Here is a 576716-nt window from a genome sequence, read left to right on the forward strand (position 1 = left end):
TAAGCTGGGGTTGGAATCATATACGATCATACTCCGTTTTTAGTTGCCATTCCTTATTTCCTTTAGATATAATTTGAAGGTAAATAATACAGGGAGTTTGTGTAAGCAGACCCTCTGTCCATAGACGCGTTAAAAATATGGAGGACCTTAACATCACTGTACATGCTCCGGAGGAGTCCACATACCTCATGAAAGAGCCAGAAGACTCAGTTCTTCCCGACGTAATGCCCTTTGTGGCTTCTGAAGGCCAGGCCAACTTGCTCGCAGTAATTTCGCTCCCAAGCTCGGAGTCCACTTGTGGGATGGATGCATCATATCAAATGAATAAAATGAAAACCTATCCCAGTCATTGTGTGGAATCCTCTCATGAATGTTCTCAGCTGAGGCATCCATTTTAATTGATTCTCATGCTTGAGGATCAATGATTCTGTTAAAGCATTAACATTTTGTTCAAAGCACAGACATCTTACTCCCTTTGACTCTTGGACCTTGTGATCCCTGGGTATCTCCCTTCCGGTGCCATGCTGAATTCTTTATAAGGAGTTTGCTAACATTTCAAGTTTGTTACTATATTACTTGAACGTCAATGGCGTTGATTATGATGGTGAAAGTAAGGCAGTCTTGCAACAAAAGCTTTAGTTGTCCTGTTTGCAAGGCTGCATATATTGGCTCCCTCTTGCCAAGACAAAGCTGTCCACCAGTCTAGACACTTAACTGGTGCCACCCTCAGCTAAGGCATTGAGTGCATTAGCAAATTAATTTTCCTTAAAAAGTTATTTATGTCCTCTTCTCAATGGATAGCAAAATATATATTTTGCTTAAATTGTGGTGTTGCCGATCACTGCTCTCTGAAAATCATCTGCCTTGCTATAGTGCTAGAGACTTCATAACTCGCAGTCCTCTGGTGACAGATCCTACTGTTATCCCTGACGTACATTGACTGGTGCAGAAAACCGAACTCTTCATGATGGGCCGGTGCCTTAGAAAATCCAACAGTACTCATGTAACATAATCACATGTAATGCAGGCACCTGGGAACCACCTCCCAGGGCCCAGTCATCATTTCTCTTCTGGTTGTTGCAGGGGTGGTTGGCATGTCTGTACTCAGCCGGGCCCTCTCACGTGAAATGGTGAAAAAATCCTCTTGACAATAGCTGTCCTTACTTTTCTGTTAGTAGATATTAATGTCATTCTGAACTACTTTCAATTGTTCTAGCTATGCAAAAACCAGAGTAGAGCAGATGGAGGTTAGATGGGGGTTAGCAATCCCCCAAAAGAAAATGAGTGTCACCAGGCATGTAATCCTGCTGAAAAAGCTGCATTGGGACCCAGATCCATCATTAAGTCACTTCCATTAAATGGAAAATCACACAAGTACTATTCTAATTTATTTTCTATTTCTTTTTTATTTTGTACATATAATCATGTTAAGATCTCATACACAGTTCGATCCTTCAGCCAATCCCAAATCAGAGAGGAAACAAATTACAATTAACAACATAAAATGAATATCTCCCAACAGAAAATCTTCTGCAATTAATCAAATATCACTTCAGCAAAACTAACAATATAAAACATCAAATTAAAATCATTACCATTTCAATATTGAATCCACAATAGTTGCATAGACATAATTGTGCAATTATTACCGTATTTCCTGAGGTAGCTCCCCCTTAAATTTTCCAGACTTCTACAGTCTGTTATTAGATGGCGTGCAGATTCCAGTACGCTCTCACCACATAGCTGGCACACTTTCTCCCCTACGAATATCCATACGGCCACCCACAGCCTCCATAGATGGCATGATGTTAAATTGAATCCCTAAATATTCCCTTACAGTATTGCCGAATGGATATGCCTTGAGGTATTTCGCTGGACAGCTACTTCCTGCAATGTAGGCCAAAAAATCGGTGCTATTAGATTTAGTTGTAAGCGCTGCAAATTGATGGTCTCTATCCTGGGAGTACAATACTTCACGTAAAACAGTTTTAAAACCTCCTACTGACAATTAAAATTGACTGCATCTCCCACCCTACTGCAGCAGACTTAATGTGTCCCAGCTTGGTATTAAAGGCAGACCATAGATAATATAATAATGAGTCACCATCACCTGTAGCAAGCTTCCTAAATAACAAAATGTACTTCTGTCTACACACCACTTTACAGGTGGGCAAATATAATTCCAGTGTTAAATATTCCACTGGGAGGGGAGGGCTTGTGTTAACTAGTTTCCTCAGGGTTTTTTCTTCTAATTTCTAAATCCAAGAGTACAAATAATTATGAGCACACATTTGCATTGTGAATAGCTTTAGGGAAACTGTACCTGTATTGCCGGAGGTGGGTTGCAGACCCAACATGTGCCTCTAGGGAACCAGCTCCAGTTGACTGGTAGCAATCAGCCAAATAAACTCCTGAACTGGCCCTGTCGAGAAAAGGTGCCTTTGAGTGACTGCAGCAAACGGTATCAGAGAACAAGGCTTTGGGAAGAACAGGAAGTACCAGAGAACACAGTGAGACAGACTCCGGCATTGACCTTGCATGGAAATCAGGACCAGCTCTGCCGAAACGTGTCCATGTTGCTTGGTCACAAGCTTGTGAGCCTGTGCACCTGCAACTGGCCTCCTATGGAAAATAAGACCTTACTTAGTTTCTCAATATTTTCCATGCATGACCCATGGTCCATGCCGCTTTATTTGTGCCCTTGACACGCATATGCCTTAAGTACACAAATGTTTACAATTTTGTTTGAATAACATGGTATCAGATTTGTCTTTGCAGCCTTCAACACTCCAAGTTTCAAGTTTCTAAACACAGATACAATCATGGCGCACTTGACTTGATGCCATGAGCATCACTCAACATTGTTTCTTGATGCACATTTAAAGGCACTTCCATAAATTCGGCAGGCTGTAAAAATATCCCTGGACACATGAAAATAAAGAAGTAAAAACAGACTAAGAGATAGTGTGATACACATTCATTTGCAGGAATGTACAATATGTACAGACCTATAATACCGAAAAACCAAAATCAGGGGTGGGGATCCCAGTTCATAGTCCCAACATGTTACTTCCCTCAACTGGTCCTCTCTCAACTGTGACCTCTACTTCCTACATTGTAAAGCACACAATCATGGGAGTGCCCTGTTATTCCGTATTTTTCTGATTGCACAATGTTTCGGTAGAAACACTTTGTCCTATCTCTAATACGTAAAAAAATAAAATAAGCTTATACTTCAATCTCCTGTAAACAAATGCCCTCTAATTTGTTGACACATCATGTTATTGGATTCCTGTGTGTGGTCTGCAGCATTACAATCAACTTTCTGACCTCAGACGCCATCTCTGTGGATAAAGGGTGTAATTTGCTCTTGTGCACTGCCACGTGCATCAACTCCCATAATGACATGCTGCCAATCACCTCACCATTGGCAACATTACCCTACGGGTAACTTGGCTTTGATGATCTCTTAGTTTACATCCCCACAGCAGGAGGCATTTGAACTAGAACAGGACAATGCTTTTTTTCTATGTTTAAGTTCAGGTGCAATAGCACTAACAGCCATGTGATGTCCCATACGGCATCTGCAAATGAAAGATCAGGAGTCTTGTAGGAGGTGCATCGTTCTATATTTTGTAGCCACTTCTTCTTGTATAAATCCTTTCACTTCTTTTTTCATGTCTGTCGATTCACATTCAGCTTTTTCTCAACAAGTGTCCCTGCTGTGCCCCCTCCAGGTGATGATATAACCTTCCCCTGGACTTAAAGAATAAGATTAGTCCATCACTTCAATCCACATATCTAACTGATGAATGGTGTGCTGCTAACTTCTAAGTATGGTCTCTGTTCTGTGACAGGAATAGAACATGTGCAATACATGTATTGGGTAAAACATGAAGTTAAGAATGGTTAAAATTAACATACACTCAAGTCTCATGTTTGGTGCAATGTCATGCAAGGTTTTTTTTACCGTGTTGAAGGTTAACCAAGTGACAAATATGTGATAGGGATGCACTTGTTGGGACCAATAAACTCCTCAGATTTTGGAGCAATATCACTCTGTGTATGGTTTGTTTCAACATCATAAAATTCAGGCTCTTCAAACTTCCAAAAATGGCAAGAGTTTCTTGTTATTGATTTATTCCTTCACTCCACTGAGATCATGGAGCCCTTTATCTCTACCACATTTAGTGGTTGATGCTCGAAAGCAATATAGTCGTTGCAATATGTTGGTTGCTTTACAAGCACAGCTTCACCAAATCAGATGAGTATGAGTTTGCTATTTTTCTTCTTCTGTTTACATATTTATAATCTTGTGTCCTTGGACTTCATTTGTTCAGACCTGGTTTATTCTTCTAGGAACTCCATAGAAGGGAGAATTCAGGCTTGTATCGTGCAGCCAAACATCAGTTCTGAAGGGAATATTTGGCCTCTCAGCTATTAACAATTCTGGATAAATCTGCTCTTTTACATGAATGATTATAGACCTTTAAGTATTGTCAATTGTATAATCTTATTCTGAGTCATACTACACAAACAATGGGGTTAGTACCTACAAGAAGGGTATCAACATACTGTACAAAATACTAATTTGATTAATTTTACAAAGAAGTAATAATTTAATGAGTGATCAAAGTGTGTCTAAATTCCAATAATATAATGATTAATGACAGGATGCAAATATTATTTTTTTTTAACCGTCTGAATCCTTTGGTTACCACCCTATGTTTGTCAATGAACAAGAATTTCAGGTAAAATAGCCAACCCGTTTTTCACATATTTGTGCTACAGTTATAGGGAAGATCAGAGAAAGGAGATACTGAACAACTCCTTATAATGCAATCGAAATGTAATTAAACTATGATAATGCATTATTTAGATTCTTTTAAAAATGGATGCAAATCCAACCTGGAAAAAATACTAAAGGTCCGAAGGTCCTACTCATTGGCAAGCAGATAATATTGTGGCCTGTCCAGAATTAGAGATAAAGAAGGAAAGACTATTAGCAAGTTTTAGGATTTAGTATAGATTGTTGCTGTATTTAGATTAGCTGGTTACGTTACAATACTTGTACATGACAGCTTAACCACCAATACATGATACCAGGACAAGAAATATCTGCTCATTATTGCAATTAAAAAAGGATCTCAAGACAAGAAAATGTCCTTCATTTGGGAATAATAAACTTGGTGACCTTTAGCACATTTACAATCATGTGTATTATCACATGTAAAGAATCTAATAGAGCTTCTTAATGTTAAAATTAATATACATGGTAACATTAACAATAGTGTATAGCAATTATATAACATAGGAAAGTTGATCTTTAGTGTGTCTTCTATAGGCAGAAATCTTTCACTAACGATAACCAATATGATTACAGAGGCAAGGGAGCTTAAAGGGGTATACATATAGATACTTATTTCCAATCCTTCCATGTTCATAAATCTCTCATCATGCATATAATCCACTTGAATAATGGTGTCCTCCAGATAAAGAGAATGATTATGCAGTTTACACACCACTTTCATGAAACAAGCTTACCAACAATATGGTAAAAGAACCCTGTGTACTACGTTTACAATTCATTTTTAGTAATGGTTAAGAAATATTTTATACCATATTGCAAAATGATATGATATGATAGGTTATTTGTACCGTGCTTAATATCCAGAGGTTTCTAAGCGCGGCCCGGGGATCGAACCTGTGTGACTGTGTCATCTTGAAATGAAAAGTAACTTCAGATAATCAACTAATGATAACATGTACAACTATTGCACTCGTGTTCGTCCGCTCTGAAGGAAAAAACATAATTCAAATGAAAAGTTGAAGAAACTTGATTTCAAAGAACATATAACAGAATTGTACGTTTAGCATATTATAAGCATTGAGAACTACCAGAATGAGGTATTCTGTAAACAATGATGAAAGTATAATATTAGTATATATTCAAAAGTGAGCACTTAATATAAATGTAAGTGTATATTTTGAGAATTGGGTACAACTAACAAACTAAAACAACCCAGATTACACAGGATCCTATGGTTTTCACAAATGTATACACAGGTCAGTATGAACATGGGAATATAAATAAGAAGACATTTTTAGATATTATTTTGAGAATTAATTACTGGCTACACTGCAAGTTAATGCAAATATTACTACATTTCATTGGAAAGTAAGAAAAGGTAACTCAGTCGATAGGCTCATAATGAAGTGCCAAACAAATGTACTTTTTGTAGTAACTAAAATACTTGTTTTATCAAACATGAACTAAGCTCTTTAAGTGTACTAACTAATCAAATGTACTGGAATGTGTAGTTTGGATACTCTTTTTCTTCCTTTGACTTTTCTTTTTGTCACCTGAATACTTCCGTTTTGAATGATCTAATAGATCTTTGAAATTGTTGCATACATTTATGTGGAAGGCTCTGAAGAAGTTTGCATATTTTGCACTGTAACTGTAGTTTTGTGTATGGGCACATGCTGAATTTATGAACAGAAAGTAGAGCACTTCACTTTACTAAATCAGAATGTATTTTACCAAACTCTACAAACAAGAAATAGCCTCTGAAATGCTGAACAACATTTACTTTAGAGAATATATAGAACATCATTCCCTACAAATAATTTTGGAGCGACATTTGAGAAAGCTTGTTTCTGCATATTATGTCAGAAATGCTACTAACAATTCTAGGAAGAAAGCATTAAACACCACCTACCCATCTGTGCATTGAGGATTCTGCAAAGGTTAGTGTTGTGGTTCAAAAAAGACAATATTACATGTATCAAAACCTCACACAATGTATGGCTTCAGTGTTTCCTACCACACCACTTTTATTAAAACAAATAATTTTTTTACAGATCTGAAATGTTTGGCATATATCACAATGAAGTGCCTGGAGGTTAGTTATAATGTGCAAATGTCAAACAACATTGCAATGATCGATACCGAATTCAGTATGTACTATGTGAGAAAAAACCTTTCAACACATACATGAATTAGCTTACTGTGGCAGCACTGTATAGGTAGTTAAAAGCCAACTAAAGAATTTCCGACCGTCGACATGATGTGCCAAAAGTCCTGTTTTCTATTGACCGAGGCTGACATATTCTCAATAAGAACAGATGTCATTTAAAAAGGATTTTGTAACTGATGTTGACACTGTGTTTCGACCTTCTATCTACAGTAGACATTCTCCCATGTGTCCCTCAATGTTAGTTTCTGTGGCCTTCATTAGGACTCAAACAGTTGCTTGTTAAATGAGCTCCTCTTCTTTTTGCACGCTGTGTTTTTTCTGCGGTGTCACTTTGTCTAGAAAATGAATTAATGTGTATAAGTTGCTTTAAAACCACTTTACATCTGAGTGTGAGTGTTTTGTCTAATCTTCAGAATTAACCAACCTTAGTTCCTCTCACACAGTGTCTGCGTTTTGGGCATTCCAAACATGGTCTCTCTGCCATTGTCTTTGATTTTTCTGTGAATATACAAAAGTGTCGGTCATGCCTGTCATGAGTATAGTTAGACAACTACCTTTTACATATTCAATTTTATACTTTTTCATAATTAATGAACCATTTATTTAAAGACATTAACTTTGTCTATGTTGTTTGTTTCATTAATATTTATTAAGGAAAACTTAATAATATAGCATCAGTTTAGATTGTGTAAGCAGTATTTTCGTTTATTTCTTCTCACTGATAATTCCACGTCAGTGGGTAGTCCTTGTCACAGCGTGATGTTGCATACTAGTGTGTCTGCACATACAGCATGGCTTTAGATACAAAATGATGATAATGCTGTAACTACTATTTGATTAAAGGCCTAGTATGGGCCATCTGTTAAAATCCTGATCTTAAGGGGGTGCCAGCGCTCTGATAATGAAGAAAGTCGTGTTTCCGCGTGGTGTTAAAGTTGTGCAGTGCTGAACACATACTTAAGCAGCATGAGTGTTAAGGAACAAAGGTAAAATCATAAATTGGTAATATCAACTGAAGGCCTGGAATGAGCCATCTATTCTCACCACATTCTATCTGCGTTGTGTACAGAAGTTACCTAGTGTGCACCGCCATAATCAGCTTTCATATATGCTAAGCAAATCAGCAGACTACAATGTTCTTCACACTTCTGTGCCAGCATTCTAATCATGCGCCATCTATTTACCAACATAATATAAATGGGGGCTAGCATGTACAATCATAAACAGAAAGTTTAAAGACACGTTAATTTGTACTGTGGTGTCATTTATTCTGAGAGTACACAGTGTGCAAATCATTAGCAACAACAAAACTATTTCTTTCCAGGTTTGTCTTCTATGCTATTTCTTAGACATAACCTATGGTCACACATTCTTACCCTGATCTTGCTCGTTGTTTTGCCAATGTAAAGTAGTTTACTTGGACATTATATCCATAGTTAACATGATTGATCTTACAGTTTGAAAAATGTATATATTCCACACAATCTTTTTGAGGTTCCAAGTCATGGAGCACACTGTGCAGATTACACATTTAAAGTGGCCCATCAATTGTTTTATGCCCCACAAGTTGTTTAGAGGGGCTTCTTTTGTTTTGATCATTTGGTCATTTTTATATGTGTGTACCAATGATTGTTTAAGATTCTTAGTACGTTTAAATGCAAACTGTGTTTTTTGCAGCCTGTATCTGGGAATGTGGCAGTAGTAACACGTAATTTCAAAATTGTCTTCTCTCCTGCTTCATTAGACAGACATCTTTGTCCTCATACTGAGCTCTCTTTTTTGCACTTCTTATAGTTTTTGATGGATATCCCCTTCTTTAAGGTGCTCATGTAGATCTCTTGCATGAATTTCAAAATCTTTTATTGGAACAGTTCTTCTGATTCTCTTTTAAAGCCGTCTAGTATAAACTAGTGAAATGCAACAATTTGTCTTTTTTTTTGGTCAGTTTCTGATATAGTCAGGTGTCTAAGACCTCCTGTTCATTTTTAATTACCTGCATGTGCAGGAAAAGGAGTGAGCTGTTGTCATGCATCATAGTAAATCTTAAATTCTCACCTTTCTCATTTAGATATTCGTGGAACACCACCAACTCCTTGTTCGTCCTCTGCCAGATCATGAACACACCATCTATAAATCAATGCCATAATTAAATGAGATGTTTGAATTGGTTTTTATTTGTGAAAATGTAAGATACTTCAAAATCATCTACATCGAGGTTTGCTATGTCTGAGGCGAATGTTGCACCAATGATGTTCCCTTTAATCTGTTTGTACAGATGGTACAAAGCAAAGAAAAAAAACAGGCTTGTACCACAGAAAGGCCTATTTAAAACCACCCAAGCCAAGCAAATTACCCTTTCATTTCATAAGCCAACATGCCAAGTGATTTTCAAATGGGACTCCACTTCCTTTTAGACATGAGGAAAGAATTTCTAATTCAGAACTGTCCCAATTCTGCAATGTATTTCATTTAATGCATGTGAGACTATTGATTGTACATAGTGAATTCTTTCTTCCAACAGCAGTACCCTTTTAAAGTATATGTTAAAGATGTTATTGGATGTGGCTATAAATGGAGGGAAGCCTGTTTTAAATGTATCAAATGCCCATAGTTACACTTTAGACTGTTGGAAATCATGCAGGAAATATATCACTGTTAAATATGCAGGGCCAGATAGCAGTTCTAATTTCTTCTTTGCCAATGCTTGATTGTTGTAATAAATGCGATAACTTTCGCTTCTGCAATCCTTTTGAACAAGTGACATAAACATATGGCATGGATTGGACCCTTACCCAAGGACTCACCAGCGGAGTGGATTCCGTAATGCGTCTGTGTCTGAAATGTCGGAGAACCGATGCTATAGGAATCCCCCTGGAACTCCTCTTCCACCCCGTGACACAAGGTCCCAGGCGGAGAGAAGAACCCCAGGGAAACCCTCTGGTGGAATAAAACCCTGCGCGTCTGGATATCGTCTGCTTCAAATGTCTCTTCTAGGCAGAAGGCTGGTTCCAGGCGGTGACGTCTACCCAGGAAAAGACGAAATAGAGATGGTAAGTTGTTGTAAGGCAAAGAGTATAGTAAGTAAGTAAAAGGAGAGAGTGGACAGAATTCACCCTTTGAAGTGTTGGATTCTGTGGTTATGACGCAAGGACCGAAGATCCGGATTCTAGAGGCATTCCTCTATCAAAAAAACGAGAGTTAGATCTAGACAGGGAGAAATGATAGTGACTGGGTATCTCCCGGCTGTAATGTACCTGGAAGGGATAACGGGATGAAGTCTGAACTGAAGACAGAAATGTGGGGTATCGCTTCTTGCAAGGAGAGGGCTGAAAGATATGATATAACAGGGTAAGGCTAGATCTAGCAGATGAGTAGAATTTAAGAGGTCAACACGATCCTTTACCTCCGAAGATGCCGGGGAGGATTTGGAGTGAGAACGCGAAGGAGAAGTGTGTGTGTGTGTGTGAAAGCGTTTGTTCCCGGAAGTCTTGGATGGAGTTTTCAGGCCTGCAAGTGCGAGTCAATTTGCTCTAAGAAATAGGAAACAGAAACAGAAAGTGAGTTTGCTCAGAGTTTGTAAGAAGGACAGGAAGATAAGCCTAGGTTCGTACTTACGAAGCGTTGTTTTCGAAGAGTAGCAACGCATCGGCTTGCTTGAGAGGACGGCAGGTATGCTGTACGCAGAGTAGGGGGCGGAGTCCAACTGCATTTCGCGAGTCGAACATCTAGACCGCTGCAAGCGGAATGAACCGCCATCCTGGGAGAAAAAATGGACGCCGCACACCGTCGAGTCCACCGATGCCAGAGGGACCAGCACTTCCTAAGGGGCGTGACAGTATGCCCCCTCCGAAGGGTTGGGGCACCCGGCTTACCGGGATGGCAACGATAGAAGCGGCAAAGCAAACCAGGTGCATGGACAGCAGAAGCGGGTTCCCAGGAATGTTCCACCTGCGAATAACCACACCAATCAATCAGATACTGAAGATGACCCCTGTAGTAGCGGGAGTCGCAAATGCCAGCAACCTCAAACTCAGGGCCCGAAGGGGTAGACACTAGAGGGGGACGAGAACCCCTGAGCCTAGCAAAATGGTCCACCACATCCTTCTTCAGCTGGGAAACATGGAAAACAGGGTGAATCCGGGACCAAGAGGGAGGGAGACGTAGACGAAAGGCGGCAGTACCCACACATTGAACAATCGGGAAGGGACCGAAGTACTTAGGTGACAGCTTAGAAGGCACCAGGTGACGAGGCAAAAAGTGAGAAGCCAACCATACCAGGTCCCCTGGAACCATCACGGGGCTGGAGCACGGCGTCTATCGGCAAAACGTTTGACACGTTCTTGAGTGGCCAGAAGAGAGGTCCGAGTAGATCGCTGGCCGTCCCGAATATCCAACAATAAACTGTCCACTTCAGGGAACCTTGATGGGGAGGAGAAACCCACAGGAAAACAGGTAGGATGAAACCCATAAGAGCAAAAAAAAAGGCTGTAATTTAATGCAGAATGTCTGGAATTATTATAGGCAAATTCGGCCATAGGTAACAATTCGCACCAGTTGTCTTGGGAGGCCGAAATATAACAGCGTAAGTATCCCTCAAGAGTCTGATTTAGGCGCTCTGTCGGACCATTGGTTTGCGGGTGGAATCCAGAACTCAGAACCCTGTTGATGTTAAGACTCTTGCAGACCTGGCGCCAGTATCTGGAAGTATATTGCGGCCCTCTATCCGAAACAATGGTCTCAGGAAGACCATGCAATGAGAATATTCGTGCGATGAAGATCCTTGCCATCTGTGCAGCAGTTGGAACTTCAGGAAGTTGAATAAAATGAGCCATTTTTGTAAAGGAGTCCACGGCCACCATGATTGTACAACCTTCGGAAACAGGTAAATCCACCACAAAATCTGTGGAAATGATTTGCCATGGACGAACCGGAATGGGCATCGTGGAAAGAAGACCCAGTGGAGCCGAACATAGGGATTTGGTTTGTAAACAGATAGAGCATGCTGAAGCATAATCTTGTATGTCTCTGCCTAAATTTGGCCACCAAAAATGTTGTAGGACCAATTCTGTAGTGTTGGCAATACCCCTGTGTCCAGCCATCTATGAATCATGACATAATTGCATCACAGTTCTTCTGAGATCTTCAGAAGGAATGAATAAACATTTCTCATGGTAGGCACACCCTTGGAACAGGACCAGCTTCAGGTTATCCAGAACATCCGGATCAGTTTCCAACAGGTGTTTTGTAGACTCTGCGACGGATTGCAAAAAAGTGGTGACTACCTGGATAAATACAGCTCTGGGAAAGAGAGGTTCTGACCAAAAAGGATTAGAAAGTGTGTTGTCCTTTCTTGTCAAGGCATCAGCTCTGAGATTGATTCTAACAGGAATGAAAGTAAAAACAATCTCGTAAGGAGAAAAGAAATGTGCCCAGCGGGCTTGTCTACTGTTCCGAGTCTGGGCATATTGTAGGGCACAGAGATTATTGTCATCGGTTCGTACTTCTATTGCATGACTAGCTCCCAACAAAAGATGTCGCCATTCCTCGAAGGCCCGCTTGATAGCAAGCAGTTCTTTCTCGAGAACAGTCTAATTCCGTTTGGAAGGGGATAGTGTCTTAGACATGTAAGCCACGGGACATTCCACTGCCTGGGTATTTTCTTGTAAAAGAACGGCTCCTAATGCATGGTGTGATGCATCCGACGCCACAATGAACCTCTTAGTTTGATCAGGGGTTATAAGAATCGGTCCGGAAACAAAGCATTTTTTGAGTTCTTCAAATGATGATTGAGCAGCCTCTGACCAACCGAAACTCACCCCCTTCTTGAGAAGGGTGGTCATCGGTAAAATCTTTTCTGAGTAATTGGGGATGAAGCGCTGATAAAAATTAGCAAAACCGAGGAACCTCTGCAGTTCTTTAACACTACCAGGAGCAGGCCATTCGGTAATAGCAGAAATCTTTTGCGGGTCCATGGATACTCCGTTGGCTTATAAAATGTATCCCAGGTATGCCACCTTTTCCTTGTGAAACTCACATTTGTCCAATTTACAATATAGGTGGTTATCAGAGAGATGTTGGAGTACCTCTGTGACGTGTTGCCTGTGTACAGCTGTGCAAGATGAGAAGACCAGAATATCGTCCAGCTATATGATTGCAGAGTGGAGAAGGAGATAAGAGAAGATGTGATCCATGAAATGCTGGAAGATGGCAGGGGCATTAGAGAGACCAAAGGGCATGACTCGATACTCATAATGCCCAAAAGGTGTACAAAAGGCCGTTTTCCATTCGTCACCAGCTCGAATTCAGATAAGATGATAAGCCCCACGAAGATCCAGTTTCGTAAAGACTACAGCCCCTTTCACTGCTTCAAGAATGTCCGGGATGAGCATCATGGGATAACGATCGGGAACCGTGATCTTATTCAACCCACGATAGTCAATGCATGGTCTGAGTTCAGTTGTGTCTTTTTTAGGAACAAAAAATAAAGAAGCCCCGGCAGGCGATGTAGATTCTGCAATAAGACCATGACGTAGGTTCTTTTGAAGGTAGTCTCTCAGAACTTCTTTCTCTCTTGATGACAAAACGTACATCTGTCCGAATGGAATAGGGGCATCGGGAACCAATTCGAGAGCACAGTCATCTCTCCGGTGAGGTGGGAGTTCAGCATATTTGGAATTTGAAAATACTGAATGAAATTCTTGATAGCTGTCAGGAACCCCCTGTATGTGATTAAGTACAGTGGCATTCGGCTTGTTTTCTTGGGAGGATAACACAGGATGAAAGCCCAAGGCACCGCTTGAAAGACAGTTTCCTAAACAGTATTCTGAACCTAAAAAAAGAGTTCCAGCTGTCCAGTTTATATATGGGTTATGAACCCGAAGCCAGGGTAATCCGAGTATGATGGGATAATGGGCGGTTTCGAATGATATCCAATGTTATGGTCTCGCTATGGGAGGATATCTTCATCAAAAGAGGTTGTGTCTGTTCGGTAATGGGCCCGGAAATTAGTGGACTTCCGTCTACTGACTCTACCGGAATAGCTAGGGATTTTAGTGAACTAGGTACTCCCATCCGTCTTGCCCATAAGGAATCGATGAAATTACCAGCAGCTCTGCAGTCTACTAATGCTGACACTTCCACAGGCTCTGCAGAATTCCATAGAAGGGTAATGCGTAGAACTACCATGGGGAGTTCAGGGACTTCAGTAATTTGAGAATGCACTTGTATCGGCGAGGAACTCTTCACTAATTCCCTATCCGTGGTTCCCCTGACGGTAGGGTGCGCGCGTTTCCCTGCCCTCTAACAGGAGCAATGGGACAGTTTTGCACCGCATGATCCTTTGCCCCACAATACATGCATTGCTTGAGTTGATGATGTCTATTTCGTTCATCTGGAGTCAAGCGACCATGTGTCGACCCATTCTGCATGGGCTCATCTGTGTGGCCTTTGGTGGTAGTGGAAAAGGGAAGATCAGAAGAAAGTTGCGGATTCTTAGACTTAAGACGTTCCCTATGCCTTTCTTGTAAACGGTAAAATCTATTTGCATCACAAGGGAGATTAATTCTGCGAGATTAGGGGGGCGAGGCACTCTCGATACCTCATCTTTTAACTCCTCATTCAGTCCTATTCTAAATATCGTGATTAGAGCATCGTCAGCCCAGGAGGTGCCTGCAGCCAACTGTTTGAATCTAGTAATATACGATAACAGGTCTTGAGACCCTTGTTTGTAATCCAAGAGCTGCTCCTGAGCTGAAACTGTGATTTCTTGCCACCCGAACATAGCCCGAAGGCTATTCAGAAAGGCTGGGTAGGAATCTAACAAAGGATTATTGGTGGTTACCAATGGAGTTGCCCAGGCTAAGGCGTGTCAGTTAAGTTTGAAATCATATGCCCTACCTTGTCCCGATCACTATGAAAGAATGCGGATTTAAATGAAAACTGGACAGTACAAGCTTCTATGAAAGCTTTTAATTTATGGGGATCTCCATCGTATAAATCCCCTGGAATGGGACCGGGAGGCAATTCAGAACAACTAGGAGCCCTTCCCATATGCTGGCGAGGCATAGCATTTTCCTGTTTTAAAGCCTGAACTTCTGCAATCAATGTTTGAACAGCAGTCAGCAATTGTTGTTGCTGAGCTGGGTCCATCTTTGGGAATCAACAGTACGCCGGAGCCCCCTACCAAGGATCCAATCCTGCCCCACTCAATATTTCTCTGTTAGGGCGTTGCTAACTGTAATAAATGCGATAACTTTCGCCTCTGCAATCCATTTGAACAAGTGACATAAAGATATGGCAGGGATTGGACCCTTACCCAAGGACTCAGCAGCGGAGTGGATTCCGTAATGCATCTGTGTCTGAAGTGTCGGAGAACTGATGCTATAGGAATCCACCTGGGACTCCTCTCCCACCCTGTGACACAAGGCCCCAGGTGGAGAGAAGAACCCCAGGGAAACCCTGTGGGGGAATAAAGCCCTGCGCGTCTGGATATTGTCTGCTTCAGATGTCTCTTCTAGGCAGAAGGCTGGTTCCAGCCGGTGACGTCTCCCCAGAAAAAGACGAAATAAAAATGGTAAGTTGTTGTAAGGCAAAGAGTATAGTAAGTAAGTAAAAGTAGAGAGTGGACGGAATTCACCCTTTGAAGTGTTGGATTCAGTGTGTAATGACGCAAGGACCGAAGATCCGGATTCTAGAGGGATTCCACTATCAAAGAAACGAGAGTTAGATCTAGACAGCGAGAAATGATAGTGACTGGGTATCTCCCAGCTGTAATATACCTGGAAGGGATAACGGGATGAAGTCTGAACTGAAGACAGAAATGTGGGGTATCGCTTCTTGCAAGGAGAGGACTGAAAGATATGATATAACAGGGTAAGGCTAGATCTAGCAGATGAGTAGAATTTAAGAGGTCAACACGATCCTTTACCTCCGAAGATGCTGGGGAGGATTTGGAGTGAGAACGCGAAGGAGAAGTGTGTGTGTGTGAAAGCGTTTGTTCCCGGAAGTCTTGGATGGAGTTTTCAGGCCTGCAAGTGCGAGTCAATTTGCTCTACGAAATAGGAAACAGAAACAGAAAGTGAGTTTGCTCAGAGTTTGTAAGAAGGACAGGAAGATAAGCCTAGGTTCGTACTTACGAAGCGTTGTTTTCAAAGAGTAGCAACGCATCAGCTTGCTTGAGAGGAGGCCAGGTATGCTGTACGCAGAGTAGGGGGCAGAGTCCAACTGCATTTCGCGAGTCGAACATCTAGTCTGCTGCAAGTGGAATGAACCGCCATCCTGGGAGAAAAAATGGACGCCGCACACTGTTGAGTCCACCGATGCCAGAGGGACCAGCGCTTCCTAAGGGGCGTGACAATTGTACTGATTCACCAGTAAGTCTGATTCAAGATATATTTCTTTTCAGCCTACATGAAAACACATTACGGATGTGGAAGGCCCAAGGTACCAGGAATTAGATTAGCCAGCTGAAGAAAAGCAAACCTATTTCATGTTTCATCAATGGAACACATTGAGTTCAGTAAAACAAAATAATCCCATGGCTAAATTCTCTGATTTATTGGCTGCCCGCACACACATGGGCTATTTTAAGATCATTATTCTTAAATATACATTGGAATGCATAACAGTAAATTAAAATACATGGTCCTTTTGCAGAGAAAATTTGAGTTGCTCTTGTGAAGGACAGACCTGTTTTCCCAGTGCTTCTTAGGTAAATAATTGCACTTAAGAATTTCACCTCTGAACTCTGCTTCCCTATAAAATTCACCACATGGAGTTAATGGAAAATCAAAAAAAGAAACCTGTCAGTGATCCACATTAATCATCAGCTTCACAAAAGGACCATGAAAGCTGCTCACATGAGTTATTATGATGACATAGTTTTCATTTGCACAGTTCAAGTGAAATAAAGTGAACCATTCAAATCAGCATTATTCAGTGCATTTAAAGATGTTTGCTATATTATTTGCAGTACAGAGGTGTAGAATTAAAAGGACAACTCTTTAGTAACTATGATGGTCTCCCCCTACAAAATGAGACCAACAATGATTTTTTAATATCTATTAATAATTGATACGTTATATAAATATGAATGTCAGTCAACATGTATTGCACAAACTCATGTCGGATGTAGATGAGTTTAGCTTGATTGTGTGAATCTAAAAATCCACATTTCACTTATGGGAAAACATTTCTACCAGATGATATAGAAGAAAGTATGATTCTAAGTCCAAAGTCCAGCTCCTCCTAGTCACATGTTCAAACATATGATCAACCTATGAAATAAGGAGTGTATTATCTGGGAGATGTAACCATTTAAGCCAGCCAATGTGAAGATTTCATGAATCAGAAATTGTTGCGTCAATTTGACATAGTGTGGAAAAACGAGAAGTTATTTAAGTTGAAACCCACATGAAGTAGAAAGAAATCGTTGAGATTGTGAAGTCTGCAGAAGGTATAACCTCTTTCCAATTGGATGAGTGTTGAGTTGGGATGGTCTGGAGATTGAAGAGACCCTGGACCTTGGCATCAAGCAGATTTCTCCTGAGCCAGACCTACAGGTGGGGAAAGCAGAATGTGAAGGGACCTGGCCAACTGAGAGATTGTCTGGAAGCTCAGAGGGTCCATCCTGGCCCTATCCCTTAAAAGAATGATCTAAAAGTGACTATAACAATTCCCCAATGTATTTAGATATAAGTCCTCCAGAATGATTTCCCTGCAACGCCCATGGCATCGGAGGAAATGGGAGATATACCACTAGAGGGATTGATTGCTAATAGTATGCTAAAGTGGGAAATTCACCTTGTCTTCTAACTGAATTCAAAGCCAAGTGAGATTTAGTTTAAATGGGAACAAGTGTGGGTGCAGTGTAGACTAGATAGCATTTTCTTGTGTAGAGAACGCAGCACTTTGTAGATCAAAGCCAAGCAATTTAAACCCTGCTTTTTTTCACAAGGGTAGCCTGACACTGGAATTTTGGAGTGGCGTATAATATACCATGGTGTGACCTGTGAAAGGGATAGATATTTAAAAAGAGATATTGCTGTTAAAGGGTGCTTACCTGGGCCACTTCCCTTCCCACGGAAAATGATGCAAGTTTAAATGAACATTAAGACCTTGCTCAGGACCTATCACAGAAAGGGGAGGACCCTGCACTATTTAATCTCAATCTGTGCAGAGGGATACTTTTTATGCTTTCAGACAATTCTAAAACCACGTACCTGTGTTATGTAAAATAAATCAATATTCTGTGCATTCTAAATTGATGCAAATCTTATTTTGTAGTAATCCATCATTGCTTGTATTTCACTTACATACAGATGCTATGAACACCCAGTACCACATCTACACATTGGGAGGTAAATGTATTTCATATTAATGTCATTTTTCTTGCAATCTTTCTCTGTGACCAATACTTTTTATAGATATTGGAGAAAATAAAGTGCTCAAAGAATCTGTCATTCGTTAAAAGAAAGTCAGTTGTATGTACATGTTGTGTAAAGTATATAAACACATTGGCAATAATCGGTGCTGTAAGGATTGAATTAGAATGGGCTGCTTGGATGTTGCATTGCATTGTTGTGGTTTTAAAGTTTAGAAATATAAATAATAACTCTGGAATGTGCATATTGTATCCCAGTGAGATCTTTATAGACTTTTCTTTCTGTGAACCAGCTGCCTATTTTTGTAACTTTGCTGGTGCAGAATTAACGTGCCAGGAATTTACACATACCAGCACATTTCTGCACCGGCAAAGTACAAGTTTGCCTGGGGGGGGGGCTCTGAAAATACCTCCAGCCAAGAGCTTGCAGTAACTCTGTCCCAGACTGGCAAAAAAGCGGCAAATCCCCCCATAGAGTCCTAGGGCACACCATAAAATGAAGATTTACCACCCTTACCGGCACTCATAATCCAGCAGTAATTCTGCCAGACTGAATGCCAGTAACAATGTTATCTATTGCTGGTATCCTGGTGGTAATACTGCCATGATACTGGCAACCTTGTAAAGAGGACCTGTGTGGTGACTTCCTGAGCATAAGTGTAAGGGGCCACCTTTGAATTGATTTTTGATTTTAATAAAATGAAATATTGATTCCTAATAGAGCCTATCTTGTTCTACAATTGAGTAGTGGGATTGTATACCAGGTCGTGTTAAGGCGGTGGGTGTCACTTAGTCAATAGAAAAATTACAACACACATGCATATAATTCAACAATGGGGATTCTGCTGGCACTCTGAGCAGATGACATCAGAGATGTCATGCCACACATATGCATTGTGTAACACTGATTGTGCGCAAGATCACAGATGTGTGTGAAGTTGTAGACGTGTGTTGAATCTGAAGGTCCCTTTTGGGTTTTCTTGGAACATTACAGGGGTATTTGAATGATATAATTGTTCTAGAATTTGTGCGATTCTGTTTTGAGAAATAGTGAATTATGAAGTGAGAAATATATAGATATATTTTTTTTAATTATTTATAGTGTAATTGGTTAGTAAAAACCTTAAACACGTAGACAAATACATTGTTTACAAATACATCAGATTTTTAAAGCATATATACAATATGAATCAATCTAAAACAATTTCTTACAAATCTTATGCAAATTCATCCTATCCTATATATCCTATGAATCCATCACATACAAATACACCAACCCTAAAACAATAAAACATTAAAATGCATTAAGGCATTCAGGCACTAAATAAAACAAGACATCTAAGTCTCTTTCCTAGCTAAGTATTTAAAGATGTTGCAATTCAATTGTCAGTATAGTCTTAAATTGATTGAGCCTCCACGATTGGAAGAAATATAATTTAGGTAGATTTTTCTATTTCATTATAAATTAGTGCTTAGCATATGTATTGATCCATATTTTTGATCAAACATACAATCTAGCCATTCCGTTACAGGATTCCAGGGCCGATGTGCAGTTGATTTTTAAGAGTGCATTGACAAAATATTGACTGCATGGGCAATGGATATGATCTTGAGTTATGGAAAAAAATGAAAGACAAAAAGGATTTTGAGGAAAATGCAGGAATAGATATTTGAGTGGAAGAAGGCCGTCTAGATGAAGCATTATAAACATTGTACATTACCTCCATGATGAGGGAGGAAACCTAAATGATTGTGTGAATCTTTCTGCCCATCTCTTCTTTCACCTCAAGTTGGCAGAGGACAGATTGGCTGAAAATGTACATTATTTGCACCAACTTACAGCAACTGCTCAAAAGACGTGGGCAGAATGAATGCTCATGCAATACGCTAGTGATCAGTATGAACAAGAAACAAAACACTTGCATGAGTCTCTGGGTGACAAGAAAATGCTACTCTAGAAAAAATGCATTTTAATGGAAGCAATAGAAGACAAGTTGAAAGTTAGAAGATAAGCCAAACAATGCTTAGTTTGAGACAGGCATGGCATCAAGAGATGACACAAGCCAGAGATTTCAAATTTCACAGAATGTTTTATTACAATGTCAGGAAGGTGTAAGGCCTAACGTGTCCTAGAAGTAAGGTAGGGATTTCTACTGCCTAAAGAAAACTATGGAAAGTCTGTGTCTGCAAGTCCAAATCAAAGTCTGTGCCACTTGTCTGCAGTCCCAGGAGCACGCCATTCTCCCAGTGTCCTTTGACACTCGCCGGCGCTTCAGATTTTCACAGCGGCTGCTCCTGTTGATCTCGCTCACCGTCACGTTCATCAGGCACGTACCGGCTATACTTCTTGGCCTCCTACTTCACAGTAGACGTGGACCACATCTCCCCTGCTCCCGGCTTCCTTTTTTAGCTACATCTGTCTCCTGGTTTCGGCATGTGTAGCATCTCTCTCTCTTCGGGCTGCCCACCTTCCAGTTTGAAGGCTCCCTGTCTTGCACACACCATCTGCATGTCCTCTGGGATCGATGCTGGCGTCTAGACTCTTGAGTCTCTCACCACCACGGCAGTGATCCTCCTTGTTCTCGTGCTTGTCCTCCTTCTCCTGCTGCATGTTTGGGCCTTCCCCTTTTATACACCTGAACCCTATTAAGGGGCCTCATGTGTGAGTTGATGGCTTGACTTTCCTAACCATACTTAACCCAATGAATGGGACAAGCCTGACCTTCAGTTTTGGATACCTTTGTACCCCTCTTCCTCGTCCTAGTACTAGAGTGGTGTTTGTAATAGGAGGTGTGTATTACACTTAGCTCATTCCTCCTCTTTTCAGTACTTGGTGGGTACTTACATGGTATAATAGGGCATGAATGGAAATAGCCCATGAAGGCTGAGGGGAAAGGAGGGTAAGTCAGTGTTAGGAAAGAGGGCATACCATGTCTCTCACATGGGCATCCCGCTCCCATTCTCCACAGACCCTCCTCCGAGGTGATCCTCCATCACTTGTCCACCACCAGGGTCAGGATCCAAGAGTGAAGACCTTTCCCTGACCACCTGCGCAGTGGATCCATGGGGACTAGGAGGGAGAATACCCTCAGGTTTCTCACATTAGAAAGAGACATGTTAAACCCCAATGACGTTCATAGTCTGTTTCTACAGACCCATGATAAGTTAAAGGATAAAAAAAGTGATGAAACCTCTTATAAGAATAGCTATTTGGATGACATTGTGACTATAACAACGCAACTTAAAGGAAGTAAAGAAACAGCTGCAAGACTCCTCATTAAGGATGTTGATTCCCCTGAATTTGGCAAGTTGTACCAGAACATAAAAATCATTAAACAACAACAGGCATGGTTAGTTCAAGAAAAAGACACTGCTTTTCAGGAAATACATCAGCTCACCTTACAATTTACACAAGAAAAAGAGAGAAAGTGGAAAGAATAGAAGAGAAAGGGCCTCATCACAAGTTGAGCGGGGTGGTAAAATGCAGTGGTAATGCATTTACTCCCCCGCCAAATCTCAAGTTGGGCAGATAATGGGAGTTTTACCTCCAGCTTTTTGCTGGAGGTATAAATCACCATTATCCACCCGTTTTCTGCACTATTAACACAGCGCTAATCGCACCGGCGCTAGTAGTGCCAAGAAACCCAATTGGGTCCAATGGGGATTGACCTCCCCACCGCAACTTGGGATCTGGCTCAAATTGCGCTGGACCGAGTTTGGGTAACGCTAATAGCATTGGGCAGTATCCTGGTGCAATTAGCGCCGCAATACCGCCCAACCCCTGATGATGCCCAAAGTGACTTTGAGAGAGAAGTCAGAAAAACTAACAAAGGTGCCACAGATTGAACACTTGAATACAGAATTAGCCAGCTGACAGTCCATGAAACAAGAGTCTGTGTAAGAAATACATTCTTATCTGAAAGAGAAAGATTCCGTGCAGAAGGAGTTACAAAACACGCAAGTAAAAGACTTCACTGCCCAGATCTTCCAAGGGACATACCAGTGACTATGGCACACCTTGCCATAGTCAGGATATAGGGGATGCCAGATACATCATTTCCTCTTCCTGAACTCACCCAGATACACAGGAACACTTGACCCCCCTGTTAGATTTGGAGGAAAAATCGAGAATTTCGGGTGAAAAGTGAGGGGAGTGCTGCAATTAGTATACATGAAATCAGTGAAACAATGTATGAAAATGAGTAAAGAGAACAAGAATGACATCATATGATCCAAGAGAGAGACAATTTAGACAATTTGGCTGGCATTGAGCAGCAGAAAATGCAACCCAAAAAGGGCATTCTAAAGACCCCTATCTGTGCCAAGGATTATGGGGCTATCCCAGACAGCGTAGATCATGGAGAAACCCAGATTCTGAGTGACAATATGAAGAGGCCATAGTATATCCAGAAAGCAGAACCCCGAGGTATTAGTGCGTTCAGTTAATCAAAGTTCAACATCTAAGATATGTAAACACAATGAATTTTATTCATTCCCCTGAGTCCCTACAACCTCTAACATTGAGTACTAATATTTTGACCTAACAAACTCATGCCAACATTCACCCGTTGGTGCACGTGCCAATGTTTCACCCATTTGGGGCTTTGTCTAGACATCAACAACCCTGCAGACTCTATTTACATTCCAGTTACACATGTGTTACATTTGAAATCAATAACATTACACTGTTTGTTCAAAGTCCTCTTGTGTAAAGTTAATCTAAGGAGAGAGAGAGAAAATTACAAACAGTTGCAAAAAGAATAAATGATAACAATAAATAGAATTTGTATCTGTACTTTCTACAATTATTTAAGCATGAATTGCTATTATAATATATTGGTGACTTGGTTCCCCCCAAACAAACCCTTTAAATCCACCATGGCGGGTTTCACACCACCCTATGATAAACTGAGCATGTTTATTATTCTGTGCGCCAAGCTGCAGAACAGCATGGGGCCTAGCCAAAGGAAAGCAGAGATCCAGGCTGCAGCTGGCCCCAAAGCTTACTTTTAATGAGCACTTTGCCAGATGGAAACTGCAGATAAGACTGACTGCTGTGTGGGAGCGTGTTTCAGTCTTCCAATGTAAATAGTTGGAGGGAGCTGCTGTCAGGTGGTAGTAGATGAGTCCACCCTTCCCTTATCTGTCATTCCTTACTTCTGTTTCCCAGTATTTTCCCATTTCATTACTTGTAAGCTCACTTTTGCACCCTTATTGATTGTCTACCCCTTTTGTGTGCACTTTGACTTTCTCTCTTGTCCATCTCCCCTCATCTCTTCTCAGTTGCTCTCCTTCATCTATTCCTTTCTCACGCCTCTTGCTTCCTAAATCAATTGCCTTCTAATGTGCCTCCCTTCTCTGCCCACCTTTGCTGAGCTCCACATTCCCCTCAGACTGCAATGTCCTTAGATATGACAGGCTTCCTTGTGCACATGCAAAAGTCTATTGTGTGGATGCATTTGAAAGCATGTGGAGTGCATGTCTGTAAAAGGCTGAGTGTGTTCATGTGAAAGGCTATAGTGTGTGTGAAAATGTATGCTACATGTGAAAGGCTGAGTGTGTTCATGTGAAAGGCTATAGTGTGTGTGAAAATGTATGCTACATGTGAAAGGTTGAGTGTGTTCATGTGAAAGGCTATATTGTGTGTGAAAATGTATGCTACATGTGAAAGGCTGAGTGTGTTCATGTGAAAGGCTATAGTGTGTGTGAAAATGTATGCTACATGTGAAAGGCTGAGTGTGTTCATGTGAAAGGCTATAGTGTGTGTGAAAATGTATGCTACATGTGAAAGGCTGAGTGTGTTCATGTGAAAGGCTATATTGTGTGTGAAAATGTATGCTACATGTGAAAGGCTGAGTGTGTTCATGTGAAAGGCTATAGTGTGTGTGAACATGTATGCTACATGTGAAAGGCTGAGTGTGTTCATGTGAAAGGCTATAGTGTGTGTGAAAATGTATGCTACATGTGAAAGGCTGAGTGTGTTCATGTGAAAGGCTATAGTGTGTGTGAACATGTATGCTACATGTGAAAGGCTGAGTGTGTTCATGTGAAAGGCTATAGTGTGTGTGAAAATGTATGCTACATGTGAAAGGCTGAGTGTGTTCATGTGAAAGGCTATATTGTGTGTGAAAATGTATGCTACATGTGAAAGGCTGAGTGTGTTCATGTGAAAGGCTATAGTGTGTGTGAACATGTATGCTACATGTGAAAGGCTGAGTGTGTTCATGTGAAAGGCTGAGGTTTGTGTGCCTGTGGAAGTCTACATTGCTCGGGCAAAGCTGCAGTGACCTTGTATGTGTTTCTGCAGTTATTGTACATGTTACCATTTGGGCACCACTTTAATTCAATGACAGCACCAAAAGCTAAGATTATGGTTAACCCTGCAATTGCATTGTCTCTGTAGTCCAGACCAAGCGTGCAAGGAATAGGCCAGTCTTTTTTAAATGAATGTACATCCGTATGACAGGATCTTGATAAGAAAAGCTCCTGCTGACATCTAACTTTCATGCCAAACGTGAAATGTGCTTCCCTTAGAACGTTGTCAGCTTTATAATTTGCGTGGCAATGGGAAAAAAAAACGGAAGCCTACCTGAATTTGCATATGTATTGACATCACTGGAACTACAGAAACTGACCTCCTATGTAATCTTTGACACTCAATGGGATGACGGTAAGTTGCATTACAAAAGGTTTCTATAAATAAGCCAAGAGGCAAATAACTTTTGATGTGCAGACTGACAAGTGCATATATGAAGCAGTACCTTGAGTGAGATTTTTCTGGGTAGTGTGCACATGTGAACTGAATAGCTTGTGGGCACTTCTCATTTTTGCAGATAACACACAGTGAAATAAACATTATTTGCCAACGATCACACACTTTAGTTAATTGTGAAGCTGGGATTTGGGACCAGTCTGCAACATAAAACACAAAAATATATTCCCAGCTCTAGTTGGTAGAAATAGTTGTTTGGTTTAAGAAAAAAAATACTCTATTCTGTAGAGATGATTCGAAACTTACAGGAAATCATCACCCACACTGAACAATATATAAATACCTATAGACATATGTTAAGGACAAGTACTATGACCACAGTTTTATTTTCCCATTCTTGAATGGAAAAGTATAAGAACTAGAATGCAAAGTTTTGTGAAGCTAAAACACATCCTCTGAGTTTGGAAAATGTACATTCGCGACTTAGACACAGATCAAAAGGTATTGTGTGATATTGTCACCTTCTTGTTGTCATTGTTTGACAGACTCATGCTGGCTACTACATATCCTGTGAAGGAAAAGTGAAGACAAGGTTTCATCAGTGAACCATCGAGCCTCGCATTTAAATGTTCTGCCGAGAACAGTGTGTTATTTGTCAGGCTGTAGTTGAGGCCCTGTTGTGGTGTCCGATCACATGTCTAACAAAATGCATCCTCTCATCATAGTGCCAGTGGCAAAGCAAGCCTTCAAAGCCTCTGCTACCATACAGGGGGCACATATCATGCACTGGCCCTGATGGAGAGTAAAGCTATACAATTTTGCTAATCATATACATAGGATTGCTAATCAAAATATTCTTACTAAGCAGACTCGACTAATCCATTTTGGACAACTAATTTATGCCTTGAAAGGTATGTTGTATCGTGCTTGTATGCATATAATGTATCATAACACGCTGCATGCTTTCCTCAAACAGCAACTAAGAGAAGGGGACTATCATATGTGTAAAACAGTGGGATGATTAAAAGCATCTCAAATTAGGTGTGAGATGCTAAACCAATTATCTTCTTCTCATTGCATTCTGGTACTTACAAACATGGCTTTATGGTTTAAAACTACAATTGCTAGTCAAGAATACGGAATGAAGAGTGATGAAAGCAAGGACTTCAACATCTGAGCCTTTAAGGGTACAACTCAAGAGCTTTCTTTCTGCATATTATGGGCCTCATCACGAGTTGGGCGGTAATGCCGGCGGTATTAGCCCTACCGCCAAACCCCCCGGTGCTATTAGTGCCGGATCACGGGTTTGGCGGTAATGGAATTCCCCATTCCCCACTGAGCCCATTCGGGAATGCCCTTTTCCCCATTGGGCTCAATGGGGAATTTTCGCGCTCTTACCGCCGGCGGATTTCCCGCCGGCGGTAATAGCGCGGATTTTCTGCGGATTTCCCCCCAGCTCAGAGCTGGGGAGAAATCCACCAAAGCCCTCATTTGGCGGACCCTTAAATCCGGCAGTAATAGCGCGACCGCCGGATTTAAGGGTTACTGCCAAACTCGTGATGAGGCCTTATGTATTGTGCAAGGAAGCAGCAGCGGGTTTGTCCTCGGCCCCCATAACCATACATCCAGACTTTTGGGATATGTCGGGGACTAAAAGAAGCAGTACAAAAGATGTCTAGGTGACATGCATTTATGTCATCACACTATTTATTTGCATTTTTAAAGTGCTCACGCAGCCCTTGGGCATCGAGGTCGGCTCACCCCCTCTGAGAAACAACTACAAACCTTTAAGGAAAGTCTGGGAGTAGAAGGGCCAGGCTAACAAAAGTTGATATAGGCAGATAATAATTGCTTCATAGGCATGGTTATTGCAAGTACTACACCCACCCCTCCAGCAACCGAAAACAAGCATTGGCAAAGCCAATAGTTTTGACGTATATTGCTGTTCTTTGCATTTTCATTTATAGGTACCAGGGTGCAAGGATAAGAGTTCAAAGTTTCAAAGGGGGATGTGATAAGGGCCACGGTGTGCAAGAGAATAAGATGTAAGGAGAATACATCAAGGGAGGACATTATTGAGAGTGTGTGCCATCGATGATGAGCAAGAGGAAATGTGTGTGAGAAAGGTTGAGAGTGAGAGGGTATGAAACAAAGCAAAACAAAGCAACCATGTGAGGGCAAGGTTGAGAGGGGGTAGAGAGTGGTAATTCGTAAAAAGAGAGTTAGATGGGTGGGGTTAGGGTGGGTGGGTGTAGAGTGGAGGTATGTTGTAGAGAGAGTGAAGTTAGTGGAGGTAGAGTTGGGTGGGGTTAGAGGGAGTGGAGGTAGGGTGGATGGGTGGCGGTAGACGGCGTGGAGGGAGGATGTGTGGGGGCACAGGGGGGGGTTGTTAATGAGTTGGCCGGTAGAGGGGGTGGAGGTAGGGTGGGTGGGTGTAGGGAGAGTGGAGTTAGATTGGGTGGGTAAGGATAGAGAGAGTGGAGGTAGGGTGGGTGGGGGTAGGGTAGTTTGGGGGTAGAGAAAGAGGAGGTAGGGTGGGTGGGTGTTGGGTAAGAATTGATGCCATCACACTGTGTGACACTACACAACACTTATCTGTTTGGTATTAGGTAACCCACTTTTTGATATAGGTCTGTAGTACACAAGTTGGTAGTGTGACTGAGCAGCCAGGTCTATCTCAAGAGGGGTAAATGTGATCTGTAGAGCTGTACAAATGAAATCTGTAAGCACAATTAGCCAAGTAACACTTACACTCACGGTTTCAGTTATAAATATTTATTTATTGAAAATCAATTTTTAAATAAGCGTTCTTTAAAAAGGCAATTCATGTAGCACTGTAAATATCATTTAAAATCACATTTCAGAATCAGGAAAAGTTAGTGCATACTCTTTGGATATGCTTCTTACACAATTCCTACACCCTGAGGTGACTTTGTGCACAAGGACAGTAATGGCATTTATATATCACACTAGTTCTACTTTGCGGATTCTGAGGTTGCAGAAAGGAAAGGTTTAAGGAAGGAAAAGATTAAACAGGTTCTCAGTAATTGTGAGGACAACTAAATCTTCCAATGAAATCTAGACAAGCCTTTCCCAGCAGTAACAGTCTAAAACAAGGTACCACCTATGAGGGACAAATAATATCAAATTCAATGGGCTAAAAGAGTCTTCAGGGAGCCAGGACAGCCAACGTCAATTGGAACCAGTCTGTGGAGCTGAGGCACTTCTTCGAATCAACGTCTTGCACAAAGTAAGAGAGTTTGTAAAAAATCACTTATAGGTTCACAAACTGTTAAGCCTGTCATAAAAAGAAGAGTTGGACTCAACTCTCAAGGTAAGCCAATGCAATTCCCAGCTGAAAAAAGCACAGCTAAAACGGCAATGAGGTAAGTACCCCAAACCTAAACAGTATCTCTGGTTTGAAGAAGAGTAGTCCAGATGGATTCTGTCTTGCTACAGCGGTGCAGACCCTTGTTCCTGAGCCTCAGTTGTGGGGACAAGAGGGAGGATGTCTGAAGGGCTCCTGCAGCGGTACTTGGGAGGTCGTCGGCAGCTACGGGCTCTTTTCGCTTCAGCAGCACTTTGCGATTTCAGCGCTTAGAAAACAGCACCCTTGTGGATCTCGGATACCGGTTGGGCTTCCTTCACTCTTTGGGTCCTGCATTCTCGTGAGGGGACTCAAGATCTGGTCGTCCTGCTTCTGGAGGGTCCTTGGGAGACTCCTGAAGCTTCTAGCTGGATTTCAGACGTTGCACTCGACTATGGGTTACTCTGCCCCTACAGCTAGTCAGGCAAGATGGTCCAGTGGAGTTCGCCTTGGGGTTAGTTGGTCCCACTAACCTAAGGGAAGAGGCTTTCCCTTCCGGAGCTTCTCTGTCGAATTGAAAAGGGAGTTTCTGCACAGCTGCAGGGCTTCACTGGGCCATTCAAAGGTGCAAGGGGATGCAGCAAGCTTCATTCACGGTTTCTTCTGATGTTTCTCCCAGTGGTGTACTCTGCCTCTAATCCCAAAGCACTTGAACTTTTAAGCAGGTTTCTACCATTCATGCAGAGCCTAGGCTGTCAATCACACAGCAATCGGGACTGATTGCATTGCGGCATTCCTAGAGACAAAAAACAGGGGAGTTTCGGGAACCTCCCTCACATCCTGTCCTTCCAGACCCACTGGAGCCAGAGGCGGGCTTCAGGGCTGAAGCCCGACAAAGGCAAGACAACTAAAGGGCTCACATCTGTTTTGATGCACTGAGTAAAATCCAAGTAAGACCTCACAAACAGAAAATATTGAAAAAAGAAGTCGGGCCAATTTGACAAAATGGTCACCCATGGGTGCTGTACTGCAGCTGAGGGTTCAGCCTGCAGTAGAAAGGCACAATGGTAGAACAAATAAACCACTGCCACCAGCCATTTAAAGTAGTGAGGGTAACATAAAAATGGTACATGAGAATGTAGGCCAAGAGGCTGGTAGGTAACCCCTAGCACTCCTCATAAAATGGTGTGTGCTGGACCTACAAAGAGAAAAAGGTAAGTAAAGTCAATTTCACTTTACTATTCTTGGGAACTGAAGTTCACGCAAGAAAAGGTATTTAAACCTTGAGAGAAATCCAAAGGACTTCTCTGTGACACTGTACTGCAAGTGCTGTGTGTCACCATACAAAAAGTAGATGCCTATGGAGTTTGTCAGACTCCAAAAACAGTGAAAACACATAACCAAATCAGGTCAAAACACATCAGAGTGTGAGAAAAAGGTCTCACTCCAGGGTTAAAATTAAAAAGTCCTAAAGTCCAGCAAAATAGCTGGGAGTCTCTATGGTTGAAGGGAATTAGCACAGAAAGTAGAATTCTCCCTAACACTGGGTGGGATAGACTAGGTGTAGGTAGCATGGGTGGGCATAGAGGGAGTGAAGGTATGGTGGGTGGGTGGGGTAGAGAGAGTGTTAGTAGAGTGGGTGGTGGCAGATAGGGTGGGGGAAGAGTGGGTATGTGAGGGCAGAGAGAGTGGAGGTAGGGTGGTTGGGTGCGAGTAGAGAGAATGGAGGTAGGGCGGGTGGGATAGAGAGAGAGATTACAAAAAATCATCACCCAAGCTGAACAATATATAAATCCATATAGAAATATGTTAAGAACAAATACTGTGGTCACAGCTTTATTTCCCTATTCTTGAATGGAAAACTACAAAAACTAGAATGCAAAGTAATGTGAAGCTAAAAAAAATCCTCTGAATTTTGGAAATGTACATTCAAGACATAGGGCCTCATTACAACCCAGGCGATAACCATGGCGCTAATAGCGCCATGTTTGCCGCCGGTATTTTACCGATTCCGCCATGGTGAATGGCGGAATTACCGCCCCATTCCAAGTTTGGCGGGGCGGTATTTCCCTATTCACCATTGGCCCTTCCCCATTCCCATTTTTGCCCCCATAGGGCTCAATGGAAATGGGGAAGGCGGTAGTTACGGTACTGCAAATTGCGGTACCGTAATTACCTCCAAGGTCACTTTTCAGGACCAATCCTTAACGGCTGGTAAAACCAGCCGTTAAGGTAGGGACCCGTAAAGGGACCTCGTCATTAGGCGGTAAGGGGTTAACGGCGCCGTTAACCCCTTACTGCCTGGGTCGTAATGAGGCCCATAGACATACATCAAAAGGTATTGTATGATAAGGTCACCTTCTTTTAGTAATTGTTTGGCACTCATGCTGGCTATTACATATCTTGTGCAGGAAAGGTGAAGTGAAGAACTGTCGGATACAATGGTTCATCCAGTGAACCATCACAAATGAGGAGCTTCCCATTGAAATGCTCTGCCGATAACATAGTGTGTGAACTAGCTGAAGCCCTGTTGTATTTCAAAGAATAGTGGAATCAGATCACATGTCCAAAAAAATGCATCCTCTCATCATAGCACCAGTGGCGAAACAAGCCTGCAAAGCCTCTAGAGCCTCTGTTGCCATACAGGGGGCACATATCATGCACTGGCCCTGATAGACAGTAAGGCTATGAACATTTGCGAGACACAAATACATTGGATTGCTAATCAAAATATCTCTCATCAAGCAGACTCTACTATGATAGAATATGTTATGTTATTTATAATGTGCTTAATACCGGTGGTTTTTAAGTGCGGACCCGGGGATCAAACCTGCGCGGTTCTGTGTCATCTTGCTTCCAAGGCAAGCACGTTGCCGCTGAGCTATCCTCCCAAGACTAGTCAACTTTGCACAACTAATTTATGCCTTGAAAGGTATGCTGTATCTTGATTGTACGCACATAATGCAAAACAACAAGCTGCATGCTTTCCTCAAACAGCAACTAATAGAAGGTGACTATCACATATATAAAACAGTGAGATGCTAAACCAATTCTCATCTTCTCATTGCATTCTGATACTTATAAACCTGGCTTTATGGTTTAAACTACAATAGTTTGCCAAGAATATTGAATGAAGAGTGGTGAAAGCAAGAACATCTGAGCATTAAATGGTACAACTCAAGAGGTCCTGGGTGAGAGTAAAGGGAATGGAGGTAGGGTGGGTGGGGTAGAGAGAGTGGAGGTATTGTAGAGAGACTGGAGATAGGGTGGGTTGAGGTAGAGTGAGTGGAGGTTGGGTGGGTGGGGGTAGAGAGAGTGGAGGTTGGGTAGGTGGGGTAGAGAGCGTGGGGCAGGATGGGTTGGGGTACAGAGAGATGGGGTATGTGGGTGTGTGGGGTAGAGGTAGTGGAGGTAGGGTGGATCGGGGTAGAGGGAGTGGAGGTAGGGTGGATGGGTGGGGTATAGAGGAGAGGTATGGTGGGTGGGGTGGAGAGGGGGGTAGAGTGGGTGTGTGAGGTTAAAGAGAATGGAGGTAGGGTGCGTGGGTGAGGGTAGAGAGAGTGGAGTTCGGGTGGGTGGGGAATACAGAGAGTGGAGGAAGGGGGTTGCGAGTAGAGAGAGTAGAGGTAGGGTGGGTGGTTGTAGAGAGAGTGGGGGTAGAATGGGTGGGGGTAGACAGAGGGGGTAGGGTAGCTGGCCAGGGGCAAAGTGAGGGGGCTAGTGTAGATGTGAATTAAGTGAGAGTTTCTGGTTGAGGGTACAGGGGGTGGTGGTAGGGTGGGTGTGGGTAGAGAGAGTGGAGGTAGGTTGGGTAGGGGTAGAGTGGGCAGGAGGGGTAGAGAAATTGGAGGTAGGGTTGGTGGAGTAGAGAGAGTGGAGGTTCGGTAGTTGGGGGAGGGTGCGTGTGGCAGGGTGTGTTGGGGTACAGAGAGATGGGGTAAGGTGGGTGTGTGGGGCAGAGTGTGTGGAGGAAGAATGGGTGGGGTACAGGGAGTGGAGGCTGGGTAGGGGTAGAGGGAGTGGAGGTTGGGTGGATGGGGGGAGAGAGAGTAGAGGTAGGGTGGGTGGGGATGCAGAGAGAAGGGATAGGGTGGGTTGGGATAGAGTAACTGTAGAGAGAGTGTAGTTAGGGTGGGTGGGGATAGATACAGTGGAGGTAGGATGGGTGGGCTAAAGAGTAGAGGCAGGGTGAATGGGGGTACGGATAGTGGAATTATGTTGGGTGGGGTTAGAGAGAGAGGAGGTATTGTGGGTGGGGGTAGATAGAGAGAGGTAAGGGTATGTGGGCAGGGGTATAAAGACATGGGGTAGATGAGGTTGGAGAGAGTCGGGTAGGGTTGGTGGAGAAAGAGAGAGTGGAGGTAGAGTGGGTGGCTGCAGAGAGAGTGGGGCTATGGCAGGTGGTGGTAGAGAGAGTGGCAGCAGTGTGGGTGGGCATAGAGAGAGAGGGTGGTAAGGTGCCTGGAGATATAGAGTGGGAGTAGGGTGGGTAGGGATAGTGGGAGGAGGGTGGATGGGTGGGGTAGCGAGAGAGGTGGTAGGGTGCGTGGGGGTAGAGAGAGGTGGGGTGGGTGGATGGGCAGAGAGAGAGGTGGTAGGGTGGGTGGGAGTAGGGGCCGGAGGTGTAGGCAGAGTGGGGCTGGGTGTGGTATAGAGTATAGGTAGGGTTAGTGGGTGTTCGTAGAGAGAGTGGGTGGTTAGAGAGAGGGGAGGTTGGGCATGTGGGGCTAGAGAGAGAAGGCGTAGGGTGGGTGTTGGTAGAGAGAACAGGGGCATGGTGGGTGGAATGGGGTAGAGAGAATGAGGTAGGGTGGAATGGATAGGTGGGGGTGATGTTGGTGTGTGGTGGTAGACCGAGTGTGGGTACGGTGGATGCGTGGAGTAGAGAGAAGGTGTGGAGTGGGTGGTGGTAGAGAGAACAGGGTCAGGGTGTGTGGGTTGGGGTAGAGAGAATGAGGTAGGGTGGGGTGGATAGGTGGAGGTGATGTTGGTGTCTGGTGGTAGACAGGGTAGGGTGGGTAGACATTTAGGTTAGAGTAAATCAGGGTAGAGAAAGCTGGGGTAGTGTGGGTGGGGGTAGAGAATGTGGGTGGCTAGTGGGAGATGGAGTGGGATTAGGGTGGGTGGATGTAAGTAGTGAGTGGGATTGTGATGTGGGCAGGGTAGAGAGTGGAGCGTGAATGGGTTGGTGGTGTAGAGAGAGTGAAGGAAGGGTGGGTGAGGATAGATGGAGTGGAGGAAGGTGGGTGGATGGGGTAGAGAGAGTGGAGTTAGGGTGGGAGGGTGGAGTAGAGAGAGTGAACACGGTCAGTGGGTTTAGTCGGAGAGAGTGGAGGGTGGGTGGGGGTAGAGAGAGTTGGAGTGGGGTAGGTTGGGGTATAAAGAGAAGGGGTAAGGTGGGTGTGTGGACGTAGGGTGGGTGGGGAATAGAGTAGAGGCAGGGTGGGTGGTGTCAGAGAGAGTGGATTGGTTAGGTTAGAGAGAATGGAGCTAGGGTGTGTGGGTGTTGGGAGTAGAGAGAGTGGAGGTAGGATGGGTGAGGATAGAGAGAGGGGATAGGGTGAGTGGGTAGTGAGGGTAGCAGTAGGGCAGGTTGGTGGGGTAGAGAGAGTAGAGGAAAGTAGGTTGGTGGGGGCAGAGAGTAGAGAGAGTGGGGGTAGGGTGTAGAGAGGAGTATATGGTAGGTGGCCAGGGGTAGAGAGAGGGGACGTGGGTGGGTGGGGGTAGAAAGAGTGGGGGTAGGGTAGATGGGGTACAGCGAGTGGAGGTAGAGTTGGTGGGTGTTTGTAGAGAGAGTGGCTCGGTGGTGTAGAGAGAGAGTAGGGTGGGTGGGGTAGAGATGGTGAGTTAGGGTGTGTGGGTTGGGGTGGGGGATAAAGATGGTGGGGACAGGGTGTGTTTTGGTAGACAGGGTGTGTCGCTAGAAAGAGCAGAGATTGGGGTGGTGGGTGGGGTAGAGAGTGGTGGGTGGGTGGGTTGTGGTAGAGAGAGTGGAGGAAAGTAGGTTGGTGGGGAAAGAGAGAGTAGAGGTAGGGCTGGTGGGAAGAAGCAGTGGAGGTAGTGGCTGTGGGTAAAGAGATGGGGTAAGGTGTGTGTGGTATAGTGAGTGGAGGTAAGGTGGATGGGGTAGAGGGAGTGGAGGTAGTGTGTGGGCTAGAGAGTGGTAGGTTGGGTGGTGGCAGAGTGGGGGTATAGTGGATGTGTGAGGTTAGAGAATGGAGGAACGGGGTGGGGGTACATAGTTGAGATTGGGTGGATGGGGGTAGAAGGTGTTGAGGTAGGGTGGGTTGGGGTACAGAGAGATGGGGTAAGGTTGGGGTAGAGAGAATGGGGTAGCGTGGGTGGGAGTAGAGAGGGTGGAAGCAGTGTGGTTAGAGCGAGTGGAAGCGGTGTGGGTAGAGAGAGTGGAGGTAGTGTTTGGTGGGTGTTTGTAGAGAGAGTGGGTGGGGTAGAGGGAGAGGAGATTGGGCGGGTGGGAGTAGACAGAGTAAGGTGGATGGGGTACAGAAAGTGTGGGTAGGGTGAGAGCAGAGGGGGGTGGGGGTAAGGTGGGTCATGGTAGGCAGGGTGTGGCGCTAAAGAGTGGGGGTTAGATGAGTGGGGTGAGGTAGAGAGAGTAGAGGAAGGGTGGGTGGGCGAGGCTAAAGTGAGTGGAGCTAGGGTGGGTTGTTGGCTGGAGGTTGGGTGGGTGAGGTTAGAGAGCATCAGGGATGGTAGGGGTAGAGAGAGAGAGTGGGGTTGTCATGATCACCCCTTTTTGGAAGTCGTAGAACAGGTGGACACACCGCCATTAGCATGTTCCACCACGTCTTGGCGCTGTCTTCTGTGTGCAGTCTAGTTCTTTTCCAATATGGTTGCCTGCTGTTCCTTATCAGATCTCCGCTCCTGGCAACTGGCGCTTTGCAACCCTGTTATTCCTTTCGGGTAAAATGCTAGTGCTCGCTTTTGGCTCCTGCTTCCATTTCCTCTTGCTTTCCTGCACCTGCCCTGGCCTCATTCTCTGTGCTCCTGCTGATTGCTACTCCTCGTTCAGCTTTCTGTCCTCATCCATTGATCTTCGTTGGTTTACTCACCTCCATTCCTACAGTTTCTGTGTGATTCTCTTGCCTCTACACTTCTAATGGATACTTGCATCGTTGATCCATGCTGCTGTTCAACACTACCAGCTGTCGTCCATAGGGGTTTTTGTGCCTAAGGCTTTTCCACTTTTCTTGGGCTGCTAACGTAGCGGGGGCGGGGGTAGCCACTTTATCCTTCTGTTTTGACATCTTCAGGACATAGTGGCTACCTCCTAGAAAATACCTTATCTCTTCGAGAAGAAGGGCTCTTCCCAAAGCAAGATGTCAGACCCTGGTGCTGAGCAATCGGATTCAGATCACGCCACTTCTTCCTTAGGTGAGAGTGAAGAAGATAAGACGGTTGTTCTTGAGAGCTTGCAATGGCAAACTACGATGGCTCCCGCAAAGCAGGTTCAGGAGCTCCTAGCCCCAGTACAAGGACTATCCAGGGAAGTACAAGGATTAAAGTCCAAAAACACTGTCCTACGGCAGTTGGTAGCGGCCAGAGACACCCATCATACTGATCATCCATCTTTGGGACTGGCTTCCAGAAGTATGATGGCTCTCCAAAAAAGCTCAAGATATTTCTTAATGCATGTTTAGTTTCTTTCACATTCAGACACACAGCATATGCATCAGACCGATCAAGAGTGGGATTTTTTATTTCCAATTTAGTCAGTAATGCCCAGCCTGGGCTACCCCTTTGGTCAGCCTCTGCTACTACAGTGCTGCATGACTTCAATGCTTTTGTAGCTTTGCTAAGACAAACGTTTGAGAGACCAGGGGTGGTATTTACTGCAGTGTAATCCCTTCTAGACTTCAGACAAGGCTCCCAGATCTGATGTCCTACATTTCTGCCGTTAAATGAATTACAGCAGAAGCCCAATGGCCAGAATCTGTACCGTTCACTGTCTTTAGAAGAGGCTTACATGAAGATCTTAAGGACGAGTTGGATAGTACTAACTGTCCCAACACCTTGGAAGCACTGTTCACTCTGGTACTCCAGATTGATTTTATTTATCAGAAAGAGAAAAGGAGATCTTGAATACCTGTTTCCTCTTCCCCTTCACCCTTTCCCCTTCACCAACTCTGGTTCCATCTTCACAATAAAGTACTCACACCAATGAACCTAACCCCTTTTGAACGAAACAGGAGAAGGGACAAGGGACTGTGTCTCTATTGAACTTTGGAAGGACATGTATTGTGAGACTGCCCAGAGGTTCCTCCAAGGAGATTGGGAAACGATCGACCCAGATCCTAGGAGGGATCACTAGCCAGGGTTCAAATTCTGGTCCCATTAAGGCTACCCAGTCCAAAAAAATAAGCCTAGACTCCTGTCTCATGGTCGTACAAGTCACATTAAAATGGAGTAACAAACAAGAACGAGAAGTGTTGGCTTTATTTGATAGCACAACAATGGGAAATGTCATGGATGTGCAGTGGGCTGAGAGGGGTACCGCAGCTCACCAAATCTAACGACCAACCAGTGGAAGGAGTGGATGGTACCCCACTTTGTTCAGGTCCCATTACTAATACCTCAGAGTCTCTGCAAGTATCGATATTCCATAATGAAGAAAGGATTACTGTTGATATGATCAGGTCAGCACACTTTCCTGTCATTCTTGGAATCCCACGGAAGCGCTTACACAATCCTATTGACTGGTCTTTAACAACAGTACCCTTCAAATCTGAGTACTGCAGGCTTGAACTGTCAAGCCACTCTTGCTGGAATAGAAGCCCTTGCTACCTGTTCTTCACATGACATTATGGCTGCAAATTGCATTCCCCAGCATTATAAGGAATTTTCAGAGGTGTTTAAGAACGAAGTTCCAAGGGCATTACCTCCAAACAGACCTGAGGATTGTGCAATAGATCTCATCCCAGAAGCCATAGTACCTTTTGGTAGGATGTATTCTCTAACATTACCTGAAGAGAAGGCTCTAAAGGAGTAGCTAGACATACAAGAACTCCGGCCCTGTATAGATAACAGGGGCCTTAATAAGGTCACGATTGGGGATCGCTATCCCATGTCCTTCATAAGGGACATCTTGGAAACAGTACAGGGAGCTAAAATCTTCAGTACATTGGACTTCAGAGGAGCCTACCATCTGCTACGCATACGTGCGGGAGACGAATGGAAGATGGCCTTTCGCACCCCGCTCGGACATTACGAATATTGGGATATGCCTTTTGGTCTCATAATTGTCCCTTCTATTTTTCAACAGTTCATGGACTGGTTGTTTTCCCATGTTCTTTACTTATCATTAATCATCTACTTGGATGATGTTTTGGTCTTTTCCTTCAACTTGGAACGACATAAGTAAAATTTGGCCGAAGTGTTAAGAAGTCTCTGATTCCACAGTCCACTAGCTAAGCCTGAAAAATTTATTTTCGAAGCCACATCAGTCCCTTACCTTGGCTATATTCTATCCGATCAAGGGGTAGAGATGGATTTAAGGAAGGTGTCCTCTATCCTTAATTGGATGTCTCCATCTTCGGTGAAAGACATACAGAGGTTTCTGGGATTGGCAAACGTTTATCGTACATTTATAAGGAACTTCTCCGAGCTAGTTGTCCCCATCACTTCTCAGATCTAGTTGTCCCCATCAATGTGCCACAAATCTGGAATGACAAGGCGGAAAAGTCCTTCCAAAATCTAAAGATAATGTTCTGTTCTGCACCCATCCTTCAACAACCCAACCAAGAACTTTTTTTCATTGTGGAAACGGATGCCTCCTCAGCGGGGGCATAGGTGTGGTGCTAAAAGAATTGATAGAAGGAGAGGAACATCTTATTGCCTACTACTTTAAGACCTTAAATCCCAGTTAAGCCAACAACTCCGTCATAGAGAGGGAATTGTTGGCTATCAACTCGCCTGTGCTGAGTGGAGACATCTTACCAAGACTCGGTCCAGTCTTTTGAAATCGGAACAGACCACTGCAAGCTCCGGGTACTACAGCAGATGGACTGTGTCAATGCACGTCAAGCCAGATGGGCTTTTTTCTTTTCTCAATATGAGTTTTTTTATCACCTATGTCTGATCCTCATCTGTATGCCTTAGGAACCCCTCACATATTTATACGGAAAGACAGATTGTGTTTCCTAGGAGTAAGTTTAGGTATTCCTACACGATAACTTCAGCTCCAAGTCCTCTCTTGGGCGCATGATACCCACATTTCTGGACACAAGGGTGTTGCTGCTACTATGGATTTGGTCAGCCAGTAATTTTGGTGGTGCTCCATCAATCAAGATGTAGGTAGCTATGTGTCATACTGTCGGGTATGTACTATGAACAAGTCTTCCACAGCTAAACCTATTGGTCTGTTAGTTCAACCTACTCTGCATACAAAAATCTGGACGTAGAAATCCTGCCTTCTCAAGATTGCACTGCTATTATGGCTACTGTGGACAGCCTCACTAAAGTGCCCATTTTCCCCCTTTAAAAGGAGTACCAACAGCCCTGGAAATGGCACAGGTTTTCCTACTTGATGTGGTTTGTTACACGGATTCCCCAACACCATTCTTTCAGATCTGGGATCGCAATACACATCCTTATTCTGGAAGACATTGGACCTCATCATGACTCCGACGGTAGCCATGCCAGTAAAAGTCATTTTTTTTTCCAGCGGCCTGGAACTGTAATGCTCACCTGGTATCCACGGGGATTCCACTCAGCCTGTCTGGACCTCTCACAACCTCGAACCCTTCCCTGGAATCTGTTTGGCTGGAAACTGGGCCTGAAATACAGGATTTCCGGATTTAAACTCTGTTGTCTCTGGGAGATTGGGAGATTAACCCCCTCTTCCCTTGGGGACCAAACCTTCCCCTATGTCCTCTCCTCACCTTGTTTTCTGGTGTTGTGTGCTCTCTGTCCTGCTCCTTCGGTGCAGGGGTGCGTCGGTCGATGTGGGCGCTATGCCACATAGTTGCTTCACTGGTGCGGCTCAATTGGGTCTGACAAGGTAGGTTTGATGATTCGTATTGAATTATCCTCTTCTTGCCTCTTGCCCTTTTTATAACTTTTCCTTTCTCCTTAGGTGTTGGCGAATTCGGAGATGGTGTCGAGCGGCTTAAGGGAGCCGACCACTAAGCGGTGAGTGAAAGTGCGATGCGCTGTTCGCTTTTTCTTGTGCTGATCAATGTCTCTCTCTGTTTCCTACAGGCACTGCAATGTCCCAGCGTGGCTGCCTGCTGACAGAATAAGGTGCAGTGACTAAGTGCGATATGCGGCACCTTCTTGTCCTTAATGTGCTAACCTGTCTTGTCTTTTCCCTTTGCAGGTCGATGGTGTGCTCTGGAACTGAAGTTACTCTGAGCGGCTCGAGTCCAGGTGAGCGGTTGACTCTTTTTTGCTTTTTTCGGGTGAGCCGGATACGCGAATGCGTATTAATGTCTTTTCCTTTCATTCACTTCTTCTAGGATGCGGCGTGCCGAGATGGAGGTGACACCACCGTAAATGCTGCCCACAGGACTGGAGGTGCGATGGATGGAAGCAGGATACCCCCAAGGTAAGTATACTATTAACGCTGTTCTTGTTCTTGCAGGTGAGTGAATATGGCGGAAAAGGCAAGGCCTTCTGGAGAGCGAGTCGAACAGGGTGAGTGTCACGCTGAAGGTGCAGAGTAACCAAAGCGTGCTCCTCTGCCCGGGCGCGGTTTAAATAGTCTCCAGGTATCCCAGGTATCCCAGGGCTGAACCACACCCAAAAAGCTAGACCGCACAGCTCAGTTCATAGAACTGAGCTATGTGGGGGCTTCCATGTTGCCCACAGTACATTACAGAGTCCAATGCCAAGTTGTCCTCAGAGTTATGAAGGAGCCTGGCACCACAGGCGCCAGGTCTGACTCCAAGTGGGTCTCAGATAAGACGTAGAGGTCTTCAAGGTCCATGTGGGTGATCGATTCCTGGCTCCAGTATGTTGTCTCAAGGGGTTGGAGGCAGGGATCATGACAGGAATCTGGTAATTGCCCATTCCCGGGCGCCGGAAAAAAATGCTCCCCTTTTCCATTTGAGCCGCATAGGGCTCAAATGGGAATGGGGAGGCCCGATGCACTGGCACCATTCGTGAATGGTGCCAGTGCATCCGACATGTCTGCTCGCAGGTGCAGGTCCGCCCACCATGTCGGACCTGGCGGGAAAAGGCACCCGCAAGCAGATCTCATAGTTTGCCGGTCCGGTAACAACGTTACCGGCAAGCTTACCGGTACAGTTGTTACCGGATGGGCAACCATATAATGAGGCCCATTGTGTTGTTTTCTTGGAATAGATGGGGCTCTCACCTCTGGGCATCACCCTCAATCTAACAGTCAGATTGACTCAACCACACAATGGAACAATAACTCTGGTGTTTTGCTAATGCTGAACAGAACAACTGGGTGGATCTTTTGCCTACTGCTGAATTTTCTTGTAACAACGCTTGTCAGCCTGCAATAGGGATGAGTCCTTTTTTACGTCTCTACAGTAAACATCCCCGTCATTCCCTTACTTGGGTTTTCTATCCACCAGCCTTCCTTCAGTGGACGCTGAAAGTGAGCGTCCCCCCAAAAAGGCATTTAAAGCTCCACAATGAGAGTCAATAATGCACTCACCCCAGATGGGAATGAGACTAAGGCCAAGTGCGGGTGAGGTAAAAAGGTAAATGTTTATCGAAACCAATATAGGGCAAGCAGAGAACTCTGCAAACTCCGAGAGCGCTCTGCCGAATAATAGCAAGACATTCATATTTATTACAAAATAACGTCATTAGTGAGGTAAGCTATAGAGGGCACTTAGTTGTGTGGATTGGGTGACGAAGACTAGCTACTATGTGGTATACACGGGCGGTGCTCCATGATTGACGGAGATCCACGTGGTGCTAGTGCGGGGTGCTCGGGTCAGCTGGGCTCATCTGGGTGGAGCGCTGAGTCTAAGGAAGTTCGAGCTGTTACAATTTATGCTACATAAAAGTTGCCCTTGTGGCCACACATACTTTGACCATCATCTATCTAAGTTAACACATGAGAGACATACTTTTAAATGTTTGACAGGAACAATACAAGTGAGAACACATGGGTCCTGGTGGCAAAATTATCCATAAGATTATGGTGTCACATTCGTCAATCATTCTGTTAGATCTCCTAAGGCAATTATTTATTTTTGTTTGTGTGAGAAGAAGATATTGCCACACAGGGGGTCAGAGGTGAGCTGGGGTGGTACACTTCAGGAAGGGCATGTACTCTTACTTCAAAAAGCATTACTATTAAGATGAGGGGCTTACTGCCCATATTTCATTAACAAGAGTCTGGGGTTGCCTTGTGGATTCATGGTAGCATCATGAGTTACAGGGGCTGAGGGGAGGATGCATGCTTGGTGCCGGCTCTACGGAAGGGGTGAGAGGTTATAGTTGTAGTATCACATCATTCGCAGGGCTGAGGCTTCGAATCCTGGGCCGGCCAGAGGGGGAGGGTAGGTGAGGGCTGTTGTGCGCGCGATGGTACCTGAGAGGGGTGAGGGGAGAAATGGCCTCTTAGCATTTTGGGCCGCATATTCGCTACGTTGTGAGGGGCACACATATAAAGCTTGCATTCAATTGATGTAGAAATAGGTTAGTGTGTGCATTGGTGCAGGGAAAAGTCTGCAACGTTCTGCTTAAAATATGACGTGCATATCTCAATACTCAGAGGGTAAACAAATGTTACAGAGGACACTCTATTATACAGTCAGTACCCAGCACATTGAAACCATACATATTGCAACACTTAATTGAATACATGTAAAATTGTACATTTTTAGGAAATCATAGAGTATATATGGCTATCATACATTGCTTTGTGTATTGTGCAGCAGCGTCGGTCTGCAGGATGACTGCAGACGGACACATGTGGCTGCAATGCTCATCTGTTAGGCTGGTACCAGACTCCATTTTGTGATACACTCATACTCCATTTAAAACATAATAATTTAGGCCTCATTGGCACAAGCGAGCCCGGCGCTTACCTCCCCCTCCTCACCTTGGCGGCTCTGCTGCAGGCCTGTTCTCACGGGAGGCTGCGCGCGAGCAAGCTACATTACAAACACTGTATCCTTCACCTTCCCCAGTCCATCATTGACCTGCAGATGACCGGCCTGAAGGTGGGGCCTGAGAAAAACAAGCTGCCTCCATAAAACTTATCCTGTCCTCTCGCAGCCCCCCACATTCATGACATATGCTGTGGATAACCCTCAATCCTGTTCCCCGTTTGAAGTGCCAGACATGTATGCTAAGCCCGTGTGCCACCCTGTTTCACCCATGCAGCTTAGCCATTTGTAGGGATGATAAATCCGCTTTGACTCCATGAGATTGATTGTACATATTGAAATAAGAGAGTGGAGGTTGGGTGGGTGGGAGTAATGAGGGTGGGAGTAGAGTGGATGGGTGGGGTAGAGAGAGAGTAGGGTTGGTAGGGGTAGAGAGACAGGCAGAAGGGTGGGTGGGTGAGGGTAGAGTGGAGGTAAGATTGGATGGTGGGGTAGAAACAGTGGTGGTGTTTGGGTGTAGAGGCATTGGGGGTAGAGTCAGTGGGTGGTGGTAGAGAGAAGGGAGGTCGGGGTAGAGAGAGTGGGTTTAGAGAGCGTGTAGTTGTATATAGCCTGGAGTTAGGGTGGGTGGACTAGAGAGTGTGAAGTTAGGTTTGGTGGGTGAGATTAGAGAGAGCGGAGGTTGGGTGGGTGGGCGTAGATAGAGTAGGTGTAGGGTGGGGGAGTAGAGAGAGCGGGAGTAGGGTGGGTTGGTTTCGGTAGAGAGAGCGGGAGTAGGGTGGGTGGGTGGGGGTAGAGAGAGCGGGAGTAGGGTGGGTGGGTGGGGGTAGAGAGAGCGGGAGTAGGGTGGGTGGGTTTGGGTAGAGAGAGCGGGAGTAGGGTAGGTGGGTTTGAATAGAGAGAGCGGGAGTAGGGTGGGTGGGCAGGGGTATAGAGAGAGGGGGTAGGGCTGGTAAGGGTCGAGAGAGTGGGGTAAGGTGGGTAGGGGCAGAGAGAGTAGAGGTAGAGTGGGTGGGGTAGAGAGAGTGGAGGTTGGGTGGGTGTAGAGAGAGTGGGGGTAAGGTGGGTGGGTGGTGGTAGAGCGAGTTAGGGTTGTGTGGGTGGGGGAAGAGAGTGTGAGCAGGGTGGGTGTGGGTAGAGATAGTGGGAGTATGGTGGATGGGTGAGGGGTAGAGAGAAATGTGGTAGGTGGGTTGGTGGGGGGTAGAGAGGGCAGGGTTAGGGTGGGTCAGGGAAGTGAGACTGGGACAAGGGTGGGGTAGAGAGAGTGGGAGTAGAGTGTAGTTACGGTGGGCCTCATGGGGCTAGAGTGGTTTTAGAATGGGTGCGTGGGGTTAGAGAATGTGGAGTTAGGGTGAGTGGGGATAGAGAGTGTGGAGGTAGCTTGAGTAGGTGTGGGTACAGAGTAGGTGTGGGGTAGGTGGGTGAGGGTAGAGAGGGTAGAGAGGGGTATGGTGGGTGGGCTCGATAGAGAGATGAGGTAGAGTGGGAGCGGGTAGCGAGAGTGGAGGTAGGGTGGGTGGGTGCAGGTAGAGAGAGGGGGTAGGGTGGGTGGGTAGGGCTAGAGAGAAAGAGAGGGGGGTAGGGTGGGTGGCTAGGGGTAGAGAGAGAGAGGTGGTAAGGTGGGTGGGAGTAGAGGGAGTAGGTGTAGGAAGAGTGGGTTTGGTGGGTGCGGCAGAGAGAGTGGGGTTAGTGTGGGTGTGGAGAGAGTGTTGGTAGGGTTGGTGGGTGTTTGGAGAGAAAGTGGCTGGGTTAGAGCAAGAGGTGGTTGGGTAGATGGGGGTAGAGAGAGTAGGCAGAGAGTGGGTGGTGGTAGAGTGAATAGGGATAAGGTGAGTACGGTTGGGGTAGGTGTCTGGTCAAAGGTTCGAATCCAAAAGGATCGAATGCCATAGGGTCGAGTCAATAGGACCTAAAACAAAAGGGTCGAATTATTTAAAAACAATTTTTTTTTTTAGGTGTTCATAAAGGAATAAAAAGTGGTTTTTACCACAAAAAAGGAGGTTTGGGGGTTTGTCATTCGATCCTTTTCAGTCGAACCTTTATCCTATAACCGTTTGGGTAGAGAGAGAGGTAGGGTGGGGTAGATAGATGGGGTGGAGTGGGTGTGTGGTGGTAGACAGGGTGTGGGTAGGGTGGGTGGTGAGGGGTAGAGCGAGTGGGGTACAGATGGGTGTGGGTAGAGAGGGTGGTGAGTGTGGATTGGGTGGGTGAGTGGGATAGAGCAAGTCAGGGTAGAGAGAACAGGGATAGTGTGGGTGGGGGTAGAGAGTGTGACAGTAGGGTGTGCGGGTTAGCGAGGGCGGGGTAGGGTGTGTGGATAGTGAGAGACAGGGTGGGGTTAGTGTGGGTGGATGTAAGAGAGAGAGTGGGGATTAGGTGGGTGATGGTAGAGAGCGTGGGGATTGGGTGGGTGGTATAGATATATATAGAGAGAGGGGGTATGGTGGGTGGGGGAGTGTGGGAGGGGTTATGGGAGTGGGGTGGGTGGGTGATGGTAGTTGTTTGGAGGCAAAAAACATAAAGAACAAAGTATCCTTGCGTGGACTTTTCAAAAGTAGCCCGTAATAGGCTAAACAGTGAGGGGCATGGGGTGGGTGGGGTATAGAAAGGCACCTATAGGACAAAAACCAGATCTGCCATCATAAATAGACCAAATGATTGTGAAAATAGCCTAATATAGCCCAATGTAAAATCACTGCGCAGTTGGGAAATAGAAAGCCCAGCAACCCGACTTGCTCCTTACAATGTTGCTGATAGGAGCAGATATTGTTCGGTAACTTCTCATTGGGTACAACTGCGGAGGAGTTTAAAAAAGAGATTTGGGTGATTTGGTGGTGTTTCATGCCATGGCATTGCCATGCCAAATCGATATTCTCATTTCAGCATCCCCATTCCCTCTATCTTTCTTTTGTAACAATGGTCATACAAATGTAGTTTCTAAAAATTAACTGCTTCTGCTAGACATAGAATCCAAAATAAAATTCGAAACAATTCATTTGAATAGCAGACGTCACATGCCTATTTCCTTGGTTTAGAGTGCCTTTTAGCTAAAAACGACTCCTGTTGCAGCAAGAGTCCATGACTATTGATGGGGCGAGTCTTCACCTTCCGGTCATCCCGCCACTTCCTGACAAGGACAGAACGGAACTTTGTTAGTAAAGGCAAGATTGAAATAAGGTCAACATATGGTGGTGCACCTGGATTTTTAGAAATAATTAACCTGTGTGATTTTTTGGTGTGATAAGAGACTTGGGCAACCCACAGATGGTAAACCCGAACCGTCCTTTTTGTGTTTCATAAAAATGTGCCGCAAACTTCACCAACACCAAAAATGTGGTTTAGTGCAGCACAGAGTGAATCAATGCATCGGCAGTAGAAGTAATTGTTTATTTGTAAAGCGCTTATACACTAGTGAAGTGATTCAAAGCGCTTTCTGAAAAGGTGAACGTTTCTTACATGCAGAAGAGGGACAGAAATTGCATACTATACCTAAACATGCACTTTACCCTTCTGGTCATCCCTCATCCCTGTCTAATCCCACTGACCTTAATCACTTCAGCTACTTCGATTCAAATTTCAGTACTTGGGCACTTTTTTCCGTGCCGCTAACCCACCTGCCTCGTAAATGTTTATGCTTGATTTATGCTGGAGTAACTTTTCCTTCTATGGTGGACCTCAGTATTTGCTATGGCTAGACAAGCCCAAAGTTTGAAAGCTGATCACTATTTATCGGGAGCTAGTATGCGGACTGCAGTGCAGAGTTAACATGGGCACCATGTTCTAACTAGGAAGGAGCTGAAGACCCTCCTCTTCACGGAATGGCTCCTCCCTGACATTTTGGCTCCACAAACCCTCCACTTTCACCTAAGGTGGGACTCGCTGATCTGCTCCCCTGTTTCCTCCCCTGGCTATTTGTAGATCCCCAATTGCCAAGTTGCTCGCCCTCTCATTCTCCGATTGTTAGATCCTTGCCCCATTGTATTTATGATATGATATGATATGATATGGTATTTGTAACGCGCCTATACACAAGTGTTTCAAGGCGCGACGAGGCAGGGAGGGAGGGAAACAAGGGGAAGACAGACAAACGATCCTACTAGGCCAGGTGTCATTCAGATCGCGCAAGTGCAGAGGTAAGGGGAAAAGGAGGAAGTGCAGGGGGAGGAGGTGGGGGGAAAAGTGCAGTACAAGGTAAGTAGCGTAAAAAAATAATAAATAATAAATAATAAATAAAAAGGGCCAGCTGGTGGCAAGTGCGAGGTAAGTGCAGAGCAAGTGCTGGGAAGGGGGCTGTAGGGATACAGTGACAGTCCCACAGTGCAGGGGGAGCCAGGGAGGCAGTGCAAGTGGAGAGTGGCTGGGCCCTGGACCGAGGTTGCTGAGAGTGGCCCAGATGCAGGTTTAGTGCTGAATTCAGTGGGGAGTTAAGCAGGTTTAGCAGGGGAGAGGGAGAGAGAAGGCAGAAGCGAAGAGGAAGGTTTTGAGGTGCTTCCGGAACCGGAGATGGTTCTCCTCAAGTTTCAGGGAGGCAGGAAGGCTGTTCCAGAGGGAGGCCCCTGCTGCGGAGAGAGATCTACCCCCAGCTCGTTGCTTCGAGAAGCGGCTGACCATGAGGGAGTTGGAGACGGATGAGCGAAGGGCTCGTGAAGGAAGATATTTAGGAAGAGAGAGTTGAAGGTATTTAGGTCCCAGGCCCCAGAAGGCCTTGTGGACAATGCAGAGGGTTTTGAACTTAATCCTCGCAGCCACTGGGAGCCAGTTTTATCCCTTGTGCTCTGCTTCCCTTGCCGTGCACTTACCCATGTGACTTGTAAAATGTATAGTTGCTTGTGAAGCTAGATCAATGCTCAAATAACCTAATAATAATTAAAAAACAAACATATCTGGCTGCATGATTTTAGATGATTTCAAATTAAAGTGTGCCTCCTTATATAGCCTAAAGTCACACATTTGGATTCTGGCAGACCCAACTAGGCCCTTCATCCTTCAGAAGTTGATAAATTGAGTACCTTCAAGATCCACCTTCTCTTTCCTATCAAGCAAACTATGGAATTCAATGCACATGCAATTCTGCACAGATGACAATCACTTAGTCTTCAGAAAATCTATCGAAACCTGGATTTTCGCTAGATCGTAAAAGACAAACTAGCATGACACCCTGTACAAGTCAGACTGGGCCGAATTGCCCTCCTCTATCCATGCTGGGTTGTGGCCATAAGACTCGCCAGAACCACACAGACAAACCAGCATGGCCCTCAAACTCTCCAGGGATGAACCTCTCAGATTTTAACAACAGAAAAGCTATCACAAATATGGACAAAAATACTGATCAGAGCACATCCCTCGCATTCAGGATGAAATAGACATATTCGGATCAGCCTCCCTGACATTTACAATATGCTCGTGCACAACATGTAAATCAAGAACACTGTGGAGATCGAAACAAAGGTCAGTTTTTTCCACAACACTGGCACCTCCCCAAAGTCATCATACATTGTGTGCAAAAACACTAACAGCACATCATCCGGATGCATAACACAGCTTGAACTCTTCCGTTTCAGTATAACACTAAACCTCCAATTTGTACTCGACAGGAGCCTGAAATCACCCTTTTCCCTTCCTTTCAATCTATCGGAACTTTTAAACTACACACAAGGAATATAGCACACACAAAAGATTGACTGTTAACTCCATCCCAACCACAGGAACCTTAGAACTCATCACACAGCCTTCTACATCTTTAGCTTTATCACATACTGTGCTCTGCCAAGGGCTCTCCCAGTATCCCAGTGCAATCATCTAATAGATCTTGTGTTTTACCTTCTAGATAGAATATGTACCCAAGTGTCAATGCCACAAACCACATGGCATTATACCAGCACGCAGGACTCCAGTACTCTGTCACTTCCTTTGTTGTATTTTGTAATTTGTTGTTTAAAGCATCGACCTAGCTCGAGAGCAGCGGAGCGCCATACAAAATGTAGGTAGCCAGAATTTAGGCTGGCATCTTTTAACAATAGTGCCCAATTGTGATTTGGAGTCTGAATCAATTGGAATGAATCCTTTGTCATGCATTGTTAAAGAAGCCATGTTTTCAGAGATGTGCAAAATTGGAGAATTTTGGGAGCATTCCAAGCCGACACCGGGATCAAGTTCCAGAGGGTGGGTGCATGACAAGAGAAGGATTGTTTGCGGGCCCTATCTTTGCGGACGAGTTGTGATTCCAGTCAGTTGGTTGATTTGCTGTGCGAGGAGCGTGTGCCACCAGCTATGTGGAGCTTAGCCGCCCGGTAAGCTGGTGTGCTACTCATGACTGCTTTGTAGATTATACATACAGACATAAAGTCTTGAACAGTATCCTGGCATGAAGAGGAAGCTAATGTAGTTCCCGTAGGTTGGGGGTGATTCTGTCAAACTTCTGTGCACATGTAATAAGACATGCTGCACCATGGTGGGCTGCTTTTAGGGGATCCAAGTGAACAGCTGGGATCCCTGTCAAGAGAGCATTTCCCCCAGCGATATGCAAGTCCACAAGGGCCTGCACTATGGTATGGAAGTCCTGTGGCGGGACAAAGGGTTTGATTTTTTTCAAAGGGCAGCAATTCAGAGCCAGGCTACTTCCTTGTAATCACCCCCTCTTTTTCTGGGTAACATTTTTTGGGTTAAACCACATGTCACAAGGCCACCACAAATTTCAGTGATGCACTATATAAGACCACTTTATATTATATTTCCATTAATTAAGGTAATAACACTTATTACAGCACTTAGACGAGGAAGGTATCTGCCATGAACACTAGCTAAAAACGTGATAGAATTATTATTGTTAAACTATCTATAATGGAACAGAATTTAATCTAAAATTGCTGTGAACTGTTTGTTTAAAGCACCGAGTGGACACTTTAAGGGAGAGTCATGTTGGAGTTCTAATATACAAGGTTGTCTGGGGTGCCATTTCGTGGTGCTGTGGGTTAGACCTTAATGTACATCAATGAGGGGAATAGTGGGGTGTATTTGCAGAGTGCTAATTTCTTTTGTTATGCAACTGTTCATTAATTGTTTTAAAGTTAGAGGAACATATGGGGCCTTATTCATGGAATTATTTAAGCGGTAAATACGGACTTTGCGTGCCAAATTGCGTGCAAAATCCTGTTTGTCGATTCATGGAATCGACTGCGCTGCACTTTTTGCTACTTTATGGGGACTTCGCACAGGCTCGGCACATCTCTGCAAGCAGCCGAGTGCCTTGCGCAAGACACCGTGCAGAGTGTGGGCGTGGCTTGCGTAGAGGCCAGGGAAGGGGGCTGAACACAGCAAATTAGGTAGAACAAGGGAAAATGCGGGCATTATGAAGGACAGGCCGCAGGCAGTCCATCGCACGCCCACTATTGCTCGGAACGAAACCTATGCAACCTATCGGTGGGGAAATGGCCATGTAAAGCCCTCATACTATCCGCCACCCGATGGTAGGCATACAGACACTTGCGCATAGGATTCACCACGCAGAGGTAAGATCGGGTGTGCATTTACAGGTGTGTGTATGCAGCCGGGGGTCCGATCTAACTTAGGAGTGTATGTACGCAGTGTAGCAGGGTGCAGGAACGGTTTATGGGGTTCATACGCAGATTTTCAGAGCTTTACCTGAGTTATGATAAATCATTTGCATGTTGTCGGGGTGCCGGTAACCATTACGGGTGACCCCGCGCAGGGTCCCCAAGATGCATGTCTGCTTGCGCGGGACCCACATACTATATAAAGGGTACATGTATTCGTGCCTGGGGGAGCACGCAATGGTAGCTGTTTCTGGCTGTTTTTGCTTTGAGTCAGGGCGTGTCAGGGCTGTTCCGGCCGCAACTTGCCTATACGGTTACTTTGTGCAAACAATTCCATGAATATGCAGAGTGTGCCAAAAAACATCTGCGTGCAGGCTCACAGAGTCGTACTGGGCGTGCAGGCTTTGCAGGATCTCTGCGCACTATTCTATGAATCGGACCCCTGATGATGAATTGTATTTAATGAAAAAGACACAGTAAAACATTTGTAACACTATACATCTGTGGATTAGTTTTTGAGGGCATTATTGCAACTCTTGAAATATTTCTTTACTTGAGACTATTGGGATTATTGACTCTTTGATGCTGCACCTCTTCTTCTATTTGTGCCCTCTGGTTTTCCTCCCCCATATTTCATTTCTAGAGATGCCCCTGCTCCATAACATCTCATCATTGTCACCTGCATTCGGGTCGGGGAGCTCAGTGTTCCCAGAGAATTGAGGATTGATTCCAATCTTCTATGCAGTGTGCAGAGCTGCATGGATCTGCGCCTCCTTGGCTCACCTGAGGCAAGGTGTTGCAACAAGACCACTGAAGTGTGTCGTGTGTGAGACCCTTCCTGTCAGTTCCCTCTGAGGTAAAGATAAGAGTTTCCCTAAGCACCGCCAGTGCCAGAGATTTCCAAACTTTGTGTTTTCTTAAAGGTTCTGTTCTTCCATTCCCTGAGGTGGGGGGTTTTGTTCAAAGTCCTCCAGGCCTGTGGAGTTCTGAGGGCCAACATCCCACAATATGACCTCTGATGAGGTAGACTGGGTCTCTGTGGAAGTAGCAGGCCTGCGGCACCCCACCTCCTTCACCATCAGAGATGGACAGCTGGTATTGCCCAGACCGGCCCTATCCCTAGTGGACCACTACTGGAATGGGGAGTTTAGGGAACTCATCACACTGCCTGTATTTCCAAAGCTGCCTGACTGTATCTGCCCATGTCTCCCAAGAACTTCATGTGGCATGCCCATGTTCCATAAACACCCTACAATGTCTGTGTGCCCTAAATACCGAATACCCCCTGTACATAGGCCGTATTTTCCAAAAACATCGGTTTTTGAGGTCCAGGACCCTTGCATGCTCTGTATGTATGTGATTAAGGTTCCTCACGCACATGAATCAAGCTCTTGTGTTGTCAGTCCTTCTGCCCTTACACTATCTGACATAGTCTGTCCATGTGTCCCAAGCACCTGACACAATGTGTCCGTGTGGCCCAACGTCATCAAACTATATTATATTTTTTGTAGGTGTCGCACTGCGTACTGTTCTTGTATATACTAGGATGCAGTTCGGATGGCTGGAAAGGTGGCGCATAGGGCAATGAGTAAGTGCAGACACTCTACTTTGACACAGGGATGCCACCATAATCACAAAGTTTGGAGAGAGTGGGAGGACACCCCATTGCCAAATGCCAACCCCCATCCCACCCACGGAGATAAAGAATCACACCTTTGATATATTGCTTGATACATTGCTGAATATGCTCTTGTCATGAATGCATAAAGAAGCAGTGTGTGATTACTTATTTAATGAATGTTAAAATATGTACTAACATCCACTGGCTCTCAGCACTTTAACACTAATGATCATTATACATGCAATTCACCCGTGGGCGATTTCTGCAATCACTCTTTTGCCACTGGATCTTTCCCCTCCCCCTAAAGCACTCTCTTGGGCACCCCCCTCCTTAAGAAGACTTCTGCCTCATCTCCAGCAGACTACCGCCCGATCTCTATCACTTGTTTCCTGGGCAAGCTCTGGGAAAAGCTAGCCATCTCCCAGCTTACTCTCCATACCAAATCTGTTGCTTGTCTCCATGACCATCAGCCTGGCTTTAGAGCAGCCAGAACCAAGGAAACTGCTCTCCTGAACATCTATGAAGACCTGCTCTCAGATCTCGACTCTAGACTTCCTTCTGTCCTCATCTGCCTTGTTTCCTCTGCTTTCGACATGGTCAACCACGCCATCCTGATCAATTATCTCCATCACAACCTGGGGATCACGGATCAGGCCCTAGCATGGTTGAATTCCTTCCTCTCCGATTGACCCTCCAAGATCCAACTGGGGTCCTTTCTTTCCACCACCTCTCTCGCCACTTGTGGTGTTCCCCAGGGCCCAAACCGCTCACCCTGGCTCTTCAACCTTGACTTGGCACCTCTGGCCCATCTCTTCTCTACCTTCTCTCTTAACTTTCAGTGCTATGTGGATGACACTTGGCTCCCCTTCAGGCTCCCCTCTGCCTCCTCTCCTCACTCACTCATCCCTGATTGTCTATCAGCGATCCAGGAATTTTGTGCCTCTTACGATCTCTGCCTGAATGCCAGTAAGACTGAGATCCTTCTCATTGGGACCACTGTTCCTGCTTTCCCCTCTTTCACTCTGGCCCCCCTCCTTGGGTTTCCTGCGATGCAATAAACTCTGGTGTCATCTACGACTCCACCCTCTCCTTCTCTCCTCACATCAGACGTCTCTAAGAAGTCCCACTACCAGCTGCACCTCTTCAGAGTTTTTCTTCCTTTTCTCACTTACCCCCAGATGCTCACTGCCCCTTGAGCCCTGGTTCTCTCTAGGCTGGGCTACTGTAACAGCCTCTTTCTAAATCACCTGCCTCTACTCTGCGTGCTCTACAACTGATCCAGAACCGGAATGCAAGACTTTTCATTGGCCTCAAGCCCAGGGACCATAGCTCTCCAGCCCTGAAATCTCTCTACTGGCTCCTAGTGAATGCAAGGATCAAGTTCAAGACCCTTTGCATTGTCCGCAAGGCTTTCTGAGTGAGGGGACCACACTACATCCAACTCTCTCCTCCTAATCACTTTTTATCTCGCGCCCTGTGTTCATATACCTCCAACTCTTTGAAGGTCAGATGCTTCTCCAGACAGAGAGCAGGGGATAGATCTCTCTCCTTGGCTGGAACAACCTCCCTGCCTCTCTCAAACTTGAACAGGACCACCTGAGGCTCCGGAAACAACTCAAGACCTTCCTTTTCGCTTCTGCTTTCTCTCTCACCTGCTGATGTCCTTGTCTGCTGCACTGACTGGTTACCTGGCCTCCCTCTGAACCTTATGGGGACCAGGCACCTTCACGACCAGTAGCCCCATGCACTGCCTCTGGGCCTACCGTTCACTAGGGGCTGTATCTACAACCCTACAGTTCCCTGCCTCCTTGTACTTACATAGAACCGAAAAAATATGTTCACACCCCAGAACTCTGAGATGATAACCTGGTCACTCCTAGGAGGAAAAAATCCTCTTCAAATGGCAATTCAAACTTGTCAAAATAAATGTAAACATTCAATTCCTGACGTTTTTATCAATAAGAATTTTCGAAAGTAAACACTCGTAAGTTCTCTATTACAAATTCCTGTTCTGCTTAATTCCAATGCTTCTCAAAAATAAATTGGAGCACGAAAATCAACACTGGACAAACCTCTTATGAAAAAGTCATTTCAAACATGATATGTAAATTTATTTTCAAGGTTAGATTCATTGAACATTCAAACAAATATATGTGGTACATTTCAGTAACAATCCTGTGTTGATCAGACAGTATTCACTTCATACTGTTTTATAGTAATTTCATCAACACATCATACGACGCGTTTCAGGGTCTTTTGGTCCCCTTCTTCAGGTATGGATGTTAATTGTTCAATTTCCCTTGTCTGTTAACAAAAAATAAATGATTTCAATCATTAACATCTATAGGATGCATTCCTTTCCAAGACCAAGTACACCTGCAGCATCAAAAGAACTTCACTGACCTTGTAGTCATGGGGTAACTCTCACTCCTGCCGGTCAAGTTGGTTAAAGACCAGGAGTCAAATTCACCATAATCTGTGGAAAATGGGCCAGAAAAAATTGTATGAAAATATGATCCACTATATAAAGAATAAAACCAAATAATACACCAATATAACACTAAAAACAAACAAAAAGAATCAACTAAACTGCTACCTACTTGTAGAAGCCTCCAAGAACTTCCTATTCAATGGATACCAAGACTTTCAACATGAATTCTGCTGTATAATAACCCAGGTAGATCTGTAATACAAATCACCCATGTACCATGAGACCCATTAACAAACAATATACTCCCTAACAATTTATGTACAATTCAGTCTGTTTTTCACTCAATACCAAGGAAGATTTAGGCAATAAATCCATCAAAAATCTAAACAAAAATATTTTAAAATTCCCCCCAAACGAAGTATCCATACTCTTGTAAATCCATTGGGACTCACCTCTCCTTGCATAAATTCAAAAAACGAGGACCGGGAGAACGAAGAACAGCTGCATGAGCAGCCTCCCGTCCCGGGCCTCTTTTTTATCCATTTCCTATATTGTATCACGTGATCGTCTATCCGATCACGTGAAAAACGCTACGTTACTCTTGTAATCCAAAATTCAGTTCATAAAAGACAGTGGGGGTCAGTCCGAGTAGGGCGGTAAGGGTTAACGGTCACCGGTAACGAGACCGGTGCCGTTAAACCCTTACCGCCCTATTCCGAGTTCCCTTTGCGGGTTCGTACTTAACGCCTGCTTTTTGCAGGCGTTAAAAAAACAACCCGCAAAGGGACCTAGGAGCTAATTACGGCACTGTAATTTACGGTGCCGTAATTAGCGCCTTCCCTATTCCCATTGAGCCCTATGGGCCAAAAATGGGAATGGGGAAGGGCCCATGGGGAATGGGGAATTACCGCCCCGCCAACCTTGGAATGGGGCGGTAATTCCGCCATTCACCATGGCGGAGTTGGAAAAATACCAGAGTCAACCATGGCGCTAATAGCGCCATGGTTAACGCAAGGGTCGGAATGAGGCCCAGTAAATTCTGGTGTTTATAGTTATTAGTGAGGACGATCTCAATCACAGCATCTTGCTGTTACGGGTCTGTAATGACTCGTTTATTTCACATCAGAAAAGATTATTGTCACGTGATCGCCTGTCCGATCACGTGACTGGTGTAACGTTATTCCTGTGAGTACAAGACTCAACACCGCAAAGAGCAGAAGGTACCAATATTTTTTATTGTTTGTACGACTTTATTACAACATCTTGCCATTACAAGACTACAGTTTACTTCATTTAACTATGTTAACTTTCAGAGAAAATGAACACGTGATCGCTCCCCCAGTCGCATGACTGCTGGAATAGTGAATCGCGTGAAGCTAATACCTATCAGGAATTCTAAATTACTGACTTCGTAGTGTATATGGCATAAAGTAATCCTCATGTTTAAATGATAAAACATGTAAAATACTGTTAGCATTCATAGCGCAATGTTACTATGTGTCATTAATTCCTATGGAGTCCATCCTCAGAGTTTTCGATCTACATTACATCACATCACGTGATAACAATGTTAATCACGTGAGTAGGTAATAGAATCCTAAATAAATACTCTCATTCACTACTACTAAACATCAGTAAAGGGAAACTCCCAATTGTTGAAAAAAAATATTAATTATTGTAAATTATACAAAATTCAATCTAGATCAGTGAAAACCACATTAAAGGTGCTAATCCTAATCAAAAAATGTAATACTTCCTTGCTATGTTTATAACTCTATGTTATAATGATATTAAAGACCTACAAGGAAAAAACATCCTTCCATGCCGCAAAAAAAGTGCAAATAGTACTTGAAAATGGGAAGACAATGTAAACATAATTACTGTTGCAATTCCAAACAAGCCTGTATAAATACAGAATTGTGAACACATTTCAATTTTTATTTCCTAATTGATCACCCTCAAACAAAAAGAGAGTTTGACATAAAATCAAAACAGAAATACATTCCTTGTTCAACTCTTCATTGAAGGCAGAAAAAAGATATACACAAAACCATCACTAAATATAACATGTTAAATCAAACTCATTGTTCATCCCTCTAGGTTCTAATGAATCGAGCCTGTCAATCCATTCAATTTCCTTCTGTCTCAAAAGTAACTTCATTTCAACTCCTCTTTTTGGAGTTTTAATGTGTTCCAGAATGATAAATTTCATCTGAGCTATATTATGGTTATGAATGTTAAAGTGTTGTGAGACTGGTGAATGGATAGACTTGTTTCTTATGTTTGATTTATGTTCAGTCCACCTTATTTTGACTTTCCTGGATGTTAGACCTACGTAAAAGATGCCGCAAGGGCATCTGATGCCGTAGATCACATTCGATGTATCACAAGAACTTGTATGATTCAAGGAAATTGGTTTGCCTGTATACGGACGGTTAATAGTTGAGCCTCTGATTACATTGTCGCAATGTTGACTATTGTTGCATGGCAACGTTCCTTTGTATTGTTTTACTCCTTGCTGAATTTCGTATTCAGCTTTAACTAAAAAGTCTTTCATGCATTTGCTCTTCCTATAAGCAAAATTTGGAGGATCTTCACACAGTTGTGCCAAGACTGGATCCATTTTCAATATCTCCCAATTCCGCATAAGGATCTTTTTGATTTTGTAACTTTGCTCAGAATATGTAGTTACACATACAAGTGATTCATGATTTGATTTTTCTGCTGGTACTAGGCGTTGGTCCCTAGACGAAGATGAGGCCTTGATTCTTGAATTAACTAATAAGTCCTCTGGATAAACCCTTTCAGTAAATTTTTCATGAAGTTTGGCTGCTTGAATCTCATATTCTTCTGGTTCTGAAATAATCCTTTTGTAACATAGAAATTGACTCTATGCTATAGTGTCTATAGTAGTTTTGGGATGAAAACTAGATGCCAGTAATAGACTGTTTCTGTCCGTTGGTTTATTGTAAATAGTTGTATGCAGTTGTCTGTTCTTACTGTAGATATCCACATCTAATAACTGTATACGGCTATTACTGGTAGAATTTGTGAATTTGATTCTCAAGGCAAGTTGGTTCATGTAATCAAAAAATTCCAAAAGACTCTCTGGTGAGCCTCTCCAGATTCCAAAAATATCATCGATGAAGCGAAAATAACATCACAAATGATCTTGAATTGTGGTTTATTCAGTACTGCTGTTTGTTCAAGATATGCCATATATGTATGTGCATATCCCGGGGCCATCGCCGCACCCATGGACGTGCCTGATATATGTATGAGAAACCAATCCTCAAATCGGAAAAAATTGTTATTTAGTACTATTTTCAGTAAACTTAAGATGCATAAATTATTAGCACTGCAATTTTGGGATGACAGTAATAACCATTCCATGGCTTCCGAGCCAGCTTCATGGGTAATGTTCGTGTATAAACTGCAGACATCCATGGTAAACATGATGTCCGTAGAGTCATCAAAATCCAGATTTTTGATTTTCAGCAGAAAGTCAGTTGTATCTTTCAGGTAAGATGTTGTTGTTTGTACTAACGGTTGGATAGCCTGGTCTATATACTGCGCTAAAGGTTCTAAAAGACTCTCAGTTGCTACTATGATTGGCCTTCCCAGGGGTTCAATCAAACCCTTATGCACTTTGGGCAATATATAGAGTACTGGCATAATTGGATGTTGTTTAGTAAGGTCTCTGCGGATATGTGCGTCACTCCACGGCGGGTTGCCAGTCAATTAAACAGTGCCCTGGATTGCAGCAGAAACACTTCACCACCAGCCGGTGACGGCGAAACGGCCCAGGAACCCACGCGAGGTCACTGCTTCAGTTCTAGGCCATAAACGGCATCGATCGCTGAGCCTGTCCCCGCAAATTGCCCGAGTGCTCATCTAGAGGTTGGTGTTTGCGCGTGACGTTGGCGCTTCATCCACAGCGCGACACCAAAACCCTCACTGGCGCCTCTCGGAGACATCAGAGGGGACAGAAGCGAAAACCAAAATTTGTAGTGTGCATGCCAAAGCAAGCCGTAAGAGATCCCCGGCAAGCTCGCCACAAACTCACCCAGCAGATTCTTGACTGACACTTCCAAGCTCACTCCGTGTCGCCTTCTCGGCACTTCATCACCCTCTTCCATTGTGATCATGGGGAAAACTGATAGATCACAACGAAAACTGAACTTTGAGAGCTGCTCCTCAGTCAAAGTGTCCTCTTCCAACAGCAGACCGCAATCACCCAACTCAAGTCCGCCCAACGAAGATGAGGTGACACAAGACTTCGACATCAGAGAAATTCTGTTAGATCTCAAGGCGGGGATAGGGAGCCTGGGGAGCAAACTAGACTTGCTTTCCTCCAAAGTTGACCTGCTCCAACATCGGTTGGATAAACATGCTGACACACTCGACACTGTTGAACAGAGGGTTTCCGACCTTGATGATGGGATGTCAGCCTTATACTCCAGAGTATCCCAACTGGAGGCCCAAATGAAAGCCGTAAACGCCAAAAACGAGGACTTGGAAGGCCGCTCACGCCGTAATAACATAAGGATAGTCGGAATCAGAGAACACCAACCCACCCTGAAAATGGAGGAATACGTGGAGAAAATTTGCACGGACCTGTTTGGTTCAGAAATCCTGTCTAAATGTTTTGTTGTCGAAAGAGCCCATAGGGTTCCTAATGCAAAACCCATTCCCGGAACAAACCCCCGACCTATCATTGCAAAGCTTCTCAAATATAAGGACCAAGAAGCCATTCTCAGAGCAGCCAGAATCAAAGGAGAGCTCCAATACGATGGTGATAAGATTCAGTTTTTCCCGGATTTCTCCCAAGCCGTCCAGGCGCAAAGACGTACTTTCACAGCCGTGAAACAAAGACTGCAAGAAAACCAGATCCAATATTCCATGCTTTTCCCGGTGAAACTTCGACTTCAGCACGAAGGCAAAACGCAGTTCTTCAACACTCCAGACGAGATCAGCGAATACCTAGACTGAGCCGGGTGCCGGCCCGCCCCAAACATCCACATCCCCCAGAAGGGTAACAGACCGAGGAGAGATCCACTGTAAACATGAGCTCCAAAGTTGTCGCACCAGGTATGAAGCCTCAACAACACTCATACAGCGGCTCTTTCACCACAGACCGTAATTTGCAACGAGAGTTGGGAGCCAGCCGCCTCTTGGAGGGCCACCGGTGCCCCTAGCACTGCTATGTTGTCTGTTCTGTTTGTAAGGGATTGTTCTCTGTGGGCCAGTTGGGGGTTGCCCACTCAAGGGTGGAATTCCAGTTCAGCCGGGCTGCTACCTACCTCTCACCCTTATTCTACAACAACTACCAGGTTCCTCGCTACTCCAATACAAGCCGGGCCCTCGGCCACCTTCAGATCGCAAGAATCCAGTAAACACCTCCAGTCCTGATAAACCGGAGCTTAACTGACCACCCAGATGGCGGGACCAACACTTAAAATCGCCACCTGGAACATCCGTGGAAGTAACCATCCTGCGAAGACTAGGAGAATCCTACATTATCTCAGAGGCCACAAAATTAATATAGCTATATTACAAGAAACGCATCTCCTGCCTTCATCGGAACAACTCTGGGCTAAATCATGGGGCTGTCACAGGTATTTCTCATCATATTCTTCGTACGCCAGAGGTGTTGCAACCTTGATAGGCAGGAAATCGAACTTTAGTCTCATCATCTCATTGAATGACTCAGAAGGAAGAGCTCTATTGGTGAGAGGGTTGATCTCAGGGAAAGAGGTAGTGATAGTAAATTCATACGCACCAAATACCGATGGGCCCAATAACTTCAACTGGGTCATGACTCAGCTGGGGAAGTTCAACGCAGCAACCATCATCTGGGGAGCGGACCTTAACACGCCAATTGACCCCATACTCAACAAATCCCAAAATACAACGGGACACCCCTCTAAAGCCAGTGCCCAAGTCCGTGAGATTTGCCACACGTTTGAGTTAGCCGACACTTGGAGGCACCACAATCGAGACGCCAGAGAGTACACCTTTCATTCTGCTGTTCACAACACTAGTTCGCGGATCGATTACATTCTAGCATCTATCCACTGCCCTTTTGATTGGGGAGAAAGTCAAATCCTGCCGCGTTCCTTCTCTGACCATTCAATGGTCACACTAGAAGCCACTCTTCCAGGCACCACCAATCCTGGACTCCGGTGGAGATTCAAACCCAGAGCACTCACCGACACTGTCTTTGCGGATGAACTTCGCAAGGAAATAACATCCTTTATCGAAATAAATCAAAACTCGGTTGCCTCGGCCAGCACCATGTGGGAAACACTAAAATGCTTTTACGAGGAGTTTGCCTGGCCAAAGAAAATGGCATAATAAAACTGATCCGGAAGGACTTGGCCAGTAGCGAACGAAACTTTAAAGAACTAGAGATGAAAGCCTCCACTACTCAAGACCCACATGTTCAGGCAGAAATAAAGAAAGAACTGCTGAAGTTTAAAGAAACAGCTGAACGGGAAATAAAGGTCACAAACGCAAGCATCAGGTCCGCCAATATGGGGAAGTCCAGAAACCAGGCGCCTTCTTAGCCCGTCTCCTATCTATAGACAAAACCCCGACTCAAGTCGAATGTATCAAAGACGACCAGGGTAGACTGGTATATTCCGAAGAAAACATTGTCAAGGTATTTCGAGACTTCTAGCAAGATCTTTATAGCTCTAAAGGGTCCTGCGATCCAGAAACAATACAAATGTTCCTCGATGACACAGAGCTGTACTGGGTTGAATCGGAGCTGCGTGAACCCCTAAATGCTCCGATAACGGTTGAGGAGGTTCTGGAGGCAATAAAATCCCTCCCAAATGCCAAGGCGCCTGGGCCCGACGGGCTCATCGGAGAGTTTTACAAGGCCCATGCCTCCATCCTAGCCCCTCTTCTGCTCCGAGTTTTTGAAAAATCTTCCCAGCTTGGCTTCCTCCCCCCACATCACGTGAAGCCAACGTAATGGTGCTACACAAAGCCGGCAAACCTTGCTTCCTACAGGCCAATCTCCTTGATTAATCTGGACAATAAAATTCTAGCTAAAATCCTTGCTGCAAGGTTACTGCCTCTTGTGCCCGCGCTTGTAATTAGAGACCAAGCTGGGTTTATCCCGGTGTGAAGCACAACCTATGGGATCAGGAGACTATTTGGCGTTATAGAGGCCCTAAATCCATCACAACGGCTATAGCAGTCCTTCTCGACGCAGAGAAGGCATTTGACTCGGTTGAATGGCCATTCATGTTTGCAACGCTTACACAAATGGGCCTAGGCAAATTCTTCATCAAATTAGTGTCCCTGCTTTATAGTGCCCCCCGCTCATATATTACTCTTGGAAGCTCCAAGTCTCCACAGGCATAACACTAGAACGTGGAACAAGACAGGGCTGCCCGCTCTCCGCCCTCATCTTTGCCCTCATTATGGAACCCCGGGCAACCAGGCTTCGCGCCAACCATCTGGCACGAGGTCTCAAACTGGGTCCCCATAGATTAATTGTCTCCCTCTATGCTGATGATGTTATGTTATTTGTCAGCGACCCCCAAGCCAATCTCAACCCGGTAATGCGAGAAGTCATCAAATTTGGTAGAATGTCGGGTCTCAAAACTAATCATTCAAAATCCGTAATCTTCCCCCTGACCCCAACCACAACTGAATTCCCAGATGATTACGGTTTTAAATGGGAAACCTCAAAGGTTCGCTATCTTGGTATCTATATGTCTCGAAATCATCATGAAATTTATAGGGATAACTATGCCTGTACATTAAATTTGTTGCAGGAACGAATTCACAGGTGGAAAACTCTACCTTTAACGATATGGGGAAGAACCTCCTTAACGAAAATGGTCATCTTACCCAAACTCCTCTACTTGTTTACGAACATTCCGTTACTGGTTCCCAGGTCTTTCTTCCAAAAGGTCAGGAGCCTAATACTAGAATTGGTGTGGGCTGGGAAATCAGCGCGCGTGGTGTACAACACACTTACGCTGCCGGTGGCGAACGGGGGTCTTGCGCTTCCCGATATTGAAAAGTACTATTGGGCAGCCCAAGCCCAATTTCTCAGTCACTGGTATACGGTCCACTTTGTTCGACCCCACGTGCAAGTGGAACGTGCCCTAGCCTCCCCCAACCTCCTGAGGGCTGTTATTATCAGTGAAATTCCGGTCCCATATAACACGCTAAACACAGTCCTATCCACCTACGCAATTTGGAAAAAATAGCTAATAAATACAGGGTGACAATAAGATTCTCCCCATTATTGCCCATTAGGATTGTTCCCGGTATTCCCATTACTAATGAGAAAGTGTTCCTGATATGGACAGACAAGGTCAACATTCACTCCTTTAGTGACCTCTTCCCTGGGGGCACGTTCCTGACCGCACAAATGGCCAAAGATAGAGGTGGCAACTCCTCGTTAGACGTGTTCATCTACTTCAGACTACGCCACACCCTTCAAAAGCTGTTTCCATCCTTCCCCAAACAACCTCCCACATGGGATTTATTACACAATACGATTCAAGCACAGGGAGAGGCAAGATTAGTATCTTTGTTATATAAATCCCTCATAGTAGGCAATGCGCCTCCCAAATCCAAGACGCAGCAAAAATGGGAAACAGCCATTCAGGAAGCAGTATCAGATGAAGACTGGTCTTATATCCTCCGCTAGACACAAAAAGTGGCAATAAACACTCGGCATAAGTTGATTCACTTTAACTTCGTGCATTAGACATACTACACCCCAGTTAAGAGTAACAAGCATCACCCAGAACTGTCACCCCGATGTGACAGGTGTGCGACAGCCAATGCTGACTTCCTCCACCTAGCCTCGAATTGTCTGGGAATCCACAATTTCTGGACCTCCGTTCTACAAGTTACCGAAGACATCATTGGCGAACAAGTGACCCCATCACTCCTCGGAGCCCTGCTCTGCCTTATGAAATATTTGCAGCCGGCATCTCGAAAACTTGCGGCCCTGCTTCTGGTGCTGGCCCGCAGGAGAATCGCAATGTCACGGGGTCGAGGCCCGCTCCCCAAGATTGAAGACTGGAAAAAAGACATTGTTTATTGTCACTGAATGCAAATTTATAAGACTCCTACCGCTGCATGCTCGACCCCCGGATATCTGGGTTTCATACATAAATTATTTGCTAAGAAATGCTGATCCCTCAGACTCCGATATATCTGTGAAGTAGAAGATGTGCGGTGAAGTCCAGACCCGCAAGAGGGCACTTGGCAATCTCAAACTGAAATAAGGAAGGAACCCACAGGATCCTGTAAGGGTGAACCTGGGGGAGGCATGGGGGGTGGCTCGGCAGGGTTGTTTGAAGTTGGGGGTTTGTTTTTTCTTTCTAATTGTGCTGTGTTTGTCTCACTCTGATTAAGCATCCTAGAGGTGCCTTTGTATGGTGAGAAGATTGAAAAACCAAAAATAAAGTTACAAAAAACAAAATTCCTTTCCAAGGCCAAGTGCACCTGCAGCATCAAAAGAACTTCACTGACCTTGTAGTCATGGGGTAACTCTCACCCCTGCCGGTCAAGTTGGTTAAAGACCAGGAGTCAAATTCACCATAATCTGTGGACAATGGTCCAGAAAAAAATGTATGAAAATATGGTCCACTATATAAAGAATAAAACCAAATAATACACCAATATAACACTAAAAACAAACAAAAAGAATCAACTAAACTGCTACCTACTTGTAGAAGCCTCCAAGAGCTTCCTATTCAATGGACACCAAGACTTTCAAAATGAACGCTGCTGTATGATAACCCAGGTAGATCTGTAATAGAAATCACCCATGTACCATGAGACCCATTAACAAACAATATACTCCCTAACAATTTATGTACAATTCAGTCTGTTTTTCACTCAAGACCAAGGAAGATTTAGGCAATAAATCCATCAAAAATCTAAACAAAAATATTTTGAAATTCCCCCAAACGAACTATCCATACTCTTGGAAATCCATTGGGACTCACCTCTCCTTGCATAAATTCAAAAAACGAGAACCGGGAGAACGAAGAACAGCTGCATGAGCAGCCTCCCGTCCCGGGCCTCATTTTTATCCATTTCATGGATTTTATCACGTGATCATCTATCCGATCACGTGAAAAACGCTACGTTACTCTTGTAAATCCAAAATTCGGTTCATAAAAAACAGTAAGTTCTGGTGTTTATAGTCATTAGTGAGGACGATCTGAATCACAGCATCTTGCTGTTACGGGTCTGTAATGACTCGTTTATTTCACATCAGAAAAGATTATTGTCACGTGATCGCATGTCCGATCACGTGACTGGCGTAACGTTATTCCTGTGAGTACAAGACTCAACACCGCAAAGAGCAGAAGGTACCAATATTTTTTATTGTTTGTACGACTTCATTACAACATTTGCCGTTACAAGACTACAGTTTACTTCATTTAACTATGTTAACCTTCGGAGAAAATTAACACGTGATCGCTCCCCCAGTCGCATGACTGCTGGAATAGTGAATCGCATGAAGCTAATACCCATCAGAAATTCTAAGTTACTGACTTCGTAGTGTATATGGCATAAAGTAATCCTCATGTTTAATTGATAAAACATGTAAAATACTGTTAGCGTTCATAGCGCAATGTTACTATGTGTCATTAATTCCTACGGAGTCCATCCTCAGAGTTTCTATTTACATTACATCACGTGATAAATATGTTAATCACGTGAGTAAGTAATAGAATCCTAAATAAATACTCTCATTCTCTACTTCTAAACATCAGTAAAGGGAAACTCCCAATTGTTGAAAAAAATAATTGTAAATTATACAAAATTCACTCTAGATCAGTGAAAACCACATTAAAGGTGCTAATCCTAATCAAAAAATGTAATACTTCCATGCTATGTTTACAACTCTATGTTATAATGATATTAAAGACCTACAAGGAACCGCCCACCTCGCCAGCACTTACTTGAGCTTTACTTGCACTCTATTCCCCCGCCCACCGGCACTTCTCCTCTCCCTTCCCCTTGCACGATCTGATTAAAACAAGGCCTATTAAGATTGTTCGTTTTGTTCCCTTTTGTCTTCCTCTTGTCTTGTCGCGCCTTGAAACACTTGTGAACAGGCGCTTTATACATGACATATCATATCATACTTTCAGGCCGATTCATGTAATTCCTTCCAAAAGTGTCGCACGCGGCTGGCGCACAGCGTGCCCGTGCGAATGTCTGCGCCAGCCGCGTGCGATAAAACCAATTTCCGCGCACAGCGTATTCATGGATTCCCACCTCCAAAAGCAGACGTGGCGCAGAGTGGCGCAGCGACCCTGCAGCAGCGCCAGTTACGCCCCCGAGAACGCCCTCGCGCAAGGAAAAGCCATCAAGATCGCAAAACCATCGCAAAGGGCTGCGCCAACCCTGTACCAGTGCGAGAAGTAACACACGCGATTGGCCTGGGCGCGTGTATTTCAGGGGCTCGCGGGTGGTTTCACACGCGATCGGGCCTGGGGGAGTGTGTGCGTGTATTTCAGGGGTGCGCGAGAAGTTCCACACGCGATTGGCCTGGGCGCGTGTATTTCAGGGGTGCGCGAGAAGTTCCACACGCGATTGGCCTGGGCGTGTGTATTTCAGAGGTGCGCGAGAAGTTCCACACGCGATTGGCCTGGGCGCGTGTATTTTAGGGGCTCGCGGGTGGTTTCACATGCGATCGGGCCTGGGGGAGCGTGTGCGTGTATTTCAGGGGTGCGCGAGAAGTTCCACACGCGATTGGCCTGGGCGCGTGTATTTCAGAGGTGCGCGAGAAGTTCCACACGCGATTGGCCTGGACGCGTGTATTACAGGGGCCGCGGGTGGTTTCACACGCGATCGGGCCTGGGGGAGCGTGTGCGTGTATTACAGGGGTGCGCGAGAAGTTCCACACGCGATTGGCCTGGGCGCGTGTATTTCAGGGGCTCGCGGGTGTTTTCACACGCGATCGGGCCTGGGGGTGCGGGGGACGTGTATTCCAGGGGCTCGCGGGTGTTTTTACACGCGATCGGGCCTGGGGGTGCGGGGTACGTGTATTCCAGGGGCCGCGGGTGGTTTCACACGCGATCGGGCCTGGGGGAGCGTGTGCGTGTATTTCAGAGGTGCGCGAGAAGTTCCACACGCGATTGGCCTGGGCGCGTGTATTTCAGGGGTGCGCGAGAAGTTCCACACGCGATTGGCCTGGGCGCGTGTATTTCAGGGGCTGGCGGGTGGTTTCACACGCGATCGGGCCTGGGGGAGCGTGTGCGTGTATTTCAGAGGTGCGCGAGAAGTTCCACACGCGATTGGCCTGGGCGCGTGTATTTCAGAGGTGCGCGAGAAGTTCCACACGCGATTGGCCTGGGCGCGTGTATTACAGAGGTGCACGAGAAGTTCCACACGCGATTGGCCTGGGCGCGTGTATTTCAGAGGTGCGCGAGAAGTTCCACACGCGATTGGCCTGGGCGCGTGTATTTCAGGGGCTCGCGGGTGGTTTCACACGCGATTGGGCTGGGTGCGGGTATTCCAGGGCTGCGCGGGAAGTTTTACACGCTCGCCTACAACACATATTCATGGAAACGAACGTGGCCAATCCGGAAACACGTACGCCAGCAGGAAGTAGGCGTACGTCCACCCGCACAGCATAAAAGTGCACGCAAACAACAAACAAGCTTAGACGCCAGGATGAACATACCGTTCCTAGCAGCAGTGGCCGTGGGATACCGCAGGAGGAGTAGGAGGATAGTCCGGGCCAGAATTTTTACACCCAGAACCAGCCTTTTTGGGATGCCTGATGACCATGTGTATGGGAGGTACAGGTTTCCACCTCACATAATACTCGACCTGGTCAGTGAGTGGGAGGATGACCTCATATCAACCACCCTGTGCTCCCAAGCACTCAGCCCCCTGGAGAAGGTCCTCAATGTACTGCACTTCCTGGCCACTGGATCATTTCAGCGGACAAGTGCCATAGTGGGGGGGTGTCACAGGCCACGCAGTCACGCTGCCTACACCAGGTCTTGGCCATCATCACTGCACGGCCATCAGTCCGCAGGCACATATACCTGCCCAGAACACCTGCAGAAAGGCAGGCTGTTGCCCAGGACTTCTACAGGGTGGCACAATTCCCCAAAGTGCTAGGTGCCATTGATTGCACCCATGTGGCTCTACGTCCCCCCAGGGCAACTGAGCACATCTATAGAAACCGCAAGCACTGGCATTCCATCAACGCCCAGGTAGTATGTGATGCCAAGGGAATCATCACCTCAGTATACGCCAACTATCCAGGCTCCACCCACGACAGTTTCATCTACAGAATGTCTACCCTAAACCGGGACATAGAAGCTGGGCGGCATGGCAATACATGGCTGCTCGGTGAGTATAAATGCCACTGTGCATGCATGCATGTCAGATACTGAGTAATGTCACAACCCCACTGATGATACCCATCACCACCTCCCCAGGGGACAGTGCCTACCCTCTCAGCACCCACATGATGACGCCAATTCGGAACCCCACCACGCCGCCCCAGGTAAGATACAACACAGCCCACATTGCAACCCGGGGCATCGTGGAGCGCACATTCGGAGTGCTCAAGTCACGCTTCCGCTCCCTTGACCGTTCTGGCGGGCAGCTGTTATACGCTCCCCCAGTAGTGTGCAGGATCATAGTGGCAGCATGTGTCCTGCACAACGTTGCAACACGCCGGGGCCTGGCCGTGGACATGGTGGTGCACGGGGAGAGGCAGCCCGTACGCAGCTCTTGGCTAATTACTTCACATGAAATCACACCCCTGTAGAGTGCACACAGCCCTGGCACATCCCAGCTGACAATCAATGATGATTGTTACTGACAATTATGATGTGTCAATGGACAGTCAACTGTCACAACCACACCAGCCTGAGATTGTACATCTGGAAGTGTTCCATTGTGTGCTTCCCAAACTACACAAACAGCACCAATGCTGTGTTCAAAAGACACACTTCTATGCTGCTGAAATCATTACCCCCTTGCAAGACACAACATGACAACAGTGCCATGTCACCCAACCCCTCACCAGCACCGCCACCCAACACACCATGGCATGACATGCCATGTGAGAGCAAACAAAGTCATCCCCCAAACATGACACGTGTCACAAAGTACAGTGTCCCTAATGGAAACTGGCCACACACAATATGCCCACATGAATGTAGAAACAACAACACACATGACCAAATACTTACCACAACACAATCGACATAGCATAAACATGACAGTACTAAGGCAAAGGATACGTAGTCTTACTACATGAGAATGCCAGCACATCCACCACCTCCAACTGTACAGTGTTGTTGCCACGCACATCTGGAAGTCCACTGCTCACAACATGAGCCCCATCTCCAAAGTGGACGGCCTTGTGAAGACATGAGGAATGAACCTGCAAATCAGGAGGGAGACATGGATGCACAAGCACACATCAATACACCATGCAGTGCACAATACAACAACAATATGCACTAGGAATGTATACACAGTATTGACTACAGACTGCCCACACAGCTCATGGGAGTCCAACGTCACTGTGTAATTCACTGTCACTTGGGCACACCCTTTGCAAGCCCATGGAAACGGGAAGCAGGAGGGGTGTGTGTCTCACTGACCCAAGCATCTAACCCAAACTCAGGACAAGCCTGCATGTGCACAGCCGGAATACAGTGGATGCCCACGGGAGCCACACAAGGCAACACGCTGCAACAAAAATACAAAAATCAAAAATCTAAAATCAAAAATCAAATATCAAAAATCAAAAATGGCCATGTGTGGGCCAGGGGGTGTGGGGGAGGCCACCCAGGAGGTCTGAGGACAGGGTGCCCACCAACAGTCACCTGCGTGAATGTTGCGAAAAAAACCCACCTCCATGGGCTCATGGCCTGCACGGCTACTAAATAGTGGGAGATTCACTGCTGGATTCGCTCTCCTCAACCTCTGCTGCTGCTGCCACAGGAGGTGGTGGTGCCATGGGAGGCAGCCCACGCAATGCCCTAGTTTGGTCCTCCATGGCAGCAAGCATGCGGGCCTGGAAGGCCTCGTTCTGGAGGGATATGGTGCGGAGATCCCCATGCAACACCCAACGTGTTGCCCGGACCTCCGCCCGAGTTGCCTGCATCTCTGCTGAGAGCGTACGGGTGACGCGCTCCAGCAGCTGTTCCGTCCTGGTGACAGTGGAAGCCTCAAGGTCCACAAGAGTCTGCCTGAGGTGCCGGACCTCTCCCCTCAGGGCTACCCTCTGTCCCTGGGCATCTATAGAAATTGATTCCCTCAGATTGTCCAGGGCCGCCTGTCTGTCCCTGTTGGACGCCAACATGTCCTCCCTGACTGATTGGCAAATGGAGTCTGTTGCCTGCTGTAGTAGCTCCATCTGCCTTTCTGGGGGGACAATGGAAGTGGCCACCCTCTCCATGGCCTGAGCAATCATTTCGGATGATGCTGCCTGTTGGTTGGCCATACCGTAAATGGATTGCTCCCATGCGGTATTGCCTGGTGGCGGACGGCCACCGCGTTGGCGGGCACCACACCTGTCTGGGGCAAGGCGAACTGCGCCTTGCTGTGTCGGCACTGCCTGAGGCTGCAGGACTGCATTTCCCCTCTGAACTGCTGGCCCAGGAACAGGATCAGATGTTGCGGAGTGTGGCCCTGCATCCGTAACCACCACAGGCGCACCTACCAACACTGACATCCCCATAGTGGGCTCTACCCCTGGTGCAGGTGGGTCGGACAGAACAGTATCCCTTCCATGAACACATACCTGCGAATCCACATAGGCCTCATCCGAATCAACACCTGAAAAGAGTTCTGGGGAGGTGCAGCCAGGGACACCCCGGGACAGTATGGCCTGCAGCAAGAGAGGGTTTTCCCCCACCACCAAACCACGTCCCCCACTGGTGCCTGGTCGTGCTTCAGATCCCTCCTGGGCCTGCACCATCTCCTCTCCCTCAACAGCATCAGGTGCGTCATCCTCTGCAAAAACAAGAAAGACAAAAAATGGAAACAGGCATTAGCTCCATGGCACGCTATTAGGCCAGACAAGCTACAGTACCAGTACCTGATTTACACATGTCCCACATGACTATGACCCTCCCATGCATGCACTGTCCATGAGTTGGAAGGGGAGGAAAATGTCAGACACTGATGACACCAAGATGGGAGAGCAACACATCAGCTGCATGCTGGCTAGCAGTGCCATCACACATTGGCCTGTGAGTGGCATGTCCAATACACATACATGACACATGCCATCACACAGATGGCATGTACCATGGGCATGACATATATGTGACAATGGGGCAGAGTGATGCGCAGTAGAACCAGGTGAATTCCTACAATCAGCCTGAATGAACGCAGCTTAATACGGAACAATGTGGTAGCAAGATGCCACTTCAAGGGCAACTGGCGCAATGTAGTGCAAAACGCCTACTGTGGCCAGAAGGGGCACTGTAATACCCAAATCCCGGGGCGCAGAATGCATTGGATGAAGCACATGGGTGGGACAAAACACTCAGGCACACACACCCTGACCTGGCACTCAACCGAATCCCCTCCCACAAACTACATACACATGGATCACACACACATGCATGTGCACTCACCGGACAATGCCTCGTAATCTGGCAGTTCTCCCACACCTTGGATCTGCTCCTCTGTGACGTAGGTACAAGCAACATGCTCATGTAGAGTGAGTTCTATGTCCTCTTGTGGAGACCCACCTCCAGTCACCAGAGTTGCGGCATGACTTGAGGCCAGCTTTTTCTTTGCCCTACGCTTAAGGTCGTTCCAGCGCTTGTAGCACTCAACAGCTGTGCGCCTCATGAACCCAAGGGCACTTATGCTGTCCGCGATGGACTGCCAGTGTGCCTGACGTTGAGCAGGTGTAATCCTACACCCTGAAGTGACCAACATTTCGGCGTCATGTTCGGACACATACTGCACAAGTGCATCCAGTTCGGCATCATTGAAGCTAGGCTTCCTTGGCGTGCCGGACCGTGTATCCGTGTCGGGTCATCAGCCTGTACTGGACGAGCACTCTTCCTCTTTCTTTTTGTGGGTGGTGGGGATCCGGAGTGCCCTACGCCGCTCTGGACACTAGAGGCAGGAGCACCGGTGGACTGTGCAGTAGTAGTATGCGATGGCACACTGACCACATGACTATCTGCAGGCATTAGCTGAAGTGTGATTATGGCAGGGGGAACCTCAGTCTGATGTACCGGCACCAACACTGTCCTTGTTGGGGGAGTCAGAGCTGGGGTGGACGGAGCTGCAGCTGCCCCTACAGCCTCCCCACCCCGCCTACTCGGGGCAGCAGATGACATGGCTGCCCCTGTACCACGTGGCCTGGTGACACTGGCTTGCGCCGCCACCCGTGGCCTAGACTTGGCGACCTGGAAGTCAGCCTGGGAGTCACCCTGTGCAAGGTCAGGTGCCACAACGGGCCGGTCCAACAAGGGCTGAGCAGGGATGGTGTCAGCCACGTTTCCCTCAACCATGGGGGGGGGATGTGTGTCCCTGACTGGTCCTCCACACGTGGGGGGCTTGGGGGAGTCTGCAAATCCTGGCCACGTCCCCTACCGCGCCCACCACGCCCACCTCTTGAGGCTCGGCCACCTTTGCCACCCTTACCACTTGCTCGCCTCCCAGCCATGGCACTGATGGGAGTTGTGCGTATGGGAGTTGCAGTGGACAATTGTCCTGGGCAATTGGGGGTCAAAGGGGTAGGGTACTAGATGGAATTCGTACCCAAGTGCTCTAGCAAGGCTGTATGTAACCCCTGGGGAAAGATGACGGGTCACGCAACGCACAGGCACCCCTAAAACAGAAAATGACGTGCACGCGACCCCTCGTAGACCACGTGCGTGGGAAAAGGAACCTGCACTACGCTGTGGCACCCAGGAACACAAAAATGAACGTATGCGTGTCACACGCAGCCTACAATGACTTCTGAAGGGGTACGCTACACACGGGGCTAGCACAGTTGGTAAATACGTGCGCGACTCACCGTCTGCCTGGGAAAAGAGCGTGAAAAATACGCAACACCCCCGCCAAAAGAAGATTTGTACACTGTCTGAGGAGACAGGACAAAAGGAGAAGTGAACGCTGTTTGAGGAAACAGGTCCAAAAGAAAATCAGAAAAATACTGACAGAGGTAACAGGGAGTACGAACTGGAAACGCTGTGAAGTAAATCGCGTGTGAACCGACAAGAAGTACAGATTTCACCCACTCGCTCTCCACGGGAAGCACGTACAAGGAAATGACGTACTACACGCACCTTTTAAACCGCACCACACGTCCAACGTCACTTCCGCGTATACGCACTGAGGCACTATCCTCCAATCACGCAGGCTGACACTCGGACGTGCAGTTTTTGGTCTTGTGACATTCCCCCGGGTACAGGGACACGCCCGCGCGTGTCACGTCACAGACGCGCCTGCGCTGTCAAGGCCTTTGGTCCAATGGAATTGCGTACACAGGCCAATCGCGTGTGGAACTTCACGCGCACCCCTGAAATTCACGCACACGCTCCCCCAGGCCCGATCGCGTGTGAAAACACCCGCGAGCCCCTGAAATACACGCGCCCAGGCCAATCGCGTGTGAGAAGCTTCTCGGGCACCCCTGAAATACACGCGCCCAGGCCAATCGCGTGTGAGAAGCTTCTCGCGCACCCCTGAAATACACACGCCCAGGCCAATCGCGTGTGGAACTTCACGTGCACCCCTGAAAATCACGCACACGCTCCCCCAGGCCCGATCGCGTGTGTAAACACCCGCGAGCCCCTGAAATACATGTACCCCGCTCCCCCAGGCCCGATCGCGTGTAAAAACACCCGCGAGCCCCTGGAATACACGTACCCCGCACCCCCAGGCCCGATCCTGTGTGAAAACACCCGCGAGCCCCTGGAATACAGGTACCCCGCACCCCCAGGCCCGATCGCGTGTGAAAACACCCGCGAGCCCCTGAAATACACGTGCCCAGGCCAATCCCGTGTGAGAAGCTTCTCGCGCACCCCTGAAATACACGCGCCCAGGCCAATCGCGTGTGGAACTTCACGCGCACCCCTGAAATTCACGCACACGCTCCCCCAGGCCCGATCGCGTGTGAAAACACCCGCGAGCTCCTGAAATACACGCACCCAGGCCAATCGCGTGTGAGAAGCTTCTCACGCACCCCTGAAATACACGCGCCCAGGCCAATCGCGTGTGAGAAGCTTCTCGCGCACCCCTGAAATACACGCGCCCAGGCCAATCGCGTGTGGAACTTCACGCGCACCCCTGAAATTCACGCACACGCTCCCCCAGGCCCGATCGCGTGTGTAAACACCCGCGAGCCCCTGAAATACACGTACCCCGCTCCCCCAGGCCCGATCGCGTGTAAAAACACCCGCGAGCCCCTGGAATACACGTACCCCGCACCCCCAGGCCCGATCGCGTGTGAAAACACCCACGAGCCCCTGGAATACACGTACCCCGCACCCCCAGGCCCAATAGCGTGTGAAAACACCCGCGAGCCCCTGAAATACACGCGCCCAGGCCAATCGCGTGTGAGAAGCTTCTCGCGCACCCCTGTAATACACGCGCCCAGGCCAATCGCGTGTGGAACTTCACGCGCACCCCTGAAATACACACACACGCTCCCCCAGGCCCGATCGCGTGTGGGCCTTCTCGCGCATGTAGGACTTTGGCGCACATTTTTTTCCTGCGCAGGGACGCTACCGCCTGCTTTCGTGTGGCGGACATGTATGGGCCTGTGCGCGTCTTTGGCCGTGCGCTGTTTTTCCCTATTCGATTCCATGAATACGTGTTGTAGGCGAGCGTGTGGGCGTTCTGCGCACTTGCCTCCTGTACTTCCCCCATGACGCCCACATTTTCGCGAGTTGTTCCCCATTCTGCGTGTGACGCCCCGTGTTACGCCTACTTTTGTTATGTGCGCCGCGCTATTTGCGAATTCGCTGTGGCCTTATCGCACGGCGTTCGTTGACCTGTGCGCCAGCGTGCGCCGCGCACTTTCTCAGCGCACATCCCACATTTCGCGCGAGCACGGACTTCCATGAATTGATGTGCGATGTTTTCTGTGCGATAATCGCACTTGCACTGCGATTTTCGCTGTTTCTCTGCGAATCGCACGTTTTCGCACGCGTGCGCAGTTTTTTCGGCAAACGTTGATTCCATGAATCGGCCTGTAAGGTTTAATACCATGGCCGGATGGAGGCACTTCTTGTCATTTTACACTAGGTGGCACTAGAGGATAGCTTGTGATGACTAGACCAAAGCTACTACTTCCATATAGAACGACCCTCAAGAGCATGGGAAGGTTCTTATGATTTGATGTAATAACTGCAGAATATGGTGTGTTCTCTCTCAACCATTTGTGTTTCAAGGGCGGGTGAAATCACCCGATTTTGTTTTTGGCGGGTGAGTTGCCCATTGGAATGTATGGGCGAGCAGGAGGCTTGGCGGGTGCGGCAGCTCTTTACAAGGCGGGTGACACCCGCCAAAAGCGTGTGAGTTGAGAGCTATGCTATGAAGTGCAAAGCCTGTGTGGGTCAGCAGTGTTCTGTGTGACTATCAAAACAGCAATGGCTTTAGCATTCCAAACATGCGGATGTCCTCAGAATGTACAGTGAACTGACAAACCCTCAATACATAAATCTTGACTACAACGTCCGCCAAATTGGCTTACACACCATCTTCAGACTTCCAAGAAAAAGTGAAAAAAGATTCACAACAATATTAACATGCGAGCAAGGGCCGATGGCTCTCCGAGCATTGGCAAGCAATCCCCCAGAACATTCCCAACCTTTTCAACGGTGTCTAAAGATTACTTTGTTAAAATTACAAAACATGTGAGGACATCTAATGAACAGATTAGGTGGGTGGATGGGTAGAGGTGTGTGGGTTCAGGTGGGTGGGCAGGCAGGCATCGGGCAGCATTGGTAGGTATGCAAGTGTGGGTTAGGGTGAGAGGGTGGGTAGGCATGGATGGCGATCGGTTGGTGGTTAGGTAGGGAGCCTTGTGTTAAGGTGGGTAAGGCGGGTTGGGTAATGGGCAAGCAAGCATGTGTTATAGTTATTCAGTATATATGTGTTAGATTGGAAGTGAGGAAAGAAAGGCATCGGGTAAAGCGGTAGGTAGGCAGGGAGTCAGGGATATTGGGTTGGTGGCTAAGCCATGGTAGGGTATGTGGGTTGATTGAGTGGGGTGTGGCGTAAGGTCGTTGGGTAGGGAGGCTGACCAGGATGTGGGTGGGTATGTAGTGTGGCTTTGGCAGAATCATATGCAGTAGTACCCTTTGGGAACACTACACACAATTAAGACTACAAGTGTCAGTACAATTTCACCTTTGGTACAGGCCTGTACTACACAGTAATGTGTTAGCAGTGGCTGTGCAGCCAGACTTATCTCAAGAGTAAAGTGAGCAGTAGAACAAGTTACACAAAGGACCAACAAATACAGTGATTCAAACAAACACTTACTCAAGGTTTCTTGGTAAAAGAATATACATTTTTTTACACAGTCATTTGGAAAACATTCCACTAGTAAGAGCAGCTCAATATCACAATCTAATATACTACAATACACAACCAATCAGTTTTTGAACAAGTTTAGCTCCCCTGAAGTGGGAGCAAAATGGCACTTCAGTTACTTTAAAAAGGGGTAAAAAGACAAGGTTATAAGAATCAACAGCACAAATACTTTCATAGGCAGGGCAAAGGGTTTCAGTTCACCACAACCAGCAATTCAATTCAATAGGCCTGGGCCAAAATCAATGGTTCAGAGTCTTGTGTAGGATAGCACGGTTCTGGTAGTAAATGGTTAAGTCTTTGCCACAGAGTTTAAAAGAATTTGGCTAGGTGAAAAGTTTGACAAATATTTAGAGAAGGACAAGCCTTGAAAGTTGAGGAAAGTTTCACGCACTTTCTCGATGGCCGAAAATATTTCCGTATTTCCGGACAGCGTTTGCACAGTACCTTTAAAGTTAAGAAGAGTTGTAGCTGAGGCAGTTGTTCCTGGCAGTTCGAGCAGATCTCGCTGTTCCTGAGCTTCAGTCGTGGGGACAAGAAGGAGGACGTCGGGAGGTTCCTGCACTGCCCAGGGAAGAGGCCACAAACTTGGCAAAACGTCGGTTTAAGGTGTGAGTGCCTTAAAGCCACAAGCTGGTTTCCTTCCCACTCGCTATCCGGTTTTCAACAGCACTCTGAAGAAAATTAGACCAGGATGGGGACGGTGTCCAGGTGGCTTGCGAGTTGGTTGTTCCCACCAAACTCAAGGGAAGAAGTTAACCTTGAAGAGCTTCTCTGTCGATGGAGTTTCAGGCAATTCGGACCTGCAGCAGGGCTTCACTGGTGGTCCAGGAGTTGCAGCAGTCGTCTTCCTTCAGCTTGTCTTCGGTTCTTGCGTTCCAGTGGTCGACTCTGCTTTCCAAGTCCCAGAGCCCTGCTTTTAAACAGTTTTCCCCCATTCATTCCAGCCTGGCTGTCACTCACACAGCAGGATGGCTGTCCTTGCTGGACAGCCAGCCGGCCAATCACACCAGAGTGCATTCAGGTCTTCTAGGAGACTAAGCACAGGGAGTTTCAGGCACCTGCTGTCCACGCCAGACACACAAGCGCCAGGGGAGGGCTTCAGCACTGAAGCCCGCTAAAGGCCAACGAACAAAGGGACCAAACCTGGTTTGGCACGCAGAGTTAAACACAAGAAGGACCTTTCCAAAAAGAAATGGCGAAAAAAGTTGACTGGAGTCTGTTTTTACAGATAGGTCTTGGGAGCCATATTGAAAAACATGGCTGACCCGATTTTTAGCTACTGTAGTTCGCGGTCGGAAAAAATCATGGTAGTTTGATCTAAACCACTGCCACCAGTCATATCAAATAGGAAAGGGTAACATTTGACTGTTACATGAGTGTTTTGACTCAGGGGATGCTAGGCACCCCAGCCTCCAGCACTCTATAGGAAGATGGTGTGTGCTGGGTCTGTACATTTAAAGAGACTAGTAAAGTCAATTTAACTTTTCATGCTCTGGGAGATATTAGTCAGTCCCAGAGAAGGTATTTAAACCTTGGGGAGTCTGAAAGACACCCTGTGTCACTGCACTGCGGGTACTGTGTGACACACAGAAAAAGATGATGCCTATGGAGTTGTTTTAAAACTCCATATCTAAAGAATACAAAAGTAAAACACACATCAAAATGAAAAATTCAAAGTCCCAAAATATAGCAAAAGACCTGGAGGGCTCTAAGGTAGAGGGAATTTAGCACTTGTGTGAGAATTCTCCCTAACCCTGGCAAACCAGAAGGAGTCAGACTCAAGGTCAACATTTCAAGAATCTTTATCTAAACGCAAAAGTAAAAATGCCTCTCTATCCCTACTGCTAAAAGGGATTTCCCTGCCTCCAAAGTAAATCAAGGGTGCTCGTCATCTTTCAAAACCAAAAAATAGACCTCAGTCCAAATCCAATTCACTATCTGGCCCTTCCACTTTAGAAAAAGTAACCATGAAAATGACCCAGAGGCATAGCCTCCCAGCTCTTGCTTCATCCGCCCAATGTGAGTTAGATCACTCCCCAAAGTACTGGTCGTAGCACAAATTCTTCCTAGTTCTCAAACAAAACGTATTTCAAGTCTCTCTTTAAATTCCTCAGGAAAAATTACAGGTCTTTACACAAACCAAATGTCTCAAATTCTTGAAGGGGAGGGATTATATCCTTTGTCCGGTTCCACCAACTTAAACCTTGTCTTTCCCCCAATATTGTACCCTGTATAGATTGATTGAACCATGCAGGTCCGCTTCTTGCGACAATGGGCCTCATTATGAATCCAACGGTACCCCAGCCGGTGCTACCGGCGGGTTGCCGCCGTACTCGTAAAATCAGGCGCCGGTAAATTGTAAGTCCCCATTCGCATAGAGTCCCTTAGGACTCTATGGGAGTGGGGACACGGAAGCACTGGCACCAGTGCTACTGGTGGCATTGCTTCCGTGACCGGTCTCAATACCATGGCTGCTGCGCCCAACAGGGTCAGACCTGTCTGGCACAGCAGCCACGGCAGGCAGACTCAAAGCTGGAAGTCCACAGTTCAGAGACAAAACACATTGGTGTCATCTTTGACTCTTCTCTCTCCTTCTCCCCTTACATGACGGCTGTTGCAAAAAGGCCAACTTTTGGCTCCACCTCTTCAGAGGTATTCTCTCTTTCCTCACCTTCCCCCAGAAGCTCAATGTTTCTAGAGCTCTGATCCTCTATATGCTGGACTACTGCTACAGTCTCTTCCTCAATCTGCCCCTTTCCTCTCCCTGCCCCCTCCAACTAATCCGCAATAGGACTGTGAGACTTATCCTTGCACCAAGCCCAGAAACTGCATCTCTCCAGACCTAATATCTCTCCAATGGCTCCTGGTGGCTGCAAGGATCAAATTCAAGACCCTCTGCATCATCAATGAGGCTTTCTGGGGTTTGGGACCCCACTACATCCAACTGTCTCTCCCTAAATACCTTCCTGCTAGAGCCCTTCGGTCTTCTAGCTCCAACTCTCTGCAGATCAGATGCTTTTCCGAGTAGAGAGTGGGGAGTAGATATCTCTCCTCTGCAGGGGCCTCCCTCTGGAATGACCTCCCTGCCCCTCTCAGGCTTGAGCCGTATCTCATTAAGTTCCGGAAGCTTCTCAAGACCTTCAATTTCTCTTCCTCCTTCCCTCTCTGCCTCGCCTGCTAATTGTCCCCATCTGCCTCTTGACTGGCTGCCTAGATCCTTCAGATTCTTACAGGGCACCAGGCCCTACTCATCCAGTCTACCCCTACACTTAGCTCCCCCGACTCCCCACCTGCACTTGCCCTTGGGTAGATAGCTATGGGTTAGGATGGAAAGGTAGATTTGACTTGGTAGGCAGATGAGAGGAAGGTTAGTGAGTAGGTTAGCATGGGGTCGGGTCATTGTATGGGCAGATGTGTGGTAGCATGGGTAGGCAGGTGGGGTGTTAGGCAGGTAGGTGTTGGGTAGAGCATGTAGGCAGGCAGGCATCTGGTTAGTGTGAGTTCATAGGTAGTTGTTTGGTAGAGTGGGTAAGCTAGTGGTGCATGATATTTAGGCAGCCATGAGTATCAGCAAGTGTGGAATAGGGTGAGTGGGCAGGTAGGCAGGCTTGAGGTAGGGAGGTAAGAATGTTTAGGTAGGCTTAGGGTAGAGTGGGTGATTAAGAAAGCATGTGGTAGGATAGGTAGGCAGCCATGGTATTGGGTGGATGGGTAGGCATGGATGGGGTAAAATAAGTATTGGTGTCATGTGGCATGGGGTGGTGTGGTTGGGTAAGTAAGCAGAGGTAGACCATAGTCAGGTGTGGCATACTGTGCTAGGCAGGCATGAATATTTTCAGGTGTGGGACAGGGTGAGTCGGTAGGCAGTCTTGGGGTAAGGTGATGGGTGTTTACAGAGGTGTGAGGAAGGGTGGTTCAGATAGGGAAAGTGGTTAGGTAGCAGGCTTGCATAGGGTAGTTTAGGTAATTAGACCAGCATGGCATGGATTGGATGGGTAAGCAGGTGTGGAATAGGATGTGCCTGTAGGTATAGCAACATGGGGTAGGGTGGTTGGTAGGAGTTTTATGTGGGTACAGGCGTGTGGTAGGGTGGGTAGGTCATCGGGTGTGATTTAGGTTGTATGCGTGTTTCGGCAAGCATTCAATAGGGTGGTTAAGTGGGTGTGGAGGTGAGAGTGTTGGTGGTTTCTGGATATGTGTGTTGGAGGGTGCATGGGTACATAGGCATGGGGTAGGGCGACTGTGTGGTAATCAGTGGTGGTGTGCCATAGGAGTATAGGCAGGCGTGGAATGTGGGCAGGTGTTTATTAGGATGGGTAGGTAGGCAGGCGTGGGATATCTGCAATTTGGGTAGGGTGGAGTGGGTTAGTCAGTTGTGAGGTAGAGTGTGTGGATGTTTAGGAATGCTTGGTGTAGGGAGAGTGTATAGGAGCATGCTTATGGGGTAGTGCATGTGGGTGGATAGGCTGCGGTATGATAAATTGGATAGGCAAACAGGTTTGGGGTAGGGTGAGTGTTTAGGAAGGCAAACATGGTAGAATGAGAGTGCAGGAAGATGTGGATTATGGTTGGTGTCTACGCTAGCATGTTTTAGGATTGGTTATTTGCTAAGCTGGTGTGGGGTACAGTGGGTGGATGTGTGGTAATGTGGGTGAATGGCTAGGTATGCATTGGGAAGAGTGTGTGAGTGGGAAGACGTGCAAACATGGCGTAGAGTGTTTAAGTAGGTCTGCATGTTTGTGAAAAGGTGGGCGGATATGGAGGTGTGGGATATTGCGTATGGGTATGTATGTGTTCGGTAGTGTGAGTTGTATGCAGGCAGACAAGAAGAAGGGTAGTTGTGGGAAAACAGTCAGGCATGGGGTGGGGTGTGTGGTAGGTAGGCAGGTGTGGGAAAATGCGTTGGCCCTATGAAAAACAAACAAACAGTAAAACAGTAAACAATAAAACAACCAAATTACAAAAATTAATAATTACAATGTATAAAAATAGGAAGTCTATAATACTTTATAAAGTTCCTTTGGCTCAAGCGGGAATTCTATTAGTCTTGAAAGTACATGCTCGCCTCCCGCCATGAGCTTGCCGTAAAATGAGGCAACAGCCAGTCCCGCAGCCGGGGTTCCTGATGACAGTGAACAGACAAAGGTTAAAAGGCACTGACCACCAGCTGGAAACCAGCATCACGTCCAAAAGTGTTTCCCCTTAGTAGCAGACCATGCTTTTTCAGGGAGTGTCATAGGAAAGGAAGGGCCGGTGACTCCCCACGACCCACAAACACCCTCTACCATGCTGCGCTATGACTGAGGAGTTTAAAGGGAACTCCCACCTGACACAGTAGAAACAGGAGACCGACTCAGCACAGGAATCAGATGCAAAAACACTCTACCACATTTATGATTTGGCTGTTTACTTTGCAATCTGTGGGGAGTGGAATGTATATATCTTTTTCCTCACCTTGGGGTTTAACTCTGGTCTTTTCACCTCTGTGGCTTCGGTCTGCTGTCTCTCTTCTCTGCTTTTTGGGTTGGTCCTGCTTGTCTTATTTAACCTACTCTTTAATGGAATGTGAATATAGGCTTTATACCGTTATGTGTTTACTTTATTTGCCTATGTGGCATTTGATAGTTCAGGACTGTTCCAGCTGCTTTTGCATTTGCACTTTAGTATGGCCTTGCCATTATGAGGTTCGATAGACACATTGATGTCTTGCTGCTACCTTTGCACTTTATTTGGGAACCTTACCTGTACTTGTACTATGTATAACACTTATACATGCCCTGATTCCACTATGAACGCAGTGACCAACTAACGTATCAGCAGCCTAGGATGGATTTTACATTGGAATGAATGGTTGTAAACATTATTTTCTCTTATATGATAAGGTGTGCTGTAGTTTTACCATTACTATTGCGGTTCTTTTTCCTATCTTTTTTACAACCTGTTTGTAATTCAATGTCTAGATTTTAGCCATGTTATATATATGACATATTATACCCTGCAATCCGGGGTCACTATTATATTACCCCTTATGGTGATGACTTCATCTTCATTCCTGCATTAGCTCTTTAGCCAGGTGTCCTCTTTTATGTGTAGTTTGTATGCAACTACCACATATACCTGTTGCATTATCTGGTTCTTGTTATTAGTATCCGCAATTTTCTTTCTGTGTACACCTTATATGGCTCTCTTATTGCCTCTTATAACCTTTCGGGTTTTAATACTCTATTTTTGCCATCATTCCACCAAGTAATTTCCTACATGGGGTACAATTTTACCTTTATTGTATGCATGTATAATTGATATTTAGGGATGTTTTAGCCAGATTCTGTTTTATATCTGCTTTTACTGATGACTATGTATATATCTTTGGATTACGGTATCTGTTAAGTTTGTTGATTTCAACATTTTACGGATTTACTTATTTATTTTTTGCCGTACTGTCATACACATGCAGTATTTCGTGTGCACAATGCACTTAGTCTGTGGCCTTGGCCCTTAGTTCATATTTGCCTAGGATGTATTCCAGCTCCTTTGCTTATTCATGTACCTGACACCATTCCATCATGGAATGGTGTAATTTCCATCGATAGCCATGTTTTGCTGAGTTGACTGACAGAGTAATAGGACTGCTTTTACTGCTTGTATTTTTACCAGCCAACCCTTTCTCTCCTTACGTGATCAAGCGCTCAGTGTAGCGCGAAACGCGTTGTTTTGTAGGTTGTGCACCATGGCGTCCTGCCTCTGTCTGTCTTTGTGTTGCTGCCTAGTGTACCTAATATCTTTTTGTACAACTCTTTTTTTGAAACATAAAAAATATCCGTATTCACAACACAGTGTTTTCCAGTTTTTCAGTTTTTGTCTGTGATCTTGGAGCTTGCTATTAGTGCCTGGCCCGCGGGAGTGTGGTTCGCCTTTTCCTCCTTTCCTCGGACATGTATATATATATATATATATATATATATATATATATATATATATATATATATATATATATATATATATATATATATATATATATATCTCCACAATACCTCACCCCCAAGTAGTCCTTTAAAGATGGCAGTTTTGACCACCACCAGGCTAGCTACTCTCTCCTGAGAGTGTTCCCAAATGTTCAGTTTGTAGAGTTTTTTTAAAAACGTTCTTGGTCTCAGATTATAGCGTGTCCCCTCTGTTGGTCCGACAATATCTTTAGGGCACAATGTAGTTGGAGAAAACAATCCAAGTTACTTTTTCCCAGCAGACGTTTTTGCAGAAGAAAAAACAAGTGGTGCAGCAACACAAATGTCCTCAGGCTGTTCCTGTGACAGAAGGGGTAGAGGTGCTTTCTTCACATGACTGAAATGAACCCAGTTTCTGAGCCTGTCACACTTTACTGCTGTTTGTGTTGCCAGGAGCATCTAAACCAGCCCTTTCTACCTGTGTTGCAGACTAGAGGTACATTGAACGTTTTTGGTCAGTACTGTAAGGAACTCATAGTGGCAACTGTCAAGACAGACACAAGTGAGCACAGTTCAAGGGTCTTCATTAAACTGTATAGGTAGGTTTGAAAAACGCCTAATCTAAACCTAAATCTAAGATGGGAGCAAGTTACGACCATCAAATAATAATAAGGCAGTCCTAGTGGTGTGTTGTTAAATAAAACTGCATATACTAAAAAAACATATTGCCAATACTTAAAACTATACAACTAAGTACAAAAAGAGTGTGGGATAGGATTCACAAGAAAATAAGAAGTGTTCACAAATGATGAGTCAGTTGGAGTAGCCAGGGGACTTCCTTACCCACGTTCTGAGCATGGGCCAAGGCGGGACTCCTCAACACAGCACACACTTGAGCCTTCCCATTACGAGACAACAGTTCCATTCTCGGATCAACCAGAGTCTCTTGAATGAGCACTGACGTGGTGCTGGATCCCTCTGCAGCTGGTTTTCACTTAATGTTAACAGTTATTTGAACTTTCCCATAATTTGCCATTCTGTGACTTTGGTTCAACACAGTTCGGTTTCTTAACGGTTCTCCCCTCGACTCACCAGCTGTGATGAACCACTTGGCTTTTCTTGTATCTGGAGTCAAGGACGGTACCACTGTAGCAAGCCTCTCTCCCTGTCCTGCTTATCAGCATAGGCGTGCTCCGTTGACATCTGCTGCAACACACGCTGGCTATTCTTCACGGTCTTTCAATTCCTTCCACAGAGGCTTCGCGGGTCTCGGTGGGAAAGGGCAAGGTCGCTTCTTTCCTTGTTTCCCTTTTGATTCTCGCTGCCTTTCTCCTCCTCTTGAACTGCCGTGCTTGGATAGCTGTCTCGTCGTGCTCTCTGCCTTGCTCGTAGTGTGCTCTTGTGCTCCACCTTTTATCCCTGTGGGGAAGGGAAAGGGCTGTCAGGTGTGTGTGATTCTGGTCAATTGCCTGACTTTTCGTGACCCTTATGTTGGGCCATTTCATGTAAACGGCTCTAGTATTTGTCTGTTGTCTATTGTGGTGTGCGAAAGTGTTTGTGCCGGAAAAGGGGGGGGGTAGAGTTTCTGAGTATCTTACGTGGTAGGATGGGGAAAAGGTGTATAAGGAGGGGGATACCACGTCTCACCCGTCGGTGACCAACATCTACTCCCAGAGGACCACCCCATCCAGGTGATCCTCCCTCACTGGTCCACCCCTAGGAACTGGATCCAATAGCAATGGCTGTGTCCTGGCCATCTGGATGACAGATCCCCGGGGACTAGACAGAGAGAAACCTTCAGGTTTCTGACAATACCCAATCTTCAGGCAGGATAGAGTGTCCTCCAAGGGCTGGGCTAGGCAGTCTTTGACTTGTTTATGAATAATAGACAATGCTTTAGTAAACTCCTTACAATAGTCAATCAGCATAGGATAAGGTACATCTGAAAGTGTTCTTAGGTGTGGCAAGCCCCACACAGTGACTTGGCGGCCCATAACAACCTCATAGTAGATAAAACCCACTCCAGAATGTGCAACTGTTCTCATAGAGAATACAACTATAGGTAAGGCATCCACCCAGCTTAAGTTACCACTGTGTTTTAGTGTGGCAATACAATGTTTCACTAAACCTGCCCCCCTGTAGGTGATATATTGCATGAAACATTTGCCTTATACCCAATGCCTGACATACCAGGTCCATTGTTTAATTGACACAATGAACCCCATTATTGCTCCATATTGAGCGGGGCACACCATACCTCGGAAAATATTCCTTAACAAGGGTTCTGGCTGTACTCGGTGTAGTTGTATCCCTCAAGGGAAATGCGTCTTCCCATTTACTGAACATACAATTACCAGAACATATTTGTATTTCTGACAGGGAGGCAACTCTATGAAATCCCTTCGTAGGAAATCTGGGGGACCAAAATGACCCGTTGGCGCCCTTTCTTCTTTCCCAACATAATGTGTGGCACTTATAATGCACTGTTTACAAAATGCTATTGTTGCTTTGCGAAACGTTTGGGTTATTCCAAAGTGTATGTAATAGATTAACCATGCCATCCATCCCTATGTGAGACACTCCATGTGCGACTGATATCATCATAGGTATATATTTGTTTGGCAACATCCATCTCCCCTTGTTTACCGTGTCCACCCAACAACCATCCTGAAAAACTGCATCAGTCTCTGATTGTTTCAATTCCTGACAGGTAGCATCTGCTTGAATACTGACAATCATGTCAAGTGTATTTTCAAAAGTGGGATGGTATGTTGTGCATGGAGAGGAAAAATACATGAGAGAGTAAGGGGCTTGGGCAGTTGTCTTTGCAACTGCATCTACAAACGCATTGCCATTTACCACGTTTTCAGTGATTTTCTTATGTGCGCTGCATTTGATAATGGCAAGACAGCTTGGAAACCACTTGTTGGTATTAAGCACGTTATCAATGAACAATTCTAATTATAAACTGCAGTAGGCGAGCCATTGGGTAGCTTGAAACAAGACCCATCAACATATAAAATGCCATCAGACATTTTTAATGGAACATCAGTCAAATCAACCCGTCCCTTCGTCTCCTTGTCTGTTATTAGTATACAGTCATGCAAGACTTTGAGGTCATCAGAAGGGAGAGGCAGCATACAGGGATGTTGCTAGGTCTGGAAAAGATCTGAGGCTATGCTAATGCCATGACTGTCGGGACTTGGGGCTAGCTATCATTTTGGTTGTAGCCCCTGAGCTTCTATCCGGGGCTTCAAACAAAAGACTATAGCCCCCTCAAGCTCCCTCTAGCAACGCCTCTGTGCAGCAAGGCGGCAGGGTTCAAGGTATTAGATCTTCCCAAAGCAAAGTTGAGAGCGAACAGGGGCAACTCATACCTAGTGAGTTGTGCATTAATTAAATGTTGCGTTTGTGTTTTGTTCAGGAGAATATCTAATGCATGGGGAACAAAAACCAGTTAAAGAATGGCCTAATGCTATGCCTTCTACTTGTTTAACAGAAAGGACAACAGCCACTACCCCCTTTAGGTAATTTGGAAACCCTTTAGCCACTGGGTCTAGGTTGGTCAAAAAATAGGCGCATGGCCTATTTTTCTCCCCTTGTAGTTGAGTTAGGAGCGACAAAGCACACCCGTTTAGTTCATGCACAAACAAAGAAAAGGGTTTGGTAAAGACTGTTGTTCCCAATGCAGGAGAGTTACTTAGGGCAGACTGGAGTGCCTCAAAGCTTTCCTGATGAGATGGAGTACAGGGGAGAGGTACAGGAGTAGTGTTAGTAGTCAGTTCCAGTTAGGACTTAGCTAAAAAAGACAAGTTTGGAATCCATTGTCTACAGAATGAAGTCAGTCCCACAAATCCCCTAACCTCTTGCTGGTTGCGGGGTACTGTAATGTTAAGTATCATTTATATTTGTTGCAGATGCAATCTTTTCTCTCCCTTAGTAAGTAAATGACCTAGATACGCGACCTGCTGCTGAAAAAATTGTAGCTTCTTTGGAGAAACCGTATGTCCTAAGGGAGCTTAAAACTCTGGCAGGCGCGTGGTGCAGTCCACACACCCTTTCTTGGTATCTGCTGCTATAAGTAGGTCATCAACGTATTGATATGATATGAAATGACATGATAGTTTATTTATATAGCGCCTATACACAATGTGTTTCAAAGCGCTTCAAGGCAAGGGAGGGAACAAGGGAAAAAACAATGACATTCTTACAGACCATGAACAGTAAGGATGTGAAATTAACGATCATACTCGGCCTGACGACATTTCAGACAGTGCAAGAGCTAAAACATAGATAAGGAAGGGAGGGGGAGATTGGGAAGGAAATGGAAACAGACAGGCGACTAGCATACTAGGACTGACGACATTTCTGGTAGAGCCGGAAAAAAAACAAGAGGTGAGGTAGAGGGGTGCAGAAAGGTAGGGGAGGAACACAACAAGCGACTATCATATTAGGCCTGATGACATTTCAGATAGTGCTGGAGGGGGGGTGGGGAGGAAAAAACCAGTAAGCGGAGGGAGGAGGAGACAGACGAGGTTGCTATCATACTAGGTCCAGGGACAATTCTGATAGAGCAAGTGCATAGAAGAAAGTAAGGGGAGGAGATAGGGAAAGGAGGAGAGAACAGAGAGTTAGCAGTCAAAAGAGTGGAGAAGCAAGAGGGGAGAGTGAATACAATTGCTGAAGTCAGTAGTAACACATAATGTTGCAAGCCAGGATACAAGATGAAGATGGGAACAGCATGATTCAGGGCCACCATGAGTACAAGATGCAAAAGAAGTTCAGCATGAGAGTTGCGAAAGGGTGACGCACCATGAATGAATGAAGTCCATAAAAGTAAAATCCAGCATTGTCCACAAGACGGTGATGGTGAAACCAGAATGTATCAGGACAGACTCCTGCAGAAGTAGGCTTGAGTGGGGTTAGGGGGGAGCAGGGTAGAAGAATCAAGCAAAACAGGCAACACCTGTGTGCAACATGGGGGGGCACAAGGGAACATCACGGGGGACCCGAGAGAGTAACACATGTTGGTGCATGCCTACCTGCTGTCTGAGCAGGAGGTCGGGCTGTGGGTCCTCCTGGTCCGAACTGCAATAACACTGTGCCTGGTGATGGTGTAAAAGAGTCCAATTGTGTTTTTAATGCCTGGCTGTAAATTATCGGGCTCTCTGTGTATCCTTGGGGTGCTCTACAAAATGTGTAAGAGCGACCTTCTATGTTAAATGCAAGAAAATACTGGCTGTTCTCATGTATTGCAATGCTGAAAAATGCATTCTTTAAGTCCACAACCATAAAGTATTGTGCGGAGGAAGGAGCCATAGTAAAAAATGATGCCATATCTGGAACAACTGGGGACTGGAACACCACAATTGTATTGATGGCACGCATATCAGCCACCATTCCCCATTCAATAAGTGAGCCTTCTTTGCCATATCTCTTTGTCTGCACTGGCAACATTGGGCTATTGCATGGGCTCCCTGCTATCCCTTTAACCAGTAAATCTTTAATCACTCCCCATCCCCATTAATCCTTGCTGCAATAGTTTGTATTGGGATATCCTTGGGAGTATGGCATTGGTCTTAACATGAATTTGAATTGGATCTACTGGCATACATCATACAACATTTTTACCAGATGACCACACCCTTTTATCCACATTCTGAAGACAGGTGGTAAAGTGTTAGTGGTGGAAACATAGCATTTAGCGAAAAATTCAGCTGAGAAAGTGAGGTAGACGCCATGTGGCAAACAGTAAATGTTTGCATGCAAGAGTTTCAATAAGTTCATGCCAAAAAGATTTAAAGCACATTTATCTGTTACAACAAACTGAGCCATGCATGACGTGCTGATTTTCCCAGAGAGGGGGATTGAAGGCACTAGTTTGTGGGAAATAGAAGTAGTGTTTGCTCCTGTATCTATAAGGAACTTCTGCTTCTTTTCAGCAATGCAATGTTCCACATATGGACCTGTGGGGTCAACAGGTATTTGTACTCTGCCTTTCCCCTCTCCTGGGCAACACTATGTTGCATAATAGTCTGGATATGGCTGGTCTTTATAATAGTCCCTGGAAGAATATTTATGTCCCTGCTTTGGAGCAAAATAATTAGATGGTCCTTGGCCTAGGTTTTCTGCATTATTACCATCAAACTGACTCTCACTGCCTCGTGTTAGTCCTTGTCCCATAGACCTTCCTCTTCCCCTCGGATGCGTGGGACATTCCCGAATCCAATGATCTGGGATTTTGCAATAATGGCATCCATCATCCACAATTCTTCCTCTGTATGCTGGAGGAGCACTTACCCCTATACATTCCGTTTGACATTTCTCTTCCTTGTGGCATACCCCTCTGCCTCGTTCTGGAAATGTTTGCTGCATTAATACTTTTGTCCATGAATATTTTAATTTTCTTTCTTTTTCACCTTTTTCTTTTGTATGCCTATTTTTATAATATCTGGCCATAGTCAAAATATGAAACAAAAAGTATGGGGAGTGTCCCAAGGTCAGCAGTGTAGCACGACTGCAATATACCAATATCAATGAAGTCCAAACTGCTGGTAAGGTAATTTATAAAGATTTCTTTTAATTTAAATGTGTAGTCTATCATTAACGATATCACTTGAGAAGCAAATTTAATGGCTATGTCAGACTTTGAAAGCAATCAAGAAGGTATCAAAGAGAGGAAAAAAGGAACAACATTTATTTTAATCAGTATTGTGTTACAAAGGTCGAAGTTTAGACCAAGAAATCAGATAAATCATTTTTAAAAAAAAGATACATAATCAATGAAAACATTGTGACACTTATTAGACAATCTGAAATTAAACAATGATACAATGAAGCATTTAAGCAAAAAAAGACATTAAGGACAAAAAAAAATAAGTCATTTGATAGTGAGAAAATAGAAACAGTATCTGCATCCCCTAGGATGCAAAAGATGAACATAGATTTGAGAAAAGAAGGTGTGTTTCCACTCTAATTGTGGTAAATTTTCAATTTGTAACTTTGAACAGGTCTGCCGTATCTGCATCACCCTAGAATGCAAAAGATGAACATAGATTGGAGAAAAAAAGATGTGTTTCCACTCTAATTGTGGTACATTTTCAATTTGTAACTCTGAACAGGTCTGCCTTTTTTTTTTTGGGGAAAAAAGGAACAACATTTTTTGTTTTATTTGGTTTTATTAGGTTTTACATAGAAGAAAAAGAAACAGTTTTCTCGTATTCGAGAGTAAGCAAACAATGAGTGTTCATACATACATATTTGTACGTCAAAATATTGTCAGAGAAGCAAACAAAGAGGAAATGAACAACAAAAGAACATGAAAATATTGTACCTGTTTGTACCCTAGCATAGTATCGTACATTCACAGGTCGATCTGGCGACTAATTTTGACAGAGCACAACGAGTTACTTCTCTCGTTCTCGTTTCATCAATTCCCCCCCCCCCCCCACCCCTGTACTGGGTCTATAACTCCTAAATTAGTGTATGTCCGCGCATATATTCTAATTTTAATGTGTCTACCGGTTCTGTACTTTATAATTTACTCCATTTTATTTGGGATCTCCTTTGTTGGGGGCGCTCTTGCGTCTTCAGTTCAGTTTCTTTGGTCTTACTCTGTGACGTCCAATCGTGTATTGCTGGGATTGAAGAGGGTGTCATTACTCTACCGTGGGGGCGCATAATTCAAACTAAGATTGGGCGGTGTCTGCCCCATTCACTACCTCAGGTGTGTATTTATCCAGGAAATCTGCCCATAGGGTATCACATTGAGTCGATTTACCATGCAAGGATGCCGTTATTTTCTCCATAGTGCACATATTCATTGCCACATTGACCCATTCTTTTTCGGAAGGGGCTGTGGGGGATTTCCATTTTATTGTAAGGAGCGCTCGAGCGGCAAGCAACAGATGCGGGGCCAGGCCCTGTACTTTTCTCCATTCATCCTCATCTTTTTCCAACCCAAAGATAACTAGGTAAGGGTCTGCAAGTCTCTGGATACCATCTATGGCCCTGATCCATCCAAGGACTTCATCCCAGTAAACCTTAATTCGTGGACATTCCCACCACATGTGCCAATAATCGGCAATTATTCCACATTCACGCCAGCACAAAGGGCTAGTTGTTTGATACATTCTGGATAGCCTGCTTGGATCATATTGCCACCTGTGTAAGAGCTTAACAGCATGCATTTTATATTGAGGGGATATCGAGGTTTTGAATGTTGCGCGGCACATCTTATCCCATGTATCCCCATCTATGTCTGTCCTCAGGTCCCTCACCCATCTTACCCTGAGATGTTCTGTATTTCCTTTTCCCGCCTCTATTAATGTCTTGTACATGATGAAAATTAGGCCCTTCATGGTTGTTCTGGAATCGAGTAGTTTCTCAAAGGGGGTGAGTTCTCTACTCAATTTCTCCTTCCATTCCTGTTTGGTCAAAACTCCTTTTATCTGTAAATAGTGGAATGTGGAGAATACTCCTATTCCTAGCGCTTCTGTTAGCTCCGGCAGTGTTATGAAGGATTTGCTCCGCACCAGCTGACCCACCCTCTCCAACCCCGCCTTGTACCAAGTCTGGAATCTCTCAACGTTGGGGATATGATTATTTATGCCCGGGGACCATAAGTGACTTAGGGGTAATGGCCATGTAGTGATCTTTTTCGTCTCTGCGCCTTCTTCCCATATGTCCCAGATAGTTGCCAGGATGGGATGCGCCTTTGATTTAGTCTGTATTCTCTTTCTTGGGGCCCACAACCACTCTGAGACCGTTGCCGGATGGAAGTAATGATTATCCATTGCAATCCATTGTGGTTCGATCTGGTTTCGTAAATGGGGGATTAGCACTCGTAACTGGGCTGCCTTATAATATTGTTTGAGGTCCGGGAGGCCTACCCCACCCTTTTCCTTGGGTAGTGTCAAAGTGTTATATGCTATCTTTGCCTTCTTCCCTTGCCACAGGAATTGTAGGATTGTCCTCTTAACCTCCAGAAAGTAGCTCTCTGGAATGTGAATGGGTAGCATTTGAAAGGGGTATAGGAATCTGGGGAGACATACCATTTTTATTGCGTTAAGGTGCCCCAACCAGGATATTGTTACTTCGTTCCATCTAACGAGGTCCGCATGGAAGTTTTCAAGGAGTTTAGGGAAGTGGGCTTCGTATAGGGTTTCTATGCTCTTTGTAATTTGTATCCCTAGATATTTCAACTCATTGGGCCTCATTACGACTCAGGCGGTAAGGGGTTTACGGCGGCGTAAACAGCGCCGACCCTTACCGCCTGATTCCGAGGTCCCTTAGCGCCATGGAGGTTTTAACACCTGCTTTTAGCAGGTGTTAAAATCCATGGCGCTAAGGGACCTTGATGTTAATTACGCCACCGTAATTTACGGTGGCGTAATTAACGCCTTCCCCACTCCCATTATGCCCTATGGGGCAAAAATGGGAATGGGGAAGGGTAAATGGGGATTGGGGACTTACCGCCCCGCCAACCTCGGAATGGGGCGGTAAGTCCACCAACCACCATGGCGTAAACATAGTTTACGCCATGGTGGTAAAGGTACGACCCAGGCGGTAACTTACCGCCTGGGTCGTAATGAGGCCCATTGTGCTCGTTGCATAAGCCAAGAGGGGAATATTTGATTTCATTTTCCTCCACGGACCCTTTCAGAGGGAACAGAATTGATTTAGCTCGGTTGATCTTAAAACCGGAAATGCGCCCATATTCTTCGAGGAGGAACATGGCTCTGGGGACGGACGTCTCTGGGTTGGTCATATGTAGGAGTATGTCATCAGCATAAAGTGCCACTTTGTACTCTGCCTGGCCTAAGTGGATTCCCTCTATCTGTGTGTCGTTTCTCATCTTTTGTGCGAGTGGTTCAAGTGAGAGGGCAAACAGAATAGATGAGAGTGGGCATCCCTGCCTGGTACCTCGCTTTAGTTCGAACCACCTGGAATATTCTCCATTGACGGATACCGATGCTCTAGGTGTTGTATATACTGCCTGGATTCCCCTACTAAACCTGGGTCCTATGCCATTCTTGCACAGAAGGTACATTAGAAAGTCCCAGTTGACCCTGTCAAAAGCTTTTTCTGCAACGATGGAGAGCAAGGTTGGGTCTCCCACCATGTTTGCAGAGGCATGTATTAGGTGTAGTGTCTTGCGCATAGTGTCGGCTCCTTGCCGGCCTAGTATGAAGCATACTTGATCGGGGTGGACAAGATGGGGCATATGTGATTCAATTCTGGCAGCAAGGACTCTTGTGTAGATTTTTGCATCTACATTTAACAAAGATATGGGGCGATACGATCCACATTTTTTGGGGTCCTTTCCCTCCTTCGGGATCACTGTGATAAGGGCCCTAGCAAAGGAGTCAGGTGGTTTGCCTGTTTCCAGGATTTCGTTAAATAGCTCGACCAAGAAAGGGGTAAATTGGGCACTAAATGACTTGTAAAAACCAGCCGTATATCCATCCTCTCCTGGGGATTTACCTAGGGTCAATATTTTTATCGCGTTTTGTATTTCTTCCCCCGTTATGGGGGTTTCCAGGCATGCTGACTCTGCAGAGGTTATTTTGGGCATTGCTATGTTGTTTAAATATGACTCAATGTCGTGCGAGTTCGGGACTGTCTCCGGGGTGTATAGCGCTTCATAGAAGTCTGCGAATGCTTCAGGGATAGTAGTTTTGCTAACATCCGTGTCGGTTCCCCCATCCACTATCTCTCGGACTCTGCGTTCTGCTTGTTGTTCCCTCAATCTGGCCGCTAATAATGAGTCCGCTTTATCCCCTTTCTCATAGAACCTTTGTTTTAATAGCAGGGGTTTGCGGGTGATTTGATCGTGCTCTAGAAGGCAGAGCTCCTCTCTTTTCTTCCTTGCCTCATCTATCCTACTCTGGGGGGTCCCCCTCTTTCGCTTCATTATCAAGCCGGTGGATTTCCTCTATCATTCTGTTTTCAATCAATGCTCTCTCTCTTTTTTTCTGAGCGCCCTCTCTTATAAGGGTACCTCTCCAAGTTGCTTTCCCCGCATCCCAAACACCTTGCTTGGAGACCTCACCTGTGTTATTAATTCTAAAATATTTGGTAATTTCGGTTTCCAACTCCGTCTGAAAGACAGGGTCTTTCCACAGAGTTTCGTTACACCTCCATTTTCTATTTTTACGCGGTAGATGCCTCCATTGGACATCAATGGTGACCATATCATGGTCAGACCATGTAATTGCGGTAATCTCTGAGTGTGTTGAGTGATTGTGGACTTCTTTAGTGAGGTAAATGTAATCAATGCGAGTAAAGGTATTGTGTGGGGGTGAAAAGAATGTATAGGCTTTCTCATTGGGGTGAATTAGTCTCCATACATCAACCATACCATAAAGATTCATCATTTCGGCAAAACTAGTGTTTGCCTGTCTGGTAGTGTCTTGTGGTGTGGGGTTCGCAGTTTTGCGGACTAGTGTGGGGTCGGCCCAAATATTGAAATCCCCTCCCAAGATGACATGGTCAGAGGATTCTAACATGATTTTGGGGATTGTTTTGGCGAGAAATCTCATCTGGTTCACATTGGGGGCATAAATTGTGGCAATTGTGATAGGCACGTTTCCAATGGTTCCCGTCACTAGTAAAGCGCGACCCTCCATGTCTGACCAGGTCTTGGCAATGTTGAAATCGATTCCTTTCCGAATGAGAATTCCAACACCCCCCTTCCTCAATGGGCCTGAGCCCCAGAATTCGATTCCACTTCGTGTTCCAGGTACGGGCCTCTCATCACCTTTCATGTACTTGGTCTCCTGTAAGAGGAGGATGTCAATTTTGGTGCAACGAAATTCTCTATACACCAGTGATCTCTTGGTCGGTGAGTTAAGACTCTTGACATTGAGCGTTCCCACCCTTATGGAGTCCCTGCTTTGGGATTCAGCGGTGGCCATCTTTATATAGTCCGAGATTATGCACATCATTCATTTGTGTCCGCCGACTTGTTCTAATTTCAAGTAGCCACGTGACATTTTTGTGCATTCGGTATTCTTCAGTAGTCCATTCTTCAGTTTTCCCCTTAGCCTGTGTTCCCCTCCCTGTCGCCTCCCCCCCTCCCTCCATGTGGTGGCATTCGACCGGTTTCAGTTGACAAGACTGTCCCGGCACCGAACCACTAGTGGGGACCGTTACCTCACGGTCCCTGTACAAAAAATAATACAACACATTACTAATTGAGCCCCCATCTTTCCCTCTTTGGTATCATCTTGGAGTTCCAGTTCGAGCATCAGTCATTGAAATCTTACCTCAGGCAAAGTACATGCTCATCATTATCAAGCGACATATATGTGAAATATTCTATGATTATTGAAATTCAGTCACCGCCATCTGTTGATACGTTGCCTCTACGATATTTCCTTGAACCTTTCACCCTTTTATGCCTTGGGCCTTGGGTATGCCATGCCCTCCCCTCTCTTGCAGGTTCCTGTCGATCTCTCCATGGTCATGTGTTCCAAGCAAATCTGATATGCATGTTTCAATGTCTTTTTATGAGTTCATTCTGATCCTTGTGCCTTCGTGTTCAAAGGAGAGGGAGAATGGGTATCCCCATCTGTATCGGGTATCTCGTTCTTTCAGCCACTTTGTGAGGGGTCTGCACATTTTCCTGAGAGCTAAGGTCAGGGAGGAGAGATCCTGATATATTGTTATTTGTGCTCCCCCTAGGGTGATGGTGCCTCCACTCCTCGCTTTCTCAAGGACTCTGGTCTTATCTTGGTATCGGTGGAACAGCGCAAGTACTGACCTCGGGCCCCCAGGCGGGCCACCTGCTCTATGGATGCGTTCTGTTTTGGGCTCATCAATGTCGTCATCTGTTACGAGAAGTTTGATGATATTGTGAAGCGTTGTTTTAAGGTCTGCCTCCGTCTCCCCCTCCTGCTCTGGGATTCCGAAAATGCAAAGGTTGTTCCTTCTCTCCCGATTTTCCAAATCGTCCATCTTAAGCTTGATCTCCTCTTCTCTCTCCTCCAGACTCGTTATTCTGTGAGCCAGTTGCGTCTCTAAAGTGTCTATTGAGGCTTGGTTGTTTTCCACTCCTTCAACCCTGTCTTCTATTTTATCCAGCCGTTGCGTGAGCTTGTCAATTTTGCCGCCAATACTGGCACTCATATTTTTTATTTCAGTCAGTAGCGCCGCTATGTCCCCTTTAGTGGTGGTAGTTTTGGCACCTGGAGTCGGTGTGGATGCCATCTTGGGGTCGGTGGAGTGGGAAGCAGTCGGGTTGTAAGGGTAGGTGGCTAGCTTCTGTTTCGCATTCATACACCTGGTTCAAGACGCCCAATGCCGTTTCTTAAGTTTTGGGTTGAGGTGGCACGACCACCAGGAGAGTATGTGAGGAGGCAAACGCCCCAGGTTTGGGGGCCCAACCCTCAGTCCTGGTGCTGTTCCCCTCTTGTTGTCCACCCTGAGATATTTGTCTCTGGGTGAGGAGCGCTGATTACTGGGTCACAGGGAGCGTTCGCACTCTTGGTTTCTCCTAATTTGGTCTCTATCTTTCTTCTGATTTTCCCAAGATCTGAGGGGTGTCGCTCTCTTTGAGTGGATTCAGCGTGATTCCACGCATATATGAGTGTATTACGGTCTTTACTTTCGTTCAGTGTTCTCTGCGTTCCTCCCCTCTTTTACCTCCAATGAATACGCAGGATTCACAGAGTGCCTACGGCTTATCTTATGTCTCTTGCCGTATATACCATGTGTTTTTGCTTGCGAGGCCTCCGTTATAGTATGATATCCTTTATGTTGGTTGGCGATGCTTGGGTGGAATGCGGCCGGAGGGGGTGTCCTCTCGTGGACCTCAGGATACGCGTTGGCTCCTCACAGAAATCCCCCCTTCCGGGTCCGTTCACCCCGCGAGAGAGGGGTCTCTCTCGCTCCGTGTAAGCGGGCACAGGGCGCGGTCACTCGGCCCTCACGACCGCTCTGGTAGTATTGTTCTTGCCTGGGGTCGAATGCCGATTCTCGCAATGGGCCCGGTTGGAAGTGGCTGACTCTCCGCGCGGAGCACCGGGTGTGTTTGAGCGGTGCCGCTATGGGATGCGATCTTAGGCTGAGAGGGCTGGTGCCGTGTAGTGTTTCAGTCCGGGGGTGGATTCAACTCACCACGTAGAGGCGCCGTGCTGTGTTTGATGTTGGTTGCTTGTGATCGCCTTTCCAAATCGGTCCTGCTGCTTCCGATCGATGTTCCCTCTCTACGACGTTTCTCAGCTTCCCTCCAGGCCGTTCCTATCTCTGTACAAGTTTCCAGTCGCCTCCATAGTCTTCTGGAGTTCACGTGCGTTGCGCAGTTAAGCCGGCGATCAGGACCTTCAACGTTTCTCCATGAATCTTGCACGATTTTCGCCGGATTTTTTTCATGTAATGGTAGACATCCTCTCCCACACCATTCCGTCGAGCATACTTAAGGGGGGGGGTCTCAAGTGGGGGCTCAATCCACTTTTCTGGGACCTCGGGACGGAGCTCACACGAAGGAGTTGTTCATGCGTGCGCCCCCTGGTGGCCAACCAACAACATTTATTTTAATCAGTATTGTGTTACAAAGGTCGAAGTTTAGGCCAAGAAATCAGATAAAAAAATAAAAAATATATAATCAATGAAAACATTGTGACACTTATTAGACAATCTGAAATTAAACAATGATACAATGAAGCATTTAAGCAAAAAAAGACATTAAGCACAAAAAGAAATAGTATCTGCATCACCCTAGGATGCAAAAGATGAACATAGATTCGAGAAAAAAAGGCGTATTTCCACTCTAATTGTGGTAAATTTTCAATTTGTAACTTTGAACAGGTCTGCCATATCTGCATCACCCTAGAATGCAAAAGATGAACATAGATTCGAGAAAAAAAGGTGTTTCCACACTAATTGTGGTAAATTTTCAATTTGTAACTTTGAACAGGTCTGCCAACGTGTAGGTGTCTTTGCGTAAGTGTTCTTTAAAACTTTTTAATAAACAGAGTATTGATAGACATCGGGAACACGTTTTGGCAAATGAGCCACCTGTCTGGCATTAACTCCCAAAATTGCCTTCCTCAGGGCGAAAGAAACAACAACTGGACCATGTGTGGAAGCAGACAAAAATATTTTATGTTTGGTGAAAACATAGTTCTCTCTTTTCTTCCAAATTCATCTCACTCCGCCAAAAAATTAACTCCCCCTCTAGCTCCCTCTCTTCTCCTCCCCCCTCTCCTCCCTCTTCCACTATGTCTGTCTTTTCATCTGTTTCTGCTTCGGATGTCTCCTCCCTTCTTACCAAAGCCCACCCTACATCCGCTCCCTCTGACCCTCTCCCCTCCGTTCACATCCCCAAAATCTACCTTCTTCTTATCCCATATCTTACCACTTTCTTTAACTCCTGCCTCTCCTCTTCTACCTTTCCCTCAGCCTTCAAACATGCAACGATTATTCCTATCCTAAAGAAACCCTCTGCTGATCCACTCCTCACCTCTAACTACAGACCTATCTCCCTTCTACCTTTCCTTTCTAAACTCCTTGAGCGTCTCGCTTATTATCAACTCTCTTCTTTTGTCTCTTCCTCCTCTCTCCTTCCTCCCTTCCAATCTGGCTTCCGACCCAAACACTCCACTGAAACCGCTCTCACTTCTATCCTCAATTCTCTCCTCTCTGCTCGGCATGCCAAGCAATCTTCCATCCCTATTCTCCTTGATCTCTCTGCAGCTTTTGACACTGTCGATCACCCACTCCTCCTACACACTCTCTCCTCCTTCGGATTCAAAGGCCCTGTTCTGAAATGGCTATCTTCCTACCTCTCTTCTCGTTCCTTTACCGTCTCATGGGGGGGCCAGACCTCTTCTTCCTTCCCTCTCATATACGGTGTTCCGCAAGGCTCTGTACTTGGTCCTTTCCTCTTCTCTCTTTACACCTCACTCATCGCCCCTGTTATCTCCTCCTTTGATATCTCCCATCACTTCTACGCTGATGATACTCAACTCTTTCTCTCTTTCTCCTCCTTCACACCTGACCTCCATCTCAAACTCTCCTCCTGTCTCACAGCCATCAAGAACTGGATGTCCTCCCGCTTCCTCTCTCTTAATACTGATAAAACCGAAGTCCTTTTCTTCCCTTCTAACTCACTTCCTCCTCCCTCTCCTCCCCCTTTCATCCACTTTCCTCCCTCCAACCTCCCTATCTCCTCCCATGCTCGTAATCAAGGCGTTATATTTGACTCCTCTCTCACCTTTTCACAACACATTTCACTTACCTCTCGCTCCTGCCGTTACCACCTATACAACATTTGCAAAATCCGTCCCTCCCTCACATTCCATGCGACCAAACTCCTTATCTCCTCTCTCATCTTTTGACAACTATTCTACTGCTCCCCCTTATTCTTTGGACTTCCTGCATCCCAGCTTGCCCCCCTTAAATCCATTTACCACTCCACTGTTCGTACTCTTTGTCTCCTTACCTCCCATGATTCCATCTCCTCCTCGCTCTCTCACCTTCGCTGGCTACCTTTCCACTTACAGTTAAAATTCAGCTTTCTCTGCCTTGTTTTCAAATCCCTACATGGTCTTGCTCCTCCCTATCTCTCCTCCCTTCCCACCTTTTACTCCCCCTCTCGCTCACTTCTTTCTGCTGACCATTTCCTCCTCACTGTACCTCCTTCCCCCTGTGCTTCCTCCCGGTTCCGCTCCTTCCAACTCCTTGCTCCTCTTCACTGGAACTCACTCCCCCTCTCAATCCGCTCTTCCATGACCCTTCCCTCATTTCGCACTTCCCTTAAATCCCTTCTCCACTCTCCTCCTTGAAGGCCTCCCCTGTTCTCTCTTCCTCCCCCCTCTTTCCCTCTTCTAACTCCTCTCTCCCCACTCCCATTTCATTCTCCCTCCCTTCTATTCTTCACGTTCTATCCTTCTCTGTTCCCCCTCACCAATCCTACTCCCTCTCCACTTCCCCTCCCCCTCAGTTAATTGCGTTTTGCACTGTTTTGTTGTCGAATGATTCATCATGTAATTTTGCTCCCAATGTTTATTGTTGTTCACTGTATGAGTTGTTCCATTGTACAGCGCCTTGGTGTAAGGCGCTCTATAAATAAAAAAATCAATCAATCAATCGAATTAGGCGAGTTTTTCAAGTAAAAATACTGAAAATTTAGTAGCAAGGTTCTGGACTTCCTGTTGCAGACCTTAAAGAATGAATTGAGAAGAGTGCATGAGAAATCATGCATATATCACTGAGGGCTAGTAAGTCATGTTCAAGTAAATACAAGAATCAACTGGCAGACAAACAGTCCTATGAGGTAGTATGAGTCAGCCTACCTTCATTCGTATTTTGAGTACCCAAAATGTTTAAGAGAGCGTTCTCTTTAATTTATATTTAAACCCGGTAGTTTTGGAATATGAATGTAGTGAAGATTAAGAGACAGCGGTCTTCTGGACTCATGTCTCTTGAGTAATTAATCCATGAATGTCTGGAAAAGCTACAGAAAAACGGGGACAGAATGCACCTCGTATTAGAAAATAATGCATTTGGGAAACCTAATCAATTAAGTGGATTCGCAGTGATTTCCACCCTCTTACCTTGTTTCCAAAGTTGAAAAACCGTAGTTGTGGAATGAATCGGAGTCTCTCCTTTCAGCAGTGCTCTGACGAGTATCCGGCGCACTGATTGAGAGAACAAAAAAAGAAAAAGGCAAAGTGCGTCACCACCTCTGGTTGAGCTGCGTATGAATCGCATTCCAATTGGATGATGAAAGACGTGCCCTTCGACGTCTGATAGGTTAGTGCAGACCAACCTCTCTATGCTGACGTGACACTAGCTGCCGAGGTGTCGGTCTCGAGCAGCCCTACAACTCCTGCTGCCGTACATGTGAGCCTGATTTAAGTTTGTAAATTTGTGAGGCGAAAAGTAAAGGCTTGTGCTGGCCACGTTAAAATGTAACATGTACAAATATATAAATATAAGGCACTGAGTATGGCCTCTGATACAAAAGAAAAAGAAAAGTAGAGCACGTGCATTACTGAAAGGCGCTCACTAATGTCCTTTCCAGGTGTGTTTGAAAATATTTTTAACTCAATGGGAAACAGGGAACAGAAAAAGGGGGGGGGGGTCGCTGCAGGGCACCAGGGAAGAAATAGTTCAGATTGAATGTGCCAGTTTGCAAAAAAACCTTGTTACGAGTGTGGGGCACAAAATTGGCATGACTAACTATGTGAAATCTAATTGTAAAAATGTTCATGCGGTGAAAGGCATGAATCAGGAGCACAGTCAGGGTGACTGTAACTGAGTGTTACAGTAACTGAATGGTGACCAAGTAAAACATCAAAAAAGGGCTGCAGTCTGCATGGGCCATGTTGATTCATATGTTTGAATATCATTTTTCAAGTGTGGAACCAGTCCTTCCCAAAGTGTGAACAAAACGCGTTTTGCCTTTCAATGGTACCTAGATCCATACACCTGTAAGAGGAGAAAACCTCTTTCTTCCTTGCAAACTATTTTTCTACCGACTTGCCTTCGTCCTGTCTAAAGGTCAGTCGTTAATTTCTCCCAGTTCAATTGTTTCTGTGGCACTATTTGCTCAATTCTTTTGATGATGTCCCTGGGTAGGGCCAATATGTCCTCATGCAATTGCCCCGCTTCCCCTCTAAAATTCACTACTTCCCTTTTCTCCAAAGACTCCCACTTGATTGATGGTTCTTCACTGGAGGAAGGATAGTTCAGTGGCAACGCGTTTGTCTTGGAAGCAAGACAAAACGGCACAACACAGGTTTGAATTCCAATCCCACACTTAGTAACCACTAGCTGGTATTAATTGTGTAATAAATGAACAATAAAATAAATAAATACATTCTGTTTCCTACACTCTCGCCATATGTTGGGAGGTAATATGCATGAAATATGTTAGTCAAGATCCACTAATGTTAATGGGCCTATGCATATAATTTTTTTAGTCTGATTATACCACAGTTCAGAGTTCTGTCTGATGTCAGGAAAATCATTGGTAAAAGACAACAGCTCCATCATATTCCATGGTACATGGATATGTACATGGTGAGTTGGATGGTCTGGGCTAAACCACAGAACTTCCCTCATAGGGGCCTGATGAGTGGAGACGGGGGCTTTTGTGAGCCACTCAAGTAAGATTTGAATTCCATGTTCCCAATTCATTTACGTTAAGGTCCTTGCTCGTGCAGTCTATATCCTCATACGGGTCAGGCAAAGGTCACTCCTCAAGAGACCCCTTCCGACTGCCATTATGTTCTTTATATTTTTCTGACACTAGTTCAGATAACTCATGCACAATGATATTATTCGCCTTTTAGGGACCAGGGAGTTGGCAAAGGGCTGGTTCCTTCATTCCTGCCTTGATCTATTCTTCCAACCATGATTTAATGCATGGCTGAGTTTCTGGGAGGATGCAACACTGAGTAGAGGGTCCCTTGTCATCTTCGCCAATTGTGTCTTATCATCTATATTCTATGGAGGCGGAAGAGATCATTTAGTCAATAAATGTTCCAACAAGGGGTCTGCCTCTGAATACTCAGAAGGTACAGAAGCCTCTGTCTGAGGCCCATGAACAACATAAGCTTTTTTCTCTTGCATGAGTATTGCTCTCCTCACCCTGTTCCCAATCATCTTTTACCTTCTCTTGATCATATACCCTAGCCGTATCTTTTTCTGACTGTGGCTTCCTTTTTTTTTAGCCTCCCTCATTGCTTTCTGCCTAGCGTAATCTTCCCATTTATTGTATGTTTCCCACTGAAGTGATCCAATTTCCTTTGGTCCCTTTGCTGACAACTTTTCCCTAAGGTACCCTCGTTTTTCTAAGTCAAATGCTCTGGAATTTGTAAATTCGGACTGTCAGCAGTATATCGGTGCCATTCCTTCAAAAATAATACTACTCCATGTCCTCTTTTTACGATTAATTTCTATCCAGGGGACTCTTCTGGGGGAATCGTAACACGCTGTTCAAGTTTATTTAAGCAATCACAACATTTGGTGCTCACATTCCCCATATTTCAAGAGCATTAATTCCCCTGTGATCATAAGGTTGCAATATGCCTAGATTCACTTAAAATAGTGGTCCCCAAATATTGCAATACAAAATAAAAATATGCACGCATACAATGTTTTCAATCGGCACCAATATCACTGGTTATTCTGTCGTCCTTCGGCTGACTCAATCCAGTCTGTGCCGGTGTCTCTAAAGCAAAAATGCTATTTCCAGGCAAGGACCTTGGTGGGGTAAATCATTGTGTAAGGATATTTTGCAAGGACAGACTCAGACTGTGGCTGCAGGAAAACACACTCTGCTTCATTGTCATTTGTCATCGTCGCATTTCTCAACCGCGGAACACAGTCCGACTGGATTTACCCAACAAGGACCCATCTGGGGTGCTATCTGTAAAAAGGTTCACTCATGAATATGTTTTTGAACCCCTCCCATAAGTTCTCTCGCCTGGAAGATAAACAAAAATTGAGACACCATAGAATGATAGTCATGTAGATACATTTATTGCCATCAAAACCAAAACCTCGAGTGGATAGAGGCGACATGTGTTGCTAGGGCTCTCTCTGCTTTTACTTACAATAGTCTATGCCCAAATACTATTATTTCAGCTGTGCTAGCATAGCACCAAAATAACACAGGGTTCTTGAAAGGTAACTTCACTTGACAGGGTGCCCAGAATGTTTTGCTGAGTAGTTACAGAGAAATACAAATAGACATGCAGGGAGAGGCTTGATATGCGTCTTTTTCTACCTTGAGCATAAGCCCAGGGGGGAAAGATCAAAACCTGCTCACATTTGTGCGTGCTATTGTGACTTCAAGCTATTTCCTATCTTAAAAAACAGTGCATGTAACTTAACACACACACAGGTCATTTGGACTACTGTTCATGGACCACGGCAAAACTGCGGTGTGACATTTGTTGGTGGAGAAAGAACTGCTGTTCATTTAAAGTGTATTTCCACAGTACCTTGCACCAGGACTTCATACAGTGTCCACAATGTTTTCTTCCCCTTCTGGGTTTTGCATATCCCCTGGTGTACTCTCCTGCCAGGTATCTCTTTCCAAAATGATTGACTGCCTGATGGTTCCTTTTACCAGGACTTCTACAATGTTCACAATGCTTTCTTCCCAATCTTTTCCTCCCCTTCTGGGTCATGTGGATCCCCTGGTGCACTCTTCTGTCAGGTATCTCTTCCCAAAAGTACTGCCTGTCTGTTGGCTTCCTTTCATCAGGACTTTCTACAATGTTCACTTTCCTTCTTAGTATAACCCAGTTATTCTTCATCACTGCTTAGCTTGCGGCAATGCTTGTTCCAATCTTCTCCAAACTGACCTCTCATATAATGAGACTTCTACAAATGCTTCCCTTCAATTTCCTCTTTAATATTTTCATTAATACGCTTTAGCTTGTGGCAATGCTTGTTCCAATTTTCACCAAATTGACCTGTTGTATAAGAAGACTTGTATAAACATTTCCTTTCAACGTCCTCCTTAACTTTTATCTGCTACCGGTTTCATGCCTTCCAGCTTTCCCCATATGCCTCTCTCTCTCTCTCACATAAGGATTTGTAGAAGTTCTGTCTCTTCAATTTACTTTATCAGTATTCAACAGATTAATGTATTTGTCCATATGCCTGTCCATATGCCCGGGCCCTCAACACTCTTGGGCAGACTCACAGTTGTTGATTGGCGTCTTTGGACCATGGTACGCTGCTGCTGCGGCAAAGCGGCAACTCCTGAAGGGCTTCCCTGGCTTTGTTGACCCTAGTTCGGTTTCTGCATCTACTCCGCGTTTGTGTGTCGATGAAAGTGAAGGGTTTTCACTGGACCGCGCTTACACCAGCCTTGCCGTTGCTGTTGCACTCCCAGCTGTTCCTCTGAAGCATCTGCGGCACATCTCCCAGTCTTGCGCCTCCCCGGGTAGGTGGGTTTCCAAGCAGATGCTTGCAAGCATCTGCTTTGCCTGGCACAGTTTACCTCTTCACGTCTGCTTCTGCTGCCTGTGCCGCTTCCCGTTACCCTCGCCTTACTGCTAGCTTTTCCTATACTCACCTGCAGTGTCCTGTGCAGATGAGTTCTCTCATGACAACTAGTCTGCATGTTTGGATTGATGTTTCCTTCATTCCTCATTAAATCCTTCATCTTCCTCGTTTCAGTACTTGAGGCTTTAAGGGAGTCAAAGTCCATAGGATTTTTAGGATCTTGTTACGCTCACCTGGCTCACGGGAGGGGCGTCGATAGGACCCGGACAGCTGCGACCTCCTCGAACGTGAAGCGTAGTGCAGAGATGACACTCTGGACTGGACCGCCTAACCTCGTCTGCTTGACCCGTAGAAGTATTCTCCTGCAAGTGGAAAAAGGGATTTAGCCCCCCGTGGATTCTACTAATGGCACCCCACTGTTCTCCCCACTAATCACCACCGATTCACTTTCAGTTTGTAAATGATGAGCTCTCCATCCTGCTTGGAATGCAGGGGCGCGTAGATACCAGTTACTTCACTGGTTTGAAGGCGTTGGAAAAGTTCCGGATGAATATTGACTCCGAGGTTCCAGCCGAGAACCCGTAAGTATAAAGTTCAAAGAGTTCAATATGTCCGATGTTCACTCTTGTACATTCCTTTCTTGTGTTGCAGCTGGGTCCAAGGGAAGATTGTCTTGTGGCAGCTGATGGTGTTCAGGTAACAGTCTGTATTACCCAACACTGTCCAGCAAAAGATGCGTGTGTTTAAATTGCTGGTTTCTCTCTCCTTACAGGTGCGGCGTAAGAAGTTGCGGTTTGTTACAGAATAATGCCTCCGGTTGTTAATCAGGTAAGTCTATGGTGGAGAGGTTGTATTTGTTGGCTTTTTCGGCTCACCTTATGTTTCTTTTGTCCCCTAGATGGTGGAATTCGGCGGAGAAAATGATGGAGGCTGCGCCGGATCGAAAAATGCTGTGAGGACTGGTGAGTATGGCGCGGCGCTGCGACATGTGTAGAATAATGTCCTTTTCAAGTTCGAAGATGTGATGGATCCGGAATTCAGGTAAGGATTGAAATAATATGTTTTCTAACCTTTCCTTCTTCTTTCTTCTATTGCTAGGAGCTCTGGATTCGAGACGGGCGTGGCTGAAGACTGGATGCTGACTGCAGGCACGGTGAGCGTTACGCTGCTGGATGCAGAATAACGCAAAGCATGTGCTGCTGTTCGGGCGTGGTTTAAATAGCCTCCAAAGTAGTTCCAGGTAAGAAGTCCCTAGAACCACACCAAGTAAAAAATAGTCCCTGTAGTAAAATAGTCCCATCCAGGCCTCACGTTGGCTTGGATTCATTTGCAGCATGGTCTGCATGAGGTAAGTAAAGACTATGAGCCTGGCGCCTATGGCACCAGGACTGATTTCTATTATGAGCCTGGCGCCTAAGGCGCAGAGACTGAACCCAGACAGCCCCCAGCCGGGGCTGCTGGGGTTTTATTAAATATCTGGATGCCAGACTACACCTCAACACCTCTGACATCAGAATGCAGCGAAGACCTATGACCAATTTGGATATGCTGAACTCATAATGAGTCTCTAGCACTCACCCCATCTCTTGACTCCTGTCAGCACCCATCCACATGCTTGACACATGGGTTACTCTCTACCGAAGCCTGGCCAGCCCTGCTAAGCATTATTTGGCCAAATGCACACACGCATCCTAATCTTACTCCATGAACTCCAACACTCTGGACTTCGGTCTACCGAGGGCGTTCCCACTAAAAGCTTGTTGCAACTATAATAATGGCAAAAGGCACTATTTAAATGACAAGTACAATACAATTCAATTTTAACTTTAAAACAGCACTGCTCAGAGCTATAGCGGATACAGTGTCTTCTCCTTTATGTAGGTATATGGTGGTGATGCTAGACACTCTACACACAACACAGACCAAATGATTATTTTTTTTATTTACTTGTATATAATTATTAAGATTTTTACAAGAATGATTATATTGAAAAAATCCCACAGCAGTTCAGCACCAGAAAAAAAACAGAAGGGGAAGTTTCCTAGAATGGAACTAGAAGCTACTGTCCTTCAATCCAAACAAACAACATGTTTAGATCAATGTACCGGATTTGGAAAGTGGCTTATTTGTCCTTTATCCCCAAGGAATGTTGCCACTACACTCCCAGTCCAACTGATCCTTCCCGACTGCTATGCTGACATCTAATGCTAGTTGAAAGTGTTCAGTAAAAAAGGAGGTAGGTTCCTCTGAGGATTGGAGCAGTAAAACACTCACAGGCATATTTGCGTGCATACAATGTTTGCATGCAAACACCTATTTGAAGCCCTGTCATGATATTATGAGACAGTTTCAGAAGAGCCACAAAATGTCATGGATCTGCATAAACAATTGCTTTGTTTGCCAAACGAGATTGTTTACAACATCTCCTCCCCTTAATATCATTGGATAGGCTAGACAAGTTTCCTGTAAAACCACTGATTTACAGAGAGAAATCTGAGATGCAACCCTTTTCATTAATTTGTATACGCAATGAAATTCATAAATACATGAACGTACACAGATTGACTAAAATGCATTGTAGACCTCTGGGGTTGTATTGCCCTAATGCAAGAAATAAGGAGGAATAGGAATAGTTGTGCCCATAATCCTTCTTAGGCCAAGCTAATTATTTTGCAATAGTGCTTTACCCTTACAATGTAAGGTTAGCAGAGGGCCATTTGCATATCTAAAATCACTAGAGGGGTAATTAAATAGGTCTTTATGGCCAGCCTTGCATAATGGGGTTAATGGAAACGGGGAACGACCAGGCTACCAGGACAAGTTAATATGATTTTGCTTTCTTAACTGAGAAAGGATTTGGTAACTGCTGAGGCTTGTGCATGGTTTATAGACACTTTTTCGACAGTCATAGTGTCGAAATAAAACAGTTTGGACTCAAAAGCATTGGGAAAAGAAATGCGAATTTTTTTTTGAGGGGTCCCCCCCAAACCCTGTTTTTTTGGGAAAAAACAACAAATTTGAGTATACGATACAAAAAAAGAAATATTTACATTAAATAAAAAAATGCATTCGAAAAACACTTTTGTTTCGAAATTATTGTATTTCAAAACTATGTTTTCGAAACTTTGACGGGACACCTTGTGCATCAATGCTTGAAAAGGTGGTAATTGTGTACACTGACAATGCTCTTCTGTGCAGCACCTAAAGGGAAGTTGGGCACAAAGTTTATAGGTGATCTAGTTCAAGACTATGTTGGGCAATAGGTACAGGCTCTTTGCAACTCACATAGACTTCAAACCCCTCCTTATATATCGTGGGAGACTAAAGTTAAATGTTAAGCCATCTTAACCTTTAGACATCTTTTTTAAACACTTGTAGATCACTTATAGTCACAAGGAATGTTTTAGAAATATTTACTTTGTTTCATTCCTTATCTCCTCTGCTACACAGTATCTCCTCTATTACATGGTAAAGTTTTCGCAGAGTTGCATAGCAGTGCTTAGTTTTGAAGAGTGGATGTTATTTCTCTAAGTTTGCATGCATGTGCACTGTATCACATGCAATAATATTTTGTAAACACTGCACGTGGAATGTTCACCTGCGAGATGGGGTGGCTGTGGCTCCCCTGTCAGGTTATGTTGCTGACCTCTGTTACGCAGCAGCCTGGTATCAGAAACAAGATGCAGAGGGACAGAATACCAGTCCTTCCATGGCATTGTCTTCTCCTTGCTTCAATGCATCTTTGTCTATGATAAACCATATCCCCTGAAATTGAAGACTGCCTCCCTCCATGCACAAAACAGATGCCCTGGATCCCAATTTCTCACCTTCCTCTTCAGCACTGTGAATCAGTCTGTTTCCTCCAAGATGTCAGACCACTCCATATTGTAGCTGTGCATTCAGCTTATTTCTCCAACAAGTCTGTTGGCTCCCACAATGGCCTCAGCCAGTGGCATACTATGGCAGGTCACAAGGTGGCTCTTCCTCATTAATACAGTCTGATCTCTACGGGACATCATTCAATGTAATTTTCTGACCGGGCTCTGACTGGGTTTCACTTCTGCCCCTATGTCTGCATGCTCTCCTCCCTCAACCAATGCCATTGTCTGGCTGGACAATGAATGTTATGGCTATGCTGGGTTCTGTCTGCTCCCTCTCCCTTCAGGTCCTCAGTCAAAGAAATACTCTGGCTTGTCAATTCTGCACTAGTATCTAACAGGTTTCTTAAAGACTGTATTAAATGACATACTGTGATTGGGGGTTGTATGTTGCTTTTAACAATTGATGTTTAAAATGCATATTCATGTATGGTTGGTGTATGGGAGGACTGGTCCAGGAGACCCCCCCTCCCATGCCTTTTCTTCCCCGGTGAGGTTCATGGCTCATCAGTTGTCCTTCCTGTCACCAGGGCCCAGGTGGTGGGTGGGGCACTGGCTGAAGACATTGACCAAACCTGCTCAATTTAGCGAGGCCCTGGAAACCATTTTGTCTAATAAAAATGGCTTGAGCCCTGTGCACCGCAGCGCGGCCCCCACCCTTGGAGAGTGTCACTTATCCCTGTGGCCACAGCTCCCTGGCAGATCTGCTAAGAGCCCATTCCCACGAACCGACGGACATGAGCTAGTGTTAGGTACCAACACTGTAACATTTCACCTTCCGCAGTGTATCGCTGTTTCCAGCATGACCCGGCCAGCAGGGCCTGGGTGGAAAAGAACTGTACGATGGTCCCCTGACAAAAGCAAAGTCCCCAAATAATAATGAGCAAACCACCTGTGATGAAAGCGTTCTCTCCACAACCTCACTGACTAAAAAAACTGCAAAATATATGAAAATGGCAGAATGGGTGCTCATATGACATCAGGGATGAAGCACCCACATCTCTGTAGCTATGCGCAAATCGTAAAAGCGTCCCAGTGGTTTTTCATGTTATGTGTGTTATCAAGAAGACTGCACCCCACGGTACCGCGCCAAAACTGAACTAATGCTGCTAGAGTGCAAAGGAAAACAAATGTAACCATATTGAGGGCTCATGTAAGGGGTGCACGAAAATGCACCACATGTGTGTCCAAGCCCTCTATGTGCCGCTGCCGCCAGTCTCAGTGGCGGGTTGTTCCTGCGTGCTCCACCAACCTTACTACTACCTCACTTACCGTGTATGTATAAGCATATAACAAAATGTTGTAGTTGTTAAAAATGTAGTGTACAAGTAATGTGCCCAAATTGGCCATATGGATGGCACTAGCAATGTCAAAACCATGAGCTTTGGAAAGACTCAATGAGTGTTGTATATTATATGAATGTTTATGTCTCTTCCACCTAAAGTCTGCAACACACGAGGAAAATACCTTTGCGAGCACACGCAAGGCCATTCCCCCTTCCTCCCAGTGAAGCCGGCCAGACAAAAAAGCGGAGGCCTGTGCTGCCCTGCTCCACCTCCCCCAACTCGGCTGGAGCTGCTTCAAGCATTCACATTCCCCCGCAGCACCCAAGGCCACAGCCTGCCACCTGAATTATTTACAACCCAGCAGTAAACCCCGGCCTTAAAACACAGATCCAAAGGCGCCCTTTCTTAGGCTCCACGACCCACCGGCTCACCTTAGGTTAATGGCCCCTGTAAAATTAGGACACCCAATATTATGGCAACATTACAAGAACACATCCATAATGACTTCTAACAAGACATGATGACATGGACCGCCTGTCCCATGCCCCGAGACCCAACCCCACGACCTCTGATACCCGGTCAACAGGACGGTGGTAACCATGTATTGATGAATCGCCATCAGACCCCACTCTAGGTCCATTCCTCCTGTGTTGCATTAACCTGTAGAATAACTTATTAGAAGATTTACCAGGGAAGATAATATTGCAATGTTGAATGACTGCGGTGTGTGTGGCCCTAGGGCAAAAAGTCAGGAAAGACATTCATCTCTGACACTGATCACGGTTGGCACAACAACACCGTCCGGATGAGCTCAGCTGACCTGCCAGGCCCAGCCCAACCCACGAGGGTAACCAGTGACGTCCTCCAGCCGCGGCAAACCACATCGCAGCAGCACCTATAGCTAGTTGTCGCCACCCAATCCCCACAAACTTGTGCCCCCTATAGTATGTAGGTTCTTGTGACGTTTTTTGTAAATATATACGCCTGTCTTTGCTATTGTCAGACAGAGCGCTCTCGGAGTTTGCAGAGTTCTTTGCATGCCCTATTTTGATTGATAAACTCCCATTTAAACTCACCCGCACTTTGTCCTGGCCTTATTCCCATCCTGGGAGAGTCCATCATTGTCTCTCATTGCGGGGAGGATTGTGCTATCTGGGGACGCTTGCCTTCAGTGGTGACCCCGAAAGCGTGATTTTAATACCTCTCCTAATATATATATATATATATCCCTACCGTCCCCTTTGGCACGAAAATCTCCGGTCGAAAAGGGATACGCATGGAGAGAGAGGGTACGGGATCCCGGTTGAAAAATCCCCTTTGAGTACCGTTCGCCGGAGCCGGGGCTGACCGTTGAGCAAACGGCAACACTGCCTGGACGGACCCAGTTTCGGAGACTATCGGTTCAAGACGGGCATGTGAGTATTGAGTGCGAGAGACCTTAAAGGGAGTAGGGGAGGAAATATAGGATAGGGAACGAGGCTGGTTGAAAGGGGGGCACTTTGGGTCTGCTAAGGACCATCCTAAACTTGCTTTGCTTTTTCTTTGCATATGGCCATTAGGATTAAGAGGTGAACAGAGATAAAGAGACGGGAACCTAGCTCCGCAAGGGGGTGGAAGGCGGTGCCGCATAGTGTTATCTTGACTAGTACTGGGAATATATGAAGAAGTGGAATATGAGATAAAGGTGTCTGGCAAAGGAAGACACGGAAAACACATTAGTGACTGCTACTATTTCTATTTTTTCTCTCTGGGTTTACGGGAAAATAAAAGCGTGTTAGTACAAACAAAGATATAATGAAAGTAGAAAAATAATTGTACATCAAAACTAGAAGACAAATATATATATATATCAGATTAAGACGGTCAGGGACAGTTGGCAAGGGAGGAAAGGGAGGACAAACTGGGCTGTGAATAGAGTGCTGCTTGGGAGTGTGTATGCATCGTATATGTCAGAACATATTTGATATAATAAGTGTGTAAAGGTGGTCAGAAATACATAATTGTGGTATGGTTACGGTATGTATGACCAGGAGAAATATCAGAAAGAAGAGTGTAATGTGGTAAAGTGAGTGTTTATTTCCTTGCTCTGTTGGATTCAATTGTCACAGTTATTGATGGTTTGCTCTTGTACGTGCCCCCTAAAGAGTATAGAATAGAGGCTGTGTGCAGCCATACTCATACTGTACAGGTGACGGGAAGACACGCCTACGTTCAATAAGACATAAGTACGTGAGTTCATATGATGATACATAGTAAGAGACAGACATACATAGAGAGGTACACTAGTATCCAGTAAGTACGAAGTATGGGGGCAGAAACACCCTTATCACATATTTGTAAGAGCCTACCTGGGTACGCAGAACGGATTAAGAAATATCATGACCAGTGGATCACAGAGTTGAAGGGGGAAGGATTACCACAGATATGGCCCGAAGGGGGATCATTTGACAAGGGTGTCTTAGATATGGTAGCCACATGCATTTGTTTGAAATATAAGGGGATACTGACCTACCATCTACTACTGATAACCCATTACTGATACCAAAAGATGACAAGGTATTTCTAGAAGAGAAGCCACCAATAGAGGTAACTAAGCTGTACCCAATACTAAATAAGCCAGTGCCCGCAGAGTGATATTGTGACCCAATTTATGTACCCCCAACGACAACCACTACCACTCAAGGGTCAGCTGCACCCCCACCATATGAGAGTCATAGGGAACGAGAGCAGGTAAGTACACCAAGGGTGGATTTAGAGAAATTGACAGGGGATCTGGAATCCAGACTCTCTATAGCCAAAGATGAGCTCTCGAGAATTAAAAGTATATGTGAGCGGACTGCAATCAGCACCGCTAGATCAGAGCCTGCATCAGGAGCGCAGAGTGAGAATAGGACATTTTGGAGAAGGATGGAAAAAAGGAGAGATACTGTTTAGGATAGAAGAAGAACCAACACGGATAATTGAACTAGAGGGAAGAGAGGGGTGTACTGGTGATGAGGTAAGGACCACAGGAGGCAGAGAGGAGCTATTGTGTGATATAGGGGATGACTTAGAAGAAGGTGAAAGGCTAAGTGTGGCAATGGGAGGGGGAAGCGAGGAGTTGGATGGCGCATGCTCAATGAGAACGCTGGACGAGGAGTGGACAGGGCGAGTAAGGAACAGGTTGGGAAAAATGGCGCCATTAGGAAAATCAGGAGTAAAGGTGAGTGCAGATACAACGACAAAGGGGAAGTTACAACTACCATTAATACATAGAGGAGGAGGGAGGCCGAATTACATACCCTGGGCTCAGATGGATAAGGCCAATTTGTTAAAGTTATTGCCCCCGTTATCAGGAGGGGCAAGCAAGTGGATATATGCCTTTGAGAAACACACAGCTGGGGTACCTCTAGCAATGGGCGACGTGAAGAGTTTGCTAGTATCAGCAGTTGGGGATCAAGCTGACAGAGTATGGGTAACAGCTGGCTTCCCGGGAATAACGTTAGACTGCGATCGCCATGATGGTGCCTCTTTCAATACAGTACGTGCCAGGGTGTGGCATGCCTTGCGGGAAACGTTCCCAGATACCCCATATTTACAGTCAGTAATGCAATGTACAATGAATGACGGGGAAGATGCTATGGATTACATTTTTCGAGTCCAAGAGATGTGGAGAACCGAAACGGGCACGCCCTGGTGTCAATTAACATCACTATTCTATTTTATAATAAAGAGGGGGCTCCCAAAGGAGGTGCAAAAAGCACTTGACAAAATAGCAGGTATTGAAGCAAAAGGTTGGCCCGAAATTCAGAGCATAATAGTTCACCACTGCAAACGAATCAAAGAAATGGAAAAGGAGGTGGCGCAGAGAAGATTGGCAGACGAAGCGAAACTAGTACAAACAAAGCTGGTGAAGGTCGCCGCAGCAGTAGCCACGCTCCCACACGGTAGGGAGGGAAATGAGGAGGAGGAGGGGCTGGTAGCAATACAGGGGAGGATGGCAACGAATTGGGCAGGAGTAGGGTCACGGCAGTGGAACGAACAGGAGCACAGTGGAGGTCTGCAGTGGCAAGATTGGGCCCCTCGAGGGGGAGGAGGTGGGTACAGGGGCCGAAGGGGAGGCGGACAAGGATACGGGGGAATGGGAGGAAGTGGATGGCAGGGTGTCACGGTTTGGAGAATGACTTGCAGTCACCGTAGGGGTATTGTCCAAATGCTTCGCTTTCCCACCCGAGACACCACTCTCCTCACCTGAGTCTTCAGGGTCTGGGGCTCCGACGCCGTGTCTGTGGGCAAGGTAATCCTTTTTACTCTTCGTTGTGAGAGCTCTGACACGGAAGGAAGCCGTGGTGGAACTCTGTATAGGTTACCACCTTGGCTCCACTCCCGTATGCAGGCGGGTAAGGGGAAAAAGCCCAAAGGCGGAAAAAACCCCTGAGTTGTAGTCTTGGGTTGCGATGGGAGTTGTAATCGTCGCTGGATGGAAAGCGGAATTCTATAGCCTCGGAATCCCTGGGTAAACAACACGAAGGTTCTTCAGGAGAGGAAATGACCAGGGAGGAAGGTACGCTGGCAAGTAGCCGGTAAGCGTAAGAACGCAGAAGCAGAGGGGAAAATAGGTGGAGAGGAGGAACCGCCAGGGAGACGGGGGAAGGAGGAGAAATGAAGGGAGAGAACTCCCCAGCAGGGGAAACAGGAGCAAGCGAGGGAAAAGCACTGGAAGCGTCTCACCGTGAAAACGAAAGGAGACGGTTGCAACGCAAGGAATCATGGGAAGCAGGAAGTAAAATAGGCTGGATGAGGAACAGAGGAGAAAACACTAGACCGTAGACAGAGAAACGTGAAAGGAACGTGGTGGCCGTGTTAATGGCGGCGAAGCCGTAACAGCGGCATCCATCGCCAACCAAGAGGGTTCATGACAGTATGCCCCCTCTTACTGCCCACCCCGCCCGGCTTACCAGGATGGCACCGATGAAACCTAGCTACTAGGCAGGGCGCTTTGACAAAATGCACGGGTTCCCAAGAATCTTCAGACCTGGGATAACCTCTCCAGGAAATGAGATATTGTAAACGTCCCCGGTAGTAGCGGGAGTCACGGATCTTTGAAACTTCATACTCCTCCTGGGAGTCTCTGGGTGAAATGTCTTGCAAGGGTGTAGACCTGAAACGTGGTTCAGTATGTGACTCTTTGAGAAGGGAAGTATGAAACACCGGGTGCACCCGGCGAAGGTAGGAGGGTAGTTGAACCTTGTAAGCCACCGGGTTGATTCTTTCTAGGATGGGAAACGGACCCAGGAACCGAGGTGACAACTTGGAGGACCGGATCCACCTTGGTAGATATCTGGTCGAAAGCCAAACCTTCGTCCCTTTAGTCCAAGAGGGGTCCGTTTGGCGATGTCGATCAGCAAGGGTTTTGTAGGTCCTAAGGCTCCTCGCTAGACTGTCTCTGGCCGTCCGGTGAGCCTCAGAAATTTCCGACAAAGCCGCTTCGGCAGCAGGAGAGTTACTGGCGTGAGAAACAATGGGCCAGATGGACTTGGGATGAAGACCGTAGTTGCAGTAAAAAGGAGAGATACCTGTGGCAGAGTGTTTAGAGTTGTTATAGGTGAATTCTGCAGTGGGGAGGAGTTGTACCCAATTATCTTGGAGTTTGTTTATGTAGCATCTGAGATATTGTTCCAGAGTGGAATTGAGTCTTTCTGTCTGACCATTGGTCTGGGGATGATAGCCAGATGAAAGAGCACGGTCTATTCCTAACCGGAAACATAAGGCCTTCCAGAATTTGGATATATATTGGCTGCCCCGGTCCGAAGTAATCTTATCGGGCAAGCCGTGAAGGCGGAATATATCTCTGGCAAAAACCTCGGCCATGTGATTGGCCGTAGGTAAGCCCTCTAGTGGAGAGAAATGGGCCATCTTGGTGAATGAATCTATGGTTACCATGATGCAAGAACAGGACTCTGATAAGGGTAAATCCACAATGAAGTCCGTAGACAAGTTCCCCCATGGCCTTTGTGGTATGTCAGGCTGAGTAAGGAGACCTAACGGTTTGCCTGTTGGATTCTTTGCCATAGCGCAGACTGGGCATGCTTTGATGTATGACTGGACTTCTCGTCGAAGATTGGGCCAGAAAAACGAGCGTTGTACGAGGTCAATGGTGTTTGCCTGGCCTCGATGTCCTGCAACTCGGCTGTCATGGCACCAGTAGAGAATCCTCTTGCGGAGATGTCCTGAAGGTATGTAGAGTCGGTTCTTGTAAAACCAGAGACCATCCTTGGTATGGAACTGAGACGCCAAGTCTTTGTCTTTACAATAGGGTTCAGCGTCCGAAGCCTCTTTGAGCTCCTGTAGAAAGGTGTGAAGAGGTGCCACTATGCGAGTAGACGGAAACATGGGTTCGATTGAGTGGTGGGCCGAACCAGTAACCGACTCCTTGCGCGACAGGGCGTCGGCTAGGACGTTCTGCGAGCCTGGTAAATAGGTAATGGTGAAATCGTATTGGGAAAAATAATAAGCCCATCGTGCCTGGCGAGAATTTGCACACTCGAGGGACTGCAGGACCTTGAGATTCTTATGATCCGTGCGAATGATGAAGGGAATACTGGCCCCCAATAACAGATGTCGCCATTCTTCACAGGCCAATTTCATAGCTAGTAACTCCTTTTCTAGGACAGTATAGTGAAGTTGACTGATGGTCAGAGTGCGAGAGAGGTAGGCGACTGGATGTTCTATACCTTCGGACTCCTGGAGTAAGGCAGCACCCACGGCCGCGGAAGAGGCATCGGTTTCCACGATAAACTGTTTAGTTTGATCGGCCTGGAGCAATATGGGTGCTGAGCAAAACAAAGTTTTTAGATGTCTGAAACTAGACTCTGCCGTCGATGACCACACAAAGGTTCCAGATGATTTCTTGAGAAGTGCGGTTATGGGTAGCACCATTTCGGAGAACCGGGGAATGAATCTTCTGTAAAAGTTGGTTAAACCCAAGAATCTCTGAACCTCTTTGACTGAGGTGGGAGAAGACCATTCTATAATGGCAGACACCTTGCGAGGGTCCATGGAGATACCCCGGTCAGACAAAACAAACCCCAAATAGGGAATGCTCGAGACCCCGAACTGACATTTCTCCGGTTTGGCTAGCAAACGGTTCTCCTTAAGACGAGAAAGCACTGTCCGAACATGCTCTTCGTGTTCTTCCTTGTTGACGGAAAATACAAGAATATCATCCAGGTAGATGATCACTGAAACAAATAAGAGATCTGAAAACAAGCGGTCCATAAATCTTTGGAAAACTGCGGGGGCGTTAACTAGTCCAAAGGGCATGACTCTGTATTCAAACAATCCGAAGGGTGTTCGAAAAGCCGTCTTCCATTCATCCCCCTTGGCAATGCGCAATAAATGGTATGCATTGCGAAGATCCAGCTTAGTGAAAATGTGTGCACCTTGAACTGCCTCAAGAATGTCCGTGATAAGTGGCATAGGGTAGCGGTCTCTGACAGTGACCTTGTTGAGACCTCTGTAATCAATGCACGGTCGTAATTCTTTGGAATCCCTCTTGGAGATGAAGAAAAAAGGAGCACCGGCCGGAGATTTTGATGGTTGAATGAGGCCATTGTGCAGGTTCACATCCAGGTAAGTTCGCAAGACCTCCTTCTCGGATCTGGACAAGGAAAACATACGACCGAACGGAACCAGTGCATTGGGCTCAAGATCTATAGAGCAGTCCTCAGGACGATGGGGTGGTAAAGGTGCTGGCTTGACTTCTGTGAAAACCTCTCTGAAAGCCTCACCAAGATGTGCCATATTATGGATAGTTGGGGATTCCTGACTAGAGACAGGGGTGACCTGTAGTTGAAGATAAGATTGTTGGGGAATACAATGCTTCTTGCAAAACTCAGACTCGAAACGTAGCAAATTAGATACCCAATCGATTTGTGGGTTATGTCTCCGGAGCCAAGTGATTCCCAAAATAACTGGAAAATGGGCAGCTCTAATGATGTCAAATTGAAGTTTCTCCACATGCTGGAAAATTCGAACTTCTAGCTCCTCAGTCGTCTGTGTTATGGGTCCCGAAGACAAGGGGGTTCCATCGACACCTTCCACCTTCTGGTCTTCGAGCCTGGCTAGCCTTTTGAGGCCCACCTTGTCAACCCACAAGGTATCAACGAAGTTACCAGCTGCTCCACAGTCCAAGAGTGCCAAAGTCTCTACGAACTGGTCTTGGATCATCACACTGATATTGATAACCATAAGCCTGGAATCTTCCGGTGTCTTCTTAGTGGATACGGCCAAAGAAACGTAGGGACTGGAAGTTTTGGATAACCACCGGTTTTCTGTCCCTGTTAAAACCGGGGTGATTCGTTTCCCGAACGCCGTGAAGGTAGTTCGGAACAGTCTTTGAGTAGATGTTTGTCAGACCCACAGTAGGCGCAAAGCCCTCTTTCTCTTCGTCTTCTTCTTTCTTCCATGGTGAGTGGTGCTCGGGTGGTTCCAATCTGCATAGGTTCTTCACTCTGTTTAGAAGATGGAGGAAGAGGGTTGGATAATGTCCCTGTGGTAAAGGGATTTTCTCTGTAGCGTCTTCTTTCATTGCGTCTCTCCTGGAGACGATGTTCAATCTGTAGGACTGAGGATAAAAGGTCCGAGAAAGAGGCAGGCCGGGGAGACCTGGCCAGTTCGTCCTTTATCTCCTCTTTGAGACCTCTGCGAAAAATGGCAAATTGTGCCTGTTCAGGCCAACCGGCCTCTGCCGCCAGTGTCTTAAATCTAGTTATGTAAGTAAGGAGGTCTGAGGCTCCCTGTTTGACATCCAGGAGATCCTCACAAGCAGTGTAGGTGAGTTCATGTCTTTCGAAGGATTCCCTGAGAAGAATCTTAAAACTCCCGTAGTTCTGTAGAACCGGATTCTCTCCGGTCACAAGAGGTGTAGCCCACGCTAGGGCATTGCCCACCATGTTCGAAATGAGGAAGCCCACCTTAGCCTGATCCGAAGAAAACGTACGAGGGCGGAAAGTGAAGTATATGGTGGCAGCTTCCAGGAACTCTTTAAGTTTCTTGGGTGAACCGTCGAACTTCCCCGAAGATAGGGCCATAGGTGGCAATTCTGGGGGAGGGGAAGGTTCTTTGCCCAGAACCAACTGTTTTAATACCACATTTTCCGCCTTAACAGTCTGAAGCTCTTGAGAAAGGGACTGTACGGCTTTCCATAGTTCTTGGATTTGATCCTGCAACTGTTCTGGAGTAGCCATGAGTATTTTTAGGCGTTGCAAACTGTCACGGTTTGGAGAATGACTTGCAGTCACCGTAGGGGTATTGTCCAAATGCTTCGCTTTCCCACCCGAGACACCACTCTCCTCACCTGAGTCTTCAGGGTCTGGGGCTCCGACGCCGTGTCTGTGGGCAAGGTAATCCTTTTTACTCTTCGTTGTGAGAGCTCTGACACGGAAGGAAGCCGTGGTGGAACTCTGTATAGGTTACCACCTTGGCTCCACTCCCGTATGCAGGCGGGTAAGGGGAAAAAGCCCAAAGGCGGAAAAAACCCCTGAGTTGTAGTCTTGGGTTGCGATGGGAGTTGTAATCGTCGCTGGATGGAAAGCGGAATTCTATAGCCTCGGAATCCCTGGGTAAACAACACGAAGGTTCTTCAGGAGAGGAAATGACCAGGGAGGAAGGTACGCTGGCAAGTAGCCGGTAAGCGTAAGAACGCAGAAGCAGAGGGGAAAATAGGTGGAGAGGAGGAACCGCCAGGGAGACGGGGGAAGGAGGAGAAATGAAGGGAGAGAACTCCCCAGCAGGGGAAACAGGAGCAAGCGAGGGAAAAGCACTGGAAGCGTCTCACCGTGAAAACGAAAGGAGACGGTTGCAACGCAAGGAATCATGGGAAGCAGGAAGTAAAATAGGCTGGATGAGGAACAGAGGAGAAAACACTAGACCGTAGACAGAGAAACGTGAAAGGAACGTGGTGGCCGTGTTAATGGCGGCGAAGCCGTAACAGCGGCATCCATCGCCAACCAAGAGGGTTCATGACACAGGGTCCCAGAGGTGCGCAAGGAAGTTGTTGGAACTGCGGGAGGTGGGGACACTTTTCCAGAGAGTGCAGGAGTAGACCAAACAATGGGTTTCCAGAGGTAGAACATTATGGCCATCCTCATCGGGGAGCCCATATGGTCTCCCAATGGGACAACAACAAAGGGACCCAGGGCAGGGGTACCCTGAGCAACGGCAGGGACACCAATACAGAACGCAGAATCACCCGCAGAACAATGACACTATGCACTACACCCCAGGCAACCCTTTCGCGACTACAGCAAATGGAGCCCCAGCACCAGCCCCCTATAGCGGGGTATCAGTAGTTTCAGGGAGTGTGTTCAACCAGGGGGAGGCTATGAAACACCCCGAATAGGACTGCCCACAGAGAACACTTGCGTGTCCTGTCCTATCTATCACCTACGATGCAGCAGAGGAACCATTGGTAGGGGCGCAGATAGGAGACAAGCAGTTCATATTCATGGTGGATTCGGGAGCGGAGAAATCATGTATTAGGGAGGGCTGGTTTCCGTTATCTAACCGGAAGTTAGAGACGCAGGGGTTCTCTGGGGCTGTAATTGAAGTTCCTTACACAGAAGCTTTGGATGTGACAGTAGGGGGTAAAACTGTAAAAACACCCTTACTGTATTACAAACAATTGCCAATAAACTTGCTAGGGAGGGACCTTCTTAGCAAGCTTAACATGACAATATCATTCACAGAAAGGGGAATAGTGTGTTCAACACCAGGAATATGCCCATTACGTGTGATGTTGGTAGTACAGGCTCAAACAACTGCCCCCGAAATACGTGGCCTACCAGTGGACGAAAGAATGTTTATTGAAGGTTTGAAAACACTGTCCCAAGTAGTTCCTGAGCTAAAAAAGATGGATTGGAGAATACCCGTGGAATTTATCTTCCGCCCAATAGTGCGCCCAGACATAGCACTAGGGTCAGTGGTATCATTAGACTTGCATGCTGTACAGGTATCAGCAAAAAGGATTGCAGTAATTGGGATGGACATAGATGGATGTGAATGGCGCACTGTACTGTGCATCAACGCCAATATTGCCCTACGAGACTTGTCTGATGAGGATCTCTTCTCTGATTCAGACAATGATGGCAAAATAATAATGGAAATAGCAATGCCCTGTGATATTTTGATTCAGGCTAGACAAATTCCCGTCCAGTTGATGGCAGTGGTGGGAACACCACCGTCATTTTTTGATGATGATATGCGACTGGTGCCAAACAATTTGTGAACCACAGGCCCCCATGATGTGGGGTTGTTGCATGGAGTGACGCCAGTGGTCATAAAACTCAAACAAGGGGCAATCCTGCCCCGAGTAAAGCAATATCCATTGTCCCGTGAAGCGGAGGAACGGATAAAAGAGACAATAAATGCATTATTAGCTCAGGGAATAATAGTGCCTTCAAACTCACCAGGTACACCTGTATCTACCCGATTAAAAAAGCAAAGGGAGGGGCTTGGAGGATGATCCAGGATTTATGCCCCCTAAATGACGTCATACAGAAAGAGTTCCCTTTGGTCCCGAACCCTGCTTCGATATTATGCAGTGTCCCAAAAACAGCATCACATTTCACAGTGGTCGATTTGAAAAACGCATTCTTTTCTATCCCCTTGGCAGAAGAAAGCAGATACCTGACAGCATTTACATTAGGGGGAAAGAGATATGAACATTGCAGACTGCCACAGGGATACTGTGAGAGCCCAAGCATATTCAACCGCATTCTACACGAAGACCTGGGTAATTTATCAGTTGAAAGCACCATCATTCAGTATGTGGACGATCTGCTCGTCTGCGCACAGAATGAAGAAACATTCAGAAAAGACTCAGTAACACTCCTGTCACTGCTGGCAAACAAGGGGTACAAAGTGGACAAGGAAAAGCTACAATACTGTCAGGAAGAGGTCTTATACTTAGGGCAGCTGATATCGAAAGACGGAAAGAGAATAATCCCTGACAGGGTAGAAGCAATAAGAGCAGTAAGAGAACCCACAACAGTGAAGGAGATGCAGAAATTCTTGGGAATGTGCAATTATTGCAGAGCATGGATATTAGATTATGCAGCCTACACGAGACCATTACTGCAAGCACTCAAGGAGGCACAACACGAGAACAGGAAAATAGAATGGTCAGAAGAGATGAGTGACTCATTCAAGTCACTAAAAGAATTGATTTCGAGTGCTCCAGTACTCGCCAACCCTGATTATGAACGCAAGTTTTTCCTATTTTCACATTGTAAGGGAACACTCATGACAGCTGTACTGACACAAAAGACTTCTTTAGGACACAAACCGTTGGCTTACTATAGTGGCACCTTGGATGCGGTGATGCAAGGACACTTCGCGTGCGAGTAATCTCTCGCCGCCGCCGCGTTCGCCATTGAGAAAAGTGCCACAATAGTAATGGGATGCCCTGTCACATTGTTTGTGGAACACTCATTATTTGCAATACTTGAGAGATCAAAAAGTACACTGACCACACAGCGAGCAACTGTCTATGAGATAATATTGTCGAGCGCCAATATCAATGTGGTACGATGCAGGACAGTGAATCGGCAACATTCATTACAGAAGCATGCACACTGGAGGACATGCAGAAACACGATTGTGCAACTTACACAGGGGAAAGAGAAGAGGATACAGTAGTATGCGAGAATGCACTGAGCGAGGGGGAGGTGTATTTTGTGGATGGGTCAGCATCGATTGACATGGACACGGGAGAGAAACATGTAGGATTGGCAGTGGTGAGGTTAGAAGAAGGTGAGTATGAGACACTAGTGCAGTATCGCCTTCCATCCCATTTCTCAGCACAAGCAGCGGAACTCATTGCCTTAATAGAAGCACTACATGCAGCTAAAGGTTGTGCAGTAACAATATACACAGATTCAGCTTACATGACGACAACAGTACACAGAGGTCTGGCAAGATGGGGGCGAAGGGGGTTTCGAAGAGCAGATGGGACTCCAGTGCAACACGCAGAATTGCTAAAGGAGTTAATTGAAGCCCTACGAGATCCAACAGTGGTAGCAATAGTGAAGTGCCAAGCACATACGTCCAACACAGACAGTGGGCCTCATTACACGGACGGCGGTAAGGGTTAACGGTCACCGTTAATGGCAACGGTGACCGTTAACCCTTACCGCCGTACTACGAGGTCCCTTTGCGGGTTGGAGGAATTAACGCCTGCTTCTTGCAGGCGTTAAAGACCAACCCGCTAAGGGACCTCGGAGCTAATTACGGCACCGCAAAATTGCGGTGCCGTAATTAGCGCCTTCCCCATTCCCATAGAGCCCTATGGGGCAGAAATGGGAATGGGGAAGGGCAATGGCGGAAAGGGGATTTACCGCCCCTCCAACCTTGGAATGGGGCGGTAAATCCCCTTTCCGCCAAGGCGGTGCCGGTAATTTACCGGCATGGTCCAGGGTGCTAATAGCACCCTGGATTACCGCCTTCCGTGTAATGAGGCCCATTGTGTCTTTGGGGAACGCGGCAGCGGACGCTGCTGCCAAGGAAGCCTCATACTTTGAAAAACATGAAACAGGTGAGTACGTGCTGCAACACAAGACAAACAAAGAGCTCCCAGAAGGGTACAATGCGATGCTCATATCACAAATACTAGAGCTACAGGAAGGAGCAAGTGGCGATGAAAAGATGATGTGGGTAAAACGAGGGTGCAGTCAATCAGCAACAGACTTATTATGGCGACAAACTAATTCAGGGAAAGTGGTAATGCCAGTCAAGCTATTAGAAATAGCGTTTCAGCAATTACACTTTCCAGCACACAACACCAAACAACACATTGCAGCAGAAATACAAGAAGACTGGTTCGTGCCGTGTCTCCAGGAACACGTATCAAGATTGACAATGGAGTGCACAACGTGCCAGATATACAATTCTGGGATGACGTTACGTACACTCAGGGGAACAATTCCAAAACCAGTAGGACCCTTCAGGGAGTTGCATACTGACTACGCAGATATGGGAGAAAGGTGTAATGGGGCACGCTACATGATTGTGGTTGTGTGCCCATTCTCGAGGTCGGTGGAAGCAGGCCCATGTGCACGACCTGATGCTAAAAGCGCTGCAAAGTTCTTAGTAAGGGAAGTATTCCCGCGCTGGGGAATTTGCGACGTAATTCGCTCAGACAATGGCACTCACTTCGTGAACGAGCTCTTCAAAGAAGTGACGACATTATTGGGAATAAAACATAAATTGTGCTCGATTTATCATCCTCAAAGTAATGGCGTGGTAGAAAAGATGAACGGACTGCTAAAAGGGAGACTGTCCAAATTGTGTTTCTCATTAAAGAAAAACTGGATTTACTGTTTGCCCCTTGCGCTGTTTGAGCTGAGGAATCAGCCAAGCAAGGACCACCATTTGTCCCCGCACAAAATCGTGACAGGGAGACGAATGCACACAGCACACTCCGCACTGCGCCAACACTCAGACGCGCATAGAAGCACCGCGATATTGGGAGATGAGTTCACAGAATACCTGAAAAAGCTAACTAGGGCAGCGCGTACAATATCAAAGCAGCTCTCACCACCATTCACAAGGGAAGACGGGAACACAACGGAGTCCCTTACGGAACCTGAAACACCGGTACAACTGATGCCGGGAGAGTTCATTTATGTCCGGAGCTTTGTGCGCCGGTGGAATGCACCACGGTTCCACGGACCATATGAAGTGGTATTTTGCACCACTACGGCTGTAAAAGTCAAGGGCCTCAAGTACTGGATACATTTGACAGATGTACGAAAAGCATATACTAGTGTGCAGGAAGAGGTGGACGAGGAGGCACAGACAACAGCAAACAATGCTAATGAAAATGACGAGTGAATACAAAAATGTGTGTGGATGAAGTATACATGCCAGAGAAAATTGTTAACGAAAAAAACATTATATTACAGGTTATCTATAATATTGAAGGATTGCAAAAAAAAAAAAATAATAATAATAATAATGGGTTTATGTGTAAAATAATAATGTGAAGATTACGTATGTCGTTTGCTCCCTTCTCTGTACATCCCAACCCCCCTCCCCTGCCCAATCCTATTCCCCTTCCATGATATCTTGGCACTGGCGGTGCCAACAAAATGTTTACATGCATGCACTTAATGCACTTTTATATCTCAACCAGGAACTACCATGGCAACTAACGGGCAGCCTGCAACGGATAGATTTATTAGATATAGAGAATTCTTAGCTGAGAGATGTAGATATTCGTATGAGTGTGGATTGTCAATATGCATTACATTATTTTTTACAATCATGTTTGGCCTGGTTACGTATTGGTTCATAGCGTTCATCTCTATCGAGATGAACGAGGGGGGAGGGATTAACGGGACTAATGTGACAAATGAAACAGCAATTGTAAATACTAAAGAAGGTGATTTTTTGGTATGGGATGGAACTAAACTGGTATGGGGATATTACACGACACCATCCAATGTTGCTATCTCGCATAATGAAGGTCTGCAGGTAACAATGCAAAACAGCACAATTTCCCCGCCAAAGGTATCTAATTACAATGCCCGCAGTCTAAATGATCGTAACCCCTCTGCTATATCCTGGTTATATAACACCCCCACCAGCCGGCCCGCTCCCGTAACCAAAAACACACTGCTAGATAGCACGAAGAAAGAGAATGAAGAAATGACAGCGAGATATGAAATATTATATGATAATTGGGCAAAGGGGGGCGAGAGGGAGAAAGGGGGCCCACACTGTCCATCACCTATGAGGCTGGGAAATACCTTAGAAAAAGAAATAACAGACGGAAAAGGGAGGCCCGGAGGAGAAAGTATGATGAATATTATGGGTTAGGACTAGACAAAATGAAAGACCCACGACACCCCCACCAGACAAATAAATGGTATGCGGACATGAGTGCAACGGCTAACCAAACAACGAACGAGAGCTGTTATGTTTGCTCCCTCATTCCCCATGCTTCAGGTACACCCAAAGTATTGTTACCCAAAGAGTTGCCTATTGTCGATGCCCAGTGTCTCCTTTATCTCACGTTGTGCAGGATTAAGAACACCTTCCAGGCACATGAGGTAACTTTTAGGATGCTGCAGTACGAAAAGACCTGTTACCCAAAGGCAGTAGGAGTGGTATGTTTGGAGGAGCCATTTTTTATAATACAAGGGACACTTTTTTCGGACAACAAGTGGAAGGACGAAGAAATAATGTGCAAGGCTGAAGCACTGCGGGGTGTGGCACCAGAGAAACTGCAATGGATAGAAGAGACATGCAAACCCATATGGAAGGAACACATCTCAAAATTGACTTGGGTAACGGCCATCAAAAAACCCTTCAAGCTGCAGAAAGAAATAAACTATGAACTGTGTTTCAAGGGAGACGGGAGAACCACCATGGGGGCAAACAAGAACTGTAACAAGACCCTCACCATCCCAGATATGAGAAAAGGGACAGCGGCCCTAATGGACACCTATTGGGTATGTGGCAACCAAGCATACCTACACCTCCCACAATCCTGGGGTGGCAGTTGTTCATTGGCCACCCTGTACTCCGCACTAATGGTAATACCGGAAAGCCACATTGATGGGGGCAAGGAGACGCGAGGAAAACCTCAACAGAGTGGGGCCCAACCAACTGCAGAATCACAAGTATATGTCCTGTCCTCCGGAAACAAAGAAGGGGCGCTGTCCCGAAACAGACGATCATCGAACTACATATCAAAAGCATCATCAGAACTGCTGGCACAGATCCCGGATAAATATCGATTATTCAGCTCTGCAGAAACGTTCTTCGCCTCACTCGTCCCAAGCATCCAGGCACATGCAAATGCAAAGTGGCTCCAAATCACACGTTGGGAACTGATCCAACTGGCAAATGATACTGAAGAAGGGCTTAACGTAATAAAAGTGGAACTGCGAGCACTACGGCTAATGACCATGCAGAACAGGTATGTCTTGGACCTGGTGACAGCAATGGACGGAGGTGTTTGCCGAAAAATTGGAAGTGCCTGTTGCACTTTCGTACCTTCTGAAGACGCAGATAACGGCTCCCTGTCCCATGTGATCGAAGCAGTACATAACCTAGGAGAAAGAATGAGAATGGAAGGTGGAGCAGAAGAAAGTACATGTTTCGACAATATCTTCTCCTGGGTCCCATCATGGCTGGGAATGACTGTCAAGTTTTTGATGCTGGCTGTAGTGTTCCTCCTTTTCATTTTTTGCCTATGCCAGGTGGGTCTTCGATGTTGTGCCAACGCAGTGCCGAATGGTGCAATGATGATGGTGACAATGGGCAACGCCCGCGGTACAATACAAACTATGCAGGAAGCACAGGTACAAACGGGAACAGATTACACGTGAAGATTCCAGATGGTGCCCATATACCACGACAAGAATATAGTAGATAAGTTATGGCACACTACAATTAAAGAGCCCCGTATACTTGAGTGGTATGAGGAAGTGTGGGTGGACCTAGAAGGGGATAGCGGTTGTATATACCTGACCTGTACCCCAGATGAATATGCTAGAAGAGGTGAAAGCCTGCGAGGGTGTGCAGGGCATGGATGCCCATAAAAGGCAACTCTGCATGGGATGACGCTATAGCTGACGAGGAAGAGTGCAGGAGGTTGGAGGGTTTAAAGTATTTGTTACTTAAGTAACGAAAGGGGGGAAATGTATGGGAGGACTGGTCCAGGAGACCCCCCTCCCATGCCTTTTCTCCCCCGGTGAGGTTCATGGCTCATCAGTTGTCCTTCCTGCCACCAGGGCCCAGGTGGTGGGTGGGGCACTGGCTGAAGACATTGACCAAACCTGCTCAATTTAGCTAGGACCTGGAAACCATTTTGTCTAATAAAAATGGCTTGAGCCCTGTGCACCGCAGCGCGGCCCCCACCCTTGGACACTGTCACTTATCCCTGTGGCCACAGCTCCCTGGCAGATCCGCTAAGAGCCCGTTCCCACGAACAGACGGACATGAGCTAGTGTTAGATACCAACACTGTAACATTTCACCTTCCGCAGTGTATCGCTGTTTCCAGCATGACCCGGCCAGCAGGGCCTGGGTGGAAAAGAACTGTACGATGGTCCCCTGACAAAAGCAAAGTCCCCAAATACTAATGAGCAAACCACCTGTGATGAAAGCGTTCTCTCCACAACCTCACTGACTAAAAAACCTGCAAAATATATGAAAATGGCAGAATGGGTGCTCATAGGACATCAGGGATGAAGCACCCACATGTCTGTAGCTATGCGCAAATGGTAAAAGCGTCCGAGTGGTTTTTCATGTTATGTGTGTTATCAAGAAGACTGCACCCCACGGTACCGCGCCAAAACTGAACTAATGCTGCTAGAGTGCAAAGGAAAACAAATGTAACCATATTGAGGGCTCATGTAAGGGGTGCACGAAAATGCACCACATGTGTGTCCAAGCCCTCTATGTGCCACTGCCGCCAGTCTCAGTGGCGGGTTGTTCCTGCGTGCTCCACCAACCTTACTACTACCTCACTTACCGTGTATGTATAAGTATATAACAAAATGTTGTAGTTGTTAAAAATGTAGTGTACAAGTAATGTGCCCAAATTGGCCATATGGATGGCACTAGCAATGTCAAAAACGTGAGCTTTGGAAAGACTCAATGAGTGTTGTATATTATATGAATGTTTATGTCTCTTCCACCTAAAGACTACAACACACGAGGAAAATACCTTTGCGAGCACATGCAAGGCCATTCCCCCTTCCTCCCAGTGAAGCCGGCCAGACAAAAAAGCGGAGGCCTGTGCTGCCCTGCTCCACCTCCCCCAACTCGGCTGGAGCCACTTCAAGCATTCACATTCCCCCGCAGCACCCAAGGCCACAGCCTGCCACCTGAATTATTTACAACCCAGCAGTAAACCCCGTCCTTAAAACACAGATCCAAAGGCGCCCTTTCTTAGGCTCCATGACCCACCAGCCCACCTTAGGTTAATGGCCCCTGTAAAATTAGGACACCCAATATTATGGCAACATTACAAGAACACATCCATAATGACTTCTAACAAGACATGATGACATGGACCGCCTGTCCCATGCCCCGAGACCCAACCCCACGACCTCTGATACCTGGTCAACAGGACGGTGGTAACCATGTATTGATGAATCGCCAACAGACCCCACTCTAGGTGCATTCCTCCTGTGTTGCATTAACCTGTAGAATAACCTATTGGAAGATTTACCAGGGAAGATAATATTGCAATGTTGAATGACTGCGGTGTGCGTGGCCCTAGGGCAAAAAGTCAGGAAAGACATTCATCTCTGACACTGATCACGGTTGGCACAACAACACCGTCCGGATGAGCCCAGCTGACCTGCCAGGCCCAGCCCAACCCATGAGGGTAACCAGTGATGTCCTCCAGCCGCGGCAAACCACATCGCAGCAGCACCTATAGCTAGTCGTCGCCACCCAATCCCCACAAACTTGTGCCCCCTATAGTATGTAGGTTCTTATGACGTTTTTTGTAAATATATACGCCTGTCTTTGCTATTGTCAGACAGAGCGCTCTCGGAGTTTGCAGAGTTCTTTGCATGCCCTATTTTGATTGATAGACTCCCATTTAAGCTCACCCGCACTTTGTCCTGGCCTTATTCCCATCCTGGGAGAGTCCATCATTGTCTCTCATTGCGGGGAGGATCGTGCTATCTGGGGACGCTTGCCTTCATTGGCAACGTAAAAGGTTTGGGCTATCATATTCCAAGTCCAGCTTTAAATGCCCCAAAGTGTGAAGCATTACAGGAGACAACAGCCATTAAAGTACTTACACAAAACAGGCACAGCATACCTACAGAAAAAAACAAAGCAAAACAATCACAGTCGTGTATAGACTGCGACATCTGGGACTCTTTCAGTTACACTGACAGCAGAGGTAGCAATTGCAACCAAGGCACACGCAGACTGTTCACCTTTCAGCATATCACAATGCCAGAAACATACAAAAGGAGGGAAAGTGAACTTCAGAAAGGCAGATATGTATTTGTACTCTTTCCAACTAACATTTAGGGATATCTCTTGTGTAATGGATGACTGGCCACCAACCCACCACTCATTATGGAAAACACTCTGCTATCTTTCTACTGTATAGGATGTTTTGCTTCCACAGCCTTGCAATGTGCATAGGGTATTGTGAGAAACCTGAGGGTGTTCTCCCAAGTAGATCCCAGGAACCCCTTATTCAAGTGGCCACGGAAGAACGGGCGCTCGTTTCTCACAACTCAAAGGGTGAACAGGTGAGAGAGGATCACCTGGGTAAGGGAACCAGGGTTATGCTGAGGGGAATGCCACTCCAATAAAAAATATTCACCAGCTGCAACTGTTCCATGGCAATAGTTTTGGGCTGCACTAGGTGTTGCTAAAGTGCAACATGAGGAAACCTAAACAATTGCTTTTTAATGTGAAAAAAGTATGTTTTTCCACAAGTCATCCTTTCCCCTTTGAGTCCTTACTCTTTTTTTGTAATGTTGCCTCTTTTTTCTTTCCAATTATGATTTCGTTCACTGCATCTTTCCCTGTAAATCTATTAATCTTCATGTTCCAATCCCCAATAAACTCTTTGTAAATCAATGTGTAGGACTCCGAAGTAAGTAGAAAATGACACTTTTTTGGTTTGGAGAAACAGATTGTAGGTAGAAGTAACAGCCACCACAAACAACCCGCAGCTTTTCAGGACACAGATATTTTCCTCTGATTGAACAGACACACACGCGCGCACACATTCCCCGCCATAATTACACATCAGCTAAAAAGGACACATGTATTAAAATGGTATATTTTTAAAAGGTGTCACGTAAAATTGGTTTATTATGATTTAAGGTATTCCTGGTCACTGGGTGTCAAAGCTTTAGTGGAGCTTTTCTACTGGTCTTCTATGACTAGGATATGTATTTTGAATCTGATAACTAACAGGGTAAGGTCTACAAGACACAAACAGTCATGACACAGAGATTTTGGAGATTATGTCGTTAAAGACATGATTTATTCATCTTTAAGGCATGTGTCCAAACATTTTACCACATGTCCAGAATCAAAAAAAGCTGTTCTGAAAAAGAGACGCAAAGTTCTGTCAGTCTCGTGTCAAATAAACAGTTGCTCACTTCTGGGCATTTGCCTTCTAGAACCTACCGTGGCAATGGCGTAGCTATGATTTGCGAAAGGGTGAGCCTGCACCATATGTACTTAGTTATAGGGCAATGGTAAACGTGTTGTGTGCCATACCAGATTGGCAGATTGTGACCTGGTTGTGCTTTGCCCCTTAAGCCGCCCCCTGTCTATACCACTCCCTAGCACATGAAATGATAAAAGCCGCCATTAGATCTCCGTCCGGAAGCGCAGCGTGCTTCCCGCCATCTTCCTTTCATAATCTTCGTCGAACCTTTCATTCTGGGCCACAGTGAAAACATTCTTCCAGTCGCCGGCGATTCCTGTGAGAAGAAAGAGGAAGGTGGTCAAAACGGCAATAATTAATTCTCTTTCTACTAGACGTTTGGTTGTTTTGTTGCCTTGCTTTGAGCACTGCAGTAAAAGGATAACCACCTGCCTTTTTTCTGTGTAAGGGGCCTGGGCCATAAAATTGTCTACGGCACCAATACAAAAGTGTCCGACCGTTGCAAATGGCTGTTCACTCCTTTTGTGAAAAGTTTTGAATAGTACCCAAGGGTCAGTGTTTTGATAAAATGTGATACAAACTGTGCATTTTAAAGTATATTTATTTAGCAACAATGGTCAAAACTACTAGTCGCATAGTGAAGTAACTCATAAAAGTGGCCCACAATGCCCAAAAAAGTGGCCCACTTTTACCCTAAAAAACTGGTCCACAGGAGCATTTTGCATTTTTGATTCGACCGTGAGCCTATTGCCCTCTAGGCCAGTCCGAGCCTGGAAGGGGGTGTCCACTTACCCTTTCTTCTTGGCTTGGATGAACTTATTCACTAGCACTTCGACTACCCAGAATTTTGAGTCATTGGACCAGGTTGAACGTTAGACAAACGGGTGTTAATTGGGAGGAGCATAGAATCCTCAAGAGCAGCTTGTGTGCACCTTGCGCTTATCTGTTTCTTGAAGGGGAAAGTAGCAGAGCTTCAGAGAGGTGGGAGATACCAGTCAATCAATGAATGACACATTTGATTAATTGATAGGTTAGTTATAATGCCCCTGCACACGAGTGTTTCAAGGCACAACCAGGTAGGCAGGGGAAAAAGGAGAGGACAAGACAAACGATCTTACTAGGTCTAGTATCATTTAGATTGTGCAAGTGAGCAGAGAAGAAGTGCAGGGGAAGGGGGAGAAGTGCACCCAGTGGAACAGTGCGCTGGGATAAGTGCAGGAAGGCAAGGCCTCCAAGGGGAACATGCCCAGGAAGTGCAAGGAAGGCCAGGTGGCATTGCAGGAGTGCCTGAAGGCAAGTGCTAGGGACTGGGCAGGGGGGGCAGGTGTCCTATATGACTCAGAGGAGCACCAGGCAGCCAGTCAACTAACAGCAGGAGGAAGGGGGGATAGCAGAGGGAAGGCAGAGAGAAAAGGAGGTGGGGAAAGGTTAGCAGGGGAGAGGCAGAGAGAAGGAAGAGGAGAAAAGGAAGGTCTTGAGGAGCTTCTGGAACTTAAGGAGGTCTGGCTCAAGGCAGAGAGTGGTAGGGAGGCCATTACAGAGGGAGGCACCTGCAGAGGAAAGAGATCTACCACCCAGTATCTGCTTGGAGTAGCGAATCACCTGTAGCGATTTGGAGGTAGACAAGCAGAGGGCTCTGGAAGGAAGGTACCTAGGAAGAGAGCGTTGGAGAGTATACAGGCCCCAGCCCCAGAAGGCCTTGTGGACAATGCAGAGGGCCTTGAACTTGATCCTTACCGCCACCGGAGGCTAGTGGAGGAATTTCAGAGCCAGAGAGATGCGGTCCATGGGTTTAAGGCCAAGGATAAGTCTTGCAGTCCTGTTTTGGATGAGTTGCAGAGGGCGGAGGGTAGAGTTAGGTAGATTGAGAAAGAGGCGGTTGCAATAATCAGCTTACAGAGAACCAGGGCTCTGGAGACAGTGAGCTTGTGGGGGAAGGTGAGAAAAGGTAGAATACCTCTAAAGAGGTGCAGTTGAAAATGGTACTTTTTAGAGACATCTGTGATGTGTGGAGAGAAGGAGAGAGTGGAGTCAAAGATGACGCCAAGGTTATTTGCCTCACAAAAGGGTGAGGGCGCAGGGCCAAGGGAGGCGGGCCAGAGTGAAAGGGGAAAAGCTGGAGCAGGGGTCCCAATGAGAAGGATCACTGTGTTACTGGAATTTGAACAACATGTCTGGAGCACCCAAACAACGCAGAGGCTGCGGGAGACATGCTGCTTGTGGTACTGCACAACTGCATCAGCAATTGCTGTGTGCTCTTGGGATCCATGAATTGCACATTGTGAATTGCAGGTATCATCCAACTCACATTCCACACCTCCATCACAAGTTGCTCTGGACTATATGCACTGTTATTTCACAACCAAGATGAACATCCACCAATACTCCAAGAGGAGAAATTCCAGTACAATCCACTATTCTAGGGGCAGAATGGGAGAGGTGCAGATCTTATCTACTGAAGATGAGGAAAACAAAACACAGTGTTGTTAAACAGTGTGAGGTGTTTGAAAATCACAGATCTCTATCACTGCTACCCCCTCGACTGATAAATCAGACCACAATGAAGATATCATCTATTATGATCAACATAAAGATTAAGATCCTTCAGAGTCCAGACAAGAATATCTGTTGCTGTTGGAAATCATTAAAACTGACGAGGACAAGAATGACACCACAGAGGATAGGGGATACACTGATGTGTGTTCGGGTCTGCTGCTCTGCATTTCTCCATGTGTGGCTCGGTGTTGCGTACGGAAGGTGTTTCCTGTTAGAGGAGGCCCCGCCCCCCCTGCCGAGTGACGACTCCCGCTCTCCGTCAAGTAGCCACAGCCCGGCGCACCCGCGCTGCGCACCGCGAATCACCAGCTAAGCATTGTTTGCTGCCTACTGCCTCCCAGCACTTGGACTATTGGGAATTGCTGCTGCCGATGCCGCCTTGCAGCCCTTACTTGCCGGAGCAGCTTTGGTGCTCCTCCATCGATTTCTTTTGCGGAGGACGTCTTAGTCAATGACACCGACTTGCCTGACTCTGAGGAGGTGTTTCCTGTTAGAGGAGGCCCCGCCCCCCCTGCCGAGTGACGCCTCCCACTCTCCTTCAAGTAGCCACAGCCCGGTGCACCCGTGCCGCGCACCGCAAAGCACCAGCTAAGCACTGTTTGCTACCTACTGCCTACTGACTACTGCCACCCAGCTCTTGGACTATTGGGAATTGCTGAAGCCGAAGCCGCCTTGCAGCCCTTACTTGCCGGAGCAGCTTTGGTGCTCCTCTATCAATTTCTTTTGGGTAAGACGTCTTAGTCAGTGACACCAACTTGCCTGACTCTGAGGAGGTGATTGTGTGCCCCCTGTGTTGTTTCCACTAAAGCCCACTGAGGTTGTGCCACTGAGGTTGTGCCATTGGGGTTGTGTGGTGTGTGGTGACTGTACACCAGCTGGGCACTCCGTGTGACTAACACTCCTTCTCCATTTTATTTTTTCAAAGGTGTTTCCTGTTAGAGGAGGCCCCGCCCCGCCTGCCGAGTGACGCCTCCCGCTCTCCTTTAAGTAGCCACAGCCCGGCGCACCCGCGCTACGCACCGCGAAGCACCAGCTAAGCACTGTTTGCTGTTCGCGCGGGCGGGCCGTCGGGCTCCACGGTCTTAACCCACCTGGTCTGCAAGCATCAAGGGTGGAAAGCCATGGGTGATTCGGGCCCTCATGCTATGCCTGAGTTAGCATATTATCACACTTGACTATTAGCAGCAGTGGGCTTTGAATGCTAACAACCTATTGGTTCTCTAGTGCTCTATACTGGAGTGTGCATTGACGACCCTGGATGCGGGTCTTTGTCTGATTGGGGCTCGGTCACCAGGACAGAGTGGTAGGACAGGAAAACTGTTGGTAAAGCTGACTTAGGGTGTTGGGCAACATAGGAAATTGTATCTGGGGGTGACGGGAGACTTGGGCTGGGCGCCGGATGTGACGCACCAGCATCCCCTTATTGCCTCAGGAGACTGCGGGCGTCACGCCTTTGATCCTTGAGTGCTAGGGGCTCACTGGTGTTTCACGGTGTACTGGTTCCTATTCTCAAAAAAGACAGCGTTTTGTGAGGACACGTGTGTTGTACTTGGGATAGTTAAAACTGAGAAAACGTTCTTTCAACTGTAAAAAAACTCTCTGATGATGTCTTGTTCTGTTATGATGTCTGGTATGGGTAGCTGCTAACACTGTTTAGTTCAAACAACAATTCTGCTTACTGTGGAGTCCTTAGCTATTTTTCCCTCTCTCCTTTTCTTTGTATTTTTTCTCTTATGATCCTTGTTCTGTTTTGATTTTAATTTTCTTTTTGACTTTTATATATAGGACTTTAGTACTGCGCAGGCGAGAGGGGTTGATAGTCCCGTTTTGAGTAGTAGCACTAGGTCACAGTTGAAGTCGGCTTGCTGCCCCGGCATTAATCCCCGCAACGGTACCCTCTTTATAGTTTGTGTTGGTCGGTGCCCGCTCCAAGTGCAGATTATGAGCTGCGCCTTGAGAAGCGGTTCTAAGTCTGCTACTTCTTCAAAAGCTTCTGGGAAGTCAGGGGGATCCAAACCGTCCATCATTACCTCTCCTCCTTTACCTTCCCACAAAAAGTCGTTACTATCAATGCCTACCTCGTTTGATGTGGAAGCTTCCAGTTTGGCTCAAGAAGGTGCCCTCGTTAACACCAAAACGTAGGACCAAGCCGTGTGCTTGGAGCCTCTGTCAACAGCCTTCCCCTCGGGTGCAAAGCTCCCTACCTTTTCTGTCCAAGAAGCTAATGAAACGATGGGGACGTGGTTTGTGATGTTGCCCATGTTCTTGATATCAATTTCACCCCAGGCAAGTGCATGAGCGTTTCCCTCATTTATCGGATACATCAATGTTAGCGCCTACTATTATGAGTGAATTGGGCAAAAGGGTGCGGCTCTCTTTGGGCCGCTCATCACCCATGTCCAGGTCTTTTCCTTTTCATGAACAAGTTCATTTCCATCGACCTGACAAATTAGGTTGTATAAAATCCTGCAACTTTGGAAGAGACCTGCCATCCACCCCAGCGAGGGGAGCGGGAGGTGGGGTGGCCCCTGAACACAACTCTGCCCATGGTGCATACGTAGACCCCTCTGGGAATTCCCCCCCCTCGTGTATTGGAGGTCTTTACCCTGGGAAATGATGAAGCTGGCCTCCCTCCATCTAAAGAGGAGGCACAGTCATCTTCAACTCCAGAGGTTTCTCTTTCTGGCTCTTTCTCTAATGACCCCCTCAATTTTCCTGTCATCTCACGAATACTTAACCTCTTGGACAAGGGACATGAGCTCACCCACTGCTCCCTAAGGGAAATGCAAGGCTCCTTAGCCTTTATGAAAGAAAAGATAGCTAGACTGGAAGGATTTATTTTTTCAGAAGAGTAATCAAAAGCATTTTATTTTTCACAATTTGAAAAAATGCTGGCAAATGCTGTAGCTCTACCAACATCCGCTTCTGCGTTGCCTCTTTCACGGTCGCAAGGCTCACAGACGGAAAATGGGCACCCAAACGCCTACCTGCCACAAAGATCGTACTCGCAGGTGTTACAAGGGGAACATAATGCTGGGGTGGACCATGCCAACGCTAAGGACATAGATCTGCTGGAAGTTGCTAAACTCCACCATGATCGTCTCCTTCAGGTTGAAAACATACTGTTTAGGTTGGCTGCGAAGTCGCAACCCCCGCAAGACCCGACCACTCAGGTGGAGGAATGGAGCCCATCACAAGGGCCGTACACACACCTGACAGCCCCTCTGCTGCACTGACAGATATCATTGACAGCCAGACCTGCTTAGATTCTGTCGTTCCGCCACTGCCATGTGAGCCAGAGGTGTCTCCGGCAGAGCAAGATGGAAGGCACTTCACGTCTCGTAAGGCAAAGAAGTCCTTCCTGAGAGCTCAAAAACACCTAAACCTTGCAAAGGCTTTCCAGAAGCAAGTGGCGAAAAAAGTGACTAGGGTCCTGGGCCCACAGCATAATATAGAAGCCATTCCAGCACTGAGCTCCAGCATAGGGAATAGCCAGGATGACCTGGCCCTGAATCTTCGTGACTTGAACGAGGAAAGTAAAAAAACACCTTCAGATTAAAGCACTATAAGGTGGCAACGTGCAGGTGTCTGCTACCTGTTCCCCCAGGGTTGCATCCGCCAAGTCGCAACCCCAACTGCATCGCTTTTTTTCTAACATTGAAAGCAAGAATGTGGCTACGTGAGCCATTGTTGAAATAAAAACTCCAACTAATGCAAAATTGGCCAATGAGATAACGATTTTGCCACCAAGACCTGAGGGCCAGGCAATCGACCTAGCAGGACAGGAATCTGTCACTCAATGGAATGAAGTGAAGGATGATATTGTTCCCACTGCAGAGGATGTGCAGGCACTCGTGGTACCTCCTTGTATTGTTTCCTGTGACGAAGATTCAGCACGGAAGACCTTTCTGGGGGAACCAACCGTCGACAAGTTGTCTTTTTCAGAAACCCCCAAGGAGATGAAACTAATACTTGGATGGATCAGTAACCCAGACATAAATGGCCCTGCCAGGATCAACAGGTCCTTTTTGATGAATTCATTTTTTCAGATTCCATCGCTAAGAAACCTATCACCAAAGGACCTGGATTGGGTAAAGCTTGCCAACCATAACAATCAGAGAGTGCTGTGTAGAGTCCAATCACAGATGATAACCAAATTGATTTTGGACTTTACAGACAATTTCGAATTACTGGGCCTTACTCCTTGCCTCTTTGGGGATGTGGAGCGCGCCTGGGCTTTTCTAGACTTTGTCATGCCAGTTCCAACTGTACGAGTAGAAGGCTTGGCAGCGGCTCCTTTTGAGTCCCATGCTAATCAACTAACCCTGCAACTTGCCTCACTCACACAAGCACTAAGTGGCCTGTCATGGCTCGAGCCCCTGATTAAGGTGGCAACAGCCATGAAACCTCCAACGTTGGAATCATAACTCGACGGGATTGCTATTGCATCCTGGAATTGCTGTGGTGTGAGTAATCTTAAGGCATGGCGTTGGCGGGTCAACATACACCAGAGGCCTGACATTTTACTGTTGCAGGAAACAATGGCGTTGGAGGCTCTAGTGTTTGATGGGTACACATGCCACAGCACCCCCGCACAACGTTTTTGTTCGGGACGTCCTTCTGGTGGCAATGCAATACTCATCAATAATGCCCTGAAGGTAGCCTCACGCACTTTGGAAAAAACTGAGTTATGTATATTGGTGGAGTTGTCTTTCACCAATTGTAAAATTCAGTCTTTGCTTTTGCTCTCTATTTATTGGAATCCGAGTGTTGTTTCACTGGATATGGCCCTAGAGGATTTGAATCGAATATTGGGCCTTGCGGCTCTTCTTTGTCCAAACCATGAAATTATAATTGGGGGTGACCTGAATTCATACTTGGAATTGGAAGGCACCATCCGACCTTCCGATTGTTCCTCCTCATATGCCTCTCAAACCTTTCGAAGAGGTAATCGATGGGTGAGTTTTTTCGAAGGATGGGGCATCTATCCCATCCAATTTGCCACCCACACCACTATAATCTCTTGGAAGCGTGGGACCTTATCTTCTCTCATCGATTATGTGTTTGCATCAGTGTTATACTCTGGTCTGCTCGACCGCATCAAAGTGTTGAGTGTGGGGTTGAGTGACCATCAAATGCTGATCACTCACCTACATCTGAGGTTTGATGCATATGAAATTGTGGATTCTGCCGTCATGGTGGAAAGCGACAGGTCTATTTTGTCTGTTAGATGGCATCCTAGTACCTGTCACAAAATGGTGTTTCGTGTAAATCGGGATCTCTTGGTGATTCACGACGAGCACCTAGCATTGTGAAACATGGAACAAATCAAGGATTTAAATCTGAAGATGATTCGCACACATCTGGTGACCCTATCCAAGGAATGCCTCGAAAATAGCCTCCAAAAAACTGCACACCCATATGAGGCAGAGATTGCCAAACTAAAACTCCAAAAAAAATGCTAAGCTTCGGAAATTAAGAGGTATCCTCTTTTCGTCGGCAAACTTGAAAAAAGAAAAAAACTTCATAGTTGCCCGCTTCAGGTCAAAGCTAAAGCTGTTCCGCTATGCCGCTTATAATCGTGCCAACCAACAGATGATTGATCTGCTCTGTAAGAAAAACACGAGGGATCAATGGGCTATTCTACGAAACCCTTTGGGTAAGGTGGACAAGCGTATGGTGGCCACCATTTCGGTCCCTGAATGGAACATATTTTTCCTTCAGAAATACAAGCTGCCGGACTCACATAGAAGTTCCAAGTCAATTAATTTACAGCTGAGGTTTCCCCCTGTATGTCCATGGGAACTCAAGGACATTGCTTAGGCAATTCCTCAACTGAAATTTTCAAAAGCGGCTGGGCCTGATGGGCTGCCGCCCTGCGTATTTAAGGATGAGCCCCAGTTTTGGGCTAGGTATTTGCTTTCACGCTATCAGCTAATATACCAAACTGGGACAATTCCTCCCTCCTGGCTTACGGCAATTGTCATCCCAATTCACAAAAAGGGTGTTTTAAACAACCCGCTAAACTTTAGGCCAATAGCCTTAATTGACACTTCAGCAAAAATCTTTGCACGGCTGGTATTGTGTGAATTGGAGTTGTACGTGAATGCCCACGGTATTCTTTCAAAAGCCCAGGTTGGTTTACGCAGAGCTATGGGCACACAGCTTAATGCATCAATTCTTGCCCACTTATTGTCATCATCACGTGCTCAGCCAAATGGTACGATCTACATGGCATCTTTAGATCTATCAGCGGCATTTGACAGCGTATTACGCAACCGGCTCTTGCAGAAGATGTTGTCCTATGGTATCCCTTCAGAGTTGGTGGCGTTAATAGCAGCTCTCCATCAAAACACTTCGTATAGGGTGCGCATCAACTCAGAGGGCTTGTTATCTGACAGCATCCCGACGAAAATTGGCATGAAGCAAGGTTGCAATTTGGCCGCTGTACTTTTTAATTTATACCTGGATGATATCGACCAGATATGGAAGGGAACAAACACCTTCCCGGTATCTTTTGGCAAGCTGCGTCTCCATTGGTTAGCATTTGCCGACAACGTCATCCTATTCGACAAAGTACCCTTCGGGCTTCAAAACAAACTAAACATTTTCCATGAGTATTGCACCCATAACAACTTGACTGTCAATTCTGATAAATCTCACATAATAGCTTTCTCTCCCAAGAAGAAAAATTTGAGATTTAAGTATGTGGTAAACTCACACCCAATCATGATGAGGGAAGAGATTATGTACTTGGGTTACTATATTTCGAATGGTATGTCAGTCGGCAAGTGGCGACTAGTGTTGGAATTTAAGCTTAGCCAGCTGGCTGCCCAGATGAGGATCATCTTTTCCAGGTATTGTAGATACTCGCTATTGCCCTTGCTTCATTACTACACCATGAAAGTAGAACCTATCTTACTTTACACTTTGGATGCTTGTTTGGTAAATATGGGGCCTTTATTAAATCTCCTCCAAGGTAAGATTTGGAAAAGGATCTTAGGCCTTCCCGGTTATTTGCCCAACCCAATTCTAATACACGAACTGGGACTTTATCCCTTGGCAGACAAATATGACTGGTGCAGGTTAAACTCACTTAGCAAAATGATCTCGCCTCCAGTTAATTCTCTGTATGAAGACTTTAATCTAATGCTAATTGCGGACCATCCTGCCTCTATGGTTGAATTTAAATCACATATGTCGGTGATATTGAGATCCTTGAATATGACGCAACAGGACCTAATTGATTCTCCGCGGAAAGTTAAAGCCAGATTTTTTAGGAATGCATGGGTCTGTAATGCTGACTTAATTTCAGGCTATTCCTCATTTTGCACCTATGCTAACTTTAGGCAGGCCGTTTTGTCCCGCCTACCACACCTAGTGTGTTTTCCCGACCACCACGCTAGGAGGACATACATGAGAGTCCCCCTCAATCTTATTCACACGGGATATCATATTGGTAACTGGATAGGTTATAAGGAGATGGGGCAGTGGAACTGCTGTCGGTTTTGTTCTATGGTGGGGGAGTGTGAAACCTTGGAACACTTGCTTATGTATTGTACCCACTTTGACCAGCAAAGGTTCTGCTGTTTGGGAGCTTTTTTTGTCTCGAATTCTAGTATTGAGCGTCAGTTGGTCTGGTTGCGCTGTATGTGGGGCAAGTCTAACTCTATCATGCTAGCAATTGTGAGACTTGTGAACCTGATTGAGAAAGATCTGTGGCGATTAAACAAATTGATGGATACTAAAAAGGGCATAAATGCCTCACTGGTTCATAAATAGCATCTATACCAACAACTGTATTATACCTGGCATTAAGGAGGTCTATTATCTAAAAGGGGCGGCAACTGTTCTGTTTGGTTTATATTGACGCATATGAAGGTCCTTTGAAAGTTAGATGGGCATCCACCTAATATGACGAGCTAAACTACTCTATTGGTAGTGAGTATTTGTAAGTGGAGTAGAACTTCCCAATTAGTATGAGATGTGTGTTTTTGTATTATGTGTTTGATGAATTTTAATCTGTTGATTCATAAGTTTTGATATACAAATGAATGTATTTTTTGTGTTGTACGCAATATATTGTGATTTGATATGAATTATTTTACTGATACATTTTGTAAAGGTGTAAATTAATTTTTGCTACCAAAAACAAATAAAATAAAAAAAATCTTTTAAAAAAAGAATTACACCAGAGATATATAGGCTGTAATAGAAATAGAAGCTCAGCCCCCACCTGTGCACAGTCTATTCGAGAAATCAGAAAATAAATCACATCTGTATGTGGCATGTAGAACACCACCATCACCATTGCGTCCAACCTCTGTTTTAGCCCACAATGAAAATGTAAAGTATGGTAGTATTTCTCACTGAACAAACAGCAACCACATCTGGCCGCGTTGAGGCCATACTAATGGGATCAAAGCGCTATATAAAGGACAAACTACTGCTACTACTACGACTTGCACACACTGCTGGTAAACAGTGTGTAGAGGGAAGGCAGAGACTAACTTGTGTACCATATCAATATGTTCCCATATGCTATGGCCCCATGCACAGACATGAGAAGAAGTGAAAAGATATGAGATTCAGCCATCCCCCTACCTTCAGACAAGCAGCCTATCACCATCAGTCTGCACAATCACCACTGAAAATACTGCTGCAATGTGTCTGACCAGTCTTGCAGAATTGTTCGAGCGGGGAACACAATTTCCCAAGCCACATGACGGACAGTGACTGCTCGATGGTAACCTAGCATGGATGCTAGCAATAGACCTGTGGTTTCTGGTAATTTATTGGAAAAGCCGATCGCCGCTAGGAAGTTTCCACTGCCATTTGTTCTCCCACAAGGCGGTACCAGACACTGTAGTTATGACTGCAATGGTATGGGCACTATAGCAGTTCATAGGCCAAAATAAACAGTTCACTGTGGACAGTTAGACCAGTGGTCAGAGCCTTGGCTAATGCCATCATGGGACATTGCCTGGCTGTTCCTTCCTCTCGGGAGAATAGCTCAGGGGCAATGCACTTGCCTTGGAAGCAAGACGACATGGAGCAACACAGGTTTGATTCCCTGGGTACACCTTTGGGTATTAAGCCCATTATAAATAATCAACTAAAATAAATACCGGCCAAGAAGGGTCCTGTGTTAATGCAAGGGTGCAGCAGGTGTGCACATTTAGGCACTCACATTTTTGTGCATACATGGATTAAATGGCTGTTCCCGAAAGGAAGTTCATATTTCGTTGAAGGTGGAGGAGTTAGTGGCACAGTGGCGAAGGCCTCTTAATTTGCCTCTAAGGCTCTGTTGCGGCAGACAGTGGATCGGAAGTTATTGCTGCCTTACGAATTGGCCAGACAATTCATGTCCCCTACTTAGTGCATGTCCTTTGCTTGGTCATCCCACACGTTATCAGTAATTGACAGCCAGTAAAGATATGGTTGCTGTGGCTTAGATATACATCTATAGACCAGGCTGGTGCACCAGGAGTTGCCAGTGCACAACCTGAAGACCTCAGTGGGCGCTTATTGCAACTCCTAAGTTGTACATGTTGGAAAGGATATGCAAGCAGTGCAATGCCATTATCGATTACTGCAACACTTATAGCAGAGCTCTAGAGTGGACAATTTTGACGCTTCGTCAGTGGCAGTCGATGTCAAATGTTTATGCTGCACTTAAACCATTTGGAAAGGTCACAAAGTAGATTAACATCACTTTGTGCTCCTCGGTGAGGTTCTCCCTCCTACATGGCAACGGCCCATGCCATATCCGGTGATGTAGATGCGTCACAGCTGGCGAGGTACCATTTTTCAACCTTGCATGTTGATCCATGAGCAGTTGGATTTAAAGGTAACATTGGTTGCTGGCTTCTGTCATTGACCCATGTTTTAAGGTAAACGTTCTCACTTTTCATCCTCGTGCAAAGGTGGAGGTTGCAAAGTGTGCAAAAGTGCAAAGATGCTTTGCTGCAGCTCTTGTAGGAAGAACGCAGGCAGCAGGAATAATATCTACCAGCCCAAAATGTGTCAATTACACTGGGAATGTCAAGTTAAAGAGTGAGAACATCAATGGGCGGTACGTTACTCACACCTGTTGAAAGCTCTGTGAGCAGTGCAGTGGAAACCTCAGGGAGGAGTTGCTACGGGACATCTTCTTTGGTGCCTCTGGCATCTTGAACGGGTTAGGTCATCAACAAGAACAGACAGTGGATGAGTGGACCATCAGCAGCACAGATGATAGGCGCCTATGTTCTGGACAGTTCACCTGCAGTAACTGGTGAAGACCCAGCATCGCACTGGTACAGCAAGCAGTCCACCTGGCCAGCGGCTTTGTGCAAGTTTCTTTTGAATTGCTAAGCTGCCACCGGAAAGTGTGCAGCTCGAGAGAGTCTTTAGTGCAACGGGAGAAATTGCCCCTTACTGCAAGGGAAGTCTTTCAGTGTCAGACGTTGAGCAATTGACATTTGTAAAAATGAACAGCCATTTAATTGCAGCAGACTATAACAACATCTACCCATAGCCAGCACACCAGTTTGGATGAATACGATGACATGTTACCCATTACATGTCAGTGCTGAAAAGTGGATTGGCTGTGTTTCTTGTTGCATGAGGTTTATAACCAGATAGCTGTACTAGTGACTTAGATGTCCTGACCAGTTCCTGCTTTGCTGCGAACAACATGGCATTGCTTTTAGAGCCATTGTTTTTATTGAGGTTTGAGGCCCACTATTGTTGCATTCACAACAGCCACTTGTGAATAGTTTCCAGGTTGACCCTGAAAGAACTTACACTCTCTACAGTTCTTGGGCTTTCCGAGAGAGAGCTGACAATTGCTAATGTCATAATGCTTTCATGCTCTCCCACAGTGTGCAGCCACTCCCTAATGTTCACAGGCTCTCCCACTGAATGCAGCCACCCCCTAAAGTTCATAATCTCTCCCACAAAGCGCTGCACATCTCATGTTTAAGGAATACACATAAGAGGACAAGCACGCCCCATGTCTGCTTCATTCCGTCCCTCTGCACAACCACCTATATAAGGGAAGGAGGGTGCTGCAGCAAATGTCTCTCCACCGCAGCATCTTTAAGTGTGTAGTCCATCTCCCCCGGCTGAGAGGCATCAGATAACGCAAGCAGTAGGTGCCTGGATGCCCCATCACCTGTTCCTGTGGATTCGGCCTAAATACAGATGCTGCCGGTGGCATGGCGCCTCCAATCACTTGTTTTAGTAGTTCTGGCAACAAGGGCCTGCTGATGCACACAGGTGCTGGCTCCATTGTCACTGAGTGGGTAGGCTAGATGAATGTAGGGATTCCCTGGTGCTTGGCATGGCATACTCAATGACGATAATGTGCTACATCGTGGCCCTGGAAGGTATTTCAACTCAAATTCTCTGCACCCATGGAAGGGGCTGTGGTAGAATCCAAGTCACTGGTGGGGTCAATGGTGTGTGGGCTCATCTGCCTGGTAAATCTTCTAGTGCCTACTGTTGAATGTGGTTGTGCATTGGCGTCATGCTCAAGGTGGGGCACTTTGCCTCTGCCCCATGCCTTATTTTCTTAACACAGCTCTTCAGTGAGCTCCAAACCACACATTCCTCACTCTCCAAAATCTCCCCTTGGGCATGTCAAAATTGTGCCAACCCCAATACCAAGAGGCCTGAAGGAGGGAAGAGGACTGTGATCCCAGGGAGTGAGACTCCAGTGCCTACCTTACCTTCTCGGCAATGGCAGGCACAGGACAAGAGCTCTCCTCACCACCTCCTCCTCCAACTCTACCCACTCAGGTAGGACCACCGCCTGCTGTGGGACCACCAAAGGTTGGTTTTGACCTGAGACTCCTCCTTATGGATCTCCCCCACCTCTGCATCCATGCCTTTTTGGCCTTTCATAGTTGCCCGATTCAGGTCAAAGCTAAAGCTGTTGCGCTATGCCGCTTATAATCGTGCCAACCAACAGATGATTGATCTGCTCTGTAAGAAAAACACGAGGGATCAATGGGCTATTCTACGAAACCCTTTGGGTAAGGTGGACAAGCGTATGGTGGCCACCATTTCTGGCCCTGAATGGAACATATTTTTCCTTCAGAAATACAAGCTGCCGGACTCACATAGAAGTTCCGAGTCAATTAATTTACAGCTGAGGTTTCCCCCTGTATGTTCATGGGAACTCAAGGACATTGCTTAGGCAATTTCTCAACTGAAATTTTCAAAAGCGGCTGGGCCTGATGGGCTGCTGCCCTGCGTATTTAAGGATGACCCCCAGTTTTGGGCTAGGTATTTGCTTTCACGCTATCAGCTAATATACCAAACTGGGACAATTCCTCCCTCCTGGCTTACAGCAATTGTCATCCCAATTCACAAAAAGGGTGTTTTAAACAACCCGCTAAACTTTAGGCCAATAGCCTTAATTGACACTTCAGCAAAAATCTTTGCACGGCTGGTTTTGTGTGAATTTGAGTCGTACGTGAATGCCCACGGTATTCTTTCAAAAGCCCAGGTTTGTTTCCGCAGAGCTATGGGCACACAGCTTAATGCATCAATTCTTGGCCACTTATTGTCATCATCACGTGCTCAGCCAAATGGTACGATCTACATGGCATCTTTAGATCTATCAGCGGCATTTGACAGCGTATTACGCAACCGGCTCTGGCAGAAGATGTTGTCCTATGGTATCCCTTCAGAGTTGATGGCGTTAATAGCAGCTCTCCATCAAAATACTTGGTATAGGGTGCGCATCAACTCAGAGGGCTTGTTATCTGACAGCATCCCGACGAAAATTGGCGTGAAGCAAGGTTGCAATTTGGCCGCAGTACTTTTTAATTTATACCTGGCTGATATCGACCAAATATGGAAGGGAACAAACACCTTCCTGGTATCTTTGGGCAAGCTGCGTCTCCATTGGTTAGCATTTGCCGACAACGTCATCCTATTCGACAAAGTACCCTTCGGGCTTCAAAACAAACTAAACATTTTCCATGAGTATTGCACCCATAACAACTTGACTATCAATTCTGATAAATCTCACATAATAGCTTTCTCTCCCAAGAAGAAAAATTTGAGATGTAAGTATGTGGTAAACTCACACCCAATCATGATGAGGGATGATGTTGATCCATGAGGAGTTGGATTTAAAGGTAACATTGGTTGCTGGCTTCTGTCATTGACCCATGTTTTAAGGTAAATGTTCTCACTTTTCATCCTCGTGCAAAGGTGGAGGTTGCAAAGTGTGCAAAAGTGCAAAGATGCTTTGCTGCAGCTCTTGTAGGAAGAACGCAGGCAGCAGGAAGAATATCTACCAGCCCAAAATGTGTCAATTACACTGGGAATGTCAAGTTAAAGGCATGGTCTAGTAAACATTTTTATTGTCCCTACGGGTCGGCCATGTTTTTTTAAGCCCAAGTGGCTCGATTTTAGAAAACTTTCCTATGGACCTTACCCGAGTTTTCGTCCATTAAACGCACACGAAAACAGGCACCAGGGAGCCGCCATATTGTGATAATCCTATCACTTGCCGCATCGCCCTGGCTGACCTGCTTCTGCGGCACTAAATCAAATCCCCTGCCCCTGAGCCTGTCATCAGCAGACTCGTACCGCCCATTTCCCAATACCAAAGCACGTCTCGTGTCAACAATTGCTGCGCCTCAGCTAATGACGTGTTGCCATGGAAATGGCAGGACGCCTCTTTCCTCAATAAGTATAAACAAACCGTTTCCCAAAACACAGCAGCAGATTTTCGATTCCATTCCTCTCTCTGTGTTACTTTGAGTAGTCTGTGACTCGTTTCTGTGCTCTGGTCAGCTACCTTCGCCGCTTGTAGGCCGTGTGAACACCTGTACCATCTCTGTAAATTATTTTACTTTGTTTACCACACAATGGCTACAATAATGCCCTACATGTACGAGCCCGAGTATACAGAGGAGGAAAGGGAAGCACGCAAAAACAATGGGGATTCGGACGGCAGTTGGGAGGACGATTCAACAGATGAAGAGCCTGGGCCTAGTCGCATGGACGGCGTCTCCACCTGGTGCACATGCAATCGGTGCGAGCTAATGCCAACCGAGGATGAGAACTGCTGCTGCCGAGAAAACTCGGGATGCCTGGCCTACATTTCGGAAGGCGAGCCACGACCGCAATGCATCACCGAGCTGCCAGACTTCAGGGCAGCCTGCCTCACACGGGCCGTGTTGAGAATAATGATGGTGCTTATGCACGAACTTCGCGCAACTGTTCGTCCTCGTAATCCGAGTAACGAGTAAGTATACTCTGCTTGTCATGCCACTCCTATTTCATGTTCTTCTACTATATCCAAAATTATATATTCATATCATAGTAACGCATGAAAGTCGTTCAATAGTGTGCATTGTCTAGATAGCATTTGTCCGTGCAGAATGGCATTAGTTACAAGAATTGTCATTGACAGCAAACGTTTATTAAACATATCTTGGTCATTTAAAAACAGTTTGTTTCATTCCTTTTCACAGGTGGTACAGGCTGGTGGCCTATCGTTCCTTTACATGGTGGCTCCACGGGAGGCTTGGACACCGCGTTCGAAGAGTGATACCCGCCTGTGCCGTTCATGCCATAAGAGAAACGTTCCCGAGTGACAGCGGTCAGTACAGGGGATTTTCTCTTGCTGTGCTGCAACCTGACCTGTATAATCTTTAAAGTCTTGTATTTTTGTGTCATGAAAATAAGATACAAAATAAAACACCACATATATTTTAACAACGGTTGTTTCGATTTTCTAAATGAATCAAGTGTGTCTCCATTCAAGGATGGACGTCAGACATCTGTGCCCTGAATGGGTGAAGGTCTGGTCGCTGTGAAGCAGGGTGGTCACTATCTATCTAAGCTAACATAACATATTCTCAATAATGCATGCACTAAATAACACTTGTTCAAAGTCTTTCAGTAGGTTATGTCTCTATAAAAGTCACACATATATCTATACTAACAATTACCATTGGATTATACAGGCCTTAGGTTAAGGGTCTTGACCACTATAATACACCGGTTGAAGTTTGGGTCTGTGCTCACAAGAATCTCTGGTATGTGGCATTTGTTATTGATAAGCAACGATATACTATCAAAGGCAGTTCGCACCCGTGGATGAGCGCTGGCATGTGGGGCTGTCTGGGGCTCGAACGGCCAAGGTGCCAAACATGTACACTTCAAAAGGTATCCCACGCCAAGGGGCCATCGGTCACATGGCCTCCTCAGACCCTGTGTCTCCAGCCAGGCCTCCCCTTGAAGCAGGCCGCCCCCCTGCAATCCACATAAGTGTGTCTCCATTCAGCAGTCTTCCTGTGCCTTATCTGCACGCCCCAGGCCCATCCATCCCACCCCCTCTATCAAAGGTGGTTCGCACCCGGGGATGAGCGCTGGCATGGGGGGCTGTCTGGGGCGCGAAAGGCCAAGGTGCCAAACTACATGTACACTTCAAAAGGTATCCCACGCCAAGGGGTCATCGGTCACATGGCCTCCTCACACCCTGTGTCTCCAGCCAGGCCTCCCCTTGAAGCAGGCCGCCCCCCTAAGACCACGACATACATACGTCATTCATTCACAAACACACCCCTGTTTCTAATACTTTATAAACCACTTGATATGTCTCATGAGAACATCTTTGTGCTTTGCAAGTCAACTCCTGAACGTGCTACCTGGCAACCACTGAGATCTACGCTAATCTGCTCGTCGTCGTGCTATCCGTGAACTTCTGTGACCGCTTAGAGCAAAGCCATCAGTGTGCTACCTGTGGCCACCCAACTATTCTCCTGCAACATACTGCTCTGCTTGCTGAATCCAACTGTTTGTTGGTCAAGGTAAGGCCATGTATCCTAGTCATATTTCGCAGATTTTTAAATTTCTATCTACTTGCGAGTAGAGTACACAATAGTGCTATGTTCATTGGTCTTATTGCTATTGACTTGAGTTTCCATTGCTATGCTATCAATAGATCTATTTATTTTCCTCTTTGTCTATTGTCATCGAATTGCATCCTTCGGGGGTCCAGTCTATAATGTAAGCATGTTTCCTTCTCGTGCAAGACAGAACATCCAAGGGACGAGTCACATGTTCAGATTTTAGTCACATCATTTATACATTTCTGCAACTTATGCAAATACTAAGCCGCACATAATGAACTGGTATAGTTCCTGCGACCAAAACAAACCTTGCATTGATCATTGTATGATTCATTTACTTTTGTATCAAAACTTTATTCATGAAGCTTGTATAATAATGTCGATATTTACCTTCAGATTTATCAACAATGCCTGCCTGTTCGATTAGAGGTTGCCCTTCGAAGACCCATGCGAAATCTGAAGGCACTACAATGCATGTATTCCCGAAAACTGTTGATCGAATAAGAGAATGGGTCAGACATTGCAGATATCCACTGGATGAGCTGGAAAGTAGAGTCCAACAAGTCTTACAGGACAAGAGGGGTGATCGATACCGCCTCTGCAGCCGGCACTTTTCCTTGGACATGTACACAGCATCTTGGGTAACAAAGAAGAATAAATGGCGAACGACACGGAAATTGCTCGAAAACGCTATTCCCGCTCTATTCGTCCACATTCCGCCACCGGTGAGTCAAGTGTCCGGATTTAGCTTTAGGCCTTGCGGTAGTGTGTAGGTAGCCGAATGGATTAATTGATATTGTAGGTGTTCTATCCCTTGTAATAATTTCGATATTGATATGAGTGTATAGCTTTTTGAATAATGACATTTATCAATATATTCTTTTTCTATTTCATAACCCACAAACGCAATGTATATATATATATATATGGGGACAGGGAACTGTGCTGTATTGAGCATTTTTCAAGTATTCTGTCGGCTTACATGGCTATTTTTAATATTGGCATTTCATTATAAATCATTAATTGACCTTTACAACTTCTTGACTATCCCTTGAACCTGAAGCAAGAACATTCTACATCCTTGACGTGGTCGCAGTTATCAACCACTTCTAGTGCGTATCAGGTAATCTTACTAGGCTAATCCGCTACATACTTGTTTTATGCATGTCAAGCAATAGTTTTATTCTATCGTGTAATTATTTTACCGAATGTTTGGTTACTGCTTTCCAATTGATATACACCTTAGTTATCGTCCACTGGTGTTTCTTTTCAGTTATAATTAGTATTATCCATACTAATGCAAGTACTGTCTTTCAGGGAGATGCTGAAGCGTCCGCCACATCTACAACATTTCTAGATGTTCTTCACCAGCAGGAGGTATGGATACTGACAGCTCCATGGAGCGTCATCATCAGAGCTGGAATTCTTGTTGTTTGATTGTTCTACACAATGTTTCATTCGTGGTTAGCCGTTGATATGTACCTGTGCTGTCGACCCCAAGTGTGTGTTATGTTTTCACTATTGTAATTCTCACTAATGCAAGTACTATGTTTCAGGCAGTTGATGGAGCGTCAACCCCTGCACTTGATGCGGAGCCTGACATTCAAGTAATTCCAGGGGAAGTGGAAGCGGGACCATGCGTATACGAATCGGCGCAACAGCTTTTGGAAGTGTGCACTACATTTGCAACATCCATAGATATTCTTCAGCAGCACGAGGTATGGATACTGACAGCTCCATCATGCGTGATCATATAACGTGATTCCATTTGCTATACTTTCTTCCCTATTAACGCAAGTGCTGTGTTTCAGGGAGACGACGGAGCTTCCACTACAATCACAACATCCCATTTAGATGATGCAGATGTAAATAAATCGGAGAAATAACATGATGAAATGTGATCATATTTAGATTTTCCTTGATTCTTTTAGACAATGCATCATTTGTGGTTATCTCTTTATATGTACCTGTGCGTTCGACCCCAAGTGTGTGTTATGTTTCCAATATTGAAAACCATACTAATGCAAGTACTGTGTTTCAGGGAGACGACGGAGCTTCCACTACAATCACAATATCCCATTTTGATGATGCCGATGTAAAGGAATCAGAGAAATAAGTCGATGAAATCTGCATATTTATATTTTCCTTGATTGTTTTAGACAATGCATCATTTGTGGTTATCTCTTTATATGTACCTGTGCCGTCGACCCCAAGTGTGTGTTATGTTTCCAATATTGAAAACCATACTAATGCAAGTAATGTGTTTCAGGGAGATGCTGATGCCTCCTCTCCAATACAACCATTCATGGCAGTCCATGCAGAGCCAGAGGTATGGATACTGACAGTTCCATCAAAATAGATCATCACAGGTCTAATACTTGTCGTTTGATTGTTGCACACAATGTTTAAATCGTGTTTGGCTATTGAGATGTACCTGTGTGTTCGTCCTCACGTGTGTTTTATGCTAACAATATTTTGATACATAATAATGAAAGTACTATGTTTCAGGGAGACGATGGAGCCTCATTCCGTGCTGTCTATGCGGATACAGAAAATATAGTCGTTGCAGCGCAAGAGGAAGGGAGGACATGCCGAAATGAATCGGAGCTACAGCGTGCAGATGTTGAAGGTCGAGTCAAAAAAGTTGCAAAGAAAAAACCCCAAAAAAGCTTAGTTACAAACAGTTCATAACTTTAAAAAAATGTTTGTGCTGGGGACTATTTTATGTTTTTTTCCAGTCAATTGGACTACACTTTATCTTGTGTTTAAACTGAACATCCCTTTTCCAATCTCTCCTCTAGTTACCCGTGGGTGTCAGAACTATACATACACAGACAGTGAAGCGAATGAGAGATGTTGCTTGCCAGACCATGTACACTATGGAAGAACTATTAATTGAGGCGAGGCGTGTTCAGGCTCGAGATGCTCATGTCCAATGGCCAGAACATGAATTAACTGTGTTTCGAGAATACAGCAAAGTTGCATTGGACCATTGCTACAGTGCGACCGCACCACCACAAGAAGATGATATTGAATGTATTGAAGATAGCTCTGAAGTAGTTGCAGATCAATTCACACAATCTGCACCCGCCAAAAAATTGCCACCCAAAAACATGTCGACATTGTTGTGTTCTCCCATCAATGTTGAAGTAGCAGATGTCGAAATGACAGAGAATGAACCAGCCGCAGCATCCATAGACACATCAGAACTTGATAGCAGCAATATTACTTTCCAATGTGTTGAAATCTCCGCAACGTCACAGGCCGAAACAACGTTGACACAGGATGACAGTCTAATGAAAGAGAGCAAATACATTGTATTTGACAGTTGTTTGATGGATATTATAAGTATGCTGAAATGTGGGCATTCAGTTAGAGGGAAAGAATGTGGGAAGCCATTGATTAATGTGACTCGTCAAATAAAAGGCAGTAACGTCAAAATAAATGCTGCCTGTCGATTAAATCATAGGTTCTCATGGTCTGCACAAACGATGCTGGGGAAAATGCCAGCAGGCAATCTACTCTATGCAGCTGCATCACTTTTTAGTGGCTCCAGTTTTAGAAAGTTAGAGGCTTTCTTTCAGTTTGTGGGCCTCCATTTCATTTCTAAATCGCTGTACTACATATACCAACATGATTATCTGTTTCCGGCCATTAGTGATGCTTGGAAAATTGAACAATTGTCTCTAGAAAGTACATTTGAAGGGAAACGTTTCAGGCTAGCCGGCGATGGACAGTGCGACAGCCCTGGATTTTCTGCCAAGTACTGCACCTACCACTTTCAGGACATGGATAGTAAGAAAATTGTGAGTTTGGTGGTCGTGCAGGTAACACAATGTACATCCTCAGTGGCCATGGAGAAACTAGGATTTATAAAATCAGTGGAATATCTACAATCAAGGGGAATGCACATCGACCTCATAGCCACGGACAGACACGTTTCAATTGCGAAGACAATGAGAGAGCAGTTCCCGCTTATTAATCATCAATTTGACGCATGGCATCTTGCTAAATCAATCAGTAAGAAAATCTCGGCTGCAGGAAAAAAAAAAGGTTTTGAAAGTATTTTGCAGTGGTCCCAGTCTATCACCAACCATCTTTGGTGGAGCTCAAAAACTTGTGAAGGGTCAGTGGAAATACTACTTGAAAAATGGCGGTCACTGATGCACCACTGTACCAACGTTCCCCTGGTAGAAAACCTACATTTCCACCAATGTGAACATGACCCTTTGTCCCCAGAGGAGGCAAGGAAGAAGAAGTGGTTGATTCCATCTTCACCAACACACAAAGCCATTGAGAAGATTGTTTTCGACAAAACTCTATCAAGAGATTTGAGAGGACTGACAGAATTCTGTCACACAGGAGATTTGGAGGTGTTCCACAATATGTGCCTAAAGTACAGGCCAAAGCGCTTGCATTTTAGCTTTCGGGGCATGAAACATCGCACTCTACTAGCGGTCTTGGCCCATAACAGCAATGTCGGACGTGAACAATCTAGGACTAGGGGTAAAGTAAGGATGCCTTGCTACTACACTAAGGTGTTTTCAAAATGAAGTAAGCAATGGGTGATCAAACCAGTCTATAATGAAATGCAATTCGACTTTGTGAAAGGCCTTATTGTTGCTGTGTTAGAGAAGCACAGATATGGAATTTTGGACCTTTCTGTGCAGAGCAGTGATCCATTGCCACCGAACATTGCAACTGTGCCATGTCCACCCGAAGCACAGCTGGTTGTGAACTACAAATCCCGGTTTAAATAATTGCAATACGATTGTCTTTTTGTAAATAAATGTTATTGTACAGTGTACCTGTAACCCTAACCCCTACCTTCACCATCATGGGTGGCGAACAAGCTGGGTGTCATCTTTGAATTCTCTCTATTCACCTCATATATGTGTATGTATATATTTTTCTCATGTCTCATCTCATGTAAATGTAAATGCTGCGCACTGTTGCGCACTGTTAACAGTGGGGAGGCTTGCGTATTGCAAATAATAAAACAAACAAACAAACAATAAATCTCACTTTTAAATCAACTCCTGCGGTACTTTATACTTTCCCTGACCTTCCGCCAAAAATTAAATGTCTCCATAGTTATGATTCTTTGGGGCTGCAAAGCTCGCAGACAACGGGGAAAAAATTGGGGGCCTTAGAACGCACCAAGCGGGCCGTGGCATTTGGGAGAGAAGCCAGTTCGCATTTGCACATTGTGGCGCACTACATAGAGGGATTCTAAACTTCAAGTTCTCACAGATGCCTTTACTACGGGATGTTGCAAATAATGAATGCGAAGGACAGCGGCTTTGATTTTCAGCTCGCGCCCAGAAGAGGCCCACAAGTCGCACTGGAAGTATAAGGGTCTATTGTTTTTTTACCTTGAGACAGGGACCATGCCGAAAGAACTTCATTTGAAGGGGGTGCGCAATAACGTAAGAGACGATAAGGCAGAAAATTCAGAAACTAGACCGAGTTTCATTTTAGTTCAGAATACGAAAAATCGTTGTCAAGAGCACAGTCGGATTTACAGACTGCATTATGCAGAGACACAATTGAAATTTCAAATATAATGTGAGTAAATATTTAGACGCTTTTATACCGGAATGAAGAATTAATGAATGAATGCATGAATAAATGAATGAATGAAGAGCTTGCAAAAGCAAGGAAAACGTTTTCGTAGTGGGCACATGGGCATGCAGGTCCACAGGTCTCACCGATCACAGTCCTTGGCCCAGCCACTTTTCCCTGCACTGCCTACCTGCACTATGGGACTGTCTCTGTATCCTTCAGCCCCTTCTCCCGGCATTTACCTTGCACTTGCCACCAGCTGGCCCTATTATTTATCTTGTATTCTACTAACCATCTACAGCACTTTTACCCCCCCTCTCCCCTTCCCCTTGTGCGATCTGAAAGACACCTGGTCTAGTAGGATCGTTGTCTGTCTGCCCTTGTTCCCCCCCTGCCCCGTCACGCCTTGAAACACTTGTGTATAGGCGCGTTACAAATGCCATATCATATATCATATCATTCCACACGCATGTAGACAAACTGTCGTTTCTCATTGTGTGTAGGCCTCGATTTATTTTGTTACTTGTTTGCATTGATTTTAGAGCCGAACATACTCCATTGAACTATCTTTGCAAGCAAATAGTTTCTGATCGGCCGTATTAAATAAAATATTTTTTTTGTTTTCATAACAGGTATTTGATCCGGTTCTGCTACTGTCATCGGTTTGAGACACCGGCAGATGGTTTTTTCAACAGACACCTGCAGCTTTGTGTGAACAACTGGAGCACACTGACAATTTTATGGGACGATCGCCAAGGGCCCACATGCCCTTACTCTGTACTAGTGGCTAGAACCAATATATCAACCTTTACGATGGACTAGTGCCTAGTTGATGGAACAGGCTTGCGGTTCACCGTGCTTCCAAAGTGCTTCTTTTAACGAAAACCAACACCCTGTGTACCATAAAGGAACAGCGCGTGACTCAATATAAACTTATACGGATTTGCGGATACAGATAAAAGAAAATAAATGGCTTTCGGAGTTCATATGGCAATTGCTGAATATTCTCTAAACATTTAATGTCAAATAAATGTACTTTACCAAATGTACCGTGTTGCTGTTTGATTTTAAAATACAGTTTCATATTCCGAATTGTGGCGCGCTGTGTTGTGAGATGGTCTGTGTTGGTTTCCGGGTTCTGTGTGGAGTCGCGTAGAAGACGACTGGGCGCGTTTGCCTACGCAGCACAGTAACGTCACGGAGAGAGGCGGGGAATATGAATGTTTTGATAATGTCAGGCTCAGGGGCGGGGGATTTGATTTAGTGCCGCGGAAACAGGTCAGCCAGGGCGATGCGGCAAGTGATAAGATTATCACAAAATGGCGGCTCCCTGGTGCCTGTTTTAGCGTGCGTTTAATGGACGAAAACTCGGGTAAGGTCCATAGGAAAGTTTTCTAAAATCGAGCCACTTAGGCTTAAAAAAACATGGCCGACCTGTAGGGACAATAACATTTTTTACTAGACCATGCCTTTAAAGAGTGAGAACATCAATGGGCGGTACATTACTCACACCTGTTCAAAGCTCTGTGAGCAGTGCAGTGGAAACCTCAGGGAGGAGTTGCTACGGGACATCTTCCTTGGTGCCTCTGGCATCTTGAACGGGTTAGGTCATCAACAAGAACAGACAGTGGATGAGTGGACCATCAGCAGCACAGATGATAGGCGCCTATGTTCTGGACAGTTCACCTGCAGTAACTGGTGAAGACCCAGCATCGCACTGGTACAGCAAGCAGTCCACCTGGCCAGCGGCTTTGTGCAAGTTTCTTTTGAATTGCTAAGCTGCCACCGGAAAGTGTGCAGCTCGAGAGAGTCTTTAGTGCAACGGGAGAAATTGCCCCTTACTGCAAGGGAAGTCTTTCAGTGTCAGACGTTGAGCAATTGACATTTATAAAAATGAACAGCCATTTAATTGCAGCAGACTATAACAACATCTACCCATAGCCAGCACACCAGTTTGGATGAATACGATGACATGTTACCCATTACATGTCAGTGCTGAAAAGTGGATTGGCTGTGTTTCTTGTTGCATGAGGTTTATAACCAGATAGCTGTACTAGTGACTTAGATGTCCTGACCAGTTCCTGCTTTGCTGCGAACAACATGGCATTGCTTTTAGAGCCATTGTTTTTATTGAGGTTTGAGGCCTACTATTGTTGCATTCACAACAGCCACTTGTTAATAGTTCCCAGGTTGACCCTGAGAGAACGTACACTCTCTACAGTTCTTGGGCTTTCCGAGAGAGAGCTGACAATTGCTAATGTCATAATGCTTTCATGCTCTCCCACAGTGTGCAGCCACTCCCTAATGTTCACAGGCTCTCCCACTGAATGCAGCCACCCCCTAAAGTTCATAATCTCTCCCACAAAGCGCTGCACATCTCATGTTTAAGGAATACACATAAGAGGACAAGCACGCCCCATGTCTGCTTCATTCCGTCCCTCTGCACAACCACCTATATAAGGGAAGGAGGGTGCTGCAGCAAATGTCTCTCCACCGCAGCATCTTTAAGTGTGTAGTCCATCTCCCCCGGCTGACAGGCATCAGATAACGCAAGCAGTAGGTGCCTGGATGCCCCATCACCTGTTCCTGTGTATTCGGCCTAAATACAGATGCTGCCGGTGGCATGGCGCCTCCAATCACTTGTTTTAGTAGTTCTGGCAACAAGGGCCTGCTGATGCACACAGGTGCTGGCTCCATTGTCACTGAGTGGGTAGGCTAGATGAATGTAGGGATTCCCTGGTGCTTGGCATGGCATACTCAATGACGATAATGTGCTACATCGTGGCCCTGGAAGGTATTTCAACTCAAATTCTCTGCACCCATGGAAGGGGCTGTGGTAGAATCCAAGTCACTGGTGGGGTCAATGGTGTGTGGGCTCATCTGCCTGGTAAATCTTCTAGTGCCTACTGTTGAATGTGGTTGTGCATTGGCGTCATGCTCAAGGTGGGGCACTTTGCCTCTCTGCCCCATGCCTCATTTTCTTACCACAGCTCTTCAGCGAGCTCCAAACCACACACTCCTCACTCTCCAAAATCTCCCCTTGGGCATGTCAAAATTGTACCAACCCCAATACCAAGAGGGCTGAAGGAGGGAAGAGGACTTTGATCCCAGGGAGTGACACTCCAGTGCCTAGCTTACCTTCTCGGCAATGGCAGGAACAGGGCAAGAACTCGCCTCACCACCTCCTCCTCCAACTCTACCCACTCAGGTAGGACCACCGCCTGCTGTGGGACCACCAAAGGCTGGTTTTGACCTGAGACTCCTCCTTATGGATCTTCCCCACCTCTGCATCCATGCCTTTCTGGGTGAAAACCTGTTCTTCCCCTGCAATGGCAACCATTTAGGCATGAATCATCTCATTGTACTCAAGGATGTTTACAGCAACTGTTACAAGGGGCCTGTGCCCATGTTGTCGCCGAACTCCCTTATGCCCTCCTGCTCAATCATAGAAATTAAAATTAATTTTTGAGTGCTCATGCAATTTTTGGAAATGCTTGACGGGGCTGCGTCCAAATGCTTCACTAAATTGATTGAAGAAGACGGTCTAGCCTGTATGTTCCGCTCTAGCACATCGACCAGGGTAGTTTAAATTCAATGCCCCAGAGTGCATCTAAGAGAAACATCTGCAAAGAACATTAGGGTTTCGATTCTGGACTGCTCTTCCCCAGGGTATCAGCAAACGTATCTCATTAACTCATTTGCTCATGTATGCATTTACCTGATGGTGAACTCTGTTAATCTGTCTATTTTTATGGTTCTTTTCCTGTAAGTTTTGTATTGTGTTGTTTTCTGCATTGTGTTTGTAACTGTACTAGGTTATGTTTAATGTGTCTAAATGTTTTTGCAAAACTGTTTTTGGTATTTGCACTTAATAAAAACTTTTATTTTATTGTATTCATTTATTTGTGCTTATGGTGAATACAAACCTCAACACAATATTAAAATCACATAGTATGAAAAACATTACAAAGATTCACAGTATTCAATCACAGGCATCAATCAGAGAGGCATTCAATTAACTAATAATTCATGTTTAAAATAAAATAATTATATAAATATCATCATATACAGCCATCAATAAAATCCTCTTAGAATTCAATTATGAGGAAGTAAAATTGATGATCATCCAGGGAATATGATCCCACCAATTATAACAGTAGAAATCAAATAATACAAAGTTAATTGCTACATTGAAATCTATTGAATCTAAAGGATTTTACTACAACTTCTACTGCAATCAATACTACTACTACTACTGCTACCTGAGGCTGCATTTCAGGATTCAGCACAAAGCACATCTGGCTCTCATGATTCCTCACTTCCTGGTTTGTGCCGGGTTGCCCATGTGGTCAGTAAAGTGGGTGCAAACACTTACATAGCACCATGAATTTGTTAGACTAAGACTAAGTGACTGTTAATATCCTTAGGTCTGATTCAAAGAGGAAATGTATTGGGGCTACGTTGTGTGCTATAAAAAAAGAAAAAAGACTACACAAATTAATGCATAGGTCCCAAAGGATTCATCTCCACAGAAATACGTGGCTCTTGGGGAAAAGGGTCTGACCTGGGGTGCCAGAAGAGGTACATCTCTCACCACCAGAAGAGGTACATCTCATCTGTTTAGAATTTTGCTCTCATTAGTTCAGTGGAACTGAGAGGGATACTGACAACTCCAGAACCTATGGCGTCAGAGCAAAGAAATGTGGCGAGCCAGCCTTTAGAAGAGGATTCTGAAATTCTTCTGTGAGGCAATGCTAAACATTTCTGCAGCTGCAACCTCTCAAGGCTATATAAGTGTTGCCTTGTCAGGGGGCTAATTACAACACTGTTGGATGTAATAAGTGATGTCCACAGTGATGTTATCTATGATGTCAGCAAAATGAGCCAGCTCGTAAATATTATTTCGATCACTGCTGTGTACCAACATTTAGGTTGTTTTATTTTACTGTTATGGCCCAGACGTAGGCTTTCTCCCTCTATCCAGATATCTCTATCCATATATCTCAGATCTAGGTGTTTTGCATTTACTGTTGCGCCTCCAATTTAGAAGTTCACTCTCTGGCCAGGTGAAGTTTAGCCATTCGTCGCACTTAGAGTGAATTGTGAAGATTCACCATGCCGAATTAAGATTAGACCGAATTAAGGAGATTAGTCATTTGTTACAACAGATAGGACAAGTGCTCCAGATGAGATTTGGAAGTGGGAGTATTTTACTCCCTGTTTTTTTAAAGTTGGGAGAAAAATTATTTTTTAGGGAGTAAAAATGTAAGTCCAATTTCCCAGTCCGAGTATTTTATAAGCAACAAAAAAGATGTTTTAACTGGATAACTGAAATATGTTGGTAAAAATTATTTCTTTGCACCAAGTTATTCATACACATTAAAAGATACATGATCACTTCTTCCGATGAGGCAGTTATAACAGTAGTTTCTTCTTGTGTTACTATGTGCACTATTGGTCCAAACATATTCATAGAGCGGTGTGAGTGAAAACAGGGGCACGAGGTCCCTTGTGCCTGTTTCCCATTTTTTGTTGGGAGTAGTTTTACTCCCTATTTTTATTTCATGGGAGTATTTGCCTATTTTTAGGGCGTACAAGTAGCCAATACACCCTTTAGCTGTAGGGCTGGATAGGACATTGTATATTAGCCCCATAGAATAATTTAGCGAGTAGCCAAAGCACTAGCACCCTGCTTCTACTTCCTCAAACACACCACTCAAACACTATACACACCCACAGGGCTAGCCAATCTATACCCAAACACACCACCTAACACGAGCAAGACACATTTAAAACAAACAATCCCAGGCATTGGACTTTACCCGTACGGATACATCAAACCAGTGCACACAATCTCCACCTGCAAGCCAACACACACAGTCGCCAGTTTCTCCTGGTTCTGGATCTATCCTATCATTCTTCCCTCACTAACCAACCCCGTCCTCTTTCTTGCAGAACCGCATGAGCGCCTGGAGATTGCCCTTGGGTGGTATCGGTGCACGGTATAAATCAACATAATAGAACATCATTGTGGCCATACGCTGCGCAACAGGGAGCTCAAAGTTAAGGTAGACTTGATTCAAATGCAAGTGCTGAATATCAGGGGTTCTGTTGCGTTAAATCTGATAACCTTAACCCTCTCTTCAAAAAGGTTTTTTCACTGAATTTCAAAGCTTTAGTTCCTATGTTTTTTCATGTTAAATCTGATCACCTTAACTCTCTCTTAACTAAAGATCTTTCATGGAATTTCAAGGGTTTTGTTACACTATGATGTCTTTTGGGCCCAGTAGATATGGTCTTCGGCCTTGACCACTGTGCTTGTTGCACCAATATGTTTCTTTGTGTTCCACTAGACATGGCCTTCGCCATAGCCTCTGCACATGTTGCACCAATATTTTTCTTTGGTAGCCATTGGGCATGGCCAGTGGCCACGGCCTTCGTCCTTGCCCACTGTACTTGTTGCATAAATATATTTCTTTGAAGCTCACTAGCAATGGCCTTTGACTGTGGCCACAGTACATGTTTCACCAATACGCTTCTTTGAGGCCCAGTAGCCATGACCTTCGCCCATAACTAGTGGCCACGGCCGTGCACCAATAGGTTTCTTTGAGGCCCACTAGCCCTGGCCTTCTGCTGTGGCTACTATGCATGTTGCACCTATAGTTTTCTTTGTGGCCCACTGGCCATGGCCTTTGGCATTGGCCACTGCACATGTTGCACCAAAACGTTTATTTGGAGCCCACTAGTTGCCACGGCGAACTGTACATGTTGCACCAATTGGTTCCTTTGGGCCAAGTAGCCATAGCTTTCAGCCATGGTCAGTGGCCAAGGCCTTTGGCCATAGACACTGTACATGTTGTCGCAATAGTTTTCTTTGGGGCCCACTAGCTATGGCCTTTGGCTGTGGCCACTGTACATGTTGCAACAATAGGTTTCTTTAGGGCCCACTAGCTATGGCCTTTGACTACAGCCATAAATGTTGCACCAATAGTTTTCTTTGGGGCCCACTAGCTATGGCCTATGGCCAAGGCCAGTTGCAACAGCAAGCTGTACATGCTGCACCAATAGGTCCCTTTGGGCCCACTAGCCATAGCTTTTGCCCATTGCCAGTGGCCAAGGCCTTCGGCCATGGACACGTTACATGCTGCACCAATAGGTTTCTTTGGGGCACACTAGCCATGGCCTTTGGCAGTGGCCACTGTACATGGTACACCAAAGGGTTTCTTTAGGGCCCACTAACCATGAATGGCCAATGTGCATGTTGCACCAATTGCACCAATAGTTTTCTTTGGGGGCTCGCTAGCCATCTAGCCATGGCTTTCAGCCATGGCCACTGTACATGTTGCACCAATAGGTCCTTTTGGGCCCACTAGCCATAGCTTTCGCCCATTTTCAGTGGCCAAGGCCTTTGGGCATGGACATGTTGCACCAATAGGTTTCTTTAGGGTCCACTAGCCATGGACTTTGGCTATGGCCATAAATGTTGCACCAATCGTTTTCTTTGGGGCCCACTAGCTATGGCCTATGGCCATTGCTAGTGGCCACGGCCTTCGCCTGTGGCCACATACATATTGAACCAATATATTTCTTTGGAGCCCACTAGCCATGGCCTTTGGCCATGACCAGTTGCAACAGCGAGCTGCACATGATGCACCAATAGGTCCGTTTGGGCCCACTAGCCATAGCTTTCGCCCAGTGCCAGTGGCCAAGGCCTTCAGCCATGGACATGTTACATGTTGCACCATTAAGTTTCTTTGGGGCCCACTAGCCATGGCCTTTGGTCAAGGCCAGTAGCATGGAGAACCATTACCCCTGCCCAGTAGATGTGATCACTGTAGGTGTAACATTTCCTTTTTTCCACTCTATTCTAATTGCTGCGGGATTCCCCCGATAATCCAAAAATGTTTGAACATTTAAAAATATTCCCAGTCTTCTCAGGCACGCACCAAGTGCCCCCTCCTCTTTACATGGTCCTCTCATTCCCCACAGCTTTTTTTCCCAACTTGGCCCTCTCCCATTACCCCTTTCACTCTTTAATTTATGTGACGCATTTTCTTTTCCAAGCACATCTTACGTTATAGACTCAGGAATCTTGCGAGATTGCCCCGGTACTCTCCCGATAACCTGAAACCTTTTTAACTGTAACTGGCTCCGCAGACCACCCCAACTCTCCAATTTCTCATGTTAAACTCCTTCCTGCTCCCCAACTCTATCCTGATGCAATTGCATCCCTTTTCCTCCTCCAAATAGCCTTTTGAGCACTTTTCGTGTTCGCATTCCCCCGGTATTACCCTGGTAATCGCTTGAATCAAGTGAAAAGAAAATGGTGGATTTTCATTTCGTAACAGCCACTCTGCTGCAAAATACCATGGGAGATATACCTATTTATTGTGAAGCAGTGGACACACTCTTCCCCGTCAAATATTTTTAAAACTACTGCACTGATTTACCCCAAATCTGTCTTGGAAATGAAGTCAATGCTTTGTGCCCAAGTTGTTTTTTATTTGGTCCAAATCCATCCAGCAGTTTTTGCGTTTTGGCTTTACCGAATCTGAACTTTTTACCTGTGGGAAATTAATGGGTTTAGGCCATAAAAAGTGTTTTTTTGCTTTGTTGATAACCTTTTTTTCATTTTTTAACGAATCTTTCACAAAACATCCAGTCTGGGGGGTGCGTGAGGAAAAGTCATCCAAATCTGTCATGCAAGTCAAATGTTATAAGCAATAGAATTTTCAGATTTACTATGACTGAAGGATATTGCCCTATTATATTTATATATGCAGTTGACACCCAACTCTTTTTCAACCTTCCCGCGGAACCTATTCCCACTTCCTCTATCATTCCCGACTGCCTGTCTGCTATCCAGTCTTGTTGCGCCTCTAATGATCTCTGTCTCAATGCCAGCAAGAGTGAGATCCTTCCTATTGGGACTCCTGTTCCTTCTTTGATCCCTTCACTCTGGCCACACTCTCTGGGTTCTCCCCCCTTCTTCTGAAGCCAGAAACCTTGGAGTCATCTTTGACTCCTTTCTCTTTCCTGATATCCTGGACCTTCCCATGAAGGCCCATTTCCAACTCCACCTCTTCAGAGGTAACCTCCCTTTCCTCCCTTTCCACCTGAAACTCAATGTCTCTAGAGCTCTGGTACGTTCTAGGCTAAACTATTGCAACAGCCTCTTCCTTAATCTACCCTCTTCCTCTCCCCGCCCCCACCAGCTAACCCAAAATAGGGCTGCAAGACTTATCCTTGGCCTCAAGCCCTAAAATCTCTCCACTGGCTCCCGGTTGCTGCAAGGATCAAATTCAAATCCCACTTCATCATCCATAAGGCTGTCTGGGGCCAGGGACCACGCTATCCACAACTGGCTCTCCACAAATACTCTCCCTCCAGATCTCTCTGATCTTCTGGCTTCAGCTTCCTGCTTGTCAAGCACTTCTCTAAGCAGCAAGTGTGTGGCTGATCTCCTTCCTTGGATGGCTCCCTCCTCTGGAACAGCCTCCTCCTTCTTCTTCATCTTGAGCCAGATCTCCTCAAATTCCACAAGCTCCTCAAGACTTTCCTCTTCTCCTCCTCCTTCCCCCTATCCCTCCCGTGCTAAACCCCAGTCGCTGAGATTGGTGACCTGGGCCCTTATGTTTCCTTCAGGGCCCTGGACTTCTGTCTAATCGCCTGCAGCCTCCTACCTCCCCCTGTACTAGCCTTTGGGCACCCACTGGCCTGAGTTGTCTCACAAGCCTGCACTTATTGTACTTGCAGGTGACCACACTCCTACCAAGTGGTCACTGCCTGGCACTTACCAGTTGCCCTGCAACTGGCTTTCTGGCACTTCCCCTTCTGTTGAACCTCTAGCACTTGCCCACCTCCCTGTCCTTTCTCTCTCGCTGCACTTGCACGTTCCAAATGTTCTCAACGCCTTGTAGGACCACATTTGCCTTTTGCTCATCATTGTCATTTTATTCAACTGTCTTGTTTTGTTACCTTGTTCCCTCCCCTTTTCCCTTTGGGTGCTTTGAAACACAAGAATGTATGTAGGAATTATGCCACTGAAATGCCATCCAAATCTGTAATATCTCCTATCCAGCACCTTCCGAAGGCTTTTATGTAAACGTCCTTTTATTTGTTACCATATAGAACTTAAACCAGAGCCCAAGGGGCATTAGAGTGCTATATATATTAACACACACAAATTTAGCATAGACTTCTTTTTCGTTCTATGGGCTTTTATCTTAGTAGGGTGCACATCTCAGAGAAAGACCTGTAAGCGTTTGTGACCCTTTCTGTGAGATTGTGATGCTTTCTTGATGAAGGTGTCAAAAAGGAAGTGGAATCCTGTAAACCTCAGATTCTTTTTCTTCTTCACATCCCCACTGTTTTATATTAGTTAAGGACAATGGCACAAAGGAAGAAGGCGACGGGAAACAGTATTGAAGGATTCACACCCTTTATTTCTCTATCCATCTTTCTCCGTCCACATCCCTCGTAAAGTGCCTTCCCTCCTAGATCCCTCCTCTTCCTCTTTCCTCAGTCCCCTGCCCCTTTCTCTCTGTTCATTCCTCTAAAGTGACCTAGTCAGGACACAACACCCACTAGGAAAAAAGTGGAAATGCTGACCGCCCTGTCCCTGCTTGAAGACCGGCATTACATGAATCGCCATGATTCCGATTGCTTTGTACTGGTGGAAATGGAGGCAGGGATTCTTGGTCCCTCCACAGTTCTATGTGAAAATGTCTCCAGGGGAAAAGTCACCACGTAGGCGATTTTCTTTTCCCCTGTTCCCCTAAAAGCCTTGCCCCACATATTCTAGGACAGGTTTTAATTACTATACTAACTCGAGTCCTAGAATATTTAGGGAAAGGCTTGATTGACGTGGGAGTGCAAATTTGGGGAAATGTCACCCCCTGGCAACCTTTTCGCAGGTGACTTTATCATTTGATATCCCCTCCACCCACATCAGAATAAGAAGCACGCTGAGTTGCTGACGGGTTTCATTCACAGAGCAGTGCCCCTACTCTGTCCAAGAAAATACATTGAGTGTGTGCGTCCTGTTTTTCAGTATCCAAATTAAAATTATATGTAGCTATATAATTTTATGAGCCTATATGTGTCTACACTCTTTTAACCTTTGAAAGTATTTTGCTACCTCCTTAGGACCACTTCATAGAGGGACAATGAGCTGTTAACTAATTCTGGATTGGTCAATCAGGATTGCGTTGGCCCATAGTGACGCTATTTCTCAATAACCCTAAATTGGCATAGAAGTACATGCTAGCCAATTGCTGATCATGTTGACTTGGGGTTTTCTTTTTTACGATTGGACTCAGGGGTTATCAAGCCATCCTGCACTGTTTTAATTCCTTTCGAGATGTCACCCTTCTCTGGGCATTTCAATGTTTTCCAGTAGCCCTGCAGGGAAAGAACCTTTTTTATTGCATAAAACAATTCTGTGTAAGCTAATTATCATGATAATCATCAATTGTGGGACAATGCCATGCATCTATGCATGTTGATCTGAAGGACATTTGGGACTACTAACTCCACCAATGGCCTGGCGGTCCAACCAGCTTTAAAAGCGGAGTTGCAAGGGTCATATGTGAAGCCCCTTCACTGTTTGCACAGTGAATAAGGTGACCCCGCATTTACTAAAGTTAGTGAGGGTTAAGTCTCTGACGGAAGTCCCACTAATGCTTACTCTAATCACTTCTAACAGCAAGCCCCTTCTGTGCATCCACCCTTTCTTCCCTCTCCAATGCCCCCCACTCTTTGCAAGGATGCTCAGAGGTCGGGTGGAGAATGGCTTATCTTACCTTTCCTCATGAATGCAGAGACAGACTGGTCCATGTACTTGCTAGGCACTACCCCGTAGTTGACCATCGGGTTGTCCTTCATTTCTTGGAAGGATGTGTGATGCAGGATCTTCTCAAGTAAATCATCCGACACATCACGGTCTAGGAAGCGCAGCACCTTAAGGACCTCACGCCTCGGGTCCTGTGCGGGAGGAGAAAGAGAACTGTCACGGACGGATTTTAAAGCTCTCCTCTGAGATTCTTCACCAGAAAAACGTTTGGAGGAAAAACAAATGGAGAAACATGGTGGCTAGTAAATATGGGCATCCATTTTGAGGTTCACTCTCTTGTAAAAACAATATAATTTTGGGCGTGTGAAAAAATAGCATACAAAGGCCAACCTGAGGTTGGACCCATGACTCTCAGGTGCCTTCCATGTGTGCACCATGAACCCACTGAACAGTGTCCTAAATTTGAACGCATGTAGGAACCAATAAGCTGGAGTCAAGAGTTAAACAATAAAACAAGTAAAGCCCACCTGTACCAAACTGGCCCGGCTGTTCTTCGCTCCAACCGTGATTGACATATATGAACACGCCTTAGATTAATTATACAGTCACGTTATCCTAACTGAAGCAACTTTGCAAAGCGGGGCTCTCTTTAGCCAAAAATAGTGATGCAATGCTCTAGCCCATTTGTCTGTGCCCATTACTACTGTAGTGGTCTCCCAGGACTGAGGCTTGTCCAAGGGGATATTTTGCACTTTATTTTTAAATATCTTTTTTTATTTCAAGTTGCACAACAAAATACAGACACATCGAAAACATACGGTGAGAAAAAACCCATACCCTCGTCCCACTGCCCAACTCTCCCCAACCCCACAACTAGATGGTTGAGATGAAAAAGAAAAAACGTATATTATACAGTTGCAGAAAATAGATAACTGTAACTGCAACTGTGCTAGTAATTCCACTGTGAAACATGTGCCACAAATCATATCAACGAGAAAAACAGGATCACACTTATGGTCAGTGAAGATACAATCTCCTTGTACTGTATCGTTCTGGTCAGCCGTCCATGCCCTATCTTGACTCTGTAGGGGAATCAACCCTAAGGTGATATGACCGGAAGGGGGCCAAATAATCAAGTGGTTTTGCTCCAGGGGGGGAGTTAGGAAGCATAAGATGTTTCACGATGTTCACAGATCTTCAGCATTTTAACCCATTCCCTCACCACAGGAGGTTTCGTCCTCATCCATATTTTTGCTCTGGGAACCACAGAGGTCGTAGCCAGCAATTTCCTCTCAGCTCTAATGGGAACATCAAAAAAGGCCAACAGCCATGCCACAGGGGAATCACGAGGACAGCCCGGGACCATTTCATCCATAATCCCGACACCCCCTACCAGAAGGATTGTATACACCCACAGTTCCATACGATGTGTATAAAGTCGGCAGCATCAGAGTTGCATCAGGGGGCAGGTAGCGTCCCTATTGGGGTACTATTTGTGCAATTGTGCTGGGGAGAGGTAGGACTGATACAAGAATCTATACTGTGTAAGGCGGAATGTAGAGCTCAGCAAAATCTTCTTGGACAGTGTACAAATCCCCTGCCATTGATCGTCGGGTAGGGTGATACCCAAGACCCTGTCCCACCTGGATTTGAACAGCATGCGGGGAGCCAGGCAAAGAGATTTGATCCGTTTATATGGTGCAGAGACCACATCCTCTCTGGATGGGGGTTGGTCACGATCTGGGCCAATGAGGAAGGGGCTGGTGTGACCGGGAAGTCATCCCAATGCTCCAGAAGAGCTTTGCGCAGTCTGTTGTACAGTAGCAGGCACACAGCGCTCCAGGGACCTCGGCTCCTCAGGGTCTCCCACTGAATGAATTTGTCCTCATGTACCAAGTCACCCAGGGAGCTGCCCTGCATTTTTTCGAACTGAGATTTAAAAATCCCTTCAGATGTGAGAGGGATCCCATGCACAGAATACAGTGTGGAAACTGTTGCGTGCCGGTCAACGGTGCAACCTAGTCCCACGCCCACCTAGTCACCTCTAAGGGATGTATTTCACGCCTGGGGAAGCGTCTGGGTGTACAGCAAAGTAAACTTTGCAGGTAATATATGAGAGAGCTGTAGCCTTTTCAGGCTTGATGTGCGATAATTCCGCAGAGGTGTATCACCACCATATAGCATACTGAATCTGTGCTGCGAGAAAGTACACATATAGATCAGGGTAATTCAGGTCCCCGGAGGATTATGGAAGTGACAATGTGTCGAGCACAACCTTAGCCCATCTGCCGGCCCAAACAAGTCTGGAAAGCAGCGACCGGGCACGTCTCCGAAACAACGAGGGGGGAATCAGTGGGACGTTGTTGGAGATGTACAGCATCTTAGGGACCACCACCATCTTACCCAGTGCCACGTGCACCGCCTGGGACAGTGGAAGCTGGATCCAGACTCCCACCTTGCACTCCAATTGCTCTAGGGCAGCTAAGTAGTTGTCATCAAACAGCTTGGACGGCGAGGTGGATACCATTACCCCAAGGTACCTCATCCTCTAAGGGCACCAGCGGAATTCATCCCCAACATTGGTTGGAAGTACTGCAGGGGTTATTGGTAAGATTTCTGATTTGGACCAGTTAATATGCAGCCCAGCGAATCCACCGAAAACAGAAATGCCCTGTACTAGTGGTTGTAGATTCTGCTTGGGGTCTTTCACGTACAACAGCAGGTTGTCCGCGTAAAGAGATATGATAGAGACATGGGAGTAGTTGTCTTCAGCTGTGCAAAGGCGAAGAAGGGCATGTGCAGTTCAATTCCCCAAATTAACAAACAGCAAAGAAACACAATGGGTGTGATTTACTAAGCATTTTTAAATTGGATTTTCACAGTGAAAAAGCTTTCATAAATCTGACCCAACATGTGAAAATGTGATTGTTATAAGTTGCATGCTTGTTTCACTAGAAAACCACAGACAATTTTAGTTGCACTACTCTATGTGCTAAAAGCCTTTTAGAACGTGTGAGTGGTTGGGATAATTAACCTTCCCCAATTTATAACCATCAGCTTTGCCTTTGGAAATAACTTGGGCGTGGGCCAATATTCAGCAATAATGACCCCTTCTTCAACCTATAAAGCTTCAGTATAAATCCTCAAATCCAGTCAGTGTCTAGTGTTGTAATTATCACCTTTTGTTCTATAACTATAAGAATAGCTCATCATTGATTAATGTTTACTTCATAAAAATATGAAACAAATAGAACTGTACCCATGTCACCATGCCTCGGTTTTCCCAATAGGTGATGGACAAACACTAGGGGTACTTTGTAAATTGAGGCAAGCTCCTTCAAATGTTGTAGAATGTCCCGAAATGAATTTCTTTTCTGTGAATGGCCAGATAACCTATGTTTTCCTCCCATGGGGGTTATGCATACAGTGGCTAATGCTGGCAGAAAATGAAATGATTACTTACTGGTAATCCTCATTACTCCTAGTCCTACTCTTCCTCGTCTCAATACTTACTCAGTGAAGGAGCTCCCCCTTCCAACAGAGCTCTTTCCCCAAAAATATGTTTCCCTTTTATTCCCACCCTCTAATAGGCCAGTGTATAATGCACCTGGCTTTTCCCATTATCCTACTGTGCATACCACAGGAACCGGGACAATCTTACTACTAGGAAGTAGAGGAGGGTGTCAGTACTGTGATGAGGAAGAGTATAACTAAGAGTAATGAAGATTACTGGTAACTAATCAGAGAATTGCCTCCACATACCTTTTCCTTGTCACACTTACACTATGAATTATACCAAAGATCCAAAGATAGGACTGGCACATACTTGGCCTGAAAAGGAATGACCTCAACCTTGCAATCAGGGGGAGCGGCCATCTTATGGAGAGTAGCAAGCAACCACCCCAAGGAGAGAAAAGGGGTGTGTGGAGGAGATCCCTCACAGAAACCAACCAGAAGGGGCAAAAATCCTAGGTGCTATGCATAGACACATATACAGATCACTCAGCAGGACCACTAGAGGAAAGTTAGGGCTTCTTATCCTAGAAAATCCAACCCAGGGACTGCCAGAGTATCACTGAAGTCTCAGGCAAAACACCAGGGAAAAATGCAGCACAAGGCCAACTTCCAAGTCGAGGAGTCCCAAAGAACAAACTGAGCAAGATGGAGGCCAAGCCCTCTCTACAGTACATAAAAGGGCAACAAGCACAATCTATTCCCATAGTCAGATGATAAGGAATATCCTTCCAAAGGACCCCCGATCCGAGATTACACTCCAACTACTGGCCTAACGTAGTCTAAATGTTGGACTACCTAACCATTGACAAAGGGGAAAAAACACAGCTTCAAAAGGCTGCAAGGGTCTAGGGGTGTTGACTGATCACAAAGGGAACAAAGGTCATTGGTGAGCTAAACACCCACCGAATGAAGGGGCTGCGCCAAATATCCCCAACCCAGGGGCTGGCACCTCAAAAATAACCTACAAGTCATTGTGCCCTTCAGGCTGCAGTCCTTAGAACTGCACCTCAGATGGGCTGAAGAAGCAGACACCGAAACTGGGAAGAACCGGGTGCCAAAGGTGCACAGATTCAGAACCCCATCCACAACCTCAAACATGTCGCCAAACCAGATCCTACTGGCTACTACAGAACCTGAAAGACCCAAGGTGAAAGGCAAAGAAGGACATAGGTTGATTCAGAGAAAAGACGCCCCAAAACACCAGAACAATGCTGGACACAACTGTCCAGCATGCCCAGTGTGAGATCGGCCTCACCTCCCCCAGAAGTAACATAACAGTGTTTGGAGATTTACAGGGAGATCCCTCTCAACCATGGTTCAATGTAAATAGTACAGGCCCAACTCCAAGGAATTCAACTCGTTTTGGCTGTTTTGCCGTATTTTAAGGTGGCATTTTTAGGCTGGTTGCAGGGTGAAGGTAAATGTTTTTTTTAATTTTGGGAGTTGAGGCAGGGCTGGGTGGGTATATAGGGTGATATCGGCGACTAGACCGCCATAAAAATGCTGCAAAAAATGTGCGGAAATTACTGATGAGTTGGCCTCCTGCAAATTGTACAAGATCCATTCTAAACATGCAACAATACAACACTGCAAGAATGGGCCACTTGCCTACCGAAGGCAGAAGATAGGAATCAAAAGAGAGTCAGCAGTCCCCCCATTTCCCTTAGTGTTGGAGGTGGAAAGAGGCTTGGGAGATCTCAGGACGCCTTCCTCACCTGTTACATGCTAGAACCCGAAGGGCACAACTGGCTGCCCGCACCATATGCGCACATATTTAACATGCCTACAGAGCCGACCTGTGCCCGCTCCAAGGGCCTGGGCAAAACACCTAGGCCATCTCTGCATATATCACAGACATCTAGACCCCATCATAGACACCCTGGCTGCAACTCTACAACAAGCACCCCTAGAGAAGGTCATTCCTATGGCTCATGAGCAGAGCCTGTCTTGACCTACAGAGGTCTGATGTTGCCGTAGACCAGGAAAAAGTATCTAATTCCCAGGTATACCTGAACATCCAGAACTAGTGTAGGCAGTGCAAGGATGCCCCTGAACATAAGAAGACCAGGGCCAGATAGTTGTCCCGAGAGCAGTGACCCTGCCCATTACCACTAATAGGCAGGATTAGCCAACCAACTTGTTGGCCTGAGAATAGAAGGCCACCAAATTCACACCCCATCAGGGTACTTCATATGCAACCACAAGCTATAATCGTGTGCGTTGCCTATTGCCCATTCGCCCTGAATTACATTCTGTATAAGATTCTTGGCACTGGTTTACAACTTATATCCTGTTAACGTCTGTTACATTGCCTCGTAATGCATCAATTGACAATTGCCTTAGCATTCTGTTCCTGCCATGAACTGTATAACGTATGCTAGCACTATAACAGTGAATATAACCAGCCTCTTGTTAATGTTTGCACTATTGTATGTTTGAGAACAGCACGATAGCCCATAACGTGCAAATTGTCAGTGCCTGCTCCTTGCCTGTTCTTGTTTTGCAGCTCGTTTAAAAGCAGCACCATAGCCCATAACGTGCAAATTGTCAGTGCCTGTTCCTTGCCTAGTCTTGTTTTGCAGCTCGTTTAAAAGCAGCACCATAGCCCATAACGTGCAAATTGTCAGTGTCTGCTCCTTGCCTAGTCTTGTTTTGCAGCTCGTTTAAAAGCAGCACCATAGCCCATAACGCGCTTCCTATCAATGTTTTTGCCTCTTTGCCTGATCTGCCTTCTACTACCAGCCGTGCCCCAGCCTATAACCTGCTCCCAAAGGCTGCTTTACTGCATGTCTGATAGCAGTTCCACATCCTAAAACCTGGATTCTGACAGTGTTTGCTTCATGCCCTAAATCGATTTTCATCCTCTATGCCTGTCACGGTTGCTCGCAGCAGACAGTGTATTCCTAGTCATATTAATCATTGTCTCATGCCTGCCACAGTTTCTATTCTAATGACATCATTGTTCCAATCTTGACTTGTTAGCTGCAGCGACGCATTATTGCCATTTCCATGCCTGTGCCTTATCATTGCACCGACATCAGTTTGCTTAATGCTATGCCTTAACTAATGTTGTTGACCGCATTATGCTAGTCACTTTCTAGTTTCATTCACCAATCTGCGTCACTTAGCTATAACTGAATCCCTATCTCTGATACAACACCATCTTGATACTGGAATTGGAAGGATGCCAAACTTAGTAATACTGTTCTGTACTATGGCTGCTGCCATGTATGTGGACTCTAGTAGCCAAGAACACATTGTTCAGTCGCTAGTACCTACCCTAGACCCCAGCTTGCCATCCACTGCAAATGTCACGCAATCGAATCCATCCATACACTATAGGGCCCTAGAGACAGTATCCTACGCCTCTCTACCATGCGCCACGTCCAATAGAAATGACAGACTCTGTGCTAGATTAACTAAATTATATGAACCTTTGAGAAGGACCCTACTGGCCGCTAACCTTAAAACTAACCATAAACTTAGCCTGAGACCTAGCCACTTAAAGTTGTCTCCACCACTGCCCATCTCGAACATGAATACCCCTCAGCTCAATAACTATAAGCCTAAGAGCCTCATTACACGGAAGGCGGTGATCCAGGGTGCTATTAGCACCCTGGACCATGCCGGTAAATTACCGGCACCGCCTTGGCGGAAAGGGGATTTACCGCCCCATTCCAAGGTTGGTGGGGCGGTAAATCCCCCTTCCGCCATTGCCCTTCCCCATTCCCATTTCTGCCCCATAGGGCTCTATGGGAATGGGGAAGGCGCTAAATACGGCACCGCAATTTTGCGGTGCCGTAATTAGCTCTGAGGTCCCTTAGCGGGTTGGTTTTTAACGCCTGCAAAAAGCAGGCGTTAAAGCACCTACCCGCTAAGGGACCTCGTAGTAAGGCGGTAATGGTTAACGGTCACCGCTACCGTTAACGGTGGCCGTTAACCATTACCGCCTTCCATGTAATGAGGCCCTAAGTCTTGTAATAATAACTCTGACAAACCTATCCGAGTCAACAAAGCATCTGAGGCCCCCCCCCCTCAAAGGAGCGCTTCTCAATGCAAGGTCACTTGTCGCCCATGCTACCGATATTGCCGACCTAATCACTGAAGGGAACCTGGATTTCCTCGCAATTACAGAAACATGGCTCCATAATGCAGCAGGACCTGCTCTTATGCTAGCTATCCCTGATGGCTACACCATAGTTAAACAAGACCGAGACAACGCCCGAGGTGGCGGCATTGCCATTATTTCTAAAACTGTTCTTGCCCTTAGACTAGCCTCCACCCATCTGTCACAATCATGTGAAGTTCTCACTGCCAAACTTCAGATCAATAACTCACAATCCCTCACTATGCACCTAATATATAGAGCACCTGGCCCTCTTGGTACCTTTGAGGAATATCTGCATAACATAATTATGAATAACCTCAAACCCACTTCGCAACTACTCCTATTAGGAGACTTCAACTTAGGTTTTAATGACCAAATGGATAAAAATGCAACAGATATAGCCAACACAATCAAAGCACTAGGCCTCACCCAAAAAGTTAACAAACCTACCCACCTAAAAGGGAGAATACTGGATTGGATAGTGGACCTTAACTGTTCAGTTACCATCTCCTCCTTCTTGCCATTATCGTGGACAGACCACTTTCTGGTGTCCTTCCACCTATCTACCATAAGACCCACTCCACTGGTTCAACCATTAGCGCCACCATGCTCAACCAGAAGTAAAAAAAGTATCACTGTAGAGAAGGTTATCCCTGCCATTCTGCCCACCCTCAATGCACTACCAGAAAATCTTGATCCTAGCATCCTAGTTCAGGAATTGAACAACATTATGCTCACCACACTGGACACAATTGCCCCAGACAAACTCAGACCGAGCAAACCAATAGCCCATTTAAAGAAATGGTTCACACCTCAACTTAAAGACCTTCGCACCTTAAAGAACAAACGTGAAAAAATTGGAGACATTGCCCCTCCAGCGAGAACAAAGTCAAATTAACCTCACTCTCCTCACATTACAAGAAGGAAATTTGCCGGGCAAAACGTAATTCCTACGATGAGCGTATTGCTAACTCTAACTCGAGTATGAAAGAACTCTTTTCTATACTCAAAGAACTAGAGTCCCCAATTGCTATACCCGATGTTTGCACCAAGGACAAATCCTGGTGTACAGACATCCAACATGACCTAGCTAATAAATTGAACACACTCCAAAATAAAATTCAGCAAAAAAAAGAAGTACTGAACATACAGCACTCGCCCAACACCCTCCTGCCTAACGTTTCACCATCGGCACACAATACTACCTTCCATTTTTCTAAAATGTCTATCTTGGAGGTAGAAAAAATTATCCTGTCATTGAAGCCCTCGAACTGCAAAGGCGATATTTGCCCAGCACAACTAATAAAAGATGCTGCCAGAGAACTCTCCCCATTCATAACTAAACTGATAAATGCCTCATTTGCCACAGGCACCATACCTGCTAACCTCGAACAATCTTGGGTGCTCCCCCTCCTCAAGAAACAGACGCTAGATCCTCTTATTCCCACTAATTACCGGCCCATTACCACAGTCCCATTTCTACTAAAAATACTGGATAAAGCCGCCTATATCCAAATTCAAAAACACCTTGAACTGCATAAACTCTTAGGCAACAGACAATCTGGTTTCCATCCACTACAAGGAACAGAGACAGCCTTAATCGACCTAAAGTCCCAAATAGACGAGCAGAGAGACAAAGGTAGGACAGTACTCTTGCTCCTACTTGATCTTTCCGTCGCATTTGATCTGCTCAATCACAAGGTCCTATGCCAGCCCCTTGATTCTGCGGCCCACTTTTCCACGGGAGCCATCAAATGGATTGATTCTTTCCTTCCTGAGAGAACTATGAGAGTCTTCTCCCCTTCAGCAGCCGCAGACCCGACACCTATCCTATGCGGTGTTCCCCAAGGGTCTTGCCTCTCGCCAACCCTCTACAATATCTTTACTAAGCCACTGTTTGACGATTTGGACCATCTGGGTATCACCTACACTAATTAAGCAGATGATACGCAGATTCTTCTCCCGCTTTCTGGGGATTACAGTACGGACACGGGCTTAGTGAACAAAGTTACCTTATCATCCAAGCATGGATGGCCACTCATGGCTTGTGCTTGAACGATGATAAGACCAAACTAATAATTCTGGGCTCGCAGGCCAACATTAAAAAAATAGGCAAAGAATTCTCCTATTCTCCTATTTTAATATTGACGGGAACACCATCAAAGTTTCCAAGAAAGTAAAAACCCTTGGATTCTACTTGGACTCCACATTGTCCTTCGATAAACAAGTCAAATCCCTTACCTCCGCCACCGCTTACACCTGCAAGTTACTCAGAGCTGGTAAGCCGTTCCTCTCTGACAATAGCTGCCTGATCCTGGCTAGAGCCCTAATACTCTCCAGAATTGACTACTGTAATGCCCTCTACAGTGGTGCCAATAAATCTACCACCCAAAAGCTCCAAACACTACAGAATAATGCCCTAAGAGCAGCCCTAGGTATAAATAAAAAAACTCACATCTCCTCCCTGAGACGCCAACACAAATGGTTATCCACATCCACAAAATACAACTAAAAACACTTTCCTTGACCTACAAAGCCCTTAATAATGCAGCCCCCAGCTACCTTATAGATAAACTCCACAGAAGAACTTCTCTCACCTGCCAGAACTGGGAATGTTAACTGTCTGAACATACCTAAATATAAGCTCACCTCTATCGGGGGTAATAGTTTTACTGTAAAGGCAGCTGAATTCTGGAACTCACTGCCTCATGTTCTGAGAGCAGACCAACCCTACCTACATTTCAGAAAAAATGTAATAAAACACATCATCACTACTGACCCCTAGTCTCCCAGTACCCATTGAGGACCTGCCCACATCTGAAGGGACTTTTCACCTGCATTTATAGTGTACTACTGCATTAACCTTTGAAGACCTTGTGTAACCTAGTCTACTTGGGAGCCTAAGTGTTATACAAAGGGCCTCACTTTTGTCATATATATTTTTTTGTATAGTGCCTACTGCATTTCTGTAACTACATTGGCCATTCTTAGTCTTTGCTCCTATTCTGTACATTGTGTATATCCTGTAATCATGTAAAAACTGTATATCCCGCAATCATGTAAACACTGTATTGTGTGCGTATTTCGCAACCTTTGTAAGCTTTGCATCTCCATACTGTTACGCCCTTTTACTTACGAGTCTGGTGCGCCTAACAAATGAATAAACAAACAAACAAACAAACCATGGTCCTCATTAGGTGCTACTTGCGGGTTGCCGCCAGACTTGTAACATTTTACTGGCGCCTAACTTCCCGGTGCCACGGGGAGATTACAAGTCCAGCAGCCTGGGAAGTCAGGCGCCGGTAAAATCTTAGTCCCCATTCCCAGAGTCCCATAGGACCCTATGTGAGCGGGGACTCAGAAGCGCTGGCACCGTTGCTAACAGTGCCGGCGCTTCCGTGAAGAGTCTGCCTACCGGGGCCGCTGCGGCCGGCAGGGTCAGACCTGTTGGGTGCAGCGGCTCCGGCAGGCAAACTCATAGTTTGCCGGCCCGGAAACAAGGGTGCCAGTGAGATTACCGGCCCCCTTGTTTCTGGATCGGCAAATTTGTAATGAGGCCCCACATATCTGAACCAGGCAGAGGGCAACTTACATCCCTGAAACCTGTCACCACCAAATCAGAGCGGGAGGGGAGAAGAACCCCCCTCCACCTAAGACTGGGGTCAGCAACTTGAGAAGGGCATGAGGTGGAACCAAGAGAGGACTCATGCCTTCATCATTTACCTTGTTGCAATTTACAATAATGGGATCTATCCTGCTAGGACAGCCATGGACAACAAGAACGAGGCACAGTTGGTACCTAGCAACAATCCAGCAGGCACCAAACCTGGTGACAACAGATAAACCATAAAATCGGCAAATCCAGCATCTACAGCAGTCTGTGCACATCTCCCGCAGCATGCTCAAACCACACACCCCAGGTTTGGGTGGACAATGAGCTACGAGAAGTGCCATCAGGGCTTACTCGAAACAAAATATTCACCCAGATTCTTCATTAAGCAAATTCTAACAACAAACACTGCCACTGTGAGGATTTCGGGAGCTAGAGCCGCACTCCTGGCCATATGGCCCTGAACCAGACTGCAGGCCCTGTGACCTCACAGGAGCAGCATGCAGTAGCCAACAAGAGAGGACTGTCCTGCCAAACTCCCTGACACTGTGACACCAGTCAAAATGCTCAGAGACCAGTAATCTCTGAACTCTCGGCTTTCCCCTCCTTTCATAGGACATTCTTCCACTTATTCGCTGAAGTCCTAAAGTTCATCTCCTCTTCCAGCAGAACTGCAGCCTTGAAGCGATGGTGCCGCTGGATTCCTAACATGATAGGCAGGTACGAAACATAGTGCATCTAAAGTTACATCTGTGAGTTTTGTGCCAACCTGAGAGAAGGGAACCACATAACCCCATACACAGAATAGTGGCAATGTACATGAGAAAGATTATAACCCAATGGCTGCAGTGTATTCTCTCCTACTAACTGTGACCTCGTGGCTTCTTGGAATGGCATCTGACTCCACACATCCCTATACAGCACTCCTTCATTCAGTCATGGTTAAAGTCTGTGGCCTTTTTGAATTTACAGATGTATAATTCACAATTCTAAAATTCAACTATGTGTGGGAACTGTTGGGTCGTCGACAGATCCTTCTTGAGTGACTCTCTTTAAGGCAGGAGCCACGGATCGTAGATATCCCATGAAGAAAGGGTGAACAAAGGCATCGAGGAAGCAGCTTCGGTCTGGCGGTGCTCGTCGACGATAGGTCATGGACGTCCTGCGAAGATGAGGCATGCATTGTATTGTATTGTTTATTTATTTATAGAGCGCTCCTGGCTGTTAAGCAACTGGGCACTTGCAATAAAAATTCTTAAGTTACAGGTACATTCATATATTACATTTCATATGTTACAGGATCATATATCAAGCATTTCTTATGTTCCAATGTCTTTCAAGTATTTTACAATAAATGTACAGAGTATTTAGTACAGTTGAGGCTTCTAGCAGTCGTTGGTGTGATGCGGTGCACCTCGACAACGATAGTTTGTTGCCACAAAGAGTCTATGAAGGACTTTGGCCCAGCAAGGGCATCGGGTCGTTAGCGTCATTGTAGTCTTCAGGTGGCGGGAACCCCACTGGCGGATTCCCGTCAGCGGTCTCGACTTTCTCTGGCGGGACAAAGCGGTCGACGGTGCTGGCGAGGGAGTCCTTGAATTCAAAGTGTCTTAGTCAATGGAGCGTTGCGGCTCTGGTCGTCAGTAGCATGGCGTCAAGCGGTCCTTGCTTCTGTGCAACAAAGCTTCGATGTGCTTCCAGCGGTTACAGCAAATCCTCCGAACCCTGGTCGACGACGGTGGACGGCTGTCCGGGACCTTCTCTTCGGATTCCTTGGCGGTCCCCGTCTCCTGTCAACAGTCTTTCGAAGGCTGGCTTCCAGGGCGCTTCGGTGAAGGTTAGCGGTGCACGATGGTCCCTCGTAGCTCGGGGAGAGGTCTCATAGCCAGGTCCTCTCTCGGATCAGTCCTTGACGGCACGGCGGCTTTCAGATTGCGTCGAAGTGAACAGCAGTCAACCTTCTTCTTCGGGCTCGGCTTTGAGATCAAGCGTCAAGTTTCGACTTCAGCTTCTGAACGATTTCCATCAGTGAGAGGCCCCCAGATATAGTGTTAGGTCTCTCAGTCATTCTGCTATGTCACACTCAGGCAACCAATCACTCAGAAGGGCATTCAGCAGACAGGCAGCTAATCAGGCTCACAGTGCATTCAGGCCCTTTTTCTCCTTCCATTAGCTCACAACAAGGAATTTGGATTGGGACAAGCATTCTGCCATTCAGCACTCCACACTGCATTTATACCAGTTTCGGGCAGGGCTGTCTCAGTCATTGTGTCAAACTCCAGAAACCAGACACCCATAACATGTAGTGTATATTGGTCACACACTCCTTTCACCCAGGTCCCACCCCAAGGGCGTACCCACAACATACAGTCACTGGGAAGGCTCCAGCCAGTCTGGCCTGGACTTCCCCACAATACCATACATGGAACTTCCACCCAACAGCCAGTCAGGGGAAGGGACAGAGTCAGGGCTTCCCAGGACTTTGGGAAAACAAGGTAACAGGCAATAGAAAGTAAGAGGCCACAGGGGCCATCTTGTCTCCCATCAGGATTCAACTGATTCCAATGGCAGGGCCTGGGTATCCCAAAATGGTGGATACTCAGAGCACCTGTCAAATTCAGCATGGAGCTACAACCAGCCCATAGCCTGCTTTGTGGGCCACACACAGGTGCCCAAAAACATACACTAGGGGCACAGGGTTGTACCCCCATCCATATGTGCAATAAGGGTATCCCAAGAGTCTGTACACCAAACCAAAAAGAAGAAGAGCTGCACTGCCAGGAGTCCCACGTGGAATCCTGCGTAGAAAATAACACAGAACACACATGATCAAAGGAGAACATGACAAGGACATGGAGACCCTGTCCCTCCAATGCATTTCCAGCATCACACTGAACTCACATCTGTGGGGCTTGTAGTCCAATGCTTCAATCATAGTGCTATGTAGGTTCCACCTAAAACAGAATCCGAAAAATGACTTGCATGGAAATACCTCTCCAATTGTAATGTAATTGTGCAAACCTTTATTTAACTGAAAACCAGAACTGTATTGCACATTAAAGCTTGTATCACATTAACCATTAACCCTTTCCTTTGTAAAAATTAAAAGCCTGAAATAGACATAATCAGTGTGTGGTCAAACAGATTTCTTCAAAAAGGAAAAGTTAACACAAAAAACAGGCTTGGACACCCTGTTCCTGAATTTGTTTCAAACTACAGAGCTGCTTGGGAGATGACTAATTCACCAATTATTTCCAGCTGCCTGCTGTCAGGATTGCCACAGTAACCAGTGGGATCAAACATTCACATGGACGAACTGGCTCACTCTGCTGCTTTGAATCCCATTCCTCATGCAAGGTTCACTGAAGAGAACCTACACCAGAAGGGCTGCCTGTAAAGAACTACAAGTACCACAACAGGGGAATGAACGCGGGACAGAGGGAAGCCTTCAGGTCAGCATGCCTGTCAAACCTTTTTATTAAGGTAGCCCGGAAAGCCCCAACTGAATTTTTGGCAGGGGCAGGAGATAAGAGCTGTCACGGTAGCACTGGCCACCAACCCACTCATCTGTGGAAGGATCACAGCCAAAATACATCTCACCCCCTACGTCTGCCTACCATTGACACCACAGGGGACAGCCCAAGACCTGTACTCAAATGAAGAGACTGGGAAGCCCAGACGACCTGCAAGAGCCATGTCAGTTTCAAACCTGAGATTGGGGAACTGCAAAACCCCATACATAGAATAGTAGCAAAATACATGAGAGCTGGAGAATCACAGTGACAGTAGTCCTATTCTCCCCTACTCACTGTGACCGTAAGGCTGGTTAGGGGGCATCTGCAATCCACACATTCCCATGAAGCGCTCCGTCCTATAATTTGGAGAGGTGCAGACGACAAGGTTATCCTAGCTGTACTAGCAGCCTGTCCACTGTGCTGTGAGAGGATTCACAGCTCAAAATGTCGCTCACCCCATGTCATGGTCAGTGCTCACGCTGCCATTGCCGCACCAAGGGGCAGTGCCTAGACCTTGATCCCCACCAAGACACTGGGAAGCCTAGCAGACCTGCAAGAGGCCATGTCTTTTGCAAACCTGTGAGCGGGAACCACCATATACACAAAAGTGCACATGAGACATAACACGGTGAGTGCAGTCCTATTCTCTCCTACTCACTGTGACCTCAAGGCTCCTTGGAGGGCGTCTGCACTCCACACATGCCCATGCAGCGCTCCTTCCATAAGTCCAAGCCAAGCAGGGACTGAGAGGGAAATGACAAAAGAGCATTCCAACAGCAGTCAATTGAGATAGTCAGATCTGTTTTAAGTCGCTTAAAAAAATTATGAATATGAAATAGGTTTTATAAGGTTTTAGTACAATTTTAGGATAGTGTTCTTAAAGATGTGCCCCAGAGTTCGTTATTGTTAACATACATGAAAAGTAGTAATAATGGAAAGTGAACAGAATGTGTATTGTTTGGATGAATCTATTTGAATTTTTGTGCATTCAATATTTTATGTAGGGTATCATGTACACTATAAACTCAAATAAAAATAAATTAAAAAACAGCATTCTTAGACCCACAAAGCCTAGGAGATGAGTCAACACTTCTGGAAAACAAGAGAGCAGCCCAGCTGGCCCTCCAGAATGCCTGTCGGGAAGGACAGAGAGCAAGCAGTCCCTTTTCACCAGCTCATCAGGCTGGGCACGCCCTGTCACCCAGCCCAGCAGAAACCTCTGGGGAGCCCAATGCCCACTGGTCCTGGTACTGCCACCCACTCCTGAAATGCAAGCCCAGCTGGGACTGAGAGGGCAATCATGGAATATCATTCTTAGACCCACAAAGTCGAGCAGTGGGGTCAAAACCTGAGGAAAACCTGAGGCCTATTCAGGGTTCACTGTTCTGGAGGACAGAAAGCAAAAGAGGGAGGTTCAATGAGGCAGGTCAGGTGCTTTATACCCTGGGCTATGAAGGGGGTAGGGGATTTAAAAGAAAAAAAAAGAAGAATATTTGGGAAAGAATTCTGTTGGAAAGCGGGGCACCTTCATAGAATAAGCACTGCGATCAGATAGAGAGGCGTGGAGGTAATGTACAACTGATTTGCTTCCTTTTCCTGTTTTTATGCTTGCCCCTTATTGTTCCATTGTCTTTTGTAAGACAATGATTGTTGCCTTTCAATGAAAGAATACACATTAAAATAGTCAAATGGTGAAAATGATCAGAAACTGCGCACAGAGTTAAATTTGAATTTGAACAAAGATGTACAATCTCACAGTATATGTTTGGCAGCAGCAGACGACACTAGCCATCAGCTGAGGGTGACAGGGTCTATCCTAGCGGGTGCTTTGTACATTATTTTCTCTAGTATTTTTACCCCTTACTCTATCTCACTGCAAAGGTGCGGGTTCCTTTGGGTGTCATATACGAAGCAGCTCATTTTGCCTTCCACACATCAATAATAAGGCCCATATTCACTTGCCACCATGGTTATATTTTTACTTCTGCCAGGGTTTAGGACTACCAATGTTGTACAGGGCCTGTGCAAGGGATTATGCCAACCGGTTCAAAGGTACGTTTTAACACAGTCCCCCGCCTTTATCAGGGCACCACCATTGATATTTTTAGGTTAAAAATCGAGACCTTCTGCTGCGGCCACTCTAGGCAGCCACCTAGATATGATATCATATCACCAATCCTAGCTCTTTATAGGTCAACGTTTCTGGAAAGGGCTGTGCTGAATCAGATCAAAATAGCATTTAAGGGGGAGAAAATTCAGGATCATACAATTACTGCGCCTACAACAATTTAGAATACAAAAATGCTGAACCTTTTGCTCTGCATTTCACTTCAAGTATTTTTGGGCGGGGGGGTTACGGTAATAAATATGGTAAGGGGACAATGTTGCGGGTCTGCAGGGAGGGGGTTCTCCTCCGCATATGCTTGGGTGAAAGGAAAACATTTGTTTGATATCTTCGTATTCACCGTTTCTTTTTCCGTAGTGATCACATAGATCCGAAACTCTAGTCTCTTGTACACTGATTGGAACTAGTTGGGATACGGTCCCCCGCATAAAATGATCAGCCAGTGTTGTGGGCTGATGGATGCAGCCTAGCGGTAGGTGGGGAAGGCGCAGGGAGTGGGATGGAAGTGGGGTCACTGGCACAAGTGTAGTGGGTTGTCTGTTGCTTGGGAATGCAGGGGAAAGGATTAACATGGGACAGGGAGAGTCAAAGACCAACAACGCATTATGAAAAGACTTCAACGGGAATGGGTTGTGCTTTTTTAAGATAAGGATATTTAGAATCTGGTGTGCCATGGAGAGGGATTTCAAAATATAGGGTGTATACAGGAGGGTATCCTTAGAATGTGATGGCTAAGTAAGGAGGGAGGCAGGTTACACATTAAGGGGCTCGTCTGGTAGGGATGTTACAGAAGTATCTAGAACTATTCTGTCACAGATTCTTACAGAAAGGAATGAAAGTGTGTGGATGGCCATTTTTGTTTTCGCTAGAGAGAGTCGGATGTCACTGCTCTGGCCAGCTGGCTGCATTGTTTCCACTTCATAAGTAGAGTCAGAAGAACTTGCTGGGGATTTAGGAGATTCTCAAAAGGGCACTGATGGCTTTTGGCATGGCTCGACACAAGTCAGTGTCTTCCCAAGTCTCCCTCAAGTTTGCTAAAGGAAGAGCCAGCCAGAAAAGGTCCACATGCTCCCACCTGACAGGGCACCCAGTCACAAGTCTTACACAGCGCACCCATGCCAGTCTGCAAGTTGATGCAAGGGTTCCCATGCCAGCTCTCAACCAGGAGTAGCATGTCCCACTGTAGGGACACATTGCTTGCGAGGGATCAGAGCATCTGCCACAGCACTCACCTCCTTCATGTCTTCATAGAAGAGGTACAGGATGCGGTGTTCCTTGGCCTTCTCCCACCAGCCCTTCACATGGTCGTACCATGAGCCGAACGCCACTAGAGGTTGAAGGGGGGGAGGAAAAGGAGTCATGGAAACAGATCAACCAAGGCAGAATATTTGAAAAAATATTGGTTACAACCTGAATCTCATGAATGATGAACATAAGAGAATGTGCAATGGACAGATTTGATATAATGAGAATTGGCTGCACTTTCTGACTGCCCAGCTCCTCTGAAAAACACATAGGATACAGTGACTCACATGCAGGTGAACAACCACTGGTGACATGTTGCAGGGGATTCACAGGGCAAGATGGGTGTACAGTATGCGAGCTGGATGAGCTTTTTAGGGCCAGAGATGGGGAAAGAGAACCGCTTTTGCACCACCTCAAAGTGCATTTGCTCTAACAAGATGCCTGCAGCAAAGGCGTACTGCTTTGAAGTGTACCACAGTTGCCAAATGGACAATCTCAAACCATCATAGGGCGAAACTAATGCCGGAGCTCACAGCAATGCCCTGCTTGGACTGGCTTCATGGACCATAGAGTATTGTGTGTATGTTGAAAACAAGAATGGTTTGACTCCATAGGAATAGAGACTTACCCTTTCCGCTGTCTGTCATCTCGGGCAGCCGGGGGTTGTAATGACCCGGTGGCACCGGTGTGTCAGGTGGCGGAACAGTGTTATGAGTTCGGCAGCAACCCGCGGTAGTACTAACGGGTTAACAACAAATTCGTAATGAGTCCCATGACGCTGCATTTGCAAATTTACAATAACACCTTGTTTCTATATAACCACAGCTGATCTTGCTGCATCTTCTAAATGGAATACAGAACTTCCAAAACAAATTGCTACAGGATCAGAGCCAATGGAAATGCTGCTCCTCTTTGCGGATTCCTGGGTTTGATGCCCTTTTCTTGATTAATCTTTACATTGGTAAAGAAGGACCTGCAAGTGTTTGCAATGCCTGGAGAGTAAGCCCGCAGCAAGGCGGGTGAGAGAAGTGATAGGGAGCAGAAGCAACTGGTGGACCTTGGGAATCAGTAAGAGAAAAGGAGTGCAACTATCAAAAGCACGATTCTCTCTTATATGTACTCCATGGGCCCACAGTGCATCGCTTCAAGTTTAGCCCTGGTACACAATGGAAATAATTAATTGGGCATTATACAGCTAATTGACAATGGGCCTCATTACATGGTAGGTAGTAGCCATGGCCCTATTAGCGCCATGGCTACCCCCTTACCGCATTCCGGGTCCGTGTTCCCGGAATAGGGACTTACCGGGTAATTCCGACCTTGGAGGACCTGGTAAGTCCCCATTCCAGGAACCATTCCCCATTCCCATTTGAGCCCCCATAGGGCTCAATGGGAATGGGGATGGAGCTAATAACGGTGCCGCTATCTGCGGTACCGTTATTAGCTCTGAGGCCCCATAACGGGTCCCGTCCTTAACACCTGGTCAGACCAGGCGTTAAGGACTAGACCCGCTAAGGGTCCTCGTAGTAGGGCAGTAAGGGATTACCAGCACCGGTGCCCTTACCGGTGCCGGTAATCCCTTACCGCCTACCGTGTAATGACGCCCAATGACTTGGATATATATAATTGTTGGCTTGTTCTTTAGCATCAGGAGCCTGAGAGCAGAGAGTGTGGGCCTTTGGGGCCTCCTAACTGAGCTGGCCTCTTGGCATGTAGAAAGCAGAGTTTCAACTTCCTTGATTGATAGGTTCCCAGATTTCCTTTTCCTTAGGCCTTAGATGGAGAAATATATTTTTTTGTGAAGTCAGAGCTTTCTGAGAATTTGTTGAGCAAAGATAGATGTTCAATAAAGAAAGATATTAGATCAGCCAGTCAGATCCCAGAGCAAGATGGAGGCTCCATCAGAACCCATGCCTCTCGCCACTTGCTGTCCTGCCCATGGCCACTATAGCCTTCCCCAGGCTGCTTTACCTGGGCCGGTCAGAGTCCCTATTTTCCCTGGTTGCCTTTGGATTGGACTCTTATATCATTATGCATGAAGAGAGCTATGCTGCTTAGGGACATTTGGTGTTTCAGTGCTCTAGACCTCAATTGAACACCAACTTGCAAAAGGTGCAATTTCTTTCTTTCATGCTGGGAAAGCAGTCTGATATTTTCAACAGTGTAAGATGGCACTGGACATGTGAGACATCACATTGAATAACGACTTTCACATTCAATGGTAAATTATTGTGTTAGATAAGAGAAATCGCTATGGGCGCCAAGGTCCTTACTTAGTCAACATTTGCATGGACCAGTTTGAACAGATAGTAGCATTATGATCGGGAAGGTTTAAATAACATTTATAAAATTAACAAATGGTCATGATACATCAAGGGCATCCTTCTGGACCACTAAGGTACTGATCAAGAGTTCATAGACTATGCACTTATGCACTTAATGACTTAATGACAGCAATTTCCACAAAACATTTGCCCTGACAAAACTCGCTTTGAATTTTTAAATGTAGAAATGTTCATTGTTCAGAACACAATTGAAACTATGACCTTTAGAAAACATACAGAAGTGAACTCTATCTCGTCTTCCAAAAGTTATCACAAGAAGCATGTTTCTTGATAACATCGCTAAGGGAGAGTGTGTTATGTTTTGTTAGTCGGATTTATACCACACACAGCTGTCAAATGCATGGCCTTCAGGCGCACTTAGTACATAAGGGCCACACTCAGCTTCAGCCAGGACACAGGCTATTGCTCAGGGGCAATACGCTCTCCTTTGAAGCAAGACGATGCGGAGGAACACAAGTTCAAACCCCGGGCCCACGCTTAAAAATCTCTGGGTATTAAGCGTGTTATATATAACTAATTATAAAATGCTCAATGTCAAGAAGGGGTCGTCAATATATGTAACTATAGAGACACTTAATGCAGCAGTTAAGAGAGCAAAGAGAACAATGTTGAGAAAACTGACTGTTGCCAATACAAGCGAGTGCTCGCCTAAAATAGACAAAGTTGCTTTCAACACAAAAGACTCTGTGCAAAGCCACGCTGCATACAAATTACTCAGTAAACATTGGAACCTGCGCAAATTAATATGGATCTTTTTCATTACATCCAGGATAAACCATTTATTATTTACAGAAAAGCTCAAACCTTGTGCAGCAAATTGCCTACCAGTCACCTGGGTGCAGAACTCACACCGGGGTACCATACATGCAGAACATGCAACGTGTATCCCCTAGCATGGATTGTACTCACTCGGAACAACCACGTCTTTGACATCAAGCAATGTTGCAGAAGCACCTATGCTGTTGAAATAATTATTTGTGAAGGAGGTAAGCAATATGCTGGAAGCACAAACTGTCTATTGCGAATCAGGATTGGCACAAACTTAAGAAGCATCACAACCAGGGACCAGCGATATCCTTCAGCCCACACTTGTTCCAGTCACAGGTGGATGACAACTGAAAACGGCAGAGGGTCTTCGGCATTGAAAAAGATGCAGCGGCAAAGAATTATATCTATTTTTTTTATTGTTTATAGCTTATAAATCAACTTTACAATTATATTCATTTTAGTTACATAGTATCAAAAAGAGTTTTTACAGTATCAATAACATAAGGAAAGAAAAAAGTAGCAAAGGATTAAAACAATAAAAATGCAAAATACAGAATACAAAGTACAAAATACCAATTCATTTCTTTGCTTTTATCTCAGCGATTTGGTTGATTACTTACATCCTGTCTCAATTCTCTTATTGTCATTATTAGTTTTCAAGAACATCTTTAAGTAATTCTTGGTTGCAATGCGAACTGACATACGGTTTGTTGAAAAGAACAATTCCCATATTTCATCATCGTTAAGAGTGGATAAATGGCTGTAATATTTAGATAAATACCTTTCTCTTTTAGCAACCAGTTCAGTACACTCCAACATAAATGTGTCTTAAGGATTCCATCTGGGTTACATTTTTACAGAATCAACAGAAACCAAAGCACTATGGATTTGTTTTCGTTTACTCATTACTTCTCTAGTTGGCTTAAGATTATATCTAAATCGTAACATTGCTGCTCTTAAGGTAACTGATGGATAACGGAGCAAATAGGGCTCACATTGCCCACATTTTTTCCTTGCAAACGGGTTGTTCTTAAAGTCTTTGTTTTTAGAACATTGCTCACGTGTTTTAATCCAATCGTGTAAATATAGTTTTTCTTTGCTCTGTTTGGATCTTCCAACAATACTTGTAGGGTGACATCAGCTTCTGCCATGATGTTAAATACTGCTGTTTTACATTTTCTAGCAAACTCATAATCAGTTTTCAACATAAAATCGGCAAGAGCCGTAAGCAGGGTGTTTAGCATTGTTGACAGTATGCATTTTCTCAGTAGGGCACACTGGCGCCAATGGTATTTGATCGCTAGTGATAATAAACCAAGCTCATGGGGCACAAATACCACTGGAACGCATTGAGGTACGTTTAGTAGCGACTTCAAATATTTTCCCTCGAGTTTTTGTAGGATGTCATTCTCTAGATTGAGCCATGTTTCTAGTCCATATAGCAATATCAGAGTTCTTTTTTGGTTATAGTATGTAATTGCAGATGAAATAGAAAATTTACCATACTTATATAGAATGACTTTGGTTTGGGAAATAGCAGTTGTAACTCTTGATTGCAAAAGTTCTAAATGGGCTTCGTTAGAATGTTTGTTATCTATCTTCATTCCCAAATAGGTATACTGTCTTACAATTTCAAGCTCTGCATCCTGTAGTTTCCAGTGGTGTTTGTTTGATCTGTTCCTTGGTGCATTACAAATCATGATCTTGGATTTGGAGATATTAATCGTAAGCTGATTGGTTGTCATATATGCTGCCAATGCTTGCAATGAATTTTGTGGGCCACTTGGAGATTTAGAGGTTATGATCAGATCGTCCGTGTACATTAAAGCCATCACTTTCTCCTGGCCCAATCTCGGAGCATCAGTGATCGCTTTGGTGAATTCTCAGACATGTCATGTAAGAAAAATTTAAATAAGGCCGAGGCAAGGATACATCCTTGCCTCAGGTGTCTAGTGACTTTGAGTGGAGCTGAAAGCATGCCTTCTGTATTTAATATAATCTGCATCATAGTATCAGTGTGTAGTTCATGGATAATGTCCAAGATGGTCTCCGGAAAATCTGCTTTTTGGAGTTTTTTAATTGGCAATTCTCTTGAAACGGAGTCAAAGGCTGAATGAAGATCAATGTAGGCCATATAGAGTGGTTGATTTGTTCTGTGATGTTCATGTTTGATGGCATGTAGTGACATGAGATTGACAACCGTCCCCATACCAACCACAAAAACCGTCTGATGTGGATCTCGTTTTCTTTCTTTCTTGGTCCATATATTGAAATCTCGAAGAATGAAACGAGAGAAGATTTTCCCCATTTCATCTATAAGCGAGATTGGCCTATAATTGCGAGGAGCCGTGCGGTCCCCACTTTTGAAAATTGGTATGACCAACGATGATCACCATGATTCCGGTATCGTTTTGTTCTCGATAACATTATAAAATATATTATGTAGTATTATAGCCCAGCTGCTCGGGGTGGCTTTAAAAGTGGCATTACTTAGCCCATCCGTGCCCGGCGCTCGAGAACCGCTTAATTTCTTAATGAAGTCTTCAATATCTTAGACCGGCATTTTTATTTGCCAGATGGAACATGTCATTTGTGAATTGAGAATCTCATTCTTTTCTCCAATTTTATATAGTTCTTTGAAGTGCTGTAACCACTGGTCTTCAGAAACACTGTTTGTTTGTGCTGCGGTTTGTGTATTCCCAGCAGTGTTGTTCAGCATTCCCCAAATTATTGCTGTACTTTTGGAATTTAAGGCTCTTAACATATTTTCTCCATCCTGTTGGTATCTCATAGCTTTGAGATTTCGAGTCCAGTTCATATATTGGCACTTCATTGATTTTAGTGCTGCCTCCCTTTCTTCGCATGGTAACTTGAAAATTGCTTTTTTATTCCTTCGAAATTCGTTCCTTTTAATTTTTTGTTCAAAGTCAAAGGAGTGTTTTGGATGCACACCTGTTTTTAGAATTGGGTTATTATTTGTCTTGAATGACATGAGCGCTGTTAGATATCGACTGATTCCATACATTTTGAGATTTTTTGATATGATGGAATTTAATGTTGTTAGGCAACAGTCATTCCATTGAATACGTGATTTCCCATTGTGGACATGTACATTGGTTTCATAATACTGTCTAGCTTGTGCCTCATTAAGTTCCCAGTTCCAAGTCAAGGTTAGTATTTTATGGTCACTATAAGTTTGATCGAGGATTACAAATGCGGTTGCTTGATTATGTAAGGTTTTATCCATATATACAAAGTCAATTGTGCTTTTTGAGGAGCCTCTAGAACACGTGGCACTCAGTGGGATGTCTCCTGGTATCGAATGATTGGCCATTAGTAAGCATCTTTCCGCCATCAAGGAATTATATCTACAGCAAAAGGAAATGAAGCACATTTTTGACACTGAACCACAGTAGGGAGATGAAATGGGGGCAATGAACTGGAATCATTTTTGTGACAATTTGTGCAGCTTTCGGGAATACAAGATGATGTTTTTTGTACATCACAGAAGGTACGTGTTCTGACCTTAACATCAAATGTAAATTCAGCTATTATTGCAGAAACTTCAAATGATATCTCGGATTGTGCACACTCTTCTATTGTACTATTGTAAGATCCAATGAAATGTTGTTCATTTTTTTTGGTAGAGTTCAACATAAAACCATTATAAGTCAAGTCATTTGCATACATATGCAAGAGCATTCAAGCAAATGCATCCGTTGATGTTGTGAAATGTTAGTTCTTGTATCCGTACCAAAGGAAACAGGACTGCTTTTAGCAGTGCAGCATGATTACACACCAGCACATTTTTACAGCCATTTCTGTCATACTAGATGAATGGTTAATTGCTGCTGCTCCTTTTTTTTAAGCCAACAGAAGGAGGTGTGCAAAATTCACCAGGCTCACGCCTCTCCTATCAATTGAGACAAGCGTCACCTGCGGCCAACTCAGACATTAACATTCATCAGAGTACATTTTGATACAGTGCTGGGTTGTGTGTTTACCCCAGAAGACAGGAAGATGAAGTTTCAAGAGGGTCTTAGAAACATCATGACTCGGGAGTCCCCCTGCGTCAGACAATGGTTGACAGTGCAGGCGGACATGACAGCCACTATCCAGATATTTCCTTGGGCCCAGGCCCATTTCAAACCCTTGGTGCTCGGGAAGTGACAGTACAATTTTCTGATTCCTTGGCCACCTCCTCTCAGTCAGTGTCAGATGGATCCTAAATCATGTTCATGTTCTGGCAGGGTTTCCCCCCAGTCCCGTTAGCATCCGAAATCCTCACAACAGATGCAGCTAACATATAGGATGCAGCAGTCTTGGTAAAATGGGCTCCAAAGAAGCGTCTTCAATCCTCCAGATGGCGGGAGCTGACAGCCGTTTACGGGGCCCTCCTTCATTTTGCACCTTGTCTCCTGAGATGAGTGCTGCTGGTCCAAATCGAGAACCAGGCAGCCAAGTGTTCTATAAATTGCCTCTAAAGGAGGTTGAATGGCAACATAGTCAGTGAGCAGAAGGGAGGGTTATTTTCTTGATAGTAGCATATCTTTTGGGGGAAGGAGAATATACAAGCATATTTCCTTAGCAACACGTTCCCCTCTTCAGTGTCCTTTCAACTCAGCCGTCAGTGTTTTGACAAATTTGTCAGATGTTCCGGACTCCATCAGTCGATCTTTCTGCCTCAGAGCAGGATCATTTACTACGACGATTTGCCACGGCATCTCCATGGTGGGTCAATGCAGTGCAATTCCCATGGTTAAAGGGAGAAATCTATTCCTTCCTGACCTTTCCCTCGATCCCCTGGGTGCTGAGGAAGATTCAGGAGAGGGCCCTAGTGATGGTCATCATAACTTTGTGGCCCAGATGGCCGTGATTTCCTCTCCTTCTCAGCCTGACTCAGTCAGACCCTTTGATCCTGCCCCTGTGTCCTCCCCATTCCAGTTTGCTTAGTTGACCCTGGAATCATTCCATACCCTGTACACACTTGGTGGCCTGGCTATTGAAAGGGTAGGTGTTCAGTGGCTTGGTTACTCCATAAGAGTATCCCTCTGAATTTAAACCTGCCACCTTAAGCTCAGTCCAGTGGCACTCATGGCACATTCACAAATGGTGCCGTGAGAAGGAGGCCCTTCTTTGCTATCCATTTATCCCTTATAGATAATGGTTTTCCTTCAGGTCGGCTTTCCGATTAAGCTGTACCATTTACTTTGAGAAGCCAGTGGGCTGCCATCGAGGCTTTTCAATTACTCCTGGTTTGGGGTTGATGATATTGTGAAACTAGTGTGAAACCTTCTGCTGAATTTTGAGTGACGGAGGTCATCCACACATCTTATGAGTTTCACCTTGGGATCTCCTGGTAGTATTTCAAGGCCTCCAGGGTGACTAATTGAGCCACTTTCGGAGGTCCAGCCTGGCCCCTCACAGCCACAGTAACTTTTCTTCTCACCATTTCCTTGGGACCTAGAGTGGCGGAAATAGTGCATTTGGGCCGGACAAACCTGACCTCCAATTCCTCGGAGATAGGGTCATTCTGCATTTCCCACCATCCTTTTCACCAAAGCAGATTTCATTCTTTCTTGTGGAACAGCAGGTAGTCCTTCCATCTTTGCGAAAGAGGAATGGGGAGATACATACGCTAGATTTGTCTATCAATTGTTCCATTTACTTTCAGCACATAGAGGAGTTTCGACAGTGACACTACCCATTGATTACCTTTGGATACTCTAAGCCTGGAGTGAAGTCATTTGTTTCCACAATAAATTGGTGGATTAAGCTGGCCATTGATACCATGTATCAAGAAAGAAAATGTCAATCCAGAGACTCTTAGGCAAAATGGGGAAGGATGTCCAATCGAAATGTGTTGGGTTACGACCTGGGCAGTCCCCTCTTCGTTCATCAGACACTACACAAACTGCAATTGGGAGAGCTTGCCTCTATTCACTTTGGGTCAGCAGCATTGGCTGGCATGAATCACTGAAATATTGCTATTCAATCATGGGTTGAGCAGCATCAATTGGTGTGGCCCTCCTTTTGTTCTTGTGGACTTGATAAATCCTCATATGATTAAAACTGTGTTGAGGAAGATAGATGAGGAGGTGATGGCACGATTACCTACAGATAATCTTTATTACTGAGTCCTTGTCTTCCTCTTCATTCATCCCCTCCCACAGTAGGCACGGGTCAACTTCTCATCATAACAGGCCGAATGGTGGGTAGAGGCTCCATTAAAAAGAAAAATGGAACATTTATCAAACATGGATAAAAGATATAAACAAAACATGTCTGTCCTCCATGATTGGAAAGGGTTGTACTGAAACTCTGTCTCATGAAGCAGAGCCTCCTCAAATAATTAGGAATATGACGAGGAAGAGTAGGACTCAGACTAATGAACATTACCAGAAAGTAATTGGGTCATAGCTTAGCACACCATGAGTGATTATCGGATTGCTCATGTTACATCTGGACCACACAGACCTGAATTCAAGGTAAGCCATTAATCACTATCACTTCTCAACTCTTCCACTTGCTTGTTCAAAAGCAGGTTACACAGAGGTTTTCAAAATTTTGCATCTTCTGTTTTTTCATCATTTGTGCATCCCCACTTTAATTAAAATTAAAGCATTCGTTGGACCACTCCGCAACACGGTGCACCAATTTTTACACCAGATATACTACTTTTCATGTACTTGACACACACCACATTTAAACATCAGCATGCATGTATACCCTTTTCACTATGTTTTTTATTCTGCAAGACTGACTAGTTGTATGGGGCATTTTCCCTTTTAAAAATCTTAACAAAACCAATGGAACATTTTACCTAACCATATAAAACTGGATGATTGGAAGTCTTTAATTTTGGATTGTTCTAACAGAATATAGCTTTGGTTACGCTTCCTCAGGCCTTGAGAAAGCAGGGCACAGGTCTAATTCAGAACCTTGCGGGAAACACGTCCAGTCTATTTGGGTCTAGTTAAGTCAGGTGTTTTGGATAGGCCTGACAATCCCCTATTCTGATTACATGTCAATGTTTCAGGCACAATGAGTAAATGCCTTGTTTGTACTAGTCTGATAAATATTATGTTTACACATGTGTTGCATACAATTGCCACAGATTTTCATTTACCAAATTGACCAGGAATACATTAACGCTAAACAGAATTTATATAGCTCTTTAATACTATTCAATTTTAAGGAGAGCTATATATATATATTTATATATATATACGTATATATATAATGCATTTGCGCTAACGCAAGGCAAAGTTAAGGCTAAGACGAAGTCTCTATGGCATTGCAGAAAATGACTTCTCAATAACTTTTTCCAGAGTAATATTTCGAGGCAGCCACCTGTGCATGCCAAAGTTCAGATTTGTACATCAACAGCTTTATAGTTTAAAACATGTTTCATTTTTATTGCGTTTTGAACAGCATTTAACATGGGGTTTTATCTTTAGAAAAAAAATGGACTAAAATATCTCAAATTTGGCCATTCGATTTTCCACATTTTATGTAAGGCACCTAGATTTTATCTGGAATTGTTGCACTGTTAAAAAAAGTGAAAATTGATATTAACTTTGTAATGTTTCTATAGATGACCTATGTGCTGATTGAATGCAAATATTTCATAAGAACTGTGCACGGATCATATGAGTTTTTTAGTTCCTACATTACACAATTAATAGTTCGTACATTACACATCTCCAAAAACACACAGCAAAGGCAAGTGGACAGCTGCCTCTGATGTCTGTTTTAAAGTGATGGAGTAAATGTACAATTTTCATACGAAAATGTACAAATTCCATGTGAAAATGCACACTTTAGCAGGCATACAATGCATGAGCAGAATGAAAGTACATTTTATATTAAAACAGTACATGTACATTTGTATATGAACACTAATAACCTGCTCCTATGACACACGCACCTAATACACACGGGGTAACTACTCACGTAGAAGTAAAAGTGCTCTCACATGCACCTACGATTTTGTACTCCTACAACACTGATATATAATTTACTACAAGTAATATATATATTATTTGAAAACACTTGGTTTAACCTTAACTCTTTTGTATAAACAACACACAATGTAAAGTCTACAAACATCAGAAAAAATAATGTTAAGTTAACAACATAATAAACATTATTAATAATATTTTAAAAGTATTTAAATTAAAATCAAATATCATAGTAACCTTAACTCACCCAGTTTTTGTTTTGCAATATTTAGTTTTTGTACTAAAATGCTTTATAGTGAAATTAATGTAATGTGATGTGTGAATATCTGTTTTTAATAAAAATGTTACACTGCATGTATTTATGTTTTTAATGTGGATTACATTTCTGCTGCTTTTGTTAGTATTTACAGCTTGCATTGTTTACTAAATTTAATTTATTTAGCCCACAGTATATGTTTGCATTTTATATGACTATAAATGTTTTGTATACTTATTTGTAGAAGGAAATGCTACTGAGCTTTTACTGTATATAATATTGTAATACTTTTTTGTTTTGTGTATGTTTTCTTTTTACAATGTCATGTTCATTGTTTAGTAAATTATATGTATTTGCAATGATGATATGTAACTTGTTAATCGATATTGTTGTATATATAAAGTATGACACATTAGGTATATGTATATTTTGTTATTGTTCATTTGTTTTTTTAAATATTTTGTGTTTATTTCATTGTCATTTTTGGGAAGACTTATGCTTCTGTATATAATATTTGACATTTGTTGTTATGTAGTAATTTAGTATTACAAACATATGTTATACTTTCTTTTAACACATTATATATAGGTCTCCATTTAACATACTTTTTAATGATGTTCCATTGTATACAATTTCCTGCTTTTATATGTAAATTTGTTATAATTTTATGGTAACATTGTATCCTTTGGGGTTTGTGGGTGAGTTAAGTTTATCATAATGTTTGATATCAATATATGTATTAATAACCTTGTAACCTTAATGTTATAATTTCTGAAATTTGAAGACTTTAAATTTTTTGTTGGTTTAACCTTATCTCTTTTGTAAAATAAAATCCTTTCAAATAGTATTAACTTTGTTTTTTTACAGTTACATGATTATTAACTTTGAGTGTTTGCTGTAATATGAACATGTGGTGTAAGGGTTTGTGGTATAAGTGTGTGTGTGTGTGTGCATGTGTGTGCGTGTGTGTGTGTGTGTGGCATAAGAGCATTTTCTATAACAGTGTGTGGTGTAAGTGTAGTAAGTGCATATGTTGCAAGTTTCTGTGCTGTAAGAGCATGTGTCATGAGATTGTGTGTTATAGGTGCAATCGTTGTAGGAGAGTATGTTGAAGGAGGGTGTGTTGTAGGAGAGTGTGTTTCAGGAACATGTTTCATAATGGTGTGTGTTATAAGAGTGTGTGTCATCATATGGCATGTTATGGGAGCATGTGCTGTAGGAACACATTTTATATGTTGTACGTCCACATGTCATAGGCGCAGGTGTGATGTGTGCACATGTTATAGGTGCAGGTGTCATAGGTGCATGTGTTGTAGGTGCACATGTTACGGGTCATGTGTAAGGGTTGTGAGTGATAGCAGTGTTTGTCATAAGAGGAGAGTAATAGCAGTGCATGCCGTAGGTGCACCTGTCATAGGAGTGTGACATAGGACCATATGTTGTAGGAGCACATGTACTAGGAGGTTGTGTGGTAGGAGCACATGTCATAGGAGCATGTGTTGTAAGAGTGTGCATAGTAAGAGTTTGTGTTCTAAGGGTTAATATACACAATGTTATTATCACAAATGTAGGTACAGGGTGTTCATATAAATGTACCTCCATTCTGCTCATGCATTATAAAGTGAACGTTTTTGTATGAAATGTGTACAACTTCCTATGAAAAGTATGGAACTAGTTACTTACCTGTAACTGTTGTTCTCCAGCATGGGTCTGGCATGGATTCACATGCTCATGAATATTCCCCGTCGTCAGGCTGGGAATCCTCGGTAAAGAAAAAAATCAGTATCAGTTTCGTTTCTGATCTGTCTTTCTTAGTAGTAACCAATCACTGATCTCTGGGTCATACTGCCCCCAGCCAATGACTGCCCTCTCCCCAAGCCCCGCCTCTGGCAGCCAATCTTCAGATTTGGTAGCACGCCAAATACATAGCAGTACACACATGCACAACCACGGGAGGTGGCAACAGGCTCAACATTAAGCAATACAACAACTAAACATTAAGCAACTCTTACCTCCTCACCAGGCTCACCTTAGGCGACCAGGTTGCGCAGCACTGCTTGGCCGACCCTGGACTCCTCCCTGGAGTCCCGATCGACACAGTAGAATCTTGTGAAGGTGTGCGTCGACCTCCATGTCGCAGCCCTGCAGATGTCCAGCAGGGGCACACCAGACAAGAACGCCGTGGTAACAGCGATCGCTCTGGTCGAATGGGCTCTCGGACGGCCGGGCAGCTGTCGGTTTGCCAACCGGTGACAGTGCATGATGCAGCCGGAGAGCCATCTGGAAATGGAAGTCTTCGAGAGAGCCTTCCCTTGATTCACAGTCCCAAAGTTCTCAAACAGCTGTGACGTCTTCCGAAAACTCTTTGTGCGGTCCACGTAGAACTTCAGCGCTCTAGCCACATCCAGCGAGTGCAAAGTCCTCTCGGCCGGCGACGAAGGCGACGGGAAGAAAACTGGCAACACCAAGGGCTTGTTGAGGTGGAAGTCCGACGCCACCTTGGGCATAAAGGATGGGTGTGTCCTCAGCACCACCCTCGTGTCATGAAAAGTCAAGTATGGAGGCGTGCAAGATAGGGCCTGGATCTTTCCCACTCGTTGTGCAGAGGTGTTGGCCACGAGGAAAGCTGTCTTCCATGACAGGAACTTCAAAGGCGCCGAATGCATAGGCTCGAATGGGGCCCCCATGAGCTTGGTCAGCACCACATTAAGCTCCCACGCCGGGGCAGGAGCCTTCACCGGCGGGAATGATCGGAATAGTCCCTTCATGAATTCTTTCACCAGGCGATGAGACCACAAGGACGCCCGACCCGTCCTCCTGGTATATCGGGAGATTGCAGCCAGATGTATTTTGATGGAGGCGTGAGCCAGTCCAGCTTTGGCCAGCGACAGTAGGTACGGCAGTACTTGAGGGGCTGTAATCCGCAGAGGGTTAATCTTCTGTGCACGGCACCAGACAGAGAACCTCTTCCATTTATGTCCGTAGCACTTGAGAGTTGAGGACTCCCTGGCCTTTGCAAGAACCTCTCTGCAGTCGGCTGGGATGTCGTACCCTCCAAACTCTAGTGCTGCAGGAGCCAGGCCTGCAAGTTCAGCGACTTCGGGTTGTGGTTAAGAATGGCACCTCCTTCTCTGGAGAGAAGGTCTGTGTCCGTCGGTAGCTTAACTGGTGGGGACGTTGACAAGTCAAGAAGGTCCGGGAACCAGATCTGTCTCGGCCACGCCGGTGCAACAAGGATCATCCTGCACCGGGACCTCTTGAGCTGGTTGATGAACCGGAGCAGCAATGGCAGTGGGGGGAACGCATAAAGAAATAGGCCGTCCCAGGGGAACGAGAAAGCATCGCCCATGCTCCTCGGCTGGGGGAACCTGCTGGTGAACCTCCGGCACTTGGAATTCGTCGCCGTCGCGAAGAGATCGATTTGGGGTTCGCCCCATCGTCGGAAGAGTCGATCCACTTGATCCTGGCGTAGTTCCCACTCGTGGCACGAGCGCAGCTCCCTGCTGAGTGAGTCGGTGATAGTGTTTTTTATTCCTGCCAGATGAAGAGGCACCAGAAACATCTGATGTCCAGAGCTTTGGCTCGTGGTTGATGGCGCCGGGGAGGATGCGCCCTGCCTGGCAGCCAAGGAGCCCGACCGTTCGGCGCTCCCGGTGCCCGCGGACTCACAGTGCTTAGACTTTTGTTGGGCCCCCATCGCCGGGGCACCCTCACAGGACTTAGAAGACCGCTCGGACTTCTTTTTCTTCTTCTCGCCTGACGGGCTCTTCCCTTCCAGCCAGTTGGCGAGACGGAGGTGGCGATCCTTCATGGTCCGCTCCGACATGTTCCCACAAAACGCGCTGTCCTTCTCCTTGTGCGTCTTGTCCTCATGGAGACAGTAGAGGCATAACAAATGCTCGTCCTCCTTGAAAACGTTCTGAAGCTGGCATCCAGAGCAGGTCCTGAACAGCTTCCAGGGCGTCGAGCTTCCTTTTTCCTGGGCCATGTCCGGGGTAGGCCTCGGAACTTCTGGAATCCTCCAAAAGCGTAACTCGACGAAATCTTCACCCTTGAGGGGCGTAGAAAACTCTGAAACGGATCCCCGTTGATCGGATGTAGAAACGGTGGAGCTTGAGGCTCTATTTAACCGAAAAATGAGAAAAATCTCCTGAAAAAAGCGCGAAAACGCAGCAAAAGCTAGAGAGCTACAGCACGAGGACTCCCAACACTTGAACGTGCGGTAAAAATCTGAGGATGGCTACCAGAGGCGGGGCTTAGGGAGAGGGCAGTCATTGGCTGGGGACAGTATGACCCAGAGATCAGTGATTGGTTACTACTAAGAAAGACAGATCAGAAACAAAACTGATACTGATTTTTTTCTTTACCGAGGATTCCCAGCCTGACGACAGGGAATATTCATGAGCATGTGAATCCATGCCAGACCCCACGCTGGAGAAACATTTTTATATACAAATGTCAATTTTTCCTATCACTTTCAAACTGACATCAAAATCAGCTGTGACGTGAGTTTTTAGGACATGTTAATTGTGTAACATACACACAGCAAAACTCATATGCTCGGTGTACAGTTCGCATGACTTGTCTTTGATTTGAGTTTTCAGATTTCAGTTTTGTAATGCACTAACTTTAAAACTCATACGCTCTGCATACTTGATTGCAGTGCATGTTGTAGGTGCTTGTGTGGTAGGAGTATGTGTTGTAAGAATGTGTGTTGTAGGACCATGAAATGTAGCAGCGCATGTTGTAACAAGGCATGCTGTCGGAGTGTGCATTGTAAGAGTGTGTGTGTGAGAAAGGAGCATGTCTGGTAGGAAATGCAGCAGCAGTTTTATTATTAAATTCAGGCAGTGCTGTCATAACCTTCAATAATGCAATCAGATCATTCCTAACAAACACTTTGATACAATCATCCCTTTTTTTTATTTTTCTTGCCCCAACAGTGTCATGAGCCCTTTGCAGTAGACATTTATTATTGTAAAATTTGCAATAGGTTGTGGATTCTGTGCCAAGGAACCCTATTTGTTATAGTTGTGAGAGGCATCTCCAGTACACAAAGCACACTGCACAGTGCCTGTTTATGTTGCAAATATAATTGTCCATGTGCTAAATTGCTTCCGCAAACTTTAATATCAATGCAATTTCAATATCCTAATTTTAAATAAAACATATATAATTGCTTGATCATATTAGATATGTGGGCATTAAAACACCTTATGAGAAAGTATTATGGAACAAATATAGTTAATCTGGACATCATATATCAAGTAACATATAGCATGTGGTACATACCAAAACGTTAATAATGTATTGGAATCAGGCGTTCTTATGTCAGCATGTGTTTCGACCATAAATTCTTTATCAAGGCATATACAGTCAATCACATACTGCATTGAGCATCCTGTCGCGTGATTTTTGATGTTGATAGATGATTCTGTCCCAATAAGTTGTCTATGATAGCATGTATTTTGTAACATCAAATGTATTTCTATGTATAATTGCCCTTAGTACACAGACTTTATAGTAGGTGCACGCCAAACGAACTGCTCAATACAGGAAGCGTGCAAACCATCCACCCAGTCTTGATAAATACAAATTGAACAATTTGCATCATAATGGAACTTGGCCATAAAAATACAGACATTTACTTTACAAGTAGAATTAAAAACATGACAAATTAAAACTCAGCCGAATTGGATGACTGTATACTAAGTACAAGTATGCAAAGGAATTAATTTGATGTTACAAAATACATGCTGTATCGGGGAGAGAGTGGAAAGTGGGGATAAAGCGATTGTCAGGGTGAATTTACTGGAGCATATACTGGCAAGTGGGCGCAAAGCCATTATGAATGCAATCTTACAGTGGCAGAAAATTGCAAGTGGGGGCGCAGAAAATTGTAAGTGAGGGCAAAGACAATTATAAGTGTCAAATTACAGGGCATATGCCTGTATGTGATGGTAAAGCTGTTATGAGTGTGATTTTACGATGGATAGTGGCAAGTGGTTTAAAGCCATTTTGAGTGGGGTCTTACAGGGGAAGATACAGCCATGTGGGAGCAAAGCCACTAAGAGCATGAACTTAAAACGGCAGAATGTGTTATGTCGGAGGAAATCGATTATGAATGTGAATTTACAGATGCTATATTGGCAAGTGGGAAAACAGCCATTACCAGTGTGAAATCTCTGGGGCATATCGTGTTGAATGGAGGCAACGCCATTATGAGTGTGATCCTGCAGAGGCAGATGGTAAATAATGGCATGTGGAAGCGAAACCATTGTGAATTTACAGAGGGAGATGGTGCCAAGTGGGTGAAACATGCTTTGGGAGTGAATTTACTGGGGCAGAAACTGGCAATTGGGGGCAAAGAGCTTATCAGGGCAGAAAGTGTCATGCAGAGGCATTGAGGCATCAAGGGGGCATATCATATTGGCCCCAGCCTCCATGCTAGTGCAACACCACAGCATGCTAGAGGCACAGATCAACCACAAGGAAGGCCTTGTATCGGCCTGTGTATCCAGCTAGGAGCGCAGGCTCCATGCGCAAAGACTGCGGCCGCGACCTCGCATTCAAAGGTAGTTTAGCCCTGCTTCCGCCTCAGCCTGTGGCGGATTGGCTACTGGCATGTTTTATGTAGCCTACGGATGGAGCCGGCAGGCCAAGCCAGCCACCGTCCAAGGACACTGATGAAGGATGTCCTCCCCTGTCAGGTCATGTCCGGGGCGCGAGTGCGCCCTGCACACTCTCCTCAGTAGTTCTCATTGTTACAGACTTCTCATGGCACCCCCACTGCTCGGCTTGCAGAGAAGGTTTATGCAGTGCTCTTTGCCCTGGCGTAGACTGATTACCTTTCTCAAGGTAAGGCACATAATGATGCTAACAGTATAACGTTGATGCCTTGCTGTAGAGCCTGACCCAAGCCTGCTTGCAAAGGAAACACCCTGCCCCTATGGCAAGCAAGCTGGCTCTACCTTACCACCTTGATGGCCACAGTAATGGCCCTTAAATAAAGCAGAAGCTTGTCTGGGATGAAGGCTGTACACTACTTGCTAGCTTTCCTTCTATCCTCTTGTAGCCCACCAAATGACGCAAGGTCTACCACAGTTCTGCTCCAGTCTTCGTCACAGACCTTGTGATTCCTTCTGAATATGACAGCATCAGTTGTCATTACCATACATTGGGCCTCATTACACGGACGGCGATAAGGGTTTACCGGTACCGGTAAACCCTTACCGCCTTACTACAAGGTCCCTTTGCGGGTTGGTACTTTAACGCCTGCTGTTTAGCAGGCGTTAAAAACCAACCCGCAAAGTGACCATGGTGCTAATTACGGTACCGCAATTTGCGGCACCGTAATTAGCGCCTTCCCCATTCCCATAGAGCCCTATGGGGCAAAAATGGGAATGGGGAAGGGCATTGGGAGAAGGGGGAATTACCGCCCCGCCAACCTTGGAATAGGGCGGTAATTCCCCTTTCCTCCAAGGCGGTGATGGTATTTTACCGGCATGGACCAAGGTGCTAATAGCACCTTGGTCCTCCGCCTACCGTGTAATGAGGCCCATTGACCCTCATTACGACCCAGGCGGTAAGTTACCGCCTGGGTCGTACCCTTACCACCATGGCGTAAACTACGTTTACGCCATGGTGGTTGGCGGATTTACCGGCCCATTCCAAGGTGAGTGGGGCGGTAAATCCCCATTTCCCATTTTACCCTTCCCCATTCCCATTTTCGCCCCATAGGGCATAATGGGAATGGGGAAAGGCGATAATTACGGCACCGTAAATTACGGTGGCGTAATTATCGCCAAGGTCCCTTTGAGGCATGGATTTTAACGGCTGCAATAAAGCAGCCGTTAAAAGCCATCCCGCAAAGGGAACCTTGTAATCAGGCGTTAAGGGTCGGCGCCGTTTACGGCGCCGTAAACCCCTTAACGCCTGAGTCAGAATGAGGGCCATTGTCTCTAAAACCCTGCACAGATGTCTAGCCCCTAGCCCCACTGGGGTGACTTGCTGATGTGCACCTACAACTGACCACGTTACTGTTCCTCACACTTGATTGCTGAGCTCTAACTTACCCACCAAGTTCTGTTTTGGCCCCAGTAAGTGGGGTCTATCTTAAAGTCGTTCCCTGTAGCCTCATATTTAGTCATGTAATACTTTGTAATCGCCTTGTCAATTTTACACTGATGCAGCGCCCCACGCCATGTGGTGATGCTTTTCTGAATTGTGCATTTACACATGTGTTTTAACTGTCTCTTATTATGCCTGTTTGCACACCAATGTAGCCCCCTGCACCACAAGGTGGGGCTTTTCCAAATTGTGCATTGACACAAATGTTTTTTAAAATGTCTCTTATTATGCCTGTTTGCACACTCATGTAGCCCCCCCCCCCCGGCACCCTGGGTGAGACTTAACAGACCTGTGAACTCTCGATCTACCATTATGATATACCTATATGCTTGGTCCTGCTCACTGTGGACTGTTACTAACACACGTATACTGTAACTAGCGCCTAGATGTCCCGGGGCTTTGTGCGCTGCTATGAATGTAAAATAAAACATAAAATGAACGCCATTATGAGTTTGAGACTACACAGGCCGATACTTGCATGTGAGGGGAGAGTCATTATGAGTGTGATTTTACCTGGGCATATAGTGGCATGTGTGTGCAAAGCTATTATTATTGTGACTTTGAGTGGCAATGGGGGCAAATACATTATGGGTTTGAGGATACAGGGGCAGACCCCTGCATGTATGGGGAAAAGCCATTATGAGCCATATGTTACCCTGGCAAATCCTAGCAAGTGCCAGGGTAAATACTGGCATTTGGGTGCAAAGCCATTATGAGCGCGAACTTACAAAGGGAGATATTGACGTGTGAGATCAGAGCCATTGTGAGTGTAATCTTACAGGGGTTTACCGTGGCATTTCGGTGCAAAGCTACCAGAGGCATTTTTTTACAAGCACAAATACTGTCATGTATGGGGGCAAAACCATTATGAGTGTGGTAGTACTGGAGCAGGTCCTGGCAAGTGGAAGCAAAGACATTATGGTCATGATTCACAGAGTGTTTTCCAATGGGACTGCACCATTATAAAACGCTTTTGTGAATATCAGGCCTGGTGTTACTGGGCAGACAGTGGCAAGTGGCGGCAACGTTTTTAAGGTGTGATTTTACCAGGGTAGGCTTTGGAATGTGGGGAACAAACCCATTGTAAATTGTAATTTGTAATGGGATATTTATAACACAGTTAATACCCAGAGGTTCCTAAGCGAACCTGTGTTGCTCAGCGCCGTCTTGCTTCCAAGACGAGCGCGTTGCCCTGCAGCTATCCTCCCAAGACATTACAAGTGTGATGTTACAGGTCAGAGTTGAGTGCGGGCAACACCATTGTGAGTGTCAACCTACATTGGCATAAATAATAAACAATGTATATATAGCGCTACACACCCATAGGCCTCAGAGCGCTCAAATAACAGAAGACATTATTATCCCACTGAGTGGTACTCATTTTATCGACCTCGGAAGGATGAAAGGCTGAGTTGACCTTGCCAGGATTCGTAATTGCCACAGCAGGCTGCACACAGCTATCAGGTGTGAGCGCTTAGCTCGCTGTGCTATCTGACCGGATATACTGGGAAATGGGGCAAAGTTATTAGGGGTGTAATCTTACTGGGACAAATAATGGAATGTGCGGGCAAAGCTGTTATGAATGCAAAATTATAGGGGCAGATCGTGGCAAGTGGAGATAAAGCCTCGCCATGCACTGCCACAGAGGACCTCTATTGGCCAAATACATCAACAAACTACAATGATTGGTTCAAATGGCAGAAGGTCATTTAAAAGTAGCAAACTGTGCATTGGCCATTGCATCCAAGCATTGCTAATTGCCATGAAAACCAGGCAACCTGTTAAAAAAACGGATCTATTTCTCTTTTCTCACTAGCATTTGTTTCAGCTTCACACTACAAAAATGTGCGTAAACCAGAAATAAACTGTGTTTGGAAGCAAGGTGGCTCTACCTTCTGCGATAAGTTCCCTTTGATGAAAACTCGCCTTTTCCAAAAGGCTTTACCTGCTATCTAACGAGAAACGACTTGTGGGGTTGTGGTTCTTGGGGGGATACTGAATGTGCATGTCTGCCACTCCATCTATTCCTCACTGTGCCGCACCTTTGTCCTTTGGCTGCACTTGTTCCTCAGCATGTAGGCGTCTTCTCATGGGATTCTCGCACTTATCGCGTCGCTTGCTTTGCACTTGCCAGTTTAGCATTGCACTTGCTTGATGCCTACTTATTTGAACTTGCCCCCTACCTTTTCCATCCTCCCCCGTCTGAATGCTCAAAAAAGTAGTGAATGTCATTGCTGTGTTTTCTCTCCCCCTCGCGTTGTCCTAGTCTATAGCCACCACTTCCTCTTGGGGCGCCACGAAGCATTCTGCATATTGTGGACGGCGCCATATACATCGAGAATAAATAAATAGAACAAAGTGGGACACATTGGCCCACAAAGGACTGTTGGGCTAGCACTTAGCATTGCCAGTCTGAGGCTGCTGGCTGGCATGGCTATCCACCAAGGCATAAAGCATTTGAGTGCAAATCTCTCTGCCAACCACGCCCTTCCTTCTGGAACTCTCCTGCTATTGTGCAGAGCTTCGAGTTCAGCCAGAACACTTGTTTTTAGAGAAGTCACTGATAAGACGCCTGTTTCTAATCACATATGGGTCTTGATAGAAGCATGACCTTTGCACCTGCTGCGAGCAGTTTCCTCAGTAGCACCCAGCCCCCCTTACCCGGAAGGAGTGTTGCGTAGTGAAGTACGCGGTATTGCGCATGCGCGGGCCAGAGGGAGGCTCGGGCATGCGCACTGTTAATAAAGACGGTCCACCCGGCAGTTGCCGCCGGGGACCTGAGCATGCAACACGCGTCCCGTGTGCTCTGTGGTATGTGTGCGTGTGTCACTGCGTGAGTGCTGGCGCGGGCCCTGGGCAGCTCGCGCACTGTAACACTGGCAACGAGGACGACAACGGAGCTCTGAGCCACCGCTCCGAGAATGTCGGAGTGAGAGGCTCGTTTCCGTGTTGGCACGGACCCACGTACATGGCCGGTGGCCATCTTTAATACTACGGGGATCACAGTGGTTGCGGCCCTGAGAGGGTGCTCGCGCGCTGGCTACGATCCCCTGCCTAGAAAGTGAATTTTTGACTGACATGCTGACGGGCTGTGGACTCTAAAAAAAAAAAAAAAATATACAAAAAAATTAAATAAGAGAAAGATCATCTAAAGTGGAGAGGGAGAGGAGGTCTTGCCCTGGCTAAAAACAAGACATCCAGACCTGGAACCATTCATTCCTGCAAGGCCATCTGGTATCATCCTTAGTGCTGATCACCTGCATTCTCATCCAGTGGCTGGGCTGCTTACGCCACCATCGTAGAGCGCCAGACTGTGAGTACTGCGCCCAAGAATCAACATGGGTGAGGGAGGTGAAGAAGAGGGTGCCCCTGCGCCCGTTCCATGCAGAATGCATGCCCCCATGCCCGAATTTGACACCCATCTAAGCTGGGGCCGAAATGGCTTCTATGGGTCAAGAAACTAGAAATGTTCTTTAGGGCTTCTGGGGAAGAGGATGATCACACGAAGATTGCCACCATGGTGTACTCTGCGGGCTCAGAGGTCCATAGGATTTATGACTCTCTCATCATCCCAGTGCTCACGTATGATGCTGTAAAACAGGCTCTCCAGGACCATTTTATTCCGATGGCGAACTTTGACTTTGAAAGGTCTGTTATGTGTGAAGAAAGACAGCAGGATGGGGGGTCGCTGGATCAGTTCTGTGTACGGCTGAGGCACCTAGCTAGCACCTGCAGGTGGGTTAATGCAGAGGAGATAGTACGGAACCAGTTGCTGCAAGCGTGCAGTTCTGGGAAACTAAGGAGGCAAGTGTTGAAAGAGCCAGGCCTGACACTACAGCAGATCCTTTACACAAGGAAAGCTTACGAACTGGCGGAGTCCAGGGGGGCGAAGATGGGATGCGGCCATGCACCCTGGCAAGGGAGAAGAAGCTTTCGCTATAGGGCGCTGCGCCCCAGGGAGAGCACGATGGACACCAAGGAGGATGGATGGTCCTCCTGTGACTGGCACTGTGCAGTCGTGTCCGTATTGCGGATATGACCTGCTGCATGTGGGAGAATGCCCGGCGAAGACCCGAGTCTGTGGCCGGTGCGGCACGCCGGGTCATTATGCAAGGGTGTGCAGGGCGTCCACCCTGGTGACGGCATCGAGAGAGCCAGTGAAAGGGAACGCCCGGAGAGTGAGGGGTGTGTCATCGGTTGAGCAAGGATCTGGACATAGCAGAGGAGGAAGAGGAGGAAGAGATCTTCTTCATCTAGAGCATCACTACTGGTCCCAGAGGAAGCTGGCAACCGACGTGCATGGTGAACATTGGGGAGGTCCCCACTCCTGTTCTTATAGACACGGGCGCGTCAGTCTGCGTGCTGGCGACTGACCACTATGAAGCCCTTCCAGGCCCTCCCGAGCTGTCTGAGTCCAAGGCGCTGAGATACGCTTTTGGGGGAAATACTCCGCTACCGATCCAGGGAGTGTTTGTGGCGCCTGTGTCCAATGGGCAGAACAAGATCAAGGCAAGGTTCTTCATGACAAGTGTAAGCCCGCACTCCCTCCTGAGCTGTGCCACCTCCGAAGCCCTCAATATAGTGCATTTCACGCTGGCCGTTTACCACACCGATATAGATCGCCTACTATAGTGCTTCAACACCGTCTTCCAAGGAGTGGGGAAGCTAAAAGGGGATCCTATCAGGCTTCACATAGATGGGTCGGTGAGACCAACGGCTCTCAAACATCGCTGGATACCGTTCCACCTGAGGGCACAGGTGGAGAAGGTGCTGCAAGCGCTCTTTGACTTAGACATTATCGAGACGGTGGAAGGCCCGACCCCGTGGGTCTCGCCAATTGTTGTCACCCCAAAGCCCAAACAACCCAGAGCAGTCCGCATCTGCGTGAACATGAGGTTGCCGAACATGGCGATCAAAAGTGAGCAACACCTCACGCCCACCCTGGATGACATTGTCAGCGAACTACAAGGAGCGAGAGTCTTCTCCAAGCTGGATCTGAGGTCTGGCTACCATCAACTGGAACTGCACCCGGAGTATAGATATATCACCACCTTTATGACTCACGAGGGGCTGTACCAGTTCAAGAGGATCGGCTTCGGGGTCTCGTCGGCAGCAGAAGTCTTCCAGAACGCCATCCGGGGGTCACTGGGGGGGCTGAAAGGGGTGATCAACATGTCGGATGACATCCTCGTGTTTGCACAAACGGAGGCGGAACATCGGAAGCACCTGGAGTGGACACTGGAGAGACTCAGAGGCCTGGGACTGACCCTACACTGGAAAAAGTGTGACTTTCTGAAGGACCGGTTGGAGTTTCTTGGGTTTGTGCTCCATGCCGGGGGCATCTCACCTGTTCCGGAGAAGGTACGGGACATACGAGAGGCAGCCCCGCCGGAGTCTCCCGCAGAAATAAGGAGCTTCCTGGGCATGGTCAATTACTGCAGACGTTTTATTCGCGACCTGGCCTCACTGTCGGAACCTGATGTGGCGGGGGCCTGGACGGAGAAGGAACAGAGGGTGTTCGCCGACATCAAGAATGCCCTGTCGGGGCAGGAGACTATGGCATATTTCAATCCGCATAGGGAGTCGGAAATAGTGGTGGACGCCAGCCCGGTGGGTTTGGGAGAGGTCCTCATGCAGGCAGACCCGCAGGGGGTCATGCGGCCCATCGCCTATGCCAGCAAGGTGCTTACTGAGACTGAAAAGCGCTATTCGCAAATTGAGCGTGAGGCGCTAGCCATCCTGTGGGGCTGCAAGCATTTCTGGATCTACATCCTGGGCAAGCCGGTAGTCGTCAAAACGGACCACAAGCCCTTGATCCCGATCATGTCCGGGGCCTCGTCCAAGCCCCCACGGCGCATCGAGAGATGGATCCTCTCGCTCATGGAATATGGGGTCAAGCTGCAGTATCGTCCAGGCACGCACAATCCAGCAGACTATCTGTCCCGTCACCCGGGGGCTGGACGCACCCGAGACTCGGATGAAGTGGTGGACTGTGTGGAGGTGGTGCAGCTAGTGGTGGAGTCAGCGCTGCCAGTGGCCCTGGTGCGCCAGGATATAGCTGATGCGTCGAACGTGGACGAAGTGTTCCTGATAATAAAGGAGGCCGTGGCCAGTGGAGAGTGGCGCGAAGTGTTAATGAACAATGCCAGGAGAGACTATGGAGCACGGAAAGATCTACAGGTGCTTTGGTGGGCACGCCACTAGCTGTCAGTTGCTGACGACGGTCTCCTCTTGAGGGGGCGCCAGATCGTTATTCCACGGACACTGGTGGGAAAGGTGCTGCAGCTCGCCCACAAAGGCCACCAAGGGGCGGCGAAGACAAAGGCACGCCTGAGATTGAAAGTGTGGTTCCCAGACATGGAGAGCATGGTGGATGAATTTGTGCGGACATGTATACCATGCCAGGCGGCCAGCCAAGTGGAGAGAGGGCCGCCCATCCAGGCCATGGAGGATGGTGCATGCGGACTTCGGGTCCACGGGCCGAGGAATGTACTTTCTTGCAGTGGTGGACCAGTGGTCGCGATATCCGGAGGTGGAGCTGGTGGAATCCACGGCCAGCGACCACACCATCCTGGCCCTGGAGAAGATGTTTGCCACCCATGGGTTCCCCATCGAGATTTGCTCGGACAACGGGGCACCGTTCCAGGGCCAACAGTTTGCTCAGTACTGTGAGGAGAGGGGGATCAAGCACCGGAAGGTTACCCCTCTCTGGCCCAGAGCAAATGGGGAAGTGTAACGCTTCATGCGGACGCTGTATAAGATCTTTCGAATATCGCTGAATGGAGGGGAAGAGCTCCGCCGCAACCTCTTTGAATTTCTGCGCGAATACTGCACGACCCTGCATCAGTCCACCGGGGTTGCGCCCGCTGAGGCCCTTTTCAAACGAGGTCCCAGGGGTCTACTGCCGGAAGTCGAAGGACGCTGCCCGGGAGTGATCGACAACAACCGAGTGCGAGCGCAAAGGGCTGTCCAGAATGAGCGGGAAAGTGCCAGGCGGAACCTGACAGAGAAGGCAATTGCAGTGGGGGACACAGTGCTGGTCCAGAACCGCAGGCCGGAAGGGAAGCTGTCACTACTGTATGAAGCGCAGCCACTGGGAGTGACCCATGTCAAGGGATCCATGATCACAGCGACCAATGCCAGAGGCACGGTCATCAGGAATGTGTCATTCTTTAAGCGGATCGAGGCAGTGCCCACCCCCGCAACGCATGACGTGCCTGGACCAGGGCCCGGGACAGGATCTCCACCAGAGGCTCCAGGGATGCCAGAGACACCTCACGAGGAGCCCAGAAGGTACCCAAGCCGGGTGGGGCGCAAGCCGCCGCAGAGGTTCCAAGAATATCATGGACCCTGCCTCGCAATAGGTGGAGGGCTGTTCGTAAATAGTTGAACTGTTATTGTTGTGTGCACATGTTTTAATTGTTTCTTGTTTGGGGAAAAAGGAGAGATGTTGCGTAGTGAAGTACGCAGTATTGCGCATGCGCGGCCCAGAGGGAGGCTCGCGCATGCGCACTGTTAATAAAGACGGTCCACCCGGCAGTTGCCGCTGGGGACCTGAGCATGCAACACGCGTCCCGTGTGCTCTGTGGTATGTGTGCGTGTGTCACTGCGTGAGTGCTGGCACGGGCCCTAGGCAGCCCACGCACTGTAAAAAGGAGCATTACAACAGTAGAGCACTACAAGGACTCCTAATCTAATAAAATGACTCATAACCCACACCTGAGCATGTTCTGATAACAAAATATTGTCAAGTCGACCGTCTCCAAACTAATCCAAAGGGTCTTTATAAATCCTGATCTTTTTCTCTTTTACAAACTTACTTAAATCACTCAATGGCCGCTGGTTTAATTTTATTTTTCACAATTTTGTTCAAGAAGCTATTTCATTAAAAATGAAACTGATGTTAACTGCATATGCCTGGAAACGACCTACAACTAGGTGTGCATTCTCCTTCCGTGTGCCATTGTTGGACCTCAAGCCGCTGGCGCCTAGAAACACTTGCGTACAGGCGCCTTATAAATGCCATATCATATCATAAATCGACCTTCGTGGGCTTACTCACTCTCTCCTCAGTGCAGCATATTTGTTATTCTGCCACACTTGCATTTTGCCTGACTAGGCTCCCCCGGTTAGATTGCTTTGAAGCACGCCACAGTTTGTGTTGTGTCACACTTGCATTCCTGGCTGCTTGAACCTTGTATGTATTGTAATGTATTTTGAACCTGCTTTAATGCCAGTTGTTATTTTGTCGAAATAAAGCTTATTAATTCCAATAATCTCTCACTATCTCTTTCTATACCTTCCAAATGTGTTGTGTGCAAGTGGCTTTCCCCAACACCTATATTCATTCATGCATGCATAAACAAAGACTCACTCACTAGCACCCATTCATTCAAACTCTATTGCACACACACGGCATAACATTTGAAACAAGCACCAAAAGAAAAAAATGGTAAAACATCAATTTCCATGTGACAATGTTGCTTTCATTCTCCTCTCAGACCAGGGCTCCAGGGGCTTTAGCTGTGGCAGTGGCCTGACTCTGGTAAAGAACAAGGTAGCCCAGAAAGCCATGTGGGGAACAGAGATTGGTTTCCAGGCAACGTCAGTCCAGGAGTGAGTGGCACAATCTCTCTTCTGGTGACACGTATCTGACATCTCCTGGACTCCAACCTGGAATCAAAGGAGGGGAGAAAGAGGGGCAGCAGCCCTTCTACCCTATCTGGTTCCAACGCTAGATACTAGTGATGTAGCTTCACTTCTGATCTTCACATCAGTGACAATGTCAGGCACCTGCAAGTGTACATCATGTTTCAGACTTGTCTGAAACCAGGCAGCTTCCCTCTTCCCATATGCCATTCAAGAGAACAGTGTCAATTTGTCCCACTGTTTCTCTATATCAATCCCCCTGATCCCAAGCCTCCTGCCACAAAAACATAACACCCAAACACCAACTACGCCACAGCATAAATCATTCCACATTAATGTGGTAATAAGTTATCCTCTCCGTTGCCTCCTCACAGCTGAAGTTGAGTCACTCTACTTAAGTTTTCTGCTTCCATGTAAAGATCCCTACAGAGAGAGGGTGTATCAGTCACTCTTACTCCCTAAAAATAGGCAAAAACTCCCATAAAATAAAAACAGGGAGCAGAAATGCTTCCAACAAAAAATAGGTGACAGATACGTAGGACCGTGTGCCCCTGCTTGCATGCACACACAGCTATGTATATATTTGGAGCAGTAGCAGACATCAGCCTCATTATGAGTTGGACAGTGTGGTAAATATCAGTGATAATTTCATTTACCGCTGCATTGCTGCACCACCCAACTACATAGCTCCCAACCATTTGTGTTGCAAAGGCGGGTGAAATCACCCGATTTTGTTTTTGGCGGGTGAAACACCCATTGAAATGAATGGGAGTGCTGGAGGCTTGGCGGGTGAGTCAGCCTTTTACAAGGCGGGTGAAACCCCGCCAAAAGCGTGTGAGTTGAGAGCTATGCAACTACGAGTTGGGTGTAAGGAGGAAGTAATTCCACCATCTTACGGCCTAAAATCGGCCAATTCAGTGGTATTACCGCTGGTGGAATTAATGCCAGTGGTAGCACTGCCGAAATCCCCCATGGAATCGTATGGACTCCAATTAATGTGGACTAACACCACCTACCACCACTTGTAATCCAGCGGTGATACAGCCAGACCAAGTGGCGTAGCGGTAATGCAGTTAGGTGGTTTCTCTGCCGATTTACCGTTGAGATACCACCAAACTCGTAATGAGGCCCTATAGTACCACAGGAAGAAACTACTATTATTACCACCTGGTCTGAAGAGGTAAATATACATCTTTTAATGTGCATGAATAACCAGGTGCAAAGAAATAATTATTACAAAAACATTTCAGTTTTCCAGTGAAAACATATTTTTACTCACTTTTGAAAGTGGATTTATTTTTAACTCTCTAAAAAATCATTTTACTCCCAACTTTAAAAAATAGGCAGAAACATGCTCACACTTCAATATCTTATCTGGCGCACTGCATGTACTGTGTATTTGCATTCATTTTCATGGCTGAGCTTCTGGTTGTATGACACATTTGATTTAGTGCGTTAGCTTTCTACCATTTACCAGTTCAGGAGCCGCAAGTCCGTGAACATGGCAAAGTAGGAGAGCATTTGAAAAAAAAGAGGTTTGTAGTGTGGCTTTGAGCATAGCAACCTCTAGGGGAATGGAGAAAACTGTTCCTCTTTGGAAGACATTAACAGGAAACAGTCTAAGGGGAAAAGAGGGTCCAAAGGGAGGGCAACCCTCTTCCACAACTGTTGCTAAAATAGTCCAGCTTGCTAATTTTCAGGCATTTTTCTGCCTAAGTACGCCCCCAACGACGCAGGAGTGGTTACGACAAGAGATCTTTGGCTAAGCAGAAATATTATCTTGAAGAGAGAATACCTTCTGGGGATAGTGAGCGCAGTGCTAGCATCGAATTCCATATATCTGCAAGACAGTTGCAACTGGATGCTGGACAAATAGATATTTGCAAGTATCCACTAACTCAGGGGCCCATGGGACGTAGACGTCTTTGCCTATAGAATCAATTTCCAGCTTTCCAGACTCTTCAGTTGTCATCTGGATTTGGAAGCCCTAATGGTAAAAGCATTCCTACAGAATTGGTCCCAAATTCAGGGTTAATCCGTATGTACTTTCTCAAAGATAGCAAAGGTTCTACTTCTAGTGTCTACACAAGGAGATTATCTGGTTCTAATTCTCTGCTTTTGGCCTTCTCAGGTGTGGTTTCCGAATCTCCTGGAGGTGTTGGTGGACTGCATCCCATCCCCTTATATTGAGAAATCTGGCCTTCTGCATTGTCTGGTCCTTTAGGGGCACCTTACCCTCATTTCCTGGAAGGTTTCGGCAAGGCCTAGTCTGTTCCATGTCTTTCGGCAGATATTTCTCAGATCATCAAGGAATCCTGGGCCAAATCAGCTTGATCTTTGTACTCCTCTGTATGGTAAGGTGGATGGGCTCCTCCAGTAGAAATCATACATTTCTTGGTTTCCTTATTTAAGGAGGGGAAGGCATATAAGTGCAATCAATGGGTTCAGATAAGCAATTTCATTCAGCCACATTTTGGTGAAGGGGCAACCACTCGGAAGGCAATTCCTGGTTAAGAAGGCAGTGAAGTTGTTCTGTATTAGGATTCCCCGTAGGCTAATATTCTACTGTAGGGATGTAAATGTGATATTTTGTCCGCTTCGGTTCTTGTCCCTAAATGAATCTCTATCTCTGCAAAAGCTATGTGCTAAACTCACAATGTTACTATGTCAGATAGCTATAAAAAGATGTGTCTGATGTTAAAGTTCTAGATGTCGATAATAAGACTTACTGGGCCTCATTACAACTCAGGCGTTAAGGGTTAACGCCGTCGTTAACCCTTAACGCCTGATTCCGATTTTAACGGCTGCTTTCAGCAGCCGTTAAAATCCATGGCGCTAACCCGCCATGATGCTAATTATGCCACCATATTTTCGGTGGCGTAATTAGCGCCTTCCCCAAGCCCATTATGCCCTATGGGGCAAAAATGGGAATGGGGAAGGGAAAATGGGAAATGGGGATTTACCGCCCCACTCACCTTGGAATGGGGCGGTAAATCCGCCATCCACCATGGTGTAAACGTAGTTTACACCATGGTGGTAAAGTTGGTGTAATTACCGCCTGGGTCGTAATGACCCCCACTGTCCTGAAGGTGGAATATTTTTTTATTACAAAAAGAATTAAATGTATGAACGCTACAGTATCGTATCCTTTTTTTCAGGAGGATAATTAACTTTGTGTGGTAGTTGTTTGACATTTTATGAAAGTAAGGTGGCCCAACCGATGAGCCATGCGACTTCTCAAATTTTCATCTCATTTAGGAAACCTCATAAGGCAGTTTCTTCAGCCAGCCTGGCTCGCTGGGTTCGGTGGGTGATGAAAAAGGAAGGTGTTATTAATCTGTCCATCTCTGGAGCCCATTGCACCCGGAGGAGCATGACTTCAAATTGGTTCTCCTAAGTGGGAAGGAGATTGGAAGAAAATCTCAAAGCAGCTGATCGGTGCAAGGAATTCACATTCAAGGCATTCTACCACAAACGACTGTATGTTAATGATAGCAAGGGCTTTAAACCTGCATAATAGGAAGCCTCTGGTTTTGATGTAGAATGACCAATCACCTTCACTATCGTGAGTGGTTTATTTAGATTCTATTAAGACACCCAGAGTTGAGTATTGCACTTGTCGCCTACAGCTGTGCTTTTTTCAATTTTTGCAGTGATCATTTGAACAATGTGAGGATGCGCACTTGAGATCGTTTGCAATTTCACAGGAGATCGGGAGGATTTCGGAATATTCCTTACTGAGCTGGTTCGCTATTATGGTTTTGAGTGCATATTTGCTTTCTAGAATATTTTTGTTTTGTTATATAAAATGTTCTTATACCGTGCACTGTTACCACCTGCGTGGTCCCTTGGCACTCTGGCAGATCTGTAAGGCAATAGGGTAAGGGAAGGTAAAGGATTGAGCGGGAGAAAGAGCAAGGGAGCTGTGATGTGCTGTTGGCCACTTCAGTTTGGTTTACTCTGTTTGCTGAGCATAGGTATGTTTTTCGGTTGGTAGCCGTCATGTGCTGTTGTGCGTGGCTATGTGTGGTTTGTTTCTTTGTTGCAGTGTGGTGAACAGCGTGCGGTTTGTTGTGCTGCAGAGATGTATTTGTGTTTAGTTCAGAGTTTGTGAGGTGTATGCAGAATGGTGAGTTGTTTAGTGGTGGTACCCTATAATTTCAATTGTTCTTTTATAACGCGCTTAATAGCAGGGACCAGTTTCTAAGCATGAGCCCGGGATTTGAACCTCTGTTGCTATGCGTTGTCTTGATTCCAAGACAAATGTGTTGCCTCTGAGCTATCCTCTCGGCCTAACCTACCCTTTCTGTTTTGATTGACTGTGGCCCGTGTCCCTTCTCCTGGTGTATATTCTGGTATGCAACACTTACCACTCCTATGTTGTGTGCAGATCAGTGGATCCTCACTGGGCTATTCAGTGGCAGTATCTTTCCACTCCCTGCGTTCATACCAAATGATGCCATATCCCTTCCCTCGTAGCTCACTCTGGTGTGTATCAACCACCACCCCTACGGGTTCCTCCAGGGGCACGGGGTGCTCCCTGTGCCCTCCAGTCCATAAGTTCTTAGATCGGTATGCCTCTCTCTCCACATTTATTCCTCCAAGTCTCCCTGACAGTAGTCTAACCAGGTCAGACGCATCTGCCGCCCGTGCCTCCCATTTGACCGTCTATAGGTATGGGCACAACTAAGTCTCCCTCCTATTCAGATGGCTCTGAATGCAAATGTAGTGATATCTAGATCCAAGACACAGCAGCAAATGATAAAACGCCTACATTTGTTGTACCTCAATATATGGAGAAATGTCCAGATTGGGATTTAACAGTGAACTCAGTGACACCTAGGATTGAGATACAGCAGTGAGTGATAGGATGCCCAAATTTGAGGCACCCCTGTGCCCTTGTGCTCCCTGTGCCCTACGGCCCATTAGTTACGAGTTCGGGACACCTTTATCTTCCCTTTATTATCTAAGGCCCTCTATCTGAGGTTCAATTAAGTCAAGCCCAATTCTCTCACATGTTTATGGATTGGCCTTCTACGAGGATGGGTATATCTTGGCCTCCTTCCCGTTCAGACCCCTCTCTACTTCCCTGCACTTCACTCCGGTCCAGCCTACTCACCAGTCCTTTTCAGTTGTGTGTTCATTTCATGGAGTGTTGTCCTGTTGAAGAGCCAGGTTTTTAGAAGTTTTCTGAATTTTAGATGGTCCTTCATGGAGTTTCAAAGTTTCACGGCCAGGCAAGAGAATGCTGATCTGCCATGTTTTTTCCTTGTGTATGGTTTCGGTTGTAGATGAATGGATGGTGATTTTCTTTTGTATGAATTCCGCTCCTAGGCCCGTGGATTACTCTGTGTGTTATGCACATTGTTTTGAAGGTGATTGTTTTTTTGACTGGTAGCCAATGTAGCATCTTTAGCGCTTGAGTGATGTGGTCCCTTCGTGAGACTTTGAGGAGAAGTATGGCTGCCTCGTTCTGTATATGTTAGAGTTTCTTCAATAAATAATCTGGCATCCCGAGGAATAAGCTGTTGGCATAATCAATCCTGGACATGGACATGATGAGGGGATGATGGCCAGTGTTTTGTGCGCGAAGGAGAGTAATGGTAGAATCTTTTTGATCATGTGTAGATGGAAGAAGGATTTATTGATTAGAGCGTTTACTTGCGGTTCTAGGTTTAATTTGTTGCCCATTAGGATTCCCAGGTTTGTTTACAACTTTGGATGTTGTAGGCACTTTTCCCAGTTCATATTGCCACTAATTTCTTTCGTGATGGGATGAGGGTTTCTCCGGGGAGATGCTGTCAATTGTTTCGGCGATCCATTTCTGGATTAGGTCTGCTTTTTCATCTATGTCAGTTGCGTTCAAGGTTACGAGCGATGGTATTGAGGATTCTATTTGTTCTCATAAATTGCTTCTTTTGACGTTATTCCAGTTTCTTTTCAAGATCGGGGGGAGCTTTTGAACCTGTTTGGGTGCTTTAAATGGTAATTGGATCACAAATGGTATAATAAGGTGGTGTTATAATATGGATGTTGTATAGCGTAACATTTTTAAAATACTAAGGTCAAGTGCTCTATAAGGCTTGTCATGTCTACGTCTAATGTAGCTAAAAAAGAAATGTGAAATATCTCATATGAATTGTTGTGGAAGAATTGTTTATTTCTCAAAAGGAAATGTTTTAGAAAGATGTTTTTAATATGATTGTAAATATGTACTCAAAATGTCTTTCTTTTCTTTTGTATAAACTGTTGTTTTGTTTTATAAATTGTAAAGGTTTGTAATCTTACCAAATACAATAATAAAAAAAAATGGATGCTGTATTGTACGGCTCACTCACAGACCAGCCAGGCAGCCCCTGTAGTAGTTCTAGGGTAGCTTTATTTACATATGACATGCATTACTTACCGTAAAAGCATTTCTGATGATTGTATCTGCTTAGATTCACATGCTGTGCATATGGTCCGACATCCAGTGGTAACCGCGGAGTATTGCATCTTGTCTTTCGTGGGACCGAAAGGGGACGTCGGCATAGGCGTGTCTGAAACACTATCCCTATCGTGACGTGTGTAGTACCCAAAATCCCTCACGCGCCGAGGTCCTCCGATTGTATTTTTTCTGCCATGAGGGAGCCCAAGGCTATAGTGAGCGAGTACATGAAGAGAGAAAGTAGTAAGAAGTCTATGTTCCTTCGACCCCAAGCGGGGAGGCAGGGAGGGCTCATGTGAATCTAAGCAGATACAATCATCAGAAATGCTTTTACGGTAAGTAATGCATGTCTTCTGATGCTTGTTAATCTGCTTAGAATAACATGCTGTGCATAGACTAGCGAGCAGTACCCGGAGTTGGAGGTGGGTTGTGAGAAAGAACAGTAGAAAAAAGATGTCTTAGTACTGCTTGTCCCACCTGAGAATCAGACCTAGAATGAGTGTCTAGGCAATAGTGTTTTGTAAAGGTGTGTACAGAACTCCAAGTTGACGCTTTGCAAATGGACTCTAGGGGAACATTTGCAATGAATGCTATGGATGCCCCAGTGCCTCGAGTAGAATGTGCTCTAGGCTTGAAGGGCAGTTCTCTCTTTGCAAGAGTGTAACATTGCGTTTGCATTTGACAATCCACCTTGATATTGCTGATTTAGAGACAGGGTCCCCTTCTCTACCAGCTGCCACTGAAACAAAGAATTTTGTAGTTTTCCTCAGTGGTTTAGTTCTATCCATGTAGAACATGACTGCCCTGCGCACATCTAATGTCTGAAGGCTTCTTTCGGCCATTTTAGTAGGTCTCTAGAAGAACGTGGTTAGTTCGATTGACTGGTTCACATGGAACTTCGAAAGAAATTTCGGCGCAAATCTGGGATGTGTGCGTAGAACTACCTTATCTTTGTGGACTGTAACAAAGGGGTCCAAAACCGAGAGGGCCTGTAGTTTGCTAACTCTTCTGATAGAAGTGATAGCTACTAGAAAGGCTGTCTTGTAGGTCAGGTCTTTCAGACTAGCTTTATGCATAGGCTCAAAAGGGGGTCCCATGAGCCTAGTTAAAACCACGTTTAGATCCCACACAGGGGCTGGGTGAGTGATGAGGGGATACATTCTTTTAACCTCTTCCATAAAGGCTTTATTCACAGGTATTTTCCACCACGACACCTTCTGCTGTGACGTGGTGTAGGCTGACAACGCTGCTAGGTGAACCTTTAAGGAATTGAAGACTAACCCAGAGTCCAACAGATGGGTTAGATATAACACAATGTGTGAAGGCGAGCAATCGGTGGGATTGACGCCTTTGGAACTGCACCAGATGACAAAACGTTTCCATTTGCTGGCATAGCAATAACGTGTGTTAGGCTTTCTTGCCTCCCTCAGTATGTCCATGCATCTTTGAGTGAGTTGCAGATGTCCAAACTCTATGACCTCAGGAGCCAGGCTGCTAAATTCAGAGTTTGTGGGCATGGGTGCAGAGTCTCCCCCATGTCCTGAGACAACATGTTGTACGGGCAGGGCAGCTTGACTGGTGGGGAGAGGGACATTTCCATCAGGTGCGCGAACCAAGGTTGGCAGGCCCACATGGGAGCCACCAGAATCATGGTGACTGGTTCCTGGTGCATCTTGTGTACTATCTTGTTCAGAAGAGGAGTCAGGGGGAAAAGCGTAGACAAATTTCTCTGACCAAGTTATCCAGAGACCGTTCCCCTTGGAACGGTTCTGGGGGTACCTGGAGGCGTAATCTTGGCATTGGGTGTTCTCCTGAGTTGCGAACAGGTCGATCTCTGGAAACCCCCATTCTACGAAGACGTTGGATACAATGTCTTTGTGCAGTCGCCATTCGTACTCTTCTGGCAGAGGAAAATCTCTGCTGAGTATGTCTGCCAGAAGATTGAGTTCCCCTGGAACATGTTGGGATATCAGGAACATCTTGTGTTTGAGAGCCCATATCCAGATGTTCTGGGACAGCTTGGATAGCCCTGGAGAGTGAGTGCCCCCCTGTTTGTTCAGGTAATACATTGCTGTTGTGCTGTCGGTTAAGACCAGCACTGTCTTCCCCTGCAGTTGCTCCTGACAGGCTTTCAATGCTTTGAACACTGCTAGTAGCTCCAGTAGGTTTATATGGTTGGACGCTAACTGAGGGGACCACACTCCGTGCACTGTCTGTTTAAGCAGGTGAGCCCCCCACCCCGTAAGAGATGCATCTGTCGTGAGAGTGGCTTCCACTGTAGGGGTGGTGAAGGTTTTCCCCTTCAAGAGGTCCTCCCTCGACCACCACTGCAGAGAGAGAACGAGGGTTGGCAAGACAACTAACAGATCTTCCCATTGTCTGCTGGCCTGACACCACTGGCTGTTGAGCCGCTCTTGCATGGGACGCATGCGCAGTCGCGCGTGGGGAACCAAGTATATGCATGACGCCATCATTCCTAGCAAACGCATAGCTTTGCGTACCGTCACCTCTCGACTGGCTACATACTGAGGAACCTGAGAGTATGTTCTGAACCCTCTCGCTGGAAGGGAAGACTAGACCGTCTTCCGTACGAATTAGAGCCCCCAGGAACTGTTTTACTTGGCTGGGGACTAAGCTGGATTTCTTTTCGTTGATGGAAAATCCCAGGCTGAACAGTAGGTCTACTGTTCTTTGGGTGTTCGAAAAACAAACGTCGAACGAGTCTCCCGTGATGAGCCAATCGTCGAGGTAAGGGTAAACTGGAACTGAAAGTCTGCGCAGGTGTGCCGCTGCCACTGCCAGGACCTTGGTAAACACGTGTTACCATGCAAAACTTCTGGGGCTTTATGAACTTGTTCGCTGGGCGCAGGCCTAGAACAGGACGCATGGTGAGATCCTTTTTGGGTACAAGGAAGTACACTGAATAGATACCGTTCTTTACCTGAAGAATCGGGACGGCTTCTATGGCGTCCTTTCCCAGCAGCGCTTCCACCTCTTGGATCAGGATCTGCAGATGTTCCGGTGAAAGGCGTCGATGTTTCGGCGGTCTGAACTGTGGAGGTCGGGCGAATTCCACGCAGTAACCGTGGGCGACCGTCTTTAAAACCCACTGGTCTGAAGTTATCCCCTCCCATGCCTTGAGGAAGGATGTTAATCGCCCCCCCCGACCGGGGAGACATGGGAGGGGACCTGGACTTGGTGGTCATTTCTGACCAGCAGTTGACGCTCCTCTGGAATTGGAGCCTCTGCCTCTATTCTTTCTGCGCTTCTGACCCCTCTGGGGGTAGTAAGTGGGGCTTGCAGCAGGTTGACTTGAGTTGAAGTTGCCTGTGTCGAAGTTGTTCTGAGCGGTGCGGGCTTGTCCTCGAAAGGACCGCCGAGAATTACTGCCCTTCTGTGAAGAGGGTTTCTGGGAAATCTGGTGCAGTGATTTAATAGTCTCGTGCTCCTTCTTGGCTGTCTCCAACGCATCGTCTACCGCCTTCCCGAAGAGGTTGGCCTCTTCGATGGGTTTGTTGATAATGGATGCCTGGGTCTCAGGCCTGAAGCCCGACGTGCGCAGCCACGCGTACCTCTTTAGGAGAGTACCCTGTGCGAGAGACCTGCCTGCTGTCTCTGCGGTGTCCAGGGTATTCTTTACCACATTCTGATTGGCAAGTTTGCCCTCCGAGAACATGGCGAGAAGCTTGGCCCTGGTTGGTTCCGGAACCTCTTGGAGGCCTTCCTGGAGTAGGTTCCATTGCACGTCGATCTAGCTTGCTAGTAACGTCGTGTTATTGGCAATTCGGACGGTATAGGCCACCGCCGACATAACCCGTTTGCCTAAGGCATACAACCTTTTGGACTCCTTGTCCGGATGTGACTCTCCCGTGGCTAGGGGAACCCCTGCTCTCTTGCGAGTATTGGTCACCACCAACGAGTCTGGGATTGCGTGTCCTTTGATATAAAGCGGGTCGGTGGGGGAGGATCAGAAAAGTTTTTCGAACTTTGGGTTCACAGCCCTAGTCTGATCGGGTGTGAGTAAGGAAGGGGCCAGCCATCTCTTTACAGAGCTCAAGAGAGGGTTAGACTGGCTTGCCGGTGGCTTTTCATTAATAATGTCCTCCGCGAAATCTTGTTCGGGCAAGGCTTCAAGCGTGGCAATTTTAAAGAATTCCGCAGCTTTTTTCAACATGTTGTTGAAAGCCATTTGATCATCCACCGGGGAAGCTTGTCGAATCAGGGGGATGGGGAGAGTCGAGGCAAACGATATCAGAGTTGTGATCGTCCTGCTGGGTGTCCTCCCAGTTGTCTGTTGCTCCTTGATCTTCCCCATAGTTGTCCAGAAAAGAAGACTCCTCTTCTTCTGTATAGATGTCTCTATACGTGTCCATCTGGACATCTTCTTGATAGTCAACTTGGTGTTGGACATCTAGGTGTTGGACATCTTGTGTTTGAGGGTTAGGGTCTACCCGAGCCTTTTTCGGCGGAAGTTGATCAAAAGCCCTGAAAAACTGCTCCAGCCAATCCATACACCCCTCGAATTGCTCCGTGGTCCACTTGGATGACCCAAATGGACCTAGCTGAGTAGGAACCGTGTTCTCCGTCCTAAGGCGTTGAGAGGATCTCCTCAGGGTGCTTGAGAGGGGCACCTGGCTTTCTTCGTAAGAGTCTACGGGATCGTCTTCCCAATCCGTGGAAAACTTTTTCGGCGGATTGGCCCATAAGTGTGGGTGGAACCAGTACTAGGCCCACTGCCGTAGCAATCCTATTGATGCTCTTACGGATAGTCACGGAATCTTCGGGAGACAACGCCTCCGATGATGTGTCGGCAGTGAAAATGTCTTCCGCGGCTCCAGAAGGGCCAGCGGATGGCTTCTCGGGTAGAGGCCTACTCGTAGTTTTCAGGCCTGTATGGGTCTTGGAAACCTTGGGATCCGTCGAAGTTTCTTGTCCTGAAACTTCGACGTGTGTATTTTGGGGAGTAGCGCCCTTGTTATGTTTGTTATGCCCAGTCGTCATGCGCTGCTGTGGATGCGGGGAAGGCTTCGGATCAGACCGATCCGTGGGCGCCGCCGAAGTTTCCAGCGGACCCGTTGGCGCTTTCGCCTTCTTCGACAAAGTCGTCGAGGAAGGCGCTTGGGTTGTGTGCTTTGTGCGGTGCGATTGTACGCCCCTGTCACCGGGTGTGGTCCCTGTAGCAAGACCGGAGTCAAGCCTGGAAGGGTCGCGGACGGGCGTGGTGGCCCTAGAATAGTCTGCCTCAAGGTCTATAACGTCCGCGTTGGAATTTTGGTCATCTGATGTACCCCCGTAACTTTCGGCTGGTGTCACGGCAGGGGAGGGAGGCTCCACGTGTGACATTCCGTACGCGGCCCACCGCTTCAACCGGCACTCCTTAAGGGTTTTAGGTTTAAGGATTTTACACGCCGAACACCGCTTTTCATCATGCTCTAGGGGGAGACAAGCGTTACACGACGTGTGCTCGTCTTTCCACGGATATCTGACCCTACACACAGTGCAGAATCTAAATGGAGTCCTTTCCATAGCAGAAGGGAAGGGTGACCAGACCAAAAAGGAAAGCAGTGGAAAAGAGGAAAGACATAATAACAGTATGGCAAACCCCGAACCCACTCTCCCTACTGTGTAGGCCGGCCAAAGGGCCCGACCACATGGCAGTCCGAACACCGGATCTTAGGCGCCGGAACACACAGCCGTAGACGATTCCCCTGTAGTCTTCGTCGAAGATGTTCTTGATGGGCGAAGTGACTTAACGGGGAATAAACCGACAATTCGGTAAGATAAATAATGTCTCATGAAGAGCTCCACTATAGGGCGACCAGTTATCTGGGCGTAAAAAAACAATCTGAGTGACCTCGGCACGTGAGGGATTTTGGGTACTACACACGTCACGATAGGGATAGTGTTTCAGACACGCCTATGCCGACGTCCCCTTTCGGTCCCCCGAAAGACAAGATGCAATACTACGCGGTTACCACTGGATGTCGGACCATATGCACAGCATGTGATTCTAAGCAGATTAACAAGCATCAGAACTACAGTTATACAGTTCCAGTTACTTGTAGTATTGTACAGGACACAGATCATGCAGTACACCCACTAGCCATTTTCACATCACCAGCTCATGCCCCCAACTGACACCCGTGGAACCCTCGCACACAACTCATCCAACATTCTAATGAGCTGTCTATCATACATTCACCAACATTCCATCAGCATGCATGCAGGCCAGTGAGACAGAACAAGACCAGACATGTGGTACCTCCATAGTATTTGTATTGGTGGTGCAATTGAGATCAGATTTCTTTTGCCAAAGAGTGTGTCCAGCTGTGTGTTTGGCTCCTTTCACCATCTGGCGTTGTCTCATTGGGCCTCATTACGAGGCTGGCGGTAAGGGGTTTACGGTGCCGGTATAGATGCCAGTGCCGTTAACTCCTTACCGCCGCATTACGATGTCCCTTCGCGGGTCCCACTAAGGCCGGCTGGTAAAACCAGCCATCCTTAGTGGGAGCCGCTAAAGGACCAGGGAGCTAACAACAGGCCCGTTATTAACAGGCCCGTTATTAGCTCCCTCCCCATTCCCATTGAGCCCTATGGGGGCTCGAATGGGAATGGGGATGGGTATTTTGAATGGGGACTTATCGGGTCCTACACGGTTGGAATGACCCGGTAAGTCCCCATTCAAGGAACCCGGACCCAGACACTACTTTGGAGGCAGCCATGGCGCTAATAGCACCATGGCTACCTCCAAACTCGTAATGACCCCTATTGTCTCGAGCTGCTTAGTTAGTGATATCTGCAAGTTCACGTTGTCTTCTTGGAACCATATTTTGAAGTCCCCAAGAATGATCAGGTGATCATGTTTGATGGCCAGGTTCATAGCCTCTTTGATGAAGGTGTCTACGAAGGTAGTGCCGTATGTCAGTGCTCTATAGATGAGCATGAATGTGAGGTTAGTTTGAGGGTCTGATATCAGGTTAAGGACCTAGGGATTCACAGTTCGTGATGTTTAGCGGGTTAGCGGTTTTTATTTTCAGGTGTTCTTTGTAGGCTAATGCAAGTCCTCCTCCTCTTTTTCCTTTTCTATTCACCTGTGTGCATTTGAAGTTGTTGGGTAGGCCGCTCTGTCATGTGACTTTGTGGTTGTCATTTAACCAGGTTTCTGTGATGAATAGGATGTCAATTCCACCGTCATAGAGTAGATCATAGACAAAAGAGGATGAATTGCTAAAGTGGGGTTGAATTATGCTGTGGGGTGGTTGGTGATTGTGTGACCCAGGGCCATGACTGTAGTTCTCATCTAGAGTTGTGAATTTACTACATTTTATCTGTTTTCTTGTTAGCAGTTTCTTACAATTTCTTTTTTACTGTTGTTTGGAAGTAAAGAAGGTTATAATTCATAATACTCCCCTCCATGTCTCTTAATAGAATTTAAAACCCACCAACATTAGTGAGGGGGATTCGCTATAACATCCGTTATTCAGATGTATATAAAGTTGGTTTATGTAAAAATGTTCCCTTCATTAACAACCCATGCACTGTTGTTACAAGCCCCACAGATAATTGGGTTTCCTATGTCCTACAATTTCCAAACACCGAGGGTTCATCAACAGCTTTGGTAAACAATGTTTTCAAATAGAAAAGCGTGATCAAATAACAGTTTGATGCATTAAGCAATTATATCATTGGGAAACTCGTAACACACATTCATGTTGGGTATTTACAAGCTAAAACACTAAGTGGAGAAAAGGGATTATACTTAATTGCCGAATTCCACAATACCAAGCAGAAACTTTCAATGGGGAGGGGTCTCTGAAAATAACAACTTTCTTATGTTAACATACTGTGAGCAGAGATATTTGTGGGTTTCATTACAAGGCCGTTCAAAGATGTGTACCAAGTTACAAATGAATTTTAGTGGCCATCTTGGAATATGTCTAGTGCTGTTAAAGTATATACAAAACAGGGTCAAGGGTTGCTTGAAGCCTCAGGGAGGTGGTGGAAGATGTGTGTAGGTCCTCGTGTTGGTGGGTGAGTCTCCAGATCGTTACAGGAACTAGAAGGGAGGTGGAAAATCCTGGCACTGGGTGGGAGGAGGAAGAAGAGATTTGTGGTTGGAAGCAGGTTATTCCAAAGTCAACACTTAAGGTCAATTCGTATGCAGGGGCCTGCTGATTCCTTCTGGGCCCCATTGGCAAGATGTCCTGGACAGACACTGACATTCCCATCCCTAGAGCCAGCATTGAGTCCTACGGTAACCACCCTCTCATGTTTGTCTGGAAAGTTTCTATTTTTAGTGTTTGGTTGTGGCTAGCAATTTTCATATCTTCAGTCTATTTTTAGTCCTCCCTGGGGAACAATGAACATGATCATGAAGCTCTGAGCTGTTAAACACAAAAGCATTCAGCAATAGTGAAGAGAGAGGAAAAGAAAGTTGAAGGGAGACAGAAGAGTACGAGTGTGGAAACAGGTAGAGATTCAGGAGGGGTACAGGGAGATACGCAGACAACAAGCTCGAGAAACGTCGATGAGAGGAAGGGTACAATAGGAGAGATGAGAGAGAAGCATAGAAGGAGCAGAGAGAACGACATAGGGTGAAGTGGAGTGGAATACAAGGGGTGACATGGAGAGAAAAACATAGAAAGGAGTGAGAACACAGAAAACAGGGAAAAAGAAGTGCCAGGGAGGGGAAGTGAGTGCAAGAGAAAGAGGAGAGGGACAGAGAAGAGAGTGAATGGGTGAAAGAAGAAAAAAGAGAGAAGGATGGACATATCAAGAGGTGTAGAGACAAGAAAAAGAGATAGGGGAAAGTGAAAGAAAAGGAAGAAGGCGAGAAACATAACGTAAAGGTAAGGGAGAATATAAGGGCCAGACAGAAAAAAAAATGAATAACTATAACTAGTGCGCGTGTAATACGAAGTTAGAGGAGAGCATAGAAAAAGTGAATAACTATAACTAGTGGGAGTGTAAAACGGAGTGAGGGAAGAGCATAGAAAGTACACCGGTGGCCCTTGAATTGAATAACGCCTTCAATAATTTATGAACATCGTTGCTGCCAGGCGGCAGACCCATATTATTCAGACGGGCTTTATGTCATACTTTTGGTCTATGGAAAGGTGGCAACCCTATCCAGTGCCCCTTGCAGCCCTCTGGAGTTGGAGCCCTACAAATCTGCCTTTAATTGCCTTCCTCAGAAGTGGTACTGGGTCCACGGAAGAGCCACTTTCCAGTTTCCCTCACCCCCGCTTGCTTCTCACCATCTCCGGACATAAATGACTGCAGATACTCCTGCCACGTGCCAGGTTCTGGGTGCGCCTTTGCCATTTGGTAGAAGTGGAAGTAAGATACTGCCTCATCCTTGGCATTGCGTGCCACATAGATTATCTGGAGGATAGGGGGAAGAGTAGTAGAAAATAAGGTTACAAATAGATGCTGTGAATATTTTCATTGACTCAACAGTACAGAAAAATAACAAATTACAAAAGAGAGCATCTCAAACTCCTATGTTCTCCTGTATCATTGATGATAGCTACTGCAGAGTTGTTATCTTCCTTGCCTTATGCAGTTGTTTGTCTCATGCGGACCCAATACCTGTATCAATCTTTCATACTACCAATAATCTAGTCTGAACATAAATTCCTGTCTTTATCTCTCACCAGGACAAGATATACCACGTAATGCTGCTTGAACAAAGATGAAATCAGCGTAGTCATATTGATGGACTATCCACTCTTACAGTTATCATTGAAAAACCAAACACAAATGCTGTTTGGTGTTGCTGCCTGTTCCCAGTCGAACTGTTCTCAGAAAATGGTATCACGAAATAATTGGTATATTTGGTGCTCTTCCCAAGCAGAAATGACACATTTTGTCAACTTAGAGCCTTCACATGTTTCGCCTGATTTAGGCTCCTCAGGACTTGTATTCTTTTTATACAGTAAGGATTCATTATAATTCTCTATAATCTACCTTTAGTTTGCTTAATTTCTAATTTACATAGAGCTTTGCTATCGTTATATGTTAATCTATAAGAGCCTTTCATATGGTGCTGCCATTCTTTACATGTGTAGAAAACTCAAAACTCTACACAGTGATATTGTTAGTTCTGAAATTATTATTGTGATCTCATTAAATCAATGTGCCAAGTAATAATCATAATGTAAGGTTTTTTTCAATAGGCATGTACATAGGTGTTTTTCAGTAGGCATGTACATATTTTTTAAGTTTCACTGATATTGTTGCCTATATTTGTTTGTAAAATGCTTCAATTTTCTGTGTTTGTATCCTAATTTAGAGAACGGTGGTGTTCTCTGATCTGTCCAGAAAAATCCAAAAGGAGTCAATGGTAGATCAGGATAGACAGTGTATTGTTCCACTGGGGTAGGTGTTATTGTCTCTGACACACTTACCCATGAGCTGCATGTTTCTGTCTTTTCTGTGGTGAGAAGCCGGAGTCTGTTGGTTTTTGTTGACCACAAAATCTTTGATAGGTCACCCCTCACATTTTTCAAAAGAAAGGACTACTAAAAAGAGGGGGCTCCTCATAAAAAATCACAAACCAGGGAGTGTAGCCCTGCCCTTGTAATGCCTCAAAAAAAGGACACTTTAGGTCAGTGCGATGGCCCACAATCAGAACTCAATTCCATAAGCGCTTCTAAATTGCATAATACTTTTTGTCAGGGGGTTCCACAAATCTCTCAAACATTATATATACAACACATCATAATATAATACAAATATTGTATTTTAAAAATACCAATTTTAAAAATGTTCATTAAAAATGTAAATACAAAGACACTGCAAAGTGCACCTGGGCAAAGCCTGAAGAGGATCAAGATAGAATAATAGTGTAGGGGACCGTAAAGGAGACCATAGGTACAGTGGGTGCTCTGAGTTTTAAGCATGTGGAAATAATAAAACCTTGGTCGTGTTCGGCTCTTCCATCTCTGTTTGTCACCAGATAATGCTATGACGCAGTTCAAGAAAGTTACAAAAAACAATTTGCTGGAACATGCCTTAACAATCATTATTGTTAAATTATTAAATGCAAGATTACCCCTTGACTACTTCTCTACTAAAACCTCTGCGGCCTTGAAAACTAAATGGACTAGACGGACCCAAATTTACTCCCCCGTTAAATTTCTAATTCAGTTTGCAAATGTATTTGAACTTATTGTATGTGTGGGCTCCAACAGACTGAGACTGTAATACATTTTATGTTTTGGTGCCCTCACTATGGATCCTCGCAGGGATATGAATTCTGCTGGGTTTCTGATAACGAGTTGGTGTGTTTTGCTGTCAGTCAAGATCCTCAGAGAGCATGGCAATACAGACGAAAAGCACGGCACAATATCCAGCCAACTAACCGTCTGTACTAACTTTTACCTGTATGTAATATTTTTATAGTCTTGCATTTATAGCCATCGATCAACAGCATTTTTATACAGAATCCAAGAATTCTGAAATTGTATTTGTACTTATTGCATGATAAATGCATTGTTAAATGTGCATTTTTATTGTAAATAAACATTGTACTAATAGGGTTATAGAACGGGTTATTTTGGATTATAAAAACTGTGGTATGCTAAGAGTTATTATTATAGTTATGCAATGTAATGGGCATTTGTATAGCGCCTTTCACCATTGGTATGGTCTCAACGCGCTTTCATGTGTACTCTAAATACTGTTAATCCGATTGTAAGCATTGTTAGTTTGGGATTATACAATTACTGTGCCCTTTGTAGTGCAACCCCCTCAAAATGTCAACTCTTGTTTATTTCGACCCCCTTTCCACCCCTTGTGTGATGCTGGAAATGCATCGGAGGGACAGGGCCTCCGTATCCTTGTCCTTTACTGCTTTTTATTGTATGTTCTGTCGTGTTTTCCGCGCAGGAGTCCATGTGGGACTCCTGGCGGTGCAGCTCTCTCTCTTTTGGTTTGGTGAACGGACCTGTGGGGTACCCTTATGGCACCCATGGGTGGGGGTGCAACCCTGTGCCCCCAGTGTATGTTGTTGGGCACCTGTGGGTGGCCCGCAGAGCAGGGTATGGGCTGGTGGAAGCTCCATGCTGAATTTGACAGGTGCGCTGAGTATCCTCCATTTTGGGATACCCCGGCCCTGCCATTAGGACCAGTTGATTCCAGATGGAAAACAAAATGGCCCCTGCAGCCTCTTGCTTTCTATTACCCATTACCTTGTTTTCCCAAAGTCCTGGGAAGCCCTGACTCTGTCCCTTCCCCCTGGGACTGACTGGCTGTTGGATGGAAGTGCCATATACGGTGTTGTTGTGAAGGCCCGGCCAGACTAGCTGGAGCCCTCCCGGTGATGTATGTTGTAGGTACCTCCTGTGGGTGGGACCTGGGTGAGTAGAGTGTGTGATGAATATGCATTCTGTGTTGTGGATGTCTAGTATCTGGTGGTTGACACAATGACTGAGACAGCCCTGCCCGAAACCGATATGAATGCAGCTTGGAGTGTTGAATGGCTCGGTACTTGTCCCAATACACATAACTTGTTGTGAGTGTCTGGAGAGAAGTGAATGGCCTGAATACCTCGTGTGCCTGATTGGCTGCCTGCCTGCATGAATGCCCTTAGTCGTGATTGGATGCCTGAGTGTGACCCAGCGGAATGAATGGGAGATCAACAGTATATCTGGGGACCTCTCGCTGCTAGGAATCGTGTTCAGAAGCTGAAGTCCACTACGACGAGTAACTGGAGTAACTGAAGCTTGACCTTGAAGCCCTGCTGGACGAGAAGAATTGCTGTTGCTCTCCTTCAGAATCTGAAAGCTGATGTGTCTCCAAGGACTGACCCAGAGAGGACCTGGTAAGGCACCCTCTTTCCGAGCTACGAGGGACCATAGTGCACAAGTGATCTTTGCCAAAGCTCCCTGGTAGACAGACCTTCGACAGGCTGCCGACCCGAGACGGGGACTGCCACGGAATCTCAAAGGGAAGCACTCGGACTGTTGTCCGCCACTGTCGACGACTGCCGTCGCAGACCGGAGCCGCCGTGCTCCCGTTTGCCTAAGAACTTCATTTGATCATCGGACGCTCTGGTCTGCATCATCGCCCGCTTTACCCCGCTGGAGAAGGCCCGTCCGTCGACGCGCCAAGGAGCATCCGCCGGTGGGTTTCCCGCCATCTAAGGACCACAGAGACGCCGACGACTCGACGCCCTTGCTGGGCCACAGTTCTTCATCATCTCTTTGCAGTCCCGAACTATCGTCACCGAGGTGCCCCGCACGCCTCTTTCTTGCAGGACGCCAACGCTCTGTCGTGGACAAGCACCGCTAGGAACGAAGCTGCCACTTCCCTGCCGTAGTTCCACCTGTTCACTGTCGGATGTTCGACGACCCGTGACTCCTGCTTTAAAGGGAGGGCACTCAAGAAGGGCCGTTGATTCCCCGACACCGAACGCCGAGTTCCTCGACTCCTCTCGACGATCCGTGGCTCCTGCTTTAAAGGGAGTCACTCAAGAAGGATCGGTCGACGTATCTTCGGAGAACTCTACTCCACCAGGTACATTGGGGGGGTAAAACCTTAGTAAGAGGAAATAAGACTATTGAACATTACATGGACTGGGCTCGTGCTATATATCTTTATTTACAGGTTGCCCAGGTGGGGGGATCTCCACACAGAACTGTGCCTATTGGTAGGGGTCAGCATTCTGCCTATTGTTTCAACCATCTTACGTTCCTGCCTATCTCTATTGCCGGTTTCCTCGTTATTGGTCTGTGTGACATTTTAACCGTACAGTTGATGCACTTTAATGAGATTTGATAACATTGGTGGTACCACTTTAGAATTGTATATATTTATCATTATTGACTTCCGAGTACAAAGTGCGTTGTTGTGATCCTGTACATACCTTTGAATATTAATTATATAAAGACTGTGTTTTCAGTAATACAGTGTGTGGACATACCTTTGTGGGGGTTCGCGAACTACACTGTACTTAAGAACCAGCCTGCATCACCTCCTGAGAAGCTAGGCCTTGATTGCTCGACTACGTTACCAATAATAGAGAATCTTGGCTGGGGTCCTCTGTGCCTCTCCTCTACCATATAGAGAGCGGAAGTACAGACACCCCCTACCAGTCTTTACACCATGTATATGTGGGGGGATGGATACAGTATAGAATGAATATATGGGAGGCTGCGGGGGTCTCCCCCCACATATATATGGACTGAAAGGGGGTCGAAATAAACAAGAGTCGAACCTGTCATCTCTCCCACTTCCGCCCTGACCATTGCCACCATCTACAGGCCACCTGGCTCTACCACCCTGTTCCTCTCTGAATGGGCTTATTTTTTCTCTTCTCTCCTCTCATCCACCTCTAAACTCCTTTTCCTGAGTGACTTCAAAATCCACCTTGACTCCTCAATCACGGCATCAACACTCTTCCGTGACCTCTGCATCTCACTCTCCCTCTCCATTCTCCCCTCTGGTCCTACCCACTCAGCTGGGCAGACTCACCTACACTGATCTCTTGCATCTCTTGCTCTCCTCCCCACTCACCATCCCACCCATCTGGTCAGACCATTCTCTCCTCTCCTCTCCTCGGGCCCTCTCTGTCGTTTGACTGCACCTCTCCCAGCCCTGCCAACCTTGTTCACGAATATCCGTCCGATGAAACGAGTGTCAGCTGATGCCTTCACATCTACCTTCATCCCCCACCGCCCCACTGCAGACTCTACCTCTGTCTCCACAACCTCCATCTTGCCATCAAAAACACTCTTGACATTCTTGCCCTAGTCATGAGAATCCGCCTGAAACAAGCCTCCAAGGGTAACACCTGGTACGACTCTGAACTTGCAGCCTTGAAATGCAAGTGTAGAGCTGCAGAACGGAAATGGCAGATCTCAGGCTCACCCTCTGACAAACTGGCCTGTTGCCTGCTCCAAATGCAATACCGACTCTGCATTCATTCCAAAAAAAGGGCACACATCCAGGTTTGCATCTCTGGTGCATCCAACAATACCGCTGAGCTCTTTAAAATCTGAAAGGGACTAGCCACCTTTCCGCAGTCTCCACCTCACCTCTTCCCTCCCAGGCCTTCAGCAACGCATTGGCCACACACTTCACTGAAAAAACTCAGGACATCCTGATCACCCTCACTTCTCTGTCCCCCTCCCCTTACCCTACCACCCTGCCACCTGTGGCAACCCATCCCCCCTCCGCCTTTCTTTCCTCCTTCTCTCCTATCACATCTGACGAGGTCACTAGAGTCATCCGCTCTATGAAGGTCTCTTCCAAACAGTTCTCCCCCTGTTCTTCCAGAACTATTAAAGGCAATATTGGCTCTCTTGCCCCTGCACTTGTTGATTTCTGAAATCACTCTTGCTACTGGGTCCTTCCCCTCTTCCATCAAACACTCTCTTGTTCATCTCCTCATGAAAAAAACTTCTGCAGACCTGTCCTGTCCGGCTAACTACTGCCCCATCTCTATCACCCCCTTCCTTGGGAAACTCTTGGAGAATCTGGTCTTCCCCCATCTGACCCAGCACACTGAGCTTGTTGGTTGCCTACATGACCACCAATCTGGATTCTGAGCATCCGGATGCCCAGACACTTCTCTTCTGAACACCCGTGAAGACCTGCTTGCATCTCTTGATTCTAACTCTCCTGCCGTTCTCATTCTACTTGATCTCTGCTCTGCATTTGACATGGTCAATCACTCGATCATCATAAAATGGCTCCACAATAACCTAGGTATCTCATAGCGGGCACTGGACTGGCTGACCTCCTTCCTCAATGGCCGTCCCTCCCAGGTTATCCTGGGCTCTTTCTCCTCTACCACCTCTATCTCCACCTGTGGGATCCCCCAGGGCTCCAACCTTTCTCCCTGGCTCTTTAACATCTATCTTGCCTCACTTCCACACCTAACTTCCACCTACTCCCCTTACTTCCAGTAATATGCAGATGACACACAACTCGTCTTCAAAGTTCGCGCTGAACCTCTCCTTACCTCCTCCATCATTCCTGACTGCCATTCTGCCATTCAGTCCTTGTGTGCCACCAATGATCTCTGCCTCAATGCCAGCAAGACTGAGATCTTTCCAATTGGGACCCCTGCTCCCTCTTTCTTCCCCTCACTCTGGCCACCCTCTATGGGTTCTCCCCCTTCTCCTTCATCTGAAGCCAAAAACCATAGAGTCATCTTCGACTCCTCTCTTTCCTTCAACCCTCACATTCAGGGCCTTGCCAAGAAAACCCACCTTCAACTTCACCTCTTCAAAGGAATCCTTCCTTTTCTCCCATTGCTACGCTCACCTGGCTCCCACAGGGGCTTCGGTCGGACCCGGACAGCTGCGGTCTCCACCCACGTGATGCGTAGTGCAGCGATGACTGACTGGATCTGCCCTCCTAATCTTGTCTGCTTAACCCGTAGAAATATTCTCTTGCAAGTGGAGAGATGGATTTAGCCACTTGTGGATTCAAGTGATGGCACCCCCACAGTCCTCCCCAACTAATCACCTCCGAAATGCCCTCACAGCAATCTCACCTGATATTCTTGAAAGATGAGCTCTCCATCCTGCGTGGATTTGCAGGGGCGCGTCGATTCCAGTTACTTCACTGGTTTGAAGGCTTGGGAGAGTTCCGGAGAGTATTGACTCTGAGGTTCCTGGTGAGGACCAGCAAGTATTAAGTTCATAGAGTTCAATATGTCCGATGTTCACTCTTGTTCCCCCCTTCCTTTCTTGTCTTGCAGCTGGCTCGTGAAAAGATGCTCTTGTGGCAGCTGGTGGCGCTCAGGTAAGAGTCTGGATGACCCAGCGCTGTCCGATAAATGTTGCACGAGGAAAACGTGTTGTTTTGTCTCTCTTTACGGATGCGGCCCGTGAAAATATGGAGATTTTCAAAAGGATGCCTCCGGTGGTAACTCAGGTAAGTCTATAGTGGTAAGAATTATATTTGTTGGTTCCCTCGGCTCACCTTGTGGTTTTCTTTTGTCTCCTAGGTGCCGAAGTTCGGTGAAGAAATGATGGAGGCAGCGCCGACCCGAAGGATGCTGTGAAGACTGGTGAGTATGGCGCGGCACTGCAGCTGGAGGTGCGGCGCGTGCAGAATTGATGTTCTTTACAGGTCCGGAGACAAGATGGATCCAGAACCAGGCGTGGAATAGAAATAAATTCATTTTCTAACCTTGTCCCTTTCTTTCCTCTTTGTTTTAGGTGCTCCGGATTCGAGGCAGGCGTGGCAGAAGACTGGATGCAGGCTGCAGGCACGGTGAGTGTTACGCTGCTGGATGCAGAATAACGCGAAGCGTGTGTTGCTGTTCGGGCGTGGTTTAAATAGCCTCAAAAGTAGTCCCAGGTAAGAAGTCCCTAGAACCACACCCGAGTAAAAAATAGTCCCTGTAGAAAAATAGTCCCTTTCAGGCTTCATGTTGATTGGAGTCATTTGCAGCATGGTCTGCCTGAGGTAAGTAATGACTATGAGCCTGGCACCTTAGGAGGCAGGACTGATTCCTACTATGAGCCTGGTGCCTAAGGCACCAGGACTGAACCCAGATAGCCCCTAGCCGGGGCTGCTGAGGTTTTACTAAATGTCTAGATGCCTGCTCCGGGGGCTGATGGGCTTGGTCCGGATGCCTGGGGGTAGGCATCATGACAGCACTCCCCCCCAAGGCCCCGCCTAAAGTTGTTCTTCCCCTGGGCCCTGGTTTGTCTGGGAAGTTCCGATGGAATCTTTTCACCAACCGAGGTGCATGGACGTGGTCACTAGGTTCCCATGACCTTTCTTGTGGTCCGTAGCCCTTCCAATCGATTAAATAAAAAAGTTTTGATTTAACCATCTTGGAGTCCAGGATATTTTTTACCTCGAATTCGGGTGGTTTGGTTAATCTTGTTCCTGGTTGAACTGGTTTTAAAAGTGAAACATGAAAGACAGGATGAATGCGCATATTAGAGGGTAATACCAGGTTGATAATGGCCTTAATAGTGTAAGGTCCCAAATATCTAGGGTTAAAAGTCTGAGTTCCCTTCAGAGGTATGTGTTTTGTAGCCAGCCAAACTTGATCCCCCAATCTGGTATTGTGGAGTTTCACTTCTATGTTGATCAGCATTTTTCTTATATTTCTCTTTTGCTTGTTTCAAATGTTCTGTTGCCTCTTTAAAGGCTTGTGTAATAGTAGAATGCAAATGACTAACTGCAGGCATTTCTAAATGCTGAGACGAATCTAGTTCTGAGGTTCGAGGGTGATGTCCATGTATGGTATAAAAGGGGCTTTGTACGGTTCCTGAATGTACAGAGTTATTGTATGCATACTCGGAAATCCATAAAATATCTTTCCAATTACTTTCGGTCTGGTGTAGCATGCAACGTAGGTACTGTTCAAGGGTCTGGTTGGTCCTATCCGTCTGACCATCGGTCTGGGGATGGTGACTGGTTGATAACCTCACGTCGATTTGCGCCACTTGACAACATTTCTTCCAAAAATGTGAAATGAATTGACTACCTCGGTCAGAGACAAATACGGAAGGAAATTCGTGTATTCGAACAATGTTTTCAAGGAACTCCTTGGCCAGAATTGAAGCAGAAGGTAATCCCTTTAGAGGAATGAAGTGGGCCATCTTGGAAAAAATATCCACAATAACTAGAATGGTGTTAAATCCATTACATGGAGGTAGATCTGTAATAAAGTCTAACGATAAGGTGTGCCATTGTTAGGCAGAAACCGGTGCAGTTCCCTTAGGGACCACTGCAAAAGATTTAAGACTACAGCTGTTGGCAGTAAACCCACTTGGTAGCAGTCTGCACCACCCAGATTTACCTGGTAGCTGTGGCTGAGCAGTCAGACTTCCCTCAAGAATAGTTAGGCATTATGCAAAGTATACACAATAGGTACCCAGATACAATAATACAAGCAAACACTGACCAGAGCTTTGGTATCAAAGTATATAATTATTTATTTAAAAACACACAGTTGAAACACTCCAGCACTCTTAGTGTAAAATATTCTAAACACAGTTACTATTATGATATATACACCCCTTTTTCCCTATTAGATAAATAACAGTAAAACACCACTTATTTTCATTCAGAGGTGAGCGCTTAACTAGATTGTACTCTAATAGGTTTGTGAGAAAGGGGGGGAAAAAGACAAAATATGAAGAGGTACAATACTCTATGATACAGGAACACTGTTAGCAAGGCAGAGAGCAGAAAGTCACTGGTGAGCCAAAGTCCAAAGGCTGGGCCCACTCTTAGAGGGAGCAGAGCACAAATGCGCCCATGATCACACAGTTACACTAGGCTTAGAAAGTCTTGCAGAGGGTTCAAGAAGAGTTTAGAGAGGCTTAGAAAAGTTTAGCCAAGGTGTCCCAGGCTAACCCAGTTTCGAAAGCCGGGGGCTAAATCTACCCTGTACAGTCGGTAGCAAGGGAAGCCAGGCGGGACACGGTACCTTAAGTGGGAAGGATCCTCCAGCGGTGGAAGTTGTTCCTGGTAGTGGGTGCAAGTTGCGTCGTCGTCCAGGGGAAGAGAAGATCTCAACTTGGAGGAAAGATGAAGGTCGTTGCACTACCAGGGAAGAAACCAGCCGCGGAGTTTTCCGGGTAAAGGTGGTACTTTGGTTTCGCGGTCGTGGTAAAATGTGGTATCCCGGTTGCCGGGGTGCTTGGCACGGGCAAGGCGGCCACGAGGTACGTCGGGAAAGTGAAAAGACAGTGAAACTGGTTATCCCCACCAGTCAAAGGAAGAAGACTCTCCGGCGGGAGATCTCGTCTGTCGTTGGGAAAGTGGTGAGACGGTCCAGCAGGGCTCCACCGGTGGTGGTGTCGTGGCAGATCGGCTCAGCTTCTCCCTCGTCGGATTCTTAGGTCCTGTGGCGACTTCTGAAGTTCCAGTCCCCAAAGCCCTGCTTTTATGCAGCAAACCCCCATTCACTCAGCCTAGCTGTCACTCAAACATGCTAAGTGGTGAGCTGGCCGGCTCACCACTTGGGCCAATCAGGATGGAGTGCGACTTGAGTTGCCTAGGCAACTCAGTAAAGGGTGCCTAAATTCCCCTCCACCCCTCCTAAGTACCCCAGATAGAGTGGCACCACTTTGGAGGGCTTCTGTGGAGAAGCCCGCCAAAAAGTGGAACAAAGGGCTCGACTTGGGTTGGAGTCACAGAAGAGAACACAAACGCCATTTTAGAATCAAGTTTCGGCAAAAAATACCAACCGGAGAATTAATATTAATTAAATAAACCGGCGGTATGTTCGAGGCTACCGTAAATAATTAAATAGAGATAGTAGCCTAAAATAATGGGAAATCCCAAAGGAAAATTTTCGCGGTTGAATATAAAAAGTAGTATCCACTGCCACCAGCCAAAACTTGATCAGGGGGGACGGAGATATGCCCCCTCGACTAACATACCCCGGGGCAATTGAATTGCCCCAGCCAGTACATCCACAATATGATGGTTTGTACTGGTTCTGTTCAGAATTTAAGACTAGTAAAGTCAATGGTGACTTTACATGCCCTGGGAGGCAGTAGTCAGTCCCAGGGTATGGAGTCTATACTGGGGGGTCACTATGACACCCCTGTGTCACTGCACTGAGGGTGCTGCGTAACACATATCACAAAAATACATGAAGCCCTATGGAGTAAAAGACCCCATAGCCCTTTAGAAACATCTAGATTCAAAGAAACACACTCAGATCATGCCCAAGAGTGAGGGTAAAAGAGTCTCACTCTTAGCAGGAGAAAAAAATAAACCCCAAAAATCCAGCAAAGCTGCTGGGGGACTCACTAGGTCAGGAAATTCAGCCTAAACAGAGAATTCTCCCTAACAGCCATGGTGTAGGTGGAAAATCCAAAGGTTGTAAGAGGCCAGCTGGTTTTTTCTTCTGACTTTTGTTTTGGGCGCAAATGCCACAAGATATTACAAATGACTTTACGTCTTTTCGCCAGGTAGGCCACCAAAATTGTCTCTTAATTTTAACTTTAGTTTTTGCGATACCTGGGTGTCCTTCCATCAGGGTGTCATGATAATTGGAGATGACTAGTTCTTGTAGTTCTTTGTGTGGTAGAAATTGTCGCCCTTGATAATAAGGTAGGTCATGGATGACTGAGTAGTCCGGGCTTTTCTTCACCCAGTCCTGCAGGGCTGTTGGATCGAAGAGTTGTTGGATCTTTACTTGAATATCCTCTTGTGTCTGTAGAGTGGTTATGCCAAGAATTCTTTGTTCTGAAATTATAGGCACCGGTTCCCGGTTCGCATATGCTTCTCCCATCCCTATTCGGGATAAGGCATCTGCCTTGCCATTTTTACAACCTTGTCGATAAGTGATCACGAAATCGAACTCTGCAAAGAACAATGCCCATCGAAGTTGACGCGACGATTGGGCCTTGGCTGTTTTTAAATACTGCAAGTTCCGGTGATCGGTGATTACCGTAATGGTATGCCTGGCACCGAGAAGATAATGCCGCCAAACCCTGAAGGCAGATTTGATGGCTAATAATTCTTTATCGGTAACCGCATAGTTTAACTCGGGTGCAGAGAACTTTCTTGACCAACATGCTACTGGGTGAAGTTGACCGGTTTCGGGATCCTTCTGGGACAGGACAGCTCCCATGGCTAAACTGGATGCATCAGTTTCAACTATGTATGGAAGTTAGGGGCGTGGATGCTTTAAGACAGGTGCAGATGTGAATTTCGCTTTCAGCTCTTGGAAGGCCTTTTCAGCTTGTTCGGTCCACAAGAAGCGTTTGTTTTTTCGCAAAAGTGCTGTGATAGGGTGTACAACATGTGAGAAATCCGGAATGAATCTGCGGTAGAAATTAGCAAATCCGAGCATTCTTTGTACCCCTTTAACTGAACTGGGTGATGGTCACTTGAAGATTGCATCCACCTTTCGAGAGTCCATTCGGACTCCTTTTGGAGTCAGGATAAATCCAAGGAATTCAACTTCCGTAGCATGAAAAACGCATTTTTCCAATTTTGCATATAACTTGTGCTGGCGTAGTTTCTCAAGGACTGCACGAACGTGCATCACATGGTCTGATTCTGAAGAGGAGTACACTAGAATATCGTCTATGTATACAACAACACAGACGTCAATGAGTTCACGAAGGACATCCTTCATAAAATACTGGAAGGCTGCTGGTGCATTGCACAACCCGAAGGGCATCACCTGGTATTCGAATAACCCGTACTTAGTGCGAAAAGCAGTCTTCCATTCGTCGCCTTTCTCCACACGTACCAGATGATATGCCTGTCGGAGATCTAATTTAGTGTAGATGCAAGCGTCCTTTACTTTGTCTAGTAATTTGGGGATCAGAGGCAATGGGTATCGGTTCTTAACCGTGATCTGATTTAATGCGCAGTAGCCTATGCACGTTCTGAGGTCACCTTCCTTTTTAGGCACGAAAAACAAAGCTGAAGATGTAGGGGACTTGGATGGACGAATGAAGCCATTAGCAAGGTATTGGTCCAAGTATTGTCGTAGGTGAAGGTTTTCGGGTTCCGTAAGGGCGTAGATCCTACTACATGGAGGTTATGCACCGGGTATGAGATCGATTTGACAATCGTATCATCTGTGAGGTGGTAGGGTGTTTGCCTGTTCCTTTTGGAAAACATCCTGGAATTCTTGATATTCCTGAGGTAACTGCACGACTGGAGTAGCGACTGTGGCCAGGCCTTGGTTCAAGGTTTTTTTTGGATAACAAGTATGTGCACAATCCGGGAAGGTTATTCTCTTCTATCGCCAATCAATACAAGGATTATGTGTTTCCAACCAAGGTATCCCCAGTATTATTTGGAACTACGGGGCTTTGATTAAATCAAACACAATAGTCTGTTGATGCCCATCCTGACCCAATAGTGTCACCTCTGCGGTGGAATGAGTTACAGGCCCAGAGGCAATTTCAGTTCCATCGACTGTGGTGATGACATCCGAAGTGGTCTTTTTGCAGAGAGATAGATTCATCCTAGAAGCCAACTCGTGGTCCACATAGTTTCCTATGGCCCCGCTATCAATGTATGCTCTCACTGCGTGCATACGTGATGGCTGCCTTGGATCTATAAGGACCATTGGTATGATGAAGTGCGAGGTCTGAGTATCCTTCTTCAAGCTCGGTAAGCGGACCTCTATGCTTGTTGGGCGAGGTCGTTTCACGAATCAGGCTCTGTTTGATTTTTATCAGCAACTCTGACTACTTTTTTAGATGTTTTTATAGGGCAATCCCGTAGAAAATGTCCTGAGGCCCCACAGTACAGACACAATTGCATCTGCCGTCTTCTTTCTCTTTCCTTTTGAGTTAAGGGTCCCTTGACCCCCCCGATCTGCATTGGTTCTGATACATCTGTTCCTTTGAGGGTAACATTGGGTTTAACCAATACCCGATTCTCGAACTTAGCTCGATCAGCCTTTCTATTCTGAAGTCGGTGGTCTAACTGGACCACTAAGTCTATATATTCTGCACAATCCTGAGGTGAGTTCACAACTTGGGCCAAAACGTCTTTGGGTTCACCCCGAAGTCCACGATGAAATAATGTAATTCGTTTTACCTCTGGCCATCCGGTTTCCACCATTAACCTATTGAAAGTGGCAATATAGGTTAGTAGATCCTGGTTACCTTGTCATAATGATAAAAGTTCGTTATCCAGGGCCTGTCCCTGTGACTGTCTGGCAAATAGTCTTTCCATGCTCAATTGAAAGCCTTGAAAATCCCGCAGAAGAGGGTCATCCTGGTTAACTAATGGAATTGACCAATCCGCTGCGCTGCCACTAAGATATGATAGTACAAAGGCTACTTTGGTTTGGTCGTTTGGAAAAGCTCCAGGTCTGCATAAAAAGTGCAAGCGGCATTGGTTCATAAACACGGCAAAATTTTTTGGGTCCCCAGCAAAACGTTTGGGTGGAGCTATGGAATGTTCCCTGGTAGAACCACTTGCACAGGATTGCTCGATGAAACAAGAGTTGGATTCACCCCGAGTCCAGGTAATTGTGTTTGCCCAGCTTGGTTTTGCAGTAATTGTCTAGCAAGATCATCAGTGTGCTCCTTTGACACAATCAGTTCTCTCCTGAGGGTATTAGTCTCTTGGCGCATGGAGTGCACTTCTGCCCTAAGTTCCCCTAACAATAGGGCTAGTTGGTCGGTTTCTGAGGTTTCCATAACACCCGGGTGGAGATTTGTAGATAGGCTTCGCGTTCTGTTACGCTCACCTGGCTCCCACAGGGGCGTTGGTCGGACCCGGACAGCTGCGGTCTCCACCCACGTGATGCTTAGTGCAGCGATGACTGACTGGATCTGCCCTCCTAATCTTGTCTGCTTAACCTGTAGAAATATTCGCCTGCAAGTGGAGAGAAGGATTTAGCCACTTGTGGATTCAAGTGATGGCACCCCCACAGTCCTCCCCAACTAATCACCTCCGAAATGCCCTCACAGCAATCTCACCTTATATTCTTGAAAGATGAGCTCTCCATCCTGCGTGGATTTGCAGGGGCGCGTCGATTCCAGTTACTTCACTGGTTTGAAGGCTCAGGAGAGTTCCGGAGAGTATTGACTCTGAGGTTCCTGGTGAGGAGCAGTAAGTATTAAGTTCATAGAGTTCAATAAGTCCGATGTTCACTCTTGTTCCCCCCTTCCTTTCTTGTCTTGCAGCTGGCTTGTGAAAAGATACTCTTGTGGCAGCTGGTGGCGCTCAGGTAAGAGTCTGTATTACCCGCGCTGTCCGGTAAATGTTGCACGCGGAAAACGTGTTGTTTTGTCTCTCTTTACAGATGCGGCACATGAAAATATGGAGAGTCACAAAAGGATGCCTCCGGTGGTAAATCAGGTAAGTCTATGGTGGTAAGAATTATATTTGTTGGTTCCCTCGGCTCACCTTGTGGTTTTCTTTTGTCTCCTATGTGCCGAAGTTCGGCGAAGAAATGATGGAGGCAGCGCCGACCCCAATGATGCTCTGAAGACTGGTGAGTATGGCGCGGCGCTGCAGCTGGAGGTGCGGCGCGTGCAGAAATGATGTTCTTTACAGGTCCGGAGACAAGATGGATCCAGAATCAGGCGTGGAATAGAAATAAAATCGTTTTCTAACCTTGTCCCTTTCTTTCCTCTTTGTTTTAGGAGCTCCGGATTCGAGGCGAGCGTGGCAGAAGACTGGATGCAGGCTGCAGGCACGGTGAGTGTTACGCTGCTGGATGCAGAATAACGCGAAGCGTGTGTTGCTGGTCGGGCGTGGTTTAAATAGCCTCAAAAGTAGTCCCAGGTAAGAAGTCCCTAGAACCACACCCGAGTAAAAAATAGTCCCTGTAGAAAAATAGTCCCTTTCAGGCTTCATGTTGGATTGGAGTCATTTGCAGCATGGTCTGCCTGAGGTAAGTAATGACTATGAGCCTGGCGCCTTAGGCGCCAGGACTGATTCCTACTATGAGCCTGGCGCCTAAAGCGCCAGGACTAAACCCAGATAGCCCCTAGCCGGGGCTGCTGAGGTTTTACTAAATGTCTAGATGCCTGCTCCCGGGGCTGATGGGCTTGGTCCGGATGCCTGGGGGTAGGCATCATGACACCCATTTCCCCAGAAGCTCAATGTCTCTAGAGCTCTGGTACTCTCTATGTTTGACTACTGCAATAGCCTCTTTCTTAATCTACCCTCTTCCTTTCTATGACCCCTCCAGATAATCCAGAATAGGGCTGCAAGACTTATCCTTGGCCTCAAGCACAGGAACGGCATCTCTCTAGCCCTAAAAACTCTCGCTTGGCTTCCGGTTGCTACAAGGGTCAAATTCAAATCCCTCTGCATCATCCACAAGACTGTCTGGGGCCAGGGACCATGCCCTCTACAACTTGCTCTCACTAAATACGCTCCGTCCAGATCTTTACGTTCCTCCGGCACCAACTCTCTGCATGTCAAGAGATTTGCTAAACAGCAAGCTGATGGACGATCTCTTTCCTCGGATGGCTCCCTCCTATGGAACAGCCTCCCCCTTTCCCTTCATCTTGAGCCGGATGTCCTCAAATTCAGGAAGCTCCTCAAGACTTTCCTTTTCACCTCCTCCCCCCCTCCCTTCATTGCTAAACCCCACAGTCGTTGAGATTGGTGACCAGGGCCCTTATCTGTCCACCTGGGCCCTGGCGCATCGCCTTCAGCGTCCGCCCACTTCCCAGCACTTGCCTTAAGCGCCCACTGGCCTGTGCTATCACAGACCTGCACTTATTCATTGGCAGCGTACTTCTCTCACCAAGGGAAGTCTGCCAGTCACTTAACAGTTTGCAACATACTGCCTAACACTTCCTTCCTTGTTACTCCGAGCACATACCCCCCATCCCTTGCTCTCTCTGCACTTGCACGATCTGAATGCTCAGAAGGCCAAGTAGGACCACGTCTCTCTTTCATTGTTATATTTGCCTTCCATTCCCACGTTCGGAGGGAACCGAACCCTGTGGGCACTTTGAAACACAATTTACTTGATGTATAAGCCGCTTAGAAATGCACAATAAATAAAATAAATAAATGAATGGAACAGAGGGCTCGAATTATTCTGCCCTTTTTTCTGTTAATCCTTTCCTTGGTAAAGAGGATCACGCATTCCCGGCTTGGATTTCCTGCCGGTTGGCCCCGCCCCCCACATAAAGACATGGAACTCGTGTCTAGAAGGATTATGAGCAGGCTAAAATTCAAGTCAACAAGACACCTCGGTAAATGCACCTGCTTCAGAGATCTGTGTGTAACCTGCTGGAGACAGATTTGAATCCTGATAAGGCAGTTGAGTGAATTAACACACCTGTTGTGTAAACTCTAGTCCCAGGTGTGTATCTGAACGCAGTCGTAGCAATACCATAATCAAACATTCAAAGAAAGAACACATGACTATTGTAGGAAATATAACAAATGATTGATATGAATGATTTGTTAAACATATTTACAACTGTGTGCTAGCAGGAAGAGAAATATACGGCGGCACATTTTTAAGATATGTATAGATGTTACTAGCTATGAGTAGTTACATATATGCTTTTATGATTATAATGACCTATGAAATAATGCCTATTTGTATTTTGTATGTGTTTTAACAATGTGTGTTCATGGTTTACTTATAACCAGAAGACATATTAAATGCATTAGAAAATAATATGAATCAAACATTCACTCAGCAATATTGTCTCTTGGCAATTTAAATAATAGGTGTCAATGAACAGTCAACTCAATGGGGCTTCCCTGGGCCATGAAACATCTGTTATCTGCATTCAAAAGGTGACAATGCTTCCACGCCATTTTCCTTTAATGGCCCACCTTTGCATTGCTTGACCTATTGGGCATGGCCCCATGGGGTATGTGATGACCCCATGCCTAAGTTACAGGCTACAGAAGTAATGTGCAATAACTCTGGGCAGTCAGAGATTTCCTTTCAGCCCCCACACAGCGCTGCAGTGAGGCTCGATAATGTGGAGACGGGATAAGAGGCATGCTAAGAATGGAACATTCTAGAAAGGAAGGAGACAAACATTGAAATGATGAAATGGGGAGCAAGCTACTACAGAGGGGCAGGAGAATACGGTAGTAGTTAGCAGAATAAAAACTGGTGGAAAAAAAAGAGGGGGAGCAAAAAGATACAACAGGTAAACAAGCATTGCCAAAGCCGAGAGTTTTGGCTTTTGTATAGGTATTAGGGCTGCATTTGCCAGACATTGCAATAATATGCCTGGTTGATAGCAGTATTTGCCAGCTTTTACCATTTTATGGCCAGGTTGTTGTATTGTGGCAGTGCCTGGTAAATGTGGATTTCATGCTTACGCAAAAAACACACCTGCTGGGTTTGCCAATGCACGTTATTTGGGAGAGGTAGTTGTATTGGTTTTAACAGGCTTTAATCAAGGCCATGCATGCCCAGCTACCAGAATATCTGTTATAGGCTATAATGTATTATCTTCTCTTCTTCCTTTTTTTCTTTTTAACACATGAAAAAGACTATGGACTTCATTAAGAATACAGTGGTGCTCTAAAATAGTGGCAATCATTCTGTTACCACCATTTTTTTTGGCCATAACAGGATTACGACTACGTTCACCATACTGCTGAATTGTGAGTTTGCCTTGAAGTGGTGGATTTTAAGGTTAAAGATCTGTGGATTTACTGCTCGTGGTCAATCCATCAAAATCCCCATGGATTCATATGGACTGCAAAATGGGGAATAACACTGCATTGCCATCCCTAGAAATCCTGTTGTAAATATGCCGGGGGAACTGGCAGTAAAGGTAACTGAGTTTGGTGCTATCTCGGCACCAGCGAACGGATTTACCGTTACCACTTGATTCGGTGGAGTTACTGCTGGATTACAAGTGGCAGTAGGCGGTGTAAGTGCCCATTTATTGGAGTCCATAGGACTACTTGGGGATTTCAGCAGAATTCACATCAGTGGTAATTATCCCAACTACTCAATCCATAAACAGCGTGCATCTGCAGGTTTACTTTGGGAAGTAAGGCCCATTTTCATGTACTGAGTACTGCGTTACGTAAATCATTTATTGATTTGAGTGATTTGTGGAGCACTGTTTTAAAGGTATGGTAGGTCTGGTAGATCAAGGCATACATTAGTTTTCAAAAATTGATTAGCAGAATTTGCTAATTAAAATATTTTTGATTAGCAAAAAAATGTATTTGATTAGCAATTTTGTACTCTTATTTTACCACAAGACATACAATTAGCAAGAATATAGCATTTGTATGTACAGCTAAAGTAATACATTAGTGCAATGAGTGTCTGTAAACTGGAAAGGTTCACAGCATAAAGGGACCACAAAAAAAGCTCTGAAGACATTTTTCAGTTCAAGGCTCTGTGCAGTTGTCATGCAGCAGTCAGTGGATCATAGTGCACTGTCCATCAAATTGTCAAAAAGACATCAACAAAGATGCAATTGTGTGTGTGTCATTTTTATTTTATTATCAAGTTTCATTTAGCTAGTGTTTGACATAAAAAAAAGTCACAAGCAACTGCCCAAGATGAAGACAGCATGTACAAGGAGTTTGTGACAAATTGGGGACATTAGTTCTCTTATTCTGCAGAACCGAATGTCCAGATGTCAGTCTCTTGGTCTGCCCAGGTCAGTGAAGCCCTGATGCAGCACCTACCAGTTACCAGTGCCGTAAAGTCTCATCTGCGAGACAAATGGGCCCAGCAAGTTAACATGTCATCCATGTGTGATCTGAATTATTGCAAGTTAGCAAAAACTGAGATGATTTAAAAGATCAAAATAAATGATGCATTCCCAGACACCTAAAAGCGAACAGAAGAATCATCAGGGTGCCCAAGAGGTCAGAAATCTCTTCTCTAAACCTATGGCACACAGGCAGTCCACGGCATTGTGGGAAGTATTGAGTGGCAAGTTAGCAACAAATTGTGCAATGTAATGCCCATCAGGCCACCAACACTGCCCAAGGATAAATAATGCACATTTCTGTTCTTGCCAGCACACTGGTGCGGCTGGGTTGGGTCAAATGGTTTGCCCAGGATCACATGGTTTGGTTAAGGAGTGAAGGCAGAATTTAAGCAACTTACCACATACCTTCCAAGCTCTAATTAATACACATATTTGTTTTGTGTTTCAAGAACCATAAAATGGTTGTTCATTTGCAAAGGACACAAATCACTCAAAGCAACCACCTTTGGAGGAGTATTTGTAACACCCTGAATATAAGACTACAAGTGACAACCCCATAACACAACCTGCTTTGCAGAAGGCCTTTTAAATATTGTTCTATTCCCGTAAAGCGTTGCCATGGCACCAAACACAAAAGATGTTTTTTTAGTATAAAAAGATGGGCTACACTATTCTTACCTCTCGGGTAAGTCTTCCTATGTTGTCAAAATCAGTGTGAAGGCCTCTTGCCTGTTATCTTCCTCTACAGACACATTCTAATGTCTACAAAACAGACAAAGAGCAACTGATTACCCACAGCAATGTGCTTAAGTGGCTGGAAATATTTGTCCTACCGGAACGGGTAGGAGAAATATTACTGCCAGCCACTTGCTAACAACGAGCCCTGCAATCTGGGACAGCGTTGGGGCCTTTCAAACTTTTCAGTTTATAAGGGCCATGACCGTCAGGGATGTCCCCAGCAAATGCCCAATGTTGCCAGTTTGCAGTCTTATATAATAACATAGCAATATATTTATCTGTATATACTTTTGTTCTGGGGCTTAATGCCTTACAAGCTGCATTTGCGGGAGCCCTTCCAGCCGTCACTTCCATTGGGGTTATCACCTCACTGCCTTTTCACACAGGTTCCTCCACAGCAGGCACTTGCCGACATAAGATTTATATAGGATGTATACTTTTCAGTGGGTATTATTGTGTCAGCTTCCTGCTGCCTGGCCATTTAGGGATAATCAGCGGCTGTTAACCCCCAGATTATTTCTTTGTCATTTCATTGGGTAAAACTGATGTGGCATCTCCTGTGATTTCATCATATGCTACTTACTATTTTTGAAACTGGTCCCAGAATGTTGGCATGTCAGTCTTATATCAGATTATCTAGATGGATAGCAGTGTGCATTAAAACTGCAGTTATCTGCCATACAAAGACGTTCCAAAGGGGACCAGGTTTCACTGGAACCCTGGATTTCAGTCACGTGATTAAAGTGCTTGTGGCACCTTAATCACGAGACTGAAGGAATATTTAAAGCCCTTCTGCGGCACCATGCTGTTATTAGTGCGGGCCTGGGTGCTTCGAAAGTGGTAATTATGTCCACCCACTTTCTAAGCACCCACGCCCTGCTGTAAAAACAGCATGGTGCTGAAGAGTTCCTTTAAATATTCCTTCAGTCTCGTGATTAAGGTGCCACAAGCACTTTAATCGCAAGACTGAAAGCCAGGGTTCCAGTGCACCCGGATCCATTTTGGAACGTCTTTGCATAGCTAATCAGGCCACCATAGGGTGACCAAATTTAAAAAGTAAAAAAACTGTACGGGGCAGCTGATATAAATGTAGGACTAACTCTTGAAAGTGGCTGTCAAGGCAATACACTTTAGTAGCGTTTGGAGAAGAAAGAGGGTTTAAGTGTTACTGTTCAAAGAAACACATATAATTAATTTATTACAAGCGAACACTATCTTAACTTGTAAAATGAAGCACATCTTCTGTGCGAGATTGTGCATTCCTGCCTGCCAGCTATGAAGACCTACTACAAAATACCGGGACCACTGCAGTTTCCAATAGGAACATAATCTTGAGAAAGGGAGACAGAGCACCAAATACCAGGATAGTCCCGGCAAAACCGGGACGTCTGGTCACCCTGGGCCACCAACATAGCCTGCTTGCAGAGGGCATTTTAAATACTCTTTCAGTCTCGTGATTAAAGCGCTTGTGACACCTTTAATCACGACACTGAAAGAAAATGTAAAAGGCTATCTGTAGCAGGCTGTGTTATTAGTGCAGATCCTGGGTGCTTAGAAAGTGAAAGTAAATAATATTTCTCCTGCCCGCGTGGGAGAAATATTATTTCCAGCCACTTTCTAAGCACCCAGCCCTGCAGTAGTAACATAGCCTGCTTGCAGAGGGCATTTTAACTATTTGTTCCTTCTCGCGAATCACAAGAAGAAAAGAATATTTGAAAAACGATCTACCAGCATGCCATTTTAATATGGGGCTGGGTACTAGCAAGTGGCTGGAATTAATATTTCTCCCACCCAAACGGGCAGGAGAAATATTTCTTCCTAGCCGACGGCCACTTGCTACCACCCAGCCCTGCAGAAAAGGGGCTTGCAGAAGGCCTGCACCCTCCTCCCACACCCTTTCCTAAGCATCCCAGCATGACTCCTTACCTCGGATTGAAGCCGTGTCTGTGAGTGGAACTGGGGTGCTCCTGCTGTAGTCTCTTCTCCACGTGACTTCGACGCCGCACCTGGGCTGGGCTCATACATTGATACAAAGTATTTAGCCCAGCCCGGGAGCTTCTGACTGCTGCCTGCACACTACAAAGTTTAAGGCACAGTAATCTGTGCCTTTAAACTCTGCGCTCGGTGCCATAAATCATATTGCAGTTGCCGCAACATGATTTCTAAATGAAAAGGCAAAGCAGTGGTATTGTATCACAAATTGCGATGCAATACTGCTCATTTTATGCCTTGTAGATGGTGCCAAGGTAGAAAGTTCGGGACTCATATTGATAAGGTGCCTTTTGAGATGATACACCCTGACTGGTCTGTGTGGGGGCTTCTCAGGGAACCAGGCCCTTCCTGGTTTGGGGTCTATGTGCGAAAGGGAGAGGATCCCCTGGTTTCCCAGACAACACTGAGGGCCTGGACGAGGGTAGCACCACATTGATCCATTACCACTACTGACCTTTTCAGTATTCCAAACCAAGACGCAGTTTGAATGCTGTGGTCCTTGTTTTATGTGGATCCAGAGGGCACAAGATTAAGACAGAGTTCACTGATCTTAATCCTCACAAAACATTTTTCTCCCAAGGCACAGCCGTTCGATATGAAATGTACGAATATTGAAGGTCGTACACAAACAATACCGATTTCTTTTTTGGACAATTTTGGTGCGGCCCTCAATATTCTGAAATTTCAATATTTCAGGGGGTTTAGCCCCACCCCAAACTCCCTGTCAATCCATCCCCTGCATTCCCTCTTAACATTGGGAAGGGTTCACCCCCTCGGCTGCCCTTTGCTCCCCTGCCCCACCATTAACTTCACTACCCAACAATGTTCCCTCTAATTACTGTTCCCTAAGTGCAGATATGCTTATCTTTCGTGAGCACATTATTTTCCATGTGCACAACTGAATTACGAGGTAAGCCATTTTGTGAGCATGTGTAGTTAGTGAGCTACCATCTCCAAAGAGTTTGGAAGGGAATTTCCCCTTCCCAACCACTGCAATTCTTTACAAATCGGTGTAAAAGTTGCATCTTACACTTTTTACAAGCATAAAGGCTTAAAAAAACAAATATGTTATATGAGATTGTAAGGAGAGCTAATCAACCAGTCCAAGACTTCAAGATATGCCAAAGTACCAACCAAAAGTACTCCAGTGCAGAGAAAATACCACGTATGCACAAAAAAGCTTTGTATGCTCAGAATAAACAATGGGTTTTGTTGTGGCTATTCATTTGTCGACACTGCTTAGAGACAATGCACAAAGTGTTGAATGCCATTGGAAAAAAACACTAATGTTTATTACAAAAAAGAAAATATTGCTTACATTGATGTGGCTGTCCATATTTGCTAATGGAATAATGGCAACTAAAAGCAATGTGTTCGAAAACATGCCAAAAGGAATTCATGTGCCACTTTAATGAAGTAATTCAAGGGCCAGTGGAACATGCCTCATAATTTGTGTAAGGACGAAAATTGCATGAGAATACCTGCACCACAGAACATGATGATTATAATTCCTGGTCCTCTGCTTGCTATCCACATTACGGGATCCTGTGATTTGCGACATTTGCTCAAAACCAGCTTAACAGCTAAGTAGCGTATACACCATTCATTATTACTCCCTAAAAACAGGAAAATGGGCCCAATAAAAACAGGAAACCCCCAGCTTCTGCCCACAAAGTTCCACTCATATTTTTTCAATCAGTGACCAGCAGTGGCATTGGTTGGAACTTGAATAATACTAATGACCAATATCGAGAGGAATTTTAAGGGGAAAGAACATATTTCAATAAACATGAAATATCCCTGCTGGCAAAGCTAATTACTTTTGTACTCCTTGAAAAATAATTTGATTCCTAGTAGGGAGTAAAATCATATCAGAGACCTCCTTGTAACCCTGTCATAGGAAGTGATATGACAGGTTACATAATACAGCTTATAGTGTTGCCCCCCCATTCCTCACCACAGCCTAGACAACATTTTACAAGAGTCTTACTGAGGTTTCGTCTGGAGCACCTTTGAAGAAAATCACATCTCTTTGATATAATGCGTATAGGTACAACAGATCGAGTGCTTTCTTCTTTAACTAGCAACCACTCTTCTTTTTTTTTTTTTAAACACTTTTTATTGGTATTTTATTATAACAATTCAACAACTTCCCCCTTACCTTCCCTAACCCCCAAGTATCAGTCCCCCCAACACATTAGAAAAATGTAACCAACAATACAACCAATGCCCACTCCCCGGCTCCCCTCCGCCCCCCAAGTCCAATCTGATTCCTCCTTTCTCCCTTAGTCACAGCAGTCCAGCTTTAGTGTCCACAGTTCGGTGAGATTAAGGCTGATCCACCTTCCACCCACATCTCCGAGCTCCCCCCTCCCTCGTGACTCGTTCATGTCTTCTCCCCTGCACATGCTACTTCACGGTGGGCGCAAGTCATTATCCTTTGCTAGATCATTCAGCAGTTGGGACCAATGGACCGTTACGTCCCCCTTGGAACCACTCTTCTGAAATTGACTGTTATCAGTTGAACAAGATGCATGGGGATGCTAAAGGCAATAAACATGAACACATGCTTATATTGAAAAGCCCTCAGCAGCTGAACATGGAAAGAAACGGAAGGCACAGTTTCCTAGACTGTTACTAGAGTTTCCTATCCTTTAGAAAACCAACACATTTCCTTCACTGTACTGTACAGCAAAAACATTTAATTTGGTTTTTGAATGTTGCTGATTTGTTCTTCACCCCGAAGGAGTGTTCTCCTGTGCCCTTCCATCTGCACCCCACCTGGGCTGCTGTGCCAACCTCCAGTACTAGCTGACAGGGCTCTGTAAAAAGTGAGGGACTGTAGCAGTAAAACACTAACTGGGATATTTGAATACCCACCTTACTTTGCAAGCAAAATATCTTCATCATAATCTGTATGTGCACAATTACTATAAAGTGCATACAATATTGTTTGTAACATATACCCCACCTTTAAATCATAGGGTAGGATTATAAAAAATGATCAGTGAAACTGGTTTTGTATAGCAGCGAGTTAGCATATAATTTGCTAAGGTCTATTCACCATGGAACTCTGAAAACTTGGAAAGGCTGCAGATTGTGTGAAAAACACTCTAGTTTCTGAATATATGTTTCCCTAATACTATATACAAATAATGCCAGGCACAGTCCATACCCATACCCATTATCCCTTGCAGCCCAAGTAAACGATATTGCAATTGAATTGAATTGAATTGAATTTGATATTTTATTTCTATTGCGCTCATACACATGCATTTCAGAGCGCGACAAGGCAATGGAGGGGAACAAGGGAGAACAAAACAACGATCTTACTAGGCCCAGTGACATTGAGAACGCGTAAGTGCATGGGAGAGGGACAAAGTGCATCAAAGAGGGAGAAGTGGAAAGTGCGGAGTAAAGGAGAAACAGATAAATATTAATAAAGGCAACAAACAGTGGTAGAGCAGCCAGCAAGTGGCCAGTGCTGGGTTTAAGGCCGCAGACAGGGTAGGTTTGATAAGTGCAGGAACAAAAAGGGGGTGGCCGTATGGGTACAGATACAGACCCCAGTGCAGTGCAAGGGGTGGCTGGGAGGCAGTGCAGGAGGGTGGCAGGTTGAGCAGGTACCTGGGCCCGGAGGACAGAGGGTGGCCAGGTGCACGGTGCCAAGAGAGAACAGATCAGCAGGGGAGAGGGGGAGCGAAGGCAGAAGGTGCCTCCAGAACAGAGATGGTTCTCCTCATGTTTTAGAGTGGCAAGGAGGCTGTTCCAGAGGGAGGCCCCAGCCGAAGACAGAGATCTACCCCAGATCATTTCTTTGAAAAACGACTGACCCTGAGGGAGTTAGAGGTAGAGGAGCGGAGAGCTCGAGAGGGGAGGTATTTGCGGAGGGATAGCTGAAGGTATTTCGGACCCAGGCCCCAGAAAGCCTAGTGGACAATGCAGAGAGTTTTTAATTTAATCCTTGCATGCACTGGTAGCCAATGGAGAGATCTCAGAGCTGGAGAGATACGATCCCAGGGCTTGAGGCCAAGGAGAAGTCTCGCAGTCCTGTTCTGGATTAGTTGCAGAGGGCAGAGAGTAGAGGTAGGTAGATTTAGAAAGAGGCTGTTACAATAGTCCATCCTAGAGAGAACCAGAGCTTGGGAGACAGTGAGCTTCTGGGGGATGGAGAGGAAAGGCAGAGTACCTCTGAGGAGGTGCAGTAGGAAGTTTGATTTTTTAGAGACATCAGAGATGTGGGCGGAGAAGGAAAGTGTGGAGTCAAAGGTTCTTAGCCACGCAGGTGGGGTAGGAGGAGGGCCAAGGGAGGCCGGCCACAGAGTGAGGGGAAAGGATGGTGAAGGTGTGCCGATGAGGACGATCTCCGTCTTGCTGGCATTCAGACATAGATCATTGGCGGCACACCAATCTTGAATGGCAGTTAGGCAATCAGAGATGAGAGAGGGAGAGGAGGTGGCCGAGGGCAGCCTGAAATGAGTTGAGTGTTGTCAGCGTAGCAGTGGAAATTTGAGCAGAAAATGGCAATGCAGTGGCCGAGAGTTGCCAGGTATTGGTTGAAAAGTCAGGGCGAGAAGTTAGACCCCTGGGGAACACCAAAGTTAGAGAGGAAGATAGTGTAGTGATAAGCTGCTAGGCGCTTGCAGTAACCTGCATTTGCACTAACCCACTGAGCTATCTTGTGTGTATTAGAGCCTATTCGAAGCGTGGAGGAAAATGCTGACATCAACCAGGACTCTCAAACTGGGTGAGCCTGCATGCTTGCAAGGGGTTAATTGCAAAGGCCTTTTTTTGAAGACATAAAACATCGTGCTTTAGCAAGAGGCTCCATGCAGTTCGTGGGAGCCAGGCATTGCTTTGCCCGTCTTCGCTCTGCAAGTCAGGTGCACTGATAAGACAAGAATGCAAAGAAACAGTGCCCGAAGCCTGGGAGCCAAGACTGGCTGTTTCCAGTCTTGTAACTTTCCAAGCAAAAAACATGTTTGCTGCCAGGAGGGAAGAGCCTAGAAGCTTCTCGAAGAGCTGACACGTCATGATGATTGACGTGCAGCTCCTAATAAGAGAACTATACTTGGACCAGGGAGGGGGGACTCATCCTGGACTGTTGGAAAGACGTGCGTATCAAGGACAGTGCCTGGACGACCAGCTGTGCGCTATCAGGGCCGAGGCTCCTAACATCACATCCCTGCTCTGGTGTAGGACTGTGGGGGCTTGGCCAGTCCTCCCCTCCTCTGCTGAGGAGTGCCGGGCACCAGATAGCGGCGAGGGTCCTGGATGTGATCAGATCGTATCTTCATCTACATTTCATTAGGAGCGTAAGACCAAATAATTGCATATTCATCTGTGATTGATAATTGGCATTATATAGCTTGCACTCTCTATTTCCACATTATTATAAATTGCTGCTTAGTTTTCATTAGTCATTGTAGATAATAAATGCAAGCATCATATTCTGTGTGATTGGCTTTTTTCTAGACTGAGTTCATCGTGCTTCTTAAACCTTATTTGTGTGGGAAGGTAATTAGGAGTGATTTACTTTGCACAAAGGGCTGGATCCCAGGGAGGTGCGGGTACTGTTTATCACTACAGATAGATGATAGGAAGGACTCAAGTTGGACCAAGGAGGGCCGATCAGAGAGGAAAGAGGTCAGCCAGGCCAGAGCCTGATCAGTGTTACCCAGGTTATCACAGAGACGGTTGAGCAGGATGGTATGGTTGACCGTGTCGAAGGCAGAAGAGAGATTGAGTAGGATGAGGACAGAGGGAATGCTAGAGTCAAGGTTGGAGACCAGATCCTCATGGATGTTCAGGAGAGCAGTTTCCGTGCTTCTGGCAGTTCTGAAGCCAGACTGGTGGTCATGGAGATAGCCAACAGAATCGGAATGAAGGTTAAGCTGAGAGATGGCCAGCTTTTCCAGGAGTTTGCCCAGAAAAGGAGTAATGGAAATTGGGCGATAGTTAGCCGAACAAGAAGGATCAGCTGTGGGTTCCTTGAGAAGAGGATGCACAAGGGAGTGCTTCAGATGGTAAGGGAAGGATGCTGAGGCAAAAGAGTGGTTGCAAAAATCAGAAAGGGCCGGAGCGAGGGTGTCCATGTGGTCCTTGATGGTTTTAAAGGTACAGGGATGGACCTGTTTTGACTAGGCTTTCATAGATCGGACTTGTCTAGCAACATCATCGGAGGAGAAAAGAGGAAAGGTTGAGAAGGAGGGTGGGGGGGTGGCTGAAAGAAGGTCAGCCAGCACAGACGGAGAGGGGAGAGGAGGGGGAAGGGAGGAGAGGGTGGACAGGATGTCCAGGATGTGTGTGTCCCGGAAGCATCATTTATTTTTGAATTTGGAAGGTGAGAGGAGCATCATTTACTTATTGGAATCGGGGAGTATGGTGGATTACTGAAGTAACGCTGAGTGAGGGAGGCCTAGCGTTAGCTTCACACAGACTTGCATCATTCAAATGCTTCAGTGAGAGCAAGGTGCTGGAATATTGTCATTGTGCGATCCTGCCGTTGGATGCAACCACCACCACTATTTACATTTAAGTTTATTCTAACTTTGCAGATTTAAAGAGTTTGTATTACTTGCTACTTTTGGGGAACAGTGCTTCAGAGGAAGAGGTTTGCTTGTACTGGGGGTGACAGTATCCAGGTTGAGACATGGCAAACATACCGGCTCCAGTTTTCTTCCTTCCAACGCCAGGTGAACCTATAGTGCGTTGGTTAGACTGGAAGGAGGGCTTTTGCAAATATGTGCTGTCTGCATTTGGCCCCAACTTTTCCAATGATTGCAAAGAGGCGCTCCTCTTTCATTGCTTAGGTGCTGCTGGGCAAGAAGTGTTAAAAAAGCTTCTGGAACCTCCAGATATTCCTGAAGGGGGGTCATTTGAAAAAACGTTAGCAAAGTTGGACAAACATTATTGTGCTGAGGAGAATATAATACTAGAAAGGTACAAGCTTGCCACAAGAGAGCAGAAGAGTGGGGAGAATATTGAAGAATGTATAACTGTCCTTAGAGGTATGGCTATTAAGTGTAGATTTGGTCATTGTCATGACGAACACATAAGGGATCAATTGATGATCAAATGTTCAAATGACAATATCAGAAGGGAATTATGGAAGGAAAAGAATCCCTCTCTTGACAGGGCGATTGAGATAGCGAAAATGGTAGAACATGCAGATAAATGTATAAAGGTTCTTCAACAAGACAATCCATCGCACGATAGGACCAAGACAGATGACAATGCGGCTACGAGACAAAAGGTTTCAAAAGTGGTACAGAGAAGTGTTGCAGGGCCTCTCCGCCGTTCTTTGCAAATGGGCAGGAGGACAGAGAATCGTCAAAGTCTTGCCACCAGGGCACTGGGCCAACAGTGGTTGTCCATGAGGCCAGCCAAAGGATCACCCAGTGAGACTAATGCATTTAAGGGTGGTAGAGATTCTAGTTACTCGAGAGGTGCTTCAATTAGGAGGTGCTTCAGGTGTGGAAGTCTGTCACATTTAGCGGCTGACAAAGAGTGTTATGCGATCCACATAATATGTTATGACTGTGGAGTGAGAGGACACATGGCCAGGTGTTGTAGGAATTTCAATGCGAGCTCAGGTCAGGTACATGAGGTCAACGTAGAGCATGAGTATGACCCAAATGATGATGATGGTGGGGAGGTGGTGTTTTCAGTCAATGCCATTGATGGGAAAGTGAAGAAAAAGAAACAATCCGCCACAGTGATGGTTGGAGGTATACCTGTGTTGATGCTCATGGATAGTGGAGTGGCTTATACCTTGATAAGTGTGCATGTGTGGAGAGAAATGTTTGGATGCTGTACCTTATGGGAGAATATAGTAAGAGCGAATGCCTATGGAGATGTACCGATAGAAATTATAGGATGTTTTGAAGCGGAGTTGCAATTCAAGGATAGGAAGTCAACAGGAACAGTCCATATGGCCACTAGAGGTGGGGAACTCCTGTCCTGGAGTGATCAAGCTGAACTGAAAATACGTCTTGAAGCAAGTCACCCAGATCAAGTATTGGCTGTAGGGAGTGAAGCCACCACCACCAGTACCGTGGTAAATGATGGGAGAGCACAATCTAATACCACAATTGATAAATTAGGATGTTTGAAAGGGTTTGTGCATAAGATTCGATTGAAGAGAGATGCCACTCCACAAATTGCTAAATTACGTACCATCCCATTAGCCCTCAGAGAAGATGCAGAAAGGGAATTGAAAAGAATGGAGAGTGAAGGAGTAATAGAGAAAATTGATTCCTCAGAGTGGGTTAGCCCTATAGTGATCGTGAGAAAGGGTAATGGATCTTTACGAATATGCATAGATCTCAGACATGGTGGTAGCTGACAAATTTCCACTACCCAGGATAGATGATTTATTTGCAGGTGTATCTGGTTCTAAAATATGTTCCATTATTGACCTAAAATCGGCCTATCATCAGGTGGAGTTACATCCTGACTCCAGAGACCTTACAGCTTTCATTACTCCAATTGGTCTTTTCAGATGTGTGCGTATGCCGTTTGGACTGGCTTCAGCGGCGACTGTGTTCCAGAGCGTAATGCACAAGTTACTAGGAGGTGAAAGATGTGTCATGTGTCACCAGGAAGACGTGCTAGTGTGTGGAAAGGATGAAATGGATGAAAGGAGAGTGTTGAAAATATTTAAAGAAGTGGGTCTTACAGTGTCCCTAGAGAAATGTATATTTAAAGCTAACAAGGTAGAGTCTCTTGGTCATGAAATCACGGGGGAAGGAGTCAAACACAAGGAGAAGGCCATAGAAGCCATTTGTAAGATGGAAGTGCCAAGGTCAAAGGCAGATGTATAGTCTTTCCTTGGCCTGGTTGAGTTCTTCGAAAATTTGTCAGAGGGCTGTCTGACATGTCAAGAAATTTGAGAATGCTGACTCAAAAAGGTGTTACCTTTAAGTGGAATGATTTATGTAGGGAGGAGTTTGACAAGATTAAGGATGCCATTGCCAATGCTCCCATTTTGAGTATGTTTAAAGAAAGTAGACACTCACTACTGTTTGTAGATGCCAGTGAGGATGGTGTTGGAGCAGTCTTAATGCAGGACAATCAGGATGGTCTGCACACAATAGCGTTTGCATCTAGGTCGCTCAAAGGACCTGAGAATAGATACTCTGTAGTGGAAAAGGAGGCACTAGCTTGTGTCTGGGGAGTGGAAAAATTCAAAAGGTTCCTGTGGGGCAGGGAATTCACTTTGTTCACAGACCATGAGCCTTTGATTGGGATATTCACCAAGGGTGGTCTGGAGGGAGTTTCCAGGCGCATTATGAAATGGGTGACCTCTTTACAAGGATTACAACATAATATGCTACATGTCAAAGGTGAAACCAATGTAATTGCTGATGCCTTGTCCAGATCAGTGCTGAGAGTAACTTTGACTAAAGAGGAATTTTCAGGTCATGGGAGCGATGTTGAAATATTTCAGGTTCATGAGTCGATAAAGAAGGACAATTGGGACATTGCTTGTTCCGAGGATGATTTGTACCAGAGAGTGTTGGGTTTGGTGATGGTAGATAAGACCAAGAGTTGCCTGGGTGACCAAGGTGGTTTTGCCAAGGTTAGAGATGAACTCTGGGTTGATAAAGGGTATTTACATAGGGGTCATCAGATGGTGGTACCCCTCAAGATGAGGAAATTGGTAATTGATCAAGCTCATGTTGGGCACTTGGGACTAGCCAGGACCAAAGGTTTGGTTAGGTCAGAGTTCTGGTGGCCTGGTATGGACAGAGACACAGAAGAAGTAGTCAACGGTTGTAGTGATTGTATTGAAGGGAATAAGGGACTCAGAGTACAGAAAGTTCCCATGACCGTGAGGAGATCACCTACAGTTCCGTGGGATGAAGTTGCCTTGGACTTGTTAGGCCCTTTTAATATAAGAGGTGGGAGAGATACTTATATATTGGTTGTCATGGATTTATTGTCTAAATGGCCTGAAGTATTTATACTGAAGGATATTTCCAGTGGTGGAATCATAAAACATATGGAGCAATTATTTTGGAGAGAAGGATTTCCCAGGAAATGTTTGTCAGATAATGGTTCTCAATTGGTGTCCAGGGAGTTTAGAGAGTTTCTGAGCAGTCATGGTATAGAACAAGTAAACACCTCTTTGTATCATCCCCAAACCAATGGGTGCGTAGAACGCTTCAACTGCACCCTCATGGATGCCATTAGAATTGCTGTGGCCACTGGAGGTGATTGGATAAGAACTGTAATGGAGAGGACATTTCAGTACAGAATAGCTCCGCATAGTGTTACAGGTGGGTCTCCTTTTGAGGTGCTGAGGGGAAGAAAGCCTAATTCGCATATGTGTCCTGGTTGGATGGGAAAATCAAAAGTAGTGGAAGTGAATGTGGAAAGTGTGAGAAAGAGAATATTTGAGTCAGGGGTCAAATCCAAAGAGCGGTATGACAAACGGAATGCCCGTAGAGAGTTCAAACGTGAGGAAGGTAACTGGACTAAAATTAAACTGCCTACTAAAGTCCGCAAAGGTGCAGCTCTATTTTCCCAGCCTAAACAGGTTGTGAAAGATTTAGGATCTTCTGTCCTTGTCAAAGGAGGTGGTATTTGGAACAAGGAGAGGATAGCACGTTGCATGAAGATTAATGGGACCAATGTAATTTACTATCATTCTTCCAGTAACCTATCCACTTTCACAACTGTTAGTTCAGCAATGTTTTTTTTTCATTGCTTGTATACTTTTATACTTTGTTATTTATTGTTCTGTTCTTTGATTTGGTGTGAAAGGAAGGGAGGTGTTAGGAGGTGCTTAGTACCAACTTGAGATCTCATCTCCCTGTGCAATATTGTTGTCACTCATGGCATTGGGTATCTTAGTTACAAGGGAACCCTGGCTGTGTTGACTCAGTAAGGGTTCCAGATTCCAGGGAAGGTTGAGAGCTGAAGGAGAGAAGTGGTTCACTACTGGGGGCCGTTCTCATGGATGTATCTTTTCTGAATAAAACCTCTCAACTCATGTGAAGTCTCTGAAGTGTATTACAGAACCTTTTAACACAGGGATGAACCTGTTTTGACTAGGTTTTCATAGATTGGACTTCTCTAGCGACATCATTGCAGGAGAAAAGAGGAAAGGTTGAGAAGGAGGGTGGGGGGTGGCTGAAGGAGGGTCAGCCAGCACAGACGGAGAGGGGAGAGGAGGGGCAGGGGCGGAAAGGATGGACAGGATGTCCTGGGTTTTTGAGATAAAGTGAGGGGCAAGGGCAATGTTGCTCTCCACTTAAAGGGTAATGTTAGCAATGCTAAAGGAGGAGATGCTGAGCATGACATTTGCCAACTCAAAATCCTTAGAGGGCAAATTCATATTTGAGTTTTATCATGCATTAACTTGCAAGGGGGAGCGCTTCAAAGTGTTTGTGTGACATATGTGCAAAGAATAGGTATCATGGGATGAGGTTACACATTCAAGTAGCAGTATCCTGGTTACTCACACTCTCAGTATCTGATATTTGAGCTGACAGTTGGGCTACATAGTCTGTGTGATGCTTTTGCTAAGGCACCATACATAACAGAAATACTTGTGATTAAACATCATTTATATTATGAGAAACATAATCAAGTGGATGCAGGTACAAGTCTGGTAACTTTTTGCAGAACCTAGATAGGCAGAGTCAAGGTTGTGCGGTAATACCTGAATGGGCCCTGTGGCGGAAGTTCGAGTTGTGTGGTATAAGTGTGGTAGAAACAAATATAGGAACATTTTGGGGGAGGGGAGATAATTTGGTTAATGTATGCAGGCATCTTTTAGTTGTATCTTCTGTTCATGGAGTTACTTTTTCATATTTGTTTTTAACCTATTATGGGTGTATTCTACTTTAAGGCTTTTAGGGTTTTTAAGGTCACGCTTGCCTAGTAGGGCAATGTAAATAGGCTAGACCAGAATATCAAGACTAGTTAGTATAATTCAGCTTAATTTTGAGAGAAAGCAAATATAAGGTAACTGCTGTGGCTTGTGCATTATTATATCTTTTTGAAGAGGTGGGAATTATCTGTGTGTGCTGCTAAAATTCTTCTGAGCGGCACCCAGAAGGAAGCTGGGCAAGCGCACATGCGCACAGCTTAGAGGGAACATTGCTACCCAACCCCCCCACTCCTCACACACACACACAAGCACCAACAGAAATAGACACAAAAACACGCTCACTGTCCTGCTGCGTCTATGGCTTCCGTCTTCGGCCAGGCCTGGACGTGCCTGTCAGCCTCTGGGTGCACTCGTGTGTGGCAGGGGTGTAGAGGAGCAGAAGTACACATCTGAAGGAGATCCTACCCCCCTACCTCCCCTGTATTGAAAACATGAGACCGTGCCCTGTCTAACACCAGCTATTGTACCAATACCGCAGTGAGTATTTGTGAAGACGGTATCCATTAAGACAACCATATCAAATCTACCCTCAAGTTGATGACTGCCTGCCGGAGGAAATCCCAGGAGGAATATAAGAAAGAGGTAAGAAAATGGACTGATGACGTACACAAAGTCCTGAAATACTGAATGAAGACAGTGTATGAATCCTAGAGGAGAAATGGCGAAGTAAAGAATCAAGTGAAACTTAATAATGTAAAAGAAGATTACATGTTAGAAAGTGCTGCAGAAATCAGAAGTATAATGAGTGAATACACACTGAAACGCAAGAAAGATCAAGTCATTGTGTAGGTTAGCTGCAAGTAGTGAATAGAATACAGGTGGAGCCGCCATTGTACAGAAACTGGACATTGGTATCATGGAATAAGTAAGCCAAAGAATCATGAAGAGAAAATGAGAGACTGTGTCACAGTAGACTAGCAGGTTGTTGGAGCTACGCTGGGAGGCCGTCTGGCCTAAAGTCAAGAACTGAGAAGTCGGGGTCATCTATCTAGGCTGAAGAGGAACATGTGTGTGGAGGATGAATCCTCTCACGGTAATGTGCAAGATAGAACACAGAAGATGCCGAGTCTTAATTAATCCAAACATTTAAAAGCTTGCAGAATGCACAGAATCGTGGTCTCTTGTCACGTGAGTCGAGGCTGGAAATAGGGCTTGAACTTGGAATTCCAGGTGCGATAGCGAGTGCCCTCACTCCTGTTGCATTTCTAGGGCAAGAATACTCTGCAAGGCTAAGTACAAAGAGAATTTTATGGCAGAAGGCATGGGTGATGAGAGATGTTGGGATAATTGTGTGATAGGGCAGCTCCATGTCCTATCTACTTGCACCTGGGTCTTGGCTTAAGTGCTGCTAATTGAACCGAATGCTCCAGACATGGCACAAGCGTGCCAAACCAATTGTATTAGTCCATATAACGAAGGATCTTATATCTTGAGAAACCAATGAAACACTGTGTAACTGATTTTTCTTAAATGACACGTATGAAGAGGTAGTCATAAATTGTCCACCTGACATCTGACAGCCAATAACAAACCTAGCTCCTATATGATTGAACATCTAGGTGTGTCCCTTAACCAATCCCAACCCTTGGTAGGTTTTTCACTATTGCCACGTAGCATTGCGTCATTCTGACGCACAAAGAAAGTATATCATTGTATTTCATGTGGAAATCGCTGAGAATGAGCATACGTCCATTGATGTTCGTTGTAAACTCCCTGTTTTAGATCATTGCTAATAAAACAGCAACTTGCCATCTTCTTGAGTTTGTCCGGTTATTTGGATTTATTTTGGTGTAAGCCCATCAAGTAACAGATCCACGTTCCAAGGGCCATTAGCTCATGTGGTAGCGGTGCGGATGGTTTCGATCTAAACTAGTTTGACTTCAGAGTTTCGACGATTGGGCATCCTCCACCATTAGCTGGAAGATCGTGGAGTTTCCTGTGGAGAGCATCTCATAGAAATAAACTTGCAAGAAAAACTGCGACGGTTGGTGGGTCCCTCTTTGAAGAAATCCCTGCTCGGTTTCCACAGGTTCTCCGCAGATGGAAGGCGAAGTGGTCGGATTGGATGAGGAATCGATACCGAAAACCTCAAGTCGATTAAATGGATGTAAGTATATTAAGAGAAATGGCAATATAAAGGGGCAGGATTGTGATATTTTATTAAAATAAGTTGGGTAACGGGAATGTAGTGTGGATAAAGGAATGCGTAGGTAATCCTATTTCAAGGGAGATAGAAGAAAACCGCTCATATTTCAGTTGGAATATTAAGAGAGGATACCCACGGTCAGGACCGTGGAAGGTGACGTCCTAAACTCTGTACGGGGTAATATAATTGGAGAGTAGGAAGAATACCTCTTACTATAAATGTTATATGGAAAAGAGAAAGTGATCACTGGGGTTTTTGATTTGTACTGTTATTATTTTGATTATTGTTTGATGTATGACGTTTTGAAAAGTGATAAATTGTGAAATTTGGAATTGAAGTTGTTTTGAGTTAAGTGTAGTAAACGATTGGCGCCAGTCAGAAGACAGATAGTTTGTTGAGACAAAAGACGATTGAGCAAGAGGATTGAGCGGCGATTGATGGTGCTTGCTCATATTTATTGTTTTTGTGATTACAAGTGGTGAGCAATAAGCTATGAGATAAGTCGAGCTGTATTAAATATAACAAGGTAACAATCTTATTATTATAATCTGGTAAGTATTGACAGTTAATTGTGACTTGTCATTATGGAGAATACTCCTCTTATGCATCTTTGTAAAACATTACCAGGACATGCGCCCACGCTCAAACAGTACAGTGCAGACTTGGTAAAGGGTTTATGCCATGGCCATAAGGGGGATCGTTGTCAAAGGCAGTATTACAACACATGACCATATATGTGCACCCCGCGTACACAGGAAAGAAATAAGAGAAAAGACTGGCAGTTTTAGAACTTTGGAAAATGTATCAAGAGGAGAAAGAGGACCCGTCACCGGAGGAGTGAATGCATAATCGGCATAAAGGGGAGAGCATTGAGCCCTCGGCTCCTCTTACTCCGTCTGAAACTAAGAATGTAGATACAGAGGAGACAGGATTTTATCCTTTAAAAGAATTAAAGCAGCGCCAGGGTATATTAACCCGGTATACGCACCCCTCGCTGATAGTAGTGATGACAGTCCAGAACAGATTAAAAAGAAGGAAGATGCATGTAGGCTCATCTGAGATAAAGAGGAACGAGGCAAGAGATTGAATATATCAACAGATATAGACAAGGAAATTGAGATGGAAAGGATAGAAGGATAGGGCCAATGAGGTAATGCTTGTACAAAACGAATGGATGGGAGGACAGATATTACTCAAGATAGATGTGATAAGCATTGAGGAGTTTAGGCAAAAGGAAGACAAGGAGGAGCAAGATAAGAAGGATAGGGAATGAGAGAAGCCTTTCAGGGAGGATGAGCAAAGAAGGAAAAGCAGGGAACGATGGTAAAAGATCTATAGAGAAGAACAAGAAAAAGATGAAAAGCGGGCAGAGAAACAAAGTAAGTATGAAAGTCAGAGAAAGAAAAGGAAGAAAGGGAGAGGAAGAAGAGGCATAACGAGTGAAGGAAAAAAGATTACAGAGAAGAAGAGAAGGACAACGAGAATAAATAAGAATGGAAGCAAGAAGAGAGGGCAAGAAGAGATGCTAGAGAACAAAGGGAAGTGGAAGAAGGAATAAAACAGAATAAAAGGCAGCGAGATCTTGGCACCAGTCTCGTTCTTAAAGAACTAATAAGACCAAACAACGAAATACAGGGGCGATGGGAAACAATAAGGACATTTTCGCAATTAAAGAAGTGATTCAAGAAATACCTGACATAGCAAAAGAAGAGGAAAGAGATGATGCAGAAGGTATTGGAAAGAGGATCGATAAGTTATATCAGCAAATAAGACAGAACAGATAGTATTGTACTCGGCAGATGATCCTCAGTACCAAAAACACAGGATAAGGAGGAAAACATGTTCATTGATGAACGCAGAGAATTGTCCATAAGTGGATTAGATTGAGATAGGGAAGAGAAGGATGATAGTCACACCAGTTGGGGTGTAGCAATGTCATAGGAAAAATTGAGTCAGGTCATAAAATAGAAGGGGAGGGTGCATGCGCCCCCTCGGGAAGTCAAAATTTGGATAAGGAGGTAAGATGATCAGATCTGCAACACCATAAGGAAAGCACACCAGATCCTATACCATACCCTGAACTTTCCCAAAGACGATTGTGTAGTGTGAGAGGAGGATCCCCACCTTATATGAGTAGATTAAGGTTGTTACCAGTACGAAGACGAACAGGGGTGATTACCCCTGCATTGAATAACTGAATAATAGGGTCCAGTTATGGGATGGGGTTCACACAATTCCCCTAGTTAGAGAAGGGGTGCAAGACCACAATATATTCCATGACCTAAGATGGATAAGGATAACTTAAAATGGAAGTTAACTAGTTTGACTTCGGGGGCTAGCAAAGAGTTTTATTTGTTTTCACAAACCAACGGATCAGTAATGGCAGCAGTACTCCCACAAAGAACAACACTAGGGTATAAACCTTTGGCGTGTTACAGTGGGATTTTAGATCCAGTTATGAGAGGACATTTTCCACACAAACAAGTTTTCGCTGCAGCCGCATTTGCGATTAAGAAGTCGACAAGTATTACTATGGGCTGTGCAATGACGATATATGTGGAGCATGCCTTATTTACCATTTTAGAGAAACCCAAAAGTATATTGACAACACAAAGAGCATCTGCATATGAAGTAATGATTTCTAATCTGGTGATTAAAATTGTGAGATGTAAAATAGTGAGCCCAGCAGCGTTTGTAGCGGAACCTGTAGAAGAAGGTGATCATGTACACGACTGCACTAACTATGTTGAATTTTATGATGATGTACCCAGTGTGAAAGAAAATGCTTTAGCGGGAGGGAAGATTCTTTTTATTGATGGATCATCAAAAATTGATCGGACTAGTGGGGAGAGGCATTCAGGATCCGCAGTTCTAAGATACAGATTAAACTGTGAATTTGAGGTAGTGGCGAGTTTTCAGCACAGGCTGCAGAATTGGTAGTGCTTAGTGTTGTGCTCGAGAAACACAAAGATCAGGAAGTGACGGTGTACAGTGACTCTGCCTATGTGATGTCATACGTACACGCAGGGCTGTCACGTTGGAAAAGGAGTGGTTATCTCAGCGCAGACGGCACTGCAGTGCAACATGTGTCTTTATTGGACAGGCTCATTAAGGCACTACAACTCCCAGTGGCCATAGCGGTCGTAAAATGTGCAGCGCATACTAAACAAACAGACTTTATTTCTCGCGGAAACGAAGCTGCAGATTTAGAAGCTAAAAGGGTTGTATATTCCTCTGAAATTTCGAGTACCGAAACCGAAAATGTTAAAGAAGTATTAAATAAAATCATGCTGGTACGAAAGGGGTTTAATATGCTGTCAATTACGCAACTAATAGAGATACAGGGTAGAGCCCCACAGGAAGAGCAGGAGCTATGGAGACATAGGTGGTGCTCTTTATCCCCCACAGAAGCACTGTGGAGACAGGAAAGCACGAGAAAGCCAGCGATGTCAGCAGCGTTACTAAAAGTGGCACTTGAGGAGCTGCATTACCCCGCGCATATATCCCGAGAAAGTCTTGCTGCCAGTATTGCAGAGGACTGCTTTATTATCAACTTATTGGAATACGTTGCACAGTTCATTGTGATTTGTATCGTGTCTCAGAAGTTCACCGCTCGGCATACACTAAGAAGAATCAGAGGAGTAATACCCTGTCCAAATGGCCATTTCAACATTTGCATATTGATTACGTTGATATACTGCAGACATGTAATGGATATAGGTATCTATTGGTGGTGGTGTGTCCCTTTTCTCAATGGATGAAAGCCAGTCATTTTACACATTCTGATGCCACCTACGCAGTGAAGTTCTTAGTGCGCAATGTATTTCTGAGATGGGGTGTGTGCGAAGTATTAAGGTCCGAAAATGGGCCACACTGCCAATGAGCTATTTGAACAAATAGGGCTTTTATTGAACATAAAGCACACATTTGCTTCTGCTTATCACCCACAAGCAAAGATATGTGAGAGGCTTAACAGCCTCCTCAAGGAAAGAATAGCAAAGATCAGATTAACTTTGAAAAAGGGATGGCTATATTGCCTACCCATAGCCTTGTATGCTCTTCAAATCAGCCAGGTTAAGACCATCACCTCACACCCATGCATTAGTAACAGGGCACCACATCAGGATTCCCCTCACACCCCCATCTAGAGTTAGGAGTGATGCCCAGAGTGTAGCGCAGACTCTAGGTGCTGAGATGCACGATTATTTTACATGTATGACTATGACTGTTTTTTCATTTCAGATCAAGCATCAGTGGGAGGGGTTAAAGAACATGGAAGAGGACAGCCCAGTAATTGATGCAATTGAATTATTGCCACCACCACAGTTGTATGTTGGAGATCATGTGCTTAGCAAAAACTTTACACGTAGATTGCATGAGCCAAGGTTCAATGGACCATATCACCTAGAGGAAGGTTTCCCTACTGCAGTTAGGGTGTCTGGAATAAGAGCGTGGTTACATTTGGGTGACATAAAAATCTACAAAGGCGAGAACCTCCCTCTAGTACCCGCTGACTGGGAAGCAAGCAAGACAAGAAGAAGAACTGCTGTTTGCAGACTTGTTCGATGACCAAGAAGAAGGACGATAAAGCAAGTGTGTGATTAAAAAACATTTCTCCGAGGCCACCAGGGGGTGCAGGCAAGATGGCTGCCTAAACCTCAAGCTCCCCGTATGGCCCCAGGAAACAAGCCGAAAGACGTGCCTTGAAACCTCTCGAGCCGCGATTGCTGGCACAATCTGAGCAGGGGAACCGTTAAGTTACCACGGTCCCCGGAGGTGCCTCTGTTCTCCCGCAAGCCACCCGCGGAGCGCAGCCCTCCCCCTCCCCCAGGTGCCCTCGCGTAACATCCAGAAATCGAGCGCTGGCCACCCGCGCTGCAGGAAGAGGAGCCGTGCCCTCTGCTGGTGCCCGCCCACATAGCGAGCGCTCTTCGGCACAACATTGCGGGGCTGGTCGAGCCCGCATAAGCTCTCCACTGGTTGCCGGCAGCCCGCCCCAGGAGGTACGCGGTGTACGGCCGCCCACTGCAGAGGGACGGGAGATACAGCGCCAGCGGCATCCCGCCGTGTGGAACACCCGAGGGGCCGTGTCCCCCCCACCAACTCAACTGCCACAGATATACTTTCGCCCGAGCCGACGCGGGAGCGCGCCTGGGCCCCACCTCTGGGACTTCCTCATCCACAAACCACCGCCGCCATAGAGATAGCGGGGGCCCGCCTCTGTGACCCACATCCCCGCACAGCACCACAGCCTCAAACATTGCGGGGGCCCGCCCTGCACCACGCCCCCGGGGGCAGTGACAACGGGCAGAGGAGCCCGCGAAAATGCCAAAATAGGCTCAGGCCGTCGCGGGAGCGCGCCTGGGACCCCCCACATCACGGACTGCCCATCAGCCAGTACAGGCTCCATCTAAAGGGGTCTGGCCACCGGGCCCCCTGGCCTCACTTCCACACCACGCGGCAGACCCGAACCGGGCCCCCTGCTCACCAGCTACATCCTGCACCGCACTGTGGGCGTTATCCTGCTCGACTACCACGCAGGAGCGGCCCCAGGTGAGATACAGCGCTGCCCTCCGGGGGGCCCCTTTAGAGCCCACACCCCCCGCCAGCACCCCCCTGCAACCATTACGCCAGCGCAGGGGGCCCGCCGCTTCAAGGGGCCACAGGGCAGCAATTCAAGCCAGACCCGCCCTCGGGTAGGGGAACCCTCAAGATCACACCTCCGCCTGCCTACCAAGGCCTGCCCGGACCCCCCGGGAGGGACACGACAGTGGGCCAGGGAACCCCAGTGGCTTCGGGCCGCGCCGAGGGAGGCTACACCCCCGGCGAAACTAGAATGGTACACCACAGACTGGAGCACTGACACTGGCATATAGCTCCACCATTTGAAGATAACCACAAGGACTTGAGCCATTACGGCGGGGTTGGCAACTCAGGGCCCTGGGACCCTCCTTGAAGATACCCCGAGAGGTCCCGACACTCTAAGGTGACTGATATCTGGCGGGAAACTCTTGCAAAGTGCCAGTTCACCCCAGGATGCCACACAATTGAAAACCGGCCCCAACGCCGCACAGCCCCCAGACATGAACGCCATGCAGTGTAGCATTCAAACGATCGTTGAGGAAATCAGGGGCATGAGGACCGACATGGGGGCCAAACTGGCTGACCTTACGGCCAAGGTTTCTATGCTAGAGGACCGAATGGAGGGGGTCGAAAATAATCAGGCATCAACGGACCTCCTTGAAACGCAAATGGACGTCAGATTTAAGGAACTGCAGCGCCACAAGGAATATCTTTGGCTCAAGGTAGATGATATGGAAAACCGGGGGAGGAGGAAGGAGAGACCCCGGTGGGACTGGAAAACAAAATCCAAGACATCATCAGAATTGTCCTGGGGTCGGACTCGGGCGAAACTCTCCTGCTCGACAGGGTCCACCGGGCTGGCGGCGGTGGCAGGAGCCCACGCTCGGCCCTAGCAAGATTTCATTACTATAGAGACAAAGCTAAGGTGCTGGAGAGGGAGAGAACTTTACGGGACATTCAGCACGGGAATTCCAGGGTGACAATATACCAAGACCTCTCTGCCATCACACTCCAGATGAGAAAGAAATGCGGTTCTATCACCAGATGGCTACAAGAGAAGGGGATACGATACCGCTGGGGTCACCGATTCTACCTAGCATTCGAGTGGCAGGGCCGGAGATACCAGCTAGTCACAGAAGTAGACATTCAAAGGGCCACAGATGACCTTACGGGAGACCTCGCGGGATCCTCTGCAGATCAAAATGTAACCAACGGGGACCACGACCATGCCCCCTGGGGTCCGGATCTTTCACAGGGGAAGCTAAAAGTCAAAGGCACACGCACATTTCGGAAGACCAGACACCCCTCAACTGATCGGGGAGACCCTACATGATTACACAGGCGGCATTCGAGGTTTAATCACCATACCAAGGCTCAATTCATGTTCTTCTGCAATCCTCGTAAATCTGAGGACTTCGCTGGGCACAGTATGTTTTCCTCACGGTACGTGGGAAGTTCTTTGTTCAAATGACCTAGGTCAGAGTTAAAAGGTTGGCCATTTTGAGGCTGTTTTATGGTTTCACAGTGTGACACTTGGTGTTTCTCCTTCGAGAACTGTTGGTGGCCTGCGATCCCGCGCTGCAATATGCACTAAGAGGGTCGAGGGAGGCTGACCATTGGTCCAGGTGGGAGGGTAAAAGGGGGAGGGGGCACCACCGCCGTATCCTCATCACCGGCGCCAGAAGGCTGACACTCAGTGGAAAAAGGCATGACGTATGGTGTCATACTAAAAGTTATGTTTCCTGGGGCCGGGGTAGTGACCCTGGCGGTTCGTTGCTCGCTTCAACCCCTCCAGGGGAGCAGGCGGCGAACGCCCAACAAAACGGGTAAGGGAGTGGGAAGGGGGGAGGCGGGAGGGGGATGGAGTTTTTGTCAGGGTTAAGGGGAAGGGGGGAATCCAGCTCAAGTCATGGACACTGGTTTTGCAACGGGTTCTAAGCAGCGGACACTCAAAGGGGTTCAGAGAGCACAAGACGAAAGATAGCAATGATTGAGGGGAAAATAGGCACGCTAAACGTCAAGGGCATCAACTCTCAGAACAAAAGGTCCCTTACGAGTAACATGTTCCGCAAACAACACCTAACAGTCCTTTTCGTACAGGAAACCCACTACAGGCAAGGAAAGGAGTCGAAAATAAAGGGGAAAGCGATCGGTAGCAACTAATGGGCCTCACACAGGAGCTCTAAGAAGGAGGGGGTGGGCATTCTTCTGGGCAGGACGTTCAATCTCACGGGAATAGAAACCAAACGGGGCTTCGGGGGTCGATTCCTAGGAATTAAGTGAACCTATGAGGGGGAACGTATCACCCTAGCCACTTTATATGCACCCAATTCGGGACAAGTACCTTCCCTTACCCAGATCTTCAATCTCATGGACGAATGGGCAGAAGGGGCCATGATACTGGGTGGGGATTTCAACCTAATATTGGATCCCCGTCTAGACCGGTGGTCCGCGAAGGGAGGGATGCCCAAGGGGATTTCCAAAGACAATCTGGCCATGCAAACCCTGCTGAAGGAACACTATTGGGCGGATGTTTGGCGTACAACACATCCAGGCCAGGGCGGGTACACCTTTTTCTCACCCCCGCATTGCACCTACACCAGAATTGACCTCCTGTTCATTTCCGAAGAGGGAAATGGGGTGGTGGACCAACCAAAGGTAGAAGCCATAACATGGTCCGACCATGAACTGCTTACAGCCAACTGGTCTCTGCCCGTCTCTCCAAGATCTTCCCGATGGCGATGCAACGACACACTCCTCAGGGACCCTGTATTCCGGGACTTCATGAAGAAAGAAATGTTGGCCTACTTCGAGATAAACAATAACGGCGAGACCGATATGTCTATGGTGTGGGAGTCTGCAAAAGCAACCTTCAGGGGCCTCCTTATCGCAGAGGGCTCAAGGCGCAAACAAGAGAGGGGCTTAATTGAAAATAGGTCCGCGTGGAATTGGGTGGGCTGCATACTAGGCTGGGCCTCCCAGGGATAGACCGTGGGGCTCTCCTGGAGGAGATGCAAGCCAAAAGGCAAGAACTTCACACAGTCCTCATAGGGGAAGTCATTAAGAAAATGTGATACACCAAGCAAGGGTACTACGAACGAGGAGACAGGGTTGGGACCCTCCTGGCACAAAGAGCCAGAGGCTGTAGAGTCGAGAGGGGAGTTGCTCGTCTTAAGGACGGGGAGGGAGGGACCTTCGGGGGTAGGGAGGAAATAGCGGAATGTTTCGCCGACTACTATAGCAAACTCTACTCCAGACAGACAGGTGAATCACTAGACAACACCCGCACCTACCTGGCAGAACACCCTCTGCCCAGGCTGTTAGAAGCAGAGCTAGAGGCCCTGGAGGGGGAGATATCGGAGGAGGAGGGCGCCATCAAGAGACTGAAAGCAGGAAAGGCCCCAGGGGGAGATGGCTATACAGCCGACTTCTATAAGCAGACCCAATCTGTTCTACTAAAGCCACTGGCCAAATTATTCAATCAAATCAGGAGCTGAGACTCAATCCCGCCGACGTTCTTGCAGGCCCTCATCACTGTAATACCTAAACCCGGTAAAGACCAGATGGAGTGCGGGTCCTATAGACCTATCTCGCTCCTAAACCTAGATGTCAAGATCTTTGCAAGAATCCTGGCCTCCAGATTGGAATGCTGCCTTCCTCGCCTGATACACCCCGATCAAGCGGGATTTGTCCTAAAAAGACAGGGCTCTGATAACATGCGGAAGACTCTCCACGTGCTCACCTCTAGGGTGGTTTGCGATGAGGGAGCACTGCTATTGGCCCTTGACGCGGAGAAAGCCTTTGACAGGGTCAGCTGGGCTTTCATGGGGGAGGTCTTCACAACTCTGGGAATGGGCCAGAGGTGGCTCGGTTGGATGTCCGTGCTCTACTCCTCTCCCTCCGCCAGAGTGGTAGCTAACGGGACAGAGTCGAGAATATTTCCCCTCGAACGTGGCACACGACAAGGATGCCCACTGTCCCTGTTAATTTACACACTTGTGATGGAAGCATGGGCGATCTCGGTCCGCAAGGATGAGGCCATCGAGGGGGTACAGATGGGAGACACACAAAGTAAAATCTGCCTCTTCCCAGATGACGCACTGCTCTACATTACAAAACCATCCCAGACAGTCCCCAGGTTGCTACAGAGGCTCTCATGCTATGGGGAACTGTCGGGGTATAAGGTCAACCTTGAGAAATTGGTGGCATTCATGGGGGGAAACTTACCAGACCCAGAGGTAACTTATGTGAGCGGGCTCCCCTTTAGCCTACGGGAGGAGGGATTCCGGTATCTGGGGGTCCAGGTCACATGTGACCCCGAGGACCTATACCCGGCTAACCCCCCCCCTTTGTTCCGCAATCAGAAAAGACGTGGAGAGGTGGGCAGGGTCGGGTCTCTCTTGGATGGCACGCCTTAATCTTATAAAAATGGTTATCCTCCCCAAATTTCTGTTTCTCTTCCAAATGCTCCCGGTACTGATTCACAAAGCATTCTTCACGGAAACGAAGCAAGTCCTTCTCAATTTCCTCTGGTCGGGCAAAACACATAGGATCTCTTATGAGGTATTAATCAGGCCAAAGGAGGAGGGCGGGTTTGGGACCACAGGGCCTCCCAGCTGAAGGTCTTGATTGACCACTTCACCCCAGATACAGAAAAACAATGGGTGGCCATGGATAATAGGGTTCTTGCACCCGTCACAATAGAGGAATGGCTCTGGGTCCCTAGGAAGAACATCCCTAGAAGTGTTCGGAATCACCCAGTCCTAAAAGTACTGTGGTCCCTGTGGAGGGAGGGAGGTTACTTTCGTTGGCTCACGACCTGGCCCTCCCCATTAAGCTGCATTTGGGCCCCCCCCCTTCTTAGCCAAGATAGCCGAGCCAGCGGCATACCAAACGTGGTTCGAAGCCGGCCTTAGCAGGACCGGCCACCTCTGGGTGGGGGGCACGTTCCTACCCCTGAGAGATTTGGAGGAGGCCCTGGGAATAGGTACTCTGTCCCCCTTCCGCTATCTCCAACTCAAAGGAGTCCTCACTGAGCCATCTTGGGGGGATACCCTCAGGAGGGACCTCACAGATTTCGAGAGGCTCCTCCTCTCCGCCAGAGGCTCTAAGGGGATAATATCCCGCCTTTACAAACTTTTCCTGCTCTCCGTCCCAAGAGACCCACCACCGGCACGCACGCAATGGGAAAGGGACCTGGGTGAGGAAATTGATGATGAAAGATGGACAGCAATGTGCCGGTGGGCTAACCGATCCACGGCTTCGCTCCAATATCGCCACCAGGCCCTCAAGGTTTTGCACCGTTGGCATTACCCCCCACAGAGGATTGCTAGAATGAGGCCAGGATACGACCCACACTGCTGGAAGTGCAAAACATTGAAGGGGGATTATATTCATATGTGGTGGGGGTGCCCAGTGGTCCAAAAGTACTGGGGAGAGGTATTAACCTGGATCAAAGGGGTTGATAGGGTTGAACGATCCTCCTGCCCTTGGCTCCTCCTCTTTGGTATAGACTCCGGCGATGGCCAGGAGGATACCCAAGACCACATGTTACAGATCATGTTGGTGGCAGCTATGTGCTGTCTGGCACAGAAATGGAAGAACCCCGGAATGCCGGGGGAAAAAGCATGGGTCACTAAAGTGCGGGCCATTTACGACATGGAATTCCTTACACATCTACTTGACGAGGCTAGGTCAAATATTGAAGAAACATGGCTGCCCTTCTTTGATAAATACGATTCCCCGCCTAAAGCGGCACACCCAGGCCGGGGACTCTTCTCCCAGGGGTGACAGGTTGCCGCCCACTAACTCAACTTGATTCTGAACTTTCCAAAGCTTGGCTCATGACTTTGGCCTGCTAAGTGACATATCATGACAGTACCGCTATGCTCTTTTCGAACCCGCCAAGCAAGCAGCAAACAAGACTTTGACCTGGAGGTGGGAGGGGGGGATAGGAGGGAGGGTCGGGGGTGTGTGTTATGATTGGTTTTTTGTTAATCTTTTCCTTGGAATGCACTGCGATGTTATAACACATACGATATTCAATAAAATATGATTTAAAAAAAAACATTTCTCTAGGACTGGAATTCATTGGACACTACTTAAAATACTAACAGGAAGTGCATGAACTTACAAAGAATTCCAGAGCTTAAATGTACTTTTTAGAGATTCTTTGAAAAAATGTAATCATAACGATACTATGCCCAAGCGCCAATTCCTTATTAAAAACTGGAAGAGAGATAAATACATAGATTCATTTCGAGAAAATATATTGAAAAAAATAACACATGACACCAGCCGATAGTGACACACATAGGGTTGTGGTTGCAGTTTTTGTGTTTATACTTCATTCATACCCTACCCTTATTAGGAGAGATGTTAATATTCCCACCTTTCTCCAAGATCCAAACAACAGACCAGTTATACGGAGGCTTTTGATTGCAATAATCAAGCAGATTGTGCAACTACAAATGGGATTTGAGTACATGTATTAAAAATGATTCAGGGAGAAAAAAATGCAGTTGCAAAAACACAATCAAATCAACAAGAAATGGCATGGTACACAAAAAAAATGCTAGACTCTTATGCATAATATACACATGCCTGTGCTTTCTTTTCTTCCTTTTGTGTCTTACATTCCAACGTCTTTATCATTCTGATGGTTCAATTGAAAACACAACACATGTGATTTTTCCCAGTTTAAGTAGAAATGATGATGATTTCTTTGACCTATTTGGGCATGTCGAACGACATAAGAGGGATGCAGAAGAAAATATCCAAAGTAGATATTGGGATACTAACACAGAGACACAAAGATTTGGATAAAATATCCACACATGAAGTGATGAATTCACTTTCTCAGGTCGATATTACATTGCCCAGTGAGGATTTTTTCCTTACTGGAACCAAACTTATGGAAGCTATCTGCTCTAGGGCTGCACCAAAAAACCTGTGCAAAAAAGGACCTTGAAGCCCTAGTTTACAAAGAATTTGATTCCATTACGTAAACAAGTTAGTTTGACAGGGCATTATTGGCAAAGACATCACATGGAAGATAATAATATCAAAGCCAAAATAGCACTCAGATCTACAAAAAGGCTACGTTGGAGGCAAAACAAAAGTTTTTTCACAAAGAAATTAGTGAAACAGATAATCATTCAAGAGAACTTTTCTCGATCATCTCTAAATTGCATCACCCTACTAGTAATAATTTGTCCATTACACCATCACTGGCACAGGCGAATGCCTTTAACAGCTTTTTTGTAGATAAAATTGATATAATTAAGAACAATATTGCAGCCATGAACCCAATTCCTTTTTCCTCAGTGCAACTAAGCACTGGTTTAGATATTGAAGGAAATGACAGTGGATAACATATGCGTATTGATTAACATTTTGTTAACAAATCGCTTGATCAAGGATCAGTGCCTGACATACTCAAATACACTGCATGAACCCCTCTTCTAAAAAAAGCCAATTTGGATCCACTGGTTCTCCAGAATCGCCCTATTGCCGGTATTCCCTAGCCGGGGAAGATACTGGAGAAAGTGGTGACTCAACAACTGCAAGCATTTGTTGAAGAGGAACTACTCCTGGCCTCTTTACAGTCTGGGTTTCGCCCGAAATTCAGTACGGAGACGGCCCTGCTAGAAGTTTATGATGGACTTTTGAAGGTGGCTGGCCAGGGCAAGCTTTCACTCTTGGTGATGCTTGACTTGTCAGCTGCCTTTGACACTGTAAACCACACTATCCTTTTGGAAAGATTGAGGACGGTTGGGACGGTTTCGGAGCACTCCATTCAGTGGTTCAGATCTTTTTTTGAGAAGCGTCAGTGATGCATCCGACTGGGAGCCTTTATGTCAGACCCCAGTATTGTGGAATGTGGGGTTCCACAGGGGTCATCGCTGTCGCTGCTCCATTTTAATTTGTATCTCCGACTGGTCATGGAAATTCTGAGACGTCATGGAATCAGTTTCCAATCCTACTGAAGATACTCAGATTTGTATCACAATTGTCAAGGTCAAGGAAACCATTGCCAAGATCAGTGAATGCCCTCAGGAGATCAGCGAGTGGATGGCTTCTAACTAACTGCAACTGAATGCAGCCAAAACAGAGTTCATTCTGTTTGGCCCTGAGCACCTCTCGGCTACTATAAAGAATCAGTCCTTCACAAGTACTGGGAGTTGAACTTAAGTTTTCCACTAAAGTCAAAAACCTTGGCTGCATCTGGCAGGACAACTTTGGTAGTGAAAGCCAGGTTGGAGCCAAGGTGAAACCTATCTTTTACTCCCTGAGACTTCTCCGGCAAACTCTCCTATACATTCCCAAAGAGGATCATGCTCTGGTGGTGGGAGCACTTACAAATGCCCACCTAGACTATTGTAATAGCCAATTGGTGGGCATTCCAAAAAACAACTTAGTTGATTGCAAAGGGCACAAAATGCAGTGGTTAGGCTGGTTTGTGGATTAAATAAAACTTCTCATGTTTCACCCTCACTCCGTTTACTTCACTGGTTATCAGTTGAGGACCACATTAAATTCAAGGTAGCGTGCCTTGTATTTAAGTGTCTAAACAATCTAGCACCGGACTACCTGAAGGATAAACACAAGCAGTATCAACCACCCAGATGCCTACGTTCAAAGGACCAAGCTCTATTAGTCATCCTTTCATCTACTTTTGTGTCTAGAGGGAAAAGAAGATTCTGTGTTTGGTCCCAGACTCTGGAACAGTTGACCCAGGGAAAGTAGGACTCAGGATTCCCTGTGCAAGATGGAATGTTGGTATTACTACAATTCTGGATATTTGCACTCAGTAAGTCATCTGCGCCATTATACGGTTTGGTCCGTTTCTAGAGCGTTACAAATTTCCAAAATCAAAATCAAATCAAATCAAAATCAATCAATCAGATAACCAGAGGATAAATACCTATCTTGATAATTTGGCTTACATGGGGAATAATATGTGATACCAACATATGAAAAAGGTGGAGAAGAGCGCATCTCATGAGAGCTGTTATGTCTGCTCTTTCTTCCCCTATGCCATGAGTACAGTAAGACCATTCATTTCAAAAGAGATGCCGGCACATGATGCGAAGCATCTCAGCCATCTAGAAACATGACTACCAGAGGACAGTTCCAAGGGAGCTGGGCAACCCTGCGATGGCGATCAAGACAGACCTTTCCATACAAGGATGATTATATCAAGGCAAAGCAAACGGAAAAAGAGCCTGGATGGACAGACAAGATGCTTGTTGAGGACACTCTCTCCTCCACCCCCTCTCCTCTCCGTCGGTACTCTCTGACCCTCCTCCAGCCACCACCCCCACCCTCCTTCTCTTCCTTTCCTTTTTTCTCCCGTGATGAGGTCGCTAGACAAGTCCGATCTATGAAAGCCTTGTCAAAACAGGTTCATCCCTGGACCTCTAAAACTCTCAAGGACCACATTGATACCCTCGCTCCGGCCCTTGCCGACTTCTGCAACCACTCCTTTGCCTTAGGATCCTTACCCTCCCCTCTTAAGCACTCGCTTGTGCATCCTCTCCTCAAGAAACCCACAGCGATCCCTCTTGTCCGACCAAATATCGCCCAATTTCCATTACCCCCTTCTTAGGCAAACTCCTTGAAAAGCTGGCCATCTCTCAGCTAAACCTTAATTCTGATTCTGTTGGCAGCCTCCAAGACCATCAGTCTGGCTTCAGATCTGGCAGAAGCACGGAAACTGCTCTCCTGAACATCTGTGAAGATCTGCTTTCCAACCTAGTCTCTAGCATTCCCTCTGTTCTCATCCTACTTGATCTCTCCTCTGCCTTCGACACAGTCAACCATACCATCCTGCTCAACCGTCTCCGGGATAACTTGGGCATCACCGATCAGGCTCTGGCCTGGCTGACCTCTTTCCTCTCTGATCGACCCTCCCAGGTCCAACTTGGGTCCTTCCTATCATCTTTCTTCCTCTCCACCTGTGGTGTTCCCCAGGGGTCTAACCTCTTGCCCTGGCTTTTCAACCAATACATGGCAACTCTCGCCTGCTGTATTGCCATTTTCTGCTCAAACTTCCAGTGCTACGCAGACGACACTCAACTCATTTTCAGGCTGCCCTCGGCCACCTCCTCCACTTCTCTCATCACTGATTGCCTAACTGCCATCCAAGATTAGTGTGCCGCCAACGATCTTTGTCTTAATGCCAGCAAGACAGAGATCCTCCTCATTTGCACACCATCAACTTCCTTTCCCCTCACTCTCTGGCTGGCCTCCCTTGGCCCTCCTATCTCCACCTGCGAGGCCAAGAACCTTGGTGTCACCTTTGATTCCACACTCTGCTTCTCCGCCCACATTGCTGATGCATCAAAAATGTCAAACATCCTACTGCACCTCCTCAGAGGTATTATTTCTTTCCTCTCATTCCCCCAGAAGCTCACTGTCTCCCAAGCTCTGGTTCTCTCTAAGTTGGAGTACTGCAACAGCCTCTTTCAAAATCTACCTGCCTCTACTCTCCGCCCTTTACAACTTATCCAGAACAGGACTGCAAAACTTGTCCTTGGCCTCAAGCTCTGGGATCGTATCTCTCCAGCTCTAACATATCTCCATTGGCTCCCAGTGGATGCAAGGATTGAATTCAAAACCCTCTGCATTGTCCACAAGGCTTTCTGGGGCCTGGGTCCAACATACCTTCAGCTATCCCTCCGCAAATACCTCCCATCTCGAGCACTCCGCTCCTCTACCTCTAACTCCCTCAGGGTCAGTTGTTTCTCAAAGAAACAAGCTGGGGGTAGATCTGTCTTCGGCTGTGTCCTCCCTCTGGAATAGCCTCCCTGCCACTCTAAAACTTGAGGAGAACCATCTCCAGTTCCGGAAGCACCTCAAAACCTTCCTCTTTGCTTCTGCCTTCTCCTCCCCTCTCCCCTGTTGATTCTACTCTCCCTCGGCACCATGCACCTGGCCACCCTCTGTCCTCCGGGCCCAGGTACCTGCTCATCTTGCCACCCTCACGCACTGCCTTCGGGCCACCCCCTGCACTGGGGTCTGTATCTGTACCCATATAGCCCTCCCCTTTTCTTCCTGCACTTTCAGACCTACATTGCCTGCTGCCATAAACCCAGCACTTGCCACTTGCTGGCTGCACTCCCATTGTTTGTTGCCTTTTTATTTATTATTTTATTATTATTTTTGTTTTTTCCTTCTTGCTCCGCTTTCCTTTTGTTCCCCCTTCCATGCACTTCTCCCACTTCTCCTTCTACCCTGCACTTGCACATTCTCAATGTCACTGGGCCTAGTAAAACCGTTGTTTTTGTTCTCCCCTGTTCCCCTTCCCTTGCCTTGTCGCGCTCTGAAACACTTGTGTATGAGCGCGATAGAAATAAAATTTCAATATCAATATCAATATATCCTTCTGTGGGACAAGACAAAGTAATAATTGAAGAAATTAAGAGGATGAATTGCTCTGACAAAAATGAAAAGACTGGGATGCCTCGATGCGGGGAGCACTCACAGCTGTTAATCTTTGGATGAGTGATTATGGCCAAAGGATGGGAAGATGGGATGCTGTACTGTGCAGCTCATCTACTGAAGAAGGAAACAGTGCATGAGGTGCAGAAAGTGAATGATTAGTGCCTAAAGTCATGGGCAAAGAACTCTAAACTGCTGACATGGGTGGATGATGAATCAGGACCAGTGGCTGTAGTCCTATTGACTAATGCAACAAAGTGCTTTCGAAGCAAAGGTAAAATCAGAGTTGGAGAGAATTAAGGGTGCAAGAACATAATTGATATCCCAGGAATGAGGAGAGGGACCGCTGTCCTAATGGATCGGTATTGGGCCTGTCGATCCAGAGCATATATGAAGTTGCCCAGGAACTGGGGAGGAGTGTGTTCTATTGTAGTCATCCATGTTCCAGCCTTGGTGATTCCCCAGAGCGACCTGAATATCAAGGGATTCCCAAAGGTGGATGAGTACTTGAGAAAAAGAAGGTCACCTGCTCTCCAGCGGATAAAGAGATAGAATTATTTCTCAGCTAAGTCAATAGAAGCTTACAATGAGATTCCGGATGAGCACAAGTTGTTCAGCAAGACTGCTATGATAATGACATCTATATTTTTGCTTGGACTCCAAGCAGCAGTGAATGCCAAATGGTTGTAGATCGCCAGATGGGAGCTGTTACAGACAATCAATTCCACTATAAAAGCATTTAACACCATAAAGGAAGAGTTGAGGGCCATAAGGTTAATGACACTCAAGAACAGGTATGTCTTCAACATGATAACAGCAATGGAAGGAGGTGTTTGTGCCAAGGTCGGGCCTTCTTGCTGTACTTTCATACCATCCCATAACGGTGAGAACGGGACTGTGACGGATGCTATAACTATGTTGGCAGAACTGCACACGAAAATGGAGGAGGAGACAGAGGCTATTGGAGATGACGATTGGTTCTCATTTCTGTTTGCATGGATTCCCAACTGGATAGCAAATATGTTCAAGTGCCTTGGAGCAATATTGGTGATGATAATGTTTGGATTCTGTATTATAAGGCTAATAATTGAACAATGCCAGAAAACAGCAAATAAAGCAGCGGGAATGAAGATCATGATTGATGTGAAGGATGAAAAAGAAGACAACGAGCAGACTGAAAGTACCATTAAAAACCACATAAAGACAAGTATTGTGGCACCTGAAGGAACAAAATTCCTATACCCAATAGAACATAAGAATTATGTGGAACATTGGTTCCTCTGTACCACAAGGGGAGAATATAATTACATGACCTGGAGTGTGGATGAACCCATCAAAAATGTGGGCACCCTGAGGGGGGTGAAGAAGATGTGGATACAAAAGAAATCCTTCTTCAAGAGAAGATAAGATTCAAAGAAGCAGAAAAACTTAAAGAGGTGGCCGAGGACTCAACCAGACGGGGGAATGCAGAGCAGCAGATGTACACATACGCAGGAGATCCTACCCCCTACCTCCCCTGTATTGGAGACATGAGACCACGCCTTGTCTAACACCAGCAATTGTACCAATACTGCATCAAGTATTTGGAAGGCGGTATCCATTAAGATAACCATATCGATTGTACCCTTGAGATGATGACAGCCTGCAGGAGGAAATCCCTGAAGGAATATGAGAAAGAGCTATGAAAATGGACTGATGATGTCATAAGAAAGTGTGCACAAAGTCCTGAAATACTGAACGAAGACAATGTATGAATCCTAGAGGAGATAAACAGTTGGGTACTCCCCTATTTTTGTTAATGGGGGGTCGAATTTGTACTGTGGGGAGAGTTGTACGGTCAGAACAATGGGAAAAGACAGATCGACTACCCCTCTCTAGAGGTCCCTTTTGCACAACAGGCAGGAGGATCGGAATCTACTGTGTCATTTGGTAGATTGACCACCTATTACCGCTTTGACACTTCTCTATTTCACAAATTTTTTTCAAAACAATTCTCTTTATTTTCCTTTTTTTTTAAAAAACATTGTAAAAACATGTCATTATTTTCTTGATATTCAACATTCACCACTTTCATACAACAACTTACTTCACTTATGGGGTAACTTAATTTAGCTTTTCTTAGATAACACAACAGTCGTTTAGTTATGCAAAAGAGATGGGGAAAAACATCTTGGGTTCCCTAGTTTGTCAACATATGTTTTGGCCCTTTTTGCATCTACTACACCCTCTCAAAGGCTGTCACTCAATGTAATTATTGGGCCATCTTCAGGACAAAGCAATATAATCACGAAACTCAATTCCATTCCCCAGTTGTAGATCTTATGATCTGTTGTCCACACATTAATTTTCGGGACGTCTGAGAACACATTCTGACTTGTGTTGTTCTTGGCTTCAAGTCCTTTTAGTGACATATTGGCAGTTTTACAACTGCTTATTTGCGTGCTGGCTTCTCCCCGCTTTGGCAGTTTCACACCTGCTTATTGGCGTACTGACTTCTCCCCACCTGGATTTTGATGGTGTGGGAAATAGATGTGTCAAGGAAGAGCCCACTTTATTTCAGTGCCACTCGGTTTCTCAGTAATTCTCTGAGTCTTGATCCTTCGCTGTCTATCCCGTTGTGTGTCAAAGCGGTAATAGGTGGTCAATCTACCAAATGACACAGTAGATTCAGATCCTCCTGCCTGTTGTGCAAAAGGGACCTCTAGAGAGGGGTAGTCAATCTGTCTTTTCCCATTGTTCTTACTGAATCCTAGAGGAGAAATGACCAAGTAAACCTTAAAAGTGCAAAAGAAGATTACAAGTTAGAAAGTGCTACAGAAATCAGAAGTATAATGTATGTACATATGCAAAAACGCAAGATAGATCAAGTCATCGAATAGGCTAGCTACAAGTAGTGAATAGAATGCAGGCAGATCGCCATTGTACAGAAACTGGACATTGGTATCATGAAATAAGTAAGCCTAAAAATCATGAAGAGAAAAGGAAAGGCTGTGTCCCAGTAGAATAGCAGGTTGTTGGAGCTGTGCTGGGAGGCTGTCAGGCCTGAAGTCAAGAGCTGAGAAGTCGAGGTCAGCTATCTACGCTGAAGAGGAACATGTGTGCCGAGGATGAATCCTCTCATGTTACGGTGCAAGAAAGAACACAGAAGATGCCACGTCTTAATTCATTAGAACATTTAAAAGCTTGCAGAATTAACAGAATCGTGGTCTCTTGTTACATGAGTCTAGGCTGAAATGGGGCTTGAACTTGGAATTCCAGACATGTTAGTCAGTGCCCTCACTCCCGTTGCATTTCTAAGACAAGAATACTCTGCAAGGCTAAGTACAAAGAGAATCTTATGGCAGAAGGCATGGGTGATGAGAGATGTTGGGATAATTGGGTGGTAGGGCAGCTTCATGTCCTATCTACTTGCACCTGGGTCTTGGCTTACGTGCTGCTAATCGAACTGCATGTTCCGGACATGGCACAAGTGTGCCAAACCAATTGTATTAATCGATATAATGAAGAAACCTTTAGCTTGAGAAACCAATGAAACACTGTGTAACTCATTTTTCTTAAATGACACGTATGAAGAGGTAGTCATAAGGTGTCCACCTGATATCTGACAGCCAATAACAAACCTAACTCCTATATGATTGTACATCTAGATGTGTCCCTTAACCAAGCCCAACCCTTGATAGTTTTTTTTTATTACTGCCAGGTGGCATGATGTCATTCTGACGCACAAAGTATGTAATTGTATTTCATGTGGAAATCGCTGAGAATGAGCAGACATCCGTTGATGTTCGTTGTAAACTCTCCGTTTTAGATAATTGCTAATAAATCAGCAACTTAACATCTTCTTGAATTTGTCTGGTTATTTGGACTCAGAATGATTCTGGTGTAATCCCATCTAGTAACAGATGCATGTTCCAAGACCCATTAGCTCAGGGGCATGACAGTTTGCTTTAGAAAGACTGTTCTGAGCGGTCGCAGAGCAGTGTTTCTAAAGCAATGTATGTTATAATCGGTGGGATGCAGAAGACTTGCCTGTCTCGCCGGCTTCAAGTGGTGAACACTGCATATGGGTTCCTGTGGACATGCATGGGACTAAGGATTAAAATATGGCAGACTAGCCTTTTGAAGGCTCTATCCACACAGCAAGGCCTGAAACTAGGCATTTATTAATCACAACTGATTGCCTCAAATCCTTACTGCAAAACTAATGCTGCAGCAGAATAATCATATGCAGATGGAATTTGTAGCAAGGAGATGGGCCCAGTGAGGGGAACAAACCCAATAAAAGCCCATCTAGGGAAGTAGATGGTGTAGGCATTTGGAAGGAGCAAGCATTGGAACAGAGAAGAATGTGAAAAAGGAGGGGGTGGCGCAGAAGGAAATCAAGGCCAAGGAGGAGGTGGAGGTGCAGAAGCAGGCGTAGAAGGCATTGTGGTACAAGGGGACATTTAGGTGCAGAGGAGATAGAAGGAGGAGTCGAGAGAAAGTGCGGTTTAAAGAGGCAAAGAGCAAGACAGGTTGGAGAAGGTGAAGTAGTGGAAGGAGAGAGAGAGAAAGAAAGTGAGGTAAACCATCTGAAGAGAGAAAGTTAGAGATGTTTAAAGGAGGAAGAAAACAGGAGTTGGAGGAGGGGACATGAAGCAAGAATGAAGAGAGCACTATGGTTCTAGGTCCCTTAAGGGAGAAGAGAAAGTAACATCCAAAATTCTTGACAACATTAGCCTATCCATTCTCTCAGAGAAGTGGGAGGAGGAAAGGCATGTGGCAGAATGTCAAAAGGGTTAGACGACTGCAAGCTCAAGAGCATGTGACAAGGCTCGTGAAAGGCCGACAGTCATGAGTGAGCACTGGCTTGGTAAGGAGCAATGTAAAGCAAGCTTGGGCATCCTGTCTCAGGTCTAGGCCTGAGAAAGGAAGGTGAACCAAGACCCCACTGAGAACCTCACCTCAGAGAGACTTTGTTGAACCTATTAACAAAAGAAATGTAGTGCCAACAAGAGTGTCTGTCATACCTCGACAGAGCTACACAATCATAGTGCTGTGTCCGGGAAGGACACGGATAGGTGTGTGTGACAAAGAGCGCAAAGAGACTAATAGGGATGCGCGCACTCACATATGGGAAAAGGGTTTTTACCACGGTCTGGAGTTCACCAGCGCAAAGATTAAAGGAAGGAAGCAAGTGAACCTCTCTCTGTGTGTTATTTATGGTGCCTTTTCCCTCGAGACAAGCAGCACAGATTGGAGGGCGTTTCCAGGCCACAATGAATTGTGCATCCTCTGGGAACACAGAATTGGCGACAAAGGTGGGATTTGCTTAGTCCATTCAACCTCACCCTTTCACATTGTGGTCTCTCAGTCGATAGTTACAGCTATCCTTATACTGCTCTACCCTCAAAATGTCAGAAAGTTTAAGGACTAGATGAGGAAGCGCCCAGTGCAGCTATATTTCTCTGACCAGCTCGTTTTGACATGTGAGATCCGCAAACCCTCAGACAACGATGGGAGCGATGGTTCAGCCAATTTGAAAACTACATGTCAGCACACGATGAGTGTATAGCGTACAAATTTGCGTGGAGGCTTCTAATGACCGGTTGGGTGGTGAAGATGAGAACCTCATCCCAACATTCCCGCCTGATGAGATACAGACATATTGGGGATTCAAAAAGGGGCGCTAAGTGCTTATTTTGACCCCCAGATCAAAGTGGGCCATGAGCGAAACACCTTCAACATAGTGTGTCAGACGACTTGTGAGTCCATGGATGCTTTCGCTACTCGATTACAATAGTTGGTAGCTCACTGCGAATTCCACAACTTTTCAAATGAAGAAGCCATCCGACTACGAATTATCAAGGCTGCCTATCGTCTGTGTTAAAACAAAATTGCGTGAGCCTCTCTAACTTGCCGCCAACATGCAAATGGCCAGGACAGAGGCCAGAGCTGATTCACAGACATCTCAAATGGAAATTAACTAGGGACCTGCAAGAGAGCAGGTATATCACATCACTCAAAGGGGAAGAAAAAGAGACACTGCCGGTGTAACTTTGAGAAAGTATGTGTCGACGGGAAGATGTTACAGATGCAGCCTACCCTTTCCACATGAGGAAGGAGTGAGATGCCCTGCCTTTGGACATAGATGCACCACTTGTGGGAGAGAGGGTTTGCAATGCGCCACCACGCCGGACACAAGGAAATTGTGGCACCAATGCCAGAACAGAGTACCACGTGCGAACTCCGATCCATAGAAGAAACCCCTCTGCCAGAAGAGACCTTTGAACCACGTCAGGCAGATCACATCTCCTTGCCCTCCCCTGCTGACTTCCTGGCTGAAACAGAACCTGCACTGGTTACCTGGCCACCTTCTGATCTCGGGTCCAGGTCCGCTGCCCCACCAGCGCACACCTACACTGCCTTCCTGGCAACCCCTGCACTTGGGAACTGTTTCTGTATCTCTACAGTCCCACTACCAGCACTTGACACCTGTTGTCTGCACTTACCCTTGCACTTACCACCTGCTGGCCGTACTTTTACTTATTGTTATTTTTTCTATTACCCCATGTACTGCACTGTCACCCCCTTCCCCCTGCACTTTCCCAGTTCCCCCTTCCCATGCACTTGCGCAATCTGAATGACACCTGGCCTAGTAGGATCGTTGTCTGTCTTCCCTTTCTTCCCCCTCACTTGCCTCGTCACGCCTTGAAACACTTGTGTATAGGCGCGTTATAAATGCCTTATCATATCACATCATATCACCCATCTGTGAAACGAATCAACACGACTATGCCTGTATGATGAATGATGTAGTGACAGCCCCGGAAGGAGACATTGACATTCAAATAGGGGCACAACCCGCCAAATTCATCATTGACAGGGGTGCCACTCTGAACATTATGTGCGTCTCAGAATTAAAAAAAAATAGACCCCCAACTCAACTAACACCATCAGAACTAAAAGTATTCCAATGGGCAGCCAAGGGGCCTGTCAGAAATCATGGGAAATGTTCTGCCATTCTCAGGTACAAAGGCAGACGTGCCATGGCCGAATTACACGTCTTCCAAGGGGAAGTACCAGGAAGCTACGGCCTTTGAGATGAACATTGCCTCTGTGACATATACCATGAGACATGGGGCCTCATTAGGACCCTGGCGCTCCCGTAATGAACAGTGCCTGTACGGAATCGGCACCGTTCATTACGGGATGCCCTATTACGAGGCCTGCTAGCGGGTCCCGCTTTTCACGTCTGGTCTGGCCAGACGTGAAACGCTGGACCCGCTAGCAGGCCAGGATGCTAACAAGGGGCCCGTCATTAACGGGCCCGTTGTTAGCATCCTCCCCATTCCCATTGAGCCCTATAGGGCAGGAAGGGATGTAAGAAGAGATAAGGGAAGAAAGGTAGGCTGGGGAAGGACCATGATAGCACTTAAAAACAAGATGGAGAAAGTGAAACAAAATCCGGGGATCGAATGGAAGTAGAGAGATGGAAAGGAGTGTAGGATATATGGGAGAACGAGGGGGAAGCAGAAAAAGAAGCTGAATGGCGAAATTGAAAACAGAATGAAGGTGAGTGAGGTGCGAAGAAGGAAGTTCAACTAGAAGCGCGGATCAGGTGCCTTATAAATGCCATATCACATCATATCATATCCCTCTTCACCTAACACCAGGTAAACAGAGTGGGGTGGGAGGAAAAGGGGATGCACATTATTAGTGCACTGTACTAAAAAAACATTTTCAAAGCCAATAGTTTTGGCTTTTGCGTATGTTCACTACATTTTACCTTTATAGGCATTACCTTGTGTTGGCCCCATTAAGAAATGACCAAGCTCAGAGAACATATAACCTGAATGAAAGGTCATACCGCAACAGTTATTAAGTCAGCTGTTAGCATCTGCTAGCTGTTTAAATACATCTAACCTATTAAATTGGCAGCTGAGGCCCGAAGACTGCAGTTTACACAAACTACAGCTCACACAGCCTGTATGAAAACCCATTAGAACCCTGAGCGGGGGAGCCAGCCAATCAGGTGGCTAGGAAGGCAGGCTGACACTACCAGGGAAAGTCTGCGTTCTTTGCCACCTGATGGCCGGCTCCCTCACCCGCCATCCTCCCCTCTGCCTATCCCGCTTTTTAAAAAAATCCCTCCCCCCATCCCACTTACCTTTTCGCTGCAGCGGCGAGCCCCTCCGCCGCAGCTGCTGCTCCAGTCCTCGCTCTAGCCGCCATGGCAACGGACGAGGGTGCATGCTACAAGGGTGCTTGCTAAAGGCTATATGCCACTCAGTGGCTGGGCCCTTAACTTAGGCGGCGGGCCGTTACCCACAGGGTGGGCCCGCCACCTCGGGGTATATCGCCTCATTAAACACTGCTGCACTACGTAAGGCCTGAACGTTCTAACACACTCACTGTTGGAGTCTTAAAAAAAATATATGTTAGGTGGCAGTTCTTATTTATGTATTCATTTATTTTGTACATGCATAGCAGTGCACAAAACCCAGAGGCATCTAGGCACTAGTTACACTACAAGTGCAGTAGTACAGTCCATGGTGTGTGGGACCGAGCATGACAGTTAAAACATAGTGGTAGATTGTGAGTGTACAGTCTGGTAAAGCCTTGCCTCATGGTACAGGGGGCTACATCAGGTGTACAGGTCCTCATGGTACAGGGGTTACATCAGGTGTACAGGTAAGCATAAAGAAGCAACATTTGTGTAGGTGCACATTCTGGCAAAGCCTCACATGGTATGGGGCAACATCAGGTGTACAGATGTGAATAAAGAAGCAACATTTTGTAGGCGTGTACAGTCTGGCAAAGCCTCGCCTCATGGTACAGGGGGCTACATCAGGTGTACAGGTAAGCATAAGGAAGGTCACAGTAAAGTGCATGACAGTGAAAGTTGAGACAGCAGGGCTAGCATGGGGGTTATACGTCTTGGATAATTACTAGCATACATCATTGCAGTATAGTTATATTTAGGTACATGAGTAATAAGGATAATGGGCCTCATTACAAGTGTGGCGGTCCGGAAACAAGGGTGCCAGTAAACTTATCGGCACCCTTGTTTCCAGACCGCCACACTGCGAGTCTGCATGCCGGACATGTTTGAACCTGCCGTGCGCATCGGCCGCAGTAGGCAGAGTCGTCAAGGAAGCACTGGCACCGTAAGCAATGGCACTGTTGCTTCTGTTTCATCACTCCGATAGAGTCCTGCCACCAATGCTAAGACTGTCAAATACATTAGTGTTGACGGAAGTTGTAAGAACTAAAGGGCACATTTCGAAATTTTAAGGGAACAAGTCATCCTGATCCCCACTGGTGATTTTACCAATGAGCTTACCCCATATATAATGCTAATTTGCTGAAGAAACAGCTATTTTGTCCCATGTACAATACCCTTGTAATTCTGCCAGACATCCTGGATTTGCTGGCTTAGTCATGGGTCTTTGCTGTGTGACCCGGTCACTGAATGTTTATAAAATGCAAAACACGTTCAAATTTGAGTGAGAATGTTGGTGTATATGCATGCACTGCACATCCCATTGTGTAGGACTGTGTCATAAACAGCCACTCCCACCTGCTGTGTTATATATGTAAACATTAACCTTTTGAAGAGGTCCTTTTAACTTTCTCAGCTTCTTGACTATTCCTTACACAGTTCTGCTGCCAGCTATCACAGACCTTCTCATCAAGGAGGGCCTCTCATTTCTACTGGTACTCTCTCGCTTGATGTGATGTAAATGGACCACCTGCTAGAATTTAGCAGGTGCCTTAACACTGTCTACCTGGCTGTGTATAATGCTCTAATATATGTTCATCATGCATTTTGCTGTTGACTCTTACTGCTTAAAAACAAATTTTAGTCAATGGGTATTATTTCCACATCACTGCCAAAATGTAGTCCTACCACTTTTTGGTTTTGAAATAGTGTCATCCTGCCTTGTCATCCTTCCTTACACCCTTCTTAGTCTCCGGCTCAGCCTTTGCTTTTACTTTTTATCCACAAGTGATACCCTCTGATGCTACTGATGGAACCCAACACAACCAACCCTGGTAAGCGTTACCTTGCAATTCGTCTCCCAGAAGGACTTGGGCAGAAGCTGGACAGCCAGGTGAGTCTTGATCAGGCGAGGGGACTTCATGGCCTCCAGCTGCTGCACCCCTGAAATAAAAATGTATGCATGTGAGCAGGATACATCCAAGATGTCCCCAGCAATCTCTATGATCTTATTGTTCACCCTCAAATCAACCAATAACTTAACTTTTTAAACAGTGCAGCGTACCCACTTTTTCTCTATAGTTCCACTCCAACCCCTTTGTATATTTTCAATGTAAACTGAAACAATTAAGCTAATCATTTCAAATTCCCCCACCTACCTCCTCCAGCTTTATCCCCCCTTTCTTCATGCTGTCATCACTTGTTTAACATCCTTATTCTTTTTCTCATGGTGTCTCCTAGACCATTGTCCTTGCAGGATGTGTTTCCCAATTCTGCTAACTTGATGCCGATTTACGACTTTACAGGTCCTCACGTTTCCCCAGACTCCTCCGAACCTCCTGCCCCACCGTATAGCCCCAGAAATCTTCCAAGATATTTAGAGGGGGCTTTTGTGGATTTGTCAGCAATCTATAGCATTCCCTTTTCTTCTTTACAGATCACCAAGTCTGACATCGACCCTGTTTACAATGGTTGAATTCTTCTCATCCATCTAAGTGCAATCCATCTTTTTACTATGCACTAAAGCCAGGCAATACAATCTAATCTGTTGCCTGTAGAGCTTCAGGTGTATAGCCAGGGTCATGTGTCGGACCTCTAGATGTAGTCAAATCTCTAGTATTTTCTCTATATCACCTATCACCCCCTCCAGAACTCTTTATCAATTGGGCAATCCTATGCCAAGTGCAACATGGTGTTGTCAACTGTCCCACATGCCACATAACATATACATGTGTGTGATGGGTGTAGTATGACCTGAAGAGAATCCTGTAGTGTATCAACCTATATCTGGCATCTAACACCACTTGCTGTGTCCCCCACACAGTCCTCCTTCCATTGCTCCTCCTGCTATTCCCTCGCCTAACTCCTCCTCCCACTTGTCCTTTACTTTCTCAGCCAACTGTCATGGTGCCAAACTCTGATAACATCTGTGCCCCTCCCGCCTGTGGCACATGCAACCGGAGGACAATATTTTATGGTTTATTCTGGAACGCCTCGAACTGCATCTGAATACATTTTCCATCCGTCCATATTTCATTACCCCGCTAGTTGTCCTGACTCCATCGCCTTGATACTCATCCAGTATTATGTACTTTCCTTCTGTACATAGGTTGCTGGTACCTTTATCTATTTTTCTTTCCAGTTCGCAGGTTTTATTTTCACAGCCCTTACTGTTCCCGTCAGAGGCGTAGACAGGGTAGGCCTGAACAGGCAAGGCCTTCCCAAAACCTGTAAATTCCCACTCAGCAGCACTGTGGGGGCATTTACAGATGTTAATGTCACTGCAGTGAGCGCAACTGCACTAGCTTCAGGCCCCACTAGTTAGACAATCCTGGCTACGGCTCTGAATCCCGGCATCAACCCAATAAAGGCGTGTGGGGATTGCATGTTTTACTCTTCTGCTACTCTGCTGCTGTATCACACTACTCCATACCTGTCGCGCTGGCTTCTCTGGTCCTCTGGGCACATCCCTCCTTATAATACCTTTGGACAGATTGTTCTTCAGCTGAGGGGCCATGTCACCTCTCCTCTCCATGACCACCAGAGCCTCAGAATTCTGTGTACTTCAAATTGCAGCTGAGTAGCCAGGTGGCATACATACAGGTAGAGAACCCTGCACCCCTATCCTTATAGGCTCATTCTTCTTGGTGCTATCCTTGGCTCTTTTTGCATTTTAGGACTTTTCATATCTTAACAAGCTCAATCCTGCTACCCATGGCTATAGGCAGAGTTGTCCATTTCTTGACTGTGGGAGAAACTTGGTCACTCATCAGTTTCAGTTACTGACCATTCAGAGACAGCGTTATTACACGATTGCTACAACTTTACCTCTGCCCTCCATTTCTGCCACATTTACAGGATACTAGTCAGGTGATCAATTTGAAACCAAACTTTCAGAACTTTTGCAAACACACTCCATAACTTCTAGTGAAAAGGAACTTCCCACCCCGTAAACACGTATTAAAACCTTCTATACATCAGTGCAGCAGCGAACATCCGGGTGACATATTACTTTTGTATACTTCTGTGGAGGAGCAATTCTACCCCTCCCATCAAGACAACTCCCAATGTCTGTTCAACAGTTACTCTGTATGAGCCGGTTCCAACCAGTTCAGTCAGTTACATGGTAGACAAGGACTTTGGCTCAGAGAATTTTGTAAATTGTAATGGGTTATTTATAATGCGCTTAAGACCCAGAGGTTTCTAAGCACGGGCCCGGGGATCAAACCTGTGTTGCTCATCGTCATCTTGCTTTCAAGGCAAGTGTGTTGCCCCTGAGCTATCCTCCCGAGACAATGACAGTAGTTTGCAGGCAGTATTCTGCACATGCCTTGATATGAGTCTGAGAGAAAACAAGCATTGCCCTAAGCCTAAAGCTGATAGTCTACATAAAGTCCACTGAAACAAAGAATGTGTCAAATAAAGCATTTGAATGGTGGGTGCAAGCATCAAAGAGAGATATCTGTTAATCATATTATAGAAATAATACTGCTTCCTGCACCTGTTTTAATGCTACCTCTGTTTTGATCAAATGTTTCCTTCAAGGTTCTATACATCGATACTCCTCGATATGTAATTTTCATGTACGCCAGAAAGTTTATAACTCATCCTAGGACCCCTTCCGTCAACAAAAAAGCTTTGACTTTGTCCAGATAATTCACAAGCCAGCTCCCTCTCCAAATTGGTGAATTACATATAGGCTAATCTGTAAATCTGCGCTGGTTTCTTTTAGGAAAATCAAGATATCCTCACTGTATAGCATTATCACTGATTCCACATACTCGACTTAGATTACCTTCCGCCTCATCTCTTCACACCTTTTCACTGATATGGTTCCATTGCCAAGGCAAACAGCATGACAGTCAGCGAGCAACCCCGCCGGGTACCCATCTGTAGTTGAAATGGTCTGGAAATCCTGTCATTGGTTTTAAATCTGGTCCTACACGGTGTGCAAACGAGGGCTATCAGCTGCAGCATATAGTCCTCAAATCGCAAATGTCTCATCGCCCTGCAGCGATACACAGACAAGACCAAATCAAATGCCTTCACTCCGGTTCAATAGACTTGGTTAGCGCATTTGCCAGCCCTCTGTTGTTCATCACTGTGGATCATCCGGGGATGAATCCCACTTGGTCAGTGTGCACAAGTTTCCTCAGTATGGACTACGTTATATCTGCTATCAGTTTGGCAAAGATCTTAGCGTCCACCTTAATTAGTGGCAATGGCCTGTAGGACCCACGTAATAAAAGTTTCAAATGAACCACTAAGTAGGTGTCGTCCATACTGTCTGGTAGGCAGATCTCATCTAGACATTCACTGTACACTTTACCTTATATACAGGACAATTTGTCACCAAAGGATTTAAAGAATTCGACCTCCCGGGCATCTAGTCCACTGGCTTTGCCTGAACTGAGATCCATTATCCCCTGACCTATTTTCTCTGGCGTTATAACACTGTCAAGTGCCATTGTTTCTTCTTCACACATGCAAATGAACTTTAGCCTACTTAAACATGTATCACAGTGATCATCCTTCATCCTCCATGTCCAGTGCCTGAAAGGGTGACCTGACTTTGCCGTACTGTCTTTACTGTGCCACACTTGTAGTGCAGCAAAGAACTATACCACAGAGAGGCATCCTTGTTTCTGTTGGGAGGGTGGCGGAGTAGGTGGGTAGAGGGCATGTGGCGGTGGGGCAACAAGCTTAACAGAATTGGAAGAGGAAGAAGAACCAGTAGCGGGATACACAAGTGACTTATGATGGTGGTTGGTGGGGTGAGCAGGGTTGGAAGGGGGGTAAAAGCAGATCTCCTTCCGGAAGGCAGGCGCACTGGGACTGAACATCGAGGGAAGGAGCAGCTTCAATGTATTTACTGTGCGGGAAGGGCGTGAGCAGTGAATACACATGGAATGGAGACATGGAACCCCTGAAATACTGCATTAGTTTAATCGGGGCCTCTCAGTGTATTTCACTTCACATCCTTTACACCAGCACTGTACTCATTGTCCCCCCTCTCCCTACCAACCATGCCAGCAAACTACCCAACCTCTCCCCTTGGGGGTATTGCCTGGCAGCTGTTTTCTTCACCATGTGCTTTACTTTTCTTGCTGCTGCCTCATCATTTCTGCTCTTAAACTAGCGGATATCACTCAGTAAACACCTGTCCCCTCAACCCCATACATCATATCTCAGAGTAACTCCTCTAGCTCCTTCAATTACCTTCTAATTGTCTTCAGGATACCCCCTACAATGCCTTGCTGATCTTCTGGTTCCAGTTGGTTTCAAAATGGCATCCAGCTCCCACCTGTTTATTTCTAAACACATGGCCTCAGGACCTTCCAGCATGAATCACCAACCCATTAGATCCCTACTTCCACCCGCAAGTCAATAATCATCATCACTTAAGAGTGGCCGGACATTATCCAGTGTAAGATCTCACAACTCGTATCCTGCCTAATAGGGGGAGGTTAGCCAGAAGCAAGTCTATGCAGATTGAGGGGTCTTGCACTGATGACCAGTAGACATATTGCCGATGCATTGAGTGTTGTCCTCTCCATACATCTACAGGTTCAAAGAACTGCATACTATCACCTATCACTCCAGCCTCTTTAGACAGACTAATTTGCCTCACCGGGATTTATCCTCCTAATCATTCAATATTTTGTTGAAACCTCCAGCTATAATCAGTTTGCCCTATCCTCCTAGAATGGCAGGAAACTTTCTACATAACACTCAGAGGAGTCTGTGTTTGGGCTATAGAGATTTATAAATCAAATCATATGTCCTTCCACCATGCCATGCCAAATATGCCAGAATCTTTATTCGTTTCACCTCATTATGCAGTTTTAATCTCAATTGCTGCCATTATACTAATTGTTTTCTGCTTTGCTGTCATAGGGTGTCCCCTGTGTGCGCTTAAGGCATCTAGTTTCTTCCTCACAGTCAACACAATTTTTCGGATTACATACCTGTGCATGGTCCCCTTCCAACCCCTTTTCCAGCGCCATCATCCTCATCCAGCACCAGAATCCCTGGATGTCATTAACATTCTCCCAGCACCCACAGCCACGCCATTGCCTCTGTACCCTCTGTGTTCCACAGTTATTAACATGTTTACCATCAAGAACATGTGTTTATCTTCTCCTACTCCTTACCATCAATTGCCATGTTCATCCAGGCCTCCCGCTCCACCATTCTCATTTTCCATCATGTGCACTGTTATTCTCCCACTCAATCCTCATAATCTCCTCCCGGCTTCCACTGCGTATTCATCCCTTCTGTCCGGCTCAACTTGTCAGTGCCTCTACCTTTGTGTTCCAGCCGCTCCTCTCACCAACTACAACATCCCTTTCTACCACACTACCAGTCAACCCTCTAACATGATGCCTGCTCATCTTGCCATCTCATTGTCCCACCTTCCAAGGACATTGCTGTCTTCCACGCTAACCATCTACCTAAACTGTAAAACGTGTCAAATCTGATAGCTCCTTCTGTCCCATTCCCGTGACCAGCATTCCTCTGACCATAACCCTCTCCTCTACAAAACCCAAAAGCCCTTGCTTCGCTCTCCTAGTCTCTCTATCTATCCAATAGTCTCCTCTCCATAACATTTCATCACTCCCCTCGAGTCCCTTCCTGATCGCCTCCCAGCTACAGAACTGCTAACGTATCCAGACTAAAAGCTCCTGTTGCAGCAACCCCTTGGCACTGGCCCCTAGAAACATGGATCCTCCATCCTTTAGTGCCCCTTGCTGGTTCTAGCCTTGTACACCGCTCATGGTCAGCTCAATTTATAGGCTTTATGCCTGTTCTCAAAAATGAAAAAAGCAAGTACTGATTATGAATAATGCATCCAACCCACAGCAGGCTTCAGACACCTCTGTGTTGCAGTGCCACGTGTGAATAGGCCACCGGGGCCTACCTCCTTTTTTGTGTTCTGTCACTTACAGCTCTGCAATGATAAATGAGAAGCAAAACTATGAATACCAGAATGCAGAGACACACTCAGGCCAGGATGCACTACTCTCACTGACTTACATGGTGCAGCGGAATATTCATCTCTGCTTCACAAACACCATACAGAGTCAGGAGGCAGTGGTGGGAAAGAAGCAGACTACTAGTTTTTGCTTTTTAGCCAGTGTCAATCTACATTTGCTTTGCAGTACACACATTTGGGAAAAGCTGAATTACAAGTCCCAGAATGCAAATCACTGTTTAATGAACAGCTAGGACTTGATGGGAGCCATCACCACTCCTCAGTGCTTAAACCTTTATTGGAATGTGTACTTAGCCCCTTCTCTGTAGACTTATCAAGTTGACCAATTTCTAGTGAGAGTTACACCATTCATGGATTCCCGGCCCACATCGACATTCAAGCCTGTTAATTGTGGATCTGCTTTCCGATTGGGAAAATTAAACTTTGCTATTGTGTAAGGGAGTAAGATGCCTATAATAATGCTGTATGATATGCTTACCAAGTGTAACAACAAAGATAAAATAGGAAGATTTAATAAAAGGCAAGTTTCTGTAAAAGGCTAGGCGGAACGGGGAAAGTCATTCGCAAATCAGTGTACCCTGCTCAACCTCTTATCTCATCTCACAAAATGAATAAGATGCTGGTGGAAAATATTATCTGGCAGGATTTTATGACCGGCCTATGCCTCTAAAAGTTTGTTAGGGTTTGAGAATAGTCAGTTTAATGTTAGATGCACCTTAATCAGCTTTTAAACTTTCTTGCTCCTATAAAACAATATTGGCAATATACCTTAAATATGTCACAGACCATTCTGTTATTGGGGTGCGTTTCATAAAATGGTCGAAGAATCACTCTCACATTTTTTCACTATTAATTTCTTTTGGAATGTTGGCTAGGAGGGTTAACGTGCCAGCTGCTGTGATTCATGTGAAACCTGCAGCTGGATCTCTGATGTAGTTTCTTAACCCACTGAGCTATTCTAAGGATTTACTGCCTTTCAAAGCTTAAAATAAAGCTTCTATGAATGATTTTACAGCTGCTTTTAAAACTAGGAACATATTTTAGAAATCAAATGTTCAGTGCCATCTACTCATCTGGCAAGATAGACAAGTGGGTTAATGCACATATTCATAAAATCTGAACAGATCGATACAGACCTGCCAAACATCCCGGAATGGCGCAGATACTTCAGGTTTTTTTGAGACTTTCTCCAGGGGGAGAGAGACCTACATATTCCTTGGTGCCCATCCGTCTCATTGGGGCTGGGGAATAAAGCTATAACGCTTGGATCCCCTACCAGCAATTGAACCTTTTTTTACAATGCTCAGTGTCATCAGCTCAGTGGGAGTAGTGTTCCTATCTCGCATGTACAATATGAGGTCATGCCCCTAAGTAGGGGACTGGTCTCAAATCCTAGCTTAATTGTTTAACTGAAATGTGTGATCCTGGCCAAATCAAAGTATACTTCTGTGCCTTATCTGTGGCACATCTAATGTGAACTACATGAGCCCTGTTTTCCGATCAAAGAGAGGGGTGAAAAAACGTTGTTAAAGGGACGTTATGGTTACAAGTAAAATCGAAACCCCCAAATTTCGCCAGCTATAGTAAGCTAAGCAACCATAGCTCGCACCACCACTGTGTACTGTTAAGGCTAACCCCCTGGACATCAAAGATGCATCACAAATGTAATTGATGACATCACTGATGACATCACATTACTAGGTCACTTGTTTTTGTTCACTGACAGTCAAAAAATGAAAATTCAAAAGGTGCTGTATATCTAGACGTTAATCTTGTATGTTCTTAGAGTACTTTCTAGTGATGTTGTTTTTTTCTTCCTTACTTTAGTTTCTCTGTATGTGCCTCTGATTTTTATGCATTGTGGGTCTTCATATGTATTGTTTGTACTAACACAAGTGTGTAGTAAGTCTTGAATTGTTAGCTATTTATTCCATGTTTAGCATTAGTCAAAACTCTGATAGGGTGACATTTATTATTCTACTGGCCAATATTACCAGATTAAACATGCTGTGCTTCTACAGTGCATGCTGCAGCCATTATCTATGTGTATGTATGATTAGGCTCCTGTATTAACAACAACACTCCAATATAATGTTTTGTTTAAATAGTACATTTTTTAATACATTAAGTAGTTCATGAGGTCTCACGATCACCCCTGTTGTTACTAACATTGTAAACACAACCCCTTGTAGGGACATTTTATCCAAAGTAATCGCATATGTGATATCATCAATGACATGTGTGATGTCATCTTTGATGTCCTGGGTGTTAGTCTTAGCAGTGGTGGTGGCGCGAGTTATGGTTGCTTAGCTTACCATAACTGGTGGATTTCTGGGGGTTTTCGATTTTACTTGTAACCATAACGTCCCTTTAACAACTTTTTTTCACAGAATTTCATAGGTTTTTATTAGTGCAACTTAACCATCACATCCCTTTAACAAAGTTTTTCACTGAATTTCAGAGGTTTTTACCAGTACTTTAAAGAACTTCTATATTATGTTAAAAATCATATCATTACAAATGTTGATTATCCCGGTCCTATTTGTACCTCTCCACCTTCCCCCAACAATCAACCCAATCAAATTCACAAAACATTCTCTCCATCCCTCCGCCAATGATGACTTGATAGAAATTCCCAATTCTCCCATTTGTTTCCCATTCCGATACCCCATCCCTTTCATAAATAAAAATATTTGTTATACTAGAAATATCTTGTATATCATTCTTTCAAAATAAAAAAAAACTTAATTGGTAGTCCATGAACTATAGGAATGGTCGGAGTCCGGTCTCGCACCGATTAGGTCTGTGGACGTCGCGCCGTGTCCAGACATGTCTGATGTCATGTGATGCACCTTTAATAAGTCTGCGGACAACGGCCCCCGATTGTGGACACCCCTGCGCATGCGCCCTTTGTCTCCCCGCGCTGAGGTGCGTGGACTTCATGCCATCACAGACATCATCATGTGACCATGCCCGTTCGGTACGATGACGTGTCCGTGCACAGGTCCTATGCTTCGCTGACATTTTAAAACTGCATTTTCAGCTAATCGAGGAGGTTTCAAGTGAAAACTGTGCAATTGCCCACCTCCTCGCAGCATTCTTAATACTTCTATCAACTTTCTACAACGTTTTTCTGTTCGCCGAGGTTTGCGAACGCCTGACGACATTGCAGACTTTCCCGGACAGTGGCATGAGACCGTGCACATGCGGCGTGATGATGTGCCCACGAATGGGTCTGTGCTTCGCAGACATTTTTAAACTGTATTTTCGACCGATCTAGGAAGTTTCAAGTTGAAAGTTTACCCTTCCAAAGCTTGGAAGACTACCGGCACACCCACTTACTTAAAAAATGGCATCAGTCATGGCAATCCCTCCTCCCCAGGGGCCACCACCACCAACACCACTACCACCATCTGGAGGGCCTGGACTGGGCAACAGGCGCGATGATGCAGAGGTAGGATCAAGAGAACCAGGAAGATGAGATAGAGGAAATGACAAACTCCAGCACCCAAAAAGATTCATGGGTGTGGTAGTTCTTTAAAACTGTACGAGGGTTACCACAGCCTCGGGCTGTCCATGTTGAATGCATTGATTGTGAGTCCATATGCCACCACACCCATTCAAACCACCTGGGTGCTCTGAGAAAGGCAATTCCTTTCTCAGGGAGTAGTACGCTGTCTTTCTCTACCTCATCTTCCTCAACCGCTCCTGCCACCACACAGACTACTCCTGTTGGACAGAGGATCCCACCAGCTGCCTCGCAGGCCATAAAAGAGGCTGTTCGTCCATATCTTTCCAGGACAATAGTACTCTGTATATACTGCGACACACCACTCTGCATGGAGGAGCAGTTTCAAATGTGCTTTCAAGGCTGCGGTCAAGGAGAATGAGAAACACTTACCTCTACCTTAGATTTAAGGTACACCCAACATCTTCCTCTGTACACCTGCCCCAGCGTATCTATGGTTGTGACCCTTCCCTCACTCCCCCACCTTACTTCCTTTTGGAGCCACATTTCACAGTTAGAAGATAGAGTAAAAAAATGATCTTATAGAGTACATCACCTTTACATTTTTCAGTAAATTAGTTAGACTCAATATGATTCTCCAACATTTGCATTAGCATGTTTTACTATGCTAATGGACATGATGGACAATTGTATACAAAAAAAAAGAGAAGGACAAACAATTGTCGGTCCTAAATACTTTTCTCTAGCATACAATAAGCACTTTAATCTGCAGACCTTCATCACTGTCTGCGGTCTCTGCAGTCCTCTTTCCATGCCAGGCATCCTTAAAACAGCCAGATGATACGTGGACACCATCGCTCAGGGCAGTCCTTCTATCCTTTTTACTATTATGTTTGTATCACTCTCTCATTCGCTCCTTTCGAACAGTCACACATCCATCCACCAATCAAATCCAAAACCTATACATGCAACCCTGTCATCTCAGTTCAACAATTCACATGGACTCTTGAACTCTCAGACTACATGTCTCCTGTTAGTCACAGCCACCTGCATCAAAAACTACTGTGAAACTCTCAAAGATTTTGATTTGCAGATTCAACAATATCTACATTTAACAAAATATAGTATAGGTATGCATCCATTTTTTGTAAGTGATATTTTAAAACACCTCTATAGCTTCTCAACAAGCATATTCTATTTTGTAACCACTCTATCAAATGCTATGCATTACAGCATTGTGCACTTGGTCACATCAAGTGGCAGTTACTTACATGTACTGCCAACATATTAAACTTTCACACACTAACTGCCACTTCCTTACTCTTTCATATCCCTATCACTAACACACATTAGCACAGACACACTTCCTCGCCCTTTTTCAATTGCACTCTCACAACCCTCATACCTATTCACTAAATCACACCATTATAACAACCACTGTTTTACTCAAACCATCACTATGATCCTACTTTTCCTAGCACACCACCACTACCTTACTAACACCAGTAGTGCTCAACACATTCTACTATCAATAGTTTATTACCCTTTCCCCATCACATAAATATACTTATTTTATATATCACAGTCATTGTTACTGCAATACTTCTTGCAAAATCCAATATAGTTAGAATACGCCAACAGGTATCTAACTACTTTAAGCATACTCTTAATTACAACAGATTTCAAACAAACATCCTATCACACTTACACTCACATAATATATCCATGCTACCAAACACATGTATTCTGTAACATGTATATTCTTTAAAACTATGTAAATGCCCAAAACTGTATGTAAATACAGGTGTTTTTTTTAATCCACTATGGATTTTTTTCCCAATGACCCAATGACTATTTAATGTTAATACAACAACAGTGTACTACACACTAATGTTGTACCAAACATAGTACATAGAATGTACTATTTATGAGGGTCAAAAAGTTACATCTATATGTACAATCGTATGCAATTAAAGGTTTTAAACTATCGTGTTTAACACAGTACTACAAATACTGTATGCTGTACTGTATACTCCTCCTATAGTAACTATAATTACTATACACATATTACTATAGTATATTATATTACTATTACTATAGTGTGTGTGGCCAGTGGCCATATTCTTGGCCACAGCGACCATAATATAATTAATCCATAAGTACGTATAATACCCCTTCAAATAACAAGATTCACCCAGTACCCCCCAATCCCAATGACGTTCGCGGACAGTAAAATGGGCCACAGAATCGGCGGCACCTACACAGCTTTTCTTCACCAATAAAAACCTCAATGTCACCTTGTTTCCACTCCCCCACCCTTTCCAGCTCTTCCTTCGGCCACAAAATAACACCAAATGTATTTTGCAGATTTTTATTTCACTGCGCTGTCCACGGACTAAGGCGGGGGTCGGCGGATCCAATATGGCGATTGTTTAAAAAAATGATGACGCACCTTACGTTTTTGAACATCCAATCAGCGTTTACATTATTTCTATGAGGATTTCAAAGGTTTTGGGACCCCCCCTATAACTTTGCCACCCCTCGACAATACCGCACCATTCTCCACAAAATAATTACAAGGTGGTCATACTTTTTTTTCCAAATTTGGTGAGGATTTGTCAAACAGCGCCAAAGTTATAAGCTACCCAAATAGTGTTCTTTCTATGAGTTGAGCAACTTACCCATAACTAAAGGGGCGCTGCCACAGGCCCTGTAATATATATAGGATGTGATCAAGCATCGAAGCAGTCGCAAAAGGCGTTATGCTGATGAACCTTTGGGACTCAAATTACGGGAACGCCATATGCTGATGGCTTTTAATTATTTTTTGTTACATTAAAGGAAGTTTGTCTACTTTTTGGACTCTGACTATTCATGTAAAATGCATCAAAAAGTGCAACTCAATCTCTGGTTTGGATATCAGAAAAAATAACATATATATATATATATATATATATATATTCAGTAAAAAAACTTTGTTAAAGGGACGTTATGGTTAAGTTGCGCTACTAAAAACCTATGAAATTCAGTGAAAAAACATTGTTAAAGGGACGTTATGGTTCAAAGTAAAACCAAAAAAACCCCTGAAATTCTGCAGTTATGGTAAAATAAGCAACCATAACTCGCGCCGCCACCGTGCACTGCTAACACTAACACCCAGGACATCAAAGATGACATCACAAATGTCATTGATGACATCACTGATGACATCACGTGGCTGGCTCTCCCTTTTTTTCCTTTCCTGACATATCTAGGCCACATGATTTTCTTCAGTAACAGTCAGGAACTAAAAATTGTAAATTACTATATTCGTAGACTTATCCTTCAAGTATGTTCTTAGAATAATTCCCTTATGGTCCAGTCATATCATATGAAACATACATAGGAGAAGTCACAACCTTGAAAGACAGCAATCCGTTTTGTGCATTAAAATTATCAGTAGATTTATCAGCACTTTCTGATACTTTTGATGTTTTTTTATTACTGTACTTTCCCTGTATATGCTGATATTTTTATATGTTGTACTCACACTATTTTCCTTAGGGTCCAGACACATCATGTGATGTATAAAGATAGGGTAAGTAACAGCTTTGAAACAGAGCAATCATTTCTCTGCATAAAGGTAATCAGTTAGGTTATGAACACTTTCTGCTACTATTGCTGTTTCTTTTTCCTACTTCAATTCCCTTGTATATATTGTTACGATGGGTCTCTGACGCGGTTTGTTATGGAACCGCTGGCGGCTTCAACCAAAGTTGCGGCTTTGTTCATCCAACATGGCGCCTGTGCTCGGAGTCAATGGTCTAGTTGTCAGGACGGGAGACGGAAGCGAAGCTCCGCCTCCCATCCTGGAAATGCTAAAAGAATCCACGTCTCCTGGACAACAACGCGTTGCTACTGCTATCAGAGGCTTCGCTTCGTGAGTTGCCATTAGAAACCTTACGTTACTATTTCCTTAGAACCTTTGAATCTACTAACCCTTGATTTCTCTCCTTTCATTTTCGAGCAGGGAAGCCCCGTCTCCTCTGTCACCCACGCTTGCGTTACCGACTCCATTCGGCCACCGAGAGCAGTGTGTCTCAACCTCCACTCTTGTAAGCTCCTTTCCGTTTTGTACCCGGTAACTGGACTTATAGGTCAGGCCTCTCCCCCTCTAAATTTCTCTTTCCTTATTCCTCCCAAAGAAACCCAGCTTTTCAGCGTGCCATCCCGCTCCTTCTCGGAACCCCGTTTGGAATCCATCTCTAAAGGCACACACACATACAAACAGCGATTGGAAATCCTCTGCCGATACCCAGTTCCTACCACTCGCTCCCAGTGGCTCTCAACCAGGTATTACTACTCTCATCCAACACTCACAGGAAATCCGCTATCATCACCTTTGCTAACTTCTATACGTTTGTTCCCAGTTTTTCCTGAGCCTGATACTTCATAGAAGAACCACTTACCTACCGTTAGAAGACATCATCCCGCAAGATCTTTGAGAGTTTGAAACCAGCTCTACACCCAGCGCTCTCTACCGGCCACTGGGTTTTCTTCCCCACAAGGGTTTCCCGGGAGTCTCCTTTCGATACCTGAGTTGGAAGGTGTCGGAAGCTGGTTCCAGGTATATCTATCTATTCTACATTTCGGAACGAAGACAAGGTAGGCCTTGTTGTGTTGTTCTTGCCGGCGAGTTTGCATGTGGGGATTCTCCAGAGAGTAAAGAGTTGAATTGTAACAGTTAGCAACGCCTGGAAAAAAAGAATCTCTGGAGGACTCACAGGGGAAGCTCAACGGGCATTAACAATGGAATAACAACTACAACAAATGATGGCCGCCATGCAGACCCTTTCTGCAGAGGTCCAACAGTTCAGAAGTCCCTCCCGGGCCTTTACTAGGCGGTCGATTTGATGGCAATCCCCAGGCCGTGAAAGAATTCCTTGAATCTTGCACCGTGCAGTATGCCTTTAAGGCAGCCTTTTTTCCCACGGACAGAGACAAAGTGGGCCATATGATTGCACAAATGACAGGAGCAGCCTTAGCATGGGCCACTCCTTTAGTCACCAATAACAACCCCATTTTGGACTCCTATCCGGCATTTTGTAACAGTATCCACAGTATGTTCAGCAGACAAGAGGTGGTTGTCGCCTCTCAGGAAAGGCTCCTTGATTTAAAACAAGGGAACCTGGATATCCTAGCCTATATAACTACCTTCAAAAGGATGGCCGCCGACACCACTTGGGCGGACGATGCATTGATAACCCTCTTTAGAAGAGGGTTATCGGAAGAACTAAAAGACGAGGTGTCTCGAGTCCCGAGACCTTCCAATCTGACTGAATTTATTGCCCTAGTGATGCAGTTAGATTATAGGCTCCAGGAAAGGAACAGAGAAAAACGAAAAGGAAAGAACCCTAGATACCATATGGAATCCTTTTCTTCTCCTCATAAACCGAATACTAGTGAGGAGCCCATGCAATTAGGTAACGCAAGGGGTCCTCTCTCCCCTGCAGAATGTGCACAGAGAAAAACACAAGGATTGTGTATGTATTGTGGTTCAAGCAGCCATACTGTTAAAGAATGTACGGTTGCACCCCCGAGGAAACCGGGAAACGCCAATGCCCGACTGTAAAGGGGACAACGGCTTCGGGTTCTTCAACTACTATTAGTCCCCTTCCAAATTTCACTATCAGTCCTTCTACCCTAGCAGATGGAAACACCATGATTACTTTAGGTGTTTCATTGGCTTGGGATAACATGTGTCTTGTTAACGTTCCCGCCTTAATAGACAGCGGAGCCGCGGGCAACTTTATCGATGATGTTTGGGCAAGAAAACATGGTATCCAACGTACTACCAAGACCATAGCCATCCCTGTGGAAAGCGTGGACGGTAGCCCTCTTAAATCTGGGCCCATTAAGGATCACACAAGAGCCTTAAAAATGACGGTGGTCTCCCATCATGAGAACATTGAGCTAGACATCATTAAGACTGCTCATTATCCGGTAATTTTAGGAATCCCGTGGTTAAGGGTCCATAACACCTATATCAACTGGACGGCGGGTACTCTTTTCTTAGGTTCCGAACAGTGTGTTCACGGTCACCTTTCAGCTAAACCCCCTTCACCAAATCCTGAGCAGGAAGCAGGGATTGCCAATACCATAGTAAACAAAGTCTCTTCCCTACCGGCAGAATACCACTCATTCCGTTCTATCTTTTCTCAGTCTGAGTTTGCAGAACTTTCCCCTCACCGGAGGGACGATTGTGCGATAGACCTCATCCCAGATCGTCCACTTCCTTTCGGGAGAATGTACATCCTATCAGCCAAAGAAAAGGAAGTTCTAAAAGAATATCTACACACACATATCAAGAACGGTCTGATTTCTGAGTCCACTTCCCCCGCAGCCGCTTCATTATTTTTTATACCAAAAAAAGACACCACCGAGCTCCGTCCTTGCATCGACTTTAGGGGTTTAAACAAGATCACCATCCCGGACAAATACCCCATGCCTCTCATCCCCGATATATTAGAAGCAGTGCAAGGAGCCAAAGTTTACACCAAGCTTGACCTAAGAGGAGCCTACCACCTGATTGGAATAAAGGCTGTAGACGAATGGAAGACGGCTTTTCGCACACCGTTTGGTCATTACCAGTATCGAGTCATGCCGTTTGGACTTATGAATGCCCCAGCAGTATTTCAAAGATTTATGGATCACATTTTTGCAGACATCAGCTTACATTATGTTATCATTTATCTGGATGACATCTTGATTTTTTCTTCTACGTGGAAAGAACATGTTTTACATGTAAAGGAAGTGTTAACGCGGCTACAACAGAATCATCTGTTCTGTAAACTGGAGAAGTGTGAATTTCACAAAACCACCATTTCCTACTTAGGCTACGTTCTTTCTCAACAAGGTATTGCTATGGATCCTGGTAAGATATCGGCAATCACGGAATGGCCCTCTCCCCGATCTATTAAAGACATTCAACGATTCCTAGGTTTCGCTAACTTTTATAGAAGATTCATCCCACATTTCTCCTTGCTGACCAAACCCCTAACGTATCTGCTGAAAAAAGACATCCCATTTGTTTGGGCCGCGGAGACACAGAGATCATTTGAACAACTCAAGATTCTCTTTACTCAGGCTCCTATTTTAACGGTACCATATCAACGACGACGATTCATTGTGAAGTCCGACGCATCCCAGTATGCCTTAGGGGCCGTCTTGCTTCAACCAGACGAGCAGAACATAGAAAGACCAGTGGCTTATTTATCCAAGACTCTCTCACCGGCTGAACTTCACTACACAGTGTTGGAGAAAGAACTCCTAGCTATCAAACGGGCTTTTGAAGAATGGCGTCACCTTCTTCTAGGGGCCCAACACCCTATAGAGGTCAGAACTGACCATCATAACCTCCGAACTTTACAGTACACACAAACCTGCAATAGCCGGCAGGCCCGATGGGCCCATTTCTTTTCTCCATATCGAATCAAATTCACTTTTGTTCCAGGAAACACCAATTTGAAGGCAGATGCTTTATCCAGAAAGAATCCCCAAGAAAAGGTCCCTTTTAAACCTGAACCTATGTTTCCAAGGACAATGTCCGTACCTGTAGTCCATCTCTTTCTGCAAAAATTGGAAGACAAGTCCAAAGACCTCGAGATCCTAGACTCTACCCTACTATCGACTCATGGATTAACGAGAAGCCAAGGTCTTCCGTTCAAAGGGGAAAAAGTCTATGTTCCTGATCCCGAACTCCAAAAAGAAGTGTTACGATTGTGCCATGATTCTCAGGCGGCAGGACATCGAGGGTTTACTAATACCCTGGAACTCATTCAGAGACATTTTTGGTGGCCTTCGGTATGCACTGATGTGCGAGACTATATTGCTTCCTGCACTGTCTGTCTGCAGACCAAGACACCTCGGTGTTCCCCTTTAGGAGAATTGGTGACCCCTCTACTACCGGTCAAACCCTGGCAGATAATCTCTACTGATTTCATAGTGGACTTACCCCTTTCTAAGGGGTGTAACACCATCATGGTCACCGTGGACAGTTTAACTAAAATGGCTCATGTTATCCCTTTGCCTACTATTCCCTCAGCAGCCATTATGGCACGGGTTTTTTTGGAACGCATCTTCTCTCTTCACGGCCTCCCAGAAACTATAATTTCTGATAGAGGACCGCAGTATACTTCGAGGTATTGGAAACAAATCTGTCAGGCTTTGGGAATTTCGAGAGCATTAAGTTCCGGCTTTCACCCGCAAACCAACGGGCAGACGGAGCGGCTGAATCAGACCCTGGAAGGGTACCTTCGCTGTTATGTCTCTTCAGCCCAAGACAACTGGAAGGATCTGCTACCCTTAGCAGAATTCGCCTATAACAATACGGCGCATTCTTCCATCAAAGCCAGTCCCTTCTTTTGCACATATGGATTTCATCCTACAATCTTTCCTCATGTGACCTCCGCCCTTACCAAATTCCCGGATATAGACGCTTTGATCGATACCATTCAACAAGGCCATATCAAAGCAGGTCTGGCCCTACAAGAAGCCCAGACCAGGAGCAAGAAACAAGCCGACAGACATCAGACTCCTACCCCACAATTCGACATCGGGGATCATGTGTGGCTGGCCAGCAAGTTTCTCCCCAGACGACTCATTCCCTCTAAGGTGTCACCCAAATATTTCGGTCCTTTTCCCATCATTGCCAGATTCGGACCTGTGGCCTTCAAACTCAGGCTCCCTAGGTCTTGGAGTCGCATTCATCCCACCTTTCACGTCTCACAGCTAAAACCAGATGTTCGTAACCAATTCCACCGTTCTACATGCGGTTCTCCCCCTCCTGTGATGACGGACTCGGGTCCGGAGTATGAGATTTCAGGGATCTGTGACTCCCGTTACCATAGAGGGGTTCTTCAATACCTGGTGGACTGGAAGGGTTATTCCCCGTCCGACCGCTCTTGGGAACCTGCATCCGCGGTTCATGCTCCGCAGTTGGTTCGTGCTTTTTATCGCTTCCACCCGGGTAAGCCGGGGTTTTCCTCCCTTGGAAGGGGGCATACTGTTACGATGGGTCTCCGACGCGGTTTGTTATGGAACCGCTGGCGGCTTCAACCAAAGTTGCGGCTTTGTTCATCCAACATGGCGCCTGTGCTCGGAGTCAATGGTCTAGTTGTCAGGACGGGAGACGGAAGCGAAGCTCCGCCTCCCATCCCGGAAACGCTACAAGAATCCACGTCTCCTGGACAACAACGCGTTGATACTGCTATCAGAGGCTTCGCTCCGTGAGTTGCTGTTAGAAACCTTACGTTACTATTTCCTTAGAACCTTTGAATCTACTAACCCTTGATTTCTCTCCTTTCATTTTCGAGCAGGGAAGCCCCGCCTCCTCTGTCACCCACGCTTGCGTTACCGACTCCATTCGGCCACCGAGAGCGGTGTGTCTCAACCTCCACTCTTGTAAGCTCCTTTCCGTTTTGTACCCGGTAACCGGACTTATAGGTCAGGCCTCTCCCCCTCTAAATTTCTCTTTCCTTATTCCTCCCAAAGAAACCCAGCTTTTCAGCGTGCCATCCCGCTCCTTCTCGGAACCCCGTTTGGAATCCATCTCTGAAGGCACACACACATACAAACAGCGATTGGAAATCCTCTGCCGATACCCAGTTCCTACCACTCGCTCCCAGTGGCTCTCAACCAGGTATTACTACTCTCATCCAACACTCACAGGAAATCCGCTATCATCACCTTCGCTAACTTCTATACGTTTGTTCCCAGTTTTTCCTGAGCCTGATACTTCATAGAAGAACCACTTACCTACCGTTAGAAGACATCATCCCGCAAGATCTTTGAGAGTTTGAAACCAGCTCTACACCCAGCGCTCTCTACCGGCCACCGGGTTTTCTTCCCCACAAGGGTTTCCCGGGAGTCTCCTTTCGATACCTGAGTTGGAAGGTGTCGGAAGCTGGTACCAGGTAGATCTATCTATTCTACATTTCGGAACGAAGACAAGGTAGGCCTTGTTGTGTTGTTCTTGCCGGCGAGTTTGCATGTGGGGATTCTCCAGAGAGTAAAGAGTTGAATTGTAACATATATTCATATTTGTATGTGGTGTTGTCTCTTTGTGATTTGTGTATAATAATGCAATTATGTAGTAAGTGGGTTTTATTACCTACTTATCACAAGTTTCACTGTACGCAAAACTCTAATATGAAAACAGTTATCATTTCAATATTCAACATGGCAAGCTTAACAATATTGCACCTCATTCATGTATGCTGCACACAATGCCTATGTTTCTACATGAGTACCTTAGTATACTGGATTGAAGTTAATAATAGAATGCTATTTATATCAATGCATAGCTTAATGCACTGATTAGCACTTGATATTTATTCCAATAATCTTTGACTCTTTTTATTAACATTACACTAAGAATCCCTTGTACAGACTTTTCATGAAAGGTAAATGCACATGTGATGTCATCAGTGATGTCATCAATGACATTTGTGATGTCATCTTTGATGTCCTGGGTGTTAGTGTTAGCAATGCACGGTGGCGGCGCGAGTTATGGTTGCTTATCTTACCATAACTGACGAATTTCAGGGGTTTTTCGGTTTTACTTTGAACCATAACGTCCCTTTAACAACATTTTTTCACTGAATTTAATAGGTTTTTAGTAGCGCAACTTAACCATAATGTCCCTTTAACAAAGTTTTTTACTGAATTTCATAGGTTTTAAGTAGCGCAACTTAACCATAACGTCCCTTTAACAAAGTTATTTTACTGAATTTCATAGTTTTTTAGTAGCACAACTTAACAATAATAACTTTGACTTTATCTACATATAATATGGAACATACTAAACCCTTTCTACTGAATTTGACGGTCCGCAGACATGTTTGGACAACAGTACCACCACCTAAAAACTCTGGGGAGGTATGTGTAATAGTTATATCATAACATAGGAACATTTAACAAATTCACAAAGCAGCACACATACAAAGTATATGTAGTAATACTTAAAAAATGTTACCCATATATGTAACACACTAACCATTCATGTAAATACAATATGTTTTAAAATGGAATATGCCAAAAGAAGATAAAGTGGCTTCCACCATAATTACCTCACAGACGCTCCACAACCAACAGCAAGACCAGACGTATACACTACTGATTACATATCTCACCAGACATAGTAAGTGCACTTCTTTTTACTCATATATTTATAAACTTTCTATATTAGAAAAAAAAAACATATTACTTTTTTGTTTTCTCACAGAAATGTGTAGTACTCTCGACTGGCTAGAGGAGCATTTCCCACGAGAGGAAATGTTAGAAAATAGTCCACCTAATGGTACACACTTTACTATATAAACCAATTAATAAATATTATTTTGTATACATTTAACATATACATTTTTTTTTATTACAGACCATACAAAAATTCCAAGCATCTCACAACAACAATCAGAGGATATCACTCTACAGCAGATAAATCAAAAAATGGACGACCTTATGCAAAATTTTATGGATTTGAAAAACTTTGTGGAAAATTATGTGAAACCCCCAACAGCACACCATTGTCCAACCTGCACTTGTCCCCCCTCCCCCTATCCCACGCAGTTACCCCCAAACCCCGTCTATGGACCAAAGCGCTTCGATGAGCTTTCCTTCCCTTCTTCACCTAATCCCAGTTATCTAGAAATCCCTAATTCTCCTGTTTTTGTTTCCGTTTCTGCCCCACCTTCCCAGTCATAATTGTATATATATATGAAATAAAGTTACTTTTCTTATATTGTGTTGTAATTACTTTCAGTTGCTTGTGATAAAACCAATTTAGGTGTCCACAGACACCGCGGTTGTTCGGAAATGTTCATAAAGAAACAAAAATGTAACGGTCCTGAGGACACTACATCTGTCCGTAATGTTCTCATGCAAGTTGAAAATGTTCTAAGAACACTCGTAGTGTCCTGAAATGTTGGTAAATAAACAAAAATGGAGGTGTCCTTAAGAACACTATGCCTATTCGTAGTGTTCGATAGCAAGCAGAAATTGTTCTAAGAACACTTGTGGTGTCCTGAATTGTTCGTAAATAAACGAAAATGGAGGTGTGCTTGAAACGCTATGTCTGTCCGTATTGTTAGCAAATAAATTAAACTCTGCTAAGAACAAACGGCTGTCCGTAACTGTTCGTTTTACATGTGATGCACTTTTAATTAGTTTAGGACCCGAACACTGTCCGCAGAACACATACTAATCCTAACTTTCCACATAGTTTTTGGGACTTTTTGAACCTTTTTTGATGTTCGATCTGTCTTGCGGACGGCGCACATGTCCACGACCCGCGCACAAGCACCCCGATATAAGACCACGCCCTAGAGCGCATTCTCATTGTGTTTCTGACTATTCCACAGAGCACACTGCATTTTGCTGCATACTTTGCAGATTTTGAGATTTCCATCTCCAAGCCTATGACATCCATGGCTCGACTATTACCACATGGTGCTACATCTGCCTCAGCACCACCCCCACCCCCTCCACCACCACCATTTCCCCAAGGGCCTGAAGAGGGGAACAGGAGTGAGGTGCAGAGAGGAAGAAGAGGATGACGAGAATGAGGTAGAGGAAATCCCTACTACCCGCCGTCGGCGTGAATCTTGGGTGTGGCGGTTGTTTACCGTTCATGGAAACGGTCCTAAGTCTCATGCAAACCGTGTCACCTGTAATGAGTGCAAAATGGTACTCAGTCGCGGGAAGCATGGTTCGTATAGCTTTGGGACCACTACCATGAAGCGACACCTGCGCTCATTCCACACTGGGGCCATTCGCAAGGTTGTACCTTACGAGAAGCGTAGTAGGTTGATTGCCTCTACTTCATCCTCCGTTCCTGATCCTGTCACCACAAGGAACACCTCTGTGGAACAGCGTCTTCCTCAAGCTGCCTCACAGGCCATACAGAATTCTGATGACCCTTACCATTCGAGGGTCACAGTTGTATGTGTGTACTGTGACACAGTACTCTGCAGGGGGAGCGACTTCGGAGTGCTTTTGAGACGATCGTCTCAGAGCACCAGAAGACCTGCTCACTACCCAAATAAAACCCACTCTACATCTTCCTCTCTCAGCTCGCCCTTTCTTATCCCTTTGGTTGGTGTCCCCCTCCCTTTACTCTCCTTTCCCTCCTCACCTAGTGTGTCGTGTATAAAAAAGAACAAAAAAAATACAAAATAACAAAAAAAAAAAAAAAGGCTCTTTTCTGAGCCGCCTTTCACAGTTAAAAAATAGAAGTGAAGATACATAAAGCATAGCCATTTCCATTTCATGAAAGTCTGCGGACAGTCCGCGATCAGAAAAACAATTGCATTGCTACCCTATTGAAACCAATGCATTTTTCTCTAACAGGAAGTGGTGGCTCTGAAAAGAGCCTTTGGGAGGTGTTTGAATGTAAAACATTTTAACTACGTAAGACGTACTTCAAAACGAATGCTGTAATTCTAAAAAAGGTCGCAATGCATTTTGTACATTTCTCAGAAAAATCTGATTGCCAGCATAAATAAGATGGACTCCATCTTTGCGAAAAATGTATGTACTACGAAACAAAATATTTTCATTGTTAAAAGAGGACATGCCAAAATCTCTTAGGAAGGCACAAACAGCCTTATTAACATTACGCCTTGCTTTCTCCATTTGTGGACCACATGAGAAAGAACGAAGCCACACTTGTCTCTGCGCAATCCGTGAAAAAATTATTTTAGAGTTTGGAAACATGTCCATTATCTTCTGAAGTCCATCTTTCATTGCAAATTGCAAAGAAATTCCAGACACATGTCCTAAACTTTTCCCTCCACAATGAATTAGAATTATGCCTGGATGTTCCTCTATCTTCAAAGTTGCACAGAGAGGTAGCAAGTCCAACCACTTCATTCCACGCACTCCATGCCAGTGCACTTCCACATGTGGGAATCCACGATCTATGGAAACTCCAACGCTTTCTCCATGCACCTTCAACCAATGAATCCACGAGTCTTCCAAAATCCATACAATCTGTGTTTTGAAACACTCAGCCATAGCTATCTGTTCTTCTCTCTGCAAAAACAATACCTGAGAAAACCTCTCCTAGCACAACACACTCACTAAACTTTACTGACCAATCCCTTGCTTCATCCAATCTCATTTCCATACCTCCCCTCCCCAAATTCCCCGGATGTAATACGCGGTGTCCTAGAACTACCGCCATGTCCGCGAACGTATCGTAACATGTACAGCCCTTCTACCATTTCGATTTCACTCTCTGTGCCATTCCCTCATTGGATGTAGCTAAGCAATCACATGACCATCCACCAATCAAATCCAATAACTCTACATGTAACTGCATCATCATAGAGCAGCACTACAAATGTACGGTGTATCTCTCGGAGTACAAGTCTCATACCATTGACAACCACGATCTACGAGAAATACAATACAAATCTGCAGCTTGGTCCATATCCATATACATGAACAGAAAGTACAGGTATGCATATTTTCTACACAGTACATGAACACATTTTCTAACCGACTTTTCCCTTCTATAATCTGAAAAATGAATGGACGATCATTGTTTCATTGTCCTAAAATGACCTGTCACTTACAAACCTTTATATCGTTTAATTTCTTCATACACACACACACATGCAAATACTATTAAACTAACATTTTTGAAATAAAATATATACACGACATATAATCACACAAAATAACATACACACTCTATGATCAAATCTCAAACAATAATATTTGTACAAACACATAATTGGTTTTAATTTTTTTCGTTTATATAAGTACTTACATACATTTATATAGGACAAGCAGACTATGACATTCACTCACTGTTACGTGCAAAAGCAGGCTATGACACATAGCTCTCAACTCACATGCTTTTGGCGGGTGTCACCTTGTAAAGGACTGACTCACCCGCCAAGCCTCCTGCACGCCCATTCATTCCAATGGTCGTCTCACCCGCCAAAAAAAAATTAGGTGATTTCACCCGCCTTTGCGACACACATGGTTGTGAGCTATGATGACATGACTCACTATTACGTGGAAAAGCTTAGTTACAAGAATAGTGGTATACGTTGGTACATTATGAATTCCACAAACCATAGTAAAAATATGTTCTTTCCTACTCTTAGTCATAATATAGTTTTAATGGTTTTCAGGAAGGCGCTGAGCATTTCAATTTAAAAGCATCTATGTCTAAAATGAAAACAGTGCTATATAGCAACCAAATTACTAATTTCTTTCTTTTACAATTGCAGTGAAGCCCATTCTCCTGAATAGAAGCAGCCGATTTTGATTTACAAAGAACAACTAAGAAGCAAACTACTCATTTTTGGAAAAAAAACTAAGTAGATTGTTACCATAATATTTGATTTATAACTCACACGCACTGTACGGTGCATTCATGGTATTTCTGTGCCTAAAAATAGAGATTCTGCACCATTCTGGCCAAAAATCCCCCCGTCTTAAACAGTGATCTCCTGTCAGATGGCCCTCAAATTCCTATTTTTCTGCACACAAATTACTCAACTCAGCCGCTAGAATGTAGATGTTGTAGAACAAACAACTGTTTTAATTGTATAGCTTTACCTGTATTATTTATTCTTCTCCACACCACTGGCTTACTTTTTTCTGTCATCTGAACCCCAGTTTAGTAACACATTAATTGAAGAATACCCACCCCTAGTAGTTCAACTTCCCAATTCACAATCACTCACCATTACATACATCTTTATCATCTTACTCAAACAATCGTGCACACAACACACATGCATTGCAGAAAACCCCAACCCATACCTTCTGTATTTTTTCCAACAGACGCTAAAGAATGCCCACCAAAAAGCAACTCTGTAGAAAGGGACGCAGAAGTAGAGCAAATGAAAAGAAAAGTCTCCAACATAAACACCCATCTATAGCAGAATTTGTAAAAAATGTTGAAACACAACAGCTAATACAGTCATGTTGTGAAACAGAAGAAGTTTCTAGTGCAAAAACTTTGCCTCCTCTATCACAAAGTAAAACGACCCAAAAAACTTTTAACAGAAAATCAACTATCACTACAAATAAAACGTCTTCTATAAATCTTGATATAGTACAAAGTAAGCATACCAAGAAAAGTATATTAGCCAAAATGTTCCGTCACAAAGTCCTTCAAAATCTGATAAAAACAGGAGAGAAACCAGGTTCAACACTTCAAACCTATCGTAGGAAAGTAATCTTAGAAGCGTTGATAGACAGTGCAATTCTTCTCAAAAGAAACATATTTATTGTTGTGTTAAATAGAATTAAACCACTTACAAAACTAATAACCAAATTTCAAAAAAGACTTCTCAATAAACGAAATGTGAACAGAAATAACTTCTTAAATATCTGTGGAGGTGAATGGAGTCACACTACAAGCACAGAACCATACTTTAATGAAGAAGCGTACAAACAAAAGCAAACAAATACAATTGCCATACATAGAAGTAGTCGAGGTTATGAAAAAGTTAATAATACCATAATGGAACAAGAAGTACTCCTTACAAAAATATGCCCTGAAAACTTAGATTTACCCCTCCATTCGACTGAATCAGAACATCTAATTTACACATGGCCATGCACGTCAATGTGTAACATTCCCAAATAAATGTTCAAATCTTTACGCCTATTCCTCAATCAATATGTGAAAAGCAAAGACAAAATCAAAATTAAAATACTGCAAAGTATGGATGCTTGTCCAGTATGCAAGCACACAGGACTGCAAGGACATTCGTTGGCCTGCATATCAGGAGCTACTTGCAAAACAACCTTCCATGATATCAAAAGTATATCAACACATCATGCAAGTATAAGAAATCTAGTTTATAAACTGTATTATGCAAAAAGTCCTGCTTTAGCACCAGCCAATTTAAATAACATTCTTCTACATGGTACACCAAAAGACCTACTAGAAGAAATCGAGTATATACAAAAAAAATATTTTGGAAATGAAACCCACTTACAAGATGAATTAGCTGTCAACCAACTTCGTAACAAATCTGCACATGGCAACCTTTCACTACACACATACAAAAAAGGAATACTAAAATTTCAAAGCACTTCAGCTGAAGTACCAAACCACGTGTGTGTATGTTGCCGCAGAACGTGTTATAAAAGTAACACAAAAACTATAGACCTTTCATACAAAATAGAAGACAATGAAGATTCTAAATGGTTTGAATTAGCTCTCTACCTTATAGCAGAAAACAAATACGAAATAACTGACCCCATAATACTTTGCAGTTACTGCACTACCAAACTTGACAACAACCAAACTCCTTCACGTGCTATCTCAAATAACTTGGAATTACATCCACTACCAAACCTCCTTCAACAACTTAATTTATATGAGAGCATCATAATTCAAACAGTTCATCCATTTCAAGCAATAATACGCCTTCAACCAAAAACTGCAAAATTACCTCCCTCTGAATTAGTGAAAGGTATTTGTGGAAAAGTAGTGTATTTACCATTAGATCTAAAAGAAAATGTGCACACTCTAGGAGTGCAACGTCCAATGCAACAATCTTTAATTATCTTGGTAAATGGAGTACCTACAAAAGACAAAAAAATTTGGCAACAACTGGTAGATTTACATAAAGTTAGAGAAGCCCTGCAATATCTCAAAGAGAATAATGATTATTACAAAGTAATTAATATCAAAGAAAACTTGAAAGATACAACTGAAATAATTCGAGAGACACAAGAAACTGGTCAATATGAGCTCCTAGATCCTGCTACAATAGCAAACACTTTAGACCATTATACAATTCACCCATTGCACTCTAATGACACCATATAAGATGCACTGAAACGTACCAAATGCGTCAAACAAAAGGATCACCAATCAGCATATGGGAAAAAAGTATAGAAGCACATGCTTTTCCTCTACTCTTTCCTACTGGCAAAGGAGGAAGATACGATGATAGACCTGTTCAAATATCAGCATCAGAATATCGCTCATTACGAAAGTATTCTGAAGATCCCAGATTTCGACAAAATGTGGAATACATATTCCACCTACTCTTTGAAAGTGAACTAGCAACTTTATGTTACGGAGTTGCACACATATTAAAATCAGGATCACACTTTCAAAATATGACAGCCACACAATTATTACAAAAAGTTCAACAAAAAGATGAGCTTTTACAGGCAAATCTTACAAATCTATTAGCAAATATGCAAGGTACTAAAGAGTACTGGTTTCGACGCCATGGAGATGTACGTTGTATGATCAGAAACCTTGGCCCACCCACTTGGTTTGTTATATTAAGTTGCGCAGAATATGCATGGGAAGATTTACATGCTTTCCTACGCATATCAAACGAAAACAAAACAAACATAGATATACTAACACCTGGAGAACTTTGTTCTCAGGATCCTGTTAATGTTTCCAGATATTTTCACCATCGCTTCATTGCTATGCTACATTTTATTTGTAATACAACTGTTCCTCCCCTTGGAGAAGTGCAACACTTCTTTTGGAGAAAAGAATACCAAGCCAGAGGAGCGCCACATGTCCACATGCTTTTATGGGTTAAAGATGCTCCTAAATTTGGTCAAGACAGTGATGCCACTGTTTTACAGTTTATTGAAAAATATGTCACTTGTGAAATTCCAGAATCCACAAATAGTGATCTTCATGCAAAAATCTTACAATTCCAAAGACACAAATGTGGCAAATATTGTCATCGCAAATACAAAAACAAAGGGAAATACTACACCAAATGCCGATTTGGTTTCCCTAGACCAGTTACAAATACAAGTTACAAGTGAACAACCTCATGTCTTCAGTTAGACATAGTGTTAAAGGTAAGTCACCTAAAATACATATTGCATAAAAAGAAAAGAAGAAGAAAAATATATCAATGATTACAATGCAATCATTGCCCACTTGTGGAATGCAAACATAGATGTGCAGTACATTGCAGACAATTCTACTGCAGTTGCACGATATGTCACAGCATACTTAACCAAATCAGAAAAGTCAGAGCTCCAAGACCTCTGGAATGACCTGTCATCAGATAAAACAGTGTCTCAGAAATTATACAGCTTGGGCATAAAAATGCTGTCCCATAGAGAATGTGGATCCTATGAAGCAGCTGATCGATTAACTGGTACTGCATTGTATGGTAAATCTGCAACTATAGTATGGCTAAGTCTTGGTCCAGCTAAATCTAGAAAAAGAGTTCTAAAATTATACGAAGATATAGAAACAATAGCCAAACATGATCCCAACAGCCAAGACATTTTAAAAAACAATTTATTGGACACATACTACCCAAACATGAGTACCACTTTGGAAACCATGTGTCTATACCACATAGCCCAAAACTACACATACAAAAATAATATAAACCCTGATGAGCAAAACCGTAAATACAAAGTGAGAAACTGTGATGGCAGCTTAGTAAAACTCACCAAACCAAATTTAATTAATTAATCATATCAAAGTGTCATTAAAGACTCCTCAACATAAAGAAATATATTACATGTCCCTGCTACAACTCTTCAAACCATGGAGAAAAGAAGACGAAATACTAGATACGTATGACTCATATGATGTCGCTTTCAAAGCCAATGAAAGCAGCATAACTGATATACACTTTGCACAGTACAAAACAATGTTGCACAATGAACAGCAACACGAAGAGGAACTCCTGGCCCAACTAGATAAGGACACTCCTGACAGTAGTCAACCTTCTGTCACAGAAAGCCAAGAACCACTGGGAGAACCACTAATAACAAATGAGGCAGAATTAGCTATGATAGAAGTAGAAAACACCATATATCACTATGAAGATAAAGAAGACTTAACTACACTACAATCAAAACTTAACAAAGAGCAACATAGCATTTTTCAAGAAATAACGAAAGAAATTGCACATGGTGTGCAACATGAAAACAAAGAATGCACCTGCCAAAATTACAAACCTATACTATTGTATGTCAGTGGTGAAGATGGTTCTGGCAAAACATTCCTAATCAAAATCATCAGTAAGTTCCTTCAACAATTGACAAACAACAAACTGTCAGCTGTTGTCACTGCCCCCACAGGTTTAGCTGCCTACAACATAGGTGGTGTCAGTTTACACCGATTACTACTCCTGCCAGTAGAACACCAAAACAAGTTAATTATTACAAACTTTCTGCAGAAGCTGCAATGGAAGTATGCAGAGTATTGAAACAAATGAAAATGCTACTAATAGATGAAGTGAGCATGGTGTCCAACCTAATGTTGGCTTTGATTCACCTCAGATTACAAGAAGTACTCAAAACAAACTATGAAGAGCTCTTTGCAGGAAGATCTTCTTCAATTGACACCTGTAAAAGGTGAGCCTATTTTTAAAACATTAGGACACAAACTCTGCCGTAAAACTGTTGGCAGCATTGGAGATGTCAACCTTTGGCAACATTTCTAATACAGAGAATTAACAGAAAACATGCGCCAATCTGCAGATCCCACTTATGCCAACATCTTAAAAAGTATCAGAGTTGGTATACTTTCTAGAGAAGCAGATTGAAAACCCGGCACATTCATGCACTTTATGGTGATAATGCATGTGCTACAGATGTTATGGAACAATTATCCCACAAAAATGTCAATTGTATGGCCTTAATGCCAACTCTTGCAAGCTGTTTCAAATTCAATGAAATAATGTTAAGCAAAGAAATGCAACCAATTATGGAAATTAGCGCCACAGACAAACTAGATGTACATGGAATGACACTACCCATGTGTGACCAAGCCACAGCAAGACTAAATAGTTTAGAAAAATCAATCTCAAACACAGCAGTCTTGGAAAAGATATTAAAATTATCCTTAAATTGCAGAGTAATGCTTAAACGTAACCTTGACGTGGACCAAGGACTAGTTAATGGAGCACTGGGTACAGTTGTTGGCTTTCAAACATACCCACGTGACAACAAAATTCAGTTTGTCAATATTCTCTTTGACAAACTTTCAGAAGTAAAAAGAATAGGACGCTCAACAGCTCGATTCCTTCTCTTCAAAGACATGTATGTACGCAGAGAACAATTTTCTCTAACTCTTGCATACGCAGTCACCATTCATGAATCACAAGGTCTTACTCTAGACAAAGCAATGATAGACATTGGTAACACAGTCTTTAAAGAAGGCATGAGCTACGTAGCACTGTCACACCTACGTACAATTGACGGTCTATTTCTAATAAACTTTGATGCAAGTAAAGTAAACGCTGATATTCCTTGCATTTTAGAATACAATAGACTTCGTTACATGTGGAAACATACATGCACTCTCTGCAACAATGTGACACAAGAACAAATCCCCAATGAGCGCTTTGTCTATATGTCAATACCTAATTGTGAATCTGTTCCATTTCAGCAACTTGTAGAAAATGCAAACCACGGTAGATTATGTTCTACCTGCAATTCGGATAATCGCTCCACATTACTAATACAAACACATAGTAAATACGTAATACTAATGCTTCTACGTTACAATGCAGATGGTACGAAAAACAACTGCAAGCTGACTGGATTCACACATGGTCAAATATCACTTGATAGGAAAACCTTCACAACAATAGGTATAATCTACCACGCAGGAGCCACAACCAACTCAGGGCACTACACTGCATATATAAAAAAAAATGTGGATGGTTTGAATGTAATGATAGTACCGTTACTCTAAAGCAGACATTACCAGCTACCATTACCAGCTAATCTTACAAACGCGTATTTAATGTTCTTAAAACCAAAATTTGATAACTGAACTGTACTTAAACCATAAGTACACTTGTAACTGCCCAAAGATTCTACAACAACTAATCAGATAAATTAATACCACTCAAATAGAGCAAAAATAGACAGTTAGAATACGCAAATTGGTATCTAACTGTCCCAAAATTTACAAATATGCAAACAGATAAATCAATACCACGAAATTATATCAAAACATAAACAGTTAGAATACACCTACTGGTATCTAACTGGGCCAAAATTTTACAATATCCAAACAAATGCCTAATATCTTACTGCTCACAAAAACTGAAACAATCCAATGCATAAAGCATTAGGCAGAAAGAACAAGTAAACACGGAAAACAAACAAATAAATAAACTGTAGCATAACAGAAAAAGGTTTTTTTTTTTTAATCCAACATGGATTTTTTTTCTCTCACAGACCCAATGATTTTAGCAACAAACACAGAAACTTTGCAAATTCCACAGTACTCTGGTTTGTAATCTACTAAATTTGAGGGTCAATAAAAAGAAGAAAATGTTGATTGTACAATGTAATAAGTCATTATAAAATACTAATACTAACATGCTATTTTCTTTTATTACAGAAATGAACAAGAAAAACATGGACTCCCGTTACTAAACCAAATAGTACGTATAACAAGATAAATACAACCATCGCACCATATCACACCCATACAAGCTTATAACATTGTTCCTTATAAATTAGTTTTTGACCCAAAGTTAAAAGCCACTATGGGTGTGATATGCTGCGCTGGTTGTGGCCAGGGCATACACTCTTGGGTGCATGGCCAAATGGCCATGCACCCAACATTGTATACCCTGACCACAACCACTGCAGCATATCACACCCATAGATGCAAGCATTGCAACCATTTTTATGTCCGCAGACAGGGGGAAGGTCCTAGGACACATTCAACTTGCCAGAGGACAATACAAACAGCGTCCTCAGGACACCCCCATTTTCTTTATGTACGAACATTTCAGGGAACCGCGATTGTTCTTAAAACATTTTCACCTTGCCAACGAACAATACAGACAACGTCTCCAGGACACCCCCTGCAAACATTCCAAGACCCCACAAGTGTTCTTAGAACACTTTCAAGTTGACACCGAATCCATTCTGTTTATTTACGAACATTCCAGAACAGCCGTGTTGTCCGCAGACAAATCGAACACAACAAAAGCGTCTAGTACATAAATAAAATACAACTTTGAACCTATCTCATACTCCCCCATCCTCCCCAAAGACTTCTACACACCAACACACTCTACTAAATACACATTTTGAACAAACTTTCACCGCGCTGTCTGCGGACGTCCGCAAATGCAAGATGGCGGGCGCGACAGAAAATCTGATGCGCATCACGCACCACGCCGCCCAATCAGCGAACATGTTGCATGTCTGCGGACATGACGCAAGCCGCTGGGCCAATCGGGGTGCTGTCCGCGGAGCGAACAGGGAAGTCCGTCCGCGAAGCGAACACAGATATCACTAATTTTTTTGCCTTACATTTTGGTCATTTTTTAAGAAACTACTGAACGGATTTACACCAAATTTGCAAAAGCACACTTTCGGGACCAGGCCGCCACTCCTGCTGCAAATTTGGTGTAAATCCATCCAGCGGTTCGGGCTGTAGCCGTGCGCAAAGATTTTTCCCATTCAGTCTATGGGGAAAAAAAAGTTTTGGGACCCCCCCTATAACTTTTCCCCCCTTGGGGGAATCCTCACCAAACTTTGCAAAATAATTCAGAGTGGGCCATATACTTTGTTTGCAAAGTTTGGTGAGGATTCGTCCAGGGGGAGCGAAGTTATAAGCCACCCAAAAAGTGCTCTTCCTATGGAAACACCAACTTAACCATAACTACATGGCCATTACCGTGGCCATGTAATATATATGGATTTAAACTAACTAGTAATCCCATCAAACAATTGGAAAGAGAAGTCAGGGTCTTTTTGACCAAATGGTAGGATGCAAGCATACTGGATGAAGAGATGGTCAAATTCCTGTTTACAAAACATTCCGTTATTCCAACTATTTACTTTCTCCCCAAGGTGTACAAGCACCCCACTAAACTACCAGATAGACCGATTGTGACCCTTAGTGGATCACTTCTTGAAGACATGTCAAAATTCATAGATGAAGTACCCTGCGCCTTTGTATCTACCTTACCGTCGTATGTCAGACACTATAGATTTTTTATCCAAAATAGATGGCCTTCCATGGGAACCCACATACATGTTAGCAACCATTGATGTAGTGTCTTTATACACGTCAATTCAACACAAGGATGGAATACAGGCATGTCAAACCTTTCTCAATACCCGATTGCTCAATTACCTACAGCACTACAAGATAATTCTTGAGATTACTAAATTGGGTCTGGAAAACAATATCTTTACCTTTAACAATTAAGTGTTTCGCCAAATCCAGGGAACTGCCATGGGCACAACCTTCGCGCCATCGTATGCCAACTTGATGATGGGCCGTTGGGAGAAATCCACGGTTTGGGTAGAAGCTAATGAAAAATATACTGAAACATCATATGGTGGCTTTGCTACATAGATGATTTATTCATCATCTGGAATGGGACTATGCAACGGTGGGGTGAATTTGTGAAGCTGTTGAATATCAATGACTATAATCTTAAATTCACGGAACATCACAGCAGACAATCCATAGTATTTTTGGATGTTAAAGTTAAAATTGTGGCACAAAAAATAGGATGTGAACTGCATAGAAAAATCACGGGCGCTAATATTCCCGTAGATGCCAACAGTGCCCATCCCAAATCTCTTCTGTGGAGCATTCCATATGGTGAATTCATCCGGATCAGACACAATTGTAGCGATATTACTGACTTTGATTTAGCCAGTCAAATAACAGCCCACAACTTTCTTCAACAACAATATCCGAAGAAAGTGATCAAAAGGTCACATTTAAAGGTTCGAGACATGGAGCGACACACATTCTTGACAACTTCAAAAACGGACTCACGTGGAATGGATGAGAAAGCCCTACCAGACTGATCCTAACATTTGGAAGTAATTCCCAAATTATCAAACAAATTGTTAACAGATAGTGGAAAGTACTCAAAGCTGATAAGGATGTAAGCAGCCTGTTGAACAATCGTCTGGATATCAACTTTCGAAGAAGCACTTCGATTAAAGACTTGGTGGTGAATAGCTACATGCTTCGGGAAAAACTGTAACTAACTGGCTTTCTACAGTAGGAGATGGCTTTTTCAAGTGTGGTAGATGCAAACTGTGCAAATATGCACACAGTTGTAAGGACTATACCCATCCTATTTTGAAACAACTAATTCATATCAAGGGCAAAATCTCATGCAAGTCAGAATTAGTTGTGTATGTCTTGACCTGCCCTTGCCTCAAATGGTGCATTGGAAGCACAAAATGCAAACTGAAGTTGCGTATCTTACAACATGTTAGAGCCATCGTTAATAAGGATTGTGCGTAGCCGATGGCCAAACATTTTGCAGAATTCCACAATGGCGACCGCAAAAGTCTAAAATGTTTTGGTATACACAAAGTAGTCATCAGTCCCAGAGCTGGAGACAGTGAAAGACTACTACCGCGGGAGGAAACACGATTTATTATTGACTTTGAGAGTAAAAATCCTGTCGGCCATAATGTCGATGAAGAATTGAATACTTTTTTGGGGGTATGAAACATAGATATTGTGAACGTTTACAAAAAGAATTCAAGCATTTTCAGCTTTAATTAGGGTATTATTTTGTTATTGTCATTTTCCTTTGGGTCCCTAGTCAATTTGTAATCACTTTTTTATCAATCAATTCTTACTCAGAGACTGCTTGCACATTGCACTTACATCCTTGCAACCTCGTGTTCTATTGTGACCCATGTCCTTGTATATAATGTATTAATTGGTGATTAATGATCTGTCCATGGGGTACCATTGTTGTTGATTTTATACTGGAGATAAAATATTTTTGGAGCATGCACAACGTTAAGTTTTAAGATACAGTGTAGGATTGTTTACATTATGTGTAATATTGCACTTTGCACTTGCACTTTAGGAGCTGTTTTTAGTGAGAAAATTATAGGAATACACTATGCATAGATGAATATGTTAACTTCCTGCTTTCATATATAGTAATCATGGAAGTATGTACAAAAATAATGAGGTACTATTTGTAGTTTTTAAAGTCGCACTTTAGGAGTAATACTTTATCATTGGAAAAAGGCAGCTACCTGAATGTATAAATGAATATTGTTTTTCATACTCATCATAGACAGCTAAAAAAGCCTATAGTGATGCACTAAGCACTCTGGAAGTTGTTACATGCACCATACACCATACAGCAATGTGCCAAGTCTTGGATGAATCAGACCAGCACTAATCGATATGGGGAGGCATGTACATGCCTCTGTGCACAGGCTATGTCTTCGTGTTTGCTGATGATTTATCACTAAGAATCATTAAGAATTATTATCTAAATGGGAATTAATTATAACACCCCTTTTATGGGCATGTACTATGCTTTGAATTATATATAGCGTTATATTGCATGTATGTGTTGCATATTAAATATATGCGTGAGCATACTTGCAGCATAGCCTGCAATTGTATGGATTAGTCATAATGATGCACTATACACTTTTTTTCCCAAAAATGCAGAGCAAATGAAGTAATTCTCGTTATGTGCGTGTATCATACTTTGAACCAGATATAGTGTTATAGTACGTGCCTGTGTGGTAAATCAAACATAAGGTGTGGGTATACTTGAAGCCCAGCTCACAATAATATTGTATTGCAGCAATGATGCGCAACACACTTTATTCTTTAAAATAATAGGTACATATGTAAACTCTAAAATCGTAGATAATTAGCTATTATATGTCTGCTGGTTGTGTATAAATATGAGGACTAATGTATACATTGAGGCTGTCCCTACCTAAAATGGTTGCAAGCTGTGCAAAGTCTTTACTGAGTCACCTTTAATGTTTTTATCACTTAGGGGTGTTTTTTTAAAGTGACTGCTTACTGGGGAGGAGTCACTGTGATCAAGCCACAAGTGTGTGGTGAAACGCGTCAGGCTGGGGTTTTATTTTGCTGGGAAAACTTGGAAATTTTAAAACTGCAGAATGAATAAATAAAGGTTGTGGAATTTATTCAACCATTGCAGTTTTTGTTGATTTTGGTCCGTGAGGATATTTTATTTTTGAAGCCACGTTGGGAGTGCTGCTCGCCGGAATGGCATTTCATTGCATTTCATCTTTTGAATATATAGCAAACTCAAGGCAAAATCTAAATTCCATCCACCCATCATAACAGGGAGCTCGATAGAGACCTTTCAAAGCCTTGTCATAGAAGATCTGAAGAAAGTAAGGCCTAAAGAGCTAAAAAAATACAAATCGAATATGGCAAATGATGAATACACTAAAGCTCTCAGGGGAATTAAGTCTCCTGCCTAAATGCATTATTAAGGCATCTGACAAAGGCTGAAATATTGTACTTATGGACAGAGATCAGTATATTCATGAAGCCAACAGACATCTAAATGACAGGGCCTGTTATGAGAAACTGACTGAGAACCCAATTAAAAATCTAGAGCTCAAAGTGCAAAATCTTCTTAATGAATGGACAGAAAAGGGAATGTTGGAAGACCAGGACATCAAGTTCCTTTACAAACCACACTCAACAGTGCCGACGATATATTTCCTTCCCAAATTCCAGAAATGCATTTCCAGACCTCCAGGAAGACCTATTGTTACTCTTACAGGATCTCTTTTAGAGAATATGTCAAAATACATCGACAAATCACTTTTTCCCTTTGTACTTACATTGCCATCGTACCTAAGGGACACCAAGGATTTTTTGTCAAAAATCAATGAATTACCATGTGATCCTAATTACATTTTGGCTACGATGGACATAGTGTCATTGTATACCTCAATAAAACATGAGCAGGGTATGAAGCCATATGCATATTATGTCAACACTAGATATTGAATTATACTCGAAATTCTGAAATGATTTTGGCCATGATCCATCTCTGTTTGACAAACAATGTATACTTATTCAATCAAAAATACTTCAAACAAAAACAAGGTACTTCGATGTGCACAACCTTCGCCCCTCTTATGCCAACCTTAAGATGGGGTACTGGGAAAAGTATGAGGCCTGGGAAGAAGAAAATGAGAGGTTCATAAGCAAAGTCGTAACTTGGCATCGCAACATTGGCGACTTATTCATTATATGGAAAGGGACCTCCAGTGAATGGACAGACTTTGTGAAACATCTGAACATCAATAATTTAAATCTAAAATTCACAGAGACGCACAGTCCAAAAGAGGTGGTTTTATTGGATGTTACGGTCCTCTTAGAAGATGGCAAAATGAAAACTCAACTGTTTCGCAAACTACGGGAGTGAATGCCCCACTACATGCTAGGAGCGCACATTGTAACAACTTGATATGGAGCATTCCATATGGCAAATGTATTTGCTTACGTAGGAATTGCTTTGAGATCAAGATGAATGACAAAGAAAGTAAAATCACAGCTTGGGGTTTCAAGAAACAATGCTAACCCAAACAAATCATAGAACGGGCGTATCTGAAGGCACGCCAGTATGATAGATTGTGATTTCTACTCGACCAAATTAATATAAAAAAGAGTGGAGGAAATAAAGAAACAACACGCCTGGTATTAACTTAGGGACAATCAGCCAAGGCAGTTAAAAACATCATTCAGAGACATTATAATCTACTCGTGGTTGACAATTATCTAAAAAAAACTACTAGGCGCTTACCCCAACTTTTCATTTCAGAAATGCCAGTCCATCAAAGACAAGCTAGTGAGCTGTTTTATGGCACCCAAAGCAATCCCCAATCAACAGACTTGGCTAAATCAAAGAAGTAGGGGTTTCTTCAAATGCATTAAGTGCAAGATATGCGTATTTGCTGACGAATGCTCCCTATACCAACATCCTGTACTCAATAAGACCATTACCATTATGGAAAGAATTACTTGTGAATCAGAGTACATTGTTTATGCACTCAAATGTACATGCAATAAATGGTATATAGGGAGTACCAAATGCAAACTAAAAATACGGATCCAACAGCATGTCAGAGCAATCAAAAATGAAGACTTTGCATACCCCATAGCCAAGCGTTTTTGGGAGAAACATGAGGGTAAGCTATGTGACTTTTCTTTTTCCGGATTGCAACAAATCAATATTGGATCAAGGGGAGGTAACAGGAAAAAACATTTGAGGCAACAGGAGACCCGTTACATCATTGATTTTGAGAGTAAAACCATGTCGGGTCATAATATCGATGAGGAACTCTATACCTACTTGGGTGAATAATAAAACATGAGTACCATAGATAGTGATATCCGTAGATGTGGTCCTGAGTCCATTCATGGTGGCTCTGAATGCAAATTCATGTTTCTTTCTAGTGATCTTGGTGACATTTCTTAATTCAGTGTATATTTTGTATGCAAGTGGGTGACTAATATGGTAAGGCTTTTGTCTGCACCTATGAAGCAATTCTCTCTCTTCTTTTTGTTCTTCTTCTTGTGATATTTCAATAGCTCCCATCACTGCAGTCTAATTGATGGGAGCTTTTTAGATTTAGCAAATGGCACAATTTTGATCCTCTATATGCAAATTTGCATTAAGTACCCTGTTGCCTGAAATGTGACCTTTTTTAGTTGTAGTCCACTAAGCACACTAAGGTAGAATGCAATTGATGATATCATTTAACAATTGTGATGCCATCTTTGATGTCCTGGCTGTTAATCTTAGCAGTACATGGTGGTGGCGCAAGTTATGGTTGCTAAGCTTACCATAACTGGCGAATTTCAGGGGTTTTTCGGTATTAATTGTTACCATAACATCCCTTTAAGAACATTTTTTTTACTGAATTTCATGTTTTTAGTAGCTCAACGTAACCATAACGTTACTTTAACAATGTTTTTTCACTGAATTTCATAGGTTTTTAGTAGCGCAACTTAACAATAACGTCCCTTTAACAACGTTTTTTCACTGAATTTCATAGGTTTTTAGTAGCTCAACTTAACCATAACGTCCCTTTAAAAAAGTTTTTTCACTGAATTTCACAGGTTTTTAGGGGTGCAACTTTAACCATAATGTCCCTTTAACAAAGTTTTTTGACTGAATATAGATATAGATAGCATGAATTTGATAGGTGTCCAGTAGAATTCCTTTAGTTTATATACATGTAACATAGAACATACTGAACCCCCTGCCACACGCTAGTGGTTCTGATGTCCGCGGACCGTGCGCATGTCTGCGGACGGACCTGGTCAACATCAGCACTATCCAAAAACTGTATATGTAAGACACCAACAGTCCAATTACATAGCTTATGCAACATAATGGAACATACCAAAAGAAAATAACATATGCCTCCAGCAGAATTACCTCAAAGAAACTGCACAGCAAAAATCAACAGCACACCTACGAAGCAGTAACAGCAAAACTAAAAAACAAACTGATAAGTACACTACATTAATTTCATATATTTATAAACTTTCTGTAGTAGGGTACACTGAAAAATATATATATATATTTTACCCAGAAATGTCTACTACTTTGGAATGGCTAGAAGAACATTTTCCTCGGGACGAAATGAGTGAAAACAGTGATACTAATGGTAGACACTACACTTCTCTAAATAAACCAACTAATAACCATTATTTTATGTGTACTTAACATATATATTTTTTTAACAGAACATACAGACAATAAGAATAATACAGAAACTGACACCTTGGAAAATCATCTGCAGTGTTTGGAGCAAAAAATGGGTCTATTAGTGACCAATTTCATTCTTTTGAAAAACTTTGTAGAGGACCATATAAAGTAAAAAAATAAATATCACTGTCCCACATGTACCTGTACCCCTTCTCCATATCCCAGCCAACCATCCCCAAAAAATCCCTAGCAAGAAAAATGTTATGAGACTTCAATCCCTTCCTCCCCTACCATCCAACATGTACAAACTCCTACATCCCCTGTATTTGTATCAATTTCTGCTTCTCCCTCCCTTTCATAATTTTTATAATTGTATACAATAATAAAATATTATGTCTTCTGTTACTAAAGGCAGTTAGGGTGTCCACGGACAGCGAGGGTGTCCGAGATTTCTGCAATTAACCAAAATGGGGGTGTCCTAAGGACACTATGCTGTTCTATGCTGTCCGCAATCAAAATGGAGGTGTCCGCAGGACACTAAATCCGTCCGCATGTCCGCAACTATTCAAAATAAGGTGTCCTTTGAACATACCCTTTGTTCGCATTGTCGGCAACCAGAATGAATATGTCTGTAGAACACATAGCCTGTCCGCCTGTCTGCAAAGTTGTGACGCACATTTAATTTGTTCAGTGACCTGAACTCTGTCTATAGAACACCCGCCCACATGCATATTACACCCTTGGGTCCTACGAACATCGGGCCTGTCCGTAACTGTCCGCACTTTTAATTAATCCGGGGACACGAACACTGTCTGCAGAACACCTGCACGCATGTGTACACCCGACCCCACGCATTTGGTGTCCTATGGACACCCTGCCCATTCGCGACCGTGTCTGTGACGTCATCATGTGACCGCACCCACGCTAAGCATGGGTCCTTGTTTGCGAACACGGTCTGGGCCCCCGGACATCTAAAAAGTGCTTTTTTGAGCAATCCAAGGTATTTTCCTGTGAAAGTTCACCCTTGCACATGTGCCAGACAATGTCCCTAGCGATCTACATACTTTTCGGGACTTTTTGAGCCCTTTTTTGGTGTGTTCACGGACAGCGCGGATGTCCGCGAAGCATGCCCCAGCACCCCTAGAAAAGGCCACACCCCAGAGCTGATCCTCATTCTGCTTTTGGATTTCCAAGCAAGACAGAGCATTGCTGGACATTGATCCTTGGTGGACCTGCTTTTGCTACTGCATTAATTCCTTTTGGAAAATTCCTGACAGCTGTCCTGATGGCATCCATGGCTGCTGCTGGTGCTACTTCTGTCTCAGCACCACCCCCAACCCCTCCACCACCACCATCTCCCCAAGGGCCTGCAGAGGGGAACTGTTACATATCGGTGAAGAAAGTCCGTGTTTCCCTGTCCCACGGCTTCCCTGCGGAGAAATACACACTCGCAGGCTCCCTTGTGGAGCAGATACAGGTTGCCATGGCGCCTGTATACGCTCTGGAGGAACCCATGTCAGCTGACACATTTCGTGCGTGGAGTTCGCGTAATGAAGCCACGCCCCCTGCGGTTTAAAACTGCTGTTCTCTTGGCGGCTCATTGCTGCTAATTGTGGTGTTGCTTTCCTGCTCCGGTTACGTTACGTCCTCTTCGTGAACTCCTGTTGCGGAGTTCTGTTGAATTCCTGGTTACCAACCTACGCATGTCTTTCTGGACTGCTTTTGTCTACTCCCTTTTGCCTTGTCTAAATCCGTTACGTTGCTGACCCGGACCGCCCCCGGACTGCCTGCACTCTGCCTTGTTGACTTCCTGCACCCCTGGTCTCGACTCAGAACGCTACTGGATTGCCTCTGGCCGCGCCCACTGCCTACTTGCAGTTTCCTCACCTTAATTCTTCCTGGATGCCTCAGCTGCTCTACACCCTGCCCGCGGCTGTACCAACATTTCGTTTTACAAGGTAAACAAAGCTTTGCACATTTATTTGGGGATTCCTGTCAGCGTTACCTCTGCTGAACTGCTTCAGTCATACCTCACTTCTCTGCTGGGATTCCTAGAACATTTTCTTCTTTCTATCTGACTCTACTGGTACATTTCCTGGACTGCATTATTTTTCAGGAACAGCTCTCCAAGTGCATTATTATCATGCTTTCATGTGCATGCACCAACTCGTCACTAGTGCGACCCCCGTGCTGCCCGAGTATACCTTCCCATACTAACCTGCCTTTTTGTTATTTTATCCTGTCATTGTTACTCTCCAAACTGGACATCATTAACTCTTGAGATTCCCTCCTTTCAGGTCTGTTTTTGGTTTGCTTATTTATAGGAGAGCATATTAGGTTACACTTATACTTATGGTATTGGGTTAATTTTCCTTGTAGGTTCATCCCCATAGTGAACTCCACTCCATTCCTTGCCTAGGTATTTCTGTCAGTTAGTGTTGCCTTATTGCATTACTTCCTCAACATAGCACTTCTAATCCTCTTTGTATTCCTTTGCAGCATTGGTTTGGCGGTGCGCGTTTTCCCCGCTCTTTTGTGCGATTGACACCTCTGCCTGTTCAGATTGAAACAGCAGAGAGGTACATTGTAGAGAAGAGCCCCCCTTTCTGAGAAAGCCTGAATCTTGAATTCAGGGGAGCTGGAATACTGAAGGCTGAACAGTAAATTTCTGTATAATCTTCCGTCTCCAAGGTCACCTCATCCAGATTTTCTGACCTGAATACGGAGCGGTGAGTAACAGGAAGAGACATGAGGATGCACAGGAGGATGACAAGGATGAGGTAGTGGAGTCCCTACTACTAGCACTCACCATGAGTCTTGAGTGTGGAGGTTGTTTGCCACTCTTGATGGAGTACCGAAAGCTTGTGCAAACAAGGTGCGCTGCACTCAGTGCCAGTTGGTGCTGAGTCGTGGCAAACCAGGTTTGTACAGCTATGGTACTACCTCAATGAAACGACACTTAAAGGGATTCCACAGTGGGGCTATTCGTAAGGTTGTACCTTGCGATAAAAGTAGTAGGTTGAGTTCCTCTGCAGCATCCTCCGTTTCTGCTCCTGCCACCACAAGAGACTCTCCTGTGGGGCAGTGCATCCCTCCAGCTGCCTCGCAGGCCATATGTGATTCTGTAGACCCTTACCTTTCGAGGGTCACAGTATTATGTATGTACTGCGACACAGTACTCTGCAGGGGGGGAGAGCCTTCCAAGTGCTTTCGAAGCTATGGTCCGGGAGCATGAGAAGGACTGCCAGCTACCTGAGTATGGCCCACCCTACATCTTCCTCTCTCCACCTGCCCTTTCTTATCCACGTGGTTGGTGCCCCTTCCTTACCCTCCCTTTCCTTCCTTTCCTTATGTGTCATGTCTGAAAACCCCCCAAAAAATACAAAACAAAAACGAACAAAAAAAAAGGCTCTTTTCAGAGCCGCCTTTCACAGTTCAAAAATAGAAGTGCCAATGAAATGCTGCAGGGCCCTGTGCATTTCAAAAGGTCAGCAGACGGTCCTCTGGGATTTATATGTTTGGGGTTCTGGCCTATCAAAACCATTGTACTCTTCTCCGGGAGGACGCAGTGGCTCTGAAAAGAGCCTTTTGGTGGTGTTTTTTTGTGTTTTGAAAACTTCAAATGGTCAACACCTACTGGAAAAAGGATTGCTATAATTCCAAAAAGAGTTGCAATGCATTTTGTATATTTCGCAGAAAAATCTGATTGCCAGCATAAGTAAGATGTACTCCATCTCTGTGAAAAATGCGTGGACTACAAAACATAATATTTTCATTGTGAAAAGAGGATATGCCAACATCTCTCAAAAAGGCACAAACAGCCTTGTTGACATTGTGCCTCGCTTTCTCCATTTATGGACCAATTGAAGAAGAATGCAGTCTCTGCGCAATACGAGAAAAAATTACTCAGGACTTTGGAAACATGTCCATGACTTTCCTAAGTGCTTCTTTCATTGCAAATTGCAAAGAGATTCCAGAGACATGTCCTAAACTGTTCCCTCCACAATGAATAATAATAATGTCTGGATGACGCTGTGTCACCAAAGTAGCACAAACAGGTACCAAATCCAGCCACTTCATTCCACGCACTCAGGCCAGTGCACTTCCACATGAGGGAATCCAAGTCTCCCAAAATCCAATCTGCCCTTTGAAAGACAAAGCCATAGCTATCTGCTCTCCTCTCAGGAAAAAGACTTTCTGACAAAGTCTCTCCTTACACATCACACCCAGTAAACCTTATTGACCAATCCCTTGCCCTGCTAAGTATCATTTGCATGCCTCTAGTCCTCAAAATCCTTGTATGTAATACGGGTTGTCCGTGGACCATCTGAGAGTGGGGAATGAACATTTAAACAGTGTGCTCCATTTCCCCTTTGAGGCTGGCTCTGAAAAGAGCCTTTTTTTGGTTTTTTTTGAAGATGCTTCAGAAACACCTTTTATTTTGTACATGTTTTAGTTTTTTCCTTACTTTCCTCCAAATATCTTCACATTAGCTTCTCCAAAGCAATCCTTATATTCCAAAACAGCATGGCATTTCCCATAAAAGATAAAGACATGCCATCTGTTTTAAAGTAAACAACATGACCAGATTCAATGTTGTCATTATTGCAAAAGAACATGCCAGCTCTAATAATAAAAGCAAACATGCCTTGGTTAATTAAACACCCAGCAACATTTTGCTGAGAACAAAAAACAGAACTATTCTCCCATACTGCCCTAGGTAACAAAGCAGAGAAAATAACCTTGGCATTTGGAAGGACTTTCATAACTGCCTGAACCAAGTTTTGGAGATCTTGCAACAATATAGGGGCACTGACATAGCCCAAATGCACAGCACCACAGTGCAGGACAACTACATCTGGACAGTGTCCAGTCAAACGATTGAAAAAAAAGGATCGGATGACCTTTTGCTCGAATGCAAGAGTATCGAAAAAAAAGGGTCGATTTTTTAAAAAATTATTTATATATATTTTTTAGTTTGGGTTGGTAAAAAAATGTATTTAATAAAGAAAACAGGGGGTTGGGGGGAACCCCCCCATAAAAAAATAAAAAAATGTGATCCTTTTTTTCGATCCTTTGACTGTCGATCAAAAGTCATTTGATCCTTTTGTTTTCGACCCTATCACGGGCAACCCATCTGGACTATTAAACCTAGCCATATCCTGACAAACTTCCAGCATTGCCTGCAATTTAAAACCAGGCACAGTGCACCACACCACCTCCACTCTTTCTATGTAAAAAGTGTTAGCCACATTCCTATATTTAGCATACTTCTCCAAACCATTCACAAATATATCTCCAACCACCAACATCCTGACTTTCTCCATCTCTGCCATCTTCACTACACACAGCCTCTCTCAATACGAAGCAGAACCTCAACACCTGATTGGCTAATCCCCAAAATACACTCCCATTTCATGCTCAGAAGCTCTGGATGTGGCACACCCTGTCTGGGAACAGCCACAGAGTCTGTAACACTGGGGCAGCCCTTCTACCCTTTCCACTTCACTCTCTACACCATTCCCTCATTGGCTACTGTTAAGCAGTAACACAACCATCCACCAATCGCATCCAAGAACTCTACATCTAACTCCATCATCACAGTTCAGCACTTTAGATGTACAGTTGATCACTCTGAGTACAATTGGGCTGTGATTGCAAAGCACCTACAGCAACAACTACTGTAAAACTCTCCAAGATGTCTGCTTGCAGATTCATACACATCCACATGAATGAACACAAACTACAGGTATGAATATTTTCTGCACAGTACATGTACAGCTCTTGTATAAATGCATATGAGCACCTGGGGACCAATTCCGTTGGTGACGGTGCGCAGTACAAATACCTTTAACATAACATAACATAACAAATAAACAGGGTAACTGCCACTTACCCTGTATAACCTGTAAAAAAAGCTTACTGTCATTTCTCCCATCTGCTATGATCAAGTGTTGCTTGCAAAGCTGTCTGCTCTTCAAATTTTTCTTTACCCACATTACTAACTGTAATGTGCAAACTGTTATTCTCTTCATTCAGTCTGTCATTTGTGTAAGCACTGCCACCTATTTATCCACATTTCAACTATAATAGCATTTAATGCATTACAGTGCATAGGATGTACATATACTTTCCTTCTGTACATTGTGGATATTTTACATACAATCTATCATTTGAACTTCCTTTAGGAATGATTATAATAGTAATCAGACACAACACACACAGCTATCTAACAAAGTGTCATTTCATGTTAAAAGATGTGAGAAATAACAGTATAATTGTGGGAGAAGGCTTTGAAGTGTGTTATAAAATGACACACAGCCAGGATGAGTACATGCATCTTTATTCATGCACACAGATAGCCAATATCATTTGAAAGGCTCTCAGCTGACACAACACCACTGCCTCTACAACTGTTCTTCCAATCTAGACAGCTATCTCATTCCAGCTGGTTGCCCATTATGTTCTAGAATTTACCACAGCATTCAACTATACACAGGTGCAGTCATATCTATCACATCATGTACAACTATGTACAAACAGTGTAGTAAACCAACACATACAACATCTCCCCCCTTCCCTTCAGTCTGCAACGCCAGCACCACACCCTTCATTGCAACCCTTACTTTATTTCAGACTCTCCCATCTCCAAGCACCACAAGATCACCCAGTAGTTTGCTAATCACTTGCAGTCTGGTAAACTAGCTTTGACCCTTTGCCACTTTTCCAGGTTTTCTTATTTGAACCTTCTCCCCTACAACTATCCTGGAGAGTAATAAGCTGCTGAACCAATCAAATCCTTCTGCTTTATTTCCCACACCTTCACAAATGCATACATTGCATGCTTTTCCCCACAGTTCCTGCCATTTACCCTTTATAAATAGCAAGAAAAGCATACAGTTATTTCTCCTATCTCCTAACATCCATTAATATCCGGCACGCGCTGTCCACAGGGAATACTGCACATGGATTGTCTCTTTTCCAAGCCATATCACACAGTATTCCTGTGGATGTACGAGCGTGCCTGCCATTGTTCCTGGCAGGGGGGCGTGACAGCCCCTTAGCCAATGAGGAGGATCGAAACAGGGCAATCCCTGCTCCAAGCCTCCCCAAGGGCTGGAGGTTGCCTTTGTCCCCCGCCGGGGCCTCAGGTACGCTTTTTTTTCCTTCACCCCATCCTCTGCAAACTATCCCCTACCCGCCCTCCCAACCCCACTAACCTTCTTTTTTCTTTTTCTCAGGAGCGAACGCACTGGGAACACTTCTGTTCCCAGCACGTCTGCTCCCGATGGCTGCCATGGAAAGGGAAAATGGACTATGTTTTCCCTTGCCGGGTGGCCATTTTATTTGACTTTTTTCTGTTTAGAAACGCGGCAGCATTTCAGAACAGAAATAAATGCCATTTGTACCCCGGTCTAACGGCCTGGGATACTAATGGCTATAAAACCCTTGGCGGCGGCCAGTACCGGCCACGGCAACTAGGGGCCCCGGTACCTGGGGTGGTATTGGCCCGCCGCCTCGGATCTTATTGCCACCATAACACTGCCTTAAAAAGCCAAGTGTGCTCTGTATGCTCACTATTGTAATAATTTCTAAGGCACGTTCAACTGACAGATTCTAAGTAAAATATCCAGAATGCACATAGACAAAGGAAAGTGCAGCTACATGCTATGCACAGTTAACAGAAAGCACTACTTCTGCAAAAACAAATTAATTAATGTCTACGTTAACAACAGTGCTATTAGCACACACATTTACTAACTTCTTTCTTTCACAATTGCAGTGAAGACCACTCTCCTGGAAACCAGCAGCGTCTGAAGTACGACCAGAATTCAGAAGAAACCTACTCTTTCCATCCAAAAAAGTAAGTGCAATACTGCCATAATGTTCTAACTGTTACTCAAACACTCTAGAATTCTAGTATTGTAGAACAAACAATTGTATTAACCCTGCAGCATTAGATTTAGTATTACTGCTTGCCCCTCAGCAGCTGCATACTTTGTATTGTCATCTGAACACCACTATAATAACACACAAATACGAGAATAGCCTTCCCAACCTGAAGTAACAGCCCATTGCACAATCACACACCTCTACATACATGCTTACCATCATACTCAGACACTCATGCACAAAGCACACATACACTGCACAACATCCCAACCCACACTTTCTTTTTTTTCTCCAACAGAACACAAAGAATGCCTACCAAAAAGCAACTCTGTAGAAAGCAACGCAGAAGTAGACAAAATCAAAATAAAAGTGTCCAAAATAAGCATCTACCTCTAGCAGAATTTGTACAAAAAGTTCAAACAAAACTAATATAGTCACTAAGCAAAACAAAACCAGCTTCCAGTAAAGAAACATTGTCGGCTCTTTCAAAATGTAAAACAAAACAGAAAGTAATTAACAAGACTGTAGGCTACCAGTGATGCTAACACTGTACCTATTGATCTTGATGTAGCCACAAGTAAGCATACCAAAAAAATGATTTTACAAAAAAAATGTTCCATCAGAGTCCTTCAGAACCTTATAAAAACAGGAGAGAAATCACCCACAACCTTTAAAACCTACCTTAGAAAATTAATCCTAGAAGCTCTCATAGACAGTGCAATCCTTCTCAATAGGAAATTGTTTATTTTAGTTTTAAACAGAATGAAAACACTAACAAAACCAAGTACTAAACTACAAAAAAGACTTCTCAACAAACAGAATATCAACAAAGATAGCTTCGCAAACATCTGTGGAGGTGAATGGACACACACCACCAGCACAGAACCATAGTCCAATGAAGAAGCATACAAACAAAACCAACCGGGGACACGAACACTGTCTGCAGAACACCTGCACGCATGTGTACACCCGACCCCACGCATTTGGTGTCCTACGGACACCCTGCCCATTCGCGACCGTGTCTGTGATGTCATCATGTGACCGCACCCACGCTAAGCATGGGTCCTTGTTTGCGAACACGGTCTGGGCACCCGGACATCTAAAAAGTGCTTTTTTGAGCAATCCAATGTATTTTCCTGTGAAAGTTCACCCTTGCACATGTCCCAGACAATGTCCCTAGCGATCTACATACTTTTTGGGACTTTTTGAGCCCTTTTTTGGTGTTCCAAGTGTTCACGGACAGCGCGGATGTCCGCGAAGCATGCCCCAGCACCCCTATAAAAGGCCACACCCCAGAGCAGATCCTCATTCTGCTTTTGGATTTCCAAGCAAGACAGAGCATTGCTGGACATTGATCCTTGGTGGACCTGCTTTTGCTACTGCATTAATTCCTTTTGGAAAATTCCTGACAGCTGTCCTGATGGCATCCATGGCTGCTGCTGGTGCTACTTCTGTCTCAGCACCACCCCCAACCCCTCCACCACCACCATCTCCCCAAGGGCCTGCAGAGGGGAACTGTTACATATCATTGAAGAAAGTCCGTGTTTCCCTGTCCCACGGCTTCTCTGCGGAGAAATACACACTCGCAGGCTCCCTTGTGGAGCAGATACAGGTTGCCATGGCGCCTGTATACGCTCTGGAGGAACCCATGTCAGCTGACACATTTCGTGCGTGGAGTTCGCGTAATGAAGCCACGCCCCCTGCGGTTTAAAACTGCTGTTCTCTTGGCGGCTCATTGCTGCTAATTGTGGTGTTGCTTTCCTGCTCCGGTTACGTTACGTCCTCTTCGTGAACTCCTGTTGCGGAGTTCTGTTGAATTCCTAGTTACCAACCTACGCATGTCTTTCTGGACTGCTTTTGTCTACTCCCTTTTGCCTTGTCTAAGTCCATTACTTTGCTGACCCGGACCGCCCCCGGACTGCCTGCACTCTGCCTTGTTGACTTCCTGCACCCTTGGTCTCGACTCAGAACACTACTGGATTGCCTCTGGCCGTGCCCACTGCCTACTTGCAGTTTCCTCACCTTAATTCTTCCTGGATGCCTCAGCTGCTCTACACCCTGCCCGCGGCTGTACCAACATTTCATTTTACAAGGTAAACAAAGCTTTGCACATTTATTTGGGGATTCCTGTCAGCGCTACCTCCGCTGAACTGCTTCAGTCATACCTCACTTCTCTACTTGGATTCCTAGAACATTTTCTCTTTTCTGTCTGACTCTACTGGTACATTTCCTGGACTGCATTATTCTTCGGGAACAGCTCTCCAAGTGCATTATTGTGACGCTTTCCTGTGCATGCACCAACCCGTCACTAGTGCGACCCTCGTGCCTCCCGGGTATACCTTCCCGTACTAAACTGCCTTTTTGTTATTTTATCCTGTCGTTGTTACTCTCCAAACTGGACATCATTAACTCTTGAGATTCCCTCCTTTCAGGTCTGTTTTTGGTTTGCTTATTTATAGGAGAGCCTATTAGGTTACACTTATACTTATGGTATTGGGTTTATTTTCCTTGTAGGTTCATCCCCATAGTGAACTCCACTCCAATCCTTACCTAGATATTTCCATCAGTTATTGTTGTCTTATTGCATTACTTCCTCAACATAGCACTTCTAATCCTCATTGTATTTCTTTGCAGCATTGGTTTGGGGAGCGCGTTTTCCGTGCTCTTTTATGCGATTGACACCTCTGCCTGTTCAGATTGAAACAGCAGAGAGGTACAGAGCCCCTCTTTCTGAGGAAGCCTGAATCTTGAATTAAGGAGAGCTGGAATACTGAAGGCTGAACAGTGTCTCCTGTTGCCTCAAATGTTTTTCCCTGTTACCTCCCCTTGATCCAATATTGATTTGTTGCAATCTGAACTACCTATGAAGCAATTCTCTCTCTTCTTTTTGTTCTTCTTCTTGTGACATTTCAATAGCTCCCATCACTGCAGTCTAATTCCTGTATAATCTTCCGACTCCAAGGTCACCTCATCCAGATTTTCTGTTCTGCATATGGAGCGGTGAGTAACAGAATTAGCAGCCTTACAATGTCCACGGAGGCTAGCGATCCTTTGACACAGATCTTGCAAATGGTCACAGAACTATGAACTGACTTGACCAATGCAAAAGAGGCACTGCGACAACGTATGGACGCTATCCAGACCTTGGTGACTACTCCAGCCTCACAGGCAACAGGCGCTGGAGCTACGGCTTCAGGGTCTGGTTTCCCAGCTCCCACTCAGGAAACGACTCCTATTATGCTTACCACCCAGTTTCCTCTGGGTCCTCCAGAACGTTTCCTGGGTGAGCCCAAACAATATAGGACTTTCGTCAATGAGTGCAAACTGCACTTCTAGTGTCGTCCTGCTTCTTTTCCCACTTCCAATACTAAGGCTGCTTTTGTTTTGTCACATTTGGGTGGCACCGCGGCCGCCTGGGCAAATCCGTTGTTAGAATCTAACAGTCATGTTCTCTACAATTGTGATGCCCTTCTCACTTTGATGAGTAAAGTGTTTGATACACAATATACTACTCAAGCTACTGATTTGGAGTTACTGAAGCATAGACAAGGGAACAATTCCCTATTGGTTTATTTAGCCCACTTTAATCAGCTGGCAGCTGAGACAGATTGTCCCGAAGAGAAGAAGACAGCAGTCTTCTACCAGGGTCTCTCTGACGAACTAAAGGACATTCTCTCCACTGTCCCAGTTGTTCCCAAAGCATTCAGGGAGTTGCTTGATTTAGTCCTTCAAATTGATGCCTGCAAAGCTGAAAGGTGTGGTGAAAAGAAACCTGCCCTATTCACTTCAGCATCTGCGGAATCCTCGTCTACTACAATACCTGCTCCTGAACCTATGCAGATTGGTGTTGTTAGGGGTCCGCTCAAGCCTGCTCAATGAGAATATCGCAGGTCGCACAACCTGTGCATGTATTGTGGGGCCTCTGATCATTTGTTGCCCGAATGCCCCAAAAAACCCAAACCCAGCCTGAGTCACTACGTCAGGAGGACCACCCGTGGACTCTCATTTACAGAACCCTATTCAATTGTTCCGCCTTCCTGTCACTTTTTCTTTGACCCATGGAGAGTCATTTCAGACAATCGCGGTGATAGACTCGGGAGCAACGGGTAATTATGTTGATCAATGCTCTGCCTCTATGTCAGGGATACCACTAATTCGCAAACATATTCCTGAAACACTTAATGCAGTGGACGGTTCAATTCTTGTCTCTGGTATGGTAACTCATCAGACGGTTCCACTGGTTATGAGAAACAATGAAGGCCATACAGAAGAGATATCTTTTGACATCATCAAAGCCCCTGCATACAAGGTCATCCTTGGTATTCCGTGGTTGCAATTCCACAACCCTGCCATTGATTGGTCAACACATCAGATCCATTTCCCTTCCAACGTCTGCAATACCTGATGCATTTCATTGCTTGGGATCAGTCAGGGTAGCCCTGCCAGGGCACTGGTATCCTCTACTATACATATTGGAGCCATCTCAAACACTGCTATGCACGTGGTTCATCCTCAATATGCAGAATATGCGGACATGTTTGACAAAGGGATGGCAGAAACCCTACCTCCACATCGGATCTATGATTGCCCGATAGACCTAGTACCAGGGAAAAGGTTACCAGCTGGAAGAGTGTACTCTCTCACTCTCAAGGAAGACGCCGTACTCAAAGAGTACATAGACAAGGCTCTTGCTATGGGGTTTAGTCGCCCTTCAAAGTCTCCAGTTGCATCTCCACTCTTTTTTGTTCCCAAAAAAGAAGGGGATTTACGTCCCTGTATCGATTATCGTGAATTGAACGCAGCTACCATGCAAAAAACAGTATCCCCTTCCTCTGATTTCTGTTCTCCTCGATCAACTGGGATCCTCAAAGATCTTCACTAAGCTTGATCTTAGAGGAGCCTACAATTTGGTACGCATGAGAGAAGGGGACGAGTGCAAAACTGCATTTAAGACATGTTACGGTCTATTTGAATACCTGGTGATGCTCTTTGGGCTCTGTAACGCCCCGGCAACCTTCCAGGCATTTATGAATGACCTATTCCATGACATCCTAGATCAATACGTCGTAGTTTACCTGGATGACATCTTGATCTATTCACAGAAACAGACAGATCACATCCAACATGTCAAAACGGTACTCCACCGTCTAAGAGATCATAAGCTGTTTGTAAAAGCCGAAAATTGCATTTTTCACGTCTCAGAAGAGGAGTTCCTGGGATACGATCTTACTAACCAGGGGGTTCGTATGAGCCAATCCAAAATTAAAGCTATCTTGGAATGGCAGGTGCCCAAGTCTATCAAAACATTACAATCATTTATGGGATTCACCAACTTTTAAAGGCGTTTTATTAACGGTTTCTCAGAAATGTCTGCGCCTCTTACCTCCTTGACCAGTGCCAAGGTGCCGTACGTATGGTCACCAGAGGCCCAAAATGCATTTGACCAGTTGAAGTCTGCCTTCACTTCCACTCCTGTTCTTAAACATCACGATCCAGATCTCCCGTTCTTCGGGAAAGCTGACGCCTCGGAATATGAGGTTAGTGCTATCATGTCACAACAGTGCCCCCACTCGGGCGACATACATCCCATCGCCTACTTCTCCCGCAAATTGACGCCCTACGGGAGAAATTACTCTATCGCGTAACGCAAGCTCTTAGCCATCAGGGATGCCTTCCTGGAATGGAGACACCATCTCCTGGGGGCTAGATACTCTGTAACAGTATACTTGGATCACAGGAGTCTGTTAGCCTTCAAATCAATGAAGTGTCTCACTGGCAGGCAGGCGCGTTGGCACTTGTTTTTCTCACAATACCAATTTGTCATCAGATACCGTCCTGCTAAGGCTCAGGTATCTGCTGACACCCTCTCCCGCCTCCATGGGGCAAACCATTTCCTACAGACTGAAACTTTACCTCTCCTACCAAACAGAGTCGTTTGTGGATGTTCGGTTCAATCATCTTTACGTTCCATCATTGTTGACTGGGTCTCTACCCATCCAACAGAGATTGCTGAATTCAACCTAAAACTGGTTCAAGACTTGCCCTTCATCCAAGGGCATGTCTTAATTCCACCTGGTCAGGCCAAGACCTTGGCACTTCAGTGGTCCTATTACTCTCTGGTTGCAGTACATCGGGGAAGTCAGAAAACATTGGAGGCATTACGGCGTTGGGCTTGGTGGTCTACCATGTTGCGCGATCTAAAGGACTACATCACAACCTGTGCCATATGCACCCAATGTAAAACTTCCAAAGCCAAACCAGTGGGTTTGTTACAGCCTTTACCGGTCCCATACAAACTCTTGCAGATGGTGTCAATGGACTTCATCGTTGACTTACCCAAAATACAGGGACACAACACCATCTGGGTGGTTGTAGACTATTTCACGAAGTATGCCCTGATCATACCTTGTTCCGGATTGCAGTCAGCTCCCGGGTTGGCTAGGCTGTCCATGACGAATGTGTTTCGGTTCTTTGGATTACCGTCCGTCATTGTCTCCGACCGTGGTACGCAATTTACCTCACGGTTCTGGAAGGCTCTCACGGCTTCCCTTGGCATTGAGGATAGATATTCCTTGGCATACCATCCTCAGACAGATGGGCAGACTGAAAGAACCAACGCTACAATCGAACAGTATCTACGTTGTCTATGTCTTCAGTTCCAACAGTCCTGGTTTGCGTCTTTGCCGCAAGCTGAATTCGCATATAATAACTCTATGCACACGTTCTCGGGGGTCTCTACATTTTTTTCCCTGTGTGGTTGCCATTCTAGGGCGCTGCCACTTGATCCGGCCTTTCCAGACTCCAATCCGGCTGCACGAGACTGTGTACGTGACCTAGACCAGATACATCGGGATGTACGATGTTATTTGCCCCGAGCTCAAGAACCTGCAAAAAAATCTGCAGATGCACATTGTTCTCCATCACCAACCTACCATATTGGCATGAAGGTATGGTTGTCATCCCGTAATTTGCAGATTGCAGGAAAGCGCTCTCTATTGCCTCGATTCATGGGTCCTTTTGCCATTTCTGCTGTGATTAACCCTGTGCCAGTCAGGTTATCTCTGCCCCATTCCTGGCGCATTCACCCTGTCTTTCATGTCTCCCTGATCAAGCCTTTTATCCAATCCACTCGTGTACCGACACGCCCTTCTCCGATCTTGGTGGATAGTGAGGAGGAATATGAGGTATCCCGCATTCTGGACTGCAGAGTTTCTAGGGGAACGTATTGTATCTGGTTGATTGGAAGGGTTTTGGGCCTGAGGACCGCACTTGGGAAACTTTGGCCAACTTGCATTGTCCTGACCTTTTGAGGGATTTCCATTCCGCTAGGGAGTTGCCAGTGTCTTTGGAGGAGTATGCTGTTACATATCGGCGAAGAAAGTCTGTGTTTCCCTGTCCCACGGCTTCTCTGCGGAGAAAAACACACTCGCAGGCTCCCTTGTGGAGCAGATACAGGTTGCCATGGCGCCTGTGTACGCTCCGGAGGAACCCGTGTCAGCTGACACGTTTCGTGCGTGGAGGAAGCGTAATGCAGCCTCGCCCCCTGTGGTTTAAAATTGCTGTTCTCCTGGTGGCTCGTTGCTGCTAATTGTGATGTTGCTTTCCTGCTCCGATTACGTTACGTCCACTTCGTGAACTCCTGTTGCGAAGTTCTGTTGAATTCCTGGTTACCGACCTACGCGTGTCTTTCTGGACTGCTTTTGTCTACTCCCTTTTGCCTTGTCTAAATCCGTTACGTTGCTGACCCGGACCGCCCCCAGACTGCCTGCAGTCTGCCTTGTTGACATCCTGCACTCCTGGTCTCAACTCGGAATGCTACTGGATTGCCTCTGCCCACGCCCACTGCCTCCTTGCAGTTTCCTCACCTTAATTCTTCCTGGACACCTCAGCTGCTCTACACCCTGCCCGAAGCTGTACCAACATTTCGTTTTACAAGGTAAACAAAGCTTTGAACATTTATTTGGGGATTCCTGTCAGCGCTACCTCTGCTGAACTGCTTCAGTCATACCTCACTTCTCTGCTGGGATTCCTAGAACATTTTCTTCTTTCTATCTGACTCTACTGGTACATTTCCTGGACTGCATTATTCTTCAGGAACAGCTCTCCAAGTGCATTATTATCATGCTTTCATGTGCATGCACCAACTCGTCACTAGTGCGACCCCCGTGCTGCCCGAGTATACCTTCCCATACTAACCTGCCTTTTTGTTATTTTATCCTGTCGTTGTTACTCTCCAAACTGGACATCGTTAACTCTTGAGATTCCCTCCTTTCAGGTCTGTTTTTGGTTTGCTTATTTATAGGAGAGCATATTAGGTTACACTTATACTTATGGTATTGGGTTAATTTTCCTTGTAGGTTCATCCCCATAGTGAACTCCACTCCATTCCTTGCCTAGGTATTTCTGTCAGTTATTGTTGCCTTATTGCATTACTTCCTCAACATAGCACTTCTAATCCTCTTTGTATTCCTTTGCAGCATTGGTTTGGCGGTGCGCGTTTTCCCCGCTCTTTTGTGCGATTGACACCTCTGCCTGTTCAGATTGAAACAGCAGAGAGGTACATTGTAGAGAAGAGCCCCCCCTTTCTGAGAAAGCCTGAATCTTGAATTCAGGTGAGCTGGAATACTGAAGGCTGAACAGTAAATTTCTGTATAATCTTCCGTCTCCAAGGTCACCTCATCCAGATTTTCTGACCTGAATACGGAGCGGTGAGTAACAGGAAGAGACATGAGGATGCAGAGGAGGATGACAAGGATGAGGTAGTGGAAGTCCCTACTACTAGCACTCACCATGAGTCTTGAGTGTGGAGGTTGTTTGCCACTCTTGATGGAGTACCGAAAGCTTGTGCAAACAAGGTGCGCTGCACTCAGTGCCAGTTGGTGCTGAGTCGTGGCAAACCAGGTTTGTACAGCTATGGTACTACCTCAATGAAACAACACTTAAAGGGATTCCACAGTGGGGCTATTCGTAAGGTTGTACCTTGCGATAAAAGTAGTAGGTTGAGTTCCTCTGCAGCATCCTCCGTTTCTGCTCCTGCCACCACAAGAGACTCTCCTGTGGGGCAGTGCATCCCTCCAGCTGCCTCGCAGGCCATATGTGATTCTGTAGACCCTTACCTTTCGAGGGTCACAGTATTATGTATGTACTGCGACACAGTACTCTGCAGGGGGGGAGAGCCTTCCAAGTGCTTTCGAAGCTATGGTCCGGGAGCATGAGAAGGACTGCCAGCTACCTGAGTATGGCCCACCCTACATCTTCCTCTCTCCACCTGCCCTTTCTTATCCACGTGGTTGGTGCCCCTTCCTTACCCTCCCTTTCCTTCCTTTCCTTATGTGTCATGTCTGAAAACCCCCCAAAAAATACAAAACAAAAACGAACAAAAAAAAAGGCTCTTTTCAGAGCCGCCTTTCACAGTTCAAAAATAGAAGTGCCAATGAAATGCTGCAGGGCCCTGTGCATTTCAAAAGGTCAGCAGACGGTCCTCTGGGATTTATATGTTTGGGGTTCTGGCCTATCAAAACCATTGTACTCTTCTCCGGGAGGACGCAGTGGCTCTGAAAAGAGCCTTTTGGTGGTGTTTTTTTGTGTTTTGAAAACTTCAAATGGTCAACACCTACTGGAAAAAGGATTGCTATAATTCCAAAAAGAGTTGCAATGCATTTTGTATATTTCGCAGAAAAATCTGATTGCCAGCATAAGTAAGATGTACTCCATCTCTGTGAAAAATGCGTGGACTACAAAACATAATATTTTCATTGTGAAAAGAGGATATGCCAACATCTCTCAAAAAGGCACAAACAGCCTTGTTGACATTGTGCCTCGCTTTCTCCATTTATGGACCAATTGAAGAAGAATGCAGTCTCTGCGCAATACGAGAAAAAATTACTCAGGACTTTGGAAACATGTCCATGACTTTCCTAAGTGCTTCTTTCATTGCAAATTGCAAAGAGATTCCAGAGACATGTCCTAAACTGTTCCCTCCACAATGAATAATAATAATGTCTGGATGACGCTGTGTCACCAAAGTAGCACAAACAGGTACCAAATCCAGCCACTTCATTCCACGCACTCAGGCCAGTGCACTTCCACATGAGGGAATCCAAGTCTCCCAAAATCCAATCTGCCCTTTGAAAGACAAAGCCATAGCTATCTGCTCTCCTCTCAGGAAAAAGACTTTCTGACAAAGTCTCTCCTTACACATCACACCCAGTAAACCTTATTGACCAATCCCTTGCCCTGCTAAGTATCATTTGCATGCCTCTAGTCCTCAAAATCCTTGTATGTAATACGGGTTGTCCGTGGACCATCTGAGAGTGGGGAATGAACATTTAAACAGTGTGCTCCATTTCCCCTTTGAGGCTGGCTCTGAAAAGAGCCTTTTTTTGGTTTTTTTTGAAGATGCTTCAGAAACACCTTTTATTTTGTACATGTTTTAGTTTTTTCCTTACTTTCCTCCAAATATCTTCACATTAGCTTCTCCAAAGCAATCCTTATATTCCAAAACAGCATGGCATTTCCCATAAAAGATAAAGACATGCCATCTGTTTTAAAGTAAACAACATGACCAGATTCAATGTTGTCATTATTGCAAAAGAACATGCCAGCTCTAATAATAAAAGCAAACATGCCTTGGTTAATTAAACACCCAGCAACATTTTGCTGAGAACAAAAAACAGAACTATTCTCCCATACTGCCCTAGGTAACAAAGCAGAGAAAATAACCTTGGCATTTGGAAGGACTTTCATAACTGCCTGAACCAAGTTTTGGAGATCTTGCAACAATATAGGGGCACTGACATAGCCCAAATGCACAGCACCACAGTGCAGGACAACTACATCTGGACAGTGTCCAGTCAAACGATTGAAAAAAAAGGATCGGATGACCTTTTGCTCGAATGCAAGAGTATCGAAAAAAAAGGGTCGATTTTTTAAAAAATTATTTATATATATTTTTTAGTTTGGGTTGGTAAAAAAATGTATTTAATAAAGAAAACAGGGGGTTGGGGGGAACCCCCCCATAAAAAAATAAAAAAATGTGATCCTTTTTTTCGATCCTTTGACTGTCGATCAAAAGTCATTTGATCCTTTTGTTTTCGACCCTATCACGGGCAACCCATCTGGACTATTAAACCTAGCCATATCCTGACAAACTTCCAGCATTGCCTGCAATTTAAAACCAGGCACAGTGCACCACACCACCTCCACTCTTTCTATGTAAAAAGTGTTAGCCACATTCCTATATTTAGCATACTTCTCCAAACCATTCACAAATATATCTCCAACCACCAACATCCTGACTTTCTCCATCTCTGCCATCTTCACTACACACAGCCTCTCTCAATACGAAGCAGAACCTCAACACCTGATTGGCTAATCCCCAAAATACACTCCCATTTCATGCTCAGAAGCTCTGGATGTGGCACACCCTGTCTGGGAACAGCCACAGAGTCTGTAACACTGGGGCAGCCCTTCTACCCTTTCCACTTCACTCTCTACACCATTCCCTCATTGGCTACTGTTAAGCAGTAACACAACCATCCACCAATCGCATCCAAGAACTCTACATCTAACTCCATCATCACAGTTCAGCACTTTAGATGTACAGTTGATCACTCTGAGTACAATTGGGCTGTGATTGCAAAGCACCTACAGCAACAACTACTGTAAAACTCTCCAAGATGTCTGCTTGCAGATTCATACACATCCACATGAATGAACACAAACTACAGGTATGAATATTTTCTGCACAGTACATGTACAGCTCTTGTATAAATGCATATGAGCACCTGGGGACCAATTCCGTTGGTGACGGTGCGCAGTACAAATACCTTTAACATAACATAACATAACAAATAAACAGGGTAACTGCCACTTACCCTGTATAACCTGTAAAAAAAGCTTACTGTCATTTCTCCCATCTGCTATGATCAAGTGTTGCTTGCAAAGCTGTCTGCTCTTCAAATTTTTCTTTACCCACATTACTAACTGTAATGTGCAAACTGTTATTCTCTTCATTCAGTCTGTCATTTGTGTAAGCACTGCCACCTATTTATCCACATTTCAACTATAATAGCATTTAATGCATTACAGTGCATAGGATGTACATATACTTTCCTTCTGTACATTGTGGATATTTTACATACAATCTATCATTTGAACTTCCTTTAGGAATGATTATAATAGTAATCAGACACAACACACACAGCTATCTAACAAAGTGTCATTTCATGTTAAAAGATGTGAGAAATAACAGTATAATTGTGGGAGAAGGCTTTGAAGTGTGTTATAAAATGACACACAGCCAGGATGAGTACATGCATCTTTATTCATGCACACAGATAGCCAATATCATTTGAAAGGCTCTCAGCTGACACAACACCACTGCCTCTACAACTGTTCTTCCAATCTAGACAGCTATCTCATTCCAGCTGGTTGCCCATTATGTTCTAGAATTTACCACAGCATTCAACTATACACAGGTGCAGTCATATCTATCACATCATGTACAACTATGTACAAACAGTGTAGTAAACCAACACATACAACATCTCCCCCCTTCCCTTCAGTCTGCAACGCCAGCACCACACCCTTCATTGCAACCCTTACTTTATTTCAGACTCTCCCATCTCCAAGCACCACAAGATCACCCAGTAGTTTGCTAATCACTTGCAGTCTGGTAAACTAGCTTTGACCCTTTGCCACTTTTCCAGGTTTTCTTATTTGAACCTTCTCCCCTACAACTATCCTGGAGAGTAATAAGCTGCTGAACCAATCAAATCCTTCTGCTTTATTTCCCACACCTTCACAAATGCATACATTGCATGCTTTTCCCCACAGTTCCTGCCATTTACCCTTTATAAATAGCAAGAAAAGCATACAGTTATTTCTCCTATCTCCTAACATCCATTAATATCCGGCACGCGCTGTCCACAGGGAATACTGCACATGGATTGTCTCTTTTCCAAGCCATATCACACAGTATTCCTGTGGATGTACGAGCGTGCCTGCCATTGTTCCTGGCAGGGGGGCGTGACAGCCCCTTAGCCAATGAGGAGGATCGAAACAGGGCAATCCCTGCTCCAAGCCTCCCCAAGGGCTGGAGGTTGCCTTTGTCCCCCGCCGGGGCCTCAGGTACGCTTTTTTTTCCTTCACCCCATCCTCTGCAAACTATCCCCTACCCGCCCTCCCAACCCCACTAACCTTCTTTTTTCTTTTTCTCAGGAGCGAACGCACTGGGAACACTTCTGTTCCCAGCACGTCTGCTCCCGATGGCTGCCATGGAAAGGGAAAATGGACTATGTTTTCCCTTGCCGGGTGGCCATTTTATTTGACTTTTTTCTGTTTAGAAACGCGGCAGCATTTCAGAACAGAAATAAATGCCATTTGTACCCCGGTCTAACGGCCTGGGATACTAATGGCTATAAAACCCTTGGCGGCGGCCAGTACCGGCCACGGCAACTAGGGGCCCCGGTACCTGGGGTGGTATTGGCCCGCCGCCTCGGATCTTATTGCCACCATAACACTGCCTTAAAAAGCCAAGTGTGCTCTGTATGCTCACTATTGTAATAATTTCTAAGGCACGTTCAACTGACAGATTCTAAGTAAAATATCCAGAATGCACATAGACAAAGGAAAGTGCAGCTACATGCTATGCACAGTTAACAGAAAGCACTACTTCTGCAAAAACAAATTAATTAATGTCTACGTTAACAACAGTGCTATTAGCACACACATTTACTAACTTCTTTCTTTCACAATTGCAGTGAAGACCACTCTCCTGGAAACCAGCAGCGTCTGAAGTACGACCAGAATTCAGAAGAAACCTACTCTTTCCATCCAAAAAAGTAAGTGCAATACTGCCATAATGTTCTAACTGTTACTCAAACACTCTAGAATTCTAGTATTGTAGAACAAACAATTGTATTAACCCTGCAGCATTAGATTTAGTATTACTGCTTGCCCCTCAGCAGCTGCATACTTTGTATTGTCATCTGAACACCACTATAATAACACACAAATACGAGAATAGCCTTCCCAACCTGAAGTAACAGCCCATTGCACAATCACACACCTCTACATACATGCTTACCATCATACTCAGACACTCATGCACAAAGCACACATACACTGCACAACATCCCAACCCACACTTTCTTTTTTTTCTCCAACAGAACACAAAGAATGCCTACCAAAAAGCAACTCTGTAGAAAGCAACGCAGAAGTAGACAAAATCAAAATAAAAGTGTCCAAAATAAGCATCTACCTCTAGCAGAATTTGTACAAAAAGTTCAAACAAAACTAATATAGTCACTAAGCAAAACAAAACCAGCTTCCAGTAAAGAAACATTGTCGGCTCTTTCAAAATGTAAAACAAAACAGAAAGTAATTAACAAGACTGTAGGCTACCAGTGATGCTAACACTGTACCTATTGATCTTGATGTAGCCACAAGTAAGCATACCAAAAAAATGATTTTACAAAAAAAATGTTCCATCAGAGTCCTTCAGAACCTTATAAAAACAGGAGAGAAATCACCCACAACCTTTAAAACCTACCTTAGAAAATTAATCCTAGAAGCTCTCATAGACAGTGCAATCCTTCTCAATAGGAAATTGTTTATTTTAGTTTTAAACAGAATGAAAACACTAACAAAACCAAGTACTAAACTACAAAAAAGACTTCTCAACAAACAGAATATCAACAAAGATAGCTTCGCAAACATCTGTGGAGGTGAATGGACACACACCACCAGCACAGAACCATAGTCCAATGAAGAAGCATACAAACAAAACCAACCGGGGACACGAACACTGTCTGCAGAACACCTGCACGCATGTGTACACCCGACCCCACGCATTTGGTGTCCTACGGACACCCTGCCCATTCGCGACCGTGTCTGTGATGTCATCATGTGACCGCACCCACGCTAAGCATGGGTCCTTGTTTGCGAACACGGTCTGGGCACCCGGACATCTAAAAAGTGCTTTTTTGAGCAATCCAATGTATTTTCCTGTGAAAGTTCACCCTTGCACATGTCCCAGACAATGTCCCTAGCGATCTACATACTTTTTGGGACTTTTTGAGCCCTTTTTTGGTGTTCCAAGTGTTCACGGACAGCGCGGATGTCCGCGAAGCATGCCCCAGCACCCCTATAAAAGGCCACACCCCAGAGCAGATCCTCATTCTGCTTTTGGATTTCCAAGCAAGACAGAGCATTGCTGGACATTGATCCTTGGTGGACCTGCTTTTGCTACTGCATTAATTCCTTTTGGAAAATTCCTGACAGCTGTCCTGATGGCATCCATGGCTGCTGCTGGTGCTACTTCTGTCTCAGCACCACCCCCAACCCCTCCACCACCACCATCTCCCCAAGGGCCTGCAGAGGGGAACTGTTACATATCATTGAAGAAAGTCCGTGTTTCCCTGTCCCACGGCTTCCCTGCGGAGAAATACACACTCGCAGGCTCCCTTGTGGAGCAGATACAGGTTGCCATGGCGCCTGTATACGCTCTGGAGGAACCCATGTCAGCTGACACATTTCGTGCGTGGAGTTCGCGTAATGAAGCCACGCCCCCTGCGGTTTAAAACTGCTGTTCTCTTGGCGGCTCATTGCTGCTAATTGTGGTGTTGCTTTCCTGCTCCGGTTACGTTACGTCCTCTTCGTGAACTCCTGTTGCGGAGTTCTGTTGAATTCCTAGTTACCAACCTACGCATGTCTTTCTGGACTGCTTTTGTCTACTCCCTTTTGCCTTGTCTAAGTCCATTACTTTGCTGACCCGGACCGCCCCCGGACTGCCTGCACTCTGCCTTGTTGACTTCCTGCACCCTTGGTCTCGACTCAGAACACTACTGGATTGCCTCTGGCCGTGCCCACTGCCTACTTGCAGTTTCCTCACCTTAATTCTTCCTGGATGCCTCAGCTGCTCTACACCCTGCCCGCGGCTGTACCAACATTTCATTTTACAAGGTAAACAAAGCTTTGCACATTTATTTGGGGATTCCTGTCAGCGCTACCTCCGCTGAACTGCTTCAGTCATACCTCACTTCTCTACTTGGATTCCTAGAACATTTTCTCTTTTCTGTCTGACTCTACTGGTACATTTCCTGGACTGCATTATTCTTCGGGAACAGCTCTCCAAGTGCATTATTGTGACGCTTTCCTGTGCATGCACCAACCCGTCACTAGTGCGACCCTCGTGCCTCCCGGGTATACCTTCCCGTACTAAACTGCCTTTTTGTTATTTTATCCTGTCGTTGTTACTCTCCAAACTGGACATCATTAACTCTTGAGATTCCCTCCTTTCAGGTCTGTTTTTGGTTTGCTTATTTATAGGAGAGCCTATTAGGTTACACTTATACTTATGGTATTGGGTTTATTTTCCTTGTAGGTTCATCCCCATAGTGAACTCCACTCCAATCCTTACCTAGATATTTCCATCAGTTATTGTTGTCTTATTGCATTACTTCCTCAACATAGCACTTCTAATCCTCATTGTATTTCTTTGCAGCATTGGTTTGGGGAGCGCGTTTTCCGTGCTCTTTTATGCGATTGACACCTCTGCCTGTTCAGATTGAAACAGCAGAGAGGTACAGAGCCCCTCTTTCTGAGGAAGCCTGAATCTTGAATTAAGGAGAGCTGGAATACTGAAGGCTGAACAGTGTCTCCTGTTGCCTCAAATGTTTTTCCCTGTTACCTCCCCTTGATCCAATATTGATTTGTTGCAATCTGAACTACCTATGAAGCAATTCTCTCTCTTCTTTTTGTTCTTCTTCTTGTGACATTTCAATAGCTCCCATCACTGCAGTCTAATTCCTGTATAATCTTCCGACTCCAAGGTCACCTCATCCAGATTTTCTGTTCTGCATATGGAGCGGTGAGTAACAGAATTAGCAGCCTTACAATGTCCACGGAGGCTAGCGATCCTTTGACACAGATCTTGCAAATGGTCACAGAACTATGAACTGACTTGACCAATGCAAAAGAGGCACTGCGACAACGTATGGACGCTATCCAGACCTTGGTGACTACTCCAGCCTCACAGGCAACAGGCGCTGGAGCTACGGCTTCAGGGTCTGGTTTCCCAGCTCCCACTCAGGAAACGACTCCTATTATGCTTACCACCCAGTTTCCTCTGGGTCCTCCAGAACGTTTCCTGGGTGAGCCCAAACAATATAGGACTTTCGTCAATGAGTGCAAACTGCACTTCTAGTGTCGTCCTGCTTCTTTTCCCACTTCCAATACTAAGGCTGCTTTTGTTTTGTCACATTTGGGTGGCACCGCGGCCGCCTGGGCAAATCCGTTGTTAGAATCTAACAGTCATGTTCTCTACAATTGTGATGCCCTTCTCACTTTGATGAGTAAAGTGTTTGATACACAATATACTACTCAAGCTACTGATTTGGAGTTACTGAAGCATAGACAAGGGAACAATTCCCTATTGGTTTATTTAGCCCACTTTAATCAGCTGGCAGCTGAGACAGATTGTCCCGAAGAGAAGAAGACAGCAGTCTTCTACCAGGGTCTCTCTGACGAACTAAAGGACATTCTCTCCACTGTCCCAGTTGTTCCCAAAGCATTCAGGGAGTTGCTTGATTTAGTCCTTCAAATTGATGCCTGCAAAGCTGAAAGGTGTGGTGAAAAGAAACCTGCCCTATTCACTTCAGCATCTGCGGAATCCTCGTCTACTACAATACCTGCTCCTGAACCTATGCAGATTGGTGTTGTTAGGGGTCCGCTCAAGCCTGCTCAATGAGAATATCGCAGGTCGCACAACCTGTGCATGTATTGTGGGGCCTCTGATCATTTGTTGCCCGAATGCCCCAAAAAACCCAAACCCAGCCTGAGTCACTACGTCAGGAGGACCACCCGTGGACTCTCATTTACAGAACCCTATTCAATTGTTCCGCCTTCCTGTCACTTTTTCTTTGACCCATGGAGAGTCATTTCAGACAATCGCGGTGATAGACTCGGGAGCAACGGGTAATTATGTTGATCAATGCTCTGCCTCTATGTCAGGGATACCACTAATTCGCAAACATATTCCTGAAACACTTAATGCAGTGGACGGTTCAATTCTTGTCTCTGGTATGGTAACTCATCAGACGGTTCCACTGGTTATGAGAAACAATGAAGGCCATACAGAAGAGATATCTTTTGACATCATCAAAGCCCCTGCATACAAGGTCATCCTTGGTATTCCGTGGTTGCAATTCCACAACCCTGCCATTGATTGGTCAACACATCAGATCCATTTCCCTTCCAACGTCTGCAATACCTGATGCATTTCATTGCTTGGGATCAGTCAGGGTAGCCCTGCCAGGGCACTGGTATCCTCTACTATACATATTGGAGCCATCTCAAACACTGCTATGCACGTGGTTCATCCTCAATATGCAGAATATGCGGACATGTTTGACAAAGGGATGGCAGAAACCCTACCTCCACATCGGATCTATGATTGCCCGATAGACCTAGTACCAGGGAAAAGGTTACCAGCTGGAAGAGTGTACTCTCTCACTCTCAAGGAAGACGCCGTACTCAAAGAGTACATAGACAAGGCTCTTGCTATGGGGTTTAGTCGCCCTTCAAAGTCTCCAGTTGCATCTCCACTCTTTTTTGTTCCCAAAAAAGAAGGGGATTTACGTCCCTGTATCGATTATCGTGAATTGAACGCAGCTACCATGCAAAAAACAGTATCCCCTTCCTCTGATTTCTGTTCTCCTCGATCAACTGGGATCCTCAAAGATCTTCACTAAGCTTGATCTTAGAGGAGCCTACAATTTGGTACGCATGAGAGAAGGGGACGAGTGCAAAACTGCATTTAAGACATGTTACGGTCTATTTGAATACCTGGTGATGCTCTTTGGGCTCTGTAACGCCCCGGCAACCTTCCAGGCATTTATGAATGACCTATTCCATGACATCCTAGATCAATACGTCGTAGTTTACCTGGATGACATCTTGATCTATTCACAGAAACAGACAGATCACATCCAACATGTCAAAACGGTACTCCACCGTCTAAGAGATCATAAGCTGTTTGTAAAAGCCGAAAATTGCATTTTTCACGTCTCAGAAGAGGAGTTCCTGGGATACGATCTTACTAACCAGGGGGTTCGTATGAGCCAATCCAAAATTAAAGCTATCTTGGAATGGCAGGTGCCCAAGTCTATCAAAACATTACAATCATTTATGGGATTCACCAACTTTTAAAGGCGTTTTATTAACGGTTTCTCAGAAATGTCTGCGCCTCTTACCTCCTTGACCAGTGCCAAGGTGCCGTACGTATGGTCACCAGAGGCCCAAAATGCATTTGACCAGTTGAAGTCTGCCTTCACTTCCACTCCTGTTCTTAAACATCACGATCCAGATCTCCCGTTCTTCGGGAAAGCTGACGCCTCGGAATATGAGGTTAGTGCTATCATGTCACAACAGTGCCCCCACTCGGGCGACATACATCCCATCGCCTACTTCTCCCGCAAATTGACGCCCTACGGGAGAAATTACTCTATCGCGTAACGCAAGCTCTTAGCCATCAGGGATGCCTTCCTGGAATGGAGACACCATCTCCTGGGGGCTAGATACTCTGTAACAGTATACTTGGATCACAGGAGTCTGTTAGCCTTCAAATCAATGAAGTGTCTCACTGGCAGGCAGGCGCGTTGGCACTTGTTTTTCTCACAATACCAATTTGTCATCAGATACCGTCCTGCTAAGGCTCAGGTATCTGCTGACACCCTCTCCCGCCTCCATGGGGCAAACCATTTCCTACAGACTGAAACTTTACCTCTCCTACCAAACAGAGTCGTTTGTGGATGTTCGGTTCAATCATCTTTACGTTCCATCATTGTTGACTGGGTCTCTACCCATCCAACAGAGATTGCTGAATTCAACCTAAAACTGGTTCAAGACTTGCCCTTCATCCAAGGGCATGTCTTAATTCCACCTGGTCAGGCCAAGACCTTGGCACTTCAGTGGTCCTATTACTCTCTGGTTGCAGTACATCGGGGAAGTCAGAAAACATTGGAGGCATTACGGCGTTGGGCTTGGTGGTCTACCATGTTGCGCGATCTAAAGGACTACATCACAACCTGTGCCATATGCACCCAATGTAAAACTTCCAAAGCCAAACCAGTGGGTTTGTTACAGCCTTTACCGGTCCCATACAAACTCTTGCAGATGGTGTCAATGGACTTCATCGTTGACTTACCCAAAATACAGGGACACAACACCATCTGGGTGGTTGTAGACTATTTCACGAAGTATGCCCTGATCATACCTTGTTCCGGATTGCAGTCAGCTCCCGGGTTGGCTAGGCTGTCCATGACGAATGTGTTTCGGTTCTTTGGATTACCGTCCGTCATTGTCTCCGACCGTGGTACGCAATTTACCTCACGGTTCTGGAAGGCTCTCACGGCTTCCCTTAGCATTGAGGATAGATATTCCTTGGCATACCATCCTCAGACAGATGGGCAGACTGAAAGAACCAACGCTACAATCGAACAGTATCTACGTTGTCTATGTCTTCAGTTCCAACAGTCCTGGTTTGCGTCTTTGCCGCAAGCTGAATTCGCATATAATAACTCTATGCACACGTTCTCGGGGGTCTCTACATTTTTTTCCCTGTGTGGTTGCCATTCTAGGGCGCTGCCACTTGATCCGGCCTTTCCAGACTCCAATCCGGCTGCACGAGACTGTGTACGTGACCTAGACCAGATACATCGGGATGTACGATGTTATTTGCCCCGAGCTCAAGAACCTGCAAAAAAATCTGCAGATGCACATTGTTCTCCATCACCAACCTACCATATTGGCATGAAGGTATGGTTGTCATCCCGTAATTTGCAGATTGCAGGAAAGCGCTCTCTATTGCCTCGATTCATGGGTCCTTTTGCCATTTCTGCTGTGATTAACCCTGTGCCAGTCAGGTTATCTCTGCCCCATTCCTGGCGCATTCACCCTGTCTTTCATGTCTCCCTGATCAAGCCTTTTATCCAATCCACTCGTGTACCGACACGCCCTTCTCCGATCTTGGTGGATAGTGAGGAGGAATATGAGGTATCCCGCATTCTGGACTGCAGAGTTTCTAGGGGTACGTATTGTATCTGGTTGATTGGAAGGGTTTTGGGCCTGAGGACCGCACTTGGGAAACTTTGGCCAACTTGCATTGTCCTGACCTTTTGAGGGATTTCCATTCCGCTAGGGAGTTGCCAGTGTCTTTGGAGGAGTATGCTGTTACATATCGGCGAAGAAAGTCTGTGTTTCCCTGTCCCACGGCTTCTCTGCGGAGAAAAACACACTCGCAGGCTCCCTTGTGGAGCAGATACAGGTTGCCATGGCGCCTGTGTACGCTCCGGAGGAACCCGTGTCAGCTGACACGTTTCGTGCGTGGAGGAAGCGTAATGCAGCCTCGCCCCCTGTGGTTTAAAATTGCTGTTCTCCTGGTGGCTCGTTGCTGCTAATTGTGATGTTGCTTTCCTGCTCCGATTACGTTACGTCCACTTCGTGAACTCCTGTTGCGAAGTTCTGTTGAATTCCTGGTTACCGACCTACGCGTGTCTTTCTGGACTGCTTTTGTCTACTCCCTTTTGCCTTGTCTAAATCCGTTACGTTGCTGACCCGGACCGCCCCCAGACTGCCTGCAGTCTGCCTTGTTGACATCCTGCACTCCTGGTCTCAACTCGGAATGCTACTGGATTGCCTCTGCCCACGCCCACTGCCTCCTTGCAGTTTCCTCACCTTAATTCTTCCTGGACACCTCAGCTGCTCTACACCCTGCCCGAAGCTGTACCAACATTTCGTTTTACAAGGTAAACAAAGCTTTGAACATTTATTTGGGGATTCCTGTCAGCGCTACCTCTGCTGAACTGCTTCAGTCATACCTCACTTCTCTGCTGGGATTCCTAGAACATTTTCTTCTTTCTATCTGACTCTACTGGTACATTTCCTGGACTGCATTATTCTTCAGGAACAGCTCTCCAAGTGCATTATTATCATGCTTTCATGTGCATGCACCAACTCGTCACTAGTGCGACCCCCGTGCTGCCCGAGTATACCTTCCCATACTAACCTGCCTTTTTGTTATTTTATCCTGTCGTTGTTACTCTCCAAACTGGACATCGTTAACTCTTGAGATTCCCTCCTTTCAGGTCTGTTTTTGGTTTGCTTATTTATAGGAGAGCATATTAGGTTACACTTATACTTATGGTATTGGGTTAATTTTCCTTGTAGGTTCATCCCCATAGTGAACTCCACTCCATTCCTTGCCTAGGTATTTCTGTCAGTTATTGTTGCCTTATTGCATTACTTCCTCAACATAGCACTTCTAATCCTCTTTGTATTCCTTTGCAGCATTGGTTTGGCGGTGCGCGTTTTCCCCGCTCTTTTGTGCGATTGACACCTCTGCCTGTTCAGATTGAAACAGCAGAGAGGTACATTGTAGAGAAGAGCCCCCCCTTTCTGAGAAAGCCTGAATCTTGAATTCAGGTGAGCTGGAATACTGAAGGCTGAACAGTAAATTTCTGTATAATCTTCCGTCTCCAAGGTCACCTCATCCAGATTTTCTGACCTGAATACGGAGCGGTGAGTAACAGGAAGAGACATGAGGATGCAGAGGAGGATGACAAGGATGAGGTAGTGGAAGTCCCTACTACTAGCACTCACCATGAGTCTTGAGTGTGGAGGTTGTTTGCCACTCTTGATGGAGTACCGAAAGCTTGTGCAAACAAGGTGCGCTGCACTCAGTGCCAGTTGGTGCTGAGTCGTGGCAAACCAGGTTTGTACAGCTATGGTACTACCTCAATGAAGCGATACTTAAAGGGATTCCACAGTGGGGCTCATCGTAAGGTTGTACCTTGCGATAAAAGTAGTAGGTTGAGTTCCTCTGCAGCATCCCCCGTTTCTGCTCCTGCCAACACGAGACTCTCCTGTGGGGCAGTGCATCCCTCCAGCTGCCTCGCAGGCCATATGTGATTCTGTAGACCCTTACCTTTCGAGGGTCACAGTTTTATGTATGTACTGCGACACAGTACTCTGCAGGGGGGAGAGCCTTCCAAGTGCTTTCGAAGCTATGGTCCGGGAGCATGAGAAGGACTGCCAACTACCTGAGTATGGCCCACCCTTCATCTTCCTCTCTCCACCTGCCCTTTCTTATCCACGTGGTTGGTGCCCCTTCCTTACCCTCCCTTTCCTTCCTTTCCTTATGTGTCATGTCTGAAAACCCCCCAAAAAATACAAAACAAAAACGAACAAAAAAAAAGGCTCTTTTCAGAGCTGCCTTTCACAGTTCAAAAATAGAAGTGCCAATGAAATGCTGCAGGGCCCTGTGCATTTCAAAAGGTCAGCAGACGGTCCTCTGGGATTTATATGTTTGGGGTGCTGGCCTATCAAAACCATTGTACTCTTCTCCGGGAGGACGCAGTGGCTCTGAAAAGAGCCTTTTGGTGGGTTTTTTTGTGTTTTGAAAACTTCCAATGGTCAACACCTACTGGAAAAAGGATTGCTATAATTCCAAAAAGAGTTGCAATGCATTTTGTATATTTCGCAGAAAAATCTGATTGCCAGCATAAGTAAGATGTACTCCATCTCTGTGAAAAATGCGTGGACTACAAAACATAATATTTTCATTGTGAAAAGAGGATATGCCAACATCTCTCAAAAAGGCACAAACAGCTTTGTTGACATTGTGCCTCACTTTCTCCATTTATGGACCAATTGAAGAAGAATGCAGCCAAATTTGTCTCTGCGCAATACGAGAAAAAATTACTCAGGACTTTGGAAACATGTCCATGACTTTCCTAAGTGCTTCTTTCATTGCAAATTGCAGAGATTCCAGCGACATGTCCTAAACTGTTCCCTCCACAATGAATAATAATAATGTCTGGATGACGCTGTGTCACCAAAGTAGCACAAACAGGTACCAAATCCAGCCACTTCATTCCACGCACTCCATGCCAGTGCACTTCCACATGAGGGAATCCAAGTCTCCCAAAATCCAATCTGCCCTTTGAAAGACAAAGCCATAGCTATCTGCTCTCCTCTCAGGAAAAAGACTTTCTGACAAAGTCTCTCCTTACACATCACACCCAGTAAACCTTATTGACCAATCCCTTGCCCTGCTAAGTATCATTTGCATGCCTCTCGTCCTCAAAGTCCTTGTATGTAATACGGGTTGTCCGTTGACCATCTGAGAGTGGGGAATGAACATTTAAACAGTGTGCCCCATTTCCCCTTTGAGGCTGGCTCTGAAAAGAGGCTTTTTTTGGGTTTTTTTGAAGATGCTTCAGAAACACCTTTTATTTTGTACATGTTTTAGTTTTTTCCTTATTTTCCTCCAAATATCTTCGCATTAGCTTCTCCAAAGCAATCCTTATATTCCAAAACAGCATGGCATTTCCCATAAAAGATAAAGACATGCCATCTGTTTTAAAGTAAACAACATGACCAGATTCAATGTTGTCATTATTGCAAAAGAACATGCCAGCTCTAATAATAAAAGCAAACATGCCTTGGTTAATTAAACACCCAGCAACATTTTGCTGAGACCAAAAAACAGAACTATTGTCCCATACTGCCCTAGGTAACAAAGCAGAGAAAATAACCTTGGCATTTGGAAGGACTTTCATAACTGCCTGAACCAAGTTTTGGAGATCTTGCAACAAAATAGGGGCACTGACATAGCCCAAATGCACAGCATCACAGTGCAGGACAACTACATCTGGACAGTGTCCAGTCAAACGATTGAAAAAAAAGGATCGAATGACCTTTTGCTCGAATGCAAGAGTATCGAAAAAAAAGGGTTGATTTTTTTAAAAAATTATTTATATATATTTTTTAGTTTGGGTTGGTAAAATGGTAAACAAATGTATTTAATAAAGAAAACAGGGGGTTGGGGGGAACCCCCCCATAAAAAAATAAAAAAATGTGACCCTTTTTTTCGATCCTTTGACTGTCGATCAAAAGTCATTCGATCCTTTTGTTTTCGACCCTATCACTGGCAACCCATCTGGACTATTAAACCTAGCCATATCGTGACAAACTTCCAGCATTGCCTGCAATTTAAAACCAGGCACAGTGCACCACACCACCTCCACTCCTTTTATGGAAAAAGTGTTAGCCACATTCCTATATTTAGCATACTTCTCCAAACCATTCACAAATATATCTCCAACCACCAACATCCTGACTTTCTCCATCTCTGCCATCTTCACTACACACAGCCTCTCTCAATACGAAGCAGAACCTCAACACCTGATTGGCTAATCCCCAAAATACACTCCCATTTCATGCTCAGAAGCTCTGGATGTGGCACACCCTGTCTGGGAACAGCCACAGAGTCTGTAACACTGGGGCAGCCCTTCTACCCTTTCCACTTCACTCTCTACACCATTCCCTCATTGGCTACTGTTAAGCAGTAACACAACCATCCACCAATCGCATCCAAGAACTCTACATCTAACTCCATCATCACAGTTCAGCACTTTAGATGTACAGTTGATCACTCTGAGTACAATTGGGCTGTGATTGCAAAGCACCTACAGCAACAACTACTGTAAAACTCTCCAAGATGTCTGCTTGCAGATTCATACACATCCACATGAATGAACACAAACTACAGGTATGAATATTTTCTGCACAGTACATGTACAGCTCTTGTATAAATGCATATGAGCACCTGGGGACCAATTCCGTTGGTGACGGTGCGCAGTACAAATACCTTTAACATAACATAACATAACATAACAAATAAACAGGGTAACTGCCACTTACCCTGTATAACCTGTAAAAAAAGCTTACTGTCATTTCTCCCATCTGCTATGATCAAGTGTTGCTTGCAAAGCTGTCTGCTCTTCAAATTTTTCTTTACCCACATTACTAACTGTAATGTGCAAACTGTTATTCTCTTCATTCAGTCTGTCATTTGTGTAAGCACTGCCACCTATTTATCCACATTTCAACTATAATAGCATTTAATGCATTACAGTGCATAGGATGTACATATACTTTCCTTCTGTACATTGTGGATATTTTACATACAATCTATCATTTGAACTTCCTTTAGGAATGATTATAATAGTAATCAGACACAACACACACAGCTGTCTAACAAAGTGTCATTTCATGTTAAAAGATGTGAGAAATAACAGTATAATTGTGGGAGAAGGCTTTGTAGTGTGTTATAAAATGACACACAGCCAGGATGAGTAGATGTATCTTTATTCATGCACACAGATAGCCAATATCATTTGAAAGGCTCTCAGCTGACACAATACCACTGTCTCTACAACTGTTCTTCCAATCTAGACAGTTCTCTCATTCCAGCTGGTTGCCCATTATGTTCTAGAATTTACCACAGCATTCAACTATACACAGGTGCAGTCATATCTATCACATCATGTACAACTATGTACAAACAGTGTAGTAAACCAACACATACAACATCTCCCCCCTTCCCTTCAGTCTGCAACGCCAGCACCACACCCTTCATTGCAACCCTTACTTTATTTCAGACTCTCCCATCTCCAAGCACCACAAGATCACCCAGTAGTTTGCTAATCACTTGCAGTCTGGTAAACTTGCTTTGACCCTTTGCCACTTTTCCAGGTTTTCTTATTTGAACCTTCTCCCCTACAACTATCCTGGAGAGTAATAAGCTGCTGAACCAATCAAATCCTTCTGCTTTATTTCCCACACCTTCACAAATGCATACATTGCATGCTTTTCCCCACAGTTCCTGCCATTTACCCTGTATAAATAGCAAGAAAAGCATACAGTTATTTCTCCTATCTCCTAACATCCATTAATATCCGGCACGCGCTGTCCACAGGGAATACTGCACATGGATTGTCTCTTTTCCAAGCCATATCACACAGTATTCCTGAGGATGTACGAGCGTGCCTGCCATTGTTCCTGGCAGGGGGACGTGACAGCCCCTTAGCCAATGAGGAGGATCGAAACAGGGCAATCCCTGCTCCAAGCCTCCCCAAGGGCTGGAGGTTGCCTTTGTCCCCCGCCGGGGCCTTAGGTACGCTTTTTTTTCCTTCACCCCACCCTCTGCAAACTATCCCCTAAACGCCCTCCCAACCCCACTAACCTTCTTTTTTCTTTTTCTCAGGAGCGAACGCACTGGGAACACTTCTGTTCCCAGCACGTCTGCTCCCGATGGCTGCCATGGAAAGGGAAAATGGACTATGTTTTCCCTTTCCCGGTGGCCATTTTATTTGACTTTTTTCTGTTTAGAAACGCGGCAGCATTTCAGAACAGAAATAAATGCCATTTGTACCCCGGTCTAACGGCCTGGGATACTAATGGCTATAAAACCCTTGGCGGCGGGCCAGTACCGGCCACGGCAACTAGGGGCCCCGGTACCTGGGGTGGTATTGGCCCGCCGCCTCGGATCTTATTGCCACCATAACACTGCCTTAAAAAGCCAAGTGTGCTCTGTATGCTCACTATTGTAATAATTTCTAAGGCACGTTCAACTGACAGATTCTAAGTAAAATATCCAGAATGCACATAGACAAAGGAAAGTGCAGCTACATGCTATGCACAGTTAACAGAAAGCACTACTTCTGCAAAAACAAATTAATTAATGTCTACGTTAACAACAGTGCTATTAGCACACATATTTACTAACTTCTTTCTTTCACAATTGCAGTGAAGACCACTCTCCTGGAAACCAGCAGCGTCTGAAGTACGACCAGAATTCAGAAGAAACCTACTCTTTCCATCCAAAAAAGTAAGTGCAATACTGCCATAATGTTCTAACTGTTACTCAAACACTCTAGAATTCTAGTATTGTAGAACAAACAATTGTATTAACCCTGCAGCATTAGATTTAGTATTACTGCTTGCCCCTCAGCAGCTGCATACTTTGTATTGTCATCTGAACACCACTATAATAACACACAAATACGAGAATAGCCTTCCCAACCTGAAGTAACAGCCCATTGCACAATCACACCCCTCTACATACATGCTTACCATCATACTCAGACACTCATGCACAAAGCACACATACACTGCACAACATCCCAACCCACACTTTCTTTTTTTTCTCCAACAGAACACAAAGAATGCCTACCAAAAAGCAACTCTGTAGAAAGCAACGCAGAAGTAGACAAAATCAAAATAAAAGTGTCCAAAATAAGCATCTACCTCTAGCAGAATGTGTACAAAAAGTTCAAACAAAACAGCTAATATAGTCACTAAGCAAAACAAAACCAGCTTCCAGTAAAGAAACATTGTCGCCTCTTTCAAAATGTAAAACAAAACAGAAAGTGATTAACAAGACTGTAGGCTACCAGTGATGCTAACACTGTACCTATTGATCTTGATGTAGCCACAAGTAAGCATACCAAAAAAATGATTTTACAAAAAAATGTTCCATCAGAGTCCTTCAGAACCTTATAAAAACAGGAGAGAAATCACCCACAACCTTTAAAACCTACCTTAGAAAATTAATCCTAGAAGCTCTCATAGACAGTGCAATCCTTCTCAATAGGAAATTGTTTATTTTAGTTTTAAACTGAATGAAAACACTAACAAAACCAAGTACTAAACTACAAAAAAGACTTCTCAACAAACAGAATATCAACAAAGATAGCTTCGCAAACATCTGTGGAGGTGAATGGACACACACCAGCACAGAACCATAGTCCAATGAAGAAGCATACAAACAAAACCAAATAAACCCAATTGCCATACATAGCAGTGGACGACAGTACGAAAAACTTAAGAATACCATTATGGAAAAAGAATATCCCCAGAAAATTTAGTATCAACTCTCCATTCCACTGAACCAATGCGTCCAGTCTACAAGTGGCAGTGCACATCAATGTGTAACATAGCCAAAACATCTTTCAGATCTTTACGCCAGTTCCTCACTAAGTATGCGAAAGGCAAAGACAAATTGAAAATAAAACTATTACAAAGTATGGACTCCTGTCCAGTGTGCAAATACACAGGACTACAAGGACATTCATTAGCCTGCATTTCTGGACCTATTTGCAAAAGCACCTTCCACCATATCAAAATGATATCAACACACCATTCAAATATAAGAAATCTGGTTCATAACCTGTACTATGCCAAAAATCCTGCTTTATCACTGGCCAATTTAAATTACAATCTTCTACATGATACAGCCAAAGAACTACTCGAAGAAATAGAGCATATCCAGAGAAAATATTTTGGAAGTGAAAGCCACTTACAAAATGTAACTGCTTTACAACAGACTAGCAACAACTTTACAGATGGCAACCTTCTACTACACACATACAAAAAAGAAATACTAAAGTGTAAAAGTACATCTGCTGAAGTACCAAACCATGTGTGTGTGTTGCCGCAGGACTTTTTTATAAGAATAGCACAAAAACTGTAGACATAGTGTACAAAATAGAAGACAATGAAGATTCCAAGTGGTTCCATTTAGCTCTCTATCTTGCAGCAGAAAACAAATACGAAATTACTGACCCCTTAATACTTTGCAGTTACTGCACTGCAAAACTTGACAACAACCAAACACTTTCACATGCTATCACAAATAACTTGGAATTATTCCCACTACCAAAACCCCTGCAACAACTTAACTTGTATGAGAGCATCATAATTCAAACAGTGCACCCATTTCAAGCAATAATACGCCTTCAACCAAAAACAGAAAAACTTCCTCCCTCTAAATTACTGAAAGGCATTTGTGGCAAAGTAGTTTATTTGCCATTAGATCTCAAAGAAAATGTACACACTCTGGGAGTGCAACGTCCAATAGATCAATGTTTAATTATCTTAGTAAATGGCATACCTACAAAGGACAAAAGAATTTGGCAACAATTCGTGGACTTACATACAGTTGACAAGCCCTGCAATATCTAAAAGAAAACAATGAATACTACAAAGACATAAATATTGAATAAAACCTGTGGGAAACCACTGAAATAATTCAAGACTCACCAGAAACTGGTCAATTTCAACTTCTAGATCCTGCTACAGATTCCAATATTTTAGACCATTATACAATTCACCCATTACACTCTAAAGACACCATAGATGATGCACTGGAAACGTACCAAATGCGACAAGCCAAAGGATCTCCATTCAGCAGATGGGAAAAAAGTATAGAAGCACGTGCCTGTCCTCTACTCTTTCCTACTGTAAAATGAGGAAGGTACGATGATAGACCCACACAAATAACAGCATCAGAATACCGCTCTTTACAAATGTATTCTGAAGACCCCAGATTCAGACAAAACGTGGAATACATATTCCACCTCCTCTTTGAAAGTGAAGTAGCAACTCTATGCTACGGAGTTGCGCACACATTGAAATCAGGTACCAATTTTCAAAATATGTCAGCTATGCAATTACTTCAAAAAGTGCAAGAAGAAGATGAGGTTTTACAGTCAAACATTACAAATCTTTTAGCAAACATGCATGGTACAAAAGTATATTGGTTCCAATGCCACAGAGATGTACGCTGTATGATAAGAAACCTTAGACCACCCACTTGTTTTGTGACATTAAGTTGTGCAGAATATGCATGGGAAGATTTATACGATTTCCTACGTATAGCAAACAAAAACAAAACAAATATAGATATAAAAACACCAGGAGAACTCTGCACTATATATACTGTAAATGTATCAAGATATTTCCATCATCGCTTCATTGCTATGCTATACTTCATTTGTAATAAAACTGTTCCTCTCCTCGGCCAAGTGCAACACTTCTTTTGGAGAAAAGAATACCAAGCCAGAGGAGCACCACACATCCACATGCTTGTGTGGATTAAAGATGCTCCTAAATTTGGTCAGGACAGTGATGCCACTATTTTGCAGTTCATCCAAAAATATGTCACTTGTGAAATCCCTTCACTAACGACACATAGTGACCTTCATGGACAAATTTTACAATTTCAAAGACACAAATGTGGGAAGTATTGTTGTCACAAATATAAAACAAAGGGAAATGCTACACCAAATTTTTTAAACCATGGAGAAAAGAAGATTTACTAGATACCTATGACTCCTATGAAGACGCTTTCAAATCAAAAGAAAGCACTATAACAGATGTAAACTTTACACAGTACAAAACAATGTTGCACAATGAACAGCAACAAGAAGAAGAACTCCAGGCGCAACTAGATGTGGACACTCCTGACAGTAGTCAACCTTCAACAGGAAGCCAATAACCACTTGGACAGCCACTAATAGCAAATGAGGGAGAATTAGCCATGACAGAAGTAGAAAACACCATGGGGCCAATTCATAGAATTCGGCGCACAAGTGGCGCACGCGGCTGGCGCACAGTGTGCGCGTGCGGTAGGCTGCGCCAGCCGCGTGCGCCGAAACACATTCAGGCGCACAGCGTATTCATGGATTCCAACATCCACAACCAGCCGTGGCGCAGAGTGGCGCAGCGACCCTGCAGCAGCGTCAGTTACGCCCCCAAGAACGCCCCTTGCGCAGGAAAAAGCCATCAAAAACCCCAATCCAGCGCAAAGGGCAGCAGCAAACGCAGTGCGGGGAGCGTGTATTTCAGGGGTGTGCGGGTGTCCCCACACGCGATAGGCCTGGGTACGTGTATTACAGGGGTGCGCGAGAAAATCTACACGCGATTGGCCTGGGTACGTGGATTTCAGGGGTGCGCGAGAAATTCTACACGCGATTAGCCTGGGTACGTGTATTACAGGGGTGCGCGAGAAAATCTACACGCGATTGGCCTGGGTACGTGGATTTCAGGGGTGCGCGAGAAATTCTACACGCGATTGGCCTGGGTACGTGTATTACAGGGGTGCGCGAGAAATTCTACACGCGATTAGCCTGGGTACGTGTATTACAGGGGTGCGCGAGAAAATCTACACGCGATTGGCCTGGGTACGTGGATTTCAGGGGTGCGCGAGAAAATCTACACGCGATTGGCCTGGGTACGTGGATTTCAGGGGTGCGCGAGAAATTCTACACGCGATTAGCCTGGGTACGTGTATTACAGGGGTGCGCGAGAAAATCTACACGCGATTGGCCTGGGTACGTGGATTTCAGGGGTGCGCGAGAAATTCTACACGCGATTAGCCTGGGTACGTGTATTACAGGGGTGCGCGAGAAAATCTACACGCGATTGGCCTGGGTACGTGGATTTCAGGGGTGCGCGAGAAATTCTACACGCGATTGGCCTGGGTACGTGGATTTCAGGGGTGCGCGAGAAATCCTACACGCGATTGGCCTGGGTACGTGGATTTCAGGGGTGCGCGAGAAAATCTACACGCGATTGGCCTGGGTACGTGGATTTCAGGGGTGCGCGAGAAAATCTACACGCGATTGGGCTGGGTACGTGGATTTCAGGGGTGTGCGAGAAATTCTACACGCGATTGGCCTGGGTACGTGGATTTCAGGGGTGCGCGAGAAATCCTACACGCGATTGGGCCTGTGCGAGTGGGGCAGTGTATTACGTAGGTGTGCGGGAAGTTGAAGAGGTGAATTGCCAGTGTGGGTCCTCCCAGGTCTCCCCTCTACCCCCTCCACGACCTCTGCAGGCAGCCCACACCACAGGGGACTACCCTGCACCCCTGGTCATGTCCCGCAGGCAGCCCATCCACCATGGGCATGCCCCCCAGCCAAGCCACATGTCCCCTTGCACCCCCACCCCCCAGCAGGCCCCCACTCATGTCCCCCTGCACCCCCACCCCCCAGCAGTGCAGGGGCAGCCTCCACCAGGCCCCCACCCATGTCTCCCACCACCCCCAGTCACCAGCCACCAGGGGCAGCCTCCACCAGGCCCCCACCCATGTCCGACTCATGTCTCCCAGCACCCCCACCCCCCAGCCACCAGGGGCAGCCTCCACCAGGCCCCCACCCATGTCCGACTCATGTCTCCCAGCACCCCCACCCCCCAGCCACCAGGGCCAGCCTCCACCAGGCCCCCACCCATGTCTCCCAGCACACCCACCCCTCAGCCACCAGGGGCAGCCTCCACCAGGCCCCCACCCATGTCCGACTCATGTCTCCCAGCACCCCCACCCCCCAGCCACCAGGGGCAGCCTCCACCAGGCCCCCACCCATGTCCGACTCATGTCTCCCAGCACCCCCACCCCCCAGCCACCAGGGGCACCCTCCACCAGGCCCCCACCCATGTCTCCCAGCACACCCACCCCCCAGCCACCAGGGGCAGCCTCCACCAGGCCCCCACCCATGTCCGACTCATGTCTCCCAGCACCCCCACCCCCCCAGCCACCAGGGGCAGCCTCCACCAGGCCCCCACCCATGTCTCCCAGCACCACCACCGCCCAGCCACCAGGGGCATCCTCCACCAGGCCCCCACCCATGTCTCCCAGCACCCCCACCCCCCAGCCACCAGGGGCAGCCTCCACCAGGCCCCCACCCATGTCTCCCAGCACCACCACCCCCCAGCCACCAGGGGCATCCTCCACCAGGCCCCCACCCATGTCTCCCAGCACCACCACCCCCCAGCCACCAGGGGCAGCCTCCACCAGGCCCCCACACATGTCTCCCACCACCCCCACCCCCCAGCCACCAGGGGCAGCCTCCACCAGGCCCCCACACATATGTCCCCCTGCACCCCCACCCCCTAGCATCCAGGGGCACCCTCCACCTGGCACCCACACATGTCTCCCACCACCCCCACCCCCCAGCCACCAGGGGCAGCCTCCACCAGGCCCCCACCCATGTCCAGGAACAGAGACTTCCATGCTGTCATGTGTGCAATCTGCACAGGGCTCCCCATGTCACATTCAAACACATGCAACAACCATGCGGTTCACACATTACAGGTCGCACATGCATTACCATGATGTCCCTGCACACATACATGCGTACATGGCCTATGTCACACATACAGGCAGGTATCAGACAACCAGCACACTGCAACATGCCCTGTCTCACACAGCAATGCTTGGCCACTTACCGCTCAACTCCAGACGGGTCTCCCTCTCAAGGACCTGGGCGTGGAGCGCTGGGTGTATGCGTTCCAGGACCCTCAACTGGATGGAACTCATGCGGCCCCGGCCCCCCTCCACAAGGCGCCGGGCCTTCATGAGGGTCCTTGACCTCAAGTCCTCCCAGCGCTTCTTGACCTTCTGGATGGTGCGGGTTGCCACCCCCTCCGCGTCCTCTCCCGTCCTTCCCTCTTGGCGCGGGACGATCCGAAGAGGGCATCATACTGCCCCAGGACTTGCTCCACCAGGACACCAACTTCGGTGGCAGTGAAGCTGGTGCCCCTCTGCCCCTCTGCCCCTCTGGCCGGGGGTTGCAACTGGTGTCAGATGTGGATGTGCTCCACATGGCAACCCCAGGGGCAGGAGTGGGTGACCAACTGGGTCCTGGGGCTGGGCTGTGGAGCGATGTCATTTGAGTCGGGACTCTTCTGTACCAGCAGGGGTGGACACAGCAACTGGACCCCTGCAGATGGCTGATGTGCAGGCACCAAATGGCAGGGCACGGTGGCAGCAGGCAGGCAGGCAGGCAGCAGCAGATGGCATGTGGGAGGCTGCTTGGGGCACTGGGGGCCAGTGAAGTGTCCTTCTGGGCAGGAGCGTGGTCTTCCGTGCGTTTTCGCGTGGCCAGCTTCATACGGAGTGATTAGGCACGTGAAAAATCTGCACGCTGCGTGTAATGCGCGTAAGCGCGCGTGAAAAACTGCACGTCCGCGTGTAATAGGAGGAAAGGGCCCATGCATAAGCGTGCGCGCGTGAAAAACTGCACGTCCGCGTGTAATGCGCGTAATCAAACGTGAAAAAGTGCACGTCCGCATGTGACTTGACGCGCGCGTGCGTTTTCCCTCAGCACGGGTTAAAGGTGAGCGGGCCCAGCAGTTCGCTGTACGTGCCTTTCGTGGAGACCGACGTGTGTTGCTGCTTCCAGTTGTTTCGCGCGCCATCTACTTCACAGCTCTCAAGGACGTATCTCTTCTTTTGGCGGGGGTATTGGCTACGCGTGTTTTTCTGCATCGCGCTAGTCAGACGGTGAGTCGCAAACGCTCCTTTTCCCACTGCGGGTGCCCCTGTGTATCGCACCCATTTTCGATGTCATCGTAGCCTGCGTGTCCCACGCGTACGCGTTATACGTGTTACTGGGTGCCACCGCGTACTGCGGGAGGTTTAATCCACGCACGTAGGCTGCAGGGTTGCGTGCACGGTTTTACTGCAGTTTTGGGGTGCCTGAGCGTTGCGTGACCCGTCAACACATCACCGGGGTCACATACAGCCTTGCAGGTGCAGGGGGGCTGTTAACATCTTGCTTCCCACCCCCTTCACCCCAATTGCCCAGGTCAATTGTGCTGTACACCTCCCATTGGCACCACTCCATCTGTGCCAGCACTATAACATCTGTGCCATGGTAGGGAGGCTACCAAAGGTGAGGGGCGCCTCAGCTGGGCGTCCTCCTCGTGGCGGGCGTGGTCGGGGACGTGGCCGTGGTGACCAGGGAGTAGGGGGACTCCAGGGTGTCCAGGGCAGCCACAGAGGGGGAAGAGGCAGGGGTGCGCCACTTGAGCACAATGTTGTGCCATGTGTCGGTGCAGCCATGCCACCACCCCCTGTGGTTCAGGGGGATGCAGCTCCTGCATCTGGCACTGGCACCCGTATGACCCGGCAGTCCGTTCCATCGACTGCCACGGGCCCAAGGGTAGCGGTAGCTGCAGGTGCAGTTGTGGACACCGCCACCCAGGCTCAGGGTCTGCCAGCGCAGGCTGCGTTGGCACTTGAAGAGCCCTTGGTAGATCTCCAACAGGCCAGGGGGGAAACCATTGGGGCAGGCCGGGCTGCTCAGACCAAGACACGTGTCCCTGGGGCAGTCATGTCATCTGCTGCCCCGAACAGCCGGGTGTTGGCAAGTGCAGGGGCAGATGCACCCAACAGCACCCCGGTTGTGAGTCTGCCAACCAGGACCGTTGCGGTCAATGACCCTGCCACAGCTGATGTTGCTGCGCAGGGTCCATTAGTGGGCACCCAGCTGCCACTGACACAAGTCAGGCCTTTGGTCATCCCTCCACCTGCCACTCCCTCGGCTCAATCCACCCAACCCACTGGCCATACTGGTCAGGGTGGCATTAGCCAGCCAGGGTCTGCGCCACAGTCCAAGAGGAGGAAGGTTGCATCTGCAGCACAGGCTGGGACCCCACACACAGCCACGACCTCCTGCACGTCGAGGAAGAAGCCTTTCTGTAAGCAGGAACTGGACTTCCTCGTGGACTACGTGCGGGGACACAGCCGTGACATGCTAGTGGGTGCCAATAGTCAGACTACGGCTGCCCAACGTGACACCCACTGGAAGCATGTGGCGGAACATGTCAGTTCATTCGGCCATGAGGTGCGCACGGCGCAGGAGTGCAAAAAGCGCTGGAATGACATCAAGCGCAGCACTAAGGCCAAGCGTGCCTCAAATTACAACTTGACTCTGGTGACTGGCGGTGGGCCTGCACCAGAGGAGGAAGAACTCACTCCGCATGAGGCTCTCGTTGCGGAGTTCATACCACCAGAATTGGTCGAAGGTGTGGGAGAGATGCTGGACTTTGATGCCCAGTCCAGTGAGTGTTGATGCGTAGTTGTTGAGGACGTGTGTGTTTCACATGTGGGATGTGTTGTGCATGATTGCTGCTACATGTGACCTGTACATGGTTCTGATGTGTAAGTAATGCAATGCCACCGTCATGCATGTCTCCTCTGCCTGCATGCGGGACTCCATGTGGCCATGCCCCCTTGCCCCTCCTCCGCCACTCTGCACCCCAGTTCCACCTTTGCACTGGTCTGCTACATTCTTGCCAATGTGTAGTTTCATGTTCATGTGTCCTGTGTAGATGCTAACTTCCAGCTTAGAAACTGCCAGACATATGCCGTGTGGTACAGCCTTAGTACTCGATGCAGGGCATCCCACTTGTACTGTGCATGGGTCAGATGTCCCGCAGGGACATGAGTGCCCATTCATGCTCCATGTGCATTGCACACATGCCCCTATGTGTCCTTGACTGGATGATCACTGTAATATGAGTCCTTTGTTACATACATTGCCTGCCATATTATCGGCCTCCCCATGTCAACTGTGGCTCAGTCCTGCGTTGCACACATGTTTAGGCTCTGACAATCTGTGTGGCTCACAGGCCTCAGCCTGTTCAATGGCCAATGACTCTGTCCAACTCCTGTCGTGTCTTCTACACACGTGGCCGGCCTCCGGATCTTCCATCATGTGTCCTGCACACTGTCCCAGCATCATTTGCAGTGTTGTAATTGAAATCACATTAAGCTGTTGATGCCAGTCAACACTGCTTGTCAATACACAGGTGTATGGTCAGCCTTTTGATACCATGCTAGGCATCCCTGCTTTGGTACTGGGGTGGAGGGGTGCTTGCCTTCTAGACATGGTACACATTGAATACACAATGCACGTGATGTCTGATTTTGACATTGCACTGCCTTCACATTTCCTGGCACACACCATGGAGTGCTTGTACATGTAGGTAGTGAGTGGCGTACACTTTTTCTGCACTGCATAGACCCACTTCCATGCAAACTGCCACCTTTCAACAGGTCTGATCACAGAAGCTATTCTAAGTAGACCCAGCATGCATGCAAGGTCATATGTTGTGTGTCACATGTCTGCCAGATGCCTTTGCTGTCGGTGTGTGTGTGTGTGTTGTGTGCTTCTGACATGTGTACTGACCCTTTCCTCTCTATTTTTCAGGTGATGACGCAATGGATGCAGAGGATGGTGTTGTCATGCCAGACACAGGGTTGGTAAGACCACATCAACCCGGCACTAGTGGGGGTCGTGGGGTGGTAGGCCACGAAAACCCCCAAGTGCTGCAGTCCATCCTGTCTCTGGCTGTCTATGAGTCCAGCCTTGATGACGACTCTGACGTCCATGTTGAGTTGGATGACCATCAAGTCCATGTGTCAGGGGTGAGTGATTCTGATGTGGACACTCCTCTGTCTGCGACCCCTGCACTGAGGGATCAGACAGTCTTGGTTCCTCCGCCCGTGGTGGATCGGGACGCAGGGTCACCCTCCACACCAGTCACTGATGTGCCTGGGACATCACGTCGACGGGGGCATGTAGTCGTGCAGCCGCAGGCGGTGCCAACACAGCGAGGACCCCCGGTCCTTGGGTCCCGCAGGGGTCAAGCCCGGCAACGCGGTCGCCGCGCGCAACCGCTGTATACTGAGTGGGAGCAAGACATGACTGCCAATTCAGAACGGCAGGGGGCAGCAATGGAGAACATCGCTGACAGCATGGAGCGTGTGGCCCGATCTGTGCTCCCCCCTGCTCGGCAGGTGCTACTCCAGCAGCAGGCGGCACGGTCCACGGCCCGCTCACTCAGGCTGGGCATGGCGGCCTCAGACAGGGCACGCCAGGCTGAAATGTCGTCTCTGCGTCAAGCAATTGCTGCTCACGCAGAGGCGCACATGGATGCCCTGAGGGAGGAGTATGCCTCCCTCAGATCCACTCTGGGTGTCCTTATGATGTCCCAGAGGCAGCGGGCAGAGGAGAGGTTTGCACAGCTTGAGCGCACCATCTCGGCTGAGCTACAGGCTTGCCGGGAGGTGCAGCGGTTGTCCAGCCAGGCCTTGCAGGAGGAACTCCGTGTTACACGTGCTACCTTGCAAGAGGAAGCACGTGTATCACGTGAGGTCCTGCATGCAGACCTATGTAACATCGCCACACAGAACCAGGCTCACCTGTCCGGCAGACTTGCTGCCGACGAGGGGCAAGCTGCGGCTAGGCGTGGCCAGGCTACTGTGCCACGTCCTCCTTTCCAGGATGAGCCAGACTCGGACGACCATCTATCTCCCACATAGGTCGTGCTGTGAAGGCGTTGAGCCCATGGAGGTATTTTTTTTTGGCTCAGCATCATCGCATGTGGATGTTGAGCAGCACCCTGTACCTCCCCCCTCCTGGGTGCCTCCCCTCCCCCCCGGGTCGTATGTGGCCATTTTTGATTTTTCTTTTAGTTTAGTTAGTTAAGTTTCTGTTTGATAGTTAGTTTAAATAGGTAATGTAGGTTTTCCTTAGTTAGTGTAATTAGTTAATAGTTGAGTTAGTTTAAAATTTGTAGTCTATTGTGCTTACATGTGACAGTGCGGTGCCTTGTGGTTTTTGAAGGCATCCACTGTCTGTTCCAGCTGGGCCCTTCATGGTTGTCTTGTGTATGTGTTTGCTGCTTGGGTTCCTTGACTCACATATGCCACTCCTGCCTCCCTTATCCATGGGCTCGCAAGGATGGTTCGGTGTAACAGAATTTTACACAAGGGCTTTGGACTGTCATATCTGTGGCATGTCTGGTGCTTTTTGACTTGTGTTGACACCCCTAGTGGGGATGATTTAGGTGTAATTGTCCACTGTTCAGCTTTTGCTAGATGGGGCGTGTCATGATTAATGTGGACATTGATTGCTATGCATTGTGTATTATGTTACATATCTTTCCTGTACACGTGCTTGTTGCAAATCATGCTGTAGTTAGTGTTCCACACTTTGGAGGTGAAAGACGGACTGATGGTGTGATTTGTGATGTGACTCACTGACATGGTCAAGTAATGAGATGCCTGATGAGACACACACAGATCACTTTGATGCATTAATCATGTGTTTCATGCACTTTCTGCAGGGGGATGAGGCATCAGAGCACCTTTGCCAGCAGACATGGCCCATTGGACGACCTAATTCCTGACCCGTTTGTTGGTGCCCACATGCACATGTGTGCACAAGCAGAGCCACAGTGATTGCAGACCCACATCCTAGAACTGCTGACATGTTCCAAGCAACTCCAGGCAAGGTGAGCATCACAGGGGGGCCACGAGACAGCAAAGCTTGCACCAGGCGAGTTGCACGTGCAGGCTTAGTCACAGCACTGAGGGTGAGCTTAGACAAATATTGGTGTTGAAGCACAGAATGCAGCTCAGATGTGTTTGTGGACTGATGGCTGTTGATAGTAGGGTTGTCTGGGACACATGCGGGGGCAGTGGCACATACCCTGCGGTACACCAAGGTTCATTGAGGCACTTGTATCAACCATGTAGCCTTCCAAGACATGGAAAGGGGCAGCTCACAGGGACATACAGCAAGGGACATACTCGGGTGCAGTGCATGTCTATTCCACGTACTTCATGATAAATGCACTGGCAACTTTCTTTTGGTCATGGTGGTACGCAACTTGATCTGTAGTCATGGCTTGCCATATGGGTCTGTCTGCTTACCCAGGGAACATTGCATGTTGTGTGAATTGTGACACATTGGTGTTCCATTTGCCACGCACCCACCAGCGGCTGACTTACTGCATTGACTGTGAATGACCCGTCACAGGGTTGATATTATATATGGGTACGAAGCATGGAGCACAGATTTTCTGTTTGTAGAGGTGTATGTTGTTATGGGGCATGTTTTGTGTTGTGTTTTTGTGCAATTGGCATGTACTGGTTGCTGACTGTGTCTCTCTTTGCAGCATTGCAGTGCTCCTGTAACCGGACCTGAGAGTGCGCAGGCAGGAGGCCAGCACTCAAAACCAGAGCTAAGTGTCTTGTTGTATTTTCTTACAAACTGCCCTGCATAGGCTTGCTGGGGAGTGTACTGATGCATGGATGTATGTGTGGTCCTATTTGGTATGTTTTTTACCCTAATCACCCTTGATCCTATGCAATTTCGAAACCTGTACCCTCTACCCGGTGTTCCTGCTTCCCATGCCTATCCAAGCAATGTTCCCTGACCCTCTTTCCCCACTGGGGTTGCGGATGCCTGTGTAAGCCCCGAACTTGCAGGCGCCAAAACCCTAGAGGGGGTGGTTGGTTCGTACCACTCCTGAGCCTGGACTACAGAAGGCCATGACAATGATGTCCAAGTTTGTTTGTATTGTGCATGTGTTCATGCAGGTTGTACATTTTCGTGCATTCCCTGGTTTCATGTGTCATTCCTGCTCCCCTCACCTGCCACGCATTCCAGTCATCCAGTGTGTCTACACCTGTCCAGACTGCATATCCCTGAACCTCTTTCCCCACCAGGATCTCAGGGGCCTGTGTGAGTTTGACCTTGCAGGCACCCGGGACATGGTGTGGGTGGTTGTTTCATGAGACTCCAGCGCCTGTACAGGGGATCTGTGACAGTACACATCCATTCATGGTGCATCATCCTATGTCATGTACCACACATGTCTCACATCCAGTCGTGACATTGTTTTGCTGTGCTACCTTGGTTGTTGCATCATTGTGGTAGTACTTGGCCTTTGAGACGTACTGCTATGTCAAGTCATCTACTGGAGGGTGTTTGGGTTCCTTTTCATGCCTTGGATTATGTGAATTTGGAAATGAGTGTGGATTCTGAGGGTTCAGGCATCTCTTTACACACAAGGTGGGAGATGGACACGAAGGGTAAAGGTGATCCTGTGGCCAGGTGGGAATGAGGGTTGGAGGCTCCATGACCCAGGTGCAGTTGTTCAGTGGGTCATGGTCATTTGCGAGGGGGGGGGTTGTTGTTGATAGTTGCGTTGCCCTGCAGTGTGATGGGAACTCTGACATTGTAATGTTGTTGTCCTATGTACATGTTGTGTTCTGCTGATCAATGCCTGTTCATGTGTTGTGTTTTCCTTTCAGGTGCGAGGGGATAGTAGTGGTTTGACATGCTGGGGTGTACACATGGTGGATGTTCACATGTGATGTGTAGGGAACACTGATGGTCACTTGAGTGCACATGCATATGTGGAGTGCATGTCCTTGCAGAACCACACACTTGCACTCGGATGCACTCCATGTACTCCCACCCTTGCATATCCACGTGTACACTGTTTGCCTTCTGGTGGCCACTGTGTCCCGTCAGCACATGTTCTGTGACCGATTATGGTTCGAGTACATGCCTAATTTGATGTTTGATGTAGTCTGTCACTTAGATGTGATGCTCAGGGTGTGCATCACACGCAATGGCTGTTCACTGTGCTGTGCGCTGAGCAGTGTGATGCAGGAGTAGGACATTGCACACATGAGCTGCAGTGTTCATTTTGCAATGCATCATGTGCATATAGCCAGGCATTCATTGTGATGTTACGTCTACGACAGTTGTAATGCATTAGGAATCGACTTATTTTTGGTGGGACATTTTGTTGGTCTGTCATTTCATCGGATTCCGGGTCAGGCATCATTGTCCGATGCCACTGTACATTTAGGACATGGAAATGTGTACCTTATCGTTACTGGGTCGGTGTATGGGTATTGCTTGCCATGTCATGTTGATGTTTGGGAGGGTTTGACTGTCATGACAGTGATGGCCATGGCCTGTTTTGCAGGTGTGTGTGATGCACACCTTGCATGTCCAGGTCATCCGCTTCTCAGAGCAACTAGCTGGGGGTAGGTTTCTCTCCGCAGCAGGGCCCTCCCCCTCAAACCGACTTCCTGACTTGACCTTGAGGGGAACCATCTCCAGTTCAGGAAGCACCTCAAGACCTTCCTCTTTGCTTCTGCTTACTCTCTGCCTCTCCCTTGCAGAATTCTTCACTGGAACTGCACAGGAGCTGCAACTGGGACACTCTCACCAACCACGGTCCCTGGCCCAGCCACTGTCCACTTGCACTGCCACCCTGGCAACCCCTGCACTGCAGTACTGTCTCTCTATCCCTACAGCCCTCCCTTCCCAGCACTCGTCTGCACTTACCTTAGCAGTTGCCACCAGGCGACCTATGTATGATTGTTTGGCCTACTTCCCCTGTACTGGACTCCCCCCCCCCCCTTGCACTTTTCCCTTCCCCCTACCCCTGCACTTGCACAATCACAATGACACCTGGCCTAGTAGTACCATTCTCTGTGTTCCCTTGTTCCCCCCCCCTGCCTCATTGTGCCTTGTAATACTTGTGTATGGCTCATGTCATGTCACATGTCATATGTGTGCAATTTGGTTGCACAGGATAGCTTGTGTTTAAGTAGCTAGGGATGCAGACAATGTGGCACTTCCATGGCAACTATCTCAGGGTGGTAGGGTTGTGACAGTTGACTGTCACTTTGTCATCATCGATTGTCACCTGGTATGTGCCAGGCCTGTGTGCACTCCGCAGGGGTGGGAGTTTAGGTGAAAAATGTGGCCACAAGCTGGGTCCGGGCTACCTCGCCACGTGCCCTGTCCCCTCCCATGGGCAGCGCCTGTGCCTGTGGTTGGGGATGTGGGGGCACCACCATGTCCACCGGGACGCCCTGCCGTGTTGCAACATTGTGCAGGACACATGCTGCCACAATGATCCTGCACACAACTGCTGGTGCATAGAGTAGTTGCCCACCAGAGCGGTCAAGGGAGCGGAAACGTGACTTGAGCACTCCGAATGTGCGCTCCACTATGCCCCTGGTTGCAATATGGGCAGCGTTGTATCTTACCTGGGGTGGTGTGGTGGGGTTCCGGATTGGCGTCATCATGTGGTTGCTCAGAGGGTAGGCACTGTCCCCTGGGGAGGTGATAATTGTTCAGATTAATGGGGTTGGTATATTTGTCTGTGTGTGACTTGCATGCATGTGCAAGGGCATTTGTACTCACCTAGGAGCCATGTGTCGCCATGCTGCCCAGCTTCCAGGGCCCGGCTCAGGGCGGACATTCTGTATATGAAACTGTCATGGGTGGAGCCAGGGTAGTTTGCATAGACAGAGGTGATGATTCCCTTTGCATCGCATACCACCTGTACATTGATGGAATGCCAGTGCTTGCGGTTTCGGTAGATGTGCTCAGTGGCCCTAGGTGGACGTAGGGCAACATGGGTGCAATCTATGGCACCGAGCACTTTGGGGAAGTGTGCCACCCTGAAAAAATCCAGGACAACGGCCTGCCTTTCTGCGGGTGTTCTGGGCATGTATATGTGCCTGCGGACTGAGGGGCGCGCTGTCATGATTGCCAGTACCTGGTGTAGGCAGCGTGACTGCGTGGCCTGTGAGACCCCCCCCACTATGGCAGTGGTCCGCTGAAACGACCCAGTGGCCAAGAAATGCAAGACATTGAGCAGCTTCTCCAAGGGGCTCAATGCTTGGGAGCAGAGGGTGGGGGATGTGAGGTCATCTTCCCACTCCCTGACCAGGTCTAGGATGATATGGGGTGGAAACCTATACCTGCCGTAGACCTGGTCGTCAGGCATCCCAAAAAGGCCTGTCCGTGGTGCAAAAATGCGTGCCCTGGCTATTCTCCTCCTCCTGCGGTGTCCCACAATCACTGCAGCAACAAATGGGGCATTCATCGTCGCTGTATATACGCGTTTGTTGTTTTCGCGCACTTTTATGCTGGGCGCGGGCGCGGGACGCCTCCGTGTGGGCGGACTCGTTGGTTTCCCGTATTCTGGTGTCATCGCGTGTGATCGGAGGGCAGCGAGCGTACATGCGATTGGCCTGGGTACGTGTGTTTCGGGGTGCGCGGGAAGTTCCACACGCGATTGGCCTGGGTACGTGTGTTTCGGGGTGCGCGGGAAGTTCCACACGCGATTGGCCGGGGTACGTGTGTTTCGGGGTCCCGTGAACTTTCACACGCGATTGGTTGGGATCCACGTGTGTACTGTCATCACGTGCAATGAGGGATACTCCCTCGCACGTCACGTCACAGACGCGCTCACGCGCTGAGGGCCTTTGGTCCAATGAAAATGCGTATGCGTGCAGACGCGCTTACGCGCTAAGGGCCTTTCCTCGAATTACACGCTGACGTGCAGAATTTTCACGTGCCTAATCACTCCGTATCAAGCTGGCCACGCGTAAGCACACGGAAGACCACGCTCCTGCCCAGTAGGCCGAACTACTGCCCCCCAGAGCCCCGAGCACGCTCCCACCTGCCATCTGCTGCTGCCTGACTGCCTGCTGCCCACGTGCCCTGCCATTTGCTGCCTGCACATCAGCCAGGGGTGCTGTTGGTGTGACCACCCCTGCTGGAACCAAAGACTCCCGACTGGGATTCCATCGCTCCACAGCCCAGCCCCAGGACCCAGTTGCCCACCCACTCCTGCCTCTGGGGTTGTCATGTCGGGGCCAACTCCATCTGTGACCACTGACAACCCCCGGCCAGAGAGGCAGAGGGGCACCAGCTTCAGTGCCACCGAAGTTGGTGTCCTGGTGGAGCAAGTCCTGGGCCAGTATGATGCCCTCTTCGGAAGTTGCCGCGCCGACAAGGAAGGACGGACTCGGATCTGGACTGACATCGTGACTGCCATCAACGCGGAGGGGGTGGCAGTCCGCGACTTCCAACATGTCAAGAAGCGCTGGGAGGACTTCAGGTCCAGGACCCTGACCAAGGCCCGGCGCCTCTTGAAGGCAGCGGATGCCAAGGGGCGCCGGGGCCACTTGTCGGAAGAACAGATGAGGGTCCTGGAACACATATCCCCAGCGCTCCACGTCCAGGTCCTTGAGAGGCAGACCCGTCTGGAGTCGAGCGGTGAGTGTACATGCATCCTGATTGTGAGCAGTGCGTGTGGTGATTGTTCAGTAGTGTGCAGGTTGCACATCTGTTTGTATGGGGTCGAGTATGGGTGCGGGTGTACAGGGCCGTGGGGCTGACACATGCGAGGGCTGTAATGTGTGAGACATGGATGGTGCCTGTGTGTGTGGGCTTGCATGCCAAATGCAGTTGTGTGGGCACACAAGTCTGTATGAATGTGTATGTGAGTAGACATGTCCGTGATGTCACGCATGTATGTTGTTTTCAGCTGATTGTATCAGCGCTGTGTACATGTGCATGTGTGTGTATTTGACAAGGGTGCAACAGTGATGCAACATGGATGCATGTGACAGCGGTATGTGGAAGCCTGATTGGCAGATGTGACATGGATGCCCGTATGAACACTGCGACACTTAGCAGAGGTGTACACATGCATGCAAGTGTGGTGGTGTGTGTACATGTGTGGTGCACTTCCTGTGTTGCATGTGATGTCTGGCTCACCTTTGCCTGCTGATGCTGTTGTATGTGTATGGATGGTGTTGGCAGTTGCAACATGGCTGTGGTATGGCTCGTGTGTGCAAGTTGTAATGACATGTGTGTTGGGGATTGTGATGACATGTCAGAGGTTTGCCAATGCCACTCATGTACAACTGTCATGTGTGTATGTGTACATTGTACAGTGCCCTGATGCCTGTGTTTTGTTTCTCCCTGTCTGCAGCGTCAACTGATGAAGAGGGCGGAGAAGGTGCTGTGGAGCACAGCGGCGGGGATCCCACCGCCAGCCGGAGACGCAAGGCCCGGCTCCCCTCCCAGGTTGTCATCTCGTCGGGGAGTGAGGAGTCCGGTGCCGCGTCCCAGGCCGCAGCTGCCGGGGGGAGGTCCAAGAGGCGGAGGTTGCAGTTGGACTCCTCGGCAGCAGAAGGGGCAGCTGGGACCCCACAGGGCCCAACGGGGGAAGATGGCACAGAGTCATCCAGGTTGGTGGGGGGTTTGGTGGAGGAGGAGGCCGTGCAAGCACCGGAGACGGGGTCTGGGGGTGGGGATCCCACTGGTGCTAGTGGTGCAGTGCAGGACCAGGGACAGGAGGCAGCACAGGCCGCCGCGGAGGTGCCTGTGTGCAATCCTGTCCCTGATCCTGTCCCTGCATCATCTTGCACCAGCAGGGATGCCCATGTCCAGACCAGTTTTCAGGCAGGGGATGAGCTGACGTCAACTGGCCTTCCCCTGCCTGCGGACGTGGCTATCCAGGCCCGGGTTGAGCCTGTCCTGGCTGGAGTGGCGTTGCGTCAACGGGCCATGCGAGGCGACCTGCAGTCTTTTCATGAAGAGACTGCAGGTCATCTCGAATGGCTCGTTGACCACGTCAGCCTGCTGGGACAGGTCACCCAGGCCGGATTCCTCCGTCTGATGGGGCTTGCCACGACCCTCTCCTCAGCTGGACCCCCTACGCGCCAGTCGTCCTCTGTGCCATCTTCCCACCCATCAGTCACCTGGGTGCCCTGTGGAGCTGCCTCTGACGGTGCGGCCAGGCTGGTGGAGGAGGCATCCCTGCCACAGTCGGGAGTCGGACGTCCAGCAGGGGTGGCCACGTCAACGACTGCACCCCAGCCGGCGGAGGATGTGCAGGCAGCAGGAGGCAGTGCAGGGGCAGAGGCACAGCAGCAGCAGCTCCATGGTGGGAGCCATGAAGGCTCGGGGCCTTCGACATCGGAGGGGCAGGCATCGGCCGGAGGGCAGGAGGACCCAGGACAAAAAGTGTCTTCCGTGTGGCAGCGGTTGGGCCACGCCATAGATGCGGAGCGGCAGCGGGCGGAAGAGGCACGGCTCTCAATGGTCAGGGCGGAGAACTCCATGCAGAGGGCCCTGAGGCGGGTCGAGTGCCTCGAGGCAATCCGCAGGGCTTTGGAGGTGGACACGTCGACGGCCCTGCGGACCCTCTGGGCCATGGAGGAGGACCGCCTCCGGGACATAGAGGAGGAGTTCGATGATGCCCTGGCCCGGCACATCCAGAAGTGAGCCGTGGAACTAGCCCGCTGCCCTTGTACATAGTTATGTAGGTAGTGTTAAGTTTCATTTTTGTTTTTATTTCATTTGGACCTTTTGGACATTGGCCACATTTTTGTATATAGTTTTTTTTATTGGTTAGTGTAGTTAGTTAGGTTTCCTTTATTTTGTTGGGATGATGGACCCTGGCTTCTTGCTTTGTACATAGTTGTGGACTTGTACAAACTTTATTTTTTAAAATTATCCATGGATCAATGGCTTATGTTTTTTTTTCACATTGGATTTTGTTTGCTGGACATTGACTTTGTAGTACATTACTTTGGATTTCTATATTCTTTGATTTTTTCTTTTTTTTGGACGGACATGCTTCTTTTCATTTTTTCCATTCACATTTCAGTTTCTTCATTTTTGTTTCTATTCATCTTTCCTTTAATACATTATTTATTTGTTGCACTTCAATGTGTGGTGTCTCATTGTTTTCATGCATTTCATGTTATGTGTTTTGAGATTCACTGACACCCATTGGGTGTATGTGAGGGACATGTGTTTGTTTTGGAACTTGCAATTGGTGTTCTGTGATGTAATTGCAGAATATGAGTGGGTGGATGCAATACTCGGGTGGGTGTTTTGCATTTGGGGGCTGACCATAGAGACCAGGGATCTGGACTGTGATGACATGTTGGGTGGGGAACATGAGTTGGACATGGGTGGGGGCCTGCTGGCAGGTGCCCCACAGTGCTGGGGGGTGGGAGACATGAGTGGGGGCCTGGTGGAGGGTGCCCTGCACTGCTGGGGAGTGGGGGGGATGGGAGACATGTGTGGGGGCCTGGTGGAGGGTGCCCCTGGATGCTGGGGGTGGGGGTGCTGGGAGACATGTGTGGGGGCCTGGTGGAGGGTGCCCCTGGATGCTGGGGGTGGGGGTGCTGGGAGACATGTGTGGGGGCCTGGTGGAGGGTGCCCCTGGATGCTGGGGGGTGGGGGTGGTGGGAGACATGAGTGGGGGCCTGGTGGAGGGTGCCCTGCACTGCTGGGGAGTGGGGGTGCTGGGAGACATGGGTGGGGGCCTGGTGGAGGGTGCCCCTGGATGCTGGGGGGGTGGGGGTGGTGGGAGACATGAGTGGGGGCCTGGTGGAGGGTGCCCCTGGTGGCTGGGGGGTGGGGGTGGTGGGAGACATGAGTGGGGGCCTGGTGGAGGGTGCCCCTGGATGCTAGGGGGTGGGGGTGCTGGGAGACATGTGTGGGGGCCTGGTGGAGGGTGCCCCTGGATGCTGGGGGTGGGGGTGCTGGGAGACATGTGTGGGGGCCTGGTGGAGGGTGCCCCTGGATGCTGGGGGGTGGGGGTGGTGGGAGACATGAGTGGGGGCCTGGTGGAGGGTGCCCTGCACTGCTGGGGAGTGGGGGTGCTGGGAGACATGTGTGGGGGCCTGGTGGAGGGTGCCCCTGGATGCTGGGGGGGTGGGGGTGGTGGGAGACATGGGTGGGGGCCTGCTGGCAGGTGCCCCACAGTGCTGGGGGGTGGGAGACATGAGTGGGGGCCTGGTGGAGGGTGCCCCTGGATGCTGGGGGGTGGGGGTGCAGGGGGACATGCGTTGGTGGGCAGTAGTGCTAGTTGATATGTGGGTTGGCTGGTGGGCATGGCCATGGTGGATGGGGTGCCTGCAGGACATGTGCTGGGTAGGCCCCTGTGGTGTGAGCCACCTGCAGGGGCCGTGGAGGGTGTAGAGGGTACACCTGGGAGGACCCACACGTGCAATTCACGTGTGCTGCTCCCCGCGCACCCCCGAAATACACGTACCCCGCTCAATCGCGTGTGGAACTTCCCGCGCACCCCTGATATCCACGTACCAGGCCGAATCGCGTGTGTCACTTCCCGCGCACCCCCGAAATACACGTACCCCGCTCAATCGCGTGTGGAACTTCCCGCGCACCCCTGATATCCACGTACCAGGCCGATTCGCGTGTGGAACTTCCCGCGCACCCCTGATATCCACGTACCCGGCCAAATCGCGTGTGGAACTTCCCGCGCACCCCCGGAATACACGTACCCGGCCAAATCGCGTGTGGAACTTCCCGCGCACCCCTGATATCCACGTACCAGGCCGAATCGCGTGTGTCACTTCCCGCGCACCCCCGAAATACACGTACCCCGCTCAATCGCGTGTGGAACTTCCCGCGCACCCCTGAAATCCACGTACCCGGCCCAATCGCGTGTGGAACTTCCCGCGCACCCCTGATATCCACGTACCAGGCCGAATCGCGTGTGTCACTTCCCGCGCACCCCCGAAATACACGTACCCCGCTCAATCGCGTGTGGAACTTCCCGCGCACCCCTGATATCCACGTACCCGGCCAAATCGCGTGTGGAACTTCCCGCGCACCCCTGGAATACACGTACCCCGCTCATTCGCGTGTGTAACTTCCCGCGCACCCCCGGAATGCACGTACCCCGCTCAATCGCGTGTGTCACTTCCCGCGCACCCCCGGAATACACGTAGCCCGCTCATTCGCGTGTGTAACTTCCCGCGCACCCCCGGAATACAAGTACCCCGCTCAATCGCGTATTTTACTTCCCGCGGCGCCACTTTTTTGATGCGCTGGGACTCTACCGCCTGCCTTCGTGTGGCGGACGTGTTTCAGCTTGTGCGCGGCTTTGGCTGTGCGTGGGTTTGCCCTATTCCATTCCATGGATACGTGTGGTTCGTGTGCGTGTGGGCGTTACCTCTGCTTCCGTGCAGTGCATCCCCAGTTACGCCCTTATTTTCGCGTGTTGTTCCCCATTCCGCGCGTTACGCCCCATGTCCCGCCCACTTTCTGCTGTGTGCGCTGAGGTTGTGCGCTTTCACTGTGCGCGTCGCGCACCGTCGCGCACGCCTTTCGCGATGTTGCAGTGACTTGTGCGCCATGCACGGGTTTGGCGCACATCGCGCGGTGAACACGCGCAGGGACTTCCATGAATCGCACGCGTGCGCGTGCGCCTGTTTTTTTCCGCTTGCGCCTGCTTGCGCCTACTTGCGCGTAGATTTTCGGCGCACGTTTGTTCCATGAATCGGCCCCCATGTGTCAGTATGACAAATCGCCAAAAGACTTTGCTTTACTAAAATCACAACTAAACAATGAGCAGCGTAGCATTTTCCAAGAAATAACAAAATAAATTGAACATGATGTGCAGCATGAAAGTAAAAATTCTATCTGCCAAGACTACAAACCTATATTTCTGAACGTGAGTGGTCAATCTGGTTCAGGCAAAATATTCTCAATCAAAATCATCAGCAAGTTTCTCCAACAACTGACAAACAACAAACCGTCAGCTGTTGTAACTGCCACACAGGATTAGCTGCCTACAATATAGGCGGTGTCACTTTACACTGATTACTACTCCTTCCAGTAGAACACCAAAACAAATTAGACTATTACAAACTTTCTCCAGAAGCTGCAATGGAACTATGCAGAGTATTAAAACAAATGAAAATGCTACTAATAGATAAAGTGAGCATGGTCTCCAACGTAATGTTGGCTTTGATTCACCTCAGATTACAAGAAGTACTTAAAACAAACTATGAAGAACACTTCGCAGGGAAACACATTATCGTTTTCGGAGATCTTCCACAATTGACACCAGTGAAAGGTGAACCTATTTTTAAAACTTTAGGCCACAAACTCTGCCGTAAAACTGTTGGCAGCATAAGAAATGTCAACCTTTGGCAACATTTCCAATACAGAGAATTAACAGAAAACATGCGTCAGTCTGCAGACCTCACATACGCCAACCTTTTAAAAAGTATAAGAGTTAGTGTATTATCTCAAGAAGCACAATCTATATTGAAAACCAGGCACATCCATGCACTCTATGGCCATAACTCATGTGCTACTAATGTCATGGGACAATTACTACACAAAAATGGAAACTGTACGTCCTTGATGCCAACTCTTTCAAGCTGTTCAAAATTTAATGAAACAATGTTAAAAAAAGAAATGCAACCAATACTTCAAATTTCCTCCACAGACACTACCCATGTGTCAACAAGCCACAACAAGGATAAATACCTTAGAAAACTCTGTCTCTAACACAGCTGGTTTGGAGAAAATATTAGAGTAATGCTTAAACGTAACCTTGACGTGGATCAAGGACTAGTTAATGGAGCACATGACACAGTTGTTGGCTTTCAAACATACCCACATGACAACAACATTCAGTTTGTCAATATTCTCTTTGACAAACTATCAGAAGTTAAAAGGATAGGATGCTCAACAGCCCGCTTCCTTCTTTTCAAAGACATGTATGTATGCAGAGAACAATTTTCTCTAACTCTAGCATAAGCAGTCACCATTCACAAATTACAAGGTCTTACCTTAGATAAAGCATTGACAGATATTGGTAGCAGTGTTTAAAGAAAGCATGAGCTATGTAGCACTATCATGGTTATGTACACTTGACGGACTATTTCTAATCAACATTGATGCAAGTAAGGTAAATGCTGATATTCCTTGCATTTTAGAATACAATAGACTGCGTTCACTCTACACCCCCATATAAAAACCTATCCTGTTCCGCAAAAAGCAAAACTTTGTAAAAGAAAACTACTTCACTCTCAAATTAGGCACAATCTCACAGCAATTCCTCCAAAGAAATTAAAAGAAGCTACTACTTCATCAAGGACCACAACCAAAGAAGAATCTACTGCACAAACAAAGTCAACTACCTCTTCAAAGAAACAACACACACTCTGAACAAATGATTTGGACACAAAACTGTCAGGTCCATTCTAATTTTCAAATGCAACTGGTGTAAATTGCTATGCAAATGTAGCAATCAATATTCTATTCCAATTGCCACCAATTATTGACAACATTTACTTATGCGGGACAGACCAATTGTGTTTGCAAATGTTATTCCTTCATAGAAATGCAACCAACAATCCTGACAACACTTAGTGTTTCTGGAACAAGGCAGGAAATGGACTACTGTGCTAGAATGGTCAAATTCACTATAAACACACAAGAAGATCCACGAGAATGCCTAATGTACTTACTTACTACAAGTACTAGAAAACAAAAACATACCTATAAATGAAATCTTTGAGATTTCATACATGTGATAATGATAATGATGTGTTATTTATAGAGCGCCTTAATCCAAAGCGCTTTACAGAGCACATATTTACATACAATATCACCCAACTAAAATTGTTACTCATTTATCGACCTCGGAAGGATGAAAGGCTGAGTTGGCCTTGCCGGGATTCGAACCTGCGAAACATACATGCACTCTTTGCAGCCATGTCGCACAAGAAGAAGTTCCTAATGAACGCTTTGTTTATGTATCCATACCTTTCTTCTCTGTGAAAGATAGTGAGCTAAAGACTCTGGGTAAGTCTCTCGTAACCAGGACTAATGTCTGGCGGAGGGACTCCCAGGACCCCCTTGTTAATTTGCATATTTAAGTAACTTTGGGTCTCACCCTAAGATACTAGGGGAATCCAGACGTGGACCCCTTGCTCACTATTCTTAGAGAGGCACAGATCCACCCTACTGATGAGGTCCAACCAGACCGAAACACGTGTCTGGGGTTTCTGTTGGTACTCTTGTTCAGAGGAGAATTGCCTAGCATTTCGGTGCTGGACTGCCCCAGGGCAGGACAAAGACTGATATGTTTGGGATATTTCTTCTCTGTGAAAGATAGTGAGCTAAAGACTCTGGGTAAGTCTCTCGTAACCAGGACTAATGTCTGGCAGAGGGACTCCCAGGACCCCCTTGTTAATTTGCATATTTAAGTCACTTTGGGTCTCACCCTAAGTTACTAGGGGAATCCAGACGTGGACCCCTTGCTCACTATTCTTAGAGAGGCACAGATCCACCCTACTGATGAGGTCCAACCAGACCGAAACACGTGTCTGGGGTTTCTGTTGGTACTCTTGTTCAGATGAGAATTGCCTAGCATTTCGGTGCTGGACTGCCCCAGGGCAGGACAAAGACTGATATGTTTGGGATATTTCTTCTCTGTGAAAGATAGTGAGCTAAAGACTCTGGGTAAGTCTCTCGTAACCAGGACTAATGTCTGGCAGAGGGACTCCCAGGACCCCCTTGTTAATTTGCATATTTAAGTAACTTTGGGTCTCACCCTAAGTTACTAGGGGAATCCAGACGTGGACCCCTTGCTCACTATTCTTAGAGAGGCACAGATCCACCCTACTGATGAGGTCCAACCAGACCGAAACACGTGTCTGGGGTTTCTGTTGGTAATCTTGTTCAGAGGAGAATTGCCTAGCATTTCGGTGCTGGACTGCCCCAGGGCAGGACAAAGACTGATATGTTTGGGATATTTCTTCTCTGTGAAAGATAGTGAGCTAAAGACTCTGGGTAAGTCTCTCGTAATCAGGACTAATGTCTGGCAGAGGGACTCCCAGGACCCCCTTGTTAATTTGCATATTTAAGTAACTTTGGGTCTCACCCTAAGTTACTAGGGGAATCCAGACGTGGACCCTTGCTCACTATTCTTAGAGATGCACAGATCCACCCTACTGATGAAGTCCAACCAGACCGAAACACGTGTCTGGGGTTTCTGTTGGTACTCTTGTTCAGAGGAGAATTGCCTAGCATTTCGGTGCTGGACTGCCCCAGGGCAGGACAAAGACTGATATGTTTGGGATATTTCTTCTCTATGGAAGATAGTGAGTTAAAGACTCTGGGTAAGTCTCTCGTAACCAGGACTAATGTCTGGCAGAGGGACTCCCAGGACCACCTTGTTAATTTGCATATTTAAGTAACTTTGGGTCTCACCCTAAATTACTAGGGGAATCCAGACGTGGACCCCTTGCTCACTATTCTTAGAGAGGCACAGATCCACCCTACTGATGCGGTCCAACCAGACCGAAACAGGTGTCTGGGGTTTCTGTTGGTACTCTTGTTCAGAGGAGAATTGCCTAGCATTTCGGTGCTGGACTGCCCCAGGGCAGGACAAAGACTGATATGTTTGGGATATTTCTTCTCTGTGAAAAATAGTGAGCTAAAGACTCTGGGTAAGTCTCTCGTAACCAGGACTAATGTCTGGCAGAGGGACTCCCAGGACCCCCTTGTTAATTTGCATATTTAAGTCACTTTGGGTCTCACCCTAAGTTACTAGGGGAATCCAGACGTGGACCCCTTGCTCACTATTCTTAGAGAGGCACAGATCCACCCTACTGATGAGGTCCAACCAGACCGAAACACGTGTCTGGGGTTTCTGTTGGTACTCTTGTTCAGAGGAGAATTGCCTAGCATTTCGGTGCTGGACTGCCCCAGGGCAGGACAAAGACTGATATGTTTGGGATATTTCTTCTCTGTGAAAGATAGTGAGCTAAAGACTCTGGGTAAGTCTCTCGTAACCAGGACTAATGTCTGGCAGAGGGACTCCCAGGACCCCCTTGTTAATTTGCATATTTAAGTAACTTTGGGTCTCACCCTAAGTTACTAGGGGAATCCAGACGTGGACCCCTTGCTCACTATTCTTAGAGAGGCACAGATCCACCCTACTGATGAGGTCCAACCAGACCGAAACACGTGTCTGGGGTTTCTGTTGGTACTCTTGTTCAGAGGAGAGTTGCCTAGCATTTCGGTGCTGGACTGCCCCAGGGCAGGACAAAGACTGATATGTTTGGGATATTTCTTCGCTGTGAAAGATAGTGAGCTAAAGACTCTGGGTAAGTCTCTCGTAACCAGGACTAATGTCTGGCAGAGGGACTCCCAGGACCCCCTTGTTAATTTGCATATTTAAGTAACTTTGGGTCTCACCCTAAGTTACTAGGGGAATCCAGACGTGGACCCTTGCTCACTATTCTTACACAGGCACAGATCCACCCTACTGATGAGGTCCAACCAGACCGAAACACGTGTCTGGGGTTTCTGTTGGTACTCTTGTTCAGAGGAGAATTGCCTAGCATTTCGGTGCTGGACTGCCCCAGGGCAGGACAAAGACTGATATGTTTGGGATATTTCTTCTCTGTGAAAGATAGTGAGCTAAAGACTCTGGGTAAGTCTCTCGTAACCAGGACTAATGTCTGGCAGAGGGACTCCCAGGACCCCCTTGTTAATTTGCATATTTAAGTAACTTTGGGTCTCACCCTAAGTTAAAAGGGGAATCCAGACGTGGACCCTTGCTCACTATTCTTAGAGAGGCACAGATCCACCCTACTGATGAGGTCCAACCAGGCCGAAACACGTGTCTGGGGTTTCTGTTGGTACTCTTGTTCAGAGGAGAGTTGCCTAGCATTTCGGTGCTGGACTGCCCCAGGGCAGGACAAAGACTAATATGTTTGGGATATTTCTTCGCTGTGAAAGATAGTGAGCTAAAGACTCTGGGTAAGTCTCTCGTAACCAGGACTAATGTCTGGCAGAGGGACTCCCAGGACCCCCTTGTTAATTTGCATATTTAAGTAACTTTGGGTCTCACCCTAAGTTACTAGGGGAATCCAGACGTGGACCCTTGCTCACTATTCTTAGAGAGGCACAGATCCACCCTACTGATGAGGTCCAACCAGACCGAAACACGTGTCTGGGGTTTCTGTTGGTACTCTTGTTCAGAGGAGAATTGCCTAGCATTTCGGTGCTGGACTGCCCCAGGGCAGGACAAAGACTGATATGTTTGGGATATTTCTTCTCTGTGAAAGATAGTGAGCTAAAGACTCTGGGTAAGTCTCTCGTAACCAGGACTAATGTCTGGCAGAGGGACTCCCAGGACCCCCTTGTTAATTTGCATATTTAAGTAACTTTGGGTCTCACCCTAAGTTAAAAGGGGAATCCAGACGTGGACCCTTGCTCACTATTCTTAGAGAGGCACAGATCCACCCTACTGATGAGGTCCAACCAGGCCGAAACACGTGTCTGGGGCTTCTGTTGGTACTCTTGTTCAGAGGAGAATTGCCTAGCATTTCGGTGCTGGACTGCCCCAGGGCAGGACAAAGACTGATATGTTTGGGATATTTCTTCTCTGCGAAAGATAGTTAGCTAAAGACTCTGGGTAAGTCTCTCGTAACCAGGACTAATGTCTGGCAGAGGGACTCCCAGGACCCCCTTGTTAATTTCCATACCTAACGTGAATCCATTCCATTTCAGCAACTTGTACAAAATGCAAACCATAGCAGATTATGTACTACCTGCAAATCAGATAATCGCTCCACTTTACAAATACAGACACATAGTAAATACGTAATAGTAATGCTTTTACGTTACAATGCGGATGGTACCAAAAACAACTGCAAACTGACTGGATTCACACATGATCAAGTATCACTTGGTAAGAAAACCTTCACAAAAATAGGTATAATCTACCACACAGGAGCCACGACTAATGCAGGTCACTACACTGCATATATAAAAAAGAATTGTGGATGGTTCGAATGTAAATGCTACCAATTCTCTAAAACAGAGATTACCAGCAAATCTTGTAAACGCTTACTTAGTATTCTTAAAACCAAAATTAAAAATTGTAAATTTGGTGTAAATCCGTCCAGTAGTTTTCTTTAAAATGGCCCAAAAGTAGGTAAAAATGTGTGATATCTGGGTTTGATCCGTTGACTCACTTCCCTGCTCGGTCTAGGGACGAGCATCCGATTGGCCTGGAGTGCGACATGGTGTCCGTGAACATCGGACGCAACCACTGATTGGATGGTGAAAAGCGTGAAGTGTGTCAGATTTTTGGAAACGCCCGCCATTGCGGTAAAACTTATTAAAAAACACAACATTGCACTTGTGGTAAACCATATTAAATAACACAACATTGCACTTGTGAGACTTATCAAACAATCTCTGGGGAGGTGAGGGGTAATGAGGACGGGATGGGATATGGCCGTAAGAAGCCAAAAACTGTTGTTTTTCATTACCGATGTCCGCGTTCGTTCCGGGTGTTCGCATACAGTCCTGTGATGTTCGGAACACTTCAGATGTTCGGGGACATCTATGCCTATTTCTGCATTACAGGGTTGGTGAAAAGCAGTTTTTAGATGGCTTATAAATTTGGTGCCGCTCAATGAAACTGCATTACATTTTGGAATTTTATTCTAGACCTGATTCTGAATGGTTTGGAAAGTGTGGAGCTGTTTTGTCATGAACGGACAAAATTAGAGGGGGGGTCCCAAAATATTGTAAATGCTTATAAAGGTGGTGCCATTTAACAGTTCTGCAAAAAAGTTAGCAAAACGATTTTGAATCTAGATATAAATGTTTTTGCAAAGTTTTGTGGGATTCTGTCAAGAGGGGGCACAAATAGAGGAGGGTCCCAAAATCAATGTTTTTTCTTTTAGCACACCGGGAACCCGCTTTGCGAACCCGGGGTGCTAATAGCCTTCATCCTTATTGCAAGGGCTGGAACGGGTGATAACAGTCCAGAGTCCTCAATATCCACCCTCGATCCGCTTGAGCAGATAACTTGGGCTTCCGGGCCGTTATCCCCGTTTCAGTCCCTGGAACAGGGGATGAACGCCACATTATTCCCATTAGAATAACACAAAATGCTGATGGAAATGTTGTCAAATCTTATTGAGTCTATGTACTTTACTGAAAAATGTAAAGTAGATGGAGTCTATACGATTTTTTTTGTTCTCTTTTTTAACTGTAAAAGGTGGTTCCTAAAGGAACCTTTCTTTGGTTGTTTTTTTAATGTATTTTCTTTTTTGCAGGAGAGGTTAGAACGTAAGGTGGGGAGGGAAATGAGGGAAAATGCACCAAGCACTAATATGTAAGGGCAGGTGGACAGAGGAAGATGTAGCACATGTGTTACTTCTATGGTAGGGGGCAGTGTTTCTCATGCTCCTTCATTACAGCTTCAAAAGCACTTTGAAATGTCTTCCCCTGCAGAGTGGTGTGTTGCAGTATATACAAAGGACTGTTCTCGCCGAAAGATATGGATCAACAGCCTCTTTTATTGCTTGCAAGGTAGCTGGTAGGATTTTGTGTCCCACAGAAGTGGGCTGTGTGATTACAGTATTGGTTGAGGAAGATGAGGTGGAGGAAGACAGCCTACTACTTGCTAACACAGGAAAACATTTTCTGAGAACATTGCAGTGGTTGGATTTGGTGTGGCGGCGCACAGAGGTGGTACCATAGGAGTACTGTCAAGGTAGTCCGCGACAGAGTAAAAAGTTGCACTCAGTGCATTTCACTTTGGTAGCTTTAGCCTTTGGTACATTCCCAACAGTGGTAAATAACTGCCACACCCATGATTCTCTCTGGGTGCTAGAGGTAGGCACTTCCTCTATCTCATCTTCTTGGTCCTCTTCATTGTCTTTGGAAGTACTGCACTTTTTTTGTTGTTTAGGTCCTCCAGCTGGTGGTGGTGGTGGCTCTTGGGGAGGAGAGGTGGCAATAGCTGATGCAATTTTTAAGATATCAGTTTTGCTAATATTCTTCCAAGAATGTGCTTTCTACTAGATTGTTAATGGATAATGAGTAAGTATAGGTGTAGGAGCTGTGCAGTTCAGAACTGTCCTCGAAGCATGGACCCGATCGCAAAGTACGTATTCCTTCGCGGGCATGTCATCATGCCGCGCACAAGCGCATGGTCACGTGCACTGTCCGGAACGTCCGTGATGACATCAGACGTTCGCGGATGTCGAAGAATGCAAAAACAGTAGAAAAAGTTGCAAAAAGTGTATAGAAGTGTTAAAAATGATGCTAGAATATGGGAAATGGCAGAGTTTTAAGGTGAAACTCTGTAAATTGGACAAAATTGTTGCTATATTTGGCTAAGTATGATATTAGTAAGTTGTAGGAAAATAGCATGCACTGGTAAAAACCCATGAAATTCCCTCAAAAAACGTTGTTAAAGGGACGTTATGGTTAGGTTGCACTAATAAAAACCTAGGAATTTCAATTAAAACATTTTTTAAAGGGACGTTATGGTCACAAGTAAAACCGAAAAACCTGAAATTCGCCAGTTATGGTAAGCTAAGCAACCATAACTCGCGCCACCACTGTGCACTGCTTAGACTAACACCCAGGACATCAAAGGTGACATCACAAATGTCATTGATGACATCACTGATGACATCACACGTGAAATTAATTTTAATGAAAAGTCCCTACAAAGGGATGTGTATATAATGTTGGTAACAAGATGTCAGGGATTATCGGGAGATCTATCACAAACTACTTAAACTATTAAAGAATGTACTAATCTAAACAAAGCATTACATTGGAGTGTTGTTGTTAATCTATCAACCTAATCATACACACACATAGACAATGGCTATAGGGAGACATAGGGAAGACAAGACAAAGGGAAGACAAGACAAATTATCTTACTAGGCATGGCCGATTCAGATTATGTAGGTGAACAGAAAAGGAAGTGCGTGGGGGTTAAGGGGGAATAGCGACAAGTGAGATACCACTCTCATGGGTCGTAATCGAAGTGCAGTAGTGCTGCGGCAAGTGCAAGGCCCGGGGGCAAGTGCAGTAGACTGGCGAGGAAAATGTGGGACCTGTGAGGTTCTGAGGTACACCAGGCAGACAGTCAGTGAAACTGAGCAGAAGTAGAGGTGAGAGAGCAGAAGAGGAGGTTAGCAAGGGAGAGGGAGAGAGAAGGAGAATGCGAAGAGGAAAGTCTTGAGGAGTTTTCAGAGTTTAAGGAGATCCAGCTCAAGATGGAGAGAGGCAGGGAGGCTGTTCCAGAGGGAAGCACCTGCAGAGGATACAGATTTACCCCCAAGTCTCTGCTTAGAGAAGCCGCTCACCCAGAGAGTTTTAGGAAGACGAGTGGAGGGCTCAGAAAGGCGAGTATTTAGGGAGAGAGCGTTGCAGATAGAGTGGGCCCAGCCACAGGGAGCCAGTGAAGGGAATTCAGCGCTGGAGAGATGCAGACTCTGGGCTTGAGGCCAAGCATAAGTCTTGCGATTCTGTTCTGGATGAGTTGAAGAGGACGGAGGGTAGAAGAGGGCAGGTTTAGCAAGAGGTTGTTGAAGTAGTCCAGCCTAGACAGGACCAGTGCTCTGGAGATGGTGAGCCTCTGGGGGAAGGTGAGAAAAGGTAGAATACCTCTGAGAAGGTGTAATTGTTAGTGGGACTTTTTAGAGATGTCCGTGATGTGAGATGAGAAGGAGAGAGTGGAGTCGAAGATGGCCCCAGGCTTTTTGTGTTACTGGCATTGAGGCAAAGGTTGTTTGCAGCACACCGCGACTGAATCGCTGACAGACAGTCAGGTATGAGTGAGGAAGAGGAAGAGGCTGAGGTTAGCCTGAACGAGAGCTGTGTGTCATTCGCGTTACACTGAAAGTTGGAGGTGAAAGTGGCTATCATCGGGGTCAGGGGAGCCATGTAGCCATGGAAAAACCAGGGGGACAGGTTAGATCCATTGGGGACACCACAAGTAGAGAGAGTAATAGGGGTGAGAAAAGACGCCAGTTCCACTTGGGATGCACGGTCGAAGAGAAAGGAGGCTAGCCATACCAAGGCCTGATCAGTGATGCCCAGGATATCACAGAGACGTTCGATCAGGGTGTTGTGGTTCACTGTATCAAAGGCAGAGGAGAGGTCGAGTAGAATGAGGACAGAGGGGGAGTTAGAATCAAGATTTGAGAGCAGATCTTCATAGGTGCTCAGAAGGGCTGTTTTCGTGCCTCTGGATGCTCTAAAGACAGACTGATGGTCATGGACGCAGCCAACAGATTCAGTGTGGAGGGTAAGCTGGGAAATAGCCAACTTCTCCAGGAGTTTGCCCAGGAAAGGAGTAATAGAGATTGGGCGATAGTTTGCAGGAATGGAAGGGTCAGCAAAAGGTTTTTTGAGGAGAGGGTGCACAAGGGAGTGCTTAAGAGCAGTAGGGAAAACTCAAGTGGTGAAGGAGAGGTTGCAGAGGCGGGCCAAGGCTGGAGCGGGAGAGTCGATGTTGTCCTTGAGGGTTTTGGAGGGACAGGGGTCCACCTCTTTGGAGGAGCTTTCATAGACCTGGCTTGCCTAGTGACCTCCTCAGGTGTGACCGGGGAGAGAGAAGAGAGAGGAAGGGGAGGGGTGGAGGTGGTACAAGAGATGTTGGTGCATGATGTGGTGAGGAAGAGAGGGAGGATAGGATTTCCTGTGTTTTTGAGGAGAAATGTGCAGCCAGGGCTAAGCAAAGGGCATGAGTGGGTGCAATGGAGGAGGAGGCTGTGGTAGGGTTGGCTAGTTCCTTACAGACTTTGAAAAGTTTGACTGTGTTATTTGATGCCGCGGAGATGCAGGCTTGAATAAAGACTCTTTTCTTGGAGTCTATACTGCCTTTGGAGGAGGCGGCAGGCCAGTTTGTCAGAGGGTGCACCCGAGGAATCCCATTTCCGTTCGGCTGCCCTGCACTTGCGTTTAAGGGCAGCCAGTTAGAAGTCGTACCGAGAGTTGCACTTTTTGGTAGGTTTCAGTCATATCCTCATGACGGGGGCAAGAATATCAAGAGTGTTGGAAACAGAGAGGTTAAAGCTAGAGAGGGCTGTGTCAGGGTGGGAGTCAGCTGCAGGAGTGGAGGAGCAGAGTAGTTGGAGGCAAAGGCAGCTACTGACACTCTTTTCATGGGTAGGATGACCTTGTAGATGGGAGGCAGTGCCGGGCTTACCGATACAAGTGGAGAAGAGAGCTTCAAGTGAGAAGAGAGGAGAGAGTGATCAGTCCAGGAGAGAGAAGTAGTGAGAGGGATAGATAGAGGAATGTCAGTTGAGATTAGAGCATCCAAGGTGTGGCCAGCGCTGTGTGTTGGGCCAGAGGGTAAGATGGAAAGAGAGAGAAAGTCAGAAAGGTTGCAGAAAGGTCCTGAGGAATCAGATGAGTCGAGATGGATGTTGAGATCACCCAGTAGGAGGAGCTGAGAAGAGGAGGAGAGGAGAGTGGAGGCCATGTCAGCCCATTCCGAATGGAAGAGGGAGGGCTGACCAGGTGGCCGATAGAAGGTGACCAGCAGGAGTGAATAGCTGGGAGAGCCTGCAGACCAGACACTCACAGGATGAGTAGGCCTGAGTGGAAATGACAGACGCAGGGATCCACTCATGGAAGATCAATGCTACTCCCTGAAAAGCATTCTAATGGGGTTACTTTGAACCAGAAAAAGCCAAAGAATATGAAAAATGTTCCACCTTTGAATCGGTCTGGTTCATGTACATTTTTAGGATCCATCTTGCACCAATCCACGTTATTGGGTAATTTAACGGAATAGAAGTCCAGTGGGCCACAGATTAATATCTACCATCGAGTCCCAACCTAGTACTATGGCCAGCATAGAGGTCTTGGGAGTGTAGTTACCCCTCAGTGGCCCCCTTGATTCCTTTGGTCCCATAAATGGTATCTGTTTCTGTGGGCCACTCTGACAAAGGCACTACCCCAAATGGCCTTTTGGATAATGATGAAGATGTCATAATTGTCCCCTCTGGGTAAGTCTTGGTTAATGAGAGTTTAATGAACCAGATGGGTGAAAAAAACTACGATTTGGTCCATTCATCCTATATAGGAAAGATGTTAAAGTCTAAAGACTCTAAAAAGAAGATATTTCAACAGAGACACATAAGGACATTGGATGATGTTTCCGTTCAGATGGGAATGTACGGCCATTTGCGGTAATCAACTAGGTTTCGGTGAGTGTTTTATATCAACCAATGTTGACCAAGTTCCGTATGTGGAGAGTACTGGGGGACATAAATGTGATGCAATGACTTTGGGAATTTTGCCAATGTGGAGGGAGGCTTCTGTGATTAGAAAGGACAATTTGTGTGTTGACATTTTTGGAGTGAAGTTTTCTACTATTTTTAGACCTGAAGTGAGTAACCTATGACTAGAAACAGGATCATGCTGGGTACTATTCCAGCATAAGTGGGAGTTACCTCAGCTCATATGAAATGGGTGGAGCTTGATGATTATGATCTTTTTAATACCTGTACTGTTCACTTTTATTCTTTGTGTGTGGGTTTTATGGTCATGAAATTACATGAAGACTTTTTGAAGCAAGGTTTTGACGGTTCCTTGGTGCAGCAGCATATTCATAACCATACACAAACAACTCAGGGGAGTTATCCTTTGGGGTTTGATAAAAAACTTTTTGATTGCTCGCTTCACTGGGAACAGCTCTGGGCAGAGGAGGATTCTTATTTAAGAGGCAAACCGGGAAGTCAAGGGGTTAATGGAATTGGCTTCCAGGGGCACTGTCAAACTATAAAGGTGCTAGACCAGGTTTTTAGCCTCCCTACTCTTACCTTTTTCAATTGGAACACAAGGGGTTACACTAATTTTATAAAGAATTCTATTTTTTAAAGATCAAATTAAATGATTTAATATTTTTTTAGGAGACCTGGCTGATGGATGCTCTCACTATTGACAGATTTAAGGTGTTTACCCGAAATGCCAAGAAGGGCCCTCCGGGTTTATTGACAGCTATTAAGTCTAATCTGTGTCAGTTGTGAAGAGATCAAAACTGACTGTGTAGTGGTTCTGATCGCGAGGGTTAGTGTAACGGGAATTTCAGTTCAGGCACTTCCTGTTAATTAATCATTATTGTGACCCAACTGTGACTAAGGACTTGGCGATTTGGAAGAATGGGACCTCATTCTGACGAGTTGGTCCATTACGCCCGAACCACATTATGTTATTTGCGCGTGATTTAAATTTTTAGTGTGTGGAGGATCATCTGATTAACCCTGGAAAGTTAAGAGGGGAATGTTCATTACATTTGGGTAAACAACTGCTTGGTGATGGCCCATTACTTATGGGGGTTGGGTAGGCGGTTTTCATGCAGATATGGGGTCTATTCAGGGTCCACGGTAACACAAAGGGGGACTGTCCAATTCAACGTACATGGTCGGGTACGTTTCCGGTATTGATTTAATCCATGTTTCGTATGCATTAAGAGAACGGGTGTTGTCATTAGAAGTATCAATGGACAACTCAAGCGACCACGCAAATGTATTGATGTCTTGGTCTTGTACGGATATGCAACTGACTAACCCTGCTTATGGGGATACTAATCTAATTGTTAATGCAGCAGGCAATGCTATGTGGTTGTGAGGGAATGTTCTCTCATTATTTATGAATGTAGTACAGAAGGACTGGGGATCATGAGTCCTATGCCGAACGGGTTTGGTTTTGTTGCCCTGGAAGGTTTGGGAGTACCATTCAGCAATGGATATGTAAATTACCCATTTGTTCCCAATGGGTTACCAAAACTTTAGTGGACCACTTTAGTGGACCACCCAAGCATAATTTGTGATTGGTAGATGGAAAGTCGTAAGCAGGATTTGAGAAGTCAGTTGAGAAGAGTAAAGTTTGATGGAGGCAATTATTACCCATGGATGAAAAGTGAGTCTTCTAGGTTGAAACAATGATTCAATAACTAGTTAAAGACATATAGTATTCATCAATATTATGCCCAGAACCAACAGATTATTAGTAAATTAATTAAAAAGGGAGTCTTGAGGACTGTGGTGGGTTCTAAACAACTTAGCGGAACATCAAATAAAGCTTCAAACTAATTATATTTTGGAAGTGGAATGGCTATCGTTTTATAGTGGTAAATATCCTCTCCCACTATACGCTAGTATGAACTATACATACCTATATCATAAAAGCCAGGGGAGTTTAAATTCTGATGAGTAAGAATTAGAGGGAGCGCTTGCTAGATTAAAGTCTTCCAGGGCGAGGGACCCTAATGGGCTATCTAATTACATTTTTAAAAATGACCCTAAGCTGTGGGCTAATATTTCTTTTTGCCTGTTTTCACGGGTTGTTTCCCTTGTGGACACTCGAACCATTGGGGTACTGCAATAGTAGTGCCCATTTATAAAAAAAAGTGAATAGGGCGGTGCAGTAAAATTCTTGCCCAATCCAATTTCACTTTTAGCCTCTGCCCCTAAAGTTTTAGCGAGCTTTGCATTAAGGGACCTGAATGCCTGGGTGGAGCAGAATCAGTTACTTAGACCCTAACATAATAGATTTTGGAGAGGTGTGGGCTTCTCCACCAATGTTTTTCTCCTTTCTCTCTTATAACAATCTGCTAAAATGAATGAACACTTTAAAGTTTAAGTGGCTAGGCTGGATTTTATGTCAGCATTCGACAAGGTGGATAGTGTTAAGTTGTGGGTTAAGCTTAGTAAATGGAGCATCCCCAAGGGATTATTGACTATGTTAATTTTATTCCACACAAATAATTCCTTAAGGGTACAGCTAAATGCTGAGGGACTTCTCCCTAAAGAACTGCCAGTCGACCTCGGATTGTGCCAAGTCTGTGTATTTGCCCCAGCTTTATAAAATGTATATATTTTGGATTTACCACCTGCTTTTGTTAATGCTTCCCTCTTTCCACCAGGGTCGGGTACGTTTGAGCTTGGACGGCTAACATACACAGATGACATCCTATTACTAGACTCCCATCAGATAACAGATGCGACTGGATTTGACTCATAATTATTTGAACAATAACAGTTTGTTGGCAAATCCAACAAAGACTTCAATTCTATCCTATAATGTACTACTGAAATTGGCAGTTTTTTTGTGGTCTGTGGCGGGTGAGACTATAAAGTGTTCTTGTTCTATTTATGTGGGATATCTGTTCTCATATAAAAAGCATATTAAATTGGTGAAGAACCTGTTAGCCATGAAAATTGAGATTTTTACAAAGAAAATGATGGCCATGCAGCAAACGTTTTGTTTTCATTCACGTTTATCGTTGTCAGAATTTTATACGGCGAAAGGGTATGATGTATGGCTGTGAATTGCTGGCAATGTTTTTTTTTTAAAGTTTCAATATTACAGATGGGAAAAGGTGGCGTAAGGTAGTGAAGCTACCTCCCCTCACCCACATTCATGTAGAAGCCATTAGGCTAGAACATGAGCCTATCATAAATGGTGCCAAACACATATTTTTTTTATACATTTCATGAAGACGATCAATTTAGCATTTTTAGTAAACTTGGGGGTGGGACACAGAATCGACCTTGTATGGCCCTGTCACTGTTTATTGTTGAATGTAAGTTTTATTTAAGTGAAATTGAGTTGGTGGGACATTTAGCCCCGGCCTCAATTAAGAAGCGACTTTGGGCCATGCATAGGAGTGAGTGTGTTGAAGCAAGTTATCTCTTTCTACCCATCTGACTGATTGCCCTGAATTGGCATATAATTTGAGTAAACCTCGGCCACACATTGTGAAGGCCCCTTCTAGATCGTTTCTGGTGAGTCAATTAGATTCAGAGTCAACTGTTCTGCAACTTTACAAGTTATTGGTCCATGCCTCGGTCTTAATAACTACAAATGTAGATTGCGTAGGAAGAAAAAAATTGAAACTCTCTACCATTTATTAATGAATTGTGAAGCACTTTGTGAAGGATTCCAATCAGGCGTCAAACACCGGCCCGGACCTTCGACCTTAGCCTTAGATGTAGCACACAATTAGAATGCTTTCTCTTTATTTTCTATGAATTCAATTTGAGATGGCACACAACCCGTCTCACACTCCCTCTTTCAAATACCACGGGTCACAATGGACCATGAACCAGGCCGGTGGGTGGTAACACAATATTAATTTATTTTAAGTTCAAAGAAATCACACCATTTTTTTACGTCGGGCAGCAATCACCAATGGGGTGATAATTACAATGAAAACCACTGAAATATACTTGGGTAACCTTCTACAAAAACATGTCCAAAGTACAAATGAATAGGAGCACTTTTTGAATTAGGATAGATAGCACCCAAGTTAAGGTTTCCCCCTGCAATGTTCCCTCAACCCACAATTAATCTAATTCTGAGTGGATAGAAAGAAGCAGCATTTAGTCAGGGATATGATTTTAAACCCTTTGCAATGGCCTAAAATGACACTCAGATTTTGACAATTAATTATACGTGTATTTAAATAATAATGTACATGTTTTATCACAGTCTCAGGGCTATCATATTACTAGTAACTATAAGGTAAGGTATCACAAAAGGCACACCGTTCACAAAGCAGGTTGAAATTGAAAACACAGTGCAGTCAATCACACATGGAAAAGTTGCATTTTTTCTAGTTTGCCGTTTTATATAACAAAAACGTTTTTTCAGAAAAATGGGTGAAATACTGTGAATTGGAAAGCGATTTTTGGGCTTGGGGATAGATGCACATGACAGGGAATATATAGAAGTGAAAAGGGGGCTCTAACTTATGAACTGGATGAGATTTGCAAGATAAAAGGAGGGTCAGTTTTGGTAAAATAAGTCGTTCAAGGGAGGAAATTGGTTTGGAGAGAAAAAGTACAAGTTTTACTTAAACTAGATTATTCAGACTAAAGTGTCTCGGGTTAATTTGCAACTTAACCCTTTCACCCCGCGTTCAGATCTATGTGGGAATTAATTTAAATTATTCCAAATATTGCTAAGGAGTTACAAGATGAGGTAAATGAAAGAATTTTGCTAACACTAGAAACGAGGACAGGGTGCACAGAGAATTCTAACAGTTTTGGACAAGTTACCAGAATATGGATAGGATTACTCAGAGAGTGGAACAAAGACACAGTATCAAGATGGGGTAGGCTATGGATTGCTATGGGAAGGGAAATACTCACTATCCGCTCTTGGATTTGGGATTAGGAACAGCCAACCGGGTTCTGGACTCCAAGGCTCGGGTCACCAGATAGAGGGCTCTCCTGGCAAAAGACAGCTGAGCAAAGGTCTGGTCATGGCACAGCGATGCCTCAGCGGGATGGAGCGGGTAAGCAGGGCAAGCAGGCGGTACTGGAGAATCCCACAGCGGGCTCAGCCTTGAAGTTAGTGGGCTTTTGTAATGGGGTTTTAGTGGGATTTCTGGATCAAGGCCTTGCTGGATAGGATCAGCTGTCCTTTGGCCTTGCAGTAGAGTCTGGAATCTTGCAAAGGTGGATCTGGAATGTCAGGATACACAGGCACTGGAAATTCAGGAGAGAGTGTGTCTAGTGTTCTGTCAGCCACCTTTATTTATAAGACACAGTGACATCATAGAATTAGTGGTGGGCAGAACTGAGCTAGGCCTACCCCCAAGACCCGGATAGGGCAACCAATGCTGGTTGCCTCCTGTAGGAGATGACTGAGTTTATGGAGTTGGACTTTAGGATGTGCAAAGCCTTCCCACGGACCTTTTTGCCAAAAGTCAGAGAATTTACACATTTGTGCAGTTGTGGCACTTTAAAAAATCACATGGGCAGATTACATATGTTACGCAGAGCGTGCCAGTCCAACTGTCCAGTTTGTAAGACTTTCCTCCGCTTAACAATTTTTTGTCATTTTCTGTAAGAAATAGTTGGCCTAAAATTCTATAAGTTTATATATGTATTTAGATTATTATTAGGCATATCAGTATTGAATTTCAAAGTGGCATCATGTACACTTCCCTTAGAATATGCAATTCTCTGCCATTTCTGTTCCCAATATGGCAGTGAAGGCTACGTCTTAAATGAAGTCCCGGTAAAGTCCCGCTTTGCCACTATACGCTGCACTCCTGCTCCTGTGGATTCCACTTTACTGTGGCGCTTTTGAATTCTCTGTGGACTATACTACAGTTACCAGAAGGTGAACTTGTGCACAAGCACCAGGGTTTACATACTACGTTTACAACGAGTATGTACAGACTTATTTTAACATTATTTTCCTTTCTTCAGGCAGCACTGTGAGAAGTGTGGGCGGTACTATAAATCTGTGAACGCACCGGAGAAAGTCCCGGTAAAGTCCCGCTTTGCTGCTATACGCTGCACTCCTGCTCCTGTGGATTCAACTTTACTGTGGCGCTTTTGAATTCTCTGTGGACTATACTACAGTTACCAGAAGGTGAACTTGTGCACAAGCACCAACATTTACATACTACGTTTACAATGAGTATGTACGGACTTATTTTAACATTATTTTCCTTTCTTCAGGCAGCACTGTGAGAAGTGTGGGCGGTACTATAAATCTGTGAATGCACCGGAGAAAGTCCCGGTAAAGTCCCGCTTTGCCGCGGCGCTGCGACCTAAGAGTGCGAGAGCAATTTATTGAGCAATTGTGACTGGGGGCTCGCTTTGTTCTACGCCTAAATTACTAAGAAAGGAATATTTATGCACTTTTGCCCTTCTACTCTAAAAACCAACATGCCCGATGCTCTGAGCGCCTCGCTCATCACCCCCTTAACAACTCCTAAACAAAAGAAACTATCCCGTATTTCAAAGAAATCAATCACTTTAACTCCGATCCTAAGAACCCCCCTGGCTAACAAAGACATTCGTACCATCTGCGCTAAACGCAAGGAGTGTATGCCAGGTGAATCTTCCACCATGCCGCAGATCTCTGACCCAACCATGCCTATTTCTGTGAGTACAGGTACAGGAAATTCGAGCTGCCTTCCCATTGTATCGGATGCCACTATTTTGGCTAATGCTCAATCTGATTCTGTGTGTCAGGAAGTAAGAATTGTCTTGCCTAATGTACGTTCTCTAGCTACAGTGATTGAAGATTCTGCCCAGGTGTCTGATGTGTCTGATGTTTCTAATATTTCTATACATGCAAGTGATGGGAACTTAAGTAGATCTCATGAGGATCATCCGTGTGAAGAAGCAATTCAAAGTATTATGGGTTCTAACATCCGCTCCATTCATGATTCCTTCTTATTACCTACACCTCGGCGCTGTTTGCCGATTGACACCTCTGCAAACCCAATGGAAAACCTGGCACTAATTGAAATTACTTTAGCATCCGTAAATACAACTATATCCAGCTTATATAAATTATTTGAGTCTCTTGATCAAAAAATATAATTACAAGCTTCCCAAATAAAACAATTGGCTGAAGGGTTTGTGAAGTTGCCTGACACCTCTTTGAGTATACCAAAGTCCATTTGTAAGGTAGATGTTGCGGTGGGCTCTGACCACTCTATTATTGAAATACATGGGGGCAAGGGCCCGCTTATTTTAAACCCAGTATTACCTGCTTTTTCTAACATTATTCGTCCTGTTACGTCCCCCCTTCTTGATGTCATGACTATCAATGATTCTTGGATTAATCTAGATAGCAGCCCAAAAGAAAGTACCCATGCTGCCAGACAGTCTATTATTACTATTACTGACCAGCAAAGAGCATCAAATGTTCGCGGTGCAAGAGTGATCAAATCAAAGGCTACAATTGTGCCCAGAAAGAAGGTTGGTGTGGCACGCCAACGGCAGGCGGCACTGTAAATTCCAGCACCTTCGTGCCCCCCCTCATTCCAACAAGTATGTCTCTACCCTCCTCAGTAAGAATTCCACTCAACCCCCCCCCACTATTCCTATTGATAGGCCAATCTCCTCTATGAGCTTAGCTCCATCTAGCCATTCAATCGAGTATGCCCCTTTAACGGAGATCATAGATTTAATTGATGGGCCTATGCTTCGAAATCATTCTTTTCCTCAAATTCCTCAGATCACTGCGACTACTGTAACGGATATCAGACATGGACAAGTCGCCTTGGGTTGTCCGGTGTCGGGGCTTTCTTCAAACGAACTTGACTTTCAAGAGCGACTAATTTCTATTAAGGCGGCTGTAGAGGCCTATTTAACTGAGCGTGCTGCATCTTGCCCTACTGCCAATGTCCTAAGTGGGTCAAATCCTAGCTCTCAGGCAAACACGCCTTCAGTTTTTTCTAACATTAACAAAATGGGGCCTAATCATAATCCATCAAATGAGCTGCCTAGTGCTTGGAAGAAAGTCAGTTTTGCCCCTGAATTGAAAAAAGACAACCAATCATCAACACCTGCAATTAAAAAGACGGGTGTTCGAAATCGCAAAAATTCCTTTGCTAATTGTCACTCTCTGATCCTCAAATGTAGAGAGGCTCCATACGAACAATATGATCAATCTAGGGCAAGTATTTTAAACATTTATGGGGATGTGAGCAATTTGCAGGACATTGCTTCAAGTGATATCGACCATCTCGAATTTGTGTGTGACCAAAACCTTGCAATTGTTCGTTTGTGGATCAAATCTGGGCTAGTCTTGAACTCGATTTGGAAGGAGAAAATGGAACTTTTTAAAATGGGTTTCTTGATTGCCCAGGATCCCGAACGTCTAATAGCGGAGGCTAAAGAGTGTGACTTATCTCATCTCTCAAGCCCTGTTCCTCAAGGCCCTGCAGTGTGCACATGTTCTTACTGTGGGCCAGTAATAATTCCCTCCAAGTCCACATCTGGCAGTCCCCAAGCATAACCATTAACAGAGTGTCCTTAAGAAACTTATTCTTTGGTTTCTTGGAACACTAGAGGCCACTCTCATCTCCAATGGTCCTCACCCTCAAATATTAACAAGTATGATATCGTAGCCCTGCAGGAAACTTGGCTTGTTTCAACTCCAGTATGGGATGACCATGACATCATCTTGGTCCCAGCTTTAAAAGCCTCTAGAGGGAGACCAACATCCGGCCTTTTGGTGGCGGTAAGAACCAGTAAAGGACTAAGCATCACTAAATGGGCCTCACCTAACAATTTTATTCAATTGGTCAAAATCACTAGTTCCACTCAATCCCTTGCACTAATACATCTATATTGGAATCTGTTGGGGTTGACCAATGACACATTTTATAAAGATCTAACTATGATATTAGAACTGATATCTTGTGATCAGTGTATCAATGCCACAATCATGGTTGGGGACTTAAATCTTAATTGTATTAGACCTAAAACAATCTACCAAAAGCCTGAGAGTGTGAGATGGCTAAATTATGTTAAAGACCATAATTTACACATGACCAATGGGGCAATTGTAGGTGACATCCCTGCGAAGGTGACATGGAAAAGAAGCAATTCCGACTCAATCATTGATTACGTGTTTGTCTTGGATAGCCTCTTCCATAGGGCCATCAAATTGGAAGTCCTGACTCAATCTATCAGTGATCACCACATGCTGGTCTTTGAATGGCAGGGATGTCATGATCACACACTGTTAAAACAACGCTGGTCAAAGCAGGTTCTAAGTGTGAATGCTGCTAGAACGCGTTTTAAATGGACTGATGCCTCTTTACACGCTCTCAATCTCGCCACTCAAGGGTTATTCCTTTCGCAGCGTGACTTTTATGCTGACATCCTTCCGTCTTTTGGCTCCTTATATACTGGCAGATCTCTCAATGCCCTGACCCATAAGCACCAATATGAACAAACACCGCAACAAGTAAGACGTACCTACAGGAAAGATATAAGAGCTACACTTAAACTTCCTTTAAGTATACGAGAATGTAGTCGTCGAACAATTAAATGTAAATATCGAAATTGGTGTCGAGCGAGAAAGGCCATTCTCTACCAGCAGGATAGCTGCTGCAAGCAATAAAAATTCTGCCCAAATATGGTCATTACTTAACAGCGTAATGACTCAAGCCCAACTTAATCATCAATTGTGTGCTGTAACTGAATCACAGTGGCTTGAATATTTTCTGAAGTTATTTGCAGATAGTAAATATGCTGATTTTGTTTATTCTCCTGTGTCTCTAGACCAGTGGAGCTTGGAATGCTCACCCAGAATAGTTGAAAATCTCATAAAGAAATCTTCTTCTTCACATGCAGCAGGGCCTGATGGTTTAAACAATCTAATGTTCAAACAGAATCCATCTGAATGGGCGATGATATTGAATAATCTATTCCATCAGGTTATTCGATTAAAAAGAATTCCGACCTCATGGCAGTCCTCATTACTTGTTCCAATTTTTAAAAAGGGTGACAGGGAATCCCCTGCAAGCTATCGTCCAATTGCTTTGCTCAACGCACCAGGGAAGATCTTTGCTCGATTAGTGTTACAAGATTTCTCCCGGTGGACTTAGAGCAATAAACAGCAGGATCCATGTCAAACTGGTTTTGTGGCCGGGTTGGGCACTTCCATCAATTTATTGACCCTTAATGCTTTGAAGGCCCAAGCCCAATCAACTAGACAACTGCTTTATTTTGCCTTTGTTGATCTACACACAGCCTTCAATTCTGTTTCTAGAATCAAATTGATGGAAAAACTACATTTGGACAATTGTCCTGCAACCCTTTGTGATATTATACATGCCCTGCATTCGTCAACTACTATAATGGTCCGGTTATCTGTTTCAGGTTTATTGTCTGCAGCAATACCTACATTTAGGGGGTTGAAACAAGGCTGTGTGCTGACATCTGCCATCTTCAACTTTTTCATTCATGATGTAAATCAGACCCTTCTGCATGTAGTCTCAGACTCTCCAAAAATGAATGGTGCCCGCATCAAAGCCCTATGGTATGCAGATGATTTGGTGCTGGTCTCGAAAACACCGATAGGCCTCCAAAATTTACTTTCTGCGCTACATGAATATCTGAAAGTCAATGAGCTAGTAATTAATCTAAGCAAAACACAAGTTGTTGTTTATGCTCCCAAGCCTTCCAGAAGAACGCAATTTGACTGGAAAATAGATAACAGGATTGTGGAAGTGGTTTCCACGTATCTTTATTTAGGAATTTTGTTTGATGATTCACCCTCCACTGATTCGCACTTTAGGTCCTTAGACCATAAGATCATGTCTGCCATTTCTCAGACAAAAATCATTTTGTACAAATTTGGGAAGTTCACCATCAGGCCAGCTATAGCCTATTGGAGACAAAAAGTATTACCAACCATATTCTATGGTCTGGAGACCAAACAAATGGTCTGCCCAAGCATATTGCAAAAGCTAGAGACGAAATACTGGCGAGGTGTATTACAACTCCCTCAATGTGTCCCCGGCCCCTGGCTAAGACTTGAACTAGGTCTGACATCCTTGAGTGCAGAATATCACTGGAGGATTTGTGCCTTGTTTCGCAAGTGCCTCATTCATGTAAAGCCTGATAACATTTTGACTATACTATCCTCTTACATACTGACCTCTGATCACTCATTTGTTAAAAATTGGACTTCACAGATTCATAACATTCTAGCTAGAGCTGATTTGTCTCTGGAAGCTCTTATTGTTAATCTGACTAAAGCAAAGGAGAAATTGTTCAGATCAGATTGGATTAATAAGAGAATGGTGTGTCTGTCATACAAAGATTTTGGGGCTCTGACCTTTGAACATAAAAGTCTTGGAGTCTTGGCTCCATACCTAAATCAATCTCCTTCTCCACAAGTAAGAACTACCATCTTACGTCTGCGATTTAATTTGTTTCCAACTCGCAACGTTTTGGTTAGAAGGAAGTTGTTGCCGGCAAACGAGAATCAGTGTACCTTTTGCATGGTTTTGGCGGTTAAAGAAACCCTCAAACACATTATCACCGAGTGCCCAGCGCTAACTGAATTGAGAAGGAATCATTTTGAATCCCACATGTCTTATTTTAGTGCATTAACCCCTGAAACCCGGTGGTCGGTGCTACTTTCTACCAACTCAATAAGTATTTGCATCGCCACCCATAACTTTTTGATGGCCATTATAGTGAAATTTAATTTTGTGACTTCCCTGGAATAGAATTATAAGGGCTTATCAGCCTGGTGTAGTGCGAAAATATAGGAACAGTTAAAATCTGGACGGGCCTGACCACGATTCAGCATAAATTATCATCACTAAATAATGATGAAATTTATATTATGTAATGAGGTTTGAATGGTATCACGAGTCTAATTTCATGCTTTTTAATATTGTATATGAATTACCATATTTTTCTTTTTAGCCAAGTCTCTCACAAGTCTGGCCCTTCCCAATGATTTCAACACTTTTAAACATTTTATGCTTGTATGCTTTCTTTTTTCCTTGTTGTTTCAGTTTCATTTTGTATCAAAATGTATTTGAATTTTACTTGACTTTTGTTGTACTTAATATGTAAATGAATTCTGTTTCAATATTGAAAAAGTTGATTTATTCAGCTATATTCAATAAAGAATTTTTTAAAAAAATTAAAAAACACAAAAATTACATTTACACTATTAACTTTTTACGTTCCTGCAAAGTCTTGCTGCAAAGATAAAAGTCTTAAAAGTTTCTTCATCAAAATACTCTTTTGAAACAAATGGGGCTGGCTTTTGTCCTTCACGTGGCCCATTTTTTTTTCTCATCTACCACCAACTGTCATTTCAGCCCAGGGTGGCCATGGGGGTTTCCCAGTTTGATTGAATATTTATTGCCACTTCCTCACTTCACAGGTTGGTGTCCCAGAATCTCTATTGTAAGAGGCCTCTGCCCAGACAAAGTCTGATGAGGCTGTGATATGCGGCCTTCTGATCCTATTCAAAGTTTTCCAAGCTAACAATTATCACTTATGTGTCCCAGAAGTTTATGGTGGCTCCTTTTGGGGGAAGGCCTCAGTTTAGCCAGCAGAAAGACCGGTTCCGGAGCTTGTAAAATCCAGCCAAAGCATTTTAATTCCTTTATTTTCTTTTATTTTGTTCTGAATCAAAAACAAGCATGTTGAATAAAACATCCCATATATGTTCCATAGCAAACCCCCTTTACATTGCTAGGCAAGGACAAGTTTGTATTCAACATTGTACTTTTTAAAACAGGCATTTTCTTTTGGTTTGCAAAAGCCCATTTTGACACATGGTGAAAGCTGCTAGGATTTCTCTTTTAAATTCAGTTTTTCTCTCTTCCACCTGACTTCCCAATATTGTTTTGCAGCCCTATTCAGTTTCTTTTATCCAGCAGTTTGTTCAAGCTACGGGTTCACTGAAATTGACATATGCACATAGAGCTAGGAATTCTTTAAATCCTTGATTTTTGACATTTTGTAACCCAAAAGTTAAGCGTTATCTCGCACGGCTGAAAGTGAACTTTCTTAGATTTCCCAGATTTGGCTTGACATTAGCCTGTCATTCAGGGATAATGCTCTCTTCTGCTGAAGCACAATGTGAATATGGATGGGCATGGCAGGGCCTTATTGATAAAAGCAATGTGATATGGAATAGATGAAAACAGCGTCAGGGCAGCACCCTTTTTAGTGTAAAATATTTCCTTGTCAATGGGAACTTTTGCAAGCAACTTAGCAGCGCTGTATTTTTCAATTCGCTTCTTTTGGTGCACATAAGAACACACACTGGCGCTTTTCTCGGTGTGCTCGCTGTTCAAACTCGCCCCATTGGTGCTTGGCAAGATGGTGCAGCCATCATTTTGCAGCTGTAAAATGCAGTTTGATGCGTGGCAATGGTGCTCCAAGGAGCCAGCGCAGCCATTTTGCTGTTAACTGCTGAAGTGCAGCTGGATGATGTGAGGAGGTACCGCTGAGTGGATAAATATATCCCAGAACTTTCAGGGAGGAGATTGTTTCATCAGTCTCGTTTTGTTGCCTCAACTGAGGCAATTTGTCCAAGTATTTTGCAGAATAGCTTGATGACTGCGGATTCACTTGTACGCTCAATCCCTCTGTTCGCATTGTTCAAGATAGTCTGAGAAATGTGCTAAACTTTTGTTACAAATTATAGTAAGTTGATTTTAATGTAATGCTTTTATAATGGGTTTTTGTGATGAAATTTATTTTATATGTTTTTAATATTGTGTTCTAAATTTTGCATTCATGATTGCATTGATTAATTGAATTGTTTAAATTGTATTGAAGTTGTGTAAGGTTTCTTTATGTAACCAAACCCCAATTAAAAAATAAAATAAATAAAAAGAATAACACATAAGTATTTGTTATTTTAATAATGCAGATTGCTTAAAAAAAAAACAGATATAGGTCAGTTAAAAACATAACTGCTAGCATGCTTTTTTCTTTTCCCCTCCTATAGTACTACAGTTTTAGAATCTATGAATAGGGTGTGTCAAGGGATGGTGCTTCCAATGTGGGTGTGGCTAAAAGTCTGCTTTTTACTTCTAAGGTGGCACCCCTACGCATCACATAAACACTGTGCAAAGGCTGACGCAGTGTAAGGAGACTGTCGCTGCAGGCAGTGCCGGAGGAGGCTTTGTGGGGGAGAAGATTTGGCATCTCCGCAGGCAGGTAAAGTGCTTGCATAGACTATAAATGGTCAATACCTATATGGCGAGGTATATTAAATACATTTCTGATAATATTGCAATAGTGTGGAAGGAAGTTAGCCCTGGGAGGCGGACAGGCTTCGGATGTTAATACTAATGGAACTGAGGAGATGTTTTTGCCCATTACCACTGTGCATTCCTTTTTCAATATGATTGGCTGAAAATAAATAACAAGTGGAATGACTACTGACGGCATACCGCAACACACCACGACTGAGATGTGTCCATTTGAGCTGATGTACGGCAGGACAATGAGGACACAAATTCCACATGCTCCTGATGAAACAGGTGGTTCTGATGTTTCTGCGAGCCTCAGAGTAACAAAAGCTTATCTGGACAAATTGAGTGGTGCCGGAGTTTCGGATTTTCAGAAAGGCAGCAAAGAACTGGTGGGACAACATCAAACACACAAGGCCATACCTCGTTTTGACCACCAACCGCTGATAATTAGGGAAATCAACAAATCAACAATAACAGCAGGTCGCAAAGACACTTCTGTTGCCAGGTATTCCTCTTTCTCCAGCAATGGCAGTGACTACTGGACCTTCCAACTGACAGTCTGGTCGATGACTCAGCAAGTTCAGATGTCAGTGTTTAGTCAGAAAATGAATACGTCCCTGAAGGGCCTGCAACTGCTTTGCCAGCTCCGCCCGAGGCCAGTGAAAAATGATGCAAAATCATAAGTGTTTTACTCTAGAAAGCAATGGGGGATGGCCTTCGAGGCTGTCCTTCGCAAACATCCCAATAGTCTGGTGGGAGGAGGGATACTAAGAATGACGACAGTGACATCGCCTCTCAATTACTCTATTTTTAAGATGTTTTGTAAATGCTGGCTTCTTAGCCCAGGTGATTCTGTATTTGTATAAAGTCATTGAGGTTTTAGTTTCCATATTATAAGTGCAGTGATAGAAGAATCAGAATGCAAAGAAATGTGCAACCCCTAGCCCAAATGAGGTCGGCATAGCTTGGGGTACAGTCCCTTCATTAGCAACAGACCTGTAGAAATAAATGAATAAAGACACACACATACCTACACACTCTGAACTGGTTAAATACAGTGTAATTAAAGTGTAATGTGAGCCTATGCAATGTGATTTACTAGGGCAATAGACTGACAATAGACTGGTCACGAGGCACGCAAGGAGGGTGCCCCAGTCTGCGTGAGCTGGGTGGCCTGGAAGAAGATCTGGTCTTTGGTGGGCTCCCAAGACTGGCCAGAGAACCGAGTACCCAGGCAGCAGCAAGGGACTCAGGCAAGGAATGGGCGATTTGTACTAGGATGAGGTACTAGGACAAGGACCAATGGACTAAGACTAGGATGAGGGACTAGGAATAGGACAAGAGACTGGGATGATAGAATAGGACAAGGGACTAGGACATGAGATTAGGATGACAGACTGGCATGAGAGACTAGAGGAAGGGAATAGGACAAGGGATTAGGATGAAAGAGTAGGATTAGGAGGACTAGGGTGCGAGACTAGGATCTGGATTTGGATGAGGCACTAGGGCAATAGACTAGGACACAAACCAGGATAAAGACTGGGATGGGAGTAGAGAAACTAGGATTATGTTTAGGATCACATTCACAGACTAAGATTCGGGGTAGGAAGAGGGACAGGAATGAAAGAGTAAAATGAGCGACTATGACTACGAATAGGAGACTAAAATGAGACTATAGGATTGGGAGCAGCATTAGGCACTAGGACTAAAATGAGGGACTACTGATGAGGGACGGGGGACTAGGGCAAGGTACTGGGATGAAGTATTAGGATGATGGAGTAGTTTAAGGATGGGGTGACTAGCAAAAGAACCTAGTACTATGGCGAGGACCAAGGAACTAGAATGGGGTGTGAGGGTTAGGATGCACAAACAGGACAAAAGGCTGGGTTACAGGACTAGGACTAGGATGAGTGACTAGGATGAGGGACTTGGACAATCCACTATGAAGAGGGACTTGAATTTGGACTATGATGAGAGTATAGGATGAGAGATGTTATGCTCTTAGCAAATGTGGATGTGAGTGCTGGAAGGCAATAGAATGTCAGTGAGCGTACATGTGTGGAATGGGGGCGCGAGCAGAGTGTGAGTGTGACGAGATTCGAGAGGTGACAGTTGAAAGAGAAGAGCTACAAGGAGCGAAGTATCCTGGGTGGCAGAGTACCACCCTTTTGCCTAATTAACAGCCTAAGCCCTGCGAGACATTCTTAACTTGTTGGGACATTGTGGCCAGTGTACTTACCCACGTGCAGCAAGCGTCTTTATTGAACTCCAGGCACATTAACATCCCAAAAAGAGACTGTGACAAGAGTTAAGGATTGAAACTAGGACGAGGTACTTGGATGAGAGGCTAGGAAAATACATTAGGTTTAGGACTAGGATGTGTGATTAGTACGTGAGACTACAATGAAAGACTAGGTCTCGGAAGAGGAGCGAGGGACTACGATGAGACACTAGGATTTGGAGTAGGGCAAGAGATTCACATTGGGAATAGGATAAGAGACTAGGACTAGGATGAAGGACGAGGAATGAGGACAAGGGACTAGGAATAGGATGAGGGATTAAGATGATGGACTAGTAAACGGGAGGAGGGAATAAGATGAGGGACTATGACAAGGGACAAGAGTGCAGGACTAGGACAGTGAACTTGACCAAGGACTAGGAAAGGTGACGAGGACCGAGACTGCAATTAGTAATAGCAATAGCAAGAGAGGGTAGGACTAGGAAGAGACACTAAAACCCAGATGAGAGACTAGGATGAGGGACTAGGACCTGGAACCAGCATAAGGACCTATGGACTAGGATGTGAAATACTAGGTTTAGGATGAGGATTTAGACTAGGACAAGGGACTAGGATGAAAGACTAGTACTAGGAATAGGATGCAGGATCAGGATGAGAGACTTACATGAGAGACTAGGACTAGAATGAGAGAATGAGATAAAAAATTGCGGATTTGGACTGGGACGAGAGACTAGGAGTAGGACAAGGGACTAAAATGAGAAACTAGGATTAGGACGAAGTGGTAGGATCAGAGGCTAGGATACAAGATTATGATTTAGATGAGGGACTAGGACTAGGGTAGGAACTGGGAAGGGGGGCTAGAATGAGATAATATGTTAAGAGTCTAGTACCAGGCACTCAGTTTTGCAAGCAAGTTAGTGGCTCTGGGGAGAGACTTTTAGGCAGCATAGCTTTTGCCATGAAAGGAGTGCTGAGATCACATCATCATGTCAGGATCGTGGCCTGGCGGAGGGAAGATCTCAAAACTTGGGAGAAGTTCTTAATTAGGTAAAATGGTGTCTCAATGTGGAACACAGAGAAGAAAGAATTGTGGAATGTGCAAATGTTTTCAAAGGTGGGTGGGGCTGCTAACTTTATTGTTTTCTAGGAATGCGAATTATGTGTGGAAAGGTACCAGGAGGAATGGATTGAAAAGTACCACAGCATTGCCTTTCTGGATTTTTCAGGGTCTTAGTGGCAGTAGTACTGTGGGGCAGAAGTTTCCAAAGTTCAGAAATGCTTCTAATAATGACAGGGTGAGGAGGCAATTTTGCCTGGACTGTTTGTTGTGGAACATACTGTTTTGGGGAGATTATTTTTGGGGGCATTTGCATTGCTGGTCTCTAAACTGGTAGGTTAAAGGTATGTGTAGACCCCAGATGGCAGATGCCACTATTAAGGAAGGGGAATTGACAATAGTGCTAAAATCTATTTATTTAATTGTTTATTTATACAGCACTTATACACTGGTGGAGTGCTTCAAAGCGCTTTAAGGTGGGAAGGAAAGAAGGAAATACAGTAATCATTCTTAGTCCTTGAATTTTCTGAAAGATTGAACATACAAACTAGCATACTAGGCCTGAAGGCATTTCTCCTAGTGCAAGTGCATGAAGTGTTATAGTTGCGACGAAGCTAGGGAGGGGGAGAACAAAAAGGTGGGGGGACAGGGAAGACGAATTTACCAGTCCTAATACATATAGTCATGCATGTGTACAGACGGAGGTGCGCGGAAGGGGGGCGGGGGATGATCAAACCACGTCCAGTCCAGAAGGGCTCTGGGTTAAGTGCAGAGACATTATCTAAAACGGATCAGATAAGGGAAGCTCGGGTGGTAAAGCTGCGAAGGAAAAGGGAAGGAATGATAACTCTAGTGAGATCATTAAGGGAGCACTTACACAAACGCATTTTGGAGAACAGGAGTGCGGTAACGAGCGGACCTATTTTGGCAAAATTGTGGTGGCCTGCAGGGCTCATGGGTGTTTCCAGAAATCATTTTGGCCCTCACTCATTTGAAATGGTGTTGATTAGGAAGGTCAGGCAAGGAGATTAGGAAGATTGGGGGTTGGAAAAAAACAGGAGCTAAATTGGAAATGAAGTAGAGGGGTGGGATTGGGGGTGTGGATGTGTTTCAATCAAGCAGGTATATCATGTTTTTTTCCTTTCACAGAATCACAATCTTGTAGGAAAGAATGAAGAAGGGGCTGCGGGTCCGCAACCATTCTGTAGTGAAATGGGCTGGGTCCACGCAGCAACACGGTCTCCCTGAAAACTAATGGGCTAACGTGATGGACAGTGGGAGGCAACATGATCTGGCGGTAGATGCTGTGGGGGCAGTTATTGCCGATGGTGCTTGAGGGTAAGACTTGAAGGGCAGGCATGCTATGATAATGCATGTGGGTGGGTCAGGTGGCCGGCAACAGTGGTAGGTTGCTCAGAGTCGTTAGTACTGATGCTCTGGAAGAGGGCAAAGAAGCCACGTGTGATTAATAGAGCAATACAAGAAGTGAACAGGCACATGAGAGACCAGAGCAAGAAGTTGGGCATCTGACCAAGCTGCATTGAAATGTAGAGGCGGGATGGGGTATACGTATCCAAAATAGCGACAGAGATTTACACCCTTGAGGTCAATGATTTGCGCACGACTCTTGGACAGGGCTGGACTGCCCCAACAGGACAACCGAGCCGTCCCCCGGCAGGCCTCTGGCCATAGGGCCTCTTTGGAGCGGAAGGATAGACATTGCGTGATTCCACCTGCGCCTGGGTGGTTTGCTTTGAATTGGCTACCTGCAGTGCCGGCACACATCAGCGCAGGTCAGCAGATCAATGCCGACTGGAAGGTCAGCAAGCAGACGCTGAACAACGAGATATCATACCATATGAAGGATCTTTTGCTTTTGGAACTGTGTGTGCCACTCACTCACTCACTCACTCACTGGGGCTCTCCTTACCTAAGGACTAGAGGCTGAGAGTGCAGGAGTGGATAAGAAACATTCATTGCAAAGCCTGTCCTAATGCAAAAGCTCAAAGCCTGTCCTAATGCAAAAGCTCAAAGCCTGTCCTAATGCAAAAGCTCAAAGCCTGTCCTAATGCAAAAGCTCAAAGCCTGTCCTAATGCAAAAGCTCAAAGCCTGTCCTAATGCAAAAACTCTCCTATTTCTAACCTGCTCAGAGATTCGGCCGAATCTGCCGTTTACATGGCGCTAGAGAAGTGCTGGAAACTAGATGTTTTAATATGCGATCATACCCAGTAGGAGGTTGAAGGGATGGCAGTGATTCATTCGATCTTTGTGGCCTGCCCAGGTGTTTTACTTTCACCATCTGGTCACTCCATCTACAGCCCAGTATCTCCTGTGCGAGTACATCCTTCTGTGCGCTCCCCACACCACCAGATCTCATTGGATCTTGCCCCCCGCCATTGTGCTCACCACCTCACGTAGGGGCTTAGGGTCCATATCCTGCCTACTGACTGCCACGAGGGTGGTTCCATTCACTACGGCGTCCAGAAAACCCAGTACAAAACCGACTAAGGAGACCCCGGTGCAATCGCCACGTCGCAGGGTGTCAGCATTAGGTTCCATGTGATTTCATCGCAGGATGTTTTTTCGCAGCGTTTTTTACTGCAAATTCTTTAATGAAAAAACCGATCACATTTTTTTTACATTGCCCCCATTCCCTTTCATTTTTTATCTATTCCCAAACACCCACACCCCAAATATATACTTTTCTAAAACCCCTAAAAAATGTGATGGGTAAAAAACCCCGCGAAAAAACATCCCGCGATGAAAGGACGTCGTACCCAGCATTACACATGCACCAGTCTAGAAAGCGCAGAGTGAAACTGCTCACAGCCCACACAGGCCCATTTGACAGAACCTGGTTGCGCTGTTGTGTGAACTTTACAAAATAATTTACAATTTCTCAGATAACATTTTTAAAGGTAATAACGATAATGATGTGTTGTACATAGCGTTTTCCAGAGAACATATGTACATACAATATCACCCAACCGAAGTTGGTACTCATTTATCCACCTTGGAAGGATGAAAGGCTGAGTTGGACCCCACCAGGATTGGAACCAGCGAATAACACACAGATCACAGAAGCAAGCGCTCAACCTGCTGAGCTATCTTACCAGTGTTCATAACTTTTTTTAGGTCATAACGCAAATTTAATTCTAATGAGTGTGTTAGTGTAAACTGGGGTATAAATCATATACATTAACACCTATCCGCCCCCCCACTGCATGGAATGAAGTACCCCTGCTCTCAGGCTATTTATAGTCACTGAGTAGATCTGTGACTTAAAGGCATAGGCCCACAGGCCAAAATCCTTCTGAAGGACAGTTATCATTATGTACGAATGGGGCTACTTTGTTTTTTTTTAATACCAATGCATTTTCAGCTGTGGCTGTTGCTTTGATGGTTGACTGTTGGCTGTTAGTGCCACTAGGAGTTAATGTTGATCAAATATGTGTGCTTTTTGTACAGTGAATCTAGTCTCACCATTGCAAAGTTTGACGCTGGGACCAACGTGCTTGCAATTTTTTAGGTTTTCGATGGAGGGTACATGGCTGTCTGTGTTACCTGATCACAAGAACCTGCTGCCATCGCTGCTGGCATCAAATAGTGGGTGCAAACAGTGACCACATTTTATTTTTTTCCATAGAGAGCTCTCTGAATTTTTCTAGGACAAGTATTAGCAGCTATTTTTTTTTCTTGTTGGTAGTTTTCTGAGCGCGGCTGGCAATTTTTTTTTCCATGAATGCATTTTTTGATATGATGCAATTGCGTATAATAGGTTCTACTAATATCCAACTCTTTGGTGCTCAGTGGAGTGGCATCAAGTGGCCTGCAGCAGCGTCAGCTAATGTCAGTGGCGAGCGCTTAACAACTGGAGCAACAACACTAACACTTATCTGATAGTGGTAGGTGTAGGGCTGTGAGAAGTTATGGGATTTCCACTGACACAAAACGCTACAAACTTTACAAAATGTTTCACGGCACGATGAAATGCCGGTAAATTGTGTTTGGCAGACATATAAGTAAGCACATGTGATTATTAGCATAATGTAGGATGCTTTGAAGAGCTGCGTGTTTCTGCTCCACAAACAGCTGTAACCAAAGAACACATTGTACGAAGACTGCTCCCGGGGAAAGGAAGTGGGTGCAGTCTGTTTCCACTGGTCTTTTGTTTCTGGAAAATTCTATTCACACACAACACATCATTGCACTGTTTTGCTGAAATGCCCCGTCGCCCCCTGGAGGCCCCCCCCCTCCCCGCAGACATAATTTTGCAAGGAGGCACTGTGCATCTACAGTCGGCAATGCTAGCCTGACAGTTGCGCTAAAAAAGGCAAGTTGGTGCCTCGGAACTCCTGGTGCTGCTGCTTCTGTCAGGGCGGGCAGTCGAATGTCAGCAACAAAAGCCGGCTTGTCAGGGACATTTGGAACCCATGTTAGCCTAAAATCCGGGGCGACTTCCTTAACCAGCCCCAGGCGTTTGGTGAAAGCTGCGTGAATGCAGTCAGGTGGTGCGCTTTGCAAAACATTCTTGCGCACCTGGGACAGTAACGGAGGCAGCTTTTGGGGCGGAGGTTCGGGGGGTGGGGGTGGGGGGGGGGCAGAGCAGATAAGAGTGCGCCAGTGCCACTTTGAAAAAAAATGTCCAGGCCACTTTTGGTTCCCAGTCCAGCCCGGCTCTTAGAGAAAGTGTGAGTGACCCGAAATAAAGGATAGATGGGTAAAGAGCCAGCCTTGCCCTGGGCAGTTAATGTTGCAGAGAGGACTAGAAAGTCTGCAGGAAGTGGATTTCAAGGCAGAAAGTAGACCAACGGCCAGAAGCTCAGAGGCAGTGAAAAAAAGAGGCCTGGTTAGAGCCCTGTGGCCCTGGGCATGCAGTAAGCTTAGGGGAAAAAGACAATGGAAGGTCCGACAAAGGCAATGTGGGGCGGTTCATAATTTTCTTAGAGGGAGGGGCTGGGGACAGCAGTATTTTTATGGATTAGAACATTGTTTATGAAATAATTACTGTGTATGGTGTGAAGGCTGAGACTGCTGGAATGTGTAAGCCCAGGGCGGCCTCTAGTCAATGCAACCTTTTAACACTGGCCAAGCATGTGTGCGTGCCTTCATCATACCACCCCCCCCCCCTCCAAAGCCGGCAGTCCTAGCCCAATTCCCATGCACCCACACAGTTAATGCTCCTACATATTTACCAGAGATCCCCCTCAGCTATCAACCTTCCCACGATTCCCAACAGCTTCTTCACATCCGGCACCCCTACACCATTCCATACAGCTCCCCCACAGCCACTGTCTTCACACCACTCACCCACATAGCGCCCCTATACCATTACCGATAGCTTGCAGAAAACAAGCACTCTTGCGCTATTCTCGACAGGTTCTCTAGGCCAGCGCTCATACACAAACCTCTAGGTATCTGGTCTTTCCATCGAAAAGGTTTCCAACGAGACCTTTTCCAACGGAAATTATCCATCGAATACATATATGGGTGGGGTAAAGGGTTCATTTTGTTGGGGTGGCTTTCTAAGGATAAAAAACAGGGCATTGTGGGGGGCTCCCCCCCCAAAAAAAAATCCAAAAAAATGCATTTGATGCAAACATTTTCGATGGATAATTTTCGTTGGAAAAGGTTTCGTTGGAAACCTTTTCGATGGAAAGACCATACACCAAACCTCTATTATCTGCCCATGGCCAGCCCTTTTTTTACCATTCCCCTGAGGCCCCCACCTCCTCAGTAAGCGCTTCTATGCCATTAGTAAAGCTGGCCCTATATCTTATGTACTGAACCCTACTGGAGGATGCTGGTCGACCAAACACCCTCTTCAATTCCTGCTTTGGGGCATGTGTAGCAGTAAACCCACCTGTTGGGTGCCCAGGGAAGATCATTTCCATAAATGGCACGCGGACGTGGATGCCACCTCGCCGGCACTTCTCAACGTCACCATCGTGATAGATCATTTCCACAATTTCACTGATCCAGGTGGTACCTGGGAAAGGAAAGACAAGAAACCCTCATCAGAAGTGTGGCTAAATAGTGGGCAGAGGCATTGAGAGAATGCACTGTTGGTGACTTGGCATCTAATGGACTTTATGTCTTACCCTACAAAACCCATTGTACATTGTGTGGCTTTTTATCTAATTCATCACAGAAACTGTACTGTATAATGCATCATTTTAACCCATTATTAAAAAAAAAATCTATGGGAGCACCCCAAACCGCCCCGTCACTGGTTCGCTCCCCCCTCTCCCTTAACTACACTTGTGCACATTTGGCCAAGGGCAAACAAGCCCCCTTCTGCAGGCTCTTCTTGGCATGGGCCCAACTACATCAGCTCCAGGCCCCTCTTGTTACGAAATCCTGGCTACGCCTCTGGTGAGCTGGGGTGAAAGATGCATGCAATGGTCCAAAGGAAGGTGTGATATCTGCTCAGCCTCCTGGACTTGGGGAGGGGGAATAGGGCAGTCAGGGAGGGGCCAGTCGCTCAATAGGTTTAATTCCCCTCAAAATGTTGAGGCTGGCTCCGCCCCTGCCGCTCTGATAATAGAGTCAGACCTGCAGGTCGCGAACTGGCCCATGGGTGATTGAGCAGGCAGACCCTCTGCACCAGAGTGCATGGCCGTGGGAGTTGCACCTGTTACGGGCCAGGATCTAGTTGCTCTCACTGAAATGCAGCCCCAGGTAGGACTCACCTGCTTTGGGGTAAGTTGCAATGAGCAGGTCATCCGGCCTGGCTTGGACGGCCTCTACCGCTGGCCAGTTTTCCACCAAGCTGTCCAGCATGGGCACCCCCCGGATTGGTACCAGCTTTTGGCGAAGGTAGGGGTCGGGCTCAGCCATTCTGAAAGACAAGAGGTAAATATTCACTCACTTCGCAAAGAGACATCTCTGAGGATGGGTGGCGTGCGTCACACCCTGACCTCGTCTGCATTCCCCGCAAACGTCACATTATAAAATCGCACTTAAAAAGCAGATTAAGTGGACACGTTGAAAAGGACCGGGCATAAAGCAAAAGTGGCGGCTGGGTGCAGTGTAAGGCGTCCCTGGGGGGAAAAAGGCCTTTATTCTGAAGTAACTGCGTCACCTTCCGTAGTACGCCAAGGAGTCCTCTCGAGACTGCGTGTCCTGTGGCACCCTTCAAATGCGCTGAAATGTGAACAGCAACGCAGGCAGGGGCCCGGGCCGGGAGTGCCTGCCCTGCCAGTCGCAGGGGCGCTCTTCCGTCTTTGAGCTGCTTCAGTTTATTGAACTTGGCACTCGCCGCTCTTCTCACTGGAGCAAGGGTTATTAAAGTCAGAGTTCATAACCAACGCCGTTTACAGCTTTGCCAGTAGTGAGTGGGATTTCTGCACGCAAACCCACACCGTCCAGATCAGTGGTGGAAATGGAAAAAAAATTTCAAAGAGGATCACACAAGGGCCGCGGTGGGGGCGGAGTTTGGAGGAGGCGGCGTTCAGAGGGGTTAGGGGGAGCTGGCAGTTGAGCTCCGATCAAAGGATGTTCGAAATAGTTTAAAAAAGGGAGCAATTCCTTTCATGGCTTGAAAAGTACACAAACCATAGGAAGATATGCACACACATATGTAAATATATCTTACTATGATTTGTGTACTTTTCAAGACGTCTTCTCAAGACTACAACTACGCCCCCAAACCAGCCGCCCGCCCCAATCTACTTTGGTAACATCAGTGGCAGACGGCATTTTAACACACAACAACAAAAAATAAAACTGCATGACCATTACAGATGCAGGAAACTCATCTATAGAGGGCTCCATCTGGATCAGAAAACACACACCTCCTGATTTGATATGGATTGCGCCAACAGAAGAGACTTCACAGAAAAGGACATTGCAAGGAGCATCCTCAGCCTTTGATACTTGGAGGCACCATGCACGTGACTTTATAATAAGTTGCCATAAGTAAACCAAGTGGCAAATACCTTTGTGGTGCAACATTAAATTGCACTATTATTATATATGGAGCAACTCTATAGTCACTGGGCTTTAATAGGATGATATATTCACATAAGCTATGAAGTGCATCAGAATCACTTGCAGAGCTGCAGAAAAGGCAGAGTGTGATTACATGATTTGCCCAGGATCACACGCTTTGGTTAAATGGTGAAACCGGGATCTGGACAGTTTAAGCAACTGAGCACATCTTGCCAGGTTTAGCTGATATACGTTTTTACTCATGTTTTGCATTGCATTTCATGTGCTTGAGTAATACATTATTTATAGCAATGCCTTGGAAGCAAACCACATTACATAATAAACTAGCCTTTCATAGTAAACTAACTATTCACTACATCATTGTCATAGAAATAAGTTGAGCAATAAGAGTATGGCTTTAGTTTTATTCCCTCCATCCTGCATTCAAAGTGAGCCTAACAAATCCCCCTTGGGTTTTAAAGCGATAGTCATATCATACAGCATGCCACATTATGCACACTCATCACTCCCTGCCATTCACATTTCTAAAGGGACAAAAGACCCAGCTAATAGTCCCCCATCCCTCCCATCAGTACCTAATGGCTCCGGTTCTAATGCCCTGTTTACAAAGAGCAACATGCGAGCCCCTCCGCTACCCACAACTCCTTGGTTCATTGTCCTGGCCATTAAGAAAAGGTAAGGTGTCCTGTTGCCAGGAAATTGAGAGTGCTGAGAAGGAATTGCGCAGCACACATTGTCCTGCCAGCGGGACACCTTTCCTGCTCGGCACCCTCATTGAGGTGCCAAACGGAAGAGGCGTCCCACTGACAAATGGCCTTTGTGTGCACAGTGCGCTCGCATAGAGCACATTAGATCACGTGGGAGCACACTGTGTACGGTTCTTTGATGGGGCAGAGGCAAGCCGGATCCCAAGATCTGGCTAGAGAACTGATGCTGGATCTCGGATCTGGCGAGAGCGGCCCATTAGCCAGCGCTGGTTCAGATAAACATTCGGGAAAGGAGTAGTGTGGGACAAAATAAACCCTCAATATCTTTTCTTATAGGGGTAAACAAATATAAATATTAGAAAAGGTCTCCCTGCTACTTTCTTTTATTTTTAGCTATCCACACCACTTTTAACCCAACATTAACAACACAGCCAATTGCATAGTAGTGGAACCATTCCGGAAATGAATATGAGTTAAAGGGCCCAAGTACAGCAGGCGGTGTATCGGTGGACAATGCAGCGTATCCACGTGGGACTAATTCTCCTTGGTATTTCACACTCAAAGAACTACAGAACAAAAGTTCAGTTTGGGCAAGCAGCACCTATAAGCCGAAACTATTGCATTAGAGTACAGAGAGGGAGAAATGGCATATGAGGAGGGACACACAGCTTCTAGGTGTTGTGTGGTTGTTTGCCCACCCATTGGGTGCCCATGGCTATGCTAATCCCTTTGGCCCTTGCCACCCAGCCCCTGCCCACCAAAACACCTCCTCATGGGAACTTTTGAGCTTGCTATTATCCAGAGTTACCATCAAACTTTGCGCTCAGACTGCCAGTGTTTTTTCAAAGCAGTCTTCTGAGAGTTAATGACTTAATTGGAACTGTAAACCAGCTACTAGTGTAATAAAATTGTCTTAAAAGGGGCTGCCTTCAGCCACTCGATTTATAAGCACTATGGTTGGCCTTCAATGGAGTCCTGTTAAAACCAAGCAGTTGAAAAGCCAACCATTTTGGCTTGTTTATAAGTATTAGGCATTTGGCAGGCACTGCTATTAGATGCCCAGGTACTTAAATCATTTTGCCCCTGCTATCAACAATTGGCAGTTAATTTCACTACAGCAGTGCCTGGCAAGTGCCTTTCCCATGCCTAGACAAACACTCAAACTGTTGGCATTGCCAATGCTTGTAACAGATTATATATCAGCACCTGTTGCCCTTTGTTTGTGCTTAATTCGACTTTATTTGGGAGTCAACGCGTTATTGTGTGCTCCCATAGATTCCTCTTCTGCTCTAAAGACACAATGTGTGCACTCTCGACACAGAAAAATACTTTCCTCTTGGATAGCCCATACTGTAATGAGGTGTTATTGCCTGTTGCTGAGGGCCTACCCTGCCGATAATGGCCTGCTGGAGAAGGTAAGTCTCAGAGTGTAGCGGGTGCTAATGGTGGTGAGGGTGCTGATGGGGGTATTTGCGGGAACTGGTGGCGAGTCTGTTTGGCTAGCACCTGCCCCCAGTGTGGTAATGAAAAACAATACGTTATATTATAGGAGTCAATGCAAATTGGACCAGTGAAAAAAGCACAGTGGGTTAATGCATTTGTGTCAGCGATCTGTGCATAATTCAAAGGTCAAAGGGAAGAAGCGAGCCAGTGCTGCCTGAACTACTCGTCCATTTGAGGTCGATGAAATGAGTGCCACAGAAATGGCTACAACTCGCAGCCATCAACGTCTAGCACCAAATGCTAGTCGTAAAGGGTCTATCTAGCCCCAAAAAAAGGCCAGTTAAGAGCCCTCCGATTACATCCACTTCTCAACATCTGTAACAAAAAAGGAGGATAGTAATCCAAAAACGTACTAAAGTCTCTTCAATTCTAACCTTCTACTGGCTACATTACCCTCACGGAAATGATACCTTGCCCTTGCCTGATATCTCTCCCTAGAGGGCGGTGGTGAGCCGCCTATCTAGTGCAAGGAAAAAGAAAGAAGGCTGACCCTAAGATCTCAATCTAGCCCTGGGGTCTGCAACCTTTGGCTCTCCAGATGTGTTGGACTACACTTCCCATGATAACTGGCTGTTGACTATGCTGGATAAGGACGATAGGAATTGTAGTCCAAAGCAGCCTATTATTATTATTATTATTATTATTATTATTATTATTATTATTATTATTATTATTATTATTATTATTATGGTATTTATTGAGCGTGGCCCTAGCTTCAAGATGCAACTGAAGGTTTTACAGAGTTATACAAATAACAGACTAGTGCATTCTGACTGAGTGAGCAAGAATAAATACAGCGTGTGCAGTGCATGCCATCCTTGATAGCAGGACAAGGAGCATTCAGAGACGTCCGACGCAGAGCATTCTATTAGCCTTCCCAGATCGAATATTTATCAAGAAATTTAAAAACTTGAAAACACGGCTGAACAAGGAAGGGAAACAAGTTCCATATATATCACAACTCCAACTTTAACGAGCTTAGAGTTTGAAGAGCTGTATTTTCTGCTCTACATCTCAAGTATCTGTCCATTTATTTTTATTTATTTATTTATTTGTATAGCGCACCAAACCCGTACGCACCAGGGCGCTGTTACATGCATTTGTAGGCATTCTTAGGTTACATTAGGGAAAGTACAGTGCAAAATCAGGTATACAATGCACAGTTCAGTTACATGTAGGCATTCTTAGGTTGTATTAGGATTAATATAGTGCGTGCTCAGGTATACAATGTGCAGTTCAGCTACAGAGAGCAGGTTAGCGTTTCTTGGCAAAAGGCTCTAAAGGGTATGCTAAATAAGTTAGTTATCTAGTGAGAACAGCCAAGTTTTGATTTTTTTGCGGAATGACCAATAGGAGGTTTCGGCTATGAGATGTGCAGGAAGGGCGTTCCAATGTTTAGATGCGACTAGAGGAAAGCTGCGTCCTCCAGATTTTTGTAGTTTGAATTTGGGTTTGAGGAGCATGTTGGACAAGGAGGTTCTGGTTGGTCTGACAGCTTGGGTTTTCTTGAATTTCTTAGAGAGGTATTTGGGGGCAGTTTTGGCTAGACATTTATGTGTAATGGTGAGGCTTTTGAAGTGGATTCTCTCGCGGATAGGGAGCCAGTGGGCGTTCCTTCTGGCGGTGGAGATGTGGTCTTTTTCCTGGATGTTCAGGGCTGCTATAAGAGCGTTATTTTGGATAACTTGGAGTTTTTTAAAGTTATTGGTGGAAGTTCCTGCAAAGAGGGCATTGCACAAATCAAGTCTTGAAAGGATGAGGGCTCTGGCTAGGGTAAGGCAGCTATCAGTGGACAGGAAACGTCTGCTCTCATTAATTAATTTAGTGGTATAGGCTGTTGAGGCGGCTATTGCGTTGGCCTGTTTAGCGAGGGTGAGGGAGGCATCGTTTTGGAGATGGGGATGGTGTTTCCATTTATCACGAAGGATGCGTAGGATTTGTCGAGTTTGTTTAGTCTGTTGTGTGAGCCAATGAGCAGGAGCTCTGTTTTATCGTCGTTAAGGCATAACGAGTGCGTAGTCATCCAAGGGTATCGTCTGCATATTTAGTGTAGAAGATACCCAGGGATTCAAGGCAGCCTAAAAGAGGGCTTGGTGAAAATATTGTAGAGTGTGGGAGGCACACAAGAGCCTTGGGGGACACCTGTGGTGACAGGGGCTGGGCCTGCTGCAGCTGATGATGAGAAGACTCTCATGGTTCTGTTGGATAGAAAGGATTTGATCCAGGTGATCACCTCGATGGGAAATGTGCTGCAGAGGCCAGGTGATGGCACAGTGTATTGTGGTCCACCAAGTTGAAGGCAACAGAGAGGTCGAGAAGGAGGAGAAGGACTGTTGTTCATGCAGTCGTCCATTTGTATCTTTAAATCAAGGAGGGCTGATTCAGTTCAGTGGCCTGGGCGGAAACCAGGCCACGTCTTTTTTAACAGACGCTTGACACACCACTATATATACAATCAAGTTTTTTAGTGGTGACTGCTGTGGGCTACATTTAAGGCCTAAGGCAGAACCCCCCCTACAACAAAAACTGCATTTCAGCAGTCACCCAAAAATGGCTGTGCTTTTGTCTGCTGAGCACATGCGTGGCGAGATTTGTACACAGCCACCCCAAGAATACCTGCAGTTTGTTGTCATTTACCTGAATCCAGAGAAAACAACTCAAATTCAGAATGGCTGCGCATTGCTGTTCTGTCATTTAAACATTCAAAGCTGCACAGGAAAATGACCTGCATTTAAAATGGCGTTGCACTGGTGCTACTTTCATGTCAAACATCACACAGTTCTGTTCTAGTAAAACACAGCCCTGTGTGTGTATTTCAGTTTGAACACCATCAAATAAGGCCATGCCTCCCAGAAAGGCATTGTTTCATCAGTGAAGTCCATGAAAAGCAAAAGAATTCTGCTTCAAGTCGCACGGCTTGGATTTGCTTTTTGAAATAAACGAACACACGCAAAGTACTTCAAAGCAAAGATGCTCACTCTTGCTTTGTGTCAATTACCAAGAAACAATTTTCAAGCATATCTCCATGTTCAGAAACTGACCATGTCTATAAAAAGCCTTTCAGAAAGTAAGCGCAAAGGAAGCTTTGTGCGTAAAAAAAAGCTGCACTTTGTGAAATGAACATGAGAGAAAAAGAACGTGGGTAAAACTGCTTTTGCAAAGCAGAAAATGACATTGGGAAAACTGAATGTGAAATGATACTGTAGCTCGCACAGAAACACAATTGTACATGGGGATGATGGGCTGCAAAGATATGTATATTGTGCTCTGTTTCCCCCCCCAAAAGACACATCATCCTGGCTGAGGCCCAGAAGTTTCTGTCAAATCAGTTTGGCAGCAAGGCTAATTTCGCACCTACCAGTAACTAAGGCTGCAAGGGCATGTGCTCTGTTCTCAGGGACCTGACGGAGTGATAATTACAGGCAGAACTGCTCCCAAGGACAAAGGAGGGGGGTGAAGCCCTGTGTTTTGCCTCATTGGTGTGATTTCCTCTCCATTCATTCACAGTATCCACTGGAAGACTTCAAACAGGGAGTCATGGAAACCCTTGTGCAAGCTGACCCAGGGAAGACAATTTGGATTGTGGGGGTGGCAGCAAATCTGCCTCATTGACAATGCAGAACATTTATACTTGAAGAAAATTTTCTTTGCATTTTGAATAAGCAGCAGTGTGATATTATGACCATTTTAAAGCACAATAAAACTATGTTTATCTCTCTGGCATGTGGTTGTTAGGCAGAATTGCAGGAAGTACCCTCTGGGACCACTACCCACAATTAGGACTTCAGGTGTTAGCCAAACCAACCTTTGGTATAAGTCTGCACCACACAGTTTCTGGTAGCGAGCTGAGCAGCCAGGCTTATCTCAAGAGTGAATGTGAACAGTACAAGTAGTTAGACAGAGGACTTTCAATCACAGTGGTTCGAGTAGACACTTAAACTCAAGGTTTGTTGGTAAGAAGCCTTAGTAATTTATTACACAATCATTTAGAAAACTTTTCACTAGAAGGAGGCAACTTAATATTATATACCAATACACTTCAATACAAAAATATAAGCTTTTGAGACAGTTTGAGCTCCCCTGAAATAGGAGCCAAATGGCAGTTCAGTTACTTATCAGTGAGCAAAAAGGACAAAAGTAAGTACAATAGATCACATATACTTTCTAGGCAGTGCAAATAGTTTCAGTTCACCAGAGGAGTTCAATTCAAGTCACTAGGCCAGGACAGTCAATGGGCTAGTGTTCTGGATAGGAAAGAGCAGTTCTGGTATCAAACGGTAAAGTCTTTGCACAAAAGTTCTCAGAAGTAGTTTAGACGAAAAAAGATCATTTGTCGGGTCACAAGCTGATTAGGCCTGCAAGTTGGGAAAGTTTCACAAATTTTCACCGCGAGAGTGGCGTTCTCTCAATCAGGTTGGCACAGTACCTTTGTATGAAGAAAACAAATGTTGCTGAAGTCGTGGTTCCTGGCAGGTCCTGCAGATCTCGCTGTTCCTGAACCTCAGTCGTGGGGACAAGGAGGACGTCGGGGGACTCTTACACTGCACAGGATCATTGAAGAAAGCAAAAAAGATGGTGTCACTTCAGTTCCAGTAGCTACAAATTCAAGAAAACAAACTGGTGTCCCTCTCCCTGGTTAATCCCAACCAGCCTTGAGAATGGTATCCAGGTGTCTTATGAGTTGATTGGTCCAACTCAAAGGAAGAGGCCCTCCTTGAAGGAGCTTCTCTGTCGAATGGAGTTTGGCAATTTGCACCTGCAGCAGGGCTTCACCGGGCAAACCAACGGTTCAGGAGTTGCAGCAGCCGTCCTCTTCCAGCTCGTCTTCGGTTCTTTCGTTCCAGTGGTCGACTCTGCTTTCCAGTCCAAGAGACTCGCCTTTTAAACAGTTTTCTCCCTTTCATTCCAGCCTAGCTGTCACTCAAACAGCAGGGTGGCTGTCCTTGCCGGACAGTCAGCCAGCCAATCACGCCAGAGTGCATTTGGGTCGCCTAGGAGACTAAGCACAGGGAGTTTCGGGTACCTCCCTCACTTCCTGCCCACCCCAGACCCTCAGACGCCAGAAGCGGTCTTCAGTCCTGAAGCCCGCCAAAGGCACACAAACAAAGGGACCAAACCTGGTTTGGCGCTTGGAGACAAACACTAGAAGGACCTTTCCAAAAAGAAACAGCGAAAAAAGAAGACTGGGATCTGATTAAACAAAGGGGCTTAAGGCGCCATCTTGAAAAACATGTCTCCTGTGATTTTTAGCTACCGGTGTTCGCGGTTGGGGAAAAATCATGATAGTTTGTTGTAAAACCACTGCCACCAGCCTTTTCAATAGGAAAGGGTAGCATGTGACTGCTACTTAAGTATTTAGACACAGGGGATACTATGTAACCCAAGTCCTCAAAATCCAGCAAAGTTTTTGGTGGTCTCTAAGGTGAAGGGAATTAGCACTTTTATGAGAATTCTCCCTAACACTCGTCCCCCCCCAGACTAAGGGATATGAGGATTTAATCCACCCCTGGATGAATATCCTTACTCCAGTCGGTCAAACATTCTGGAGAGATCATCAGCATTTTGGTGATTACACCCTGACCTGTGTTCAATGGTAAAATCAAACCCCTGTAGGCTGATTGACCATCTTAACAATTTAGGATTTTCCCCCTTCATCCGCATTAAACCATCTCAAAGGTTGGTGGTCAGTCTGAATCACAAAAGTAGATCCATACAAGTATGGTCTAAACTTCTTCAGTGACCACACAATAGCAAAACATTCTCTTTCAATGGTTGCCTTGTTTCTGGGTACTTCAGCTTTCTGCTGATGAAGCAGATGGGGTGCTCCCTACCTTTCTCATCCAACTGACTCAGAACTGCACCTATACCTGTATTGAAAGCATCTGTTTGCACAATGAAGGTTTGGCTGTAGTCGGGAGCTCTTATTTTGAAAATATATTTTTATTGACATTTTGTAGGTTATTACTGCGAACATTACATCAAAAAGAAAACAGTATTACATTTATAGAAAGCGTGCCCACCAATAACCCTTTTATCCCCCCCCCCAACCCCCCTAGCCGTTTAATCAAAGTAGAATCTGGATTTAATACTTCGGAACACAATGTACAGTCCCAGAACACAGGTAATGGGCATTTTTTGTATGCGCTTGCCCTTGGGCTCAACCTATTAGAACCCCCTTGTGAGGGGGAAACCATATGTCCCAGTTATTGGGTGCCTTTGAAGACCCCGACTTTACAGTTTCACGGTGTCCAAAGGACAAGACCAGGCCCATCGTGAAGACTAGACCCCTCATGTGCTGCGCTCGTATCTTTCAAAAAATGGAAGCCAGAGTTCCCCGATGTTGGTTTTGGATTCATCAAGAACATGTGTAAGGAACTCCATGTCATATATCGCTCGGACCTTAGTAACCCATTCCTTTTCCTGTGGCATGTTTGGGTTTTTCCATTTTTGGGCCAGGCAACACCTGGCCGCCACAAGTATGACCTGGAGCATGTGGCCCTGGGTGTCCTCCTGATCGTCCCCAACCTCGATCCCAAAGAGGAGCAGCCAGGGGCAGAGGGGTCTGTCTATCCCATCAACTCCCCTGATCCAGGATAAGACCTCTCCCCAATATATCTGTACCCTGGGGCACGACCACCACCTGTGTATGTAGTCTCCAATGGTGTTTTGGCATTTCCAGCAGTGTGGGTCGTAACCTGGGAGCATTCTGGACAGTCTCTGGGGTGGATAGTGCACCTATGTAGGACCTTTAATGCCTGGTGTCTGTATTGGAGGGACGTAGTTGAGCGGTGGGCTCGGATACACATTTTGGTCCATCTCCTATCGTCTATTGCCACGCCGAGGTCTCTTTCCCATTGTGTTCGTGCTGGGGGGGGGGTCCCTTGGTATTGAGAACAAGAGGAGTCTGTACAACCGGGCTATTACCCCTTTGGAGCCCCGAGTGGAGATGATCACTTTCTCAAAATCTGTGAGGTCCCTCCTAAGAGTGTCCCCCCACGAGGGCTCTGAGAGAACTCCCTTAAGCTGGAGATAGCGGAATGGTGATAGCTTGCCCAGACCCAGAGCCTCCTCGAGGTCGGGAAAGGGCATGAAGGATCCCCCTACCCATAGATGGCAGGCCCTGACCAGGCCCGCCTCGTACCAACTCTGGTATGCCGCTGGTTCCGCTATTTTGGCCAGAAACGGCGGCGCCCAAATGCAACTTAGCGGGGAGGGCCAGGTCGTGAGCCACCTGAAATAGCTCCCCTCCTTCCAGACTGACCAGAGAACCCCCAGCACTGGGTGTTCATGTACCCTCCTGGGGATGTTTGTTCTTGGGACCCATAGCTGCTCGTCGATCGTAACTGGGGCAAGAAGTCTGTTGTCTAGAGCTACCCACTGCTTCTCCGTCCCAGGGTTAAAGTGGTCAACCAGAATCCTCAGCTGTGACGCCCTATGGTATGTGTCAAAATCGGGGAACCCCACTCCTCCATCCTCTTTCGATCTTGTCAGGACATCGTAGGAGATTCTATGTTTCTTTCCCGCCCAGAGGAATCTAAGCAACACCCGCTTCATTGATTCAAAGAAGGGCCTCAGCACCTGGGTAGGGAGCATCTGAAAAAGAAATAGGAACTTGGGGAGTATTACCATCTTAATCAGGTTGAGCCGCGCCATCCATGAGAACCCCGCCCCCGCCCACCTCTCAATATCTCTCTTAACAGCAGTCCACAATGGGGTAAAATTGCGCGCGAAGAGGTCACACGGAGCGGATGGGATTTGGATTCCCAGGTATCGGAACCCCTCTCTCTGCAGTTGGAAGGGGAGACTTTCTACATATTGTACCTCCGAATCCGGCAACTGACCTCCCACGAAAGCCACTGATTTGTCTAGGTTAACTTTATACCCCGAGAGGTTACCATAGCGCGTCAGGGCCTGTAGTACGTGAGGGATTGTCTGTGACGGTTTAGTAACATACAAGAGGACGTCATCTGCGAACAGGCTAATCTTGCAATGGGAGCCACCCAGTTGGACCCCTTTGATATTTTCGTTGTTACGTATCGAGACTGCCCAGGGTTCCATAACTAGGGCGTATAGAAAGGGGGATAGTGGGCATCCTTGTCTTGTGCCTCGCCCCAGGGGGAAGGACTCTGACTTCGTTCCATTAGCTACCACCCTGGCTGTTGGGGAAGAGTATAGTGCCGCCATCCAGCCCAACCACCTCTGGCCCATTCCCACCACAGACAAGACCTCTCCCATGAATTCCCAGCTCACCCTATCGAAGGCCTTCTCTGCGTCTAGGGATAGGAGTAAGGCCCCCTCGTTCCGAATCACCCTCGAGTACAGCACGTGGAGAGTTTTGCGCATGCTGTCCGCGGCCTGTCTGTTGAGTATGAAGCCCGCCTGGTCGGGGTGGACCAGCCGGGGAAGGCACTTTTCTAGGCGAGATGCCAGAATTCTAGTGAATATTTTTGCGTCGAGGTTTAAGAGGGAGATGGGTCTGTAGGAGCCACACTCCCTCGGATCCCTTCCCGGCTTCGGGATGACCGTGATGAGGGCCTGGAGGAAGGAGGGTGGGAGCGTCCCCTCGTTTTGGATTTGGTTAAAGAGTTTGGCTAGGGGTTCCACCAGCGAAGATGAGAATTGCTTGTAAAAATCGGCTGTGTAGCCATCTCCCCCCGGGGCCTTACCCACCCTCAGCCTCTTGATGGCCGCCTCTACCTCGTCAACAGTTATGTCTGACTCTAGCGCCTGTAGTTCCGCCTCCGTCAAGCGTGGCGGGGTGTATTCCTCCAAATATGCCCGTATCTCCTCTGGTGATGTTCCCCCCTGTTTTGTGTACAGTTCCTTGTAGTAATCCGCGAAGGAGCCCACTACCTCTGCTTTGGTATTAAGCATGGAGCCCTCCCGGCCTCTAATGGGGCCCACCCTTCTCTCCAGTCGACATCCCCTGGATCTACGAGCCAACAGCGCTCCCACCCTGTCCCCCCTCTCATAGTACCTCTGGCGTGTGTATCTCATCTTTTTGACCACCTCACCTATGAGAGCCGTGTGTAGGGCCTGACGTTTCTCGCTCATTTCAACCAAGATGGATTCCCTGTCTGTCCCCTCCTGATTGAGCCTACCCCGCAAGATTCCAAGGTCCGCCCTTAGTCTGGTTTCGACGAGCCTTCTTTCCCGTTTACGTCTGGCTCCCTCTACTATGAGGAGGCCGCGGAAGGTGGCCTTTGCTGCCTCCCACACCGTTGGCATGTCAGTTTCCCCATTGTCATTCACTTCAAAATATGCCGCCATTTCGCCTCTTAGGAAGTCCCTAAAGACTGGGTCTCTGAGAAGCACATCATTGCACCTCCAGTGGGTTGATCGGGGGGAGATGGGGAGAAACCAGCTCGCCACCAGGAGCTCGTGATCGGACCAGGTTATTGCCTCGACTTGCGGGTCCGTGGCCACTCCGCCTCCCTCCTTGGAGGTCAAGAGCAGGTCGATTCTGGTGTATGTGAAGTGTGGGGGGGAGAAAAATGTATAGCCTCCCGGTTCTGAGTGTGTTGCCCGCCAAACATCCTCCCAATAGTGTTCCCTCAGGAGATTCTGGAATGCAATGTTATCTTTAGTTATCGCCTTGGATCCAACCCCTCGGGCCGTCCACCAGTCTAGTTTGGGGTTTATTACAAGATTGAAATCGCCCCCGAGAATCATAGCCCCTTCTGCCCATTCATTGATTACCCCCATGATTTGGTTTAGGAACCTAATCTGGCCCGAGTTGGGTGCATAGAGGGTAGCCAGAGTGATGCGTTCGCCTTCATGAGTGCCCTTGATTGCCAGGAACCGCCCCCCAAAGCCCCTCTTGGTTTCGATATTGGAGAGGTGGAATGTTTTATTCAGGAGGATCCCTACCCCCTCCTTCTTCGAACTTCTGTGCGAGGCCCAGTAATTGGATCCAATGTCCCTTCCCCTTATGGGTGATTCCTTGCCCTGTCTATAATGGGTCTCTTGGAGGAAGAGTACCGTTAGTTGTTGTTTGCGAAACATGTTACTCGTCAGGGATCTCTTGTTCTGGGAGTTAAGGCCCTTAACATTAAGTGTGCCTATCTTGCCCTCAACCATTGTCATATGGGGCGGCCCCCTCTGTTTGTCCTGTGTCGTGGAGTTGCCCTGTAACCTGTGTCTGCATTGTAAACCCTAGTTTGATTCGGCTATTACCCCTTCCCTTCCCCTGTGTTCCCCTCCTCCCTTCCCCCACCCAGTCCTCCCCTCCCGCCCCTCCCCCCCATTCCCTTTTCCCTTTCATTGTAAGGCGTCCGTCCACGCCCCCCAACTGGTGTCGGGGTTGGTCAACGAACCACCAAGGACTCTTACCCCAGCCCCGGGTATTTCTTGTATTAGGGATCCCCATCTTTGTTCTTCCATATATATTGTCCCCAACTTCTACCCCGGTGGGTGTGGTCAGCACTGGGGCCCGTGAACCCCCCGGCCCCCGCACCCGCTCCAAGGCCCAAACCCACTCTCACACAGGGAGAAACACAACCAAACCAGTAACAGTACATCAAACTGCTTCCCGCCCTCCAACCTGGCGGTTTGAACCTCACGCCAACGTGGCGCCCGGCCCCGGCTTCATGAGGCCGGGCCTCATTTTCCAGCTCTGCTGAAGCATAGAATACAGGAGCATCAGTAGGGTTCCTCAACTCCCGGGCAAGTGGTATAGTCATGAGTTTGGGTGGTCCTCGGAGGCCGTTGATGGGTGTCTTGTTTTCTGAAATTTGCGGGTACCCTTGACCTTAGACTTGCCGCTAGGCTTTCCCAGACCAACCGGGCCTCTAGGGGGATCTTGGGTGCCACCCATTCTGCCGCCCGAGGAAGCAGGCACGTTGCCAAGCAGGTCATCTGTGGCCCTCTGAATGTCCCCCTCCGAGACCAGATGATACTTCTCTCCTTGCCATTCAAACGCTACGTAAAAGGGGTGGCCCCAACGGTATCTGACCCCCTTTCCCTGTAGCCATCTTGTGAGGGCGCCACATTTCTTCCTCATTAGCAGGGTGAGGGCTGAGAGGTCCTGAAATATAGACACCCTAGAGTCCCCGTATTGAATATTGCCTAGGTTTTTCGCCTTTTCTAAGATCTTGGCTTTGTCTTTGTAGTGATGCAGTCTAGCCAGCACTGATCGCGGGCCCCTGCCTCCTCCACCCGCCCGGTGGACCCTATCAAATTTGATCTCGCCTCCGGCACACTCGCCCAGGACAATCCTTATAATATCCAGTACTTTGCCCTCCAGACCCTGTATGGTCTCGCCCTCGGATTCCACCAGCCCAAAAATGCGTAGGTTATTCCTCCTTTCTCTGTTTTCCATATCATCCACTTTGAACCGAAGTTCCTCCTCACGCCGTTGCATATCCTGAAACCTGATCTCCATTTGGGTCTCGAGGAGGGTTGTGGAGAGCTGGTTATTTTCGACCCCCTCCATCCGGTCCTCGAGGGTAGTGACTTTGGTGGTGAGGTCCGCCAATTTAGCCCCCATGTCAGTTCTCATCCCACGTATTTCTTCTAGGATTATCTGAATATTGTTTTGTATAGCCCCCAGGTCGGGGGGAGGGGCGGAGGTGCCCCCTGCCGCCATTTCACCCTCGGAAGCCACAAATTGGTATTTGGCGAGGGTCTCCCTCCAGCTCATGGGAGGGTGCCCCGGTGGGCTGTGGTTGGCGCGATCTGTGCAATCCGTAAATTTGATCGTGGGAGAGTGCAGCGTATAGTTGGCGGCCCCGGTGGTGAGACGGGCAGGCACCCGGTGGGCGGACACCCCCCCCGATGGCGATCCCAAGCGGTGGCGCAGCCAGGCCGAAGCTTCCGTATGCGGAACGTGGCCCAGTCGAGAAATTGGTGGTCTGGAGTCGGTGGGGCCTTCTGGCGTGCCTCCGGTGCCTCCTCCCATGATGTGCTCAGGGTACGCAGGTGTGCCGGGGGCGCTCTCACCTCTAGCGCCGGGCCGACGCGTTGCTCTGCGGGTCTGGGCGTCGGGTTGTCTCTTCGCTCGGCCGCAGGTTTCACGTACAGTCACCGCCTCGGCTCCTGCGTTTTCCGAGTCGCGTCTGGACCCTCCTCTTCCAGGTCCGGCGTGTCTGCCGCGGCCACGGCCTAGCCCCGCGAGGCCCTCGGGCGGCCGAACTCGGCGAAGCCCGCACAGCCGAGGGTCGGAGTTGGACCCAGCTGGGGGCCGAGGGTTCCCACAATCTTGTGGGGGGGTCTCAAGGAGGGTGGGGCCCCCACTCTTCTTCACTACCAACAGTTACCCGGGGCTGGGTACGGAGCTCGCGGCTCAGGCAGCCATGTTGCCTGCGCCCCCTGGTGGCCTCGGAAGCTCTTAAGACTGGAGCTCGACAAAGGGCTTTCTTAATTCTTTCAAATGCCTTGTTGCACTCCTCATTCCATCTGACCTTTTTAGGAAATTTGGGTGAGGAGACCACATTCAAGGGAGAAGCTATGGACCCATAGTTCTCAATGAAGTTCCTATAATAACCAGTGAGACCTAAGAAGGCTCTCACTTGGGTTTTAGTAGTAGGGGTGGCCCATTCTTGTACAGCTTGTACTTTGCTAGGTAATGGCCTTATTTCACCTCCTCCTATCTCATGTCCAAGGTAGACCACTTTGCTCTGACCAATTTGACATTTACTTGCCTTTATGGTCAGATAGGCCTGCTCAAGAGCCTGCAAAACATATCCTAAGTGGTCCACATGTTCTTTCCAAGTAGGGCTGAACACTGCTATGTCATCCAAGTATGCCATGCAGAAGTACTCCATCCCATTCAGAACTTGAGTAACCATCCTTTGGAATGTTGCAGGTGCATTCTTTAGTCCAAAAGGCTTTACCGTAAACTGGTAGAGGCCTGCTGGGGTTGAAAATGCAGTTTTCTCCTTGGCATGGTCTGTCAGGGCTATTTGCCAATAGCCTGACGTTAGGTCAAATGTACTGAGGTACTTGGCTGAACCAAGTTTGTCCACCAGATAATTTGTCCAAGGTGAAGGATAGGCATCAGTCTTTGTGACTGCATTTAGAGCTCTATAGTCCACACATAAACTCCACTCCTTGGATCCTGCCTTTGGCACTAGTACAACTGCACTAGACCATGGGCTAGTAGAGGGTTCTATTACCCCGAGATCAAGCATCTTGTTGACCTCTTCCTTTATGTGGGTTCTTACATTATCTGACATCCTGTAACCTCTGCTTTTAACAGGTAAACAGTCACCAGTGAGAATATCATGCTGGCCCCAAGGGGTCAAGCCTGGTGATAGTGGAAACAGTGAGGCAAACTGACAGTTGGTGTGAAAGACCCTGGGGGCCTCCTTAGGATTGCCCAAGTCCACCAGATAGTTGACCTCTCCAAGTTTTCCCACAACCTTGAAGGGTCCTATCCATTTGTCCTGTAAGGCCCTCTGCCTTGTAGGAACCATAACTAAAACTTGCTGGTCTTGAGTAAACTCAACCATGTTGGCCTTCTGGTCATGCCAATGCTTCACCAGAGCCTGACCTGTTTTTAAGTTATCAGCTGCCTCTGTCATCATGTGTATCATTCTCCTCCGGAGACCTAACACATAGTCAGTGACTCTCACTGGCTTGGGGGAAGGAGCACTCTCCAACCCCTCCTTAATTAGGGCCAATAGGCCTCTAACTGGATGACCATAGAGAAGCTCAAAGGGACTAAATCCAACTCCCTCCCGAGGGACTTCTCTATAAGCAAATAGAAGGCATGGCAGTAGAAGGTCCAACTTTCTTCTAAAGGGTTCCTCTAAAGCACCTATCATGCTATTCATAGTATGGTTAAACCTCTCTACCAATCCATTTGTCTGTGGATGGTAGGCAGTTGTGAACTTGTAAGCCACTCCACAGTTTTTCCACATAGCCAGCATGTAGTGGGACATAAAGTTTGATCCCCTGTCAGAGATGACTTCCTCAGGAAAGCCTACTCTGGTAAAAATACCAAGTAGGGCTTTAGCAACAGCCTGAGCTGTAACAGTCCTCATAGGTATGGCTTCAGGATACCTAGTATCATGGTCTACTACAACCAATATAAAACGTTTGCCTGAAGAGGTTGGAGGGTCTAAGACACCAACAATGTCGATTCCTACCATCTCAAAAGGGACTCCCACCACTGGGAGGGGCTCCAAAGGTGCCACATTCCTGGCTCCACTCTTGCCAGAGGTCTGACAAGTGTGACAGCTCCCACAGAATGTATCTTCCTCATACCCCAACTTAGGCCAGTAGAAATAGAGAGAGAGCCTTTCCTCGGTTTTCTTGAAGCTCAAGTGACCAGCCAAAGGGATCTCATGGGCTAACTGTAGGAACTGGTGTCTTGTCTCTAGAGGCACTACAAGTCTTCTGTATTCCCCTGAGATAGACTCAGTTGGTTCACTGTAGAAGAGGCCATCTTCCCAGTACAACCTATGCTTCCCTGGCTCTTATCCGTCCATCTGGGAAGCTGCCAGTTGGCAAAGACCCTCAAGAGTAGGACACTCTCTCTGGCCTCTGCTGAAGTGTGCCCTACAGCATCCACCTTCTGCCAGTAAAGACTGCAGCTCAGGATGGTCTTTAGGATCCAGATCTCCAACAGAGATCATGTCTTCTTCCAGCTCTGAATCTTCAGCAGCTGATTCAACCTTTCCTGGTTGTTACTCACACTCAACCTCAGCTGGTGGAGCAGTCACAGGTGTGACTGTGGACAGTCCTCTCGGGGATGTCCTCCTTGGTAGCACAGAAGTGCTCTCTGACTTTTTCCTTGAGAACTTGTGTTTCCCCTTTGTCTCATTCTTCCTTGAAATTGCAGTTAGTAGCTCCTTAGTTAGTAGTTATAGATTCTTCTGTAACATCCTCTGGGGGGCCATTTAATGTACTCTCCCTGGCCCTCCTTGTCTGCTCCTGTTTCCTTTTGCTGGGAGGCCTGGGGTTGCTTGATACAACTCCAAGAGATTTTAAATCATTCCCCAACAGGACTCTCCGAGGCACCTCAGTCTACACACTAACATGTATCTTGACAGTCATGTTCTTGCACTGGATGAGAGCTGGTACTCTATGACGCATTTGGACAGGGCCTCCAGCAAGCGTAGTGAGGCTTTTGGGTGCCTTAGCAACATCCTCAGCCTTGAAAAAAGATTCATTCACTACAGTAATGCAGGCCCAAGTGTCTCTAATGGCAGGGGTCCTGACCATTTACAAGTACACTGTCCTTGTAATATTCTTTGGTGTTATCTGGAATCGAATTATAGACATCTAAATTCTGCTGTTCCCACAGACCCGGGGAAACTAAAGAAACACTGGCAGAGACTCCAATGGGGTCTTCAGCCAGTACTTGAAAGTTACCACTTTTCTGGGGAGAAGGCTAAGGAGACAGTGTGGACCCTTGAAGGTCTACCCTTGCATCTGGAATCCCCTTTCACATGGTCAGTAGACCCACAAGCATAACATTTTCCAAATGTTTTGACAAATGGGGGTCTCTGCTGACCTTCCTATGGTTTGGCACCAGAGGTTTCACTAGCCTGATTCGGTTTGCCTGGTGGCTTACCCTTCTTATGTTTGGGGCCCTCTTTTGGATTGGAGGTATTAGAATTCTCTTTGCCATCTTTCTTTTGCTGCTTCCCATCATCCTTCTTCTGAGTTGCCCCAGAATCCTTGTGAGTGGCCCTGTTGGCAACCCACAAGTCAGCAGCATTTGCTAACTTCTTTGGATCAATTTCCTTAGAGTCAACCAAGTGCTGTCTCAGCTCAGGAGAGCAGGCATCAGAAATAGACTCTAACAAAAATAGATTTCTCATTCCTTCAAAAGTGTTAATTGGAATTACCAATGGGCTGATGAAAATGAGCCCGTCAATATGGACTGAAGCTTTATGGCATTTATTCACAGATATAGGAAAATCAGGCATTTTACCATCATCATGGAGCGAGAGCCACATTCTTCCAATTTATAAGAAGGGACAACATGGTGACCCTTGAAACTATCGACTTCTGGCTATGCTGGATATCCCGGCAAAGGTTTTTGCAAGGACTTTACTTGCTGAGTTAAAAACATGGATAATTAACCATGATATATTGAGCAAATACCAGACGGGCTTTCGAGTAAAGTCACGTACGAGTCATAACATCTTGACCCTAGTATCATCTGTTGAATACTCCTGGATGTGTCGAAAAACCAAGGTTTATACAGCCTATATAGATTTTAGTGCTGCCTTCGACACTGTAATGAGGAATATTCTGTGACGCAAATTAAGAAATTGGAATATTCCAAGTGGCTTTCTAAAGATGTTGACCCTTCTGCATACTGACACAAGTGTTAAGGTTCAGCTAAATGGTATGGGACTACTCTCTGCATCGATCTCAACTGGTACTGGGGTCAAACAAGGCTGCATAGTTGCAGCGACCTTATTTAATCTTTATTTAGCTGATTTGGCATTGTCCTTCAACCAACGGCTATTACATCCAATAAAGGTTGGCACACAGCATATTAGTTGGCTTGGCTATGCAGACGATGTCTTACTACTAGACTACACACCTAAAGGACTCCAATGCCTGCCAGATGGCCTAGGCAGCTTTGCGAAAGAGAACAGCTTGCAGATAAACACAGAAAAAAGTAAAATAATGATATTTGCAGAAAAATTCAAATCTAAGGTGTCCTTGAGCTGGACTCTGGCCTCGAAGAAATTGAAGTGTGTTAATAGTTACGTTTATTTGGGGCTGCTCATCGATGAGAATTTGAATTGGAAGGCTCATTGGGAAAGAACAAAGATCAAATGCTGGAATTTGGTTGGTTTAGTAAGTGGTTTTATTGGAAGAAACAGGGGACTATCGGTAAAAACTGTTTTGTTGCTCTATACTATGAAAATTGTACCTGTGTTGACATATGGGATAGAGATCTGGGGGCATGGTTTTACTAAGGAGCTAAAAATATTTGAGGCAAAAATGCTTAGGAAGCTGTTTCGCATTCCACAAGCTGTTTCAGCAGAATTTTTCTATCTTGAGTTTGAGCTCATATGCATTCAGTCTATTGTAATCAATAGATCTTTCATGTGTGCTGTCGATTTGATGACCCTGGATAATAATACCATCACTAGTGACTATGCTAAAGCATTTCTAAGCCTTGACAACTTCATCCAATTTGGTATATGGGGGAAAATATTCAATAAATGGAAACAAGGATGGGAACTTAACTTACTTCCTAATAACATTAACCAAATTAGATACCGGTTAAAAAATAAGATCAGATTGTATGACCGTGAAAACAACACGGTCCTTCTCAGCACTAATTCACATAGCGGTTCCTTTATTGAATATATAATGACAAGAAATTGCTCGCCACAGTATATTGTGGTGTTTCCTGAGGCTTGGGTGGTCAGAGAATATCTATTACTGATTTTCAATCAAAGTAAACTTTTGAATGGCTTTGGAGCCACTGTCCACTGGCCTCACAATAAGTGTGATTGCAGGCTATGTGGATGTTAGGGAGAATTCTCTGTTTAGGCTGAATTTCCTAACCCAGTAAGTCCCCCAGCAGCTTTGCTGGATTTTTGGGGTTTATTTTCTTCTCCTGCAAAGAGTGAGACTCTTTCACCCTCACTCTTGGACATGATTTGAGTGTGTTTCTTTGAATCTAGAAGTGTTTAATGGGCTATGGGGTCTTTTACTCCATAGGGCTTCATGTGTTTTGTGATGTGTGTTACACAGCACCCTCAGTGCAGTGGCACAGGGGTGTCATAGTGACCCCCCAGTATGGACTCCATACCCTGGGACTGACTACTGTCTCCCAGGGCATGTAAAATCACCATTGACTTTACTAGTCTTAAATTCTGAACAGAACCAGTACAAACCATCATATTGTGGACGTACTGGCTGGGGCACTTCGATTGCCCCAGGGTCTGTTAGTCGAGGGGGCACGTCTCCGTCCCCCCTGATCGAGTTTTGGCTGGTGGCAGTGGATACTACTTTTTATATTCAACCGCGAATATTTTCCTATGGGATTTCCCATTGTTTTAGGCTACTATCTTTATTTAGTTAATTACGGTAGCCTCGAACATACCGCCGGTTTATTTAATTAATATTAATTCTCCGGTTGGTATTTTTTGCCAAAACTTGATTCTAAAATGGTATTTGTGTTCTCTTCTGTGACTCCAACCCAAGTCGAGCCCTTTGTTCCACTTTTTGGCAGGCTTCTCCACAGAAGCCCTCCAAAGTGGTGCCACTCTGTCTGGGGTACTTAGGAGCGGTGAAGGGGAATTTAGGCACCCTGGACTGAGTTGCCTAGGCAACTCAAGTCGCACTTCATCCTGATTGACCCAAGTGGTGAGCCGGCCGGCTCACCACTTAGCATGTTTGAGTGACAGCTAGGCTGAGTGAATGGGGGTTTGCTGCATAAAAGCAGGGCTTTGGGGACTGGAACTTCAGAAGTCGCCACAGGACCTAAGAATCTGCCGAGGGAGAAGCTGAGCCGATCTGCCACGACACCACCACCGGTGGAGCCCTGCTGGACCGTCTCACCACTTTTCCCAACGACAGAGGAGATCTCCCGCCGGAGAGTCTTCTTCCTTTGACTAGTGGGGATAACCAGTTTCACCATCTTTTTGCCTTCCCGACATACCTCGTTTTACCATGACCGCGAAACAAAGGTACCACTTTTAACCGGAAAACTCTGAGGCTGGTTTCTGCCCTGGTAGTGCAACGACCTTCATCTTTCCTCCAAATCGAGATCTTCTCTTCTCCTGGACGACGACGCAACTTGCACCCACTACCAGGAACAACTGCCACCGCTGGAGGATCCTTCCCACTTAAGGTACCGTGTCCGCCTGGCTTCCCTTGCTACCGACTGTACGGGGTAGATTTAGTCCCCGGCTTTCGAACCTGGGTTAGCCTGGGACACCCTGGCTAAACTTTCTTAAGCCTCTCTAAACTCTTTTTGAACCCTCTCGAAGACTTTCTAAGCCTAGTGTAACTGTGTGATCTTGGGCGCATTTGTGCTCTGCTCTCTCTAAGAGTGGGCCCAGCCTTTGGACTTTGGCTCACCAGTGACTTTTGCTCTTCTGCCTTGCTAACAGTGTTCCTGAATCTTAGAGTGGTGTACCTTTCCATATTCTGTCTTTTTCCCTCCCTTTCTCACAAACTTATTGGAGTGCCATCTAGTTAAGCGCTCACCTCTGTATGAAAATAAGTGGTGTTTTACAGTGACTTATCTGATAAGGAAAAAGGGGTGTATATATTATAATAGTAACTGTGTTTAGAATATTTTACAAAAAGAGTGCTGGAGTGTTTTCAACAGTGTGTTTTTAAATAAATAATTATATACTTTGATACCAAAGCTCTGGTCAGTGTTTGCTTGTATTGTTGTATCCGAGTGCCTATTGTGTATACTTTGCATACTGCCTAACTCTTCTTGAGGGAAGTCTGACTGCTCAGCCACAGCTACCAGGTAAATCTGGGTGGTACAGACTGCTACCAAGTGGGTTTACTGCCAACACCTGTAGTCGTAAATCTTTTGCAGTGGTCCCTAAGGGAACTGCACAGGTTTCTGCCTAACAGTGGAGAAAATACGTGAGAATCTCTTGAGCATATAATGACTGAATGAACAAGTTTGAACCCTATCAGAAATCAATGTATGAAGGCCTATTGTAACAGTTTTAACTGTGATGATCCCAAACTCTTGTGGAAAATGTTTATGGATGGTAATGATGTGAATTTTATCTTTAATATGGTCAGATTTTATAGAAAATGTATTGAAATATTTGAAATTTATGAATTATGAAGGTTATGTTTTTTGGTCTTGTGTTCAGCTTTATATTCAGTAGTATATGAAACTTTAATGTGCATGTTCACATGTAGAATTTTATTCCTCCTAAAGAATTGTATCTTCTAATTGGATGAATTGTTTTAATGTGTATTGGTGTTGTGTCTATCTTGTGTTTTTTTTATGTATATACAAAGCAATCTCGCTGTACTTATATTAATAAACTGAAACTGAAACTGAAAAGTGTTAACTCTGTAACCCATTACCCAACCTTTTAAGGTTTTCAAACATTCACACCCATGTAGCCCAAGGGGTACGTACCATCATGCTTTCTGAGGGTCCTAAACCTCTTAAGGTACAGGGAAGGAGTTTTCCCAAATCTAGCTATCAAAGCTAGCTTCACATTTTCATACTCCAATCTTTCAAGTTCCCCCACCTCCATTACAGCATCAGTTGCAACCTCGGGGAGCCTAGACAAAAGCCAAGGAATCAACTCCATAGTTATATTCAAAAGCAGCCAACCAATCTAAAATATCAAGTCTCACCTCATACATACCCACAGCTTCTTTAGGCATGCAAGGCCTCTAAGGACTGGAAGACCTAGAAGACTCTGGGAGAGAACCATTTGCAGGAGACAATTTCTTCATTTCAAGTTCATGATTCAATTCCATTTCTCTGAGCTTGAGTTATTGATGTTTACTTTCAGTTTACATTTGAATTCTTTTGAACTCTAACTCAAGTCTCATCTTTTCAAGGGAGACACATTCTGGACTCAGTACTGGACCTGGTAGGGTCCCTGTGGTTATAGCTTGAGGACCTAAAGCTAGTAAAGGTGCAGTGGGGCTCACATCCTGAGACTCCTCTGACTATTCTAACTCATCAATAACATTAGAGCCTGACTCTGAATAATTATTATCCTCATCAATATTATCCACATTTGCTGGGGGAATAGGGGTTATAGCTCTACCTCCCAGTCTTTGATGATTCAACAATTTCTCAATTCATGTTTCTTACCTTTAACAGAGAGAGGCCTGACTTTACACATATCTTTCAGTTGATCTACTGTTAGAATGATCAGGGCTTCCTGTTTGAAGTTATCCATATCTGGCATTATAAAACAATTGCTTTTCTAGTGATGCTTAGCCTCGTGAAAGTTATTTGAACAAAAGTAATAGCAGCACTCTCAATGTAATAACTATACTTTATCCTCACCGCTGTACACCAGTGTTAGGCAGAATTGCAGGCAGTACCCTCTGGGACCACTACCCACAATTAGGACTACAGGTGTTAGCCAAACCAACCTTTGGTATAAGTCTGTACCACACAGTTTTTGGTAACAAGCTGAGCAGCCAGGCTTATCTCAAGAGTGAATGTGAGCAGTACAAGTAGTTACACAGAGGACATTCAATCACAGTGGTTCAAGTAGACTCCTATACTCAAGGTTTCCTGGTAAAAACACTCAGTAATGTATTACACAATCATTTAGAAAACATTTAAATAGAAGGAGGCAACTTAATATTATATACCAATACACTTCAATACAAAAATGTAAGCTTTTGAGACAGTTTGAGCTCCCCTGAAATAGGAGCCAAATGGCAGTTCAGTTACTTATCAGTGAGCAAAAAGGACAAAAGTAAGTAGAATAGATCACATATACTTTTTAGGCAGTGCAAATAGTTTCAGTTCACCAGAGGAGTTCAATTCAAGTCAATAGGCCAGGCCAAAGTCGATGGGCTAGTGTTCTGGATAGGAAAGAGCAGTTCTGGTATCAAACAGTAAAGTCTTTGCCCAAAAGTTCTCAGAAGTAGTTTAGACGAAAAAGGATCATTTGTCGGGTCACAAGCTGATTAGGCCTGCAAGTTGGGAAAGTTTCGCGAACTTTCATCGCAAGAGTGGCGTTCTCTCAATCGGGTTGGCACAGTACCTTTGTATGAAGAAAACAAATGTTGCTGAAGTCGTGGTTCCTGGCAGGTCCTGCAGATCTCGCTGTTCCTGAGCCTTAGTCATGGGGGCAAGAGGGAGGACGTCGGGGGACTCCTGCACTGCACGGGATTGTTGAAGAAAGCAAACAAGATGGAGTCACTTCAGTTCCAGTAGCTGTAGATTCAAGAACACAAACTGGTGTCCCTCTCCCTGGTTAATCCTAACAGCCTTGAGAATGGTATCCAGGTGTCTTATGATTTGATTGGTCCCACCAACTCAAAGGAAGAAGCCGTCCTTGAAGGAGCTTCTCTGTTGAATGGAGTTTGTCAATTTGGACCTGCAGCAGGGCTTTACCGGGCAAACCAACGGTCCAGGATTTGCAGCAGCCGTCCTCTTCCAGCTCGTCTTCGGTTCTTTCTTTCCAGTGGTGAACTCTGCTTTCCAGTCCAAGAGACTCGCCTTTTAAACAGTTTTCCCACTGTCATTCCAGCCTAGCTGTCACTCACCCAGCAGGGTGGCTCTCCTTGCCTGACAGTCAGCCAGCCAATCACACCAGAGTGCATTAGGGCCGCCTAGGAGACTAAGCACAGGGAGTTTCGGGCAACTCCCTCACTTCCTGTCCACACCAGACACTCAGACGCCAAAGGCGGTCTTCAGTCCTGAAGCCCTCCAAAGGCACACAAACAAAGGGACCAAACCTGGTTTGGCATACAGAGACAAACACTAGAAGGACCTTTCCAAAAAGAAACGGCGAAAAAAGAAGACCGGGACCTGTTTAAACAAAGGGGCTTAAGGCGCCATCTTGAAAAACATGTCTCCTGTGATTTTTAGCTACCGGTGTTCGCGGTCGGGAAAAATCATGATAGTTTGTTGTAAAACCACTGCCACCAGCCTTTTCAATAGGAAAAGGTAGCATTTGACTGCTACATGAGTATTTAGACACAGGGGATACTATGTAACCCCTCCAGCACTCCATTGTAAGATGGTGTGTGCTGGGTCTATGAATTTGGAAAGACTAGTAAAGTCAATTTCACTTGACATTCTCTGGGAAACAGTAGTTTATCCCAGAGAAGGTATTTAAACCTTTGGGAAGTGTAAAAAGACATCCCTGTGTCACTGCACTGAAGGTGCCGTGTAACACACATGAAAAGATGATGCCTATGGAGTTATCTAAAACTCCATAATCAAAGAACACAAATGTAAAACACACATCAAAATACATGAAAGAGTGGGAAAAAAAGGCTCACACTCTTTCCAGGTAAAAAAAAAATCAAGTCCTCAAAATCCAGCAAAGTTGCTGGGGGTCTCTAAGGTGAAGGGAATTAGCACTTTTATGAGAATTCTTCCTAACAGTGGTGAACTGAAATGGCAGAAAATATGCATTTCTGGGGGAAGCATAAATGGCACGGATATTAAACATGGGGAAACTATGGAAAATACTATTATGCTTATGTGTAGCCATTTGCAGAGTCTTGGATAATATGTTTCTCTTGAAAACAGCGAAATTGTGCCCAAGGACGAGGCAACATCGCACAGAATTGGCGTTCGAACCGGCATATTGCTTGTGAAATATGGGATCTGCCTATCTCATTTTTATGATGGTGACTATTGTAAATATGAGGTTTTTGTTCCATAACTTATTTTGGAAAAAAGCAACTGTGGTGAGACAAAGCAAGTCATAAAACACACACACTTCAAGTGATGTCACTTCCCCGGAACCCAATCAGCTCGGGGGGAGGTGGGAGGACCGATAGGCTGGCCTATCCTTGGATAGGACTAATTCTTGGGTGCTTCCGCCCATATTGTAAAATGCTCTGATGTCATTCTGGCTATATAAGGGGTAGACAGGGAGACACAGGGATCTTCAACATTCAAAATTCACTCTGCAAGATTCCAAGACTCCAGAATCAGTTCCAGAGGCAGCTGATCCCATCCAGGCAGAACCACCTATCCAGAACCACATTCATCCCTATGATCCACACAGATCAGCTACCTATGGTGGAGCAGGAGCTCCATCTGGGCACTGCAGGAGCAGTGTTCTGCCCAGGAGGAAAGAACCCCTTTATGGAATATTTATGGTAAGCAGACTGCCATGCTGCACCCATTTTATACAGCCGCTCCCAAAACAACTTGAGCACCTCCAATTACCGATGTGCGTGTATCCTGCACATCTGATCCCATTATTTTTCGAAAAATGCTGCCAAAACTGTATTTTGCCACCTGCACGCCGAATCCACCATTAAGAACCACGAGGAATGCACCATTCAAGATGGCGGACCGGGACCTGCTCGCCTAGCACCTACACCCATCCAAGCCCAAGACCAGCTGCCTGGAATCGGATTAGTTACTGGTGGCTTCATCTTGGCCTATTGGGCGCCGGCAGGTGTAAGCCGGCCCACCTCTCCAAGGCCCAGGAAACAAGGCTGCTTCCTGTCCTCAGCCGTCTGCAGGAACCTCTGCACGACCAGTCACCGTGCACGACTAAGGTAACACTACCCACCTCCCTCCCTGACTGTTGTCCCCCACTCTAGAGGCCTCTCAATCTGCCCACATACCAACGTCCACGTTGTAGTCACTTGCACCACTCAACAATCCTGAGAACAGTACTTCAGGCTCTCCCTAGCCAGCCCGATCCACTGACCTTTAAACTACGCTGTGTACCTTACACACTCTTAACGCTTGACGAGCAGCTGCCATGAGCAGACTCTCGACCTGATTATTCAAGCGCGGAACCGGCATTTCCATTATTCGTTACCCTTTGCAAGTGCTCTTGCTCCGGCAAAACTACAAACACTGTACACACACGCTGTTTTAACCCCACGACCCTCACTGTGTCAATGAGCCTGTTCTTGCCAGGCGCCCGCAAGCGCACCAGCCCAGAGGTCGTCACGCATTATCCCTAATGTACTGTTATGCTCATACCGTGTAATTGAGCCCGTTCTGGCCCAGGTGCCTGCTTGTTTGCCTCATTGTGCCTTTGCATTTCGTTCTGTGCCACTGCATTTTGCTCTGGCCCAGGTGCCTGCTTGTTTGCCACATTGTGCCTTTGCATTTCGTTCTGTGCCATTGCATTTCGCTCTGTGCCACTGCATTTGGATTTGGCCCAGGTGCCTGCTTGTTTGCCACATTGTGCCTTTGCATTTCGTTCTGTGCCATTGCATTTCGCTCTGTGCCACTGCATTTGGATTTGGCCCAGGTGCCTGCTTGTTTGCCTCATTGTGCCACCACATTCCGCTCTGGCCCAGGTGCCGAGGTGACATTGCATCTCGTGCTGTGCTACTGCATTTCGCTCTGGCCCCGGTGCCTCATTGTGCCATTGCATCTCGTTCTGTGCCACTGCTTTTTGCTGTGGCTTAGGCGCCTTCATGTGCTCTCGCCCAGTTCCCTTCATGCATTGCCCATATTGAGTATCGATCTGGCCCAAGTACCCGTAAATGCTACCTCACATCGTGCCATTGAACGGTGCATTGGCCCAGGTGCCTCCACGCACACTGCCATACTCCTGCCAATTAACCACGAAAGATGCTAAGACCAACAAATCTGTTATGCATAATGGCCACCACCCTATACTCTGGTCTGAGTAGCCACGCCCACTTCCTAAGCTCCCGCCAGGCCCAACAGCTCCCGCTAGGCCAGTAGCTTTTGCCCTACTTACCACGATCATAACAGCCACTAATAACTCCACCTCTCCCCTCCTCTCTAAATACTCCAGCGGCTCTGGGTCATCAACCCATGCCTCAACACCCTGTGACACGTCCGACAGAAACTACAGACTCCGCGCTAGACTTGCCCAACTATATGAACCCCCGAGAAGACCTCTACCCCCCACTAATCGAAAAACCAACTATCAGTATACTACAAGACCCGGCCTCTCTAAATCGCCACCACCTCATCCTACCTCCAACACTAACATCCCCCAAACCAATCTTATCAAGCTCAAGCCTATTGATTCCAATAAAGCCAAGCCTATCCAGGTCAAAGATGGTACTGAGGCACTCCCCCTCAAAGGAGCACTCCTCAACATGAGATCGCTTGTCGCCCACGCTCTCAACATAGCTGACCTAATCTCAGAAAATAACTTGGATTTCCTTGCTTTTACCGAGACATGGCTACACAGCGCAGCAGGTCCATCCCTCATGTTAGCCATCCCTGACGGCTATACAATATCCAGAATAGACCGAGAAGGCGCACGTGGAGGTGGCATCGCCATTATATCCAAAACATGTCTCTCTCTCAGACTTGCCCCCAACCTTTCGTCACAATCCTGTGAATCCTTATTGGTTAAACTTCAGATAAACAATTCACAATCACTCACCATTCACCTAATTTACAGACCTCCAGGTCCCCTTGGTACTTTCGAAGAGGATCTGCACAATATACTCACCAACAACCTCAAACCCTCCTCTCAACTACTCCTACTAGGGGATCTAAACCAGGTTTTAATGACCCTATGGACAAAAACACCACAGACATAGCTAACTCCATTAATGCTCTAGGTTTGTCTCATAAAGTCAACCAACCCACCCACCTGAAGGGGAGAACTTTGGACTGGATAGAGGAACACAACTGCACAGCCACTATCTCATCCATCATGCCTCTACCTTGGACAGACCATTCACTGGTGTCCTTTAACCTATCCACCGCCAGGCCCACTCCCTCGGCCCCTTTACTAGCGCCTCCATGCTTAACCAGATGCAAAAAGAGCATCACAGTAGAGAAGGTAATCCCGGCTATCCTACCCACTCTAAATGCTCTGCAAGAAAATATAGATCCCAGCACGCTTGTCCACTAATTCAACAACATCATGCTCACCACCTTGGATAAAATTGCCCCCCTTAAACTCAGATCCAGCAAACCCAAAGCCCACCTAAACAGATGGTTCACACCACAACTCAGAGACCTACGTCTTTTGAAAAGAAAAAAGTGAAACCAACTGGAGACTATGCCCCTCTAATGACAACAAAGCCAAACTATCTTCTCTCTCTTCACAATACAAGAAGGAAGCTTGCCTGGCCAAACGCAATTCTTACGATGATCGCATAGCTAAATCTAACTCTAACATGAAAGAACTCTTTTCCATTCTAAAAGAACTAGAGTCACCTATAGCCACTCCCGATATCTGCACCAAGGACAAATCCTGGTGTACAGACATTCAACAGGCACTAGCAAATATAATTAATAAGCTCCAAGGTAAAATTCAGCTAAAAAAAGAAACACTGAATCTCCAGCATTCGCCCAACTCCTTGCCGGTCAATGTTCCACCCGCGGCTCGCAATAACAACTTATTTCACTTCACAAACATGTCCACCCTGGAAGTAGAAAAAATAATTCTCTCACTCAAACCATCCAATTGCAAAGGTGACCTCTTCCCACCACAATTTATAAAAGATGCAGCCAGAGACCTATCCCCTTTCATCTCCAAACTAATCAACACCTCCTTTACCTCAGGAACCGTCCCAGCCAACCTAAAACACTCGTGGGTGCTCCCACTCCTCAAGAAACAGAAACTAGACCCCCTCATCCCCACCAACTACCGCCCCATTACTATGGTACCCTTTTTACTTAAAATTCTGGATAAAGCTGCCTATATCCAGATCCAAAAACACCTAGAAGGGCATAAACTCCTAGGTGACAGACAATCTGGCTTCCGTCCACTACATGGAACGGAAACTGCATTAATTGACCTGAAATCCCAAATCGACGAGCTGAGAGACAAAGGAAAGACAGCAGTTCTGCTCCTACTTGATCTCTCTGCAGAATTTGATCTTGTGAATCACAAAATCCTCTGCAAACGCCTGGACTCGGCGGCCCACTTCTCATCTGAGGCCATTAGATAGATTGAATCGTTCCTTAGCGAAAGAACCATGCAAGTATTCTCTCCTTCGGCAGCCGCAGACCCCATCCCCATCACATGCGAGGTTCCCCAAGGCTTCTGTGTCTCGCCCACTCTATACAACATCTTCACCAAACCCTTGTTTGATGAATTGGACCATCTAGGTATCACCTACACTAACTATGCAGATGATACACAGATTCTCCTTCCGCTTTCTGGGGATCACAGTAAGGACTCGGAGTTGGTGAACAGGGTATACCTTATCATCCAGGCCTGGATGGCCACGCACGGCCTCTGCCTGAACGATGATAGGACCGAGCTGATAATCATGGGCACTAATCCTAACATCAAAAAACTAGGACAGGAATTCTCCTCATTCAACATAGACGGAAATATCATCAAAGTCTCTAAGGAAGTAAAAACCCTTGGTTTCTACCTTGATTCCACCATGTCCTTTGACAAACAGGTAAAATCCCTGGCCTCCACAATGGCCTACACCTGCAAGCTGATAAGAGCTGGCAAGCCATTCCTCTCCAATGACAGCTGCATGATCTTAGCCAGAGCCCTAATACTCTCCAGAATTGACTACTGTAACGCCCTATACAGTGGCGCCAACAAAAGCACCACGCGTAGACTACAAACACTACAAAATAACACCCTGAGAGCAGCACTCGGCATAAATAAAAGAAATCACATCTGCTCCATCTGACGCCACCACAAATGGCTCTCCACCAACAATAAAATACAATTAAAAATGATATCTCTCACCCACAAAGCCTTAAATAACGCTGCCCCTAGCTACCTCATCGACAAGATTCATAGAAGAACTTCTCTCAGACCCACCAGAACTGGTAATGTCAACTGCCTGTCAGTACCCAGATTCAGGCTTACCACTGTCGGCGGCAACAGTTTCCCAGTAAGGGCGGCCAAAACCTGGAACCTACTGCCACAACATCTGAGAGCAGACCAACCCTACCCACACTTTAGGAAAAACGCTATCAAACATATCATCTCCTCGGACCCCTAGTGTCTCCTCCTCTAGACTGCGACCCTGCCCTGACATACACTCTCTGCTTCCCATTGCAATCCTTGCACATGACTCTGTCAACAAATGCATACTGTAATTTACTCTCATCCTACTTTTTGATGACTCCACAAGATGTATATACTCTAATTTATTCTTAACCCACTTTTGACCTGCTGTAATATTCTATGCCTGTATATTTAGTAACCATGTAAGCCTTGCATTTTCTTACTGCAGCGCCCTGCTACCGCCGGGTCTGGTGCGCATAAAAAGTGAATAAAATAAACAAACAAACAAACAATCCAGGTGAGAAAGGAGAAAAGGCAGTTGATCCCTTTAGGAGAATCCAGTGACCAGACTCTTTGCCCAGCTGATTCATCCGCTGACCACAGTGACCAGACTTTGCCCAGCTGTTCCCGACCAGGAGAGCCCAGCTGACCTAGTAACCAGATCTCTTTACCCCGCTGCTTGTGACCAGATCCTTGGCCCCACCATCTAGAGACCCTGCTGGCTGTCCAAATTACCAAACCCAAGCTCGCCTTGAAAGTATCTCATCACACAGTACCCAAAAACTGCATATCTTGCTATTTTACCTTGCATCTTGTTCAAACCCTATTAAAATCCCATAAAAACCCTAGTCATTTCCGAAATTGCCAGCATCCTCTGTTCACCATTTTTCCCTAGAAGAATCTGTGTATGTCCATATCTGCTAACATATTGGTTCTTTATTTTCTTCAGTTACCTGTGTAAGTCCCTAGTATCAATTGGAATAACTCAATTAATTCCCCTATAAAGAGTTTTGCAGTGATTTGGTTGTAATTCAAACTCAACCTCTTCATAACAAGTGCCTTTCTTTAACTTTAACAATTATAGTCTTTAAATATAGTCTCAGTAAAACGAATGATTGTGCTAACAAAACCGATTTTGCCCGTGTATTTGCTTTCCCTAAAAAATCCGATTTGCTTTTCCCATAAAAAAAAACCCATATCATCATCCCATAAGAGTCATCCCTTCCCATTAGTATCCTATCTGTTCTATGTTTTTTTTTCCCATCGCAAAAAACAATTCCCGATTTTGATTGCTAAGCCCATTTCCTTAGCTGTTTGCCAGTTTAAGCCAGTGTGAAAAAAGAAATTGCAATTCTGCCGCGTGTGATTTTTGTTGCATTGTTTTCCTCCCAAAATCGATTTCCTCACCTGTGTTCACATTGCTTTAGTACCTTGCTCAGCAGCCTGTAAGCTTCCTTGTCTATTTAGTGCAGCCACACGAATTTCTGTCCTATCTATCCAACCGCAAATGTAAACTGACCTCTAAGTAACCAGTGAAATCCGAGTGTGACATTTTGCTCATTTTGAAGGTTTTCATTTTTCATTTTGGCCTCCAATTCTGGAGTGGTGGGTCGAATTTAAAAAACGATTTTTCCTCTTCTTGCTGACTCCTTGCCACTGCTTTTCATCCACACAGAACATAGTTAGCAGGTGTTTAGGAGAGTGTTGCAGGGGGAGTGCATAACCTATGTGCCATCTATGATTGTGAAGAAAAGTGATTGTATGTCCATTTCTATTTAAGGTTCATGTAGATGATGTTAGAAAGTTGAATTAACAGTATTATAAGATTTTGCATTTGTATTGCCACAATGTGGTGGCTGCTGCCCTAAATTTCGTTTGGCTCTGATTTTCATTTGTATTCTAAAATAAATAAATATTTCTTTGTTACACACCGGCCTGGTTCATGGTCCATTGCGACACAGGGTGTTTGTTAAGGTGGGTGTGAGATGGGTTGGGTGCCTCTTCAATAAAGAATCCAGGGTTCAAATAAGAAAAATTAACAAGGCATGTTTTCTCGTACCCCACCTTCATTGTCAGGGGAAGAAGTCTCTGGCTGGAGTGTGCCGTGTCATAAAATCCGTCACACGTTGGAGGCTCATGCCGCGATTGAAGTAAGTGTTTCCACCTGTGACAGCTTAACACAGCAGGCTAACTCATTGAAGGTAGTGATACCTTTGGTGGTTAGAAAACTGTGTTACACTGTAAAAGCGCCAGCCTAAAACGTATACCCAAGGTATCAGGCCTTTGTGTAAAAATAAAGTAAACTTAACCCCAAACTAGACAAAAGCAGAGTACAGAATTGTCCTTGCATAGATAATTAAATAAAGGAATAACACACTACATAAAGAGCACCATAGAGATTAATATAGCTAGGCAACACCTTCTGCACAAACTATTTGTTAGAGGAGAATGGGCGGAGCAGGAGCAGGAAGCATGGCTGTCCAGCATGATGCAACAGGTCACCTCCATGAACATGGATGTGTGGCAGGACAGTGGCCTTTTACATCAATCACTGACTGAGTTTTACATGACTCAGAATATTAAAGAGGAGCAGCTTGAAATGGTCCGACTCACAGCCTACATATACCTCCACTTGGGGGTTATGGGGGAAAAATATCAAGAAAGCAGGACCCTTGCGCAAAACCAGTTTGAGCTCTTAAACCAAATCCAGAGTGAATTAAAACAGGTTAAAGAAAAATTGCAAAAGAGACAAAATTCTGAGGTAGAATTTGTAAACCATATTAAGCAGCTCAAAGAAGAGTTGGCGGTACAACCACAAAACATTTAGAGCAAGAGGTCCAATTGGATACATTAAAAGAGGAGTGTCAGGAAAAGTTGACTCTCTGGAGAGTCAACTAAAATTGAATCGACATATAAAATATAACAGAGTCTGCGCTGAGCAGATAATTACTTTACAGAAACAGATTGAGAAACTGGAAGAGGAGAGTAATAACCTAATTATTAAGGAACTCCATTCCCAAACAAAATTTGACCAAGAGCGCCAGAAATTAGGCGCTATTAAACAACAAAGTGATGAACTGACTGAACAGGTTGGCACCCTGTATCAGGAAAAAGATGCCCTATACCAGGAAGTGTGCACCTTAAAAACAGACCCACAGAAAAGAGAGTTAGACCTCCCGGAACTGAATGAACTAAATGGAGGATATGAAAAATGATTGGGGCACCTGAGACAAGTAGAAGAGGGTGCTCTAGAAGAGACCACCCAAGCCAAAAATGTGCAGTGTCCGGAGATGTATCTCCGGCAACAAAAATGATCTCAGTGTTCCCAGGCAATACAAGCAGCATAAAAAGACAATGAAGCCCTCTGTGACGAGAACAGGGGACTCCAGAGCCAGGTAGCGGCCCAAAGGAAGGTAATAGAGGTCAGCCAAGCCCTGATAGCAGAGCAAAAGGCTCAGGTCTTTGCCTAGTATCAAGAGGTGGGGTCTGAAAAGGAAAAACTTGGGAAGTTAGAAAAAGAATGTGCTAAGTTGAATCAAAACCAATTGTGTCATGATATATTTTGGGAGTGTGTGAAAATAGGTATTTATAAATTCCCTACTCCCTAACTGGTAGAGAGTGGCAGGGCAACCCCTGATCACAGTATGATGCCCTCTGTACCACGGACCTCAAACCCATTTACACCTTTGTATACCCAAGACACTGCTCACTTCATGATAATAATAATTTGACATTTGTATAGCGCTACAAACCCTCGGGTATCTGAGCGCTGCTTATTATTACCCACGGTGTGTGGTGCTCATTTATCGACCTCGGAAGGATGAAAGGCTGAGTTTGGCCCCACCGGGATTCAAACCTGCATTAGCAGGCTCTGCACTCATGTCAAAGCGAGCCCTCTACTCGCTGGGCCACTTAACCGGCTACAGGTTCACATGAGCCAGAAACCATGAGGCGACCTGACTTAAATAGGCCTAGCATGATTGAGCTGACGGGTCAGCGTCCATCATAGACTGATGGACGGGCCTCCCTGTTCAGGGACAACAATTATTATGGCTGAGGGATCTGACCAGGAAATCTCCTTTAAGGAGAAAATCAGGGAGCTAGACCTGCAGAAGAATCACCTACAAAGGAACCACTTGGTTCGCTTTGCACAGAAAAAGGAGTCTGAGTTGAGGCCTCAAAAGAGTATTTTAAAAACCTCCACCCAATCAGGGCAGTTGGGGGGATTCTCCACCAACCTTGGAAGCAGGGAGGAGTCAGAAGACTACTCTCCTGTGCGAAAGAGGGTGTCCAAGGGGAGTGACCCAGAGAGCCCAAGGCACAACAGGGTAGATGAGACTAGGCCCCATCATTCTGGGAGAAACTCACATACTCAAAGATTTAGGGAGCGCCTAGAGGATAACGAGGGGACCTCAAATAGCAGCAGCTCTGAGTCTGAGGGCGAATGGACTCAGGTGCAGCGGCAAAAGAAGACTAACAAGCATAAGAGAGCTCTGGTGAAAGACCCCATTAAACAGATTAAAGCTATTAGACGTTTCATGACCTTATACCACAAGATAGCCAAATATTCTGCCTGGGAGCATCTGGAGCTATATGAACAGATGATGATATCTTTTGACATTAAAAATAATCAGAATTGTATAGCATTTTGCAAAATGGACGTTCTCTCCAGAGTACTCCATCTTCTTTGCTGGGCTGGAAGACCAGAACCATTCAAAGTGGTCCACCTATAAGGCGGCCATCTTGAAGCACTTCTCCACACACAGAAACCCCCAGGAGGCCCGCAAGGCGGCCTTCAATCTGCAGTGTGGAGAGGATCAGGCCCAAAGAGAATTTGTTCAGGAGCTAAAATGGGCATTTGCGCAAACTACTAGGTGTGTGCGCACGAATAGTAGGGAATTTATAAATACCTTTTTTCACACACTCCCAAAATATATCATGACACAATTGGTAAGGGATTTTCATGATGACAGGACTCTGGACTGGGTAATAGAGCAAGCTACCCGGATCTACGAGGCCCAAACGCCTGTAGAAAATAAAAATCAAACAAAAAACCCCAAACCACCCAATACCCCCGCTGCTGCCAAGGTGCCAGAGGTGAAGGTTGCCCCCGTTTTGGGCCTAGAAATGGGGGGGGCCTAAAAATACACCTTCCCAAAACCAACCAAATCAAAGGCAAAGAAGAACCTCTGATCAATCACAAGCAGGTGGTAGTCAGGTAGGGTACCCTACAAACGTGCCCCCTAATTCTGCCAATTACATCAGGCCTAGGTATAAGGGCAACAGACCCATCCTGGGATACGTGTGGACTCCCCCGGCCCAGAGGGGGGATCCACTCAGGTGAGTACGGCCCCAGGGAACTTCCCTCCTAACTTCCCTCAGGAGGGCAGTAATCTTCCACATTCTGGGTTAAGTTTTTTCCTTAAGTACCCTCAAAACCCCAACATTCAGGACAACCCCTCCCCTTACTCTCCCCGCTTTCAGGAGTCCCGATCACCAAATCTGGGAGAGGGGAGGTCAAGGGTGGAGGGCTACCAGGGGAATCCCCATTACCCAGGTTACTCCGGGAGAAGAGATAGTTACCCTTCCCGAGAGCAACCCAGAGTTGATTTAAGACCCCCGTACCAGCCGGAGCGCATGTCCCAACTGGAGCGCCAGGTCCAGAACCTTACTCAAGATCTGGGTCCCATGTTGAGGGCTCAGCAGAACCCTCAGATGAACATGGCGGCCCAGAATAACTCCAACCAAGGGCCTGGCAACCCGGAACAATGACGGGGAGAGAACCCCGACAAACAACCGGTTCCACGGGAGGAGGTACAGGAGGAAGGGGGATGTAAAGCCCTAGAGGAAGCTTCCTTTCTCACCCGTGAGAAGCCCCTAGACACCTCAGAACCAGAATATAAATCTCCTGATCCCGACAGTCTGCAACCCAGGGAACAGAGGGCGGGTAGGATAAACAAGAAACCAAAAAGACCCATTTTGTGGAGGAAGTCAGTGTCTTCCAGTTTGAAGGGGAAGAATCCTTGGAGGATTCTGGGAAGAAAGTCTTCTACTTCAAGGATGGGGGAGTTCCTCCCAAAGAAAAATGGGTCCCAAAGGACCACAACTCAGACTGGGTAGGTGTGGGGACTGATTCAGAATCACCCATCCCTGAACCCCAGGAATATCATTTAGAGAACATAATGATCAATAAGCGATCCTCCTTACGAACCAATGCTGGTGACTGCCTCCAAGAAGGGGGTTGGGAGGGTAGGCCAGGATCAGGGGAAGAAGGATATTCCCAAATTTCCCAAACCAATTCTGGTGACTGCCTCCAAGAAGGGGGGGCAGCCCAGGATCAGAGGAGAAGGGGATTCACAAATTTCCCAAACCAATTCTGGTGACTGCCTCCAAGAACGGGGTGGCGGGGGCAGGCCAGAGTCAAAGGAAAAAGGGGATTCCCAAATCCCCCAAATCATTTCTGGTGACTGTCTGCAAGAAGGGGGGGAGGCAGCACAGAATCAAGAGAGGAAGGGGAGCCTGAAACTCCCCAAATATCAGAATGCCAAATTTTATTTCCCAAACTCCGACACAGAAAACTGTCCAAAACCCCACTGTGTCGGAGTCCAAAATAAAGAAACTGACTGCCCAGCTTGCCCAAAATGCCCATTTCCTTTGCCCCTTGGAGGAGAAAGAAGGGAGGTTCTATGCCCCAATCTGAGTGCAAGGGCAATGTGCATTTTTAGCACTTGTGGACACTGGATCCCAAGCCACTCTTCTGTCCAAAAGGGCTTTTGAGCAGCTAAATTCAGGAAGTGGGGAGAGATACCAGATCCATCTCACCCCTCTTCCTGGACAACTCCAGCACTTCAACGGGAATGAAATTCACGTCGAGGGGACTGCGGATCTGGAAAATAAAATTGGGCGACACAAGATGAAGCAGCCGGTCATAGTCTTGACTCCAGAGGGAACCCCCTGTCTATTAGGAAATGACCTCCTTTGGAGGTTGTCTCCCCTGACAGACTGTGTGAACAAGGTACTCTGGACTCAGACTAAACGGCCAATAAAATTAAAAGAAAGCATCCACTATGTCAGTTTAAATGGCACATGCCACATGGTTGAACAAAAGTCTGACCTAATTGAGTTCCATTTCCAAAACAATCAAATAACTGACATTACAGTAATTGCTGTTGGATAACAAACTGGTGATGGGCACTCCTCTCCATTCCTGAAAATCAACCTTCCTTCCAGTTTCAAGTGACATTCCACACTGGAAGGAAATACCTTGAAATTTTATACCGATCCCCAATCTGAAAATCCAAGTCCTGTAGTCAAAAGTGATGAAAAACCAGCTCAAAGCCTGGCTGAGATTCAGAAGAAGGGAGGGCGAACAGCTGTTCCTCCCCATTCAGTTAAATGAGGGGGGGGGCCTGTTCTCGCTAGAGTTGGCAGGAATAGTGAAGAACGCTTCATCAGCGAAGCGTTATTCAGGAAACTCCCAAAGGACCAGACCCTTCCCACTGTTGAGTCGGTTTATCAGTGGGTATGGGGCCTGGAAATTCCCTATTCCAGACATCTTCTGCTTAGCAGTTGTATGCTAAAAATGTCTATCCCTTGTAAAAGCATAGAACATAATTGTTGGGTCGTGCGAGGTGTTCCCTCGGCCTTCTACTTAGGCAGTAACATCCTTAACCGACTCAAAATTTATTTGGATCCCATTGATTGCCAAGCCCGGTCCCAATTGGAGGATCACCCTAAGGGCCTTGGCAATCCTAAAGAAAGCCTTTCGGTCAGCCCCATTGCTACCGTAGGCAGTTGAAGTTCAAAAGTGGAGAGGAGGTCACATCCTAGGCCTGGCCCTACAGGATCCGCATCCCCAAAGGAGAGCTGTCAGAAGAGAAATGGGTCCACATCAATCAGTTAAAAAAGTTGTCACCCCACACACACTTTGCAGCTGATTGATGAGCCAAAGGAAAATGAAACGGAGGAACCATCAGAAGAATGAGAAGAAAGAAAAAGAAAAAGCAGAGGGAGGTAGTTGGGTTTATAGACATATTTATATAACAGGGAGTATTTTCCTTTATTGTTATTGTAAAAATGAAAAGAAATGTGTTTTAAAAATTGTTCTTGTCTGGTTGAGTAATCTACTTGGTGTGATGGTACAGATGAGAAATGTTTATGTCCTAGAAAGTGTAAGTTGTGATTATTGTCCCACTGTTGTAATTCTTCCAGGAACAGTGTCAGTAAAATATCCTAAAACTTGTTTTTATCTATCTCCTCTTAGATAATTAACTCCATTACCTCCTAGCCCGGTGAGGACCTCCTCGGGGACCTGGAAAGGGAAGGAAGGAAAGGGGGTGCCGCTCCATAGCCTCCAACCAAAAGATGGAAGGAAATCCCGGAGTGCCGCTCCCTGATGGAAGAGAACTCTGTCAAATGAACCCCACTCTGCTGTACTCTGCCTCAACAAGAAGTCGCGGCAGAGCAGGGGGGGACCTGTGGGGAACATTTAAGGCCTAAGGCAGAACACCCCTACAACAGAAACTGCTTTTCATTAGTCACCCAAAAAAGGTTGTGCTTTTGTCTGCAGAGCACATGCGTGGCGAGATTTGTACACAACACAGCCACACCAAGAATAGATGCATTTTGTTGTCATTTACCTGAATCCAGAGAAAACAACTTAAAATCAGAATGGCTGCGCATTGCTGTTCTGTCATTTAAGCATTCAAGGCTGCACAGGAAAATGACCTGCATTTAAAACAGCATTGCACTGGTGCTACTTTCATGTCAAACATCACACAGTTCTGTTCTAGTAAAACACAGCCCTGTGTGTGTATTTCAGTTTGAACACCATCAAATAAGGCCAACCCTCCCAGAACGGCATTGTTTCATCAGTAAAGTCCATGAAAAGCAAAAGAATTCTGCTTCAAGTCTGCACGGCTTGTATTTGCTTTTTGAAATAAACTAACACAGGCAAAGTACTTCAAAGAAATGATGCTCTCTCTTGCTTTGTGTCAATTACCAAGAAACCATTTTCAAGCATATCTCCATGTTCAGAAACTGACCAGTTCTATAAAAAGCCTTTCAGAAAGTAAGCGCAAAGAAAGCTGTGTGCGGAAAAAAAACCTGCACTTTGTGAAATGAACATGAGAGAAAAAGAACGTGGGTAAAACTGCTTTTGCAAAGCAGAAAATGACATTGGGAAAACTGAATGTGAAATGATACTGTAGCTCGCACAGAAGCACAATTGTACATGGGGGGAGAGGGGCTGCAAAGATATGTATATTGTGGTCTGCTTTTCCCCCCAAAAGACAAATCATCCTGGCTGAGGCCCAGAAGTTTCTGTCAAACCAGTTTGGCAGCAAGGCTAATTTCGCACCTACCTGTGACTAAGGCTGCAAGGGTATGTGCTCTATTCTCAGGGACCTGACGGTGTGATAATTACAGGTTCTCCCAGACTGCCAGGCAGAACTGCTCCCAAGGACAAAGGATGGGGGTGAAGCCCTGTGTTTTGCCTCGTAGGTGTGATTTCCTCTCCATTCATTCACAGTATCCACTGGAGGACTTCAAACAGGGAGTCATGGAAACCCTTGTGCAAGCTGACCCACGGTAGACAATTTGGATTGTGGGGGTGGCAGCGCCGCCCACTTCTTTGGCAAATCTGCCTCATTGACAATGCAGTACATTTATACTTTAAGACATTTTTCTTTGCAATTTGAATAAGCAGCAATGTGATATTAGGACAGTTTTAATGTGATTTTTGGACAAGCAAAATAAGACTATGTTCATCTCTCTGGCACGTGGTGAACTGAAATAGCAGGAAAAGTGCATTTCTGGGAGAAGCATAGATGGCATGGATATTAAACTTGGGAAAACTATGCCAAATACTATTATGCTTTTGTGTAGCCATTTGCAGAATCTTGGATAATATGTTTCTCCTGAAAACGGCAAAATTGCGCCCAAGGACGATGCAACATCGCACAGAATTGGCGTTCGAACCAGCATATTATTTTGTTAAAAAGTAACTGTGGTGAGACAAAGCAAGTCATAAAACACACACACTTAAACTAATGTGACTTCCCCGGAACCAATCAGCTTGGGGGAGGTCGGAGGACTGATAGGCTGGCCTATCCTAGGATAGAACAAATTCTTGGGTGATTCCGCTCATATTGTAAAATTCTCTGATGTCATACTGGCTATATAGGGGGGAGACAGGGAGACACAGGGATCTTCAACATTCAAAATTCACCCTGCAAGATTCCAAGACTCCAGAAGCAGGTCCAGGGCCAGCTGATCCCATCCAGGCAGAACCACCTATACAGAACCACATTCATCCCAATAATCCAGGGAGAAAGGAGAAAAGGCAGTTGATCCCTTTAGGAGAATCTAGTGACCAGACTATTTGCCCAGCTGATTCATCCCGCTGACCGCAGTGACCAGACTTTGCCCAGCCGTTCCGTACCACGAGAGCCCAGCTGACCTAGTAACCAGATCTCTTGACCCTGCTGCTCATGACCAGATCTGTGGCCCCGCCGTCTAGAGATCCTGCTGGCTGTTCAAATTACCAAACCCAAGCTCGCCTTGTAAGTATCCCATCACACAGTACCCAAAAACTGCATATCTCGCTATTTTACCTTGCATCCTGTTGAAACCCTATTCAAATCCCAAAAAGACCCTAGTCATTTCCCAAATTGCCAGCATCCTCTGTTCATCATTTTTCCCTAGAAGAATCTGTGTATGTCCATATCGACTAGCATATTGGTTCTTTATTTTCTTCAGTTACCTGTGTAAGTCCCTAGTATCATTTGGAATAACTCAATTAATTCCCCTATAAAGAGATTCACAGTGATTTGGTGGTAATTCAAACACAACCTCTTCATGAAAAGTGCCTTTCTTTAAAAATTATAGTCTTTAAAATATAGTCTCAGTAGAACTAATCATTGTTCTAACAAAACCGTTTCTGTCCATGTTTTTGCCTTCCTTTAAAAATCCAATTTGCTTTTCCCATCAAAAAAACCCATATCATCATCCCATAAGAGTTATCCCTTCCCATTAGTATCTTATCTGTTCTCTGCCTTTTAATCCCATCTCAAAAACCGATTTCCGATTTTGATTGCTAAGCCCATTTCCTTAGCTGTTTGCCAGTTTAAAGCCTGTGTGAAATAAGAAATTGCAATTCTGCTGCGTGTGATTTTTGTTGCATTGTTTTCCTCCCAAAATCGATTTTCTCACCTGTGTTCACGTTGCTTTAGTACCCTGCTCAGTAGCCTGTAAGCTTCCTTGTCTATTTAGTGCAGTCACACAAATTTCTGTCCTATCTATCCAACCGCAAATGTAAACTGACCTCTAAGTAAACAGTGAAATCCGAGTGTGCCATTTCGCTCATTTTGAAGGTTTTAATTTTTTCATTTTGGCCACTCATTCTGGAGTGTTGGGTTGAATTTAAAAAAAGATGTTTTCCTCTTCTTGCTGACCCCTTGCCACTGCTTTTCATCCACACAGAACTTAGTTAGCAGGTGTTTAGGTGAGTGTTGCAGGGGGAGTGCATAACCTATGTGCCATCTATGATTGTGAGGAAAAGTGATTGTATGTCCATTTCTATTTAAGGTTCACGTAGATGATGTTAGAAAGGTAATTACCAGTATTATAAGATTTTGCATTTGTATTGCAACACTGTGGTGGCTGCTGCCCTAAATTTCGTTTGGCTCTGATTTTCATTTGAATTCTAAAATAAATATTTATATTTTACAGACCGGCCTGGTTCATGGTCCATTACAACATGGGGTGTTTGTTAAGGTGGATTTGAGACGGGTTGGGTGCCTCTTCAATAAAGAATCCAGGGTTCTAATAATAACAATTAAAAAGGCGTATTTTCTCGTGCGCCACCTTCAGTGTTAGGGGAAGACGTCTCTGGCTGGAGTGTGCCATGTCATAAAATCCAATACACTGCATGAACATGATGATGTGACTCGGTCTTTGTTGAGTATCATTAAGAATATTTACGACTTCAGAGAGTTTTTTTATGGAAAGCTATCCTATGATAAAAGATTTTGTGTCCCCTGATGAAGTTCTACCATTGTTATATAAACATTAGGAAGAATGAAACCTGTTGGGTTTTTCGTGTACTGTATTTGAAACAGATGCAACATCAATACATTGAAAGTTTTTTCGAGCTATATATTAAGATTCTCTGATATTATATAAACCTTCAACAACTAGACACTATAGACAAACTGAAACGTGTCTTGATTATTTAGATCTTCTATGTTGAATATAGCCGACATATGTGAGCAATCTGCTCTCATTTATTTTAATAAATTGTTTAGATTACTAGCTGTTTTAAACTAAGGCACAATGCACATTTCACATTGGTGGTAGCACGAGTCACTTTAGAGCGAATGTATAATTACATCTGACACTGTCATAATAAGTAGATATATGTATATTTTTTTTACCTGTTTTTTATACTGTATACTAATAAAAATTATTAAAAGATGTTAGCTCTCCTGAGTATGTCAGTATAATTGTTGAATGATTGGAAATTAAGGGGTTATGTTAATCCCCAGTGAGTCTGAAATATAAATCCAATCTCCTAAAACAGTGCAGAGTTATTTCGGGCCTCTTTTTCTTATAATAATTTGAACTAATTCAGGCCGACCCTATATAACTTAAAAATCCTGGTGTCTCTTTTACGTTGGAATAAAAAAATACACATACACAACGGAGCGCTTTGTACATTCGTGTTCTTTCAGGCGCATACCTTAGTTGCAACAAATGCGAAATATTAACAAACCACGACTATAAATCTAGTGCTGGACACAGGGGGGAGTTCTATAACATTTGTATTACTCCCTCTCACCTGTCCAATAAAAAAAGTGCCAACCCGATTGACCCTTATTCTAAAACGAGAGAATATTCACTGGGGTATCCAAATCCCTTGTTGATATCCCAGTATGGATATGGTCAAACGGTTAATTAATGTTTACCTGTATTATTATGTGGGTCCTGAAGAAAGAGGCAAGAAACGGGATTGATTAGGCTGCCAAAACTGGTTCACCATATCCATACAGGGATATCAAGTAGGGATTTGGATACCACACTGAATATTCTCTCGTTTTAGAATAAGCCCCATTTGGGATTTCCTTTTTCATATTGGATAGATGAGAGGGAGTAATACAAATGTGATAGAACCCCCCCTGTGTCCAGCCATAAATGTATTCACAAGGTTTTTTAATGTTTCGCATTTGTTGCAACTAAGGCGTGCTCCTGAAAAAACACGAATGTACTAAGGTGTGTCTTGCACAGTATTGTGTCTTAGGCTAGATTGAGAACTTAGGGTCAGCCTTCTTTCTGTCCCCTTGCACTGGATAGGCAGCTAACCACCGCTTTGTAGGGAGAGATATCTGTTAGGGAAAAGCTAGCCGTTCTGTGAGGGTAATGCAGCCAGTAGTAGGTTTGAAGTAAAGACACTTTAGTACGGTTTTGAATTACCGCCCCCCTTTTGTGTTACAGTTGTCAACGGGCCCCATGTCACATGTTACACCTTCAGTCAGACATGGCTTTTCAAGCATCAGCACTTTGTATGTCGGTGCTTGCACTTTAGTTGTTGTGGAGGGTACGTATTAGACTTCGAGTCCCAGCTTGCAAACTGTTGTTGGCTACAACGCCAGGACCAGATGGAGCTGTCACACCTGGCATGTTTACAGACATTTATGCTAATTGGTTTGCTCAGGCCCATAAATCAGGCTTCCAGGCACACAAGAGGACATACTGCTTAAATGTGAGGGAACTTGAAAGCTCAGAAAACGTACCTGCTCTTTCTGCTGATCACACTAGTGGTGCTGTAGGGAAGGACTGGCAACTTTTGGTCTTGGGGGCAGGTATAATTTTCTGGCCAACAATGCATAAACCCTGATTGCCAGAACAAGTAAACTCAATACCAAGCTCTCCCCCTCCTACACATTCCCAAGTATGTTTATCAGACATTATTGACATTATTTCCCTTTTATGCAACATATCATATATGCAACATATCATCATCAAAGTTTATTTCGACCCTTGTCCTAAAACTTACAAAACATTTCTATAACTGTATGAATATACAATTAATAAATTAAAACATAGTACCATTAAAACATCACACATATGGAAGAATGAATAATACATTGAAGTGCATAATAGTAAGGAATTGTAAAATACCAGCATCAGTCCAATTTGGATAGTGAACATCGTAAAATATTGGGCGGCGATGTACAGGTGAAACCACATGAAAACTTATATTACAATGAAGTGTATAGTACTCAAAGGTTCTCAGATACAGGCATCAATCTAATTGGTATTAAAAAGCTTAAAACATCAAAGAATAATATGCAAGGTAAAACACATTAAAATCACAGTCGAGGGAAATCCTCTGTATACAACACGTGTCACAAAACCAATAGTGACTTGGTGGAATACAAATAAGGTCACAATAGGACTGCAAATAGCCAATTTCAATAACCCTGAAGATGAAATATGTGATTAGCAGACAACAAGGTGGTGTAGGTTTATATCAGGTAAATTAGATTTTGATCAAGATATATGCAGTTCCCTTTTTTTCCATGCACCTCTCATGTAGAGGAGAAATTGGCTTTCTTTCAAATGATCATTCCGTTGCCTGCAAAATAACGCACGATTAACCTTCCTTTACACCTTCCTGTATCAATAATGGCTTCAACCAGAGGGCCGTAAGGTTTGCTTATAAAGGGCAGATAACAAGGAAGCACAGAGCAGTTTTGTCAGCCATTTTGCAGTAATGCCAGAATTTAGTAGTATTTAGTCCCTATTTAGAAGACAAGTGCCCAACTGGAAGGATGCCCGATCATAATTTCAAAAGGGACAAACAATGTCTGGCATCCCACCTATCAAGGTAAGGCTCAAAACCAATAGATTGTTTCATCCGGAAATAATTAATGGTAAACTACTCATGGCTGTGAATCGACTTGTCTCACTGATGGTCCAGAGGTCAAGCGCCTTAATTAAAACAGATTTGGAGTGGGGGCCCACATTTTGTCAGTGGGGCCAGAAATCTGGAATGCATAATTTGTAAAACATACCTTTCACGTATTTTAACCATGGTAACATGGGTGCATCTGAAAGGTTTAGGCGATCGGACAAAAACATCAGATAATCTTTAAGTAAATCATTTGTCCATACTTTCACCCAATATAGCAGAGGCCTTAGTTTAATTTGATAAGAAATGCTCCTCAGGCCTACTACAGGAAAAGGCAGAATTGACGGGACACTATAGGGTAACAACAATAATGTTTTGACAATTTTCTCCTCCATAGTTTGAATTTGGGAAGTGTCAATGTAACCCCAGACCTCCGCTCCATCTGTTACAGCTGAAACAGCCTCATTGTATACACCTTGAGAGCACATGATATTAAAATTTCCTCAATTATTTTTGAAAATGTAGACACAGCTTTTCCTCTATAGCCTAACCTAGAACACCATTTCATAACTAGGGGTTTCCAGGATAGGCATGCATTGAGTCTTACACCCAAGCAATCAAACATATGTATCATCTCAATTCGATTACCCAACAGACTAAATGATAACTTCTGGTGCTTATTGTATGTCAGGGGCGGCAGACAAGGGTCTTGGTCATGTTGAGCTTTAGTCCCTTTGCTACTAAGTTCCTATGAAGGCATGTTAATTAAAACTGTAATACCAAACCTCTCTTAACACCAAGCACACCTGATAATGAGGTAAAGTAATTCAAACTGACTGTTAATATCATTCTAGGTGCAGGGGAGAAAGCAACAACCTTGTGAACAAATAAGGACAAATGTAAAGCTCCCTGTTAAGGGAACTCCCGTCCCCTGCACACTGTCTGTGGCCAAGATAAGCCACACTCTTTGGAGTGGTTGAGCAAGGCACCACCTGTAGCCTACTTAACAACTTCACAACTTGACATATTACATAGTACTCTGGTTAAGTCAGTAGCAGGTGTCTTGATACTTAAGCTCACTGACATTTGTCCCTTGGACTTTCAGCCTCACTTACTTAAGAGGTTAGCTATTATGCCATTTTTTAAAAACCCATTCACGATCTCGGACTTTACACGCTTTAATCCTGCTACAACATTGACTCTGCTTTCCACCTTAAAAAACTGCACGTTCATTTATAGGCAACAACACTGTAAGCATTCTGATTTTAACATGTGGGATCTTTTTATTTTCCACCGTTAATAAGAAAAACACTCTCAGCCATGACATTTCGAGTTGTAGCTGTCATCACCTCAGTGCAGGATCCATTTTAATTTGAGCAATGGAGGCTTTAACACTGTTTTTCGACTACATCCATTCATTTTTGTGCATATGTAGATAACTGCGTGTTCACACGTGAGGTGTTTCTTGACATTAAACCTAGTGGACATCCATTTTAAGCCTACTTGAGAAACTTCATATTAGCCAGTTCACTTTCACATGAAGGCAAGCTTAGATTGAGATAAAGTCCATGTCTATTTTAGCATTCAACATCGCGCACGTAGATATAATTGAGTTTGGACCAATTGGTGTTTGTTTACCAGTGACGTCAAACACGCACAAACGTGATGATGGCACAGGCACGCGCAGCAATATATAGCGGCCATCTTTACAAACGCTGAACAAGCAGCACACAGTGGCCTCTTTGAGCTGGCTTGTTTTGTGCTTTTGCTGGACCATTTACTTTGCTCTACTCCCAATATGCTACTGAGTCTTCAGTGGCTTTACACTGGTCTTTGAACAGGCTACTAAGGATACTTATCCCTATTTATTCAGACATACTGGGTTCCTCCTGGACATCTAATATATGGACTAACAACTCCAACCTACCTTGAAGCATTAAGAATCCTAATGGATGCAGTTAGTAAGCCCTCTTTAGTATGCTTACTTGGATTAGCACTAGTAATGTGAAGTAAATAGATAGTTGGACACTCATATCACTGAATTATTTTTTGCAGACCAGAGTGAGTTGTATGCACAGGAGGACAAGATTCTATTGGAATACTCGATTGGGAACCCAAAATTAAACCCCTCAGGCATTGGCACTTTATGGAGCATATTGAAGGTTAGCGCATTTCTTCATATATCTAATGCAGAAGTGACAACATCAATATTTATTATCACACTAGCCCTAGATGAAGGGTCAGAAAAAACCTGAGGTAATCATTGAATCTGAGAACTATGTTTAACCTATATTGTGATTGAGCACTTTTGGTTCTACTTTGACTAGAATTGTACCCACGTGTGAACTGTGTATATTGTTTCTCTCAAAAAATGTTTGAACATATGAACTATTGTCTATGCATTGACACTTACAATAGACTTACTAAATGTTGTCTTGATTTCTTTCCTAGATTTATACTGCATCTACCCGCCCCTGATGAAGAATTATACTCCAAACGTGTTGGGCTTTTTGTATAATACATGTCTGTATTTTTTTGAACGTTTGAATGGTCATTTGAATTACTAGTTGGATTGTTAGCGCAATCTTCAACAATTTACTGATTACAATTGAAGAGTCATTGCAGCATGTTTAACATTGATTCAAGTTGTGAAGTTGTTAAGTAGGCTACCGGAGGTGCCTTGCTCAACCACTCCAAAGAGTTTGGCTTATCTTGTCCACAGACAGTTTGCAGGGGACGGGAGTTCCCTTAAGAGGTAACTTTTCATTTGTCCTTATTTGTTCACAACCTATATGCCAAGGTTGTTGGTTTCTCCCCTGCACCTAGAATAATATTAACAGTCAGTTTGAATTACTTTACCTCATTATCAGTTCATCTAATCAGGTGTGCTTGTTGTTAAGAGGTTTGGTATATATGTTTCCCTTTATTGGGTTGGCATATGATACGACTCTAGCACCATCAATACAACATGTCATTTTCTCAAATTAATACACTGACAGATAAAGCGGCCACTACACAGGCTTTCAGTGAAGAGGAAGCCACACGAATTTTGGCATTGATTAAAGATACAGATAAAGAGGCAACAGGTAATGACAATCCTGATCGACTCATACAAAAACTGGAAAGATTGATATGTAGGGAAATATTACATAAACTACACACTACAACTCTATGATATGATATGATATGATATGATATGATATGGCATTTATAACGCGCCTATACACAAGTGTTTCAAGGCGCGACGAGGCAAGGGAGGGGGAACAAAGGGAAGACAGACAACGATCTTACTAGACCACGTGTCATTAAGATCGCGCAAGTGTGTGGGAAGGGGGAAAGGGAAAAAGTGCGTGGGGGAAGGGAGAGGGGAAAGTGCAGTACATGGGATAGTAGAATAAATAAGATAAATAAGAACGGCCAGCTGGTGGCAAATGCAAGGTAAGTGCAGACATAAGTGCTGGTAGGGGGACTGTAGGGATACAGAAAACAGTCCCCAGGTGCAGGGATTGCCAGGGAGGCAGTGCAGGTGTGCAACTGGCGGGGCCTGGGCCCGAGATCAGAAAGGGTGGCCAGGTAACCCGTGCAGTTTCAGCCAGGAATTCAGCATGGGAGAGGGGGAGAGAATGCAGAAGCAAAGAGGAAGGTTTTGAGGTGCTTCCGGAACCGGAGATGGTTCCCCTTAAGTTTCAGGTAGGCAGGAAGGCTGTTCCAGAGGGAGGCCCCTGCCGAAGAGAGAGATATACCACCAACTCGTTGCTTGGAGAAGCGACTGACCCTGAGGGAGTTGGAGGCGGATGAGCAAAGAGCTTGAGAAGGAAGATATTTAGGAAGAGAGAGTTGAAGGAATTGCGTCCCAGGCCCCAGAAGGCCTTGTGGACAATGCACAGGGTTTTGAACTTAATCCTCGCAGCCACTGCGAGCCAGTGCAGAGATTTCAGTCCTGGAGAGATACGATCCCTAGGCTTGAGGCCAAGGACAAGTCTCGCAGTCTTGTTCTGGATAAGTTGCAGAGGGCGGAGAGTAGAGGCAGGCAGATTTAGATAGAGGCTGTTACAATAGTCCAGCCTAGAGAGAATCAGGGCTCAGGAGACAGTGTGCCTCGGGGGGAAGGAGAACTCTAGCTCAATATTAGAAATCAAAAAGGATTCCCAGAGGACTTTGGGTATACTTACATCCCAACTTTGTAAAGCGATGGGAGCATATTTTGAACAAATGCTCACTCTACCTAATCTTACTCACGATTGAAGAATTGGCCAAATCATTGTCTAATATCAACCAAGAAATTGAGGAAGTCTCATTACAATCATCTAATCTAAAAACTGGGGCAGAACTCAAAACCATCTTAGAGGACACTAATCAGAAACTGGATGCTTACAGGAAAGATGCTGAGCAACAAAAAACATGGAAATTCCATAGGGACACATTGGACTACGCCTGTGACATTGTCTACACGTGGAAGGAGTTTGACGGCAATACCAGACCAGCCCCATCAAGATCAGGGAAGCAACCTCCAACAAAAACAAATTCTGATAGCAGTGATTTCACCAGTGGGGAGACAGAAAACAACATTACAACCATACAACCATTGTAACTAGTCCAGTTGTTCCGCCCAATCAAGATAGCTTGACAAAACAACCAAGTACCTTGCTTAAAACAACTACGGGACTATTGCCTTTTTTAGGAGAAGGAAGACCCGAAGAGGGAAAAAGAAAACCACGACAGAAGAACAAATAGGTCAACCATTGGTGCTTAACATCTCGTCTAAACAATTGTCAAAAACCCAAATGGACACATTAAACCTTGGTATTTCATTTATTCCAACTAATCATACCACCTTATTCGAGGAAGAGGTTAACCTCTTCAAATTAATCAGAAAAATTGAGTTGAAGGTATTTTTTGACAGCCTTGACGCCACAACAAGGGAGCCTGAATGATCGGAATACCTAGAGATGAAAAACAAAAGTTCTTTTCACCCACAAATAAATCATCCTCTGATTAATATTTTTACATTGAAAAACACCAGGGACTTAAAGCGTCTGAAATACGATACACCGCACAAAAGTAACATCAGGAAACATCAACTGAGAATTTTAAAGAATTAGCACAGGACAGTACCATTACTATGAAACAAGATGACAAAGGTGGTGCCTTGGTTCTTATGGACACCACCCTGTACAACTATGGTTGTCTCAAGCTACTAACGGATCCGAGAACATACCTTACTCTAGACAATGACCTGGTGATGGCCATCCAAGAAATAATCAAGGTAACTATTACAAGGCGTTTGAGATGGACTGGATTCCCGAAAAAAAACAGTGAGTTCTTAATCAAAAAATTCCCAGTAACACTGGTCTTTTACGCATTGCCAAAAATACACAAGAACAGCTTGGACCCACCATTTCGACCTATTGTGTCAGGGACAGAAAGTGTTTCCCATCCTTTGGCACTCTATCTAGACGCAGCACTTCAACCACTAGTACAGGCCACTTATCTTAAGGACACTACTCATTTTTTTACAGATTTTTGAGTCATTTGAAATTGAGGAATATAATTTACTTCTATTTACAATGGATGTAAATAGCCTCTATACGTCCCTTCCCCATATCGAGGGAATTGAATCCTTGGAATGGTTTTTACTTAGACATGATGATACTGCAATACATAAGGTCTTTGCAATTGAACTCATTCATATCATATTATACAATAACTACTTCAGATTTAATGGACACTACTATCTGCAGATAGCATGGACCTCAATGGGCTCATCAGTGGCCCCTTCATATGCAAACATATGTATGCATTACTTCGAGCACACCAGTCTTGGATAAACCACCTTGGAGCAATAAGATCAGATGTTGGAAAAGATTAATTGATGACATCTTTGGGATTTGGTCAGGAACAGAGGATGAACTACTGCAATTTTTTGAGTACCTTAATGGCTGCAATGAGAGGATCACATTTACAATGGAGATTGGGAAACCATCTATACATTTTCTGGATGTCAATATCGAACTTATTAGAACCACATTCAAAACCAATATTTACAGGAAACCTACAGACGTCAACAGCAGCTTGCATTTCAGGAGTTTCCACCCCAAACATCTAAAAGAAAATCTTCCATATGTTCAATTATTAAGACTCAAGAGAATCACCTCTGACTGTGCCAATTTACAACAAGAGTATGATGACATGAAGTCAAGATTCACAGAGAGAGGTTACCCAGATGACATACTCAACACAGCCATCATAAGAACGGAACCCCTCAAAAGGCAGGAACTACTGGAAGGCAATACAAGAAGTAAGAACAGGAGCCTAATTCACTCTCTCAAATACTCCAGTCAGAGTTTCCAAATCAAGCGGATCATACATAAGAATTGGGACTTGATTAAATAGGACCCGAACCTCAATCGGTTGTTCCCGGAACCACCTTTGTTAGCCCATAAAGGATTCCAAAACATTAGAGACAGACTCATCAGAGCCGAAAAACCCAAACTACAAGGAAAAAGCACCCTGAGCAAACAGAAACATGGCACTTTTGCCTGCCTTAACTGCCAACACTGTTCAAACATCATTAAGGGGGACCATATCCCCCTTAATGATGGGTAAGAAGGTACATCCTTAGGAGGATAGGAACTCTAAAATCACCTGGGGAGGACATTCCACAAACTCTAGACCAGTGGACTGCGGTGTTCCACAGGGAGCCAGCTTATCCCCATTGCTTTTTAATCTGTACATGTGCTGTCTCTGCACCCTTCTCTCACAGCTTGGGATCTTCTTTACCAACTTTGCAGATGACACACAGCTCATTTTGGAACTATGTGGTAACCACACTTCCGATAACAACAGATTATCAGCCATTTATAACACAATAGAAAACTGAATGAAATCACACTGGATGTGCCTAAATGGCTCCAAAGCGGAGCTCATGACATTTGGCACCACAAAAGCCCTAAAAAAACCTAGGCCATGACTACTCCTCGTTCCGTATAAAAGACTCCTCCATCAAAGTGTCAAATAAAGTCAAAACACTCGGCATCTACTTGCAATCATCACTAGGAGCCGAGGCACAAACCTCTTACTTGAAACGGAACTGCCAATACTATCAGAGGCTCCTTTGTCGCATCAGACCTCTACTCAACACCAAAAACAGTGCCACAATAGCTAGGGCCACCATCTTGTCACGACTGGACTATTGAAACGCTTTACTGTTAGGTGCCAGTAGCAGCTGTATAAAGCAATGTCAAATCATCCAGAATAACACAGTCCCGTCTATCGCGGGAAAGTCCAAACGCGATCACATTACAAAAGACTGAAACGACCTCCACTGGCTAGCAGTGAATGAACGTATCATTTTCAAATCGCTGACACTGGTTCACAGTTGCCTAAATGCAACGGCCCCAGCATACCTGAAGAAGGAATTCAACTGGTATGAGCCAGGCCGAAGCTTAAGATCCGTGAAACAAAGACTGCTTAAGCCCAGTCACCCCAGAGCTAAATTCACAGGCCTAGGCAGAGCATTTCCCAGCAAGGCCATTTCCCACTGGAATGAGCTACCTCGGAACCTCAGGCTCGAAAGCAATATTCAATCATTTAGAAAACAGCTGAAAACCACTCCGTTCAAATAAGTAATTCCCCCACTACTTCTGCGCTCATGTAGAGCCTTACTTCTCCTTCCTTATTGTATTGTCCTGTCAACCTTCCGTCTTTGTGTCTCTGTCGCGCTCTGATGCTCGCGAGCTTTCGGCGCGTTATAAATATATAAATAAATAATAATAATAAATATCCATCATCCGAACACTGGCAAGAAAATCCCCTTGAGGGATTATGCTACTTGTGATTCCCGTAATGTCATCTATGCACTACATGGCCATGTGGCAAGTACTATGTGGGAAAAACAAAATGAAGGGCCAAAGAGAGATGGACCGAACACAAGTCAAGTATTAGAACATCCAATACCAAATCACCAGTGTTCAGACACTTTAAGGAAAATCAACATAATATATCACAACTTAGATTTGTGATCCTTGAGGTCATTCACCCATTATCTAGAGGAGGTAATTTGCCCAAAAGACTTGCACAACGTGAATTATTTGGATTCACAAATTAGATTCCATGACACCATCGGGAATCAATGAGGATTACAACCTCGGTCCTTTTCTTTAGGTTAAGACATCATGGTAAATGCTATTTATGCTAATGTCACATTTTTACCCACCTAAGGGTGAACTACATTAGATTTCGCACAGAATGTGAACTCCGAGCGAGACAGAGTAGGAACAGCGAACAATTCTCCTTGTATATATTACAGCACTTTATATTTACCACCTAACTTGTTGGGACACATGTTATAATTTATATGCTTCACCATTTTGACATCTTGGTTTGATGAGAGATAGAGAATGTGAACTCACGGGAGGGAGGCAGACACTCGCTATAACATCTAAAACATAACATGTTAATTTACAGTAAGTTCACCAAAATATTATTTGAATTACTTCAGGATGTGTTGTTTACACTATAAGAGTGGTCAGTGACAGGTGTCCTTAAACTTGTGAACGGACACATTAGTGCACTGCACTGTACATTCCATGCTCTAGGCAGAAGCTTTCAGCTACGTCTACGTAGTTAGAGGTTTACTTGCATATTGAGATTAGTAGCGTGAAACATGACTCTATTTTACCCAAGTGTTAGAGACTCGAAACATATTATATAGTACTCTGGTTAAGTCAGTAGCAGGTCGCTTGATACTTAAGCTCACTGACATCTGTCCTTTGGACTTTCAACCTCACTTACTTAAGAGGTTAACTATTATCCCATTTTTTTAAAAACCATTCACGATCTTGGACTTTACACGCTTTAATCCTGTACAACATTTACCCTGCTTTCCACCTTAAAAAACTGCACGTTCATTTTACAGGCAACAACACGGTAAGCATTCTGATTTTAACATGTGGGATCTTTTTATTTTCCACAGTTAATAATGAAAACACTCACAGCCATGACATTTCGAGTTGTAGCTGCCATCACCTCATTGGAGGATCCATTTTAATTTGAGCAAGGGAGGCTTTAACACTGTTTTTCGACTACATCCATTCATTTTTGTACATATGTAGATACCTGCGCGTTTACACGTGAGGTATTTCTTGACATTAAACTTAGTGGACATTCATCTTATGCCTGCTTGAGAAACTTCATATTAGCCAGTTCACTTTCCCATGAAGGCAAGCTTAAATAAGATGAAGCACATGTCTATTTTAGCATTTAACATCGCGCACAGAGATAATTGAGTTTGGACCAACTGGTGTTTGTTTACCAGTGACGTCATACACGCACGAACGTGATTATGTCACAGGCAGGCGCAGAACTATATAGCGCCCATCTTTACAAAGACGAACAAGCAGCACCGAGTGACATCTTCGAGCTGGCTTCTTTTGTGTTTTTGCTGGATCATTTACACAAGTAAGTACATTTACTTTGCTCTACTCCCAATATGCTACTGAGTCTTCAGTGGCTTTACACTGTTATTTGAACAGGTTACTAAGGATACTTATCCCTATTTTTCCAGACATACTGGGTCCCTCCTGGACATCTGATATATGGACTAACAACACCAACCTACCATAAAGCTTTATGAATCCTAATGGATGCAGTTGGTAAGCCCTCTTTAGTAGACTTACTTTGGATTATCACTCAGTAATGGGAAGTAAATAGATAGTTGGACACTCATATCACTGAATTATTTTTTGCAGACCAGAGTGAGTTATATGCAAAGGGGGACAAGATTCTATTGGAATACTAAATTGGGAACCCAAAAATAAACCCCTCAGGCATTGGCACTTTATGGCGCATATTGAAGATTAGCGCATTTCTTCATATATCTAATGCAGAAATGACAACATCAATATGTATTATCACACTATCCCTAGATGAAGGGTCAGAAAAAACCTGAGGTAATCATTGAATCTGAGAACTATGTTTAACCTATATTGTGAGTCAGCACTTTTGGTTCTACTTTGATCGAATTGTACCCACGTGCGAACTTTGTATATTGTTTCCCACAAAAATGTTTGAACATATGAACCATTGTCTTTGTATTGACATTTAAATAAACGTACTAAATTTTGTCTTGGCTTCTTTCCTAGATGTATACTGCATCTACCTGCCCCTGATAAAGAGTTATACTCAAAACACGCTGGGCTTTTTGTATAATAAATTTCGTTTAAAAAAAAAAAAAACTTTTGAATGGTCATTTGAATTACTGGTTGGATTGTTAGCACAATCTTCAACAATTTACTGATTGCAATTGAAAAGTCATTGCAGCATGTTTAACTTTGATTCAAATTGTGAAGTTGTTAAGTAGGCTACCGGTGGTACTTTGCTCAACCACTCCAAAGAGTTTGGCTTATCTCGGCCACAGACAGTGTGCAGGGTACGGAAGTTCCCTTAAGAGGGCACATTTCATTTATAATTAAAACTGTAAACCCATCAGTGATTTAGACAGAAGACTTGCATCATCCGTAAAGAAGAGACAGGCAACTTTCTGGCCACCGTGATGGACACAAAGTTGTCGTTTTCTCAATGTTTTCCATTTTTATTAAAAGTAAAAAGGGGTGAGATAAATTCTTATCTGTCCCTATCCTAATGAGGATGTTCCTACCTGGCAAACTAAAACTAAAAGAAGACTGAGTGTCCAAATATATCTGCCCCTCACACTAATACATATAACCAAACTACACAAGGTTGACTTCAGTTCAACAAAACAGTGCAAATGTTCAAACTTATAGTTCTTACAAAGTAGTCCTCATGACCAGGGTATGACTGCCTTGCCCTGGATCAATTCAGGAAAACCCTTGAAAAAGTTCTGATTCAACAAATTTCTGTTCAACACAAAATGTAATTTCCATCCAATTCGTCCTTCCACTTGGCAAAGTAAATGGCTCTTTCAAAAAACACTTATTAAAAAAAAAAACAATTGATTTCCTCCACACAGTAACCTTCCTGGTAAAGTAAATAAAATGAGTTCATAAACCAAAGCAGTTGTTTCCTCTACACAGTATCCTTCCCAGGATGTAATGCAGATATTAGAATATCAAAATTATTCATCCAATGGTTTGTCAGGATGGTATGGTAATGTTTATTTATATAGCCCTACACACATGAAAGTGTTTCAAAGCGCTCAAGGAGGGAAGGAACAAGGGAGAAAAAACAACAGTTGCTCAGAGCCCTTGAATTTCTGAGACGATAACGGTCTTACATGCAGATTAAGTGAATATTATACATTTAACAGTTTAGATACAGCAAAAAGGCCTGCCGGCGATTCTGCGTGTTTTTTTTTACAAGTGCACGTTAAGGGGTGAAGACAAGGGAGAACAGACAGAACGGTCTACAGGCAGGGATGTATTCAGATCGTTCAAGTGCGTGAGGGTAGGGGAGAGGCAGGGGACCAAGTGCGCCCAGTCAGTAGAGACTGGTGAAGTGCGGAGAGAGAAGCTCTCTAGGTTTTATTACAAGTGCAGTGGGGTGTAGGGCCTTGAGGCAAGTGCAGAAATACTAGCATAGGTACATGGGACTGGTGAGACTTTGAGGTACATCAGGCGGCCAGTCAATAAGCTGAGTGGAGGGAGGGAAGCCGGAAGAGCAGAGAGCTAGGTAAGCAGGGTAGGGGGAGAGAGAAGGAAGAGGAGAAGAGGAAGGTCTTGAGGAGTTTCCGGAACTTCAGAATTTTAGGCTCAAGGCGAAGGGTGACAGGATAGCACAGATACTGTCTTTTGTGATGCAACAGTTTGTCAGGATAATAAAGTTACCAAATTCTTTCCACAACATCCTTTTACCACAACCACATGTTTTCAAAGCAACCGTTTCTTTTCTGGTATATTCGCATGCCAGGACTACCAACAACTGATCCTTTTCCTGGTTTGCTTGCTACCAGGAAGAACAAACTCCTACTACTACACCTAGTCTCTTCTGTTAGTGGCAATATGTGTTCCAAGGTTCTCCACTCCAGTATCCCATGTGAGGAGGGTTGAAAAATGGTTGCCTATCTTTAGAGTCACTTGACTGTTGGCAATATGGGTTACAGATTTCCCCAAGTTGACATCTCATGAATGGAGAATGGCACCCTTTTTGGCCTTTTACTTCTTCTTTATGGCATTCTTGCTGTTCGCTTTGTGGATTACAGATTTCCCAAGTTGACACTTTTTGCCATTTAATTCTGCTTACTCAGTATTCAAAATTGTCTGGTGTTAGTAAACGTTCTGCTCGGAGCACCCTGGAGTTACCTTTTCCTGCATGCTAACTCACCGTCTTCTTTTGGCATCTCTGCGTCACTCCTTGCAGCTGCAGCGGACCCTCTGCGGACCAGAAATTCCAATGAGAGCTCTCCTGTACCTGCCACCACCTGCACATCCCTTCTCTGGAGCTCCACCGGTTCCGTCAGGTCTCCACGTCCTCCAGCACCTCTGAGCGACTCGCGTCACGTTGGGAGCATGTCTCCAACAAAGCTGGACTACTCTCCCTGCTGCTGACCATGACTCTGCTTCCTGCTGCGTATACTCTGCAACCCGCACGCCTTCTCTTCCCGCATCGGCTTCTTCTGGCGCTTGCACTCATGCTTCAGCTCCAACCGCTTTGCCTTCTCTCCTGACTGCTTCTGCCTCTGCTACTCCTTCCCCCAGCTGTGCCACATTCCCAGGTTTAAATTTCAGGCTCAGGTGCCTTGACTTCCAACAACTAGTCTGCATATTCCTGTTAGTAGCACTTTTTATCCTCATTAACTCTGTGTCCCTCTTCCTCATCCCAGTACCACAGGCATTATGGATTTTGAAGTCCATAGTGGTTATGGGTCTTTCATGTATCTTTAGTTCTGATTGATTTGTAAACTGAAAGTAATCAGAGCTTGGAGATGTTATGTGAATGATATGTGATTTAGCATTGGGGTTAGGACTTTTGCCTAAACAGAAGCATGATAATTAGAGGATGTCACATTTATTTATTTTATTTATTGGGTATTTATAATGCTCCTATACAGCAAAAAGGTGTCTCAAGGCGCAATGACGAGGGGAGGGAGGAGGGATGAAGAAAATCCAATATGATCCTACTAGGCCTTGTGTCATTTGAATCATGCAAGTGCAGTAACAGGAAGTGCAGGGGAGCGGGGACGGGGGGAGTGGCGGTCAGCAGAATTTGATCCATGAATTCCCGGAGTATAAAACGTATTTTTGTCGAGGTGACTTTTCATAGAATGTTCTTTGGATTTTCTCATGGGAGGCACTTGCTCAGTGACAGCATGCCATTAGATATTTGGGAATTGTAAAATTCCGATCCTCATAAGAAGTGAATACTGCGTCACTCCCAAAGGAGTCACCACTTCCCCCCTGACAACTATCTCCTACCATGTGATAGTCCTTTCTGATGCCACCCCCAAGGTCAGGATCAGGTAGAGGCTGCCTTCCCCTGGCCACATGAGAAAACACAACCCTGATGAACACCGATGTTTATATTAAATGGTTCGCTTGGGTCCGTCTGCTTATCCCCCATTACCGATGCATAGTTGTCAGAATAAAATAGTTGGATGGTCTGTATAAAGGGCGAAGGTAACAAGAGATTATTCAAAGACTTTCACAATAGTGGGCGTGAGGTGGTATCAAACACTGCCTCCAAGTCCACAAAGGCAAGGTAAATGGATTGCTTTCTAAGAATGACAAATGTATGTAGAATTATCAACAGATGAAACACTTGGTCAATTGAGGACATCTCCTTTCTAAACCCTGCCTACATTGGGAGAAGATGCTGTGATCAGAACACCATCCTGCTAGCCTGGATTCTAAATATTTCCCAAATAGTGTACCCAAAGAATAAAGAAGGGAAATTGGCCTATAATTAGATGCTAAATTGGTATGCCCATTCTTGTAAAGGGGCAGCAACAAGGCACCCTTCCAACTACACGGAACAGTGTCTAGGGTAAGCTCATTAAAAAACTTAGTTAAAAAGGGCACCTACATTTTCAGCTGCTCCCTAAAATATCAACCGAATATAGTCCGGACCCAGAGCTTTACTCTTTTTTCTGCGAGGCAATTGCCGCCTCAGTTTCAGCAAAAGAGAAAGGCAAAATGACCACTCGACCTGTCACAAGACTATGGGGGTAATTCATAGAATTCAGCACACAAGTGGCGCACACGGCTGGCGCACAGTGTGCGCGTGCGACTTTCTGCGCCAGCCGCGTGCGCTAAAATCCATTTCCGCGCACAGCGTATTCATGGATTTTAACATCCAAAACCAGCCGTGGCGCAGAGTGGCGCATCGACCCTGCAGCAGCACCAGTTACGCCCCCAACCTCCCAACCCCTCAAATCCCGTACATGGCGCAAAATAGCAAACATGAAATGAAAAGCATGTGCAAAAGATGAGTAAATGAAAAGTATAACCAATCCAAAGAAATCCGAAAGAAAAATAGTCCAAACTCTCCCTCCACCAACGCAAATCCAAAGGAAACGTTAAAAGAAAAATCCATTGATCCATGTTCAAAATCAAATAAAAAGTTCAAATAAATCCATTGTCCAACTATGTACATTCCATTGTCAAGGGTCCATGAGCCCAACGAAAGAAATGAAACCTACCTAAGAAACTACCTAATAATAAAACTATATACAAATGTGTGTGGCATAGTCCATTCACCACAAATCAAAGGAAAAGAAAACCTAACTCTAAAAACTATTTACAATGGCAGCGGGCTAGTCCGACGGCTCACTTCCCGATTTCCCGGGCCAGGGCATCATCGAACTCCTGCTCGATGTCCCGGAGGCGGTCCTCTTCCATGGCCCCGAGGGTTCGCAGGGACGATGACATGTGGACCTCCAACTCCCTGCGAATTGCCTCAAGGCACTCGGCCTGCCTCAGAGCCCTCCACATGGAGTTCTCTGCACTGACCATTGTGAGCCGTGCCTCTTCCGCCCGCTGCCGCTCCGCATCTATGGCCTGGCCCAACCGCTGCCAAATGGAAGACACTTCCAATCCTGGGTCCTCCTGCCCTCTGGCCGATGCCTGCCCCTCCGATGTTGAAGGCCCCGAGCCATCATGGCTCCCACCTTGTTGCTGCTGCTGCTGTGCCTGTGCCCTGGCTCTTGCTACCTACACGTCCTCCTCCGGCTGGGGTGCAGTTGTTGAGGTGGCCACCCCTGCTGGACGTCCGACTCCTGACTGTGGCAGGGATGTGTCCTCCACCAGCCTTGCTGCAGGGTCAGAGGCAGCTCCACAGGGTACCCAGGTGATACATGGGTGGGAAGATGGCATGGAGGATGACTGGTGCATAGGGGGTTCAGGTGAGGAGGGGTTCGGAACAAGGTCCAGCAAACGGAGGAATCCGGCCCTGGTGACCCATCCCAGTAGGTCAACGCGGTCAACGAGGCATTCGAGATGACGTGCACTGTCCTCACGAAAACACTGCAGGTCACCTCGCATGCCCTGTTGACGCAACGCCATCCCACTCAGGACAGGCTCAACCCGGTCCCGGATAGCCACGTCCGCAGGGAGAGGAAGGCCAGTTGTGTAAGCGGATCCCCTCCCTGAAAACGGGTCTGGAAGTAGGCATCCCTGCTGGTGCAGGATGATGCAGTCACAGGATCGGGGACAGGATTACACACAGGAACCTCCGCGGCGGCCTGTGCTGCCTCCTGTCCCTGCCCCTGCACTGCACCACTAGCACCAGTGGAATCCCCACCTCCAGACCCCGTGTCTGTCCCTACCACGGCCTACTCCTCCTCCAAACCCCCCACCAGCCTGGATAACTCCATGCCATCTTCCTCCGTGGGACCCTGTGGGGCCTCAGCTGCCCCTTCTGCTGCCGAGGAGTCCAACTCCGACCTCCGCCTCTTGGACCTACCCTCGGCAGCTGCGGCCTGGGACGCGGCACCGTACTCCTCACTCCCTGACGAGATGACAACCTGGGGGGGAGCCGGGCCTTGCGTCTCCGGCTGGCGGTGCGATCCCTGCCGCCTTGCTCCACAGCACCCTCTCAGCCCTCTTCAGCCGTTGACGCTGCAGACAGGGAAAGATAGAACATAGGCATCAGGGCACTGTACAATGGACTTATACACACATTACAGTTGTACATGAGTGGCAGTGTCAAACTTCAGACATGGCATCACACTCCCTAACACACATGTAATTTCTACTCACACACATGAGCAATTCCACAGCAATATTGCACCAGGCTGCACCATCCATACACATACAACAGCATCAGCATCCGAAGGTGAGCCTGACAGCACATGAAACACAGGGAGTACACAACACATGCACACAAACCAACACACTTACATGCAGGTGTGCATGTCCACCAATTGTCAGAGTGATGAGATCGCCATCCATGTCACATCTGGCATTCAGCCTTCTACATGTCAGTGGCACATGCATCCATGTTGCATCACAGTTGCACACTTGTCAAATACAAAATACACACACATGCACATGTACATCCATGTGTGACACCACAACCATGCCAACGTACATACACAGTAATTCAAACATGTGTGCTCCCACATCTGCATTTGGCGTGCATGCTTACCCACACATACACCATCCATGTGTCTCGCACATGAGAGGACTCGCATGTGTCAGCCTCAAGCCCCTGTACGTATACATCCATACATGGCCCTACAAAAACACATGTGCAATCTGCACACTACTGGCACACCACGACACGCACAGCATCCAATCATTATGCATGTACACTTACCGCTCGACTCCAGACGGGTCTGCCTCTCAAGGACCTGGACATGGAGCGCTGGGCATATGCGTTCCAGGACCCTTATTTGGTGGTTGGACAGGTGGCCCCGGTGCCCCCTGGCATCCGTTGCCTTCAAGAGGCGCCGGGCCTTGTCGAGGGTCCTGGACCTGAAGTCTTCCCAGCGCTTCTTGACATGTTTGATGTCGCGGACTGCCACCCCCTCCTCGTTGATGGCAGTCATGATGTCCATCCAGATCCTGGTCCGTCCTTCATAGTCGGCGCGAGAACTTCCAAAGAGGGCATCAAACTGCCCCAGGACTTGCTCCACCAGGACACCAACTTCCCTGGCACTGAAGCTGGTGGCCCTCTGCCTCTCTGGCTGGGGGTTGCCAATGGTGCCACATGGTGGTGTGCCCGACATGGCAACCCCAGAGGCAGGTGTGGGTGGGCAACTGGGTCCTGGGGCTGGGCTGTGCAGCGATGGTATCCCAGTCGGGAGTCTTCAGTTCCAGCAGGGGTGGTCACAACAACTGCACCCCTGCAGATGGATAATGTTCAGGCAGCAAATAGCAGGGCACGTGGGCAGCAGGCAGCAGCAGATGGCAGGTGGGAGCGTGCTCGAGGCTCTGGGGGGCAGTAATTCGGCCTTCTGGGCAGGGGCGTGGTCTTCCGTGTGTTGTTGCGTGGCCAGCTTGATACAGAGTGATTTGGCATGTGAAAATCTTGCACGTCAGCGTGTAATTCGAGGAAAGGCCCTTAGCGCGTAAGCGCGTCAGCACACGTACGCGGTTTCATTGGACCAAAGGCCCTTAGCGCGTAAGCGCGTCTGTGACATGACGCGCGCGGGCGTCTCCCTCGTGACGTGGGCATAGTGGCTCATGGCATATGAAAAAACTGCACATCCGAGTGTGAATGCGTGTAATCCGAGGAAAGGGCCTACGTGTCTGTGACGTGACACGCGCGGGCGTTTCCATCAACACGGGTGCATGTTCATCGTACAGGTCCAAAAACTGCACGTCCGAGTGTCAGCTCGTGTAATTGGAGGAAAGGGCCTTAGCGCGTATGTGCGTAAGTGATGTTGTACTTGTGGGCCGCTTTAAAAGGTACGTGTAGGACCCCATTTACTTGTACGTGCTTTTCGTGGAGAGCGAGTGGGTGAATTCTGTACTTCTTGTCGGTTCACACGCGATTACTTCACAGCGTTTCAAGTTGGTACTCCCTGTTACCTCTGACAGCGTTCATTTTTTTTTGCCCTGTCTCCTCAGACAGCGTACAATTCTTCTTTTGGCGGGGGTGTTGCCAACGCGCACACGTGCGTTTTTTTCATGTTCTTTTTCCAGGCAGACGGTGAGTCGCGCACGCATTTATCAACTGTGCTTGCCCCGTGTGTCGCGTACCCCTTCAGAGGTCATTGTAGGCTGCGTGTAACACGCGTACGCTTATTTTTGTGTTCCTGGGTGCCACAGCGTAGTGCGGGTTCATTTTTCCACACACGTGGTCTACGAGGGGTTGCGTGCACGTTATTTCTTGTTTTCGGGGTGCCTGTGCGTTACCTGACCCGTCATCTTCCCCCAGGGGTCACAGACAGCCTTGCTAGTGCACTAGGGTACGAATTCCATCTAGTACCCTACCCCTTTCACCTCCAATTGCCAAAGACAATCATTTACTGCTACTCCCATACGCACAACAACATCAGTGCCATGGTTGGGAGGTGACCAAGCGGTAAGGGAGGCAAAGGTGGCCGACCTCCAAAAGGTGGGCATGGTGGGCGCGGTAGGGGATGTGGCCAGGATTTGCAGGGTGCCCCTAGACCCCCCATGTTTGGAGGACCAATCAGGGCACCCATGCCCCCCCACATGGTTGTGGGAAACGTAGCTGACACCATCCCCGCTCAGCCCTTGTTGGACCAGCCCATTGTGGCACCTGAACCGGCACAGGATGGCTCCCAGGCTGACTTGCAGGTCAGCAAGTCTAAGCCACGTGTGGTGGTGCAAGTTGGTTCCACCAGGCCACGTGGATCTGGGGCAGCGATGCCATCTGCTGCCCCAAGTAGGCAGGGTGGGGAGGCTGAAGGGGCAGCTGCAGCTCTATCTACCCCAGCTCTGAGTCTCCCAGCCGGGACAGTGTCGGTCCAGGTCCATCAAACCGACATTGCCCCTGCCAACATCACACTTCAGCCAATGCCTGCTCCAAGACCTATGGTCATTGTGCATTCGCACACTCCTAGTACCCAATCCACCGGCGCTTCTGCCCCTACTGACCAGAGCGGCGTAAGCCACTCAGGCTCCGCTCCACCTTTGAAAAAGAGGAAGAAGGGTGCTCTGGCACTACAGGCTGAGACCCCAGAGACGGCTACACACTCCGGCACATCAAGGAAGCCTAGCTTTAATGACGCCAAACTTGATGCACTTGTGGCCTATGTGTCGGCACATAGCCGCGAAATGGTGGTGACTGCAGGGTGCAAGACCACACCTGGTCAACGTAGGGCACACTGGCAGACCATCGCGGACCGCATAAGTGCCCTTGGATTTGTGAGGCGCACAGCTGATCATTGCTACAAGCGGTGGAATGACCTGAAACGCAGAGCAAAGAACAAGCTGGCCTCAAATCATGCTGCTACTCTGGTGACTGGCGGTGGGTCTCCACCAGAGGACAACGAACTCACTGAACATGAGTCTGTAGCTGGGACCTTCGTCACAGAGGAACAGATCCAAGGCGTGGGAGACCATCCTGATTACGACGCATTGTCCGGCGTGTGCCCATGCATGTGTGTGTGATCCATGTGTATGTTGTTTGGGTGACTGGTTCTGATTGAGTGCCAGGTGAGGGTGTGTACTCCTGAGTGTTATGGGTCGCCCATGTGCTTCCTCCGATACATTCACGTGCCTTTGATTTGGGTATGACAGTATCCCTTCTGCCCACAGTAGCCAATTAGCCCCACATTACTGCTGTTGCCCTTGAACTATCATCTTGCAACAACATTGTTCTGATTTTTTCTGTGTTCATTCAGGCTGAATGTGTTGCTTTTCCATCTTGGTGTCCTCATTTTCTGCCTTTTTGACTCCCCTTCAAACTCATTGACAGTGCATGCATGCCAGGGTTATAGTCACGTGGGACATGTCTAAACCATGTACATTATCTCTGTCTTGTCAGGCCTATGTGTGTGCTATGGTGCTCATGCCTGTTTCCATTTGTTGTATTTCATGTTTTTGCAGGTGACAACACACTTGATGCTGGTGAGGTTCAGGAGATGGTGCAGACCCAGGAGGATTCTCAGCCACGACCAAGGACGTGGTGTGGTGGTGGGTGAAAACACTTTGGTACTGCAGAGCATAATGTCGAGGGGTGTCTCTGGGTGCATCTCCCCAGACCTCTATTCAGGTGCTGAGTCGGATGATGAGACTTATGTGCTGTCGCAGGTGAGTGCTTCTGGCAGGGATTCTGTTCTGTCCAACCCACCTGCACCAGGGGTAGAACCCTCTATCGGGATGTCAGTGTTGGTAGGTCCGCCTTTGGCGGTTACGGATGCAGGGTCACACTCCACAGCATCTGATCCTGTTCCTGGGCCAGCAGATCAGAGGGGGAATGCAGTCCTGCAGCCTCAGGCAGTGCCAGCACAGCAAGGTGCAGATCGCCTTGCCCCAAACAGGTGTGCCCGGCGATGCGGTGGTCGTGCGCCACCAGGCAATACTGTACGGAAAAACTCCATGTACGGTATGGCAACCCAACAGGCAGCATCAGTAGAAATGATGGCTCAGGCAATGGAGGGGGTGGCCACTTCCATTATCCCCCCTGAAAGGCAGATGGAGCAACAACAGCAGGCAACAGACTCCATTTGCCAATCACACAGGGAAGACATGTTGGCGTCCAACAAAGAGCGACTGGCGGCACATATCAATAGAGTCACAGGGCCACAGGGAAGCCCTGAGGGTAGAACTCCATAACCTCAGGCAGAGTCTGCTTGAACTTGAGGCTTCCCGAAACAGCAGCTGGAGCAGCGCACACATTTTCTCTCAGCTGAGCTGCAGGCAACACGCGAGGCGATCCCGGCATCACGCGAGGCCATGCGTGCAGAAGTGCAGGCAACCCGTGAGGTGCTGCATGGGGATCTCCGCACTTTAATCCTCCAGAATCAGACCTTCCAGACCCGCATGCTTGCTGCCATGGAGGACCATACCAGGGCTTTGCGTGGGCTGCCTCCCATAGTGCCACCACCTCCTGAGGCAGCAGCAGGGGGTGAAGAGAGCGACAGCAGTTCTCCCACAATGGCTTAGCCGTGCAGGACATGAGCCCATGGAGATATTTTTTTTTCCGCAACATCCATGCAGGTGGGTGTTGGTGTGCACCCTGTCCTCGAACCTCCTGGGTGTCCCCCCCTGACCCCCACATGCACATGGCCATTTTTTTTTTTAAATTTATTTTTACAGTGTGTTGCCTTGTGTGGCTCCCGTGGGCATCCACTGTATTCTGGCTGGGCACATGCAGGCTTGTCCTGAATTTGGGTTAGATGGTTGGGTTTGTGACACACACACCCCTCCTGCTTCCCGTTTCTATGGGCTTGCAAAGGGTGTGACCAAGTGACAGTGACTTACACAGTGACACTGGGTTCCCATGAGCTGTGTGGGCAGTCTGTAGTCAATACTGTGTGGACATCCCTAGTGGGTATTGTTGTTGTATTGTACACTGCATGGTGTATTGAAATGTGCTTGCGCATCCATGTCTTCATCCTAATTTGCAGGTTCCTTCCCCATGTCTTCACAAAGCCGTCTCCTTTGCAGATGGAGTTCATGTTGTATGCAGTACACTGACACATTTGTGTGGCAGCAACACTCTGGAGTTGGAAGGGATCGATGTGCTGGCTTATTGAGGTTTTATGACTTACATTACTTTGAGTTTGTACTGTCACATTTTGGCGATGTTTCATGCTGTGTTGCTGTATTGTGTTGCTGGTAAGTATTTGGTCATGTGTGCTGTTTGTCATTGATTACTGGGAGCATATTGTCTGTGGGCAGTTTCCATTTAGGACAGTGCACTTTGTGACACTTGTGTCATGTGTTGTGCATTGCTTTGTTTGCTTTTACATTGCAGGACATGCCATGGTGTGTTGGGTGGCGGAGATGGGGAGGGGTTGGGTGACATGGCGCTATTTTCATGTTGTATTTTGCAAGGGGGTAGTCATTCATGCAGCATAAATGTGTGTCTTTTTGTGACACAGCATTGGTTGTCTTTCGGTAGGTAGGGATGCACACAATGTAACACTTCCAGGTGACCAATCTCAGGCTGGTATGGTTGTGACAGTTGACTGTCCCTTATGTCATCATCATTGATTGTCAGCTGGTATGTGCCAGGGCTGTGTGCACTCCACAGGGGTGTGATTTTAGGTGGAGTAATTAGCCACCAACTGTGTATGGGCTGCCTCACCACGTGCCCTTTCTCCTCCCATGCGCAGCGGCCGTGCTTGTGGTTGGGGATGTGGGGGCACCACCATGTCCACCGGCAGGCCCTGGCGTGTTGCAACATTGTGCAGGACACATGCTGCCACTATGATCCTGCACACTACTGGGGGCGCATATAGCAGCTGCCCACCAGAGCGGTCAAAGGAGCGAAAGCGTGACTTGAACACTCAGAATGTGCGCTCCACTATGCCCCGGGTTGCAATATGGGCTGTGTTGTATCTTACCTCGGGTGGTGTGGTGGGGTTCCGAATTGGCATCATCATGTGGGTGCTCAGAGGGTAGGCACTGTCCCCTGGGGAGGTGATGATGGGTAGCATTAGTGGGGTTGTGACATTACTCAGTATCTGACATGCATGCATGTGCAGGGGCATTTATACTCACCAAGCAGCCATGAACCACCATGCCGCCCAGCTTCTAGGTCCCGGTTTAGGGTTGACATTCTGTAAATGAAACTGTCATGGGTTGACCTTGGATAGTTGGCATATACTGAGGTGATGATTCCCTTGGCATCACATACTACCTGCACGTTGATGGAATGCCATTGCTTGCAGTTTCTGTAGATGTGCTCCGTTGCCCTTGGAGGACGTAGAGCCACATGGGTGCAGTCAATGGCACCTAGCACTTTGGGGAAGTGTGCCACCCCGTAAAAATCCTGGACAACAGCCTGCCTTTCTGCAGGTGTTTTGGGCAAGTATATGTGCCTGCGGACTGATGGGCGTGCAGTCATGATGGCCAACACCTGGTGCAGTCAGTGTGACTGTGTGGCCTGTGAGACCCCCCCACTATGGCACTTGTCCGCTGAAATGAACCAGTGGCCAAGAAGTGCAGTACATTGAGCACCTTTTCCAAGGGGCTCAGTGCTTGGGAGCACAGGGTGGGTGATGTGAGGTCATCCTCCCACTCACTCACCAGGTCGAGTATTATGTGAGGTGGAAACCTGTACCTCCCATACACCTGATCATCAGGCATCCCAAAAAGGCTGGTTCTGGGTGTAAAAATTCTGGCCCTGACTATCCTCCTCCTCCTCCTGCGGTATCCCATGACCACTGTTGCGAGGAACGGTATATTCATCTTGGCGTCTGAGCTTGTTTGTTGTTTGCACGCACTTTTATGCTGCGCGGGTCCACGTACGCCTACTTCCTGCTGGCGTACGTGTTTCCGGATTAGCGCATCTTTTTTGGCACACGAGTTAGCCCCGTTTGATTCCATGAATACGTGTTGTAGGCGCGCATTCCGTGCATTTGCCTCCTGTACTTCCCCCGTGACGCCCACATTTTCACGCGTTGTTCCCCATTCCGCGTGTTACGCCCCGTGTTACGCCTACTTTTGTTGTGTGCGCTTCGCTATGTGCGCTTTCGCTGTGCGCGTAGCACACGCTGTTTGAAGACGTGTGTGCCAGCGTGCGCCACGCAAGATTTTAGCGCACATCCATGGATTTACACGTGCACGGACTTCCATAAATCGCTGTGTGCGGGTTTCGCTGCGATTTTCGCACTTGCGCTGCGATTCGCATGCTTTCACACGCTTGCGCGGGAGTTTTCAGCGCACATTAATTCCATGAATCGGCCTGTATATTGGTTGAAGGGGACAATATATACTGCAGCAGTGTTGTTATATTAAGAACTAAAATGGAGGACCCATTCATCCAATAAAATAGAATTTGGAATACCAAGGGATGAATCCAACTAAGAGTTTATTTTATTTATGTATTTTTATAGCGCGCCAAACGCTCAGGTATCTGGGCGCATTGCATAGGTTACAACATAATATTTATTATTTACATGACATACAAATAGGGTACAGAAATGAAAACATCAAAGGTGAAGCAGCGATATATACAAGTTTAGGTTAGTGGTCGAGAAAACTATGGTATGTCCTGTGAAAGGAGCCAGGATTTGAATTTTTCCTAAAGCAATAATGCAATGTTTCTGCTCTTAAGACTACATGGCGCTAGTTCCAGGTTTTAGCTGCTAGTACGGGGAAGCTGCTGCCAACTGCTTTTTCTAGTTTAAATCTGGGCACCTTGAGGCAATGAGCTTGTGAGGATCTAGTGGGACGGTTGGGTACATTGCTGATAAATTTACAATCCAGATATTTAGGGGCTGAGTGGGCAAGACATTTGTGTGTGAGAGCTAATGTTTTGAATTTGATTCTATCTTTGACTGAGAGCCAGTGGGAGTTATGTCTCGCCTCTGAGATGTGGTGGGAAATTTTGGAATGTTTAGCGCTGATCTTAATGCATTATTTCGGACTATTTGGTGTTATTTTAGGTTTCGTTTGTTCGTTCCAAAGTACAAGGAATTGCAATAGTGTAATTTCGATGGAATAAGCGCTCTTGCCAAGGACATGCAGCTGGCTGTTGATAGAAAAAGGTCTGCAGGCATTGATAAGCTTGCAAGTATATGCTGTGGCAGAGGCTGTTGCCTTGACTTGTCTAGTTAAGGTAAGAGAGGAGTCGAGGTAAATTCAGAGTGTTTTCACTTCCTTTGAAACATTTACCTTGATGCCATCTATCGTAAAGACTTTGAACTGAGTCTCTAGTTTATTTAGTCTGGGCTGAGATCCGATGAGTAGTAACTCAGTCTTATCATCATTAAGACAGAGGCCGTGTGTGGCCTACCATTCTTGAACGATTGAGTAGTTTTTGTTGAGCAGTTATGTGTCCGTGTCATAGTCTCCAGTAATTGGGATGAGGATTTGAGAGTCATCTGCATAGTTAGTGTAGTTGACACCCAAACAGTCCAGGTTATCGAACAGGGGCTTCATAAATATATTGTAAAGCGTTGGGGATACGCAGGAGCCCTGGGGAACGCCACAGGTGACTGGGGCAGGTTCAGCTGCTGCCGTCGGTGTGAAAACCCTCATGGTTCTGTTGTCCAAGAAGGATTGAATACAGGCGATGGCTTTGGTCAAAAAGTTGGCTGCTGTTGAGAGGGTTTGCATAAGACTTTGTGATTAACTAAGTCGAATGCAGCCAATAAATCTAGTAAGAGAAGGAGGGCCATGTTGCATTCATCTCGTATATCTTCCATCTTTGTTTTTAAGTCTAGCAAGGCTGTTTCAGTGCCATGTTTGGGCCTAAAACCAGATTGTTGCAAGCCTAGAAGATTGTTAGTTTCAAGATGTTTCTGTATCCATAGGTACGCTGCCCTGTCAAGGATTTTTAAGAGAAATGGTAATGTCCTTATCGGTCTGTAATCTGTGGGAATGTTAGGGTCAAGGCACACTTTTTTTAATAGAGGGAGGACCCAGGCGTCTTTTACGTTAGTTGGGACTGTGCTGGATTCAAAAAATGAATTTATTAAAGTGGTGATGAATGGTGCACGGTCCCTCGCTGCCTCTTTGATAATAGGTGCAGGACAGATGTCCCCCTGGCATTTAGATGGCTTAAGGCTGGTTATTATATCCTCTACTTCCTTAATAGTGAGAGGGGGTGAACTCGAATACATTGCATGATGTTGGGGTAGGGTTGTGGTTTACTTGTGGCTGAGAGTCGGATGCAAGACTCTGCCTTTTTGTTTCAATTTTGGCTTGAAGAAGCATTATTTTGTCTAGCAGCGCTTTTTGAATCTTGGTGCACCAAGTCAGATCTTTACTGCACGTTTCTGGGGGTAGTGTAGGAGATTCCAATTCTCTAAGTATAATGAAGTGTTCTCTTGTGGATGAGTTTGCTTTGTTGTTTCCATCATCATAGGTATCATTTTTGATTGGTGGATGACAGTTTTGTAGCTATTGGAGGCTTTTGTGAATAATTCTTTGTTGTAAGTTGAGGGGTGCTTTTTCCAGTTAATTTCTGCCCTTCTTTTGGTCTGATGTAAAGTTTTGAGGTTAGGGGGAAAACAAGAATTTAGATGCGCACAAGATTTAGCTTTACGCATTTTCAGTGGTGCTATTATGTCAAAGGCATGGAGTATAGTTTGGTGGTAGAGCACTACAAGGAGCGATGGGTTGGTGTTGGGGTGTTTGATAATGGGTTGACGTAGTGGCAGTAATTTCTCAACTAAGACATTATGTAAGTTTCTCATCGGTGCAGGTGGTGCTAGTAAGTTACCATGACTAGGTTGGGTTGAGCCCTGTAGGGTGAATGAGATGATATGATGGTCAGACCACGCGCAAGGTATGTTAGATAGAATATTGGTATCGCAATTAAGGTCTGCAAGCCAGTCTAAAGTTCTTCCTTTATTGCGTGTGGGTAAAGTGATGCGATGCGTGAAGCCTAGTTCTGTCAGCGAGTTGGCGAGGGTGAGGGCATTGTCATCTTTTATATCGCTTAAGCCTAGATTGAGGTCACCTAGCAACATAATTTGGGAGGATGGTTTGGTGTTTGCCGTGAGGAGGTGTGTAACATCTTCCTCAAAGGTGGTTATTGGGCCTGGGGGTCTATACATCAGGTGTATCGTAACATTGCATGAAGGTGTTAGTGGGAGTTTTATGCTAAGGAGTTTAGCTGAAGGGAGGGGGTGAAGAGGTAGTGCTCTTAGACCAAGCTGTATCTTGGCAATGAAGGCAACTCCCCCATCTTTGGATGATGCACGGTCACGTCTAATGATGGTATAGTTTTCTGGAATGGCTAGAGATGAGATGGTGTGCAGTCATAATTTCGAATGCATAATTTCGAATGCATTAATGTCGAAAATAAAAATGGTTAATTTTTTGTTCTCGAATGTATATGTTTTTTATTTTATAGTTTTTTTTTTGGCTCTAGTTAGTTAAAAAAAGGGTTAATAAACAAAAAACAGGGGGCTGGGGGGGAACCCCCCCATTAAAAAAAAAAGGAAAAAAAAAAGAAAAATTTGACATTTTTTTCGACATTTTGCATCCGACATTAAGGCATTCGAAATTATTGCATTCGACTTATTGACTATAAACCGCTAGAGATAGTGCTGGACCTGCTGCACTGTGTAGCCAGGTCTCAGTTATAGCTAGGAAGTCGAGATCATTCAGTGTTATAAGGTCAGAAATGTCGAGAGCGTGAGCTGTTAGTGATCTGGCGTTTATAAGCGCTCCCTTAATAAGTGGTAACTTGTTTTCAGGAATGCTTGGCAGTAAGGGTATATTAGCTGGTGTGTTGAGGTCATTTTTATTATTGCTGATTTTTTGGTTGTTTTTCTCTGCATGGGTGCGGTGTTGGTATTGATTTTTTTTTTACCACTATAGGAGGAGGGTTTATTAGCTTGAGTCTAGAGCCTAATCTCATGTTCCTAGTTTCGGTCGGACAGGGTTGATTGGGTGTGGGCCGTGCAGCATATAGCTGGATCCATTAGAGAGGTGTAAGCTATTGGGAGTTGTTTTCTAAAGTAGTTGCAATATTATTAAATTCACTGACGTCTGATTGCAAAGGTGGACGGATTGTGTGCGAAGGAGGTAGTTTCCTTGACATAGCATCAGCTGGGGCCTCCCTATGGAACAGCCTCCCTGCCTCCCTGAAACTTGAGGAGAACCATCTCCGGTTCCGGAAGCACCTCAAAACCTTCCTCTTCGCTTCTGCTTTTTCTCCTCCTCTGCCCTGCTGACTTTCTGACTGAATCTGAAACTGCACTGGTTACCTGGCCACCTTCTGATCTCGGGCCCTGGTCCCCTCCCCCGCCAACCCCTGCACTTAGGGACTGTTTCTGTATCCCTACAGTCCCACTAACAGCACTTGACACCTGTTACCTGCACTTACCCCCTCACTTGCCACCTGCTTGCCGTACTTACTTACTGGTATTTATTCTTTGTATGTACTGCACTGTCCCCTCCTGTTCCCCCCGCACTTTCCCCATCACAAGCATGTCTGACCGAAGTGCTCCATTCCAGCAGAACTGCCCGTGATGCCTGACCATCATACAAGTTCCCTTATAGTGATATATTACATCTGGTGAGGCTAATCCATGGCTATCTAGCCCCTTTGTTGCCAGTTGTACCTGCATTCTGAGCCCTACTGCCTCCCAGAGCTTCGTCCGTGCATTTGCACACCTCTGCATCGGAGATCCAACATTTTGTCCGAATATGCAGCCTGACCCCAAAATAGCGGCTGCAAAGCGGCACGGAAACGAGGCAGCGTTGAGTTGCTAAACAACCAGCTTCGTTTATCCACCAATCCCCTGCACCGGTAGGCGGAAAAAGGCCCGGGGAAAAAGGCCCTGTTCCACCCCTGTTCGCCCTGGGACGGTACGGCTAGGCGGCCTGACTATGCCAGTCCAAGGTCTCGCATAAACTATCTTCCATCATCACCTGGGTGCCACAGATTGCGGCTGTCCTTCTCACACGTGTCTCTGATCCACACGTGTACACCTCTGCACAACGTTGCACACCGCCAGTAAGCTGCCTCTCTATTGCCTCACTGCCTAACAGGACTAGCTCCGGCACACCTACCCGACTAACTGCCTATTGCTCTAAAGTGCCAGCCACATCTTGCTATGTGCATGCTCGTAACAAGCTCATTACTTCGCACATACGTATGAACTATCCCAAATGTTAATATGTAAATATTGCCATCCAATAGTGACTGACTAGATAGCCAGCATGACTAGTGGCTATTCACAATAGATAAGCCTATCGCACTATTCTACCGCTGCTAAACTGACCAAAAGCCTTTGTATGTGTGTCCTTACAATCTATGTGTGATGCCCATGTGTAAAATGTGTCGACTGCTCCTAATCACATGATGCCCACTTGCAAAATCTACGTGTCTTATTTACACGTTATCAATGTAGTGTTTATGTATATATGTATATATGTATTTCACCAAACTGCATCAAACTGCATAGGAGGTGCAGTTGCCTACACTACTTGGACCAGCCAGTAGTGCTGTATAGTCTGCTAGTTCCTAGGCATGCTATCCCTAGCATACTGTTATAGCCAAATGATGTTTATGACAATCCACATCTACTACTGACCAGCATACTACTCTTGCTTCTACTGGACTAGTCCACTAGTGAATGTCTCCGGTTACCCCTATAGTAACCTGCCGCACTCCATGTGAATTTAATACTTTATTGTTGATTTATCTCATCCTCACATTGTACGCTACATTAATACATTATGTACCCTACACTGTCTAATTTAGTCTACCTGGGCGCCCTACTTACGCTAATGGTACTCTACACAATGTCTACACCAACTAGGATAGCAGATACATTGCACAACCATACCCTGCCTCCTAAACTACTTATGTACAAGTCCAACTTAACTTTCGAAACGACCCCTTGCAATACTGCATTTAGAAACTCCAGACTCTGGGCACGGTTACCTAGAATATTTGATCCACGTATCAGATACGAGGCTACCTCTAACCTCCAAAGTAAAGTATCTCACAAACACTCATTAAAGTTTAGCCCCATTACTAATAGTACCAACAACAAGTCCCATACAAAAAGAATTAGGACTCACATCTGCTCAGCTGCACCAGACAGCACCACCCCACCTCCTCCAGATAAGCCAACACCTAACCTTAAAGGAGCCCTAATAAATGCAAGATCTTTAGTCGCTCATGCCACAGAAATAGCCGAAGTCATCCTAACAGAAGATACGACTTTATCGCTGTCACAGAATCTTGGCTTCACGAGGCAGCAGGCCCTGCGCTGACCCTAGCCATACCAAATGACTACACCATCCTCAGAGTTGATAGATGTGAAGCTTGAGGCGGTGGACTAGCTATCATTGCCAAAGCTAATCTCTCTATGAGAATATCATCCTCACCTAATATCAAATCATGTGAAATCATGTCAATTAAAATACCCACAGCCAACTCTCAAACGCTGAACATCCACCTTCTATTCAGACCCCTGGCCCTATCAATACCTTCATTGAAGACCTTTCCATGATTCTATCGGAAAACTTAAAGGATACCTCCCAAACCTTATTGTTAGGAGACTTCAATATAGGCTTTAATGACACTAACGACCAACAAACCACTGCAGAGGCCAACGTCCTGACAGAACTCGGCTTCACCCAGTGAGTGAACAAACCAACTCATAATAAAGGGAGGATTCTTGATTGGGTTGTAGTTCATAACTGTAATGTCTCCATCACCTCCATCTCACCCCACATTTTGACAGACCATTACCTGATATCTTTTACACTAGCAACTAAAAGACCCACCCAGCAGCCACCTTTTGCCCCTCCTACACTCACTAGAAATAAGAAAAATATCACAGCAGAAAAACTACTCCCTTGTATCCTGCCCACCCTCAATTCTTTACCTGACAACATGGATCCTAGCCTCCTAGTTGAAGAATATAACAAAGCTGTGAACAAAACTCTTGATAATATCGCCCCGCTAAAACTCAGAAATAGTAAACCTAAAAGCTACCTTAACAATTTGTTTAGTCCTCATTTATAAAACCTAAGACCAGACAAAAGAAAATGTGAAACTGCCTGGAAACATCATCCCACCGCAGAAAACAAAATAAAGCTAATCAATATTTCATCCCAATTCAAGAAGGACATCCTCTTGGCTAAACAAGAAACTTACAACAACCGAATTACGCAAGCAAATTCTAGTATGAAGGAGCTTTTCACTATTTTAAAAGAATTAGAAACTCCTATCATAACCCAAGACAACTGTGTCAAAGTCAAAACATGGTGCTCTGATATCTAGCATGCAAACAAAGTCTCTAACCTTCAAAATAAAATAGCACTAAAGAAAGTGTCACTAACTTCTACGACGCCATCCAACAAAACAGCATCACCTAAAATCAAACATGTCACCCAATTTGACTTCTCGAAACTCTCCATTATAGAGGTTGAGAAAGTTATATTGGGTCTCAAACCATCTAACTGTAAGGGTGACCAATGCCCAGCACAACTTATCAAGGACGCCGCTAGGGATCTAGCACCTTTCATTACCAAATGTATCAATGCTTCGTTTACATCCGGCACGATACCTAGCTGTCATGATCTCTGCTTCCAAAAGGTCAGGGTTTTCCCAACTCCCTTGGAAGCAGATCCATAACCCAGGTTCCGAGTGCCAACCAGTCCCAATTGGGACCTTTTGGACCCAGTCCTGGCGCCAGTGGCACCAGGCTCATAAATATTCCCAGTCCCAGCGCTGGAAGCGCCGGGCTCATAATGCTTGGGTGGACTTACCTGCAGCAGACCATGCTGCTTACTTGCCTGCCAGTTGAGCCTCTGATCCTCTTCTGTTTGGAACTACTTTTCCTGTTGGGTGGGGCAGGAGCCACTCCCTAGATTCAGAACACTGGAACTCTTCTGGAAAGCAGGAACTCTTTTCTTACCTAGGTGTGGCTGTGGAAGGAGACACCTAAGCACTACAGGAGGCTATTTAACCACACCCGATGGATGAATCTTTCTTTGCGTTATTCTGCATCCTCTGCAGCAGAACGCTCATCGTGTCTTCTGCATCTGATCCTGGGCCTAAGGAAAAAGGCTTACCATCCTGAATCCAGTCTTCAGCAACACCTATAAAGACAAGAAAGAACAGGTTAGCATTACGGTCTTCAGTGACAGCTCTTCACTTACCTGGTCCATCGGCTGTCACCAACGCCTCGCGCTGCATTCCGGCATCTGAAAGACAAAGGCTTACCTACTCTTCGTGCGCTCCGGAGGTCTTCACACGGCATTCCGGCATCTGAAAGACAAAAGCTTACCAACTCTTCGCACGCTCCGGAGGCCTTCGGCGCTGCATCCCGCATCTGAGCACAGCGTTCACTTACCTAAGGTGAGAGCGTTAACCTTTGGGGGTTCTACAGGAGAAGAGAAAGGGAAGAAGAGAGAGACATTCAATAACCCAGTTCCTTAATCCCATATTTTCTATCTGCAGACATCTTACCCTTCGAGTCAGACATACAGTGCACAGAGGTCCAACCCAAAGAGCCAGCCGTGTGTTACACATCACCTTTGAAGATACGGTATACGCCCAGTCAAGACCGGCGCCTCTACGGGAATCAGGTGAGCGTTACAGAACGCAAAGCCTACCACAAAACTCCCGTCCAGGCGCTATGGAAACCTCGGATACCGACCAGCTAGCCCAGTTACTTGGGGAACTAAGGGCAGAAGTGCATGCAGCCCGTCAGGAAACGAACGCTCTAAGAAGGGAACTGATTATTTCCAAGGAGCGAACAGATGATCTCGCTAGACAATTGCTACAGTCACAAGCCGGACAGACCCCGTTACCCGCATCTGGGGGAAATCTTCCTTCTACATCCTCTATGAATCCAGTGCAGATCAACCTACCTGGGAATGTACCTCTGGCTCCGCCCGAACGATTTTCTGGTGACCCAAAGAGGTTTGCAGTATTTATCAATCAGTGCCGGTTGCATTTCTTATGCCGGCCAGCAGCCTTTCCAACTGATCAAGCTAAAGTAGCTTTCGTGCTTTCGTACCTTAGTGGCAATGCGGCAGACTGGTTGATCCCTCTAGTAAATCAAGATGATCCGGTCCTCCATGATTTTCAAGCTTTTCAGCTCAGTATGGAAAAACTGTTCGCAAGACATTCACAGGGGCAGGCCTTGGACAATGAGCTTCTTTCGTTGCGACAAGGTAATCAAGACCTTTTGGCTTATATTGCGTCTTTCAACAGACTGATAGTGGAAACTCAATGGCCTGAGGACAAAAGGATTACGCTGTTTTATAGAGGTCTACGTGGAGAGCTCAAAGATGTGTTAGCCCAAGTAGAGAATCCCCCACAAGATTGTTCGGACTATATAGACTTAGTCGTTCAAATAGATCACAGACTGCAGAACAGGAAGGCCGATCGTTCCAAGTTTGATGCTCGAGTATTTTCCAAACCGCCAACTCCTTCCAAAGGAGTAGACTCTGGGGAATCCATGCAAATAGGGGGTCTAAAAGGTCCTCTAACACAAAAGGAGCGGGAAAGGAGAAAACAGTTGCAATTATGCCTCTATTGCGGAAACTCAGGGCACTTTCTTCGAGACTGTCCGGTGAAACCTGCCAAGAAGGCAGTAGGAGCTGCAGTTACCAAAGTTACAAACTCTGAGCAGAGAAACGACCTCGCCCGACAAGAATAGAGGTCCTCTTGCCGAGCGTGAAAACCAGTTCTGTGACCTCGCATTTCGTGATACCTATGGTCCTCATTAGCCCTGATAATCCGGATCGATTACATGCAATTGAAGCTTACGTCGACAGCGGTGCCATCGGCAATTATGTGGATCATGAAATGGTTTTGAGGATGAATCTAACTCTTTGTCCCAAGGCTGTAAAGGACGTCATTACTACGGTGGATGGTACGTAGATAGCCTCCGGGCCAGTAACGCATACCACTCAAGAGGTGACGCTAGTAAGTCAAGATGGACACCATGAGAAGATCGTGTTCGATGTGATCAAGGCCCCTCAGTTTCAGATTATTCTAGGAATACCTTGGTTAGAGAAACACAATCCTCTGATCGATTGGCGAGCAAGAACGGTCCAGTTTCCAGAATGTGTCTCTACTTGTCACCCTCCACCTGGTGTTGCACTGGCAGCAATTTCTTCAGAGACTCCCCAGTTACCTCCCGAATACCTAGAATACCAAGATGTTTTCCGGAAGGATCAGGCTAACTCTCTACCTCCTCATAGGTCTTATGACTGCCAGATAGACCTGATACCTGGATCTACACCTCCTTGTAGTAGAATTTATGCCCTCACCGAGCCTGAGAACCTTCACCTTCGACAATACCTGGATCAATACCTGGCAAATGGGTTTATTCGTCCTTCCAAGTCCCCTGCTTCTTCAGCTTTGTTCTTCGTTCCAAAAAAGGAAGGAGACCTTAGAACTTGTATAGATTATCGCTCCCTGAACCAGATCACCGTTAAGAATAGATATCCGTTACCTTTGATCCCTGAACTCCTGGACCAAGTCAGAAAAGCATGCATATATACAAAGCTGGATCTTAGAGGAGCTTACCACTTGGTACGAGTAAAAGAGGGCGATGAATGGAAGACGGCCCTCCGCACCAAGTATGGGCTATTTGAATATCAGGTCATGCCCTTCGGACTTTGCAATGCCCCGGCCGCCTTTCAATATTTTATGAACGATGTCCTCAGAGAGCTCATAGATGTGTGTGTTGTGGTTTACATTGACGACATCCTCGTTTATTCTTCATCGGAATCTGAACATCGGAAACACGTGAAAATGGTCCTCGAAAGATTGCGTCAACACAAACTTTTCACTAAGTTGGAAAAATGTGTTTTCAACGTGACTGAAGTTGAATTCTTGGGATTCATATTATCTCCTGGCGGAGTGCGTATGGATTCAAAGAAGGTCGATGCAGTTCTCAAATGGCCATCACCATCCTCCGTAAAAGGTGTGCAAAGCATGTTAGGCTTCGCTAACTTTTACCGCAGGTTTATCCCCGAATTCTCTCGAATAGTCCAGCCCATCACTGCCTTGTTAAAGAAAAACAAACGTTTTGAATGGTCTACCGAGGCGGAACAAGCTTTCCAGGATTTGAAGACTAAATTTATCTCTGCACCAATCTTAAAACACCCTCGCCCCGAACTCCCCTACATCGTGGAAACTGATGCTTCAAGCCTTGCCATGGGGGCAGTTCTATCACAAAAGGACCCGGTAACCAATCAGTTGCATCCTGTGGCATTTTGGTCCCGCAAATTCTCGCCTCCTGAAATCAATTACACGATTACTGACAAGGAGCTTCTGGCTATCAAGTCTGCCTTTAAGGCTTGGCGGCATTATCTGCTGGGGGCCCGACACACCGTTACTGTGATTACGGATCACCGAAACCTGCAATATTTGAAAACCGCAAAAGCCCAATCCTCTAGACAACTCCGTTGGGCATTATTCTTTGCCGAGTTTGACTTCATAATTACCTATCGACCTGGTACAAAGAACGGTAAAGCTGATGCCCTTTCTCGGATGGGAGTGGAAGAACACTTGATCAACCCTAAACCTGTACCAATCATTCCCGAACAAAGAATTCTGGGTGTAATCGCCACAGAATCCATAGAGGAAGTTAAGGATAAAGCCAGGCAACTTGTAACTCCAGCAGACATACAGAATTGGCATCTGCAGGGAAAGGACTTTGCAGTAAAGGACAACTTATTGTATTTCCAAGAACGATTATACCTACCCAGCACAGATTTACAGAAAAAAGTAATCTCTTGTTATCACGATTCTTTAATGGAAGGACATCCCGGTATGGCCAAGACCTCAGAAAAGATCAAGCGCTACTTCTGGTGGCCGTCTTGGAAAAAAGATATCAGAGACTTTATAATGTCCTGTGGAGTATGCGCCCAAAACAAGAGTCAAAAGGAAAGACCAGCAGGCCTCTTACGCCCTATTGACATCCCACCTCGCCCTTGGCATACGCTTTCTATGGACTTCATCACCGATCTACCTCCATGCTCCGGATACAATACGATTCTAGTAATCGTGGACTTATTCTCCAAGATGGCGCATTTCATTCCGCTCAAAGGCTTGCCAACAGCAGCAACTCTGGCCCGAGAATTTCTCGAAAACATCGTCCGACTGCACGGTTTTCCTTCGGTTCTAATTTCGGATCGAGGTAGTCAATTTATTTCTCATTTTTGGCGAAGTTGCTGTCGGTCGGCTCAAATTGATGTGAGACTATCGACCAGTCACCACCCTCAGACCGACGGACAAACCGAGAGGACCAATCAAACTCTGGAACAGTATTTACGCTGCATGCTGCAACAAACTGAAAAAACTTGGAAAGACATCCTTTGGATAGCCGAATATGCCTACAATAACTCTGTCCATTCGGGAACTGGGAAAACCCTGTTTTTTCTTTTGTACGGCAGTCACCCTCGAACCTCGGAGTTGGATCCCCTCCAAGATCTTGAAACACCAGCAGTAGACTACCTGCATTCTACAATCACCCAAGCCTTTAAGGAAGCTGTTTCTCACCTTCAAAGGGCTAAAGAACAATACAAGAAAGGAGCAGATCAACATCGGAAGGAAGCCCCTCAATATCAAGTAGGGGATCTAGTCTGGTTATCCACCAAATATCTACCTCTAAAAGGGCCACGCACATTCAACCCAAGATACCTTGGTCCCTATTCCATCACTACCATAGTAAACCCAGTAGCGGTCAAGTTGGACTTGCCCCCGCACATGAAGATACATCCGGTCTTCCACGTCTCTCTATTAAAACCTGCGCAACCTCAAACCCGACTAACTAAATCTCCAAAACCTATCCTGGTTGATGGAGAACTCGAGTTTGAAGTCAAAAGCATTCTGGACTCCAAGATCTCCAAATCTAAACTATTTTACCTAATTGACTGGAAAGGCTACGGCCCCCAAGAGAGATCCTGGGAACCTGCTGAATATGTCCACGCTCCTCGCCTAATCAAAAGATTTCACCGAACATTTCCTGACAAGCCAAAACCCCCGGAGAAGCCCGGTTTGGGAGGGGCCTTGAGGGGGGGTACTGTCATGATCTCTGCTTCCAAAAGGTCAGGGTTTTCCCAACTCCCTTGGAAGCAGATCCATAACCCAGGTCTCGAGTGCCAACCAGTCCCAATTGGGACCTTTTGGACCCAGTCCTGGCGCCAGTGGCACCAGGCTCATAAATATGCCCAGTCCCAGCGCTGGAAGCGCCGGGCTCATAATGCTTGGGTGGACTTACCTGCAGCAGACCATGCTGCTTACTTGCCTGCCAGTTGAGCCTCTGATCCTCTTCTGTTTGGAACTACTTTTCCTGTTGGGTGGGGCAGGAGCCACTCCCTAGATTCAGAACACGGGAACTCTTCTGGAAAGCAGGAACTCTTTTCTTACCTAGGCGTGGCTGTGGAAGGAGACACCTAAGCACTACAGGAGGCTATTTAAACCACACCCGATGGATGAATCTTGCTTTGCGTTATTCTGCATCCTCTGCAGCAGAACGCTCATCGTGTCTTCTGCATCTGATCCTGGGCCTAAGGAAAAAGGCTTACCATCCTGAATCCAGTCTTCAGCAACACCTATAAAGACAAGAAAGAACAGGTTAGCATTACGGTCTTCAGTGACAGCTCTTCACTTACCTGGTCCATCGGCTGTCACCAACGCCTCGCGCTGCATTCCGGCATCTGAAAGACAAAGGCTTACCTACTCTTCGTGCGCTCCGGAGGTCTTCACACGGCATTCCGGCATCTGAAAGACAAAAGCTTACCAACTCTTCGCACGCTCCGGAGGCCTTCGGCGCTGCATCCCGCATCTGAAAGACAAAACAAGGTGCGTTTAAAGACATTGGGGAACTTTAATACTCACGTGCCATTACTCCTTTCCACATCCAACCCAGTGGGTATTCCGGCACCCTGCAGCCGCTCCGAACTTGTACCTGCAAAATAAAAAGACAGTTAGAGCGCATCGTGAAGCAGGCAACAAGCGCTTACTTACGTGCTTCCAGGCGCTTCTATTCACCACACGGGCTCCATCTTCAACTCACTTCAGCCCGTCATCCGCCATCGCCGGAACCCTGCAAAACAAGAGACATCATTACTAAAGACTTTAAAGACATTAGAATTACTCGAAACTTACCGTTCGTGCAGTAAACGACGGACAGCAGTCCTCTGAAGTCAAGAGGCCTGCTCCCCTTATCCAGTGAAGAAACTGGTTACAGCACCCTGCCCCGAGGCAGATGGAGAGCACAGCGTTCACTTACCTAAGGTGAGAGCGTTAACCTTTGGGGGTTCTACAGGAGAAGAGAAAGGGAAGAAGAGAGAGACATTCAATAACCCAGTTCCTTAATCCCATATTTTCTATCTGCAGACATCTTACCCTTCGAGTCAGACATACAGTGCACAGAGGTCCAGCCCAAAGAGCCAGCCGTGTGTTACACATCACCTTTGAAGATACGGTATACGCCCAGTCAAGACCGGCGCCTCTACGGGAATCAGGTGAGCGTTACACTAGCAACCTTAAGGAATCTTGCAGGCCTACCACCACTGTGCCATTCCTGCTGAAAATCTTAGACAAGGAAGCAGATATCCAAATCCATAACTTCCTAGAACATAACCAACTCTTAGGCTCTCGTCAATCTGGTTTCCGGCCATTACATGGCACAGAAACAGCACTCATCGATCTTAAAGCCCAAATAGACAAATTAAGAGACAATGGAAAACTTGCATTACTCCTCCTCCTTGACCTGTCGGCAGCTTTCGACTTAGTGTATCACAACTTCTTATGTAGCCACTTGGATTCAGCTGCCCATTTCACCAGCGAGGCAATAGCGTGGATACAATCCTTCCTCAGCGGCCGAACCATGAGAGTTTTCTCGCCATCTGCAGCTGCGGACCCCATCCCCATCACTTGCGGGATGCCCCAGGGTTCATGTGTCTCTCCAACCCTGTATAATATATTCACCAAGCCCCTGTTTGATGATTTGGACCATTTGGGTATCACCTACACTAATTATGCAGACGATACCCAGATCCTCCTACCACTTACTGGGTACTATACCAAGGATTTAGCATCGGTGAATAGAGTTTACAGTATCGTTCAGGTATGGATGGCCACTCACGGCCTCTGTCTGAACGATGATAAAACAGAGCTTCTCATCCTGGGATCCGCATCTCTTCTCACCAGACTTGGCATGGAATACTCATCTTTCATCATCAATGGGAACCTTATTAAGGTTGCCAAGGAAGTAAAAACTTTAGGTTTTTACTTAGATTCCACCCTAACATTCACTAAACAGATAAACACCCTAGCCTCCTCTACAGCATACACATGCAAATTAATTAGAGCTGGTAAACAATTCCTCTCATCCAACAGTTGTATGATCCTAGCCAGAGCCCTCATTATATCCAAACTAGATTACTGTAACGCCCTATACATTGGAGCCAATAAATACATTATTAACAAAATACAGATACTCCAAAACAATGCCCTTAGAGCCACACTCAGTATCTCTAGGAAAGAACATATTTCTGAAACAAGAAGGAAGTACAAGTGGCTATCCACACATGAGAAAATCAGACTAAAAACAACATCGCTCATCCATAAATGCCTCAACAATAAAGCACCATGATATCTAATAGAAAGATTTTCTAGAAAAACATCTACTAGACCTACAAGACTAGTCAATTCCAACTGCCTTCAGGTGCCTCGCTTTAAACTATCCACCATTGGGGGCACCAGTTTCCCAGTCAAAGCAGCTCAACTGTGGAACTCACTACCTACCACACTCAGAATGGACCAAACCTTTACCAAATTTAGGCAAAATCTGATTATATGGCTCCTAGAGAATGATGATTAATGAACCGGCAGAACTTGACCACACCTGTAAATAACTACATCCTCCTGTATATAGATTGTCTGTTTATTCTTTACCGCTGTTTATTGTATGTACCTATATCCAATAACTTGGCATGGAATACTCATCTTTCATCATCAATGGGAACCTTATTAAGGTTGCCAAGGAAGTAAAAACTTTAGGTTTTTACTTAGATTCCACCCTAACATTCACTAAACAGATAAACACCCTAGCCTCCTCTACAGCATACACATGCAAATTAATTAGAGCTGGTAAACAATTCCTCTCATCCAACAGTTGTATGATCCTAGCCAGAGCCCTCATTATATCCAAACTAGATTACTGTAACGCCCTATACATTGGAGCCAATAAATACATTATTAACAAAATACAGATACTCCAAAACAATGCCCTTAGAGCCACACTCAGTATCTCTAGGAAAGAACATATTTCTGAAACAAGAAGGAAGTACAAGTGGCTATCCACACATGAGAAAATCAGACTAAAAACAACATCGCTCATCCATAAATGCCTCAACAATAAAGCACCATGATATCTAATAGAAAGATTTTCTAGAAAAACATCTACTAGACCTACAAGACTAGTCAATTCCAACTGCCTTCAGGTGCCTCGCTTTAAACTATCCACCATTGGGGGCACCAGTTTCCCAGTCAAAGCAGCTCAACTGTGGAACTCACTACCTACCACACTCAGAATGGACCAAACCTTTACCAAATTTAGGCAAAATCTGATTATATGGCTCCTAGAGAATGATGATTAATGAACCGGCAGAACTTGACCACACCTGTAAATAACTACATCCTCCTGTATATAGATTGTCTGTTTATTCTTTACCGCTGTTTATTGTATGTACCTATATCCAATAACTGCTAGATTATATGTTTTTCTGATACTTTTGTCACCAATGTGACCTGTGTACCAAGCTTTATGACTTCTTACTGCCTGCGCCCTGATACCCTCGGGTCTGGCGCGCATAATAAATATTAAACAAACAAGCAAACTTCCCCCTCCCATGCACTTACGTGATCTGAATGACACCTGGCCTAGTAGGATCGTAGTCTGTCCTCCCTCTCTTCCCACTCCATTGCCTCGTCGTGCCTTGAAACACTTGTGTATAGGCGCGTTATAAATGCCTTATCATATCATATCATATCATTTGGTAAGCTTAGCGGAATTGCCCTTAGTAATCATTTGAGTGTCAGGTTTTACAGCTATGGCCGGGGTTGTTGTGTACTGTAGTGCCATTGCAAGCAGTGATAATACACTAGATGCTAGTAATATGCCATAGGTTAGGATGGTATGGTGGTGCATGTTTTGGCAGGCCTAGAAGGTATTGGAGGAGTTATTTGCTAGAGGTAGTAGGTGCAGTTAACTAGGATGTGGAAATTAGTCGGAGGTATATGCAAGTAAGCATTATCTATTGTTAGGTGCTAATTATCTCAGACGGGATCTACTTGGTCATTTATGAGGTTAGAACTCTTTAAATCTTAGGCTATTGGAAGTGCAAGTCCCAATGATAATGCAGTATGGGAGAGGTTCTATCCAGGTACAGTGCAAATTTCGTAGTATGGACTGACCAATGGGCATTAGGACAGTCGAGAACTAGTGAGTCATGCACGCGGAAAGTACATAGAAATGGAGGTACATCAAAGATATTAGAATCCTAAGTTCAGTACAGGCATAGTGCAATGACAAATTAGTCACGACGAGGTACAAGAGGCGGCCAGTGCAGTCTAGCCGTATCAGAACTAAATGAGGAGCAGTTTTTCAGATGCGCATGAGTGATGAACACACGATCATTTTGGCGGAAGGCATAGTTGGCGGCAGAATGTATAACCTGATTCGCCGATGTGGTTTGATACGAAACTTAACAACCGAAAATCAAGGATAGTGCAAGAGGCATTTTGCAGTCTGGAAAGGCAATTGTAGCGAGATAATGTTCGGGAGAGATTTACCGAAGTATGTGAGCGGCAAACCTGTAAAAGATGTGAGTCATCGTGCTCTAGAAGCAAGTCCATGCGTTGGATGGGGCCCAGATGATGTTTGTGGTCTTTTGGAGGCTGCACAAATAACATCGATTGGGGCTGACAAGTTTTAATGACTGTTGCGGCAGCCTTGGCGGTGATGGGCTAGGTAAGCTTAGCGTCTTAGTGCTAGTCTCCTTGAAGGGCATAGGTATCAAGGTGCCCTCATAGGGCTAATTTTAGGAGTCTGGATTTTCGAGTTTCACGAAGGGCAGGCTTCCCTAGCCAAGCGGCTTCGGTGGCCCGGACAGGCACAGACAGGGGGGCCTTGTGCTGGGGTCCGGCTTCCGCCTTCTGGCAGACCCTGATAGGATTTGAGGGGACGTGTGGGCTGGTTGCTAGGCAACCTAGATAAACAAAATGAGCAGCAGCCATCTTAGGCAAGGGACTCACCCCGATGGACCACAGAGTTGAAACTCCATGTGGTGTTGGGCAGCTGGGATGTGCAAAAGCGGTGATTTAGGTCAAGGCAACCCGCTTCAGTCATGGGCGGATCTCATCAGCTGTTTGCTTGTTGCTCATTGCGGCAGTTCCAATGATCACAGGTATAGCCGCTCCTTTAGATACAGTGTCGTAGTCGAAGCTCATGGGGTGTAGCGGCTACTGCAGCTACGCGCTGTTTTCCAAAATGCACTTTTATCATTACACAATGTAACCTCCCTTAATTCCAACCAAGCAGTCTGAGCAAAATGTGGGCTAGTAGTTTCTTATAAACTGCCCTTTGCCTGACCACGAATTCTCAACCATCGACTGTTGTGGCTTTCACTGCAGCTAACAAGGCCTTTTGAGCAGCGCGGCATTCAGCATCATACCAGTTGGTTTTTCTATTAGTATGCTTGGCAGGAGGACGATTCCCCATTTTTTATGTAACGAACGGTTTAATTACTTCAGAGATCTTGGTATAAAATTCTGTTTGATCCTGAGGGTGGGATAAATCTGCATAATCAGAAAGTATAGGAACCAAACCACCATACAAAGTGGGAATTGTGCTAGACCTATCCAGGCACGCCGGGTGCTTCCTGATACATATAGAACTATTGAGGGTGGTAGAACCCAAGCGCACACAGTGTGGGAGCAGCATTGACCAGACAATGAAGTCATGGTCACTTTCCACCCTCTTTACCAAGAAATGTGTAACCAGGAACCAAATACTTAGATCAATGAAAACATATTCAATTAGTGAAAACCTAGATTGTACTCTAAAGGTCGAATCTGCCGGGTTATTGTCCTGGAATCTTCCATTACAAGTCCTAAAACACAAGGAAAACAGCAGGGAAACAATACAGGTAGCCCAGGGATATTGATCTTTACAAGTATTGATGGAGGACGGGGGAATACCCCAAATAGCATTTTCTTCCATCAAGAGCGTCAAGCTCTGAGGAGGGTTCCAACTGCATGTTAAACTCGCCAGCAATAATCAAGACGGTTAGGGTGGAGATAAATATTAATAAAAAAGTGCAAGACCTTACCAGGATGATATTATAAACTTAGTGCATTTACCTTTTAAAGAGTAGTTAAGCCAAATATTAAGCCCCCACCCCCTTTTGTTTTACCCCTGAGGCCCTAGGTTGATGTGATGCTATGGGTGTCAAGACCAGGCACAATTACCTCATTTAGGGCCCACATTTCTTGTAAACCAATGATATTTTGACAACATAGAAACTTCTTGCCCTCTGGATCATCCAATTTATTATGACTGCCTTGAATATTCCACGAAAGCAAGTGAGAATTTTTTGCAGGCTGCGTGTGAACCAGATTTGCTGGCGGGAGGATACTAGCCGGCATGGTAACCAAATCATGGACAGGTAAGGGCAGCTTTTGTCAAATGGTTACCATACCAACCTGCTGGGGTAAAGGTTGGATATCAGCCTTACAAATGCACAATAAATAGAAAAATAAGTAAGTGATTCTCTATGCAGGGGCTAAAAGTAGGAGCATATTGGCAAATTTGAATATTAGAACCCCCCAGGGGGTAAACACCATAATTTAATGGACAATAGGCCCTCAGCTAACTCTTTTCATGTTTGTGTTATTTTGATAAAATCCCATGCAGGATTTGTTTTGTCAGGGAGTCTCCTAACATCCAGTAGTTCTGATCTAATTACATAGAAACAGCCTTTCTTGTGTCTTAGCCAATGAATGCATTTCTTCTTAAGAGTGTCATTATTTTCTTGGTTCAATGGAGAGAGTTTGGGTACATAGGTCATGTAGATAATACCCTTTTCGGCTAACAAACGGGGTACCATGAGGCTGATTAACTGGGCCATTGTTAAAGTGCCTTCCCATTTGGTAATCAGAGGGTCTTTCTGCCTGTGTACCTAAAAGAGTACGATTTGGTGTTGATAACAGAGGAGGAATTCAGTGGGATGCCTTTGGGTAACACTGATACAGTGCGACGCGTGCTAACGCTGCTATCAGCAGGGACAGCAGGTTTGGGAGATTTGTCCTTTATTTGAGTGCCAATCATCTGATGATGGTCCCTTAGTAGATATAAGAACTTCATTTAAGTTAGTGATCAATGCCTTAACTGAAACAGACAAAAAAGGAACATAATTTTTAAGCACTGAAAACCAATCCTTGGCTGGGGTCGACAATAGGGCGTGTGAGAGAGTCTGTTTGTGAACTTTGTGATCGATTTGACATAACTTGAATACTAGGCAAAGCTGCTCCAGTATCATGTTCACAGGTGGTAGATGAAGTTGGTTGGCTCAATGAAGACCCTGGTCAAAACTTACTTTGTGCTGAATCGAAACCTTAAGTGGATCCGCCTGAGAAGGGGCAGGATCATCGACAGCCATAGGTTCAAATCTATTACTACATTCAAGCAAAGGGTGTGGTTCAAAATGGGTAACAGCCCCTACTTTATAGTTAAGGCACAGAAGGGCAAGAAAGTTCTGCCATACCGGGTGCTATAACTTCCTTAGTAATATGTGGAGCCAGAGGAGAAGGTATTTTACTTGGTGGTTGGCTTGATGGATGAACAGCCTTTTGCAAGCCTGTCATCCCCTCGTATTGGTCGAGTCATCTAAGTAAAAAAACAAGACCCCAATCACATACATTAGATGCTGGGCTTTCATGATTGAGCCCTTTGACAATTGAAGGTTTCTTTATGTGGACTGGTGGTGGACTCCCTCTCCTTTTTTGAGTTAGTTAGGGAAAGAGTAACTTAACTTAGCAAAGTCGAATAAATACTAGGATAAAGAGAAACCAAAACGACCAAACCAGGGCATGCCCGACTTGCCCCCACCGCCCCCTTTTTTCCAACCAACTAATGAAAAACAAGCTAAAAAAAAATGTATGCACAAAAGACTATCATAAAACCAGTGAAGGAAGTGTAGATTTAAGGGAAATTCCACGTGAAGAAAAATTAAAAGGCCAGTAAGCTTAACAATCGGAGGCCAACAGTATCTTTTCACTCACAGAGCCTGGGGAGCCTCTCAGGAAAATCCGCTGGAATGAAACAGACATCAAGCACGGTAGACGCCAGAACTCCCGGAGTCCCCCCCAGCGAGGTAGCCAACACAACCCTCGCAGCTGCACTCTAGATGTAAACTAGAGTGCCCTGATTGGCACTTCCTCCCCTCTGCTCCCCCCTGCACTTCTCTTTAATGCACTTGCATGCTCCGAATGTCACAAGGCCTCGTAGGATCGTTTTTGTTTTGTTCACCCTCTTGTCTTGTTGCGCCTCGAAACACATTGTGTATGGGTGCATTATAAATACCCTATAAATAAATAAATACGTTGATGCTGCGTCAAGTCACGCCAAACTGCACACAACTGTGCACCCTTTCAGTTATGTTTGTGGTGTCTCTAAGACCCGGAACCCAGGAAACTCTCCCATATGCCAAACAAAGTAGAAGGATTTCGCCAGAATAATATAATTGGTGAAATGGGAAACTGGGATTTGGTTTTTGAGGCCATGTTTCCTCATGTCCCAATTTCCAATTCGACAGTAGGCTACATCTCTGTTCATCCCATCAGATCACATCTTTAGTTTTACACCAAAGTAAAGAGGTAGCAAAGCTAGAGAATTAATTGGTAGAGCTGAGCCATTGCTGAACCTAGGGGGTCAGGCTTCACTCTCAGAGCCAAACATAAGCTGGCAAGGAAAAAGACAAACACCTGACTTCCATTCTCCACAAACCACTACACAAAACGCATACCTGACACCCCCTTTCTAACTCCCCCACAACATAAGACCATCACTTGGCATCATGCCTTCCAGCTAGTATGCATTATTTGAAATAATAATTATTTATGGAGTAATACTATAGCTCATGAACCCACATGAGTGAGAATCTCTCCACAAATTGTTAAAGGAAAATAAGGAAAAGTAATGAAAAGTTATTTGTTCAGGATTATATGATGTATGAAGTTGGGGATTTGAGCCATGTCTGCCTGGTTCCACAGTTTCCAACTTATAGAGCCTGAGAGACTTCAACTTCTCCTATTCTATATTTAATATTAGACCCAACAAAACACGATTCTGCAAAGTTGCGATTAAAGTTGCACCAATATCTAAAAGAGGCAAAAACATATATTCTACAGACTGAGATTATAACGAAAACTCTCTGCAACAAAAATCTTGGTTTGTACAATTATATGTACTTTCAAAGCACCCCGTCACATGATCAAACAGCCTGAAAAATATATGTGAAGTCTTGATTGAAACATATGTTCATACAGCAAGAATGTATCACTTTGTCAGAATAAAGACATGGTTGACCCAATCTTACAATCAAGTGCAGTGGCATGCAGATCAGGCCTGGATCTCAATAACAATCAACCTGCTGCCCTATCTTTACAGATGTGAACCTCTGTATCATTTACCCTAGTTGCCTTACTCATTATCCTCTTGTGTCCCTACCGTCCTATCACCCCTGTTCGATACAAGTATTTTTCATACCTCCATTCCCCATTTGGTCCATCCTTTAACCCTTATCTAAATATTCTTCCCTTACCTTCCACGCATCCCATTCTCTTGACCACATCAATCAGCCACCATATTTTGTCATTCATACCCTTCAACTGCTTATCACACCAAGGACATTCCTTGCCCTTAACCACTTTCTATTGACCTGGCTCACAAGTAGACAGTAGACCACCTGGAGTTGCCAGTTAGCCACTGCCAGACACGATAAGAAGCTGTGGTCTGGGTCTTTCTGCTAATTGTGGCTATGGGGTCTGCAGTTGGACAATTCAGAGCGCAAGACACCAAGGGGACTTATTGTCGTCCCAAGTTGCACATTCATGAAAAGTCAGCTGCATATTTCAATTCACGGTTGCAGAGGGAACTGCAAGGGGTCTTCTCTAGGGATCTGGTGATGAAGAAGGGTGTAAGAACAACCTATTGTATTTATTTGTGTTTTGAAGGAAGGTGAAGTGTGTTTGTGTGTTTGCCTTTATGTTTCAGTTTCTGTTTCTGTGACTGGTGATGTGTTTGAGTGTATTTGTGATGATCTAAAGGATAAGTAGAAGGATGTAACTGTGATCTTGTATCTATATATTTGAATGTGTTGTTGAATTGCATGTGTGTCGGTTGTTGGTTCCATAAGATAAGAGTGTTCTGGACAAGACAATGAAAAACAATCACAGATTTAGGGGTCTTTCACTGTTGAGTGGTAACAGAAATGTGTCACTATTTGGCAAATACCAGTGATTTTACCGTCCACCCAATTCAGGGTTCGATGGAATGCCATTTGCGCTAATCCACAGAAATACCAATGACTGTATTTTGGGCAGGAACCCCCAAAATATACACAAAAACCTTGAAACGTTACATGGAGCTGTCCAGTGCTGAAATTGCAGCACTGGACAGCTCCATGTAACGTTTCAAAGTTAAAAAAGCATTTAAATAAATGCCAATATAGGCTAAAACCTTGAAACGTTACATGGAGCTGTCCAGTGCTGAAATTACAGCACTGGACAGCTCCATGTAACATTTCAACGTTACAAAAAAAAAGCATTGAAATGCTACTTTTAACATGTAAAAGTGCATTTCAATTGAAACCAATCCATGACTATTATTGACGGATTGGTTTAGAAAGAAATGCACTTTGCATGTTAAATATATCATATCACAGCTTTTGTTTTTGAAACTTTTGTTTCAAAACTTTTGTTTTTCGAATCTTTTGATTCAAAACTATCACTATAAACCACAATATATGACAAATTAATAATTTCATTGCAAGAAAATATGACATTGGATGAACCATTCCATATTGTGTCACACGTCAGGCCAGGTTTTGAGAGATGGAGTCAATTGGAACAAAATGGAAGGAAAAAAATCCATTGTGCAATACTTGAAATTTTAAAATATGAACTATGGGTCATAGTTTTCAGAGAAGTCCTTAAAAATCATCATAAACCGCACCACGTGCCCTTGGTATAATGGTGACCCTAAATAGGGCTCTGCTTGAGTAGTCATTGCACAAAATTAATTATCCCATCGTTGTTTTCCAATATTGTGAGATCGTGAGTAACACACACACATCAGTCACCAGCTACAGATTATGTTAGTTAAACCTAAGATTCAGTTGAGATAATAGTGAGCTGAATACAAGTTACCCAGTGAATCGGTGTTAAATTAAATGGTAGCAACTGGATTGGTGAGTCAGACCAATAAGAAAAGGTTCAAAGAAAATAATATTTGATCTGACTCACCCTAAAATATGTCCAAGGTCATGAGCCATTTTGTGAATGTTGAGGTACATTGATCTCAGTTAGATCACCTCAGATCACCAGTGCTCCCAATCACAGTGACTAATTGGTAATCTGATACATCTAAGTCCTAAAATAGTGAAGGATATTTATAAAACAAATTCCAGAAACACTATGAGGCACCTGCTGGTATGAAACATTGCACAATATTGTGGGACTCCTGGTAAGTTGAAAATCTTACCTTTAAATCAATAATTGTTGATATGGATATTTGGCTTGCTGTAACTAATACATTGAAACTTCAATTGTAAGGACACCATTTCTGGTTGCAGTGTTATTGGAAATCCTATGGGAAAAAGAATTTTAATGTAAAAGATTTGATATATGCTAAATTCAAAATCCTATACTAATTGTCAGTCTATGGCACTACCTACAATTTGGGTTATAATGTTCTTTAATAATCCAGCCAAAGCATATGGTTTATGTTAATATTGTGAAATTTGTACTGATTATTTCATAATCCAAGGCTAATCAGAGTATTAAATTAATAATAAGCCCAATTTAATCTTGATAGAACCATAGTTCCCGAATAGTTATTCTCAAAGTAGATTTGAAAAGAAGAAGAGTTTACCTTCATATTGGGGATAGGTCCCAGAGCATATTCCTGTTGGAAGCAAATGAGCACCCCAGCATAAGTCCTCATTGTTTCTTTGCAAAGATCGCAAATGCGGCAAAGACGAATTTCCAAAATGGGGCCCATAGCGTGATGGCGTCACGCATAACGTGACGTGTGACGTCATCAATGTAAATACAAAGCGCAACATCATTTGCGATGAGAGCAATGTTATTAGTGCTGTTACAGAGTATCAATTATGAAAGCATTGTTTGAGCATCATTTGCAATCGAATTATTATTGGAAAGCTCAATCATATTAGCAAGTATGGAATTGTTAGCAATAAAAATAAATGTATTGGTTGAACAAAATGAGAAAAGAAGGAGAAGAAATTCACTGCCTTCAGTATGGAGTCATTGAAGTAGTAATATTTAATTAGCACCAAATTGAAAAGCCTGATGATAGATGGTGTATGGAATAGTTATCTGCACCAATGTTATTACAATGAAACCGTGCTAGAACACTGTAAGCATTACCAGCAGATTATTGCTAATGGTTTGGGTTACTTGAAGGGATATGAGTTCTGCAGAATAAACTGGGTCCTATTGAATACTGTGAGGTAGCGTCCATAAAGGGATGTGGCTTCTATAGTGTAAATCGGGCCCTATAAAAATCTATAAAGGTGGCATCCATACAAGTGTTCCATATTGAATTGCCTCTTGGGAATATCTTCTGAGTTATTCTCGGGGTAGTTTATTGTCAGATACTATTAGATGAATTGGGTCCTATTAAATACTATGGGGATAGGGACCAAGTGAGAAAAATTGGACTCTGCAAGACATATTGGGTCCTATTGCATACTGTAAAGGTGGCATCCACAAAGGCATTCCAAATTTAAAACCCTCTTAGGAAATTGTTCTTAGTAGTCCTCAGGGTAGTCTATTGTCACGTTACTGATGGGTCATGCAACACGACCTCACAATCTACTTATGTTTCCAATAGTGGTTAGCAATCAGTATTTGTAGCGGTACGCAAGCATTGTCAAATTTGCTACAAATGCAGCAGTACAAGAAACAACAGTCACCTTTCATACTAACCCACCTATATGCATATATTTGTCTGTGTTGTGCATATCTTCATGTGCTAGATAGGCACATGTGTATATATATATATATATATATATTTTTAAATGTGTGTCTTTGTGAAGTAATAAAAATGTGTTAAGATATTTCTATTCATTGTGATCTCTTGAGCTAGTATATATTAATCTAGCCCTACTGCGAGTACGAGGAGACCTCCTGCGCGCCAATGATAAAGGGTAGCATTTAACTCCATTCTCTCTTTTGCATTTGTCGAGATCTAAGAGTTAATATCAGACACTTAGAGACTAAGGAATTTAAACAGAAATCTAAATTTACACCTCAGTTAGGTTCAGACAATGTAATAGAGACTTTTCATAAAGCCATCACTAAAGATATTCATGACTATTTAGACAAGAATTTTCACAGTAAGAGAAAATCTAGATTCAACTTAAGCCGAGAAGAGTCTAAAGCATTAGAGGACTTGGACAAGGATAAGTCACTAACAATTAAAGAAGCTGATAAGGGGGGGCAATATTGTGGTGAAGAACACCACTGATTACATTACCATGGCCATGTCCCATCTAAATACTCCTGATTGTTACACTTTACTCAAATCTAATCTAACAAAGAAGGTTGTTGCTGAGCTTCTGGATTTAATCAAATTCTGGTATGAAAAGGGATTTCTTACAGCAGATGAGAAAATGTTTCTGACTAACACTGAACCTGTTATGCCCACTCTATACCTCTTATCAAAGATGCATAAGACCTTCAACACTTTACCACCTGTAAGACCCATAATGAGTGGTAAAGGGTGGGCCACAGAAGGTTTATCGCAGTATCTGGACAAAGTTCTTAAACCCCATGTCATTCGAATGAAATCTTATGTAAGAGATAGTACACATGTACTACAATTCCTCGAAACATTGGAATGGGAACCGGACTACTTGTTAGCCACATTAGATGTTACAGCCTTATATACCAGTATAGATCATACATTGGAAGTATAAACTATTGATTATACCTTTCGAGACTTCTCTGCATCTTATCTAGATCATGTAAACTTGCTAAAATGTTTTTTTTAATTCACACTTTACAGTAATGTGTTCATTTTCAATGACCAATATTATGCTCAAACTAAAGGGGTTGCTATGGCTGTTAAATTTGCCCCTTCCCTGGCAAATTTATTTAATGCTTAATTTGAGGAGACACACATATACAAACATGAAACCTACAGAACCAATTTGATTGCTTGGAGGCGCTTCATAGACGATATACTTATTGTCTGGAAAGGGGATCTTGCTTCATTTGCTAATTTTGTGCAATATATCAATACGAATGATTTTGGTCTCAACTTTGTGGGTTCAGCCAGTGCAGATACTATTGATGTTTATGATCTGCGGATATTCATTGAATATGGCAGGCTGCAAACAAAGACTTATCGCAAACCAACAGAAGTGAATTCTGTACTCCTTGCACAATGTAGTCACCAACGTTCCACAATTAACAATATTCCCTCAGGGGAATTCGATAGGGCTAGAAGAAACTGTAGCAAGGACACAGATTGTGAGGAAGAATCAAACATTTTGAGAGCGAGGTTTTCGAACAGAGGGTACCATTTGGAATGTATTAGCAAAGCTGAGAGCAATTATATGAAATATAAACAGTCAGATTTACTTGGTGACCACTCCAGCGTGAAACCTGAATCAAAACACATTGCAATTATCACTTTGTTTTCCAGAGACTCATCAACTCTTTATTGTTTGGTACAGAAACACTGGATTATTCTAAAATTGGATAATGATTTGCTACCCTACCTCGCTGATAAACCAAATTTCACCTATACACGAGCGCAAACAATCAAACAAAAGCTCAGCCCATCCTTTTTGTAGACCAAAGTCGAGAACACTGATGGGAATTGGCTTAAAAAGACTGCTGTTGTTTTTAATAAATGTGGCATCTGCAACTATTGCAAATATGCATATGGAAACTGTCAATCCTTTACAGACATAAATGGCATTGTTATAAATATACATGTATTCATTTATTGCAAAACGTGTAATGTAGTATATGCCATTATATGTGTGTGTGTGGTAAACTGTACGTAGGGAGCATCATTAGGCAATTGAGAGTTTGCATCAGGGAACACCTGTCAAGTCTGAGGAACAATGACCCCAAATCTCCATTGGCCATACATTGGCGCGAATGTCATCAAATGAGTAACAGCAGAGATATTTCTTTCATTGGTTTGATAAGAGCTAAATTAGGGAAAAGAGGAGGCAACGTTAAGCTCAAACTAAGACAACAAGAATGCAAACTAATATGTTTTTTGAGATGCACTCAAGTGGGTTTAAATTTTAATCATGAAATGCATGTGTTCTGATGATGATTGACGCTAACCACTGTTTGAAATATTAGTAGATTTTGAGGTTGTGTTGCATGACCCATCAGTAACCCGACAATAGACTACCCCGAGGACTACTAAGAACAATTTCTCAAGAGGGTTTTAAATTTGGAATACCTTTGTGGATGACACATTTACAGTATGCAATAGGACCCAATATGTCTTGCAGAGCCCAATTCTTTCCCACTTGGTCCCTATCCCCATAGTATTTACTAAGACCCAATTCATCTAATAGTATCTAACAATAGACTACCCCGAGAATAACTCAGAAGAAATTCCCAAGAGGGAATTCAATATGGAACACTTGTATGGATGCCACCTTTATAGATTTTATAGGGCCCGATTTATGCTAGAAGCCATATCCCTTTATGGACGCTACATCACAGTATTCAATAGGAACCAGTTTATGCTGCAGAACTCGTAGCCCTTCAACTAACCCAAGCCATTAGCAATAATCTGCTGGTGATGCTTACAGTGTTCTAGCACTGTTTCATTGTAATAACATTGGCACAGATAACTATTCCATACACCATCTATCATCAGGCTTTTCAATTTGGTGCTAATTAAATATTACTACTTCAATGACTCCATACTGAAGGAAGTGAATTGCTTCTCTTTCTTTTTCTCATTTTGTTCAACCAATACATTTATTTTTATTGCTAAAAATTCCATACTTGCTAATATGATTGAGCTTTCCAATAATAATTCGATTGCACATGATGCTCAAACAATGCTTTCATAATTAATACTCTGTAACAGCACCAATAACATTGCTCTCTTCGCAAATTACATTGCGCTTTGTATTTACATTGATGACATCACGCGTCACATTACGCGTGACGTCACTACGCTTTGGGTGCCATTTGGAAATTTGTCTTTGCCTCATTTGCGATCGCGCCAAAGAAATAAAGAGGACTGATGCTGGGGAGATAATTTGCTTCCACCACCTATCCCCAATATTAAGGTAAACTCTTCTTCTTTTCAAATCTATTTTGAGAATAACTATTCGGGAACTATGGTTCTATCAAGATTAAATTGGGCTTATTATTAATTCAATACTCTGATTAGCCTTGGATTATGAAATAATCAGTACAAATTTCACAATATTAACATAAGCCATGTGCTTTGGCTGGATTATTAATGAACATTATAACCCAAATTGTAGGCAGTGCCAAAAACTGAAAATTAGTCTAGGATTTTAAATTTAGCATATATCAAATCTTATGCATTTATTTCTTTCTCCCATAAGATTTCCAATAACACTGCACCCAGAAATTGTGTCCTTGCAATTAAAGTTTGACACTTATCAGTTACAGCAAGCCAACTATCCATATCAACAATTATTGATTTAAAGGTATGATTTTCAACTTACCAGGAGTCCCACAATATTGTGCAATGTTTCATAGCAGCAGGTGCCACATAGTGTTTCTGGAATTTGTTTTATAAATATCTTTCACTATTTTAGGACTTAGATGTATCAGATTACCAATTAGTCACTGTGATTGGGAGCACTGGTGATCTGAGGTGATCTAACTGAGATCAATGTACCTCAACATTCACAAAATGGCTCATGACCTTGGACATATTTTAGGGTGAGTCAGATCAAATATTATTTTCTTTGAACCTTTTCTTATTGGTCTGACTCACCAATCCAGTTGCTACCATTTAATCTAACACAGATTCACTGGGTAACTTGTCTTCAGCTCACTATTATCTCAACTGAATCTTAGGTTTAACTAACATAATCTGTAGCTGGTGACTGATGTGTGTGTTACTCACGATCTCACAATATTGGAAAACAACGATGGCATAATTAATTTTGTGCAATGACTACTCACACAGAGCCCTATTTAGGGTCTCCATTACACAAGGGCACGTGGTGCGGTTTATGATGATTTTTAAGGACTTCTCTTAAAACTATAACCAAGTAGATATGTGAGATTTCTCTATAATGGTTGTTCATATTTTAAAATTTTAAATTTTGCTCAATGAATTTTTTTCCTTCCTTTTTTATTCTCTGATTCTTTTTTCTTATCTACAATTGACTCCATCTCTCCAAGCCTGGCTTGACGTGTGACACAATATGGTATGTTTCATCCCATGTCATATTTTCTTGTAATGCAAATAATATTTTGTCATATGTTACATCTGTAATATCCAATGGTATGGACCACATTGGTACATTTATGTTTGACTATTGCATGTACAGCCTTGACAATGACCAGGGGTCGAAACACGTGTCGGCTGGCTTTTTCTTTATCACTAAAGAATAAATACAACACACTTCACAAATTGGATTGTTGTAATATTTGGTTGGACTATTTAAGAACGTTACCAAATGATTCGTTTTGAGCGCGAGATACTCTCCCGAAGCATAATTTCTTGTTTACATATATTTACAAATTTTGTGGGAAGTTTGAAGGAGGTGGTTCTTATCGCTGCCACACACTTGTATAGAGTACTCAGGTTCTGACATTTATGATAAGTTTAGGGTGGTGATTAGTGTACCTACAGAGATGGATCCCACAAGTTCAATTTTCACTACATACACTATCACCCAACCTGTGTTGGTACTCATTTATTAACCTCAGCAGGAAGAAAGGCTGAGTTGACCTTGCAGGTAGTTGAGCCTGCAACCTGCAGATCACACACACATTGCAGCAGAGAGCGCTCCACCCACTAAGCTATCTTACCGGCTATAGCTACCAGAAAACCAGCCACTCCAGAAACAAAAAGCCACATGCTGTTGGCCACAGCCCAGGAGGGGCAATTTAATTTTTTTGGGGGGGTTTTAAACATTTATCTTGCGGTTAGCAAGGGAAACCAAAGGGGGGTAGCAAGGGAGACATCAGGGGTCGCAGTTGCGACTCCTGGCACCCCCTAAATGACATTCCTGGAGCATTTCAGATTGAACCCCCTTCTCACTGCCTTACCCAAGTAAAGCATAAAATGGTCAGAATGTACCATTTTGTGCATAATGAAAATGCACAAAAGCGGTATATGCCACTACTGTACAGGATGTATTTTTACCTTCACATTGAAGGTGAATATGGCTGAATAAAATGTTTAAAACAACTTTTTGCGTTACTATATGCACTGGTTGTCAACTTTGAATTAGACAGATTTTCCAAAATACCATTGGCTGAGGTGGTAACCTTCTAGAGTGGTATTTGACTACAGCAATTCACCCAACTCTGAATTTCCCCTTTAGTTTGTAGTCTGCTAATAATTAATACCTGAATGTTATATTTTTCTGTGTTTGTTTTTCAACTGTTCCCAAAGTTGAGTACAACAAACAATACAATAGTCATTTCTATAAGCACTGCATATAACATCCATGGCTATTCAGGGTGCTCTTGAGCTGTTTTTGTCATGAACTCACTAACGATCAAGACCTTCAACAGAGCAAATGGGATGCATTCTTCTAGAATTAACCCATGGACAACCTCTTATAAGATATCAAACCTTACTTCCTTGGCACGTTTTGGCCGTGATAGGCTGCAGTGGATTGTAACACACCAACAGTGTATGGGGTGCAGAGGTGCCAACACTGCCATCCATGGTCACAGAACCTGTCATATATATTTGTACATAGCCAATGGGTGACATGAACCTGGCTCAGCACTCTAGACTCTTCTCCCTCTCCCTCACTCACTGTCGAGGCCATCGGTCACCTAGGCACATCCACAAAAATGCTAAAATGAGGAGCTAGGTGTAGTTCTCTTCTCCCCGATCCATGATGGAGGCTTCTTTTTTTTGCCATTTTTTCTCGAGTTGAGAAACGGTTACACACCGTTTCTCAGCTCGAGAAAAATACACTATTAGTACCCTGGTACAACGTGCCTGGGTATAATAGCAATATAGCCCTTGCTGGGTGGTATTATCGGTCAGGAAATGCCCCGGGGCACATATTTAAGCACTCGCTTTGCTCGAGCATGTAACTGATGGCCTCCTTCTCGGGTTATATTGCTTAATTAACAGTTATATACTTATTAAAAACACCATCAATACAAATACAATGGTTACATCAGCTACAACCATTTCTGATCAATTTCGAGACATTACATATATTAATAATTTTAAGTATTAGCATATCAACCTCCTCTGAAAGTGCAAAAGCCTGCAAAGATTCCTGCAAGGCTAAGTTTAAACTCCGATTAAAAGAAAATGATAATACACCCTGTTTAGAGTACATATATTACTTACTTTTTTCTTACTACTACATACTTAGAATTACTTTTCTTAAATAGTAATATGATGGCCTTGTCTTTTTCACATACCAATGCAAATATATGTAGTTACATTTCGACTATTAATGCATTTTGCCCTAGGCTTTGTAAGCGTAATCAACCACTGAAAATATAACATCTTCATACTTGATACTTCTGCAAAGCTTTTCAACAGTTTACAGGTCCTTTGTATCATGATTTAGCAAACACTGTTTCAAAATTCTTCTACCAATTTTCAGATGTGTGGGACATGTAAAAATGAAGTGTTGGACAGTTACTCTGAAGGGGGGACAAAAAGGGCACATTTGATATGAGCTCGGTTTCCAGCTGCTCGTTAAAGTTGTCAAAGGTAATATGCCAGCTGTGAATTAAAAGGATATAGTGCGTAAGTGTGGTTCCTTGATTGGATCTAAATATTCCACATATTAACATACTTCTTTATGGGCAAATATGATAATAAAAGATGGCCCTTGTAAGAGTTATTCACCAATGCCCAGACGTGGGTCCAGTGCATGCCGGGGCTAGAGATCCAAGCTACTCCTCACTGATGAGGCTCAATGAGGCTGAACATGTCGGGTGATGCTTGTGATCTTGTGCAGAAGAGATAGGACAAAGCAGTTCGCCGAACTGTCCCATTTGAGGTGGGACCACGCCTGATTTGCATATGGTCTTTCCCCTTTTGTGATGGCTTGGCAGGCAAAGAACGATGGTCTGGAGAGTTGCGCAGAGCAATGCCAGAGGTTAAGATTAATTCTAAACTTTCCAGCCATTATCTCTTCTGCTTCGCTTAATCACTCCTAGTGGGATGGGTATGCTCAGCCATGGATCCCAGGCCTGCTAGGCCTAGATACTCAAGCTACTCCTCACTGATGAGGCACAGCAAGGCCGAAACATGTCTGGGCATTCTTGCAGTCTTGTCCAGAAGCAATGTGTGCAAGCAATTTGGGCTGGACTACCCCTTTTGAGGTGGGACCAAGCCTGATTTGCATATGGTCATTCCCCTTTTGTCATGGCTTGTCAGGCGAAGAATGATAGTCTGGAGGGTTGCCTATAGCAATGCTAGAGGTTAAGATGAATTCTAATCCTTCCAGTCATCACCTCTTTTGTTTTGCTTAGTCACCCAGAGTGGGCCGTGTATGCCCAAACGTGGGTGATGCCTGCTGGGCTAGAGACCCAAGCTGCTCCTCAATGATGAGGCCTAATGAGGCTGAAAAATGCCTGGGGATGCTTGAATCTCATGCAGAAGGGATGTGACCAAGCAGTTTGGGCTGGACTGCCCTTTTTGGGGTGGGACCAAACCTGATTTGCATTTATTCTTTCCCCTTTTGTAATGGCTTGGCAGGCAAAGAACGATGGTCTGGAGGGTTTCCCAAAGTTATGCCAGAGGTTAAGATTAATTCTAAACCTTCCAGCCATCATCCCTTTTGTTTTGAGTATTATACTGGTCGTAATCAGTATTTAATCAAGTTAATTTAGTGGTTATTGAATTATTAACAGCTTGGTTAGGGGATCTGAACTGGGGCTATATTTCAGCAAGGGGCTCCGACTGACATCTGAAAGACCATGACAGCTTAGTTGTCTATTTTGCCACTGAGAGCCCCAAGGTGGAATGTACCGTAAAAATGAGCATTATACATCTGTGATTTTATGTCGGGTTTGTCATCAATGCACAACTTTGTCAACGCATGTGCAATCCCCCAGAACCCGCACTGCAGAGGAGAATAGAGGAAGCATGCAGAAGCTATATACCACACAAATACCCGGTTCAATCTCCACTGAAAACATCCCAAAATCAAGCATTGATGATGCCAATTGTTTTCACATTCGCTGTTGTTCATTGCATTTTACACTTAAGGGCCTGCATTTGTGTTGGCCTGATAAAGAATGGCCTCTGCTCAAAGAACATGCAAGAGAAATGGACTTTAGCCTCCACTGACTAATGATGTACTGCCAACCTTTTAAACTGGCAAGTCAGGCACTAAGACTGTAGCTTGCTAAGCCTGGTACGAAGGACCATACAATGTTTTTGATCTCTGTACCATTCTGTGTGGTATCATCAATAAACTGGAAACACACCTTCAAGCCCCAATAACCCAAAGCTGTAAACGATGTCCAGCAGACTGGCACAACCCCAAAAATACATTTACTAGAGAAACAAAAATTAGAAGTGTACAAGACAAAGAAATAGAACACAGGCATACGTGATCTATGAGACCATGGGTACAAGAGGATGTACTTCTTGATAAATATCATTTTCAGCATGATGAGAAAGAATATTGTGCTGTACCAACACCTAGCACCACTTTATTAGCTATGTGCATACAAAGAGAGCATCAGCATTCATGTAAACTGCTACTCTCCATAGATGTACGGAACATCCAATCGCGTAAAAGGTCATGTGCCATTTCTGGCTAAGAAACGTTTGAGCAGCATTCATGCCTTACCATTTACCTCCAGGACAACAAAAGTAGAATGTCTATTCAGAGCATTCCTGCACGTTTCACACTTAATACCAGAGCTTAAGTTCCATCCATAACTCAGTTCCACCAAACAAGCAATGCTCACAGTTGCAAAATGTTGAAATACCACAGAAAGATCCAAAGGCAGGCTTAGGAGGTATGCTTTAATGAGAGCACAGCCGCCTTCATGGTTACATGCTGAAAGGAAGAGTTCCAGGGGTGGAAAGGGAGATGGTTGGGGGAGAACTGGGAAACATGTTGTGTACAGAGCTTCATGGTGTTCCTCCATCCCCAGTTCTTAATAAATTAATGAATCCTCAGCTGCATCAACATCATCATGATAATGGAAATGAGGCAGAGAGGGAGCCACTGAGAAGACCCCAAGTAGGATGCAGCAGGTGTGGAGCCGCCCCGAACCTACAGCGCTGCTGCAGGACTCCAATGTAGATCTAGGCATGTCTGTCAAGTAAGTGAGGCGTGGGGTGGCAGACCGGCAGACCGGCAGCCAAACCACAGCTGGGAATGGAAGAGAGCAAATATTGTCAGTCCTGAGGCTTATCGCATCACAGGGGGTGAGGCCTCTGGTAGCAGAAGGTGTTACTTGAACATCAGAGTGCATGGCATGTAAGTACATGCACCACGCAAGACACGAGAGAGGGGTCACAGTTATTTCTCAGCAAAGCTTCTAGGGGGCTTGTAGAGGGCCTGAGCAAAGTCAGAGTAGACACTCCAGGTAGCTAGTTCCCTGCACATCTCAGGAGGTATGGAGAGGGCCGGGCTGAAGTGAGCATTTCCAGAACCCAAAGGCATGGGTAGAACAGAAACACAACCAAAACCTGTTGCGCCCTATGAAGGGTGCACAGTAAATCCAGGAAGATGGCTACCAGAAAACCCCAACACACACAACTAGTTTCAAAGAACTCGCCAAATCACAGGAGAGTTGTGAGATCCCTGATCCGCTATCACCAAGTAAAGTAGAGTAGCTCGACCGCCCTTGAAGCATAAAGGTGCCATGGCGAGCCCAGATATGTTTTTGGGAATCCCAGGAGCACCCACTATGGCCAGGTAGGAGTGGAATAACTTGTTCAGATTGGTATCATACAAAAATGTCGCCCCCATTTGTGCGCCCCCCAACAGTCACTGCGACTTTGGAGGCGCACAAAATGAGGGTGCCATTTACTGCGCCCAAGCACAGCAGGGGTTGCGTCGGTGTCCCTCTGTCTTCCTGGGTGCAGTAATGGGGGTCGAGGGGCTGCTGGGGTGTCTCCCACTTACCATTTCGGAAAAGCAGGGGACACGAAAAAAAAATTAAGCTCCCTGCCACTTCAGCTCCAACCCACGTTAGTGGGAAGAGCTGACACCACAGGGATCACTGAGTGCGGGCAGCACACGCAGAAGTGTGCCGCCCTAAAGGTAAGTGGGGTGGGGGGTTTGGAAGGGGTAATGCAGGCCAGGGGAAGCAGGCACAGTGATCCATATGATCACTGTGCCGCGCCGTAACTGCCGTTGGCATTTTCGGCATCGCAGTTGCGGGCAGCTCAGTGATCACATAGATCCATTCAGATTTTAATTGCTAGCCATTGGAGGCAATACATTCTCTGACAAAAGGAAGCATTTCACCCTGATGAACCTTTTTGACAATGGGGTGGTGGTCATCCTTCAACATTTGGCTTATCTGAATTAAGCAGGCATAAGTCAAACCTTGAGGCAAAGAATCAGACGTTTTTAGGGGTGCAGTCACTGAGAAATAGCCCCAGATATTGGGTCTACCCAATATCAGAATTAAATGCTTAGTTAGTAAGGGTGCAATGCTTCTGAGCTCGGCTGTGTGTAATACAAAGCAAATATTCAACTTAAAAGTTTCAAAGCAATAGAAATCATGAATGGTGTTTGGGTTTATATTTTTATTTGGGTGTTACTTGCAATATGATCCTGATTCATAGTATATGGATTTTCAATGTAATCCAAATGTTTTCAACTTGTAAAGTTCAAAGTGTTCAACTTCACACTTGCAATTTGATTGAGATTCAAGTTGTACAGTATTTTAGATTCAATGGGCCTCATCAGGGGTTGGGCAGAGCAGTAAAAATGTGGCGGTAAAGATATTACTGCTGCATTACTGCTCCGCCCATTCCCAGGTTTGGGTGAACTTCGCAGCATTCACCTCCAGCTTCATGCTGAAGGTGAATGCACTGACTTTCTGCCCATTTTCAGTGCAATTACCGCAGCGCTATTATCGCTGGGGTAATTGTGCCACAAATGCCCCATGGAGTCCCATGGACTCGATACAAATGGGGATTTACCGCCCCACCACAACTTGGGATTGGGTGCTAATAGCAGCGGACCAAGTTGCAGTAGCGCTATTTGCAAATCCGTTGCCATACCACCCGGCTTGTAATGATCCACAATGTGTTCAACTTCACACTTGCAATTGCAATCCAAAGAGTCTTATACTTCAACCTCAACACGTGTTTTACCACAGTCCCTTTTGTAGCTCATCAGGAGGTTACATAATATGTTATTCTAGTAATGTTGTAAGTGTAATTGGATCCTTCTGATCCATATGCTGCTTTGATGTTATTGTTATTCTTCATTTGAAAAATTTTGGGTGATATCTGAATTGAAGGAAAAGACTGGATTCGATTGCTCAGCTTCAGCGGGATTCAGAACGTCAATCTGCGTGGGGAATCCCAATGAAGCTGGTGCTGAATTTAGGAGATAGTCACATCGACAGTTAATATATAAACTGAAGAGAGGGGTGCCAGGACACATCCCTGCCATACACCCATCTCCAATTAAAGAAATCTGTCTAGCACCCATGTTTCCACTCCTAACACAAGCCTGGTTTGACTTGTGGAGCCTGGTTAAAAGGTTGACTATCCCCTGTGGGCAATTCATGGACCTGACCACCCGCCACAGCTTAATACGATGATTAACTTTATCAAAGGTGGTGTTCAGGTCCATGAAGACCAGGAAAAACCGCTCCTCCTTAACGTACAAGGAGTGGGCAACTAGTAAGTAAAGGTTTAGGGATTGCTCTGAGGTACACTGACCCAATCTAAATCCTAACTGGTTAGGGAACAAAATGTTGTTCTGAGCCATCCATCTTCCCAGGACAGTTCCTCCAAAACATTTTAAAAGAAAATCCAAAAAGTATATAGAGCTATAAGATCCGGAAACATCCTTCTGACCTTTCCTGTAAATGGGCTGGTTTAAAGTCATTGACCATGAGGAGGGTGCCACACCCCTAGAAATAATTTCATTGAAACCCATTGTCAGAATGGGTGCCCACAGATCAACCTTATATAAAAAGAGATCAGCTGGTATGTTATCCGGGCATGGTGCCCTATTTGAATTCTGACATATTATTGCTAGGGCTATTTTTTCCACTGTGAAGGAAAGTGCAGTACCCCTTGTGCCCCCATAGTAAGTTGTGGCATTTGAGAGTCCAGTGCTAAAGTCAACTAAATGTTATATATACCATATTCTAGTGGACTGAACAATCTTTGTTACTTTCGATGTCATAAAACAGGGCTAATGGGTGCCACGGAAAGGCAATGAATGCACAATCATTTTATGATTTGGCATATTAATTAGCAAAGCCTGATTTACTGACAGTTTCAGAAAAACCCATGGTGGTTTCAAATTGCCCATGAGTGCATCTCTGCCTGGGAAGAAGGTCGAAGAGTTCCTAATGTGCAACATTATCACAGTATCACACATTGTTTCTGTAGCATAGGTTTCCTCATCTCAAGCCCAAGATGTCACTTATCTTGATACTGTCTTGATGCCTTATAGACTATATTCACTTCTCTTGTTTCTGCATCTCTTCCATGTACATCAGTCTGGTGTCGTGTGAGGTCACCAATCTGCTCTTTCATTCATTGGTCCTGCTTCTTCTGGGATTTCATTCAAATGGCCATCATACTATCTCGTATGCAGGTATGGCTTTCTCAATGGGAAACTTGCCTCCAGGATTCTCCTTGGTATCAGTATTTTCACTGGTACTGCACGTGTCTCACACTCTGGCTCCCAACATATAGGCAATATGGGCGAGATGTTTGATGTGGGGGTACTTGGCTCCTTCTCTACACTGCCGTGAGGAGGTCCAGAACATATCTATTCTGTCGCGCCACAAACCTTATTGCTCTGAGCTCTTCCTTTATGCCGTTGAACCCATTCACAGTGGAATTGATCATCACCATCAGCTCCCAGCGTGTTATTTGTAACCCCTTTGCATTTGTGTATGTCTGTACCAATGGTATTATTGATGCAAAGAAAATGTGTGTCCTGCTGAACAGCCTGTGCTCTGTTGGAACTTTGTCTAATGCTGCTTCTGATGCTCCTGAGAAGCAATGTCCTCCCCTCTTTACTCGGCTCAATCTTGCTGGCTTCTCTGCCGTCTATGTCTTGGCAGTTGGTGCCACTTCAATCGATATCTTCTTTCTTTTGTTGTTGTCCATTTTCCGGAACTTATTGAGGTTCACATCCTTCCTTGGCATGACCAACAAAGGCATGTTGATGTATACCCTCCAGCAAGCTCCTCGCCAGTCGGGTGGCAGCTTTTTGTATGCTCTCGATCCGCAAGCCCACTAGTGATCCATCAGTACTGCTGTTCCTGCCTTCATAGATGCGTGTTGTTCAATGGTTCTGCATGCAACACTCTCACCAACTTCAAATTTGCCATTATTCTGATGTCTTCAGGGGTATAATCGGCAGCGGACCAGCTTCATTCTGCACCCAATTCAGTAGCTTTGCACTTGCTTCTCATTCCTTCAGGCACTTGTCGTTTTCTTCCTGTACTTTGTTCACTGGTGACTGTGCTAGTGTCAGCGCCTTGCTTCCCACCACTCCATCCTGCCATCCATCGTTTGGGTATACTTGGCCATAGACTAGTATCTGGGGTGTTTCTCTTGTCTCCCTCACTCTTGTCCAGGGACATGGCAGTTCCTTCAAGGTGATAGTCTTGGTTTTGCCTTTGTCAGGTTCATCAGGTCCATCAGTTATGTATTGTATAGCTGCCAATAATTGTTCATTATGTCTAATGTCTTTATGTAATTATCGGAACATTGTTTTGGACATCCATCTCAGTGTGGCTATCTTCCCTTGAAATCCTCCTCGAGTTTGCACCATTGAGAGATACATTAGGCATTGTGCTCTTGCTGTGGGTATTTCAGTTCCTATGAACATTCTGGAGGCACTCATTGCGTAGGGGATTAAAGAGCAGACATAACAGCTCTCCCTGGTGGTTCCTTTACCTACTTTTGTCATGTGTTTGTACCACTTATTATTAGACACTCGAGCAGTGTCAGTGAGATACATGTCAACCCCCTTCATTTCTGTATCAACACTGCGCTTACCTCTCCTTACCTTATCAGCAGTGTACTCCTTTCCACCTGACATGGTCGTTCACCCTGCTTGGGTTGGGGGAATGTTAGTAGAGGCCACAGTGGTAGTACTAGCAGCAAAATATATCCACCAGAATATGAATCCCATCAATCCACTTGGAAATAATAGACGCAACATAAAAATAATGTTATTTATTGTTTCCCTCATTTTCACTTACGCTGCTTGATCCATGCAGCTTGAAGATATAGTTGCCCGCCGGGAATACGCAAAGAAATGCATTAATTTGTAATGTTTTGTAAATGCTCTTAAGCCCTGCGGACCAAATAGTCACTGATGGCAAAGGCAAATACTTCTTCCCACACTTTACTCACTGATGGGTCTCTCAACATGGCTAGGACTGGGGGATCACTGTGTTCAAGCTCTGGGTATGTTTGGGACAAATATTCTATAAAGGCATGATAGTATACTCTGGGGGATCTGGCTCGGAATCTGCTGGGTCTCCTTACAGCTTGGACAAATTATTTGGCGAAAGTATCTGAGGGCAACATGAATATGAATAAACAGTACAGTCACATCGGCTTTCACGTAGGCTCTGTGTGTGCGGAAGAGAAATATAACAAGCAATGTGCCCTAATACATGTCCACGAGTATTCCAGTCTCTACTACGCTGCTCAAGGGCGCGTGACCATCAGATGTCCTCCTCTCGGTCGTAAAAGTTCAGAACGCGCTTGTAGCTCTTTTAGGTTCTGAACGTTGGCCCTGTCGGTCAAGGTGAATTTGTTGCCAGGTGAGGCCACTTCTTTGTATGTCTTGACATCCATCAAGTGGTTCCAGACTCTCTTAGCCTCTAGTTTGACAGTCTGGTCGGCCACTTTTTCCACCACATGAGGGTAGGTGAACCTGGGCGCTTTCCAGCGCCTCACAAATTTGCTTAGGAGGACAATGGCCCACTCTCACATAGCTTTTAGGTCCAGAGTCTTGTGGTGTGCTGTCACAGTTGCTCATTTTGCTGTCTTCTGGGACCCCCACTGTTGTTGTATCCTACGAGAGATAAAAGAAGTGCTAGCCACCAAAGAAGTAACACAGTCGTTCATCTCCTGTCCATCACATCTGTACTATTCTCACAATTTTTCAGTGGCCCTGTGGCAGGAGCCTGGGGAAGATGCTTGTGCAATCCTATCACCACCTCCTGGGGCATTAAATGGTGATCAGACCCAGGCTTGTTGCACAATGCAAACAAGGCAAAAGGTAAACAGTGCAGGCAATTCCTTTTGGTACTCCGTTGTATTTTGGCTATGTACTCCTTCAGGATTCCGTTCAGGTGTTCACACTCCATTCGCTTGCGGTTGGTACGCACAGGCAAATTTTGTTTTGGATGCCCAAAAGTGCTCTGATATGCTGAAAAACTTCATTGTCGCAGTGGGGCCTATTGTCAGACCGCAGGACCTCACACACGCCCCATCTTGGGAACACCTCCCTGACTAGGAACTTGCCCGCTCTGTGCCTCAGCATGTGAACAGGGACCAGACTCAATCCACCCGAAAAATGGGCATACAATGACTATCATGTAGCGGTACCCTTGACAGACCTGGATCATGTCGACATAATCCATGTGTAAATGCTGGAATGGGCCTGCTGGTCTTGGTATGGCTCCTCTCACCACTCTCAAGGTAGCCCCTGCTGTAAACTGCTAGCAGGTCAAGCAGTTGCTCACAAATTCAGCCATGTGTTCTGTCAAATTGGGACAGATCCATGTTTCTCCAATGCGTGCAGCAATGACCTCCATCCCTGTGTGTGTTGAATGGTGAAATTATGTCAGTGCAGTGGTAAATAATGCTAGTGGCATCACCACCTTCCCCATGTTATCTTGTCTCCATAAGGCATCTGTCAGAGACATTGAGCATCCCCTCCTTACCCACAATTCCTTCTCTTCCGTTGGTGCAGCTCCCTGAATTTCCACGGTCTGTGCTTCTGGCAGTACATTGTACCCTTCCTTCAGTCACATGTTCCTGGTGCATTCCCTCACATTCGGTGCTCCTCCTAGAGCACATAGTTCACCAAAATACGCTGCACATTTTGCCTCAAAGTCTGCTGCTTCGTTTCCCCTTGAGATGGGATCCTCCCCTTTCGTGTGTGCTTGGCACTTCACTATTGCTACCTGTGTTGGATAAGCAATTACTTCAATCAGTCTGCCCAGTAAAAGTGCATGTTGCACTGGAGTCCCGTCTGCCCTTCTGAACCCCCTCCTGAGCCATTTCATTGCTGTTTTCCAGTGCTAGTATGAGGGCCACTAGTTCTGCTGCTTGTGCTGAATAATGGGATGGCAGTTGCGCACTGGCCACTACTTCACTTGTCGTGTCCTCCTTCATGCCGTCCTTCTGTTTGCTGTACAGTCGTGTGCATAGTCTCCCACCTGTAGGACATCTGCCAGGAATGTTGCTGGGTTGACAATCCTGCACCTCACTATCTTTGGCCCTACATTCGATAATATCACCTCATATCCTGATGCTCTTTGTGTAGTCAGGGTGCTCTTTGAATTCTGCAGTAGTGCAAAGAGGGCATGCTCCACATAAAGATTGGTGGTGCACACCATGGTTACTGCTGCTGACTTCTCTACTGCAAATGTGGCAATTGCCAAAGCCAGATTGATGCTAAAAGCCCCTTGACGTCTCCCACGGCTAGCCTATGACCAGTCGTCATTTTCTCCATCTCATAAATTCACTTCCCAGACCCTGCACTCAACGATGGTAACCTACACTTCACATTCTCCTTGTCTGTGTGCTTCCATGGTACATACTGAGGTCGCACCCCTCCTTTCTCTAACAAGGGTATCTGGGTGAACACTGCCTCCTCCACATCCGTCCTTCTAGTCAGTCTGACCTGTCGATCTGCTCTCACGCTCCCAATGCCTGCACATACATCTATTGGTTCTAGTATGGGTAGTCTCCTGCTGTCGTCATAGCTCCTTGTCAACCGTCGCCTTGAACAAGCCATTGCTGTCTCTCCCCTTCCTTCATCTTGGGAGGTCTCTAAGGCAATCGATATAAGTGGTGGTGTCATGTTGGATATGCAAGTCATTTGCCCATTGTGCCTGCTCCTCTGAGCTGCCCCCTCTTTCTTCCCCTGTGTGCGTCATAACTTCCCATGACACTTGCTTATCTGTCCCTGTCCCCGTTGACTGGGGTCGGGACTGTTCCCCCTCTCGTCCCCACTGTACCTGTCCTCATTGACAGATCCTGTGTCTATGTTACTACAATAATTGTGTGCGAAACTCAGTCTCCTCGATGTCAAGCGTTTGTTAGTTTTCATTAGGGGTATACCGAAATTCAGCTTCGAGTACGTATTGGCTATTCAGCATTCGGCCGAATACTTACTTGATTGTTACTCGAAGACGAAGTTACACCCATATTCTTTACCTTGTCCTTCCTGTCTCTCTCTCTCTCTCTCTCCTTTTTGCCTTCCAGTGACTATTTCAGGAAGTGCAACAGAATGAAAAAAAAACTAAAGCGAGACTAGGTCCCGATGAGAACAACTAGAAAGGGATTTTTGCTTTAACATTTCATCCCAGCACTACATATGGGTGGGGGTGGCACAGGGGTGGTAGGGCTTGTGATTTATCCCACCACAGGCACCGTGCAGACCATTTGTGGGCAGGTGGGCACATGTACTTAAAAAGGTCCCTGACACCAGGTCAAATGCTGGCTGGATCTCCGCTGTGTAACTAGTGTCAGACGCACCGTGTGACCCCCCTGGCACATCAAGGGCTTGTAATCAGCGGTGCTCGGCTTCCACTGGCAGGACTCCGGGTGGGAACACCTTTGATGCCCAGACACGTCTGACTGAAGCACCGCTATGTACAGCAGCAGCAGGGTGGGGGCGTCTGAGACCCCCACACCCCCACTGCTTAAGATACAACTGCTTAGTGTGCTTCAGCATGGGATGACATCAGATCAAGGGCACCTTGCTATGAATGCAGGTTTGGGATTTTCTAATTAATCAGCCCGAGCCTCCGCTGGCCATCCTTTATCAAGCGCGGTCTGCTGAAGGAGGTCCATGTCCTCACAGGCGGGGGGCGGCGTTGGGGATAGGAGGGCTGGACTGGGCGTATTTTATGCAGTCAGTGGCTGATGCAGTGAAGGGGGAGAGCGGGGATTTGGGCCACGGCTCTGCTTTCACTTCTGTCTGCTCTTGTTAAGGGTGAACCTCACAGCATACATCCATTTCTGGAATAGGTCTGTGCATGGGGGGGGGGACATCCCTAGACCTTGCCAGTATTGCCAGCTGTGCATCTTCTGTAGCTGTGCCCTCTGCTCTGGTTAAGATGTCAACCCATGTATCCTCACACCCAAAGCCGGTAGGTGTCCAAATAAACCTGTATGGACCCATGTTCCAAGCACTTTAATGTTATGGTGTGTGTTGGGAGGCATGACATGAGAACCACGCTCAGTGTGCATTATGCGCTTAGTGATCCATTCATAAAACCTTTTTAACACACGCATATTTGTCAAAAGTAGGGGGCAGCCTCCCTATGCTTTGGTTTAACCAGGCATATTTCAGGAGTCTGCAGATTTCTTTTTTATTCCTGTGCGGCTGGCAGTAAATGACAGAGTCTGCCTGGGATGTTCAAGTTGAACGCAAATGAGGAGGCAGAGCCAACTTGCTCTGTGGATTCCCACTGCCCCTCACCCCACCGCCCATCCTGCTGACTCTGGCAACATATGAAGCATTCATGCCTGGCACTCACACCTGCCGGGCTTTGTGCATAGCACCCGGTATTGTGTTACTCAGTGCTGCAGCATGCACGTGGGCTATGGGACTGGAGTAAGTGGGGCATGGCATCTGGCGTTGACTTGGGTGATGCATAGAGTAAAATGCCAATGTAGCTGCTTTAGTAGAGGGGTCTGTTCATGGATACACACGAGTGGGCTGACATGCATGATTGGTGGGCACAGGCTCGATGCACAGTGTAGGAATGGATGGGTGTGTTTCCTTTAATACATTCACACATTCACTGTTGTACAGAAGCTAGGGCAGAGGGGTCACGTTCATACTTTTGGGCATCCTCTGGGCTTTACTTAACCTGGCACCAGTTCTTCTCTTCACAAAACGGCTCTGTTGTCTCCATTTTAAAATAGCAGCGAGGGTGCAGCGCCAACCAGCAGAGATAGTCGACGCGCTGTGCTTGTTATTGACACATTTTCAGTAGTAATCTACTATTCGGTTACTATTCGGCCCCGGCCAAATAGTTTGGTCAACAATTGGGTATTCAAATGAATAGTGAATTTACTATTCAGTACACCCCTAGTTTTCATGCTGATGTGGATGTTCCTCAAGTCATACCTGCCATACATGATTCCTCCCCCCACCACTTGGGCCTCCCCTTCCATATCTCCTGTACTCCTGCCTTGTGAGCTTGTGCTGTCTGGTTCTGTCAGTCTGTCCTCCTCGAGTCTGTTGCCTCCCCTGTCTGAGGCTACTTGTGTTTTTACCACCCTTATTGCTTGCTTGTCTTCTTCCCTGCACCTGAGTTCCCTTGCCAATCTATCCAACTGCAACCTCCGCTTTTCCCACTCAGCTAATTGGCGTTTTTCCTGCTCTGCTACTGCTCTTAACCTTTCAATCTCTTCCAGCTCCCTTTCCCGTTTGTCCTGCATGTCCCGTTCCGCTCAATTCCTTTCCTTAAGGTCCATCTCGATCCTTTCTTCCCGTCCCCTCTCCATGCGCTCCTTCTCCTCCTCCTTCCTTCTCTACCTGTCCTCCTTTTCTAATTTTTCCTTCTCTCCTCCTTTCGCTGTTCTCCCGTTCCAATCTCTTTTCCCAGTCCTTTTCCCTCCTATCCTCCTCGTCCATTATCTCTGCCCAGTCTGTTGATCTTCTGCTTCTCTTCAGGCCCACAATTGCCTTAGTTTCCCCTTCTGCCTCTCCATCTTTCTTTCTTTGCTGCTTGAAGAATATCTGTCCTCCTATCCACTCGTTAGTGCCCTGCTGCGCCTCACTGCTCGCCCCTTGATAAATAGTTGCCTGCCCTGTGCCTTTCGGCTTCTCCTCTTTAGTATATGGTGGTGGCTTATATGTGGGATTTGAATAACCCTCTGCTGCCCTTAACCAACGCATTGGATACATCCCTTGCTCATCATCTGTATCATCATATGCTGCACTTGGAGGAACATGGGGAGGTGCGGAGGGATGAGTACCTGTGTCCTTCAACTCCTGCTGGCTCAGCAACCACTGATGACTTGCAGCACCCCCTTCGCCCTCCTGAAACATGCACCACAGCTTCAATATAGCCATGCGCTTAGGAAACGTCTTCCCCTTATAGGTACCCTGTATGTGTGTCAGTAGTGATTGCTGCAAGTCTTTCGAGAAACTTCCCCTCGCTACCTTTGGACCAATGCTATACTTGCAAATCTTCTCTCAGTAAGGTGCGGGTGGCTTACACAAGTGCTGAAGGGGCATGTGTCCCCTGCATTTTCCCTGATACATGTTCAATACCTTTACCTTATCTGAAGTCGAGGGTTTCGATAGGCTGCTGTCAAAGGAGAAAGGCACTGTACAATAGCAATACTTTTCAGTTTCTATGAGCCTCTCTTGCTCAATAACATATTAGGCATGCTCCGCGCGCCGCCCTATTTTACAACCACTGCCTCCTCAGGCACACCCACAATTGTGCACATGCACCTTCCACACACCGCCGCTGGTTCACCTTGTCTGCCAATCCCAAGTTCCCAATACTAACTGCTCGCCGTCTCGTGCTCTCTGTGTCCTATGTGCAAACCTAAGGGTGACGTCACCAAACTATTAACCTAAGTAATGCAAAGAAAAATCAAATACTGCGTGCACACTGTAACAGCCCGTTATTCCCAAATGACATAACCCCACAGCTTTCTTCCCGCCTGCAGGGTATTGCTATCTCATCTTTAAGGGCTGGAAGGTCCAGTTCAACAATGCTTCACAATACTAAACAATGCTTGACAATACTAAACAGTACTTCACAATACTCAGTACCCTCCCTCACACCCACAGTTGACCTTAGACACTGTCAATACTTACACTCGGTCGTCTGCTGATGCTGCTTGGCTGCCGACTCCTCCTCAAGGCGCTCACCTCCCCGTCCTGGTCTGCCTGGACTACTCGCTTACTTCGGGAAGGATGATTTCCAAGGGGCTCCTGACGGCCTTTACACAGGCACGCATTTTCCCATCTTCTCGAAATATGTGAGGTTCCTGCAGTTTCTCAGGTTAGGCGGAGAAGGAGAGGATCTGGTGCTGGGCTGACGCAGTCAACCATCACCTCTGCATCCAACTTGTTGAGAGGGACTCCCAGGTATGCCAGAGGGACACTGGAAATCTACGGACTTGGAGGGCCCAACACCCTCCCCCAGGATACACGTAGGACTCAGTCAACAGCAAGCTCAAACTGCAGTTTATTACAGACAAAACCAACAGGGATCAGTTCAGGAACAGGAAAAATCCATGCACGTCATACTCTTCCTTGGCTTGCAGGCCAGTTTTACTACCTCATGCCATCAGCCCTTCTGCAACAAACCTACCAGGCCAACCGATTGGGTACTGAGTACTCTACCACCCATGGTGGACGGTTCAGATGTTATTCTACTGGACCTCTCATGTCAGGTGGCTGGCCTGGTCCATCCCCAAGTCACTAACTATAACCATGTTGCAGTTTGGTGGTCTTACCAATGGTTCTTGCCCGTTCCTACCCACCCTTAGGATACTAAACTGTGGTTGGCTAGAGGTGACGTCCCCAGGCCTGGGATCCGCAAAGGTTCTCATCTCACTGTGTACATCTTCAAGGTAACAAAAATGACTATATGTCTGCATTGCAACTTGTGTGTACCACCTTAGCTGGAACCCCCCCAATATGCACCCCCATATACACTAAAACCTTTCAGCGTTACATGGAGCTGTCTGGTGCTGAAATTACAGGACTGGACAGCTCCATGTGACGTTTCAAAGTAAAAGAAACGGCATTTACATGCCAACATTTGAAATGTCACATGGAGCTGTCCAGACCTGTAATTTCAGCACTGGACAGCTCCCAGCCCCATGTAACATTACAACGTTACAACCAAAACTGCTTTGAAATGCTACTTTTACCATGTAAAAGTGCATTTCAATTGAAACCAATCCATGACTATTGTTAACGGATTGGTTTTGAAAGAAATGCACTTTTGCTTTTTAAAAATAGTATGTCAAAAGTTTTGAATTTGAATCGTTTCATTCGATACTTTTGTTTTTCGAATCTTTTGATTCGACCCTTTGACCATAAACCATGCTACATTCCCATAGGTTAATCACACTTGGTTATGTCAGGTCCCATAGGTGCTCCCGCAGTTCCATAGGGTTATTTGTGTGTAAGCATCTGCAAGCTTTGCTCAGGATCTCTTGTCTCTTGCAGTTTCTGCATTGCTGCATTTGGCTAATGGCAAAATAATAAAAGCAATGACAGTATGTATATGTATCTGTCCTCTAACTATAGAACTGTAAACTCATGTTCTTCATATGTTCAAGTGTGTGGTTATGTCCCAAAGTGCGGATGGCATGTGTGCTTCATGTATACTGTTGCTATGTCATGGTGTCTCTAACGGTTACCAGTCAATTGGTCGAAAACATTTGGTCGACAGGACAACTGGTCGACACCATTTGGTCGAATGCCAAATGGTCAAATTATTATTTATTTTTTTTAACCCCTTTTTTTTTTTTTTTGGGGGGGTCCCCCCCAACCCCTGAAATAAAGAGGCACAAAGTATGGGAGAAGAGAAGAGCTTTATTTGAGGCCCCCAGGTAGCTGTAGTGGAAGCATCAACTGGCGAGGCACTCTCAAATGGAATCTACATGCACAAGGTTCTAAGGAGACCTGTGCATGTATTACCATAACATCTCCCCCACGTGAGGCAAAAGAAAAAGGAAAAACAGGTGGGGGAAAAGCGGGAAAGTGAAAGGGAAAAAAAAGGGTGTCAAGTGGGAGAGGCAGAGGGAAGATGGGTAAACTGGGGTACATTAGTAATAAACATAGTCATTGTTGAAGTTTTGGATGATTTTGCGGTTCCTTCTGGACATTCTTCCAGTGGGGTCTCCTCGATGCATGGAGTGAGGTCTGTCATTGTCCACATGTTCACAGAGGGATTCTCTTGGGGAATGTGAGGTGTGTTGTGATGGTTTGTCAGGACTGTTGTCCTTAGATATGCTGGTCTCTTGGATGTCTTTTGTTACTTTTATGAGATAATCTCCAGACCATCTCTTTCCATCATCGAGGATGACAGACTTCCCATGACAACTCACAACTCTCTGTGGAGGTCTGAAGATGGATTCACCCTTCAGAGTTTTCTTCGGTTCTTTGACACGTACCCAGTCTCCCTCACGAACCATCATCTCTTTTACTCCATGTCTGGAGTCGTATTGTCTTTTGTATTTTGCTTGTTTTTCTCTTACTGTCTTTTGAAGTAGATCCATGTTCACCCTTGCTTCTCCCGTGTATAAGAACATCCACGCCGGTCTAAATCGGTTAGTTGCAACCCTACCTCGCATGAGGGTGAAGGGCTCTATGTTCGTGGTGGTGTGTGGGGTAGTTCTATACGCATGCAAAGCTTCTTTGAGGGTTTCTCTCCACGGGAGGTTGTTGGCCGTGGCCAGTTGGACTACGCTCTTCACGAGCCTGTTCATGCGTTCCACAAGTCCGTTGGAAATTGGATGGTACAAAGATGTTGTTATGTGGCTGATGGACCTTTTCTTGAGGAAATCAGCAAATTCCATAGATATGAACTGAGACCCGTTGTCCGAAACCAATTCCTTGGGGTCTCCCTCCCTGCTGAAGATCTCTGTCAGGAAATCTATGACTTTCTTTGAGGTCACATTGTCCTCAGCTATTCCCCATTCTGTCCATTTAGAGGTGTAATCGGCAAGTACTATGATATATACTTTGACTGTTTTAAGGTCCTCGAATGGACCCATGATGTTGATTGCCAGTTTAGACCACACATGTTTGGGAGGTTCAATAGGCTGTAAGGGGGTCTTTCTTAAGATCTTGGACTTGTCACTCATGGCACACGTGGAGCAATTTTTTGACCAGTTCTTCTGCTTCTTTCCACATTCCTGGCCACCAATAGTTGTTTCTCAACTTGTTTTTCGTCAAGCTTCTTCCTAGGTGACCTTGGGTGGGTGGGATAACTCGATCGCCTCTGAAGATATGCTCATCGTCCATCGATAATTCTTCCTTGAAGGGAATGAAGGTTGTTAAAGCCTCTCCCGTTTCCACCCAGTCATTAGCTATCGCTTCCCTGATTTCTCGCTGTTCCGGATCAGTATTGGCATTAATTTTCCATTCATCTCTCGAGATGGCAGGGTTTACGACAGCTATGATGTCCTCATCTGGAGATGCAATCTCAGTGTCGATGTTGGTCGATAATCTGGAAAGACAATCTGCTACTTGGTTTTGTGGACCAGGAATATAGCATAGTTGGAGGTTTTATTGCATGAAGTCGAGGAACCAACGTCTTATTCTCGGTGATATAAGGTGAGGAGTTTTGGACTGAAGGACATTTACTAGAGGTTTATGGTCTGTTTTCAGTATGACGGGTAAGCCCCAAATTAGGTTCCTGAAATGCTGAAGAATCCACCTCAGACCCAGAGCTTCTCTCTCAATGGTGGAATAGTTTAGTTCGGCTCCCCTCAGTACTCTCGATGCGAATGCGATCGTCACAATGTCCTTATCTTGTTGCTGTTCTAGGACACCACCCAGTCCGGTTTTACTTGCATCTACGGATATGATGGTTTTAGCTTTACAATCGAACATTCCTAAGGCTGGGGCTTGGTTAATTTGAAATTTGATTTCTTCGAATTCGTTCTTGCATTCAGTGGACCATATGAATTTGGTTGCCTTCTTCAAGATGTTTCTCATGTTTTTGGTCTTATCAGCATAGTTGCTTATAAACTTGGAGTAGAATTCTGTCATCCCGAGGAAACTCCTTAATTGGTCTTTATTTTGAGGCTCGGCGATATTCATTATGGTGTCCATGAGTTTCCTCTTGGGGCTGATGCCGTTGGCGTCAATGGAATGGCCCAGGTATGAAACTCGGTCGCACTTTATGTTGCATTTCTCTAATTTGAGTGTGAGCGCACTTTTTTGTATGACCTGTAGGACACCCACAAGTTTTGCGTTGTGCTCTTTTTCTGTACTGGCTGATATGAGGATATCATCTTGGAAGCAGTGTATGCCATCAAGTCCTCCAAATAGATGTGACATGAGTCTCTGAAAGACTGCTGCGGCTGAAGCGAGTCCGAATGGCATTCTGTTAAACATGAATGCACCGAGAGGTGTGACAAAAGATGTTAGGTTCTTTGAGCTCTCTTCCAAAGCAATCTGGTGATAGGCTGAGGAGAGGTCCAGAGTTGTAAAGTATTTTGCAGGTTTCATGGTCGATAGGAGTTCAGATATATTGGGAAGTGGGTGTCTGTCAACCCATATGTTTTTGTTTAGGTCTCTCAAGTCGACGCACATTCTTATGGAATCGTCCGGTTTTTTTACTAAGACAATTGGGGCAAGCCATTCTGAACTTTCGATGGGCTGTATGATATTTTCATCGCAGAGGCGCTTAAGTTCTTTCTTCAACGCCTCTTTTGTTCCAAAGGGAATACTGCGGACTCGGTGGGCCACTGGGACAGCACCTCTTTTGAGGATTATTCTGTGTTGGAAACCTTTTAGGAGTCCAATCTTGTCGCAGAACACCTTGGGGAATTGTTTTGCTAAATTAGATTTGATGTCCATATCATTATTGAGCACACTCAGCACGGGGATTTCTTCTCCAGGGTGTATTCTTACTCGAAGAGCGGCTTGTTCTTCCCATCCCACAACGGAGGAGCCATCTTTGGCTACAAAGAGTTTGCAATATGTTTCTCTGTCATGGAACTTGAGGTTCACCCACACATATCCCATTATCTCGATGGGCGTTTTTCCATAACCGGTAGCTCTTACACAAGTGCTTCGCAGGTCATGTATCTTGCCAGAGAGTACACACAAAAAGGTCTTGAGATCCACGATGGTGTAGGGGGAGCCAGTGTCTACCATTACAGGTAATGATATGCCGTTGATTTGCATTTTGACCCAGGGACCGTTGCTCTGTTGTTGGGATGTTACAGTGAGTATTTGTACCTTTTGTTGCATTGGACTGATAGATAACATGTCATTGTGCTCTTGGTTGCTTTCGATTACTCTCACAGAGGACGGTCTGATGAAAGGTCGCCTGGTGAGATTGCCATATCTGGTTGTCTTTCCCCATGTGTTCTTGCAGACTTTGGCAAAGTGTCCAATCTGGCTGCACTTATAACACTCCAAAGCGATGGTGGGGCATTCTTTGTCAGGATTTGCATGCTTGTACCATCCGCACCTCTGGCAGCGCGTTGGATTCTGGGAGTTGTATGGCCTCGCTCTGCTTGAGCCAAATTTCGAACCCCTTGATGGCGGAGCCTTTCTTACTGCTGCTACTAGAGGCTCGTAAGGCTCGGACTCAGGGCTGACACATTTGATTTCCACACTGGTCGTGTGGTCACGTCTTTCCCTCATGCATCGATCTCCCAATTCCATGCTCCTTGCTATCTCCGTGGCTTGGTCCAGGGTGGGATTTTTGGTTTGCCACAATTTTTGTTGGATGCGTGGATCAGCCACATTCAGCACCAATTGGTCTCTCAAATACTCATCACAGACACCTGTGAAACTGCAGGTTGACATAAGCGCCCTGAGGGACGCTATGTATGAATCAATAGACTCGTCTTTGAGCTGCTTTCTGGAAAAGAACCTGTATCTTTCCAGTACTACGTTGGTCTTGTTGCCAAAATGACTGGTGAGTTTGGCCAATGCTATGTCAAAATTGCGGTTGCCATCTCCTCCTATGTTGCCGGGTTCGGGAAGGGTCCTGAAAAGTCTCAGTGCTTCTGCCCCTATACAGTTCAAGAGGGTCGCCTCCTTGAGGTCATCATTGAATTTGCTGCCCCAATGGCTCTGAGGTAGACATGGAATCCATCGATCCATTGTTCCCATGGGCAGGTTGGGCTCCCAGGGCATGGAAGAAACTTGGTGGGAGGCGGAACGCCCTGCATGGTGGTGTGCCTGATTCTAGGTTGTAAGTGGTGAGGAATGGCGTTGAGTGGCACCAGTTGCTGTAGTGTAGGCAGAGGTTTTCAGTACTGTTGGCAGTTAGCAAGGAGGCGCTGAGATACAGTCTTTATAGAATTGCTTGCATGGCAGGGTGGGACCCGATTCAGAGAATGCCCAGGTGTATCTGTACTGCAGAGTCTTTAGGCTTCAGTATATGGATGGTCCTTAGTACAGATTCTGACCTCACAATGGGCTGGGAGCACAGGTTGGCTGGTTCAGGGAAGACCTGATGGAATGTTCAGTTGTGATGTCACAATGGACCAAGATAGTGAGTGATTAGTCCCGGAAAGTCAGAGTAGCCATTGAGAGAATGAAGACTGCTAATGCTGTGTGTGTGTTGCTGGGCAACAGCTAGCAGCTTTTGAAAATGATGCAGGGTTCTGCTCAGGGCAGCAGTGAGGGTTTTACACAAAAGAAATGCCAATAAAAGGAAAGCGTACGTTTCATTTTGTCCGTTTTACACATAAAATGCCAAATGAAAGGAAAGTGTAAGTTTCACTTCATCCTCCCCCCTCCTCTGACCTGATAGATGGACAGCTCCTGCTGTCTGAAGCACTTTTGGAGTAGGGCAGGAGTGCAATGTGCGCCGCTCTAAACTCCCAGCGGGGAGGAGCGGCACCCTTTACAGTGGAGAACTGAAAGGTGATGTCGAGGCCTCTCTTGGCTGTTCCTCTTGGCTGTCCACAGCTGACAGGCAGGCCGCTGCAGGCGCTGGCAGCAGAAGTCGGCGGCAGCGAAAAAAGGGGGGGGGGCTGCGCCCAATCAGGTGACCTAATACGCTCCCGGGGGCCTCGGGGTACAGTGCCTCGTCGCCATATGAAATAAAGAGGCACAAAGTATGGGAGAAGAGAAGAGCTTTATTTGAGGCCCCCAGGTAGCTGCAGTGGAAGCATCAACTGGCGAGGCACTCTCAAATGGAATCTACATGCACAAGGTTCTAAGGAGACCTGTGCATGTATTACCATAACAACCCCCTTTTTTTTCTTCTTTTTTTTTTTTTCCCCACACGAAAACCCACAAAACACATATATAAAAAAAAAAAAATTCAACCATTTGGCATTCGTCCAAATGGTGTCGACCAAATTGCAGTCGACCAGTTTGTTTTCGACCAATTGACTGGACACCGTCTCTAACAACATCAGCAGCATGGCTTCTTGGTGCTTAGTCCAGGCTGTCAATAGAGGTGTCCCTGTTCATGACCTGTGGCTATTCCACAGAGGGATAGGTCCACACCGTCCCTGTTCTGTATGGCTGGCTGAATGGATACCTTTCGACATACTTATCAAAGGTCCGCTGGAAATGTGTCCAAAATAGAATGGGTGATTGCAGTGTCTCCTGGCCTTCTTCCTTATTATGAATTTGGTAGGAGGGGGAGGGGGCAGAAGGCTTCCCCATTCCTCTTCAGTACACTAGCTGATGACCATAGTAGTCTGCTGTCTCATGTCCGATATACAGATATTTGCACCCGCGTTTTGTGGACTGCTGCAGAGCTCAACGAAAAACGGCCATCTTGGTTGGGCTCTCGAGCACCCCCCGCCCCATGAACAAATAAGAGTTAATGGTTCTCCCTGATGTGTGGTGTGACTAGCTGGCCATTGGTTTGAGTACTGGTAAAATTAGGTCACAGTCTGACAAAGTCCCCTTAAATGCTCATATCAAGCTTATTGTTTGGATGAGGGAGAGTGGAGGGCTAGCTGGTTGTTCCCCTGGTGACAAAAATCCACAGAGTTTTGGTTATTCACACATACACAGTTCTTAATTCCATGATACCATATCCCTCCATGGTTGAAGGTACCGCTAAAACTGAAAAGGTATGCTTACTGATACAGGGCGTAAGAGGGAGGTGGAAGGAAGATAATATAAAAACATTACATTTAAAACCAAGGGCCGGCACCTCTCCTACATTTTTTCTTGAGTGCAAGCTTTATTTGTACAAAAACACAAAACCCATCATTTGTTTGCGAACAGATACAGGTTTATTTCCTTTGGTTGTTTTGTAAGGCATGAACAACTCAGCAAGTGCTTTTGCGGCACTCAGGGAAAGGGAGAGAAGGGAAGAGCATTAAAGGTTGACATTACATATTCATATTCCATGGCATGTGCATTCATACTTAAAATAATTAAAATAACAAAACCCAGGAAGTTGCAGATGTGAATAGTCAGGTGGAATTCTAGCTTTGCTAATGCTATTGGCACGGAATGTGGGCAACCACACAAAGGAACTTAGGTGATTGCTTAGGGCGTGACAGCATCAAGGTCACAATGGGCCGAGAACATTCCATTGCTAATAGGTAGTGGGAGATGAGGGAGTATGGTGAGTTACTTTAATGGCTCAAGACCTTGGGATACATTGGCACTGTGTCAACACAAGGATTGGGCAAGTGCAAATTCAGAAGGAGCAAGGCAAGGTACATTAATAGTTAAAGACCTGTGAGAAGAGAGCGGCTTGAAGGTTATTTTTAAATCTGGGAATGGACGGTTCATACAGCATTCCAATTTGTCATTCCCCCAGATGTCTTTATCTCGTGGAACTGGCAGGTTAGCAGATTGTTCTGAGCAAAGTTGCCTCTAAGTATGCTTGATGCCAGCGTGGAGGTAAGAGTGGCCTGATAATAGGATCTTTTTGATGATTCACAGTGATTTGAGGTAGATTTATATTTCAATTGGTTGTCAGGAGAGACTTTCAGCAGGGGAGAACATTTATTTTGAAGTAGTTTTCTTTGATGTGTGAGGCCCTGATTGCGGCCCATGTGTTGATGCATTCTAGCAGGTACATTAAAAGGGTTTGGGTCAATTCGATTTTCTGGGGGATTTTCGGAAAGCGTTTAATTTTCTTGAGAACATGAAGTTGGGGACGGCTCTATGGGGATGTGAGTTTAGTTTGTGGGCTGAAGGAGACCTGGCCATCTAGCATAAGAGAGTGGATTTATTTGTACCTTTGAGGGCAGGAGTTGAAGGGGTGGACTGGGTGGAAGGCCACCCGATTGGAGCATAGTTGGGATGCTGAAACAGACCATCTCGGTTTTGTCAACATCAAGGGGCCAAAACACTAGCAGCCAAAAGGGGGAATATTTCATCCAGCTTGAGCAGAGCATTCAACTCCATCTGATCCCACTTTCCAGAGACCCCCAGGAAGAGTGTTTGGGTGGATAATGGTACTTGGCATCTTCCACATTGTATACTTCTGGGGCTACCTTTCTGTTCACATTCCCCAAGGAGCTGCTGCACTCCTCCCCAATGCATACAGCTTTACTCATGCATATGAAGTTTTCATAATTGAGGTGGAGCATCAAACCTGCTGATTGGTTGTGGCACATGATGTCATGGGCTGTGAGCCCTTTATGATGAAATGCATTGCTGTTGCTATATATTCTGGTCACCCTACAGTAAATGCATTTGGTGACATTTGCAGCTCCAGCAGCGGAGCGAAGACAGCTGGGTAGAGAGTACAGTAAAGAGCTGGTAAGTAACCCAAAGGTGTCCATTTCCTTTAATATTCCTCTTGTCTGCCCTTTCTTGCAATGCTTTTAGCAATGTTTTTGGAATCACATGTGCCAATTTCCGTATAATTAATGAGATTAGATGTTTAACTTAGATTGACTATGCAGCTCCGTTATCCACAACAGCTTTTAAACTGACAGAAAATGGTCCACTTGTGTTTGTTTGCCTTTAGGAACATGCATCGAAGTCCTCTTGGTTGCCTATGCATCTGCCAAATCTGTTGGCATTGATAATGCTGGTTTTTGGGTGAAGGCAGAGTGTCAGGCAGGGGAATTGTGCCATTGTTCAGAAGCATCCACAGAGTTTTGGGTCCAATGTAGGCAGTTCTGATTCCCCTTATGGCATATTCAGAGAATTCAATTTAAAGACTCCAAAGCTGCATACAACAGAGTTTGAAGGTGTCGCTAAAAGCTCTAAAGTGTATGCTTTCTGATATTGGGGAGAAAAAGAGTGTAAAACCAAGAGACTGTGTAAAACCCAGAGCGTGGTTCATAGACAGCCTGCATATCTATTACATTGTTTCCTGAGTTCCAGCATTATTTTGGAAAATAGTTAAAGACCTGTGAGAAGGGACAGGCTTGAAGGTTATTTATGTCATGAGCTGTGAGCCCTTTATGATGAAATACATTAGTGTTGCTATATATTCTGGTCACCCTACAGTAAATGTATTTGTTGACATTTGCAGCTCCAGCAGAGGAACAAAGACAGCTGGGTAGAGAGAACAGTAAAGAGCTGGTAAGTAACCCAAAGGGCTAGAATATTCCCCTAATCTTGTCTGGCCTTTCCTGCAATGTGTTTAGCCCTATTCTTTAAAAATCACATGTGCCAATTTACTGATGATGAATGTGTTTAGATGTTTAAATTAGATTTACTCTGCAGCCCATTATCCACAACACCATTTTTAAACTGAGAGAAAATGGTCCAATGGTGTTTGCTTGTGGGTGGGAAAATGCCTCTGAGTTCTGACAAAGTCCTCTTTGATGCCTGTGCATCTGTCAAAGCTGTTGGCATTGTTAAGTGTTAACGCTGGTTTTTGGGTGAGGGCAGAGTGGTGGGTTGGGGGGGCTGTGCCATTGTTCACAAGCATCCACAAGGTTTTAGGTCAAATGTAGGCAGTTTGGAGTTCCATTATGGCATATTCATTCCATTTAAAGGATCCAAAGTCGCAGCATCCCACAGGGTTTGGAGGTGTCGCTAACAGTTCTAACGTGTGGGGTTTCTGACATTGGAGAGAAAAAGAAGGTAATACCAAGATACTGCGTGCAAAACCCAGAGCGTGCCACTTGGTTCATGGAAAGTCTGGGAATCTATTACATTTCAAGCATTATTTGGAAAAAAGCACTGAACCTATGAATTCTTTAGCAACTGTTACAGGTCTATGGTATTTGGTCGTTTTGTATAGCGTGAACAATGCCATAAATCCTTTCACAGCGCTTAAGGAAAGAGGGAAAGGGAAGAGCAGTAAAGGTAGACTTTTGCATAGTCATAATCCAAGACATATATATTTATATAGGTAAGAATGAGAATAACAAAACCCAGATAAGTGCTGAACTGATTTCTTGGTTGCATCATAGTCCTGTCACTGGTATCTATAGTGAATTTTTGTGACCACACGAGACGTCATGGTCACAATGGAACGATAACAGTCCATTGTTGGATGATAGTGGTAAATGAAGGAATAATGCAAGTAATTGACACAGTGTCAACACGAGAACTGGGTAGAATGTAAATTCAGAAGAGGCTATGCAGGGTACATTAGTTAAAGGCCTGTGAGAAGAGACAGACTTGAACGCTGGTTTTAACCTGGGAATTGAGGGTCCATTCAAAAAGCCACTGATATAGCATTCCCATTCGTCCCTCCCCCAGATTTCTTGATTTCTTGGAACTGGCAGGTTGGCAGAGTGGCCTGATAAGAGGATCTTCTGGAAGATTGACAGTGATTTGAGGTAGATTTATTTTTATATAAGATGACAGGAGAGACTTTACATTAGGGGAAAAGATTTCTATTGAAACAGTTGATGTATGAGGTCCACAGTACTCCATTTCATGGGTATCACATAGGCCCAAGAAACATGGATCAAGGTGGGATGCCACAATTCGTGTTCATCAAACTGTTCCAGGAAATACAAAAGGGGGCCAGTTTTAGTACATTGAACTATTCCATTACACATCGACCTTGGTTGCAGCCCTTGCTGAGGCTCATCTGTTGGAGGATTCTAGCAGGAACATGACAAGGGTTTGGGTCAACTCGATTTTTCTGGGTCATTTTCAGAAAGGGTCTAAGGTTCTTAACATTAAAGTCGGAAATCATTCTCTGCGGGTGTGAGTTTAGTTTGATGGGTGAAGGAGACCTGGCCAAGAAGAGTATTAGGGAGAATCATGTTGCTTGACCTCTTACACATCTTAGGCACCTACATCTTCCTATCTGTTCATAGTCCCCCTGGGTAATTCAGGCTGCTGCTGCTTTCACCCCGAGTTCGAGTATAGCTCTGCTTTTGTATCTGCAGGTTTCAGAATTGGGGTGGGGTATCAGACCTGCTGAATGCTTGGTGGCACATGATGATGCTATGAGCTTTGAGCCCTCTAATATAAAATACCTTGGCTTCACTATTTATATATTGGTCCCCTGTACATTTTGTGGCTGAACTGTGTAGAGCCCAGGGATATTTGCAGGGAGAGAAGACAGCTCGGTACAGAGACCATGCAGCAGTTAAGTAACCCCAAGGTCTACATTTCCTTTCAAACACCCCTATTCCAACTTTGCCTTTGATCAATGTTTTGGGAATCATAGGTGCATTTTCTTGTGCTGAAGCAGGGTAGATATTTAAACTAGATGTACTGCCCAGCCCCATTGTCCACAACAAGGCAATAAAACACAGAATTTGGTGTACTGGGGTTAGTTCGCTTGGGATGAAATGTCTCTGAAGATCCATCAAAAGTGTGAGTGCAACACTAAATTTGAAGTCCTGTAATGTTTAATTGTTATGTATTAAGTACCTTTCAGGAGTTAATAATGTACTGTTTCCAAATGGGACCCATACCACTTTCCATTGTTGATTAAAAGTATTCCTTGTCGAACAAAATCAGAATAGGTATAACTTGCATCTTGCTTCATTGTCCACAAGGCCATAAAAAATGTAAGCAAATGATCCATAGAGGCTAGTGGTATCTGGGTATTTTATTTTTTACCTTAGACGGAATTAAGTTATCAATTAATGGACTAGTCTCTGTGGAAAATATCTTCTCTAAAAACACCAAGTCCTGGACAGTTTGTTGAGCGCAGTGCCAGAGATTAGTGCAGGTACAATTGGACCTGCCATCTGCATTCCAACCCAGGGGTAAACAGAGTATGATGCCACAATGGTGATTGTAGTCAAGTGATGTTTCTTGGATAATGCTGACGCCACAGTTGCTGACATGCACATGCTAAGGCCAGCAATGACAGAACCAAACTTATCTGGAGGGAAAAGGAATGCAGGGGTCTGCACTCCAACCTAGCGGTAAACTGAGTATGATGCCATAATGGTGATTGTAGTCATGTGATGTTTCCTGGATAATGCTGATGCCACAGTTGCTGACATGCACCTGCTAAGGCCAGCAATGACAGAACCAAACTTATCTGGAGGGAAAAGGAATGCAGGGGTCTGCACTCCAACCTAGCGGTAAACTGAGTATGATGCCACAATGGGGATTGTAGTCATGTGATGTTTCCTGGATAATGCTGATGCCACAGTTGCTGACATGAACATGCTAAGGCAAGCAATGAGCCAACCAACGGTACCTGGAGGGAAAGGGAATGCAGTGACTAAGAATATATATAATCATACGATTTTACATTATAATTGTATGTGTGTCCTCCAACAAAATCATGTCTGTAGGATTACGCAATAGCTACGTTGAGGTGCTCCCAGTTACCACTCTTTGTAGGGCCTAATTTGGAGTTGTGATTTCAGTAAATTGGGTTTCCACCCATAGAATTGTAAAAGATTTAGCCAGAATGCTTTTACTTGGTTTGGGGCTCATAATTGAGGCATGTAACTACAATATGTATCATGAATCGGGCAGGGGAAGCTGTAAAGACCAGTGCTGGGAAGCAGAAACACACTCCAGCTTAAAACGTAATCTCTAAGGGATGATATATTTGTAGTGCAGGATGGGAAAAATGGGTGAACTGTAAATATTTTAACCACTGACCCCAGGCTGAATAAAATGTGTGGATATTTCTAACAGCTTGTTATTTTCTAGCAGTCACGAAAATCTGAACAGTCATTTGAGAAGATATGCGTGTTGGGAGAGTGAACAGAAGCTGTATGGTAGGCCAGTCACCATGCTGGACACTTCATTGGATCATGATGTATTGAATGAGCATGGTTCCTAGAGCTGTGGGGATTTGGTATCCAAAATGCACTCCTGTGTTGTGAACTGGCTCAATTTGATTTCTGATTTTTAAAAGCACATCCAAGATGTCTAAAGCAGCTGTAAGATCCTAATGCATTGCATTGTGAAGTATTCGGTGGGGCTGGTAATAGAGGTGTGGGGAATTGGTATCCAAAATGCACTCCTCTGTTGCAAAATGGATCAATGTCATCAGCATTTTATTTTGGAGCAGTGGAATCGCACAGTAACCCCCCAGAGATGATAGCACTACTCAGCCTCATGCAAAGACATGCTAAGTACCCAACATGTGCATACTATGGGCCTCATTCTGAGGTGGGCGTAAAGAGATACCGGGCACTGGTAATGACACCGGCGCCGGTAATCCCTTTGCGCCCTATTCCGAGGTCCCTTAGAGGGACCCTCCCTTAACGCCTGGTTTTACCAGGTGTTATGGAGGGGACCCGTTAAGGGATACCAGGGTCAATAAAGGTACTGCAATTTGCGGTACCGTTATTGACGCCTTCCCATTGAGCCCTATGGGGGCTCAAATGGGGAATGGCTTTTACAATGGGGACTTACCGGTCCCGCCAAGGTCGGACTGGACCGGTAAGTCCCCATTGAACGAGGGCAGACACAGTCCTGTTATTGGTGCAAGTCATTGACACTAATAGCGCCACGACAAGCACCAACCTCGTAATGAGGCCCTATGTCTCTTTGCACATGAAAATAAGACTTACAGAGTATTCTATTCAGTATCCATTTGCTCCAAATGTTGTCTTCTATGTCAAAGACTCCACAATGAAAGTAGTATTTGTGCAGTAAGATGCTCAACTCTATAAAATACACTACACAAAACAGATACACAATGCAGGATGGTGCATATTCAGAATGTAAATTTGTTATATAGCATCAAACATAAACCCTTCTCGGTCAGTCTTGCCCAACCACAATAGAGATCGGATCAATGCTCTCCTGAACTACCACCAACAAACATAAGTCAATTTTGTTTTGCACAGCTTTTGCCATTTGTCAAATACTTAAAAAAAAGCCATAAAATGCATAATACGTTTAAAAAATATACACATTCAATAGAAATGAGCTTTTAAAATAAGGACCATACTAGAACTGTTTGGCTCAATTTTTGTTGGGGCAAACAAGCATTATGTCTTCTATTATAATGATAATGATTTGTTATTTATAGCACTTGTACCAAAGCACTGGCCATACAACATTTACATACCAATATCACCCAACCAAACTTGGCACTCATTGATCAACCTCAGAGGGATGAAAGACTGAGTTGGCCTTGCCAGATTCAAACCTGGAACCTGCAGATCACACACTGATCGCATCAGTGAGCACTCAACCCCCTGAGCTACCTTACCAGAATATTTGGATATTACAATTTATTTGGATTGCCCAATTCTTCATTTCAGGCAGACTTCTGCTTCACACTATTTGTACTCCTAATTGTCAGGCTTTGTGCAGGAAGTAGGCGATAGCACCAAACCCCACTCGCCTTTAATGGCCCTTGCCTACGTTAACACAGATGAAAGTGCAAATGGCAGGTGTAACCAGTAAAGGCTTTATCCTACCATACTTTGGTCTATTGAACAAAATGGACTTGCATTTATATTGGATCAGAGTCAGAAGAACACTAGCATTCAGAAAGGTAATTCCTTTGTCATCTAGCCATATCCACATTCAGTTTGAGGATACCTTTATGGAATTGAAGATAAACACCATCTCATGCTTGGCGAGCTGTATCATTCAGGTACATTTATATATATATTTGTGAAAGTGTGTTTGTATGTCCAGGGTTTACTCCAGCCCCATAACAGTGTGGGCTGAATGAAATGTTGGCCCAAGGTCGGCATACCAGTCTGGGGTGTACTGGGTATAGTGAAAGTTTCACCAGCACCACCCATTTGCCCTGCAAACGGTGGAATCCCGCCCTGTGTTATCAGTATAGGCGATTTCAAGAGACTGCCGATTTTGGAATTGTTGGCTCCAGCCCCACAACAGTTGGGTTGCTCATATTTTGTCCCGAGGTTGGCATACCAGTGTGGGGTGTACTGGCGATAGTGAAATCTGACTAACCCCACCCATTCACCCTGCACAGGGCGGGTCTGGCCATGTGCTATCAGTATAAGTCGATTTCGAGAGATTGACGATTTTGTGATTTTTTAAAAATAGGAAGTTATGGCACACTAAAACATACACAAGGCTATAGTAGACTCCCAAATTCATGTCAGCTACATACCCGGGCAACGTCGGGTGGTACCGCTTGTATCTCTATATTTGGACAACTTTGTTTAAGGTATTCTGACACACTTCTGTTGGTGGGGCTCCCATTAAATGTAATCCTTTCTACCTAATACTATTAGATGCCTTTCAGTTCTTTGCTAATATCTTGAGTCACTAGCTCTGTGCTCACCCATGCCTGCCCCATATTCATTCTATAAAAGCATGTGTTCACATGGTGCAACCTATACACCTCTTCCCCCAAGTGACTGTATTTTGCCTGGTGGGTCATAATATCAGTAGGTTCCCAGGAGGAGGCTCATGTCCTCAGCCACAGAAACACAATTCTCAAAATTGCCTCAACCTTAATCCTAATGCCCCAGCTAACTCTTTCTCAATATATAGTTGTGTCCATTGTAAGTTGCTCCAATCTCATACACATTTTAATCAGATCCAAAGGATCATAATGGAATTAAAACAAAAAGAACAAGAACTCAACACCCTAATATTAACACTTCTGGACGTCCTCTTTCAGCGTAGCTGGCAGACTGGAAGCGTACCACTTTGGTATAAGACGTTCAAGTCCAAAGGCCTCAAGTTTTTCCCTAACTAGCTCTCCCTGTGCCCCAACAATCCTACTACCCTTTTAATTGACGATCACTTTCTAGATAGACTCCCTCTCATACTGCTGCCTTATACCTTCAGGCGCCACCACATTAACTACCCTGAAGGCACCTAAAGCTCACGGAATATCCTGCAACATCTTTAGCTCTATTATATACCCACTCTTCCTCCCAGCCCAGTGTCTCTCCCACTGTCCCAGCATTAGCCACTAATCATTCTGGGCTTTTCTACTCCAAATAGAAAATGCTCACCCAATTGTCTCCACCACACACTTGTAGAATCACATAGCACGCATGGCTGGAATGAGTCTGGCCTGCACCTGTTCCTACGCTGATAACACTCACCCCCTTCCACTTTTATTCTCTAATCCTGTGCATACGGCCCGTCAAAATGGCAGAAGTGCTCTATAAAAAACTACATTACCCTGCATTACATTATATTTCAGCACTTCATCAGGCTACAAGATAAACACAAATGTAATACAAAGCACACCGGTAGGCAAGATTGGTGGAATTAGGTAATGGGTGGATCTGGGTAAGTGGAAAAAGTTAACCAACAAGGGATTGAAAGGGCCAAGCTTGCTTCTACAGAATCTGAATACGTCAACATATTGGATACTGGTCTAAAGCCAGCACATTTCAAGTGTTTCTTGAAATCAAGATGTTGGATTCTGTTCTCAGGCATGGGTCACAATTATTTCTGAATTGTGGGACGTATATCCTGAGTTGGGCACAAATATAGGTTTATTAATGTTTTCCTCAATGTATGCGAACAAGGACTTCAAACTCAAGACTTGTAATGTCTAGGGAGGATAGCTCAGGGGCAATGTGTTCGCCTTGGAAGCAAGACAGCACGAAGCAACACAGGTTCAATCCCCGCTTAGAAACCTCTGGGTATTAAGCGCGTTATGGATAACCTATCATATCATACATCATTTTGCAGAGCAGAGGTTGCTTCACTGCTAGATAATCTAAGTATGTATCCACTTGGTGCTTAAGATTCCATTGGGAGCTGCTAAGATACCACCGAGGCAGACTGGAGATGCATGGCAAAGCTGTCCTCTGTGACCAAGTATATAGCTTCTTGCATATTGCACATCGAGGGGTTGGGGTGGGGATAGATCAGCTTGTTCAATCCTAGGGATCAATGGTTGTAGGTTAGGTTTAAGAATGTATGACAACACACACAGGATCATAAATAAACACCCAGATTTTAAAATCACAAAGCACAAAACATGGACAGGAAAAAGGTGAATATGTAATTCAGAATTGAGTATTGTGTTATCCTCACTAGCTTTCTTCCCTGAAATTGTAGGCATTGCTTTATAGCTTAGTAATAAAAGGGAAGTTGATTTGACTATTTTCATGTGCATTCTGTGTGCGAAATAGTATTGAAGCTACTGGCGCAACAGGAAAATAGATATCTCAAGGAGTAGCCTGTTACTAGAACATGTCATGTGATTTTACATAGTGTTGTCTTTGCAATGACATTTGTAGAAAGGAGCACCATTGCCAAGGCACTAGAAGACTGAACATTTAAAAACAGGGCTCCAACCAGACATGTGAACTCAGTCTTCATGGATGAACAATCAGGAACCTGTTAGGGCCTTTTAGACTCCTATTATGTAGAATAAATACATTACTACAGACCGAATCTCTACCATGGACCAACTTTCTGATGCACAGAGTCAAGAGAAACAGAGACAAGCCTAAGTTATTGAAACTATGCATGCACTAAGAACCAATTTCCTAAGAACAAACCCAGCTACTTGCATCCACTGGTGACCTACGTTTAAGTTTAAGCACTTCACTTGATTAAGCGGAAAAAGTATAAGAACCACTTCACAGCAGGCTTTCGCCACTTCCTACCATGCGATAACCCCACTCGCTTCATGACAAACCGTGACCCTAACAAAATTCTTAGAGGCAATATCCCAAGACTATAATTTCCTAAAACCTGTGTGATGTGCCAACTAACAGATACATTTACAACATGTAGTTAATTTTCTGCTTTTATCAAGTTTCTTACTGCTTATCATTCTTCCCTAGTTTTCTCCCGACACTTCTGACCTTCACCACTTTTAAATGTCAGCCATGCAAGAGAGTATGAATTTCAGTCACTGAATAGGAAGACTTGCATTTTCAATGTTGCCAGTAGATTGCCTTATGGTCAATTCGTTATACGGTGGCCCAGGATAATCTATTTTTAAGGCATTAGATTCCATGTTGTAAAAGTACTGATTTTAAGGCATAAGGCAGTGCCACTGATGAGATTATTTTGTGGGTAAATCAGACTGGCATCAAGCAATATCTAATGGCATCATGTCACAAAGAATACATACCCTCAAAGTCTTAACTGACATACCCGTTACTAGCAGAATAGCCCTCTACGACTGCAGATCCTTAACAACTAAGGACTTTTCTTTCTACTTTGCCTTTTTACATTTTTCTAAATGAGGATTTGTTTTGCTTTGGTCCCAAATCCCTGTGTGTATAAAAGGCCCTCACTCCTTATTTGTCTACTGACACTTCTGACCTTTACCACAGGTGATTGTGTCATTTTTTAGGAGGCTCCGAAACCATAGACCTTATCCTGGCTGAGTTGTCCATGGCCGTGAAGATATAGAGGTGCTCCAGGGCCGCCTCTCATAAAACAAATGATTCCATGTAGTCTGAACTCCTTATTCCCCATCATGTATAATTAACTTTTGCTCTTTAGGAACATCCTTTTCCATTCTAAGATGGCTGGTTGCTGAGAGTTCTCAAAGTTCCTTTAGTTCTTTTTTAGTGCTCATGTTGTTGTGACATTCTTATATATCTTTTTTGTGCCCCCGCTGTTCACTCAACGATGCAGCTTCATTATTTTTATTTTTCCCAGCTTTCCATTTGTACACTTCATGGGTTTTGAATCTGCTTTTCTTTTGTTGGTCTCTTCTTCTAGTCACTGTATTTACATTAACATTTGGTAATGTTTGTTTCCTAAGATATGTAGTTTTCATCAACTGCTCCATGCATGGTGCCTGGTTTTCCTGCTGTAGGCGTGCATCCTCTTTGCCAATCTAAGATGGTGGTGCAGTGAGCAATGTTGCAGTTTCTGCCTTGAGGTGTCTGATCTGTCTTTATTTGCTAATAATAATAAGCGTCCTCACTACAGAAGGAAATGCTGCATTTGAATTCTTTATTAAAAGCCTTTGAATTTTGGTTTTAATTTCTCATTTTCTATTTCACTGTTCTGTTTCCTTTCATTTGGGATTTCTTAGCTCATGATTTTTAAAATTTTTACTCTCGTTTTGTTCCTTGTACTTGGAGGTTGCCTGGACTCCACGTTCTTCCATCTCTGCAGCCAGCTGCTTTAATGTTTGTTCCCTTATTCAGTTCTATAATTTGCCTAATTATTTCAATTTCTCACCATTCATTTTTTAACTTGTTTTTATTTCCTTGTATTTGGGATTGCCTGGTTCTGGTTTTTGCCATATTTTTCTTTCCTTGTACTTGGAGATTGCCTGGGCTCCCCCCTTCCAACCTGTTTTTATTACTTTACAGTATCTTGCTCTGCTTCCTTCTCTTGGAATGCAGCCTTACCATTATACGATGGGAAGCTATTGAGCAGAGCTGAAGTCCTTCTTTTAAGTGCCGTTCAGTATTACATCCTCATTGGCACTGTAAATGCATGCATGTCTGCACTACACTCGGGAACGATGCAGCTGGCTGCTTAATTCTAAAACCTTATGATATTTTTTTTTCAGTTCTTACATTTAGTTTGCCCTTCTGTTTGCTGTCTGATCTTTTATTTTAATTTGTTATGTTAATTTCTCGTTGTCTGCTTTTTTAAATGATATTAATTTCCTTGTATTTGGGAGTGCCTGGTCCCGCTTATTATACCCACCTGTTTATTTCCTTGTACTTGGAGTGTGCCTGGACTCCACCCCTCCCAGCCCCCATTCTATTACTACAAGAAAAAGCTTCAGCTGCCTGCTTTTCTTTGAAACACCCGGCCTATTCGACACTTATTTTGGCTCCTTGTAATTGGTGTTGCCTGGTCCAATTTCCACCTTGCGCTCAGATTGAGAAATGGTTTCACTGTCCTTTGCATTTTCTTTAAGTTCTTTGCAAGGTAATTCCCTGTTTTTCTCAGAATAATCCTATTCTGAATTGTTTTTTGGCTTAACTGTGTTGCAGTTTCTACTTGTAGTGTTGAGCATTGCTGCTTTTAGAGTGACTATTAAAAATACTGCATGATGCCAGCTTCTGTTGTCCTTCACAAAATACACAGGCATTACAACTAGTGAAATCTCAATTTTCCAGTTACAGAAGTAATGATACTCCGCTAGTCATTAAATACGTCACCAAACACTAAGATTTTGGCAATTATATATAGTGCTCAGTTTCTATTGATTTTTCTAATTGGAAAGAAGCAGAAATTCATGTGTCTTGTATGTCTTCAGATTGCCAATTGAACCTTAGAGGTCAATGGTTATGCAAAGTAACACAGTGGAGAGGTTAAAAAGGTCATTTATTTCCCTTTGAAATTATTTAAAGGGCTACAGACATGTTTATCACATCATCATAGGGAGCAGTTTTAAGGTGAAAATCGACCTTGGCTTGATGTGCAAGAATCCATCTCTCTTCCCATTACACACATCAAAACATGATATTTTCAATTTGAATAAATGTGGAAAAGCACTAGTTGAGACCCGGATACAGATCCAATATTACATTTAGATATCGATAAATACAGATGGAAATGTTCAACAAATAACTGCTATAAAACCAGGATTGTATCTTTTTATAAGATAAAGATGAATACCAGGACAAATACCAGGGCTTTGAAGCAAGTGTAACCAGATTTTTATCCTATGAGACATAATTCCCTAGATTGACGATCCCACAAAACAGCAGCCATTTTGAAGGGCAATTTTCAGTTTATCATAAAATAAACATACCTTTAGATTTGAGTTTAGACCAGCAAAACATCCAGATGCTTTGTGTAAGCCATTTCCTTTTCAGACCATCCTTCTAATGCCACCCATTGCACATGCTCTAGCCTGAATCAAAATGCGGGGAGCAATAGAACTTAGTGTTTTAATAGTATCAAGAAATGCCTTCCAATCAGCTTGAAGTCATTCATCAGATGTACAATATCTGAAATATCTAACAGGAGCAATGGCAGCTGAGTGTCAATTGTGTACACTTGGACTCCCATGGACGAGTACATCCATAGCTGTACTTGTGTCCCCTCAGCCTCCAGCAGATCTGGGACCTTCTTATATCCTTGGGCTTCTATTCTTTCAGGACATTTTGGATCTTATGCTTCCAAGTAATTGTGATGTTATTCTTTAAGCACACATTGAAAGTCCATCCTGCTGTCTTCTTTCAGTGCAAGGTGGCAGCTGAAAACGATTCCCAGAAGGTCCTATAGCTTCACACCACTAGTGGAGTCTCAAACGAAACAGAGAGGAGAGGCTGCCAAGGGAGCAGCCCATGTCACAGAGCATGAAGTGAATTCGTGCTCGAGCTGTTTATTGGGCTGTCTGAGCCTCAACTTTTTCCGGGGATTGCAGAATGCCACAGTGTTGTATAGTGTACAGAGTAATGTTAGCACAATATAAAATGAAAAGCAATCAAGGAAACCTCCTCATGAGGGGACCAGATTATACCTTTATGGCCCCGGGACACAGGCATACTTTTTCTGCTCAGTTTTACATGTCAAAAACAAGCTTCTTGAAAGGAAAGATGTCAATCAGAACATCACAGCTGAAATGCCAAATGCAGGGGAGAGGTCCAATATCAGAAACACATGGGCACATTCCAGGATTTGCGTGAAATGGACATCATCCAGCCACTGCAGGGTCACAGTTCATTCACTGAAATCAATGCTTAGACTAGAACTGTCAGGAGCAAGAAGAGAATGGTTGTAAATTTGTAGGTTCAGTTGAAGGGATGCCTTTTATTCCATAGTATATTCCAAACATGGAAGTGTTATACAATACTTGTCTTTAAAGAAGACCTCTTTAAGGCGGGCCTATCTCTGGCTGACAGTTGTAAATAATCCACCCTTAGGTAACCAATATTCTAAACCTTTGTTTGAAATCCTTGAAGGTAAAGGGTGGGGCTGCCTCAGAAATGTGCACACCCTCTGCCAGGACTTTGGCTACTAATTCACAAAACGACTTTTGCATGTGTAGATTTTAGTGGGTGATCTATCTTCTACACTGCCATGTAAACAAAAGGCAAATGCAGGAATACTGGGCCACCCCATTTGGGTTTCATTAGTTTCTAGTGCGTAGATATCTTTTGATGTTTCAGTCAGCACTGACTTGCCAATGCACTATCGCTACTGTCACAAACAATGTATAATCATACTGGCACATAGTATTCGGGCCCTGCTGGCATGCATCCATCAATATCTGAAATGTCACACCTGCCTATTTCTCCCCAACTCCAATAACCCCTATTCCCTCCCCCATTTATTCCAGATGCGCCAAGTGACTGCCCAAAACAGCATAAGTGAGCTATGCAAGATGACTTTACATTACCTAGCTAAAACAAAGGTTCTTCTAACTGAGAAAAGAGGATATCTGCACTCATCCACCAGCTACTAAATGACATACAACACTTATAAATAAGGACATAAAACCTTGAATTGCCTTTGGCTACTAAAATACATTCCCCCTTACATTAATTACGTTCTTGAGCTCCACTAAATATATAGACCTGCCAGTAATGAAACACAAGGTAACAAGTGGTTCACACATGTAATATTGGAAGTTGAAAAGGCAAGTTCCATGAAATAAAGTGGACACATTTATTTAGCTATGTACATTCTTCTGTGAAAAAATTAAACACCAGATAACTTACAATTATGCAGAAAGAGTCCAATTTAAGCCAGTAATCCATCAAAGATCACTCTATTTTACTCCACCGGAGCATGCATTACCAAACTAACAACCTATCAAGGACAGATGAACATGAGGTAACTGAAACAATCAAAATAATCTTTTGAAGATTAGTTCCCCTGTGCTGTCTACAACCAGCCAAAAGAATCAAAGACAATGGGCCTCATTACAAGCCTGCCGGTCTGGAAACAACGGTGGCTGTACATCCGCCACCACCGTTGTTTCCGGACCAGCAGATTACGAGTTCTGCAGGCAGTTGGTGTCAATCCCGCCAGGTCTGACCTGGCAGAAGTAACATCACCTGCCTGCAGACGTAAATGGAAACACTTGCTCCGTCAAAGATGGAACCAGTGTTTCCATGGTCCCCATCCCCATGGAGTCCTACTGGACATGGGAATGGGGATTAATGGACTTCGGCCTCCGGTTTTTCTGGCATGGCTACCGCCAGACTTTTAATGAGGTCCAATGAATCAGTTTATGGTCTAGGCATGGAAATTCTCGGTATGCTGTGATTATTTCGAATCCAAGACAATGAATGCGAAAATAATGATTGAAAAAAGAACTAATTTAAAATAACTGATTTTGAAAAAAAATAAAAATGGGGTTGTGAGAGGGAATAGTGGTTTTGGCACGGGGAACAGTATTATGGGGGTGATTGAGGAGAACCTCCCCAAAAACAACAAAAAATGAAGTTGCTATTTTGAATTAGTTATTTTGTATTCATTATTTTTTAATTAGTTATTATTTCATTAGTTATAATTACATGTAACCGAAATTCACGCTTCAACAGGAGCCTAGGAATGCATGCACAGCCCTTGCTCTGCGGGTACAGATGGAAATGCTCTCCCCTTCACCTGGTCTGCACGGGCACAGTGTGTGTGGTCCAGGACACCTGAGCCTGGGCATGCAACACACTGTCACATTGGAGTGTTGGGCTCATAAGGGGCTGTTGGTTTCTTTTCCTCTCCCCCTCTGGCTCTGAGTGGAACACCATCCCCAAGCATGGGTTCTTCCAGGCTTCAAGAGCCACTGAAGAAATGAAGGACAGGAGACATGCCTAGAGCAAGCGTCAAATGTCCCTGTGAGGGCTGATTGGAGCAGCAGTCTTTTTTCCGCCAATTTCCCCTCAGCTCAACCTTCAGACTTGGTAGTTTAACTCATTTTTACACAGAGCAGGGGCTGCCCCGACTTGCACCATCTCCAGAGGGGTGACAGTCCATGTTCTCAGTTACCTCAAATAAAGACACATGCCCTAATAGTAGGACATACCAAAGTCAGCCTTTGGTGAAGTTGTAAATCGGTTACATCGGACAATATAAAAATGGTGTCTGTTTTCTTTTCACAGATGTCTTTGAAAATGGTAATGTATTACAGTTAAAACACCTTTAAGGGTACATATCACAATAAAGCTCTAAAGTACATGTTACACGGAACGCCTTTGCACATAACATTATTGCAAATAACACAATTGCTCTACTTTTATACTTGTGTTGGTGTGTTGATTGCAATTTGAGAATAGTGACTAAATGCATGCTACACTAAGATTCAGCAAAGAAAAATAGCATTAAATCCAGAGCGAATGATAAGCACATCATATTCCTAGAACAAAGCGGAAAAGGGAAGGAAATTATTCATCATGAACATTGTCCTTCAATCAAAAGTTCTGAATGGAACACATTTTTTTATAATGATGAAAGCTCTTGTCACCTAATATTGGGGACCCCAGCACAACACCTGTACCTGTCACTGCTCTCTCTTGAGCTTCTAATCCCTGCACTAGTCCCTCTAATAGGAATAATAATTGCCAGACAGCTCTTTATACTCAGCCACTAATCTCTGCTCCTTCTGAGGTCTTCTGTTGTGTAGTGTGTAAGAGACTTAAAGAGAGTGCACCCTGCTGGAGGATGCACATTGACCCCACCAGAAACTCTGTAAATAGTCCAGGGCTTCTATGATAACGCAGGTCTTTATGAGGCAAAAAGACCTCTAGCTACACAAAGATGTCTAGTCTTATAATTCAACTCCTATGGATGAACGGAGCGGGACATCCACTCAAAGTAAGGACTCCTGTCATAAGGTGGTTGCCGTTGCCTGAAGAGTTCTCATTACACCAGGCTCATGCTCCACCATATTCTAGCTGGCACTGTGGGCTGCCGTGTTAGATAAAAGCATAATGCTGCCCATGAACTTAAGGAAAACAGTGCATACACAAACATATGAATTAAATTCTGTGAAGTCAGCCTGCAAGGAAAAAAAACACAGCACATGGGGAATGTTACATTCATAAAAGCAGGAGCAACAACATGGGCCAGACTATTCTAAACCCTCCCATCCCCACCATTATGTCTCTAACAACCGGAACTCCCTAACTAGCTCAAGCCCAAAACTAACAACAAGCCTTAGAAAAAATAAGGTGCTAGACAGCACCCTCAACATCACATCTTTCCCTCTAAGGTCCTGTCCCTTGGTCAGGTATTGATAGATTATTGGAATCAAAACTATGAGTGAAATCAAAAGCAAGAAGATTACTAGTGAGCAGTCAATACACATCCTTCAACCATACCCTTTTCAATTGATGAGATTTTACAATTTCCCTTTTACAATCCCAGAATGGAATAAACAAAAAGACGTAATAAAATATGCCAGTATAGCTGAATGTCCCTTCTCATTGGTCAAGTCTACTACGAGGTCCACTAAAATAATATTTCATGGTCTAGGGTGGTAATGGTGGTAGACGTAGCAAAAATCCAGATGGCTTGGTCTTGTGTGAATTTTCCCTCACACACACTTCACAAGAGCTACACAACACACTCTGACAGAATGCATGGTTTCCTGACACACCTCTTTGGAGGTGGTCTAAAATGTAAAAGTACCCTGAATGGCCAGCCAAAAGAGAGTAATGGTGCTCCCAAATCCATAGGTAAGTATAAATGAGAACCCATGTGGCAAACCGCCTCACATTCATCTCTCTGGTTCTTACACCTCCCATTCCCCCTTTTGTTCCGGACTTATTGCAGCCTTAATAAACTCCCACTGGCACTGACTTCATCTGCTCGACCTTCACACTGCCCCGAAATCGACACGATAAGGTGGCAACTTCACCATTCTGCTTTTCCGAGTTGAACGTAAATGGCCTTGGCAGATGCCTGGAGGTCAAACTCTTTTGCAGAATGCAGAAAGTGGAGATTCCAGATACAGTAAACATGGTCAGATGATGCAAAGCTCCTAGAAGATAGTCTTTATTCCGGAAATGCAACCTCGATGGTCAGGAATTACTTGTCCAAAATTATGTAATTACCCTCTGCTGCAGTTAACCACCATGTAGGCCCAAAGGTAAGGCATCAACAAAAAATGGTTGCTGAGTACAGTATTAAAGTGATTGATTCTGGTGAAGGGGGAAAGCAAGGGCTTGAGTTCTGCAAGAGGCAAAGAGGTGGTGGAGAAACACCTAGAGTGGAAGTAGAGGATATTGAACAGCTACTCAGGAAGGAGATGAGGAGAAAGAGAAACAACTAGCGAGGAAGAAAAGAAAAGAGATGATGCTTAGATATGAGGAACACCTGAAAAGAGGCAAATTAAATGTCAAAACGGGTAGAGGTAGAAATAAAGAAGAGCAGAAGCAAACAAAATGAAGGAGAAAACCCAGAGGAGAATTGGTTGAAGGAGACAGGAGTGCTCTGTACGATCTGGTCAAGAAGGGTACATCTAAGCCGATAAAAGTGGTGGCGGATAATGGTACAGAGAAAATGGACAACAGGAGGATAGTGCAGGTGACCTCTTCTGTAGCCCAGGTTTAAGAGAATTTTCATTAAAGTCTTCACAGAGGGGGAAAGGTTGAAGTTCCTGGTGTCTAACAGTTTCTAAAGTCTGAATTCCAGATGCCCATCAGGCAACCCAATGGCACTGAGATGGCGTTTCCTGGTAGGAGAATCCACGAGGACCAATGTGGTGACTGACAGATTCTGCATTAGTGAAGAATGATCTGGACCAAGAAAGGAAGGCTCAGGACTGTAATACAGTTCAGAGACTGTTGGTATGGTAACCAATCATGGAGAAGCCTTTATCCCAGATAGCGGGGAGTAATGAAGACCATGTTCCTAAAGAGCCAAATTATAAAACCCTCATACTTTTTGCTCAGTCTGCACCACTGACATCTCAAGAATAAAGTTGAAAAGCTGAAAATAGAATTCGTTTTTCCACATGGGAATATTGTAACTAGTCTTTTTGTGCTGCAAATCAGGAAAATTAAAACAAAAAGCAAAGCTAGTAACTGGTGCCGACCCAGAAGACCACATTAATTCAGAAGTAGAGTATCTGCAACAAAGGAATTTGCATTTCATTTAGGCGGTGCAGTGACCAACAAACATAAGTGTCTTAAAGGTGGTGAATCAGAACTAAAAACTTAATTTAAGGTAAGTAGCTGGTCTTTGGTGACACCGGTATACAAATGCATTTGGAATGTCAAGTATAAGTTCAATAAAGTAACCTTGTTTCAAACAAAAATGTGTACTGTCGTTTTTCCCAACCTCGGGAGTTACCTTGTCGTGGTGGTTGGGCTTAACTGCAGTTTCACTTTTGAAGCAGCAGGACCAAAGACTCCCTCTTTGTAACAATCAGAGGATCTGCTGTGGCGTTTAGCGGGTGATGGAAGGGCTGAAGCTTTCCCATGGAAACCTCATACCTTTCATGTCTTTCAGTATCCTCGCTGCTGGCAGTGGATTGAGCTTGTTTCGTTGGCAAGATTTAAGAGTAAGATTGTAATATTTTTTGCATTTCACAGTTAAAAAAACGGGAGCTCACCAAAAAATACCTTTTGATTTTTCACAAATCTTTTCCCTTCAGGAGTCTTCAAATTCTTTAAACTACGGTGAACCTTCTCTGGGAAAGACCTATAAGAAAGCCCTTGTCTGAAATCCTAGATCCTCTAATGGACTATTTACAAGGTAACGTCCTCCTGTGAGGAAATTCTTTCCCTCTTGGTCCTGATGAGCTCTTGTATTCAGCTGCTCCTTCAGTTTCACAGATTATACGGTCAGTCCCTTTTCTGCATATATGGTTGCAATGGTCATCAACCTTGCCTACATCTGACTTTTCCTCAGTTTCAGAAAGTCTCTGGTGGAAGCTTCTCTCCCATTTCACAGACTGCACCCCTATTTTCAAGCTAGTTCTCAGTCTTTTGCTAAGAATTGATTCCAGCTTTGAAAGGGTCCCACACCTGCCTTGTAGTCTCCATTAGTTATCTTAGCAGTATTCTGACTGCCTAATCACTATTTCTATCCGGGGTATCCCGTTGTTTTATCAACAGTAATTACTAAATGGTAATTTGCTGTGAAGTAATTGCTTTGAAATTTAATTGAAAGATATGGGCATTTCTGGGTTATGGGGCAAAAGGGAGGTGGGGAGGGTTTTGGGTAGTTGTAGTATCAGGCTAGCTGACTCCCAGATGGCCCGGTTCATGCCTCTGATGGGGGACGAGGCGATAACTCTAACCTAAGCGTGAGGCTTAGAAGTGACAACATGGCTTTTGAAGTAGAGGGAGTTGGGGCGCTCCCTGATGTGGATTTAAGGTGCTTTTTTCTAGTTTTTGAATATTTAATGACTCTATTTAGGTGTTGTATTCGGCTGCCAGCTCGTAGATAGGTGGATAGGATAATAGGGCCTTTTCCAGACACACAGACATACATATGAGGGATTTTTAAGTAAGTCTATTCTTTATTTTTTTTTAAACTTTCACAACCTCATTTCAAAGAGACCACAATGAAAGTAGTATTAGTGCAGTAAGAGGCTCAACTCTATAAAACACACTACACAAAACAGATAGATAATGCAGGATGGTGCATATTCAGAATGTATATTTGTTATATAGCATCAAACATAAACCCTTCCGGGTCAGTCTTGCCCAACCACAATAGAGATCGGATCAACTCTTGCCTGAACTACCACCAACAAACATAAGTCAATTTTGTTTGCCCAGCTTTTGCCATTTGTGAAATACTTTCAATAAAAGCCATAAAATGCACAATATCTTTAAAAAATCCACACATTCAATACAATGCTTGCCTCCATTTATTTTTGGCAAGCAAGCATTATGTCTTCGTTTATAATGATAATGATTTGTTATTTATAGCACTTGTACCAAAGCACTGTCCATAGAACATTTACATACAATTATCTCCCAACCAAACTTGGTACTCATTGATCAACCTCAGAGGGATGAAAGCCTGAGTTGGCCTTGCCAGATTCGAACCTGAAACCTGCAGATCACACACTAATCGCAGCAGTGAGCACTCAACCCCCTGAGCTACCTTACCAGCATATTCGAGTATTACAATTTATTCGGATTGCCCAATTCTGCATTTCCGACGGACTTCTGCTTCACACTATTCCTACTCCTAACTTCATGGCTTTCTGTGGGACGTAGGCGATAGCACCAACCCCCACCTTGCCCACACTGACACAGATGAAAGTGCAAATGGCAGGTGTAACCAGTAAAGGCTTTATCCTACCATGCTTTGGTCGATCAAGGACAAAATGGACTTGCATTTCTATTGGTTCAGAGTTAGAAGAACACTAGCATTCAGAAAGGTCATTCCTTTGTCTTCTAGCCATATCCACATGCAGTTTGAGGATAACTATATGGAATTGAAGCTAAACACCATCTCATGCTTGGTGAACTGTATCATTCAGGTTCATCTATATATATATATATATATATATATATATATATATATATATATATACATTTCTGAAAGTGTGTGTTGTATGTCCAGGGTTGGCTCCAGCCTCATAACAGTTGGTGGGCTGAATCAAATGTTGGCCCGAGGTCATCATACCAGTGTGGGGTGTACTGACGCTAGTGAAATCTGATCAACCCCACCCATTCGCCCTGCACAGGGTGGGTCCGGTCCTGTGCTATCAGTATAGGTCGATTTTGGGAGATATCAGTATAGGTCGATTTTGGGAGATTGGCGATTTTGTGATTTTTAAAAAATAGAATGTTATGACACACTAAAACACAAGGCTATAGCAGACCCCTAAGTGCATGTCAGCTAAAGACATGTCAGTTGTCAGCCGGGCAACGCTGGTTGGTACAGCTAGTATCTCTATATTTGGACAACTTTGTTTTAAGGTATTCTGACAGACTTCTGCTGGTGGGGCTCCCATTAAATGTAATTCTTTCTACCTAATCCTATTAGATGCCTTTCACTTCCTTTGCTAATATCTTGAGCCACCATCTCTGTATTCGCCCATGCCTGTCCCATATTCATTCTATAAGACCATGTGTTCACATGGTGCAACCGATACACCTCTTCCACCAAGTGCCTGTATTTTGCCTGGTGGGTCATAATATCAGTAGGTTCCCAGGAGGAGGCTCATGTCCTCAGCCACAGAAACACAATTCTCAAAACGGCCTCACCCTTTATCCTAATGCCCCAGCTAACCCTGTGTCAATATATAGTTGTGTCCATTGTAAATTGCTCCAATTCCATTTTCAGCAGTTCCAAAGTATCATAATGCAAATGCAAATAAAGACAGAAGAGCAAGAACCCAACACCCTAACTAATATTAACACTTCTGGACCTCCTCTTTCAACGGAGCTGGCAGACTAGAACCAACCACTTCGTTAT

The 576716-nt window shown here is 45.3% G+C and overlaps 1 protein-coding gene across 2 annotated transcripts; it reads right to left on the reverse strand.

Moving 5' to 3' along the window:
• Positions 1 to 130657: 130657 nt before the first annotated feature.
• On the reverse strand, positions 130658 to 428131 carry LOC138581034 (sulfotransferase 1 family member D1-like). 2 transcript variants are annotated; one of them, XR_011304411.1, is made up of 9 exons: positions 427830 to 428131; positions 427438 to 427586; positions 426609 to 426734; positions 292205 to 292302; positions 228511 to 228637; positions 184702 to 184796; positions 166606 to 166786; positions 157940 to 158125; positions 130658 to 131133 (listed from the first exon to the last, which is right to left on the reverse strand). XR_011304411.1 is itself a non-coding variant. In XM_069652058.1 (8 exons), exons 2-8 carry the CDS (start codon positions 427583 to 427585, stop codon positions 131021 to 131023), a joined length of 888 nt encoding a protein of 295 aa, XP_069508159.1. In that variant the 5' UTR covers position 427586; positions 427830 to 428131; the 3' UTR covers positions 130658 to 131020. The 2 variants fall into 2 exon arrangements, 1 of the variants encoding a protein (XP_069508159.1); XM_069652058.1 differs by lacking the exon at positions 157940 to 158125.
• Positions 428132 to 576716: the final 148585 nt, after the last annotated feature.

This window comes from Ambystoma mexicanum, chromosome 3p, assembly GCF_040938575.1.
Source record: "Ambystoma mexicanum isolate Mex_15411 chromosome 3p, UKY_AmexF1_1, whole genome shotgun sequence".
NCBI lineage: Eukaryota > Metazoa > Chordata > Amphibia > Caudata > Ambystomatidae > Ambystoma > Ambystoma mexicanum.

What these genes read in the sequence shown, in the direction of transcription:
- LOC138581034 (XM_069652058.1), bottom strand. Translation starts at nt 427,585, where the DNA reads ATGGCTGAGCCCGACCCCTACCTTCGCCAAAAGCTGGTACCAATCCGG. An exon ending in CTTCCCTGGGCACCCAACAG is followed by an intron (nt 292,303 to 426,608) that starts GTGGGTTTACTG and finishes TTTTTATTTCAG; the next exon opens with GGGTGCAGCAGCTGGAGGCC. An exon ending in TCTATGAAGACATGAAGGAG is followed by an intron (nt 166,787 to 184,701) that starts GTGAGTGCTGTG and finishes CCTCCCGCACAG; the next exon opens with GACCCGAGGCGTGAGGTCCT.